The sequence below is a fragment of the Erithacus rubecula genome, assembly GCF_903797595.1.
Source record: "Erithacus rubecula genome assembly, chromosome: 12".
Taxonomy (NCBI): Eukaryota; Metazoa; Chordata; class Aves; order Passeriformes; family Muscicapidae; genus Erithacus; species Erithacus rubecula.
The window spans coordinates 15,452,190-16,005,584 of NC_136664.1; the positions used below are offsets into that span (position 1 = coordinate 15,452,190).

General features: G+C 42.3%; 13 protein-coding genes across 22 annotated transcripts; 7 read left to right on the forward strand and 6 right to left on the reverse strand.

The window, feature by feature from the left end:
• The first annotated feature begins 30,253 nt into the window (after positions 1-30,253).
• ZNF507 (zinc finger protein 507) lies at positions 30,254-50,586 on the forward strand. 2 transcript variants are annotated; one of them, XM_079316194.1, is made up of 7 exons: positions 30,254-30,324; positions 32,973-35,107; positions 36,237-36,342; positions 40,773-40,887; positions 43,138-43,242; positions 46,308-46,442; positions 46,572-50,586. In XM_079316194.1, exons 2-7 carry the CDS (start codon positions 32,978-32,980, stop codon positions 46,933-46,935), a joined length of 2,955 nt encoding a protein of 984 aa, XP_079172320.1. In that variant the 5' UTR covers positions 30,254-30,324; positions 32,973-32,977; the 3' UTR covers positions 46,936-50,586. The 2 variants fall into 2 exon arrangements, with proteins under 2 accessions (XP_079172320.1, XP_079172321.1); XM_079316195.1 differs by lacking the exon at positions 43,138-43,242.
• Positions 50,587-54,474: 3,888 nt separating this feature from the next.
• Positions 54,475-88,765, forward strand: DPY19L3 (dpy-19 like C-mannosyltransferase 3). Of its 4 annotated transcripts, XM_079316197.1 has the most exons (20): positions 54,482-54,656; positions 54,881-54,947; positions 56,001-56,193; positions 57,567-57,700; positions 63,193-63,283; positions 64,137-64,258; positions 64,461-64,606; positions 66,245-66,368; positions 66,809-66,943; positions 68,593-68,724; positions 69,787-69,888; positions 70,345-70,418; positions 70,662-70,820; positions 72,288-72,410; positions 72,764-72,875; positions 73,397-73,453; positions 77,686-77,768; positions 84,319-84,451; positions 85,100-85,258; positions 85,866-88,765. In XM_079316197.1, exons 3-20 carry the CDS (start codon positions 56,091-56,093, stop codon positions 86,025-86,027), a joined length of 2,151 nt encoding a protein of 716 aa, XP_079172323.1. In that variant the 5' UTR covers positions 54,482-54,656; positions 54,881-54,947; positions 56,001-56,090; the 3' UTR covers positions 86,028-88,765. The 4 variants fall into 4 exon arrangements, 3 of the variants coding, with proteins under 3 accessions (XP_079172324.1, XP_079172323.1, XP_079172322.1); XR_013775616.1 differs by lacking the exons at positions 85,100-85,258; positions 85,866-88,765 and adding an exon at positions 79,861-79,955 and having other exon boundaries at positions 54,475-54,656; XM_079316198.1 differs by lacking the exon at positions 69,787-69,888 and having other exon boundaries at positions 54,481-54,656.
• A 1,950-nt stretch (positions 88,766-90,715) lies between these two features.
• LOC306806989 (neural-cadherin-like) lies at positions 90,716-152,006 on the reverse strand. Of its 3 annotated transcripts, XM_079316187.1 has the most exons (33): positions 150,857-152,006; positions 137,223-137,420; positions 135,977-136,202; positions 133,341-133,545; positions 131,530-131,641; positions 130,090-130,339; positions 127,257-127,399; positions 124,822-124,994; positions 123,645-123,813; positions 122,689-122,859; positions 121,991-122,163; positions 120,795-120,962; positions 120,378-120,627; positions 120,158-120,285; positions 119,113-119,299; positions 118,230-118,373; positions 116,925-117,208; positions 114,768-116,382; positions 113,645-113,738; positions 112,290-112,474; positions 111,847-112,076; positions 108,706-108,977; positions 107,703-107,917; positions 106,572-106,699; positions 105,914-106,041; positions 104,528-104,651; positions 103,793-103,973; positions 102,747-102,913; positions 101,775-102,039; positions 99,336-99,516; positions 97,468-97,712; positions 95,821-95,975; positions 90,716-92,907 (listed from the first exon to the last, which is right to left on the reverse strand). In XM_079316187.1, the coding sequence occupies exons 1-33, from the start codon at positions 151,866-151,868 to the stop codon at positions 92,548-92,550; spliced, it is 8,538 nt and encodes a 2,845-aa protein (XP_079172313.1). In that variant the 5' UTR covers positions 151,869-152,006; the 3' UTR covers positions 90,716-92,547. The 3 variants fall into 3 exon arrangements, with proteins under 3 accessions (XP_079172313.1, XP_079172314.1, XP_079172315.1); XM_079316188.1 differs by lacking the exons at positions 95,821-95,975; positions 97,468-97,712 and having other exon boundaries at positions 92,690-92,907; XM_079316189.1 differs by lacking the exons at positions 90,716-92,907; positions 95,821-95,975; positions 97,468-97,712; positions 99,336-99,516 and having other exon boundaries at positions 101,893-102,039; positions 103,719-103,973.
• A 10,411-nt stretch (positions 152,007-162,417) lies between these two features.
• Positions 162,418-167,783, forward strand: PDCD5 (programmed cell death 5). The gene is made up of 6 exons (XM_079316201.1): positions 162,418-162,996; positions 164,444-164,484; positions 165,598-165,659; positions 166,095-166,186; positions 166,417-166,488; positions 166,833-167,783. Exons 1-6 carry the CDS (start codon positions 162,931-162,933, stop codon positions 166,878-166,880), a joined length of 381 nt encoding a protein of 126 aa, XP_079172327.1. The 5' UTR covers positions 162,418-162,930; the 3' UTR covers positions 166,881-167,783.
• A 1,886-nt stretch (positions 167,784-169,669) lies between these two features.
• Positions 169,670-223,167, reverse strand: ANKRD27 (ankyrin repeat domain 27). Of its 4 annotated transcripts, none has more exons than XM_079316192.1 (29): positions 223,033-223,167; positions 202,444-202,574; positions 201,374-201,484; positions 200,558-200,714; positions 198,874-199,028; positions 198,494-198,553; positions 198,347-198,400; positions 198,191-198,256; positions 198,036-198,112; positions 197,581-197,702; positions 196,662-196,740; positions 195,719-195,851; positions 191,133-191,225; positions 190,210-190,337; positions 189,681-189,763; positions 188,839-188,954; positions 188,005-188,097; positions 187,446-187,643; positions 187,084-187,143; positions 186,845-186,964; positions 183,347-183,391; positions 180,592-180,714; positions 178,630-178,827; positions 177,433-177,552; positions 176,784-176,945; positions 173,811-173,919; positions 172,269-172,350; positions 171,668-171,740; positions 169,670-169,943 (listed from the first exon to the last, which is right to left on the reverse strand). In XM_079316192.1, exons 2-29 carry the CDS (start codon positions 202,543-202,545, stop codon positions 169,677-169,679), a joined length of 3,186 nt encoding a protein of 1,061 aa, XP_079172318.1. In that variant the 5' UTR covers positions 202,546-202,574; positions 223,033-223,167; the 3' UTR covers positions 169,670-169,676. The 4 variants fall into 4 exon arrangements, with proteins under 4 accessions (XP_079172318.1, XP_079172316.1, XP_079172317.1 ...); XM_079316190.1 differs by having other exon boundaries at positions 223,029-223,156; XM_079316191.1 differs by lacking the exon at positions 223,033-223,167 and adding an exon at positions 212,392-212,500.
• RGS9BP (regulator of G protein signaling 9 binding protein) lies at positions 212,566-216,980 on the forward strand. Its single transcript, XM_079316200.1, has one exon. The coding sequence runs from the start codon at positions 213,008-213,010 to the stop codon at positions 213,719-213,721; it is 714 nt and encodes a 237-aa protein (XP_079172326.1). The 5' UTR covers positions 212,566-213,007; the 3' UTR covers positions 213,722-216,980.
• NUDT19 (nudix hydrolase 19) lies at positions 223,161-227,593 on the forward strand. The gene is made up of 3 exons (XM_079316199.1): positions 223,161-223,860; positions 225,467-225,674; positions 226,703-227,593. The coding sequence occupies exons 1-3, from the start codon at positions 223,177-223,179 to the stop codon at positions 226,927-226,929; spliced, it is 1,119 nt and encodes a 372-aa protein (XP_079172325.1). The 5' UTR covers positions 223,161-223,176; the 3' UTR covers positions 226,930-227,593.
• Positions 227,594-229,714: 2,121 nt separating this feature from the next.
• Positions 229,715-252,387, forward strand: TDRD12 (tudor domain containing 12). Its single transcript, XM_079316435.1, has 32 exons — positions 229,715-229,845; positions 231,189-231,238; positions 232,824-232,982; positions 233,280-233,416; positions 234,480-234,599; positions 235,163-235,218; positions 235,971-236,056; positions 236,986-237,187; positions 237,370-237,446; positions 237,726-237,784; positions 238,475-238,535; positions 239,203-239,307; positions 239,689-239,874; positions 240,306-240,450; positions 241,419-241,546; positions 242,093-242,281; positions 243,012-243,140; positions 243,947-244,064; positions 244,818-244,945; positions 245,035-245,255; positions 245,465-245,564; positions 246,776-246,963; positions 247,263-247,470; positions 248,013-248,105; positions 248,982-249,151; positions 249,614-249,676; positions 249,765-249,874; positions 250,894-250,948; positions 251,401-251,514; positions 251,595-251,748; positions 251,840-251,906; positions 252,220-252,387. The coding sequence occupies exons 2-32, from the start codon at positions 231,218-231,220 to the stop codon at positions 252,303-252,305; spliced, it is 3,735 nt and encodes a 1,244-aa protein (XP_079172561.1). The 5' UTR covers positions 229,715-229,845; positions 231,189-231,217; the 3' UTR covers positions 252,306-252,387.
• Positions 252,388-261,749: 9,362 nt separating this feature from the next.
• On the reverse strand, positions 261,750-266,990 carry LOC306807021 (C-type lectin domain family 3 member A-like). Its single transcript, XM_079316228.1, is given in 5 exon segments — positions 261,750-262,215; positions 262,217-262,261; positions 262,263-262,312; positions 265,032-265,112; positions 266,763-266,990. Coding segments are annotated over 5 exon segments (588 nt in total). The 5' UTR covers positions 266,878-266,990; the 3' UTR covers positions 261,750-261,918.
• Positions 266,991-280,160: 13,170 nt separating this feature from the next.
• Positions 280,161-334,576, reverse strand: VAT1L (vesicle amine transport 1 like). The gene is made up of 9 exons (XM_079316085.1): positions 334,222-334,576; positions 328,040-328,169; positions 324,456-324,671; positions 313,969-314,111; positions 311,777-311,880; positions 311,010-311,065; positions 309,135-309,329; positions 284,838-284,921; positions 280,161-282,979 (listed from the first exon to the last, which is right to left on the reverse strand). Exons 1-9 carry the CDS (start codon positions 334,440-334,442, stop codon positions 282,881-282,883), a joined length of 1,248 nt encoding a protein of 415 aa, XP_079172211.1. The 5' UTR covers positions 334,443-334,576; the 3' UTR covers positions 280,161-282,880.
• A 13,635-nt stretch (positions 334,577-348,211) lies between these two features.
• Positions 348,212-376,411, forward strand: LOC306807058 (hydrocephalus-inducing protein homolog). The gene is made up of 27 exons (XM_079316311.1): positions 348,212-348,325; positions 348,809-348,898; positions 350,187-350,294; positions 350,551-350,670; positions 350,803-350,937; positions 351,137-351,336; positions 353,195-353,319; positions 353,889-354,090; positions 354,508-354,691; positions 355,073-355,172; positions 355,660-355,778; positions 356,867-357,090; positions 357,868-357,935; positions 358,645-358,773; positions 359,613-359,712; positions 367,468-367,603; positions 368,054-368,218; positions 368,550-368,702; positions 370,553-370,791; positions 371,141-371,396; positions 372,350-372,493; positions 372,661-372,804; positions 373,282-373,694; positions 373,785-373,953; positions 374,445-374,543; positions 375,240-375,448; positions 376,280-376,411. Exons 2-27 carry the CDS (start codon positions 348,866-348,868, stop codon positions 376,314-376,316), a joined length of 4,011 nt encoding a protein of 1,336 aa, XP_079172437.1. The 5' UTR covers positions 348,212-348,325; positions 348,809-348,865; the 3' UTR covers positions 376,317-376,411.
• Positions 376,412-381,504: 5,093 nt separating this feature from the next.
• Positions 381,505-462,042, reverse strand: LOC306807059 (hydrocephalus-inducing protein homolog). Its single transcript, XM_079316312.1, has 66 exons — positions 461,949-462,042; positions 458,912-459,031; positions 456,734-456,853; positions 454,244-454,378; positions 452,621-452,820; positions 449,556-449,680; positions 448,036-448,240; positions 445,130-445,322; positions 443,943-444,042; positions 442,613-442,731; positions 441,201-441,424; positions 438,739-438,806; positions 429,011-429,243; positions 428,118-428,218; positions 426,766-426,901; positions 426,150-426,317; positions 425,214-425,366; positions 423,214-423,452; positions 421,827-422,082; positions 421,414-421,557; positions 419,933-420,073; positions 419,126-419,442; positions 417,379-417,538; positions 416,783-416,869; positions 415,868-416,077; positions 414,913-415,041; positions 412,473-412,650; positions 411,687-411,931; positions 410,844-410,974; positions 409,771-409,907; positions 409,030-409,151; positions 408,750-408,941; positions 408,208-408,354; positions 406,906-407,145; positions 406,455-406,653; positions 405,819-405,986; positions 405,352-405,525; positions 404,133-404,251; positions 403,566-403,694; positions 403,059-403,263; positions 401,853-401,994; positions 399,224-400,277; positions 398,592-398,750; positions 398,004-398,161; positions 396,872-397,054; positions 396,515-396,634; positions 395,109-395,268; positions 394,831-395,003; positions 394,476-394,674; positions 393,690-393,789; positions 392,933-393,032; positions 392,270-392,438; positions 391,767-392,005; positions 391,393-391,450; positions 390,596-390,800; positions 389,993-390,225; positions 389,299-389,450; positions 388,174-388,366; positions 387,522-387,630; positions 386,688-386,942; positions 386,200-386,342; positions 385,637-385,858; positions 384,324-384,484; positions 383,716-383,816; positions 382,640-383,132; positions 381,505-381,877 (listed from the first exon to the last, which is right to left on the reverse strand). The coding sequence occupies exons 2-66, from the start codon at positions 458,930-458,932 to the stop codon at positions 381,715-381,717; spliced, it is 11,814 nt and encodes a 3,937-aa protein (XP_079172438.1). The 5' UTR covers positions 458,933-459,031; positions 461,949-462,042; the 3' UTR covers positions 381,505-381,714.
• Positions 462,043-462,743: 701 nt separating this feature from the next.
• On the reverse strand, positions 462,744-470,865 carry LOC306807060 (hypoxanthine-guanine phosphoribosyltransferase-like; the record flags this gene model as incomplete). Its single annotated transcript, XM_079316313.1, has 9 exons — positions 462,744-463,045; positions 463,974-464,050; positions 464,730-464,776; positions 465,765-465,847; positions 466,042-466,059; positions 466,604-466,666; positions 467,008-467,191; positions 467,636-467,742; positions 470,848-470,865. 9 exons carry the CDS (start codon positions 470,863-470,865, stop codon positions 462,998-463,000), a joined length of 645 nt encoding a protein of 214 aa, XP_079172439.1. The 3' UTR covers positions 462,744-462,997.
• Positions 470,866-553,395: the final 82,530 nt, after the last annotated feature.

The following is a 553,395-nucleotide window of genomic DNA, read 5'->3' on the forward strand; positions in this document are numbered from 1 at the left end:
ATAATGCTTGCCAATAGGAACAAGATCTTCATTCAAGATTGAGTTACTTTCTCAGCATTATCCTTCTCTCACATGTACACCTACACCACCACAAAGTTCCTCAAGGCTCACTGTCTGCATTTATCAAAGGCTGGAATCTTCTGTTGATGCCAGGGAGATCCACTGCCAGTGTTCTGGCTCTCCTCAAGCTGTTCACCTAATTCCAATCAATACTTCCAGTTCTTCTGGAGCATCACACATCTCCCCCCTGAATACACACACAGCTCATGGGAGGGATGCTTGAACCATTAACCTCACCTTTCAGAAAACATCTGTACCTCAACTCCTATAGCCCAAATAAAGCTCTTTTGCCCTGATTCTCTCTTTGATATATCCTCTTTCAGAAGAGGTACAAAGGCACCTTTTCATTCCTTCTTCAGTACCAAATCAACCCCACATATTCCAACACTTCACTCTGCTAAAGGACATGAAAAAATCTGCAAAGATATTCACCAAACCCAAACATTAGGGATTTCTGCAAAGGGCTTTAACCAACATCATCAAAAGCAACATATTGCCTTCACATAGGAAAGTATTATTTTCCTACTCTCAGAATAAATCTGAAAAACATGAACTTGGTGTTGCAACATTTGGTGAAGGTATGGTGACCAGAATCTATTGGTATATTTAAATAGCAAGTCACTTTGATATTATGCTTCAAAATTAAACTAATTTAGTCAACTAATCTTGTTTATTTCCTAAATATTGTTAGTTTCTATCAGTCCGATGATTTTTTCAGACACTTACATAACAAGCATTAAAAAGATACATTTAGCAGCTACAGCTGTTAACATAACAAAGGCTACAGAATCCAGAGGTTATTGCATTCTCCCAAAAGTACTTAAATAATAGCCTAAAATCTGAAGAATTACTTTAATACTTCAATAAAAATAACCCAATTCAAAACATTTTCAAGGAAACATAGCTCCTTGCTCTAGGCTACCGAATAATGGCTGAAAGAAAGTATATAGCTTGTCACTTCTGATTAGAGAACTGTGCCTCTGTGCTTTGAATGAGAGGCATGTCTGGTAATAGGAAGTGCAGATATTAAATTTAATAAAATAACATGGAATACGATATATATGAAACTTGACCAAGTATAGCACAAAATGTAACATACATTACCCTGCTCAGTCAACTACTGTGGCCTAGCATCTAATGACAGACTTAATTTCTATTTTCCAAGGAGAGTACTACAAAAATATAATTTTCAGATTATACAAATATTTTATCAGACTACACAAAAAAATGTAACAAAAATTGCCTTACATATCTACATGAATACAGAACAGCAGCAGAAATTTGTTAGGCTATGAAGTGTTCAGCCTTAAAATTCCACAGAAAGGCATTAGGTCTTGCAAACAATTAGTTACAAAGACCCTGATGATAATACATTACAGCATCATATGACCCACAGCATATTTCTTTCTCTCCAGGTTTATGTATTCACTCACTTTAGGGGTTTATTTGTTGGTTCTTCTTTGGTTGTTTTTTAACACACAATCAGGATACAGCATTTACATACTGCTTATAAAAAAGGTAATGCCTCATCTCTGTTTTTGTCTTAATTCTGGCATTCCAATGCAAATCCTAAGAGCTTTGTCTTTCAATACATTAACCCTCAGCATGTTTTTTCACAATTAAGTAAGCTCCACACAGTATTTTCCATTTCCTTTCTAACACAGAACTATGCTACCTGTGATATGACACATAAGGGATTTCAAAACAATTCCAAGAGCTAATCCCAGTAAACCCAGAATTAAAGTTCTTGTTTTCATATTTCACTTTCAAAATATTTAGAACTTTGACAGATATGACATTATGTTTTCATTAAAACAGTTGATTTCAAAATGCTGCACTGTGCAAAAACACCATAAACAGTTTATGATGAACTGCCACACTCTTAATTAAAACAATAAATCCAGTGCACAATATTTGTGCAGCCTCTGGTTTGACCTTTGCCTCTTGCTATCCACTACCAAAGCTGCTGCCTCATTCTGTGCACCAGATGTAGAAGGTTTTAAACCATGATCTGAAAGGCAGTAAAGATAAAATAAGAGAAAATGTGCCATTACTCTTTGCAGTTATGATTAATTCAGTTCATATTTTACAATCTGGTTATGGAGTAAAACTGCAGACTTTACATCAAGCATTTGCCATTCAATATACCAAATGTATAAAAATGCCTGATACTTTAGAAAATGGCACAAAGCTAATTCACAACCACCACATGAAGGACAGAAATAGGAATAATAAAAAAAAGGACAGTAATTAGCTATCCATCTAAAATAATGAAGCTATTTCAGCCACTTGGTCAGTCTTGGCAAGGAACACATCTGTTACAACAAAACAAACTAATGCTCCCTTATCTCTCTACTACTTGATTTTAGATTAAAATATCCTTTAAAACAATCAGGTCTGCTCCACAAAGAGAAACCAAAGGTTATTAATTACTATGACATGCTGTAATGATCACAGATTTGTTGTGTTTTCCTGGAAACAAAGTCGAATGCAGAAACAACTCCAAGACCTAAGTACAGGAAATGAGCTGGGATCCTGGAGTACTGGTAGAGGCAGAAATCTTACAGACAAGAAGATAAATTGAAAATTCCTTGTTCTGAAAATGCTTATAGACTTATGAGTTTGTTTCTTTAATCCTCTAGCTTTGTATACAGCAAAGCCTCCAGGAGCAAACATCTGTTTGGTGGATTCAAATGTGACTATACATTGTATCCTTATTATTTCCCTTTTCTGACAAAAGAAATCAATTGACCTAATGAAACCAATCTAGTTCATTCTCACACTTACAGGAAATTAGCACAAAATATTTCTTCCTTGGGATGAAAGGGAAAAAACACTGTATGTTGCAATATTAAGAAACTTGGGATTTAAATGCAAGTCCATTCACAGCCCAAGCAGTTAAAGTTTCCTTTCATAGAATAATTCCCCATATAGCACTCTAGAGAAGGAGAATCTTTTCTTTGCTAGTTCTTTGATTTGCCCACAGTCAGAAAGGAACATCTCTCCCCATGGTTAACTCCCAGAGACAGTCATGCTGCAGTTGACATCAGGTGTTTGAGGAGGTAGGGCAGTGCTCAAGAGTGGATTTCAAGTATTTATTTTAGTCCCCAATTTCATTTAGAAATCAAGGGGAAAAAAATATAGGAACAGACACAAAACTTTCCCCAGCTTTGTTTTCTTACACAATAGCCATTATGCATTCAAAATCCAAGTATGTTGCTGCAGATGATGTACTTTTCTACATCACTCAAAAACAACACAAAAGCTCACATTCAATGCACGAGTTTCTGCAAGGACACAAAAGGAAACACATATATCTACTTTCCTGCCCACTGAGAAATTGGAAAATAAATTCTGAAAGGCAAGACATTATAAAAAAATTCACTGCCTTAAGAACGCTAATATCTTTGTTAGTATTGGTAACTCTTCCTTGGATTAACATTTTTTTTTAGAGACACACAAAGCAATTGCATGATAATAATTCAGAACAAAAAAACAAACAAGTCCAACCAATTAACAATTTTAACTCCACAAAAATAGCTTCCAAGTACTTCTTTAGGGGGAAAAATAATGCAGTTAACACAGACTGCAAAGTTTATGAAGAGGCATTTTACTGTTGGAGATTCACTTGTTATATTTCTATTATCAGAGGTCCCACAGAAGTGAATCTAAAACATTTGAGGAACATTAATAATATGAAATAAGACAGGTGCTTTAAATTTAAAAGATTCTTGTCTCTCTTAAGCAAGTTGTTCTTCCAGCTCACCATTTTCCTGTTTCTGAAGAGATGATGGGGGATACGATGATGCTTCTGTAACATTTCAAATTGTCAGCTAATTTCTGCAAAGTATAAATCATCCTTACAGACTAAGTATGCAACAGGAAAAGTTTTGAAGACATCCCTTTGTAATGTACACACTGCTGTACTTCTTAAAAATAGCAAGCAAGAAGAGAAGTGTTTGCACACTTTTACATTTACCTGAATTTTCCTGCATAAAATACACAATTTATTTTAAAGGGCTGCCAATTCCTCTCCATTTTCCTTTCGTTGCTTCATCCAAACATATGACATGTTTTAACAAGGCCTTTCTAGCTAAAGAGCTGAATTTTTTGCCAACATTTTGCTTTAAAGTATCCCATTCTGAAAACTGCAGATCACTCTGCAGAAGTTTTCAAACTCTCACAGAAACTTTCAAAGATAAGCAGAAGTCTAACTCACCACCAAACAAACACTATTGTATCAAACACTCCTCTGTAAATCACACACAAAGTGGATGATTTTTATATCAGCCATACATATTCATGAGCTCCATGCTCATACCTTTTCTGTCAGGAAGGAGTGGATGTTTTCCACACACAGGTGGAAAGACAGAGGCACAGAGGACTCAGCAGAGCTGAGACACACCCGTACAAACCCTGTCCCCAGGTGGGCTGGGGCTGCAGCACCAGCTGCACCCACTCAGCCTAACAAGGTTCTGCAGCAGGTGTGGGATAGGGGGTTTGAAGGTTGAGACTTTTGTCTTAGTATTGAGATTGTGTGAGGCTGCACCTGGGTTGCTGTAATTTCACCTGAACCCTTTCAGCTGTGCCCTCTGACCCAGCAGGATCCCATCAACCAGGTTGGCTCTGCAGGTGAAACCCACGTCAGAGTCCCAGAGCTCCTGCAACCCCTGAGCCAAAAAGGGACCTGCAGCCAGAATACTGCACAGATGCTGGGACAACTTCCAAATTACTAATTAATCCTTAATGCTTTTAGAATACTGAAGTTGTTTTTAGCAGCGTATCAGCCACGATGCTCTATGAACAAATATTAAAATTGCAGGAGAGCACTGTCAAGATGTAATTTCAATTTAATGTAGCATTTTCTAAAGCAGAAATCTTGACCCTGACAAACTTACCCCTCAGGTTAAAACTTTCTAATTAACACCTGTAAACATGCCCAAGTGATGATTGGGGTTTTTTTAGTGTGGTCACCAAAATGCAAAACAAACAAATGTGCCCTTCTGCTATAAATCTATAGCAAAGAAAGCAAAAGTCAAAGCCTCCTAAAAACAGCTGCAAGAATATTGAACATTAGCCAATAGCACATTTCCCGTAATCTAGTTCTCAAAAACACTTTACTTAAAAACTGAAACATGTTAGTTGAAACAGTAATTTCATGAACTTGTGAGTTTTAGACCATAAAAATTTGACAAATTTTCAAGACACTGAAAAACACTTTTTTTAATTGGAAGGGTTAGACAAACTTAAATTAAGGGTGATGCATATGTTGCTCTAACATGTCTGCATGCCTACAGCACAATAGTCCATCCTTTTAGAAGAAAACATTGCTCCACAGAGTACATTGCATAGGGCATAAAATTTAAATTAGCTTTAAATAGGAATTTTGCCTCAAGATCTACTCCACTCCAGCTTCGGGTAGATGTTTTTCTGAAGAATATGATCTTTATCCTGTGCAACAATTAACTTGCCTTGCTTTTCCTTTCTGGAAGAAGGAGTTGGCCAATTGTGGTAAGATTTCTGGTGCAGGCACCTTCATATTAAATGGCTTTACCTTGCCAATTAAAGCCATGGAGCTCTGATTTGGAGAGAGCACTGACTACATAACAGAAATTAATACTGGCACATCTATAAACAGCATTCACATGAACATAGGGAAGTAAAAAAACAGGCAGCAAAATGCTCTCCATCCTTTCCAACCATGAAATATCTGCATTAGTTATGTCCTGCTGGCTCCCATTACCATGTGCAAAGAGAAGTTATGCCCAGAAGGATAAAAGAACCAAGCCCAGCCTTGAGCAGCCATGGCAAACACTGAACCAACCATGATTAGTCCAAACTTCCAGCCCAACCACCTGAGGAGCTGAATGAAGTCAGACAAAGGGAATGAAGTCACTACAGGGAATTTCCATCAGGACAGCTGACAGTCAACCAGCTGGAAAGGATAATTATACATTCAGCACAATGCAAGACCACATTCTTGAGACTCTTTTAATGATCCTGTGAAAGGAATGATGAGAGAATTGAGAGAAAAATACAAATTCACCTTCTGTTTAAAATACTTTCCTCCTCAGTAATATCTTTCTTACAGCACACTGCTCTAGCACTTCAATTAAGAGAAATTAAATTTCATTCTAAGTGAAAGTATAAGGAATTCACATCCAGCAAGGAATCAGCCCAAAATATTTAAAGCTTCAAATTTTCATAACTGCTAATCACTTCAGGATTTTACTTCAGTGGAACCTGCAGATGCTCAGATCCTTAAAGCAAACAGACTCTTTTCTCCATGCTATCCTGGAATTAGAGATGGAGTCTGGATTACAAAGTGCCTGACTTTGCCTCTAAATCAAGAGACCTTAAAAGTAATCACTCACAGATTTCTAAATTTAGAATCATCATGATCCCAACTGGCTGAATAAAACAGCTCACAAATGTTACTTCAGTCCATAGATTCTGTAAGATGGCATCTCTTGGTCTTCAGCAGAGAAACACTCTGTGCTTTAAAAGGCCAGTATATACAGTGCTCTAAGAACACTGGCAGAAACTAATCTATAACAGCAGGTCTAGGTTTTGAAAGTTCTCATGGAACTAAAAAGATTAGGAAATTTCTTTAAAATAAAAATTAATTCCTTGGGGGGGTGGGTCAGGGATATATTAGTATTGATGTAAAATCAGTGGACAAATATTAAATATGCTCACTTGCAGACCATTTCTGAATTATGTATTTACAAAGTTCTTCTATGAGCTGAACTTTCATATTATCTTCTTTATCCTCACTTGACAGCAAAGATTTAAAGAACTGGAGAAAAGTAGATTAAGAAAAATAAAATACATTCTTGAGTCACAATATTCTTTAACCTTCAATCAGAGACCTTGCAAGAAAAGTGGGCATGTGAAGATCAGCATGTGAAAGATAGCATCCATTAAGGTTTATGCTGCAATGGCTTTAGGGTTCATGAATAACAAAAAATGAGCTCAGTCAGGAAAAGTGGTTGAATAAAACTGAGAAGAAATACAGTATCCACACAAGGCTTAAGACATCCGCCTTCCTATGAACTTAGTTAATGTTGTTTTCCTGTTACAAAATTATTTGTTTAATTTTAAAGCAGATATTTGAGGAAAATCTACATTTTACAGATTATTACAGTCAGGTATCAAGTCTGTCCTTACTGGGAAATGTATTTCAGGCATGAAGCAGAGGAAATAGCAATTAAGTAGTACCTTCAGTGAATTCTAGTTCAGTAAACACACAAATATCTGTCACACAGAGCTAAGAAATTCATATTGCCACAAAACAGTAGGAAGGGAAAAACCTGAATTTTTTTACAGCTTACAGAACTGAGTATTTCTTTTATATTCAATAGATGAACCCCAACTTTCAATGAATGTAAACAGGATAAATGTTCTCCAAAGAGTTGGTAATCCAAAACAGTACGTAGTAAATGAGTAAATGAGCCTTCCTGTTCAATTGTCAGCTTTAGGAATACTCTGGGATCAACTAAAGTTCCTTGCTGAGCACATCTGCATGCCCAGGGAGTCTTCAGTGGTCCCAAACATCAAATCATGGCAGTTGCTCCATGATTACTTGGTAGATGTAGGTGACTGATTTAAAAATACAGCTCTGAGGAAAGTATCTGAATGAAAAATAACCTTGAATTACATCAGGTAACAGCCAAGAGTCTTTGTAAAAGAAAAAGATATGCTTCCCTGATAATGTCAGAATATAATCTCCCTTTTTAAGACTGCAGAAAAGGACTCCTGTTTGCTAAGATGACTGAACAAATAATTCATTATTTTCCAGTGTTTTCATAACTTGTGTTTGAAAATACACATCAGACATTGAAGCCCCAGCAGTTATAAATAACAAAACAAGAATCTTGCAATAGTGTTGTGACTAAAACTCCCCCGGAATGAATAATCTATACCTATGATGCTGACTCAAGAAATCCCAAATACCATACCTGGAACTACAGAAAACCTTTAATAACTACATTATCTTTGTAGGTAAAGGAAACACTTTATATACCTCATGTGAAAGGAGTTGATCCCACTCAATATTTATATGTGAAACAAATAAGTCATCATAGAGAATCACAGCAAAGAAAATAAATTCACTCTGAATCCTTGTGTTTTCTTTTCTGAACAGTTAGATTTTTCCAATCTGATTTTATTTTCTTTTTTTTGTGTGTCAATGTGGAAATGCAAAGCTGTCACCCAAAAGAACTGTAGAGAAACTTTTTAAAACACAATTGGCCTAAGCACTGAGTCACTGAGGCCCTGAATCATTTGGATTGTGAACCTTAATCTGTACTGCCTCACACATAAACAGTGCCAGATGTGAACAATGCAATACAAGTCACACTGAACTTCTGAAAAATTTGAATTTTATTTTGAATTCTGTGAGCTCTTTTTAAGAAAACATACCCATATTTCATGAGAAATTCTTCTTGATTTACCCCTGAAAACAAATTCCCCTTAAAAAAATTAGCAGAGGCTTTAAGATGCTTCTCCTAAACTAAGTTACCTGAAAACTCAGTGCTACTACAAATTAATAAACATTGCTTTTAAAAATCATACTAAATAAGCTGTATTATATCTTTATAAGAGTGTCTTACTAAGTTTCATCACTGGGACAGTAGAAAAAAATAATAGTGATACATCTCCATCTAATTTTTAATGTCTTTCTCAGTGTCATTATAGGACTAACATATTCTCCCTCTCAACTTTTTTTTTTAATTGTGGTAGCACCACTGGGAGCAGGTGCCTTGAAGTGGGGGCACATACTAAGCCTGACCTCCCTATGAACAGCTCTGAATTCCCTGATCTTGTTATGAATATTTTTTCTTCAAATGCAAAGCTGCAAAATGCATGAAAGCTAAAGTAATTCAATTAAGTATCTATTCTGAGCTGGAAAAGACCATTTTGTTAGAAGCAGTGGAGCACTAGTTTAACCCTGGTGCTCAGAATTCCCAAGCAAGTCAGCACATTAAGCCAGCTCTTCAACTTAAGAACAATTACTGTCATTTATCAGCCTGAATAGCAATAATGCACAAATCGACAGCTTTCAAGAGGCAAAGACTGAGCTAGGTGTAATGATATGCAAAGCCACAGCACTCTACATTTTGAACTGTCTTCAGCCCATCAATACATCTCCAAGTACCTACAATTTATCAATACAAATGTGGTACCCAATGAAGGCAGGACCAAAAAGATAAATATGAACAGGGTGGAATAAAAGGTTCAAGAATGTTTGAATTTTATAATGATGAAGTGCTGATCACATTCTTACAGCATTTTACATGCAGTGACCTGATCACATCAGCAAGAGGAAACTAGCATAAGAGATAATCTTTTATTTCAGGTAGCTGTAAGTAGCTGCTTTGCTATTTTGCCTTTTGTTGTTGTTGTTATTCCTGTTGTTGTTGTTTATTTCTCCTTTTTTTTCCATTCTTTCTTTATTTTCCCCTGTCATTTGTATTTCAAATGTGTATCTATGCAGCAGTTACAGACATGGTTACTTTCATTGAAATATGTAATTAACATATCATTATTTTGTCTCAACAAAGCCTGGCATATACAAAAAGCATTGTGTCTCATTACCTTAGAGATCCTTTCACTGTGGCCTTTGTTTTACTGCTGATTACAACTGGTCACCAGTTTGGTAGACTTACCAGTTAATTATATGAGTGTTCCTTCAGAAGTAATTCACTATCAAGGTTACTGAAGAAATAATATGTAGGATCATCCCATTTCAGGGCAAAACAAAGAGAAACCTACCACTGAGTACTTCAGTTTGAGAACTGAAGAACTGCTGTGTTTGCTCCAGTATTCTGCTTTCAGCTCAGTTAGCAATGCCTATGGAAGAATCCACCATAACGGAAACAACAGCATTATTTTCCAAGAAGGTGAATGGGAAACTAACCAGAACCCAATGAATGCTTATTTTGATTTATATCTCTCTTACTTGTGACTTTATGGGCAACACACGATTTTTCACAAGTCTCCTGTTACTTGGTATTTCTTCTCATCTAACCACTCCTGCAGCTGTATTATTGTATATTTAAAATCTCATTTTCTCTTTTGAAATTATGCTTCTAACATTCAGTAATTATGAGAACACACTGCAAGTTCAAAGCCAAATGGTTCAGAATACTAAGGAAAATAAAAAGAACATAAAATTCATTGTTTTTTTAAAAAATGCTGTTAAAAATATAAGGTTTTTATCCGAAATGCAATGGTCATTGTTCTGGAGTATTCCTGTAAGTAATGGCTTTAAAGCTGCAGTCCCAATAGAACTTTCATTCCTTCTCTTCCTAACATGTTTGTGTCCAGCCTCTCTCCTGTTATCAAGCTCTATTACTACTGTCTAATAGCAGCATCAGAAATGCAAATTTACTATAAAAATCCAAGGCATAACACTGATAAAAAAATAAATAAATTATTCAGAAGAAGAGAATACTCTCAAATAAAAGTGTAACTGAACAACCTAAATGACATGTTATTGTGTCAAGTCCCTTTGTTCATTTCTTATGTCTAAACTGACTGAGAGTTTGATCTTGCTTTCTCTGAATTCAAAACAAAACTTCCATTTTTTCTTTGAAAAAGCACAGGAAGATCTTCTGGAGTGAAATTATATCTTCTGCTAAAAATCTTCAGGTTTATCTCTTCCTTGGCTTATGTAATAAAGAGAAACAAAATGGTAAGAAAAAAATACAACATTTACAGTTTCAATGACTAATTAATTTATAGAGTGTGGTGTACAAACAATAAAATGGGAGTCAAACCCTCTCAAAATGAAGAAAAACTTCTTGACTCTTGTTACTCTTTGAAGTACCCATGCAGTAATTTAGAAGACAGTGCAGACTCACACACTGAAAATAATAGAGGGCAAATCAGGGCTAATTCAGGGATTCAGATCCAATGTTGATATATTTGCACATGCTACAACCCAAATAGGAGGGTTTTCTTCAATGTCATCTTATTACTCTGCAAGGGAGGAAAACAGACAGTTCAATCACAAAATCATAATGCTTAAGCAGCATGAAATCATAAAGCTAGCAACAAAACAGGTGAAGCATGCTACATTTATGATTCATATGCTTCCTTTCACCCTAGCACAGCATTGGTTTACTCAGAACCCTAAATGGCCAGTCCCTGCTGGTCTCCCCAGCACAAGAGGAGTGAGCACTATTGTCCTTCTGGATGTACTTACTGCACTGCACTCCATCAGATAAAAATAATGCACATGAATACTTTAACTGTTTAGCCAACTGTACACACAGGTTGCAAGATAATCAAAATAGGATTGCTGTTTAGACATGTACATAAAGCTGAATGCATACAAATAATCTTTACTGTCATATTTTAGATCCACTGAAATTGGTATACAGCTGCAATATAGTTTGCTAGGTTTGCTTTGATATGGACACCCAAATTTCCTTAAAATTGGACGTGAACCAATATAAAAAACTATTTGCAAAATCATATCTGTAAGAGAAACTCTAAATGTGGATTTTCTTTGGTCATTTAGTTTACTCATGGTTTCTTCAAATACTTTGTGATTTTGAGATTATCAGTGTTGATATTTTCAAGCACATGAAGGACAAGTACAGCTTGAAAGAGGTGTCTCCTTAAGATGTATTTAAAAATCCAGAGCAGAAACAATTTAGAGAAAACTCCCAACTCTACCTCATGCCTCCACATGATGAAATTGGCATTTCCAGCTAAGATATTAAAATTAGAACACCACAAAATAAAGTGGGACATTTGCTCTCTGTGGTAAGGCTGGACTGAACACAGAGATGAGGAGGAAATGGAAAGGACAGCTCTGATCACCTCAGGTGGGCTGGAGACTACTCCAGTCTCTGCAGCAGCTCATCTGGCTAAGGAATTGACCTGCAGAATCCAATCCACTTTTTATTACCCCACATCTTCCTGATACAAGTCAATTCCTAACAAAGGGGACAGTATTTTCTGGAGTGACTAAATAAACTAAAATAAGTGAACTAGGCTCCCAACTGCCTTTTTATAAATTTCAGCCATGTCTCATATACTGGCATTTCTTCATTACAAGGTAAATACACCTGCTATACTGCCATCTGTTGTCAATCAATAATCCACAGCATCAACAAAATTTCTACATTGTTTTCAAGATAATATCATTGCTCTCAAAAATGATTTGAACCAGCTTGTCATGTATAACGTGAATGTAATAAAGATGTCTTTTTCAAGATGTACTCACAATATTCTCTAGCACATGAAACTTGTTACAGTCAAAGAGAAAAGTTTGTGATCATGAAGTATTTATTTGCTACTGACATGTGCATATCATTTTCTGAATGCTAATTCCAAGACAACTTTTAGTATTTTCTACCTCAATCAAAAATTCTTCCATTTCTCATTTCAGCCAGAAGACAGTGTGACAGTTTCCTTATGAAGATCCTCCCCACACACACACTATCCTGCCTAGTTCCTAGAGCTATGGTGGCTTCCAATCAGCTAAATCTTAATAACCACAATGGAAATTGCAAGTTATTCAGAATTTTGAGGCCCTGATTTCACACAGGACCTTACCATTGTCATAGGTGGAACTCCACTTCAGCAGCTTATGATAAATCTTTCTAGAATATATCAGGGGTGGGGTGTTTATGAATTACTGTTGTCATCTTAGTCACAATCTTTACCTCAGTGAAATGTCCACAAAAACAGAGGCAGTCTTCACAAACATAGTTTACTGATCACTCTTCCTGAGAGGCGATTTCTCCGCCGTTCATCAGGGAACTGGCAACTCTGGAATAAGAGCTTGCTTACTAATGTTAGATCTATTGCAAATGAATATCCAAGAGTACAGCACACAAGAGGTAGTGTTAAGAAAAGCAGGTAACTTGTGGTCACATGTTTTTCACATACAGGTATTCCAAAGAAATGAACAGGCTCCTGTCACACAGTTGAAAGTACGACTCAAGATCACCATGAGAGTCAACAACTATAAAATTAACTCATCAATTAACAACATACACTGTACCTACTGAAATAGCTGCACAGGAATAAAATCCTGGCTTACAAGCCACAGGTATCACAAAAAGACAAGCAGAAGGCAAATGCAATACAGATTCCAAGCAGCTGACACTCCTGGAGTTCTGTGTGTACTCACACAGCGACCAAAACCTTCTGTTTTAAAAGGCTTAACATGAAAAGCCATTTATCAACCATCCCACTAAATTCGACTTCCTCAACACTTTAAGGAGATTACAAGTGTTCTAAAATTAATTTTAGTTGCATATTTAACTTGTAATCCCAGGCAAGTGATTTCAGCAGTCATATATTATGTGACTATACCTGTAGCTGGGATAGCAGTATTTCCTGGCTGTCCACTGCCCATTGGGGCCCTGACTGGCATTGACACAACAGAGAAATCTAAAAAATCAGGGATATCTTTACCTCTGGATTAATTGTAAAGATGTCATCTAGGAGGTTTATCTGGCTTTAAAGCACAGAAAGCAAACCACCACCCAGAATTCAAACAAATGTGTCAGTGAGCACTCAGTAATTCATCAACACAGACACCCAAGTTTTCTGAAAGAGGAAAACATTTTGCAGTTACTTTGTGAATTAGTCTGGTCACTGGTAAATTCCAAAAGATAAATGCAAGAGGGAAATTATTGTATTTCATTTTCACAAGATTTTAATTTAGACATGTTTGCAGAGCATTTTTGCATAATAAAATACAAATTCCTATAACTGAATACATTGTGCTCTTTCCACTTTTTCTTAAAAATCTTACATACACAATAATATGTATTTTCTCAGTGATCAGACATCTGTTTACAAAGTTTTCATTGTTACCTAACAGGTACAAGTTTCATGCACAAAACATCATTAATTTAGCTTCTGAAACTTTGTGTTACTTTCCATGAAAGACATCCACCCACATTTAGAGTTCAAAAGGTTTAAAATGTTTCTTCAGCATTACCAAGGGTCATGATGGTAACAGCAGACAAGGTAGGGAGACTGCACTGCTATTAATTATTACTTACAGTACATAGTAGTAAATTAATTGAGCAATAAAAGGGCATTGCTATGATTTATCAGAGTATTAAAAACTCATTCACTGGATTTTTTTCCTACTGAACTACTGAATTCAGTATTATAAAGCAAGGATTTTACCTTTTCGGTTTAATTTAATCAGTGATTCAGTTTTGGAGCAAGTTAAATGGAATTCTTCTGAATATAAGTGAGAAGAAAATAGAAATGGTGTTATTAGAAAAACAAAAATAGAGGGTAGATCTTTTTAAAATATATCCTTCATCTTAAATTTAGGCAACTGCAGAAGTGCACAAAAAACGGAAAAAAAAAGATCATTCAGTAAGTCCAGAATTTGGGAAGTTCAAAGTCCAGAATTTTAGAAACACCTGGACAAATGACAAAAAAAATTTGAAGTCCAACATTAACAAAAGGAAAATAACTGGTAACCAGATAGGGTTTTATCATCCTATTTTTTAATAATTTATGAAGAAGTATTAACTGACAATGCTATTGCATTTGATTGCCAAAAACCAAACATAATTCTGTTTCATTACCACTCTTTTAGAGATTTTTTTTCAGAAATAAGCCATCTCTATTAAAAAGGGAAAATGTAACTAATATCTGGCAAAGTTTTAGATAGCAATATTCTCAATATTGTTCTACAAAAAATTCCTGAACTATTTTCAACTTCTTATCATTAATACTGGTTTTGGGACTACTACTTTTGTGCAAAAACTGCAGAAGCAGCCAGTATGGTACTGAGATGTAAAGACCTGAATTACTGAGCTCAGCACTTTTGCCTGCATATATAATGCTCACAGATACATTATGTGTAAGAAAAACAATGTATTATTGCATAACATTCTTAATTGCATCTCTCCCTGCAGGACTCCATCGAAACACGGCGTGTTGTATCTCGATAAAAAATATTTTGTAAAAGAGACTTTGGAAAAGCAGAGAGCTAGTAAACAGATAACCATTGCACATACAGTTACAATGCATTATATATCTAATAACCTAAATTTTTCAGTTGACAGTGCAGATTTTTAGTGAACCTGAATGGACAGTAACTCCACATGCTTATGTGTAGTGCTATCTTTACCTGCTCTTATAAAGAAGATAAGCTATTAGCCCAAATGACAGATACTATTTTCGTGCTCACAAATACTGCCTGAGTATTACTTCACTTAAAGACATATTTAGAGTTCATTGCTTTCCAGATTTGAATTTATATAAACGTTGGAGAAGAGGGAAGTTTTCTGAACTACATTTCCAGAGGAAGTAGGTGAGTTTGCTCTCTGAAAGCACATTATCAGCCTGGAGGAGAGAAACAAAGGAATGTGGTATGTGAATGGCTTCTCAGGATTGCTGTGGGACAGCATCTCTCATGCTGATAATTTGCTGACAGTCTTTGCTCTTTGGGTCTATGCTATTTAGAACATTCATGTTAAGAAAGGGGAAAAAAACCCCAAATTTTACAGGAAAAGTAGTTTCTTGGGACTTGTGTGCAAAATCAGAGACACAATTTTTTCTATCTCCTAATATTTACCATAAAAACCATATTTAAAAAAAAATTTACCATTAAAACTGTGAAGCTTTCCTTTAATTTCCACTACAGCAATTGGGAAATAGCCCTTGTTCAATACTACAAGCGGATCACCTCTCCATTTTCCTGTCATTGCTTTCTTCATTACTAGAACCAGGCAAGGAAAATCTAAGCAGCACATCTGCTGTGAATCTCTGACTGTGGTGAACAGTTTTTTCACCCACACCATCAAATGCTGTTTAATTGGTTTCACTTTGAACACTCCAGCTTGGCCAGAAAGGAAAGCAAAAGAGGTGGTGAAGAGGAGACCAGAGAGGAGATGCTGATGGCTGGACTTGCATTGGTTGTCCCAAGATTCCTACTCAGTGGAAGCCTCTCCACAGTGCTATCTAATTATTCATCTTTGTCTTTAATACAACTTATTATTGCAGCATTTCAGAGAGCAAGAGAGCTTGGAAAAGCATCTGATGTTATCTCAGTCACTGCAGGAAAGTCCCCACTCACAGTGCTGATCTAGAACAAGGATTGTCAGTGCTGTTAAGAACCTTATAGAATTTTTTAGAAGTCACTGCATCCTTATAGACAAAGCCCAACCTCATTCATATCAGCAGCAGTCCTACATGAATAAAGAAATTAAGAGCTGATTAGTATAAAGCTGATCTCAGTCACTGGGGTGGTTCTGGCCAGTTCCACAGCTGGCCCAGCACAGAGCACAGCTGAGCCCTCAGCACCTCCATGGGAACGTGATTGGGAAAGGATAAAAGTACCTGGCAGTGAGGGGAAGGGTGAGGAAAAGCAAAATGGAAAGCAGGAGTGGAAAAAGGAGAGCAGCCCTGACAGCACTGAGCCTGGAAGGGTCCTGGCTGGGGCTGGGATGGGCAGAGGACTTTGGAAAGAAGGACTGAAGCTGAGCCTAGGAAGAAGAGGAGGGGAGGAGAGGCAGGTGTTGTGTCTGCTTCTCACCATTCAAATGTTTCATTTGACAATAAGCTAATTTTCCCCAAGTCAGCCCTGTTCTGCCCAGGACAGTTCCTAGTAAGAGATCTCCCAGTCTTTGCCTTGACCCCCAAGGCTGGCTGCAGGACAAGGTCAACCCTGCACATCCCCAGGCTGATGAACAACACCCCTGACTGCCAGCTGAGGAGGGAATAGAACAAAAAATGGGGGGAGAGGTAAAGGTGGTAAACATAAAGAAGAGGGAATACTAGCTTATCCCTGAAATCTTATCCCTACCTGGGCTATTCTTGACTCTAAGTTCTGCAGTCAGTCTCTGATATATTTGGATATTTTGATCACACATCCATACTGCCAATATTTATTTCAGTGACACATTTGGGCCTCTGTACTCATTTAGTTCTATTCTCAGCACACAACCAGAACCCTAAATATAGTCCCAGTCTGTCTGTGGGTATCATGCTGTGCAGCTACAACAAGCATGCTTTACTGCAGTAACCCTTTCTTCTACCGTTGAATTGAGTAAGCACTTGAAGGATCTGTATCTAAAAATGCTCAATTTCTTCTAATGTGTCAAATCCTATATATATATCTTTTTGTAGGGAAAGATGTGAAACTGTATGGATATACATAAAGAAACATGGTTTCCAATAAACTGTGTATTAATCTGAGAGGTTTTAGATAAAAACAACCAAAAAAAAGAAACTAATAAAATAATTCAAAACCATATTTTTAGGAGATATATGCTGAATAACCTCGTGACACCTCCTATCTGCTACATGACTAGCTTCCAATTCCACAGAATTTCTCCAGAATAACACAGCTAATTTCTGGTTTCAAACTCTGTAAATGCTACCTTTAATGCCAGGCCCACCATCCTGCCCAACATATGGAAGAGAGATGGGGCCTTTTCTATTCCCCCCTTCCCCATTGAGGTCACACTTTCATGTCTCCTTTCCTTAAGTAACCATAGAATTCTACCAAGAATGTTCAGTTGGATTTTTGTCCATTAGTAAGGACACTCCTGGCTACTGAGGAGGACCAGTCTCATTCTTACACCCTCGATTTGTGTAGCAGTTGTGATATTGATCTCACAGTCCACAAAAACACGACTCTCAATGGTTACCATAATTGAGCAAAACACGTCCATTCTGAAATTATTAATACTATCACAGGGAGATTAATTTCCTTTTGATGTTCTTCTATCAGGAACTCTACTTTGATTCATTGATGTCACAGAACAAATTAGCGCATTACATAGCCAACAGTATGATATTAAAATTGGACATTATTCTGCCACTGATATCAAACAATAAACTAGCAGATGGATAGGGGTTTTTTGCTTTTTTTCAGAAATGGCTTTCATGTCAGAGTAAAGAGCTGTAGAAACCAAAATTATTTCTTTTTCTGGAAGTTGTTCTTGTTGGTTGCATACCTGGATCAAAATCTTCAATGTCTGAAAGGACTACATTATATGATAAAAGGTCAAACATTCAATGGTATAGAGAAGACAAGAGGTTTCATAACCTTCTATGTTTTTGCTCTTTAGCTTCAAAGTGGCAACAAATCACAACATTTGGTGAAAAAACAAATACTGAGCAAATTGTGCTTACTTGTGGTCAAAATATTTGCCAAACATTTGATTTTAATAATATTATTTTTTTTATATACAAGATTCACTTATGATGTGCTACACTTTCCTGATAGAAATTAATCCTTCATAGTTAGTTGAAATGGATTTCTGAGTGCAAGCACAACTATTCCAAAGTTCTTCCTTCCAACACTCAGTCTGAACTTGCTTCTCCAGTGGATTAAGGACAAATGTTAGGACTTGTCATTTGTTTCAAGGGAGGCAAATGTGATTCAGGGTCTTTCTTCAAGCACATCTTCCCATGATACTCCTGCTGTTTAAAGGACATCTGCACCTCTTTATTCAGCACAGCTGCTCTTCAGAACTGAAGTATTTGAACACCCAGGCTTGGGGACAAGTTCCTGTGCTGAGGAACAGCCCAGCTGTGGCTGACACATTTCCTCCTGCTGACTGCCAGAATGCACAGGCAGTGCAAGAAGAAGTAGCTGTCTATGAGTACCTTTAAATGAATGAATTAAAACAAACACAAAGCACACAGGTTTGTTGCACATTGTATTCAATGCTGAAAATGGCAAGTTAACTAAATGCAGGGTTTGTGCAGCTGTTCCTGCTCACCAGCAGAAGGACAGATACATCAGATACAGGACAGGACATCAGATATAGCAGAATCCTGGAATTTCAACTGCACTGACAGGGTCAGAATATGTACCTCATTTACTGTATGTCAAGTGGTTACTTCAATAGCTTTGTGCAGTACAGTTTCCAGGAGCTTAGGAGAATTAGCAAAATAGAACCACTTACTAGGACCTCAGCCCATCAATCTGGCAAAGAAAGAGCAGGGAAACATACTTACATATTTAGTAAAAACAGAAGAGTCAAAATATAGAATCTAAATAAATCTATTGAATCTCTAACTTCAAAACATTAATTTAAAACCACCTCAACAGAGGAACATGTGTGCTGCTAAGTGGATTAGCAGCAATACAAGTCCTATGGAACAAAACAGGCCCTCTAACAACTTGCAATTTGCATTTCCCCATGGAAGACTGGTGATTAGTTTTACATTAATTGCAGCATTCTCTTAATACTATCCCAGCCAGGTTTCACTGGCAACCAGAATCACTTTTTTCATTATCACTTCTTATTAGCTATTATATGAATCTAATGCTAATACGAGTTCAGTTGAATTTTTCTATTATTCTCCTTAATATGGGATCTTTTAAAAGCATGGACTGCTTATGAAAGGGGCTGGGGTTGGGGGCTGGAGAGGATTAGCCATAGTTTATATTAACTATCTAGAGAAAGTATCTGTACCCAGTTTTTTTTAAGTCATGTAAACTCTGGGCCATGATGTCAGCCTTTAATACTCCCACTTGTTAAAAGGTAGACAAATTAATTTAGAGGAACAAATACTTTGCAAGTAAGTTAATAACACTAACCCAGGTATTTTAGAAAGTTCTGTACAGCCAAGGATTCTCTTTCCTAAGCAAAATGTTTAACAAGTTCATATCACTTTTCATATATCCATCTCCAATTTAAACAAAATTCTTTCAAAAATAAGTATCCAGACAAGCACAAACACAGGATAAGTGTTCAACTTACTTTTTCTGAGTTATTGTGCCTCTTTCTCTTCCATACCACAGAACACCTCAAAAGCTGTAATGACCATCATTCTTAACATAAATGTTTAGAACATATGTTCTAAATGTTCAATATAGTGAAAGCTGCCAATAAAGCTAAATCAACAAAATCTCCAGTTTTTGGGGCTATCAAATGAAATCAAGGACCAGTAAGATGGTGGGCAGTGAAAATGCATTCTGTATTCACTGTGACAAACACCTGGCTTTGCCAGCAGCAAAACAAGAACAAGTGTTTTATGTAGAACACAATGTGGTTTGCTTAGCTTGGAAAAGTGAAAAAGAGCAGAAGCTTTCAGAACACAGAAAAGTAGAACTTAGTGCTCTTTCCCCATAAAGCTGTAGAATGCAGGTCCCTCTCAGCTGTTAAGATTGAAGAATGACTTGGAGTAGAACAATAATGTCAGAAGAACAGTGAAGTGCACACTAGACAGCCATAAGAACTTCATTTGACTTGTATTGGCAATTGATTTAAGTGGAATTGCAACCACCCATCAAGGTCAAGAGTGCTTTCTTGACATTAGGGACCTCTGTGTCAACTGTAAATGTACAGTGGTCATCTATTTTTTACAAACATGTTCAAATCATTATAAACCATGTTTTAGAATGATTGTTTTAATGTTCTCGGTAATGGGATTATGCTGAATGGTAGTATTGCTTGCTGAACAGTTTGCAATTTATTCTTTGCTATACAAATTTCTCCACAAAATAATAAAATATTCTTTATCAGATACTGCACAGCTTAACCAAAGAGATGGATCACACCATGTACCTTCCATTTTAGTTTAAAAATGGTACCATTAAGAAAAGAATGTTGTTATTTCAGGACAACAAGGTCTTGCTTAACATTAGTGCAGAGCATTAGGCAAATGTTACACTAACACTTGAATAAAACCTAAAATATTGGTTCTGGGTCAAAATTTCTGGAATATCCTGCCACATCTGTAGTAGATTCTTCTCTCATTGAAGTTGAGGGCAACTTGTATATTTGGACTTTGGATAGTTACAAAGAGCCCCCACTGTGACAACTATTTTTATGTTTCTCCAACAAAATGTGTTTGTGTTACTCTAAAGACAAATAAAAAAGCACATATCTCTTTTGGGATACTGATAATCAAGGTCCTTGACCAACAGAGATAAGGGGTACCCTTTAAACATCTTTTCTATATGGTTCTAAGAAATTACTCATTTAGTTTCCAGATTAACTTTGTTCTGAACATAACTATATATATTTACTTCCTTACTTTTATTTCTGAGGTAAATATATTCTGATGATAAAGAGCCATAAGGGTAAAATCAGAAATAAAGAAGAAATAGGCTTCCATTGAATTACATTACTCACAAGAGTATTGCTGTTCTCTCAGTTATTCTGCTTTTTGTCACTCACTGCATTCACGTCTCTGGAAATTTTGAAAAACCACAATCCCTGAATGGTTTGGGCTGGAAAGGACCTTAAGGGTCATCCCATTCCACCCCCTGCCATGGGCAGGGGCACCTTCCAGTGTCCAGCCTGGCCTTGGGCACTGCCAGGGATGCAGGGGCAGCCACAGCTGCTCTGGGCACTCTGTGCCAGGACCTGCCCATGCTCCCAGGGAAGAATTCCTTCCTAACATCCCATCTAACCCTGCCCTCTGGCAGTTTAAACATTCCCCCTTGTCCAACCACTATGTGCCCTTGTAAAAATTCTCTCTGCATCTTTTTCAGGCACTGGAATCCCAGAAGTTAGTTCAAGAAACAGTGAAGTGTGACAAAGAGAAAATGACACTACAGACCAGAAGTAAAAGCCCAGATCCATGTTTCAGAGAAGTAACAGTATTTGTATTGGCTCCAGCAACCACTGGCACAGTCCAAACAGCATTTGTGTGTTGTAATCTCTGTTGGCTTGTGGTTTATGACTCTGTTTTTTAAACTTAATAAGATCTTATTGTGAAATTATAATTCAGCTTACATTTTTGTTTACATATTTCTATACTTGTTTATATTTAATACTTCTGTTTTCTTAGTTGGAGAAGTTGTCAACAAATAAAACAAGTGAAAAAAGCGAATATAAGTTTAAACAGAACTACATTTCATATCTTAAAACTTAAAGACTGAATAAATCCAAAACTTAAATGAACAAGAAATCTTATTTTTTTTCAAATTACACTGAATTATTTTATCCATTACATAAGCTATTTTAAAGGAGTTATTTGGACTCCTTTAGCATCTGTTACGTAGAGATTCTTTCACACCAGTTTTTAACTGATGTAAACACACCACTACCATTATATTTCTGCATTTGTTAGGGAAGACAAATTTGAGTGTTGCTGCTTCCCCATCATTACACTGGCTAGCAGAAATCTAATTTGGATTCTAACCCAGGCTTGGGCTGGTCTTGCAGAGCAGCAGCTCTTGAGCAGCAACGCCCCCACACAGCCAGAGCACCAGGAGCATCCCAACACCCCAACTACCTTTCCAGCCCAAAGATGGCTTAGAAGTTTGTAAATTCCTTTTCTTCCAGTGCATTCCATTTGACTAATTACCTAATCATAATTGGTAACCTAACAGTAATTGACAGCACAGAAATGCAAAATAACTATGGCCTGAAAGCTGACAGGAGCAGAATTATATCACCCAGCATCCTGGCTTTCACACAACCATTTCATTACCTGTAAGCCTCTCAGTAATGAATATGCTATTAAAAGGGTTTTTTAATTTTCATGTTTCTCATGTTGTAATTCTCCAATAAATTTCTCTGACTTCCAACATAAATAAGTTTCATTATTCCTCATTATTAAAAGAAACAAACACAATCTCCTTCACTGAAAGGGTGTCATATAATTAGATGACCTTCCTACATAAAATCATGAATGAAAAAAGACCTGACAAGTTGCATAAAAATATTTAATCAGACATTAGGACATTAAATATAGTTAGTCAAAACACAAGACATTATTGTACTAACAAATGCTTTCAGAAACAGTCTTTTACAATACAAGAGATCAAAACAGACTTTAGTTTACTACATCATTAGACAAGTCCCAGATTTTCAACAATTTATCACCAATTTCTTCATTTAGTTGCTTTAAACATGCTTTTAAAACATAGTTGATAACTAGTAAAAATTGTATACAATGCAAATGACATTTCAGATAAGTTTTATTGACTTAATGCTCTGGCAATAAAATTATAACAATCAGTATTATTTTGATTTATTGCAAATTTTACTTTCACCTTTAATGGACTTGGTACATGGCAGAATTGAATGAAATGCTGCTGCCACCTCAAGGTCACTACAGAAAACTGTGATGATTCTTTTTGGTCTCCTATCTAATAAACAGTAGGAAGACTGAATAACTAAGACTGAACAGGCTCCTTTGTTTTCATAAAGTTGTTTGATGTTTACTTTGTGCAGATTCCATGAGCATATTTGCAATGAAAAACTGATTTTGTGCCTCTGTGTTCGTGGAAGTACAGACACAAACACACAGACAGACACAGGACCTGCAGAACCTGCAGGCAAGCACAGTGCTGAGGCTCAGAGGGAAAAAAAAACTTTGGATGCCAAGGAATGTTCAAAAAGTGAGCCAAACCATGCAGTCCTAATCTTACACAAACTCCTAAATGAGAATTTGAACTTAGTAAAATTGCAAATGACATTTCAGTCCATTACCTTTTCAGGGTTTATATTCATTTGTTTGTTTGTTTGTTGCTATTTAAAGCCTTCAGATAAAAATCACAATAGGATGAATGACTCCAGTTTGCCACATTTATGTTAATATCTTGATACAGATTTTGAGAGGATAAATGCATAGTATGTTCTGTAGGCCAAATAGGAAACTTGTGTGAATTTTCTTATTTAAGATTCTGTAGAGAAAATGAATATTTCAATGAAGAACCACGTCTTTATTATAAAATATCTGCAGTGCTGCGTGTTTCTATGGATGCTCAGAAATAATATAAGTTTGCACCCCTTAAAGTTCTACAGGAGCATAGCAAAAGCCTCACACCATCATCCACATGACCAACATGTGGTCAGTTACTTAAATTTTGTAAAAATTTATCATGGTTAGGTTAACATGACTGCTACCCTGAAGTTATCTGAAAAATGTCACACTCAAAAATTACAATCTACTGCTTAAAACCCACCTCAAACAGCTTTGTGCTTGATTTAAAAACTCTATCTAATCCCATTTGGCAAAAACCAGATTGCAATTCAAGTAAAAAAGTCTGCAGGAGATCAACCTATGGAATTTAAGGAAAGTTGCCAGGACCACCCATTAAAGGACAGAGGACTGGTCTATGATTCCCTTTAACAACATGAGAAGTACCCAAAGGCATTTCTTATCTCTTGATTTAACCTATCCAGTTTCCATGCTGAGCAGGAAGTTTTAATACTTTTATTCTGGCCAACATTGGTAATTACTACTGAAATTAAGGTGTGGAAATATCAGAGTTTCACACCTGACTGGATTTCCAAATTTTTGGTGCTGTTATACCTTTTGGGAGCTAGGATATAGTACATACTCTAGAGGTTCTTGCTTGCACCAGAAATTAGGGTATTTTAGTCCACACTTGAATGATTTAACAAGGAGGGAAAAGTAATGTCTTTTAACTACAACTGTAAAAAAAAAATATAACCAATTAAATCAATTATAGGAATATTAGCTATATTAGAACTCCAGGGAGTCCAATTCTTTTTAGGAGATTTCCTTTTACAGGTGAAATATTAATTTATGTAATGCATGATCTGATTCCAGGCTTACTGCAGCTTATCATTCACAAATGAATTCTCCTGGATGTGTAAATACACACTGAGGACAGTCACTGGGGCATTTCTGAATGGCAAATGTAACAACTGGGATCAGTATGTACCTGCTCTAATGCAACACTTCACATACAGATAATTTCTCTTAAGGATGCAAAAGGCACTTCTGTATTTTCACTGACTATAACAAGATAAAGAGTGGTACTTTGCTGTCATTGTTGTTGGAGTCTTTTGTGCATATGACTCCCCCTGCTACAACTGACAGTAAGAAATCACATTCTGCACTTCCTGAATTGGATTATAGACCTGAAGCACTGTTTGGAGTAAGAGCTGGCAAAAATACCAGTATGCAAAGTAATAAAAAGGGAAAAAAATAATGGGCACTACAATACAGTACATCATGTGGCAAGGCTCTGTGGACTGCCTCGATATTTTCTCTATAGATAAGTAATTTTTGTCCCTGTTCTAAGTGGAGTCCCCATGGCAAATTCAGCAGTAAAATCCCATCCAAAATCTATGATTTTACACGTTTAAAACAGATCTGTTCTCAGGACAAGTACACAGACCACATTTGATATTAAAACTCAGGGGTATGGAAATGCCTGTTCTTAGAGCTGTGAGGAGCCCTGAGACTTGGAGACAATGACAGAACTCCCTTTAAGAATCCCCTCAAAAAAAAAAAAAAAAAAAAAAAAAAAAAAAAAAAAAAAAAAGACAGTAAGGCTCTTCCTCCTTCACACTCAGCTACAAGCCCAGGTTTATCCTGCTTTTCACTCACACCACACCTTCCATCAAGAGACAAACATGCCACAGTGGTACTTTGACCAAGTCCATAAGAATCATCTCCCAACACGCTAATAGCCGTTAGGGGTGTGATTTTGGATGACATTTTTATGTAAGATTTAATATAGAATGCAATTTTAATTATGTTTTGACAATATTGTTGGCAGAAACAAGCTTTCACTTCTTTCATGGATGAAACCAACAGATACAGCAATTGTGAACAGCACTGCTGTGCCAGTGCAACTCCTATATAAATTATGTTACATAAGTTGCTGTTGGTATAGTTGTATCAAAAAAATAACCATATTTACTGCAGAGAACATTTTAGCACCTTGCCTTGGGCCAATGTGAAGCTTTCCACCAAGTCTCATTCTTCAGCTCAGCTAGTGGTCTCTTCTGCTCAATACCAATGAGAAGTGAGCATGTTGAAGATAATAACAATATTCCACAAAATAGCATGAGAAGAATTTTGGAGAATAAGAATCTCTTATTCCTAAGAAAAAGTTGTAAATACAAGTGAGGAAGCAGATGAGAAAGAAATATAGAATTTTTTTCTGTAAAAAGCAATTCCAAATAAGTGACTTATGGTCAAATAACTAAGATTCAAGGGAATGAGAGTTAAGTTTGCAAATAATAGGACAGATGCTGTTAAATCATCTCTAAATTGCAATTACGTATTTTACGTATACACTTACTTGCACACATAAAATTAGATTTACATAGAGCTTAGAGGTGGCCCTGAATCACAGGGTTTAAATCTGGAGTCAAGCCTGTGTCTACACTCCCATAAAGCTGGGGGAAGCAGGGGATTGAGTACAGGGATTTTTAGTCTCATTTCCTGTACAAAATCAAGTAGATGTGATTCTAGGAGACAGAATAAATCATGTAGGAAAGCAGAGGCAAAGTGTTTTGCCTTTAATTCACAGAAAAGTATACCTAAAGTACAGAGTAAAAAAAAATCTCATCATTTGATAACGTGTCATGGAAAAATACAAGGTCTAAAGTAATGAGAGATTCGCTGATTTGCAGTGGTAGCAGCACCAAAATAATTAAAAGACAGATCAAGGGGAAACAAAAGACAAAAAGATAAGAAGTTAAAAATGTCATGGTTATCCTCCGAATATATGACATATATCAGATTCACAGCTTTTTAGCAAATACTAATAATTTAGATTTAGTAAACATATTAGTAACTATCTTCTCAAAAACAGGAGATATGTATCTAAATTAAATTAATATAAATCAGCCCCTAGATGTCATTGTTGCAGCTGAAATATCACTTAATACAGAATTTTCCTAATTCTCTAGCAGAAAACGCTGTGTAAAGCAAAATAAACCATCTAAGTAATATAAATTCTGCTCAGCTTTAATGCCTCACTGCCAAAGGAAAAAGAGCTCTGAGGCTGTAACAAAAAGATAACTAAGTCTAACAACACAGAAGGATTGTGTGTGAGGTTTGGGTTCTGGCAGCAGAGAAGCACAACCACCCCAAAGGAAATTGCACTCTAAACCTTATGCATAAAGCATCACACACCTGTCCCAAGGGAAGATCCTTCCTAACACCCATCAACACTGGCCTCAATACTAAAAATGTTATTTCAATATTTACATCTCTGATTCCATCTGGAACAGTTGTAAACGTTCTCTCATTATATACAAGAACTTGGGTTTAAAATACTCATTTTAATTCTTGCAAAGTTTTATTTTCTACCATGTATTGTAGCAATGAGTACCAAAGGCTGATTGCACTTATATGAGAAAAAAACAGAAATGTAAAACTTCCTGTACCTGTTTTGAAAGTGTAAAACCATTATTCAACTTCACTGAATAACTAATTAATCTAATGATAGGAAAAGCATATTTAAAGTGCAATTTATTTCTTTTACACTATTTATTATCCATATATGTCAATCACATTCTATTGTATTGTTTAAATGCAGAGACAGTGCTCATTCTTCCCTGCATAATTTCTCAGTACTCCTAACAATTCTCAATCCACCTGCAGTGTTTTCTCTCAGAACATAATGTAGTCCTATTTCATAAACAAATAACACAATATCATTTTCCTAATGCATGTTCTTATCATGCTTCTGTCACTGTCTGCATTTTCCTAGATGATGCATCACATTCACAAACTTCTGAATCTAGAGGGTCAAAATGTTCCCTAAAGCTCCATATCATAGTAAGGGTACCCACCATGCCAGTCTGATAAATCAAAGTACTTGCACAATACTTGTACACCTATGTGAAAATGTGCAAATTCTTCCATTTTCTGAGGAATCAAACATTCCATTTTTCATGTGATAGTGAACAGCATTTTGTGCACTCTAAACTTTTTTTTACTCAGAAACAAGACAGCTATGAGTAGAAACAGACAATATGAAACACATTCTGTCAGCTAAAAAGAATGAAAAAAACTAAATCCAGGCTTCTGTGTTGTAGTGTGTTAGTCTACAAAGATAGCAGAAAAATCTCTTTTTGCCAATAGTATGGTAGTGCAATGGCAAATTCCATCTTTTTGTGGTGGATCCACCTCACAACAAAGGTCAACTCTAGGCTACCAAGAACTGAAACTTAGGTGAAATATTAAATTAGAATTCTCCTTTTCATGCCACTCCAAGTGCTCACACAGCACTCATGGCACTGTTCACCCAGGAAGGGATGCACCAGCCACAGCCTCCCTTCCAACCAGGGCTCCATGCAAGGTTCACTTCTGCTGTTCACAGAACTACAAATCGTTTTATTTAATGCCTACTCAATAAAGTCAGGGACTCCAGTTATATTATACATTATAATAATGTGAAAATTATATTAGTTTGGGAACTGCCAGGCATGAAAATGTAGAAAACTCGCGGGCCAAATTGGATTTTTCATTGACAATTATATAACTCATTCCTGGTACAAGTCATTAATGAAAACAAACCTAATTGTTCATTTGATGCCTGAAAAGAGTCTCGAGACTGAGGCCACAAAGAAGAAACAGGCATCATATAGGAAAGCTACAGCATGTAGATTTCAGTCATTTTAAAAGTGTACACAAAAATCTGTGCACTTTGCATGTTTTTACTTCAAGATTGCATCTTTGCTGATGTAGCTCGAAATTCACCTGGTGTTTCTAGACTATGTGTTACTCTTTTAAATTAAGCTTGTAATGTTTACCATAAAACTCATGCCACCGACATTCTGTACATATTTATAGTACTTAGGAAGCAATTTTGTATAAACTTTTACAAAAACATCAACATTCTGTACATATTATCCTGAATACAAGAGTCTCATCTCTACTGCTCAGGGAGAGGTGCCTTATCCAGATTTCATTTGGTTTCATGTCTCCTTCAACTTGAAAGCAATGAAAATGAAAAATAGGAAAATAACTTTGTGAATTAAGAAGCCTTTTGAACTAATGTAAAAGTGTAAAGTCTAAATCTGTCTTTTTCTACAATCATACCTGCACAGAGAATGAAATTTTTAACTTAGTCCAGGTTTAATTACAACAGAGAAGAATAACAGAGTGCATGGAGATGATTACTCATTATCAACCCAGTATTTTTAATTCAGATCTATCAGATCCTAGCATTTTTTGATTGGAAAAAGGAGGGTGAGAGTCCTGTATCTACAAGTGTGAATCATCTCAGGTAACTGCTTAATTAAACTATGACACATACAGACATGGAAACAAAGCTTTTAAAGGAACAGGGTGTATGAAGAATAATCATTTTCTATGAAAAGGCTGTACTTAATATGGCAGAAAAAGCTGAAGCAAGTTGCCATTATTACTACTACCTTGATACTGTGAATACTATACAGCCTAAAGTTGGTTTTTAATAGATGCATTTAATAGATGTTAATAAGATAGGTTGTATCCTTGCATTTTCCTGACTGCATTTCTTCTTTTAATTTTATCAAAGGCTTACCAAATTTTTCGTACCAAGTCAAAGATTGTAGGATAGGACTTGAATTGTCTTAAAACTATAAAATTAAATAGAGCTTCATAACTCAAGGAGTTAAGAGAAAAAGTAAACTCTGAAATTCTGCCCACTTAGAACTGCTAAACCTTCTTGACAGCTTTAGACCCAAAATGTGGAGGTTGAGTTTTTAACTGCAGGTGTTTACCATCAGAAACCATGTTGGGAAAAAAAAAAATCTACAATTTTTGAAGCTCCAGGCTCAGCATTGGCTGTGGGAATATTGCCAGATCTGGGCTGACAAAAGGGAGAATACGATGGCAAATTCCATCTTTTTGTGGTAGACCTACCTCGCAAAAAAGGTCAACTCCAGGCTACTGAGAATGGAAACTTAGGTGAAACATTAAAATATTAAAAGGCGGAGTGGAGCTGCAGGGGCAGCACCGGGGACTGGCTGCAGTCTCAGCTGCACCGGGCCATGCTGAGCGGCTCTGCCACACCGGGGCTGACACTGGCACACCCCGGTCCTGTCCTACACCTTGCCTCGTGTCACACACACACACACATACACACACATACACACACACACATACACACACACACACACACACACACACATACACACACACACACACACTCACACTCCCGTGCCGTGACCCCTCATCCCTGTGTCACACACTCACACTCCTGTGCCGTGTCCCCTCAGCCCTGTGTCACACACTCACACTCCCGTGCCGTGCCCGTGTCCCCTCAGCCCTGTGTCACACACTCACACTCCCGTGCTGTGCCCGTGTCCCCTCAGCCCTGTGTCACACACTCACACTCCTGTGCCCGTGTCCCCTCAGCCCTGTGTCACACACTCACACTCCCGTGCTGTGCCCGTGTCCCCTCAGCCCTGTGTCACACACACTCCCGTGCCGTGCCCGTGTCCCCCGGCCCCGCCGCCCCTCACGCAGTGTCCCTCCCCGTCCCCATGGCAACGGGAGGCGGCAGCGCCCCCCGCCGGTCACCTGACCCGGGCGCGCGTGTCACGTGATACGGGCTCCATCGTCGCCATCTTGAAGCGGTGGCCGGAGGTGAGGATAACCGGGCTTTTTCCCCATTATTGCCGGCAAACAGCCGGCCGGGACGGCCCGGGGCCGGCGGCGGGCGGCCCGGGCAGCCGGGCAGCGGCGGGCGGTCGGCTGCCTTGCAGGGCCCCAGGCGCGGGTCGGCGGGCCGGCCCCGGGGCGACGCGCCGCAACCCATGTGCGGAGCCGCGGGCGGCAGCGGCTCCCGGCGGAGCCTTCCCGGGCCCGCGGCTGCCTCCATTCCCTCCCCTCCGCTCCTCACCGCCCGGCCGCCCCGGCGGGCCAGCTCCTCGCTGCACTCGGCCGCTGCGGCGCCGCTGCCCCGCGCCCGGAGCGCTGCCCGAGCCGCGCCGGCTCCCGCGGGCACGGAGCGGGGCTGGGGGCGCGGGGCGCGGGGCTCTCGGGCCGTCCCGCGGGAGGGAGGGCGGGCGGCCGGGCAGTTTCCCTGCCCTCGGGAGCCGTGATACCATCGCACCGCGCTCTCCAGCCGGGTCGGAGCGTGGCGGGCTGTCCCTGCCCTGCCTCGCCGCGCTGCCCCGACGGGGCTTGGACGGCTGGAATGGGCGGCTCGGGGCGATCCCCTCGGGGCCGCATCCTGCCCTCCTGGCCCCTCTGCCTCCCCCAGACACTGCTCTGATTGCTGCGCGGGTCGCTTGGACATCGCTCTCGGGCACATGGGGCGCTTGGGGATGGTCTGTGCAGGGACAGGAGCTGAACTCGATCATTGTGCGTCCTTACACTGTGATAATTTGTGTACAAAAACGTGTTTCTTACCATCCTTTGATTTACCTAAAAACCAAAGTCTGCAACAGACAGCATTAAATTCTAAGCAGAGAGTGACATAACACAGATATTCTATAGTTTCACATCTGGTAAGGGAGATCAGCTCCAAGCACCCCAGATCAGTACAGGTGAAGATACTCTCTGTTTGCCATTCTGACACATCAACAGGACATTGCAGCATATTTCTTTCATGATCTTTTGTCAAGGATTTCTCCTCTTAGTTGTTCTGCTGCTTTCAGGTGTTTTCAGGTAGGGAAAATATTTGTCTATTAAGCAGTACTTGCAAACTTTTAAAAGTACCAAGGGTAATTTAAGTTGCACCAGTTTTCCTTAACTCATTTTCAAATTGAAAATATTTCAGGTAGACATTACTTCTTTGAACGTTCCATTAAATCTGCTTTCAGAAAAAGCAATTAGAGGAAAAAGCAGGTTTGTTCACTTTTCATAATGGTTTTGGAACAATTTGAAGGAAATAGTAAAGTGTTTTTATGTAACTGAATTAGGGTGGTTTTCAAATAATAGTTTTTAACTTGAAGTATTTAACATGAGGCACAGATGATACTAAAAAACTAACATTGCATATATTGAAAGCTCTGATGATAACCTGAATTGGAAGCTGAATGGCAGATGAAGGTAATTTGAGTAGTTTTGCCCAGAATTTTTCTGTAAAAAGGGGCACCACAAACCTTGCTCTCATGTGTCTGTGCATTATAATGCTGTACACTAAATTCATAAGTAGAAATTAGTTGATTTCGCAGGTTTTTAGCCTCTGAATCTTCCTTGAAAAAAATTCAAAAATAAAAAAATCCACATGAATTAACTTGGCATAATTTTTGAGGATGACTGACAAATAGCCCTCATCTCTTTATGTTCTAAGTTTTATACATAGTACATAAGAACTTTGTATATGTAGTGGCACTTGAATATGTTATTACTAGACATTTTTTCAGAAGTAAATTTAACTGTAAGACCTTTTGTCCAGCTCCTTCATCCCCCACCCCACAGCTCTGCCCGCATCACAAGGTATGTTTTTATGTAAATTGGCTTTTAATTTGACCTCCAACACTATCACTTTATTGCCTGTGGTTTATGGTTGGATATTTTTTAAAGGAGGGGTAATTGGAAATAGTAACTGCCTGTAGCTCAAAACAGAAAAGAATTGCTCTTTATAACTTTAGTACCACTTGGTTTTCCCTGCAATTAAGAAAACAGCTGCAATTAGTAAGTTTTTTAGAAAATTACTTTTGTAATGATAAATATGATTTGACATTTGAATGATCTTTAAAATAGTCATAGTGAAATGACTAATTCAAGTGAATGCCAGAATTACTTTCTTCTAACACTTCAAGGAAAAAACTGCTTATTTTTATAAAATATGTTGTTGCAAAGTGTCATTTGCTTTAGGAGCATTGCTGCATCAAAGTACATTAGGAGTATATTTTCATATCATACCTTTTAAACATCAGTATGCCAGTTACTGTCAATTTATATTTTAATGTTTAGCATTCAGATGTGTAGTGCTTGTAAAGAAAAAGAGAATAGCTGTAACACTGTTCTTCAGCTTACACTTGATACTTCTTGTCTTGCCCTTGTAGAGCTTGGAGGCAGGCTGCTGGAGACTCTCTTGGAATTCTTCTCTCCAGCTGTATTGTATTATTTTTTATTGTATTGTATTATTGTATATTGATGTAGCATCCGCAGTATCCACTAAATGTCTTTGGCTATTTCTGTAGGCATTCTGAAGATTTTTATTAGGTTAGTGAAATTGGGCTTCCGTGTTTGGTAGAGAGAGAAATGTGAATTGTACTGGGCTGTATTTTCATTATTGTGCAGGTATAAATCTTTATTTTTTATAACCCTCCTTCTCCTAGGTATTATGGAAGAAGGAAGCAGCATTGCAGTATTGATGCCAAATATTGGGGAGCAGGAGGCTGTGCTGATTTCTGAAACAGTCATTGGCCCAACACTGCAGAGCAGCGAAGACCAGAGAAAATGTAAAACTGACCCTCTGATCCACGTGATCCAGAAGCTGAGCAAAATAGTGGAAAGTGAGAAGTCACAGAGATGCCTTTTAATAGGGAAGAAACGCTCCCATGCCGATGCTTCTGCACAGTCCTTGGACGCAGATGAGCTTTGTGAAATCCCAGCTAAAGCAATTGAGCTCTCAGTGATTGCTACCAAAAAGACTGAAGAGTTACAGGCAGATTATTTTGTGACTGAATGTCTTCCACAAAGCAAAAAGAAGGTGACGTGCTACCAGTGTGGTCTCTGTACATTTCTATCGCCTTCGCTCTTGACTCTACAAGAACACATAAAACAACATGGGCAGAAAAATGAAGTGATATTAATGTGCTCAGAATGTCATTTTGCCTCCAAAAGCCAAGAAGAACTTGAATCCCACTTCCAAAATCACCACGAGAACGCTGGTAAAAACAGCATCCAGACAAAAGTGCAGCAGTGTGTCAATGTCACAAGTTCATTTCTGCAAGGGCCAGTAGTGAAGGAAGGAAGTGTCAAATCAGGGACTGATCAGACAGGGAATCTGGAATGTAAGGATACAACTCAGTCTGCTCCTGTGCCTGAAATGGGTAGGAGGAAATGGTACACCTACGAGCAGTATGGCATGTACAGGTGTTTGATTTGCAGGTACACCTGTGGTCAGCAGAGGATGTTGAAAACACACGCTTGGAAACACGCGGGGGAGGTTGATTGCTCCTACCCCATCTTTGAGGAAGAACATGAAACCACCAGCTTGTCAGAGGCAGTTGTAACTCACACACCTCATAGTGTGGATGCAGTTGTCCTTTCTTTGGAAAACAACGAACTTGATATCCATAGTGAGCCTTCTCTTCAGCTTCAGATTTGCAATTCTGAGCAACTGTCATGTAAATCGCCCGTAGGAACAAATGTAAAAGAGGAAGAAATACTAAGTGAGTCTGTGGTGCATTCTCCTACTACAGAGGTTGTAGAGGAGACTGTATCAGATACCGAGCCTGACAATTTGATAACTGACAGCCTGCTGTCATCAGCACAGAAAATCATCAGTTGTAGTCCAAATAAAAAGGGTCACATTAATGTCATAGTAGAGCGTTTGCCAGGTGCTGAAGAAAGTGTTTTACAAAAGCCATTCTTAATGAACACTGACATTGAAACAGAAAAGCAATTGATCTCAGAGGAGTCCTCTGTTACCTGTGAAGAACCTGATGAAGTTTACCATTCAGATGCAATTCAAGAAGTAATAATAGAATGGAATAATACCGAGAAGAAAGATAACGAATTAAGCGCTAATAAGAATGTAACAGCTGACGAAAATGTGCCTCCTGCACGAAGGAGGACAAATTCAGAGTCCTTGCGACTGCACTCCTTAGCAGCAGAAGCTCTTGTGACAATGCCAATTAGAGCTGCAGAACTGACACGGTCCAGCCTCAGGGCTCTGACTGGAGAAGATGCTGTGGATGCAGGTGCAGAACAGGGCACTGATGGCCCATGCATGGCTCATTCTAAAGCGGTATCCTCACTCAAGGATCCTTCAGAGGAGTTCGGTGGCTTAAACCAAAGCGAATGTGCAATAGTTGAGATAAAGAAAGAGAGACCAGAGTTATCAGAAGCACCAATGAAAATGGGCATCAGCATGTCACTGCTCACTGTCATTGAAAAGCTGAAGGAGAGGACAGACCAGAACGCTTCTGACGATGACATCCTGAAGGAGCTGCAGGACAACGCGCAGTGCCAGAGCGCCGGCGAGGCGGCGGTGGCCGGCAGTAGCCTGGTGGAGTTCCTGCCCAGCGCCGAGCGGCCGTACCGCTGCCGCCTCTGCCACTACAGCAGCGGCAACAAGGGCTACATCAAGCAGCACCTGCGGGTGCACCGCCAGCGCCAGCCCTACCAGTGCCCCATCTGCGAGCACGTGGCCGGGGACAGCAAGGGCCTGGAGAGCCACATGATCAACCACTGCAAAGCTCGCATGTACCAGTGCAAGCAGTGCCAGGAGTCCTTCCACTACAAGGTAAAGCTCTTCCTGTGCATGTCCAGGATCCCTAAATAACCTATTTCGCTGCTTTTTTAATAACCGGTGATCCCTCTTCCTAACTTAATTCCGTCTGCCATCCCGGCCTCGTTGTAATTACCATTAGGGATTATTGCCAGCAGCACGTGCTGGATATACGGTTCAGCTATAATTATTCTGCTCTGCCCACTGAAATAACCTTGCTTCCTCACATAGCTTCTTTTCCTGAGAATTATCTTATGGACATAATAATACTGTATTGTTTTTCCTGCCCACACGTAGCAACTGCAGGAAGAAATAGAAATGGAAACATCAAAGAACTTAATAGCTGAAACTTTAAAAGAATGCTCAAACATGCCTTCCTGTTGTGAGGGTGGCAGTTGGGGGTAACATGAGACACATTGAAGCAGAACTTTCCTTCTTTTTTTCCACTGTTGTGTTGCTCTGGATGTTTTGTAGAACTTTGATTTGAAAGATTACATACCAGAGCAGAATAATACACTTCTGCAGTTTTCCTAATTGCTATTTTAAGCATTAGTGAGTTCCTATGTACTCAGCTCAGTACTCAGGAATACAGAACAGATTGCATCAGTATCCAGCTGTACAGCTGGACCTCTTGGAAGCAGTGGTCATGCAAATTTTCCCATATTTATTGTCATTAATCCTAGTTTGAGAAAATATACAAGTAGGTTAGTAAAGGGCCATCTCTTCTTTTTACTCCCTGAGCAAGTAGAAACAGGACTGGTGTATTCTTAAGTCAGTAGGCAATACAAAAATTGAGTTAATTTTCACACAAGCCTCTAATCTCATACTGCTTTTGGAGTATAACAGTTTTGGAGGAAGAACTGTGGCCACTTGTCTGTGGGAGTGGGGAAAGAAGGAAATCTATTTTCTAAATAAACACAAATCATAGAATCTTCTCATCAGTCCTTTATGTCACTAATTCATGATATTTACTTGTTTTGTTTGTAGTAAAACTACCTAAGGGATAATCTGTATGTATGTTAACATATATCTCATATCAGTTGTCATTAAAGCTTGAGTAACAATGTCACAGATGATTGCAGTATTCCAAGTGATCACTGTATGTTTGTAGTGTATGTTTAAACATTAGGAACTGTTTTTTCAGAGCCAGCTGCGAAATCATGAAAGAGAACAACACAGTCTTCCAGATCTCTTCTCCACAGCTACAGCTAACAAACTAGTAGTTTCCAATGAAGCAGATGATAGAGAAGGTACTGTTTATATTTACACTTGAAATTACAAAAAGTCACTCATAACATTACTTGTTTGCTGTGTTTGTGTAACTGGTTTTAAGATCTCTTGTGCTGAAATGTTTTCATCCCTGCTCATAACCTTAAATGTATGTTCTTTCCAGAGGGCAGAATTTACCAGTGTCAGTCTTTAAGTGGTGTTTATTGTTAGGTGATACATTTTTAGCTCTGCATTTCTTCTTGTGAAAAACAACCGATATGCAATATTATTCTGGATTTTTAAGAAAAAAATATTTTTTTTCTTCCTTCCTTCAGCAGCTATAGTATTTTCCAAATGACCTAAACAAAAGAAAGCCTTTTTTTTAAGTCACCATGGTAATGTAGTTTGCTGTCAGCATTTGCATACAATGCCATTCCTTCTGAGTTTAGAAATTTATGCTTAATTATGGTAATGTCCAAAATGAGTCATTTATTTTAGCCCTAGTGAGGCAAATGTAAGACATTCTGAATATGCAACCTGTATCTGTAAGAGTTGCCAGGGTAACAGTAGGTATCATTTTCATAGAGACATAGAATGGTTTGGGCTGTAAGGGACTAAAGAGCTCCTCTCTTTCCAAGCCCTGCCATGGGCAGGGACAGCTCCCACTAGACCAGGTTGCTTGGAGCCTCCTGTTTGTTTAAATGTGTATCTGCTTCTAATTTAATAATGTTTGTTTGCAAAATATAAACAGCACCAAAAGAACAAAGCAAAAACAAATCCATCAAACCCTTAATGCATTAAGGTAATCAAATAGGGGAAAAAATAACCAAATTCTGAAGTTTAGGAGAAAATGTGGCCTTGAAATCCCTTGTGTGTCCTGGAGAGCCACTGTGTATCACTGCAATGTGAATGCATCCTCTTCTCTGGTGAGTTACAGCTACTGAAAATATTTACAGCATTTTTATTTTCAAGGCAACACTATAATTATTAGCCTTTTGCAATTTTGGAGCATTATGGAGAAATACTAGTAATTAGATAGTTTCTGAACAACTGTGAGCTGAAGTATTTCCATTTTGTGCACAAAGCTCTTTTCTGTCCTAACTGTGCTCTCTCGTTTGTTTAGACAGCAAAATGTGCACTCCAATAGTACTTAGGTTGCAGTGGAAATTTCTGGGTTCTACTCTCTCCTCTGCAGCTGCTCAGTGAGTGCAAAAGTAGTTGAAATGGATGCAGTTTCTTGTGAAAAAAGGCACTGACCAGCCTGAGCCAGGGTGGATGGGCAATGGTTCACCATTAACAACTTGGTACATGTCAGAACAGAATGAGTGCCCAACTTTGCCCTCTGCTCTCTTAGTTCACTGTCTCCTTTTCTGGCTTTCAGTATACAAGTTAAAAGTTAATTACCTTATCAACATCAGGTAGAGTGACCCTTCCCAGCTCCTTTTTGCTCTCATCAATGCTGAAGGAATTTAAATTCAGGAAATTGATCTGTAGTGCTCAGTACCTCCCCAGGACTGAGAGAGCCATTCAAAGCCAGGGGGAGACAGAGAAATGGCCATGGAGGGTCTGCTGGGAGTGGGAATGTTCCTGTTACATAATGGGGGTTTCCTGCAGAAGCAATGGTATAAATGCTTTAATGGAAGTAATAGGAAATAAAACATTGTTAGTTTAGCAAGTTACAAATATCTACAAGCACAGCTTGGACTGTTTCTTCTGACAATGTTTCATTTGCTATAAACCAGTGATATGGTGATACATGAAAATCTGCCTTGCAATGACTGAAACATGTCAGGTTTGGAGAAATACTGTACCTTTTGAGCTCCAGTCCTGGTAACAGGACTGGTAATGTGAAAATCAATAGTCCTATCTGTTTTTGAAATTAGTATGTTCAATGAGGTTGTTTTAGTTCATATCCTGATCTTGTAAATTAGCTTCCATGAAAGGGAAGACCCTTTTCAAGAAAACTGCCTGCTTTAATTTAATTTAGAGGTGTTTTTATAAATATGTTTTTCTCATGATTATCTTACAGAAGTATTCCATCTATGCACTTTAATTGATTGTTTACCCCACATGAAATTTAGTAGCGTGGCTTGAATGAAACCAGTTCTCCTTTTAAACTTTTATTAACTCGTACTGTGGAATGCTTAAATTATTTCAGAACCAATTTATAATCAAATTGCAGCATCACTGCAGTACAGCAATCTCTTGTCAAACAGATGTCATCCCTATAAAGCGACACAAAACAAAGAAGTTTATGGCATAGCATCTGTTAATGTGAAAGATGCCTGAGCTGGAACAGTTTCATTTCTTGTTTATGAAATAGTTAGTCCTAAAAGTCTCTTTATTCATCATGGTTGTACAATAAATTAAAAGGAGCATTATGACACTGGATATGATCAGATTGTAAATGTCTAATAATGAAGGAATAGGGTAATAAGCAGCATTACAGGAGCACCTGTTACTGCTGCTGCAACAAAGATCTGTCATTTCCATATTCACTTGTAGGAGATCTAATATTCTCCATGCAGAAAGCAAAACAGGCTCCAAACCACAAGAAGTAAGCCAGTGGAGGGAGTGAAGGACACGAGTGCTATTTTGTAACAGCAAGAGATGATGTGATGTATTATAATTTATGTGCATTTTGTGGAAGGAATAAATATAAAGTAGTGATTGGTATAAATAATTGCTCCTAAGTGTGTGCTGCTGGGTGTGAGCCTCTTAGAACTACATTGTAGCTAATATGTTTGCATAATGCTTTAAAAATCTCATTAGATACTGTTGGTTTTAAACTGCCTGCCCACTGAAATACCAAATTCGTAATAGAAAATACATCAGGAAGCAGTTTATTCTAAAGCTGCAGAATTTAAGATGGAAAACCCCTTCAAGCAGAGCACAGCCCCTGCTCTCCCATGGATCTGCAGCCCAGTGAGTGTCCTTAATCCACTTGAGGTCTCCTACATAAATATGTTTTCGTAAAAGAAAAATGCAGAAATACAAATTCCAAAGTCTTCAAGTAAATAATTAGGATTGTTTTGATAATTTTTACATTAAAGTAAAAACAAAACTAATACATTTTACTCTATGAGCCTATTGTAGGAAAAATTCCAATATATTTTGCTTTAAGGCTGACTTGCAGAGTGCCTGTTGTATATTACTTCCATAATATTTTTTACAAGAATGCTAAAGAGTGAGCACTGTGGCATTTTTTAAAATGAAATATAAGAAATATATTTTTGGTCATCTTGGTACACACAGAAATATTCTAATTTTATTTCACTGTCTTTGCATTCAGACTGCCATTTTATTTTATATGCTGTACTAGATATTCTTCACAATAACCCTCTGGAGTTATCAGCCTTAACTAATTACTTTGCATCTTGAACCAAAACTGCTAAATTTTGGAGTGAAAGTTTAATTAGTTGTAATTTTCCCTTACTGTTAAAGTTAGCTGTGTGACTGCATTCATCAGAATAATATATCTAGAACCCTTTTTTGGCATAATTCAGTGCCTGCCTGTGGGAAAAGAAATGTCTCCTCAAAAAGAGTTTTACCATCATGACTCTTAATTGTTTTGATAATGAGAAAATTCAATCTAAAAAAAAAAGTGCATGAGGTACAGCATGATAGGCTGGAATGGGAAAATTACCTGCATAAAAATGCCATCCCTCTTCCCAAATGTTAATATCTTAATATCTGAAGCCATTATTCAAGTGTGGGAGCAGGAACAGGGCTGTTAAAGTGTACACACTTACATCTCAAAAATATTCCAACTGTGCACTCGTGGGCACACATTTTCCTCTGTTTAAGGAGTCATTAGCCTTTGTCTCTGCAACCATTAATTTTTCAAGAGTCTTTTTCATTCTGGAAGGAAAAAATTACTTTTGTTACAATTGCTTTTTGGTAATTTGGGTAAGTTCCAAATTATTTATTAAGACATCTGGTCAATATCTATTTTTTAATCTTCTCATATCTTTCAGAAAACGTGAGTGAATGTTGGATGATAAAGAGAATTTAGAGGCTTTGGGAGGTCTTTTGCTTTTCTCCTCTGTGTTTGCCAGTTTGAAACTCATCATTCTCAATCCCTGTCTTTTCCTTTGATTTGATGCATTCTGCAAAGCAGTGAAACTGCTGGGTTCAGCAGTCACACATTTTATCATCTTTGCTGTAACAGGATTTTACCCAACTGCAGGGAGAAGGGCAGTGTCCACATAGAGAAAAAGAACATGTTTTCCTAAAATTTTAATAATTCCTGTAAATAGCAGGACAAATGCAGAACAGTATGGTAAAATAAACTTTCCTACCTTTATGTCTGTTGAGTACTTTAAAAGTATGAAATGTTTATGGGCATTCAAAACTATTACTTCAAAAATGTTAATTCATGTTTCATAATTCAGTTGTGATGAAATTAGAACTGAGAACTCCTTACAAGGCTGAGTGCAGCTCTCTAAAAGAATGGCTTTTGTTTCAGCAGGAAGCAAGTCTTCAGTTCAGAAGCTGTTCAGGTGTGATGTCTGTGACTACACGAGCACGACGTACGTGGGAGTTCGGAATCACCGCCGGATCCATAACTCGGATAAACCATACAGGTGAGTGCTGGGGCTACCTGGCCCTGCCAGGGTCACTGAGCTGCTCATGCAGTTGGGAAAGGTGCTGCTAAAGAACTGCAATCATGTTATTTTACTGCTAATTACTGAAGGAGCCACACTTGCTGGCTGATTCAAGCTACATAATTAAGATTTGCTAATTTTTCCAGAATGTATCTTTTGCTGTGGCAGTCTGCTGCTTGTTTTCAGTTTGAAGCATCCACATGTGGAGAGGAAGATAATTCTGTTAAAATACTGGACTTTAGCCAACAATAATAATATATTTCTCAGAACCCTTGCACACCTAACTTCATTTTGGATTTCCTTTATTGCAAAATGTTCTCCATTGTCGTATTAGTGCTTTATACGTTGACTGCTTCAGAGTGTGGAAAAATTCTGCCGTTGTCACCAAGTGCCTCATCTTTTTCACTAGTTTCTAACAATAATAACATACTCACTTAGGATCATATTTTATAAGTCTTCTACAAGGGTATCATACAGATTTATATAGGAACTTGGGTATCTAAAATCACATGTAATACTACAGCTGAGGTCCCCACCAAAAAAATTAAATCCTGCATTTTCCTATTGGTTGCTGCACAAATTCCCCCAAATTCAATCTGTGCTCACTCAGTGTGGATCTCTGTCCCTCTCTAGTGGCTAGAAAATAGATCTGAGTCAATAGAGTTTTTGAGCTGTTCTTTAATGTAAACTTCTACCTTTAATGTAAATTCTGGAAACTCAAAACCTTGAAATACTGAGCTAAGCAGAGACTTTCTCTTTTGTAAAAACAGACCTTGAAAACTTGTTGTATTTTGATTTGCGTTATTGCGACAGCCCATAACACTGGCAAAAATTCACAAGATGTTTAGTCAGAGAGCAAGTGTGGAATGCAAATAGATTATTTTTTCCTGAGAACCTTCACTATTACCATTATTTATTTCTTAGTGAGGTTGGAGCAGCAGATACTGTAGAGTGCCTTGTACATGGTAGTTTTCAAATTGGTGTTAGCAGCCTGTTTTGATTTAGGAATCCTTGGAAATTTTCCACTGGTGATACAGACTGCTGCATACTAAATACAAACCAACTCATCTGCCTTCCTTCTCTTATTATTTTTTCACAAACCCCTTAGACAAATCTGAAAACCTGGCAGGATACTTAAGCCACAGTCTGAAAACTATAATGATCTAGTATTTATGGTATTTCTCCTTCTGAAACATGAATTCCTCAAGCCTTCCATAGTATCAAACAGCAGTCTACTATATTGCTGCCATTTTGAGAGCTGTAAACATATTTTATTATTTGTTTGACAAAACTTGCTGGAACTAAGCTGTAGAGCCTTAAATGATATGTTTTTGTAGATTTGATATGTTCTGGATTTTAATACTGCACAATTAAATCCTTTGAAAAATATAGTGAGTATTCTCAGGCTAAGTATCCTGCAGTCTCAAACTGTTTCACACTTTAGAGCAAATTTTATAACTGGACATTTTACCACTTTAAAAAAAAAAAACCGAAAACCACATAAAGTTCAAACAAAGCTGAGCTTGATGGTTTCTGTTTTAATATGGCAGGTACAGGAAGGTCGTGTGGTAGTGCATTGATTAATAACCAGGAATTTGTGTGATACTTTGGGATCTAAATCCATGGATCTGAATTTAGATCCAGACTGCTTTATGTATTGGTTTTATACAAAGATATTGTGACAGAAGTAAAAAAAAAATAAAAATTTGAATGACATGATGTGACATGCTAAGGGCACCTACATCTGAATATGCTAATCTTGTCACTGACTTCTTTTTCAGCAATGAAGTCCTGAAACTTAGTATTTTGTTACTGATTTGGCTTTTGCAAAGTCACGAGAACCTTGCTGGTGCATTAAGTAGAGCACAAACTCTCCCCTGCAGCAATTAGGGTCACATTGTGCCTTTGGAAGGGCTGCACCCAGCCATCCTCACCTTGCTCACACTTAGTGAGGCTTACCCACATCAGGAGAGGGGCACGAGGGAGATTTCAGGGAGAAATATAATGTGTAATGCCTAGTGATGCTGGCTGAAAGGTGGAGGCTTTTTTGGGCTGCAGAAGTTTCTCACTGCCCAATGGCAGGTTAACACCATGACTTGGAGTTCTGTGCATGTTGTTATTCCTCAGCTGTAGTCTTTGTAGGCACCTTTGCATTCTGGTAGCTGTTGGGGTTTGGAACAGTGTCAGCAGTGAATTGCCAGATTAGTTCACTTGTTGTTGTCTCTTCAGATGTCGCGTGTGTGACTTCGCCACCACAAATATGAATAGCTTGAAGTGCCACATGAGGCGGCACCCCCAGGAGCATCAGGCAGTGCAGCTCTTGGAACAGTTCAAGTATGTAACGGGGCTCATTGGCAAAAGCTCTCTCAGTGGGGGTTTTCTTACATTGAAGCAGTGCTCAGATTCTATTGCCTTCCCTCCTAGAGCCATTCTGTGCTACAGAGACTTGTTTGGGGTTGTTTGGGTTTTTTGGATGGATTTGCCATGGCATTTCTAGGCAGTGCTTCTGCTGGCTGATTAAACATGTCCATGACTTCCCTCTGGGACAGTGTTCTGTGTTTTGCTTTCCAGAATGTGGTGGTTGCACACAAACTGCCTATTGCAAGTAATTTCTGGGCCGTGTTAATTACCTAAGCATGCCTGGAATTGTTTAGGAGATTGTATGAGCCAAAACCATGCCCTGGCACTTCTAACATTGAACATTACAGACAGGTAAATTCCAGTATCCAGGAACGTTCCCTGGCTTTGTTTAATATCTCTGTCTAGGCACAGCCTTTGCCATGTTCACATCAGTTGGAATCCAGGTTGGCATCACCTAGTTGAGATTTACTATGAGTAGTCATTAAGTGATGAGTGTCCCTTCTAGTCTGTCCATAGTTATGGGTGGTTTATAGATGCATGAGAAAGTTGCCACAAATGTGTGTAATTGTCTCCTACTAATTTGCACCAAAAAATAGAAGTTGGGAAGGGAAAGGAAAGAAAATTTGGAATATTCTGAGTATTTCTTACTGGAAGATTTTTAAGGGCAATATGAAGAATCCAAATAAAGCACACTCACACTGAGGTTTCTTCTCAAGAGAAACTGCTTCAAAAGTGCTTCCACTGCATTTTCCCCCAAAATGTTCATAGAAGCATTAAGTTCTATTTGCTCAGCTGTCATACTTGCCACAGGATTGCTGAGTGCTCTTGGTATTACCACAGATTCCTGGAAACCTCCACACTTTGGTCCCTGATCCCCAAGGAATTAGTCTATCCAAAGCTGCAAGAGAATTGTTTCCCCAGTATATCAATGTGTAGAGTACACCTGAACAGTGGAGTTTAATAATTCAGCACAAATCAAGCAGTAGGACAGGTCATGCTATGGAATTGAAAGGTTTCTACTGCTTAACTCAGTGGTAGATAATTTTGTTTCTCTGAGAAAGTGTTGCATATCCTGTAACTATACTATAAGTATATAATCATTAACTGTAGTGCAGCATGCTAAAAGCTGTTGGAGTTTATGTGTCTGATTTGAACTGGATGCTGAAATAGTCAACAGTATTTGGCTCAAAACATACTGTTCTCAGCAAAGTAAATTTTATTAGTAAATCACCTGAGTAAATTAATGAGCTTCAAAAAATGAGAGTATTTAAAGGGAGGTAAAAATGGACACTGTGCTGTGGCTTCATGGTGTTCCCAAATCACTGACCAAGCAGTGTTAGTGGCACACAAAATCATATGTATGGTGAGACTAGTGGGCACATTAAATCAAATTAACATTTATTTGTTGATATTTGTGTTTTACAAAAAAATTATTTTGGCCTAATTTTATCTATAAATTAACTACAAGGTCTGCCTTTTATCTAATGATGTATTTTGTAACAGCCTTGCTAGAGATATTAAGATTCCCAATCTGAGAATACACTCACCTATCTTTGAAAGCATCCATTTTCTTTGTAAGGCTCCAGATTAGAAGGAAAAGAGACAAATAGGATTCTACATTCCAAATCAGTGGAGAAAAGTGAGCTAGAAGGACACACCTGCCATTCCCCAGCAGGACAGAATTACCTTGCTCCATAAGCTAGGCAGTGTACCATGCTTTCACCTAACTTGGGGAATTTTTGCTGTTCTCTGCAATCTTCTGAGCAGAAATAGTTTCCTGTGTATGATTATTTGCAGGGCATTTAAGGACTGTACCCTACTGTCATTATGAAAAGTCATAATACCTTACTGAATTGTAGTATATAATGTGGTTTCATGTAGGCCTTCCTGTGTTTCCAGGTTACATTTCTGAAAAGGTCTTAAAAATGTACAAGAAATAACTTCCATTGTGGTAATTTTAACAGACTCATCATAGTAACACACTGGGATCACATTGCTTGAGCAGACATGCATTCCTGGTTATAATTTATTAGCACAAGGTCACCTTCAATTGATTCTGATCTTTTCCATGGGATCTGGGGAACTGATGCCTTCTAAAGTAGCAGGCAGCTGAGCAAAATAGCTTTTTTTAAAGACAAAAAGACAGATCCTGCTGAAGTGATGTCATGCAGTATCACTCATCTCCTTCATGCTGAGGTGACTAATTTATCATCTCAAAAAACACATAAAAAAACCTCCTCTGATGTATATTCATGCATGAAAAGGGTTATACAGGATTTGATCAGTCTGGGGTTATTTCTATCCATAAATATCCACTACATCTCCTGTAAATAAGATTTATTATTCAAGGTTTTGTTCTTTACTGTGTAAGACGGTGTTTTACAGGGAAATAGAAAATTTAGTATTGTGGTGCTGGAGCTGATAGAAAACTCAATGGAGAAAATGATCACCTGTCTGTGTCTTGATGTGTGAATATTTTCAGAATCTGACATTGCCCTCAGCATCCTGCTGGTCCTGCTTGAGGGGCTGGATTGGACTATGTGACCTCAAGAGGTCTCTTCCAACTTCAACAGCCCTGTGATCATTAATAAACTAATACCTGCTATACCAGGAAAAACTTATTTAGTTCAATTTACATAATTAGTGCTAATTACACAGTTCCTGCTTGGTTTAGAGCAATGGCAGAGAGAGTTCACTACCTCCCTGCCAGATGCCATGTTTCTGCACTCAGCAGAAATACTGCATTTCTGCAGTGTTTAAACAGTTTTATCAGGCCAGATAAGATTTCAATTCAGTTGTTTAGAAAAAAAAAAAAAAATAGATTAAAAAGTTCTCAAACCCTAAAAATAGTCTTATATTTCAGGATGAGACTTGGCAAACTAACATGACCCAGTTATGAAACTGAAAAGGGGGACCAAGAAGAAGGTTCACATGGATCTCTCTGCTTACTCATCCTTTTGGAAGAACTAAACCATTACTGAACTAATAAAATTTAACTTTTAAATGTTTCTCTTTTTTCTTTTCCATTTTTCCCCCAGATGTTCTCTCTGTGGATATGTATGTAGCCATCCTCCATCCTTGAAGTCCCACATGTGGAAACATGCAAGTGACCAAAATTATAACTATGAACAAGTGAACAAGGCTATTAATGATGCAATTTCACAAAGCAGTAGGTATGTCTGATTTTCTGTCAAACCCTATTATCTCTCAAAAGACCCAAGCATGACCCAAAGTAAAATTCCTATAAAAAAGGAACAGCTGTATATTTTAATATTTGTTTTGTTTTTTTATTATAATTTCAGGTTTCAAGGACAGCTCACTGACAAAACCTTATTAGAAGGCACAGATGAAAGTACAGCACCTATACTAGGAAGTTCAGACAACTTGGTGTCTTTTACAGAGTCAGTTAACCAGACTACAAATGAAATTTCAGGTTCTGATGAAAATGAAAAGCCTAGCTTGATGAATACCTCATGCAGTTTAGAAAAGAACTCCACTCTACCCCATCTTGGCACAGAATACTGTGTTCTTCTCTTCTGCTGCTGTATTTGTGGTTTTGAGTCTACCAACAAAGAAAATCTGCTGGATCATATGAAAGAACATGAGGGTGAAATCATAAACATCATTCTAAACAAGGACCAGAGCACGGCTCAGAATACAAACTAGGTGAAGCAGTAAGTTAAGAGGATTTCCTAGAGTGAATATTTTCTTTCTTTGCTAATTTTTGCCTGACAAACTTGCTAAAGAGAAGAATTGCAAGCAAAACTTGAATTCCCATCCTGAGTTCTTGTTTCAGTAGGAGCACAGTGTTTTAACCAGGGACTGATGAATCATTTAAGAGATAAATATAAGGTGTGGAGAATAGATCAATTCATTTTAACCTGTTACTTCTTTATATGGTGCCAAGAATGTAGGATTGTTGTTTTTTTTTCTTTTCCTGTCAGGTAGTAGTCAGTAATAATGCATTAGAACAGTACTTTAAAACCCAAAGGTGTGAAAGCTTTGAATCACTTGAAAAGCTTTTTTCTTCCTTCCTCTTTGTCGTTTTCCAAGTAATTCAGCAAGGAAGGTTTTTACCCCGGTTTTTGAAAGATGATCTGGCAACAGATCAGATAAAACTGTTACAATATGATCTGGTAAACCCCGCTGCCTGCCTTCTGGAAGGTGGGGAGAGGGGAGGTGGGCCTGGCCATGTCTGTGTTGTATGCACACACAGGAGTTCCATTTTTCCCAGTCTGTTTTTAATGTTTTACCAACTCTCAAGTCATTTTCCAACAGACTGCCATCCTTTCCATTGATTTAGAGCAGCAGGAGGTGAAGGGGCTAGAAGCATTTTGTTAATAACTATTTGTTTGATTGGATCCTAACTACAAAACTGCTATCTTTTCAACTCACAGTGTGTGACAGATTATTTTTTATAACAATAACCTGTTGTTTCTTCATGGTTTTCTTGACACATTCAGACAAATTATTTTTAAAAAGAAAAGCTTAAAATGTCACTTTCTATTTGTGGCGATTACTTTGCAGTATGGATGAGCAATGCTTTTAATGAGAACAAGATATTAACAATATTTACCACAAAGTGATGTAGATTAAATCTGTGTAGATTCCAAAAGATGTAGGTGAGCACAAATTGGGATTTTCAGGAACGCCTACGAGCTTTGGCAATCTTTGAAATGCCACTGGCTTGCCAAATATCCCACTTGTCTGTCAGAGCTGTAACTGTAGAAATAATGAGCTGAAAGATAATCTTCCTGTAGAAAGTCATATTTAAAAAAAAAAAAAAAAAAAGGCAAACAATGTCTTAAGCCAAAACTGTATCCAGTCACTTACTGAACAAATTTTACTAGTGCCTATAAGATGGATTGATAAAGGGAATTAGAGATTACTTAGTTGTCCAAGAAACACATAGAAACCTCACCTTTTTAAACCCTTCAGATTCTAAAATTACAGTGTGTGTGGGTTTTTTATTTGTTGTTCTTACAGTTACAGCAGTTGGCAGTAGAAGATGGTCATCTGTATATCACTGTGCAATATTAATATACTGGCTAGTTACCTGGCAACTTTGTTGAGGTTATTGATTAAGTTGGCTACTTAATCTTCTGAAAAATTCTTTAAGTACTATTACTTCCAAAGAAGCCCTTTGACAGCCAGATTTAAATTTGCTAGTTCAGGCATGTATTCCTGCTTTTAATGAATGGCAGATGCACAGCAGCTTGCCAGGTGCTGACACGGGCATGCAGTGACCTGATTTTTAGTAGCTCAATACTTACAAAGTTCCTTACTCTTAGGAAAACAGTGGTTTCTGGTTCCTTTATTTACACCCTTCTAGCAGCAGAAATCAGCTGTAATAGGCTGGCACATGGAGTGTCTGTATTGTGCTAGCACTGCCTGGAAGTGGCAACCAGGAAAAGAAAACAGTAACAGAAGTCACAGGTTCGTGAAGCAGCACAAAATGTAGAGGCCAGGGTAGAAGCATCAAGACTTCAAGTATATTTGATATTTGTTTTCAAGAGTTTTCCTGGATTTTACTTCGTTTTTTGGATTAAATAGGTATTATTTTGTTTATAAGTTACATTGCAGAAAGTACACATTTGACTTGAAGAATTGGTCAGGATATAAGGTCAAAGCATTTTTGTGCTGAATTTCTGAAATACTTTAAATACGTATGTGAAGTTAATCACACATTATTTTCAGTTAATAGTTATTTTTTGTGTTCCTACAGATGGATTTTACATTTGAAAAACACATTATTTATTTACACGACCCCAAATTCCAGTGGAGATAATGAACTTTTAATGGGATATTCAGGTTGTCTTACTGACACTGCTATTTTACCTTCAGTACAGAATTAATGTGAAAATACTACATAATCTGGAATATGTCTCAACTTTCTCACTCAGAAATCCCATTTGCTGGAAGAAGTAAATGACAGTGAGATCCCTAGTAATGCTAAACTACCAGTCAGTATTCACAGAAACAATATTTACCACACTCTTATTTTTGTGTAATTATGTTAAAGTTGCTCAGCTAGTGAAAGAGAAAAAAGGAGAAACTTGCATTCATAAGCTAAGAAGAAGGCAGTGAACCAAAATTTCAAAAGCCAATGACCTTGAATCAACATGAAGAGCTCTGGTGTGTGTGGAAGCCACACGTGCAGCATTCTGTGCAGTGCACCAGGAATCTGTCACAGAATTCCTAAGCAGGATGTGTCTGTTCACAGTTGTTCTTATTGCTTTGTTCTTTTTGACCATGTGTTCCTGTAAAACAGAAAGCTACTTGCCTCTAAAAACCATTATCAGCCCTGACAAATGCCAACAAAAATTCTTTCCCATATGCACAGAGATTTACTTTTTTTAGCTGTCTCCATGCTGCTTGCAATTAGTTACCCACTCACAATTCCCAGGGGCTTTGTCAGAAGTCCTGCATGTGAAATAATTATAGACTTAGTTTTACTGAAAGCAAATTGTTTCTCAGGTTATCTGTTTTCAAAAGTGTATGGCTGGCTTGGCTGCATGTTTTGTAAGGGGTTTTAAGCATATTTCAAAGTTACTAACACTGCAAATTTCCCCTTTCTTTAAGCTTTTAAACTATTTTTATCTCTTCGGTCACAGCACTACCAGGTGATCAGCTATTCATGTGCTGTGTGTTTAAATTAGATTTTATTCTGTGATACAAACTGTAACTTGCAGCTTTGTTTGCAATGCCTGTACTTCCACTAAAGAGCAAACTTCATTCATACTTGGCTGTACTGAAAAATGGGTGCAGATTTCATCTTCCTGATTTATGCTTGACCTGGAAAAATAGTGGGATTCAGTCAGAGTTATGGTATTTTCCTCTTTCATAAGCACTTATTTAATCATTTGAAGAAATGTACAGTTGGTGCTCAAAGTAACATTTGTTAAGATATATTTAATAGAAATTTACATATGCATTTGATATTCATGGACATGGGTACATGTATTTTTTTAAGAAAAGGTATTGTAACACTATGGCACTGCTTTTATAGCCAAAGTATAAAAAAATTTAGAAAACTGACATGTAAAGACTGCAGTTAATTCTGATACTGTATCTTATTAAATAGGATGAGTTTGTTTTATAAAGTTATCCAGCACATTAAGCTGCATGCCTTAAGCTCTCTCTAGGATTGTGTTCCTTATAGGTGACTCTTTGGAAGGATGAAGCAAAGTCTGTAGTACTACTTTAACTACCTTCTGGAATACTGTACAATGCTAGAATAATTTATTTTGCTTTACAGGAGCTTGTCACGTATTGACTTTAATATTGTATTTTGGTAATAAACTTTTTTTTGTTAAATGCTTTAGTCACTTTTATTTGGCGTCTATGAAATATGAATATGGAAAATACAAACACTGAACCAGTGTTTAGAGAGAGGAAAATCTGTTTGAGTCAAAAACTATTTCAAATACTTTACTGCCATTTCTTATTCTTGTATTAAATTATTGGCATTAGTTGTTATTAGTAGTTTAAATACTGCTAATACAAGTTTTATGAAAGTAACTGTGGAGAAGAAATTTGAAACTATTAAGTCAAAATATTTGTAAGCCTGCATGCAATTAGGGTGGTACCATGGTGAAGGAAGAACTGCAAATTTGAAATACATAATGAAACTAGTAGGAATTATTCCCTAATTTAAATGAGTGAAAGCCTTAAACAGCTTTTTTTCAGGTGACTGACTTTTGCTTTTCTATCACATAAGCTAAAACATATCCTGAAACCTATTTTTAAATATACAGCATATTTCTTGGTCTTGCTGGAGCTTTTCTTCCCATCTTTCTCAGCAAAAAATAAAGTCAGTTGGTGTTGCTGGGGAGAAAAGAGAGTATGGCCAGGATACCCACTGCTGATATCAGCATGGTTTACAGTTACATAAACAAGCAATCTTTTGCCATCTTCTTGTTATTATTAGGGCCTTGGGCCAAATATGTTGCAATAAAAGCTGGAACTACAAATGGGTTTAGATGCAACACTACAGAACGCTGTGTCATGCAGCTTTTTCACATTTTCTCTAATGCAAACCTGGGAAAAAAAGCTCTTTTTGGTAGGACGTGGCATCCAGGCATTATCCTGTTCACTGGGCTAAAACACCTTTGTCACTTGAGCTGAATGAAGCACAAGAGCCTCAGCAGAAGTTCCTTCCCCATAAATAACCTGGTGGTGTAAGGTCACAAACAGAACTGCACGAGGGGTCCTGGGATGGTTGTAACACCCCTGGAATTTGGGAGAGCCCTGCCACACAGCAGGGGGATCCAATCACTCTGTCCTAGGTCTTAGGCAAGTTTAGGGTTGGAATTGCTGCAGAAAGCTGATGCACCACAGTGAGCTTTTGTTCTGCATCCCTTCCAGGCGTGTTGGAGAAGAGCTGTCACACAGAGCCACTCAGGAAGGGAGGCACCATTAGAACTGACCAAAGATTTGCTAGGTAATTAAATTCACTATGGATAAAACCAAGATTGTTTTGCCCAAAAGCAAAACCTTCAGGACCCTGAAGAGCTTTAAAAGTTGAGCAAAGTGAGACCCCAGAAATTTGGCATGTTTGCCACCCACCAAAAGTCTGCTGAACAGCAACTCAAAACATTGCAAGTTCAGACCTAAAATTTCCTGGGGCAGAACCTGAGTCCTGCTTTTCTAGTTTATGGTAGCTCTACAGTACTGAATGGGACAATCCAAAAGAAAAAGGAGATAAATTGAATTTCAAGTTTCTTCCAACCATTTCCTGTACACAATGATTTCTAGATGTTTGGCATTTGCTGGGATTATGGATAACTTGATACTAGCATGAACACTACTTCAATCTAGTTGGAACAGAATGAGCAAACAGAATATTGTTAAATATCTTTTTTATTTTTGCAACAGTATTGTAACAGTACAGTAATGATATAATCATCAGTATTACTGATTGCAAGCTACAGTTTAGTGACTTTTAATGTACATTTTATAATACAATTTTCAGGTATTAATATCCATCTGGAAGCTCTTTAGCTCTTCTGATTTCTCATAACTTGAAACATAAATTTTTATCAACAGACATGTTGCCTAAATAATAAATTGTTTCAGTGAGAATATGTTAAATAATAAATAACTCCATTTTTTTCCTAGTGCTGTATTTAAACAGTTTTTGCAACAGGAAATGACTTGTTAAAATACACAGAATTGAGGGAAAATGTTTTCTTTATTTCCTCTACTATCTAATCTTCTGCTACTTGAAACTTGAACAGTAAGTGTTAGTATTTCAGAAGAAAGGTGATAGCTGAGCATTCAGATACATTAACAACTGTGTAAGGCTGTGTAACACATTTATATTATGGAAACTTTTTAGTTCCAATAACACTATTCTGCAGTATAAGTTGTGTTAGTACTTCAGGAATATCAGTGAGATTCCTACTGCTGGTTCTGTGCAATCATTCCCCACAAAAGTGAAAAGCATGAAAACTTCAGCTGAGCAGTGACTTATCACATACAAATCCATTAAACCCATGCACAGTCATAAAACACAGAAGAATTAAGACATCTCCTCCTTCTCAGGGATTTCTAAAGCTCTTCACTGACTGTTTTCTAAACCCTTTCTGTAACTGTCTTGTAGAATTTAGTTTGCATTGGCCTCTTTACTTATCCACTGCTAAGTAGAACTTTTATTCCAGGAAATATCTTCCACAGCATCCCCCTTCTTAGAAATGTAAGTACATTATCTGCTTTACACAAAAAGCTACACGCACTCAAGGTGTTTATCTACACTGTAAAATTTCTTGTATGTATACAATGTGTTCCTTTCAACAAATTCATTACATCTGTGATGTGGCAGTGATAAAAGGAAGGTAAATCTATTGCCCATGGTAAGGCCCATATTTATTATAGTTTTCATTCTTAGTTTAAGCATTCCCCACAAATGTATGACCTGCCTTATTGATTAAAAAAAAAAAATAATCCAAACCCAAAACCAAAAGAAGTATGGCTGTAAATTGACTTACAGTAGAGATGTTTAACTATTTCAAGGGCTTGATCAGAGGAAGTAAGATAATTCTGTTGCTTCTAAAAAATACTCAAAAACCAAAATAAGCATGCAGAGCAGATACTGAAAAATTTCCTGATTTCCAGTGTCAATGGCTTCAAAGTTCAGAATTACCAGGACAGTAGTGACACATAGTTTTCCTGGTGTCTCTGAGCATACTTTCTATTAATTTAATGGCTCTTCCTGCTCAAATTACTAAGTTTTTCAATGAACCAAGGTTGTGGAATGAGAGAGGAAAAAAAAGAAAAAGAAGTAAAAGCAAAGCATTGGTGGACTATAAAATTATAATAGAAAATCAACCAAGTATTTTCCTGAACCCTCTCCCCGATAATTCCACAGAATTTGTATGGATTGTTGGGAAATCAGCCTTCAGTGATAGGGCCGGGAGCTGGTTTGTTGGTTATGGCTTCATGGGGCATGTTTTTTTTCTAAATTACTAAAAACAGTGCAAATAAAACTTACAATAAAGACTTATTGCAGGGGTAGGTTGTACCCATTAAGTAGAACAAAGTCTGGTATTGCCTTTATCTTCCAGCCACAAAAGGTCTTTTCCCCCTTTAAACATTTATGGTGCAGTTAAGCAAGAAATACAGCGGAGCTTACAACGCGTTGAACAGAACACGCAGCTCTAATTTCAATTTTAAAATCGCACATGTAGGGTACTACATCGGGGGGGCGGCGGTGAGACATACATTAAGAAAACACTACAAATAAATTCTAGGGCACTGTTTTAGCAAAGTATCCTGAAGCCAGCGCGACCCACAGCCCCTTTCCCAGCACGGGGTGCACGGACCGAACCCTCGCTGTGCCCCATTGTACCCTCACTGTGCCCCATTGTACCTCACCGTGCCTCGCTGTGCCCCATTGTGCCTCACCGTGCCTCAGTGTGCCTCGCTGTGCCTCACCGTGCCTCACCGTGCCCCGCCGTGCCCCACTGTACCCTCACCGTGCCTCGCTGTGCCCCATTGTACCTCACCGTGCCCCACTGTACCCTCACCGTGCCTCATTGTACCTCACCGTGCCTCGCTGTGCCCCATTGTGCCTCACCGTGCCCCGCCGTGCCTCACTGTGCCCCGCCTCGCCGTGCCCCGCCGTGCCCCGCCGTGCCGGATTTCCGCCGCACGCCCGCCCCGCGGAGCTCGAACTCAGCGCTGGAGAGGCGGCTGGGGCGGGGGCCGGGCCTGTGACGGGCGGCTGTGCCCGCCCCGGCTCTCGGTCTCCGCCCGGCAGGGCCGAGCACCCGGCGCCGCGCCCGCCCCTTCCCCTTTCCTTTCCCTATCCTGCCCCTTCCCTGTCCCTTCCCTGCCCGCGGCGGGGCTCGGGCCCTGACCAGCAGCGCCGGCAGCAGCGGCCGCAGGTAGCGGGGCGCGGGGCGGGAGGCGGGCGGGGGAGCCGCGGCGGGGCCGCGCAGGCCGCGGGGAGCCCCGGGCCCGGCCCTGCCCCGGCTCTCCGCGGCTCCGGCGCCGGCTGGGACCTGCCCGCCCCGGGGAGCCCAGCCCTGCGGCACCGCCGTGCGAGAAGCGCTGGCAGCCGCCGAGCGGGGTGGGGACGAGCAGCTTGCCTTTGTTAATTAATTGGCAGGTGTGCTGCGATAACAAACGGCTCTTCCAAGGCGTGAGCTCGCGTCGCTCCCCGTGTGTTTTGCCAGGTGTGTGAGGCGGAGGTGATGCTAATCCGCTGTAGAAGCTTTAAGCAAAGTTGTGCGGTGGAGGCTGTTCCCTGCAGCGCTGCCGGCAGCAGCGCGTTCCATCGGCAGGGCTCAGGGACCAGCTGTTGCTGGGATGGGGCCGGCATGGGGCTGGGATGGGGCTGGCATGGGGCTGGCATGGAAGAGGGATGGGGCTGGCATGGAGCGGGGATGGGGCTGGGATGGGGCCGGGATGGGGCTGGCATGGAGCCGGGATGGAGCGGGGATGGGGCCGGGATGGGGCCGGGATGGATCCGGGATGGGGCCGGGATGGAGCCGGGATGGAGCCGGGATGGAGCCGGGATGGGGCCGGGATGGATCCGGGATGGGGCCGGGATGGGGCCGGGATGGAGCCGGGATGGATCCGGGATGGGGCCGGGATGGAGCCGGGATGGGGTTTGTGCCCCGGTGCGATGGCACTGACTGCCGGGTGCAGAGTGCAGCCGTCCTGTGCTCAGAGAGCACGGAGCACCTGCCAGCTGACAGGGAACCACTGGCTGAGCTTTTCTTCTTGAGATGTTCTCAAATTCTGTGGTGTGTAACACATCGAGTATTCTTTTAATGCTCTCTGTACCTATTTATAACACAAGTGTTCTCTGGCATGGTTTTTGCATCTCTTGGCCCCCTTTTTTGGGATTTTCTGAAAGCCAGGATTTAAATGGCTGGCTTCGTATTTTAGGCACCCAACTAAAATATGGTGAAAAGACTAATTTTTTCTTTGAAGGGCTTAGATTTCTTTAAAAAGGGGAGCCAGGTGTGCGTTCTGAGTCAAGGGTTAGAAAAGTGAGGGCAGTCAAAATAATGAATCATTCTGAAAACCTGTTCAAGAGAATGTAAATTATGAATGTTAGTGTTTATAATTCTAAGATGTTTTCTGCACTTTCATTTGCTGACTGATCCAGATTTAAAGAAAAACCTTGCACTTTAACATAGACTTTATGTACAGTAGAGTTACAGGAGTCAAAGTCTGTGATGTCAGTAAGATGTGGCTTTATTTTCAGATATTTCATACAGTATCAAGTGACTGTTGGGTAGGAAGATGCATTGCTTGTGTGTCCATTTAGGAGTCAGGCTGAAGAATAATGAATTAAAGTGACTGACATCATGACAACCATAAGACAGAGAAGGGTTGGAAAAGGCACAGAAGCAGCTGAAGATCAGCCTTCAGAGGAGACCAATGTGAAGCCTGATGGGAAAATTCCACCTGGTGGGTAATGGAAAACAGAGTGACATTATGGCTTTTTAGCAGTGTTTTGGTTTTGTTCTGTCATAAGCACAGTTCAGAACTAGGTATGTGCCAAATGCATTTCCATATTTGAATATAACCATAATTAATTGCAGATTGCTGCATGTCAGTCTTATCTCTGTTTTAAAATCCTAATTTGAATTGGTGAGTACAATTTTTTCAGTTTATTGTTAGTGGCTCACTATCAGATCATATGTGGCCATCCCAAGTTCTTGAAAGAATCCCAGTCCAAATCATTGGTAGCATAAAAGGGTTTGAGGACAACTGATGAAACTGTACTTAAAAATAGGCAGGTTACATATAAAATCTGAATTTAACGGCAAAATTTTTAATTTATAGGGCACTGATTAGGTAAATTTAAAAGAGTCATTAAGTGTCTTAATTCCAGAATCTGTTTAAGTAATGAAATTCTGACAACATGAATGGAATTGTAGCTTTAGAGCTGACAAAGTTCCTTGTTTTTGGGGAGTTTTAGATTAACTTGTTTTAAGGGATATTTTGGTCTCAATTTGAAATGTGTCTCTGCGTTTGGGCAGATGAAAGGAAAGTTTCATTGTTGTTCTGCACAAACACCCTTAGGCTATATATGAAAAGGGCAAGTGATCATAGTTCTCCTGCAGCCCAGCCCTCAGTTCCATGGAATTGCATAGTTGGAACCCTTAAGTAGATGTCACACACAGTATAAAATAGCCATTTCCAAGATACAATTCCAGATCAGTAATCCATATTAAACCTTACATTAACATTGAAAATACAAAACCCCCAACAAACTCAAGCCCTGGGAGTGTAAGTGCACAGTGGAGGCCTGGAGGTACCCAGAACCCATCCCTTCTTTGCCATCATCCCATCCCTGACCTTGCTGCAGTGTCAGCAGGAGCCCATCTGCAATTCAGAGCATGACACCATCATCAGAGGCTGCTTTGGCTGCTGTTCAGTCTCTTTGTGGGTATTTAGTGAGGCTTCTGAACCTTCACTGTTGTTTTTTATAAAACCTGGGCAAACCCCTCAGAAAGGCAGCTGTTTTTAGACCTGTGAAGGAGATGTGAATTTCTTGCTTTGTCATCAGTCATCCTGTATTGCTTGAATTCAAAAAGTTCTGGAAGATATTCCAGTTCAGATTTACAAATTAGTTTTGTATGTAAATAAAATACACTGATATTCCTAGATGAGAAAATAAAAACCACATCTCCATAAAGAAGTGTTAAAACCAGGTGTCCTGTTTCCTGCAGAATGTAAACTGTACTAGCATAGCCAATGGATAAATGGCTTTCCAAAATCCCTGTAGGTTCAATAATATGCTTCACAATTATAAACTGAAATATTTTTCTTCCAAGTTCCTCCAGGTGGAAAGCTGTGGAACATACTCTCAATAACTGTTGGTGGAATTGTTGCCATCTCTCTTGGACTTCTTACTTCTGTTTATGTGGCTACACTGCATGAAAATGACCTGTGGTTTTCCAATATCAAGGTAACTATCATTTTCCTAGTTTCATCAGTACTTTTGGGGAGCATTAATATGAGCATTAGTTGAAATTTCATTTTTTGTGTATTTGTCTTGTAACCCGCTCAGCACCAGAATATTTCATTTTTAAAAATTCAATTTAAAAAAAGCTATGCTTCCCTTCTCACCATACTTCATCAGTTCTATAAATACCTGTCCCCAATTTTTTCTCTAAAAATATTGCTAGAGAGCTCCTGTCTGAGTTGTAGCTATGGTTCTTCCAAAAATTGATCTTTATCTACAAAGAATTTTAACGTTTTACTGTATGTTTTTCTATAATCGTCTTTTATCCAAAGCAATCTAAAATTAGAATAAAAACCAACAGTTAAAAGAAACAACATGCAAAATCCTGGCACATAGTTCTTAAATTGTATTTACACTGTGATATTGTAGCACAGTTCAGGGACAGTCTCTTGGTATTCAATACTGATTTTATGTAATGCCATCCTAAATGTACAAACCTCAAAACGTATTTCTGCCATTCACTAATGTAAACCTAACCATTCCCAAGACCCAGCACTGACTAGTTCTTTCATAGAATCACTGCAGAGAAAATAATGCAGCTGTACCCACAGCTAAATTTAAGAGAAAAGAACAGGTGAGTCATTTCCCTTTCAAATGCCTAAAATCCATTCTGCTAGGTCTGAGTATTGTGTTTTCAAAGAGTCATATATTTAACTGGAATACTTGCCTTGCAGTATGTGTTTTCTATGCTACACAGTCTTTGTGGACCAGAAACATTTGTATTCCCCTAATACAAATAATTTGCATTTACTGCAACAATTGCTATTGTACTATACATGTAATACTGTGTTGTGCCCACCCTGATCTTCCCTTGATTAGAAAGAGAGATTATACACAATATATTGGAGGTACACCTTGGGTTTGCCTTTTCCTTCCAAAAGCAAGTAGTGAATAATTTCAAGATGTTGTGTATTTCAAAGTACAGGCAGGCATGGGATTGTGGCAATGTATGAACATAATGGAAACATCTTTTTTTTTCTGTCAGACTGACCCAGAGGAGCACAGAGTTCACTGAAATAAGCAATTCTGTAGTTGTAATTAAGTTGTCCCCTCAATGGATGAAACAGTTGTTTTATTCAATAATTATTGTTCTCATTTTAAGTATACTAGAATGCCATTAGATATCAAAGCTGAAATAAACCCTTCTAGTTTTTTGTAGTCTGGATTCTATTGTCTCTGTAGCTGTTATTCCATCCCATGGAGGTGATGGATAGCTGGTAACACTGCAACAAGAGCAATTTCAGCCAATTTGATGGAAAGATTCTAAAAAGCATTAAGTTCATCTACCAGCAGTGTAGAGGAGAAAGAGTTGCAGACACTCTGTTCTCACAGTGTCCCCTCTTCAGTGGGATGTGATCTCCACCAGAGCATGCATGTGGCTACAGGGCTCATTTGAAACAAAATTCTGCCTTAGGAGTAGTATGGGAAGAGAAGATGGCCTATGATGAGTCTGAAATTTCCTGCAAAGCTGAGGCAGGAAGGCTCATCCCAGTATCTGTAAAACAATCCACAGATGTCTCTGTGCCTGTGTGTAGGAGTGTGGTCTCTTCAGGGGTATGGACATGTTTTCCAGCACTTCTGAATTGGCTAATCTTTTCATTAAGTACATACTATATATTAAGAAAGACAAGACCCTCAAAAATTACATGGAAAATAAGTGGGAAATTTTCTTTTTTCTCTTATATTTTGCAGTTTGGCCAAAGCCTATATTTTTGCAGGTATTAATTGAACTTTCCAAACGTTTGAAAAGAGCAAGTTTTATTTTAGTTCATACCCCTGCCCAGATTCTCAGGAGGGAGAACTGTAGTCTAATCCTTGCCCCACAGCTATTGCATACCTTGCTTAGTGAAATGCAGAGGTGATCTCATTTCATTATATTTTCATTAAACATAACATAGAATAAATGGATGCATTACAAAAACACATCCAATGTTTTATCAACCCCCATGCCTGTGAAATGCAGGAGAGCATAACCACTGCTCTGCAACATAAAAAAATTCTAAATCAGTTCTATTTCCAGATATTTTAAACTACTGACTTCAGTCACCCTGAATTGGCTGTAAATGTGGCAAATTTGAGGATTTATGTTGCCGAAATCTGATACAAAAATTACGTAACAGTGTCTTATTCCTGTGAACTTTATTCCTTTCATCCAATAAGCTACAATCAGTCAGATGATAAGAATTCATGCCCAGAAGGGTCTGTATAGCAACTTAATTAACACAGAGATGTAATGGGAGACCAGTTTTGTCATCTTTTCTTTTATATGAAGGTACTCTGCTGTTTAAAGAAGGTCTGCAGTGTTTTTCTGACACTTTTGCACCAGGCAGATGTTTGTACCTGCACCTTTTAGGTTTAAAAGGTGGAATTTTTGTTCTGAAGACCCTACTGATACATGAACACCACAACTACATATTTAAAAATTATGTAATTGTACTCAACCCTAAAAACTGGAAGTAAAAAGAATTTATTATGCAAAGTCATGATTCCTAACTCCTAAATAATTGGAGTCAGGGCATGCACACACACTTGCAGTGATTGCCTTTCTGTAATTTCAATTCCAATTCATTGAAAGCCAGTTCAGTTTTGGGTGTCTTCCAGCAGTGGTTCACCCAAGTAGAAAAACTGTCTGGTCGTTGTTAAATTGTTGTGTATTTTGAATATGGCTTTCAACAGTGCATTGATTTCAGCTGCTGCTCTGTGTGTGAGTCTTGTTCTTGTTTGCTGGTAAATGTGCCTGCTATTATCAATTAGCCATGGTCACAGGAGAAATATGTACAATTGTTTTCTTACCAGAAAAACTGAAAAAGCACATCTTGAAGAGTGGTTTATGCAGTGAAGGAGATAGACAATTGCTCTTTTTTTTTTTTCTTTTTTTTTTTCTTATTTCAAGACTTTCTGGAAGAATGACCAAAAAAACCCAAAAAAAACAAAACAGAAAAGGTTCAGCATATTGTGACATATAGTCAGAAGCTGTGTTTGTGTCCCCTTCCAGCAGGGATCACAGGTTATAATCACTTATCTTGAAATAATTTTGAAGAAAAAAATTTTTATCCCTTCTCATATACATTAAACCAACAAACATTTCTGTTTGTGATGGTGGAAGTCAAAACAGATTTCTTATCCAAAAATCCTTTCTCAGTTTTCTGTAAATGTTCTGGCATAACACATCTGAAATGGCTTGTCTATTTTCAGTGATTTTCAGTAGCAGTTTTGTGGCTGCCCCTCCAGTGTAGCATCTTTTGGGAACAGAATCTGCTATGCATTGGGCCACCTCTCCTGTCAGCCATTGCATTGCTTGTTCAACTGCAGATTCTGAAAGAACTTTGAACAGGAATGAGCCAAGGCCATGCAGCAAATTATTACTGTAAGAAAAACACATAAACTTCAGAGCATTCATTTCTTCTTCACCCCTTCTGAGTAAGAATTCAGATACTGTTATTGATTTTTCCTTTAATAAAATTGCTGCTTGCAGGAAGTCAGGAATGAAAATATAAGATTTTAAGTCTTTAAGATCTTTAGAATGAAAACATAAAATTGTTAAGAATTTAGGAACTGTGCCAGAATTTAGGATCTGTGAAGTGCTCATACTTTCCTGAGATTATTGCCCAGAGAAGCTGTGGCTGCCCTTGGATCCCTGGAAGTGTCCAAGCTTGGACAAGGCTTGGAGCAGCCTGGGATGTGGCACTGGATGGGCTTTAAGGTCCCTGGCAGCCCCAAATATTCAGTGATTCTGTGAAGAAAAGCAGGTAATGAGAACTGCACAATGTGAATGCTCAGGCATGAAGGGAAGGAGGGCATGCAGGATTTTGGCAGTATTTTTCCACAGAAGTGCCTCTCGAGGTGTTAGGGGTACTTTGAATCACATCTGATCTGCAACACTCTAACAGATGGGCTTGAGGTTAACCAGCCAGGAGAGCTGTCCAAGGATTTAATTCCTTGCTGAAGACTTGTTCTCAACTGGGAACATTGACAGCAGCTCTGTGTGCTGAGTTTCCACTTGTACACAGGAGAAAATTTTACAATCTTCCTGGTCTTAAATTGAAAACTAATAAATAGTTTCAATTACGCAAGTTTTGTTTTAGTTATCTCAAAAAAAGAAAAGTAATTGGAGCTTTATTTATGCTCGTTATTTATAGAAGAGCTCAGAATTTGGCTGCTTGCTCAGCATTCTGCAGGACTTGTTCAAGGAGTTTGAGGAATGAAAAGCTCTAAAATTTGGCACTGCCCTTGAGAGAAAGTCCTTTGTATTTGGTTGTGAATACTGAATATTATTAGGATACAATTGCATTGTAGATTGAAATAATAAGCAGCTCCCTGTGTGTCCTAGAGGACAGTGTTTTTTATTTTTCCCTTGGAACAGTGATAACTTCTTTGTTACAACCTCACAAAGTGAATATACAGACAGACAGCTACGTGCTCTTACAATGTTTACCCATAAGTCTGTATGTTTTTATTGACATGGAATGCTAGGAAAAGTATAAATTGCTGTAGAACTGGAAAAGTATTTTGAGTGAATAAAACAGATGTTATCTTAGCATGAAACAGATGTAAAACTCACTAGTGTTTGTCTCATAAAGTATAGCATTTGGTTGAATACAGCTGGTGCCAGGATTACAAATTAATCATGTTTGAATGCATTTTTGCTAATTAGATCCCCCTCTGTGACTCCTCTCTCCTCCCCCTTAATAAATTCCAAATGTTAGCATTCCTTTTTTTTTTCCCTTTATGAGCATTTAGGAGTCAGCCACTTTTTGGTATTAGAAAACTTTTCAGTAGTGATGAATTTGAAACCTGAGTTTGTTCAAAATCCAGCACTCATTTTGCTAAGTATGTGATGATGATTTATGTGTCACAGGGCAGCTGGAGAGTGTAATTGTGAGCTTAGGTTGAATCACTTGTGATTTTATCTATTGACTTTTCTCAGACCAGAACTAATATTGGTTTGTCAACAATTGACTTCAATAAAACACGTTTTGAGATAAGAACATAGCACACTGAATTAATTGAGCCTTGAGCTGGCAGAGCATGGAACACAGTGGGATAACTACATCTTGGACCAAAGGTTAAATGCACAAAGCAAGGGTATGCAGCTTTACAGTCCAGCTGTGAGCCCCTGTGCCAATCTAAGCTTGTCATATTACAAAAAATAGTGAAATACCCAAAAATATTTCCAAGCAGCAAATCAGAATCACAAAAAGCATGTACATTTCCCCAGTTAAGTCATTTACACCCCACTCATTTGCCTCTCACCCTAATTTGTCCATGTATGTTTACCTTTATTTGACCTAAGTTGCTTAGAATATGAAACCCAAAGACTGAAGCCTTTCTGGAGGTCAGATTCTGTGGTGCAGCAGGAACTGGAGTTGGAGGCAGCTTTGGATGATGGTGAAAAGCAAATGGAAAGTGAATTTACTGTTAAACTTCTCTTGCAGGAGGTCGAAAGAGAAATTTCATTCAGAACTGAGTGTGGACTTTATTATTCCTACTACAAACAGATGATTCAGGCTGCTTCCATACAGCAAGGTATTGTAAACTGTAAAGTAAGTTTTGCAGCTGTTTGTAGGTTTGGTTGGGGTTTTTTTCCAAATATAATTGAGACCAAGGCATACCATAACTATGAAAGGTAGTGTAACAATTGTGTTGGAGACAGATTTATTCTCTTCCTATGCCAGGCAGCCACTAAGTTATGGACATAATAAATTTCATAGTGATGCATTGATTTCTGTGCCACACCTTCACATGCTGATGAAGGCAATCACTTTGAGGGACAACTTTCATATCTGTTAAGGTTTCAGCTTGCTGGTTTATTCAGTTTATTACTTTCATTTTTTATTCTTCACTTGTTTAATTTAAGCTGTGAGCTATTTCTGGGAAGGGGCAATGTTTTTTGCTCTATTCCTGTACAGTAAGTGACAAAAGGAGCAGCTTCCAAGGAAATCATATACAGTGATGGGCCTTTTTCAGACAGTCTCATGTTTTCTAGATATTTAACTGTTGCTCCCTAGGAATTTTGCTTATACTATACATTTTTCAATATTAACTTCACCTGTAATTAAAGTAGTGCCAAGAACAGTTCTCAGGATTCAGAATGTACCACAGATTCTATGCTGGGGATGGAAGTATAAAAATAAATGTTTTATACACTACTAAATATATAGTACTTGAATTAGCACTGTGAGTCACATTTGAAGCAGGGAAGCTGAAGACCTCAGAAGGTCATGTTGATTCAGAGGTAATAAGTTCTGAATCGTTGACTCAAAGTTTGCAGTTTCTGATGGGAGATCCTAAAATACCTTTGAAAAAGTTATTCACTGTTCAAATGAAGATGGAAGGGGAAAATGACAATCTCCTATTTCAATTTCTCTTTATCATTAAGGTTTACATGGTTTAGTATATGACAATAAAACTGAATCTGTGAGGACAATTAACATACTTGAAAGAATGAATGTTTACCAGGAGGTGTTTCTCAGCATTCTGTATAGGATTCTTCCAATTCAGGTAGGCATTTATTTATGGCTTTAGACTGTAAGTGCATTATGAAGATTTTGCAGTGAATCTTAGCTCCCCTTTGTAGATATTCTCTAATTAGAAATATTCCTGATACCTTTTCATTTGTAAAAGCAAAACCTAATTCATACTAAGTATAATCCCCCCCCAGTGAGTGTTTTAATGTCAACATCAGTATTCTTGTGTTTTACAGCAATACCTAGAGCCTGTTTATTTTTATATCTACACTTTGTTTGGACTTCAGGCAGTTTATGTCATTGCTCTGTATGTAACAAGCTGGCTTCTTAGTGGAACATGGCTTTCAGGGTTGTTGGCAGCTTGCTGGTATATTACAAACAGGTAAGTGAGATTAAACATTCAATCTTTCTAAAATTGTACCTAGTTTCAAAGGTAAGGCATTAAAGCTTTAACTGCATGATTAATTGGACAAAACATGAAATTAAAAGGCCTCTCTTCAATTAGCCAGAAAATGGAAAAAATGTTTAAATAACAAAAAATAGAAAATAATCAGAAATGAGCTATCAGACTGGGCTTTTAAAGGTTCAGGAAGTTTGAGTAGAAAATTTTGTCTGAAATGGTCTCTGAAAGTGCACTACATCTTGTATGTCTGGAGCTCTAGGTGATGTACCCTGTCTTCTCCAGCCTAGGATCTTTCAGGTGTTAAAGACATCTGCATGAAAGCCCTTCAGGTGTTTCTTCATTGCCCCACACATGCCTGCAGGGGTTCTTTCCACAGCCTCAGCTCATCTGAAATTCAGCTTCTCTCTCCTCTTTTTCTGTAGCCATCTTCTGCACTAAGCCTCAGAGAAAAACATAGTAATTGAGCTGTTCTAGTGCTTTATCATTTGACTTTGGAGATAAAAAACCTAAGAACTGGCTTTATGCCAGAATTAAGCTGCTAGCATACAGCTAAGACTGGTGACATTGGCTGTTATCTGTAAATTGCTCAAGAAAATAAAAGTACAGTCTTGGTTTTACCAGAAATATTTGATATGTTAATGAGCAGTTCTAAAGGAATTTATCTGCAAGCACATCCACTACAGAATAATTACAGGTGTGTGGAGGCAAGATTCTTTCTCCAAATATAAAAGTAACTAAAAGCCACATGCAATGCACAGTATTTCACACATTTCTTTAATGAGGTCATCTCTTCCATTTACAGACCATTTGGAGCAAATTTCTCCATCTTTCTAATAATAGGTGAACCATGAGAGCTTGCTTCCTTTCTGCAGTATAAGAAGTACATGGAATGGATTTGGGTAGAGACTTTCTGTCCAGATGAATTACATCTGAGAATACTGAGTAACTCTGTTTAGACACATTGTTCCCCCAGCTAAGAATGTCTCAGATATGTTGCTTACTTGCCTTTTAGCAAATATTTTCTCTACACCAGGAGAAAGAGAATTATTCTTTGTTTTTAACTTTTAAATCAGGTTTTGCAAATGACCATTCTTTGGGAAATTCTTCCATCACATACTTGCTATGTTCAAAAGCTTCAAAAAATGACCAAAAGCTCATGAGCAATTTAACTGTGTCAAGCTCAAGTCATTGGGATCACAGTGAAAATTATATTCTATTTATATTCTTATATGTGCATTTGCAAACCAAAAAATGAAGTAAGCTGACTGTGGTGTGGAAATCCAAAAGCTGGATTTTGGTAGTTCTTTTAGTTTGGGGTGTATTTGTCATTTCTAAATTACTAAAGCTGTGGTTCATAAGTAAGATGTAATCCATAGTGGTTTTTTTACAGTTAGTGAAGCAGAAGTACATCATTTGAGATGCAGAAACTATGGATAACTTGCAGAACCTTCATAGTGATTTATTTTCAGAGCCAGGTGTGTTGAAGGAACTGGAGTGTAGAACCTCCATTTTTAAAAATAAGGAGTTAAAATAGCACAGAGATGCCTGTCTTTGCAAGCTCTCTGTCACCAAGTGTTTTCTTGATTTTAAATTTGTGAAACTCTCTGTTTTATACAGAGTAGATACTACAAGGGTAGAATTCACCATTCCTTTAAGGGAGAACTGGGCACTGCCATTCTTTGCTGTTCAGATAGCAGCCATCACATACCTACTCAGAACTCATTTACAGCCTGCTCAAGAAGTGAGTATTTCTGACAGGTAGGACACAATAAACTTAGTACCAGAAAACTGTCCTGATCTGCAAGAATTAAAGCAAATGGGTGATACAGCTTCTTTGACCAACAGTTCTTAAGTTACTGCTCCTCATTTTGATCAAGTAACTGCTGTTCATACCACAGTAAAACAGTGTTGTATTTTAATCTGGGGGCTGAAACTGAGATCTCACTGTTTTCTTGCAAATGGTATTACAGTGATAAAACATAGGCATAAGTCAAGAATTTTAACTCTAATGTTTGTTGTCCTGCAAGCTGCTATTGCAGTTAGAAAATTCGGTGTTTTAAAAATTTTACAATAAAACCAGATTAAGGTTGGGTTTGTTGGGGTTTCTTTTTGCTTGATTTTTTTTTGTGTTTTAGCAAAGAAAACTATAAAGTAAAATAAAACTTTCTTCCCTCCTTCCAGAAGCTCACACTCATGGCTATATTCATAGCAACATTTCTCTTTAGCCTGACTTGGCAATTTAACCAGTTTATGATGCTGATACAAGCATTGGCATTATTCATACTGGACTGCTTGGACATGCTTCCCACAGCAAAGGTAACATTCTCTTTGGTAATAATCTACTTTTGTTTCTTTGTCTTCACAAAGCCAACAGTTTTGAAGGTGATTTCCTAACCAGTGGCCTGGGTGCCCAGAGTAATACAGATTATACAGTGTGCCCTGCACTTTGAAGTAATCATTGTGTATATACCCTGCAAGTGTAAAAGTGAATGATAAAAACACAATTTCTGATTTTTGTTCACTTCAATATAGTTCATGTCTATTTAATTTTTGTCTACTTTTGTTTAGACACTATTTGACACTTTCAAACACCATCCTAAACAGTTGATCTGATACCACAGCTTTAGCATGGCCTCTCAAAGCTGCCAGAAGAAAAAAGTACTACAGGAAATCTTTGTGTAAGCTGAAGTCAAAGCAGTGTATGAATTTTGCCTCAAGCATTGTGCATCCTCATTTGCCAGTCAGGGTCAAGCTCTGTACACAGGAGGAGGATGCAGAACACCAGGTTGCTGGGGAGAAGCAGCTGTCTTGCCTACATGGACATTCACCACAAAATAACAGTATTGCCCCTGCTGTGTTGCTGAGCTGGATAAGCCAGAAAATAAAACAATTCTCACTAAGAAGATCAGGGATCATTGACAGTCAATCTCACAAAACAGAAATGTACTGTACAAGATGAAATGCTGGCTTTGCCTTTAACGTTGCTGTGAAATTCTACCAGGATCATTTTAGGCATGGTGAAAGCTTGCTCTGGTTGAAAAAGGTTCTGATTTTTGGAAAGGTTACAGGAGAATGAAGAGTAATTAATGTAAATTCATTTTAAATTTGAAGCAGACTTGAACTTTACTGATTGTATTAATTTAACTGAAAATGAATATGGTTGTCTGCATATCAAGATAAATGTGGCTTACTTAAGTTTCTGAACCCTTCATTATATCTGCAACTGCAAGCTGAAGTCAACATTTAATGTTACTGGTCAGCTACCTTAAAAGTCAGCAAATTACCAACTTCATCCTGACTTCTTCCAAAACAGACTCACCACACCAGTGTCTGTACTCATTTTCAAAAAAGTACTGCTTACAACTGTTGGAATTTGTTGGGCTCTTTGATACTGATTTACATCACCATTGTAATACAAGACTGAACTTGGGATCTTTGTGTGAGGTAAAATGTATATTTTGTTACCACTGTGTCAGAAAATCAGCTGGGGTTTAGTGCTTACATTGAGCTGAACACTGATAATAGTTCAGCATAATCTAAAAGGGATTATACTGAACTATTACTGAAAAGTTTGAGAAAGCAGGTGGTTTGGTTGCTGAACTGCACTGAGCCATAATCCTTTGTCATAGACACATCACAGAGGCTACAGAAAGAGTTCTTGGACTAAAGAAAATAAAAACTTCCAAATACAAGTAATAAATATTTTCCTCACACTGCAGTTATTTATCTGCTTGATTATAGGATCAGGTTTCCTTAAGTATAAAATGAGCAAAAAATATTAACTGAAGTAGTTCAGGACATAAATATAAAAAGGATATAGTAATGGCTTTCAATGTAATGATTTACTGCAAGATGATGGGTTCTTTGCAGAAATAATTGATGTTGAAATAAATTCTAAAGCACATTCAGAGAAAAGCAGCGATGACTAAAGTTTTGTAGACATAAAAATCTCATTATTGTTACAGGTTACATGGCTCTATATCATTCAGATTTCTGGATTACTGCTGGTCTGTGTCCTGCAATTCTTCAATTCTATGATTCTTGGATCATTACTTATAAGTTTTAATGTTTCTGTCTTAATAGCAAGAACAATCCAGGTAGGTACCAAAATATTTTTGTAGTACTAAATAAAGAATATTTTAAAATATATATATGTGTGTTTGTGTGTGAGAGAGAGAATCAGTAATTTAGATGCATTATAATTTTCATTTAGTAATAGTAATTAAAGGAATTACTATAGAATACAGCAACCCAAACATTGCCTGATCAAATAATTAATTCCATTACACTAACTACAGCTTAACCAAGCACATCAGGCATCATAATTCCATGATTGCTATTAACATTAATGGTTGTGCAAGCTGCAGTTTGGATCCTGAAAAAAAAAATTGCATAAATGGACTTTACACCTGTTTCAGCAGGACTTGGCTTGAATTTATGGATCTGCCTCCAACACAATAACCTGTAACAACTAGGACAACTAGGCTTATGTTGAGTTCAGCTTCTTGAAGTCCATTGTTTCTTTCAAAGATTAGGGGTTTTTTTACTCTAGTTATAGTTCTTTTTTTTTCTGATTCTGGCATTGGTGACAGCCTCTGACCACAATAAAGGAGTTTACATTCCATTAGGAATAATGGAATAAATAAATAGGAGGCTATTCCTATTGTCTGTACCTATTCCCAGTTGCCGGTGAGCAGCTCATCTGGATCTGGAGCTTGTAGCTGGAAAATTACTCAAAATCTTATCAGCTGACACAGCCAGAAGATACCTTTGCCATGTTTAGGTGGAAGGTATAATGAGTGGGTATTTCAAAAGGCACACAATATTGTGGAAATTAGGGAATAAGTTCTATAAGTACAAGAGGACTGCTGCCAAAACAAGGCTGTTTGACTGCTTCCAAAACTGCCAGATCAAAGCTTTTATGGCATTGTCCCTCCAGTTTAGTGCAAGAAGTATATCTTCATTCTGGGTACTTGGTTCTGTATCCATTTTTGCTTACATGACCCTAATGCAAATTTGGTGCTGCCCAGGACTAGCAGATTAGCTGTTTGAAATAGCCTGTGATGCTTTTGTTCCAAATACATTACAATAAAAAGTAAATAAATAAATAAATAAATAACAACCAAAAAACTGAAATACTAATATTTTCTTCTTTGTAGAAAAACCTAAAAAAGGGTGGCTTGCTTAATAGGCTTGGGAAACTTATCATCCATGTTCTACTAGTCTTGTGCTTGACCCTCCTAATAAATAAATTCATTAAGGTAGGCAAATAATTTTTAATATCAAAAATTACACATTGTATTATGCTAAAAGCTGTTTGTGAACCATCTACAGGAATATCATTAAATAAAACCTGCAGTGAGATTTCTCTGCATCTCAGAAACTGCATTTTAAAAATTAAGGATCATTTTGCTAATCTTTGATATATGGATTTGAAAACTTCATAAATTAACATTAAATAATTGGTGTTAACCTGAAGCTCACCTGTAATTTTATATCAGTTGTAGATCTATGCTGTTGAGCATTTGCAAAGTTTTTCACTGAATTTTCTTTTCAAAGAACTCAGTTAAAACTGAATGCTTCTTTGATTGCAAAATACCCATCTTAGCCAGCCTGGGTTGCTTTACAGTTACATTTAAATGACTAAAAAAGCTGTTTACTGTGTGACATTTTTGATGTGTAAAATATTATTTCCTTTCTCTTTCCCCACTTTGTAGAAAATTCTTAATCTTGAATCAGATGAGCATATATTCAAATTCCTGAAAGCAAAATTTGGATTTGGAGCAACAAGGTATGATTTAGCTGCAGTTTTACTTTTTTTGTTTGACTTCTTTAATTGAAGCCTTCTGGTTGCTCTTATTTCAGATGTGAGCAATAAATCATAGAGTTTTACCTCATGTTTATGTTGTACTTGCCCTAAGAATAATCTCTACAACTGTGAATTTATAATTTCTTGGGGGAAAAAAGAACTTTTGATCCTTTTTGTCATCAAGTTATGAAATATGTGATGGATAAAGATGTTTATTTTTTTTAGAGATTTTGATGCTAACCTGTATCTTTGTGAAGAAGCCTTTGGTTTACTACCTTTAAATACTTTTTCAAGACTCTCCAGTACATTACTTTTCTACATCTATGGATTTGTTCTCTTCCTTCTGTCAGTAGCAGCTGTAATTGTTGCCTTTCGGAACCTCAGGTAAATACAGTTTTAAGATAATTCACATTCTTATCAAATTTCTTTTCTTCAGCTGGTTGAGGAACTGACAGGTGAAGAGAGCAGCAAATACAGGATTGCTTTGCACAGCTACTGAGGAGGGAGGTGTATGATAGAGAAATCAGGCAGAATAAGTAACTTCCTATTGAAGCTAGAAGTGTAAACAAAGGAGCATCCTTCCCAAGATTCAATCAAGCTCTTTGCTGTTGAAGTTTTGCAGCATGTATAATGTTGGTTGGGTTTTTTTGGATGAGGGAAATCAGGGGAAGGCTGTCTTTGTCTAAGCCAATGTTAGTTTGTCCCATTTTCCATGTGCAAAGCACTCCAAAGCAGAGATTTCCCTGGTGTCACCCTCACTGCCCAGAAATGAGCTGGAATAGTCTGTGCTGAACCTTGTGATCTGTGTGAAGGAGCAGGAGCTGTAACTGTGCATCACTGCTGGCAGCTCCCAGAGCTAATCTGGGGGATTCTGCAGTGTCTACAGAACACAGAAGAAAATCAGACAGAACTACTATTAAAAAAAACAGGTTCATTATGGAGTTCTCAGTTTTACATGTACAACTTGGGCAGAAGGTAGAAAGGATCATATAAAACTTGATTAAGCAAAAATTCAAGGAGTGTCACTTGACTAGTGTCACTATGATAGATTTTAGGGAAGACTGGATGAAAAGGAGAGAGAGCAAGAGAAAGGGAGAGTATGCAAGACATTCCAAAACTATGTTATGACAATTGCATATTACTGTAATTGTCACATGTCAATCATCTGTAAATAATTTTGCTACTATTCAACCAGCCTCTTAAAAACTTACTGCATCAGTCAATTTTAAAAATAAATATTCTGCAGCTTTTATTTTCTGCAACCCTAGATGTAATCCCAAACATGTCCCTAATGTTTAATGAATTTATCTCAATCCCCTGTCCTGAAAAAAATGGGAAAACCACACACACTGAAGCAGCTTCTTGTTTTGTTCTTTTTTTAAGGGCCCTCCACATGTATTCACAAGGCTAGACACCTCAAGCAATTACCACTCCTTTCAGGGCTCATGTTCTCTAACTCTGCTTCCAATCTGTGCCTTCAGATAGACCAGCACAGCCCCACAAATGACAGTTAAATTCTTCACTCTCATCAAAAGCCCTCTGAACATGGGAGTGGTTGCTTTAAACAAGAAACCAAGCTTGCCTTGCTGTAAACAATTTTATGTCATTCTAATCCAGCTCATTTAAACCCATTGCATTTCCAGAAATCTGCACATGAAAGGAAATACCTGATGCTGCATCAAGTTGGTGGCATCAGGCTAAATTATATCATAGATACAATGGAAGATTGTGAACTCATAACAATAGTTGTTGTTTCTGGCCTTAGAAAGATTCAGTGCTTTTTAATATGCAGGTAATTATACAGAATATGTTACAGAACTTAATACAGCATTGTTTTTTTTCTTCAATTAGTGGTTCAAATCAAGTCCAGTTAAAGAAAAAAGTGGAAGAATACACAGTGACACTGAAGCCTGATGCTGCCTACAGCTTAGTTCACACAGTTCTTTTTGGATGTCTGGCATTAAGCACAATGAGGTATATTTTTTTTCATTCTGCTAAGGGCTTGTTTAGATCATTGAGTGTATTTTCGTAAGAGTGTAAAATATGTTGACCACAAACAGATAGGATCATGAACCTTCTTTCTCTCCCTGGTGTATTTTCTACTTGAAGATTGAGGCATTTCCCAAAATTCTGCCATAAAGAATGAAAGTTTGGGAACAGAGATATTCCCAAGAGCACATATCAAAGTGCAATGTTAGTCCTGTACTCAGTTATTTCAGAGGCCTGAAACTCCAAGGAAACTGTTCAGAATTTCTCTAGACATTAGCTGCTCTCACAAGCAGCTTTGCAGAGCTTCAAATGATCATGAAAAGCTTGTGTTCTTCCAGGATGAAGTACCTCTGGACATCCCACATGTGTGTATTTGCATCCTTTGGCCTGTGCAGTACAGAGGTTTGGAAACTCATCCTCAAGTGTCTCCATCTCTACACATCCCAGAGGGTGAGCATTTACTCAGAGCATTTCATCCACTGTGTTTTGGACTGTATCTAAATCAAGTCAAGGCTCAGGGCTGAGTATTGTTTGTAGTTTTCTCAAACCAGGTATCTCTGCTGTATGTTTGTATACATTTAGTAAGTAAAATGGATTTTCTGCTGGTTTCTATATTAAACAATTCCATTGGAATACACTAGATGGCAATATAGATGTGGCTGTGCAAAATAACCACAATTTTACCTAAAGTCTCCATATTCAGAAATCATCAGCAGTCTGAGAAGACCTTTGCAGGCAATTGTATTGAATGACAGTGTTTTCCACCTTGTAGAATATAGATTTAAAGGTATAAATCCATCTTCTGTGATGAACCCTGTAATTAGGGCTTTACTTGAAAATAAAATCAAAATATAGGCTTAAAATTCAATCTCTTAAATTACATGTTAAATATTTCAGGTATCAATACATTAAAAATTAAGTCTATTAAATGTATCATCCAAATAACCAATTTTCTTTTCAATTTCTCATAGACACAGGTGATTAAGTATTCTATACCAATAATTACATTACTGTACATTTCATTTAAGGTAAGAAAATTTTTTTCCTCAATATTTTAACATTTTTTTAGTTGCATGAAATTTTTCTTTTCTCCTAGAAGAGTGTTGTCTTATTACTAACTACATGTGAGAATTGTAACTGAATCTTAAAAATGAGGATAGCTGGGCCTATTAAATTGTCTCTGAAGGATCACTTGGGCTTATTTGATCCAAAGTAGTTGTTCATAGATACAAATGTTTGTCTGGTTGTATGTATAAGTAGCAGGTGTTATTTAAATAGATATATGGAAATGGGAGTTGTCTCTTCTGTTTTTAACTAAGTTGTGGATAATATGCAGATTGTCACACTGTGCAATGATTTCTTGTAGGAGCAGAAATAATCATAATCTTTACTGCTGTGCCTCATCTGATATGTTTTAAAGTACAGAATTATTAAACAGCTAAATACTTGGTTTGTCTTCTGTCTGTTCCAGAAACAGAATATTATTATTGTCAAACACTTAAATGTAAAGGCATAAAACATACCTAAATCAATAACATGTACAAGATTATCAGTTTGTTACAGCAGTGAGATTTAGAACACTGATTTAATGAGCAAACCATCCTTTTAATCTGTAGTCACAAAGACAAAAAATTCAGAGTCTGCTTTGATGGAGAAGAATTTTTTACAATAACTAGTCTGAGCAGAAAATACATCTTTTAAATAATTCCCTTCAGAAAAACACAAGATTAATTTCATTGACACAGTTAAAAAGGCAGTAGTGATGCAGTTAAGAATGCTGCTAAAATAATTTGCTCCAGTATTGTGTTCCTCCCTCTGAAACTGAAACAAAAAGTAAAAAAATACTGTTTTCCACTAAAATTGTCTTATTGTTTTGCTAGAGGACTTTTTTTTTTGTGCACTGATGTGATGGTTAGGAAGTCATTAACCATTTTCATCATCTCTGACTATGACACAAACAGTGCCATTTCTTTTGACATGGGGGATACCAGGAGCATGACATTCTGATAGTCTAATGTGACAGATCACTAGGAATAATTTTCCTCCCACTCTTCATGAGCAGATGTCAAGTTCCTAAATCCTGTCAGATTCAATTCTGAAATCAACAGAAACCACAGATTTCATGGGCTTTAGAGCAGTCATTAGTGGTGCTCAGTCTGCCTGAAAATCATCATTTTTGTGTTCCTTCTAAATAGAGGAAATACTTTTATTGACTTAAAAAAGACTACATTTCAAATTTCTCAATAGAAATGAGAAATTCATCACCTCTCAGTAGTTTTTTGTCCTGAGTCAGTTCTTGCAGCTGAGCTACCAGAAGAGTAGATCTCTCTGTGGGTCTTTTCTGCCAAACTGAAAGAGTTGATGAGAAGCCTGAGGGAATCACAGAATATTCTGAGCTGGAAGGGACTCACAAGGCTTTTGTCTCAGGTGCCCTGGCAGTGGTCAGACAAAAGTTTTTAGAGATCCAAAATTATCCATTGCTTCTGTGAGAATGTGGCTTTATATTCTTTCTCTAAAACCATATAAACAAACAGTGGAAGATTTTTGGAACAGAGACTTACTTATTTTTCTCTTTTCCAGACAAGAATTTATTTGTTCAGTCAGTGGCTGCTGAGATTGCAGGGGCAGTGTCTCTGTACACCACAAAGTTAACTAGCTGTCAGGGCTGGTTTTCTTGAATTTGAGGGAGAGCAGTTTGCTCTTTCATTATCCGTTACATTTGTCAAAGAACTACTCTTCAGTGCAGTTTCTCAAAATAGGACTTTCATGGGATTATTAACTTAATCCTCAATAAGCTAATGAAAGCCTCTTTTGAGGCATGTGGTTACTACAGCCCCAAATACATCACTTGAACATGAATTTATTGAGATGCAGATGCAGCTACAATGCTGGCTTTCTTTCAGATTTCAGGTACAGGATGTTTTGAACTCTGTTTGTAAGACATCTGCATTCCTGTTTACATGTGTTCTTCATTACTGCAGTGCAAACATCTTTCAGATAAAGTGAAAATGCTGAGGTATTTCCATGCCTACTTTAGCTGTGCTGCAGATAACACAACACATGCATAAAGCAGTACCAAGTAGAATTTTGTATTTTTTCTTCTTACACTTTGTAGGTAGGTTTCCCCTTTGGCTGTGTTCATTGTATTTTAACTTCAGAGTAGTGCTCATCAATTTGCATGTCAATAATTCCTGAGTAAATTGTTGGTTATTAAGGTGAGCTCCTGAGCTTGAGCATTCTAATTCCAAGTATTGCAGAATAATCTTGATTTCTCTCTTCTTTCTAACAGTAAACTCTCTATTCCTATTATTTCTCCAGCTGCATTTTTATCTTTGTCATGGCCAAGTTGTTTTGCTGCAAACATGGGCATTTATTACTGCACACACTGCAACATGTACCCATGATCTGAGCAGTCTTTGGCTGTACTGACCAGCTTCAGTTCAGGACTAACTTAAGCAACTTGACAACTGGTTTCTTTTCCTGAAGACTTTCACCCCAGACACAAGCACTGCTACAAGATGGAAACCTCTTTCACATTTCCCTCACTCTCCTGAGCAGTTTGTTACATCTCTGATGTGCTCCATCTGTTCTTTTTTTCCTCTCCTGGTGTCACCAGACTTTTTCTCAATCTGACATATACTTGGTTTACAAGATTAAGTTCTGTCAATGTTATAGGTCCATATTTTCATATGCTTTGCTTTTTGTTTGTCATTCTCTTGTATTTGGAGCTCCTGAAGTACCTTAGTTTTCTCTTGGTTCTACTAATCAAATGTAGTGCTACCTGGAAATGTTTCAATTCTATTTCATAATAGCAAGCCCCATGACCAAAATTTTCCTCCAGTGGAAACTGCTTGTACTCACTCAAAACTTGCAGTTCTGTGACTTAAAAAACCTTTACAGAGTGAATGCCATGGAATAGCCCCAGCACTGAGCAGGGAGCTGTGCCACTGGTTCCTTAGGAGGTTACAGGGCAGGGTGCACAGCAGAGCCCCTTCCTTCTGTTTCCACCCTCAAGGACTCCAAGCTCAGAAAGTGTAGTTATCCAGCACAGTTTGGTAATGAAGAGAGGAAATTTTGATTCATTATGAGACTCCACAATCTCCTTTCACAACAGCTGAATTTCCTGATCTCTGGGGGAGCTTCTGAAGAGCAGAAATTCCTCTGTTGTACTGCTGTACTTCCCAGAGCTTCCCCAGGGTAGTGATGCTGCCATGGCTCCACCTGGTAGATGCCAGGAGTACTTGAACAAGTGTTTTTAAAAAGCAGTTACACTAGTGAGAATCTTAATTGGCCCAGTTATACCTCCTGCCCCCAGTCCTGCCACATAATTATACTTTTAGTGAGGAAATGCCTGTGCTTGCTAAGGGGCTCAGCAGCTCCACATTCAAATTCCTTCTGAACTCTTGGATGAGCATTATATAAATGTGATGATTAATGGCTTTTTAGATTATCAGGTGGGTTTTCTTAGGCTTTTTTGTGTAGCATTTCAATTTTCAAACCAGCAGTCCTTATTATCTAAAGAAAGCAGGTTTGGAATAAGTTTCACCATAACATCCTCTGTAGTAAAGACTGATGCACAGCAATCTGTCATTAGAATTGTCATTATCTTCCTCAATTGCTTCTTTCTGCCCTGGAATATTCACTGGCTTAAACAGTAAACCCTCAAATAAATCATTGTTCCCTTTGCTTTTTGGACGGGAAGGCTAAACTTTTCAGAATCAGTTTCAATCCTTTTTTCTCTCCTCCAGATTTGATTTATCTATTCTTTGTCTGTAGTAAATATTGAAATGCTTTCCCCTGATGGTCTATTAGTTGTTGTCATTCTGTAACATTTTTGTTTTTTGCCTTGAGTGGCTCTCTTTTAATTCAAACTTCTGAAATACCATCAATAGCATCCACAGCACATCTAACAATCTTTACTTCTGATACAGATTTGCTATCTTTTTTTATTTAGTTTTATATTTTCTTTCCAAACTTAATGTTAATTCCTGGGGCCTTTCTTTCTCTTGTTGTCATTGACAATGGGCAGTTCTGGTCCTGCTGGTCATCTAGCAGGAGCTGCAGATCTCAGACTCTGAAACTGTGTGTTCATCCAGCAGTGACAGCCACCTCTCCTTCCTAAGAAGGGACTTGTGCCTTGCAATTTACCCATGAGCTGGACAAGATTATTTGCCAGCTAAGAGGAAGTAATACATGTCAGCATCCAGGACTTGTTTTGTTCATTCTGTCTTCAGGTTGTTCTGTTTTGTTTCCATTTTAGTTCTGGCCAGGAATAATGGATGAACTGTCAGAGCTGAGAGAATTCTATGACCCAGACACTGTGGAGCTGATGAACTGGATTAAGTAAGAGGATTTTTTCTCTATTTCAGTTAAATGCTATTTGTGTAGATCTAATGTTCTTAGTTATAGTGTTCTCCTTATTTGTCACAGCTCAGCAGTGAACTCTGGTGACCCATGAGGATAGTTAGGCTGAGTGGGTTATCAGGAGCTTGGGGATGAGCAGCTCCATGCTGGGGTTCAGTGTCACTGCTGTGTTCCATGTGCATCAGGGAACCAGCTGATCCTTTGCTCCCATAAGGACACAGTTTTCCCAGTCAAAAGAAGTAAATTGGGAGGTGTCAAGCTTCTCTCATCATGTTATAGCTACTTGTTTGCATTTGTAGACCTCTGCAGTGAAATAATTTTATTTCTCCCCCCTCAACTAAATGTCCTTTTCAACTCCCTAATATTAAAAACATTGGATGTAGGGCTGGAAAATTTGTACTCTGCAGTCTGTTTGTTGGACTTTAAAACAGTCTAAGTTGTTTCTGCTTGTTAGAATTAATCCCAGCATATGTTCCAGACTGCAAGCAGAATATTTTTAATTGAACTTGAACTTGTCACAGCTGAGCATAGGTGCAGTCAGGAGTATGAGTTAATCATTCCAACCTCACCTCATCACTTCTGTTTTCTCAGAGAGCATAGGCTGGTATTTTTTAGGTGGAAATAGTTTGGAATACTGCATGTAGAAGGTGCTGAGAAAAAAGGCCAGGTAGGGTGTTCTCTGGAGGGCTGTGAACTGAAGGGGTACATTCTCTATTAACATAGAGTAACCACTAAAGACTTTCAGGTTAAGTTTCTGAAAGGGAGATTCCTGGGACTTCTATTTATTTGCAACTCCAGCAATGATTTTAAAAAAAGAAAATTGGTTTCATGTTATGGAGGAAAACATTCTGAAAGTAAATCTGAATATACACATTAAATATTGAACTCTCTGAAGTATTTCCTTGGAGTATTTCCTTCATATGCAATGAACTTCAGTGAAACCAGTCACCCAGCCTGTTCTCCCCATAGCAACATATTTACACTCCATAATGTTATATTTCTTTAATCCATAAACTAGAAGAAGTAATTTAGAAGTAAAATATATTACAAGCCTTCACTGACTTATTTTGAAAGCAGGCCATGATTTTTTCCATCATTTAGAATCTTTGCAGCCTTATTGACATGTTTTTGTGACTAATGTTTACCAGCCAGTTCCATTTAGCACTACTGTTTTATTAAAAGATGGTAAATGTCTGATAGTTCAGGTCTCCTGTGTGCAATATTATAGAGTTATATATAGATTTATACATAAAATATGCATGTGGAGTTATTCCCAGCCATGAACTGGATTTGACTGGCTCCAATGAGAATAATTTTTCATGTGTTCTTAGTGCTGAGAATGCTAAACTGGTGCTTGTCATCTCTTCATTCCAAGTCATGACAGACAGAGTTCTTTTTTTACTTAGAATTTATTGTATTTAGAAATATTATTCCTGTGAAGAAGAGTTAATTATCTATGCTTTAAATACCAGTCAACAAAATTTATGGTAAGTTTCTCAAACTGGGACAGATTTTCTTAAGTTTGATGTGTAAGAGAACACTTTTACTATACTAACACTTGATAGTTGTGCTGTGGTTAATGACCTGTCAAGGCTGGTGTCAGGAACTAATCATTCATTATTAAAACTCAGTAGAAAAAGCTCTAATTTGTCATGTATAGCAGTGAATTAGAAATAACTCATCTGTCTTGCAATCTCTCCACAACAAGAAAACCCTCTGTCTACTTAGCTCTAAATGCATATTAGCTTGTCCAAATATGCAGTCTGAATAATGGCCAGCTATTACTCTGTCCCCGTGAAGTGTCTGCATTTCTTACTCTTCCCCTCACTAAAACAGCCATAGCATTTTCAGGAAAATCTACTGGTTTGTATCTGTACAATTGCAGAGCACAATTTTTTACATGATGATCTTGCATATCCCAGTCTCCTGCTTTTTTCCTACCCACCATCTCATTTTCTTAGCTTTTTTTCAACAAAAAAAGTCAAGAATCCAATGCTCCAAGGATAGTTCACAGCTCTGTTCCCAGCTGGGAGGTACATTAAAATTCTTAGTTTTGGTCTTTCTCCCTAAGACAACAGGAACAACATGCTCATTTGTGAGATGGGGAAGAATATCAGTAGAATGAGCAAATCAGTAGCGTGAACTTCCCTACTCTGTTTACTCCTGGTAAGTGTTAAAGAAGCAATGTCTTCTGCCTTTAAAGGGGAAATCTGTCTGCAGTTGTGGAATATTTCAATAGCAGTTGCCAAAACTCACAGAAAAAGTTCTTAGAAATCTTGGCCAACAGCCAAAACAATGGAAAAGTTAACTGAGACTGAGATTCAGCAGAGCATTGTGGGATGTCATCTGTACCTGAACCAGGTGTGGGGACAAGCAGGCAAATTTGTATATCAGTGGAAACCCCACAAATTTCCAAAAAGCTCCTAAGGTTATACAAATGAAACACCCATGGTGTTTCAATGGTGGTTCTTTCCTTTAGTAATTTATATTAATTTACAATAATTTGTATTAATGGCTATATTTTAATTTCAAGCCAGCTTTAAAGCTTAATTCTATTACTTACATTCCTGATTTTCAAGGGTAATCACACTGAAGTCAACACATATTCCAGACTTTAAAGGCAATATTACACTTTTTTTAAAAATTCTTGTTCGTAAATCCTTGGGCATTTGTTGGACAGACATGTGAGTAAATTTCAGGCATGAACTTGAGAATGCCTGAGAAGTAGGTTTATACCATCTGTGTAGGTGCACTCCTTTATGTGAGCATAATCTGCATGCATAAAAGTGAAGCTGGGACTCAAAAAAATGCATTTGTTGCTCTTTCTTTGTGGCTGTCGTTTTCCATTTTTGCAATTTTCAGTCTTTGCAAACCAGAGGGAAAAAAAAGAACCATGACAGTGTGACTGAATGTGCTTTACTGCCTATCATCTGCAGCTAAATCTGTGATATTTTAATATTGCATTCTGCAAATAAAAAGATTTTCTTTTAAAGAAAAAGAAAAATCATCATGGCATATTCCTCAGAATCTCCTTTTCTCAAATCCTTTTGCTTTGTTGATTCATACCATACTCAGGCACTAGTAAAGGAATAATCTGAGACTTGTCAGATTTTATGGCTTTGAAAGCCAACTACAAGGTTCAACTCTGGAGGACTTCTACTAGAAATAGCCATTTTATTTCTAATGACATAGCCTGTATTTGCAATGGCACTTTCTTCCTTAGTGCTTCCTAAAACCAGCTCACAATAATTCTTCAGCAGTTTAAGAAAAAGAATTACTACCACTTTCAGAGTCTGTGCAAGTACTTCCTGTAAAACCCTTTTATTTTTAATGAGTTATTCTTTAGTATTTATATAATTCTCTAAAATCTGAAGTGTAAGGTAAAGAAAAGGTTCCTACACTGTAATATAGTGTTTAGTTTACCCATTAGCTCAGCTGTAATTAACTTGTTGAAAGCTTAGAGCTTCAAAAATAAATGAGATTATTTGTTCAAAATGCCATCAGGTCTGCTTGGAATGGCATTTAAATTATATAATGTAAATCAGTTTGACCTGTAAGTCCTTGTCATTATTTAGTGACATTTCCTAGAGAATAAATTGTTTGCAGGTTGGGCAGTATGGTATGGAGCCTGGCAGAGAGCTATAAAAACAAATTATCCTTTCATTTTATACATCATTTGCTCAGACAGTTGTAAAAATTGCTTGGTTTTTGTGTAATAGAGAAGTGTCATTCAGGGGTTTGCAGCACAGGAGGTGCCCTGGCTGCAGAGCCCTGCAGGTAGTGCCAGGCTCTGGCAGGGCATGGGCAGCAGCATCCCTGGGATGCAGGAACCATCCTGGCCCTGGGAATGCTCCTCAATGCTCCTGTGTCCCCAGAACTCAGCAGTGGCATCCCCAAGAGCTCTTGGGGAGGGAAGTGGAGAGGGCAGACACTGCCTGGGGCTCTGTGTCCCCTCCCAGTGTCACCTCCCAGCTCTCTGCCCAGGGCACTGAAATCCAGCACTTGTGCTCTTGGCACTGCCAGTACAGCACAGGGAAAGCTTCCAGTAGCTCCTGCTGGTCTGGGACCATCTGAGCTGGCCAGTAAAATATGGACAGTGATGTGTCTGGAGGAGTATCATTGCCTAGGACATCAAACCTGTAAATCACAGGGAAACATCTGCCTTTACCTGGAAGATTTTAACTTCCACCCTGGACCACAGCACTTAAGGCAGTTGTTTGAGAAGCAAGCAGGGGTCACTAGGATGGTCTTCAATGGACAGGGAGAGCTGGAAAGGGTGGCAAGACTCCATCTGGTAAAGAATGCAGCTCAGCTGTACTTCACTCCTTCTGGGCAGGAGTGAATGCTTTTGGAAAGGGGAGGAATGGAACCCTGAGTCTCCTCCATGATCCATTTTCTGAGGGGAGATTCACTGGGGGCTGCAGCTCCCATCTCTGCTCCCTGTGACCAGAGCAGGGTTAGGATGGATCTCAGGGAAAGGTTCTTCCAGAACCTTACCTGGGCACTGCCCAGGCTCCCCAGGACTGGTCCCAGCCCCGGGGCTGCCAGAGCCCCAGGAGCGTTTGGGCAGCACTCCAGGGGTGCCCAGGGGGATTGCTGGGGGGCTGCAGGGACAGGGGCTGCACTGGATGAGCCCTGTGGGTCCCATCCAACTCTGTATTTTATGAGTCTACATTTCTGACAAACGTTTTTACCAGTAGGTTATTGATAAAGGGCACTATCACCCTTTAGCTTTCTTTTCAAAGAAAAGAGCCTGCAGGCTGGTTCGGCTCTTTTGTTTGTTTGCTTTTTTCTTGTGGTTTTGCCTTTGGTACTTGTTGGGAGGGGCTGTGTCAGTGGGTTTAAGAAAGTTTGAGTCTGCTACAGAGCCCATTATAATGCAAATCTGCAATCAGAAGAGCAGGATTGCCAGTCAGGTTTTAAAATTTGAACTAATCTTGAACAAGCACAGAAACCTACTTGTCACATTATAAGTTGTCTGGCACAGGCATAAACACAGAAACATGTTGAAGATGCTTTTAAATCATCATTTTTATTTGGGTGTCTAAGCTCTCCCCAGTCCCTCTGTGAGTCCAGCCCATGTCCTTTGCAGCTTAGTCCTACAGCCTTGTGCTTTCCCACAGCTCCAGGGATGAGTCCTGGCTGACAGCCTGTCAGTGCCATCCCATTTGCATAGTACTAAATTCTAACAGCAATTAATTTCTTCTAATGGAACATGTACTTCAGGACACTTGTGGCTTTGAATATTTTAAGTGATAAATAATTTCTTAAGAGATTAAATATTTTCAGATTTTAAAATGAAACTGGTTTTATAAAGTGCTGAAGGACTAGTCTATCAGTAACATTAAACTGGTCATTAAAATACTATCTCTGGCTTCCTAGATGAGATTAATGTACCAGTGCAAGATTTTTTAGGCAGGGTTTGTAATTATTAATTCATTTGCTAAGCATAATCTCTTGAAAGGCGATAGTAAAATTTAATACTTGTCTCAACATTTTCAAGCTGATCATGGAGCTTAAAGATGACTGTAGCTGCAGTTTCCAAAGGCTCCCTGAAGTGCACCCCAAAGTGTCACAGTTACTGGAGTACTGCAGTGTGTGCATGGGGATGTTATTCACATTCTAATTCCATTTTAGTTGATTTAATGTGTGCTGCTTTCTGCTGGTTTAGCCTTCACAGACCCTTCCATGGTTACATGCCTACTAAGCACTAGAAAACACTTCAGCACACTGGGCCAGTTTCAATTATTCTGATTATAGGAGTGTCCATTGCCTGGCATTTTTATTCTTTCTTTCTGCTCTGCCCTTCTGTTGTGTCTTTGCAAATATTTTAGATTGTAAACTTGGTGAGAAGAAGGTGAGCAAAGATAATTTTTTCAATATTGGTATTTGAATGATTCTGAGGTACCAGGACTGCTATTTTGAAGGTTACAATAAGTGACAGCATTATTCTGGCATCTTCTGCATCCCCCTGCCCCAGCTTTTTTGCAACTGGGGTGTCTTTTTTTATAACTTCTCTCCCACAGTTGTCAGAATAGGAAGATTAATGTCTCATGGAACATAGTTTTCATTCCAAGTGAATGGTGAATGCCAGGATAGGAACAGGAAGTTTTACCATTCAGATTAAATAATTCATTTTATATAAAGTATCTTATGTATCAGACACAAACCTAAGTCACAAAAAGTTTCTTGAAATATTAAAATAATTAGATATAGAAACTTATAAATATTCAGAGGCTTTATGAATCTGAGAAATATATGAAATATAGAAATAGTTTGAAATTGTCAGGATCATGTTTTCCTTAGATTTGTTCATAGTGCTTAGTAAAATTTTTATTTGCAGTTGAGTATTATCATGATTTATCCACTTGGCATTTGAAGAAAACACAGTTGCTTGAACAGTTTGCTCCCTGAATAGAGGAGAAGCAGAAATATACTTTTGCCAGTCTTTTTTTTCCTTCTGATCTGTCACAAGCATTGCAAAAATACCCCTGCAGAGACTTCCTCAGACTTATCAATGTTTGTTTAGGTCTAACACTCCAAACACAGCAGTGTTTGCTGGGAGCATGCAGCTGTTGGCAGGAGTCAAACTGTGCACTGGACGGACCTTAACCAACCATCCCCACTATGAGGATAAGAATCTGAGAGAGAGAACAAAGCAGGTGAGAGATTTCTGATTTTTTAAAGTAATCCTTGCCTGTGTCACCAACTCCACTCCAGAAAAAAGTAATGTCCTAATGGCACACTGCAAAAGGCATCTCATGCTTTACTCATGGAGTAACTCACTGTCAGGCAGTGGCCCAGGATTTATCAGCTTGGGTATCCCCTGACTCACTCCTGCAGCTGGTGAGTGTCTGAGCAGCTCTGTGCCTGGGTACCCAGCTAGTCCCAAGGGCACTGGTTTGGCTACTGTGGCATCCGTAGATCCTGGTGCCCACCTGGGCTGTTAAACTCACGTGGAGCACTCCCTAATAACTCCCTTCAGTCCCCAGAGCAGCACACAGCATTTGGTACAGAAACCACCCTGAGAAACTGCACACAGAGCTGGGGAGACTGTTTTCCCCTACCCTTTTCTGGACTTGAGACATTCTCAAAGCCTGAGAGCACCATCCAGTGCTGTACAGCATCCTCACCATAACACACACCTCCACGTGGCTACTGAATAAAGCACATGTGGATTGTTTCTATAACATTTAATTCACACAGTGTCTCAGTTCTTTGTTTGGCTGAAGATAGAGGAGTGATGACGGGCAAACAAAGCCCTAGTGAGTGGTGATGAGGTGTGTGTTGCAGCTGTTGCTTGTTGCCAGATTTACCAGATCTATGCCAAGCGCTCTCCCGGCGAGGTGCACGGCATCCTGCGCGCCTTCGGCACGGACTACGTGATCCTGGAGGACAGCATCTGCTACGAGAGGAGGCACAGCCGGGGCTGCCGCCTGCGAGACCTGCTGGATGTAGCCAACGGCCACGTGAGTGACACACAGTCAAGGAACAAAATCCATTTTGCTTGACTTCCTTCTGAAACCCAGTTACTGAGATCTCAGGTAGCTCAGCATACTTGCACTGGGGGAAGGAAAACCTACTGGAGCCTTTAGACATTCCAAAAATGGCCAAATTAACACTGCTTGCTTTGAAGGGTATTTGAGAATACAAAAGGGGGGGAATTCCAGCCTGAGCAGGATAAGTAATCACTTCCTGACAAGCTCCAGGTTAGGAGCACACAAGCAGAGTTCCCTCCCAGGTGTAAATCACTTCAGAGCTTCAGTTCCCTCAGGTGCAGTGTGGTTCTGTAACCACTCTGTGTCAGGGGGGTTCTCAGGCATTTCTGGGGCTGAGGTGGAGCCAGAGCAGGCTGCACAAGCCCAAGCAGATAGAGACCTCTGACAAAGCAGCTTTATCATTTAGAGACAATACTCCAAGTCTTACTGGTTTAAAGCTATTTTTCTTCCTCCCACTTGTCTCAACCTGGCCAGCCTGATCCAGTGAATGTATTGTGGAGGTTTTTATGAACTTGTTATTGCCTGTAACTGTGAATTGGCTACAGAAATTTCACACATCTGTTCCATTTCATTGCAGATCATGGATGGCTTGGGAGAGAATGAACCTGATTTGAAACCTTCGTTGTATCCTCGCTTCTGTGAGGAAATTAAAAAAGACCTTCCTTCTTACACCATGCACTTCACCAGGGTGTTTCAAAACAAAACATTCCATGTTTACAAACTTGCCAAGCATAAATAACATTTCCAAGTGTGACTTCAAGTTTAGTATTTCACTGCTAGGACCCACATTAGGAAATGCAGATGAAGTTTACAAACAGGTTATATTTGTAAGACATTTTACACGAATGGTTTCTTGTTTAATTACTGTGATTTTTTTTTGGAAACAGTTTAATTTTGATAACATTGATGTTGCCAAAATTTTCATAAATTCATAAATAAATGCTAGCAGGGACCATTTCGATTATAAATTCTGACCCTAACAGTATTAGGTTGTATTTGTTTACCAGTTCTAACTGATTGGAAGACAAAGGCAGCAGCCTGTGGGAGCACAGCCTGTGAATCTGCTCAGCAATTCAGATCTTCCTGTCAAATGGTAGAAATTCAGTGAAAGCAGCCCATGCTGCTCCTGCCCTGAGTGAGCATTGCCTTTGTGAATCCTAAAAATGGTCACAAAATGAAGTTTTGTCTTACAGTCTGATCCTTTTTGACAGATCCTTGTGCTCTTTCAGTGCCTCTTTTTTGAATTCTTTGGGAATGTATGCAGATATGAGTTTCCAGTCTTGTGTGATTGCAGAATCAGTGAGTGCAGATTAAGCAAACAATTTTAAAGAAAAAACTTTAATCTTTGGTCCAGCATTTTTAGTGATCAGAAACAAACTGGTTTATAACCTTAAGTGTTTAATGATGGAGTGTTACGTATTTCTAGTGAGAAAAAAAGGCTGGAGCATGCTTGATACATGTTGCATGTTTGTATCCTTGTAAAATGCTCAAAACAAACAAAAATCCAAATTTCTCAGTTTGGATTGTCACAACACTTTTCTGTATATACTTTCTGAACTACAGGAGATCCTTTTTTTCCTTCCATGAATCCCACTAGGATACCAAATTGGACAAAAGAAAAACTCATCTCTAAATCAGCAGGAAACCAGTATTTCAAATACATTCAGATAGTAGAGCCTTGTTCTGTATTATTTCAGAAACAAAGCTCTATATTTTAGCACAAAATTATTGTGTCCTTGTTCTTTAGCCTAAAACAGAGATGACGAGTATTTTAAAATGACATGGAAGATTAAGTGAAGCCAGACCTCAGTGCAGAGAATTTTGTGATTTGTTTGTACCCTTTGTCTTTTTACCAGCCTGAACTTTGTGATTTATATCAGATTTCTAAATGCTATGAAGGTACCACATGGCTTTTGCTGTGTTTATAGCACTGCTTTGGTTTTAGATTGAAATCAGAAATCAAATTTGGAAACCTCACAGTATTCTCCATCTTGAATTAGACATCCACCAGGCTCATTTGTTTCTTAAATTGTAATAATCAAGTGCCTCTAGGCCCAGGTTGAATTAACATTTGAACACCTATAAGGGTGTTTGTGGCCTGTGCAAATAACTCACTTATAGTAATTACCACTGCAATTAATTTCTAATGATGGGAAACTTAAAGTGCTACAGATAGCAAACTCCACATTTAATTTAATCAAGATGTGTAATGAGATTAGCTGTCACAACTGAGCTGGGCTCCAATTCCAAATGATTTAAGTGTTTTCCCTTTCAGTTGTACCAAGGTAAATTACTGAAGAGATGGAGATGGTTATGTCACATGCTCAAACAATTTTATATTCAGTAAATACTCATTAAACAATGTTCAACATCCTTCTGCTTTTCTCCCTGGCACAGAAGGCTGTGCTGTAGCCAGGCTGTGTTAAATCACACACTGACAGGAGCTGGGTTGTTACACTGAGCAGCTGAAACTCCTGAGTAATTCCTAGCCTGTATCCTTTAATGAGGTTGAAGACCACTGCAGTTTAACATAATACAATAATAAAGCATTTTAATCAGTATTAAAACTTTAATTAGGCCTGTAATGATGCATGGTTGTTCTTGCTGCAAGCCTGGGTCAGTGAATCCCTCAGTGAGTGCCTTCAGTAATTGAAAACAAGCACACAAAAGGTAAAAGATGTCTGGGCTCTATGGCTTCTTCTACAATGCAATTGGATCTTTCTGGAAAGGTGCAGTAACTTTCCTTTGGTGGAGGGGAGGGATTTCCAGGCCCAGTGATAGCCTCCTGTCTTCAGAAGTTACTTGCAGCTAACAGCTGAGACTAAGAAATCCTGACTAGAATAGTAATTATTTTTAAACAGACTTATTTCAAAAATGCAATCTCTGGTATGGCCAAAGGAGAAATTTAACCTTTTCATAGAAGCTACCAAGTGCTAGCTGGTTTGTTTGGGGTTTTTTAGACAGAAATATATATTATGGGAGATTATCAGGAAGGTGTAACACTAAGGGATATTGCAGGGGCTGTAGTGCAGCATTCAGACACCAGCCTGCTCAAACAGTACATCCCAGTGCCCAGGGCCAGAAGGGTTCCCAGCTCAGAGGGAGCAGCTCCTCCCTGCCCCAGTTTGACACAAGGGCTGGGAGGGGCTGGGGGAGAGGGGCTGCACCTCCCCTCACTGGCACGGTGGGAATGCAGGGACAGGGCTCCTGTGGGCTCCTTGGTGGCCACAAGGACTTTGTGCTGCATGTCATCAGTGGCAGGGAGGTGGATATTTTTCTTAAGATTGCAGAGATAAAATGCCATCAAGGAGCCAGGACATTTTTAGGAGAGTAAAGCCTTTGAGATCCATAAGTGTGTTTTCATTTTTTGTTTCAGTGTTCTGCTGGTGGGATCTAACATAGTTATTTTATAATATGTTGTTATAAAAAGATGTAATGACTATTGTATACTAAATAAATTGTGTAATTTGAAAGTCACTTTTTTGCTTGATTTTATGTTGGGATGGGTTGAGAAAGACCTGGTTTGGGAATCAACTTTGCTTCAGTCCCTATGGAGGAAAGCAAAATATTTTTCATGAGGAAGTTTTGGTTTCTCAAGCTCATTATATTGTGTATAGCACTGACTTTGGAGTCACCTTTGTGTTTTAACAGCTCACTGGGCTTCCTCTGTTAGGAGCTAAAGGTACCAACCATGATTTTTACCAGCCATCACCCTGTGCATGTCAACTCCAGTAAAGTCACTAGACTGAGGCAGTATATCCATTTAAATAAATATTATTTCTTTCTTTATTAAGTGTATTATGTATGTATGAAATCATATATTAAATGCTTTAACCAACAGGGACCTGCTTGTTTGCACACTGTAGCTTAAGTTTAGTATTTTGATGAACAGAGAAGTGCATTCTTTGGGAGTAGAGAAGCACATTTCAATGGCTGTAAATGCAGCAGGATGTCATGATGTGACTCTTGTGGCAGGAGCTGCAGGATATGCAGAGCTGGAGATAAAACTGCCCATATGTAGGACTGGTCTAAAGGGGGCTGGGGGGAGTTTGTCACCAGCATTAATTAGGAATGAATGTAATTGATGGCATGTGAGCCACGTGTGTTTTGGCATAGAGAGGATTCTGGGCTCCAGGGAACCTCCTTTAAATCCCCAGGAGGGGCTTTAGCATTCTTGTAATTAAGAAAATGCTCGACTTTCTTCTGCCCATCTAATGCTGCTTCTTTACAGCCCTTTTTTCCCTCCTAAACCTGCTGGTCAGTAGGTCAGACCTAAGGACAATCAGCTTTCCTATAGCTCGTCCCCATGTTATGTACTTGGAATGTTATTTTAACAGGGAAAAACCACAAAGATTAATGTAGTTGACAGGCAGCCAGATTAAATACTAATATCCACATGATTATTAGAATTTCAGACCTTTACAAACATTTTATGCTAAATAAAATGTTCTTACTATATGTTTAAAGTCTGTAAAGAACATGGAAGAAGATTAATAAAAGTACTAGATTACTGAAAATCCCACTACCTAGGGACTCAATGGGTTTTTTTATTCAATATTTTTCCTTCTCTCCTGACCCATGGCACAGCTTTCTGTGGAAAGCCAGCTGTTCTCCCTGGGAGCCATGGCAGTGCTGGGATAAGCCTTTCTGCAGAGGCACTGAAATATTTGTGTGTGTCTGTGCAAATGCAGAACAAGTGAGGATATGATTTCAGCAATTGCACAGTAATTAAAAGAGCAGCATGCAAATTAAAATAGATAAATTAAGTGAACTAATTAGTAAACTCTGGAAAGAGGAAGAGTGGGCTTTAATAGGGCATGGCAGCTGCAAATGAGTGTGTCCTATTACTGAGATTGTATCGACACAAGCTCCTGGAGCAGTCTGGAAACGGTTCCTGCCCTTCTGTTGTATTCTGTATGTTCTGTACAAGGTGGGGCTCACTGTGGTGCAGAGGCAGCTCCGAGGCTCTGGGGGGTGTTGTTCTCATGTTGTTCACAGTCCAGCTACAGCTGTAAGGGGAAAGCAGCAGCAGCAGGGCAGCAACGTCTGGAACAGCACTGAGACATCTGAACATCAGCAGCTCTGGCTGCTCTGTGTGACCCGTGTTTGTCACCCACACGGTTCCTGGGCACTGCTTGTGCTTGTTGTCACTCTCACCCAGGGACCAGTCCAGTTCCTCAGGGATGGAGGAAGAGCTTGGATGAGATCTCATTCCCCTGGGGAAACCCCCAAGTGTTATTGGGGTGGGTAACTGCATCCTGAGCCCACCAGCAGGAACTTTCCAGCCAGCACAACACCCGTGGAAGCATCTGATCAAAACTGAGAGAGCAATAATTCAACAGCTACACCCTTCAGTCATCCTTAAACACAAGCAAGGCAGAGACACCCGGGAGAGAAGGCTGGTTTATTATTTATATGGTGCCTGAGATAGGCAGGACACTTCACAGGCAAATAAAGACAGGTTAGCCCCAAGGAGCTTACAGACAAAATTAAATTAAAACCAGCCAAAGCAACAGCATGTCCATAGGTTTGGGAAGAACACAAGGTATGTAGACAAAATTATTGCTGTTTCAGGAAGGAATAGATTTTTGTGCATAATATATATTTAGTTCATTTTCCATATCCTGCTTGTGACTGCTGAGATAATGGAATATAGGAGCTGGCACACTGGACTGGTGAACACTGCAAGATATTTCAGCCATAATTTCCTCCCAGGCAAATAAATGTGTCAGTGAAATTACAAAATCACAGACTCTCTAATGTGTGTGAACCAAAACCTTTGGGTGTGAGTTAACCAGAATTTAGGTTTTCTAGAGGACAATGCTCACCACCTGCAGTGTGTAACCAGTGCTTAATTGTGCACTCAAGATTTTCCAGAGAGTGGCACAAATGCACATGAGAACAAGGTACTGTGTGAACATTTCTCATTTGGTAAATGTGCAAACTGAGCTGGCCTGCAGACAGCATTCACCTACTTAGGGGTTTCAATAGATGTGTAAAAATAAAACCTAGACCTCCCAAAACAAGCTACTGTGAGCAAAGCAGTTTGAATGTCTGTTACAATACATTATTTCATGCTTTGTTTTAATGAAACAAATAATTAGAAACTAGGATATATTCATATTATTAGCTCATAATATATAATGTGCATATTACATATAGTTTATATATTTTTTATAATATATATAATTTATATATGATACACAGAAGAAACAGCACAGCTTAAGATTTTGGGTTTGCTGCTACTGCACTCCATTTATCTGTACAAGTGGTCTCAATTTAAAAAATATAAAGTTAATTTAGTGGCACCTTCTCTCTACCAAATACTGTCAAGTTTAAGAAAAATCCAGCATAGTAGCTGGACATTAAATGGTTTGAAAAACGGACTGGTTAATTTAAAGCATAATATTCCACCCCCTGCTACTGCTGTTAGTTTTTCCCTGTGTTTCTCTGTCCCCAGCTATGTCCTGTAATACTTCTATCAAAGAGATGTAACAAAACATGAGGGATAGAGTTGTAGATGCAAATGGCACAGTTCAGGCTGGTGTAGGCTCAGTTTAGCAGCTCATTAGGAATTAAAATTGTGGTGAACTGTGGTGTTTGCTACTGAAATTCTTGACCAGCTCCCTTTGAGGCATGCAGCCAGAACACCTGGCCTTTTCCTTGGGGAAATGACATAGTTGTAAGCAGCTGGGTTTATGTGTTATGCCTAAATCCAGTTTCTGCCCTTGTATGGCAGCATAAAGGGATTTATTCACAGTATAACTGAAGTTCCAGTTCATCCTTCTGCTTCCTTCCTTTACCTGTGCCCCTGGGCTGTGTTTGGTGAGCAGGGCTGTCCTGGGCCACGAGAAATGAGAGGACTATAATACACTATGGGATTCATTTACATGTGAAAAAGACAAGGTGGGGTTTTTTTCAAGTAAGTTTTACAGCACCAGAAACAGCACACCAGCATGTTTCCCTCAGCTCCAGCACGCCCCAGGCTGTGAGCACGGGATCCCTCAAGAGTCCTGCATTACTGCAGTGGTAGGAAAATACCTGTAACTTCTTAACCACAGTTATGTGAATGACTTTGTACGCAGATTCTTTGTTCTTCCCAGTAAGTATATATCCCAGGATTAGCTCCTACTCATCTTTCAACTTAGTGCCAAGTGTGCCTCCTTAGTGGGAATCCTTAGTGTGGGTAATACAGAGCAGGAGTACAAAAACTGTGCTTCACCTTTGCCTGCAGGAGTGAGCAGAGCAGCCTCGGGTAGCTACAGGTCTCCTGGCTCTCCGTGCGCGTACAGCTCCCGGAGCTTCTCGAACTTGGGTCCCCACTGCTGGATGTCCTCGCAGGCGCTGCCGCCCAGCCCCGCGGAGCTGAGGGAGCTGAGGGAGCTGAGGCTGCCGGCGCTGGAGCCCGTGCCCTCGGTGCAGAAGACGCGCAGCGAGTCGTGCGGCGGGCCCGGGGCGCGGCGCTCGGCCTCCCTCAGCAGCGCGGGCAGCGCCGGGCCCAGCGCCGCGCCCGGCCGCGCCCTCACGGCGCCATGGCTGCCGCCCGCCCTCCGCCCGGGCGCGGCGCGGGCCGGGCTGCCCTGCATCGACACCTGCAGCTCCGACATGTCGTACGCGTCCTGCAGGGAGAGACCGGGCACGGGCAGTTAAAAGGTTCATGTTTGCTGGGAATAAAGAAGGGATGATCCCGAGTCAGTCCGTTCGCCGTGAACTCCTGAAGGGTTGGCTGTCGTGCCAACTCTGCCACCTGCAATGCACCTGAGAAAGCCTGTGAGGAGCACCTGTGCACTCTGCACTGCTGCCGTCAGCCTCAGCATCCAGTCTGATTTCATAGCAAAAGCTAAAGAAACCTGACAGAAATGCCTCAATCGTTGTTCTGAAATTCAGAACCGAGTGACTTACCGTCACTGGACACTGATCCCACAAGCGTGGCAGAACACGTGAGAAGGGCTATTCACAAACAGCACGTTAAAAAAATCTTTCTGTAGTAGTAGTACAAAAATATACAGTGATTTCTGATGAAATTTTACCAGTCGCTGGAGTAATGCCTAATTATGTGACAGTGGCACAATGGTAAAAGCCAAGTAAAACTACCTACTCCCCAAAAAAGTCCCTAATTCCCTCCCAGCTCAGCCGCAGTAAGTGCCGTCTGGGAATTGTGCCGCAACCTCTGGCACAAAGCTGCCAATGGCAACAGTTAATGGCATCCACTGACCAGAATCACCTGCAGTGCAGAAGTCCTGTCCTTCAGCATCCTTCACCTCCCTACAACCCAAAGGTTGTCCCTGGACTGATTTACAGCCAAGGAAGAATGCAGACAGGGGGTGGGACACACGATTCATTAGAGCAAACAATTACTTGTATTGCTAATACTGTTCATGGGAACAGGCACCATCAGTGACAGAGATGAGGAATCAGCACTTCCCAAGAGAATTCTTTAGTTTCCAGCACGTGGCATTGTGCATAACCATGTTATAAGAGATTAACCGAGGTAATCTCAGTGAGCTTTGATGAATTTCCCCAGGAGACAGAGAACAACTTAACCCCCTACCCCCACACCTGCAAACAAGAATCTGCCTAAGTGCAGGATGGAGTTTGGGACAGGAGCTGCTTATTCCCATTCCTCCAGAGACTGAGGAGTGTTGGTGATGAACACTGAGACACGCAGCCCAGATCCCTGCTTTAGGCATGTCCTAAAGTAGTGCAAGCCCCAGTCCAGCCCCACTCTGAGCATGGATACCAGGAGAATCCATGACATGGAGCAACTTTTCATCAGACACAAGTTAAATAGGAGCTTGTTCCACTCTAAACTTGAGGATCATCCCTTCACTGAACTGAGTGATACTAAAAGCATCCTTTACTGCTACTAATTGTTCATTAAAATTACACATTTCTTCTGATAACAAGCCCTTCTTGGCTGGCCATCACAAACCCAGCTCTAGCCCTGCATCTGTGTCCAGAGCTGGCTTTTAACAATATCTGGTGGTCAGTTGAGTTCAGTGTGTACCTAACACTGCACTGATTTGCAATTTATATGAGCTCCCAATTTCTCTGGGGGAAAATTTTATTTATTTCAGATGCAGAAACTTGTTCATATGACAAGCTCTTGTCCCTACAGTCCTACCATCCACAAACATTACAAAAAAGAAACTCTCTTATCCAAGCATCCCCATGATCCTTTTGTTGATGTAACGTTAGAACGCAACTAAGGAGGTGTAATTCTAGGTATTTGGGGGGTGGCTTGTTTGTTTGGCTTTTAAAATTTAGACAAACAACTATGTTTTAGCTTAAAATGTTTTAGCTGCAATCCCAGCAACTGTTAATTCTGAATAATTTAGGAAGAGTACACAGAACCCAGAGAGGCTTCACTCCAAGCACTGTTTCTTTAGGCAGAGTAATAGTAATAGATCTCCTCTGATGGAGATCATCAAGACACTAATTTGATTCCATCGCTTAAAATAAGGAGTGTATTTTAAGAACTCTCCAAAAGTAATTAAATATGTCGTACAGTAACTATATATTTCCTCAAAGAGACCTTCTGGGTATAAAATTGCAAAATATTGCAGAGGAAGTTAATCTGATTAAGGAAAACAGGATTTATAGCTGTCTATGTTATCACATGGGAAATGTCTGTGTTTATTATGTTCCCACTAATTCACCAAGAAAATAAGGATACTTTACAAGTAAGAATATTTTTAAATCACTGGCTTTTTTTGGGCCATCACACTGGCACCATGACTATTATTACCTCTGCAGAGTCACACTACCTCTTGAATCCATGAAATGAACAGTTGCCAATGAAGTTTCTTACCTTTTACAAACAGAGAGCACATCTATAGGTCAGTAAATAATCTATTAAGAGTACTTGTTTCTAATATATCCACAGTTTTTCTTCAAAGCTCTGCCTTTCACTGACAGGTGAAAACCTTAGAAAAGCCAGCAGGAATGTTAATACCTGCTTTGGGTATAATCTGCTCTACTATAAGTATAAACAGCTTGTATTCACTGGTGTATTTACCCCCTAAACACAAAAATGCAGAAAGGCTCTTCCACAACCACCACATGCCCCAGGGACATGGAGGAGCGAATTCAGCACCTCCTCTTCCCAAGGGAGGTGTGAACACCTGCTATTGGGAGCAGTCTCTGGAAAAGCCTAGCCCTTAGGCACAGTCACACCAGGCTCTTCCAAGCCCTTGGAGCTCCATCAGAAATGAGCCCTGAGAATCTCAGTGTCTCCTGAGCCCCGAAACCAAACCCAGCAGCTGTTTGTTCCCTACTGCTAAACTCACCCTACAGGCTCCTTTCAACATGCACTCAGGATCACTGGCTCTAAGACCAATTAAAAATGGATAGGTACTTATCCCTGCTTAGGAAACATGCACCCTCATGTACAGATCCTTCCAAATAACTCATCTGCCAATTGCAGGGATGAATCAGCAGAACAAAGGCTGAGGACAAAGCACAAAGTGCGTTTTCCTTAGCATGGTGAGACACCAGTCCCCTCTTAATTGTAACATAACAGTGAACCTTACTTCATCTTGCTCCCCACCCCCTTCTTCATTGTAGTTGAGGATGTTTTCCCTGATGTCCTCCAGATCCTCAGGATGAGCAGAGCCATGGTAGACGGCGCCGTGCAGAGCCTTGCGCGCCTTCCAGTGAGCGCAGAGGAAGCCGGCGCTGAGCAGAGCTGTGGGGACACAGGAGCAGAGCACAGGTGATGCAGGCACCAGCAAACCCAGAGCACAGCAGGGCCAGCACGGCTGCACTCTGGCTGCCTCAGCAGTCTGGGGTTTGCACTGTCCAGAGTGCTGAACATCAAACACAGAAGAAAAGCCTTTAAAGAGCATTTTGCAACGCCCTTTAAAGCCCAACTCGAAGTTGGTTAAAGTTGGCCTGACCTCCCTCTGTCCTGTGTAGAGTTGAATTTTGTCACAGAAAATGCATTGCAGAGGGGGACAAAGAAGTAGGAACATGTCGACAGGGACAGACACAATAACACACAAATGAAACACAAGAAGACGCAATACAGAAGAGGAAATTACTTTTAGATGGTTTACTAGAGAACAAGAATCAGGCACATTTTGCCTTAGCATTCATTAATTTAAACATTTTTCTTAAATGCTGAAGTGGATTAACACAACTGACAAGCTTCAACATCAGATACTGAACATTCTATAAATAAAAATTTCTGTATCACTGTGCTACCAACTCTACAAAAATCAATAAATGCTCAGAGAAAGACCTCAAAGCATTGAATATCATAAAATACCAGTGCATTGAACTAAAGAAACCAGAATCTCTTACAGAATATCTACATGGCAGCAGTTCTGTGGAGCAGCATCTAAATGACCTTGGGACTGAAACTGGGGTACACAGAGGTCATGCCCTGCACTCTTCTAACATAAAGATCTATTACCAACCTCAGCTATCTGGCATTCCAAGAGCTGTGGTATCACTTAGCTTCCCACAAATTTGCTGCTCATATTTGCATGGCAAACATAGTATCTAGCAGAGTTGGGGAAAATCATGGTATTTCCATACTCTTACTACAACTTCTGAGCAAAACTGCATTAACACTAGCATCCAGGAAAAAACTCCTGTGTCTTTCCTCATATGAAATTCCATGACATTTGAATAAACAAGAAAGATTCCAAGATGTGATCCTTCCTCACTAGTAAGATCCTTCTGGTTTTCCTCTTCAAGATCCAATGCTTAAGCCTGAAAATGGCTGAGGAAGACAAGGTCAGCTGTTTAGGAGCTGGGACACAACTGGCAAGATGCAAAGTCTGCTCCTGCCTGACCAGTGTATTCTTATCAGACAGGAAGTTTCTCCTAGACTGAAAAATCTGTTTCACGCTCAGCAGTATTTTAAACAATGCTTATCTGGTAGCAATCTCCACTCTTGCTGTTCAAATCCAGTTATGCATCTGAACAGCTCCTCTACAATGACGTGAAAACGTGAAGAAAACAAAACTGCAGAGACCTTCCACAGCTCACAAATGTGGATTCACTTAGCGATGGAAGCACAGAGGGATGAGAAATCAGTGATGGGACCACGCAAAGGAACGAAGGCAGTCGAGTGTCCCCGGGCTGTTTTCGGCGGGAGATGAGGCGATGGTGGCTGGGACAGGACAGGTGTGCTCACCACAGGTAATACAAGACGTAGTTGCCGTAGCTACCTAGGAGCGCCAGGAAGCAGACGCAGATGGCGAAGAGGGAGGTGAAGCTGAGGCCCGTGTCCCTGTGGAAGATGGCCAGCGTGATCTCGCAGTGGCGCCCGCTGTAGCCGTCGGGGCAGTGGCACTGGAAGGCGCTGGGGGACAGCGCCACGCAGGTGCCGTAGTTGCAGGGCCGCTCGGCGCACGCCGTGTACACGCACTGCCGGCCGGAGGCGTTCTCCAGGACCATGTGTCCTGCGGGGCAGCTGCACACACCAGGGCAGAATGGCACCGTTACTCTGGCACAAAACACCCACGACAGGCAGCACTGAAGGTTTTAAAACACACTACAATGACACTTTTTGCATGGTTTCTAAAGCAGCTACTGGGACTAAGTTATGTGAAATCGTCACAGGTTGTAGCCTTTCCTGAGGCAGCCATAGCTTGAGTTCCACACCTTCGGACCTATGAGCATCTCAGACCTCCAGTGCTCTAGGCACCTACTCCAGAGCTCTTAGGCTCCTGCTTCGTCAGGTTGTCTTCAATAAGCAAGTAGCTAATAGTTAAAAAGGTTACTAATTACAAAGCACATCTTATTACCAAGCACATGTCTCAAAGGCAATAGCAAAAAGCAATGGCAAAAACAATGGCAAATGCAGTGGCAATAAGTGAATGGCTAGAAGCCAGAATGGCTAAAAGCAACAACTCTCCCCAATACATACTCTTATATAGGATTTTTCCCACAAGCTAAGACACAAACTCGGACCACCACTCCTTAACCTATTAGAATTCTAATTTTTGAGCTCACCAGGTTACAGATAGAACTACGCATACAATCTGTCTTGTTCTATCTAAGAAATGTAACCAATATTCTTACTATTGCTCTATTATGACTAAGTCCTGTCTACAACTGTGGTCCTGGAGCCTCCACTGAAGATATCAGTATGTTTCAACCTTCACTAGAATTCACTCTGCTACTCTGGCATTTGAAACCTTTCACTTACTAAAAGCATTAGAACTCACTCTAAAATTACTGACTTACTTCTACTTAAATGTCTGCTTTATGTGTGAGAGGCTTAATATATCCAGTCCATCCAAAGGCTTTAATTCAATCCCTGCACTCTGATTTCTCTCTGAAGAATTCAGAGAGACCCCTAACTCATTGACTCCAACAAGACCCCTATGTCTGGGGCTTCCAGAGCTCAGATAGTTCCACTGCCTTCTGCAAGATTATCCTTGTGAGAATCAGCTGGGTTGGTCTCTGCAGTTCTGGCTAGGTGGAACAAGCTGCACTATGTTCTTTGAGTTTTCACAGTTAGAGATCTCCATTTGTGTGGACAGTGGCATTCAGGAGTGTGTGCAAACATTAAAGGGTGTGTAAGTAAAGTGTTCGTTTGCACACCACAACCAACAGGAATTACTGTTGTCCTGATCCCAGCCACAAACTCAAGAATCCAAGCTCAGTAGTGTGGTGATCCTAAAGCAGCTGGAGGAGCCTGGGAGGGAACAGAGTGACAGCCTGGAGTAGTGTAAGAAATCAGATCCTCACAAGAGAAAGCACTGACACTGCACAGCACAGTGCTTCACAGCACAACCAGGGAACCATGCCACTCCAGCTCACACACCCTCCTGTCCTGGTTCCAGGGTTTACAAGCATTCTGAATTTGCTGCTGCATTTGCTCCAGAATCCCTGGAGCCAGGCTGATCTACATCAGCTGTGGTGATGTCTCTAAGGGCACAGTAACCTGCCCCCTGTGCACGTGTCCAGCTTTGTGTGCCACTGCGGATTTATTGAGATTGCCAGTGCCAGCCTTCAAACTGCATACTTCAACAGCCACCCTTTCACACCACATTCTGAAGGGTTTTGCACTTCTATTTCCACCAATTACCTGCATTCATGCATCATCCACAAATCAATACAAATAAATTCCTGGTTGCAAGGGTTATTCCTGCAGGCCTCTGAAGAACAGCCTTCTTTGATGCCTTGGGCACTCAATACTGACACCAGCTCCTTCCCATGAGTGTCCAGAGGGATTCTGTAGTTGTTAAATCTGACATCCTTCATACATCCTACAGCAAGGCACAGAGAAACAGTTTTAAAAACCATTCAGCAAGAATCATTTGAAGCAGCTGTAAAACTTGGCAGTTTATGTTTAACAAAGAACACAGGCTATCAAAGTCTAAATCCAGGACTGAATTCACTTAAACTTTCATAGCATTGTCCTTCATTTTTTGATTGGATTTGCTAAAGTTTTAGATCAAGATTCCCAGTTTGTTCCACAAGAATCAAGTGCTGCTGCAGGCCTGTTCTGGCTTTGGCTGGGGCAGACTTAATTCTCTTTCCAAGGGTTAGTGTGAGGCTGTGTTTTGGATCTGTGCTGAACACAGAGTTAATAACTTGGAGATGTTTCTGCCATTGCTGAGCAGGGCTCACACAGAGCCAAGGCCTTTCCTGCTTTTTGTAGGGCCATGCTGGGAATGGGGCTGGCGCTGCCTGGGAGGCTGGGAAGGGACACAGCCAGGACAGGTGACCCCAGCTGACCCAAGGGATGTTCCAGACCATGTGATAGCATGCTCAGTGAGGGCAAGAAGGAGGAAGGGGAGATGTTTGAAGAGGTTTGTCATCTCAGGCAACCATTCCATGGGATGTAGCCCTGCTCTCATGGAGATAACTGAACACCTGCCTGCCCATGGGAAGCAGGGAATTCAGTCCATGTTTTGCTGTGCTTGTGTGCATGGCTTTTGCTTTCCCTATTAAACTGTCTTCAGCTCAGCACAGGGGTTTTCCAGCTTTTATTCTTCTGATTCTCTCCTTGATCCTGCTGATAGAGAGAGAGCAAGAGGTTTGAAGGGCTGGAGGCTGGGAGGGGTTAAACCATGACAGGGTTTCTATTTGCCTAAGGTAGTCAGTGAATTATGTATCCCTCCACTGTGATTTCCATAGAAAAGTCCAAATATTGTGAAGAATGTTATATGTGGATAATCTGTTCTATTCTTCAGTGTACCAGTAAAAATTGTGTTTGGCTGATTTTAAATTGCAGCTTATGGCTTATCTTTATAGTACGAAGAGCAAACCACAAATAATTGTGAGAGTCTTTTATCAGGGATAGAAAATTTGTACTGAAGATGAGACATTAACTTTGTATGCACAAGATGTCTCAGCATGAAAACATATACTTTGATTAATTAAGTACATTTTATGACTTTGAAGTCCTTAAAGTTTCAGCTACTTAGCAGCAACATTAATAGTCCTAATTAAAATGATCCTCATGCAACCATTTGACTTCTTTATTTACTTAAAAACAAACACTATTACTCCCATAAATAAAAAATTCAAAATATGCTCCCTAATTCACATCATAAACTTTATTTATTACAATACTTCTAGTAAAGCAATAGAAAAAATCTTTTTCTAAATAATTTGTGATACATTTGAGTTGTAAATTATTACTCTATTTAATTTCTCTCCAGGCACTTTTGTGTTACTCACTGAAGTACTTTTGCATGGTAAAAAGATGACCAGCTTGCTTTGAATGGATTTACTAGGACCTGGTTAAAGAGGTGAAGGGCAAGGGAGAAAGGTGGCCTATAGACACCAGGGAGGTTTAGCCAGGCTGGTTAAACCTGTGTGTGGGTTCCTTGGCAACAAAAGCTGTGGATTTAGGCAAAGGCCAAACTTCCAGCTGAGCTCAGAGTAAAGAGCTGCCAGGAATATCCCAGATTTCCAGCTCTTTATATTTCTCCTTTGTGGAACTACTCAATTTCCAGGCTGAAAACTGATTTGCTTTTAACAGACACTGTGACCTTATCCACTCAGTTGCTAAAAATTCAGATTTTTAGCTCTAATTCAATAAACCATTTCTAATTTTAGTTAATGCTTTGACTGAGTGTAAAATCCAGTAATACCATGGTAATAAACCAGGCTTTGGTGGGTGCTATGCAATGCACATATAAAAATTCCTTTTAGCACAGAACAGATGTGTTTGGGTGAGAAGGAGAGCTGCCAAACAGACTGGACAGAACCATGCACTGAACCAGCTCTATCCAAGGCAGGAAGCCATGTACAGTCCATCTGGAAGAAGCTTCTGGATCTCCAGGTACAAACTCTCTGCAGCCAAGGCAAGAGGTGACCATTATTGTTCCAGGTCCAGTAGACAAGTGTATTTGCAGGCAATTCCCTGCTTTACCTTCTGGTCAGAACAGCTTATGTGTCCCTATTGCAAAGTAAACCTGTGTACTTTGGGCTCTATATAAACAAGAAAGTTTCCTGCAATATGCCTTTATTTTTACAGGTCTGTATTATGAACAGGGAGATGGAGAATTCCTACCTTGAAAACTCTTGTTTTGATTGAATGGGTAGGTGTTTCCAAGGACCAAGCTGCTGGGGTCAATGACAATCTCTTTGTATATTCCTGCTGATTTAGTTATCTCTCTCTTCCCACCTCCTTCATAAAGGCGAAGAGTAAATTCATTCTCATTTCTCTCCAATGTGATGTGATGCCACTCACCATTATCAATGTGGTAGGAAGGAAGGCTTACAGAGTAGTTTCCATCACCCAGATTGTATGATACCACTAAAAGTCCCTGAACAACCTTATGGATAATTGAGAAATAGAAAGAAAGAAAAGAAAAGTCATTGCCTGGAATTTTGGATTGACCTGTAACTTCAATCTTAAAATATTTGTTTAAATTTAGAGTATGTTTACACTGCCCATTTAGATGTAATATAGAAACACTTCAGGTTCTACTGAACTAAGTGAACTAAATGTTGTATCAATATACTCACTGTGGTATCTAAGTCACTTTAGAAGTAATTTTACCCTGATCTCTCTTATACATTTAAATTTATAAATTTATGGGGTTCTTCAAATAGTTGAGAGTCTGGTGTGTCACACCTACAGTGACAGCCTAAGTCCAAACTTGGCTGAAGAGGTGACTTGTTCAGGGGTGTGTATAAAATGAGACGACTGTCACTTTGAGAGCCTGATCTCATTAAATCTGCCACAGGCACCTTGCTTGGCAGAGTCTGAACTATGCAGAATTGGTTCAAAAGGACACCAGGTGCACACCCTATTCATCCTATTCTGTGTAGAACCTGCATTTCTCTGCAACTGGCATTGAAATCCAATGGGATACCACAGCAGAGCGGTCATATCTCAAGTAAAGGAGCAGAGGCTTCTATCCATAAAACATTCCAGAGTCTGGGTGCTCAGCATGAGGCCTTTGTTCCGTTTCCATCTCTCAGCGAGCGTTTCTGTGAGCTGTGCCTGCTCTGCTGCCCGTGCCTGTGTGTTACTCACCTGCAGGGTGATGTGCTCGTCCCTGGCCCGGGACTGCATGCTGGCGATGACGCCGTCGCGCTGCCGCGTGCGCACCAGCGCCTGCAGCTGCGTCCTGCGGGCAGGCACGCTGACGGGCAGCTGGTAGCGGATGTGGCTGCCTGCCTCAAACCTGTACTCCTTGGCCACTGGAAGGAGAGAAACCTTTCCATCAACCATCTATGAGGAGAGGGAAACATTATTATTGCCCCTAATGTCATAATAAGAGTTGAAAGTAAAAGGAAACATGGCGATGCACAGTAGGGATCCCGTGAGACGATCTGTCCTTTGGGACATGTTCCTGTATTTATTTCCACAGCTTCTCCAGTTCACTCTCACGCCTCATCTTCCTCTGCAAAGATACCCACCCAACCTGATCCTGCTGATGCTCCTCCTTACAGTGCTCACGTGGGGTGACAGCAGGGAAGCAGCTCCTCTGACCAAGACAAGAGACTGCAAACCAAGTATTAAGTACCACAATCAAAATTTCATAACCTGTTTTTTTATAATTGTCTTTCTGGTGCAATCTTTGGCTCCATGAGAGCTAAAGATCCTATTATTCCCAAAGTGTAGCTTCTTAAGCCAGCAGACTCTCTCTTCCTGACCCTAACAGAGCACTGATTTCCAATTCCAGTTATATGGTTCTAATTCTGTACAGAAAGTGGTACTGGCACACTCATATTTTTTTAGGTTATTAGATATTTCTGAAAGTGTAAACAGATGCAAATCAAACAACTGTAATAAAATAAAATACTTTTTTCACAATTTTTTTGTCATGCAGACATGTCATTATACAGTCATTGCACAAACACCCTCAGGATTTAATAAATTATTCTGTACTGAGAAAGGAATTCCTCAAAGGGAATTAGAAAAGAAATTGTTAACAATCACAGGCAACTACACTGCAACATGGCTTTACATAATGCAATGTAAAATCACTTCAACAATCATTACCTGCAAATAACTGAAGTTTCTGTACTGTAGAAGGTAGCAGCCTAGCACTAGTGAAGCAGAAAAGCAGGGCTCACCTTTATCACATCGATAGCCGTGGTAACCCGGCAAACAGTGACACGCAAATGAGCCCCAGTCCCCAAGGCACCTCCCATGGCTACCACAGGAGGAAGATCCCATGGTCTCACAGCTCCCATCTGTCAGGGTGCAGCCAGGGAAGCTGTTCAGGGACTCTGCAGGAGACTGAAGGTCATAGACCTTCAAGAGACAATTCATGACACAAAAATATTATTTGAGAAACATATTTCATTTTTAAACAGAAATAGCTGCCCCACTTCACTGTCTGTTCCTCATCTGCATTACTTAAGTTACTAAGTTTGCTTTTTGACATTCAGACTTCAGCTGATTTTATCAAGAGCATAGTTTGCCTTTGAATAAACTCAACTGAGTATGAAAACCAAAAAACCCCTAATACTTCCTAACAAAGCAGACAGCTGGCATAGATATACCATTATACAACTGCCATTCAGAAGTTCCCTGAATGCACAAAGAAGCTTGGAAACAGCTGCACGAAGCAGGGGATAAGCAAATGTACAGCTTCTGCCTCATTAATCCTTCTATTGAAAAATAACTTTTCAAGGTGCTTATTCTAATTATCACAGAAAAACCCAGAATTTTTTTGTATTTTACACTGATAGATGTGGGCACACTGAATACATTGATGGAAGAAGTCTCATGTATAATACAAATCTCCCAAAAATTGAATAACAAAGTTTTCTTCTCTGCTAAAGCAAATGTTACTCTGCTCTTACCTGAGTATCCAAGATGAGATTGCGCAAGCAACCAGAAAAATGTTTGTGTAGCAATTGTGGGTAGGAATACGGCAACGACTCCTTCACACCACCCAGCTGCAGAACATGGTTCACATTCAAATACCTTTAAAAATCATATAAATAATAAAAATAGATGTGCACCTACCTTCAAACACAGGCAGCTAAATAAATAAATGCACTGCATTTCCAAATAATACAGGCTATATACCATAACAGTAGAATGCAACTAGTTTATCTTCTCTCTCTGAAAAAAAGCCCTTTAAAATAAGGGGTTATTTTACACATGACAGTGAAACCTGCTGGAAGTTTAACTGTGGGACGATTTACATTTTGGATATGTTTGTGTTCAAGTCAGAAATAGCTGTGATATTCTAATCACTATATTCTCCTTCAAGCGCTTTGTGTGGAAACAGACATCCTGTGCTGAAGGAATACTGCAACAAAGGCTGTTCTATGTATGACAAAAGTCAGAAATCTACAAATTGGGATTAAACATGTCCAAGCTCTGCACTGTCTCCCAATCATCTCTCCAAGCCCCAGAACTCCATGTATTTTATTCCTCATACTTTCTTTTCCCCAGAGTTATCAATTAATTTTTTTTGTTGTCATTTGTCCTTATATTTTTTCTTTTTTTTTTTTGTGCTCCTTTCATGACCGGGAGAGCTGTGGACAAGGCTTAATTCCAATGCTTATCAGAATGCTTGCTCAGACTGTCTATTCCACAGCTGAAGTGTCTTTGTTAGAAAAAAGGTTTCCCTAAAATATAACCTGAATATTCATCACTGTAACTGTAGGCCCTGAACAGAAGAGATTGCCTAAATCCTCTTTGCACCATTCTTTTATACACACTGAGACTTATCATATCTCTCCTTAGTTTTCCCTTCTTTCTGATAACTGACCTGAATTCTTTCATTCTTGATTCTTACTCTCAGAGAGAGCTGATCAGTCATTGCTTTCCTCTGGACTGTACCCAGCTGCTCCTTGTCCACCCTGCACTGTGGGACACAAACTGGACCCAGGGCTCCAATGTGAACTGGCTGAAATTCATGAGGTTTAAAGAGCAGGCTCACAGTGACTTGATAAAGAGAAATCCCATGGGTGGAGGGTGGTGCACAGGACCCACAAAAACTCCAGTAATAGCCACAGGGTTTTGGGGCTGTCACTTAGTATTGCAACATTACTCAGAGGAAGACTGGTTCCTTAAAATTTGTTTAGTGCTTTTAGTCCAGGCTCGGCCTAGAAGGCCTGAGATAGGAGGAAATGCTTTTTATGCTCCTAGTCACAAATAACTTGGCTTCAGTCTAACAGGTGAGATGTTCACAGGCCTTAGAACCAAAGCCTGTCAGGGGATGTCCAGGAAGGTACCTTGCTGTGGGTGGAACAGCCCCCAGGAGCTCACAGCTGCTGCGGTCCTCAGCAGACAGCCAGCGGCCAACCCCTTCTATCTCCGACAGCACGGCGGCGCCGCAGCGATCCAGGGTGAAGCGCACGTCCTGCACAGAGCACACACACTGCAACCTGCTGCAGCACACCTCAGCTTTTGCTCCTTGCATACTAGCAAGCAAAAAGGTCTGGGCTGTTCCCTGTTCTGTAGGCCTTGCAAAAACCAGTAGAGATAAAATGGAACCATTTAGCAAAAGTAGGCACTTCTCAACTTTCTTTGTGCTTCTAAATATTTTAACCTCTTACTCGAGACCTGTAACTGCATTTGCAAGAAAATAAATATCTGCTTTTTGTGCATAAGTAATGGATTTTAGTGGCCACATTCTACATGTGCTGCAGCAGAGCTTAAAAAAGGTAAAGATTGCAGAATATAGATTATAACATCAGTGGGTTTAGAACTCACAAGGAAGTTGCCCCAGAATTTCTATTACTCATCAAACCTACGTAAACAGTTAGGACAATACATACTGTCTGTTCTTCACTGAAAGACTATTTTTTCTATCCTCCTGTCTCTGCACATTGAAATATTTTGAGAAATATTAATATCCTAATGTGGGGAAAAAAGAATCCAATAACTGACCTGACCATTGGTTCTGACTTCCAGTCGATGCCACTTCTTGTCTGCTACATTCAGATGACTTGGAAACTGCAGCACCACAGAACCTGAGCCATGGCCTATCTTCAGCACAGGAATACCACTAGAGAGTTCTAATACAACATCAACAAGAAATTAAATTCAGCTACAAAATGTCACTTTTGTGTATCTCAGCAGTTAGTGACTGTACTGATTTTATAGTTATTGCTAGTCACATACATAGGGGGTTCACTACAGAAATAACTAGAATTATACCCTACGTCTTCTATTAAGCAGAAGTACTCATTCAGTATATTATTTACTTATATACTTTAGATTATTCCACTTCTCTGTCAAAACACTGAAACTAATTCCTGAGAAGCAATCTGCAGTTTTATGATGCTCTAAAACAATTAATACATGCAGGTTTCTTTCTTCCCATCTTCTACTCAAATTTACAAGTAACTGCAAAGCAGGCAAAAAAAATAGGTAAATTATTAACTATCCAACTACATTACCTTTCAGTTAATCAGGAGAATATAAAATGCCAACCATACTGTGCAACTTGTATGTTAATTCACAAAAAATAAGCAGCAGTAACCTTTTAAATACATGTCAACATAAACCACTGAGTTCTACATGTGGATGAATCTTCCCACAATGGCACGTGGGGCTGGATTAATCCATCACATCATTGCCTGTTCAAAAAAAATATGCAAAATTGCCCCAAGACCAAAGGGAGTTTAAGTGGATTTCTTTTCTCACCAAACTAGATAAGAATGACATACAACTAAGACTGCACTACTCATGTAATACCTATCTTCAAAGCACTTGATTCCTTTATAGCACTACTACAGTTTTTCTAGGCAGATTTTTTTTTTTATGTATATCAATCTGTTTTGCTTTCCTCTCTATTTCTACAACTCTGTGATGAACCCAAAGCCAGAGGTACAGGTTACAAAAATAGACATCAAAGGAGAAAACTTGTTAGGGAATGCTTTAAAATTCTTTTACACCAGAAAATAAGTTATCTCATTGGAAATGGAAAGAGAGAATTCATAGTCTAATTGTTACACTGGTCACAAACAATCCATTCCCAAGAGACATTTAATTTTTCCACACCCTTTTGAGAAGTACCTATTGCAATGAAGTTTTCTGTACTCCCAGGTTCTGGATTTGATAAAGGGCCACTATATAGTAAAAGTCCATCTGGAACCACAGTAATAAACTCTAGAGAGAGTGAGCTTTCAAAACAAGGTCTGATGGGACGAAACCATGCATAACCATTTCCATGGAAACTGTGCTTAGTCTGCTGGCAGTCTGGTCCATGAAAGGAAGCAGGACAAAGACATCTGAAAGACCATAAACAAAAGAAATAGTCAGAATTCCCCCATGTTCAGCTTTGTTTTTTGGTTTTACATGCAGCAAATGCATAACTTAAATCACAGTTAAAAGATCAGCAAAACAAAGATTTTAGCAGAATCTTAGGGGTGTTTGGCAATTATTAAAATGCTCTAAGAATACAAGGTATTTTTATTTCCTATACTGACTCCCTCAAAAAAAAAGTATTTTTGAGGCCAAGTTTTTGTGAACAATGAACTTTTTTCCTAAATACCAGAGAACACCAAACACCAATTTATTACAGAGTAAAGTCTGGGAGGTTAATTCCTAGCTGAAATTAATTTCACTAAGGGAATACTGCTGCACACCAGGTGATGTGATAATAAAGTAAGTTTACTATCTAATGCTTTTTAGGCTCCTTATTACCTATTGTTTGAACAACATTTCACTCCTACATCCCTGCTGCTACTACTGATATTCACCCTTATTATTACTCTCCTGGAAAAGAGACAGGGCACACGTCTTCATCCTGAGTTAGATGCTCTTAAAAAATAACAAGTGTAAATTATGTGTTCCCTAAAGTTTTCTTTATTACTCCTGCACTTTTTGGGAGCATAGCTCCATCAGGGTCATCAGAAAAACCCCTGCTGCCATTAGGTTTACACTCCTGTGCACTTGTGGGTTTTTTTGTTTCTCCTCCAGGCATGAGTACATTGGTGGTTATTTCAGACCAGCTACATGTAAGCACCACTCAACACTTGAAAAACAGACAGGAGAAATGATGTGCAGGTTTCCTCACCTGTAGCCATTGAGAGTGTCAGTGCAGATGCCCCCGTTGAGGCAGGGGCTCTGGGGGTAGGAGGAGCAGGGCTGGTGCAGCCGCTCGCGGGCCCAGCAGCTGCAGATCCCGTAGCTGGAGATGCTGAGGGACACCAGGGACACGCTGCCAGTGTCCATCACCGTGGGGATGTCACTCACACTGAGGTGGTTTGTGCAGCCCTCGCTGCAGTTGGCACTCCTGCACTCGTCTACATTGATCTGGGAAATGGTCAGTTGTAGAGCTGACTGCATCTAAGAGAAGGGACAGTTTAACACATCACCACTCTCATCCTAATGAAGGCTTTTACCTCGATTCTGGAAAATCAAAGCCATCAGAGACTTAATGCAGTGTTTAGTTTCTTGAGCATTACTTAGTAGCATCCCTCATTTTACAGGCAAGAAAAATACTCTGAAAAATTCAGGAAACATTTCCTTAAAAACTTACAGCAGCATTCCCTAAAAACCTAATCATTAGCATGATTGAGTGTGAACATGTTGAATCTGCACTGATCTAGTAACACTATTTCCAAGGACCAAAGCTCTGAGAGCAGTGGCACTCCACCTTCTGAGCTGCAGCATCTGCATCACACCTCTCTGCACTTCTACAGCAACAGGAGTGTTTCAGCTCAAGCCAGGATAAATCCTCCTTCAGCAGTAACACTCAGATATTATTTCTTACATTCTCTCACACAAAAGGATACAGACACAGGAAAATGCAGAGCTGAGCTGCTTTCCATAATCATGTCCACAGACAGTAACCTGACAAGACAACTTTGTAGCAACTTGGATTCAGTCTAACAATTTGTGTCCCATAAATTTACATTTCATGTCAAGCTGTCTGCACCAAAACAGTCAGTTCAGCATACTGAATACTTGTTCTATGCTACATTAATTTTTAGTAGTTCACTGGTTTTCTTGTTAATTGGGGTTGCACCTGAAAGCCCAAGTACCACATAAAAAGAGCCTCAGTGTAACCACAGGTCTGGTAATGCAGGAATAGTGACTCTGAGATCACAACGTCCATTCCAAATGGAGCAAGGAAGCCCTGGCAGAGGGGGAGGGAAGAGAGCTGCTCTCAGTGTGAGACAAGAACAGGGCTGCCTTTAGTTCTGGCTTTTTGGCCTTCAGCCTGCACACCTAAACTATCAGTTTGTTCCTTCCACTTATTTGGGAATTTTGCACAGGTGTCTGTTATAAAGCTTCAGAATTTGATTTGCATTTGGTGATTCAAATATGCCAAAATGTGTGTTTAGCACCCAAACTTGAATTTGGATGAGTGAAGTGAAAGACCTCACTACTCTCACAATGGTACACAAATGAACAAGGTATCCAAATGCAAAACTAACAACACTGGAGCTTTATGTATTTAACATGGGGGTTTTTTATTCCAAATGGTAAAACATATGGCAAATATCTTAAAAATAAGCTTTGAAAAGACCAAAACAAATAGATAAATACTAAAGTGCTTCTATTTTTTTCTCATTTATGTAGTCATCTCAGTTCACCACTGTAAGAACTTTGTTCTTTATAATCCTTTGTCACTATATTCTCAAATACCATAACATGTATTGATGCCCATGCCCCTAAAGGCACAGAGTGCACTTTGTAATGACATGATGCATCCTGTCAATGCAGGTCTGTGCCTGCTGCCCACATTTACAACCATCAGTGGAGAGTCTGTAATGCACATTTAGACATCTATGTAATACTGTTATTGAAAAACTGTATGTAAACAACTTTGGCTCCTTTAAAGTATTAGGATAGATTATTTTTCTGCTAAATAAAAATTGCTGTTGTAAAACTGTATCCCCAGGAGGTAATGCAAACATATTATTTATGTAGCAATTCAATGAATAATTCCACTGCTAATTACTTATTTTCTGTATTTATAGTTATACACACAGAGAACTACTGGAGAATTCTCCAGCTATGATTGGCTTTCTGTGAACTATTGGTGATTACTCACTAGAGCTACCCATTAAATATTGAAAGGTGGTATATAATTAATAAAAACATATTTTTCATTAAAACGTGAAGCAATCCCCTTGTTACCCACTTTGATGAATTCATGTGTCATGTATTATGGCAGAGAGTATTTGAAATCTGTGGGATTTCCTATATTATTGTTGCAGTAATTCAATAAATATGCAAGAGAAGCAGTCATTATCTTTTATGAATACTTTCTGTCTGGAATTCCCTATTTGGTCACTCTGAAGACTCTCATAATCCACAGAGCCATTCAAGAAACACCAACATGGACACAGGTAGTAATTTAAGACAGCCCTGTTTAGGTCTCAGACTCAGGCAGACTCCACTATATTCATACAAATGGAAAGTGCTGATTTCTCTCTGGAAAAATCATCCATATGATCTATCATGTATTAAACCCAAATATGGCCAGTGCAAGCAAAAAGCTGAGCAGTGTCACTTTGGTTTTGTGCAGGAATACAGAAAAATCCAGCTGTGGCCCAGACAGACTGTGTCTGTGTAACTGAGTTAGAGAGCAGGACAGTTATGGAACACTAAGAATGGGATGAAAACATCTTGCATCCAAAAAATGTTTTTCCCTTACAACAGTAAAAGAATTTGTGGAAGAGTGTCCCTTTGTGTTTGAAGTTGTTCTTTGGTGAGATAAATGCAACCACAGGATTGGTTGTCTCCATCTCACTCACCTGTTGCAACTGTTCCTTAACCTGCACATTCCTTCCAGCAAGACTTTTCATCTTAAGTGTCACTTTTTGTACTGCAGAATTTCTGTTAGGATGACATCAAGCCTCCACTCTTAAGCTGATGTGGGGATTTGAAGATTACACAATGAAACACTGACTGAAGGAAACACAGGTATCTACCCCATGACAGCAATGCAGACCCATTTTTCTGCAGCTCTGCAGTGACTATTCATTGAACCAGAAGTTAGTACAGCCATATAATACCAGGATGTATGGCACTAAAAAGAAGGGAGAAAGCTTGAATTAAACACTTGTTTGACAAGAGTTTTGTCCTGAGTGAAGCAACAAAACCCTTATCTGTAGATGGAGTATATTTTTCCAATGAGGTCTGGGATATACACCCTGCAGGCTCAGAGTCTGGGTGAGTTCCACAGATGACCCAGAGAACAAACCTCAGTTTTAAATGCTGCCATCTCTGCATGCAGTTTCTCAGGTCTGTAATAGGCCGAGCCAGCACGGACTGCAAATCTCACATCTGTCTGCTTTCCATCCCTGCTCATCACACTGAAGACAATCACATCACTCAGCTTTGCAGGTAACAATTTTGCAAGGAACTCCTTGAACTCTCCATGCCTCGTTTTGCCGTGTTCATCTCTCCTTATAAACTCCTCTGCTGTGACATCTGGTAAGGGGATTCAAAAATAGATAAACGTGAACACCTGGGAGGTCACTGGTTAATTTCTCAATTTATTTCTTATTCAACAATATGGAAACATATCAGAAAATGCCCTACAGTGGGAAGCAAATCAAGTATTGATGCAGTAATACCCACACCACATAAACATTCAGTTAGACAAACAGCTGATCTAAACTCTGACCAGCAAATAAAACCAACCTGAGAAACGCACAGTGGCTGAGTTTTGTATGGCTTCATTTTCCAGGTCTCTGACATGGATTTGTACTGTAGATATAACATCAGGACAAACTCCATCAGAAACTCTAACTCTTAAGTTGTATATTCCCTGAGGAGTGTTATCCACCATCAGCAAAGACCCAGTCCTCTGATTTAATCTGAAAGACCTAGACAGAAACTTTCAATTAGGAAATCTTCACAAATCAAAGTTGAGGACTCACTTTATTCATTAACATCATTCGGAAGGCCTTAAATGTTACTGTGAAGGTCATAGGGCCAAAACTTAACAGGAATTATCCAACAACCCCAGAAAGGCACCTCAGCCACCTTAACTGAGAAATGACAATGTGCAGAACTTATAAAGTTCCTGCCATTCAGCCTTTCCTAGATTGGAACAAAAGCAATGTGCAGTTGAACCACATGGTTCAGCAGAGTCATCATGGGCAAGCCTGAGGTCAGTGATAGGGAGTGACAAACCCACACTGATCATTCCAGGTTCTCACATCTCTGTCTGGAGCAAGGTAAGTCTGTATAAAATCTCTCACTGCATCTTCATTTGACACCTCAAGGGCCAGTAATGAGCAATTATGGAAATATTGCATGACCATTATTGTGGAACAGTGACCTCCTAGCATGGAAACAGCCCCAGGGGATGCTGATGGACACAAAGTCTTTAATTCTGGGCTACATAAAGCTGTTAAACTTTTAGTCACAGCACAGACTAAAATTCACATTCACTTTCACATCCATTTTCTCCCTTTTAGACAGCATATAGTTAAGCCATAAACCATCTCACTTTATGATATGAACAAATAATGTCTAAGTAGGAATTAAGGGTCCAATTCAACATTTCAATTAACAGAAAAAACCCCCCACTAATCTGAGTCATGGTTTTCACATGCAATTGTAAATTTAGCCATCAAAGGAGAGCACCAAATTCCCTTCCACTTTTGATGAAATGACTCCATTCTTTGCTTTTAAATTCAGGATTTGTATTCCATCAACCCTAACATCTGAGAGCAAGCATTAGAAACTCTGCCTGTTTTTAAACTGAAGCTTACAGAATGCATATTTTTACGTAAATTAACTATGACATCTGACTAAAAATCAACATCATGGTGTGATCCTGCATTGTCTTGGAAAAAATATTTCATGCAATAATTTCTTAATACCTAGTAACCCAAGTGAAAAAGAAAAAGAGCATTCATAAGGTACATCCCTTAATACACTCAATAACCCTGGCTTTATGCACATCCTGAATACAGAGAAATACGTGGTGAGCTAAATAATTACAGAAGCATAAATATTACTCATTTTGACAGAAATACAATCCTCACTTGAGCAGTTTTCCTTCAGAGAGAAATGTTTTATTGTCCCAGTCATCCTGATCTGGTGCAAACACTTCCCCAAGCACTGTTGTTGACCATTTTCCTGTTGAGATAAATTATAATAAATCTGCATTTAATTTTTGCTTCTCAGTGCACTTTATATTCTGTCACATTCATTACTGCATTTATTATTTTCAGACTCCTGCTCAATTTAGTGATGGTTATGATCCAGGATTCTTAAAACAATGCATAGCCTGTCATATGATTTCTGCAAGTTCTGGCACTGTGACTACACTGGAGATGTCACATGAAAGAAGAAAAGCTGGAAACAGCACAAAAAAACCACCAGAATCATACATAAATACAACTTTCTAAAAAACTCCCAGACAAAAGAAAAGTTAAAAATCATCACATCAGGAGTTAATTCCAAATGTTTTATTGCTACTCTATTATTTTGAAAAGCACTCAAGTGTAAGTCAGCAAAAGAGGGAGAGCATCTTACAGCTGGGAGAGAAGGACATGACTGGGAAAAGGAAAAGGGCAAGAAGACACCAAGCTGGGCCAGGTCTTGGTGATTTTTCCAGGCCCTTGGAGGCTAGCACAGAAGTGGAATATCCAATCAATTTTTCTAAAGCAGCAAGAGGAACAAATCCATGGTCCAGGTTCAGCAACATGGGAGATTTTTAAGGGTCAAATCTGGAGCCAAGCCAACCTAGATGCTTCCTTCTCTCATTTATACAGTATGATCTGGCATATCTTTTTCTAATTTAGGCAATCCAACCTCAGAAAATGTAACTGCCAAATACCTTCCGTAGGTGAACACTCAATGAAAAATGGATTTTATGGGTTTATAAAAATACTGCTTTTTCTGCAAGTTCAATATATACCTGTTTGCAGCTAACAGTTTTTTGGTAGATAATCTTTTACACACTAAGTTCTGAGTTCTACAAATATATTTCACTTATTCCACTGTACTAAGTAGTTTACAGAACAGGAGCTGCAGTTTTAAGTATGTAAACCACTGAAGAAATAAATTAACAGACTGCAAGAACAAAATTAAGTGTAAAACTCTGCTATTTCATTAATCTGATGTAATATCCAGAATCTGATCTAACATCCATCTAGCTCTTACCTTTGTAGCTGTACACATAGACCTCCTTGTGGCCAGACTCATGGCAGTTGTCATTCTCATCACCAACTGTTATAGTCAGGGTGGTTGTGGAGCTCATAGCTGGAATCCCACTATCTGTTATAACTATTGGCAGGTGAAACACCTTCTGTTTTTCTCTGTCAAAGGATCTCAAAGCTGTTATAGTTGCTGTGTTATTTCTGTTGTCAGTAAGAGAAAAATCCAAGGAATTGTGATAATCTGGTGGCAATGAATAGGTAAAGGGTGGTCCATTGTCTTCACTGTCTGGATCAAAGGCATAAAGCAGCTTTGATGTATGGTTCATATGCACTATTTCAGGCTTCAGTGAATTTTCCCAAACTACAGGCATGTATGGTGCCTCAAACCTTGGTCCATTGTCATTAATATCAAGCAAATCAATTAAAACTGTAACACTTCCAGTGCGGGCAGGTGTCCCCTGATCCGCAGCTTGTACAATTAGAGCATATTTTGGAATGGCTTCACGATCAAGTGCATTTGCCACAACCACATGACCAAACTGGTCAACCACAAACTGTCTCATAGGATCTGAATCTGATTTTATAGAATAGACAATCTTCCCATTCAAATCAGAGTCCTTGTCCGTAGCCCTCACTGTGGTTACTGTGGTACCTACAGGCACGTCTTCAAACACAGGGTTTGTCTGAATAAACTGAGAAAGGAAAGCTGGGCTGTGGTCATTTGAGTCTTCCACTTCAATCAGGCAAACTGCAACACTAGAAAAATCCAGATCTTCCACAGTAATAGTAAGATTAAACTGTCTTTCACGGGCATTCTCAAAATCCAACTTTTTTTTCAGTCGAACGGTGCCACATTGCTGCTCTTTGTCATTCTCAATATAAAACTTCTCATCTGGGTCTCCCCCGATGATACTGAACATTAAGTCTGCATTTTCCCCAATATCTGCATCCATAGCACACACTTGCAGGACTTCTGAGTCGATGGCACTGCTCTCAGGAATTGCTGCCTGCCACAACTTTTTTGTGAATTTCGGAACGTTATCATTGACGTCTGCAACCCAGACAGTGGCAGTGGCAGTTCCTGTTAGCCCTCCCCCATCTCTTGCTTCAACAGTAAGAAAATAACTTTCAGTCCTCTCCCTGTCCAGCAGTCCCCCTGCCACGTGGATGGTGCCGGTATTGGGATTGATATTAAACATGTCAGTACCAAACTGGTTTTTCACATTCTCTGTTATCCTGTAGGTCAGCACAGCATTTAGGCCGACGCTGGGATCATCGCGATCGAGCGCAGCCATTTCCATGACCAGGGTGTCTGCAGGAGAGTTTTCAAAGACATTCCCATTGCACTCATCAGGCATGCAGGTGAACGTGGGTGCGCTGTCGTTGATGTCCCACACGTTGATGATCACATCAGCAAACCCTGTAAGGCCTCCTCCACCCTCATCAGTAGCCAGCACAATGAATCTCCACAGTGCTCTCTCCTCCCGGTCCAGCCTCTTGTGTGAGTAAATGCTGCCTGTTTTCTCATCTATTGTGAAAATATCACCTGCACCATAGCCATGCAAGGAATATCTCAAATCTCCTCCATCAACAACACTATCAGGATCACTGGCCATAACCTACAGAAGATTTGAAAAAAAAAAAAAAACACAAGCATAGAAAGTATGAGATATGCAGTGATTGCACCACATCCTATATGCTGCTCCAGTCTAAAGGAGTCCAAGCAAAAGCATATGGCATGGTATGCCAGAGAACAGAAAATCCAGGTACAATTCAGAGCAGGCAAATATGCATTTTTAACAATGTTAACAATTTAACAAATTTAGTACCAAAATATTATTATATTTTTCATAACTATATTTAAATATTTCATAAATATTTCATATTTATATTCATACAGGTAGTTTAAATATTAAATTCTGATAGCTACTCAAATTGTTAATGATCAGGATCAACTAATGATCCATCCTGTTTATCATACTTACTATCCCTATAATTGTTTTTATCCACAGAAGTCAATTTCATCTCTTCTGTGACATAAAACTTTGTCAAAATTAACTTCATTAATACGTATGTGCTGAGTTATTTTTAACTTAATTGCACCAGAGTAATCTATGCTCTTTCATTGAAATATTATAATCTGTGGAACTGCATACACTACCTGAAGTACAAAGACTGGTAACACATCCAGTTCCTCAATTATACTTCCATAGTATTCATTGATAGAAAAAACAGGAGCCTCATCATTTTTATTCATGATGTTGATGATGATAACTGCATAATCTTCCCATTTCCCATCAGAGGCCAACAAGTGGATCTCATACATTTTTGTTTCTTCATAGTCCAGTGGCTGGGCAATGAAAATGGCTCCTGTTTCTGGATCTACATCCAGCACTCCTCCTGTGTTTCCAGCTGTGATCTGATACCGTAGTTTAGCATTTGTTCCTGTCAATTACCAACAGTGTCAGAAAACACAGTTTTTCTTGAAGTGGACTGATGGTGAGATGAAATACAAATCACACAATAACTGGTTAGTGGTATTACTTTTATCATTTTTATGGTCCTTTAAAATATGTGGCTATGTCAGATTACTCAGCAGCATTTTCAATTCTGGTGTGTCCACTTGTAGTTTGTGTCTACAAAATGTGTCTATGCAATGAAGTAATAATTCTGTTTTTACTTTATTTAGAGGGCAAAAATGAAGTGACATATATACCTCAAATCAGGTCTCCTGTCCAACACTACAGAGGAGATTTACAGTACCAAACTAAAAGTCCTTGGGTAGGTAAATCCTTCTGCAGTACATCTTTACCACATTTGCTTCAGCCTCCTACAGAGTGGGAGGAGTCCAGTGCAGTCAGCATCTCCTTGCACTTCACAAATACACAGGGAACAGTCCTTAGGACTGTTAGCTGTGAAGCTGAATTAGCAGTGCTCCATGGTCAAAAGATCTACTGATCCCTCTCTATAAGCACTGGTTATGTACTTCTACATGATTAGTGGCTGCATTTCTGGCTGATTTGTAGATAAAACCATGTCACTAAAATTCATCATATGCATTTAGGAAGTCTAGATTCAAATAAAACAAATGAACAAACCAAACACAAACTATACTGTCCATCATAGACAAAGCAAATGAATCTCACTGAAATCAAGTCTGACTTATGCTAGTTAACCAGTACATTTTTACTGGCACCCATTAGTAAGAAAATTATTTGATCTATAAAAAATTTGTATCTGCACAGAAATTATCTCCTATCATCCCATATTAGTGCATGTCTTCTGAAATAACAGACTGTGCCTCACAGCTCCATTATAAACTAATGTTCATGCTTGATCAGTGCACACTTAAAAGAAATTTGAAAATCTAGAGACAGAAAGACATTTCCCTCTCTCGCACCATCTTGGTGTGCTGAGATAACTGATTAATATTTTGGACAGAGCTGTGGGGACTGCAGTGCTTTACCTTCATCCTCATCGTTAGCACTGACTGTGAGGATGGTGGATCCCACGTCCTGGTCCTCGTCCAGGCTCACCTCGTAGACGCTCTGGGCAAACACGGGCGGGTTGTCGTTCACGTCGCTGACGGACACTCGCACGTAGGCTGTGTCTGCAGAGACAAGGAGCCAGGGATTCAGATCCCAGCTGTGCCACTTCTGTCAGCTGCAATCCCTTAACCTGCCTGCCTGCACATTAAATGAAGACAAATATGCAGACAATACAAAAACAAACCCTTAGGGTTGTGGACCGTATATATACCAACATTACTCAAAAGCACTTGGGTATCAAATAAATGTCACATCTGATTTGTTTAAACACATACTACATGAATAATTGAATAATTGATGCCTAATATGGCAGTTGTACAGTTTTTAGTCATAACGTTTCATCCTGAGGCCACGAGATTTTAAGTTTCTATTTAAGCAGGGGGATCAATTGAGAAAAGGATTTTCTATCTTGCATATTCCTGCTTCATAATTACTTTTGACTGAATAGCATACCATAAGCAGTGCTTTGAGAAACACTTGCACCCTACAGATAGCAGGCACATCTTTGCTAGCTAGAAAACACTCTCTAAACTCTAAATATGAAAGCCTATAGGATTTTTTTAAATTTCAGAACAAAAAACTTGCTTTATCATCGTGTAATGTTTATCTTCCAGCTCTGACACAACTGTTGCACAAAGAAAGGGTGAAAAAGCCATCATGAAACCAGAACAACACTCTTTCACAAGATGTGAAAAAAAAAATAAACAAAAAAAACCCCACTTTATCTTGTATTTCAGAGCTTCTGTTTTCAGACACAATCCAAGTAATATCACACTTGGCACAGCCAAGTCTGTCTCTTACCAGAGTTTGGCTTCCCATGCTTTCCAGGTCGAGCTGATTCAGACCCATCCACTGACTTGACTTCCAGAAGGTAGGAGCCCTTCTCCTCTCTGTCAAACACTGAGGTGGTGTAAATGGAGCCTGTCTGGGGGTCCAAGCGAAAAAAGGTGTAGTCTCTGCCACTGTCATGTAACAGGGAGTAAGTTATCTACAGGATTAAAGAGAAGTGGTTAGTACATACTTTCCTTTTGTTGAATAGCTCACAACTAGAATAGTACTTAGAGGAAGAGCTGTCCCATGTCCAAGTACTTGATCAGACCAAGGAAGTTGGGTAAAACTGCAGCTTCAGCAGTCTGGTCTAAAGCAAACCAACTTCCTTGACTGCTGATCTGTAAAGGAAAATAATTTGTCTAATCAGCTACTGATTTCAGTAGGACATGTTTGTACAGTGCTTGTGCTGCAGCACTCAAACTCAGCTAGAGATCCCAAGTATTTGAACAACAGCCACAGGGGAGCTGCATTTGACCCTGCTCAGGATCTCAGACCATGTTCTACCCTCTATTACATGTATGGTTTTGTGACTTGACTTCAGCTTGCACTCTTGTTCTAAGGATGTTTCTATTTCCCATTTTTTTAATCAGCAAGAAATACATCCTCTTTGGGTGTTAACTTGCCATATTTTGTAAGGATTCAGTTTGCAGTACTGCCAATGATTTCCAACTCACAGAAGCTTTGAACACAGCTTTTCTTCCATTCATTTATCCAATCTCATTTTAGGTCTATGTAGAACTTTCCAAATAAGGCAATTTTACAGCAACAACTTTTCAACTAAGCTACAGGCTGTGTAAATATTTCCTCTTTGTTTTCTGTCTCACACCTACTAGTTTTAGTTGCATTTTTCACATGGCAAGACAGAGAAGTAAGTAATTAACTACTTCATTTCATTCTACATTTCTCTATTAGTCATCCCTTTCCTAGGCTGAAGATTTTGAGACTATTTAGCCATTGCTCATGCAGAAGTTATTCCATCTTTCATCAGGGGAGGTGAAGGTCCCCACTTTCTTACCTCACCATGCTGGCCAAGGTCAAGGTCGGTGGCAGACACCTGAGTGACAAATGTCCCCACATCAGCTCCCTCTGTTACCGAGGCTTCATAAATGGATGAAGTGAAGAATGGGACATTGTCATTGACATCTAGAACATCAAAAAGAGCACAGAGAGAGAAAACTATAAAACTTTAAAGGAAAATAGTGCAGGATTATACTGTCACTGAACAGCTCACACACCTGTGACATTAACATAGACCGTGGTGAATGCTGCCAGAGGAACTGCAGCCACGTTCTGTGCTCGCACCCGCAGCAGAAAGCTCTTTGTTGTTTCATAATCCAGTGGCTCAGCTACCAGGATTGAAGCAGAACCATCATGTCTGTTTGGAGTCAGGTAGAAACGAACTGGCATGTTGGTCTCTGGGACAAGCCCCTCTTCCAGGTTGTAAGTGACACGGGGATCTCCAAGGGGAGAAGTTGCTTTGATTGTCTGCACAATTCAAAAAGTGTGTGTAATCAACCCCTCTGTAAGTACAGCAACATTTCTAAAAGCTTTTGTGTTCTGATTCTCCCAGATACTCAGCTATGAAGCACAAAACTGTTATAAACCAGTTATTCTGCAGCCTGAGAGCTACAGACAGACAGACAGACAATTACCAAAATTGAGGCATCCCGTGTCATATTCTCTGGAATAACAACTTCATAGCTGTCTCTTTCCCATTGTGGAGGCTGGTTTTTTGCACTGGTTACAGTTACAGCAAGTTCAACTTTACTGCTCCTGTTGCCTCCATCTGTAGCAGTAATCTCTCGAATTATAGATGACTTCTGAACAGTAAAAAAGGTTTCATTACAGAAGGTTTTGAGCAGGCCTCTAAAATACATTAATACATAAAATTAAAGGTACACTTAAAAATAACCTTCACAGAAGAAAAAGATCTGAAGCTGAATTCAAAATATGAACTAGGTGGAAATTTGATGAAAATTATATTTACTTTACTGAAGATGTTTGTCAAATTTGCTATAAGTCTCAATAAACCTAAGCAAATATCACACAAAATTTAAAACCAAACAGAACAAAAAAAATCCACTTTGTGGAGGCTCTGAGTTCTTAAGCTTACCTATTAACAGTTCTTGCTATTCTTGTAGGGTTCTTAGATTCATTAACAAAAATATGATAAAAGGACACCCCTTCACCAAACTTTTGTGTGTCAGTTACTTAGAAGTTAAATGTCAGTATTAAAAATATCTTTTTAAAGACTGACATCTACAACTATAGTTCCACTTCAGAACAAATTACTTTAAAACCTTAAAACATCAAACTGTAGGTATTTAGAAATAGCTGAAACTGATCAGTTTTAGGTAACTACATGCATTATGCTTTCACCTTCTGAGGGACAGCTATGCTTAATGCACCACAACTGACATATATCAAGTTGGGAATCTGTACCAGGACCAAAATTTCACACTTGTTCCCATTCAGGTTTGTGTCTTGACTCATTGCCTGTTAACACAATTAAATCCTACACTTGGGCTCTTGCTTCCCTGCTTATGACCTCAGTCCTCCAGCCCTTAGAATCAGCGTGCCAAAGCCAGGGAAATGGGAAGAGCAAGTCTCAGAGGCATTGCTGTGGCTGCTGCTTCTCAGCTCAAAGCAGGGTTTGCTCATATGCAATTCACAGTCCATGAACTCAACAGCAAAAAGCCTGAGACTCATGTTTAATTTAAATTATGAGTTATTTATTATGTGTATTAGGTGTATTGATCCTTTAACCTACGGGGGTAACCTAAACTCATGACCTCAGTCCCTCTATATATTGAAATAGTCAGCTTAAAAAGATAAGCAAGCACCATACCTGAGATATGGGTTGGTTCACAAACACCCAGCCTGTGGTAGGATTAATCTGTAAATAATTTGGTTCCTCACTTGCTATGGAATATGTAATGGCAGCATTTGAGCTGTAGTCATCATCACGGGCTGCAACACGCAGGAAGCTGGTCCCAACTCTTGTGTCCTCTCTGAGGAAATCTAATGTAAGGAAAGGATATTTCAAATTGGAAATTAATTTCCTAAACTACCATGGACATTCTAGTAAGTCATAAAGAAATAACTGCCATACATTATTAATTTCATTTTCTCTTCCTTGGAACAACGGCCACACACACTGAGTATTTTAAAGAGTTGCTATCACTCCAGAGCTACAGATCATATCTGAACTTCATATTACCCCATTCATAACCTGGAATTCTTATTTCTTATAAGATACTTCTTTTAACTGTGTTTGAACTCAGAGAATAATTGCTCTGTATGAATGACATGGCTGTTGTTTCAAGGAACTTTCCCATATGGCAGGCCTATGGGCCAAGGCTGTACATGTTACATCACACATTACACAGAATAACAGCTCTGCAATAAATAATTAAGGTACATCTCTGGATGCATCAAAACTTGTCACATATTCTACTGCCAGTAGAGGCAAAAACCCAAATATCTGAGACATGGGGTACGCTCACACTCAAGGCACTGAAACTCTATCCAATGACTCTCAATTACATTCATAGTGGGTGTTTTCAAATCTGGGATCATTGTCATTTTGGTCCAGGATGACAACATTTATCTGACATATTCCAATGAGTGGCTCCGCTGCCTGATCTGTTGCTGTCACAGTGATGGGATATTCCCTCTGTTTTTCTCGATCAAATACCTGAACAGTTGTCAGAACTCCTGAAAACAAATTAAACATCAAAGAGTTAAAATTCTGTGCATCTGGCAATATTCTACATGCAGATGTTTATTTTTCTGTTAAAACACTGGGATACAATGCAGTAGGTTAAGTACATCTGTAACATTGGCTTTAGGTTCAAGGATCTAAACCCCGAGATTTAACAATTGCAGCAGCTGACATTGTACTGCTCAAACTTTAGTTACACTTACATCTACATGCAATAGGAATTTGAATTAGAATGGAAGTGTAAATTAAGTTCAGAAAAATGGAGATAAGTACAAACTAAGAGAATAAATTTCTCAAAAAAATAATAGTTCTTTTGATGAGTGGTAAGTACAGGGTAAAGGAATGTTTCATATCTTTTATCCTCCAGAAGTTCAGCTTGAACTTCTTTTTAGTCTTCTAAGATTTAGTTCCCTTGCTGTTTTTAAGACTGCTGCTATTTGGATAAATCACTTATATGACATTACCAATGTTCCAAGATAATGTGCACTTAAAATAGGCTTGTTTTGTTTTTTTTAATCCAGTTACAAAAGCACACAAGTTATTTCACAAAGCAGAACTTCCACATTTCAAGGAAAACATCAGTTTTAGTTCAGTACTGGAAATGTATGAAACTTAGTTTCATGGAAGACTTGTTCATGCAGTTAATACAATTTATATTTAGTCTGCTGTCAAAACACTAAATGAAAAATCATGAAGTCTGATTTTATCTAAGCCTTTTCTCCAGCAGTGTTATAAGGTGGTTTCTCTATGCCATTATCAGTTCTGACATTTGCTTTACCTGTGTCAGGATGAATGCTAAATGCTGGTAGGACACCATCTCTGTGCATCAAGCCATATTTCACTATACCATTGGCCCCTTCATCAGCATCAGTGGCTTCAACCTGCAGAACAACAGTCCCTGAAGGCTGATTTTCCAGGACAGCAGCATGTTCCCGATAATACTGGCACTAAGATAAGGGAGGAAAAGAAAGAAAAAAAATTTAAAAAGAGAAAAATCAAGGACCTCCCTTGCCATTTGATTTAAAGATATACTAGCAGAGGAAAAAAGGAATTATTTAGCTACAGTTGCATTGCCATGCTCTGCTGTTAAAGCTTTATCTGTACCATGATTAATTTAAATTTCTCTTGCTATTTTGTGGTTATACAAACACATAACATGAGGGCCTCTGAGCATCTCCAGCTAATGCAAATTTTTGGAGAAAAAGTTAAAGTTGCTTCCAAATGTAAATGTTTTTCTATATTAACAAAGATCTAATAAAAAAGAGGGCATACATTTGTCCAAACCATAGAATTGTTTTGATCAGAAAGGTATTTCTACACAAAGCAACTTTGTCAAGGAGAGGTTATTGAGAATTTCTAAGACTGACATGAATAGTTGCTGACTTTTCAAAATATGCAACATTGCTCATCTACCTCTGAGCCATCAGTACCACACCCGAAATTTTTAGACAACAGGGCTTTAACATGAATTAACATTCTGAAACCAAATTCAAGCATTTATTTCTTACAGTACTTCACTGTTTAAGCCAAAACACTCATTCTTCTCTCTTTCATTAGTTCCAGACACACAATCATCAAAGGAAACCTTTGTAACTTAAAGAGATATTCTGGAGGATCTTTGGAACAAGCCCACTGCACAGACAGCTATCCCTGTGGATTCTTGCTCACATGTGTCACATGGGATCTCCAAAAGTGTTTCACTTGGCCTCGCCCTCTGAGATGCCAGAGATGAGGTGTGGTTCAGGGAACAGACAGCAGCTCACAGGAGCTGTTCTGCCACAAGAGCAGCACAAATCCTGAAAGCCTTAGGGAGGGATGGAAAAGAAGGAGAAGACAGGACTCAGAGGGAAGCAGAGCACCTCTTGACCAGATCAGTTGCTGCACACCTGCAGTGCCAACAGTGTTAAAACACTTTTACACAGTCCAGGACAAATGACAGAGGCTCATATATTTACCTTCTGAAAGACAGGTTTGTTATTGTTGACATCATCAATTTTCACAACAACCTGGGCAGTACTTGAGAGAGGATGGGGCCCTCCAGAGGCATTATCATCAGTAGCTGTGACATTCAGGACATATTCTGTCCCCTGCAGCTTAGGAAATGGGCTTGCACGAAGTCTTACCAGCCCTGTAAAAACAACAGGTTGTGGGGTTTTGCTGCCATTGCCATTATTCTTCTCACTTTGACAGCAAAGCATTCTGGCTTACCTATTCACCAATAAACTATAAGGCTGTACTGTTTAATTTAACCACAGTGTTTTTACTGCAGTCCCACATTAAAACAAAATTAAGACATCACAACAAGTTTGTCTGCAGGTTTGTCTACAGAGCAAACTGAGCCAGCAGCCACAACTCATCTGATCTGCATATAATGGCTTTCACCAATCTGCAGCTGCCATGGACAGCTCAGCTGAAACTACTTTAAGTTTATCTTCCTGCAGCTCAGTCACAGCAGCACCGAGCTACAGAGGTACAGGCTGAGAAAACTCTGTTCTGCCACTCAGAATGCCCACAGGACACACCCTGCTGGGTGAGACACAGAGACACTTGCAGAAAGAGAGGTGCTACAAATGTAAAAGGGACCACAGGTGCCTGAGATCCTGCAGAAAGGGGCTGAAATTCTTTTGCTCCACCATCCATCACATCTGTTATTCATCAGGAATAATCACAATTGTCATCACAACAGAGTATTTTCACAGCATCAATGTCAATCAATTTGCTTAAAAATGTATTGTTTTAGCTGCAGCACTTATCTTTGACACTTCTCCACTTTACCTCCCCATTTCTACTGCAGGAAGGTACAGACTATTCCCCTGACATCATTCCTGAAAAGAAACTGCTGTAAGCCACTGTATAAAATTTTTCTGGTTCATTCAGCATCAAAAACCTAGAAGTGTTTTGGAAAAAAATGCTAATGTTCCTTAAGTTTTAAATACTATAAAATTAATTGGCAAAAAAAAAGTATAAATGTACCTATCCAAGATTTTCTATATTAAACCTGTGGAGCTAATCCCAAGAGATGCTATCAGTCAAATGTTAAGATGCTTTGACCAAAAAAATCAGTTTCTTACAAAAAAAAAAAGATTTTCAGAAGTGTCAGGTATATTAATGCCGTAGCATTTAGAGACTTTAAAAACCTGTGTTCCTATTCAGGTGCAAAGCACCTCTAGAAATTTATCTCTTGGAACCAGCAAGTCTACTTTTAAGTCAGAAAGGCAGTAAAGGAGCTCATAGTAAACTCAGGGTCATGATTCAATATTTGCAAGTTACCTGCAGATTTTTGGGAACATTTCAGAATCTAACATTAATATTGCAAAACCATGATTGCACTGAAATTAATCATCATGGTAAGTGAACTCTATGAAATAAAGTGAAGGAATAACTAAAGGGAGCTTACTCCTTCCTATGTATTCAATGCTTCTACTTTGGAAAATCTAAGTTCAGTTTTTGATTGCAGTTCAAAATACAAAGTAGTTTAACTGAAGTTAATTAAGTTACTTCAATCCTTCAATGGGATTTCAATCTCAAAACATCCTCTTCTGTTTTTTCAAGCAGTCAACAGCAAATAAATCCTATTAATTTAAAGGGATATGTCAGCCTACTCAGATTTTGGTGTTTGTGCCCTTAGTTTATTTTTTTTCTAATGAGAACACCAATGTGGTGGGAAGCTTTTTTCTTTTCATGTTTTGAAAATATATGACTACTGAAAAAAGCTGAAAAAAGATGCAAAAAATTGGCATTTCAGAACAAATGCCTTAAAATGCAAAGTATTCTCCACACATCTTTTTTTTTTTATGCATGCAGTATTCTTGGCTACATAACACTGGTCATGTGAATGACTTTAGCCTTTAATTAAAAATATACTTCCTTAGTTCAGATCTTCTATAGTTTTACCTTCACTGATATAAAACAGTGGTAGTCTCATTCCACCAAACTTATAATTTTGTGTCAACACAACTCTGATAAGTTCAGCCAACAAATGTTTGCTCTCAGCAGCATAATCAGGACATTGACACAAGCATGGGGTGGGAAAACAGATGTCCAGTTTCTTATATTAAATTCTATTCAGATACTTGTCTGACATTTTTGAATGTCACCCTGTTATCAGTAATAACATTCTCTATTAAGTTACTGTCTTTTAAACTACCTGTTATCTATAATAATACCCTCTATTAATTTACTGACTGAAAGCAAACACTGAACAGGTAAGAGAGGTCAATTGTACACAGATTTTAGGAAATGATACCATTTTTAAAATATTATAAGAGACCATATGTATTCTTTCCCTGCATTTTTTTAATTAAGCTTCAATGCTATTCAGTTTGATAGTAAGACCAAATTCAAGGTTCATCACAACAGAATTAGCAGCAAAAAGCTAATATATAGTTACCTTTCTTAGGGTCAATAACAAAGTTCCCTTTCTGATTCCCAGACAGAATATCATATGTCACACCATCTCCATCAGGATCAACAGCATTAACTGTGGCAATCAGTGTGTTTGGACCTGCATCTTCAGAAACAAAGCTCCTGTAGCTGTTAAAAAACCCAAAGAGCAGCACATTCATTAATTTAAGCAGGATGTAACATATAGAGAACTAAGCTTTAAAACACCTGTTCAAAGAACACTGCAGGAAATTGTAATTTTCTAATATAATTAAACTGATATGATGCATTTTTGTTAAGCAGTGAAAGGATCTTTGATGATCTATCCAACCATCCACATCTTTCTGGTTTTACTCCCACATTTCCACTCCAAACTTCCAGCAGTACCAGAGCCTTGAAGATGAGCTGTGCAACAAGACTTATACTAAATCCAGAATTCACTTGGATTTTTTTTTTTAATTAAAAAAAAAGAGCTTTCGGATTCACAGACTCCAAGCAAACATTTGCTAAGTTAAAGCAGTTCTTGTTACAGCACTTTCTGACACAAGCCCTCAAAAGACTTTCAGTGCAGTCCTTGCCCCAGCAGGACTAGGCTGAGAATGAGATGTGGAGGATCTGTGCATAATGTCAGTTTTACAAAAATCTCTGCTCAAGTCCAGACACATCACTGACATTGTAAGCTCTTAAGAGGCATTATCAGCCTAAGCTTAATGCTCTCTGGAGTAGAAAAGCCCCCTGCTTTAGCAAAGTCCCAAATATTTATTATTTTATCTGACTGGAGTGAGCGTGTGTCAGACTAAGCATCAACCAGGCCTGTCCACAGTAGATATCCCAAGGCTCAGCTGCAAGAATGAACTGCATCTGGCTTTGTCCAGCATAACACAGATGCACCACTGGGTTAGAGTACTTATGGATATGCTGGCCAGATGCTGAGAATAGCAAAAAATGTAAAGGAAAAGAAAATGGATGAACAGAAAATCTTTTCCTTTGCTTTTGCCATCACAATATGTGTTTTCTATGAAACCTCCACAGACACAGCTTCTTTTCTTCTCCCAGTTTTATATGCAATGAGGTAAGAGAAGTAAATCATTCTGGTTTAGCTCAGTCACAACCCTCAAGACACTGTCTTAACTCTGCATCTCAAAAGCATGTGAACAGTAATTCTGATAATTTTTTACATGAAATACGGGGAGAGAGGAGTTCAGAAGAGATCTCTTAAAAAAGAGAAAGTAAAAACTGACAACGTGAAACAGAGCGGTAGCCTCAAGCATTTCATAACTGAGATAAAGAACAACTGTGATGAAGGACAGCTCATGAAAAGGAATCATGAGTTTACACTGGGCTGTAAATCTGTTTGAACAAAGGGCTAGAAGGACAACATCATCACCTAGATTTGTACTAGACTGTCACAGAGTACAACATTAACTGCAAACAGTCTCTCAACAGGCCCCAATTTACATGTGTTCACAATGATTCTATTTCATGGAAAACTTCAACTAAGATGTGTCTGAAATTTACCTCTGGGCTCCAGATTTTTTTCAGAACAGGAAAGAGACAGCAAAATCAAAGCCTAGTTAACCAAAACCTTGAGATAGTTTGTATTCCAGGATATTAATTCAATTCCAATGCCTATCTACACGTACACAACAGTAATTCCCCCGCTACTGCACAGAGAATAGAAAAGCTTCTTGTGAAGGTTTGGTAATTTAAAATTATATTAATTTTAATCATATTCTTCAGTAAACTTTAAGTATAAGAGCTGGCAGGGATTTTTTTTCAAACTGTTTTCTGTTTCCCATTTGTTAGAGATGTTTACAGCAGCTACATCATAGTATCACTCACTTCTGATTAAAATATTAGGAACAGATGCAGATAAATACTCAATATCTCTGAATAGTAAAATAAATAAATAAATTAAAAATAGATCAATTCTCCAAGCTATATCTCCTCAGCAATGTTTAGAAAAGAAAGGAAGGCACAAGATTATGAAGCCAGAGGTTATCTGCACATAAAACAAGGATTGTCAGAAAACTTTGATGTTTTGTTCAGCTAAACCCCAAGCTTAGCATCCCTGAAACCTTTGCCTTGGTTTTGTTCTGAGCAACTTCTACTTTTAAGAGTAGAAGGCTGGTGCAAAAGCTGACTGGAAATTCCATTACTAAGTCTCTAACATCACTGCAAGTTTGTAGTACTTCTGGCATTGCTTTAGCTGCTTCTGAGTCCCAGCTATGGAAGAAAAGTCCTTACATGTGTTAGAAGAAAAAAAAAGATACATACAGTTTGTAGGGCATGGAACTAAGTGAAATTAAGTGAACTCTTAATGGCATTTATCTGGTGGGTTTTGTAATTCAGTTGCCATTTAGGATTGTGTCATCTAAGCATTTTTCTTAGACAGCTATAAACCAGGGATGCAGACTGCTGACTCAAAATTTAAACTGCCTAATTAAAAGGTAAAATTCCCCCATGTCTCTGGATGAGGGCTGATGGCAATAACTGCCTGCCTTTTCTGCCTGATTTCCTTTGGTGGTGGAAGGGTGTTCCTGAAGTGTATAATCTGAAATTACTCCACCATATCTTTCAGTACACACTGGAAAAAACAAAAGCACATAGAAGACATATAATAAATAATAAGAAATCAAAATATAATAAAATGCACTGTCTATATACTACCATTTTTTTTTCACTGAGAGTCTCAAAGTCAAAATATCACCCCATACTTGTCAGTCAGGCCTCCTAGCTTTGATTGAGCCAAAGCCAGTTACCATCCTGTGAGCAGCCTTTCAACCAAAATACAAAACGCAACAGTAAAAGATAACAGAGTCTGAAGAACACCTATTTACATTGTCTGAGAAAACTCAGGTGCTTCATCATTCACATTGGAAACATGGATCCTAACAGTGGCTGTCCCAGTCCTGGGCTCCTCCCCTTGATCTACAGCCATAATGATGAACTCATAGAGGTGGTTAGGGCGCTCGTAGTCCAACTGTGTTGCTGGAAAAATAATGCCTTGAGAAGTGATGCTGAAGTCTTGGCTCAGAGTGTAATACAGCAACTGGGCATTCTCCTTTGAATCACAGTCAGTGGCTGTCACTGTTAGAAGGGAAAGACATTGTGTAGATCAAAGTTAGCGAATTGGAATGGGAAGTACATTTACTACTGCTGCAGCAGGACTTGTCTTGGCATGTGGTGCTTGAAATCAGTCAGAAACTCTGCTGCCCCTTGTGCTTTTTAGTGAACTAACCCTTACTCAAAAATAAGTCATTTAAAAAAACAAAAGTGAAGTCCCTGGGAGAATTAAAGCTAGATCTTGACTTTATTAAAGAGTCCTTTATTATCAAGAATATATTCCCACATAGAAGTATATTCTCATGCCCACCTGACCTACACTGCTAACTTAAAATCCCTCAGATCACACACAGTGCAATTAAAGACGGAATATTTACATACATAATTCAACTGATGTCCATTATGTGTTTGTCAGATCCTATTCAAAAACCTACAAAAATCTATGCTAAAAGCAAAGTTACTAGACCAGTAACAAACTATGGACAAACTACCATTACTACAGGATAAATCACTAAGTAGAACAGTAGGAAGTTATAAAATCCAATTTAATAGGGAAAAGCAATTTTCCTGCAGTTGAATTTCCTTTTCACCCTCAAGGTTTAGAGAAAGTTTATGTAGGGTTTAAAGACTAATAAAAGACCTTTGTATAACTGCTTAATTGAAACAAATTTGTCTTACTGCTACACTTTAAAGAGCACCACCACTTGAAGCTCAAGTTCTTGGTCTCACTGATAAGAAGCAAAGTCTTCTTGCCAAGCATCCAAACAAAATCTCACACAGAAGAGCTAAACTGTACAAGAGGCTTTTAATGCAGAAGAACAGAATTCCTACAGCAAGCCCACAGAGGACTCTCAGAGACAGGCAGAGAAAATGAGCTGAGGTGTCCATAACTTCTGATCCAGCATCACTCTCTTCCTTCACATAGCAAGACTGCTACTATGAGCCTGTTGCTGTAATACCAACCACAACAAAGCTCTGTTACTTCAAAATTCCACAAAGAAAATCTGTTTCCTTTGCCTTCCTGTCCCGCAAAATTGTTTGGGCTGTGGCAGTAGTAAATAACTCTGACATGAATCTACAAGGTGTCATTTGCCTTCAGAGAGAGCTGCAACTACCCACGCTGGGACAGGTAATTTTGCTTTCTGAACTGAATTCTAAGTAGTACAAAGGAGAAAAATACAGTGAATGTAATAAATGGCTTCAGGAGCACTAACCTTGGAGAAGTGCAGTTGTCATAGGAACTGTTTCAGGAACATCGACTTTGCTGTAAATCGACTGATGAAATTCGGGGGCACAATCATTCACATCTGTGATTACAACCAAAACCTTAATGGAGAAGAGGGGAATGTTAAACAGCAAAGTGAATCAAGGGAATGACCTTACTGCTCTGGAAATATCACATGGAAGAATTTCCCAAAAACACCCTTGAAGTCTTCAGCAGCTATAGGATAAGACATTTTTCTTACATTGCTCTTTTTCTGCTGAGTGCCATTGAAATATTACATTCCAAAATACAAGCAATTGCCAAGTCCCTGACCCTGCAGCAATGTTTTCTACTCACCCTTCATCTCCACTGATTATTCCTTATTACTAATTTAAAGGAAAATGGACCATCTGCTTGCCAAGCATCCTTTTTCCATTATCTTATCTTGCAACACTTCTGTGATTTGTAACACTAAAAACTCTACTGCCAAGCATATTACATTTTAGCAGTATAAATCTCCAAGACCAAGTTCTGAATTCAATTACAGCAGCACAAATCAGATATAAGTGGAACTGATCTCCAGGGAAGTGGTCACAGCCCCAAGCCTGACAGAGCTCAAGGAGTGCTTGGACAATGCTCTCAGGCACAGGGTGGAATTGTTGGGGCTGCCTGTGCAGGGCCAGGAGTTGGACTCCATCCTTGTGAGTCCCTTCCAACTCAGAACATTCTATGGTTCTGGTAAACCAAGCAAGAGATACAATTTTGCCTCTAACATCTTTACATATGCTTTCTTAGTCCCTGTCAAATATGAGTCTGCATTTGCAGAGTTTACACTCCCAATAGTAAGGAGTGTGTACAGGAGCCTTTCTGGTGGCTCATCCTGCTGCACCTCATGCAGTTAGTTGAGGCATTCTGCATGACAGAGCACCAGGCAGAGGTGTACTCCATGAGCCTTGCAGAGCAGATATGCATGAACTAGAGCTGCTCTCTCAACTGCTGGGGTTGTATCAGTGTAAAGCAGGTACAAGTTAAACTACCTCTAAGGTAAATGTATCAAATCATCTCATAATCCTCTTTTGAGTCATATTTTACCATTCTTCATCTCGTAGTACACAAGGGTGAACAGAAATTATCGGGCTCTGGTTTGCTACAGCCAGTGCTTGTTACACTGACATAATGTTTCCTGTCTCTCCGTGTCCTCACTCTTGATCCTAATAATTCTGTCTCCAGTTCCCTATCTTATTTCCTGCAGTAGGAACAAACATATAGTATGCTTCTCCTAGCTCGGTGAAGCTCTGAATTCAAATAACTGTAATAACTATATTAAGAAATATTTATGCTGTCAAATGTTTTTCTAGAATACCACAAACCATCAGCTTTTAGTACCAGTTAATTTTTACTACTTTATGTTTTACAAGTTCACTTTGTGTTCTTGATACAAAATAAATAATTCTTTGTCCTGCCTTTGTTTTAGAGTGGAATCATCTCAAATGTACCTCATACTTGATGAAAGTAGAGTAAGACAAAACGTCATGTCTGGCTTGGCAATATCCATTTCCATGTGTTACTAGATAAGGCTTGGGATCTGTGATGGGATGGCATATTGACCCCTCAGAAACAGCCTTTAGAGCATCTGTAAGAGTGAAATCTAGGAGTACCTAAACAGCTCTTCAAAATCTCCCCATAGACTTTTAAAGACTTTTAAAATGGACAGCAGAGTGGGCAGCATGGGGAAACAGGAGCTGCTGGTGAACCTGTACAGAATTCAAAAGTATGAAGGAAGATGGAAATGCAGCCAGGCTGCCAGAGGGGAACACCTACCTCAGCAGCACTGCTGAGCTGCTCCTCACTCTCCTCTGCCCTGAGCAAAAGGAGGTACTGGTGGGGGTCACTCTCATAATCCACACGCCGAGTTAGGCTGATCTCTCCTGTTGTCTGATCAATACTGAACAGACCCCCAGGATTAGTGAGCAAACTGTAGCTCAGGGATTTCTTTTGATATGACACAGCAGTGACTGTAAGAAAGCTGCAGTAAAAAAAAAATAAAAAGAGAGCACTCAAGGACATAATACAGCATTCTGAAAAATGTGACAAAAGCAATGTGTATCAGAAATTGTGCAACCCTGTAGGTCTGCTCAGAGGTATCCTCAATACAGCCAGTGACAGCTGTATCTAAACACCAAATTCAAGCATTTTGTTACACAGTGGTTCTATCACCTTGGGGTTAAACAGATAAAGACAGGATTCTTGGAAGCAGAACACAGTAAGGATTAAATATGCAGGAACAGAGGATTTAATTTTTGCTGCAACTGAATTTGCCTACTTCGATTTCCTTCTATGGTAGTGATGGTTTTCAGGCAGGAAACTAAAAGATAAAGCAAGATGAAAAAGATTTGTTTTAATAACAGCACAGTAAGTTTGCTGCAGTCATACCATCCTAAAGTTCCAATAGATAACTGCAAAAGGATAAAAGCTAGGCCCTAACAGCAGTGTGTGTTACAGCTTACACTGGACATGTATTTTTAACTCATCTGGTACTATCTTTTTTCCACCAAAGTCCAATGTGTTTAAAGCCTTCAAGTGGAAACACCCACAGTAACAAGTAAAAGAAGAAATTTAAAAGTAAATATTTTAAAAGGATTTAAACCAGAAAACTAATTCCTCAAGTTCTCTTGGTTTACCTTGCAAGTTTCTTAGGAAAAAGAATTCCGCCTCCTAGGAGAACCAACATGAACCTGTGGCAATTACAGTCAAAAAACCACAAACTACTTTTGTGCAAACTCCTTTTCCTCCCTCTGCATTCCCATGTAGCTATGTCTCACTTCCCTCTGGTGCAGTACTGAAGCAATGTACAACACTGCTGTAGGTCATTATTTCACTTTAGTTTTCTCCTGCATTTTCCTGTGCTGAGGTCTCACAGGCAGTTTCAGCCAGTGCAGGACTGCATTCCTGCCAACAGGAATTATTTTGCTCTCCTTCCAGCTTCCTGCTCTGGCTGCATGTTAAATCCACACCTCCTGTCCTGCAGCACTGCAAATCTCAAGGCCATGCTGGGAGCACATTTAACAACCCAACTGAAAACTTTTTTTTGCCCTTTTGGTCTTTGCAGGTCCTCAGCTCAGCCTGCCCATGCAGCTGCAGCTCATTGGTGTTACAGGCAGAGCAAAGGAAGGGAAAGATTTGGTAATGCTCCTCTGCCCAGCAGCAGCCTTAAATCAGGCTCTAATTAGGAAATCCTAGACCCAGAAATCCAGTGCATGACAGCAACTCTGTTCTGGTTTGGCAAATGCACTACACCTGCAAACTTAGGTATCTGGTCCAATTTAAGTATGAGAACTTTAGGATTCTAAATGGATTTTCATGGCTATTTCTGGTCAAGACATTAGAGAAACTACTTACTTTCATTGTCTATATTCAAACCTTTTCAGAGGTAATAACCACACAAAATACTTCATTCCTTTTGGATATTACTAACTATTTTGGTCAACTGACTAATCTAGTATCATCTAAGATGTTCAAACCTATTTCTAATAGTGATTAAAACGTTATTAATATTTTTTTTTTTATTCCAAACATTATTAACCCAATACAACAGGTACCTGTTAAATATTATAGTATTTTGTACTTACTCCATTTTTTATGCCTGTGCAATTTAATTTTATTGCAGCTTTAAAGAAAAAACTTGTTATCTACTAAAGTATTTTTTTAAATCTTCACAGTCCTTAGTTATTTAGACACTGTAAAACTGAATGTTGCAGACTGAACATTAACACCACAGATAATATAATATGAATAATAGTTGAAGTGCCACAAAAGGAACACATTGACTGGACAAAAGTACTCTCAATTCCAGTGGAAGAAAAAAATACCTGTAAGAAGAAAACAGTTTGGAAAAGAAGGGACTGAGTATTCAGGTGGATTTCTGCTACTAACATTTTCTGTGATATTTCAATTGATGTGGTTATGCAAAGGAGAGAGAAATAACATGACAAGTCCTGTGGCATCTTCATTTTAGCTCAGCTTGTCCTTGTGATGAAGGCAAGAAAAAAGAATCTTAGTCTTTCCAATTTTCAAGTGGTGGAAAAGGCACTTCTCCAAATTTGACATGTAAAATTAATGTATTCTTTCACACAAGGTATCTTTTCTCATGATGTAACAGTACTAATTTGTATTCTGCATTTTGTTTGAAAATTAAGAAACAATCAACATCTAATCCTTTCCATATAATTTCAAAAAGTAAGAAAGCACAGCTATTCAGTATCAGTTTTCCCTGATGTAAAAGGATGACTAAAACAATTCATCATTAAACTGTGTCTGGATCACTTCTATTCAGAGACCTCAATTGCTTCTCACAGTATTTATTTACGATTCCCAAACAATACAAGGCTCTGGGGAGATCAGCCAGAAGTCAAAACCAGGAGCAGAGGCTGACTGCATTATCTGGAGCTGTTACTTACGGCTCTCCTTGCGGGGTGCTCTCAGGAACATACACCAAGTATGACATGTTGGTGAACTGTGGTGGTCGAAATCCAGCAATTACAGAAACAGAGGCTGGGGATCCTCTGCTGCCAAGTTTATCTGCTGCTAGTACAGTCAGCAAATACTCCTTGTCCCTCACCAATGGCAAACCCGTTGTTTTAATCCAGCCAGTGTCCTTCTCAACTTCAAATCTGTCTTCACCACCTAAAAGGAACACGTCCACAAATTGTCATCAGTGAGAACATGTTTACTTGATTAAAATTAGGAGAATACAGTGTCAATTCCCAAGCTGGCTTTGGCTTAGGATCAGCATGCACACTAAGGTTCAAAGGTTTGTTTAGAACTTAGAAATCAGTCATTACATTCATCAATCATGATTGCACTTCAAAATTCCATTTCACTCTCTGGATAATTATCATTCTTCTTTTTCACTGAATTATAAAATGGTTTGGATTGGAAGAGACCCTAAAGTTCATCTCATTCCACCCCCTGCTATGGGCAGGGACACCTCCTACAAGACCAGCTTGCTCCAAGCCCCAGTGTCCAACCTGGCCTTGGGCACTGCCAGGCATCCAGGGGGAGCACAGCTGCTCTGGGCACCCTGTCTCCCCACCCTCACAGGGAAGAATTTCTTCCCAATATCCCACCTAAACCTACTCTCTGTCAGTTTAAAGCCATGCCCCCTTGTCCTGTCACTCCAGGTTCTTCTGAATAGTCTCTCTTCATCTTTCTTTTATCCTCCAAAACTTTGCTGTTGCTTGACCCCAAGTATCCCTTACCAGAAAATACTCCACTGGTATTGTTGCTTCCCAGACACACAATGTATTTTCACCGAGTTTATACAATCTTTGCACAAACCAGACCTTTAAAAGTTTGCTAAAAATGAAACAGAACACTATTCCCACAGGGGATAGGAACATTAACCCTCCTCTCCACCCAACAATCTCCTCCACAGACTGTCTCATAAATACAGCCCCCATTGCCACCCCCTTGCCAAAGCCTTGGGATTACTGACTGCTCCAGTCCTCATCCCCAAGGATATATATTGGCAGGAACTCAACTTGGAAAAGAAATCTGTCCATACATCAATAAAAATTGATTTTTCTCACACAGAGAGCTGAAGGTGTATGAACCTTTTGCAAGAAGAAAGGAAAATAAAGCTGAGGATGAAAAAGTAACAATAGGGAGGCATAATACTCAGGGAACGGGAGGGTTAAAATTTACCTTCCAAGAGAAAATATTCTACAGTTCCATGGATCCCTTCATCTGCATCCACAGCAAGCAGCTTGTACACTTCAGTACCTCCTGCAGCCTCAGGGGAAACCACAGCCAGGAAGGGGATGGGCTCCATGGCCCATTCAGGGACATTGTCATTCACATCTGTCACAGTAAGTGACACGTGCACCAAGTACCAATCCTTCCCTAAAGGCCACAGGAAAAGGAAGAAATTGTTAGACAACTACTTCATAGCACTGAGAGTAACAGAGACCTATCACAACCTGAGTGTGCACTCTCTGCAATACTGCTGGCATGTAATCCAGAAAAACCTGGAGTCTGAAATTCTTCTGGAATGAAGACACAATGTGGAGAAGAAATAACCAGCACAAGCACTGCTGAACTGCAAGATTGGGGCCACCCATATCACATTCTTCTGAGATGTCCTCTTAGGAAAAATCACAGATTCTTAAATTTTCAAAATTTTTAAATACCTGGTTTCTAAAAAGTGTTTTCTTTTATTCCTGAAGAAGGAAAAAAAAAAAGCATCAAATGTTTTGTTTATGCAAAGTTACAGCAAGTCTGAATTTTGAAAACTAAATACTTGATGCCAAAAAATTCTAATCTACCTACCCAGTGATTTGCCCTTCTATAAAGTTCACTGAAATCCTACTACAGTTTTCACTCTTAAGTTTAAATATTATTAAATATATACAATCAAAATCCATAAGAACAAACCACCACAAAATGGAACTATCAAATTTTCTAAACATCAACAGCATAAGATCCTTAAAAATGAGGAAAAAGTATTTCCTATACTTTTAGATTATTAAATTAACCCATGAAATAGCAGACCTTCTAACAAGTAATAAATATCAGCCAGGTATTGCTGAAAAGGTGGTAGAAAGGACACTTAAGGCAGTGATGGAACAAAGGGTTTTTTTTTTTTTTAAACTGATAATTATCAGTAATATCAGGGAGCACAGTATGAATAAAACTTGGCCTGTGGGTCAGTTTGGCTTCCTGCAGACTGGCATTGACCTTGTAAACAGTTCTGCTACAGAAACCAGGCTGAATGTTCCTGCAGCCCATATTCAATGCCTCTGGCTTCAAAAAAGGCAGCACAACTGCACTGGCACTGCACTGTGCTCCAGCCTGGAATATGGCCCAGGTAAAAACAGCCATGTACACTTACAACATGACTTACCCACAAGCTTAATAATGGATGTAAAGTCAGAATTTTTAAAGCTGATGGTGTTAATGCTTGATTTCAGTGTTGATTTATTATTTATACGCACATGAAAACATATGGACAAGCATTTATTTTCAAAAAAGCTCTACAGGAACTGAAACAAAATGCAAAAAGGAACATCTAAAACTACCAGTTTTAATTTAAATCTAATTAAAAATACAAAGACCTTAGTATTTAAGTATATATTGTAATAGAAAATGCTGCCAAAATATCTAATCTTGCAGGCAGTGTTATGTCACTAAGGAAGCCTGTTCTCCCAGGAAGTTCATTTAGGCTGTACTCATTCTCCCTCTCTATTGCAGAGTGACATCCCTCTAAAAAACATCCATATTCCAACTAAAATCTGTTCCCTTGTGTGAGGTGTGCATTTACAGATGTTATCTCTTCACTCCCACAGAAGCACCAGCTCTTGCAGCTTCACCTTTCCACACTCAGAAGCTGCTGTCTGCTGGCACATGGCAATTTTAGCACAGCATATCAGAATCTGCCATCTGTGAACAACCAGTTCATGGACTGTTGTAAAGGAAACTCCTTGGTGTTGTAACTGGCAAAGTCAAATATAAGTTTCTTAGTTTAGATTCCTGAGACTTAATCCATCACGACCTCTGAGTACGTTCTATTTTTACCCAGAAAAAATCAGCAGTCAACCAGGATAATCACTGAGGCTCTCTTGAGTTCACCTTGTAAAATTGCATTAATTCATCTGTATTTTAAGTCTGTGAGTGGGCACATGGCCCTGCACCCAGAACTTAACATTCCAGGGAGTATAATGTCAGTTTACAGTAGCACGTTTAAAAGAAAAAAAGTGCCTATAACAAAACCCAAGATCTAATTTATCAAACAGTAAATTACAGAACTTATTAGTTACCTGAAACAGAACCTGTATTGGGTTTGCCCATTAAACATGCCTTGTACCACTGCAGAACATGGATACATGCAACATGTGTTCTGATATTTTTATGGCAAAATTCCCAGTTACCATTTGCATCCAAGCCTTCCTGTGAGACCACCTGTGTGTTATGTATTACTGCACCCCTGCAGACAGAAGTGTTGGGAGTCCCAGTGGGACTCAATTCAGCTTCTGTAGATAGATGTTCTTTAAAGCAGTTCCAGGTATAATTCCCTTCAGACTCTGAAAGCCACTTCTTTACCTTCTCCTCTCTGTAGCATCAAAAAAAAAAAAAAAAAAAAAAAGGTACAAGAAGCTGAAAAAAACCTTTAAAAACCCCCATATATGTCAAAAGCAGCAGCATGTGTATTACTTCTCACTACTATACTAAATAGTACCAGATGTGTTTTAAATAGTCTTGTTCTCATGTCAAAACACGTGTCCCAAAAGTCCCAGGTCGGCCAGTCCAAGACACCTGAAGAAAATGCAGAGGAGGGAGTATGCTGGACATTGATCCGAGGTTAAAACACACCACAGCAGCCCACACCAAGGTAAGTGCTAAATGAGAAGTGCCAAATGCAATCAGTGACTGTTTGAACATGACTGAAATTTCAATTAAAAGGTGTCCAGACAGAGTAGTTGCAAAAGGGAGAAGTTGATGTCTGTTGCCTGTCTCTTCTCCAAAGAACAGCTCAGGTGGAAGCTGCCCCAAGTTTGTAAATACCCACTATTAGCCTAGTTTGCCTGGGCATACTGTGGGCTTAAAGTAGCTGCACTAAATTAGAAGCTGAGTTAAGAACCTTTGAATGCTACCTTGGTAACCCTGCTAAGAGTAGAAAGGTTACTGATGTTTGTCTCTCTGGAGTCTGGAAATCACTCTTCTAATCAGCCCCTGAACTCATTCTGGTTCAAGTCCTGTTAGACTTCCTAACACACATGTATTATGCTTTCCTCTGTCAAAATTAAGTCCCAATTTAAGAATAATTAATTTTTATTAAAGTAGCAATAATGAATCTGGTTACAAATCCCACTTTCATCACTTAACCAATGCCAATTCATTGAAAATTAATATGCTGACACTTACAATATAGTTGTAACTGAGAAGAAGTTGTAAAAAAACTCTGCAAAAGTGCATAAGGACCAAGCTTAATCCTCACACACTCTAGCAAACTTTATTGCTCAAAAACCCAAAGGACTTGGGCACATTCCTCCAGGTACTTACATTTTAGCATTTAAGAGACTTTAGTGTCTTGGCAAGACCAAAGATTTTAGCAATATGTTGGTTACCTCTAATACATGTGAATAATCTTAAGAATTTTGTTAGGACAGCCAGCAGGAACTGCAGTGCAGGTAATGGAAGACACAGGATTTAAGTGCCTCTCTTGACCAGCATCCATTTCCACTGCATATGACTTTACAGATCTTATTGGTATATTATCTTCTTCCATCAACCCCAGACAATCTGATTCATATGAAAAAATGTTGAATAAATCATCATGATTTCCCAGATAAAGGCAGTCTGGAGGAAAATGATTGCAAGTAAGTTTCCCCTTCCTTGACTGCATACCATACATCAAAGGAAAAACTACAGCAGAAACACCAAACAGGACTGGGCTTCCCTGCAGAGACCTGCAAATGTGACCTGACAACTTGTGGAAACAACATCAAGGTGTCCATTGAAGCATGACTGGACAAGGATTTGCCAGAGGACAGCAGTGTGATCAAGGGACTGACAGCAACAATAATGTCTGTGTAATATGTGGGTGTCTAGCAGGACAATGCATTAAGGATTTCAAAGTACGTGTTTGTGAACGTGATGTTTTCAAGCATAACTCCACATTCTAATTAGCACAGCAAGTATTTCCAAGTTTTTGCTTTATTGCCATTACTGCAACACACACAAAAGGCAGTCTCTTGTGTTTTGTAACTGACACAGCTTAAACAGACCTTAAACCAGATTTTCAACTCACTTTGAATAAAGTACATAAAATTAATTTTCTCCCTTACTTATGAAATTTTTTTGTACTTTAAGACAGTGGATGGATAGAAATTTTAGAAATATACACCTCTCTATAGTTCAGGTGCCTCAATGCCTCTGTCCATCAAACATCCCCCATATGCACCTTACAGATACATTAATTATATATGTTCATCAGTATATTAATAGAATAATTAATTATGTAAATTAATTATAAGGAATCTGCATTCATAAATTATTATTAATAGTAATTTATTAGTAATATATGTGCAGTAATATTGCTACATTATGGAAGAAAATAAAATGTTACAATTCCACTCAAATCTTAGCAGAAACAGCTTAAAATTGATAATCCTCTGTGGATTTGGGTTAAATCCTACCAACACACAGAGAGGTTCTACTGAAATTATCTGTTCCAAATACCAGGCCCTGACAACCAGTGGAGAGACCTGCCACTACATCCAGCAGTGCAAGTCAACCACTACTGAGATCCTAAGTCAGGAATCTGACCCAGGCTTCATTTTCCCAAAAAGAATTTCAAACTGTTGTGTAACACAATAAGAATTACAGCTGTCCCAGTATTAAATGCTAGATGCTTGACTTTCAAACCAGGCACACCATAGGTATCTTACACAATGTCATCCATTCAAAAGAAATCCTACTCAAAGGATGGTTCTGCTAATTAGATTGTTGGCACACACACAGATTTTGCATTTGACATATTTTCTTCCCAGCTTCAGACAACAGAAAAATTTAAATTGCTTTCTCACAGATACTGAGCAAGAGGAGATAAAGCACAAAATGGCCCTTGCTGATCACAAACATGACAGTAACATAACACTGGAACATCTAATGTCAAAAAGGAGTCTTTTTAGAAGTCATAGAGAAAATACTACTTCATATTCAAAAGGGTAAATCAAAGTATCTTTCCTCTTATTTTTCTTCAGTATGGAAACTAATGAAAACAGCTTCTGTAAGCAGATTGCTTTTCCCACATATTTGCAAACACCACTTATTTGCCCTTCACAGTATCAAATCTAAGCCCCCTCTACAGGTCTCTTTTCAATTTATACCAAAAACTAAAACTAAAATTATAAACTCTAGTCCAGAGGTTTTTCCTTCTTTAGCTGCTTAATTCCCTATTAGAGTCAATTCGTGTATCATCAAAAATCCTTCTTAGGGCAGCTCATCCCAAAGTCTGCTTTTTTTCTCTCCGATATTCCCTCCAGTTGGAATTACTTCCTTTTAACTTCATATTACTGACAAAAAGCTGCAGCACTGAAATTCATTCCCTATCACCAAAATCAATCTTCATAATCCACTGCTGAAACTTCATCATAGGTATCTATCTATAATTGCTTATTTTTCATGCCTATCCGTGGTTGAAAACTGATAAACAGAAGGATTTATTGTAGTGCCAACCACATTAGGTAAGGTAATACACTAGCTGGCCACGTTTCTGCTCACAGGAAATATATGATATGTCATCACTCATCACTTTCATCCTTTGGGGGAAAAAAAAGAAAAACAAAAAATTAATTAATTTGCTGGGAAGTTTAATCATAGTAAAAATGGAAATACATGGTAATGAGTCAGTAAAAAATAGACAAAGTCTCTAAAATATTTAAACAGCAATAACAACAACCAAACAAACAGGAAAAACACTCATAATACTATGAAGCTGGGTTACATTTCTCACAACAAATTTAAGATATAGAGAGGAACTTAGGGAGGGAAAGCCCTCTGAAAATCATTAACTTCTTTGGACAGTCCAAGTTAAAGACTTGTCAAACTTGAACATTAGAAACTTGAACATTACAGAAAGCAATCAGGTGTCTTGATGGGATAATGGTTCTCTTCTGCTTTAGGTTCTTCACAGCTTTACTGAATCCAGGCTTATCTGAAAAATCTCTTCTGTGATATTCACTATTAATTTTCTGGGAAAAGATTTTAACAAAGAAACACGAACCAGTTCCTCCAACCTGCTATTGCAGCTGGTTATAAAGGCTCATTGGATTGCAGAGAGATAAACTGATAAATCCTGCCATTTCAAACAGCAACTTGAAAAAAATATTCCCCCACCTACCAATAAAGATACACCAAAAGTGGCAAGAAGAAGGCAAAGGGTTTAATACTTATTCAGTTAAAAGCAACTCTTGAAGGCTCTTCTGGTTAAACGAAGCCTTGAAAATCATGTCTGCTGAAACTGACTGCAGTTTCAAACACTGTAGGTCAGAGCTGCCTTTAAAACCATCTCTTTTCACCATGTCAAATTTTAAAAGATGCTGTCAATCTGTGAAATCCAACATATTTTCAGACTTCTGATTGCATTAGGATTATATGACTCTCTTTTCTCTCAAAAATCCAATGGATAATTCTATAAGATGAGACCTGAAAATAAAATCCTTATATTCATTAAAAATGAAGGCTTCTGAAATGCAGGCTTCTCTGCATCACTGTAATTGATAAAACTGACAATGCCAGACTTAGTGATTTAAAAAATATGACAATAGAGAATATGTAGTTGAGTGAACATGTCTCTGAAATTGTGGACAAACATAATGGAATGGGAGAAGAGGTACTATATTATCATGATTAAACAACAATGGGTGAGAAGCTATGTTGCTCCTGGCATTTTCAGGTCATTACAATTTATTTTTAAAAGGAGATTAGGAGAGTGTTAAAAGTCTTGCAAGCCTTGAGTTTACTATTGCTATTACATACTGCCCTACATCCATCAGCAAATTAAGTATTCAAGCTGGTATTTTTCTTTATAGCTTGTGGGGTTTTTTAGGTTGCTTCTACTTCTTACCTTAAATAGACAAGTGTTTCTTGAAAACTCAGGAGGTTTTTGTTTGGGTTACTTCAAGTTAAATGTTTGGAGTTGGTTGAGAAGGTATCAAAGTTTTGAAGATTCTGCAAATATCATACTATGCTATTTTAAAACCTCACTGTATAATATGTCTTCATGTAAAATACCTACTGACATAGAGTTTGGGAAGATACATTTTCAGAAAAAAATCTAAATGCCCCAAGCCTCTATCTGCAATCAGGAGAAATCTCTTTTCCCATTTTCATACCATAACATGAGATAAAATCTACTGGTTATTGTACCCAGTCCTGCTGTATATCCTTCAAAAAAATAGGACAATTATGCACAAACATTTCTCTACTGTCATTTCTGAAAATTCCTGAGGTATATGATGGGCTACTTTTAAGTACAGTAGTTTGCTCATTCATAAAACATAAACCTTCTAAATAGATAACTTTGATGGGCTCAAGCTGGGGACAGCCCACGTTCTCTCCTATTATGCCTCATCTTTTTTGCAGACAGAATAATGACAGCCTGGCATGTCTCTGCTCCTTATCATCATATGGCTTTTAAAATAGAAGTTAAAGCAAACCAGAAAACTAAAGAAAGCATCAGAGGAGCTCAATGATAATGGCAGAAAGGATATTAGCATAAATAACCAATTAAAAGCCATTAAGATGATGACAATGTTATCAGGGACTTCCCAGTGTGGCATCAATCTTCTAAGGATGGCATTCAGGGAAACCAAGCATGTCCAGATCTGAAATAATGACTGCAAATTAATAATCACAACAGACATCCTTAAATAACAAAACGTGTGTCTTAATGAATTGCTATTGGTTGCCAAAAAGCACAATCATAAGTAGAACTTGGCTAAAGCAGGGGCAGCTGCTGTGCCACTGTAAGATGGGAAGTTCTCTTGAAATTTTCCTTAAAATTTCTTGGGGAAAATCCAGCTTGTTTCTCTGAAGTCTTTCATGTGCAAGGGAAAAAAAAAAAATAAAATAAAGATAAAAATGCCACCACAATCAGTAGCTTCACCAAGAGAGACTGCTGTAGTTCCTTGGATCATTCTGGAATCATAGAATGATTCGGGTTGGAAAGGACCTTAGAGCTCATCTCATTCCAAACTCCTACCATGGGCTACCTCCCACTAGACAAGGCTGCTCCAGGCCCCATCCAACCTGGCTGTATGTTCTATAATTTATTAGCACTATCAAATTGTCAAATTTGTGCTGAAATTTAGTTAGATCTTGAGAGAAAAAGAAATTAACTTCTTTTGAAGAAACTGAATGTTTGAGATGATAAACAGCCAGAAGATCGAAACAGCTTTGGTGTTCAAGTCATAACAGTCTCAGAAAGATGTTTTTATCTGACTGCTTGGAACAGAAAGCAGAAAATTTCAAAATATTCAGACTGATCAAACATGAAGATGGTGCTCCACAGCTTCCTCAGACATTCCTTTCTACCACAAATCAGCAACATTCCAAGCCTGTAAACACCCATAGCTGTCCTGAATGCACAAAGAACACACTTTTTTTAAACTTAATTGCATGAAATCCACTGCAGTTTAATGAAACCCATCTGCTGGATAATAGATGATGATTTCAACTTAAGCTCAGCTTGAAGTGTAGCTGTTAACAGCTGTAATTCATGAAAGAGGTAATAAGAAATGTAAAAGGCAAAACATCACCCAGAAGCTACTTAATTCTTAGGGATGATCCCCCCCCCCCCCAAATCAATACAGCTAGTAAGGGACTAAGGCCTTGGATAAAATTAAAACAGATGATCCTTGACTTCCAAGCATGAAGTCCTTCAAGGTGAAAATATTACTAAAACTGGTATCTCTACTCTCTATGCTGATTTGAACAGAATAAATATATTTAAAATCCAAGTGATGCTGTTAACTGTTGGAAGGCATGTCAAACATCACCCTCAGTGAATGCCCTGATAAAAAAAAATGAATGACAGGAGATTACAAAGCTAATGCCCATGGATCAAGCCAGGTCAAGGGAGCTTGAGACAGCAGGATTAGAGAGGCGGGATCTTTAATGCACTTCCCCAAGCACTAATGGAATAATAATGGCTCCTTCTCAAATTAAATGCTACCCCATGTTGAAATATTAATGTGTATGACAGTCTAAGAAATTTTTCCTTCTGCTCACTGGGAAAAAACTTAAAATAGCATTATGCTTTTGCAAAGAATAAATTGGGTCCCAGTAAATTGAATGGCATAAAATCCTGAAATGCCATAAAAAAAAAAAATGTGAGCATAACCATCAGTTCTTCCAGGCAAGGTTAACTGAAGAATGTAACCCAGGGCAGAGTGATCAGTGGGGTCTGTAGAGCAAACTCCTCCTCAAGGACTATGTGCCAAAAAACATGGTAAGCCCTGAAATTCTAGCATTCTCTTTAGCATTTCATAGCACAAACTAATGCACAAGATTTTCCTGGTGTTTGCCTTTGGTTTGGGGCTGTAAATTTTGTTGTTTCATTTCTTTTCTTTTGGATAAAATGTTTGCTAATTATGAAAAATGTAAAGATAATGGCCACACTTTGATTTCAAGTGCTTTCAGCTCTCAAGATTGATTTTTCTGTCCACTGTCAAGGCAGAACCTCACAGCACCTGAAGGAACCTGCAAGAGAGCCAGAGGGACACCCTTTGTCAGGAATTGCAGTGACAAGAATAGGAGCAATGGGTACAAATTGAAAGAGGGGAAATTTAGGTTAGGATATTAGGAAGAAATCTTTTACTGTGAGGGTGGTGTGAGACTGGAACAGGTGTCTCAGGGAGGTTGTGGATGATCTCAGCCTGGCAGTGTTCAAGTCCAGGTTGGATAAGAGCTCACCTGAGCTGAAATACCAACCAAGGCTCTATGTCCTCTCTTGCCCAGGTCCTGAAATTCCTCCACAGGCACAGGAGAGCCCAAGCTCATTCCATTAAAAAAGCACTGAGCACTACAGGTCCAGATTTTTCTGTTGCTACTTTCTAGTGACTAATTACTGCCTCCAGAAAACAAAAAGTATGATAAAACTAAGTCTACAAAGTATCAAAAAGAGAGATACATAATGAATAAACAGAACTAGTAGCATAATATTCCTCTACAGATTGCAATTATTTTTACTGTAGCAGTAATATAGACCAAATTGTTACTTCAAAGGATAAAAACAAAGACTGGTTTTGGCATCCACATTAAAACAAAACCACGACATTGATAACCAAAATATGTCCAGTCACAAAGCATTAGTAATGATGATAATTATAGTAGTGATTTGTGCACATCACTACCAAAAAAATCTTAGAGCTCAACTGCAGCTTTGCCAGAAAACCTCTACCCTGAATGCTGACAAGTTCTTCATACTGCAAAAGCCCCTAAAATCTACCCTGACATGTGAAAACATAGACCAGGACAGAGTCTTCAGTCTACCGAGAAATACTCCAGGCAGTGAATTTTACATTGGTAGGTACTCACCAGGCCAAGTGGAGTGAGCTCACTTAACTCATACCTTCAACCAAATGTAGCTCAGAGAGAGAAAACCCTTCCTTGTCATGAATATGTGGAAAATATCTGGATATTGAGATGCTAAAGGTCTGGTTGCACCTGGAACAGCACCCCTGCACACTGCTGTGTTGATTATCCAGGACAGAAGTGAGAGGAAGTAAACAGAAAAATATTCAAAATTCTATTTTAGCTGAAGGGGAAAAAAGAAACAAACATACAGCCTGCTACATGTCACTTGAAGAAAAGTTAATTCAGGCAAAGGATATCTGTACAGTCCTATTTATGAACTAAAGAGTGGGGTCTGTCAAACTAGGAAGAAACTGCTCAATGTTGCTTTATTACCATATACTCATCTTCTTGCTACTATTTTGAGAATGCTCTGTCGGACAATAAATAAATAAATATCAGTTATCATGTCCAGAGATGGATTAGAATCACTTGTGGCACAATGCTAAACTACATGGAAAAGATAAAGGAAAAGAGGGTAGACTTTATATGTTAAAGTACTTAAACATCTTGTCTTATCCTTGATATCATTGCCTGAGTTGAAGAAGAGAGTAATGACAGAACTAATTATTGGTTCATTTTCAGTTCTCCGTTACCAGACAGCAAGAATAGTGGAAAGTGAAAAAAAAAATAAATTAATACAACTTTATACCACTTGAAAAGAAATAGATACCTGATTATCATAAGCTCTAATAGTAGAAACCCACAGCTATTTAAATATTTATGGATTTGTGTAATGCAAAATAAGTGACCACAAATGTTAAAAGCAAAGTAACCAAACTTGAGAAAGAACCTGACCTTGAACTTTTATTCACAACAAAATTCTGTGTAGTCATCTCCACACTTTAATTCATCCTGAAAGTTCACTTTTGTATATACTGTCTTTTGTCCTGGTGCTTTTACAATATTCTGTATCTATTTCAGACTAAGGAAAGCACATAGATGCCTAGCATAACTTTCTTCTACCCCTTCCTTTTGGTTTTCTCTTCTCAGATTTCTCAGTTTGGATTGTGAGTAAGGAGAAAGACAGAACTTTCTAAATCTGTTTCAAAGTATTATGTTAAATGTATTTTTACTCCTATAGGAGTATGAAAGAATTCTGCAACTTGAAAGAGTTTAGAAAGTATCGAGTAATTATTAACATTTAATTGATCAAAGCAATAGTATTAATAAGATGTATTTTGAATTTAGTATCCTTGAAACCACAAAATTTAAAATCACCACAAGTATGGCATTTGGACTGCCCACAATTAATTGCTGTCTTCTTAATCTCAGAGTCAGAACTCAGTCCTACACATTTCTTAAGAGGTTTACTCTCTCACTACTACATACTACCAGCAGTTATATATTAGGCTAGTGGAAAATGCTCCAAACTACTTAGTGAAACTACATGATGGTAAAAAAAATTCCCTAAAATTAGGTTAAAACTTGTTTCAGAATTTTTTAACTGCATTAGCAAGCATTGTTTTGGAAGTGAAATCTCTGGTATGACAGAATGACAAGCTTTGTTCCAGGCAACCTCAGACTTCTATATTAGACTGGGTAAGGGTAAAAAAACGATGACAAAGGTGAGACCAGCATTAACCGGAGGCAAGGTTATCTACAACTTCTCTAACAACGTTTCTCGATCCTGACAGAGGGAACTGTGATACCGGCAAAGGGCTGGAAGTTGAGCTACGTGACAGAGTGGGTGAACATCCCAGCGGCACACTCGGATTGCCCCGATGGATTCTGTCACTGCCCCGGAGCAATGACATTCCCTTTGGCAGGTAGCCTTGCTCAAGACCGAGTAGCGGGGGTGGGACACACAAAGTGCTGTGTTTGGAAATTGGTCTATCAAGCTCTTGGTCTACAGCCAAAGCTCAGGCTAGCACACAGCACAAAGCCAGTGCAAGTGACTGACACCAGCACGCGACAGCGACAGGCACGACAAAACCCCCGAGAGAAGGAGAGGAGGATCTGAGAGCTGCTCCTCAGGACCCGAGCGAAAGGAGCTGCTGGTGCAGCCTGCTTCACCCGTGTCACCGAAACTGTCAGCGCTAATTAGAGCCCCGCAGGCATCCGCAGGGATTTCACAGACACCGAGGAATAAACTGCCTCTCACTCCTATGGGCAGCCCCTCAGTCAGAAACAGGAGAGATAAGGGACAGGAATCGCGTGGGAAGCTTTTCATCTCTCCCGCCCGCGCTGCTCTGTGGCTGAGGGAAATCACTCTGAGCAGCTGCACTGCTGAGCAATTAATCGTTTTCACAACCACTAGAAGTACCATCATGCCAAACACTTCCTGAACCTGTTCAAGACTGAATTAGACCAAACAACTCATCTCTTCTGATAAGATTTTCTCCAGAATACTCATTCTGGGCAATCTTTGGAAGCTTGTTACAATCGCAAGTAACATAAAAATAAAAAAAGCGACATGATCAATATGAACAGATATCCACCATTCATAAATTAAAAATATGTTTAAACTGATCTGTATGTTTGTAAGTGAAAAATATTAAGCAAGATGACAATTGAAAAGGAAAAGAGAATTTTAAAAAGCAGTACTTGTAATCAGTAAATGAAATTAGGTATTCCATCAAAGTAAGAGCTTGTGAAAAATGACAATTTAAGACAAATTAAGATGTTCCATTTTAATGGAGCACATTGAACTCCTGAGATATTTTTTTAAAAAGTAAAGCTGCTTAAACACAAAGGCTCCAGTCCTGCAAAACTCCACATCATGCTCGTGAGTTAAACATGCTCAACTTTAATAATGACTCGAAACTCAATGGCATCCTTCAGCTGCATGCTTCAAGTTAGGCACTTACAGGATGAGAGCTATAGACAACATTAACAACAAACACCTGTGTGTAAGAAGCACGCTGTATCTAACATACTGTGCCTCAACCACTCACTAACAATTAAGAATTCTAACCGGTGAAACACTTCAAATTCTGCTGAACACCTTACTGCTCCAAGCATTTTCACACAGCTGTACAGTTCACTTTTCCTAAGCTGCACAGTGTCTCCTAATCACTTTTGGTGTTTTTAATAGTGATGGTTTACAGAGTTTAAAGACCAAAAGTACAATCCACAACACTGCATACGACACCTGATGCTAAACCATCGTTAGGTGTTGCTTGTCACCCGGAGACAAACTATCCTCCAACTCCCTGCTGGGACAAGACAACTGCTCGTCTGAGACTTTGCCTCGCACCCACCTCGGCGCTCCTGGACGCGGACAACGAGTTCCCAGGCGGCCACCGCCTCCCTGTCCAGGGCCGCGCGCAGCGTCACCTCGCCGCTCTCTCGCTCCACGCTCACCGGCGACTCCTCGACGGGCGGCGAAAGCAGCTCGAACCAGGCGGAGGCGAAGCGCGCGGGGGCCAGGGTGGCCAGGCGGGTGCCCGGGCGGGCGTCCTCGGGCAGGGCGAGCGCCAGGGGAGCGGCGGGCGGCAGCGCGGCCCGGCGGCGGCGGGGCGGCGGCGGCGGGAGGCGCTTGGGCTGCGGCAGCACCTCCAGCTCCAGAGGCTCGCTGAGCAGCGCGGGCCGGCCGCGGTCCCGCGCGTAGAGGCGCAGCGGGATGGGAGCGCGCAGGTGGAGCAGCGAGCTCACCAGCACCACGCGCCCGCTGCGCGGCACCACGAAGAAGTGCGCGCTGCGCGGGAGGGCGAAGTAGCGCAGCTCCGCGTTGGCGCCCGCGTCCGCGTCCTCGGCCCGCGCCTGCCACACCTGGGACTTGAGCGCCAGCGTCTCCTCCACGCGGAGCTGCGCGGAACCGGGGCCCACGAAGCGGGGCGCGTTGTCGTTGTCATCCAGGACGCGCACGGTGAGCGCGGCCAGCTCCGCGGGCTCGGCGCCCTGGGGCGCACAGCGCTTGCAGCACAGCCCCAGGCGCAGCGAGTAGAGCGCCCGCGCCTCGCGGTCCAGCGGGCGGCGGGTGCGCAGCCACACGCGGGCCGTGCGCGCGTCCAGCGATACCTGGAAGTGCGAGTGTCCCTCGCCCAGCAGCTGCAGGTGCCAGCGGCGCCCCTGCACCTTGGCGCACCAGGGCTCGGGCCCCAGCCGCGTCAGGGGGATGCTGAGCCCGCGCACCCGCGTGCCCGCCGGCCGGTTCTCCGCGACGTGCCCGTCGAACGAGGGTGTCCTGCGCGGGGCGGCGGCCAGAGCCCAGCACAGCAGCAGGCAGCCGGCGGCGCGCCGGGCTCCGCGCCGCGCTCCGCGGGGGCCCATACCGGCTGCGAGCGGCGGCGGCTGCGGGCGGGAGCGCGGCGCTCCCCGCGCTGCCCGGCCCGGCCCTGCCCGCAGTGGGCGGGCGGGGAGGGGCTGGGGCAGCGGGGCCGCTCCCGCCCCCGCCCTGCCTTCTCCCGGTCCGAGTGCGCGCGGAACGAGCCGTCCCGTGCGCCTGCTTTGGGATGTCCCCACTGGGCGAACCGCCCAAATGTCCCAATGATGTAACAATCTACCGCTCGCTTTACCTCCTCCATCCAGCCCGCTCTTTCCTCAGCAGCCGAGCTCTTCGTCTGCGCGCCGCGGGCATCAGTGCACAGGTGATGTCCTGCAGTCTTGTCAAACAGGCTCCTCCAGCACTCCGGTGTCCCCTGAAAACATTGAATTGTTGATTTCTAGAAAGCTACCTATTCTGAAATGCCAGTTTTGCTCCCAGTTTGTACCTGAGCGCTGTCACTGACCTAAAGTCACATTTTTGGTCAATTAATCAGCTCCCATACACCTGCCGATTTGTGAAGGTAAAAAAATCTTGATGAAACGTAACTTGACTAAAGAATGTTTCTGGTGATGACCAGAGGGGAATATAATTCAACAGTTATTTGCCTGTTTGGATTTTTGGAGTAAAACTTAAAACCCAATAAAACTAAATTTCGCCATGTTATGACTACATAAATCAGTGATGTTGTACAAAAAGTTACTAGATTATGCAATTCCTCTTCAAAACAGATCAGTGCTTTCAAGAATAAAGTCCAACACAATATAAAATGGGGATTCGCTGTGTTTATGTGGTACATGAATCATTTAAGATTAAGAATCGTTCTGAGATTAAAGAACAGCAAAATAATAAAAGATATTCCATGTTGGTCACATTACTCAAATTTCATGAGACTGGATAATATTCACATTTCTTATAAAACAGTGCATTTCCTTTATGTGTGCCACCCAAGACTGTAAAAAAGTTTATAGACACAAAATTGTGCCTTTCTGTAACTTTTCAGAGAAACTGATTGACTTTTTGGGGAATTGGCAGTCCAGGATCAAGTAGGAAGCCTATGGGAGACTCAGAATGAAAAATGCAAGTGCTCTACTTTTACCAGTGGGGAGTCACCATCTCCATTTCATCCTGCAAGCAATCCAGGAGATACAAATCATCAACTTCACACATTAATATATTCTCTCCAGTTACACCTCACATTGAGATGTCTCTATAAAAGCACCCTCCTATATGGGATGTTATCTTCAGTGCTTTTGTGCAGGCTCTTCTTTGCCTTAAAACAGAAAATTTGTGAGGTCTGTGGATATGTACAGAGGAAAGGGCAATAAAGAATGGAATGGGATGGGAAGAACCCATAATTTGGTCACAAAGATTTACACGGCTTGAAGATAAAAGGATTTTTTCCAAGAGTTTCTTAACTAGTAGGATACTACAAGGAATCTACAATTAGTATTTGATCAATTTTTTATCAAACCATTTTATGAGAGCATTTTAGTGAGTTCTGTTTTCTACATCCACTAGGATTTTCCTCTGTAAAAACATACCAGAAACAGTACTATATTTTGCAAGGTCTTTTACTTCTGCATCAGAAGTTCAACAGATAAGTAATTTAAACACACATGTGGTTGTATCAGACTAAAGATGAGCCTCATTCATGATTTCAAATGCAGAACTCAACCTACATTATCCTAATCAGCACATGGACAGGAACCTGGGAGACTGCACAAGGTTTTTGGAAAAAAATAGAGACCTTATACCACTGCTCATTGAAAAAATAAAAGGATGTTGTTTTATACGTCATTGCCCTGTGGTAATCATAAATACTTGACACTCATTAACCCTATTACCAATTCTGCAAATCAGTGAGAATCTGAATTGGTGCCCAGGATATTGTATAGTCAGAGTCCTTTTGCCTTCAGCCTACCTCCAGAAATCCTGACCACAGTGGCTTTGCAGTAAAATCTCCTCAGGTCTTCTACTTCAGAAGTTTGTTGAGATCTAGAAGATAATAAACCTTCACATCATTTGCTTCCTTTTCCTGTCTGTTGAACAGCACTCTCTGAGATCTCATCAGGGTTCTATGTATATTCCAGACCATTCTCCCATTTACAAAATCTTTTATTTCTATTACCTCTAAATTTTGATTTGTCAAGATTCACCAGTTCTTGCATTAAAGCAAGAATTTTTTTTTTTTTTTGGTCCTGCCTTGGATTACATATGTGCATCTTTTATTACAGTAACTTGAAATTTGCCTCTCTTATCTCTGTAAAATCCAGAATTTACAACCCTCAAGGTACACATAACATACCTGAGAGTAAAACTGCTGCCCAGGCTCACAGATTCTGCACAGATTCTTGCAAGCCTGGAGTGCAGGTGAGCATCATTTCCAGAGATCTCACATGACCACAGATATCTCCTGGTCACACACAGCATCTGGTTAAACCAACCTGCTGGTTACTGAGGTTCACCCATATGATCAGGTGATGGCAAGGCCAAGACAAAATCATAATCTCTGTCAATGTTATGAATTAATGTTTGGAAATTACTGAAATGTAACAGTCTGTAACTTAGTGATTTATATATAAACAAATAAAAAAAAAATCATGACAAGCATTTGATGCAGAATTTGCAGTTTACAAAGTAGAATTCCTCTGAAATATGAGCAGGAAACATTCTGAGGAAAATTTGCCTTAACCTTATGGGACTGCAGTGTCAATATTGAGGCAGGAGAGAAGAACAAGACACTCTTCCTGGTTTACATACACCTTGTAGCTGAAGAGCAGGATGGCTTAGGGAAAAGTGGGACAATCAACTTTGCTTTTGATCAAAAGGCAAATATGCCTGAAGCAGTGAGTGCTCTTGACTGCCACATACTCAATAGTTGGCTTTCCAGGAGAAGAAAAGGGCTGGAAGTCCCCTAGGATCTTTTACTATAAATAACTGTAAATATATAATCATAACAGAATTAATTGACCCCTCAGGAACAAGATGTTGTATGTGTCACCAGGTGCACCTGACAGACATTCCTCTCAAGCCCAAGTTTAAACCTTCGGGAAGGGCTCTGCTCTGCTATGTATCCAGACAAAGGAAGATCCTCCTGCACTATTTACTCCCCACTCAGGATTCTACAAGTGTCTTGGCAAGCAGCTTTGTAGGATCCAGCCCAGAGTGACACAACAGCCCCCATGCTATTTGAGATGGTTTGTACATTGTCACTTCTTATAACAACACTTGTAGCTCCATTTCCTGAAAAGCAAGTACAAGTGATAATCCTTTCCTGTATAATTTTGCAAATTAAACTTAAATTATTCAGAAGTACAGCTGCTGTTGTCTAATCCTTGCTAGTTCTTTATGCAGCTTTCTCTCTATAAGCCACAAATTTTTCTTGGAATCTAGCACTGAAATGAGTGCAAGAAACACCTTCTGTCATGCTAAAAGCAGAATTCTTCCTCCAAAAGGGAAAAGCTTGTGACATTTTCAGTATCTTTCAGTATTTTATAACAACTACTTTCCAGTTTATTTCAACCAGCTGGAAGACCCTTTCTGCTGCTAAGCATGGTGTTCTATATACAACTCCAAGAAGGTTAGAGCAAATGTTTAAATTTCAATAATGTACCTATATAGACATACCTATGCAGCCAGAAACACCTCCTGCATGACTTATAATCAAACTACATCAGCTATACAGCCATATCAAAAAGGGAAACCTGAGGTGTATTCAAGCCAGACAAACAGTCATGATTAATTGTCACTGAATCACACTCTAAAGGTATACCCTGTTTTCCCTGGCTGGTGCCTTGCTGCTTACCAAGAGAAACTCATCATTATTAATGTCAGTAAACAGTTTGAAAACCTTTACAGAAAAGCTTTTCTTCAGCCCCTAAGTCTTCCCACGATTAAGTTTTTTTTACTTGCAATTGTCACAGAAAAGGTAATATAATTTTTTCTAAAAAACAGTGATTTTTGCATTACTTTATCCTACTCTCTAAACACTCATTTTTCTTAAAACTATGTTCCATCCCCATACTGCCTTAATAAAATCTCTGTGAGAAGCAGACTGCTGCTTTCATATTCAATACATAAAACACAACAAATACATATGCCCACCACTAAATCTTAGTAAACCTTGTTCCAATTTTTTTTCAATTGTTTTTATATGTGCAATAAACATAAATAACCCATTCATTCTTGCTTGTCTTTCCTATTCACAGGTGTAACTCTCCATAACTTCCGGTATCTTTTGTTTTGGTCGTCACATTTCTCAATGTGTGAAACCCAGACTATTTTTACCTCAGCAGAACTAATCAGAAGAACAAATTGCATTGTCAGAATGTGCAGATTTGGCAAAGAAAATGTGTTTGATTCTATTCTGCCCAGCTTCCAGCAGAAGCCAGGCAGGCATCTGGTGTGCTGCTCAGCATCTGGCCTAAAGGGTTGCTGGCCTTCCAGATTTCCCAATTCTGGGAAGGACAGCACTGGACTGCAGCCCTATGGCTTAGGATGTGAAGGCTTCCAGGGTCTGGAGCAGACAAGTGCTACAAAATCAGGGAGCCCACATCTGCCAAGGTCAGTAGCTCTGAAAACCACAGATGGACTGACCTAGATCCTGTGTCCAGTGCAACACTCCTCCACAGAGACTTCCTAGATTTGGGATGGGTTTGCTACCAGGTGGAAGGAAGCAAACTTTGAAGTATCACACATCAGCACATTTAACAGAAAGGTACTCACAAGAGGTTTCTGTAAACAATCCTTCAAAAATAATATTTGTTTAAATAACTCCAAATAGTGTGACAGGACCATGCACTGGTGTCTGGTTAATTTGAGGTATCTGATACTGTGCATCACAATTAGCAAGGGTGTCAACCAGAACAGTATTGTAAGAAATATTCTGGTTTAGTCAGTGATAAAGAATAACATGCTATCAACAAGGGCAGGAACCACCTGTAAAGTAATTATCTTATCTTCATCTTTGAAAATTAAAGCTCAACAGTGATACAAACCTAAACCATTATTCTGATTTATCTAACTTACATTTTGTGCTCTTACATGTTAAAAATACTTGAGCATATTAATGCTGGAAATTTAGAAGCCAAAGCTTAAGGCTGCTGTATGGGGATACAGAGAAAATATTGTTTGTACAGCCCAAGGATTCAGTGAGGAATGGTGCCTCTGTGAAGGATTCATCTTTCATGTGATATGAAAGTGTGGTGAGACAAGCTGGAGGCAGTCAGTCTACCTCTTGTTTAATTCTGTTGGAAATGACTGCAGGTAAAGCAGTGCTCAGGCAGCAGATCCCCTGCTTTCCTCATAATACAGTTAGGATATTCACTTTTGTCCTGCTCCATTCCCCTCCCCCAGAACAGCTCACAGGAACAGTTTGGGGCAGCCAAAGCTCTGCAGGATCAGCTCGGTCCTTCTCAGCACACCTTGACCTAAGCAAAGGCAAATGACAGAAGTAAAACATGAGCAAGCACTACTTTTTACCCCAGTCTCACCTCTTCTCTCCCAGTCTCTAGTCTCACCTCTTCTCTCCCAGTCTCTAGTCTTCAATCACCCTCCTTTAGCTTTCTGTGAAATCTGCCCTCCATTTATTCCTCTATCTTTTCATCTCAGTGACACAGCAGTCAAAAGGGGAAACTGACAGTGAGGTAAAGTGGATAACTTCAATATTTTTAATGTGCATCTTTTATTTCATGGGCTCTTAAATAAATAATTAGAACCAATGGTGTTCCAGACCATTTAAAATAGACATTTTTCCATAAGCTACACAAAATTTAGTAGTTGGAATGCAATAAATACTTACAACAAAAAAAAATCTAGTGCATCTCCTACCTGTGTCATTTCCAAAAATAAGTAAAAAACCAGCACTAGTTCATGTCTGTTACTAAAGCAAGTACATGCTCACTCCCAAGAGAAAACTGCTGGCTTAATGCATCACTTTTTAACAAAAGTATTCTATTTTGAGAGAGCCATGCTTCAATTTCACAAAGTTCAAATAATATGGAAGGGTTTCTTTTGGGGTTTCTTTTGATTGTTTTTTTAAAGCAAAAGTAATTCTGGTGAACAACAAGCATAAACTTCCACATCTATATGTAGCAACAGTTACAAAACTCCTAAATGAACACTTTTATAAAAGTGAGAGTATCTGATTTTACTTAATAAAACAATACTGCTGGCAACTGCAAGAGCCTTCTTTTTAACTTAGGGGGATAGTTCTAAATTGTCTACTCCCTATAATCATAGTTCAGATTTTTTTGGGGGAGCCAGGGAACATGTTTCAGAACAAGCAATGTTCAGCTGCAAGGAGAGCTAAGGAAGAAAGGCAATCCTGATCTTCTCTTACAGGCAGTGCTTAACCTGCTCAGCTGAATGCAATGGTTCTAAACTGTCAATGCAGTTGTCCCATTCAAGTTATTTCCCACTCTGAACCTGAAATATGGGAAAAAAGTCTTTAAGAAGGGGCAGTAAAACAATACAGTCAACATCCCTCATTATCCAAAACAACAAATAAGTGACTAAGTGCTTAATCTTGTAGAAATTTAACGATACTGTAAATATTATCATAGGAAAATATCACAATTCCAAAAGAAAAACAGGAATTGGTTTAAGCCACAGTCCACCCTCACTTCATATATATGCTGATAATGCAGTTTCTGTTTCATTTGCTTTGCTGTGCTCCAGCTCATTACACACAGCTGCTTCCCATGGACACAAGTACAATACCCAGAAGGAGAATGAACTACCTGAAGTATGAGGTTCTGGCCAAAAACTCAAATACTTTCATGCTCTATTTCTTGATACGCAAAAATAAAACAAAAAACCCAAATCACATTTAACACAAATGTTTAAAAAGAATTATGGTGTAAGAGCATATATATAGTAATAAAAATCCCCTTAATGGCTTCAGCCAAGTTAAAATACCTGTGGACATCTGTGTAGCAGAGCAAATCCATGAGTGATGGCAATCCTAAAATAGGAAATATGCATATATATATATATATGTATAGACATTTCAATGGACTGAAAATTACACATGAACTCAAGTAGTTTGCAGGTTGGACTTAAACCCCAATTCAGTTCCTACTGAAAACTGTAAGATACTATCATCTAATCACAGCTTCTGTATCTCACTTTATATATGTATATAAAATAAGGAAAACCTGAATGTGCTCCTCACATTTGATGACACTATATGGATTGTGTTCCTACAAAACATTTGCTATTTAGTCTTTGAAATTAAATGTAATTAAAAAGTCTGTCAACAAAACTGTAAAGAGTTATATTTTTCCTTTTCTCTCTCCTGTCCTTTACAATCTGAGATCTCCTCACACATGGACATCATTCCACTTCCAAACCTATTCTACTGTATTTTGGTATTATTGCATACAAATCTTTGTAAAGCCATGGTCCAGCCTGGGCACAATGTTTGTCTTGACACATATATTTATTAATTAGTGCCCACTGCTGAAGCACCATTCAGAGTATTGCACTGCAAATAACCTTGTCTGCATTGCTGTGTTTGTTTATAGGACAATGGAATTAAATGGGAAATCTTCTATGGTTTCAATAAGCATTGGAACAGGCACAATGTTACTGTATAATTAGTAATTAGATGCTTAAAATTCACTATTAATTATTGAAGATTGTTTCCACTCTTGCTGTAATTTTTTCTTAATTTCTTTCTCATCAAATACAATTCAGTTTTCTTTTTTATTCTTAATATTACTTTTCCTAAGGTATCTTTCTTCAGTTTCTGTAAGGTGGAAAAATCTTGCAATGCTTATTTTGAAGGCATTGCAATGTTTGCCTATTTTTATAGCAATGTTTCTGTGATTAATTTTTATTAAAACTTTAATTTAGGCCAGAGATATCTAAGCAAGGATTTCATCAAGCAAGGATTTCATCAAGCGAGGATTTCTACTGTATCTTCCAAGCAGAATGCTAAACAGAGTTTGCAGACTGTTGCCACAACCATCAGTATTTTTGCTTTATTTACAATTGCTTGAGGAATGAGATGTTTCATTCATGAGTTTTTTCAGGCATTCTGTTATGACTCTAATACAGTGTCATTCCGAGGATGATTATGAGGTCAGTCTGAATATTACTTAAAGAAAGACACCATTTATAGTGATTAAAACCTTGGGGGAAAGCATCAGCAGCTTTTCTTTAGCCCTCTAGTGTTTGAAATTGAGTCTCAAAGGGCTTGTGAAGGATCCTGCTTATTGAAAGTGATCTCCTGGAGATTTTTACATGTCTCAAGTAGTCTGGATAACTCTGCTGAATTCCTAATGTACACATAGAGCATTATTACTTGGAAAACCAACTCATACTGAGTTTTTGACAGCTGACAGTCTTAAAGAATACAGAGAATAAGTTTAAAAAATAGGCTTTTAAAACTTCTCTTTTCTGTTTACCATCCTTTATCAATACAAATGATACACAGCATTCTGTGGATACATCAAAGTATCTAGAACTTTCAGGAACCCACAATTTCTGCATCACAACTAAAGGTTCTGAACCCTATAAACAACTCAACTGATTCTGAAAAACCCTGGTCCATCCTTCCATGCTTTCGCATTAAGAGCTGCTCAGTTTGGAGAGGAAATGATCTATGCCTGGGAGCAGCTGAAAAAGAAACCAGGAAACTGACAGACCCAAAATTATATACAACCTAAAGCACTGTTGCCTCCAGATTTGTTTAATGAATCAAACTCTCCCTTTTTGCTTCCTGAGCCTCATATTGTAATAATTGACAATAACTACAACACCTCCTCCAAATACAAAAACTCATCAACTGCCAGCTTCCTGCTAATAAAATCATCCAGAACAACTTATTAAGACATAACCTTTAAGTGTGTGAGCAAACAATATGCAGTGAAAGCTGCAACACAAATATCTATAAAGTGAGATGAAGTGTTAGGATTACTGCAGCTCTCTCTGAGCAAAGCCAAGCATATGGTGGTATAATAGAGCATGAATTTACAGCAGCAGAGATGTACGATATAGATTAAAGCTTCATCTGGGAGAACATACTGTGCGGCAAAAAAACCAAAACAAAACCAAACCCCACAAACCAACAATTTTTTGTTTTGTTTTCTGGTTTAACAATGAGCACCGAATACTCTTGTGTAGACCGAGGGCTCCCTCTGCTGCCCACGGGGAAGGACAAACCAAATCCTGCCTTCTGAGCCGCTATTATAAACGGCATCCCCAAATAGCTCGGATTTCCAGTCAGTCTGAACACGCTTCTCAGGACACGAGGGAGGATGAGAGGTTTTCAGGCACGAGAGACCGGCTCCTGTGATCCAGCTGGAGGGTGCAACATAGAAAGATACACAGAAAATTAACTGCACAACTTTTGTTTGCATTCACTCACTGCAAGAGTTGTTAAAGGAACAAGCACTTGACACATTTTGTTACTGTTTAAAACTAGACCAGAAATATTTGGATATACATCTTTATTAGCCGTGCTTTAACGGACTTGTGGTTTGTTCATCCTGGTAGAGCAGCTTTTGGGATTGTTTCTTCAAATCTTAAAGTACGAGTGGAAAACCCACCACCTTTAATAAAAAGAGTGAGTGACCAACAATAAAGGCTGAAATTTGAGGTGCGAAAGTTACTTTTTTAACATGATTGAAGCAATTGAATGAGAGTGTCAGTAATACTTATTTCGCTATTTTGACGCTATTAAAGTGTCTTTGTACCCAGTCTGATTAAGACCACTACCTTTGTCAGCTTTTTGGTGGGGGTTTGGGGATTTTTTCTTATTTGATTCCAGAGACAGGGCCGTGGCTGAAGGTCAGGATGTCTTTTAGTGCCCCATTGACTGTGGACGGAACTGGGGAGCAGGGGGGCCCAGCACAGGGAGGCACTTTCGGGGAGCCCCAGCCGAGCAGAGCTCGGGCAGCGCCACTCCCTGCTGCTCCCGTGGGATGCTCCACCCATCCATGTGCCCACTGCTGCTTTTTAGAGAAAATCGGAGGGCCCGTGGCAGACATAGAGCCCAGGGCACTAGTCCATGGTGACATTTGTAGCAGTCACTGGCACACAGAGACACGGTAAAACCTCGGTGATCTATTAGCCAAGCTGGGACCGTGCCCGTCCTGCCGTGCCCTCACGCACAGAGCACTCTCTGGCCGTGCCCTCACGCACAGCGCACTCTCTGGCCGTGCCCTCACGCACAGCGCACTCTCTGGCCGTGCCCTCACACACAGCGCACTCTCTGGCCGTGCCCTCACGCACAGCGCACTCTCTGGCCGTGCCCTCACACACAGCGCACTCTCTGGCCGTGCCCTCACGCACAGCGCACTCCCGGGCCGTGCCCTCACACACAGCGCACTCTCTGGCCGTGCCCTCACACACTGAGCACTCTCTGGCCGTGCCCTCACGCACAGCGCACTCTCTGGCCGTGCCCTCACACACAGAGCACTCCAGGGCCGTGCCCTCACACACTGAGCACTCCCAGGCTGGCCCAGTGCCCTCACACACTGAGCACTCCAGGGCCGTGCCCTCACACACAGGGCACTCCCAGGCTGGCCCAGTGCCCTCACATACAGCGCACTCTGGGCTGGTCCCGTCCCGCTCCCCTCCCTCACGCCGGCAGCTCCCTAAAGAGAGGCAGTTCAGGAAAGTCAAGGAGCTGCTGGATAGAGTTCAGCAGAGACCACAAAGATAACGAGGGGTCTGGAGCATCTCTGTGATGAGGAGGGACTGTGAGACCTGGGCTTGGAGAATCGTGAGAGGAATCTCATCAGTTCATACCGGTATCTCCAGAGGATGGTGCCAGGCTCTGTTCAGTAGTGTCCGGCGACAGGGCGAAAAGCAGTAGCCGTAAGCTAAAACACAGGTTGCACACCAATATGAGGAAGAACTTCTTTACACTGCGGGTGCCAGAGCTAGGGAGGTGTGGAGTCCCCCTCTGGACACATCCCAAACCCGTCCCTGTGTCCCCCGCCCCGATCAGGGGGCTCGGACATCGGCGGTGGATTGGCCTCGCCTGGCGCGGGCGCGGCGGGGCGGGAACCGCGTTCGGCGGTGGATTGGCAGCGCCTGGCGCGGGCGGCCTCAGCCATGGCGGACGAAGAGCTGGAGGCGCTGCGGCAGCGGCGGCTGGGCGAGATCAGGGCCGAGCACGGGGTGAGGGAACGGGGGATCAGGGCCGGGCACGGGGTGAGGGAACGGGGGATCAGGGCCGGGCACGGGGTGAGGGAACGGGGGATCAGGGCCGGGCACGGGGTGAGGCAGTGCCCCAGCCTCCGCCCGGGCCGCTTTCGGCGCCTCCCCGGGGCTGGAGGAGAAGAGGAGAGGCATCTGCGTGACCGAGGCTGGAAGAAGCGGGAAGAGGCCCGGCCGTGCCCGGAGCTTTGGCTGGCACCGAGGCAGCCCCGGCCCCCGCCGGCACCTCCCTCCGCTCCTGCCCTGGGAGGTTCGGCACTCCAGCGTTCCCGCCCCCCACCACTCACCATTCCATGCATTACCTTCCTAGCCTTTCCAGCCAGCTCAGTTTTCGGAGCTGGATCACAGAATCGCAGAATTGTTAGGGCTGGAAGGAACTTCTGGAAATCATCCAGTCCAACCTCTCACCAGGGCAGTCACCTGGAGCAGGTGACACAGGAATGTGTCCAGGTGGGTTTGGAATGTCTCCAGAGACGAGACTCCATACCCTCCCTGGGCTCCAGTGCTCTGTCACCCTCCATGGAAAGAAGTTCTTCCTCGTGTTGAGGTGAAACTTGTGTTTTAGTGTAGCTTAGTTGGCCATTGCTCCTTGTCCTGTGCAGGGCACCACTGAAAAGAGTTGGACACCATCCTCTGACACCATCCATATATGCATTTATATGAATTGTCAATTTTGTTGTTCCTGTGAAGCATCTTCCCTACCTCTAGCCAGCCCCATTTCCTGTCTGTGTGGTTTTCCATCTTGTTTGTATACTTTTAAATGTTACTTGTAAAATCTGAGGTGTTTATTCTATACCAAGTTCAGATTTCTTCTTTTTTCTTGTTACTTGCTTTGAATAGTCACCAGTAATAGTGACTTGGAAGTTTGCCTTTTTTAGTTTTTCATGTGTATTAGTGTTTAATGCAGGACTACTCCTGTAGAACCCCGTCATTAACTTTTCATAGGTGTCAGGAGTTAGACTTGATGATCCTTGTGGATTCCTTCCAGCTCAGAATATTCCATGATTCTGTGATTTCAGCTGCCATGCTGAGAATGTGTTACATTTCATTTTACTTATCCTTAACTTACTCTAAAGGATTTGTAATACTTTTGTCATTTTTCTGGCTTTGGAGAAGCCTGTTATCCTAGACCTAAGGAGAAGGCCTCCTCCTGCCTAAACCCACAGGAATCTGTGGACAGACCAGGAGCACACTCACCCCTCTGTTGGCATGACTGCTTTGTGAGGAAAGCAGAGGGTGGCACATTTATTTGCTAGAGCAGCAGATTCCCATTTCCAGGATCTCATCCATGGGCAGGCGGGTTTAGCAGGCAGGTTTATCTTTCATCGATGCTGCTGGAATATTTTAACTTTCTGTCCTGTGTGGATTGATTCTGGATTGTGATATTTGCTCTGATCTCCTTCTCCAGGATCCTGCTGCTGATCCATCACAACAGGAAGCAAAGCAGAGGTATAAATGAAGCTACTGAATTTTGATCTTACATCTAATAATTTTGAGCCATTTACTTTTTTTTAGTATTTTAATTTCTGTGGAATGCTGCCCCACATTTGTTTTGTTGCTGGGAAAACCACCAACAAAGGAATTGAAATGGATCAAAGATTTGATGCAGGTGTGGCTCCCATGCCATGACCATACTGCCTGAGCCCTGCTGGGGTGGGAGGGCATGATGAGAAAGCAGCAGCAGCAGCAGCTCATTTTCACCCGGGGCTTGTCTGAGCTCAGTAACCTCGTGAGCTGTAGTGATACAGTAGGGTGCTCTGGGGAAGCACCATCCCTCCCACTGCCACCTGCTTCTGGAAGGCAGAGTCCTTGGCTCCTCAGGGTTGGTAGGAGTTTATGATCCACGTCTTCAAGGCTGGCAGAACTCCTCCCAATATGGTGCTTTCTGTCAGTGATGGGTTTGGCTGCTATTGCAGTGGGAAGAACCTTTCCCAGATGTCATTTTTCTGGGATTTCTATTCCAGTTAAATATCTGAAGCAAAATGATTTTTGTCAAAGCTCAATGTGGGAACACTGTTCAGTATTTGTGCTAAGGGGAAAATTGTAAACAAGTGTTTGAAGAGCTGACTTTGCACACTTCAAGTCTGTGTTGACTAAAGTTTCGTAAACTAAAGCTCCAGTTCTGCAGATGCTGACATCAATTATTGTAATTACATGGAGACTTAGTGCAAAGTTCTAAATATGTAAATGAGCTTTGGCTTGGTTTTGGAATTGCATGGACAATTCCTTGTGCTTTACCATGCACTGCCTTGGGGTGAATTCCACATGGATAAATGCAGGATCTAAGGGGCAGCACGGCTTTTGTCCCTTAAAATGTAATCATGAGCAGTGAGAAGGTGTAAGTATGAAACTCCACCTTGATTCCTTAGCTGTGTTGCCAGCTGTGTAACCTTCAGCCAGGATAAGAAGTGCTGTAAAAGATGTCATGTAAATGTAAGGTTTGAAGTGACCTCAAGAAACCACTTCCATTAATCAAAAGTCTTCTGTAGTTTGCTGTTCAGTGCATGTTATTTTAGGTGTTTGAAATGCCACTTTTAATGTGTGGTTCACTTTTCTTTACAGGGAAGCAGAGATAAGAAATACTATTTTAGCTCAAGTTCTTGATCAAGCAGCTCGTGCAAGATGTGAGTATCCAAGTATATTTCTAATAAAAAGTACTCATCTCAATGACTCCTTAAAAGTGTGTTGTACAGAGGCCAGATTAGAAAAATCCTATTGTTGCTGAGAAGAGAAAACTTGCAGCTTTTCAGTTGGCAATATGAGTGATTAGAAGGGAGAGATTGATGGATATCTGAATTATGCTAATGTTTTGGGTTTTACTTAAATTAGTCAAAGGAATTATACTGAGAGTCAAAGTTGTTTAATCAGAAGAAAATATTTAAAACTAAGAAATGTTACTGTCTTGTACCTGGCATAAATGAAAATGCCTTTTACAATTTATTTCACAACCCTGGCATGAAGAAGATTGTTTCCTAGGGACATTTCTCACTTTTTTGTTACTAGTGAAGGTATTGGAGAATGTTTAAAACCTAAATGAACAAAGCCTGTTTTTGTTGCAGTAAGCAATTTAGCACTTGTGAAACCAGACAAAGCAAAAGCAGTAGAGAATTATCTTATACAGATGGCAAGATTTGGACAGCTAGCTGGAAAGGTGAGTATATTTCCTAATTCTTGCTCACATATATTTATTTTTAAACCAAATTTACTCTTTTAAGAAAGACGTTTATAATAGATGTAAGTTAAATTAACTGTAAATAGCTCCTAAAGACTATTATATAATTCAATCAAAAACATTTTGTAAGAAAGGAAATTGCCATTCAGTTGTTTGATACTAAGCATCTCTCAGAGAGTATTTATCCACATTTTGTTTGACTTTCTTAGGTATCAGAACAAGGTTTGATAGAAATACTTGAAAAAGTGAGTCAGCAAACAGAAAAGAAAACAACAGTGAAGGTGCGTTTTCTTTCCTAAATGTTATGTTGTATAAAGTAAAGCAGCAGAATTGCACGTGTGGGACCAGTTCAGGGTGGAACTTTGTATTTGCACCTCTTTCCCTGCCCTGGTGGGTGCTGGGTTCCATCAGAGCAGTCCTAAACATCAGCAGCTCCTGGGGCCAGTGTGGTGTGGGACAGCCTGGCCCAGCTGTGTCCCACTGGGCCTGGGGTGGCAGCTGGGGGTCGGGGTGGCTGTTCTGCCCAGGCAGTGCCTTCATTGCCACGGGCATGGACTGGGAAAGGCTTGTGGCAGCCTGGATTTACCATGACCCTCCAATTTTCACTTTATGTATTTCATTGTAGTTCAACAGAAGGAAAGTATTGGATTCTGATGAAGAGGATGATTATTAATACTACTGTAAGGCTGCCAAACAATAGCCTGGAAAAATGCTGTTAGCAGGCAGAATGCAAGATCTGAAAATGTTTACGCTTCTTTTTTTTTATTATTATTATAAAAGGCCAATAAATCAACTTGTAAAATAAATCTGAGAAGGGGGATTTTATAACTTAAAGTTTTGTAGTATAAGCGGCCTGAGCAGTATGGGGTTCCCCGTGGCTTTGTTAGCATGAATGTTTTGTTGCCCCTTCCTCACTGTAAGCTCTGCTTTCAGCCACTGCACACACTTAACTTGCTGTTATTGGAGATACCAAACACAGGAGCCAAGTGAGAAACAGGGAGCAAAACTTTAAACTCCGAGTTTAAAGTTTGTCCAGGCTCTGTCACAGAAGTGTTAGTCTGAGTCCCTGAAGGATGCCTGTCCAGCCAGCCTCTGGCTCTCTAGTCCTTACTAGAAATTTAAAAATTAAGGTATCCAAATAGTGTTTGGATCAGGGGATTCCTATCAGGCAGTCTGTGTAAAGAAATGTTACCAGCAAACAGCTGAACTGTTCCCGTGTGTGTTCCTGGGCTCTCAAACAAAGCAAGTTAAGTGTGTCATACACAGCACTGTTCAGACACTTGGTATCGTGTATCCTTACAACTACCTCCACTTTTATCAAACGGCTGGAGTGTTTCTGACCTGGAAAAAATAGACCATTTTCCTAAACTCTGCAACTCCTGCATGCATAAAGTAAAACTGAACTTGTGCTGTACCTTTATTCAAGAATATGGTTATGGAAATCAGTAGGATGAATACTGTAACGTGCTGATAAACTCTCCCCCCCATGACCCCCTTTACTGACATAATTTAACAGGATCGTGTACACTTCCAACTGCAGTGTTTTTTGGAACAGAATAAACTTGTTTCAAGTGAGCACTAGTGGGTGTGGTTTTCATCTTTTCTGAATGTGGTTAAAATATATGAAACAGTTGTTATTTTTGTTTCCTTTGGTTTAGACTGTGCATTTTCCTTCTCTGTGTTTGTAATTAGGATGCCTTAGCTTTAGTAATACCCTGAGTGTGTCAAATTTATTCAGACTAATCATCCTTACTGAGTTTGAAGCCAAAGTGTGGTGAACTGATTTTTCTTATCCATATAGTTGAGAAATATGAAGAATAATTTAGTTAAATGCATGCTACAATTAAAACACAAGCAATGTCCTTTAATTTTTAATGTGGTTGTAGGGCTGGAAAAGGAAGTTATGTGAAAATGCTCAGTTTCACTAACAGTTCTATTTTGTACACCTCTGTGCATAAATCTAAAACTACATAACCTAATAAAGTTATCTGTAAATGTAGGAGGAAGGAAAGACCAAGAGTAAACACAAGGTAAAGTTTTCAAATGCCTATAAAACCAAGCAAAGAAATCTGGAATAGACTCAATGCTTGGACAAAAGCACTCAAAAGAAAAGAGCATTTTCAAGAGTTCTTTTACTAGTTTTTTCTTTCCATCATTTGGCACAAATCCAAGGCACATCAGAAAATCAGATGAACTCATAAATTATTAGAAAAATAAACACATTACCCTCAAATCCAAATGTCATTTGACATTTTACCTCTTAGATTAAAAATTTATCTGAAAAACCCACCACTCTATCTTCCAGCTTTGTATTTTGCCAGGTAGTTTACTAATACCACAGTTAGAAGAAAGAGAATTATCTGTACAAATAGTTCATGAAATAAAATGCAAGCTGGATGTGATGAGCCAAGAATAAAAAAATACTGCACTGCAAAACCTGGCTTGTGCTATTTACACCTTCTCCTCCCATAACCGAACAGTAGAAAATAAACTTCGGATCTAAGCAGCCACTTGGCAGTTCCCTGTGAGCTTTCAGTTCAGTGACCACCCCTGGGAATGGGACAGGACTTGGCCTGTTCCAACCAGTGCTCACTGATGTGAGAAGTACCTTTCATAATGGGAATTGCACCTTTTTAGGAGCAGTCCAGAGCAGGCTCTGAAGCAGTTTTGTCTGTGGATGTTGTCTAAGTTCAGAATCATGAATACTTGTGCATTTTTGCATTACTTGCTTTAGAGGAGGGGAAAAGCAACCTAATTGTATGTGCCCTTGTACCATGTGCTTCTGCTTTTTTATTAGGTTGTGAATAGCAATTCCAAAGTTTAGTTTTGTCAAGGGCTCTCCACTTTTTCCCCAGTATCTTGGCTCCTCTGTAAGAACTCGATATTGCAGCTCCACTACAGGGAAGCATTGCTGAGAGATTAGCAAGGATTACATCCCTTCACATTAATAATGCAGATGTTATGGACTATTGTTTGCCCAACTACTGAAATATACAGAAATATATGCTATAATGGTTTGTAACATTACAATAAAAATAGAGACATTTCAATTACCTCTGGCAATAAATACCTTGTTATCCAATATATCTTTTTTATATATATAAATATATTTAATTCTGAATGTAGTGATAACTGAAAATGCAAAAATTATTTAAAGACTTTTAAAACAAAGCAGGTGGCTGAAAAATACAATAAAGGGTTTCATTTGGTTTACTGTTACATAGAACTTTTTAATGAGTGCTGAATAGAATAGGAAAGTAATTTTGCTGTCTTCATCTCATTATGTCCCTGTCAGTGAGATCACCTGGCTGCGTGGTCACCTCCAACATGGACAGAGGAGTCAGGCCCCCGGTGCCAGAACATTGCAGCTGTGCTGCAGAGTCAGCCTGTGCCTGCTCTGAGCTGGGGCACCGACACACAGGGAAGGGCTGTTGCAATTCCCACCAGCTTCCTCAGCTCCGTGCTCCTGTCAGTGATCCGAGACGGAGCCGTGGCAGTCCTGGGGCCGCGGCGCCCCTGGCTCTGCAGGGCTGCTCGAGCCGCTGCCGCTGCCCTCTGCTGGCAGTGCCACACTCACCGTGTGTCTGCGCTGCAGCAATTTACTCCTGGGAGGAGCTGCCGTGTCATCGTCTGCCACAAACTCACCACTGCACCCCGTCTCAGTCACCTGAACTGTGCTCTGGTCCAGCATTCCAACAGATTTTAATTTGCTTTTATCAAAGCTTTTAATAGCCATCTGAGGAGAGAGAAATGGTACGTTAAAAGCTTTATCTATGTTCTTCATTAGGAAGGAAAATTAATATATTGTTTCTTGAACATTATTATCACGTGAATTTCATGACACTGAGAACACAGCCAAGATTTAAAATAGCATACTTTGTAAGACAGTAATTATATTTGGGCTACATATGGGAAAACAAGAGGCCAACCTACCCCAGGCTACACACACATCAGTACCAGATCTAAAAACAGACATTCCAAAACTTATTTTCACCTCACTCTCCCAACATCATCCCAACTCTTGTAAACACCTTTTGTAATGCAAGTCTCAATGCACTTGAAATTAACAGCCATTTCTTTTACTATGAAGAAAAGTGGAAGCAGTAACAAAGTCACCCAGGTACTGCTGAAGGCATTTCCCTGCTTCCAGAGGTCACCTGCCAGGGAAGAGACTTACCCTCCCACCCCCTTAGTGCCTCTTTTTGATCCTTCCAACTATTCATATCTTCCACACCTGCTCCTGTTTCTCCTGAACAGAGTGGGTGGCTATCCTGGATTACTGGCCACTCTGCAAATGTTAAAATAACCAGGAGATATAAAGAGAATCTAGGCATGCTAATGACAGATCTTCTAAAATAGAAATGAAGGAGAAAGTAGCTTTTTTATGGAAATAATGGCAACAATCTTGAAAAGCTGCAGACAGAGGTCATGCACATTTAAGTCCACTAACAATTCAGAGCTTTATGGACTCATGAATTAGTTCAGCCACAGCAGTATGAAATCACAACCAGAACAGGGCTGGAGTGCTTTGTATCAGGGTCACATACTAGTTTTCTGACACCAGTATTGAAATGACATACTGCCTTCAGTGATCTGCACTTACAAAATCCAAATCCTAAGTTAAGTAGTGCAATATTATCATTTAGAAAGAATTAATAAAATATTACAGCTTTATAGAATTAATTTAGTGTTCATAAGGCTTTTGGCAAACGTTCTAAGGGCTGTAGGAAAAGGGAGAATACCCATTTTCCAGAATGACATGAGCAGCAGAGTCTGTATTTCCAAGGCTGTGTCAGTCTAATGTTGGGCAACTGCTGGACTAACCCTGTAAAAACTGGGGTTTTTTTGACAGGTAATTTTTCTCGCAATTTAGTGTTCTGAAATGGCTCAGCAGAAGATGCAATGAGAGTCAAAGCCAGTGTAAAGGAGCAAAAGGAGGACAAGCTCTGGGGAAGGCAGCATCCAGCAGTTGGTGTGGGTGTCACTGCACCCCAAGCAGAGGTGAATCTATTACAAACATTTGTGTCACAGCTGACAATGCAACATGCAGTTTGCTGTCACCCTTGTGAACAGTCTTCTCTTACAAACACACTTAAAGCAAACTCTAATTTTGATCTACTGAAAAATCTCTTTCCAAAGTAAGCTATAGCTCCAAGAAGCTGCAGAGTTTCCCTGTTCTAGGTTTTGCTGGACAGGACACAGAAAACAAGACAGAGATGAAGCCTGCAGTAAGAAACATAAGAGGTTTAAAAGTAAGAATTAAGTGTTTAAGAGGTGTCATAGAAGCACCACTGAAGTTCAAACAATGATGAATGAGCAATTTGGCAAACATGTCAGAACTTTTGTGATTCAATGACCACCACTAGTAAACTTTCTCTTACATGTACCCAGAGTAACAGCAGAGCAAATTAACCTATTTGCTGTAATACATGAATAATCTGAACAAGTATTTCCACTTACCTGGTGCAGTAAGTGATAGTCAAAATTAGGGACACTTTTATCTCTTGTTATTGTTCTCCGTAAATGTTTTTCTCTGAAGAAGATTTTAAAGAAATGAATGAAATTAAATGTCTTCACATAAGACTTCCATAAAAGCCTCTCTCAGAAGCTCCACAAGGTGGAACTGTCTCACCAGAGACAGGCAGCTCTCTGACAACACCTTCCCAGAACTGCAGCCTACTTATATTCCCTGTATTTTACAATGGAATATATATTAAGGCTTAAATACATAATGAGCAAAACCCAACTAATGAGCGAACCCCACTACAGTATTTTTTAGCAGTCTGGGTCTGAAATGCTTAACTGATGGTATACCAAGTATTAGTGCAACCCCAATTTTAGATACATTTTCAAGCCCTCCCTCACCACTCCAGTGAGCTTGTCGTGTCCAGAACATCTGCCTGGGGATGTGACCGTGCCAGCCCTGCAGGACTAACACCCACTGTCACACCACCATGCCATGTCTAACCACCCCTGACCCACTCTGAGGCTTTATTAGCAGCTGCACTTCTCCTTTGCTTATGGGCAGCAACACACAGTGTGAGCAAGCTTCTCTGCTTACTTGTTAAATCTGTTAATTGATTGGAGCAGTTGAAGTTGTCTGCTTATGGGATCATCGGCTTCCTCACAGGGCTTAGGATGCACTGGGGGTTTAAAAGAACAGGAAGCTAAAATTACAACTGAATCACACTTAGGACTTAAAAAAACACACAGCTCTGATTTTAAATTTAACATGGAACTATAGCAGCACTGACTTGAATTAGAGTGGTGATTTATCTTTGGAAATTTAAAAAATTTTTAATTTGCAGAAATAAACATTCTTACTCAGATTAGTACAACTGGCCAAGCTTCTGAAGAGACTGTAATTGTGTACTTGGAGGCCCTGAGTTCCAATTTTTACCAACCTGAATTTCAACACACAAATGCTAAACCACCTCTTATTAGTATTACTTACTCCTATCTTCTATTGCTCTCTTAGAACTATTCACAATATTTGAAAGAACTATTCTTAATTTAAGCTATCAGCATGCTGTGATTAATTGTGGTACCAGGCATTCAGAATGTTTGTGAGGGAAGGAGGCAGGAGTTACTTTGCAAACTCATGGATGCTGAAATGGGCACTCCTGCTCCTCATCTTCCCTGATCCCTGCTTTGCAGCCTGGCTGTTTTCTTTCTACAGTACTGGTGGCACAGGTGCTTAGCTGAGCTGTCCAGCTCAGGAGACACAGCTTTTTTTATATCCCCAGGGTAGTGAACTTGAAAAAAATCACTCAAAACTACTGGGCCAGCATAATGGGAGCAGTGGATAAGGCAGATCATAAGCTGAGGATGAGAGATGAGGAGGAGAATCTTGTGGTCCTTAAGCTCCATCTCAGAGGCTGCTTAGGCACATTGAGACAGGGGCCATGTGCCAAATCCTTTAAGGAGTGAAGTAATTTTGCATGGCTGAATATTACAGACAATCTTATTGCTATTAAAAAGGGGAGGGTCAGAGCTAACATTGCAAGATAAAAGGAATCAAAAGGATGGTAACTCATCCTTCCCAAGGCATGGGAGCCCTTCTGCAGCCCAGCTGTGCTGTCACTGCACCTTATGGCCACCCTGTGCCACCTCCTGCCACTTGCTCAAAGTCCTCTGCAAACTGTGCTGGAAGATTCACAGTCACCTCTGTAGCTCTCATTTCTGTCCCAAAACATGACAGACAGTAACTAATGAAGAGTCATTCCCTGACCTGTTCTAGGACAATATAAATGACACCCAAGTCATTTAAACCTGTTTTGTTTTGCACTGAAATGCACAGTTTTTACATGGTTAATGATATAATCTCAAATGTGTTGTGTTTTTACCTATAAATGTTTTGTAGGTAAAATTCACACATATACCCCAAAGCAGGTGAAAACTAAGTTTGAAGCAATGTCATGAGTACAAATCTGCTGCATGTAGTTACAGCATTTTAGGTGTTTAGGTGTTACCTATCATAAATATGCAAAATAATTGCCTGTTCTATTATTATATATATAGCAATTACATAAAATATTTTATATAGCCACCCATTAATTCCTAAATTCCTTTTTATTCATATCAGTGGAAATATCACAGGTACCTTTTTTTCTTATCTTGACAGTAACATGCTGCTCACTCTCCTTCTCTCCCTCTGCTGATGTGGGGACACAGCTTGGTGCTGCTTCCAGCAACTTCATGATGTTTGAATTCTTGATTTTTAGTTTCCATTTTCACCATTATTAAAGAAAAACAACAGTACAATTTAGTATTTTAGTCTGTGCAGAATGTGTTAATTAATGCTACCATGAATCAATACAACACACATAAAATAACTCATTATAAAAACAAACTTGTATAATTTTATAATTCTGAGTAGGGATAAAATCAGTGTTCCACAAGTTACACTGTAATGCAGTGATGATGTTGGAGTCCTGACCCCTTATTTTAAGCTGTATTACTTATGGTTAAGCCAATTTGAATTTAAATGGTAACATACATACTAAAATTGAGTCAGTACAGAATTTTGTGGTAATTAAGCTCCATCTCAGAGGCCATTTAAGCACATTAAGAGCTGTGTGTCAAATCTTTAAAAGAGTGAAATAATTCTGTATCATTTACTGTTATATATAATGTTATTGCTGTTAATAAAGGGGAAGGTCAGAATTATCTATTGCAATATAAAAGGAATCAAAAGGCCTGAAGGGCAGAAGATGGCAGGTGGGACAAGGCACATTGCCAGTGCAACTGGCTAGTTCAAGTGTTCATTTGCCTACATTCAACATTGTTCTGCTTTCTCTGCCAATACAGAGATATTAATGATAATTTAATTTAGATCTGTGCTTTCACTCTCTCTAGACTCATCCTTTTTGTCTAGGATAACTTATTCTAGAAACACGACCAGCTTCACAGGCACTGTCATCACTTGTATTGTAGGCTGTGGAACAAGATCTCAGTGATACTATCCCCCACAAGTGCTGAACACAGCTCAGTCAGTGCAGCCCTGCTGTGACAGCAGCACTGCTGCTGGACCCCCTGCCCTGCCTGCAAACCATGGCCAGGCTGGTGTGAGCCATGGCCAGGGCAGTGTGAGCAGTGTGAGCCACGGCCAGGGCAGTGTGAGCCACAGCCAGGGCAGTGTGAGCAGTGTGAGCCACAGCCAGGGCAGTGTGAGCCACGGCCAGGGCAGTGTGAGCCACAGCCAGGGCAGTGTGAGTGTGAGCCACAGCCAGGGCAGTGTGAGCCACGGCCAGGGCAGTGTGAGCCACAGCCAGGGCAGTGTGAGCAGTGTGAGCCATGGCCAGGGCAGTGTGAGCAGTGTGAGCCACAGCCAGGGCAGTGTGAGCAGTGTGAGCCACAGCCAGGGCAGTGTGAGTGTGAGCCACAGCCAGGGCAGTGTAAGCAGTGTGAGCCACAGCCAGGGCAGTGTGAGCCACAGCCAGGGCAGTGTGAGCCACAGCCAGGGCAGTGTGAGCAGTGTGAGCCATGGCCAGGGCAGTGTGAGCAGTGTGAGCCACAGCCAGGGCAGTGTGAGCAGTGTGAGCCACAGCCAGGGCAGTGTGAGCAGTGTGAGCCACGGCCAGGGCAGTGTGAGCCACAGCCAGGGCAGTGTGAGCCACGGCCAGGGCAGTGTGAGCCACAGCCAGGGCAGTGTGAGTGTGAGCCACAGCCAGGGCAGTGTGAGCAGTGTGAGCCACGGCCAGGGCAGTGTGAGCCACAGCCAGGGCAGTGTGAGTGTGAGCCACAGCCAGGGCAGTGTGAGCAGTGTGAGCCACAGCCAGGGCAGTGTGAGCAGTGTGAGCCACAGCCAGGGCAGTGTGAGTGTGAGCCACAGCCAGGGCAGTGTGAGCCACAGCCAGGGCAGTGTGAGCCACAGCCAGGGCAGTGTGAGCAGTGTGAGCCACAGCCAGGGCAGTGTGAGTGTGAGCCACAGCCAGGGCAGTGTGAGCAGTGTGAGCCACAGCCAGGGCAGTGTGAGCCACAGCCAGGGCAGTGTGAGCAGTGTGAGCCACAGCCAGGGCAGTGTGAGCAGTGTGAGCCACAGCCAGGGCAGTGTGAGCAGTGTGAGCCATGGCCAGGGCAGTGTGAGCCACAGCCAGGGCAGTGTGAGCAGTGTGAGCCATGGCCAGGGCAGTGTGAGTGTGAGCCACAGCCAGGGCAGTGTGAGCAGTGTGAGCCACAGCCAGGGCAGTGTGAGCAGTGTGAGCCATGGCCAGGGCAGTGTGAGCCACAGCCAGGGCAGTGTGAGCCACAGCCAGGGCAGTGTGAGCAGTGTGAGCCACAGCCAGGGCAGTGTGAGCAGTGTGAGCCATGGCCAGGGCAGTGTGAGCAGTGTGAGCCACGGCCAGGGCAGTGTGAGCAGTGTGAGCCACAGCCAGGGCAGTGTGAGCAGTGTGAGCCATGGCCAGGGCAGTGTGAGCAGTGTGAGCCACGGCCAGGGCAGTGTGAGCCACAGCCAGGGCAGTGTGAGCAGTGTGAGCCACAGCCAGGGCAGTGTGAGCCACAGCCAGGGCAGTGTGAGCCACAGCCAGGGCAGTGTGAGCCACAGCCAGGGCAGTGTGAGTGTGAGCCACGGCCAGGGCAGTGTGAGTGTGAGCCACAGCCAGGGCAGTGTGAGCAGTGTGAGCCACGGCCAGGGCAATGTGAGCCACGGCCAGGGCAGTGTGAGCCACAGCCAGGGCAGTGTGAGTGTGAGCCACAGCCAGGGCAGTGTGAGCCACAGCCTGGGCAGTGTGAGCCATGTGAGCCACAGCCTGGGCAGTGTGAGCCACGGCCAGGGCAGTGTGAGCCACAGCCAGGGCAGTGTGAGTGTGAGCCACAGCCAGGGCAGTGTGAGCCATGTGAGCCACAGTCAGCCCCCCATGAGCCCTGGCCAGCCCCCTCCGAGCCCTGGCCAGCCCCCCGAGCCCTGGCCAGCCCCCCATGAGCCATGGCCATCCCCCCCCGAGCCGTGGCCAGCCCCCCATGAGCCATGGCCAGCCCCCCATGAGCCATGGCCAGCCCCCCTCCGAGCACTGGCCAGCCCCCCGAGCCATTGCTAGCCCCCCCCGAGCCGTGGCCAGCCCCGCTCACTCACGGGCTCGGCGCACTCGGCCGCGGTGCGGCTCCGCTCGTTGCGCAGGTGCCGCAGGGCCCCGTTCCGCAGCAGCAGGGCCACCAGCGCCTCGTTCCCGCCGGCCACGGCCTCGTGCAGGGCTGTGTTGCCCCTGGCATTGCTGAGGTTGACGGAGGCGCCGTGCTGCCCGGCAAAGCGAAACAAACCCGAGTTAGAAGGGCAGGAGGGAGCCGAGCTGCACACGGCCAGAGGCGGCCGAGCCACCGCAGCAACCAGAAGCCTGCTGGGCACGTCACTGCCCCGTGCCACAGCCTCTGCTCCACGGATCGGCTCCCTTTGCTTTTGCATGTACCTATTTCATATTCCAAGCTCTGGAGGTACTTAAGAAACCCCCAACCCGGTGTGATAGAATCCCAGGCAAGAAAACCTGCCACCTGCCACATAAAAGTTTCATACAAACGGTTACTTATACAATGGGAAGGTAATATTTATCTAATTAAAATCTGTGAAGGGGTGGGAATGAAAGGAATAAGTAAACAAAACCTCTTATTTCTTTTCCCAAGTATTTTTGACAGAGAAATACATAACTAAAAATACTGATCCTGAATTCTATGTAAGCACAGACGTCACGTGAGAAATTCTAGCAGAAAACTGTCTTCAGTGATCTTACCTGCAACAACAGGGCAGTAGTCTCATAGTGACCATTCAGGCATGCATAAATTAAGGGAGTATTTCCATATATATCCTTTTTATTTTGTTTAGCATTGTAATCCATCAGACATTTGACCACCTATTGAAAGAAGCAACAACTTTACTCTTACTGAGTAATATTTCATATGTGAACACCCACTTTTAAAAAAGAAAAATGTAAGCAACTACAAGAAAGGCCAGAAAATAAAACTCGAGGTATGTGAAAAACAAATATAATCAGTAACTTAACAAAACATCAAAACTAAACCAGCACAGCAGCAGCACCCTTTTCCAAACTCATCACAACACTTGGAAGGAGTTCTTTATACTGTAATTACCCCATGAACTAATGTATAACTCTCCCATGAATTAACCTACAACTCTGAGTTGTATTCTTGGTTTTTCTTGCTACCCTAGTGCTTTGTCTTCTCATCATTTTCAAAATTCTCTTTTTTTCCCTCCTGCAGTCTTCAGCTCATTATTTTTAAAACCCTAATTTTCCGCTTATGTACATCTTTCCATTTGGTTGTCTGCCCCTGCTATTTCATGTTTGTTATTTTCCCATCTCATTTACTCTCCCTCCTGTATTGACACCCTCCCCCAATGGCTCATGCTTCTCCTTCACTGCTTTTGCTTCCCTGACTTGAAGGGAGGGATGAGTTAATCTGCTGCCTCAAAGCTCCACTCAGCTCTTGATTTAATTAAAAGAGTTGAAAATACAGTCAGTACTTAATAGTGGGGCTACTGAAGACACCAAGACACAAGCAAAACCTAGAGAAGAAGGTACAGAGGGATGTGCACAGAAGATTCAGCTGCACAAAGGATGTTTAAAGCATTTGAAGTATGACAGAAGGTTTTTGCACCACTTTCATTAAACCATTTATTATTAAAACCAATTACTAAACACCCTTGCATTTTGAGCCATTTATAAAGAAAAAGTGTGTACTGAAACAATTTCAGCTCAAAGTTCTCCTTTCCATCTGGGGATTTTAGACACTGAAAACAAAAACCAGAACCGCCAAACTCTTTTTCTCTGTTCCTGGTTTGGTGTGGTTGATAGTTTCCCCAGGCAGCCTTCCCTGTGTGCCAGGGCAGGGCAGGGTTACCTGGGAGTGTCCCCTGTGGCAGGGCAGGGGCAGGGGAGCTCTGTGCCAGGGCAGGGCAGGTGCAGGATTACCTGGGAGTGTCCCCTCTGGCAGGCCAGGTGCAGGGGAGCTGCCAGCTGGGCGTTCTTGGCGCTGGCGTTGGCGCCGTGGCGCAGCAGCAGCGCTGCCAGCTCGCCGTGCCCGTGCAGAGCAGCCATGTGCAGAGGGGTGAAACCCTCCTGGTTTGAAACATTCACCCCCAGCCCGTTGGCACAGATCCTGGAAAACTTCTGTGGAGGAAAACACGCAGCAAAACTGTCACAAAAATCCTGCTTTGTTTTTAATTATTGACATAGCCTAATACCTGCTAAGTTTATTTAAAATGGGCAGATGGGCATTACAAGAAATTCTGCTGTAGCTTAATTTGAGGCCTTCAAAGTCAGCTAAACAGAGCAGCTTGGTAGGATTTTTCAACAGAAAATTACTTTTATTGTTATCTCTTTTCTTCCAACATGATAACTTCATGGAGAACAATTCCAGGCAAAGTATTCATGATATTAAAAACAGGCTAAAGCAGCACAGATTGAGACATAAGTAAAACTGAAAGTTTTTATACAGCTGAATATGAGGCAGTGTTAATGAGTAATTTTCATTTATACAGATATTTGTGCTCTTTGAGACAGACAATAAACACCTCTCAATGCTACATTAAGCTTGGGGTAAAATTAATTTAATTCATCTGAAAGCAAGAGTGCCCTGACTCCCTGGGGAGTCAGAATAAGGAAACCACCTGGAGAATAGTTTACCCAGCAGTACAGAACATCCTCTTTCACTCCTCTTGCAAACTGTGGCTGCCTGACATTTACAATGTGCACAACTTTTCATTCTGTGCTTCCAAGTGTGCCTGCCTAACACAGGGGTTAGAATTAATTAACAAGTTCCTCCTTCTTCTCATTCAGCAGACAAGTAAATTCCACAGCAGATTTATGGACTGGAGCTCTTTAGCACATGATCTCTGTCCTGGGGGCACAGGGACACCCCTTACCAGAGAACAAAGCACGGTGTGAATGTGAAGCATTTAAGTACATCAGCACACTCCAAGCCTGTGCAAAATAAACCTGTGGTGGCAGTGGGGAATTTAGAAGTCAAGCCATCCCACTGGGTGCTGTTAAACCCAAAGTAGCAAATAAACTGAAAATTTGCACTTAGGTTTATTTTGCAATGACTTATCCAATCATGTACACCTTCAGATGCCTCCTGGAAGGCAAGTTATGGAATTTCTATTTTCAAAAAGCTGGGATTGTTCATTATTTAAAACAACCACAAAACCAAACCAAAAACACATACAAAACCCCCCCCATCCAAACAACAACAACAACAAACAAAAAAAAAATTAAAAAAAAAACCAAAACAAAACAACAACAAACGAAAAAAGCCCAAAAAGTGTTGTAAAGCCTCTTTCTATTCACAGTGTGGTTAAATTAGGGGAAGGAAATCTTTGCAACTGAAAACAAAGTAATTGCAATTATATCTAATCTCTGAAGAGGCTTTAGATATGGCTTGTAGAAAAGATGCCATGCAATTAAAAAAAAAAGACATTATCAGCATGACATGGATTCTGGGATTAGCAGGTATTGCATGCTGGACTGATTACTAACAGGTAAGCAGATATGCTGTGCCAGCAGCAGTGTAAACTAAAGAGAACCATAGGCTTAGAAAATAATTTAGTTTAAAATAAAATAGTTTATTCAAAGTTGCCCAAACCTTCCTGACAGCACTCCACATATCCTAAAAGCAAACTGTGAAGCTTTCTCAATCCATTGGACATTGAGCAAGTCCATGAACACTGGTCCTGTATCCAAAATTTTCAACAGCTCAATTAAAAAAAAAGAATCATTTCATAGCATCAGATGAAATATGAAAATCTGCATATAGCTAATTTCTTTTTAGACAGAGAGCCAGAGGTGCTGGCCAATATGGATGCTATTTCCCCAGAGCTAAAATTAACATTCCATGAATATAAATTGTTCTTTTTACAGAATGAATATTCCAACCTTTTGTGCTGGCCCACATTTTGAGCACTGGCATAAGGGATGGCAGAATTCTGGTTTTGATGTGCTGGCTGTTTCATCCTCATCTTCCAAGTCTTCTTCCACCCATTCCAAGAGATAACGGACCTGGCATAAAAAGCAAGTCCTTCTTTATAGAGTCCAGAAGTTCCTTGTCCTAACAGATCTGCATATGTGAACAAGTCAGATTTGAACAAACATACACTTGTGAGTATCTCAGGAAAAGCACAAAACTACCTCCTGCCATCAGCTGCCCATAGGCCAAATTTAAAAATCAAGTGTTATTGTTGACAAAGCAGCTAGGAAGTTCTCCAAGCACAGAAGTGAAGTGAATTATAAATGACTTCCTGCTGCCTAATCACAACCTCAGTGTTCACCCACTCTCAAACACTCCAAATCCTTTTAGCTCAGATGATTTGTGCCAGCTCATATCAATGTGAATTTTGTTTCATCTTTTGCTTTAAAGAACATAAGGAATGACAATGAAGACAACATTAAACTTTGCAGGGGCACTGACTTTCCTTAGGTCTGTCACTTCTCAGGAGTTGGACAGTTTCTCTTTTTCCTCAATGTACAATGGCTCATTTTTGAGAGAGAGAGAAGTCTTAGGGCTCAGGATATTCATGCAACCTGCAAACAGTGATGCTTGCAGCATGTAAATTTTGCATAACATTAAATTAAAAAAAAAAAAGCTGTTTAAGCAGTACATTTTTATCTTGAAATTCATTAATCTACATTTCACTGAAGACATCTCAGAATTAACAGTGACTGTATTAAGTCTCTATTACTACTGGACTAAGCCAAGAGCTCTAGAGCTGCTAGTGCAAGGGAATGGGGACAGTGGGATTTGGGAGACATTCCTCCCACTTTGTTTACTCTCACAGGTTCTGCTCCTCACCACTGAGCTCTGGGAAAAAGCCAAATCCATGTCTATCCACTTAAACACATGCAGCTACAACAAATCCTAGGACAGCCAGGAAGGGCCCTATACCTGATTCTGAATGATAACATATTTGAGCCTGAAAAGGGATGTTTTTCACAGAATACTGCTTTCCCTGCAAATTCCACATTGTTCTCTGGAGTAAAGGAAATCTTCTCTCAAGCCTGCCTGTTTATGGAAGGGCAGCTCAGCAAAGCTTTACTACTTGCTACATTTGTAAATGACTAAACTGGGCAGAAGTGTCACCTCACTTCCCCCTCCCCTGCAGACTCATCTAGGCTCTCACAATCGACTTCTCCTCCTGTGACAGCCCAGTACTGCTGCTCTCATTACCCAGTGCACAGCTCCCACCATATTGACACCAGTGTCTCCCAAAAAACTCAACACACTACCCCTGTGCCCATCTCTTTATAATTACAGTGCAGTAGTTGTCTTCTTGGTTTAAAGGTATTTTTGGTCAAAATATTAACTGAAGTCTCTGTACCCTCACTCCAACCTTTCAGCTGCTCCACAACACTTATTTCTGACAAGAGATTTGCTCTTTTTTCTGTGGCAGATTTGCACATATCCTTTCCACTGGACAGGATAGGTACAAGGGGAACACCAAATCCAGTAGCTATGCTGAGACAATGCCAATTACATCATAATATTTTTTTAAAATCTTCCAGTTTCACAGCCCTTCTTTTATGCCTCCTCTTGCAAAGCTCAGTTGGCTGGCACAGCAAAAATCTACAGCAGCCCTAATGACCTGGTTGCTGTGGCTGTTCCTATGGAGATAGACCTTAGGCTGTCAGAAAAAGGTCAGTTTTTAAATACTCGTGTTTTTTTAATAGATATGCAATCTGTAACCTTTGTCATCCAGTTGGATGATTTTCCTTTTATGAACAGCTTTACATGAACTCCAGTAATGAGAAAAGAAAAGCCACAAAAGATAAGGTGATTCTGTCATCTGAATGCACAGACTGGATTTCTATGTGCTTTTCATTGTTGGTATCTATTGAGCAGTGCTAGATACTAATTTTCCAGCAAGTTCTAGCACTGTATTTAATTTTCTTGACATAGTTTAGATTTTCACAGTGGGTGGAAAGTTAACAGCAATACATGCACATTTACCACTGGCTAGGAACATGGCAAATATCACCATTGTACAGGTCACTGTTTCTTGAAATCACTTAAGGGAAATCATTACCTATATTAAGTCACATTGTAAACTAGGATAATATGTACTCAACAACTGAACAGTTCTTTGCTTTATCAGCTGATAAGTTATTTCTATCATCTCAGTGGAATAAAGCATAACAGAAACAGTATAAACATGGCACATATTTTGTAATATGGGTTCTCTATTTTCTGATGGTTCTATGAGACTTCATTAGCATTTGTAACTCCTGGTACACACCAAACCTAAACAGTTTTTCCCAAACATGCACCCAGCAGATGAAACCTGCATTCTCACACAGCTTTTTGGTTTTGTTCTGTGAACTACAAGAAAATCAAGAAATCTACAGCCTTATACACATTTCCAAAAGCAAAACTCCTAAAGATTCTTGTGTCATCTTCAATTTTTCAGTAGAATGACATCAGCTGTCTATCTGAAGTGAAATCCAACTACACATTGTGTGTCCCACAAATAGTGTCTTTGTGCTGACTAGGGTCACCTAAATTTCCTCTTTACATGAAATTATTACCCAAAGCATTCTCCACTTGATAGCATTTACATGTAACTTCCTCAATTTGAATGAGATAAAATGGACTTCAACAGATATTCAACAAATATTCAACAGCTACATTAACACTCACCATTTCCAGATCTCCATCAGCAACTGCTCTCAGGAGTTTTTCCACCTATGTATGAAGAAAATTATTTATTTGCTTTGTTAGTATTGGTATTAAGCAGAACACAGAAAATCCTGTGTCCTTTGCTAACCTCCTAAGCTCATGCAGTAGGATTACTGCTGGCCCATTTCATATTTATTGATAAAGTTATAAAGGAAAAACCTTCTTCCTTTATGAAACAGAAAATCTGTGCAAGGCCTGTGGCCATTTGATGATCTCTGACTTGCTTAGTTAAACAGTACTTATCTAAATTGAGGATTTGTGGCCCACCATATACAAAGCCATGTAAGCTGATATATATTATGCTGCTCCAGCAGCAGCTGCCCTCTGCATTTCTGTGTGAACCTAATGTTAAAAATCCCTGTTAAAGGCAAATTCCTACCCTAATATACACTAATACTGTTTGGACTCTTGCTGAGTTACTCTATGCTACCAGGAATACAAAGGATGGCAGGTTTCACTGTGCTATGAGAAACAACATTTTAAGATGAAAAAAAGGCTTTCTAATTGTTACTTTTACATCTGTAGATAACTGGTTTAATCCTGTGCTAAAAAGTAAATATTTATAAATCTAACTTGACCGTAAGCATGAAATCAGTTTTCTTAAAATCTGGAAAGGTATAAATATTAAAGGGTATGCACTAGGACAAGCACCAGCATTAGCCCATTTAAGTGTAAGGTCGAGCCAGGGTGAAGGTGCTCTCCTGTCCACGAGCTCTGATGGGGGAGAAGAGACACGTGAGGGAAGAAGAGGTGGAAGGTGCTCTGCAGAGCACTGGTACCATTCCCCTGAGCCCTCAGGTTGCTTGTGAAAGGAGATTAACTTGTCTCTTCACTTCTCTAATTCTCTACTCTCACATGAAGAAGTTGAGATCCAACCTGATAGGAATGGGAAAGGTGCCAGCAAAAGGGCAGGGAGAGTCCATCAGTCCTCTCACAACTCACCTGGCTCTGCAGAGTGTCAAGAATCATTTAATAAGCTTTGTGAAAGTCTGTTTCAGCATTATAGCAAATTATTCCACCACTGTGCTAGAATCACCAAAGATGCTGCTGTGTAAGCATACTTGTTTCAATAGGAAGGAACACCTTGCAAGTTGAAGGTGCCATGGAGTGACAGCCTCAGCTACATTTCAACCTTCACATGGAAATTACCACCTTGCTGAGTGTGCCAGTGGTGTTTGGCAAGGCAAACAAGGAAGAATGAGACTGAAGTTGGTGTTTTATTGCTTTGATCTCTTTATTCAGGGTTTTAGATGAAGAACAGGACACAAACAGCTGAAAGACAAGAGGCCAGATGAAATCTCTCCATTTTTATCTCTTCTGAGGAACTCTGCTAAGTTTGGTTTTATTACTGCCTTTCTAATACAGGATGAAGGTCCTTGAAGTTATGCACTGGTCACTCCAGGCAAAATCTGTGATTCTTTCCTTTTTCTTTCCTACCTTTGAATGCCTGAAAGTCAGCTTTCTAAATCTCAGCCAGGCATTTAAACTCCCTCTCTGGTAACTACAGAACAGAATGCAACCAACAAATAACACCTGAGTGCAACTCAGGTCAAACTAAGCATGTCTGAGATTAACTCCTCTCTGGAGTTAACTTCCCTCCACTGACTAAGGAGGGAAAATAGATGTTTGAAGTGAAGACAACTGTCTTCCAGAAGCTGGGTAAGCTGCATCCCAATCTCTGTACATATACAGCTAAAATGGACTGTATACACTAGGGAGGTCTGTGCTTCCCCTAAACTTCCCCTAACCATACAGAATAATGTCACAGGAGAACGTAAAGGTCTTAAGGATTTTTCAGGAGTCATCTTATGTCATACAAGATGCCTAACAGTAATAGCAGTGACCCACTAGCTCTGATAATTTCTTTCCAAAAATAACAACTTTCTTAAAGTACTAAAAGCTGCCTTAGGCCCCAGCAGTGGTACAACATTTGTTATGCAGCTTATAGATAATTTATTAAAGGCACTTAGGGCAAAATGTCTGCTACATGCATTTCTCCATCTTTCCACTTTGTTTTCTCCCTCTGCCATGGAACAGAACCTTCCTTTAAAGTAAAAACAGAAGTAACAAATCTACTACAATTCACCTGCATGGCCAGTTTTTCATCTTCTGAACAGAAACTGTTCACGGAGATTTTAGTTCCAACAGAGCAAGTCCCAAATTTACAATCCTGTTTCTTTCACTTTCTCTTTTCTCAGTGATAATAAACAAACCACTATCACTGGCTCATTTAAGAGTATTGATTAATTGGATCCCCTTAATCCAATGTGCAAACCCTGAAATCTGGGAAAACTGATCATAGCACTTTCCCATTATTTCCAGATTATTTCCTTCATGGAGCTCTCCCAGCATCAGGCTCTTACCTCTGAGCAGAGAGCCCAGGTGAAACTTGGCAAACAGAAATGAACTAAAGCTGGATTACAGAGAAGCTCATTAACCCCAGGGACCTCAGGTATAAGCAGTTTGTAATCTTTTTCCCTGGTCTGAACTACAGTCTTAGCACTTGGGTGTGATATATTTGTTCCTTCAAAGAAAAAACAAATCCTCAATCTACGAGGAGAACTTATTTAGAGTGCTTGACTCTGTACAAACACAGAGGTACAGCCCTACACTGAGCCTCCCATAGAGCAACTCAAGTGTGAAATCATATTGTCCAGACAAAATTGGCTTTGTTGTGTTTTTTCAATGTTCTGAAACTTCTGGCAAGAGAAGAAGCTTTTAATAGCAGGAAAAGGAAGAATTTGAATGTAGTGGTGATATTGAGAGAAACAATACTTAGGAGATCAACTGGAAAAAAAAGAATAGGCAGACTAGGAAAAATAAAAAGAAGCATCAGAATGAGTGGTGGTGTGACAGTCTTGGAAAGGGGTAATAAAGTGTGGATCTGAGAACCCACAGGAAAAAAAAAATCAGAGCATGCCATCCAGTGTGGACAGAGCAAAATCAGCAAACACATACATGCAAAATATTTAATATATAGTCTGTACTTCTTCACTTGTTACAAAATTGGTTCCCATGCCTATTTTGAAATAATATTTTAACATTACAGTTTGTTGTTTGCCAGAATACCTGTACTAGTCTCTTTTTCCTGACAGGTTTTGTAAGTTACCAGTGGCACCTAATTCCTGCATGGGACAGCCAGGTCCTTGGGGCACTGACTGACACTGCACTTTGGTAAATCTCAACAAATTCTCAAATTAGATAGTCAGCTTCATTAACATGAACAACTAGTTCAGAGATGGTGTCAGTTTTTCCTCAGAAATAACCAACAGAGCAGTTGAAACCACACAAAATAAGTGCTCAGGTACTGAGATGACAAGTCCCTGAGGACAGCAGTTACCAATTTCCAAACTAGACAGAGGCTACTCCAGAAGAAGCACTTTAAAACACTATGGCAAATTATCACTCTTCCAGCTTCCTTCACTTTGCTTGCTGTCAAAACCTGTATCTCAGTCTTACCTCTTTATAATTGTTTTTTGCTTCTTCTTGCCTTATATCAGTTGATGCTGATGACAGGCTTGAGACAGATGATCCTCTGCTGAAAGTTTCTGCTGAGTGCTGAGGAGACCTAAGCGGTGACTTGCAGTTGGGAAAAAACATAAAAATCAAACAAACAACCAACCAGAAAAGGTTAAATATCAAATTAAGGAGGTTAAGTGTAGGCAAGAAACAGTTTATCAACTTGCAGGGGCTGTTACCTCAGAAGCACTCTGTCCTCTCTCAAACGTTAGGTAGTTTAATTCCATCAACGACAAAATCTGCATAAAAATATTAAAGAGAACCAATGTAACTCCACTTACAGAGGAACCTACTGACTGAAACACAAATTAGTTGACAACCTAATAATTAGTAACACATTATGACTGGGCAGATTAAAAGAACCCATTTACAAGTTCATGTTCTATCTCACAGAGTGTATTCCCGCTGCTGGAGTTAAAATGGGACCTTTCTTCCTCAGAGTGAAACAAACATTTTCTCTTTAATAGCAAACCCTATTAGCAGTGAACATTTACACCTCTGTGGTGTTGCATCAGAAAGAATCAGGCTGGAAGATAAATACCTTGGAATTCAGTGCACACTGCAGGGAAGTCTCTTTCATGCGGTTCTGAATCTCTGGGTTTGCCCCATTTTGCAAGAGCACCTCTATGATCCCTTGGTAGCCCCAGCGAGCAGCAATGTGCAGAGCAGTGTCTCCCTTCTCATTGCCAATATCCAGCCTGCAGGAATGCACGTCATAATACACTAAAGCCTTCACACACTGGGAAGAAAAGGAAAGCCATCAATAAATTATAGTGTTGTGTCTCAGTTCAGACAACAGGAACAATCCTAAAAGGTTTGTTTTTACTGCTGCTCATTACCTAAAGAGCAATCTTTAGTGGTTCAGTGTCATTAAATAAAGAGTTAAATAACTACATTTACAAAGCACTATCTTTAATGTGAACTCACATTAAAAATTGCTATGAACTACCAAATAAAGTCCTTATTTAGAGCATTAAACAATTTAGCCTTCAAATATTTTTATTTCATTTTTAAAATACGTAAGTTTAGTGCTAATTTGCATCAGTTTAATTCCATTGCAGTAGAATGCCCATTTGGTTTGTTACAAAACAATTACTTACATCCTCATGACCGTAAGTGCAGGCTAAATGAAGTGGAGTATTTCCATTATTGTCCTGAACATCAGTACTTGCCTTGTAGTGCAATAAAAGCAGCTTAAAGGAAAAACAAAAGTAGACATTTAAGTAACTAAAAAATTAATGGACAAACAATTATTGCTCTGCAGATTCCTTTAGGGTTCTGGCATGATGAAGCACTTCAGGAGACACTAGCTCTGCCTCCTGTTTCAGACACCACCCTCTTGGCACTGCAGCACTGTTTGTGCCCTACCCTGACAATCAAAAAGTCTCCTCTTACATATGCAGATTTTTAATTGAAAAAAATGAATTCTCTACTGCAGCAAACACTGCAATATATTCACATCATAATCTAACTCACATTTCAAGAACCTATGCAAGCCAGTTAAGACATAGCTTAATTTCAACAATGCTAATTGAAGAATATCACATATATGAAATTCAAGTAGACAAAAAGTACTGTAGTTACACAGTCTATCCTAAACACAGGGTGAAGCATTTAACTCAGTCCAGTAATTGCAATGGTTGTTCTATCTCAAGAGCAGAGATGCTCACCATTTGTATTATGTATTGGAAATTTGTATTAATAAAGTGGATGAATTATCAGGTATGCAGAGCTGCCAGTTGGTTATTAAAAATGGCTGAAAACCTTGCACTAGAAGAAAAAATAAAATATCTTGCAAACTAGAACGATGATCCTCCATTCTGAGAGCTTACACAGTTCTGGTAAAAGCTCCCCAGAAGATCTAAATGACAGTAACAGTAGAAGAGCTCAGTAGGAGTCATGTATGTATTATTTAGGCTAGGTGCTGTGCTTACTGTAACATTTTGATATCCCTTCTGACAGGCGAGGTGAAGGGGAGTTGAACCGTGGTAATCGGTAGCATTGACAATGGCTCCTTTGGCTACGAGCAAATCCACTAAGGAAGTCTGACCTTGGAAAATAAGCATTCAAAGAAAGGAGTAAACTTTGCACAAGACCACTCACTGTCACTTTTCAAATTCAAACAGTGACTATAAACCAAGATACCCTGCATTTCTGCATACTACATACTGCATATTCACTGCCTTGGTATTTGGGTTTTTCTGAGGCAGATTATTCAAGGTCAAAGCCCTATAAAAGAACCTTCAGCTAAAAGCAAAGTATATTTGTATCCTACAAGTAACAAAAGAAAATATTTGGATTCAATAAAATAACAAGAAATTAAATTATAAATAAGAAACTACCCACTAAGGAAATAACACAGCTTCTAGTCAAAGGAAGATCAATTACATAATGAACATTACAATACAAGTGTTGCAGATCTACAATGCATAGCCAGCTGCAGGAAAGTGAAAAGTCCTTTCTCAATCTGCCTTTAAAACAAGACTGGTTTCTGAGGACACGTTTAACTTTTCCAAAGCTGAAGAACACACCACTGTGGTAATCACACAGTCAGCAAACAAAGAATAACTCAGCCATAAGAAACTGAGCTTAAAAGAATCTACAACAACTTCAGTCTGTGCTCAGATAGAAACAGCAAAATTTCAAGAGCAAAGAAGCAAAAAAATATTTTAATGCAGAATTCCAATCTTATCAGAAAGGTGAAAAACAGGCTGCCATAAAAATACAAAAGCAAAAGGAGTAGGAGGCACTAGTGAAGAACAGCAAGCCCACTCACCACAAATAGCAGCTATGTGAAGCGGAGTATATCCCCGGTCATCTCGGGAAAAGGGGGTGATAATGGAAGGGTCATTCAGTTTCCTTTAAAACACAATGGTTTGAAGCAGCTTAATTACCCAGCTGGTGGTAGGAAGGAGGAGAGAAAGGGAAAAGCTGCCAAGGATGACAAAAACCTGATTTTTGAACGTTTTATCTTTTTATTTTGACAAATTATTCCATACAGACCTTTACATTTTGTTAAGAGAAGTGGGTTAGTCCCAGATCTGTAAGTTTGATTCAAGAGAAGAAACCCCATGTCTACCAAAGGAGACACAGGCTCTATCACAGAATGGGTGGGTTTCAAAGGATTCTGTATGCTCCCAGTATTTCTTCTGTTTTTTCAAACCACACACAAACACACTCTGTACCTACATCCCAAAGTGCTGCCAAATTGCTCTATAACCAGAAGCAGCAGACTTTCTGAAGCAAATCTTAGATAAAGGCTTCTACACAGCTTTCTATGCATTTGTGGGGTGAAGAGTGCTCACCCAGAAACCAGCTTCTCGCATTTGTCACAGTAACACAGCGGGTGACACATTTTCTGTACAGTGTCCTTATCACTGTCACCTTGACTTAGCAGCCGCTCCACTTCCTCCTGATCACCTGAAGCAATATGCTACAAAAAAAGAGTAGAGAGAATCAGAAACCAATATAAAAAGCCTCCTTTTAAGAAAAAAAAAGCCAAGAGTAATTTACTGAAGCACAAAAGGAAAGGAACCGATTATGAAAGACGTATTCAAGCACTAGAAAGCAGAAATGAACAAATGTCACAGCACAAAGCCCCCTAATGGGCATTTAGTATTAAAAAGAAACTGTTCTTGGCTTACTTCACTTTCTATAAAAAAATTAAAACAATTCCTATTGTCCTCTTTAGACTCAATCATGAAATTGAGCTCCCTCTGTGCAAAAACATGTCTATAAAATTACTAAGTCTCCAGCCATAAGCTGTGAACACATATAATTAGAAGCTCTGCTTTGTGTCCTTGTATAGGCAAAATTCTTTGAGAATGACAGTATGAGATTAACAGATAATATGAAGTAGCTGTCAGGTGACTACATTTAAATTATTTCAGAAAACTCTTCCCATTTCAAGCACTAAAAGCTGTGAGACACAAGTAGCATCACATCTGTGCATTAAATGGGCCACACAGTACCAACAGCAGTAGCATTTCATCCTCATTTGCTTCTGTATTTCTCATAACGTGCTGAAATCTGTAAGATTATATTATGTTACTAAGGCTTTGGCACAGAAATGTACTTGATTCAAAAGACACTTTTAGCATCTACTAAAACACATTTCACAGTACTGATGTAATTAACCCTTCATTGCATTCCAGAAAATTGCAGAAAGGGATGGATATAAACATGAAATATGCAAATGCATACATATTCTGCCATAAAAGTTATTAACCTTAAACAAGCAGTCTATTGGTGCAGCAGACATCTGGGACAACAAGTTCATCCTTTGTCTTAAGAGCAGCTTGTCACACAGACTCTCAGATTCCTAAAAATAATTAGGTAGATTGATTATCTATACAGTTATTTAAAGGCAAAAGTGCAAACCTTAACAGTGGAATTAACTTCTAAAAACATTAAATGCTTATTTACTATGCATGAATTATCAGAAATGTGAAATCTGAATCAGTTTCACTTTGGCACCTATAGAAATAAGAAGTAGATATCCATCAGAATATTCCTTTACTGAAATTCACTGTGAATTTACATTAATGAAATTACATCTGTACTATCTAAAAAAAAAACACGGCAAAACTAAAAAATACTTATTAAAGACAGCATGAACTGTAAGGGTCACAACACAGCTTCCTCAAGAGAAGAAATTAAGACAAATTCACATAAAACATGTCTGATGGCTACTACAAAAGGTGTTACAACTCTGACTCAAAGAATTCTGAACTTTCTGCTGCTGGCTGAAAAATAAAAGATTGTACCAGGCAAAGCATTGCTCTGCAGCAGATCCATCTGTGTAGGATTTCCCATTTGGTTTGAGCTAAGCAGATACAGCTTAGCATCATACCCTTGCATCAGGAATTACTCTCTGGGACAGCTAAAGATACACTTTAGGATGCATTAAAGAATACAAATGCCTCCAGAACCAGGTGAAAATTGTGGAGCTGGATTTTGGGATGGCAGCACTGAGCCTCCCATGAAATAAAACAACAACCCAAGGAAAACACTTTCTAAGAATGCAGATGGAAACTTTTGCACGTAGGTGGTTCTGATCCACAGCTGCTTATGGTTGGCAGTGGTGCTGCTGCAGGATAATGGCTCTTTAGAAATGGAAAGACTTCATCCTCCATAAAACAGAAAACCACTGCATTTAAGACACACACCCATGTATAAGGCAAACTGATGCTTTGGGATCTGGGCTATGGCTTTTGCAATTAAAGCCTGTCAAGACCAGATGTAAGTGAGTAAAACCAATCTGACCCCACTCTTACATTAGTAAGTCAGCATGAAATTTGAGCCTCATAAACTGCAAATAAACAAGACCAATTGAGTTCACACTTTCTAGAAATCAGACTATTCATGTTTCAAAATCAACACAGATGCCTCTCATAAAGCTGTCCAAAAATACCATTAAGAGCTCAGCAAATAACATCATTAAAAACATGTTTGTGAGGTCTGGAGATGAAATTTTTTTCTGCACCTCAGAGGAAGTTGTCTGTATTTAGATAAATGAAGATGGTGAAAAATTCACCAATCTTTTCAAATCTCAGTACTTCAGCTAAGGATATCCAAGCATATCTTCTCAGAAATTACAAGGCATATAATATTAGGCTCCTGGAATAGATTCTTCACTATGAACAGGAATAACTTCCCTATAAAACATCTGATCAAAAATCAAACTGCTGGTACAAGTTCCTAATGTCTAATCGGAATTGCTAGTGTGGATGCTCACAGACAGCTTTACACTTTCACTGTGGAGAATCTAAGTAACCATTAGAAAGAACTACTGCAGTTTTAATACTGCTCCTTCCACAGTGTGTGTCTAAAAGAAGTGTGCCCCAAGTGGAATCATTATTTTAAGAGTCACATGAGACAGCAACCCCAATGTAGCAGTATTATATATTTATTATATAAATCAGAATAAAAGCCCAGGTGAAACCAAATTCTCAATAGTGAAATATGGAATGACAGGAGAATCAGATATTCACACTAGGATTAAGGAAGTTTGGGCTTTCAAAGTCAGAATTCACTTGTACCAGCCTTTATTTACAGCCCAACAGTTTGTACTCCTTTTTAAAAGGGATTGCCTTGAGTGGGACTTTCAGGTATTTTAAGTGTTGTCTAGAAAATGCACACAAACATTAATGACCTTTTTTATCTAATAGTGCAGTGTGCAGGAAAAGGAAGTATTTGTACCTGTGAGAGTGACTTGGGCTAGATCACTACACAAGTGCACTCTCACAACTTACAACTGATGACTTTGAAGAAATACAGGTGGCAGAAGCCAGGGAGGAACTCTTGAACACAAAGGCTAATAAAGTGTTTGGTGGGGAGGGAGAGTAGGGATCATCTCCCTATCTCAAGCTCTTCCCATACAGGAGACAAAATGCTGCTTATTCCCTCATGGCTGACTCTGATTCCCTACTTTTTTATACCTCACTCTAAACTACAGAGCCTTACTACACCTTAGCTGTGCATAGAAATGAGCTAGTATCCAATACTCATTGACAAGAATTCTAATTGAATAATGTTGACAATTAAGAAAATAAAACTGACTCTCATGCTTTACAGACCCCTCTCTTCTTCCCAAAGAGAGTCTCACAAAGACTTGCATGACCTTGGGTGAAGGGATTTGGCAAAAACGTCCTGAGTGCAATTCACTTACTGACATGAGGGTGAGAACGTGCCCATTATCCCACAGGGTACATTAGTCCCCTGCTGAGTTTCTTTCTGGAGTCAGCTTCATTAGGGATTGGACAGCAGCACTACTCAGCTGCCAGCAGCTCCATCTGAAGCCAGCTATAAAATTAAGCATAACCACATAAGGGGCTATAATGAAGCCCCAGGGCACAGCAATGCTCCTGCTCACTTCAATCCCACACCCCCTTCCAGCACAATCTGGAAAAGGAAATCATAGGGCAGCAAGATGACAGCTGCTGCTGCCTCAAAGTTCATCTCCTTTACCAGAGATGAAGAGTCTCAACTGGTAAACTTCATGGAGAGCAATGTTCCTCCACCTGCTCACTATTAATTTTCCATTTCTGCCTCAGTCTCTCTTTTCATGGTGTGCCACCTTCTCCTACCCTGGAGAAAAGGGTGGACTGGCTCTTTCCTTTCCACGTGTCTTAAGGGCAAATTGTCCCTCACTTCATCCTCAGGGTTCTGCTGCCTTCCAGCCAGGCTGACTCCAAGGAAAGAGGACTTGGTGCTGTATATTCACTCTAAAGTGATAAAGTTCTCTAGGTCTGGAGCTGATCCAGCTGAAGTATGGGCAGAAACACTTATGGCTTGCTCTTCTCATGGTTCAGACACTGAAGTCCTCATTTAGATTTCTCAAATATGTAGTTTATCTTCCAAGACAGGTGCTTCCCAAAGAAATATAGTACCTTAATAGAAGTGGCACTTAAATTACAACACCTGAATGCAATCCCACTATAAAAGCTTCTATCCTTAGCTACACCAAGAGGGATAGGATCAGGCATTTAACAGAAAACAGTCTTTATTTTAGAAATTTAAGGGCAGTATATTCTACCTGAGCTTGCTGGCATTGTTGTGGAAGACAATTCTACTTTGGCTGCAGTTTTTTTTCCAGAGCACCAGCTTTGCTCTTTGTATATTGATTGTGAATGACAGCCAAGTGACTGCAGGAAGCAAAATCATATAGCAGGTTCTTTTAAACTAACATTTTTATTTTTTGTAATAAGTCAATTACAGACAAGAAATACCACTCTTTACACAATATGAAAGTGTTGGGGTTTCTTGGTTTTTTTTTTGAGTGTACAAAAACTTGCATAAGTTCATGGAAAATCCCAGAAAAGAACAAAACCAAAAACAGCGAGAGGCCAAAGTGTTACATTAAGTGCTTCTTAAAGTGCCCCAGGTTGTCCCATCCCAAGCCCTGCACACTGAGCCATTATTCTGGCCCCTGCAGTTAGATTCCAGTGCTTTGCAGTGGGGCAGACTGAGACACATTGAATTCACTCTGGTTCCAAGTTCAGTCCTTTTGATTTCCACATCAGCTCAGGAAAACCTAGTTTTACAACAGTAGAAAAATTTAGAGGAGTGGTAAGACTGGATTCCTTAACTAAATAATCTATAAAGTTCTTAAATTATAGAAGTTTCTAAAGTCACATCAGCATCACCCTTAACTGGCCTGCAGGGATGAGACCAGATTGACAGCAGGTCTAGTTGCCCAGTAGGAAATCTCATGCATCCACAATTTCCTGCCCCTGCCAGGTTAGAGATCCCAAGAGCCAAATTTGACCTTCAAACAGCACCTGATCACAGCTCTCTAATCCCCCTAAAGCCATCAACTCAGTGCAGCATTGAAAACACATGGAATTCTTCCCATATGAAGTTTTACTGAATAATTCTAAATTACACTGCTGTCTCCATTCTGCTAGCACAGCTAAGCTTTTTAAAATTACACAAAAATTTAAGCTGTGTCTGTTCCCAAGTACTGCACTGTTTCCACAATCATGCTAGAGTACAAACAGGAGATAAACACACTGGAGACTCATCTGTAGAAAACAGTGCTTTCATTTTTCCTCTGCCCATATGAAGAGGCAGACTTGACATTTAAGTAGTTCCTCAAGAAGTATATAATGAGCAAATATTGGTACATAAGACTTCATTACAATCATTTAGGTAAATTTAGCCTTTGCTTCAAGTAGTCCTCATTTTTTAAAACAAAACAAAGGAAATTCTTATGTTAGTTATTTGTTTCCTCTGGCTGGATTTACACCCACAATGGTACACAGAACTACAAGTTATCACACAGGCATTTAACAGGCTTTAGGAGCAGCTTACTGTTGATCTGTCAGAGAGGTTGCCTTGGCGTATGTATTCTATTGCAGCCTCAATCGAGGTTAGGCAGTATCCCAACTCATCCTTCACTGAGCTGCAAAGCCTAAAGTTCTTTATGTAACTCAAGTTGGCCATCCTGAAAAAAAAAAAAAAAAGTTAAAGCTGCAAACCACCAAAACTAAGACACTAGCATGGCATATTGCAGCTCATCTTAGGCAATCTAGGGAGACATTAGCTATGTATTGGGAGAAAGCTTCTTAAAAGCTTGTTAGGTCAGAAATATGGCTATTCTGAGCTTGTAGAATAATCAGAATTCTACTTATCTCTTAAATATCCATTGAAAAGTTATTAACCAGATAGAAGGAATATGAAGGATGAGAAGGATAATAGTGGGAGTTTAAAATCTTTGGAGTGAAGCAATGTTTCAAGCATAGTGATAGCTATAAGTTAAAGGCCAAATGCTGATCTCAGATCTAGAAAATAACAGCACTGAGAATCAGGTACAGCTGGAAGGTTCAGACAGACTTTTACTGAAAATGAGGGGACAATGGCACAAGCTAGCAGGAAGTAATTAAAGGTTCACATCTAGTTTCTCTGTAAGAAGTGCACCAAATCTTGAAATGCATAAAAGATGTCACAGCTCCCAACACAGATGAGAGAGAACCACTCTGTATTGGCACACAGGTTTGGTCAAGAGATGGCCTTCCACTACAACTTTTTTTCTAGTCTGAAACTCAAAACAAAGGCACACTCCTGATAGCTGCTTCATTTAGTTACACACATAACACAGCTTTGCTATTTGTCCTACAAAAAATTTTCTGCATTTCAACAGTATTTCTTACACTTTCAGTAAATTATTACTGTATGTTCAGAAACATTTGTCCCTACAGCAGGCACCACACAAGATGGTAGGAAGGAGTTCTATATAGCCAAAACAGTTACATACCAGTTTGGGATTTCTGTTTTTACAAGCAAATACAGCAAAACAGAGAGAAGATCATCTGCACACATGGTTTCCATGTTAACTAATAAAAAAAAAAAAAAAATCACAATTGGTATTAGTCATGTCATGGTTCAAATCAAGAGCAGTAACTCTAAAGTTGTGCCTCTTAACACTAGGGCCAGCTCTACTAATGGGTAATGCATAGAGAGCCCAGGGCAGGCCTCCAAATGTTCTCCATCTCTCACTGAAAGAAAGAGTCTGCCAGGAGCCAACACACAGATGCAATTTGTGCAGTACACACTGCAATATTTGACTAGCATCCCTCCTTTCCCATATAGCAAGAGCATTAGCTCAAGACTTCTGAAATATTTGAGAGTAAAGACTATGTTCAAAGTTGATACATTTTTCCATAACCCAGCAATCTTCCTAGAGGAGATGAGGTAAGCAAAGCATAAATTCACTGTGCTACTCTATTTGCTTTGTAGAAGTATCTTCTGCTTTCATATCACAGAATCACTTCTGTAATCCACAGCAGCACATTGGTTTGGCCCCACCTAACAGTGCATTTTGCAAAAGTTGCTTCTCAAAAGTATCAATTTCAAGATGTCAAGGGAAGCATAGACAAATACACAAGAATGATCTAGCAGCAATCTCCAGTGTTTAAAATGGATCACCCTCACTGTCCTGGCAGATATGAGTTACCTACATGTCCAAGCTAAAGCATAAGCAAGCTAACCCAGTACCCCACCTCAGCCCACAGGAACCAGTGTTGACATATCTACCTTACCCTCCCTTCCCTTTTGCTCTGTTCAGAGACTCCAGCTGAATTGTTCCCCAAGTGCTATCCAGGCAATTGTTTATATACTGAAGTGTTCTGTGTGTGCTGTTTAAATTTAAAATTATGAATTGACTAATTACTGACCTCTTTGGCTTGGAGACTGCATAATAATTTGTACAACTTTACGCAGACAAAGTAACTTCTGTTGAGGGGAAGTGCATTTGTTCAACTGACCCAGTTCTCGCTTTGCACGTGGTATATTAAAACTACAAAATAATTAAAAAGGAATGATTAGCATACAGAATTCCTCTACAGGATGTCCAAAGCCCAAGTTTTAACTTATTCAGAGCTGAATTGAAGAATGGTTCCAAAATATTCTCACTTCTACTCCAAGTGCATTGCATTTCTGTATCCTGTAGATGGCTTAAAAACATACAAGTGAAGGAGACAACCAATGCCAAGATTGTCCTCATATGACACTTGCAAGGCTTTGATTTTACATCTCAAATCAAAGTACAAAAAAAAAAACTTGCTAGTGTCTGAAGCCACTTCTTGGCTAGCTCTCACTGACTCTTAAAGAATCCACACTCATCTCTCACCTGAACTCAGGCTTCACTCCAATGTCTTTCTGCTGCAGGTCTTGAAGGCTCCTCGTGATTTTATTAAAATCAGCATCCTAATCAACAGAAAAGTAACAGGTTTTCTAAATGCCTTAGATGAACATCACTAGTATGTAGCAATCAAAGAAACTTACCTCACTTGCCTCAATTGTCCCCACATATTTGAAGACTAGATCATAAATAGCATGATGGATATACATCTGTAAAAAGAAAAACCACCAGCATTTTAGGCATGAAAGGGAGAATTCAAAACAGCTTGCTAATTATTGTTCTTCATTTCAGATGCTTACTTCAACTGCTTGTTTGATCAGATTCATCTGCTCTTCTTGCTTTGCAAGCATCTTCTAGAAAAGCAAAGCCATAAACAGCAAGAGAAAGTCAGATAATTTATTGCTTAAGTAACACTGTACTATGTATTTAGGGGAGTAAGTCTTTACCAAGTGCGAATCTCTCAAAAGATGCTGCAGACATTTGGTATAAAGTGCATTGACAGAATCCTAGGAGAGAGAAAAGATAAAAGCCATCAGATTCAGGCTAATGGGACTTGAAGGAGCAATATCTAAATAAGTAAAGTAAATCTTCCCTATCTCAGAAATGTACAGTACTGTAAAGTATGGTAAGAGTTTCAGCAATAATAATTACATTTACTAAGCAGTTCAAATAGTGCAATTCTTAAATGTGAGTTACCACTTCTCCCTCCTCCCCTTTCACAACTCTAGGCCACTCTGACACAGAAAAGCTCAATAAGGCAAAGAAAACAGCAGCAGTGAAGCAAATTATATTTAGCAAATGAGCCATTAGGAAGGAAGATACTGACTATGTAGTGGCGGAGGCTTTTCCTTTCATGTTCTTTAAATGTTCTATAGAATGATCCTAGGTATTTATCAAATCTCTCACAGTGCCTTCCCAAGAACTCTCTAACATCTTCAATGTTTTTAAGAGAATAGGAATTTGATGAAGCTGTAGATTCACCTAAAATAAAAGCCAAGAATTAACATATAGGCTTAATATGTATGCATGGTAAAATACATTTTGTCCCTACATACACAGCCAGCTTGTGTGCACTGAAACATGAACCCAGCTCACTGCACCTTTAAACTAGAGGTATTGCCTTTAATTAAAAACTTAAAGTGTCACATTTGAGCAGGCTCCCCTGCTTTTTATGTCAAGGATTTATTTGGCATAGCTAAAATAGATTTCATTTGTTTTTTATACTGGGATAATTTATCACCACATGCACTCAGCTTATGAGTTGTGTAAGTCAAGCTTGAAAGTAGAAGAAAAGCACATTAGTGTTGACAGAGTGCCCATGCAGGAAGTCAGGGTGCTTTAAGTGAGCTGCAAAAATCCTATCTTTGACTTTTACATAAGCTATTCTTTATTTAGACATGCTTTCTCTGAATGGGATAGCAAAGTAACATGAAGCAACATTAAAGCAAATCCACTTTTCTTCTGAATAAGACAACTGAATCCCTCACTTAGAATTCATGCTGTTTTTCCAAAAATTTTTTCTAGGCAAATCTTTCATCTGCAGTCAAAGGCAGCCAGCTAATAAGAGGCTTAAATCATTCCTTTCAAATTACTTTTGAAATCAGAAACTCCTTCCCTTCTGAAAGACTCTGATATGACTATATTAAGTAATGAGAACAAAGAACATTACAAGAATAATTTTTGAGATATACATTAACACTTAGAGACTTTAAGGCTATATGAAAGGCAGCTGGGCTGTTTTGTTTTTTTTTTTTTTCTTTCAGAAAGCCTTCCATACTTCCCTCACACTACTATTTTCCCACTACCCTAGTACTACTTCTCTTTGCATTCAATTGTTTCAAACAGTCTTATTTAAGAAGATTGATGTTTATATTTCAGAAAAAGCTGAAGCTTCTAAGCTTCTTAAGGAGCTTCTGTTCTTCTTAATTAGTAAACACAGATTGTAATACAAGTACACAAGGACATGCTGTTAACATTCACAGTACTGACAGTAATCTTGAAAAGAGTGTTACAGCCTTAAGGAGCACTTTCAGTGCAGGACAACAATTGAGACAATCAACTTCATAAGTTGGGCCAACACCAGGAGGCTGCTACCTAACTCTGCCAACAAACTCAATCCCCCTACAAAGTAATCATGAAAGAATTTACCTCTCCAGTTTTTTGTGCATCCACCTTGCATCTCAAGACTCACATGCTCATGTTTAGGATTAAATCCCTTTTTTAAGCAGTCAGCACTAAACTGAATACAGCTAAGAAAAATCATACTGGAAAAAGTATTCCACAATAACTCTTAATTCTACAGAATTTATGCCCCAGTCTCAGCACCAATTTTGCTGGGAGCAATTTGATATTTCTCTGCAGCAGCACACCAACATCTGGCCCAGCAAGCTCACAAATGCCAGGGCTTTTAACCAAGCCAATGCTTTCCAGAATGAATACATTTGTAAGCACATCAAACACTAATTTGCTAACTGTGCAAAGGCAGCCACCAAATTGACACCAATACATACTTGAGCTTTCTGTTTTTTCCAATGGATGAGCTATGCACAATATGCTGAAGCTTTCTTCTTTTTCATTGTAAAAAGTTTCCTCAAAGAGAACAGGTACTGATAGAGTGTAATTGAAACCAGCTCCTAGAATGATGAGGTTTCCTTGTATGAAGATTTCCTGAAACAAAACAAAGAGCAGATCAAGTGTGCAACTCTGCCAGAAAAAAGTTACTCTTTGCCTTCTGCCTTGCACAGTTACATTTCCAAGGGGGAGAAGAGAAACTTGCAATGCAAGTAAGCTCCAAATTGGAGCAATTTCACATTTTCATGTTGTGTTGACACTGAAACAAAGGCTTCTTCATTGTGCAATGACTGCCTGAACCTTGCTTACAGCCACTTCTTTTACAAGTTTATAGTTAGAGATTTCAGAAAAATGATCAACATCTTGTTCGCAAGTAGAAAGGCAATTTTAAATTTCCTTTTAGTAGAAAGGAAATATAAAAAACCCAACAACTCAATATCAGGACTTAAGCCCAGCCTCAAAAAAAAACACCACACACCTTGGCTGTATTTCTCACACTTAGCTTTCTTTTCCCAGCAACTCTCATCTGCAATAGGAAGATCCAGATGGCAGCCTGCAAACTATCTCTAGTGCAAGCTGTATATCCAAATTCTCAGACTGCACTGCAAAATTACAAATGAAAAACCTGGGATCCTATGCAGTGTCAACCCTGCTTGCCTCTTCTGTAACTATCAGTTCACACAATCAGTCAGCAGCAGCAGCAAATCACTTACTGGAGTGTCCCCAAGCTACATTCAGATAAAAAACAGAAATACCTTTCCATTTAAGGTTTGAAAATTTTCTTCTAGTGGCTTCAGAACATAAGATTCAAACTGGCAGGTAGAAAGACTGTTGCTTGAAAGGCTTCCTTTGCATGGAACTAGCACCTAAAAGAAGGTTAAATCATGCTTAAGAGAAGTGCTCTGTATTATCAGCTATAAATCAATACCTTTTGTCTTTAAGAGGCAAGCAATTAATTTGGGCTTAGAAATATTTGCAGTAAACGTATAAGAACAAAAGGAGCTTTTACTTGAATAATAAGGAAAGGTTATCACTAGACACACAGTCTAATAATTAACACAGAAATTTCACCTAGTAGCTGAAAAAGGCTGACAGATGCAACTGAAGCAAACAATACTAAAGGAAGCAAATTAAATGTTTAGTTACCTAGCATCAGTCACAAATGTCTTAAAGTAACAACAAATGACTTAAAATTAAGCTGTTAATAAGAAAGTGAACCATTTTTTCAAACTCAAATGAAAATCCATCAGAAAGAAAAAGATCAAAGGATATAAACATCTTGGGTTTAGATCATCAGACTGGCAATCTGGGTCAAACTCTTAATTAGAAAGAAATTGTATCATAAGGTAGCAATAGCCTCCTTGTTTAATTGAGTCTCTACACACAATTGTGAATGAAAATTAATTGCAAAATACTCAGATTAGTAAATATTAAGGACTGGAGTTTTTATTCCAGGTCAGTGTAATAGCTTTATTCTGCTATAAAACGCTGTCAAATGAGTAACTGCTCGCCCACCAAGCATTTCAAAAGGTCAATCCCTTTTAAGTTATAAACCTGAGAGAATATGTAATGTCAGTTCACAGAAAAGCAAATAAGTTTCCTGTAGAGTTAAGAAACAACACCAATCTTAGCTTTTTACTACTGTGCAATACATCAAGAGGTACATATTAGTAAATAATGTACAACTGAAACTAAAAATTATTCTGCTTCATTCCCAAGTTTTGCAGGCTTGAACTAATCTTTGCACATTTCATAGCAGGCATGATTTAAATTAAAATAGCTACTATTTACTAAGCACCTTTTAAATGGACTTTTTCATACTTACAATACCATGGAGCTCTGCAACTTTGCTGCATAGATCAGGACGTCGCTTCTGAATGGCCAAATAAAAGGGATTTTTCAAGATATCTTCATCATACATAGCCATATGGACTTCAGATATTCCAAGGAGATGTCCTAAAAGACATATGGAGAATGGTTGATGTATCATACATGGTATCTGTTAAAACATAATATTTGGGAATACCTAGGGGCAGTTTGATTCTCCTTGACCAAAAGGAAAAAGCAGTCTCAGTGTTTCAGGTCATGATGTAAGCAGCCAGTGGCATTGCTTAACTACTAACTAAAGTTATTTAGAAGTTATTCAGACAGTATTTTCCATGATTATACATTTCCAATCACACAGACTCTAACACCTGGAAGGCCTAAGGAGACACTGAGGATGACTGTGAATATCAGAGAGAAGCTAAGATCAGAATTACTACCATTTTGATATACAAACTAACTTCTCCTGCTGAGAGCTAAAGTCAAGAGACAAATTAACAGCTTTTTCACAGCAGATTCTATTGCACCACAGGACATTGATGCTTTTGCACTGTACTCATGCAAGTCTTAAAACTCACCTCTATAAGGATTATTCATACACACCAATGAGACACCCAGGCAGTGTAACAGAAACCCTAGTGTAAGGCAATCCTCAACTTTCCAGGGAAAATTAGAGGTACACTAAGGAGATATGAATATCCATGCCATAACTAAAAAGCCACCATGAAATTTATCACAATTTGTGGTCATGCCTACTCCCCTGAAAAGAGTCTCGGTGATTTGAGGTCAGGCTGGCTAAATAGAGTACAAAAGAGCAACTGCAGAGTGAAGATCCAACCTGCAAACCTTGGAAATGGTGTCACTAGGTGTCACAGTGCCCTGGAGAAGATGATCCCTAAGGAATCAGACCTTCACCTGCTCACTTTCTCAATTCCAATTCTCTGTAACACACACAAGGGCAGGAAAAACCCTAACGGGCTCCTCCTGGAATAACTTCAGAAATTTTTTTTAGAAGAATTGAGATTAACAGGCACACAAATACTTTAATAACAAGCTTGCTCTAAGTTTCCCCTCATGCAGAGTCCCTTAGTAATTAAGAGAAGTTGCATTATTTCCTCATGCAATTTCAGCTGTATATAGTAAGAAAGGGTGAGCACAGGTAGACTTTAATTTGAGAACACCACCCTTACCCAACCAGTATCCCCCTATTTCCCCCAATACAGGATCATCCCTAGCATGTTGTTTGCTCAGTGTAAGCTCACTGATTCAAGGGAGTGGAAAAACATACACCAAATTCCCATGGATTCCTCAAAGATTTGAGTTCCAGCCACACTATCAGCTGATCTACAGCCTGGTAGCTGAGCTGGGCTCTGGTCCCTCCTTCTGACCAGGCAGAAGCAGTGTTCCCTTAGAGCTGGACATAAACACAACCAGTTAAAGCTGCAAGTCATTTCCACTACAAAGGTAACACCACTTAGTTACAGCTTGGACAGCCCCAACCTGAACCACTGGTGGCAGGTAAGTGCCTCAAGCAGTTTTCCTGCACAATTCCAGACCAAATGGTTCAAAGCATACAATAACACCAAGAGCTTCTATGAAAGATTACTTATCCAGTGCTCCCATATCAGCACAGCTATGCAGTTTGCTAACACAATGGGGAAGAAAATGTTTGCTTATTGACTTCTTTGGAACATCAAGTTGGCTAATTAAAGACTGTGAACCTGGAAAAAGTCCAGCTTTACATGGGCTCAATACGAGCCAGCAACCTGCATTTGAAGCCCCCAAACCAACAATGTCCTGGGCTCATCCCCCTGCATGGGCAGCAGGTCAAGGGAGGGAAATCTGTCCCTCTACCCTGCTCAGGTGAGAGCCCTCCTGCAGATCTGCCTCAGCCCTGGGGCACAAGGACATGGAGCTGCTGCAGAAAGTCAAGAGAAGGGTATAAAGAGCCCCTCTGCTCTGCAGACAGGCTGAGAGAGCTGGGGGGGCTGAGCCTGGAGAAGAGACAGCTCCAGGGAGACTTTATTGCACCCTATACCTAAATGGGCTGGAGAGAGACTTCAAACAAGGGCTTGAAGTGACAGGACCAGGAAAAGAGTTTCCCACTGGAAGAGGGTTGATTTGCATTAAATGCACAGAAGAAATTCCTCCCTGTGAGGTTGCTGAGGCTCTGGCACAGAAGCTGTGGCTGCCCCATCCCTGCAAGTGACCAAGGCCAGGCTGGACAGCTCTGGTAGGTGTCCCTGCCCATGGCCAGGGTGCAATGAGATGAACTTCAAGGTCCCTTCCAACCCAGACCAGCCAATTCTATAATCCATGATCTGTCCTACCACAGTGTCTGGGTAAACAGGATGATCACCACTAATTCTACCACATGATTACTATAAAGATTTCTTGGCAGGTAGCTGCAATCCAAGTCCAAGCTGTGGGCTTTTTTCTCAGCCAGTTCAGAGGGAAGATGATACAGCATAAGCCCTGTGGCAGGTCTGCTGCAGGAAAACAGGTATCTCACTGCTGATTTACACAACAGCAGGCTCAGACACACCTTCTTAGGCAGGGCTAGCTAGCTACAAAAAGCCCTGCCTGCTGAACATTTGGCTAGGCCACAATTCCAAGTCTTAATGACTGCAACTTGCAGTCCAAAACATGACTCAGTGACAAATTAGTATATATAACTAAATACAATTTAGTCAAAGTCAGGCACCAAGCAGGGAGCTTGCATATACATACACAGGTGCAACCTGCAAAATAGTTTGCTACAGCAAGACTTGAGAGTCCCACATTCTTTTTTTGATGGTTTTGGATGTTCCTGTCCTCATCACAGGAGATAAACTGAATGGAGCAGAGCCTGAAGAAAGAAAGGCAAAGGAGCCCTGTAAGCAGAATCAAATCCATGGAAGGCAGTGATGTTTATAACTAACAAACTGCATAAAGCAGGTAAGGATTTTTCTTCCCCACAGGTGGATCAAGCTTTCAGTGAAGGGCATTTTCCCCACATTTTAGAAGTAGGCCTTAACTGAAGAAAACTGGCTCAGATTGCAGATTAGAAACACCTTCCAAAAGTGAAGATAAACACATGGTTTAGATTGCTTGGCAAAGCTATCAAGTCTCTCAGGTAGTAAATCTCCAAGAATGTGTCACACAAACCTCTAGGAGAGGTGACAGTGGACATAGCAAATCTGGAGGGTGAATTATGTGGTCTGTTGAGACACTTCCCAAATCAAGCTTTCATTAATGTAGTTGTCCCACTGAGACAGTTTAATGTGCCTTTAGTTTGGTGAATTTGTGTATCTGTCCAAGCAGCAGATGGGACTGCTGTGATCCTCCCCAAGACAGTGATGTAAGATGTTCACACACCACATACTGTCAGGGGAAAAAGCATACTGACACAAGGAGGCAACCAAGCATGAGACTGCAGTGCTAAAACTGCAGTGCACAAATGTCTCAAAGAGCTTTATTGTCAGTCTTTCAGCCTAACAACTCTTCAAGCCCAAAGACTTCTTCCCATAATAGATGGGGAAGAGAACACATACCATAAATCCTCCTCATTCAAAAACCTCCACCTTACCATCAAAAAAAACCCCAATTGATAAGCTTTGTCCAGAAAGAAATTTAAAGTAACACTTCATTCCCTGGCAAAAAAAGATGTAAGAAATTTATGTGAGGAGGAGAAGCTCCCACAGAAAGCCTGGCCTCATGAAGCTTGCTGCCTGTCTGACCTCTTTAAACACTGCCTGCACCTGAAAAAAATAAAAGAGCAACTGAAGTACTTTAAGAATCATCACTGTTGGACCATCTCAAGAAGAGTTTGAAATTATAATCTTCAATTCCTAGTTCATGAGCTTTACACCACAACTAGTTTTCTAAACACTTAGCTGTGTTTAGTAAAATTCTTAGAAATTAAAATTAGAAAAAATTCTTTTACTACAGAACTACTAACCAGATTGAATCACACTTGGAGCTCCATCAAGGAGTGAAAATAAAGTTCCTTCCAACACTGAATTCTGGCATTTTAGTTACTGTAATGCACCTAAGGTGCCATTGATGTGCTCCACCCCAGGAAGGAAGGTAAAGCTTGTAGTTCACAGCCCTGAGCAGAGCAGATGGGAGCTCTGCACTGCTCCCTGCATGCACATTCCTACACAGGAAACAACCCCCACTGGCCACATTAGTACTGTTTTGAGAATCACAACTCTCCATTTCCTTCCCTTTTCTCTCCCCCTTACCCATGCAGCTGTTCAGCGTCTCTTTAGGGGACAACTATAATATCTGATTAAAATGTGGGCATGAAAAACAACAGGTGGAATATTTATTACCTAAAACAGTTTAGCTACTGTATTCACTTGGCCCTCCCATCATTTTCCCACAGCATTCTCCAGAGAGAGAAGTGTGGATGTAGAAACAATTTAAGTCCTCAAAAGAAAAGAAAAAAATAAATAAACCAAACCAAAGGAATTTAGTCTACAGATTCAAGTGAGTACATTAAAGCTTTCCCAAAGCTCAGGCACTTTTGAGATTAAGTCAATTTCTTTCCACCCCAAAAGTTAAATGCATCTGAAAATACTGGCTAATGCATTGCTGTAATTCTAGGAACACATTAGAATTCTCCATTAAGAGTTTGTTGGCAGAACACAACATCCAGTTTCAACCTAATGTAACTTGGGGGTTTTGCAGACTTACTTTTCTAGCTGCACCTTGACAGCTTTAGCTTTACAATGAAGACAGAAAATGCACAAAGCCTTATATACATTACCAAAAGTGATAAATACTTAACAGAACACTCATTAAAAACTATCATCAGCTACATTCACTTTGAAGTTTACCAAATTCTATCATGCTGAGCAGTAAAGCAATACTCAAGCACTAATGTTATATAAAAGGTTTAAATGGAATCACTTCAGTATATGGCTTCATGCCTGTAAACACAGAAATAGCTCAAATTGCTGGAAGAACAGAAGCTAGCTGGATCAGACAATCTAATAAGCATTATGTTGCAGTTTAAAAAAACCCCTGATAATCTTACAACAGGCTAATCCTTTCTAGATCAAAAGCAGAGTGATAACTAACGATATAACCATGGTACAAAGGACAGCTCAAGTGAAAACATGGAATCTAAGCATGCCAGTTTTCTCTAAAAGGTTGGAAATGAAACCTAATTACCTTTGGTACTGAAAACAGTGAACAGGAATAAATTCTGACAGTTCATTTTCTCATTGATGGTGTTTTCTTTTAGAGATGGAAAAGTGAAGAACCTTTTCCAGACCTTGCAGGTTTCAGTTCCTTTTAAGAAGTACTTTGAAATTTAGACAAACAGCCATAGAAGTGGCGGATGTAACCATATTTGCATTGTTACTTAGCAGTTACCTCCTGTCCATATTCAACTTGTACAACTATTTACTCAAACTTTAGGCTCACCATCTTCTGAACATCCTGCTACATCCCTATTAAAGACTTAATGAAACATTTGGCAGAGAAATCATCTTTCATAACAGCATGAGGGATGGTGTATACAAACACTACACAGTCAATGCTGAGCAGCATAATATTCTGTGTCTTCACTATGGCATTTTAGAAATAATTCAGCAGAACAAAGTAAAAACAGCTACCAAAGTTAGTAAAAATTATTTGCCAAATTCAGTAACCCCAGTTGTCTCCAGGACAGCAAGCTGGGATGTTACACTAGGATATTAACATCAAGTACCTCAGTGTCCTCTCCACACACATCCAGCTTCAAGGGAGCACAATACCATGTTTTCCAAAACCTTCAACACCAGATCCATTAGCATGGCAAGAAGCACAAATTCACTCAATTTTATTTTACCAATATTGTCAAGTTTCACATGACAACATCAACTTCACCTTAGCTCGCAATAACTACAACAGGAACAAAGGCTTAGTAATCCAGCAATTTCATATTCACTGAAGTGCTCAAATAAGAGTAAATGAGAAGGAGCAACTCATTACTCAACCAAAAGTTTTTACTTCAGAGTAGCAGATAAATACACATACAAACTTTATCAGATATGTATCATTCTAGCAAACTGAACAGCTCTACCAAAAAAAAAAAAAAAAAAAAAAAGGAAGCAATAGTTCCCTCATTCTAAGTCAAGGGATTTTTTTTAACACAAGTGCTTCCCCACACACCTTAAGAGCACCACTTGTCAGAAGGAACAGCCAAAAGTAAGCATATCTTAAGAACCCTTTACAAGCAAACAAGAATCTAACAGTGGAATTTAAATAGACTCAGTCCAAAAACTCAAGTTAGCACTCCAGTTCCTGTTTTACCAGCACTACTGCTCATCAGTTACTCTGATTCTGGGCAAAAGTTACAATCTGAACTTGAGTCCTGCATCAGCATTCACCTCAAAAACAGAAGATAATTTATCTGACCATTTAAAAACTCTAAAGGATGAACATTGAGCATTCTGTAAAAAACACCTGAAGCATTCCAGTACACCTTGCTCATCATGAGGGAATAAATAAGTAAATCTATTCCTACCCCTTTTAGATTCAGGTTCAGCTTGTACTGATTTCTGTGAAATGGAAGTATGGAAGAATAGCATCTTTGAATTACCAGATTATAGAGTGGTGAATTCACATCAGTCAGCTCAAGGCTTACTAGCAACCAGTGAAAAACTAAGTTTTATCCTCCCAGACCATCAGCCTAGGAGTAGTGGAACAGAATCTGGAGAGGAAGGGTCATAAGCATTCCAGGAAGATGCTATTTGATCTCAGCAACTCCCTTCCAGGCACACACTTCTTCCACGGAAGGGTTAAGAGCTGGCACAGGATCTCAGTTTGGGTTTTGCCTCTACCCATTACCCCTCCAGCCTTTCCTAAGGCTGGCAGCTCTGGCCCTGCTGCACCTCCTTGCACTGGCCCCCCCAGACCCGCAGGAGCACCAAGCACATGGGGCAGTACCAGATCCTTGTGAGCCCCACCTCAAACTCCAGAACCCAGCTTACTCCTGAGAAGGTTCTCCCTTTATATTTTAACAGTGCATTGGCACTATTGCTTGATGTGGGCACATCTTACTTGTCCCAGACTTGAGTCTCCCTGCCACTTGTTCCTTTCCTCTGGAGGAGGCACACTGCAAGGTGTGCAGATCCTTCAACAGCCAAGCTTCCCACTTCCATCCAGTTACTTCAGCATATTCAAAAACATCTTATTTGTCATTAGCCAAGTATCAGGAACAAGCTGCATTCTCTTTTCACAACAGAGCAGACCCTAGATTCCCACTTCTCACAGGTTTAGAAATCCACCAGAGTGGCTGCAAAGAAGTTTCATTCATTGGTTTACCACTACATTCTCCACTGGGCAGCCCCAAGCCACTCAAAGTAAGCCCTGGAACAAAGTGCAAGGGCTTTTCAGTGAACCACCAACAGTTATCAGGAACATTTAGTGGGAGAACATTAACAGAAGATACAAAGTTCCCACAACAGCCTCTCGAACAAGGATGCCTCCTTCAAATACCAGTGAGCTGTACTTAATGTCACCTCCTCCTCAGGCTCTCAGAGGTATCAGCACTCCAGTACCTCAGTCCCCTTCTTTAGGGGTGGGAGGGTGTGGTAAATTCTTATGGAGCTGAAATACACAGAGGTTTACTTAAGCCAAATATTTTCATTTATTTAGCCACCAGTGAAGGAGTAAGAAGGCTGGAAGACAATTCAGCTGGTAAATTCCAACTAGCAAAATAAATTGCTTTCACCACTACTGGTGTTATAAATACTACACAATGCAACATGTAACAGACTTAGCTAATTAAGAGCTCCCTGAAAGTAACCATCATGATATAGAAGTATCAGTCTAACATTTCCCCATAATTCCTATGGATCAAATCCTTTCACCACTACAAGCAAAAATCTTAGCAGAAAACAAATCACAGAATTCAAAGAAATGCACAATATCAGTGATCAGGGGGAGGGAAAGGGTTGGTGTCACATTTCATTCTTATTTTCCTTCTTCATCTCATAGTGACTTCAAACTTTCCCAAACCATAGCAGTCAACAGACCAAACATACTATACGAGCTTACACTAAAAGCAAGTCCCTCAGACAAGGCTTACTAACCATTTAAGCAAAACAAACCTGCATTTACCTAAAGTGCTACTATAAAAGTATTAAAACAACGCTGTAACATTTAATTAGTGATGCTCAAGATGCATCACAGAATACTTTGCAAACAGTTTTAAAAATACTGCACAGGAAGAATATGGTCATTTACATCTATTGCAGAAAAGCCTTGCCACAGAACCAGGAAATACATTTTTTCTACTACTCATTATTCTGCTTCCTAAGTCAGTTCTAAGGATTTTTACCTCCATCCTAATAGGTTTCCCAGGACAGTATTTTGGCTAGTCAGCATCTTGTTTGAAAGCAGAATCAAGATTTGGATTTTCAGAACATCGTGCCTAACTGACAAACTGAATTTTAAGAGTTCCCTCAATCTAAGCAAATTGTATAACTGCATGCAGCTGAATTTAAATTAGAACTAATCTAAATAACAGGCTCTTCCCACATGATACACCTAAGATGTACTTATGCATTACCTGATGCAGACTATGATTGCTGCTAGCTTCAAGTCTAAATAGTCACATGTTTCTGAAACAATACTCCCTTCCCTTCCCTGACACATTCACAGAAGTGGCTTCCAGATTCTCACACAACTTCAGTGCTCTGTGGCAAACTTCAACCATGGCTAAAACAGACACACAAATATGCATGATTTAGTCAGCAATAAGCTTAACACTTATGTCACATAGGACTCCAGATTCAAACCTAGAGCTAATCCTTTTTCCACCTGACAATGATTAGGCAATTATAAGACTTCGCTTACAATCAGGTCCAAATCATCCTGCGTTTCTTTATTCCTACAAAGAAACATGCATGACTGATTTGTTTCTTCTAGGCTACCAACATGCAAATTGACAGAGCTACTTAGATTAACTGGTAGTAACTTGACAATCTGCACAAAGTTAAGACGCCATTTTTTTCACAGGTAGTAATTTGCAGAAGCTACATAGGTTTTGGAGCTAGGGCCAAAATTAAAGCAAAATAAAACAAACAAAATAACTCTGTCAGTGGAGCCTAAGCTACCAAAATCCAGAAAGAGGAACATGATCTAGACAATATTCTTCAAGCTGGGCTGAGCAGCAGAAAGGCAGCCTGCCTGAACTCTGCTCCTCACAGTAACTTATCTTGCTCATAACACACACTGCCCTGCAAGAGCACTAATAACAGATAAGGGAATGGGTCATGCTTCCCTTCTTGTGGGACGCTTGTGGCTTCACAGCTTTTTCAGGCTACTGCAGCATGACAAAACCACTCGGCTACCCACAGACGCTGGGGCATGTGTGGTAGCGTATGCTGTGACAAGCCAGCTCCGCAGCAGCCCCCTTCAGCAGCCACAGCAGGTGTTAGAGACAGCCCAGCTCAGTTCGCCTGGGGCACCCACATCCCCTCCGTGCCTCTGGCTGCACACCCGGGCACGGCCTAGCGCCCGGCGGCGCTCTGCCAAGGGCAGCGTTTCTGTCGGGAGAACTGCCGTGCTTCCTGCACTTCCTGAGGTGCCACTGCCTGACCTGAGCTAACTGCAGGTGCTCCGGATGGCACCCAGCCCTTCCCATGGATGGCAACAGCAGCGAGCTCCTGAGCCGGCGTGGCGGTCACTGCCCAGGGCCGTGTGTCCGCACGGCCCGACCCCGCCCGGGCAAAGGCCGAGCCGGCACAGCCCCGCCGCCGCCCAGGCCGCGGCCGAGCGGCTCCCGGGGCACGGCACGGCGAGCCAGGAGCGCTCCCCGCTCCCACCCCGGCGGGACGGTCCCAGCAGAGCCGCACGCTGCCCGGGGCGGGAGCGCTACTCACACCGACACCATCGCCTCCCTGCTCCCCGGCCGCAGACCCACCGCCGCCCGCCTCCCCCGCCGCTCCGCGCCCCGGCCAAGCCCTACCGGGATCCAGGGCGGGCCCGGCGCGGTCGCACGAAGCCAATGGCTGGGCAGAGGCGGGAAGGACCGGGCGAAGAGCTGAGAGCACGGCGGGATCGCTGCCTGAGGAGGCGGAGCCTGCGAGGGCTTATAGGGCCGGGCCGGGCGCTCCCCGCCATGTGACCGCGCGGGTGCCCAGCTGGGGCGAGTTAAGTGGCGGCGGCGGGGACAGCCGGCTGCCCGGCTGCCGCTCCCCAGAGCTTTAGCCTTGGCTTTTTTAATCTCTTATTTTTTTCTATTCCATCCTCGGCGTTTGGCACTTTTCAAACAGCAGCGCCCCGCTGAGCGCGGCGCGGACCGAGCCGCCCCGGTGGCGCTGCAGGCGGCGGAGGCGCGGGGAGCGATGCTGCCTGCCCGCCGGGGCTCCCCGCCGCCCGCCCCGGCTCCCGGAGGCGCCGGCGCCGCCTGATCAGCGGGAAGGGGCTGCTGGATGCGGGCGCGACCCGGAGGCAGCACTTGCCATGTGCGGGTAGCGCCCGGCTGTGGCAGAGCCCGGCTGTGGCAGCGCCCGGGGCCCGGCAGCGGGTGAGTCGGGGCGGCAGCGGGCAGGGCGGCACCGGGCACGGCCCCCGCCGCCACCATGGTGAAGGAGGAGTGCAAGGCGCTGCTGGACGCGCTCAACAAGGTGACCGCCTGCTACCGGCACATGGTGCTGACCATCGGCGGCACCTCGGACTCCCAGAACCTGCGGGAGGAGCTCAAGAAAACCCGGCAGAAAGCCCAGGAGCTGGCGGTGGCCAACAGGAACAAGCTAACCACGGTCCTGAAGGACAAAACCGTGAGTAAGGAAGATAAAGCCGAGTTCGAGAGGCTATGGGTGATTTTCTCCACGTGCCTAGAGATCCTGGAGATCGACATGAGGAGAGCCCTGGAGCTGGGCCACGAGTTCCCGCTGAACGTCCCCAAAAAACACCTGATCCAGACGGGCATGAGCGGGGGAACCTCCGGCGTGGCCGCCCGCGCCATGAGCGTCCAGAACATGAAATACGAGGCTGAGCACAACATAGACGTGGTGGATTTGAAAGACCTCGAGAACGAGATCAACCAGGTAGGAGAGATGATGTACGAGATGGAGATGAAGGTCAATGTCCCCCAGTGGACAGTAGAGGCTAAGCAAGACCCAGGGGCTGAACTGAAATCCACCATCAGCGTGGGCGCTTCCTCTATCGGCATGATCTCTGTGGAGGAAAATAAATCCTTCTGCGATATAAGCAAGGTTCTAGCTGGGATTGTTTTCACTGCTGTGCTCATTATCGCTATTGTCCTGGCAGTGTGTGTGGTAAAACTGTCTTAGGGTGGCACAAGCTCTGACACGAGCGACCCCTCTCCAGCCTTTCTCTGGAGTGTTTCATGCCTCACCTTTACTTCCAAAGTCTGTCACTTGGATGAGCTGAGAATTTTAAACGAGCGCTTGAAAGAACAAAGCAGAACTTTTGCCTCTGGATATCCTAAAATGCACTATTTGTTTCTTCATGCTTTTTGAAGAAAAGGGATGCAAATCAGCCTGCAGAATAGAATGTCTTCGTTTACTGGACTTGTAACAGTTAAGCGAAGTATCAGGGTATTATCACTACTGGCTGTAACAGGGATTTGCCTGCTATTAATAGGTCACTATTCTCAGAAGCCTGTGGTTTTCGTTCTTCACTAGGCTCTGGTGTTTGCTGCTGGTCACTGTTTACAGTATTGGAGAGTAACATAAATTTGATGGCTAACATGGGTGTTTTGTGAATAGAATACTTCTTTTTTCCCATGAAATACAACAAGTATTTCTTGAGTGAAGGAAAGGAGTAAGGATGAAAACCTCAATAAAAGAATGTAATCAACCTCTATTTTAAATAATGTTAATATAAGTAAGTTGGGAGGGGGGGAATGGAATGATGTTTGATACCAAGTACTGTTTGTTGATTTAGACGGGATTGTACGGAACCCAGTTGCATGAATTGGCACAGCATATGTGAATGACTAATCGCTTTCCAAATCCAGATAGAAAAAAGGCAGAGTTGCATATTCAGAAAAATACTAGCAAGTATGGTTTTCATTCACATTTACCACAATTTTATCTTTCCCTGCAGAAAATTCTTGCTACTTGTTCTGATCTTTCTTTCTGAAGTAGCAATTTGCACTCCTTGGTTAACTATGAAAACAGGAGCAATGAATCTACCCACAGCAGATGCAGTAACATGGGAAAATAGATTTTAGCAAACAGAAATGATGTTAAGTTGAAGAAGACCTTCTCAGTGGGATCCCCTCTCTTGTTGACAGGCAGGGACTGATGCTTGTATGTGTACAGCCACATTTCTGCAAGCTCCCAAATTGCAGAAATCCAGATAAAGCTAAAAATGTGTCTCAGGTTCATATCTCAGTCGAGTCTGATTAATCATCTGGGCAACAGGAAGCCTGTAGGATTGGTCCCATTTGATAACACCCTAATTCTGCAAGGGAAATGTAACAGCATAAAACTTTCCAGTGCTTCCCTGTGGAACTGTCAACATTTAAATGTAAAACTGTGGAAACAGACACTGACTTAGCAGAGAAGCTTTACAATATTTTGTAAAAAGGATTTATGTGTTATGGTATTTATTATTTACTTCTGGAAATACCTTCTAGTGCTGTGAACATACACTATCCGTTCAGGAATGCTTGGTACATGTGCTACAGTGCCATAGGTGTATGGGGCACTCCACAGCCAAATATAAAGACCCCAAACTATTGTGGGTTTTAGAAGTCATTTTCCTTCATTGACTATTACAGGCACATTATAAAAGTAGTAATAATCAGACATGCTTTGTGAACAGTCTTCATGCTTGTTTTATAAAATTGACAATATGCATAAATACCTAATTTTTAATATTTTTGAATTAAGAACTACACATATTTCAAAAAACTGCAGCAAACAGTTTATTCATTAAAACTTAAAATAACTGGATTTATTGGGGGGAGGGGAGAGTATTTGAATCTGGTCTCTTGTACGTGAAGAAAAAATAGTAAGCACAAGCCTGAATTCAAAGCTATAGATCATCCTTATGTTGAAGGATAATGTGAGCCCTGCACATTGGTCCAGTCTAACTCCATTCTCTCGGGAATTCAGAGTGTTACAAGACAACTCCACATTCCTTTCTGTTGTGTTTCATTCCATAGAATGTGTTTTAGGTGTAGTTAATCTATGTTGTAGAGATCCCTGACAGCTCTCTAACAAAGCCAGGTCTGTATTTATCGGTGCTACAGTTCCAGCCTGCCTAGACAAGGTGTAATTGCTGAGTGTTCATTTCAATTGGATGATCTCCTTCACAGTCACAATAAGTAAACACATTTAAGTAAACTACAGCAAAAGCTGCAGGAGAATGTACCTATTTGAATTGTCACCACTTGTCATTAAGGACCCGTGGATGTTTTCACATTTTGCACTCTCAGTTCACAGGAAGGTAGAGTAGCCATTGGGCTCTATTTTGTGCTTCCTGAAAACTCCATTTACCTTGTGAAATCAGATAGTTTATAACCACATGTTCTCAAACCACAAGTCATGAATGCAAGTCTGTTTTATGGTGGATAAGTAAATGGTAGCACTGTCAACATTCATTATCTTTTATCTTGGTATCTTCCACACACCTAACCATAGATAAACAGTTTATCAATGCTTAGTTGTGTAGAAGAATCTTTAAGAATATGTCATCTTCAAAAGCAAGCCTCAGTGGCTTGGCAAACTGAAAGTTTTCAGTCCATTGCAGTTTATTTATTTATTTATTTTTAATTTGGATTTTTTAATAATAGAACTCAAATAATTAATATAAATAGCCTCTAAGTATGTAAGCCTTGCTTTATTATGTATATACACACAATTGCTATTTAAAGGATTTGCCTTGGAAAAAAAAATTTCAAATCTTAAGACAAAGCTGGCTGCAAATTAATTCATCATTAGTATGTTCCTAAAAATCTGTATCATCTTATATTTAGGCTATTTGAAAAAAAAATAATAGATTAAGTAAAATTCTAACAGAGAATTGGCACTGTCTACATGGATAAAATGCTGCCATTCATCTCCTACACGTGTTTGTTCCACGTGACAGAGTTTGGCGCGACTGCACAAAACCAAAACTAAATGAAACCACCATTACCCAAAGGTATGGAGGCTTCCTGTAAATCAAGAAATAGAGATACAGATTTGCAGTCTTCATTTTCCCCCCTACTGGAATGCAACTGGAAGACTGGAAATGCTACTTTGTAAGTGAAAAATGGGAATTCATATTTCAAAATACTCTGTATTGAAACAGCATGATGAAAAAGCACATACTCTCATGTTGATTAGTGAGAATATAATTATAGTACAAAAGAAGATGGTCATTGCTTAATTAATATAAGTGTTGATCTACTTCAGTTCTTTTGTCTTTATTCACAGAATGCACACATGAAATTTGCTGTATACTAAAATCTTACTCCTGACTTGAATTACACTGATTTTGCCTGTGCGTGGGTGGTATTTTCTACACTTCGAATAATGCAAACCTGTTACTCTGACTATTTATTTAACTTAAAATAAAATACTTCCTTGTAACTTACTGGTTTGCTTGCAGCAGTAATTCAAACCAAACACAATCTGTCAGAGCAAGTCTAGAGGAGGCCACGAAGTTGATTGGGGAATGAAGCACCTCTGATATGAGGAAAGGCTGAGAGAATTGGGATTGTTCAGCCTGGAGAAGAGAAACTTTGGGGTGACCTAATTGTACCCTTCCAGTGCCTGAAGGGAGTCTGCAAGAAAGATGAAGAGAGCCTATTTTTAAGGGATGGAGTCACAAAGGGGAATGGCTTCACACTGACAGAGCTGGTTCAGATGAGATACTGGGAAGGAATTGTTCCCTGTGAGGGTGGGCAGGCCCTGGCCTGGATCCCTGGAAATGTTCAAGGCCAGGCTGGACAGAGCTTGGCACAATCTGGTCTGGTAGAAGGTGTCCCTGCCCATGGGGGTTGAAACCAGATGATCTTTAAGGTCTTTTCCAACTCAAACCATTCTATGTCTCTTTGAAAAGTTGGAATATTAATATAGCTTATCTGCAGCAGGCTGTTCTAAACCAAAGTTCCTGTTTCAACCACAGTAATTAAAGTAATGTGCTAAGCCCTCTCATTAGTTATATTAACATAAACAGTCTTCTCAAGCTCCCAAAGTTGAATACTGATGTAACTTACACTGCCAGAGAATCAGCAGTCTGAAAAGCCAGGAATTCCCTCCCTTAGGAAACAGCTACAATAACATTTAGGCTAACAGATGATTCTGCCTTCAGCGCTGGTTGTCCAAGGTAAAGTGTAGAACCATCGCTTGGACAACCTGAAAACCAGACTAGACCGGACTAACAATTGGATTCTCCTTGTGTTAGGATCCAAATTCTGTCTCTTTCAGCCAGCAAAGCTGGCATTTACTTCAGCAAAAATATACACAACCTAAGGAGTGTGAAACTTGGTCCTGTGCTACTGATAGCAACAATGATCAATAGTTGTATCAAATGCAGGAATTTGTAATTTCATTCCAGGATTTCCAGTCTATCCCCATAAAAATCCATTACACTGTTTTCTAGTTTGGTAATGAAACGAATACAGGACCATAATTAAAGTGATTCTCCTGATATTGCAAACAACATAACATCAAACTTCAGTACTATGAATATAAAAGAAAATTAGATTCAAATTTCTTCATATAAGTATGAAAATATTTTTTACAGTAATGCAATTATTTAACACTGGACTAAATGACTAATGTAATTAGCTTTCAAATTAAAAATTAAACATGTGCTTATTGTTCACAGAGAGGATTGGTTACAGGCTTGCTTTTTCTTCTCTGGAAGGTTTGTGTTGTTTATATTCACTTTCCAGAAATACCTTGTATTTAAGTGCTAATGGAACTCCTAGTCAACATATTTACCCTTCACAGATTTTCATTATGTAAAAAGTCATTCAGTAAGACCAGTGGATTACAGATCTCTAAGTGCTTTCTCTCAATACGATTATATAAGTCTTTTAATGCAGGAAGAGATCTGGACAAAATAGTTCACACGTGAGCAGCATTTGCTACAATAAGTGTACAATAAAAGTGGGATTAGAAAAGAATGTCTTTCATATAAAATTATCCACGTGTGTTTAGGGAAGAACAAAAAATGGAAAGGAGATTGATGTATGCAGTAAATACCAAAGTTTGCTTTTTGTTATATACAACAGCATCCCAACGTTAAACTACAGCTTCTCTACAAAAAATGGAATATCTTAATCCCAATGGGACAGAGGACATAAAATATCTCTGAGTGGAACTGACTATCCATTCTCTTATTAACTCATACAGAGTAAGAGTAAAACTATTTTGATTTGCTACATGTTGTTATCCATTTTACAAAAGACAGTCCTCCTCTCCCTCGGTTTCACACTACAAATGGCTTTCTGCTGGAAGAAGGCAGTGCCACATGGCTGGACTCCACCACCCATCCTCTCACAGCTTGCTGCTGTGGTACTAGGTGCAGCTGGGCTGAACCTGTGGAAAGGTGAAAAGTCACATGGCATTGCTCAGCCCCGGGGCTCGGGAGGATCCTCTCAGCCAGCCAAGCACGAGCCTTTGGTGCTGGCAGCAATGTGACTGCCAGCCACGTAGGCAAACACAAATCCAATCACAACCCCCTGCAACTGGCACCCACAGCAAATGCAATTGTGTTTATTGCTCAGCTCCGGCCATTTGTGAGAGTACCTGTGCTTTGCCACAATGACAAAACTGACTTCTCAACCCTCCACAGGGTCAGGTGGGTTTTCGTTTTGTTCTCTTTCCTTGAATTGTATGTTTTATCTACGCTGCATTGCATGACATAATTTATCATATATTTAATCTCCACCATATTAAACAAACTCACAAATCCTCTCAAAGCTAGGTATAATTCAGCTGCACAGAAATGGAAGTCACAGTTGTGGTATAAATGTGGTCTGTTATATTGATCATTTCCACTGTGTATGAAATTATCACTGGAGTCTCTGATCAGTCAAGTCTGTCTCTGACACTCAAATGTTCAAATAACACACATAGTTGAACTCCCTGATGTACACTAAGAAACCACACAGCCAAAAATTGACTTTAAAAAGCATGGGGCTTGTGAAAGAATAGTAAACCTCATATCTTGCAGTCATTTATAATTGCCTTGGGACAAAAAAATTTCAAATGTAATTCCTTTGTGTGATCCAGAAAAATCTATACAAAAATAGCACAAACCTTGAAAAAAAAAAAAACCAAACAAAAAAACAAACACCAAAAAAAAAAAAAACAAGAAAGGGGAAATAAGAAAAAAAGACAAAAGAAAATACTTAACTATTTATACCATATAAAATGACTGAGGACTGCCAGAGACAGCAAACATGATACTCCCTTTGCAACTTAATCTAATATGCTAATTGCAGGTGTAACTTAAGATATACACATTTGAATTCTAGGTCCTGGAAGGTGTGCTCCAAATAATTCCTCAAACAAGCCATCAGTACTGAGTTTGACAAGAAATTACATGTGTGAAAACTATTCCCACAATTAAAAGCTGCAGAATTAGAACCATAATTTCCATTTTCACAAGACCTGTAATCCATTGTGTTTGTTGGAAGTGGAAGAGTTGCAGTTGTTAATACTATTTGTAACCTAGTTTTCTCATTATATCTGTTGGAATATAATTTTGTATTAAGTTTTTTTTTTTTTTTAGTCAATCTGTATAAGGGTGTTATAATCATAAACCTGCATTTCCTAGATGTGACGTTTATTCACGATTTGGAAACAATACTTAAAAACCTATATGGTGAAGAATCTATTTACTTTCTACATTAATTATTAAGTCTGCCTATTTATTGATATTATACAAGCTAAACAATCTAAAAGCTTTAGCATGTCATTTTGGAGTGACCTGGAGGTATTTGAAATACTATTTGAAATAGCTGGAAGCAATTAAAAGATGTGTAGATGGGGCATTTGGGGACATGGTTTAGTGGTGAACTTGGCAGTGCTGGGTTCGTGGTTGGGCTCAATGATCTTGGGGTTTTTTCCCAAGCTAAAGGATTCTGTGATTCTACAATACTGTAAAATAAACCAGTTTAAGAAGCAGTAGACAAACCTAGTGAAATCTTTGCATTTTTTGATACTTGCAGTTGTTACAACTCATTATTGTAAACATTCCATCTCCATGGGGATAAAGATGCATCTAAATTAAACCAAGAACTAGCTTGGTTTAGCATAAGTGATAGATTTTCTCTTTTTTTTTATGAAATTGCTTATAAAGCTATAACATAGTTAAGTAAAAATGAGATAAGCTCTGCATTCTAGCAGAATATATTGAAGAAAAAAATCATTAAATTGATTGAAGAAACATGCTCTATAGATAACCTTACATTTGATTTGCCTTTAGCACTTGTTCTATATTAATGTGAGCTACCTCCAGCAGGTTAGCTGTAGCTTTGAGGGAACAGATACACACAAAGAGCTGATCTTTTGCCCTTCTTAGCAGGAAACTGGCAAAACACCCCTCTGCACCCTTTATCTCTGCTCATGGTTTGAGTGCTCACTCTCAGAACCTCCTGCAACCTCCAGTCCTGATAACTGGGTCAGTTAAAGACTCACACACTCCTGGAATTTCATATGGGATGACTTCAGCTGTGCAGTGAATGGATACTGAACTACTCTTCCTAAAACAATTCTGAAAGGAAATCAAAAAGCCTGCCAGCAATAGGGTGACTCTGCTGACCCCCAGGTAAGGAATGGCAACTTCTTAACAGGTGACATATACCCCAAAACTGTGTGGGAAAATGCAGCAAATGGAGTAGGGAAGAAAGTTTACCTTAGCTTGCACTTTGGGCTGTCTTTGGGCCCAAAGAACTGCTCAGGATGCTCAGCTCAGTCTGTCTCAGACTGTCCAACATAAAAAACCCAAACAAATATTCCAGTTAAAAACTTAAGACAATGCTGTAATATTGCTATTCTCTGGTATCAGATTTTCCTAGGTAAGTTTTGAAACTATGTTTCAGGGCTATCAGAACTCACATTTTTGCCATAGCAAGACAGTTTTGTATATGTGTTGGTATTATATCTGATTTGAAAGTGACACCATTCATTATTAGTACATGAATACTCCCTACTTAAAATGTCTTTATGCTGAAATGATCTGACATAACAGACCCTAAATCTTTTTGATCAGCCATCAAGCTCATTGGATGTTAAATCTTAAAAACCTCAGTAGTTTATTAGTATTTCACCAGTAAAGCAGCTTTTAGGCAAAGCACATTCCTAACAAGATGTATGCTTAACACAGTGAAATAGTTAACTACACAAAGACTGCAAAAGGTAAACAAATATCAAGATAAATGCCATGATTTTAGATTCAAAGTGTCTCAGTAGAAAACAACAAATTAAAGAGCCTTGGGTTCAACTGCCTAAGGTGGTAATTACCGTTGAGCAAAAAGGATTAAATTAGCGATAAAAAGTGCTGCTCGGGTTACAAGGTATCATTGGTTTTGCTCGTACATTCGGTGATAGGCAAGGGAAGGAGAGGGAGGCAGGTTTGTCTGTTGTCTGGCCATTCATTTTATATCAGCTGGCTTGGCTGCCCTGCTCTGCCCACTGCAGCCAGGCACCAGGGTGAGCTTATGGTCCAGCTGTGTTGGGCACACCTCAAGGTCATTTTTGGGTCTGTCAGTTAACATCATCCAGCATCTCACAAGTTCAGTTGCTTCTAAACTTCATTTCAGTTCCAGTGACACACATCTCATAGGCATCACGTACAAGCTCAAATGTAAAATCAAATTGAGAGGTTGTCAGAAGCATGTACAGGTACGTGGGTATTTGGCAAATGCAATCTGGCAACAGAAGGATTATGGATGGGAGGATTTTCCATGTTACTATTTCCATGTTACTATTTTACATGTTACTATTTTACATGTTACTATTCCTGCAAAACTTCTCAACCACTGCCATGAGCTTTTTTCTGCTTAAATTTCTGACAAATTAAAGAAAATCGAGGAATCAAAATCAATTAACAAAATAAAATGTTTCCTAAAAGTTCAAAGAACCTTCCAAGGTTTTGCTGAATTTTTTTTTCAGGTAACAAGGCACTTAAAAACCTCAAAACAGAAGAGCTCTGTAATAATTAACTGAAACTCTGCAAATTCTTCCCATTTGGAATGTACTAGAAAAAAATGCAAACAACTTGGCAAACGTCACGTTTAACTACAGACCTAAAATGACTTTTGCTGTCGGCATGGCATGCTGTGGAATTGAGATAAGGAGATTTCAGCGAGGCCAGCTGGCGGGTCAGCAGCAGTGTTAGGGACACAGATGCGAGTCCTTGGCTGCTGACCCCGCGCTGACTCCGGGGCTGGCACTGCAGACCCTCCACCGGTGCTCGGGCAGGCTCTGGGCTCCGAGGAAGCTCCGGGACATTCGCACCTCGCGGTGCTGTAAATACGCTCCGTGCTGCGCACCCCCGGCAATGCCAGCTAGCCCAAGCCACGGCTTCCCAAGCCACTTAAAGCCATCGCCTCGACTCTCCCGGCCACCGCTGCCTTAAGCCCTCCGTATCTCCTTAGGCTCCGGCGCTCGAAGGCACCGCTACTCACCGGCTCAGGGGGGCTGCGGCATCCCGGCGGGCCCGCCTCCCGCGGCCTCCCGGGCCGGCCCGCCCCGCCTGCAGTGGCTCCTCCGGGGGGCAGGCGGCGGTGCGGCCCGGAGCGCGGCTGTCCCGGCGCCTCCGCCCGGCCAAGATGAACCCGGGGCTGCGGCACTGGCGGGAGGCGGCCACGCTGCTGCTGGCGGCGGGCACGCCGGGCCGGCCGCCGCGCTCGCCGCTCGGCCCCTTCGACTACGAGCTGCTGCTGCTGCGCCGGAGCTCCCAGAGCGGCTTCATGCCCGGCGCCCACGTGTTCCCGGGCGGGCTGGCGGAGCCGGCGGATTTCTCCGCCGAGTGGCTGGGGCTGCTGCCCGCCTCGCCGCACTACGGGCTGGGCGCCGTCAAGCCGCCGCCGCCCGGAGGCAGCCGCGCCCCGCTCTTCGCCACCGACAGGGAGAGCCTGGGCTCGCGGCTGCCGGGGGAAGTCGCCTTCCGCATCTGCGCTCTCAGGGAGACCTTCGAGGAGGCGGGGATCCTGCTGCTGGTGCCGGGGCGCGGGCCGGCCCCGCCGCTGCCCGCCGAGCGCCTGCCGCCGGCCGCCGAGCTCGAGGCGTGGCGGCGCCGGGTGCGGGAGGACGCGTCCTGCTTCCTGCGGCTGTGCCGGCACCTGGGCTGCGCGCCCAACATCTGGGCGCTGCACGAGTGGAGCAACTGGCTGACCCCCGTGGGCAGGGCCGGCCGCGGCGGCCGCCGCTATGACACGGCTTTCTACCTGTGCTGCCTGCCGGAGCGGCCGCCCCACGTGTCGCAGGACGACCAGGAGGTGACAGCCGTGCTGGTAAGAGGGGCTGGGGTGCCCGGGGTGCAGCTCCGCCCGGCCGGGCGGGTGTTGCGGTCGGAGCGGCCGCTCCCGCCCGAGCGCTTCTCCCACGGCCCTGGCTCCGCCGAGGCTGTGCCCTTACACAGCCAACAGGCGGACAATTGTAGAATGGCAGGGGTTGGAATGCACTTTGAAGATCACCGTGTCCCACCCCTGCCATGGGCCGGACACCTTTCACCGGCCAGGGTGCTCCAAGCTCCGTCCAGCCTGGCCTTGCACACTTCCAGGGATCCAGGGGCACCCACAGCTTCTCTGGTTACCCTGTTCCAGGATCCCACCACGCTTTCATTGAAAAACCTGTCTTCTAATACCTAATCTAAAAGTCTTCTCTTTCGATTTGTACCCATTGTACTCCTTGTCCTGTCACTACAGTTCCTGACAAAGAATCCCTCTCAAGCTTCCCTGCAGTCCCTGCAGATCGTGGAAAGTGCTGGGAGGTTTGCACCCCACTGTCTCTTCTCAGATCAATCAAAACCTAAAGCTCCTGAGACGTGAGGAAAGGGAAGAGAGGGGTTTTTTGTGAGGTCGTTGTACATGATCTGTGTCACATCAGATCCCTTTCACCGTGAATTACTTTCTCTTCCAAAGGCAAAAAAATACCATTTTTACATTAATTCCTGCAGTATAGTGCAAGGTAGTCACATCTCCTCACTATGCTGGGAGAGATCCATGAGGTATATCCAGGTATATTCCAGGACTGCATGAGATGCTAGTAATTTTTGTCTTTTGGAGTTACTCAGAATATTTTAGGTAATATGCAAAACAAACTTGTTTTGATTTTTTAATCTTTTTGTTTTCATGAAGCTCTAAGAAAGCTCAAGGTCAGGTACATTAGGGTCCTTAAGTTCTTCTAGGATTTTGAAAAGTTTGATTACAAGTTAGAAGTAGATGAGAAACCAGACAATTCTGTAGAATCCTACCTAACCGTTTTGGTGTTACTGATGCTGCTATATTTATTTGTTTAACAAATTTTGCTACAGAAATTTAAAAGTACCTGAAACCTGACTTTCAAGAATTCATGTTTTAATTTTCTAAATAACAGCATAAATCTACTGCAAACGATTATGCACATATTAAATTCACCCTGTGAGATTAAATCAAGATGACCATAGTTTAAACATGCAGAATTAGCATGAATAGCTGGGTGTTCATGTTCTGAAAACAATGCTTCTAAGAAGATATTTAGAGGTACTTTTAATTCTCAAAGCATCAGTGGGAACCTCTGGTAATAGCAAGTTTAATATTTTCTATTGGTTTCAGTAAACTTTTAGTCATGCCCTAAAACAAATGCCAGTTTTTAATCCTGGCATGTCTGTGTGTAAAATACTTATTTTCATTGGGAAAAAAGGAGTAACTTTTATAGATTGCTTATGTTTTTCAGTTTTAAGAATGTCTTTGCTGTTCCTTTGGTATAGTTTACACATGGCTTTTATTGTGTTCAGAAGACATGGTCTGTTGCAAGCTCCTTTGCTGTACAGACTTCCTTGCTAAATGACTTTTCAGTTATTCAGACTTTTTGTCTGCAGCTGAAACTATTATTTCAAAACTTGCTTTCATCTTCCAGTGGTCATCACCTCCAGAAGCCATCGAACGCTTTAAGTCTCAAGAGATCTGGTTTCCTCCACCTCAGTTTTATGAATTCTGCAGGCTGTGCAAGTTCTCTTCGCTGGAGGAGCTGCAGCAGTTCAGCTCCGAACGCGCTCTCGAGGGCTGTGAGCGCTGGATGCCGGTGATGCTGAGTGCTGCAGATGGATTCATCCAGCTGCTGCCAGGTAAGGACACACTGGGGGGTTCTAAATATACAGCACCTCCTGAATGCTCTGTGCTGCAGCCATGTGACATAAACCACCCTTAACTGTAAGGAAAATACTCTTCTGAGTCAAGTTACTGCATGCTGTTTCTCCCTTGTTTGCTGCAGTTGTGGCAGTGGCTGCAGTCAGAGACAAGCCAGGGCATCAGACAGCACAGTTATTTCTTAGTTGCTCATGATCTCATTGTCTCACCATGTCATCATATGTGTATTTGTGAAGGAATTCCAGCATTTCAGCTTTGTGGAACCTGAAGGATGTATTAGGACTCCATCTGTTTAGTCCTTTTCTGTGGGAATTCTCCTTTACATCAGTTATCACTTTGTAAGGAGAAGGGAATCAAGCACAGCTTTAGTATCACACCTCCCAGCTGCAGTGATAAGGCACTGGACTAAAACCATACACAGAATCCTCTTCCTCCTGCTTAAGTCTCTCTCATTTCATAATGATGTACATACAGTGCTAAGAAAAGCTGCATATACTATTTATTATTTTCTGGTTTTCTTTGTTTTTCATTATGCTTTCCCTTTTTTTTTTTTTTTGGTCACAATTGACCTCTAGGACTTATGTATTTGGGGTATATTATCAGTCTTGAACAAGAGTATAATGTCTTGATGTGGCAAAACATTTATTTCCTTCAACAAAATAAAACAGGATAAATTTCTGTTCTTAGTCCTATCCTTATACACACAAAGAAGTGCTTGTCCTGTTCTCCACCTATTACACACAATCCTACCTGCCCAGGCTGTGATTTCAGCATATTAATAGCATAACATTCAGTGTACAGTGCAATGTCACTGACATACTTCAGAAATTTGTGACTCTCCTTAAATCTGAAGATGTTTAGAGGCAATTTACTTTTACATTGCAAAATACATTTCCACTGATTAACACGTCCTGATAAATCCTAAAAAATTGCCAGTGTCACTCAATGAAAAGGCTGAAAAGTAAGATTGGCAATCTATAACTAAATCTTATTTTTCTACACCCAGGAGATGAGTTATATCCAGAAGATCCAGATTATACAGGAGAAAAGAAAATGATGATGTCAACAGATAAGAAGCTTGAAGATCTCATGAAAGAGGGAGGGATATTTCACAGGATAGTAATAAAAAACATCAACAATCTTGCTGTTTATGTTAATATTGAAGCAAAATATAAGCATATAAATCCACTGATGATGAAATGTGATAATTCAGATTACAATAGCAGATTATAATATGTCTTTGGTTTAAATCTAGATTTTTAATTGCATATATGGTCACCATGGTTTTGGTGCTTTTTAACTGTTGCCAAATAGTCATGAAAATATTCCTCTGTCCTGCCAAAGCACTATGTCTGTATGTGTGTGTGATGTCACATCTATGTGCATTTAATTTCTTGAGTGTTCAAAAACAGAACAGTTGTGCCAATATTGGTCACAAAGGTCCTCTTCTCACTGAAAATTTAAGTATATATTATGTTCAGAACAAGCAGAGAAGAGCTCTGAAGAATTGTTTTACTATGCTTCCCAAAGTTACCTACTAGGTAACTGCAATGTTTGTCTAGAAATCAATCAAATCTCCCATTCCATATTTGTTGACAATTCCCACTCTAGTCTCTCATTTTGGGAAAAAGAAATGAATGTATAAGTATAGATATATAAATTAACTACAATGCACTTTTAAAGATAATATTATAAAGTTAATTTTTGTATTTGATATACTTAGATTTTTTTCTATTAATGTTAATGATTCAAAACTACAATTTTCAAAGGTAGACCTAATTTAAATGAAGTCATCTATGCAGGAATTGACTGCATTCTTTTTATCAATATTTTTTTAATCTTCAAGTTGTAAGCAATTTTTAAAAATTAAAAGGTGTAATTTTTTTAGCTCCAAAAAGATATGAACAACTTAAGGGAATAATATTGCTCCTTGAAATACCCACTTCCATATTCTAAGATCCCACTTTTTGCTTGTTAACTACTTTATTAATGTAACTGAGATATAAGAACTTCAGAGGAAAGATTGCTGCTTAATTTTTGGTTTGGATTTTTGTTTGGTTGGATTTGTCTTCTGTGCAATAAGTGGAGTCAGTGGAGCAGTTTTGTAAATTCTGTCTGGAAGGAGAATGAATGATGACTTCAGATTAGTCAGTGAAGTTGGTCAGAAAGCTTTGTTCCAGCTTTTGTTCTGTATTTCAATTAAAACCTGCAACAATTCCATTAAATTGGTTTGTAGCATTCATTTGGATTAAAAAAAATACTGAAAAAAAGGTGTGTCTTTCTCTTCTGTCTCAGAACATACCCAGGCTGTTGCTGGTTTTGCAGACCTTGTTGAGGTTTGTAAACCTGTGCTGAGCAATGACCACGTGAAGCAGAACAGTGTATTGTGCAGTAGAACACCTGAATATTCTGACATTCCCTTTTCTCCAGTGACTGGAGCCTTCACCAGCTTGCCATGAATTTTCAAATGCAATGGAGAGTGCCCTAGGACCCACACTTGCCTGTTCCCTCAGAACCCTGGCACTCGTCAAGTCCCAAGGACCTGTCTATGTTCAGGTTTCTCAGATGGTCTTGAGCTTGGTTTTCTCCTACAAAGGAAAGTACTCATATACCCTCCTCATCTTGAAGTTCAGGGACATGGCAAATGTGAGGAGCATGGCTGCAGCAAAAAGTGAGCAAAAAAAAAAGTCCAATGTGAAAGAAACCCTGTCAGCCCTCTCCGTGTGCATTATCACTGAAGTATTGGGGGGGTGGTGGGGCTGTACATTTGTTTTACTTGTCCTTTCCTAATCAATGTATCTCTGGGAGCTATTCTTTTTTGTTTTTTTCCCAGCTCCCTTGCCACATTCAGCTCCAGCTGTGCTTTAGTTCTGATCCCATTCCTATACCCCAAGCACCATCCCTGTATTCTCCCCTATGGATACGTATTCCTGTTTCCAGTACCTATTCATTTATTTCTTGCACTTCTGTCAGACCAGAAGGCAAGACTCAGCTCCATTGTCTCCTGCCTGCCCTGTCTGATTTCTTACACGTGAGAATCAAGAGCTTTTGTGCTTCAAGGAAAAGATGCTAAAAGAGCTGCCAGCTCTCTGCTCTCCTGCTCCTTTATCCAGTTCTCACCTCAGTAGTTCCTCAAACAAGTGATAGTGTGCTCTCCTAGAACCTTCACTTTATTCATCTGAATAATATCCTTTGAGATCATGAATTCAAATACAAGATTTTTTTCTTAATGTTCTGCCCCTTATGGTTATTCTACCAGTTTACTTTTATGGTAGAAAGTGGGTATTATGAGAAAGTATTTTTGATAAATTATTTAGCACCCAGGGCACATCAGGACTGTGGCTGTGGGAATGTGGGCAGGGGAGGAGAGACAAGAGGAAAAATGCTGGTGTGGGGTGAGGGCTCTCTCTCTGGGGTTATGCCTTCCTGCAGAGCCAACAACTACACTAATGGCTTACACTCACCTATTTTACCACCTCCACTGGGCAGAACCCCACGAACTCTTTCCACTTGCCCAGTTATTTCTTGGTGCTACGGCTGGCTTTTCCTGTGGTTGTTGTCCCTGCATTAGTTAAGAACTACCCGTGTTTCTAAAGAACCACCACTATTCCACCATTGCCTCTGCTACAGAGGCCATAAGCCCGAAATAAATTCCAAACCCCAAAAATTTGTTGTAATAATTCCCCTCAAGTCCCAGTAGAATATCCTTGAGCTCAAGTTGTTTGCAGTAACAAAGGCTTTTACTCTTTCACAATGAGCTTGGTTTCCATTTTATACAAAAAGCAGGACGATGGACTTCCCTGCGCTCTGTGAGATTTCCCGCAGCGTCGCAGGTGTGTTTTAACCCCGGGACCATTCGCCTGTGCCATCGGCACCTGCGAGGCCTGTGAGGAGCCGGGCTGGGCTCCGAGCCCGCCGCGGGGGCGCCTCTGACGCGGGGCAGTTCGGACAGTCCCGGAGAGTTCCGGACAGCTCCGGAGGGAGCGGCGGGAAACGCTGGAGTGTTTCGGACAGTGTCGGACAGTTTCGGACAGTTTCGGACAGTTCCGGAGGGAGCGGCGGGAAGCGCTGGAGAGTCCCGGGAGGGGCCTTCTGGAAGGTTCCGCGGGGCAGGGCGGTCTGTGGAGCCTGGCAGCGCCGGAGAATGAGGTCTTGTTCTTACGAGGAACTATGGCAGGATAGGGGGAGATGGGGATTGGGAGTAAAGCGAAGGAAGTGCTTTTTAAAGGCCGCGTTGCCGCGCTCTGCGCTCCTGGGTGGAGCGCGGCCGGGCAGAGGGGTAGCGCGCTGTTTCCTGCGGGAGTTTGCGCTCACCGGCATGGCTGCAGGGGCTCCTTCTGCCTTCTCTACGTCTGTGTTAGTGCAGCGAGACTCTTAGTGACTTACAGTGCTTTTACGGGTTAGCTACTATTTAGCGGTAAGTGTGGGATTTGAGCAAGCATTTATTTTCCCACTGCGTTCTCAGCAAAGCGGGAATGTTACTTGGAGCGGATTGGGAGAGCTCGCCTTTTCTTGTGCGGGTGCTGCATCCCTGCCACGTTGATGGGCCATTTAGAGGGTGTGCACTAATTAACCTGAGACTCTAGCTGAAGTTATTTATGTGCCTCACGTATTATTGCTGAAAGAAAAGTCTGCTTGAAGTGTCTAAGGCAGCACCGCGCATTTCTTGTTGCAGTATATTACAGTGCAGGGTTAGAAACGAGTGTGTAACTCGGGAGCTTTGCTTGTGTCGAATGGTCCTGGGTGAAGCTGCCGTCGTTTCAGCTGTTCCTTTGTCATGTTAAGCTGGCAGTGATCGGTGCTGTCGCTTGGAGCTTGTCGCTCTCACCGCAGGGTAACTGTGTTGCTGCGGAGCTCTGGCTTGTCCAGAGCATGTTTGGAAGTGGAAGGACAATGCCTTGAGTTTCCTTTTCTGAAACATTTAATTAGGCACCTGCTCTCAGTGTTAATTCTTTTAAGTTGTAAGCTGGACACTGCGGTGATGATAACACAATGTGATTTTATTTTGGTTAAATGCTAGTTATTTGCTGGAAGTTTCATTATTCTGGTATCACTCCTAGATCTGCTATGTACCATTGTAGGCAGATGTAGCGTGAAGTACTGATAAAAAACCATGACGTTAAACTTGTTTGCTAAATTTAGGATTCCTCTTTTGTATTAGGCTGTGGGATTTTTTTTTTTTTTTAATTGTAAGTATTATCTGGTGTTTCAGTCCATTTGGTTATGTAGGTAGGTTGTAGCAGCCCTTAGCCTATTTCTGTTGGCCTTTGAAAAGATGCAGCATGGATGGCAATTCTTAATTAGGCTTTTACACAGTCCCTCATTAAGACAGCTGGTTTGAACCCTTTGAAACATGTAAATCAGTTGCTTAGAGTAGTGCTCTAGCATGAGTAGTAAAAATCTATAAGCTTACTTTAGGTGTATGCACTTCAAAAGGGCTTCAACAAAAATGGTGGCAATGGAAATGGTTCATCAATGTTTTTCTTTTACAGCAGTGATAAGTGAGACACAGGAGATAAACATGGAAGTCGTGGTATTAAAGGTATGCTGCTTTTTTTTTTTTTTTTTTTTTTTTTTTTAATCTGAAGGACTGATGTCTATTTCTATGTGACATTCTGGAGGTCACATTTACAAACAAGATGTTGCCTGTGTATTTCCATTCACCAGCACTTCTCTGCACTTGTGGAGTCATATTTGGGTTATATATATATTATCATTTGTTTTAGGTTTTATTTTCTTGGGTTTTTTGTAAAATAGGTGAGCAGGTGTGTGAATTAACACAAACAGGAAGCCAGAAAAAACGCAGCTGAAATATGGGGAGTAAATTTATTTAGTTTCCTGGGTAACTGGAGGATCTGGGGCACACCCAGTTGGACACTGGCAGGCTCAGCCCATCCCAGGATTCATCAAGAGCCCTGTGAGCTCCCATGTGCTTTGTATGATCTCTGACCTTTGATCTTTGTTCCAACATGGAGCTCAACATGTCCATGAGAGTGCCTCCAAGCCTCTCCAAACGCCTGTATTACCTCTAGACAGAAATTGTACTTCTCAAAACAGAGGACCAGCAGCAGCAGGCATAATAGATGGGGTTTCCCACTCTGATATTCTCCAGGCCTCAGCATTCCCAGCTGCAAGGTTCCTTCAGCTATTGTACCATCTTCTTCACCATTTTTACACTTTCTGCCCCTTCCTCTCAGCAGTAGGGATGCAGCTAAAATCTAAAGTGGAGGATGTGCAACACAGTGTTAACTAATGTGTAGTATAGTAGTAGATTATATTGAATTTCACAGATTGTGGATGGTGCAGAATACAGCTGACTGAGGGGGTAGAGCCTGCTATATGATGTTGTGCTGGGCAGTAAAAGCTGCAGGCTTGTCTGTGGTTGTCAGATCTGCCTGCCCAAGTCAGCAGCATTGTGTGTGATGAGCTCTGTGTTCTGGAAATGGCTGAGCAATTGCCAGTGGGAAGCAGTGAACACATTCCTCGTGTTGCTTCGGTGCATGTGCAGCCCCTGCTTTGCCTGGTCAGCTGTTTCAGTGTCAGCCTGTGAGTTTTCTCACTTTTATCCTTGCCATTGTCTGCTCATCCTGCTGCAGGGATGTGTGAGGGAGCAGCTTTGGGAGTTTAGTTGTCTGCTGGGATTAAGCCACCACAGCTGGGGACTCAGACCAGCTGGAACACTGGGATGTGACAGTTTACCAAGGCTTAGCAGAAAGCTATCACCCTGTTCTAAAGAAAGTGGCTGTCATGAGACACTGAGCACAAAGAAAAGCACCTTGCTGAGGTTTATCATGTTTTTAGGGTTTTCTATGTACTTCCAGAGGACTTCCTATGGAAGTAAAAAGCTTTGTCTTTTCACTTTGCCCACTGTTTGGTTTAACCATTTTTTTAGAAAATGCTGCTCCCTTGTAGACCCCACATGGTGTTTGTTGCATGCTAAAGAAACTTGGAACCTGAGAAGCCATTTCATGAACTGATGCTGTGAAGGTGAAAGATGTTTCTAACATTCTGATCCCAGTATCAGTCATCATGATTTTGAAGGTGCCTCATTAAAATCAAGTTTTATTTTTACATTTGCTGCTCAGATACTTTCAAAAGTTAGTAATTTGTTCTCTACTCTCCTCCAGGTTGAAGATCCAAGTTGCTTTTGGATTGCTGTGAAAGAAGGCATGCAGGGCCTAGTCAATGAAACTGTGTATGAAAACCTGAATGCTGAAATGGAACAATTTTATAACAGGTACAAAGGTGCAGATGAAGTAAAAGCAGAGGAGGTAGAAAAAGGCCAGGTAAGATCATTGGTCTGCATAGAAGTAATCTATTATTTGAATGGGTTTATGGGTGAAGTATCAAATACATGTTTTGTTGGGCTTTTTAAATTTATTTTTGCACAGAAAAATAGATAACATCTCAGTGGCTTTTCTCATTTATAAGCCTCCTAACTGTGCAAGCTGTAAGGCTTGCATTTTTGCAAAGAAAATGGAAAGTTTTGTAATAAATACTGTGTCCTTGCCTTTGAAAAACCTTTGAGTATAATTGGGGCCATTTGAAAGAACCTGCTGTCTTATTCTTTGTCTCTTCCTCAGGTTTATGTGGTTTTCAGTGAGGAGCTCAAGTGCTGGTGTAGGGCACTGGTTGAGTCAGTCCAGTGCCAGGCAAATGGTTACCAGCTCAGATGTTTCCTTGTGGATTATGCCAAGTACTGTTTTGTTGCATCAGAGAAGTATGTGTTAAGAGTTTTTATCACTGTGATGTATTTGCTAATTGGTACAGATGCTATTAATATTTATTTAGTCAGTGCTTTGGTTTAATTGAGGTGTAGATTGTGTCCACAAGAAGCTGCTAACCAGATGGTAACACTTAGAAGAGCCTAAGTGAAAACCAGTCCTTATTTTATGATATTTAAGATATTTTCCAATTTAGGTTTTGATTTTTTAAATATTCAGAATAGAAGTCATGTCAGTTTGTTGTGATTGAAGTTTGCAATTGCCAGTTACAACTTACTTTTATATTCTTTTTTTCCTTAATAATTTGCTGTATATTAAAATTATGGCTATTGAAGGTCAGGCACAAAAACCATCTCTAGAAGCAGGGTTTCACTTGCTGCAACAGCTTTTGGGGTTCTAAACAGAAATATGTGGGGGTTTTCCCACTGTAGTTGACCATCTTGTTTAATAGGAGCTGATAGTTTGTCTTGTTATGGTGCCAAAAAAGGTGAGTTTTCACAGGTTCTGAGTTCTTAATAAAATGAGTATAAAGCATTTAATTTCTGAAATCTTGAAAAATATGTTTTATGTTCTAGAGCAACCTAGTCCAGCTCCTAAAGCTTGTTTCTCTATTAAAATGTGGAACTTGGAGCACGAGAAACTTTACCAAATTGGTTTTGGCAGTATTCCTCAGAATTAGAACTTCCTTAGAATGCTTTAAAATAAATAATGTTTTTAAGTTAACTGCTGCTTTGTTTCAAAACAACTTGACAATGGGTTAAATACCATGAAGATATTTAGGAGATGAATAGTGAGAAGACTTGAAAGTGCTGTGCTGAATCAGAAGGTTTCCAAGTGCCTAGGATGTATATTGATTGTAAATGAATAGAAAAGCAATTCTGTTCACCAGCTGGTCATGACAGCCCCTCTTAGAGTAAGACCCTGGTTCCAGGGTGGAACCCAGTCTGGAAGAACTGTGTTGTCAAGTTCAGGGGAACAGGAGGTGGTTTGTGAGACCAGTAACTTCTGGAGCAGAAATTCTGCCCTGTAAAATGAGGTCATTTCCACTTTGTTTTGCAGCATTCAAGTTCTAGCAGGAGCATTTGCAAAGATCCCACACAGAGCAAAGAAGTGTCGGCTGCACTGCACAAAGCCACTGACGCTGCACATTGACTACTGTGAAAACACTGCCAAAATAGGGTGAGGAGGGCTTGGTTAATCTCTTCCCTATTCATGCATTTCTAGAGTGTGAGGCTTTAGTGCAGAGTTTTTAGAAGGGATTATAGTTCAAGAAGATGATACTGCAGTATTCAAATAGTGGACCAGCCACTAAGAGGAAAATTAACTCTATTCCAGCTGTGAGGACAAAGCTCCTGGGGCAGTGGTGGAGTCACCATCCCTGGAGGGATTTAAAAGATGAGTAGATGTGGCACTAAGGGATGTAGTTGAGTGGTGACCTTGGCTCTGCTGAGTTAGGGGTTAAGGCTCAGTAATCTTGGGCTTTTTTTTCAAAAAAAATCCAAACCATGATACCTTGACAAAACTGTATTTTTATTTTAATCAGTTCATGATGTTGGTGAACTGGAACGATATTACCAAGACTAAAGCAATGTGCTAAGTGATCAGATTCTGCTGATTTGTCTAGTTCTGCACTTTGTAAGAATTTGCATGACTTAGATCTTTGTGCTTGTATAGAGGTTTTTTTTTAATTACAATTTTCATGTTTTATAATGTGGAAAAACTGGTTGTGTTTATTTTCCTAGACCAGCCAAAAGATGGGATACTGCTGCTATCCAGCATTTTCGAAAACTTCTTGAAGGTACAGAGCACTTCAGTTTTGGGAATAATCAATTATTAGAGAAATGCAGTACTTGTGTACACATTTATTATACTTGTGTATATTTGATTATATTTGCAAATGTTGTTTGTTACGAACAAGGAGAAAGGAGCTGTATTTTCAGTACTCTGGGCTGCTGTGCTGCATAAATTTTGGTAGTTAAGTAGATTGTGTTAGGCTAGATTAGGCTGAGGGAGCATTCATGTCACATTTGTTTTGAACATTGGAGCCATTCTGCATATTCAGCCTGAGGCTGTGAATCAGCATCATGGCTGTCCTGGATGAATGTGTGCAGAGGTGCTTCAGGGTTTGGGAACAGACTTTTATTGGCTGGGTTTGCCTGAATGAAAAGTGTAACAAAGCTGTACAGATGTGCAAATACAACTTATTTCAGGAAAAGGAAATGTCACGCTTGGAAAGCACTTGCTGGTGCCCCAGACTGTCAGAGTGTAAGAGAAAACCAAGACTTTCAGTGAAGAACTAAGAGTGGTTTGTCTCAAGACAATTAATTTGTTTCAACTCTCAATCCTCCTTCCAAGACTAAGAAAAAGTTCCTTTTTGGAGTTTAAATTTTTATTGTTGAATTCCTTGTTTCACTTAGGTGAAATAACAAGTGTTGCTCGTTTTTAATTGTGATTTCTTGTTTTTCTTTCTGTCTCAGAAAGTACAAGTAAAGAATGCTGGTAGTGTGATAAGGGTTTAATATTTTTTCTTGTGTTTATTACTACATTTAGAGGCTACTGAGGTTAAAGCCACAATACAGGCAGTAGAAGATAAAGTATTAGAGGTATTTCTTTTTGTGACCATAAAAGATGAAAAGGTAAGATACTTTTGTATTTCCAACTCTACAGATGTCCTCTGCTATTAGTTTAAGACTGGAAAGCATGAGTTATGAGTTCTGTAATTTCAATCAGATACAATAGAAGCTAGATCATTAACTTACTAGAGGTTTTGCTTACAGTTCTGTTCATTGTAAACCTCTGGAAAAATTCTAATAGGCAGAACCTGTATTTTTCTCTATATGACCCTTTTTTTGGAAATCACTGACAAACAAGTAAAGTCCAGCCAGTATTTCAGTGGATAACTGTATGCATTATTTGGTGTACTTCTTGTGGTAAATATTTGAAGTTGTTTCAGTAAAGCAGCTGCATAATGCTGTAAAAATAATTAAAAGTTCACACTCTTGCACACAGCTGAGTCCTCAAGGAGCTGGAAAAAACATCCAGTCTAATTCCACTTGCCAAAATGTGTAACTTCTGTCAAATCTGTGCTGTATCTGCTGTCAGACCTAAGCAGCTCTATGGTTATGGTAGATACAAGAAGTTTTAGGCCTAATACTACTTTTTTTTTTTTTTTTTTTTTTCCTGCCAGATTTTGATGTATGCTGAATCCAAAAGAAATAAACAGACTTGATGGAATCAGAGGGTTCTTTTAGATGTAGTGGGCTCATAGAAACAGTTAATTCAGTACAGAATTTTGTCCAGAAACAAAACTCACTAATTAACACCTGTTGAACATACAGGAAGATAGGACTTTCCTTTCCTTGGAATTAGCATTTGACAGAAAATACTCAGTGATACTTCTTAGGTCTGGGGTTTTGTTTGGTTGGATTTGTTTGGGGTTTTTTATCACTTATAAAAGCACTGCTTTTGTTTAAGGTTTCACATAAGTTCTAAACAAATACATGCTGTTGTAGCTTATTTCTTGTTGACACTGATGAAAAAAGATCTTGTTTGGGTTTTTTTGTAGATCTGTGTTAATGATGATCTGGTTGCAAAGCACTTTGCTCATTACAAGGAAGCTGAAGGGACTGCAGGGAGTTCTCCAGATGATTCTGATGATGAAGTGTCCTTAAATGCTGAGTGTGTTCCAGTGGAGTTTGTTGGTCCTACATTTCTTGCCAGGCCAAAACTGCCCTTTGGGGAGGAGATGTCACCACATCTTGAGCCAGGTAGGACCCACAAGTGTGGCAGACAATCCTAAATGCAGCACTTTGTGTTTAGTTGGATGTGTGGAATGGGAATTTCCTGCCTTGGTTTAGATCCTAATGACTGGGACACGTGGTGTCCATCTGTGGCTTTCATGTGTTCAGATAATCAGAAATAGGTATCTCCATTTTGTTTACCCTTTTAGATCTTGCTGGTTGTAATTCTGCTCTTGAAAAGAGATCCCAAAGGTCACACCCAGTTCTAAAGGACAGTACTGTGCCTGTAAGTATTACATTTTATATTAAATTCTGAAATACAAACTAAAAGTAAATATGTAGGCCAGATTATCTGTGCTGTAGTCATCCAGCTTGATATTCTTAGACAGTTTTCTGTAGTTTTTTGCATCAAAATTGTTGCCTTAGTCAGAGGAACTTAAAATTTTTAAAAGAATGCTGCAAAGTATTAGTAGAATGTAACAGCTGGGTAAGAAAACCCAACAACTTTGTGTTTTAGATATTGCTTTTGAACAGTATTTTAGTGCTTGAAATGTTTTCTTTCTAGGTGGTCAGCATGGTGCCAGATGTGCCTTTCAATGAAGATAAAGCAGTTCAAACAGAGAGGTGTGGTGCAGCATTATAAATACTCAGAATGATTCTGTAGTCAGACAGTTGGGAGCTGTAGTATGTTTGCAGTTCCTGTTCTTAGGCCTGTAAAGGGCAGAGGGAAGGGGAAGGTACATACACATACTTTTGGGAAAGGAGGCACTTGCAAGCTGCTGATAGTTACCCAGACTAGAAAAACAGCAGTTCTTTCTAAATATTAGCTTGGCACCAGGGATGTGGTGGGGAGATGTTGTTGTGCACATTAAATCTGTCAACTTGCTTTATTTTATTCTCAGTGTGATTTATGAAGTTTTCAGATTTAATGGAATATGATTGGATCAGTTTGTGCAATGCTTTCACTGTGCTGCAGGTTATTTGATGCATATGTAATAAACCTCAGGAGTATTCCTTCTTTCATTTTCTAACTGATGCAAAGATAGGAGTTGGTTTATGTTTTGGAATTTTAAGAAACCTTTTTTTCTACAGTCCAGTCTATTTTTCTTCTAATGTCAGGGAATTAACCAATTAACTTTGAAAAAGATTCTGAAGGATTGTTTTCACTAAATTTTGCTTTCCAAGTGGTGAGTTTGATTTCTCCTTTTGTACTGAGGGTTTTTTTCCTTGGTGTAGATATGTCAGAAATACTTTGAATTGCTTCATGACATTTGGGAAATACTTTATGTTGGATTTAATAATTCTATTTCTCAGGCTTCCACAGTTCTTAAATTCCAATTCCCTCCAGACACACGCACTTGAAGATGGCCAACAGGTATTTCAAGCATTAACTTTCATTTAACTTCTCTTGGCAGGCATTTTGGTTTTGGTAGCTTGGGTCTTTGGGGAAGGAGGTCAGGGGCTGACTTCAGTCTAGAGCTGAGCCAGCCAGCCAAGTTGGGGATGCCTCTCTGAATTTAAGAAAGGGCAAAAACACAGGGAGGAGAACAAAAAAAGTGACAAACAGGCAATGCCAGGGTCAGAGGAGTAGAAGGAGCTCCATGCAGATGTTTCTGAAGGGGCTGCAGTCAGGAGAGGAGAGAGGAAGAGGAGAAGGGAGAGGGGAGGGGAGGGGAGGGGAAGAGAGAAGGAGCAGTGCAGAGAAATTGCAATCTGCTTTGTGACTGCAGTCTCAGGCTGCTCAGTGTGGGAATGAGTGCCAGCTGTAAACAGAGCACTCACTGGATCCCTTGAGGGGTTTCAGAAAGCTGAGACCATTTTTGAAAGTCTTCTTTCAAGAGTAGCAGTAATGAGTTTTTATCTCGCCGTTGGTCTGTGTAACCTATCAGTATGTATGAATCATATTTAAAGTGATTTTAGGATTTGATTCATTTCTATCAAAAAGTCATTTTTTAAAATACAGTGAGTGCTTCTGAGTTTTTGTAAGCTAAACCCCTTTTGTTAAGTATTGCCTTTGTCATCTATTTGTCTCATGGTTTCAGAAATTTAAAAGTGCTGGGGAAGAAAAAAACTTTGTGTTCCTGAGCAAGAAAATCGAGCCATCATTACTTTTGGAAACAGCACCACTTTCTGATGGTCTGAAAAAGGTAGAGGTGATGATACTACATTGATTATCTTTTTAAGACAAGTTTCATACTTCAAATCTACATAGTAAATATTACAGTAGTACCTCAGTTTGATTGAGGAATGCGTACAAGGTTGTTCATGTGATGGAGTAAATGAAGCTTTGGAGAAATGCTGTAAGAATTTTACACTTTTTTTTTTTAGCCACTGCTACAAGTGGATATGGATTTGAATTTTAATACAGTGATTTAACAGCTCAGCCCAGAAGATGGTATTTCATATTACCTGTTAAGGACATTTATTATGTAGTGGGTCAAAAGCTTTTTTTGTTGTTTTGTTTGTGTTGTTTGTTGGTGTTTAAGTACACAGGTTTAATGGGAAACTCTTAATATTTCTTCCTGTAGGAACTTGCTTGGAACAAGTTTTCAGACCCTACCTTCACTGAGTCCTACTGTTGGCCACCAGTAGCTTGGGGATGTGATGTTGTTGCCATCTCCCATCAGGGAAATGATCCCTTATTATATATTCCACCAGTTCTTACACTTCTGCAGTTGAAAAGTGACTACCAAGCCTTGCCAAACATGAGTGGAGTATGTATATATTAGATCAGAGAACCTGTTACTACTCTGAATGTTTGGAATGTATACATTAATGTCATCTGAGTGTATCTTCATGATGCCTGCCAGTTTCTGTAAGGCCTCTGCTTAGAGGACTTGGATGGACTATGTGAATGGGGGGAGTGCCAGAGTTACTTTTAAAGCAATCCTTAACAAGTGGTTTATGCCCTGGCGCTTGATGGATACATGATGGAGCTTTGTTTCTGCATGAGTAGTATGTACTCATGAAACTAAAATGGTTTAAATATTATAATGCATTTTCTAGCTTGTATTAGATCACAGAATTACTGAGGTTGTAAGGGACCTCTGCAAATGGACCAGTACAGCCCAAGTAAGACAAGATTCTTAAGGTTCTGTATTTCTGTCTAATACTGTGTTGTCAATTTTTGTACCTGTGTATGTAGCCACTAGCACTGATTTTATGTCCTGGATGGAAGAAGGCACAACTTGTTTTTGACCTGCTGAAAACATACTGCAGGCGCCTTCATCCAATGCTGATAATCCTTGGGCAGAACAAGGAAGCAGCCAGCCAAGTGGAACTCCGAGGCTGTAAGAATACTTTGTCATCTTAGTTATGTTTGGAGGCTGTGTGGGCTGCCTTAATTGCAGAAGCATGTGAAAGAGCAATTTCTGCTTCTCAAGTTCTCAGTTTATAAAATGAAGTTGGGGGTTTTGTTAGTTGAAATGGTGATTTGCAACTTGCTGTTGCAATAAATGTTCAGTACTTTATGCATCTAACTCAGTAGCATGGAGAGGGTACTCCACAGAGAAGCAGCATAGAAATAATAAAAAAGCTGTTGAGAGACTTGCCCTGCTTATGTATGCATGTGTGTACTTAAAACATTTAGGTGGGTTCTGGTTGGATGTCTTGGTTAAGCTTTGGTTGATACCTGCATTTTCAAAAGTTGCTTTTGTTGTGCCAAGGGCATAAGAACTGTGGGGAAAAAACATGAAGAATTGTGTAGAACTCCATTAAAGCAGTTGATATTCTTTCATCCATCATTCAAGTTTGAGCCTGGTGAATTCAGACTTCGTAGCAGCAGAGCTGTTGATGTATTTGCACCAGTGAAGATTGGTGTGGTTTTATTTCTGTATGTAGATAGATACACATGCACACATGTGTATGTAAATTCCTAGGCTATAAAGTGTGCTTTATTCCACTATTGGAACAATTTTCCTGAAATTGCTCTTGCATATATTTATAAATACTAAACTTCTGGCTCTTTGGTTCTGAAGTTCTTCTACTTCCAGTACCTTACAGGACCATGAAATTAAATCCTGCTTTGTAAACTTGTTAACCTTCGGACATTTCATTGGATTTCAAAATATCAGAGCCTCACCTGCTTTCCAGTCTTGGAAAACTTGCAGGAGTAGAAAAATACAAACTCCCCAGCTTCATGATGATCAATCCGGAATACAGATGTGACCCTTTCTAATAAAGCTACTGTGTCCTTTGGTGCAGTAGTAATACTCTTCCATGCTGTAAGTTACCAGTAACAGTCTTTCCCAACTTGTAGGTGAAATAGTAGTGACTACATCATACAACCTCCTGAGACTGCTGGAACACAGCACTGGAATTTTGTGTAGGCTTTGCCATCTTGTTCTTGATGAGATTGAGGTGCTGCTTTCTGACACTACTGAACAGGTAAATGGTTTTCACAATCACTGGGCAAAATGCTGTTCCAGTTGTGCATGTGTCTGAAACAGTGGCACACACTCAGGAAAAAAACACTGGAAATGGGTTTATGGTGAACCCCCTCTTTTCTTTCCTCCTTTCCTTCCTTTCTTTCTTTATTGTAATTTGCAAATTACTGTGTTGGTATGTTTGGCTTGTCTTCAGTTTTTGCTGAACCCTTCTGCCCTCAGATGTGCTTTGTCTAGGCTTTTTATATTGCAGATTTGAACAGATCCTTCTCCTGAGATTTCCATCTTCTCTGGACAGAATCCTGCATTACAGTTGTGCACATGGATATGCTGTCACTACATGCTGTCCTGTTGGCTGTGTCTTGCTTCAGAAGTAATTCAAAGAGTAGGATAAAAGTGTACAAACCAAACTGCTCTTTTGAGGTGTTACAGTTGTAGTTTGCTGTAGTAGTGGCTTTATGACTGGAAAAAACTATATTTTTCTGGGCTGTCATGTGTTTGCTGGAATGTGAGTAGAGGAGAGGAAAAAACCTTCTTTTCTTCCTAGGTGTTTGCTATAATGGATTGTTACAAGAAAGCCATTGCTCAGGCACAGGGGGATCTGCCACATCAGATCATTGCTGTGGGAACTCGGTGGAATAAACACATCACACCCTTGATAAAGGAGTTCATGAAAGATCCTCACATTGTGATAACAGTTATTGAAGAAGCTGCCCTCTTTGGAAATGTGCAACAGGTAAAACTTTGGAAACTATGTCATTGCTTAGGTACATGGCTGCTGCTGGTTTATTGGAGGCAGGTGGTGCTGCAGTGCTGCCTCCCAGTGTGAGCTGAAGTGGCTGTTGGAAATCACATGCAGGTGAGTCACTGGAAGAGCTGGAGGTCCTTTCTTTACAAGACCGAGATGAAGACAGTCCCTGAGTATTTCATGGTTAGTGCAGATGAGTCTAAATGTGATGTGATGTATTTGCAAACAGTACAGTTTTTGACCAGGATGTTACCGAGTGTTTTTGCAGTTCTGAGCTGTGCCTGGCAGAGCTACAAGGTGAGCAGTGCCAAGGCAAATCTAGTAAAGCATTTGGGTTTGCTGCTTTCACACAGTACCAAACTTTTGACATCAAATTTCTAGAAGGTCTGTTACATATCCTTAGGTATCTTTCCACTTATTTTCCAGTCAGCGTGGTTTAGCCCTTAAGAATAATACAAGTTGGTTTAAGTTTGATTTGGATGACTCTGGCTTAGGATGGAGTAGTTTGTGGATTTTAAATGTTGGGAAATCTCCAAAAGTATATGCTCTGAGTATGTCAGGAAACAACCTGTGAGTTTTTGTGAGAAGGCTTAATGATTGTGCAGAACTGAAAGTGTCATTGTGTGGATGCATTAAGGTTAGGATTAGGAAGAATTATATAGTAAAATATGTATGGGTTATATGAATTACCAGCCTTCTGTTTTGTATTTGCTTTTAGGTGGTGCAGCCCTGCATGAACAGCAACAGAACTGCTGAGCTACTCAAAATATTGGATTTTACCCAGAGGGATCTTCAGAAAGTGCTGGTATTCACTGACTCAGTAACTGAAGTAGAGATGATTCATAAGGTAAGAAAGCTTTTAAACTTAGATAAGCAGGGGTTTTTTCATTTTAAAGTCATAACAAACTAAAATATCTTGGCTTCTGAGAAAAAAGGAGAAATGTGAATTTTTAAGTTAATCATTCCTGCTAAAAGTAACACCAAACTGACTGCCAGCAAATAGCTGGCATAGATCATGTGATACTTAAAGGCTTCTTTTCTGATGTATTTATTAGTGTATCTGGAATGTTTATTCTTTGATGATTGTTTGAAATTTGTTTTGGGATTGTGACTAACATTGGGATTGTGACATTTCCCTTGAATATTTCAGGGTCCAAGCATATCAAAACCAGCCCTACCACAACTTTAAAAAGTGCTTGTTGATGTTAAAGTAGGATTGAATCTGTTCATAGTAATCCTTACATACACCAACTTCAGATATTTTACCTGCCCTATGAAAATATTTCAGGGTTTCACATAATGAGGAGAGACTGAGACATGAATCTGCATAGTGTTACATCATGGAATCAGATTAGAGATGACACATTCATGAGGGAAAAGCTTGACATTTTTACTTTCTTAAATCTCTGTCTAATGTATTAATAATATATGGGAACATGAGCTTGTAGTTTTCTTTTTATGCAGGAAAATAATGAACCTTATCTCCATGAATACTTTTTTTTTCATGTAAGCAACCTAAATTTCATTAGCTCTTTCCTTGTGTCCCTGTAGTAAGGTGTGCTAAATCCTAGTAAGAGATGCTGCTTATTAGAGTTGATTGAAGCAAGTTCTGCAGCATTGCAGGAATGTGTAACTTTTCACTTTGCCATGCAGGCACTGAAGAACAACTCAGTAGTTTCCTTGAAAAAGCATAAGGAGAGCAAGTGTAATGCTAGCTGTGTCTTGGAGAGGTGGAGAAAAATGCACAGTTCTGGCACTCCTGCTGTGTTAGGTGAGGATTCTCTGGTTGGGATTGTATTTTAATGCAGAGCTAAGATCTGCACCAAGCACTTACACTGGGTTATCTCACCACTTCCACGGGGGCAGATCCCTATGAACTCTCCCAGTTCTGTTTACTTCTCAATGCTACAGCCCTTTGGGGTTTTTTTCTTTTCTTTTCTCCTGTTACTATTTTCCCTGCTTAGTTAAAGAACTACCAATATTTTCAAAGATTTTTCTATCATTTCACAATTGCGTCTGCTACAGAGGAGATGCTGAATCTGAAATAATTTCCAAATTTGTGACTTCATTTGGGTGTTGTTTTTTTTTCCAGTTTTTTTGCAGTAACAAAGGCCTTTATCCATTTTCAAACTCAATTTGTTTTCTATGTTATACAAAAACAAGAAGGTGGACTTCCCTCTGCTTTGTAGGTTCATACAGAGCTGTGAGAGTTCCTGCATAATTTCAGTTGTCTCCTGTCTAACTCCTGTGAATTTCTGGGCAGTGCTCTATTCTCTGTATTCTGTGGTGTTGACACGAAATAGAGAATTCTGTGAGATTGGCATGAAATGCTGTGTTTGCCATATGCTGATGGGATAAACTGACTGGAGAAATAAAAAGCCTTATAGGAGTATATTGGGGAAAATTCCATCTTCATCTTCCAGTCAGTGGATAGGGAGAAGGAAATCAGCCATGGTGCATGTGATGTGATCCTTCCCATGTTTGAATTATTACAGTTACATATCTTTGTGTAATATGTGCTTAGTTTTAACAGATGACTGCCTGCAGTCCTTGGGAATAAGAGATGCAACTTGTGTGATCCATTTCAGTTTCCCATCTCTGGGAGTCTTTGGGCAGCGCCTGCAAAGCATGAGTGACAACTTCTGCACTGGGGTAAAGGTTTGGGTGAGCCTTGACTGGGAAATGCTACATGGGATTATTACTGGTGGATATATCAACATTTTCCAAAATACTACTTCCAGGATTCTGCTGTAGATCAGGAACATACTAAGGGCAAGTCAGTCATTCTGCTGACAGAGAACAGTTCCTGTCATGCACCTGAAATTCTTCACTATTTGAAGCATGCAGAAGCTGAAATTCCAGAAGAATTCTATGATTTGACTGCCAAGGTGCTGGAATCTGAGGAAAAGGAAAAATCTTCAAGGCCCCTGTGTGCTTCTCTTAAAACATTTGGTATTTGCAGGTAAGGAAATGTCAGCTTTTTGTGCCCTGAATGATGATTGCTAGCTGATTCCTTGATGATGGAATGTCCTGTTGGATGCTTTTATCTAAAACAGGTTTTCCTCATGGTTTTTTATTTTTTTCTGTTGTCTGTTACAAGTCACTTAACAGTAGCTTACAACTGAAAGCAAAGAGCTTTTTTTCTAAACCTCTTGTGTTTTTTTAATGTAGGAACAGAACTGAGTGTCCAGATCGTCATCAAATTAATTTATCAATAGACATGGCCCAGAATATCACAGAGGAAATGATAGAAACACCTGAACGTGTGACAGTAAGTTACAATTTTCCTTGGGGTTGGATACCAAGAGGACAAGTCTTAACCAGCTACGTAGCATGTTATTTCATTTTTTTTTCTGTATTCCATTAATTTTACTGTGGTGTGGATATCATTTGACATGGCTGTTCATTATTCTCTAGCTTTTTGCCCCTGTCCCTTGCATAAATCAGTGTGCCAAATGTTCCTTGTGTCCTTAGCTTGAACTGAAACTGTTTTGCAGGTAATTCTGAGTTTACCTCAGGCTATTTTTCTGCTTTGAAGCTTCTTCATATTTTGTGGAAAGAGGACTTGTATGCTGTGTATTCATTCCCTTTATAATTTGTGACCATATATCAAAATTAAGATGGAAGTTTCTAGAAATATATTTCTTGTAGAGGAAACAAAAAATAATCTGTGGGAGTGAAGAGAGTTGAAGTGGAAGGATCTTTTCTTAGCTGACATGTTGGTGCAAACTTCCTGAAAATGGAACATTTTCTGGCCTTGGGATTAGAGAATGTTTTTTCATTTATAGTATGTCCAAGAAATTGTAGGTAAAACATTTGAGTTACTTCCCTAAAAAATACAAGTGTTTTGGAAGACTCTTCTGCTGCAGAGTGCATTTTTAGTTAGACTTCCTTTTCAGTAATTCCACATCCATGAAACCTTCATGGCAATAAGGTTGGCTTTGCTGTGATGATTCTTCACATCCCAGTAAAAGTTTGTGTCTCTAGCTCCCTTTGAGACCTGGGCTTTATCTGAGGTGCACTCACAGCAGCTTTTTATGCATTGATAAATGAATAAAAACATTTGACAGCTGTGTGTTTGTTGTCTTTTATTTAAGTCATTTTGGTGCAGAAAAAGCAGTCAGTTCTTGCACAACTCCCTGTAAAGCTGGAGAATGTTCAGAGTAGAGCTGGAGTGGTGCAGAATGTGTGAGTGCTGAGTAGCCTGGCAGATAATTGGCAGAACTCACTCGTGTTCACTGATGTGGAATAACATCACCTGCTACCCAGCAGTTCTTGCTGCCTACACTGCTGTCCACTACTGACTGAACTGTGGGCAGTTAGGATTGAGAATAATAACAAACAACTGCTTTCTGAAATGGGTGTGTACAGCAACACCTTTTGGGGCTGGAAAGAGGTATGTGATCTGTAGATAGACATAAATTTCATTTGTTTGAGCAGTCATCTACCCCTACTTTCTGCTGATGTATTTGATCCTTTCAGATCCTGCCTCTCCTTGTTGTAAATGCAACAAACTATTTTGGTCGAATAATCAAGAAAGAAAAGGACCAGTATACAGTTCTTGCTAAACAAATGAATGATTATTTCAAGGTACCAGAGCATAGGATTTCAGTTAACACTATGGAGAAATCAGTGCTCTATGGGTTGCATGAAGGAGCCAATTGCCACAGGTAAAATTTTCTTGGCTTTTTACTTTATTCATGTGCATATATTTATACTAAGTTTTTTAAAAACTTGACTGTTGGGTAAAGAAAAAAGCCCATCCTCAGAAGCAAAAAAAATCACTGCTATGCCAATAGTGCTTTTAAAAAGCTTTTTCCTACTTTGAGTTGACAAACAATGATTCCCCACACTTGCACTTAGAGTGCAAGAGTGAAAATACCAGTTTTAAAATGAGTGGTTTAAAAATTACTCTGCACAACTGGTTACATAAATAATAATTCTGTGTTTCTTTTCCTACTATATGAAGGGTTCAGGTGGTAGAGACTCCAGCAAAAGATGAAGAAAACGTCTGTAAGGTCACAATTAAATATATAGATGAAGGCAGGACAAGTCAAGTTAATAGTGATCAGCTGCTTCACTTACCTGTGAAGTTTCAGAGTCTGCCACCTCAGGCTGTGGAAATCGTGGTTTGTAGAGTAAAACCCATTGATAATGAAGTTGAATGGAATCCAAAGGTAATAAGCAAGTTTTGCATGGTATTTCCTTTATGCTCTTTACTTTCTCTCCCTGTCATTTTTTACAAGAAGACAGTTACAAACTGTAAACTTAGGTGCCAGATTGCATTGCTTACTAGTATTGATACTAAATACCTGCTATTGGGGCAGATTCTAAGAAGGTCAGTTGCCTTTTTTTTGTTCTTCTATTAAATAATACAGTGAAGTTCATGTTTGTTTGTTTGTTTGTTTTATTGTGGTTTAAATGCCTTTTTTTTTTAGAATAGGTTCTCACTGCTTTGGATTCTGGAGGAGCAACAAGGGAAGTGTAGCCTCTCTAAACTGACCTGTGTTGGAGTTAGCTTTCATTAAGGAAGCTCTTTCCTTGAAGGCTAATACTCTTCTAACTTAGAATTAAGTTCAAGTTCCACTGGTTTACTCAAAGCTATTTATTTGTTGAATACCCTTTTCATTGTTAAGCTCAATAAGATGTTGTTAAAGTGACTGTAAAGCTATGTTGGTATCCATGCATCTCAAGTGCAGTGACAACTTGTTTTTCCTAGGTGACTGATCACATTAATCACAAAATTAAAGGAAAACTTCATCATGCAAAAGTGGTGCATACCTTGGGAAGGACAGTCTGGGTTGACCCAATGGTAGGTATAGAATGTCAGCATTGGGAAATGTTAGTATATCTGCACATGGTGCAAGCTATTACTAACTGTGGAATACTAAGTGTATTTGGGAGCTACTAGTGTTGAGTAGTTTGCCTTGTGAAGTCAGTTCTGCAGTTTGTTACATTCCTCTGGAAGAATGAAATTTGGATCCTCCGAGATGGTTTGTTGATACCCAAGAGCTCTTGAAGTAGACTTAACTTACTCTGTTTATAATTCTAAGACTATTAGAGCTCTAGTTTGCAGTCAGTTTTAGTTTAATTTTTTCTGCAAATTAAAAAATGTGAAGCTTTTCTTTTTCATTTTCTTGATCAGAACAGGAAAAATGGGTGCTCTTGTATTTCTCTTGTTCTACAGTTTCACATCCATTAGCATCCACCAGACTTCTCAATTTTGTGGAGCAGGATTGGAAAGACAAAATGATCTGGAAGTCATAATTTACAGTAGCTTCTAATCCTATATGATGTAGTTCAATCTTTTACCAATTTCTAGGCTTTGGGGTTTTTTATTGTGCCCCCCACCCCCTCAGCTGTTCTCAGGTTGTTTGACTCACAGTTCTTTACTGCATGAGGTGTATTATGACTGTCTCTTACATGATCAGGGCTGGCACTGTTTACTTAATTGCCAGCCTGGTTCTGGTAGGGCAAACAGCCAGTTACCTGAGCCATTTTCACAATGCAAATGATGGTGATACTTGGAAAACAAATATGGGGAGGTTCCTTTCTAAAAATGGGGAAAACCAAATACCTGCAGGCATAAGTCAGTAGGGCTACGTTTGAAGTATGACTTAAAGAGCATCTTTGAGTTGGAGAGAGACCATTGAAGAGCTGTGCTTTCCCTTTATGATGTGTCATTAAGGTTGGGGTTACCAATCTTCCCACGATGAAGATATGGATCAATGAGTACAACATTCGAACTGAGATTTTGTCTACTGGTTTGGGAACTGACAATCCTGAACATGTAGGAGAAATTCAGAAGCTGTGCAGACAGATAGCAGTTTTGGATCATGCACAGAGCTTGGAGCATTTGTAAGTTTTCACAAATTTTTGTTCAGCATATACTTTATTAAGAGAAAAATTCTGTTTAACTGAATACAGTTAATATTGCTGACAGTTACTTTAACTTAAATGCAGAAACAGTTGTGTTTGTAATGTGTCTGCTTCCCATTACCTATTCTTCAGCTCCATAACTACAAGGAAAATAAAGTTGTAATTCTAGAAAATATTAACCTAGAATATGATGTAGACAGGCAAGTTAGTAATAAAAGTATGGAGTCTGCATTCAGATTCTGTTACAATTTACGATGCTCAGAAGCTGATTGGGATGCTCACCAGTCAGTAAGCATCTGGTGTCTCAGGCACAACCTGTTTGCATTTATTCCTTCCTCCTGGGAAAGGAAGATTGGGAACTTCCATGGGGACCAGACAACTGTAGTGTGATGCTGTGTGCTGAAATGTGTGTGATGCAAGTACTTGGATCAATTTTTACAGACCTGCTAAGGCTGAACCTACTGTTGAAAAAATTGGAGCTTCAGTACAGGCTTTGTTAGTAAGGTAAGTTTAAAGAAGGGGGAGACAAAGTAAAGTGAAGCTGACTGTCATTTCAGGATTTTCTTTTAAAACTGCTTTGTCCTGTGTTCAGAAACACAGAAGAGGACACAACTAGCCCAGAGGAGGTGTCCAGTCCACAGGATACATTGATACAGGAAAATTCTGCTGAAAGCTGTAACAGTTCTGTGACTCTTCCAAGCAGTAAGCCTTCCATCATTTCTGGAAGTTTTCAAGTGTGAATTCAAGTTAGGTGCTTGATATCAACTTAACAATTGTCCTGGCAGCTGCAGACTGCTCTGGGTGTACAGAGCAGCACCATGTGACTGATGTTTGCAGTCAGCCAGAGCTGCATTCCATTGAGCAGTCAGGAGATGCTGTGAGAGTGATTCTTGCTACTCTGTGTGTCTGTTAGAGGAATGCTCTGTCCTTCAGACACTTGGAATTCTTTGGCTCTGAGTCCAACATGTAAGAAGGAAATCTCTGCTGTAGATAGGACAAGAGCTCTGCAGTCCAAGGCCACAGGGCTTAAGGGAATTGAAATCTGAGTGTGAATAATAATACTATTCTCTTGAGAGGTTAATTTTTTTTTCAGGATTCAGGATGGCAGAAAATTGTGCTTTCCCCTCCCCCCTTCAAATCTTTTTAATCTAAAGGATATGCTTACTGTTGTGTCAGTAGAGGATTAGAAATGCTTTGGCATAACAGGGGGACAGGATTACCTGCTAGCAGCTGACACATGAGTTTGGAGCAGTGCAAGGTGAAGAAGTTGCAGCAGATAAAAAGGCTGGAGTGCTTATTATAGGTTTTTTTTCCTCCCTGGTAATAGTCACACTAATGCCATATTTCAAGCTGTGATGTTGACACCTGTGTTAGTAATTTCATTCCTGAAACTCCCCATTAATGTCCAAAATGTTATGTTTCAGGTGTTAAATAAATAATGTCTTGAAATTGGAAAAAAACTTTACCTGAGCTGGAAAACTGCATGTTTGATTAGAGTATTTTTTAAATCATCTTACAGTACTCTTGATAATTAAAAATTTTAGTTGAATTACTAACTTTATTAAATCTTTCAGGATAGTAAGTACCACAATATAAAGGACAAAAACAGTAATTTGGTTGCTAGCAAGTTATTTTTATGATGGTGATGGGGAATTCTGAAAATACCTGGCTTTTGTAGTATAGGGAAGTATAAAAGATGTTTCTGGATGTCTTCTTTTTAGATGATGTAGTACAAGCAAAAGAAGCAGAAGACTTTACTGTGCATCAACAGAAAAGGTAAGAAAATAGTGATTTGATCCCATCTTGCTTTTATGTGAACTGCCAGATGGGATTGTTCTGTCTCTGGGGTCAGCTGAAAAGTTCCTGTTGTCTGTTGGAGGTGGGTTTTGCTGTTAACTTTTCCTTTGGCACTTCAAGGGCAGACCTATGGTGGCATCCTGAGGTGAGGCAGTAAGTGTGATTCCAATGGCTGTTGAAGTCAGTGGAGCATCTCCCCATGAAACTTGTAGATGTGCTTCTCCAAAGGCTTGGGATGTGGTGCTTTTGTGGGAAGCTTGACTGGTGCCCCATCACCTGCTTGCTTGGCACTGCTGCTGGTGCCAGGTCTGCATGGTCCAGCTCCTTGGCTGAGTGACTTCTGGCAAATTCTGGCTCTGTGTGAAACAGCTTGGCTAAACCTCAGTGGTTTTCTGCTTTGGAAACTACCTATTAAATTAACTTTGTTTCAGGTGTCATCCACAAATCAAGTGGCTTCAAGATAAAATTACGGTGACACTGAAGGTACAAATACTGAGGGCAGCTGACAGTAAATGTGAGTTCTCTAGAGAGAAGGTGATTTTCAGGTAGGTTTAAGAAACTTCACTGTAATCAGCAAAGTGTCTTTGTTCGGATTTAGTTTTTTTAAACTTCTTGTATGTTGCAGTGCTTATTCAGAAGGCAAACTTTATGTGGCCGACCTGGAGCTGTATCAGTCAGTAATTGCAGAGAAGTCCACATGTGTGATTAAGGATACAGAAGCTGTGATCTTACTGGTAAAAGAGAAACAAGGAACATGGTGCAAATTACTGAAGAACAAGGTGAAGTGAAAATTCATTTGAGAGTTATTGAATGTTCTGAACATGTTTGCTGTGCATCAGAGCTGGTATTTCAAACTGTTTTTGTCAACAGAATCTTCACGTGTCCTTAGATTTTGAACACTGGGAAGAGTCTGAAGATGAAAGACCTTTTACAGTTGGTAAGGATTGGATGAGTCTGTGTTTTTAATACATAAAATGGTCAGCACTGCATTTGCTTTATCTGAAATACTCATTTATTTCAGCAGGTTGCTCAAATTATCTCAAAATAGCTGAGGACCCCTAGAGTGAACTAGAGGCAGCAGGGCACTTTTGGATCAGCTTAGCACAGACTAAGAGCAGATAGAAAGGGTTCTGAGTGTTTTGGTCCAGTTTGTAGTCAAAAGCATTGGGGGCTTGCTGGGTTGAGTCATTTTTTTCTGCAGCTCATTTTGTCTTGGTTTATAAATGTTACACTTTGTTAATCCCTTCCAGGTTCTGCAAAACTGAGTTACCCTCCTGCAGGATCTGAGGACTCGTTTGAGTCCTCAGAAGACAGCGATACAGAAAGTGATGAATAATTGGGAGGAGAAATTCCTTTCTCTTCTGATAAGAATTGTATTATTGTTAATGGTTAGTAAAAAAGTTGATGCAATTGTCAATTGTTGAGTTGATTGTTGTAATTGTGGCTTGTTCATGTAATTATTAATTGAAAACATTAGTGCCCTTAGAACCTGATTGCTACTGTGCTTAATTATAACCTTCACCTGAGAACAGGTACTGGCAAAGCTGTACCTGGTGTAAGAACACTGAAGAGCTGATGTAATCTGTATTTTGGTCTTGATCTGCATCCTGATGACAACAGAAATTACCTACTTGAAAAAAAAACACCTGCAGAGCAGATGTTGTCCTCTGCTTATTTTCTTCTTTTACTTAACATTTAAATATATAATAGAAGGTGTTTTGTTGGTTTGTTTTTAGTTTTTTTTTTCTTTTTTCTGATAGATTAGTCTCTAGTGGGTTATTTAAGAGGTGTAAGTAACAAAAAAAGTAGGTGTAACAAAAGCTGTAGTTTTTGTTTAAAAACAAGGTTTCTTTTGTGAAGTAGAAGCAAAAAGTGGGTTTTGCCATACATTCTTAGCAGCTGAAGGCACCAGTCTATAAAGAACAGTGTAAAAAAGGCCAGGAGTCTGTCCAAGAATATTTTTCTGGCCTCAAGCAGTTTTTGATCATTGTTTTCATGAGGAAGAGCATTCCTGGGGACTTGAATAAACACAGTTGCATTTTGGATCATATGTGAGCTTTTAACATTCTCCTGCACTAAGGAATGCAGTGAAATAATTTTCCTGTGTTTTGAAGCCTTCCCTAATGAGGACAGTGAGGGCACCCCACTGTCAGTGGGATGGAGTGAGAGGGCAGAGGGGCAGGTGAGGGGAGAGGAAGGGGTGTTACACAGTCTGTCAGAAAAGGGAGGTTATAGCCCCAAAATGCCTGACAGTAAATAGGAGGGAGAGGTGGGGGGAAAAAACAACTAAAGTTTATAATTTTTATATGTAACTATATTCATATAAAAATTGATTTCAAAATAGCCCCGCATACATTATTATATTCTTCTTAGATCCATTTGGTTTCACAAATATAACCTTAGTACATGCACATTAACCAATAACGATCCCTCTGTGGTAATTAAAGTGATTTCGCTGCGGTTTTTCGGAGTTTTTCTTAGAGTCTCCTGCGGCCTAAGTGTCAGATGTGGCAAAGGCGGTGCTGCCGCCCTGCGGTGCTGCCCGGTGCTGCAGCCGGGGCGGCGGGGCTTTCGGGAGGGCTGCGGGCCCGGGGCACGGCACGGCTCGGGCTGCTGGTTCTGGGGCACGGCCTCTGCGGCTGCGGGCCCGGGGCACGGCACGGCTCGGGCTGCTGGTTCTGGGGCACGGCCTCTGCGGCTGCGGGCCCGGGGCTCGGCTCGGGGCTCGGCTCGGGGCTCTTGGCGGCTCCGGCACCGCGCAGGCCTCGGGCCGTGCGGGGATCTCAGTCGCTCCCCGAGCCTCCCCTGCTCCAGCCCCGTGTCCGTGTCGCCGCTCGCGTTGCCCGGTGCCCATGGCAGCAGGACGCGGTGTCCCTTGTGGCCGGGGGTGCCCGCACGGCCCCGCCTCGGCTGGCGGAGTCATCTCGGCCAGCACAGCGCTGCCAAGTGCCCGTCCCATCCCACTGGGCACCCTCCAGAGTCCCTGACACAGCTGCTCAGGAGAGCAGCCAGCAGCACAGAGCTGCTGATCGCTGAGCTTGCCACTCGAAATACATTTGCCTGCGTACTCCCATGCCACACTTGCATGTCACTGATAGCACACATCTTTCCCGATGTCTTTACGAACAATTTGATGAGTACAAGTATGGGTGTTAGTGTCTTTGAAATGGGTTTTAATGTGTCTACTTTGTGCAGCAGATTTGTTACCAGGCCCTGACAGTTTGGATCCTGAAACAGATGAGAGGTCTGCAGAAGCCTCAACTTTGAACTTTGGGGTAAAACAGTAGTTCAAGGGGAGGTGTGTGGTAGGTGGTTCAGGAAGGCTGCACCTTCCTAGTGCCTCAGCAATGGGGAGAGGAAGAGGGCAGTGTCTGCTGGGAGTTTGGGATAAAATAGGTTGTGCCCTCTGAAACCCTGAGAAAGAAAACCCCCAATAGACTCCCTTTATGCAGAAAGAGTTGAAGGACTCCTCTGTCTCCTTTTTGGACATAATGTTCTGGCGTTTGTGGATTTTCCAGAAATCACTACACCCCAACCTGTTCGAGGTCCCCAGTTCTCTGCTTGATACATCCCAACCCCCCTCTAAGTGCTCCCCACATCCCCCAGAGCTGTCCCTGTGCTCCCCACTAAGCCGTGCCAGATGTCACCATGGTGCCTGTCCCAAACGGGGGCCGTTGTGTGCACACAGATGGTGATGTCACAGCAGCCACCGTGACATCATTACCCAAGGCGCTGTTAAAAGGAGGCTGGGTGCCAGTGCGACCTGCGGAGGTGCCGAGGAAGGAGCGTGCCCAGGGCTGCTGAGGGAGGAGGGCATTGCAGGGGCTCTGCTCGTGTCCTGCTGCTCCCTCTAGCTCCTTCCACGCCCTCGCCTGCCCTGCCCTGTTTGGCCATGGTGCAGCAGCACCCTGCCTGGGGGTGGTTCCCTTGCACCTTGGCCACGAAGAGGGAGAGGCTCTCCCACGTTGGGCCCATACGGACCCGGCACCTCCTGCGGCAGGAGCGGCGGGAGAAGAAGCCCTACAGCCGTCCGGACATCCGCCCCAGCAGCGGCTGCACACCCGCCCCGCGCCTGGGCCTCTCTCACCCTGCACAATAAAGGCTTCTCGTCTGCCCTGGGGGCTCCCACTCTCATTCGCAGTCATCCTTCTCTGCCTTCCTTGAGGGCATGGGACCTGTGGATTCTCTTCGTCCCTGGAACTGGCAGTGCCTTCCCTGTCCTGGCTGGAGGGCATGGCGCAGCTCAGCCTGGTGGGCCGTGCTGTGAGCTTTGGGTGCTTTCTGCCCTGAGGGAAGGTGCTTGGTTCAGTGATGTCTGGTGGTTCTTCCTGGATGTGCAGGACTATGGGTGGTCCCTGGGCTTGGGGGTGTTGATGAGTTTAGAGATTGCCAACAAGTTTTGGGATGTGCCTGGGTGTGGTGGTCGCTGCCCGTTAGGGGGGGAAACTTCAGGCTTTGGGGGTGTTTCTGTGTGTGTCAGATGTGTGCTGCTGGGCTTAGGGGGTGCTACTGGGTTTGGGTGTTGCTGCCAGGTGTGGGCTGCATCTGTTTTTGGGGTTTGTTCCTGGGTTTGGGTGATTGAGCCAAGGCAGAGGGTTTTTTCTGGGTTGGAAGCTGTTAAAGCAGGCTCTGCCCCAGTAGAAGCAAAGCCCTGGCTTTGCCCTGCCGCAGGCTTGGGACAGGACAAAGCCTGTCCCTGCAGGAGCAGCAGCCAGTGCATCCTGTGAGGTGCTGGGCACGCTGTGATCTCTGGATGGTGTTCCAGCATGCCTGAGCAGAGCTGGACTCACCTGCTCTGAGGTGAAATAGTGTCTTTCACTTCTGGAGTGCCTTGGGTAGTGCCCACCTCACTGTCTGCTCTGTCTCAGCAGATAATGGAGCTTTTCTGACCAGAGCTCAATGCCCTCAGACCCTCTTTGGAGTCTCTGTTGATCTCTCAGAGCCACTGCCCTGATTTTCCATCCTGCCTCTGCAGTAGAGCTCTTGTAGCAGCAGGCAAGGTCTCAGACATTTCTGGGGTTCACCTCAGTTCACCTTTCACTGCCAGCAAGCACTGAATTGCCACAGCCTGGGCTCTTGGATCCTCTTGTAGCCTGCTTGCCATTTTTTTTTAAACACTTTAGACACTTTGGAAGCCTCATGGCGAAATTGATTCGAGAATGTGGATCCTGAGGACTAGAAGCAGTCTGACAGCACCCTGTCTCTGCCCTTTGTATTTAAATTCTTTAACAAACCATTTTCATCCATTTTGATTTTTAAAATCCCTTCAGCAGGTGCCCAAGCTACAGTGCAGAATGCTTTGCTTTATGACACATTTCTTTTTAAAGATAGTACATATGAAAATACTCTGGAACGAAACCATACAATTTCATTTACAAACCCACCAAATAATAAAGACAAATGTCATATTTGTTTCATATTACCAGAATTTCTCCCCTCCTGTCAAACACCCTAAGGCACTTAGGGTTACCAATTAACACAACCAGACTTAAGACTACTACAAGTTTTCCTGTAGCCATTTAGAAGAGCTGTCAGGGTTTATCTGAGACCATTTTCTGCTTGCCATTTGCTTTCAAGACTGCAGCTTGCAGTTGGGCAGTGGGTCACAGCAGCCTCAGCTGTGTATTCAGAGTTTGGTTTTACTACCCACTGACAACACAAAACTCTGTCAAGTCTGGCTGGAGCAGTCTTGAGACAAAATCAGGTAACAGAGCATGGGATGTGCTTGTCAGATCCATATCCTGGTGAATTGGTAGCATCGTGGTGAATTTTCTTTACTACTACAAAGAAAAACAGTATATCTGATAAATTCTACAAAAATACTTCAGTGGAGTTTTTATTTTTCTACAGGCTGGCTGCTGAATTATGTCAAGGAAAACAAGATTTATTAAAGCCTGAGAAGTTAGTGCAGTATGGAGTACAGTAAACTTATTTTAAAATACTCTGAAAAATCTTGACCTGATTCTGATTTTGCTATTAACAATTGACTGACACAGTGACATTTCACTTGTTATGGATTTGAATCCACTTTGTATTTTCAAATAATTGAAGTAATGCATTTGTATAAAGAAGTATCACAGGTCATTGTATACCCCCTCTTGTTTCTCTTTGCATCACTGTTTATCTGTTCATCTGATCACTGTTCATCTTTGCTTTCTGTCTCTCTCTGAATCTTTGTCATTCCAGTGAAGCACATCACACCTGATCTGCAGTCATAACTTTGTTTCCTTGGTAAGACTCTGGGAATTCTTCCCCCGTGCTTGTTACATGCAATTCACTGGACTGTTTTGTGGACCTCCAACTAATTCTTGTTCTGCCTTAGAATCAGTTTGAGCTCAGTAAGAGGCTACCATTGCACTCATTTACATTCCTGATATCTACTGCTTCTATAATTTAGTAACAACAACAACAAAAAAACAATAAAAAACCGACAGTCACAGTTGCCTAATCTACTAATTTAATTTTAAGATGATCTAATAAGAAAAAAAAAAAAATTATGGAAGTGCAAATTAATGGCTGCATTGGATTTCATTTCAGCTGGTCCATAATGATCTGGAAAACACAGTGCATTGGTATGTCTCTATCAGAGAAAAAAAATTTCCAATGGCTAAAATATCATGTTGGCACCAAGTAGCTGGACTTTCAAAAGGGCTCAATTATTGAGTGTTGAACACTGTTGGACCTCGGATCTCAGGTCTGAATGTACTCCTTAAAACCTGGTCATGAGTTCCCTTGAAAGTCTTGCTTTGACTGCACACAATGTTTGATTTAAGGTGTTGACCTTTCCTTACTGAATGAGAATATAAATATATATTCTGTGGGTTTGAAGAGGGACAGGAGGGAGAGTTACTTCCAAAAATAGTCTGTTCTTGTGTAGCCTTTAAAAATGAAAAATAGATCTTTTAAGAGTAATGGTTAACAATGTGCTCTCATTACTCAATTTTTAAACTGCTTTTCTTGGCACAAAGATTTCTATGCTGGACTCCCTATTCCATAGTTGGAGAGAATCCAGCATTTTTGCTCTTTGATCAAACTCATAAAACTCTTCACAATTACTCTTATCTTTGAGGGTAACAAGAAACTCCCAAAGTATGTTAATAAATATCTTCAAACACACGCTTTTGTAGCCCTAAGCTACTCACAGTCCTCTAAAGGGGATTTTCTGCTACAGATATTCAGCAAGTAGTTGGGATACTCAAATGTAGCACGTAAGAGTGTTAGAAAGCAGATCTTAGCCCTCTCAGCTAAAGATTATATTTCTGAATGTCTTTCACATGATTCATTAGCTCCTAACATCAAGTGTCATCCCTTTGGGAGAAGAGCTTGGTAAAGCACTATTCAATTTTTCCTCAGTAAGAGTTAGCTGTGTCTTGATGTTGCAGAGGAATGAGATGCAGCCCTGTTTCCTGACACAGGAGGGATGTTGAGATTCCTGTGGGGTGTAAATACTCTGCCAGTCAGAGGATGGCAAGAAGCACTGGTAAGAGAAGCAGGGATTCTTAACTGCAGCAAAGTTTACTGTCTCACACAAAAAGAGGTATCAAAATCACCTTTTAATACTGCCCAGTTGACATGGAAGCTGAGGACACTTGTGATCAATTTTATGTTTTGGGGTTTTTTTTGTTTTTGGTTTTTTTTTTTTTTTGTTTGTTTGTTTGGTTTTTTGGGTTTTTTTGGGTTTTTTTTTTGTTTCATCATAAAACTGGACAACCCATTCTTCACCCAGCTCCACTAATGAGCTTATTTGTCCAAGGTTTTGTACCCTGCATAATGAAGAACATCTGTACCTCAAGTGAAGCTTGACATTTCCCTGCCTATCCACCAAAGGCCTTTCCCTCTTCTTTCAATGCAACATACAAACTCAAATGCCTGGGAAAGAAAACTGGCAGAGTCTCCAGAACATTCCATTCTGATCACCTTCCCTCCATATTTTAGTAGAATTTCCCAGTTCATATGGTAATAATTTCCTTCTAATCAGTGTTTCCTATATAACTTTGTTTATTCACTCCTGCTTATTCCCACTTGCCAAGAAAGCCCAATGAGACTACTGGGGGCATCTGTCTTTCATGGCACTAAGAACAGATTAATCATGCTGACAGCATGCTAACAAAAGGATGGTTTTCATTAATTAGCACTTATAAATAATTTGTTAAAGGTCACAGAGTGCTTAATGTATTCTTTAGTAAACAGTTATTACATGGACCAGCCAACCAATAAATTGCTTACAGCTAGGAAAAGCTTTTCTGTTGGGCTTAAGAGTGCTTCTCAACCTTTCTGAAAATCATGGGCCACCTACTATCCTGAGCAAAGTGCTGATGACCTAGTCTTGTGGAACATAGAGCATTTTGTACCTCATTTTGTACCTCATTGCCATAATGTGTCTCATACGAGTTTACTATATTTTTATTATTCATACTAACATGTCTCTTTTTATTTTGCCTTGATTGTTTGGTCACGTGCACAGGATTGATTTTTTGAAAGGAGAGAGACCATTTTGCAGCCTACTTGTTGGTGTTGGGCAAACCATAAGAGTTCAGGTTGAGGTACAGTGATTTATGGTATGCTGCTCAGGTAGGGTGCTATTAGCAACTTTATTAACTCTTCCTAGATGTGCCTCCTGGACTTAGGCTGTAGTCTGTTTAATTACCATTACTGATCAGCTGCATATACACACATGTGAGCAGGTACAGTTTGTATTTCTGAAGAAACCATCTGATTTTATTTTAACACTGGTAGAATTGAGTTTCATAGGGCATCTCATGAAGACTGAAAAATCTGGATTTAAAATTTTGGAAAAAGGCAGCAAAGCTTGTCTCTGGCAGACAGGGACTACATCAAGTCTCCTAATACCCCTGGTATATTAGCATGATCCAATGGATGCTACTTAATTACCATATATTGGCAAATATATTTTATTTTTTAAATACATAAAATTATAATGTTGTGCAGACAAAATTATGAGGTTTATATGCTTATAAAATTTCTATGAGCCCATTGTATTCTGTTTATCATAGTGTTTCTACACCAGAGGATAGAAAGGAAAGCTGAAGATATTTTCTTTGTTACCTGTCTCTTATCTCAAGAGCTCCATTCTTGGGGTGAGAAATTCCAGGATTCTGCAATGTAATCTGGGCTGATCCCAAGAATTCAGCTGGATTCTCCACAAGAACCATCCACTGTCACAGGCTTGTTTTTATTGTCAGTCTCAAGGTGATAAATGTTTTCTTAGAGGATAATCCAGAAAGTATTTTTTAACAATGAGATTTTTATGTGATCATTTTACACTTGTAGGGAACCTCCATGAAGGGGCTCATGTTCTTTATAATGGTTACCCCAGCAAAACAGCCTATGAAAATGTAGTCCTGTTCCAGTTAAACAAGGTGTGGAATTTGTGGTGAATTCAGTTTGGCAGTATCTGTAGGGATATGCTGAGACACTATTATTTCAGACATATCAGAGGTTAAGAAGCCATACAGACTTTAAATCATATACAATTATAGGTAACAAAAATGTTTACTCCAACCTTAGCAAATGCTGGTAGATTTTGAAAGAAGATGGGATATATTTGAGCCCTTTTTTCTGCTACATTTCAACTCAGGAGTAAATGAGAGAATTCAGAATCAGGCTATTTTAGAAATACCTTAAGTGTCAGAAAATTAATTTAAATACAACATATTGCAGATACCTTCAGTCGTTAGATATTATACAGCAGGGATCCAAATTTTGTCCTGTGGTCTGTAAATACAATAGTAGAAAAAAAGTACCCTTTTTGAATCCTTAGGGAAAGTCCTAGGAAAGAATGGCCTTCACATGGGTGCATAAGCTGTCAAAAAATACTACAACAATTAAATACTAGTAATTGCAAATTTATTGCATAATTTTAAATCTTGCATATATAATAGATAAAGAAATATGATGTATCCTCCAAGCAGCAATGTATTTAAATATTTAAATAAAATGAGAGAAACTGCTGTTTATGACATGAAGGCAAATATCTGTTGTAACGTCCAGAGCAGCCAAAAGCAGCCAGCATGTTTTCCTTCATTTTGACATGTCAGGTGTTAAATTGGCACATTTGCACATGGTCTGGGCCACTCTCCTGTTCCCCTGGGCTGTGCTCCCTTCCCATGGGAGAGGTGGGTGAGTGGGAATGCTGTGCCAGAAAGGAGCTTCTGTCTCCCTCCCCGGGCTTTGAGGAGCTGCCTGTGAATGGCAGAGACTGGCTGAGCCTGCAGGAGACCAGGCTTAGCAAGGCTGCACACAGCAGAGTGGGATCTAGTCCCAGGCTGCTTTCCTCTGTGGGAATGTTCCAAATGACATCTAATATTTAACCATAATTGAGACATTTAGAGGCAAGCATGTCTAGACTTACTGATGTTTTAAAACAGCTGCTCCCCTTTTTTCTAGCAGTGTATCACTGTGGATTGTATGTAGTTAAATAACTAATACCTGATTTTTCTGTTTTGTTTAGCATTCTTAACCCATAGATAAAATTCTTGGTCACAAATTAATCCAATTAGATTCTGTAAAGGATGATGGCTGTTTTTCACAGGAGCTCACATAATCCCAAAGTCCCTCTTAAACTTTAGAACAGAGAGGATCCTTACTGCTCATATTGGAAAGGATTACCATGCAGCAGTATTTTCTAATTAAGCTACAGAAGTGTAATCCAGTGACCCAAACATCAAGCAGAAGTAATATGCAAAAATATGATACAATGCAGGCCAAAACATAATATATACCCCTGTGCATAATGAGAGTACTCACTAAACCTTTTTAGCATATGAATAGAAAATAAATTAATAGAGAAAACTTGTGTTTCAGAAAAGAGTGAGTTCAAGGCAGGAGAGGGATAGTTTGAACTCACCACTCTCTAAGCAGGAGGGGTTACTAAGCAAAAGTGTGTGTTGATAACCCAAAACATGCCCACGGTTCTTTTTTGAATGTAATTATGGGATCAGGAATTCACAAACGTATCTCTTGGCAGTGCGGCAGACTTCATCCACCCACTTGCCTTGGGATGACTGAGACAAGGAGACACAGTTCTCCCTCTTGCCCCCGCTGGGCTGGGCACGGTCCCAGTTGAAGTAGTGCAGAGCCATGCCACTGACATCAACAAACCTCCCTTCGTGCACCATGTCAGTGACACCCAGCCAGAACTGGGACGCGCCGGGCGCGCTTTGCTTGCCGTAATCTCGAAGGATGTTTGTTTCCTCGTTGTTCCTGGGGATAGCCAACGTCCCCCCCCTTGCTTATGCAGTCTTCATTGGCTTCATGGAAATGTTTGCTGCCCTTCTGACATGAGGTAGCACTTCTTGTGGGCCTTTGTCCCACGAAGACACACTGTGAACAGACAGGAGTTTGCACGTTCAATACAAGTGTGAGTAATTTTCCAAAAGCACAGTGAAACTTGAGCAGGCAAATCCTTCAGCAAGTGAAAGGCTTGTGACTCCACAGAGTGGGCTGAAATTCAGAATAAGGTCAGACTTACCTGCTGGTGCTGCAGTTCATGTAGGACTCTGTGTGCAGCTTGCCCTTGGGAACAGACTGCTAAAATATAGCCCAGGCCAGTTCTCAGTGCCCCTTTTACCAAACAGTCCTGCTTTCACACATTTTCTTCCTTATTTCAGTAGTCTTGAAACTGATGGAATGGATGAGGTGTGGATGTTTATTTTATTGCCAGATATAAGTTTGTTATTGGGAAATCTGAATTTGGCTTTATAGTGGAGACAGATGTAAATGTCTTTTAATATTTATATTAATAATGGTATTGTAATAATAATATTAATATCAAATTTTAATATTAATAATGTATTTTAATATTACTTAAATAAAATAAATTTTTACATCTTATCTAAGCTCAGCTTTCAGCAATCAAAGGCAGGACATAAATGTGCTGTATTAAATCTGTCCTGCTGACCAGGAAAATACAGATTTGAAATTCATAATACAAATCTCTGAGTGATTAATAAAAGTGTGATTCTATCAGTAGGAGATTGCATGTTCACCTCCCTTAGCATTAATTTGTTTTCTTTCCATCAAAGTTTCCCTCTTCAAACTCTAAATCCAAATGAAGTAATATAACTTAAATCCCTAAGTGCTTTAAAATAGTACACATTTATTACTGAGCTTACAAAATCTGGACCCAGTCTTCTAAACATTTGAATTTAGAAATCAGTTTGCTTCTGCTGGGGAAGCCTTGATGTAAAGTCCAAATGGACCAGAGGGTTCATTTGGCAGCTGCTCTGTCACTGGAACTGCCTTGCAGAGCTGCTGCTGGGGTTGTTCCAGCCCGAGGTCTGTGGGGGCAGGAACACAGGAGGGAATCCTTAAACTTTGCCTTCCAGCTCTCCTAATGCAGATTTGTGAAAAAAAACTATTCTCCCAAGAAAAATAATGATGGCAAGATGAATCCTCCTTGGTGAAGTGTTTCTTCTGATCTGAGGAAGATACCCAAAGGCTTGGAATAGACTCCTGTGACAATTATTTTTAGAGTCCTTCATGTTATTACTTGCAGATTATTTCATTTATTACTTAAGCTCATCTTGTACTTATGTACATCTTCTGTCCTGATATTTTCTATAATTTGTTTTTAATTCTTGTCATCTGTTCTTATAAAAAATAATTATGTCTCTGATCAACAGGATATGGAAGTCACTTTGGATCACGTCCCACGTCTCAAGTTTTTAGTATTTCCAGTTGTAGTATTCACTACATTCTTTAGCTGCATTTTCAGTCATAATTTTCTATTAGGGTTTAACCTTCAAATTTTAACCCTTCCAATGGCTAAAGAGAAATAATGAACCTCTTTATTAAATTTGGAATGCTTTAGCAAATTTATATTCATGGGAAAGATCAAAGAGACTTTACTTCAGAAATGCTGCAGCAATGATAAGGACTGGATGTCTTTAGGAAGAAAGTATGTGCTGCAAATTGGTGTGTGGCAGCATTTCACATTTCACTCTATGTAGAAAAGAGGCCCAGAAAGTTTAAGCAGAAGAAATCAGATTTTTAAGGTGTGTCTTGGAAATGTCCATAAGCTAAAAATAGAGCTCCTTTTTTTAGCTGTTACGAGAACATTAACAAAGACAGCCAGAGCTAGGGGGGTGATACGTTTCTTTTTACCAAATTTGGATTCCAGTTGTACAATGTGGGTTATAAATTTAGAATAAAGCTCAAAATAAGTTTTGAGGAAAGTCTCCCATTTCTGGTTTCCTTTCTAAGCCACTGCATTCTTCTTCTCAAGCTCCTTCTGGAAGCAACACAAGAATTACTTTTAAACAAGAGTTACTTGTCTAGCACAGGCTCTCTCTTTTAAGAAACTTCTAAAGCCCTCTTTTAAGACATTTGAAATAAAAATATTTTGTAAAGCCCAAAAAGGTCCATGTAACCCAAGACATAAAACTGAACAACCCAGATATTACCATCCCTAAGGAAAATATGTTCTGTTTCACGAGAATGATGTAATTTCCTCTGTAATGTCCTCTCCTACATGTTTAAATGCCAGGTTTTGTGTCAACAGCTGTTAAAAAGCACAACTGTTTAGTAGCTGTATGTGTATTTACCCTTCTTATTTTGTTTGGAAATTTCCATCTGGTTATTTAAATACTTAAAGGACTCTGCAGGTTGGTCCAGAATATTTATGAACTCACAGTGAATATGACTTTGAAGTTTTATGACAACATTCACATTTGAATATATGTTCATATCAAGGCTGGGCACTTAACTTGCTGATCACCTAAACTCTCAGACCCAGGAACTCTCCTTGTGCTGATGATACAAAACTTTGATGATACAAAAGTCAGAGCTTGAAGTTGTGCATAGCAAAGATAAAAGTAGTTCTTGCTGTCATGGAGAATCACCACTCATTCCCCATTAGCTGAGACCTGATTTCACTTGAATGGTTCCTTCAACACTTGTCTGTCTGCTAAAGCTGTGGCACACTGTGGTTTTATGGAGCTGTACTCCTCAGTCATAAAATCCCATTAAAGAGAGAGATGGGAGTGAAGAAGAGAGGCAGTGAGAACTTTTGGGAACCACTGACCAGCATAAGCTGCTTTACCTGTCTGGAGTGCTTGTATTTCCTTCAGAGCATTTATTTCTCGCCACAGTTTGTCAATCTGGCTCTTCAGGTCATCTTTTTCTTACACAGAAAGAATATCCAGAAATTAACAGATATGCACACAGTAAAAAACCAAACAAACAAACAAACAAACAAACAAATTAAATTAAAATTATATGTTCAAAGCTGTTTCAAAATATCATGGGTTGCTGCATTGCTGAGATGCATTTTGATCCTTTTTAAAGATTTAATGAAAACATTCCTCAAGGATTCCTATAAAAATACGAGGAACCCAGCTTTACCTTTCTTTCTTTCTCTTATTTTATCATAGATATTGCCCTAAAAACTTTGAAAATCATGGATTGTTCAGCTAATCATTTTTTAGCAAGCTGGTATCTAATTTACAGAAAAGGTTCCTTTTTCTTTTGAACCTGTACACTCTGGAGTATGGATATGATACACAAATAATAGCAGGACACAAGTTGTGTTTCTTCAAAGGAATGTTATTTCTGTGAGCATGAAAGTTTCACACAACTCTTGTTTTAGAATAGGAAGGAACAACAAATTAGACCCAACCTGACAGTCTGAATGTTGCAGATGTGATTGCTGAGGTGCAAACTCTACTTCCCAGGATTAGCCTTCCTCTGTCCCTCAAAACAGAGGGCCTGGGGACTTGAGTCACACAAAATCACTGAATTGGCATTTTGTAGCACTTGAAAAAGCACCAAGAATATGATGGGACAAGAAAAGGAGCTAATTTGCACAAAACTCCATTTTTGTGTCTTTTCAATTTATTATTTTTTAATCATTATGGTGTCTTTCAAGTCTGCCTGCTTCCCCAAGGCAGAATTCTCTGTTCTCAAATCAGTGCTTCTCTGTGCTGGCACAAAAAATGTATAAGCAGCCTGTCCTTAGGACCCCTAAGCTAAAAACCCTACAGATCCCAAAGGAGAAGGAAGTGTCTACAGCTGTGAGGCTTCAGAGCAGCTCCATCTTCTGGTACAATGGCTTTATCAAAGCCACAGGTTTTTAATTAACGAGGAGTTCAAATATTTGCCATTAGTGAGCCTTCATCATATGCACTTTTATTAGAAATAAGTCTTTAAATTAATACACAGACATTTCTAAACAACATTCTGTGATTTTTTATTTACTCTGTTAGCTTTGCTGTGGGACTGATGCCTTATTTTCTCCTGCTAATTCTTTGATGTTGACCTGCTAATTAGTTTGACTTGCCATTTCACAGTACTTTTCATGCAAGTGGAATAATATTCCACAAAGAGTAGACAGGCACTCTGTTAAAATTACAAAATGGAACAAAAATTTGAACAATAATCCTTGGAGCCTGAATACCTCTGCTTGTGTCCCCCATATTCATAAATTTCCATTTTTCTGATCTTAGTCAATATAGCTACATAACTAAGAATGATTAGCCAGAGTTTTCTCTCAGCTGTACCTGTGAGTTCTGAATAATGTTGACAGAGGTGAACAGCCAGAACAGAGTGATACATTTGCAGCTGCTATACAGCTCTATTTCCATAATTCATTCTGTCACCTTATTTGTGGCTTTGCTAACTCACATAAAAATGTTTAAAAGACAGATATAATATAGACTCAATAAACAAACATTTGTGTAATGTTAGTTTCTGGTTCATGCAATGCTGTTTAAAGTACACAGTACTTTGCATAGTCCATAGGCTTCTATCCCTCCTCCCAGTTCAGACCCAGTACCTTTCACTCTGCGTTTGCTGTGCTTCCTGGCTTTGAGTTTGGAAGCCTGGCTCAAGGTCTGATCCAGCAGTAATAAGCTTATGAGTAGAAAAATCCTGAGTCCAGTTTGTGCCATGTCTCTTTGAAAGACCTTAAGAAGGAGCTTGCAGAGGGTCCCTTTAGCAGCTCTGAGAGAGGTGACCCAGACCCATCTCAGCAGGGACTGCCTGAGCTCAGCTTTATAAGGCAGGCTTGTCTGCACTCCTTGCTTACGAAATGTGTTTGATGCTTTAGGTGGCTGTAGCATAAGACACCCCCTTGTTCTCACAGCCCATCTGAAACTTTCCATTCTGAGCTCAGCTGTACCAGCCCTGCACACTGCACTGACTGCCTCACCCGTAAGCACTGCACCTCCTGTTTTCCCACTGGAGCCAAAACCTCTGGAAAAGCAGACGGGTGCTTGTGCTCTGCCAGCCTCGAGGAGGGGCAGCCAGAAGATTTCCACAAGTGTCAGAGACTCACCCAGCACAGCTCTGCCCCAGGCTGGTTGAGTCACAATAGTGGCCATCACTGTCCACTGAAACAAAACCAGGATGTTTGTCCCTCAATGAATGCAAACGCTGCAACCAGAGACCCACACAGAGGATAAATACATCAAAATCACATTATGTGAGGGTGCATTTATTGCTTTATGAAGTGTTAATAAATGCCTGATAGATACGACTGCATTTCTGGGTGAGAACAGCAACCAGCAGGGTCTAGTCAGAGGAACAAAAGGTAGCTATGCTCTCCCAAAGGTTCCCAAGCTCTGATTGTAGAGTCAGAGGAAGAATAGGTGCTTGAAGCAGGACAGTATCTCCCTGGAGTCTGGAGAACTCTCTGAGTTTGAGTCTCTTTCATTTGCCCTTGGGATCTGTGGATTTCTGTGAGGCTCGTTTTAATTGAGATTGCTATATGAAGTAGAAGCTCTCCCTGATTTTGGTGAACAAATTAAATTGTCACAAAAATATGCCCATCCATCACGCTTTTTCTTTTTTCATTTTTTTCCCCCCCCCATTAAAAGAGGATTTGATTAAAATGTGGACGCCAAAGCTGTTGCTGGGTGCTGGCTGGTGCAGTTCATGTCCTTCAGAGCTGTTTTTCCTGACATCCCTTTGCATCTCTGCCTTGATGACATTCTCCTCACATTGCTGAATTTTTAAAATCAGGACTGTAAGATCAAAGGTCTTACTACTTTATTAAAAGAAAGCTGGGATTTAGGAGTGTGCTGGTTACTGCATGAATACTTACTGGCTTTTTCCAGTGCAAACCACACCTGCCCTGTCTGTCCTAGACACCTTTAAACAACTTCCTGTATTCTCATGGTCTGTAACTAGTGAACATCTCTTAACCATTAGATAAGAAACTTTCCATAGAAGCATCCTGATATGATCAAACTTAGTTCCAGTGGTCCTGCTCCAAAATATTGAAGTATTAACATACATTGTGTAGGGAAACTTCTGGATCAACATTGCTCAGTCCTCAGAGCTGTTTTGGAACACAGCACACCAGAGATGGCTGTTGTGGGTCTCACCCCACCAGAACTACCCAAAACATCTCACACAGCTGCAGATTTCAGTCCATGGTAGATGTGGAAAGGGTTGGCATTCCAGCTAGCACACCAGAACTGAAATGTGAGCTGGCAGAGAGGAAAATAAAGAGCTTTACAAGGGTCTAGTTCAAGATTTAATCTGTCCTTTAGAACAAGCCCTAAGTTCAGGCTTGATCCATACTTTATTCCACTGGTATTGAGGCATCAATATAAGTTAATTAAGGGCAGATGGCTGAATCAATAACTGCCTCCAGTTAGTTTTTCACTTGGTGTCTTCTCAGATCTTGTGGAATTGCACATGAAGCTGGTCCTGAACCACTGCAGCTTTCAGCCTGACGAATTAAACTGTGCTAATTTCAGGTGGCCTTGATAAGGGAGCTGCAAACCCCTGGAGCTGTTTCATGTGGGGCTTAACTGTCCCACAGGCTTTGGGAGAGGCTGGACCAGTAGCTGGGTCAACAGGACTTTTAGTGTGTGTGTTCAAGGTCTCAGTACCAGAATGGATTTGTTCCTGCCCCAAGGAACCTGAGCTTGCTAACACAGGCTCCTTTTATTCTGTGAAATGGGTCTGACAGAGAAAGATTTGTACTCTACTGGGGCAGCACACCAGTCGCTAGAGACAGAGGGATAAAGAAAACATGGATTTGGTATTCTGACAGTTCTTGGCCAAGAGCCTGAGTGAAAAACTGCTTTTTGCAGTATGCCATGCAATGTCCTTTCAAGAACAGAGTTGAAATTCTGTTTTTAAAGCTTAATCCCCCTCATTAAGTATTTCTCTGACCATTTTGCCAGTCTGCAAGTAGCTCAGCTGGGCTTCACTCCTAAAAAAAAGTGAATCACAAAGCTGCCCTTGCAGCTGCTGGGATAGACCACAGGGATATAGAGGCTAGAATTCCTGTGGAGTACCCAAGAAACAGTTTCCATGTTTATGACTAACCTATAGCACCTGGGAAAGCAGGTTTAACTTCTTGGGTGAGGTGAATGGGCAGGAGAGTCAGAGAGCAGCCAAAATATATTGCTGGGAAGATGTAACCTCACAGTGCTACTGTGAGCAAGCAGGAAATGGAGCCACACAGGAGGCTCCCAGAAGTGAGTACCTGGGCTATGTATGGGCATGAGATCAGCATTATAATGTCATTTAGAGATGGAATTTTTATTTTACTGGCTTAGTTACACTAATATAATATAGCCCAGTATAATGATACATAAATAGATGTTTTTTTTCCTGAAGCAAATTATTCCACTGTCCTTATCAGAATATAAATAATATAAATATAAATATTGCTTTAGAGCTGCATCCAGACTAGGATGGGATTGTGTTTTTTTTATTTACATCACTGCAGTAGGACTTGTGCATGGTGACAGAATTGTGGTTTCTCTTGAAGTGCTTAGCTCACTTTGAGGTACTCTTGAAGTGCCCTGTCTGATAAGAAACATCTTGCAAGAGCCAGAGTTGCTGTGCTCCAGTGGCACCTGGGGTTTTGGCTCCCATCTCCCCACCTCATTCCATTTGCTTTCAGACAACCAGACTATTCAGAGGATAAACATCCTTTGGTTAAAGGCTTTTTTCAGTTTCTCCACAGAGCCTCTTCAAGGTAAAAACTCTGTTACCTTCAGAGACAATTCTACCTTTATATGCTCCTGTAAACTGGAAACTCAGGAAAATCTTCATACAGCTGTTTTTTCCTCTCCATTCTCAGCCATCCCTGGGTTTATGGAAAGAACATGCAATGGTGCACAGAGTATGAGAAGCCAGTGTGAGATGAGGACTGGATGCTGAGCTCCTGAAATAGGTCTGGCTGCAGATGTACAACAGCATTTCTGAAAAATAGCTTTAAAAAGATTTAGTGCTGTTGGGAAGTGAACTGCTCACATGTTGTCAGTAGATTGTCTGTGTTTTCTGACCCCTTGTGCTCCAGAGCTAATTGTGCTGTGGGATGTTTGACCAAATGGCAGATGGATGGGATGTGTCTGCTGGAATCAGAGCAATTCTATTCTTCTTGCAGCATTTGAGTTCTAGAAAATTCAGCTCAACTTTTGGAAAATAAAGACATTTTATTTGGTGAGTAGGTGCGTAATTATTTGCCCCTTCTACTGAGAGTATAAATAAAAAATTAAAACTATCAGAGTTGCGCCAGGCTGAGGAATTGTAAGTGAGGCAGTGTGAAGAGCCAGGATGGTCAATATAAGTAGATAACAGAAAGATTAGTAAAAGGTTTAACACAAAGGTTAGTTAAAGCCTTATCACCTCCAATACATCAGTTTTTATCACAGTGTCGGGTAAATAGGACCCACTGGTTGATTTTTATTTGTTTCAATTTAATGTAGTAAATTTTGACAAACTCTCCTAGTCAAGGATTATTGGAAAATTACTGTATGCTTGATTTCTTTGGCCTTGAAGAATCTTGCAAAGGCTTTCTTAAGGATTTGATCTCAGTCCTAAGAAGTATGAGGTAGGATCATGGCTGACATCCCAGCACCGAAGTTATTTTGGGGAAATTTGTACAAACAAACTGTGTTTAGAAAAGAGAAGGGCTAGCCTTATGGTATGTGAGGTTTTGTGAAAATTATTAATGATATTTTGAGGTTTTGCCATTGGTTTGAGTTTTTTCCTGTCATGCTAATTTGGTGTTTTGAAATGAAATTTGCTGGGTACAAGTGATCTGCTCTGTCTAGTAGAATTAAAGGTGGTTCCAGGTTTATTGCAGAACCAGGGTGCCCACCAGTGATCTGCACTGAGTCTCAGTGAATTTTCAAATGAGAACATTCATGTCTTCTTTAGATATGTGGGTCTGCTCTCCTAGGCACATGCCTTGGCACTGTGGTCTCTTACTGACTGATCAATAAATCTGCTTCTCAGAGTGGTATTTTCCAGGTTCAAACTGAGCTATTATTACCTACAGGTCCAGTGCTTTTCAATTCCCATGCTGTAAATACAAGCTTTAAAAAAAAATAAAATTGAGATATAATAGTGTATGTGAACTGAAAAGATTAATCAAGACAGTATTTTGAGTTTCTGGAATAAGTGCTTTTTGTATCTCTTATTGTGGGATCTTTGTCACAAAGCATCTCACAGCTGGGTCTCAGCAAGCAGAGAGAAGGGGAAACGATTTGCAAAATGCAACAGAAAGGCTTGTCTTACATCTATCACACATATGTGAGACAAATAGCATCATCGTGTCTATGTGACCAAATCATCTCACCTGTGTTCCTGTCATTCCCTTGCAATGGCACTGGATATGGATCTTAAGTTGTAAGGCAGAGAAAACACAGCTGATCCAAGCCAGAGAGACTCAGAATACAGAAGAGATTCACCAAATTTACACCAAGCAAGGTGAGGAAAGCCACTGAGCTCCTCTTTTGGTTTCCTGTCCAATGCACTCTGCACTGACCCAGGTCCTTTCTGTGTTCAGGTATCTCAAAGAAATGGCAGAGTTGCCAAATCATTTTTTGTTCAGGTCTTTAGCTATAATTATAAGAAGGTGCACAGTGCTTTTCTGCCTGCCTTTGCCTGTTTTTTCAGTCATGAAGGACCCCAAAGGAATAGGTGTTTATGTAGAGATAAATGCTTTGCTGGATATGTGAAATGTGCACAGAGAGCAAACCACAATCCCTCTCAAAAAAGGGACCTTTTACAGATCAGCTGACTCTGGCAACTCTAAAGATAAGGGAGTCTAGGAGAAAAATTAAATCAGTTTCTTTGCAGTCCAGGTGCAAATAGAAGAGCTGAATGGGGTCTTTTAAAATGCTACTCCTGTGGGCTTGGCAAAGTTTCCATGTTGGAAACTCCTGGCAGCAGCTCATGTCTTTTAGCCCTGGGAATGTGTATGAGAATGTATCTCTTTCTCTTTTGTAAACACAAATTACCTGTTGTGCTTGTTTTTCTCCTGTAATATTTGCTTCCTTTTTACCTTCCTGGAAATGACCTGAAGACATCCTGAGTAATTAACTTCTCCCTTTAAATATTTGGGTTTTGATCATCATAGCTGCCCTAATATGAGGTTTTCCAGCCTCATATTAACATGATCTCAGCAGGTTCTGCTCATCCTTATGTGTGTCAGACAAACTGATTTGGACAAAGCCTTGATTTAAGTACTTGAAACTCTCCAGACAGCCACAGGTTCACAGCAGGTTTCCACCAGTGCAGCTCTGCACTGCCAGAAGGACCAGGCAGAGCAGGGATTATATTTTGGGGTGTATAGATGTTGTTGGATTTTCATCATCAGGATGGAAATTCAGACTTGTCAGCAATGTGATCATGTCTACCTTTGGTGGCTGCACTTCACCAAGGACTTGGAAGTTCTGCTCAAGGGCTGAGGCTTTCTGCTTGGCCAAACCAAAATTTGAGTCACAGGATCTGCAAGCAGCTGACCCTACTTCACTGTGTTTTAGGAGCAGCACTGTCCCCATGCACAGGCATAATCAGCTCCTGTGCCAGGCCCCAGGCTTGGAAAACTTGGGATGTAGCCCAAATAAACCACCATTCTTTAAAATATAAACAGAGCTTTTAACAGCCTAGTCAGGAAGGAAAAATAATGCATAAATGTAACTGGCTGGGAGATGTCTGCTTGTCTCTGTAGGCAAACCCAACAGTGGGAATTAGCCCTGGCTTGCTGGAGGCTGGGGAAGGACAAATCCTGCACCAAGTCCTTCCTTCCTGCTCTGGGCATGTCCCTGCCCACGTGCTGGGATGAAGTGAAAAGCACACATCAGCAGCTGGACCATGCTCACACAAGGATGCTGAGATGGAAAAGAAACACTGACCTGTACAGGTGTAATTTTCACTACTGGCACAGTACATAAAGTCCACTCAGAAATAGCATTGTCTCTAGGAGATGCCCATTGGGGAAGATCCCAAGTGTAGCTTCCCCTCTCATCCAGCTCTCCTACCCTCCAAGCTCTGTTTGAGCACACACAGATGTGCTGTTACTGTTGAATGTCCTTTCAAAAGCTGCTCCTAGTATTTTACTGAACACAACACAGAAATCTGTGAGGACTTTAAAAAGTCTCAGTTGGTTTTTCCTGCAGAATTCTAGTGTGGGCAGAAAACCATGAGAAGTCAGCACAGCATCCTCCTGCCCTGTGAGCTGCTGTCCTTAGGGATCTGGAACCCTGCAGGGGTGGGTGCTGAAGCCAGAAAAGTGAGTCCACCAGTTCAGATGGGTAAAGCAGATATTTATGTGTCTTTTGTGCTGTGTTCTGTAGCTTGTTTGCTGATAGCACTTGAGCTATCCAGCACAAAGCCAGCTTGTTAATGTCTGTATCAAATGCAGTCACTGGTGCAGCCTAAGACCCTGGTTGAGGTGCTGGCAGTATTTAATGAGTAGGATTAGTCCATTCCAGAAATTGCAGGATGTTCCAAACCCTGCCCTACATGTTTGGGAGAACCCTGGAGTGTTTAAATGAAAAGCTGAAGGAATTGGCAAGACGGTGGCTGCAGTTATATCTGAGAAGGTGCACACATCTGGATTTTAGGGAGATTTCACAAAAAGGGATTATGGGTCTGGACATAGCAGAATAGAATAGAATAGAATAGAATAGAATAGAATAGAATAGAATAGAATAGAATAGAATAGAATAGAATAGAATAGAATAGAATAGAATAGAATAGAATAGAATAGAATTAATGCTGTAACATTACCTGAAAGTGCCTGTTGGTCATGAAAAGCAGGATACAAATCCCCACTTCTCCTTTCCTTCTTTTCTTCCTGAAAAGTTAGATTCCTGTGGTAGAGTTGGGGGGTGAAAAAGAGGCTATGTGTGACCCTCATGTCACCCTCCTGGATCCCTGCCCATCTCCCAGGTGTTCCCAGCCCAGGGCACATCCCCTCCCTGTGCCACAGTCCCTGAGCCAGGTGCAGGCAGAGCCCCTGAGCTGGGTTTGTGCTGTGGATGGACCAGCTGGGGATGTGCAGGAGGCAGGGCCACACTCCCTGACAGATTGTACAGTTTTCTGGAAAGCTCTTTCAAGAGTACCTGGAGTCACAACAGGATTTGCATGAAATTGGTTTGTGATCAAGGTTTGTATGTAAAGATGGAAAGAGATTTGTGTGGTCTTCTGTATCCAGCTACAAACAGCTTACATCCATTTAAAGCTGGAAACCTGGCCTGGACCTCAATCCAGCACATGATGCCAATTTTCTCTATATATGTCTGTGGCATGACTTCACATATCAGGGGTGAGGGGAATTCAGAGACTGCATTCAGACTTGCAGGCTTTAGAAACTGAAATGTTCCTCAGTGGCAACAAGAACAGCAGGAATTAACAGGCTATTTATTCAATTATGTTCAAATAATACTTTCAAATGAAAAATATTGTAGCATTTGCTGAGCAATTTAGGCACAGAGTAAATATAAACTTCTCAGAAATGTTCCTTATTCATTCTGTCAAGCACATTCTTACTGCAGTTTATTCCCATTTCCAGCAGATGTCTTCAGTGCCCTAGGAATGATCAGGACAGCTCAGATTTTATATTGCTTATCCAACAAGCTAAAAGAGAAAAGAACAGGGTCTCCTCTGCCTGTTTAATGCTCAGGGTTGATCCCCTTTGTTGTACAGCCTCACACCAGTGTTACACAGTAAAGTATCAGGCTCTGGCTGATTATGCATTTTCTAGATGTTTCTACTCTTGGAAGAGCAGCTGCAGACACCCATCAGGTCAATTATGTCTGTACAGGTGGGGTTTCAATGTTGTAAAAATGTCCTATGGAATTTGGGATAGTTTGTCCTGCTTTTGTCAATAATGTTTCCTAAAATAATACTATGGGCTCTGCATGGAATAAATATCACACATAACAAAGTGACAAGTTACATCCCCAGCTGGTCCATCCCACAGCACAAATCCACAGCTCAGGTCCTCTGATGGAAAGGGTTTTAAGGATTTTCCATTTTAGATAATTTACTTGCACCAGTGGCTCAAAAAAACCAATGCTGGTTTATACTATCCCAAAAAAGATAATTTGGTTTACCAGTGTGTATTTTAACATGGAGAGTTGAGCAAGGATTTAAAAAAGAATCCTGTGGGGATTTCCCCCACCAAATAAGCTATAACAGGGACATAAATATTACTTGCTGAATTTTTAATGCTCTATCTATGACTGGATTCCTTTAGAGGACTAATCAGCTTGATGCTGTCCCTATCAAAGCCAGTGGGATGAAACCTGTGAGGTTCCAGTTTGAGTAGCTTGCCAACCTAATGTAAACAGGGAAGAGAGCTTGCAACAATTACCCTTTTATTTTCCTGTTTTGCTGGTTGATTAGTGAACAGAACACTGTAATGACTTTATCCACCACTGACGTGTTGAACAAAACACAGATCAAAGATCTCATATGAATCATATTATGTATGCTCTGTGAAGTTAACTACAACCTCAGGGAATGTGCTGCAAGAAATACAGCATTGAAACTGAGACCTTTGATATGTGGATGGTGAGAACTGGCAAGGACAGCCAGTGGCACCCAGCACATTTGGGTCAGGGGCTCCAGATCAATCACTCAAGTGAGACCTTGAAGAGAATTCTCTCTGTACATCTGCCCTGTGCCTGTGCTGAGCCTGGCAGTGCCCTCTCTGGTGCCACCCTGCACAAACACACCCCTGCTCTGTGTGTTCAGCATCCCTTGGCAATCAGACTGCACTGATGGCACTTGTTTTTACAGCCCTTTCTGCAAAATCCCAGCGGATCCTCAGGTGGAGCAAACTCAGCTCTGCTCACCAGGGGATGAATCCAAGCACTTGCTGGCTTTGGAGGTCACCCTTTCCTTGGGATGCCCTCACCAGAGGTGATAATTCAGGTGACCATGGAGAGAATGATCAAGAAAATAACAGAAAATTCTTTTAATGGCCACATTCAGTGTCAGCTCATGCTCTGAGTTATCTGATGGGAAAGCAAGGAAAATTTAGATTATTATTTAAACCCCCCATATTTTTATGAAGCTTTCCTGACTGGGCCCTAGCAGAGGGCATTCAGAACATGATTCTGTGCATCTCCATTGCTTTGGAGCAGGTATGATTTGAGACAGCTGTGAGCCATGCAGGCAAAGCTTCCAGCTCAGCTGCTGTTAATTAGGATTCCTTTGGTAAATGGAGAATTAAATGCCAAAGAACCATAAGTCCTTAAACTAAATGGCAGTACTATGGCATTAGAAAAATAATTTAGTTTTTCCTTTCTACAGAAGAAATGGTTCAGAAACTCAAAGGGATGCTTTTGTACAAGCAAAGAGATACATGGCAAGTTACAGGATACTTGATTTTTTTTTTACAATGGGAAAATATTTCTAATATGAAATGCAGACACTAGAAAGAAAACATATAGCAGCTGAGAAAGAGAAAAATAATCTGCCAAATCAAAATGACTTAGAAAAATATTTCACTGTCATCATCATCTCCATTCTGTGTTAGCAACAAGAGAATTGTTTTCTCCTAGAAACCTCTGGAAAACATCACTGGTCTAACAGGGCTCCAGGCCACAGAATACCTGTCACAAGAGAAGACACACCAGTCACTGCTCAGCAAACTTGGCACACCAGCCTTTACAAATGTTTGGTTATAAGCTTATCACCTGGGCAGCCCAAGGAGAGAAATCCTTATCACAGGTGATGCATGCAGCATCTCTGCATCTCACTGTGTTCTTCCAGAGCAGGAAGATGCTGCAGCATGTCCTGCTGCATGACACAGTGAGCCCCAGCACTCATGGAGGAAACACATTTGCACAGATTACCCAGCAGACAGCACAGCAGAGTTTGTACTGCAGCTTGTCAGGGAGATGATGTTTGGCAGGGACAGGCAGTGTCTGGCAGAAGGTAGCACATTGCCAGCTCTGTCAGAGGCAAAGGCAGAGGTGCTTCCAGCAGAGCTCCTGGGCTGGGCAGGAGGGGCAGAGTGCAGGAGCTGTGGGCATAGGAGACCCAGGTGCTTCACCCCTGTGGCTCTAAGAGGAAACCTGCCCCAGAGAAATGCTCACCTTCTACTCCCCAACCCCTCAGCACTCACTGTAAAACAGGTTTTCCTTCAGTATTTTCCCACTGTTTTGGGCTAATTGTAACATCTCAGCCTGGTCTCTGTGCAAAGGAAAAAAAAAACCAAACTTCTTCCAGACAGATCAAAGCCCTCCCAATCTCTGAAGGAAAAGAAGCAAGTCCCCAGCCCTGCAGCCCTCCCTCAGTCACAGACTCCATCCTCTTTTCAGTATCTGGGAGCTGCTGGTCCTAAACTAACGTGCCAGTGGCATCACTTAATTGAATCCCATTTAATCCCTGGCTGCCCAGTTTGAATGGTGGTATCTGTATCAAGCATTAAACATCATGAGGCTTCAGAAGCTGAAAGAGACTTCCTTTGATTTGTTAGATTATATTTCATTTGAGACAGTTTTAAAGCTTTAACCAACTGTGCAATCTGTTCCTTCTTAAATGAAAGCTGATCTTACAGGAAGGCAGGTGTAGGAGTTTTTAAGAGGCAGGACAATCACTTTGAGGGCTGTCAATGCTTGTTCCTTCCCTTTTTTCCCTTATCTTGCCCAAATTGCCTGCAGTTCCAACAAATGAGAAGAAAGGTTTCCATATGTGAAGGGTTAATCCATGTGTGTGTTAAGTCCATCTCGAGTTTAGTGTCACTCTCTGAGGGGGAATGAAAGTGGATGTGACTCATTCTCTTCAGAAGGTAAAAAAATAATTTTCCTGAAGTGCAACCAGAAAATGACCATGATGACTTAGTATTTCAGGGATTGTGGAACCCCTTCAGAGAAAGGCTGGGACCCCCTCCAAGCACACACATAAATCAACAGAAAACATGCTTCAAATCCTCCTCACTTGTCACTCTTGGGCACAAATAACACAATCCATTTTTTCCTTTACATTCATCCTCTAACTCCTCCTCATGTGAAAAACGAGGTTCACTTTCCTGGCAGATTTAAAAAAGTTTAATAAAAGACAGTAAGAGACAAACATTAAAGCAAAAGGTTATAATGGCTGGGTGCTTGTTTTGGAGGCATCCCTTAAATTCATCAGCCCATTGAATATTTATAGACCTATCAGGCATTTTCAAACTTTTATTTTCCATATTCCAAGAACTGTTTTACATGGCCACTCCTTGAGTCTGCCTATTTAGAGCACATGTGTTTTTTGGCTGTGGTTTTAATTTATTTTTCTTATGAGTCTTAATTTGGGCTGTGGTCTTTAATTTCTACAGACAGACATGCTGGTAGCTGGTGTATCAGTAGCAGGTGTCTCCACTGGGTGTTATCCAACCAAGCAGGCAGTTCATTCACTACAAACACACTTTATCAGCCTATGTTACTAGAAAACTAGATCAAAACCCATTTTGACACCACACATACAGTCTCCACCCTAATATTTGTGAAAAGCCAATACCATAATATGCATTTATAGCACCCAGCACCCTGCAGGTCCTGCACAGTGTGATGGGGCTGGCAGAGCCAGGCCAGCCCAAGGGTGATGCTGGGGCAGGGTCAGCAGCCAGGACTAGCAGAGACAGCAGCACTCACACTGTTCTCTGCAGAACACTGGGGTGTTTGCCTGGCTCCAGGAATTATTGGGAGAAAGGTGCTCTGATGCACATAGCAGATGTTAGAGGGGGTGGATTGTTTGGCTCTTTCTGCAGTGGGACAAAGCACTGGCTCACACCAAGGGACCCCAGTGCTGCCAGGGGAGAAGCTCCTGCACTGTTCTCCCAGAGCTGGGGGCTGTGCTGGCAATCGTGGCCACACTGAGAGAATCTTTCCTGACAAATCCTGATAACCAGGAGGAACCACTAAGCTGCCAGAAAGGGAGAGGGGAAGCACAAAATGGAGGGTGAGGTGAGAACCAGGGATCCAAGGTGGATTTTTGCACGTCATGCAGATGCTGCACAAAGGCAAGCTGCCACATCCTGCTCTGTGGCAGGGCACTGCAGATGGCTCAGTGGGGAAGGTGGAAAAGGCAGAGCTTTAGTGGTAATCACAGAGAATTTGCAAAAGGCTATGGCTGTTTGCTTTCAGCCTCATCCTGACCCTGTGATTATAGATGCACTGATCATTACTTGCTTATTAAAGCTTAGAACAGAGGGTAGAAATTTACTCTTCACACTCAGCACTGTTCCTGTGAGCTTTGAGATAATACAGCACATTTGGTGACTACTGAAGTGAGATTTTCCAGGGACATCCCAGGCTTTGGAATATGCCCTGTGTGACTAAAATGAACCAAAGCCAACAGTCCATCTTTGTTTAAACTGACACTAAACTGAAGTTCATTCACTTCTTTCCCTCATGTAGGAGACCTTTAAAGCCATGTACCCAAGTACAGGCTGGAGATGGCTGTAGAGCTTGGAAACCCATCACCAGATCTTCCAAAGACAAGGAGCCCTGGGTTAAAACCTAGGCCCAGGGATTCAAAACTCAGTCATATCCTCCTGCTTTCTATAAGATAAACTGGTGATGACTGCTTTTGGATTATATTTGAAGTTTATTCCACTAGAGAATTCTAATTTCTGACAGGAGCTATTTCTCTGAGGATAACTAGTGTGGCAGTCTGAGTCCCAGTTCCTCTTTATATCAAAATGCACTTCCCTAAACACTTTGTAAAAGGTGTTTATATAATGTTTTGAATTTCTTAGACTGTGACATTCAAAATTCTATATCTACATTGTTAATGTTCTGCAAAGCAGCGTGCAGCAATTTTAATAACCTCGATTTACTCTGTAATAGTCAAAATAAATTATTTGTATATCCCACAGTGACCAAAATGGAAAATAAGACCTCACATTTGCCTCTTAAGCAGTTCCAAGTCAGTTCCCTAATGTGACCATAATACTAGAATAAAACATAGAGGCCAAAGATAATGCTATGCTCAACATTTTATTTATATTTTTGTGTAAACATAATTTGCTTTGTAGGCACAATATAACAAAAGCTCTAAAGCAACAAATACAATTAAACAGTTTTTCAGTTCACTTCAATCAGGCTTAAGTTAAAGAAGCTTTCACAGTTCCTTTAAGGCAAATTGAGAAATAATTTGTTTCACTTGAAGAAACTATCCAATTGTCTCAGAGTTGTTTAAACAACACTGTCAGTAGTAAGCACAACCCTTCATTTCTGCTGCAGTCAGACCTGGTCAGTGACAAGCCTTGGCTTCACCAGTTTGAACAGCACGGCCTCCAGCCCTGCCAGCGTGATACTACTGCTTGTGGTCTCCTCAAAGGTACTTAGGGCTTGTGGGCCAAATTCTGCTAGCACACATCCTGCTTCCAGAATGGATGCCTGAAAAGCTCCATTTCAGCAGCAACTCCCTCTGTGCTGTATTGATACCAGTAAAGCACAGAGCAGAGCTTCGCTCGCTGATGGTGACACTCAGCTCTGCTGCACTCAGGTATTTCCAGAAGCATTCCTGTGTACTCACTGCAATTACCTGCTATTCTGCTGATCAGAAAATGGCCCTAAAATTGGTATGAATTTGCATGAAGAATATTTTTTGCCTTGTAACAAAACCAGAAAGGACCAGCCAAAATTACGTGACTGTTGTCCCTGTGGTGTCTGTGGCCATGACCAAGATCACCCATATTTGTCTTGCAGGGTAATTTAGAAGCAGAGCCCACCAGACTGTGATTTAGAACAGATGAATGGGTTTGCTATTCTGCTTGCCCTACTAATTTAAGGCCTTGAGAATGCCACTTACTGCCAGCTCGAAGGTCACCAGCAATATTGCTCACTTTGGCATCAAATCAAAATTCCTAGTTATGTTAAGGTCTGTTGCAGGACAACATCATTACACTAGCTGCAAAACAAAATTGGGCATGTTTCCTACTGCTGTCAGCTGATGAGTCATGAAAACCTAATGGCCCTTCTTAAAAGTCCAACTGGCAAGCCAAATAAATGGAAAACTCTCACTGAATACGTATTTTCTTCTGTGGATAAAGTCCCTGTTTGGGCCCGAAATGGCACTGGAAGTATAGGCAAGTCCAGCTTGAAAATAAACTCAGCTATAATGAAGTGAAGAGAAAAATGAAGTTCTGGTTGGATTAATAGTTCAAAAGCTTTTTGACATTTTTCTCCACAGTTATTTCTTGTTGCTATTTTTGAATTTGTTCGACCCAAGGGGAACTCCTTCAGAATGAACCATCTGCACAATTATCTGACAGTGACTTCATGAGTACAGTGCAGAGATGGACATTAATACTCAGGCAGCAAAACCAAACAAACACAAAAAACCTAACAAGAATCCTCTAAAACCACACATAAAAGTCACCCAGAAGTCCTCTCACACTGAGAAAAGCCTGAGAAGCCCCCACTTTTTATTTTTCTGTATTAATTTTTAACTTCTATCATAACATGTTTTTTGTAGATTTAGTCATGTCTGGGTAAATACTTTATTTTGAAAAAAAAAAAGAATATTAGTTCAAAGCTGTAGGCATTATGCCAGTCCTTCAGCATTTCTACTGTAGGTGTTCACAGTAATTTTGAAATTACTGTTTTAACAAGACAGTTGAGGACCTGAGTAGCTGCTGTTTGGATAGGTGAAGGACATGGAAAAAATATTTACTTTTTTCATGTTTAGGTATAGTTTCCATTACTGGGAGGTAGATAAGACTAGCTGGTCTTTGAATACTTGATCCTGTAAATAATTATAAATGTAACTGTACATATGGATCAGAGCTTTTGATAGAAAAGTTCAGCTAGATAGAAGTTGTCCCTGTACATGATTTGTGGTGGGATTAAGGCCTAAACCTCTTTTTTTTTACAGGGTTAACTTCTGCAGGAGTTCAGCTCCAGCCTGACAGTTGACCACACATTAGCAATTTCAGAGCAATAAACTCCATCACCAAATTTCTTTCCACATCCTGATAAGTGATCCTTACCAATGCAATTTAAAAATGAAATTAAAAATTGGTTTGAATTTGACATATGAGTCAATGTGTCCTTACCAGAAGATGTTGATCAAAGCCTCTCAATTAATGATTTCTTGCACAATTTTTGATTCCATGATTCTGGATGAGGTGCTTTTGAAAATGAAGATAGGATTGCTTGTGAAATGATGGTATGACTGAGGAAAATGAAAAGTAACATTTGTTGCAACTTTTATTTGTGGTTCTTTAAAGGAAAACTATTTTAACACTGAAAATCCAGAAATATAAAATTATCCCTCCAGTTACTAGAATCTTTCAGGCAGCAAGTGGGGATTTTTTTTTTTTTTTTTACTGTTTCCAACTTGCAAAAAAAGCCCAAACCTCCCAAATAACTTTATGCAAGATGTCGGAATTTGCATGAGAAAGATGCCCATCTAAAATTACACAGTAAGTTAATAAGGTTTCCAAACAAGAACAGAAAAAATCCGTGGGACTCCTACAGGGAAACCTGGTATAACACAGAAATGTCGTAATACTGCACTGGATGAGAATGGCACTTGAGTTCAAAACAACAATGATCAACAGCTCATAGCTCAGCTGACTGCAAACAAATACAACACACACTGTACTACAGCATTTGTTCAGTGATGCACAGAAGGGATTTCCCAGTCTCGCTCCCTCTCCTGCCGGCTCCCTGTGCCTCCCCTCCGTGCCCGCTACTGGATGAAGGGCATGCGCTCCTTGTTGTCGTTGTCGCCTTCGTGCTCCTCCTCCTCCTCGCCAGCCTCGCTCGTCTCCGTGCTGTCGTTTGCCATCTGCACCAGGGGAGAGGAAGGACATCAGAGCCCCTGCCTCACCCTTGCCTTCAGCTTGGATCACTTGGCAAAGCGGCCCTGGGAGCTCAAGGAGACAGGGCTGCCCCACCAACATGAACATTCTGTCTGTGCAAAGCCTTTGATGCTCTCCAGCACTCCCAGCTAAAGCTGCAATTGTTCTCTGTTTCCTGAGAGAGCTGGTTGTAGGACAGCTGCTCACCAGGACTCTGCTCTGTGCACTTGTAGTAAACTGATAGTAAGGTATTGGATAGGAAACACAGCTGTGTAGGAAGTTTACAGAATGTGGGAGCTCTGAGTTTCAGCTCCTGTATCTGCTCTTTCGGGAACAGGATAATGGATGGCCCCATCTGAGGAACAGTGGCAAAACTCAGGGGGCAATTTCCTTTCTTTTAGATATTAAAAACCCAATGAAACTTCATAGAGCAGTGGATATGTAGATGCTGGCAGGATACACCCACGAGAGAGTGCAGATCCCAGATCACACAGAAGTGGGAAGAAACTGCAATCTCCTATTTTACTGAAGATGCCTGCACAGGCAGTTGGAATAATCTGTAGTTCAGAACAGCATTTAAGGAGTACACCGTGTTTTTTTTCATGTGCAAATATTTATTGCAAGCTGTGTAAAGGTGCAGGACCCTCCAGCACTCCACCCTGTCAGTGTGACAGGTCTGTGGAGGCACAAGAGTGTGGTTCACTGGATGGGGATAGTGTTTAACAGCACAGATTAGTGACTGGATTCTCTCATACACTCATGTCACCTCTCTTAGGACACCAGAAATCCTCTTAGGACAAGAAGATTCTTGTATTAGCTTATAACTACTTCAAAACCAAATAAGCAGGGTAGCCTTTTACTTTTTAAAGAGAAAGGCAATGATGTTACTTTCCCTGTTTGATTATTAGCCTCTGCTGGAAATAAAAATCTCAAACACAACCCGATTTTAATGCAGAGAAAACATTGCTCTGAAGTTACCCATATTTTTGAGTTAACACCCTTTCATGAAAGGGTAATATTCCACATGTGAGGTCCTCAAAACCTTCCTTTTCCTTGCAGAGAGTTTGTATGAGATTTGGAGGCAGTTTTAGAGTGAGTAAGAGCTTAACTGTAAATCCAGGTCCTTTCTTTTCTTTTGAAACAGGAGGTTTCTTAGGTCTGAAAACAAACTTCATACGTCAGTATTGATTTAAGGTCATGTTTGCATTGCCTTCTTTACTGCTCTTTCCTACACCATCAGTGAGTGCTCAGGAGTGAGCCTGGCTTTCATTTACCATTGCTCTCTGAAAGGCTTCTGTACCATCCTAAGTGCTCCAAATTTAGTGGACAAGAGTTCCATCACTACTATCTTCCTTCAGGATATAGACATATTTACATGTTATACTTCATGTATTACAAAACCCAGTAAACTAAATTCCTACCAAAAGTATACTCTAAGTTTAGTATGGGAATCAGAAAGCAGTTTTATGTTTGCACACTGAAGCAATGTTGACTGTGTTTTTTCCTTGTCAATCCACTTATTAATACAGGAATTTTTTAGTTTGAGAGAAGTCTGTTTTCCATCATAAGGGCAGAAAGACACGTGGCAGTTTGACCCCAATGCAACACTTCCTGGCACATTTTTTGGAGAAGCAGACAGTCATTCAGTATAGAGAAGTAACTGCTGGCACCTCAGGAAGTACATTTCACTTGGGTTCAATACAGAAATTATGATTACTGGTGGTGTTTGGGTGCTATGGATTTAGAAGAAATCAGTGTCAAAAAAGCATTACAAGGGGCATGTGTCCAGAAGCCAGTGCCTGGCAGTGCATTGATATATTGATGTCTGCAGTGCTCTGCACTCACCAGGGGAGTGGGTGCTTTCTCCACATCCAGAATGAGTTTTCCTATATTTCCTCGGTCATGGATTCTCTGCATGGCTTCCTTCACCTGAAAGAAAGATCACCACTGCTAATTTTCAGTCACAGCCTAGGAGAGTTCTGAGTCCCTCCCTTCCAAAACCAGAAAAGTGTTTAAGGTGTGCAAGGTCACTCAAAGAGCTGCTTGAGAAAAGACTGAGAGTTTAACATTTTTAGTGAATTTGTAAGGCCTGGCTTTTGCACTGTGTTTGCCAAAATGGGATGTGAGTCCTGAGGACAGTCTCTGAATAGCACAACACATCATAAGGTTGATGCAGAACCAAGGTGATGGATAGCTGAGGTGCAGGGAGAAATATAGGCTCAGGGAGGGAATCCTAAAAGCTGTTCCTTGCATTTTGTCTTTGCAGAATATTTATCAAGACATTCTACTTTCACTGAAAGTATGACACATTTTTCTAATTGACCTATGATATTTTTCAATTTCTTATGGGTTACCACAGAGGAAATGCTGTGTCCAGGCTATGACTAGGATTAATGCAGTACTGTGGGTCTTGCTGCCTAAGCAAACATTTATTTCCTTCCTTTTCTCACTTTTTTCCTCACTTAAAAAAAAAAAAAAAAAAAAAAAAAGAAGTTAAATAACTGGTGTCCTATTGATATCACCAAGACCATCTGTTTAACAGCTGGCTGCAATCAGTGCATGTGAGAAAGGCACAAGAACCTCTTCTTACAAGTGCACTGGAGAGAAGCTTATTTTGATGTATGAAGTTTCACAACTCAGGAGAGCTCGTTGATAAACTGAATTTGTGTGTGAGTGTGTTGTGCTGAATGTTTAATATGCAGCACACAGACCACTGTCGCATCACTGGCATGGTGAGAAGATGTGGCAGCTCCTGGATCCCTGGAAATGTCCAAGGCCAGGTTGGACAGGGTTTGGAGCACCCTGGGATACTGGAAGATGTCCCTGTCCATGGCATGGGGTGGAATGAGATGAGCTTTAAGGTCTCTTCCGATCTATGGTTCTATAAATCACTTAAAATTGGAAGATGTCAAGAATTTCCTCACTTTCACAGTGGGAAACTTCAGGAACTGAAAATGTGCCCATAAAGGCTGTTCCATGTCCTCATCACACTGCTCTTTGCCAGCATAACAGGACTGATTGAGACAGAAGGAGTTTTATGTTAACAGAATTTAGCACCTGTGACATAGTTCCATGGAATATTTTAAGAATAATGGTATATATATTTGAAAGAAAATGCTGAGTTGGGACCTGATGGGTCCCACAGTACATTTAAAAACTGAATTGGGGTCCAGGCCCCCAAAGGATTCCCTGAATGTGTAATACAGAAGGAGGTATGTGATTTTTAAAGATTATACAGCATTCAACTTCCAATTAAATTTAATGGATGCTGGGCACAGCACAAAATGTCTCTGCCATCTGTCAGCCTTACTTGGGAAGCTGACTGCAATGAACTCAGTATCCCTCCTTGAATTTTACAGAGGTGTTCTCTCAATTATTAAATACCAGACTTAAGGAAAATCCTATTAGAACAAAAGAAAAATTGCACTGCAAAAGCAATGGCTTTCTAATTTAGGGCATTATTGTAAATTCACCTCAGAAAATACAACCTTATGAATCCCACTGGACAGCAGGCTGACCTCTAAGTGTAATCCACAAAATCACAATACCTTTCATGAAGCTACCTTAGAGCATAAACAACACTCAACTACCCTGTGAGACAAGTTCTGCACTAAATATTCCTTTAATAACATCCAACTATGATGCTGGAGAAGCAGAGCTGTATAATTTTTTATGTCTGCTATTACCCAAATCAAGCTTTTAGGAGGTTACAGCACAGCATAAACAATGGAATTGGAGAAATCAGCAAACACATTTGCCTGTCCACTGAAATTTATAACCAGAACATCATGTGGAAAGCAGGGCATGCAACATTTATTTTAATTTGTACCATATCATATTTAGCAAGGCAAATTTGAGAAATGTGCTTTCCCTGCTTTTTTCACATACACAACATCAAATTTAAGCCCCTGGAGAAAGGTTCAGGAGTTGTTTCCAAGACACTTGTAACTTGCAAATGCAAACAGCAGGCAGAGGGAACAATAAAACTTATAACAATAATAGTGGCATTGGAATCCAGATGGAGCTATTAAAATATATAAAAACATTGAAAAGAATTTGAAGAGCTGATACAACATCTGTGCCTTTTAGTGTTATTTGTAACTTACCTGCCCAGTCAGTCCAATTCTGTCCTAGTGCAATGCCATTCAGCACACCATGTCCGAGTTAAGAGACCACGAGTTATTTTAGAAATGAGTAATTTTATTTTTATGGCTGCTAACAGTCCACTTGTTCAACCAAGACTGCAACTACTTGTTTCCCAAGGTGCCCATGAAAACCACTCCCTCTTGTCCTATAGCAGAGAGGATTAAAAACTCTCTTTGCTGTGCAAGTATGGTTGTTCTGCAGTGACTGTATGGAAACTTTTTGTTCTTTTCTGTGCCTTTCACAGAGGGAGGAGTTTCTGTGAGTTTGTGCCTCAGTGTTTGCATAGACAGTATATCCCTCTGTACTGCTTAAAACCAGACCCAGGCTTAACTGGTTGTACAGAGAGGCATGTAGAAATTCTGGAATTTACTGGAGGTTCCCTGAAGTGGTTGAATTTTGATTCAAAATAAATATCCCTTCTAGTCGAAAGAATCACAAGGGTTTTCATCTTCTTACAGCATTCTATCCCTAAATCTTTCCACCAATTATTCCATATTGGATGCTATTTGCATTTGTCAGCTCAAAGCTAAGTAAATGGATTTTACTTTTTGTTTATATGGATGAGTTAATTGAAATTATTCTTGTGCAGTATCATCATCAGGAGGTTCTTGGTTTGGAAACAGTGCAAAGGGGTATTGACTGATATGAAGAGTTTCCACTGGAATAAAGAACAAAACTCCATTGTCCTGTGTTTGCTTTCAGTATGGCTCAGCCCTGAGAGGTCTGTGTCTCAGCTAATGCCAAACTACAGATTTTAGCCTTGAGAGCCCCAGACTGACACAATTTCTATCCAAGCTCTGCAATGGAATCAGAACTATTACACATTAGTGGACCACTGGTTCTGGGCAATGACACACTGACTTGATATATTGATATAGTATCTCTCAAGAAAACCTATATTTCAATTTCTCTTTAGGTAATGATTTGCAAAATTTTTATTTCATTAAAAGCAAATAATCTACAGTAACAGTCATAAACTATTTTCCACTACTCAACACAGCACCTGTGTATGCACTGGGAGCATGGTATGATTTTATTATAGTTGTTCTGTCTTTAGTGAGCTGATAGCAATTTTCCTTTAAAGTAAAATACAAGCTTGCATTGAAAAAAAGAGAATAATAATTTTCTCCATTTCTTCCTTCCACATAGCAAACTACTAATAATAGCAGATAGTAAAGCACTACTAGTACAAGTAAGAAACCAGCTTTCAGGAATCACAATATGGCACAAGTGACTTAGAGAAGTTTAATGAAGTCTCTGTCAGCACTCCTGACTAATTTGCAATACACTTCTTTTTGAGAAATATAGGTTTAAAAAGCTCCAAATTAAGCATTTTATTACCTGTAACCACTCAGACCAGACAAAAAGAATTTTCATATTGACATTAAAAATAGCAGCACTACACAGTTTTTACTTAAACAGTATCTGCAATGCTAAAACAATGAAAGCCAAGGTGTATTCCAAACATTAAAACTAATATAACATGCTGGCATTGGTTTTGGATATTTACAGCCAGCTTCTGATTACACTGCTTTCCCACAACTTTTGATGTCAGGGTGTAAAAACAGTCCATTTAAAATCAACTAAAATACACTATTTTCCCCTGAAATACATATTGTACACCTGCCTTAATTCTCAATTTTTCCCTATGTTCTCCTTGGATTTTTCTTGTTTGTTTTTAGCACTATGCTTTCCCCAGGTGGAATCAGTAACTGGGACAGATTTCTTGTCTGACTTTTTATCATAAGTCTTTTATTTCAGGTCTCACCTCTGCTATCCTGATTCCTTTTCCTTTGGAAAGTTCCTGAATAGAGACACTTTCCTGGGTGCAAGTTTGATCCTCTATAAATAACACATGGCTGAAACAGACAATTATGCTCCAACTTTGTATTGCTATAGCCAAGCCTCCACTTACCCATTTTACTACCAAACTAATTTGTTGGCTGCTTGCACTCAAAATCAAGAGCCAACAATAATGTCTACTGATGTATTCATAAATTCTTAGTGACATTCTGTTGGCTCTGGAACTTTATTTTGCTGTTAGAACATAGCAAGAGCAGTCTACTGCTTTATAAATACAGAGAAATTTAAATGGAAAATGTATTACTAATTATCTGTTGCACCATTTTGCAGTATGAAAGAGAAATGCAGCTACCTAAGGAATGGATGCTATTTTCAAGACTTCAGATATTATTTTAAACATAATGATCCATTTCTGCATTTGGCTCTAACAAGGAACCAATCTCAGGAGTAAAATAAAAGAGATTGGGAAGCTGGATCATGAAACCACTCACTCTGCCAGCATAACACACTGGGGGCTTCAGGCCCACATCAGTAAAGTGGAGTTCAGGAGGCAGAAATAATGAAGGTGACATGCCATGGAAAAGCTACCTAGTGGAAATATCACAACACAATGTTTTCATCATCCTGCATGAAGCTGTTTAGCTCTGTAATGTGATTAATTTTATTGGTTTGTTTTTTTTAGTGAAGTTCTACATTTACTTCAGAAAAAAAAAAAAGGCACTGAAAGGTGCAAGAGAAGGGTGGATATCCTTTAGCTGCACGAGGTTGGTTGCAGTCTGTTGCACAAACTCCCATCCACAGATTACAGTTCCATTTTTGCACTCACTTTACCCCCTCACTGTCAGCTAGGACAGGTTTGTTGGATGATGGCAGAGGACTTTGTCCTTTCTTTTCTTGGGGCCCTCTTATGATGGTGTTTTTCCCTGAGCTGTTAGAAAGGATTTCAACTTACAATAAAGGAATCCTTCACTCCCCTTTTTGATAAATCAGGCCATGATATGAAAGGATAAAGAATCTTATGCAGATATTACAAATTTAATCCAAACCAAGGGTGATATTCATTCAATTATCTCAGTGTCATCTGTAAAACTCCCCAATTGTCCTAACACTGGATCATCACAAGCTGTCAAAAAGGTTATCAGTACCCAAATGAAGGAAACATCCTTCAGTACCAGATGGGCACACTGAAGCAGAGACCAGGTTATGATCTACAGCTGCAATTTTCCCTCTCATTAGTTCCACACCTTTAGGTTCAAGATTACTGTTTATTTTTATACATCATCTCAAAGAATCACCTTTCATCCTCTGCTTACATACTGGAAGTGTCCAAGCCTTCCAGCATGTCATGATTGTTCCCTCCAGCCATTAAATAACCCCCTCATAAATTTTAAGCTGTGCTGCACATATCACCTCAAAGCCCTACATTTTCAGCTACACCTCCCCACTTTAATCCTTCAACTGATTCTTCAGACCAAAAGCAAAGACAAAAGGAGCAACATTTACTCCCTGCATCTGGCCACCAACCCAAGTCCTTCTCCCCACACCCCTTCCTGAGAGCACTTCTGCCCAGTATTATTTTTAACATCCATGTGGTTTGTGGGGGTTTTTTTCACATAAGTGTGTCCAACACAGACATGTCCAAAGCTGGTGCTCCAGTGATGCTTTACAGCAGTTCCCAAATGTCATGGTCACTGCATGCCTCAAACCCAGTTACACCATTCTGCACTTACTGGCTCATCCATTCACATGCTGGCTCTTGGGCACTTTCTGAAGCCTGGAATGTGTCTCCTTGAGGGGTGTATGTCACATCTACAGAACCCCCACCTGATCCTACTGCAGCCTCCTCATCACAGCTGTAGCACCCAGAAAGAGGAACAGCACCTTTTAACCATCTGTCGTCATCCAGCTGGTTCATAATTAAGTAAAAGAGGTGGAACAAAGCATTTCAACAGCAAAATGTGTTTATCTTGAGGCTGGCTGGCTTCTGTTCTTCCAAACAATATGGAGAGAAAGGAGGGAACACCCTTTAGCCTGCTTAACCATCAGAAACAGAACCGTATCTCTTATCAAAGCTTTGTTTAGTCTTTGGTTTGGTATTGTGCAAACCAGATCCAAAATCCACTTCACAGTCCCATTGTGTGGTTCATCAGAGGAAAGAATGCAAGGAATGGAAAGTACCACGACAGCTACTTTTGGAGGAAAATTTTGAATATTCTGTATGGACAGACAGATTTCAGTCCCTGCTGTATTGGTGTAATTTCCCTGACATCACAGGGTCACACATGAGTGAGTGAGAGCAGGTACTGGGAGGAGAAAAAAAGCCTCAATTGATAAAGGAATATCAGGAGTGTTCCATAGCCTTCAATCACTCAAATATATGCTCTGTAAGTGAATATTATCATTCAAGCACGGGTTTTACACAGATCAGCAGTCTTTGACCACTCCTCCCAATCTGAGCATGAACTTTCCACCAGGACCACTCAGTGTTTCCCTTATGACAGTCCAGAGAGCTCCCTCCTCTCTGCAGCTAAAACAAAAAGGAAAAATTTAGCTGGTGTTTGACTGCAGGCTCTGTCTGCCAGGGCAGAGCTGTCTGCACGAGCGTTGCTCACCAACAATTAATTTCTGTCTGAGATGCCTGCAGCTGCATCATGCCTGCAAAATCACAGGGACAGGGTCTCCATGGTGACAGTGCCATGCGCTGTGCAAACATCAGCTGGCTAGTCAAGGTTACTTTGGCAACCCAAGTGTCACAGGTAATGATCCAAATCCCCTTCACATTTATGAAAAAATAATCTGAATTAAAAACATGCCCATTTTTCATTCTAGGTCTGACACTGTTCTGTTGCTGCTCATAACTGGCATTATTTCAGTGAGCCCAGAGCTACTTCCATTAGAATGACAAACAATAATATCAAGAATAATTATTTAAGCATTATTTCTATACAGTAATGAAGAAAAAAGATGCACCCTGCAGTAGATTCTAGCTGAGATCCCACATAAGCAAAGCTTTAATACTATAGCTTTCATTAGTGCCATGGAGCAAAATAATTTTTATCAGGCTCACTGCTGTGTTCTATTACAAAGCTATGCTGTCTTTAATATGGATTGCAAGCTGCATTCTAATTGCAGATGCTGTTCTCAGACCAGGAGAAGAGTTTTCTTTCATGCTTTTGGTATATATGGCTTTTAAAACTACACAAAGAAAAATCACATCATCTGACTTCTGGATTATGTCTGTCTAGATCTGGTCTGTGGAAGGGAAGAAAGTCAAGGAACCCAGGCCAGCAGTTCCTGAATTGCTGGCAGCTCTGAGGGAGTCTGTGGTGTTCTGCTGCCTGCAGAGCCTGCCAGGGTGTCAGGGCAGGGGAACACTGATGAGGTGAATCTCCCTTTGCAGGCACACAGCCCTGCTGGGGTGGCCTGGGCTCAGGGAAGGGACAGGACATGGCTCCTGGGCAGCCAGGACACACATCTGGCCAGCACCCCCTGGCTCCTTTGCTAACACCTGCCCTTCCACCAAAAGAGACACCTGTCAAAGTTCAGCCCTGTTGCTTTTCTGGCACATTTTCTTCTTGATAATCTTGAAATCTCTCTCCTGTTTTTACAATATGATGTTGTGGGGTGATATTTCAGTGGGAAATGTGCTGGGTTTTTTCAACTTTTTAGGTTTATTTTTTATGGTGAGTTTGCAATAATTCCCTTTCTCAGGCTGCCTTCTTTACAAGCTTTTGTAGAAAAACTTTTCCTGTGATATTTGGGACAATTATCAGACACAGTTATTTGGACAAAAACATCCTTTGCTGTAAGGGATTATTTCCCTTGAGAGCAATGGAATAACCTGCATTCAGCACTGCACACTTCCCTGGGAATGATCTGCATTCGTGATAGGAATATTTCCCTTGCACTGTGTAGAAGAATAGCCACCAGAAAAGTGCTTCTAGTGTTAAATTGCCTTATCTGCTGTGACAAAATCCTTCAATTGCCTGTTCGTGTGGGAGCTGGGTATGTGGCAAACCCACATCTGCAACCAGCCTGGGTTCTCCTCTCACCTACACCATTAATTCTGAAGAGACCTCCCAGACTCTGCTCTCCTGGAGGCTGAGGGTATGCAGCAGCTTGCAGGACAGATGGAAAAGCAGCACAATATTTACAGGATTTTGAATAGGCTCTATCCCTGCCTGTGGTGAATGCAGCCAGCTCTTAAAATGCAGAAATTGAGCACTGAGCATATGTAAGAAGACACATCAAACTCAGGGTATGCAGGGCTCAATTTTCGCAAACGCCTACATGGGCATGGGGAAAACAAGGATACAATCAAATGTAAAAAATGAGTATCACTAGCAATGATTTTGAGCTGATTAGAGTATTCTTCCTACAGGAAAAACTTGGATCATGAAGTCTGTTTCCATGTTACATCATGTCCTGTTCTGCTAGAAGGAAGCAAAAATGATTTTATCCAACACCACTGCTTATGCCCTGTCACACTGAACTTCTGCACCAATGGTTTTGCCTGCACACATGCAAACAGAAAATACTTTTTATATCCCTTTCATCCCTCCACTGCTATTTGCAGTTGCAAACAGCAGCAATGGCCTTTATTCCCTTCTGCTGCCTGTCAGTGAGGAGAGACCTTTTCTCTGGAGTACCTTTTAGCCTCTCTGTATGTTGCCATGGCAGCAAGAATAAAACCAGACCCAAGAAGAGAAAAATGTCAAAGGAATGAAAACTGGTGCTACAGGCAAACTGAGAGTCCTCCCTTGGCTGCTGAAGACACCTATTAAGTGATACATCTTCTGGATGGAGAGCTACAGCTGCAGAACTGGGCTGTTTTCTCTCCTTCCTTATTCCTACAAGCTCCTGCTGACGTCAATGAGTATTTGTTTTGTCTCAGTAAAACTCAAAGAAAAAGAGATTTAAAGCTTTGTAATTACAGAATAACTGAGCCAAATCTTGCCAGCCTTTACTTACAGAGTCAGCAGGGATAAAGAAGAAATAAAGGCAGAATCAACAACAAATTAAATGTTTAGAAGTACTAAAGAGCAGTGCTTAGATTATCAGTTCCATGGGAGCTTTTCTACATGATAAAAGAGGAGAAGAGCCTGGAATTTGATCCATCAATACAGGGAATTCCAGCAGGTTAGGACAGCTCAGGGGCATTCAGCACTAACAGCTAAAGACAAACTTTTGGCTGCAGCAAAGTGCTATAGAATGGACATTTCTGTGAGACTGTGCATTGTCTCAGAACCTGCACAGAGCCAGAACAGACACTCATTTTGATTCAAACTGGCACACCTTTTCTCAGTATCACTTATTATTAAGATAAGCTTGAAGAAAGTAATTTTTTTCCTGCATTACCATAGGAAATTATTACCTTATTCCTTTCAGAGTCAAGAGTTATTTCTGTAGGGTAGAAGTTTGGTGATGAAATCCCTGGAAGACATTTGAGCAAAGCAGACACACCCTGTGAATCAGAATAAAGCTTTAGGGTCCTCCAGTGGTTCTTTTAGAGCAACAACAAAGCCAGAACTCCTGCTCTATTCCTGTGGCTCCCTGGGACTGGATGAACCTTTGGAACTGATGGTAGAAATTACAAAAGCATGGTCCCCAGGCTAGGATAATGGTTTTGAGCACATCAAAGCCACAAGTAGAGGAGCTCAGAACTGGTCCCCTTCATGTACCTTTCTGAGCATTAATGCATCTTGTAGAAAATTGCAGCTGGGTGTGCTTTTGTACAAAGGGATGCCCCAGATATCCCTGAGGCTTGGGGTACTCAGAGATGCTGGGCTGCATCAGCTCTAATGGTGAGGAAAATTCCTTTGGCTGCAAATGAATTTTGGCAGCCACAGGGACAAGAGTCCCTCTGTACTCTGTTAGGGTGCAGCTGCATAAATTGAATTAATATATGAATTAATATATGATGCTCATTTTGCTGTATTCCTGTACTCCATCACAATCTCTTATAAGAAATTATGGCAGGAAATAAATTTTATTACATTCATTACTATGCAGCTAAAAAAAAAAAAGATATTTTATGCTGTTACTGACTATCAATCTCCATGCCATCAGTTTTTAAACTCTTCCCTCAGCAATGTTGCCATGTGATCTCTTTGAAAATCATCTGGAGAAACTCTACACCAACCAACAAGATTAACTTATTGGTTCTCTTGCCCTCAGCAATTATGAGTGTCATTAAACTCTCCTGCTCCTCCACCCTCAGAAGATGCAGACCTAATCCTAATCACTCTGTTTCTGAGGTGCTGTGTTGCTGGCTTTGGAATTCCAGTGCTTGGACTGGGGAAGGGCAATGTTGCTGCTCTCCTCTGAACAGCCTTGCAGCTGCAGTCCTGAGCCCTCTCCACCCAAGTGAAAGCTCCTCCAGCCTTTCTGGAGCTCCACAGGAATGTTCTGTGTGCCAGCTCAGGTTAGGGGGCCCTTCCAACCACAGCCCTGCTCCAGTGTTCAGGCTATTACAGCTTTCAGTGTTTGGGGTCAAATAAAGTAAGAAATACCCCAGAACTCAGAGTGTCAATTCCATTGCTGCTGCTTTTATTTCTGTCTCAAGCCAGCAGTCCTTGTCCTCTCAGAAGCTGCACAGTGGTGTGGGTGAAACCCTGAGGTGCTGGACTCCTGTGATGCAGATCTATACACACCCTTTGGGTTTGTGTCTGTAAGTATAAGATTATTTCTATTGCCAATTCCTTGCTACTATGGTGTAAGAAAAGGTATTTCTTTTTAGTTTTATGCTTTGACCAATAGCCCTTCCATGCCCCTTCTGGATACAACAAAACCAAAACTCCACAGGTGATCACTTTCTTGCTGCTTCCCAAGCTTTCATCAATCAGCATGTTTACTCAAATTTCTGTCTATTCACAACAAAAGAGTTTATTTATATAGAGGAGGTATTTTGTTGTGTGTACCTTACTACAGAGAATTTGCTTTCCTTTAGGAAGATGTAAAACTACAGAAAACGAGGGATGTCTTTTTATATCTCCTATTATTTTACCAGTACCTCATGTGATGGTTTGTATTAGTTCCACCTGATTTGTCTGTCAGGCTTGTTCCAGTTCTCTGATTCACTAGAACCACTATCCAATAACTGGATCTTCATAAAAAACTCATTTCTACAGTCTCTCAGAGGTTTTTCCATCCCTTACCAGCACCAACAACTTTTTTTTTGCATTTCTCACCAACTCAAGCACCACAACCTTAGTTTCCCTTTTTTCTCCCTAAAACTTCTCTTGCTTTTCTTACTTTCTTCAATGTGACCCATGAAAACATATCCTTGTCCTGCACCTTTAAATGGCAGGTGTTTTTTTTTGGGAGGCACAAAACCTGTGACCAACATGGTTTCTGCCCCTGTAACCTTATATCTTACTTTCTAAATTATTTAAATAAGTCAAGCATTTTTCTCCAAAATACTTCTATTACATATTCCTCAGACTCATCCTTAAGCTCTAATTTGAGCTATTTATTTCACAATATGAGATATTGAAATCATTAATAAAAAAATGAGAAAATCCTGTATGACTTATTTACTTATTCCAAAGGACTCTTAAGTCTTCTTTTATTACTACTACAAGGAGCACAAATTATGCTTTATTCCAGAATCACTATTCCAAACCCATGGGAACTAAACACAGTGATTACAAAATACAGTAAACATTCAGTCTTCCAGATGGTAATCAGTAAAAAGTCTTGACACTCTAAAGTCTGAGAAGCTTTCATGTAAAAATCCACCTACTGGGATCAGATTAGCAGAATGCATTAATGTTGGGACTTTGAAAAATATCTCCATGTTATTTTATACCAATGGATTAGCTTCAGTAAAATCCATTCCCAACCATTAAACTAATTATATAAATTCTTGAAACTCATCAAGGTAAATACCAATGGTCTGTAATGATACAAATAAGAAAATACTTCTCTTTTGATTTCCTTGTGCAATTTTTTTTTTTGTTTCAGAAAGTAGTGCCATGAGGATTGCAAACCTAATTCTTTGTAAGTTATCACAGTATTTTTTGACCATTCAAAAAGCTTTCAAAGTCAGATCTTACCATTGGGTGCTATTCTGTGACTTCATTAAAACTAAACAAAAATGAAATCCTCTGTTATATTCAACTGTAATACAGTTGTTATGATAGAGAGTATGAGTCATGCTTATCCTCAGTTTGAGCTACATCACTTTACAGCAAGATTGAAATAATTCATCCAGGCAAGATGAAAGGTATTTGAACTGATCTTGTTTGCTGGTTACAGTTTTATAATATATATTGCAGTCAAATTTGCTTTATTACTTAATATTTCTCCTGTTAAAAAATGTCTCATTCTAAGCCTATATTAAAGACCTTAACTTCCCCTTAGCATTGTACCAGTGTGATTGCTATAAAATTGATTTAGTTTAATGCTGGTGTGTGAGCACTGACCCAGCTCAGAATTCCATTGAGCCAGCTCAGACTGCAGTGATTGGTAGCAGGGAGCAGGAGCACAAGTGTGACAGAATGTCTCTGCAGCTTCTAATCTCATTCTGTTAAATGTGCATGTGTGGATGTAGCCCAGCCCTGAGTGTGCAAAAGCCACAGCAATGCAGGGAGACAAGAACCTCACTAACATACATGTTGCTAGCTGGAGATCAGGGCAGGTTCAACTGCAGGAACTCTGAGAATGATGCTGGGTGTTTCCTTTAGATTTAATTGTGTCACTTCTGCTCAAGAACTCAAGGGTTATGCACTTCTTGCTCAGGAAAGTTTAGGATCTTAAAGGTATTTTACCCAGGACATAATCACAGCAGATGACAGAAAAACCTCTCAGGTCCTTCTCAAGGTTGTGGATATTTAGTGGTGGTCAGGAATTCACTTTTGCACAACCTTTATCCTACTAAACTGAATTCATTTAAACAAAGATTTGGAGCTACCTGTGATGTGTGAGACTTCATTCCTTACAGGTATGGCCTAACATTTTCAGATGTGTGCACTGTAACACCACCTTCAAAGCCTGAGCTTTGACACTCAAACTGTCACTTTCTGTACAACCAAAACTGGAGAAAATCAGAGCTCTTTTGAAACTCTTAGAATGCATTGCTTCTTTCCAGTATTGTGCTCATAACCCAGAGATTTTTCCCTACAAAATACCTTTTGTTCAATCATTCCCAAGAGGTTAATACATATATTTAAGAGTCTTTTAGTGTTGAAAATGTATCTGCTTTGCTGCCTTGGTGTAAATTTAAATCATTATCTGTAATGAGTAATAATACTAGTACTAAACTGAAATTCCACATAGAACTCTCAATTATTATTTTAAATTTAGATTATATTATACTAAGAGATATCTTTATGCCCAAGAGTAATTTTGCTTTTAAAACTCATCTGTGTTTAAAATGACTGAAAAGAATATATGAGCCATTTTTATTAGGTGGGAACAAATGTCTTGATTAACAATTGTTATGCACTAGAATGAAGTGTTATTTTGATAGTTTTGATGCCTTTTTTTGGATCTTAGCAAAGTTGTGTGAAATAGAAGATAAAACCTATGTTTTATTTGCAATAAAGACAATTTAGTAACCTAATCAGACCACTAGTATCAAAGAAAAAATAAATTAAAATAACCCTTAAGAATAATTTTGTGTCACTGCTCAAGAGATTTTTGAAATTTCTACCAGTCTGCCAAAACTAGTTATCAACATGATCAATTGTTAAGAGATAAAATTGGCTTTGTTGATGGAACTAATAATTTACTTTTTCTTTGGCCATTGTTACACAGATGCCCCCATAAGCAGATCCCAGGAGACAAGCTAGAATGCTCACCTTAGAAAGGCATTTCTAAAACCAAACAGGCCCATTTCATTTTATTTACTGCACCAGAGTTCAGTATCTATTAACATTTAAACATCTTTCTACTGTAGCTAAAAGCTTATGTCAAAGTTCTCTCCTTATAGGCCAAGCACTCCAAATTCCCCAAAGCAGAAAAATGTAGAATTTACAGCAGAGGTGCTCAAGGCACAGCACCCATTGATATTTCTCAGGACAGTCATGCAGCAGTGTATGACAGCAGCCCTTCTCCTTCTGCTGTGTTAACCTTCCTGAAATGGCCTGAGGTGATGCTGCCAATGCAGAATCATTTAGACAAAAGGGACCCATCAAATTTAAATATATATAGAGATACTTTCATTATTCTTATCTCCCATTCCCCCTTTGATTCTTTTCAGTGACTTCTTAAGTGGATTTCCAGGTATTCATTAATTAATGAAGAAATAGACTCACAGATTACAGAAAGAAAACCAAACAAACTAATCAGTCTGATTTTTTTTTTCTAAGTCAAGAGGCCAAAATCTCATCCAAAAGCATCAGTCTGAAAATGGAAATATTTCAAAGGCACGAAGAATCCAAATTATTTGTATTCTCTATTGTGCAGACATATAAGGATCACACCTCTCAACTCTCTCAACATCACCAAGTAGACTTCATTATTTTTACCTTTCTCAGTTTTGTTAAAAAAATCCTTAGCATCTGTGAAAATAAGTCTTTCTTTAATTTGAATGTAGACTAAAAGAAGTTTCTCAGAGAATGTAAACAGTCTGGAGGAATTGTTAACACAAACCTCAGATTTCAGGTTCATGCTATCCCTAGAGAAAAGCTGAATTTCTCACATTAGCAGTCCCTGCCAGCCTAACTTTACTGACCAAGAGCTTTCTTCCCAAACCTGCCAACTAATTAACAAAGAAGCATGAGTGGAATTTTTTCACAGAGGGAAATCCAAGGTTCTGTTTCTCTGTGGCTGAAACTGCACACACTAACAGAGTCCAGCACAAGAGTGAATTAGGATCTAAGTGTGGCTTTGGAAACTTGGTTTTGAGTATTTTCCCTCTAGTGCCTGCTATTAGTGAGTCTCACTCACAGCATCCAGTCATTATTTCTGAGTGACAGAAAACACTCATTGTTCCAAACCTTAAGAACTCCTTGCCAATTAGTGGTACTACCAACTCTGTGGAACAGGAGGCACAGTAAATTTTCTCTTAGAATTAATTTAAAACTATTTCCACTGCAAAACTGGAAGAACATAGGCAGATATTTCCTTGCATTATCAGGTAGAAATAAAAAGGAATAGTTTGAAGCATGCTTGGATCAAGGGTGTAAAAGCAAGTAGCTTTTTCTCTCTGATACTTCAGGAAGAGTGTAGAAATAGGGAAATGACCCCATGACACCCTCCTATCTCTTGAGAAGTGCCTACATCTCACAACACAGACAGCAAAAATGAAATGTAAATTGTGTTAGAGCTAAGTATACAAAATAAAGACAGAAGAAATACACTGTCTCTTCTGGGGCTATGCACACGTGCTGGTGTCACTGATGTCCACAGTAAAACTTCCCCTAGCCAGGTCTCTGTTTATTTCCTTGCAGGGGAGCAGCATCACCAGATCAGCTCAATACATAAGGAATGTGTGCCAGTTCATTACTTAGAAGCCGGCTAATCTATTTCAGAAGGCAGACTACTCCTGTAAAATACTGCTTCTTCACAGTAATTAATCAGCAGCTTGCTCAATATAACAGCTCTGTCCTTTTTTTTTCTTCTAATAAATGGCAAAGCAGCTCTCCCCATATAGCCTCCTGTTGCTAATTTAATTAACTGGAAGCATGTGACTAGTTTATCTTTAATAGTGCACGCTTTTTCTTCAGAGGAATCCATCAATGCTTCCTATATGATTTTCCTGCCTATTCCCCCTGCCCTTGCACTATCCATCAGGAACCAAATCTACTTTTTATTTCCCTTTCCCTGCAGTTCCAGCAGCTGTTATAGCTGTGGCACACAAGGGCAAACAAGAGTGCCAGCCTGGGCTGCCCCAGAAGCACAACCAGTACAAACCACTGCACTTTCCACCTCCAGTATCTCAACCCTTCCACCAAGTATTTTCAGCCTGTGTATCTCCATAGCTAATTAATTCTCAGCAGAGTGCTTGCTAAGTAGATGAGGAAAGCTCTGTAGCTGCAGGCTGTATTTATGTTAATGAAGAGGTTTAGTCTCATGCTGGTCAGCTTCTAACCTTTGCAACAGCAACATCTGAACATAGAATCAATGCTCATCACAAATTCTGCCAAAATACATTTCTGTGCTTGCCACTCCATTCCCAAACAAGAAAATGCCATTCCCCTGGAAGGAAAGAGCTCACTGACCTTTGGTAGCACTCACTCCCCGGTGGGATCAGAGCCCCCATTAAGGCATTCAGTCACAAAAGGCTCCTGGAGATGCTGAGACACAGCCCAGGGCTATGGCTGTCAGAGGCCAGAATTGGCTATTAGAGGTTTTCAGACTGATCCATGGTCTTTCCATTACTGTGCTGCATGGCATCAGGCAGGTAATGACATGCACCTCTTTTGTTATTCATCTATTAAATGGGCATTGTAGCACAGATATTCTCACTGTGCATAAAGGAATGTTCTGAAGACTCTAGATGGATGTTTAAACACAGGTATTTAACTGGCAGGCTAGATAAAACAAGCTAGATTTCAGAGGCTGTAAAAAAGTGCAAGAAAGCATAGAGCTGAAATAAATTACTTGTCTAATTAAATTCCTTTCATGTAGCTTGAATTGCATGTAGTGTTTATGAATAATATATAGCAATTGAAAAGAATTGACTTCTGCTTACATACTTAACAAGGGAAGTCAGTTTCCTACAACAGCTCATTTACCCAATCAGATTTTGTGGTAATCACAGATAATGTCATTATTACAGAGCCACCATGCCTATATCAAAGTCTTGCCTTGTTTCTATCCCAAGTTCTGAATAAAATCATAACCATTGCCATCAACAGTGTGTGAATCTAAAAACACTACTGGGTTATCCTATCACTTCCTGATAGTGGTAGGAAGGGTAGAGTGAATTATGAAGTAACATGAAATCCTGTTAAACAACATTAAATCCATACAAAAAGCAAATTAAATTTTATAGGCACTTTGTAGGAATTTAATAATTCACCCAAGAGCAGCAAAGATCCCATAGTCAGGTATACAAAATGATTTAGATGGAAAAGAAAATTGCAATACCTAATTAATCTCCAGTACTTTCAAGGTATGTTTCATTTGTCTAAGCATACAGCACCAAAATTATTTGGAGTTTTAATTAATATTTATTTCAGATATGCATCTTGGGAAAAAAATCTTTGCCAAGCCTTAATTAAAGATAACCTTACTCATGGCCTAGTTTTCCTCTAGAAACTTGTGTTTCCTTTAGAACTTGTGTTCATTATATTTAATGTTAGTGAGGTAAAATTCAGGTGGAATAGCCTTCCCCTTAGCCTGGAGAGGAGAAGGCTCCAGGGAGAGCTCAGGGCCCCTTTCAGTGCCTAAAGGGGCTCCAGGAGAGCTGGAGAGGGACTGGGGACAAGGGCTGGAGGGACAGGAGCCAGGGAATGGCTCCAGTGGCAGAGGGCAGAGCTGGATGGGATATTGGGAATTAGGGATTGTTCCCTGGCAGGGTGGGCAGGGCTGGCACAGGGTGCCCAGAGCAGCTGTGGCTGCCCCTGGATCCCTGGCAGTGCCCAAGGCCAGGCTGGACACTGGGGCTGGAGCAGCCTGGGACACTGGGAGGGGTCCCTGCATGGCTGGGGGTGAAATGAGATGAGGTTTAAGGTCTCGTTCAACCCAAACCTTTCCATGAGTCTCTGATACCCCACATTTGAAAGATACTTTGGCCTCTGTATAATTTGCTTGTGAACACAGAATCAAGCTGCCCTGAGTTATTCAAGTTTTATTTCTCAGTCTGCTTTCCCCACATCTCTGTTTTCAGATCTGTTACATCATTAAGACACAGCTCCTTGCATTTTTGTATGTTTTGATATCTGCACAAAGCCTGTATTAAGCTTGTGTTATACCTGTGTGTATGAGGAAACAATAGTGATGAGCAGATAAAGCATTTAAATTTCCTTTGAAATACAAGTATTTATTTCATACAGTCAGAGGAACAGAATCCCCAAACAGGAAGAACAAGGAGAGTTCCAAGGCAGTATCAGAGGTCAGGATATCTGCAGAGTTAACACCTGTCCATCAGGTGTTCATGAACACTGCAAGGAAGTTGTTCTGTCAAAGAAATACTCAAAACCAAGCAGAGTCTGCTCTGTAATGCTGGAGGAGCAATCACAGCACAGACTCACTGACAAGCTCGTGGGAGGTTTCACAGAATGAGCTGCAGTTCCCTCTTTCAACACCATATGACTGCAAAGTAAATTGTTCATGCTTATGAAAAAAATAATCTTTTCTGTATTTCAGGGTGGGTTATTACTTTGGTTATAAATGTACTTCCACTTTCATCCTGGTACTGTGTTGTTTTGCATACCCTGAAAAATAAACACTGTACAAATCTCTGACTACAAGAAAGGTATGATTTGTTCTGCTGGAGAATGTTTTCATCAAGCAGTAAAGACAAATAAAACCCTGCACACATTATTATGACATTATAACTATTAAGAAAAAAGTAGACCTGAGATGGTATTTAGTATTCCTAACAAGATACCAACTCAATCTGGAATTATTAGATTGCCCTCTTTCTATGTTAAAAGTAACTAATGGGTCAATTTTCTCCAGGCCTCACCACAGTGATACATAACAGGCTTTTTGCCCTGAAGCCAAGATCACACAAATGCACAAATAGCTTTTGATGAAATTAAAGTCTCTCCTTTAGGGGGTCCACTGTTATCATTCTGCTATCATGGGTTTGAGATTTCCCATCCCCTTGCCTCTCAAATAATGATATTGCTGATATTTAAAAGCCTGCACTGAGATGGTAATTTATAGGAGAGGATGAGTTCAGTGGAAAAACACAGGTTTACAGTATCTGAATCCTTTAAAGCCAGTGAGCAGTGCTAAAACCAGACATATTGTGATTGTTTTGCCCTCCCCAAAACATGCCATAAATGCTGTCTGGAAGGTGTTCCTTTATCCAGTTCTTGTCACTGGATTGGAACTCAACAGGCTGTAATATAAAATAGGGTTCCTGCTCTTTTCTTTGCATGCTAACAACACTGATAGCTACTGCAGAGAACAAAGAGTGTGAGAACAGCAATGTACGACAAAATGTGTCCTTTAGAGGAAATGTTTGTATCAGCAGGTACTCTATAATGTCACTGTAATGTGATCAGTTGCACTGCATTCCTTTAGCTTCAGGTTCTTAAGCACACATTGGGTTTCCTTAGCAAATTACCAGAGAAAAGAGCAGGCTTCAAGAGCAGGAAATCTCACTCAGATAATAACTATATTTACAGCTAGACCTACAGTAATTTCCTTTAAAAGGCACATTTTCTCATATGTTGCTGTTCTCACATATATCTGTTCTCTGCATTATCTATCAGTGTTAATAGCATGCAAAAGAAAAACAATACAAACCTTACATTAAGATCTCTCATAATTATTCAGCCAACCACCCCCCCAGTGGCTCTTCTGTGCTCATTGCAAACTAAATTAAGGTGCAGGGCTCTTTCCACTTAAAAATATTCTATGTACTGACTACAGGGCACAGTCACTAGAACTCTCTGACAGTCATATCATGATCTGCAATATTTAGTGCCTTGATTACACTGATTTTGGTCACAGCTGAGCGCCATGGTGTAGTCCTGGGTGTATTGCACAGGTTTCAGCATCTCATCACTCTTACTGACCCTAAGGCAGTAAGAGCCTTTGATACCATCATTGCTACATAGCCGGGCACTGCTTTAAATCACCTGAGAGAGAGGAATGCAATGAATCCTTTGGTACATGACACACCTGTAGTCAGGATGTTGTTCCATAATCTCACTCATCACCCACGTGGATCCAAACATCCAAGTCTGAAAACTTCCTGACTACTGACAGTCCCTTTTGAAAGGAGCAGTTTGAGGTGAGGGGAAAAGGAGACCCAGATATTTTGATGACTTTGACCATGAGAGGCAGTTATTGTCTGAGAATTTGTAAGGTTTGTTTTACACATATTCAGTGCTAACTTCAGCTGCTGTAAGTCACCAGAGAAGGCACATATAACTTCTGTGTCAATAAACTGTTCTACCTTGAACATACACTTTCTTTTGCAACTATAAAGAGATGAAACCCACAGAATTTTAACAGGCAAGTGCAAGGTGGATGTTTTTATTTAACACACTGGATTTTTTTGAGAACTGTCAGTTTTCATCCTGCTGACTAATTGACTGCTGTATAAAGTCAAATACTCACAAACCCTCAGGAGAATGCTAATGCATAAATGCACAGTACAAATTAATTAGAATGAAGATGAGTGGTAAATAGTCACTAACCAAGAAACAACTAAAAAGCTCAGCAAACATTCACTGAATACAAAATCTGTTTTAAACTCTGCTATTTGTAATGAAATGCAATCCTAGCAGACAATCAGCTTTTTACTACAGAACAGCATTTTAAGCATGTGCCATCTACAAATCATCTCATCTTTTAAACACTTGAATGCATAAACAAATAGTTGCAAAGCAGCAAGATATCTCACCAGCAGCTAATTTATTGTATGACTTCATTCATCTCATGATGAGTAATTCCCAAGTTGTATTTCCATTTTACAGCTCTGTGGATTTTGTTACTGCCTCTTTTAGTTAAATCCTTCTTACTTTTCCACAATAAAGTGGTTCTAATTGCCTACTTGAGATGAGACTTGGCTTTACTAGGATTTATGGATGTAAGTTTGAGATTAAAATTACCCTTCCCAAACACACACCAGCAGCTAACACAGCAATACAAATAGTTTTGCTCCACAGCAGTAGTCAAGAGTCTGGATCCAGAGCTCCCTTGTGCCAGCAGCAATCTGATGCACTGAAGAAAACTGAGTCACTTCTAAGTTCCTCTTTTCAGCCAGTTGGCAAATTTGTTTAAGCAGCCTGCACTGAAGAGGCAGGGCAATCCTTATCCTAAAACAAAGGCCAGTGGAACCAGGAATCCTTCCACAAGCTTTGTGGCCTTTGGATACAGCCCTAAAGCAGAGAAAGGAGGACACTTGAAGGGTTTACAGCCTAATGAGAATGATCTCATGGACACTCAGCAAACTTGCATGTATCACACCAAGTCCATCTAATAATTTCTGAGCAGTTTTATTTTAAGAATAATTTGACAATCAACTAGACATCATTAAAACAGACTGCATAATAGGCAAATGGGAATCTAATAACTTCCTCTAAGTTCTGTATTACTGCCACTTGAAACAGTTTAAAACAGAAAATCTCACTGCAATTACAATATCCTCTCATCAGCATATTCTTTTAAATTCAAACTGTGTGCTCCAGCAGAAAGTATTAAGAAATAAGTGCTGTTCAAGGACCCATACCAGGCTTTCAGAACAATGAAGTGGTTTTTTTACACTTCATGAAGACCTATAAAAACTGACACAAAGCCTGTCTCTGGCTGTTCTCACATGCACTGGAACATAAAGCTCTCAGTTTTGGGGGGATCATGCAAGGACACAGCCTTGAGCAGCAAAGGGGAGCACCACTGTGGATATAACTCATTGTCCTCTGCTCTGATACATGGACAGAAACTGATACAGGACTGAAAAGAGCAGCATTTGTACTGTAATACAGCTTTGAAACAAAACCAGGTGTCTTCCATGTTGGCTTTAGAGAGTCTGCATTAATTTGTGAATTGATATTTGCACAAAGGAATACATGAAAACAAATGCAGATGCAGAGTGAATAAAGCAAGCTGGAGGGATGTGCTGGGCTTTTCATACAGAGATCAAACCTGCTATGTATGTGATGATACATTCAGGTGTTTAAAATAAAACATTTGGAAAGGTGTCCCATGGTGAAGGCTCCTTTGAGAATTTTCCTTACAATATTTTCATTTTGAATGTCTCTGACTGGATTCAAGATAATCTCTAGGGTAGAATTGCTAGACAGAGGACATGTGAATTCCCTCATGAGACTCTGGAAAAGGTAATATTCCTCCACAGAAAACTAATCAGCCATTCATTTTCAAATGCCATGCAGGGATTCCACCTTTCTGCCACTCTCTAGCTATTGCACATTCTCAATGCTCTTATGGGTCAGGAAGTTTCCTTAGGAAAGCTGGTCATATATTGGTTTAGTCTCTAATAAAGCCTACAGGGAGAGGTCAAATGAAAGTGGACATTTGGACATCGTCAGGCTTACTCAACAGGAAGTGAAAAACAATCAAATGTCACCTCTGAAAGAGGGAGATGTTCAAGCTCTGGAATTAAAAGTAAAAACCTACCAAAACAGAACAGAAATGCACCAACCTTTCTTCAGTCTAGCTCCATTTAGTCCTCAGCTATGACACATTCTCTGTGTATCATACTGAGAGTCAGCCCTGAGTTATTTTTATGCCCACAAAAACATACCCCTAAAATGATAATGCCCTGGATGAGTAATAATTCAGTAATACTTTACAATCAAATAAACAATTCTTGCACTACCATATCCCTTAAGGTACAGCCAGACTTTTCCTCTGCCAATTCCCAGACAGCTCATGGAAAGGCAGCAGGTGTGACAAACGAGCTGGAGTTTTCTAGGCTTTACAACAGATGTATTTACACATATCACAAGCTAGTGGTGGGGATGGTGCATGCTACTGCCAAATGTTAGATGAAATGTTATCAAACAGAAGTCTCCCAACAAATTCCCATCATGTTGACTATTGAGACCAGCCTGCCATGTGTAATTTTTCACATTATGTCATGTCCTAGATTGAGTATTTTTTAAGCTATTGTTACTATTTTAATAATCCTTCTCTTATTCACCATTACATGAAAAATACATATTTTACATGAACCAAGAAACTGCAGAATGCCTGTCTAGAGACCTGTGCCACTTAAATTTTTAAACTCCTTCATAAGCTTATTTAATAATTAAATTAAGAAAGCATACATCAAAACCATAAATCTGATCCCACTTCTATTTTATACTTCTCTGCAAAGGGCTTTCTGTTTCAGGCAGTGGCAGAGGATTTTGTCTTGCCCCAGCAGCTGCTCTTTAACACATCTGGCCCTCCTGGAGCAGATGGATGCCAAGAGTAGCCCCCAGCTGGGACAGCCCCAGGTGTCCCCCAGGTGCTGCTGGTGACAGTGTGGCCCCAGGCAGACCTTTCAGAGAAAAGAAGGGGGTTCCTGGGGAAGTTGTCACTACAGAGGAGCCCACAGGGGCTGGACCCTTGGCTCCTCTACCACATGAAGTGGCACCTTGGGATGCACTGGGACATTTGTAGGGACAGCACAGGACAAGCTGGGCTCAAGAAACAGCTCACAGGCCATACACAGCCTTAATAAAATACAGCAGTACTCATGGATTGAGCCTGATGGTCACTGTTCCTCATTGGGACACCACCTGCAGTGTTCAAACACAGACAGGATTGTGTTGCAGCTCCCTCTGAGCAGTGAAATCCAACGCTGCAGACACCACCCCACCCAGCAGAGCTAGCCCAGATCCCATCCTCAGTGATGTGTCAGGCCCAGTGCACTTCATAAACACAAAAACCATCACTGTTAATCTGCTGGTGCTCTATAATTGTGTTGTTTCTTCATATAGTAATGTCTGTTCACACCTCTGAAAATACTTCTCTTTCTTCACCAGCATCTCAAATAGAAATGTCTCAACCTGTGCTTTGAACAAGGGGTTTATAACTGCCCAGGCTGTGAGCAGGTTAGTTTCTTTACATGTCTTTAAGGAGAGTTGATCAATTAGAGGAATTAAAAAGAGATCCGTAAGAAATCCACAGTCCACAATTGCAATTTACTTTCAAAGTGATTTCTGATTTGTCTTTGACATGTTTTCAAGAACTGCCAGAAAACCTGCAAGCTTCCAAGGTTTGCTAGCACAACTATAGCACTGAAACTAAAGCTTGTTTGTTGTTATTATTAAAATGTATTCTGAGAAAAAAAATCTAACTTGTTTTCAATTCCGTTGTTTGCATTTCACTCTGCGCTTGTTAGTCATGTGTTTCATGCACTTAGGAAACAAAAACAGTTTTCAAAGATTGAAAAAACACATTTATTATTTTCAAGAAATAGATATTTAGTAGAGAAATATGTGGACAACTCTGGATCCTGGGTTTTCCAAATAACAGGGCCTCTAGAGACAGCTTGGGCACAGACTAAAAAGCAGAAGACATTAATAAATCAAAAAAATGAAATATGATTTTACCTCTAAAAGTGCATATTTTTCAGAAATTTCAAAATGAGGAAAGAGATTTTTTTCCTACCTCTTCCAAAGCCCATAATGAATCAACCACAGGCTTGATCTTCTTACTGTTATATAGATTTAGGAGTTTGTCCATCACACCCTTGATCAGGCCACCTCGATTCTGTTTGAAAAGTAGATTCAACAGGGAAAATCCAGCAATGACTTTGTTCTCCTCATAGAGCTTGATAGGATTTACTTTCTCCACCTGCCACCACTGGAAACCAATAAACAACAGCATGGTCAGAAAAACATTTTTCAAGAAAGGCACAGGAAAGTTCACAAGCAAGCTGTCAGTGCAGATGTGAAAAATGACTCATCTGTCAGGTCTGAAGCAGCAAGGATTTGACTGAAGCACAAGGAAAGAGAGTGTGCAGCTGACTGCCAAGCAGAAATAAAACACAGACTCGTGTTGGAGGAGGTCTGGGTGTGAGAAGGATGGTGAGTACACCTGGGGTTATATGAGGGTCTGTTAGTGAGGAGTTTGGATTTCCTTCCCCCTCTGCTCTCCTGCTGTCTCCAGACAGCCACTGAAGTGCCCAGATGTTCACTGGCAGCTCTTGGCCACGACTCTTCTCAAAACCAAGGGAACCAGGCACTGCCTATCAGCTGCCAGTCACTTTCCATCCATTATTATGTTTATGACACTCGAGCACACCTCGCAGTAGCTAAGGAAAGGATTTTATTTCATTTAGCCCAAGAGCATCATTGAGAGTGAGAGATGCCACTTCCCTGCAAATTTCATTTGAATGGTAAATTTTTAATTGTAATTTTCATGCAATTTTGATGAGTTAATTTTGCAGCATAATTACATAAAGAAACCAGTTGTACTTGCATACAAAATTTGTATGCTTTTTAATTAATTCAATTTATTCATATTTATTCTATCAATAAATACCAATACTATCTGAAAAATACTTCAGTTGAAATTTATTTCATTGGACCAACCTACCCTACACATTCCATGCACCCAGATATTCTTACATTAACAGTAACAAGCCTGCATAGCAAAGATTATCTTGTTTTAGTTCACAAGTGTGTGACAATAACAAGAATCCTCCCACTACAACCATTAAGAAAATGTAGGAGGCAAAGAACAGCTCCTTGCTACAGTCTCTGACTTAACTTGTTTTCAGCTACACAGAGACTATTGAAGCCAATTCCTCCTGGGAAGAAGTTGCTGCTGGAAGCTGTAAATGAGCTTTTGGCAAAAAGATCACAGGATAGATGATCAGAAAAGACTTTCCCCTATGTTTTTTCCTGTAGGAAGGAATCACTTTCACTCCGAGTTAATTTATTTCTTGCTGGCAGTTTATATGATATATTAGTTCTATTTTTGGTCTCTAGGATTTCTGCACAGGTTTCTGTTGATGCAGTAAGCTGAAGACAAAAAAAAAAATTTACACTTGAACTTTGAAGTTGTTGACATCATTAATTAGGAAACAAATGCCACATCATCATCTCTTTGATGACACTTGAACATGGAGAACTGAAAAATGCTTTTCTGTATGAAACAATCTTCTGAAAAGCTGGAAATGACTGAATAGAGCCCCCATTTAAGAGATATATATCTCCTTTAATTCACTGCATAGTTCTGACAGTGTTTTCAGATACAAGGGTACAGTTAATCATATCCATGGGTGTGATATTCTGCCACAAGTAAATAAATAATGCAGTCTAAACGTAGCTGTGTAAGGGATCTATGTCTCACAGACTATTTCAATGGCAATATGAAATGCACACAGATCCAGTTCTGGTCTGTGCTGCCAGAAGAAAACAGCACAAAAACACAGCATCAGAAGTAACAACTCAGTAGAGACAAATGAAAATGATGAAGATGAAAATGCTGCAGAAAACATTGAATTAGAGGAAAGAGCATAATCACAGAGACACTTACTGATTTTGCAAAACTGAAGAAGCTTTTTGTCTCCCCAGTAACCATGTTGGATGAACCTGCAAAAGATGAGCACTTTCACACACTTATTACAAGCTGCAGCAGACTGTTTAGTACATGTAAAATCATCTTGATGATTCACATTTAAGAAAAAAAACCATGCCCAGGTTTAAAAGAAATTAGTAGAAATACTTCTACTTTGAGAATAAATAACAAGGAGGCCAAGGCAACCAAACCCTCCAGGCTAACAGGAAGTTGGGATGACACTGACAATCAATGAAATCTCTCAAAGCCAGGGACAGGTGAGGTTCCAGTGGGCATCTTCCCACAAATACAGCAATCCCTGCAGCTGTCCCCTCCAGCAGAGGCAGCCTGGCAGAACTGCAGGGGAGATGTGAGCAGCAGTCCACAAACAGGAGTGCAAGTTTGTGAACAGAAGCAGGGTTGGATTCCTCAAATTCATGTAATATAAAACCAACAGCATTCTCCTTGAAATTGTCCTTCAAGCTTCCCTCTCACAAAAACTATGTTACACAATGATTCCCAGAATGAGAGATCCAAACTTTCTCCTGTATCACTCAGTGATGTTTAACAATCTGTAATGTATGTTCAGTTTCATATATATTTTTCATAAATATTTTATAAATATTTTTTCAATTTTTTTTTTTTTGTATTAACATCAATCACCAGTTCTGGAAGAAGGGGTGTGGATGCTTTTCAGCTCTGTCACGCTTTAGTTTTGAAATATGTACCTGCTTTTTCCCACTCACCATATAAAATATAAGTCCCAAGTGGTTTGAGAAGACTGAGGCCTTTTCCAGTATTTTCTCCACAAAGACAGTCCAAAACAATATCTACTCCATCCACTGAGATTCTAAAAAGCAAGAAAAAAGCTCTTATTTTGCAGTAAGACAGACAGGGAGGGTCAGGCTGGCTGTTAACAAAATCCTAACAGTTTCCAGATACTTTAGCAAGGACTCTAAGGCTGAGACTTTGACTATGTGAGAACTTTGCCCTCATCATGAAACATTTCAGACTCATTCAGTGGCACAGTGCAAGTTTTTCAGCCAATACACACCACTTAGGCTTTAAAGAGGAGGAAACCATCTTGTTCCCCATTTTCAGGGCTTTGATTAAAATGATATTATCAAAAGACAAGCAACAGATACAAAGTTCTTTGCTGACTGAGTGCAAGTGTCAGAGAATGCTTGTTTTGTGAATATTATAGAGAAAAAGGATATTTTTCTTCTTCACATCTAATATTATTTTTCTGAATTTGTAAGGAAACAGATCTTCTTATCCTAATTCCTTTTCAGACAAAATTACTTGTAAAGTTATGTACAGACTCTTCTTCAGCTATTTTATCAACTAGATATCAGCAGACTTAAATCAAGCATAAAGAGAAGTACCAAGAGCTGGAAATGCAGCTCAAGGGTTACAATCAGGCCATTTTATACTGTTTCAATAAACAGTTTGCATATTTATAACTTTCTAACAGCTCTGTCAATGCAAGGTCAATATGATGCTGAAGAAGAAAAAAAATACACTGAATATTCTGATTCAGGGCAGAGGCAAAGATTTATGGCTTGTAATGCATCTTTCTACTTCCTCACAAAACAAAGGTGAGACTCAGACATCCATTGGTTACAAACAGCAGCAAAACCAGGCAACTTCACTCCTTGGTACTGCTGCCACATTTGGGGCAATAAATTGTTTCTGTTCAGGCCACTGGATGAGCCTTCACTGTAGAGGAATAGAAAGTTTACAGCAAAACAGCTTTTGGTGGCTTCCCTGGTTGAATTGATTCCTCATCCCCTATGAACAGTTCTACATTCATAGCATCTCTTATGGATTATTTTTCATTTACTTGGAGTTATTGGTGACTGCTTTGGTTTTATTCCATTTTTTGAGTTTTCTCCCTGATGAATGCCCCCGTGACCTGCAATAAAGCAGATTCCTACCACTACTCCTTCTCCATCACAGCTCCATCCTTTTCTACCCACAGACTTTTAAGAAACGAACACTTTAAGCAGAGCATAGTACACAGCTAATATCCATCAAAACAAACAACTACACCACTCCCCTTGCTGTCAGTGCTAAAAGACAATTTGTCAAAACAGCATTCTCAGAACTACTGCTGTAGCTTTATTAAAAATCTTTTCAATGCAAAGTGAAAACGGAAGGATCTGAGTAACAAATCAGAGTGCTGGCACATTCTGCTGGGTGCCACTTCTGCCTTGCAGTCAGGACTATTCATTGAGCTGATATTAAACACCTCTGTGCCAGGAAAGAAGCACAAGCTAGCTTGTTACACCCATGTTTTACCTCTTGTACCCACCCAGCCGGCAGTGCTAACAGCCCAGAGAGTAGCTCTGCCACCTGCACCAGCACCAGTACCAACAGTAAGACAAACTGAAAAACAAAGTGTTTGGAAGCACATAAACAAAAACACACACCATGACTTCAAAAGGCAACAGGATGATTTTAATCTGAATGAAAACAAACAAAATCTAAGGATCTGAAATTGAAGCAGACATCAAGTACTCTGATATCAATCCCTGGCAGAGGATAAAAACCCAAGCAGATAAAAGCACACCAGAGAACTCCAAAAGCTGGATACCTTACAAATCCACTGAAAATATCTTATTTAGTGAGCAAGTATATAAGCAAATGAAGGCAAAGTACATCCTTCTGTTAAGACCTTTAGTTTCTTTCACTTAATTTACTTTGCTCACCACAGATGTCCAATTAGGGACATGGATTGAAAAATCTTATGTTACTTATCAAGACACAGGGAGATGCTTGCTATCCTGTCCCTAGTGGACAGATGGAATAACTGGAATAACCTACAGCTCCCAAACTCACAAATGTATTATCTTGCCATAAATATGATCAGCCTGGTGCCTTTCATAGTATTTTGCCAGATACTGTTCAGACCTGACTGAGGAAAATACAAGATTACCTTTTTACTTCTTGAACATAGTCTGCATTCCTGTCAAACAGGTGAGTTACCGAGTTTTTGATTGCTTCATGTTTGAAAGATGAAGCTGTTCCAAAAACAGTAACATTGGGAATGGTTGAACAGAGCTGAGCAACAGCTTGACCCTGCAAACACATTATTATGTTAGTTCACTGACATGGAAATTGGTTGACAGAGTTTGCAGCTGCCAATTCATTCATGAGACAGCAAAACCCAAGACCAAACATGTGCAAGCACTTCCCAAACTAAGTTATTTCCACTGAAATGCAGTTCAGCCACAGGAAAATAGACACCTAAATCCCAAATCAGAAGGATATTCTGAAGACAAAGCAGTCATAATACAGTAGGCCTAGTCTGCCAGTCCTAAGAGATCATGTCTTCTTATGGTTTCAGTGGGAAACAGCAAGCTGCCATAACAAAATCTGCTTAATAAGGAAAATCTGCTTCACCTCTTATTGATAACAACAGTTATTACTGATTATTCAAAATGCAGGAATAGCCCCCAGCCTCACTGAGAGATGTCTGCTCAGGCAGGGCCCCAGGCTCAAAACTGATCAACAGCAAAGGGGATAAAATAGCCTAGAGCATGCCCAGGAAAATCATTCTTCCTCCAGGTCTGAGCAGGAACCCAGTGGGGTCCATCAGATCTATGCCAGCCTTCAGGCAGGACTTGGGGCATTGAAGAATTTGTGCAATCAGATGTCTGTACTTTGAGTTACCAGTTTTGGGCCCCAGAAGACCTTAATTGAATTTTAACCTCTAATTTCATGAGGCTGAGAGAAGGGAAGCACTGCTTAACAGCTGAGCCATCTAGATTTCAAAAACCATCCCACCAGGTCATCTTTCTACCACTCTAGGTTTTGTTTTACTCTTAAAAAAACAAAAAAAGGAAAACAGACTTTTGATAGACACACCCTACCTCTTCTTGCAACCACATTATTCCACTGGAGCCAGCACAGATACACAGATACAGCCAGAAGTTAAAGAAATGGCACTGTCATTCTTAAAAAAAGTGTCAGATGGAATTCAGCAGACTCTTACTTACATCTGCAGCCTAAACATTGTCATTTGTAAACTGCATGCATGACTAGTAAAATCACCCAGGGATAAGCACATTTTTGTTCACTCCAACCAGAAACCCTGATTATTAGTTGTAGATCTCAGTAATTAGCACTTGGGTTTTATTTAGAGCAGGATAATTAGCTAACCCTGCATACCCTGGAGGTCTTGGCATCCTCATGTATTCTGCTGGATGTAACTCCAAGTTGAACATCACCAGGGATGGCAAGGTTATTATTCATATACGGTGGCACCCGGGAATTTCAGACTGGTTTCCTACTGGGTTAGTCAGTAAATGCAGTGCACAGCAAGGCACAGCTTAGGAGATCCTTTAGACAGGCAAACAGACACAGAAAAGAGAGCAAGAGAAGGGATCATTCTCATTCCTACTTTGCAGATGAGGGATGGAACACCACAGCAAATTCAACAGCGTGTTCAGAAGCTCAGAGAAGCTCACAGGTACTGATACTTACTCCTAGCATGGTAAATACAATTCCAAATTAAAAATGATCTCTTCTTTTTAAAATTATTCATCATTTTCCTGGGTTGGAATCCTTAATCTCTCAAAAATCATAGGAAAATCTATTCCTGAGGGCCCTCATCTTAAAAGATGCAATGTTGTGAGAGAGAAGAAAATGTCTCACTATTCTCATATTTCATTTCTCTATTACTTACCATCTCATTCTAAACCCTTCCCAGACTTTAGTCTCCACAAATAATGTAAGATAAAATTGAAAGAAAAAAAAAAAAAACGGGGATTTTGTATCTTTTTCTTTTGTTCTTTTCTTAGTAGTTTTCACAAGCAATCCTGTTTTCTCACTTTCTATGTCTCGCAGAAACCCAACACCCGCAGTGATGTAGATAAATCAGTATTTTATAATGCATGGTAGTTGAATGAAATTCTGACATTATTGATCTATTCTCTAATTAGTTTTTCTGCATTTTCAATCTAACTTGGGAAGATGAGGGCTAATGAATATATCCTGAATCAAAACCACTGAATGTTTAAAAGGTCAAATATTCAAGAAGAAAGCGTGTTGATTTTTATCCTGCAGAAGACGATTAACATTTAACAAACTGACACTCAGATGAATAGGAGAAAAGCACAAAAACATTAGTATGTGAATAACTTATTTTTCTCCTGACTCAAACTTGTTAGTATACCCCTCCCTCCCCCCAGAGATAAGCTTATCTAAAATCCCAGATCAACTGGGAATGCTTTCCAGCTTTCTGTAGATATTTGAAGCCTAAAACTGACTCATATGACCAGTGCTTTTATAATTGGATAAAGTATTTTGAAGCAATTCCACAAACACTCTTCCACAGTTTTCTGAAATCTTTATTTGAAATTGACTCCTAGTTATTTCTGTGCAAAGTATTTTTAGTAGCTTTATCAGAAATCTAAGAATAAAGGCTGATATTGGACTTTTCACACTTTGCCCATCAAAGCAGGAGAACTGAACTCAACCTATGAACTCAACCATTTCCCTGATTTCTGTGGAATTCAGCTAAGCTCCAAAACAGCACTGTGGCTATGCAAGTCACTCTCAAGTCTCCTTTCTAATCCCTCAAATCATGTAGCTGCCTCTGGATTAGTTGCCACTGTTTAGCAGGTGACACATTTTAATTGCAAGCACTGAGACTGGTGCTCAGAACATGCATGGCTCACAGAGGAAGCATCCACAAAGGGATGGTGCAGCAGGAGGAGCATCCTCCTCCCAGGGCAACTGAGGTGTCTGTGCTGGCTCCCACCACGGGCACTCCACTCTGTCCTGGTGCCTGGATCCTGAGAGCTGCTCAGTGCTAGACAGGGACAAGAGGCTTTTCTGTCTCCTCCCTGCCCAGCCAAAACCACATCAACTCTGCTACCAGCCTCACTGGCTTTGGAAGCAAGAACCATGGTAGCAGAAATAGTGGGTGAACTCCAAAACCCTCCAAGAGACTGCTAAACTACACAAGCACGGGATGAAAAATATTCTTCACACATCTAATTTTTTTATATACAATGCCAATTTCTACACGTAAGTACTGATGGGATTTTTGCTTTCTGAACACAGGAAAACTAGTAAGTTTTAATGGCAACAATAATCATCACTTGGACAATTAATGTTACCTTTAATGGAATTTAGCAGTCTTTGGGAATAGAAAATAAATCAGGCCATTCACTGAAGGGACCGACATGGTTACAGAATATTCCCCTGAAGAGGAATTAATTTCCTTTAATATATTCATATATTTTATATAGTACCTATTCCAGAATCATAGAGTCATTCTGGATGGAAAAGACCTCTAAGATCATCAAATCCAGCCACCAACTCAGCATCATCATCATGTTTTATCACTAAGCCATGTCCTCAAGTGCCACATCCACACATTTTTTTAACACTTCCAGTGAGGCAGAACATCATGTGGTGAAACCTTAGAGAAATTAATAGCTTGGATTGAATATCTTAGATTGAAGGAGTTAATAGCTTGTGGAATGAAGTATGTCTGCTAATGCTGGATGTGTCTCTCCAGCTTCACACTCTGTTTGATGGATTCCTTTTCAAGGTATCCTGTCAATTCATAAAGCCAGTTTGTTGAACCTAATCTACACATATGGTTATTACAGAAATTAATATAAATTTATAGCCTTACAGTAGTTTTAGACTCAGGGAAAAAAAGAGTTTTCTTCACATTCCATTGCTTTAAAACCCAAGTCTAATCCTGCAGGATTGAAAACCTCTCATACCGAGATAATCACCTAAAAGAATGGAAAAGTAGTTTTCTAGGAAGTAACAATGAAATAGACTGGTGCATTTCAACAATTCCCAAGAAAAAAAAGTCATGGATATTTAAAAGTCAATATAGAAAGCATGAATAGATTGAAATTTACTAATCTAATTAGCTTGTTAACACAAACCTAATGCTGGATGAAATATAAATAAGGTGTACAAGTGAATGGCTTTCCAAAGGGGTCTCACCTAATGCTACCAGCCTGACGTGCCAGCTGCACACTGAATACAGCAGGTGTGGGGCAGAATCCTTCCAAGAAAACATCTTTTGCTTTTTTGCTATTATGTAAACTATGGGCAGCCTGATAGAAGGAGAGAATAAACCATGTAAAAGATACCAGCCTGCAAAACTGCATCAGTAAAGAATATATCATTTCTATGATATATTTCTGCAGCCCAAAGGTACTACAGCATTTTTACAAGTAGTAATCAGACTTAATCTTGCACAAGAAACTTGTCTGGAAACAAACGTGAGAAGAATCCAATTTCCAAAAAGCTTTGATTGCACAGAGCCATATCTGAAAGTGCTGAGAAATACTCCAATAAGAAAACTGCAAGGGGAATCATCTACTGATCTCTTGGCATCAGGAAAACTCTTCTCTGGTGTTAGGTGGAGTTCAATACACAACATTTCATCTCCTGAAGGTGTCATTTTCCCAATTACAGCAAAGGAAATTGGAAACCAAACACTGGATGAACATTGCAGAGTGGACAAACTAAAATGTGATTACTGGACAAGCATAAGGCAGCATCTGCTACACTCAGTGCACCACAAATGAGTTTTGGAGTGCAGGATGGGGGAAAGTGACCCTGAGAAAATGATCTCTCTCATCCTCAAAACAGTCTCTGCAACAATTAGCAGAGTGTGTTTTTATTACTTCTTTGCAAAATTGTGCAGCTGAGCTGCGTCAAAAACTCAGGGCTGAATCTCCATCTGGCACAAATCCTCTGCAGCTCAGTGGAGCTATGACAGTGGAGCAAAACTCATGCAGGGGAAACAAACTGCACCTGGAAAGGCAGAACAGCCAGGGCAGAGCTGAGCACTGCTGTGACCTGGCTCCACAGGTGGCCTGGGGACAGCACATCTCCTCTGGGCACTGCAGGGCTGGGACAGGCAGGAAGAAAGGCCTCCAAAGGCTGCTTTGCTCAGGGAAATTGCTTTCTGTGCATGGCTTGCTGGGCTTTTGTGTTTGATTAACAGCTCATGCTCTGAGGCAGTGTCTGGGACCGGGCTCGGCCGTGGCACCAGGACTCTGCTGCTGCTGAGGGAGCACATCCATTGCCTCACAAGCATTTACCAGCAGCTCAGCCCCCACTGCCCTGCCTGCCTGCACTAGCTGGGAACTTACAGCAGCCTAGACTGGGGATCACAGTGTGTGAGCTGGTTTATCCCCTTCCTTGGCTGCTGAGAGCAAAGCACTTCATCAAATGCAGAACAGCTGTGAAGTGCTAATATGAAACAGCAAGTGCAGCCCTGGTACCAAGGGACGGTACAGCAAAGTGGGCTGGATTAATGCCCTGGCACAGTGTGCTGGCCAGGCCCAGCACAAGAGAAGAGTCAGTTCTAATTACTCACAGGCAAGGAGCTCTGACTCAAACACAGCAGTGCTGTTTAATGTGCTCCTCCCTGCTAAGTGCAGACAGAGCAGCCTACCCATACAATATTTAAAAAGATCAGGAATGCTGTGACACCTACTTTAACAGGACCTGGCTTTCCCACCATCTTACTGCTGCTGTGCTCCCAAAGCAGCTCAGAGCCCAGGAAACACATCCACATCTGCCTGGAGCAGGATCTGCCTGGAGGATGACCCAGAAACAGACATCTACCCTTACAAAAATGGGGTATGAACTAACAAACCTGCCTTCAGCCTGAAAAATACAGGCCAAGGATAGATTTCATGCTGTGCTTATTGTAGTTGTGAACATATATATCCTACCAAAAAGATCTAAAAGAAGAGCCCCAAGAGGAAAGAGCAGCTCATTTTAATTAATAGATAACACCATTAAATAAAAGATACATTAACTGTAGAAGAAGAAAGATGCATTTACTGGCCATGAATAAAGTCTGGAAGTTTTCTTGCTGAGTATGACAGAGTGGAGAGAATCTGAATGGATAAACACTTAAGTATTTTTTTCCGGAAGAAATGAAATAATTCTCTTGAAAGGACTCCTATATGCTGTGTCTGTATTAGCAGGTGACTAGATTCACTAAGAAATGCCAGTTCTTTGTCAGATAAAATATCACCACTTCAGTGATTCAGCTGGGAACACATCCTTAAATATTTGCAATGTATGCAGGGGTGACACAATAAAAAAGAGGGTTCCTGCCAAGTAGTAACAAATCCTGCCAGGATGGCCTAAATCTGTTGCCAAGTCAGATTTACCCTTCAAATTCAAACATGAGAACTGCATCTGTAAGTTACTCCTGCTTGCACTACCTTTGCTGCTGAGCCTGAAAGGGAAGTCAGACAGCAGCTTCAGGAGAAGCAATCAATGCTCCTGCATGGAAGGTGGCTCATTTTAGCATCTGCAAGATCAAGATGCTAAAGAATTGGCTTATAATTCTGCCTTGAGACTGAGGGGTTGTGATGAGACTTGTTTACAAATCTTGGTAAATAACCAAAGCTTTGTGCTCTAAATATTCAGAATAGGAAGTACATGAAGAATAAACAAATAAGCAAATGAGCATAATGGCTCCCTCACACAAATATAAAGCCCTGGAGGAATTCATTTTCCAGGTAGATATCACAGAAATAGGAACGGGACTTATTGAAGCTCAAGGAGAAAAGCATAATGTTTTAATCTTTTTTTTTTTTTTTTTTTTTTTACTACAACACTCCTGTGTTTATACTAATTCAACAGGTTACATTAATAATTTAAAGTAAAACTTTATAATCTCATACAAGCCTGTGCTTTGACTTGCACTGAATGCACTGACTTAGAGAGTCTTTGTTTTAAAGAACTAATTGCCTCTCAGAGCAGACCAGTCCCAGCAGGGTGCACACTCCTGCTCAGTTTTTTTTGGGTAATTTTTCAGTTGTCCCTTTGCTTCACTTTAAAGAGATGTGGGAGTGCATTTGTGAAGGGAGCTACTCTTCCACTGTCTTGCAGTAATTTCAAGCATTAATTACAGTGTGTTACTGTTATGATAGACCAATATATGTCCTACAGTAAGTCATATGTTCTTGCAGTCATTATTTTGAGTATTAATGTGTATTTTTAATGTTTAATGTTAGCTGGCTTTCTCCCTGATTTAGAAATTGGTTCAGAAGGACATATGAACATTTCTGTAGCTTTAAGCATTTAAACGCTATTTGTATTAGGCAATTCTATTTTTTAATTATTGAACTGCCCTGCTACTCACTTTAACAATTTAATCAGAAGCTCTAAGTGTCCTGCCAAGCAGAGGCCTGAAAGGGAAGCAAATGGCAACTTTGTTAGATCTTAGTTAGCAGCAGGATTTGAAAAGCATTCATCTCTTGTCAAAGCCTCAGGGAATCATGGAATGCAACTGTGAGCCTGTTCTGTGCTTTCTGAGAAGGCTCCTGAAATATCTCCAGCCTCCTTCACTGCCCAGGCTGAGAGCTGAGTCACTCTCTCTCACCTGCCCCTGTCCCACGGAGGAAAAAGAGACAGGAAAGCCAAAACAGTTTCCTTTTCAAGCAATCAAAATCAACAACCTGGCCCGATGAAAAGCAAATGTTCTCTCCCCTTTCAATGCCCCCTGTAAGCATTGCACAGCTCCTCCTCCCCTGGGGGAAGGGTGCAATACACCAAGGGTCAGAAGCAGAGTTTGTGGCTGTCCTCTTGTCCCCTGGCTCAGGGACACCAGGTGCTCCCTACAAGTGGCCACATCTCCTTCCCTGACCAGGGAAGATGCCACCATGCCCTGAGCTCTTTGGTACATGCAGCATGACTCAAGCCTGTAACACAGAGACAGGTGTGTGAGACCTTTTTCAAGACAAGTTCTCTTGGTATGTTTGCTTTTTCCTCTCCCTAATCTTCTGATGTCCCCTGGAACTTCTGGAATAAATCAACTGACTTATCTAAAGCATCCTGTCAGACATTAAAGGATACTGTTCCCTACTAATCACACTCCAGGCACAGATGAGAAGACAATTGCTATAGTTACCTCACCACCAAAAATATCTATCAACTTAAGAAGGCCACATAAACAAACTGAGATAATACACAAGAGTAAAGGTCCTAGAGAATTTTCTCTGACTCCATTTATTGTAAAAGCTGCAGGATCCTCCTAAATAGGACTGAGTAGCCAGAACAAAGAACTTCTGAAGCAACAAGTTCTTTTTCATAAACTGCCTGAAGCAGCTAAAATAATGATCTTGCATAATGAGAAATGAACAATTAGAAACTTCTAGTCCCACGGGGAGCCTATTGTCTCATTAAAGTGTTCTGGAATTTCTCTGACATTTAGAAACAAACTGGACAGATTCCCCACTTGCTGAAAGTGGGGAAGGACATTCTATCTATTAAAGCAACAGAACAAAAATAACTTTCTGTAGCAGCTTCAGTGCCAGTTTTCTCTTTATTAACGAAGATCTTTGAGAGAATGATGTGTTTGATTGAAACTGGCAGATTTTTCAAAGGACTAACAGACAGATTATTAAAGTCACACAGACCCCTCTGAAATCTTTATGTCTGCTTAGCAGAAAGAAAAAAAAAATCCCACTCATCTTCAGAGTGATATTTTACCTGGAAAACCTATCAGGCAATGGGAAAATTTCCAATTCTTGTTTTTCATGCTCTTCCCTTACAAGAACCAAGGGGCTGTGTGAGGTCCTCTCCCCTGGGACAGTGATCAGCATCCTGGCTTGCAGCCCAGCCCTGTCTCCCTCTTACTTACAGTCCCCCTGGATCCTACACAGCCCTCCATCCCTTACTGGCCAGCCTGGCTGCTTTTCCTGCATGTCTGGTCTTTCCCTTGGAAACTCTGGTTTATTTAACTACTTAGCAAGGGATGGAGCTGATTTCTCCCTGTTCTCCTGGCAGCCAAGCAGGATCCATCCTTCCTTTAGCTTCTCTCAGAGAAGGTTTGGAGCAGCCACAGCAGAAGATCAGCCAAAAGCTGCCCACTGAACAGCTGGGATGACAGAGGAAGCCAGCAGCTCCTTTCAGGAACAGCCCAGCACAGAGGCTGGACACCAGAGCAGAAGATATGTGAAAACTGGCATTAACAGAGCATTACCAGTCCTTCAGGAAAAGGAGGAGAAAGTAACAGAGGAGAGGGAGGTCAGAAAGAGAAAGAAACACAGAAATCCAAAAAAGGAGGAAGAGTTCAAATTCTCTGGATACCCAGGTACGGGCAGGGATTGCTTTGGGGCTCATCCTGTATGCTCAGCCTAGACAGGATCTGCACAGGCCAGGTGGCCAAATGGCCTGAGAGCTACAGCTGAGACTTTGATTCCAGTAGAATATTCCCCTGAATGTGTGGCCTCACGTTGCTTTGAATTCCACACGAAGAGGTTTCACACCACAGAACAACAGTCAGCCATAACACTCTGGGCTGTCCTGAGCATAATACGATTATAAATTCCGTTCATTTACACCAGTGTTCCAGCAGCACCGACCCCTCACTGCCAGTGGGATTATGGTTAGCTAGAAATACCTACACAGGGAGCTCATGAATTTATTCCTTTGATTACAGCCTTCATTTTTATGAGAACCTGAAAGAAAGGCTAAGGGCACAGAATTAAGGACAGCGTGTTTGGGGCTGCCCACCAGACCTCAGCAGAAAACAGAACATTAATTTAGCATAAATAAGGCATAAGAAGAACACAGAAAAGGTACTCCAGTTTCAAAGACTGCTATCTGTTAATGGTCTCAGCTCATAAAATCTGTCTTGTGAAAAATGACTGCATAATTTCAAACGTAAACGAACTCCCCAATCGATATTGTAATATTTTGCACAAAAATTTAATACACTCCAAAGGATAGAGATTTTCCTAAAAGATACTTCAACACAAAATGCCAACTCTTTATTTCACTGTGTGGCCTGGTATTCCCACAAATTCACCTTTGTCCATGCCATACAATGTCTGCTCAGGAATGATTCAAACTACACATGCAGCAGCCACAACTGGCTACAATTTCAAATTCGTAGCTTTTCCTCAGGGTTCTCATGGAACTTTTCACTGCTTTCAATCCCTCTGCAACAAAGGGGTAAAGAAAATCTTTCACAGTGAAAGCATCACACACATTCACACATCATGTGTGCAGGAATATTCCAAGAAGGACATTTACTATAAAGAAGATTATGGTTACCTACAAATACCTTTTGCAGGGAGCTTATGCGTTCCTTTCACGACACCCTTCTTTAACATAGAAGTACAATATGTGTAAGTTCAGGAAAGCAATATTTGGGACAACACTTGTCCTGCTGACAACCAACTGAGGTTTTTCTCATGAGATTTTTCATAGAATTTAGAGCCATAACATTTTAATTTCACCAAGAGCTCCTGCCAACCATTCACATCAGCATTTTGATGGGGAAACAGATGCCGTTCTCCCAGTGCAATTCCTCACATTTAGGAATATCACATCAAATTGAAGGTTCTGCCTCATTTCAGGAAGCATCAGGCTTTCAGTGACAGGAAAGGAAGAAAAGTTCCAACTTACCACCCCTCCTCCTGCTGAGTGAACCAGCACAGACATGCCTTCTCTCAGGTTAGCAACCTCAAAGAGCATCATGTAGGCAGTAACAAAGTTCATGGGAAATGCAGCAGCTTCAGAAAAACTCATGTCATCTGGGATCTTGTAGACAAATTCTACTGGGGTACACACAACTTCAGCCCAGGCATTGTAGTTTACAAAAGCCATGACTCTGTCTCCAATCTACAAACAAGGAAGAAAACAATGCAGAGGATCTGATTGCAATTGAGACTGTAGAGAGCAACCTGTGAGACAACAACCAATTTTGTTTAAAGAGAAAAAAAATGAGGCAAAAAAGTTATAATTATATTGATGAGAAGCATGGAGTAAAGAAAATGCAAGTGGGATAATGTTCACTTTGTTTTCTCAAACCTCACACTAATTTAGAGCTACTTTTCCTCTCTGTGGATTGAGAAGGAAAGGCCTTGTGCTTTGGCAGATGGATGACATGAAAGGGTTGCAAAAGCTCTTGTTCAGCAGATAACACCATCTGTACCCACTCTTTATTTTTATCATCTTATTAACTGATTCTACCAAGACGTATCCATGATTGTAATCTCCACAGCCATGTGTCACATGGAATTTGGTTCTGCAACTTCAAATAAGTCACCTTAAACATCAACAATATACCTTTGGATTTTAAGGCACTGCTAAGTCTACAAAGTGAATTTGACAGGATTTAAAGGAGCAATGAACTATGATCTTTCAATATAACATTTCTCAGCTCAGTTTCTTCTGAAAATATATGGTAGTGAAACAGTAATTCACTATGGAGAAAAAAAGGCTTTCTGTAAACATTAGATACAGTTGGCTGCTCCTAGGAACCCTTCAGAGGTCCAGGTGCATCATCTCTTTGTAGATGGCCTTCATTGAAGCTTCAGGTTTTCAAATGAGAGATACTGACTCTTCTCAGATGGGCAAGAGTAACAACAAGGCACAAGAGGCTTGGACAGCAACACTCACCCTAAAGCAGAAATTGGGCTGCTGGGTCTACAAGAACAGCCACACTGAGCAAATGTTTGGCCAGCATGTAGTAAAATCTTCACAGGCACAACTCTTACAAACTCTCAATAATTTTTTGCCACCAGCAACCCCTTGCCTTAGACCCTCTGCCTTTCTAGAACACACCAACCAAAACAACATCCTTAACCATGAGAGGAGCTCTGCAATGGAGCCAAGGGTAAGACAGGAGTAGCATCAAACTCCATGCCTTTGTGTTTTAACTGAAACTAACATTCCTCTAAAATAACTTTGCTTATCTGCCTGATGCTCTCTTACATTCTACCAATGCTCTCTAATTCTTTAGAAACTACAGGTATGGAGTAAAGCACAACACTTCTGCCTTCAGGCAAATGTTTACAGCACAAATACATTTTGGTCTCCTGAGCCATCACTTTTGCTTTGGGATATTGCAGGTTTGCTCAAAGCTAAGGTGCTGCTGACAGTTCGGAAGGGTTTGTCTCTTTTAGAAAGAGAATGCTGAAACAGAGCTGTCATTCCAATTTCTCTGAAATGCCTCCTCCTTTTGAAAAACATTCAAATTAACAATGCCTCACTGGTAATCACTCTGTGGTTTCCTTTTGCTCTTAGAGAAGCATCTAAAATAGAAAGTCTGCTAGGATTAATTAGTGCAGATGTTAATATGCCCTATATCTTTGCCATAAATCATAAATGATTACCAAAAGGAGTGCAGAGAAGTCCCTCTTGGTGATTCCCAAAGGATTTCTTGACGACATTAAATTCCACATTTTATCAGAGACGCTGTTCAAAGCCTGCCCAGATCAGACCTCACTTCCTGAGAATCATCCCCAAAACTGGAGAGAGGTCAGGCCTGATACAACTGTCATCACCAGAAAGCATCTTGTTCTTTTAAAGGGAGAAAGAATAGGCATTACACCTATTTTAGGAGGGCTGGAACTGGAAGAGATCTACCCAGGGAAAGGAGGTCAGAAGACACAGGGTGCAATCTTTGCTATTACTGTAGACAGAGGTAACAACGTCGAGGAGACACCAAGCATCTGGTGTGTCCCTACTGTGTGCAAGAATTCCAAAAAGAAACCAACAGGACCTTCTTCCATCATCCTCATGGCATGTTCTCCTGCTGATGGATTCATACCCCTGCACAGCTGTCACTCTGAGTGAGGACCCTTTTCCAGGGCCCATGACTATGAAGGTTATATGCAAAAAATAAAATAGTATGGCTTGTTTCAATTACAGGGAGTACACCAGTGCACAAACCTGCTCCACAGTCAGGACAAAGATGTCACTTTAAAAAGAGACACAGTATATTCAGTTGGGTGCATTCAAACAAGCACCATATGCTGTGGCCTCATGATGCCCTTTCAAAATAGCAAGAACTTTCAAAATGAGAGTGCTGATCTGGAGCAGAGGCTTTCTAGACATCTTTCAGAGAATATTCTTCAATATGGAGCACAGCCATGAAGTACAGATGCTAGAGCAGAGCTACTGAAGCAGCAAAGGTTTCCAATCAGCAAAATTATCATTCAGTTGTTGTTTGTAACAAAATACATTGAAAGATTACAACTTGTTTCAAGGCAGAGATGGGGCAGGAAGGGAACTGAGACAAATCCTCAGAGAAGATCTCATCACTGAAACCCTAGCTGAAACTAAACTGGCCATTATCTTCATTCAAGTGACAAATTTTAGCTGTTTGAGAAGAGAAAAATTTTGTCTTTAGATAAAAATATTTATATCTTCTTAAGATCCAGATATAATAAGAATTCAGAAAATTTGATTACCTTTTGACATGACTGACTCTGCAAATAACTAAGATAGGATTGACATATATTAACTCAGGAATTATTTCCAAAATTTTCAACCTACTGAGGCAATAAAATGTAAGTTTGCTGTGAATATAGATGTTTAATATCAGGAATGGAATAGGAGGCAGGACAAAATGTTGCTTATATGCATGAAGAGATACCAGAGTCCATAACCACTTATGAAGGCTTTATTATATACATCAAGTATTTGTCACTTATTACAACCTGTCAGATAAAATAGATACTTTTCCTGAGCAATCAGACTAAGTCCTATATCCAGAATCAAGATCCTAATTTAATCTGCACCTTCTTAATGCACACAGTTTTAAGAAGCAATGTTTACTGTAAACAGGCTTCTGTTAACTAGAGATCAAAACCTGGAACCAGAATCAGCAGCACCTGGGCTTTGAGGAAAAGAGCAGTGATGACAGGAAACAGGGCCAAAAAAAGAAACTTAACAAGTTAACTTAATTTCTTTCACTTTTACTAAAGGACATCGCTCATGCTTTCCAGCTCCTATTTAGCCATCAGGATGTACACATGGCACAAGTGATTTCTCAGGAAGGGCTTGAAGGAGATGACAGTGGTGGATTCAGAAAGTAATTCAAGAGGTCATTGTCATGCTTGGGAAGCAGCAAGGAAAAATTAACCTTTTAAACCTCAACAGGGTGGTGAAGGCTGCTGCCACTGGCAGAGCAGAAGGGATTAGGAAGTGGTGATTATTTATATGAGACTTATAACTCTCACTTTGAAAATAAAATATATTACCTCAAATCCTTTCACGCTGTCTCCAAGACCTTCTACAATTCCAGAACATTCAAACCCAGGAACAAGTGGTGTCTTGGGAGGGTTGTCAATATTCCCCTGCCGCACCATCAAATCAATAAAGTTCAAACCACTGCAAAACACAGGAAAAAATAAAATCAAGACCACTACCACAGATCAAAGTAGAGGAGGAAAACTTGACCTGAGTGATGGGACAGCCAGAAAGCTCCAGGGCAGCATTAACAAGTTGGGCTTTGCAGGGTAAGGGGACCAGCAGATGTTCCCACTGCTGGGATGCTGAGCCTTGGGCAGAGGCTGCACGTGCCAGGACACCACAGCAGCTCTGAGCTGACCAGACTGCTCAGCAGCCACACAGGGCATTTCAGAACTCAGCACAGTGAAACACTCTCATTTCTATGAATGCATTACTAGCTGGCAAGTAAAGCCAGGTTAATTTAAGAAGAAAACCCCAAGCCTCACACATCATAGTTATTTTGGGCTAAGAGCTACAGGATCTAACTGTTCTAACCTTTGATGTGACCCCAGGGGTGCACCTTGTGTTTGCTTCAGGCAGCAGCCCAAACTCTGGCATGAACTTACTAAGTACTAGATAGGCTTTTCTTTTAAAACTGTTTCTTCCTGGATGATGCTTGCACGTTTTTCAAAAGTTATTAGGTCTTTGAAGTCCTCAGGTTTGTTGCTCAGAAAAAAATGCAGGTCTTTCCCCACAGTATCAGCTTTGCAAAAGTCCTAAAACACTTTTGCATTGCCTTTTGAATGCTACTCAGTTTTACTAAGGAAAATGTTGTGGCTTTCTAGGTGGCCAAAAAAAAAAAAAAAAAAGAAAAAAAGAAAAAGGAAATAAAAGCACCATACATCTACTATGTGCATATATTGATTACTGGCCTTAATGCCATAGTTAAAAGTTTAAAACTCCTAACTAGCTGAAATACACTTCAGCATTAATCCATTGTTCCAAAACTCAGCCCTGTTTTTATGGTTAGCCAAGCACAAAGCCAGTTCTACTCACACATGTGAGTGTCCAGCAACTGCCTGGATACATTGCACTCCTGATGGGCACAAGGATCTGTTAGATGCAGCCTTACTCAGATGCTAATCAGGACACAGACAGATTTAACAGACCCAACAAATTAACAGACAGAGTAGACACCCAGCCTTAGCATGAGGACAGCATGGCACTCATGGGATGTAGGTCACTGGGGAGGGGGAAGGAAATCCCACCAAATGTGAGCATTCATAACTGTGGGGGAGGGTTTCAGAGCAACCTGAATCCACAACTTTGACCATGCTCATACACAAAGCTTATATTATCAACTATATAGGAAGTTAGGTTTCCAACACAGTTAAGTTGGAAAATCTGAAATTATTTTTGAAAGGTCATTTCTTATCCAGTGGGTAAGACCACCTCCTACACTGCCACTGTGATGTTGATAATGAAAGAGAAATTCCAAATAGCAAAATGCCTGCAAGGCAGACATGGTGTGGGGAAGAGGAGCAAACAAACAATCAGACAAAACTCCAAAACAAACAGCAAACCACAAACCCATAAATCTCACAGCACTGCTGGTAGCAACCACTGTCTGTGTGCATTAACTTCAGCCATGGTCTTTTAAATGCATCTTTCCACACTGCAAGCATTTTACAAAAAGTTAACTTTTCCCTACATCCCTGCAAGAAAAGGCAGCTGGAGGCAGGACTGTGATTTGGGAATCTGGGCAGGAACACACCCTGTGGTATCAGAACAAGTCATAACAAGTAGGCAAGAAGGAGACAGGGGGATATGCAAAGGCCATTGCTCTTCACTAATGACAATGATCACAGATTCCTTCTCATAAAGTCAATTGTCAGGCAGATTTTGAAAAGTCACACGTTCAGTAAATGACATAATAATGACATAATAATGGCACTTCAGTTCTGTCTTAGTTCCCTTTCTTTTTCACCTGTGTTTTCCCCAAAGGTGGATAAAGAGCAGCAAAATTATATTGAGAGTTCATCTCTTACAATGAACTTATAAGATCTCACACTAGAACAGGTGTGATAAGGAAAGAAAAAAACGACACAAAGTAAACAGTAATCAAATCACGTGTTCCTACCGTTTTAATTACTAGTTGAAATATGGAGTGTTGACCAGGCTTTCTAATAATTTCTAGTCACTTTATAGAGATTTCTTCTTCATTCACTTTCATCTCCTGTATTCTTACAAGTTGTGCCATCTCTGCTATTCTTATACATGCATTTATTCCTATTCCTCTCCCCTTTTGAGGAAGAACATAAGTTTTATTTTACCTGAGAAATTCGAAGACCAGTAGATCTGAAAGTTTCATTAGGGTGTATTGGTCATACTGGTCACCACAGTTTTTTGGGTTTTTTCCCTAGAATAACCAGGAGGGCCTAAAGATGGATGGCAAGTTTTGTAACTACACCTAAGACACCCAGCTCTTCCATTGGGATTCAATCAACAGTAGGAAAAGTGGCTGCATAGAACATCACAAGGAAATATGTCTCATGAAGAGTGGTGGGTTTAGAGATTAAGCACAATTTATTTCTTGTACCAGTGCAAACCAGCATGACCTGTTCAGGTGTGCAACCAGACAAAGTGACTCCTGAACTTTAAGTAAGGGCATCTGTCGAGGGAAAAGTGTAAATGCAAAGCAATCCAGTGACAAACAGTACACAGCATTTTTTTAATCCCAAATCAAGAGCTGGATGCAAATGAAGACAGGGAAGGATCTGAATTACCAAGATCAATACATTGACACAGGGCTTCTGCAAGAACCTCCCTGGGGCAGAGCAGGGATGTCTCTGTGACCTGCACAGACTGCATTAACCACGCATTACTGGAGGCAGAGTTTATCAAATATAGAATTATCCTTGAATCTGATTTTCTCAGTCTGCAATGCTCTACCTTAACACCAGGTCCTTTTGAGAGCCTTGAATATTATTCTCTATACTTGAGGTTTAGTTTTGCTGCATTTTTATTTCCCTTAAGCGTGGAAAGCAACAGTCAACTTGTTTTTCCTTGTTCCATCCCACACACTCAAAAATGCCCAGTACCCTCCACTGCAAAATCCCAAATCATGCAGACCACCCCATGACACTTTGGTTTGGAGAGGTGCTGCTTTTGATCTGTCTTTCTTATTTCATTGTAAAACTCCACTGAAATTAATTACTCAAATTAATGGGATGCCACAGAGCAAACAAGAGGACTCCTGAGTTTTGCATTCTTAAAATCCTTTCTCTTAACCCCAGCCAGCAAACTGCCCAATTTTCAAAGTAAAAAAAAAAAACAACAAAACCAACCATATCTCTATATAAAGGAGAGGTTTAAAATTATCAGGTCACATGCTTTTATGCAGAAACCAACACCCTATGAACAAGACTGCCTTTAGGAGCAACACCAATTCTCTGTCTGCTATCTGTTACACTTAAGATTTCTTTTATCTGCTCCAGTTTTTTTAAAGTGCTGTTATCTCACAGTCCCAGAGTCAGAAGGGTCACTTCTGCCTCATTCCTCATGACGCACACGTACAGCAGCACAAGGAAGAAATAATTCTGAGAGAGAAAAGAACAATAGAGGGACATAATTATAGGACACCATTTCTTATTCACACAACCCATCCTAAATAGTTTCCGTTCATTCCAGCTTCTTGGTTCATCTTTTAAACAGTCTGTATCCCAACATTCTGCTGCCTGCAAATTACAATACAAACAAATACAGGACTTTCAACTGCTTCATCATTATCAATCAAAAATTATTTCAGGAAATATGCAGAAGCTGTGACTCAGCTTGGACATCGATAGCTGTTCCATTTCTTAGTCACTGAATGAGCCTAACACATGACTCATCTCAGCTGACACATTTTCCATTGGATCACTGATATTCCAGACCTTCAAAAGAATTATTTATCTGCCTTACTGCTCATAGCAACTTATCCTTCATCTCCTCCATTTCTAGTACCATACTATGAAGTGCTTACATACAACTTAATGGGTCGAGACATATGATTCAACTGGTTTTACCCACAGGGAATTCAGAGACCACACAGAACTTGCTCTTCTACTGGGGTATACTATGGATCAAGCATGTGCATATCCTTCTTAAAATAAAGCTGATTTTTCCCCAGCAATCTGTCAAGTCAAATAATACTAATAATAATCCTCTCTACCGGTGGTCAGCTACAAAACTGATTCAAGAGAAAATGTGATTTGTAAGACTACTGATTCTTACATCAATGTACTGTTGACTGGAGCAAGCCATCTTGGGTGTGTTCAGCACTGCCTGCATCAGCATGTGCACACTGCCCTGGGCAAAGCCAACCCCTTTCTCACAGTCCATCATCATCCCAATCAATCCTCTGCATTTACAGCCTTGGGTCAAGAGGATCAGCAAATTGATTCTGCCTTGCCTGGAGGCACACTTTGGTGACCCGGTGACATTTCAGCCCTATGGTCATTTCCAGGAGTGACAGGCAGATGCTCTCCAGCCTGCAGGCTCCTCTGGCACAAAGGGAAGCTCCCAAACACGGGGCAGTGTGCAGGCTGGCAGTTACCTGTGGAGCAGCTGAGCAGGTCTGCTGATGTCAAACAGCACATGTGCAACTCACACAACCCTACTAACACTGCAGCCCTGGAGAGCAGCAGCAGCTGTGGCTGCACAATTCTACTCTACAGCCAAGTGTTCTTGCACAGGGAGCTTGCTATTTGTGATACACACCCAGCTGTTGGCTTCATGAAAATGGAGTTCTTACAGGTACTGGAAAATGCTGTCAACCCCTGACACATTTAGAGGAATATATCCATGTGCTAATAACATTTTAGTTTTGCATGCTAACTTTTGTTAATCCTATGGCTGGGGGAAAAAAAATCACTCAGGAAACAAGACAGACTGTTCTCAAATGAAAATAGAGCCCTGCTTGATAGCAAAATGAGCTGCCCAACAGCTACGATGCCACCATTAGTTCTATTCACTTAGCACTTAGTGCATTTCCCACTGTGATTACTAGAGGGAAAAAAACCCTAATACTAAATGTGAATGCAAAATATCCCAGCCCATTATTTACTACTACTCACGCAGATTAATGGATATCACCACTTTTCACAGGCAACACCTTGGTAGAGGGAATACTCTCATGGGTCACAAACCTTTTGAGCCCCATTAAGAACAGGACAGAAAGAACAGCATCTGAACAGGTCAGGACACTCAGCTACATTAATCTATCAGGATATTCCAAACTTGAAGCAGATGCACTGATACAGGATTCAAAACAAGCTCAGACCCCCATAACAGTAACATTTTTAACACAAGTTACTTCTAAAGTAAACAACTTGGCCTTCACCTTGGAATTCATCTTCTGTAAGCACCATGTTTTCACACAGCAGAAAAGGACAACAGAAGAGAAATCCTTGCCTAGGCAAAATTAATTCAGTCATCGGTAAACATCAAGTTGTGTAGTAAAATCCTAATGTAGCTTCTGTCACTCAAAAAAAAAAAAAAAAGTCCTATTTTCATGAAGGAACATGTGCATTAAGAACCAGCAATCTAGGAAGAACAGTCTGCTTGGATTGTCTGGGAACTAAAAAATAAATAAAATAAATAAATAAATAAAATCTAGGAAAGCTCGTTTCAGGATGCTGCCAGACTGTAGCCACTTGCCACCTGGACACGGGGACTAACACTGGGAAGTTATCCCGAGCTCTGGCCACGCTGCCACAGCAGCTCCGATGAAAAAGGATGCTACTTAAGTAAGTGATTCCCAGAAGAAAAACAGCAGCCAGTGTCAGAAGGGAAAGAGACAGGTGCCGAGCAACACGCACAATCTGGCATCCACATTTCCCACAGAAACCCTGAACGCACTTAGGCAGGCCTTCCCCCGCTTTACTCCTAGCTAGCAGGTGAAATACCCCTGACAATTTCCTCCCCTTGCACGGGCTGCCGAGCGCACACAAGCCCCGCTGCCCGCCCCGCACCGGGAGCGCGGAGCCCCGCGGGGAAGCCACAGGTGAGGGAACGGCGCCGGAGCCGGGCTCGTAGGGCACGATCCGAGCGCGGGGACGGGACCGGGATGGGACGGGACCGGGATGGGACGGCCGGGGACGGGCACCCGCGGGACCCCGCACCCCGCCCGGCCCGCGGGGGAAGGAGAGGGCGAGGGGCGATACTTGACCAGGCTTTGACGCGGATCTTCAGCTCGCCCTCCTGCGGCTCCGGCATGGCTTTCTTGGACACGCGGAGCTTGTTGAGCCCCCCGAAGGCGGACAGCACCACGGCTCGCATCTCCTTGGCGTCCCCGGCGCGCAGGCTGCCGCCCTCGGCCGCCTCCCTGCCGCCCTCCTTGTCGATCATCTGCTCCGTCTCCTCGGCTCGCTGCGCTCCCTCCTTGGCCATGGCGGGGCTGCGGCGGCTCCCGCGGTGCCCGTGCGAGGCCGGTGCCGCCGTGCGGAATGGGTGCGGAATGGCCGCGGAGCCGCGGGCCCGCCCGCCGCACTGCACCGGCTGCGCAGCGCCCTCCGCCCGCGCCGCCCCCGCCCGCCCGCGGCTCCCGACAGAGAACGCACCGCGCCGCCCCAAGGAGCTCTGAGACCGCACAGTCCGGCCGTGGGACCCATCCCCACGCTGTCACCCCGACCATGGCACGTCCTTAAACACCTCCAGCGCGGGGACTCCACTAACCTCTCTGGTTAGTCCATTCCAATGTCTAAGCATCCTTCTGGGAAGAAATTCTTCCAAATGCCCAACCTTAACTTCCTCTCGTGCAGCTTTAGTAAGTGGTATCACTTGTCGCCTGGGAGAAGAGCCCGATCCCCACCTGGCTCCACTCTCCTTCCAGGTACTTGGGGAGAGAGATAAGGTCACCCCTGACTGAGTCTCTTCTTCTCCAAGTTGAACAGCCCCACTGTCACCTTAGGCCAGCACAGAGCCCGAAGGCTGCCGAGCTGAGTGTGAGGCCAGGCTGACTGACTGGACCAGCCACCCTCTGTGCTCCAGAGCTCATGGCATCGTGGATTAAATCTCCACTGGAGAAGCCCGAGTCTTGATCCTCACTGGGGAGCCCAGTGTGCAGAGTCACTCCTTCCCTGGAGCTCTTCTCGGGGCCAGCTCTGTGAGCGCTCCGCGTCACAAGAACCACGCAGGTGGGCAGCTGCCTCACCACTGACACACACCTTTGAAGCAGCAAACCCAGGCCTGAGACTCTGCTGTAGAGCACTTTTAAGCCTTTATGCAACAGATCTTTACTTGGTGGTCAGTGCTGGTTTTTGCTGGCTCCGGCAGGGAGCTAAATCCTTTAATATGAGCACAGGGCGTTCTGCAAGCCACCCACCCACCAGAGCCCCCTGGTACTGTTCTGGTTTGGGTCCCTAAGGAGGATCAGGCATCAGCCCCTTAGCTCTGTGTTAATGAGGGTCAGAGCCTGCAGCCTCCCCTGGGGCAGCTGAGCATGGATTTGGGGGGGATCACTAGTTCTGGTTCCATGGATGTTGACAGAGCATTTGTTGAATTCAGTACTAGATCCCTGTACCAATTTGTGGATGGCCCAACGGTTGGAGTAAATCAGCCTAAAATGATGCCTGTATTTATGTGTCCTGCGTTGCAGTATAGGATGTGGCCAGCAATGTGTATTCTATCACCATCTCTTGCAGCCGTGTGGGGCAGTGACCCTTATCTCCTGGCACATATTATCTGCTAATGGGCCATCTTTAAACCAGCTGGGGCAATCATCTTTATCTTTTCCACAACCCATCCTCCCTCCAGGAAGATATCATCTGCTGCTGGCCCATTGAGTCCCAGTGCATGACTGATAAAATTACATCATCTCACTGGGAGATGCTCCAGCCAGGGGAGGAGCCAAGCCTTTCCCACCCAGATAAAAACTAAGATTTTGGTCAGCAAGGTACCTTCTTTCCACTGGATTCCAGAGGAAAACTCAACCTTTCCACATCATCCCTGGAGCTTCAGAGGAAAACTGCACCTTCTCCAGGAGCACTGCTCCAGCTGAACCACATCTTCCCCTGCAGGAGGATGCAGCCACCATTGAATGGGACTGCTGCCAGCACCCTGACTGACTGACAGGTGTCAGCTTGGATTCTGACTCTGGCTGGGTTTTTGGATTATTCTTTGTAATGCATTTCTATTTCAAATTTCCTAGTAAAGAACTGTTATTCCTAATTCCCATATCTTTGCCTGAGAGCCCCTTAATTTCAAAATTATTATAATAATTTGGAGGAAGGGGGTTTACATTCTCCATTTCAAAGAGAAGCTCCTGCCTTTATTGGCAGACACCTGTCCTTCAAACCAGGACATTATGGAGTTCCAAAATTCATTACAGCATGCTGTGTGTATGGCAAGTGGTGCTGCAGACCTCCCCATGGGTACAGTTCTTCCATCAAACCACCCCTGCCTGCTGCAACTGAGTTCTTAAGAAGCTTCAGGATCTCTCTGTCATGAGCTGGGGATTATGACCACTCTCTCTTTAGGCTGTGGGATTGTAGTGGTCATCAATGCTCCTTAAATACACAACGTGCATTTATTTCATCTTGGGTCATGTGTTCAGTGTTCAAGTGTTTGAAGGAAGCAAAAAACATTGGAAATATCTTAACCATACAAGTAATAGGGTAAAAACATTGTCATTAACAGTAACTGAGATAGTGGAGGAATGGAGAGAATTTTCACATTCCTTTGCAATTTTGGCGGGTTTTTTTTTCTCTCTAGCCTGTGAAAAGTTTTAGACAAAGTATTTTTTAAAGGCCTGAGAATTTCTGAGGATTTGTCATCTAGGCATGTCATAAATGAAGCAGTAAATAAATACATGTTAGGAGCAAAGGAGAAATAGTGCTAGTCTCAGGGGAGCTTCACTAGGTTCATTACCTCAAGAAGTTCAAACAGATTTTACCAAAAGTGAAGTCTGATGCCTCAAACACCACTTAAGCTGTCCTTAAGATATGTTTTGACAAAGACTCAGAACCAGCTCATTAATGTCATCAAGAATTTGATGTCTGACATATTAAAGTGATGCCATCCACTTCATTGCAACTCTCAGTGTGTGGAGAGATCTAACTGTTTTAAAGACCAGGAGCCTTTTTTCCTCCCTTGTCACCCTGGCAATACCATGAATATCCCCTCCCTGTTGCCTACGCTTGGCTCTTTCAGTGCTGTAATGGGGAATACAAGGTTCTGTCACTTTAGATCTGGCCATTTGAATGCATGACCAGGCGGGCAGCAGCTGAATAAAGAATAACATGCACTTGTCTCCAAATGATTCACTCTGCTGGCATCTTGTTACAGTTCTAACTCAAATGAATGGTGAAGTGTAGAGTGACTGGGGGACTTAAAGCCGATAACATATGGCAACTAAGTGGCATGGAGAATGATGAAGAGACTAGGGGACAGCTCACTCACATCACCCCAGCAGTGTGAACAGCCAAAGAAGTGACTCTTGGCCTTCAAAGTGCATTCGCTTTGCAATGGTTTGTGAGCCTTCTGATAAAGCCTCCCCATATTGATTTAAAGCTATCTCTATTCCCCCTTTTGTCCTGAACGAAAAGTAATTTATCCTAAATACCTTAACCGTGTACTGTTTGCAAGTCAAAATATTGAAGGTTGGTCATTTTGTAGAAACATGATTATGGTAGAACCAGGTCAGTTGTGGCAACTGAAATAATGTGTAGCGGATGCTTTTCCATAATCATGATTCCATTAGTTTGATTTAATTCCTGAGCACTTCTTTAAGAATATTTGATGATGTAGTACAGAAGCATACACTGATGTAAAAGCAGGATTTATTCTGACTGTGAATTTAACCACTTTAGAAACAGACTGTGGGATGACCATTCATGTCACTTGAGGCTTCAGTAAAAGCATTCCAATGGTGGCTTTCCACTGACTTTGGCAGCTGGTGGATGGACCTGTAAAGGTGAAAACACAGAACTTGATTTGATGAGTATAGACAAGCGGTGACAATATTAATGGACATGCTGTGAGAACCTGAGCAAAAGGGAATGAAGAGTTCTTTCATCACCATCTGTACCTGCTGGTCAAGCTGGGGATATCTCTTCTTTGAGATAGTGATGTTTAAAATGCTGTGCAGAAAGGAAGGGGAATGGAACAGTCTGCTTGTGGATAAATGCCGGCAGTGGCAGTCAACATTTCCTCCCGGTTCAGATCTTTTATTTTCAGAACATAATGTTCCTTTGTTCAGCAAAGGAACCTATATATGACTACATTAGACACTGTTCTGAGGCCTCAGGCCTAAATTTCATGGAGGGCAGCAGCCATTCAGGGTAAATCTGACTGCAGTATTGCCATCCTTCTGGAGGAAGGTAGAGGAAGAATTTGAAGTTGCTTCTGGAAACACAGACCCGGTGGAAGGTCAACCAAAAACTGAAGTAGATGAGTTAAATGCAAGGTTTGATGCTGTGTGAAGATCAAACCAAACCAAACCAAACCAAACCAAACCAAACCAAACCAAACCAAACCAAACCACCCCTGGACCATTGTGCAAAAGAAATATCCCCCACTAGGTACTCATTACGTACTTAACACTTGACTTCTTTTTGGAAGACAATGAGATTTGTGTCCAAGAAGGGCTTGATGTCTTTGTATCAGTTTCCCTTCTTAACAGCAACACGAGATCTGAATAAGGGTTAATCACTTTGCTCAAAGGAAGTAACACATAAATGGCCAAAACCAATCCTCAGTTCGGATGCAATTTTTATCTCAGAAATTTTCTCTGGGGCGTAATTCAAGTTTTATCTTTAGAATAAAGTATTATAAATAGTTTTGCTTCATTAAATGATTTATTTTTCTAGTAGTTATACATTAAATTACAAAATCATATTGATGTATGTTCTGGCTGCTTTAATGCATACTCAAGGCAGTTTTTAATACATTGAGTTCCAAAATATTGTTTTTTTTACACTTGATTGTCACCAGGTTCTGTCTAGTCCCAAAAAGAAATCGGAAAGAAATTACATTTTGAAAACATATTCAGAGCACCTATTTCAGCTGTTCTTATGCCCTATAGTCCACAATATCTCTTAATTTACATGAAGATAATTGTATTATTTCATGTTATCTTAGCCAAGGGCTTTCTCTTGCTGGTGAAGCTCTGTATGAATCATGGCAGCAATGAAGCAACTCTCTGCTCATAGGCACGAGAAAGAACAGCACAGTTCCTTTCAGCAGAGGCAGTTTAGAGCTCCTTGGCATCATCAGAAGTCATGAAAATGTCTTGCATTTTAAACCAAAGAGGAAAGGAAACAAAAGCACTGGCAGAGAAGATTTGGCAAAGCCAATATATGCCAATATGACTTATCCTGTTGGCTGCTCAGTTATTGCAGCCCTTTGCTATTTACCATTTGTCTTGTTCAGAAATTGTGCTCAGATAAAAGATGGGTAGAACAGAAATTAAATAAATCATAGGTGATCACAAAATAATACAACTTAGGAAAATTTAAAAGGATTGTCATCATGATGATGACACCTATCACACAGAGACCAAAATAAGTGCTTTTAACAAAACTTCATTTACAACATTGTTCCTCAAGCCCTACTATCCATTTGTTTGGCTGTTGGGGGTTGAGTGTTTTTCTGTTACTGTGTCAATGGAAAGAATTTTTCCCATTATCATGCCAATGGAGCTGGCTGGGCTACACCCAGGATATCTGATGAGTCCAGACAAAGGGGTGGGTGGGAATGGCTCCCAGAGGGGCCTCTGAGGCTTCTGGGAGGGCACTCGTGTTTCCGGCGAGTTGGGAAGAGGACGCCCGGGGATCTTCAGCCACACGTTCGGAGCACAGGAGAGCCAGACCCTCTGTGATCACCTGCCCTGCATCTGCCCCGTTCCAGCCTCCTGCCTCTGCGGACACAGCTGATCCCCCGGACACACACGGTGAGTGAGGAGCCGCCGCTCCAGCCCGTTCCCGCCCGGGACCGGCGTAGCCGCTGCCGCCCCTCCCCCCTCCCTCCTGCCTCTGTTCCCGCCTGCCCTTCGGCAGCTCCGGGCTGTGGACTAAACACAGAAACAGTGTGCTTGCATCTAAAGGGACTGACACCGAGTTATCTATTTCGTTCTGTTAGCAATTTTAACTGTTATTGTTTTCTGTTTGTACAGTTAGATATATTAGTAAAAGAGCTGTTATTCCCACCCCCTTATCTCTGCCTCAGAGTCCTTGATTCAAACAATTATAATACTTGGGGGGGGGGGGAGTGGAACCAAAGTCTCTATTCCAAAGGGAAACTTCTGCCCTTACTGGCAGACACCTGTCCTTTCAAACCAGGACATTGGCTGATGCGGTATCCTGTAAAAATGCTCTTCGATGTCTTCTACTGTTTATACATTGCAACACTTTTGTTGTGTTTTCTAAAAGCTCAGCACTTTTTACTTTGAAAAAATATCTATTATTTTCGTAGTCACATTGAAGTTCTGTGTTTCTTTTTGGCACTCAACTGAAAAAATGAAGACAATAAAAAAGATTAGAAAAAATTGCAGAGGTGGATAATAGATCACCTACAAGGAGCAAAGTTACAAGAGATGAGTACATTACTACTGCCACTGCTTAAGAGCATCTCTCACAAAAAGAAAACTGGTTACACTGTCCCAGCTCCTTCATTTCAACTCTCCATGACTTGTTTCCTGCTTTGTAAAGCTGAGTTGAGCCATTTTTACCTGATATAAATAACAACTAGTAACACAACTTACAGTTGTAGTACTGCACCAGCACTAAGTGCAGTAGAATTTTTCAGGGTATTGCAATGCCATTCCTGAATTTAAATAGTTTCAAGATATTATTTGTAGCTTATTCTTTTAGACAATTTGTAGCAAAAGTAAAAAGTGATTGCACATGTTGAATCTCTCTTGTAAGTAGTATGGTCATTAACTGGACTGTTATGTGTATGGGGATGCACACAATGATTGATGTACTGCTTCATTCTGTGTGACTGCAGGCTTTGAGAAAGAGTAATCCCACTTGGCATTTTGACTCCATTTGGTCTCAGTAATTATGGATCCAGAGTAACTTGTTAGAAGCTTGTGAAAAAAATGTCTCTGAAGTTTACAGCAGAGCTGAAGTGTACAGAAGAATGAGAATTCAATGAATACTAAGAATAAGTTTAAAGCATATGCAGTTATCCTACTGGCTCTGTCCAGTTGTTATCCACTGTTACAGGGCAGTGCACAATACCGCCAGGAACATTGTGAATGTTATCTTCAGACTGATCTAATAACACATTGTATTTTTCAGCAAGGTTACTTTCTACAAATTACCAAGATGTTTTGCCTTTTTGAAGATTTTGGGTTTTTTTTCTTGTGGAGTATTTACATGTATAATGCAGGCAGCTCCTGAATCTGCTCAAAGAAACCAAAGGGAGCTTTTACATTTTCTAAGCTGATATCTGTTTTGCCTGTTTCTCAAGCTGCAGTCCAAGAGCAGTGACAGAAAGGTTGCTGCTCTGGGAGCAGGGATCCTTCTAGCTTGAATTTAAACCTGAAGGCATTGTATTAATTTAGAGCTCTTACAAGAGCTCTGTCACTGCACAGAATTTCCACAGACTTTGCAATACAAAGAACTCTCTTTGCCCCACAAGCTCTTGATGCAGCTTTCTGTACCACCCTGGTTGTGCCCTCTGTGATGGACCTTTGCAGAAGGGAAAAGGATACTCTTTAGCATAACTGTGTTTTCTGTGGAGTGCTTTATCATGGTCTATTAATATTCTCTTTTCCTCAGCTCTATAGCTACTTACTGCTTTCTAACTCATTGATTTTAATAAACCAACTGAGCATGCTGCTGTATTCTCTACTACTCTCCCTATGGAGGAAAAAAAAATTACCCATAAAACCAAACATAAACACCAGCTTATTAGGAGATTGGTTTCCTCTGAGCACTCTTAAGATACTAATGGAACTGCTCATTACATAGCTTCTAGGTTGGACTTCACCTGGGCTGGTAGAAACAGCAATTTTCACTGAATTGATGGGGTTTGCAGGCAAGGTTCAGAACCTATATTCTGTTTCACTGCAATGGAGTTATTTCTCTTCATAGTGGCTGGTGTGATGCCATGTTTTCGATTTGCAGCCTCAACAGTGCTGATAACACAGCAGTGGTTTCCTTGCAGAGCAGTGTTTACTCAGTGTCAAGGCCTCTTGTGCTTCTCCCACCAGCCCAGCAGCAAGGAGGAGCACGGGGAGCTGGGAGGGGACACAGCTGGGACACCCCACCAGAGGGAAGGGGAATCCTATGGCACATGGCATCTTGCTGAGCAAGCACTGCTGGGGCAAGAAGGAGGAAAGGGGGACATCTGGGGTTGTGGCTGAGGCCCTGCTTTCCTGGAAATGGCCAAACATCTGCCAGCCTATGAAGCAGGGAATAATTCCTTATTTTGCTTTGCTTCACTTGCTAATCTGTCTTTATCTGAATCCACAAGTTTTCTCAGTGTTGCCCTTCTGACTCTGCCCCACCCCACTGCAGAGGAGAGATGAGAAAGTCTGTGGGGCTTATTGGCCTGTCAGAGTTATCCTACAGCAAAACCAAAACCACAGCTGTCTTCTTTTTATACTGATTTTCATAAATAAATTCATAAATTAGGAAACGGGCCTGAAAAACCTTCATGCCATGTTCACCTAGAGAAGTAGTTCCTTATTTTATAGTTAAGTGTGCTAGTGAAGTTCTTTGGATAAGCTTGCACTATTGATAAAGGCATTTCTATTAATGATAAATATTTATAATAACACTAGGATAGGTGTTCCAGTTTTATGACTTTGGGAAGACTGAGAGAATTAGCAATATTCAGTCTGGAGCAGCTTCAGGGCTACCTAACTGGATCTTGCCAGTATCTGCAGGAGCTCCAGCAAAGATGGAGAGAGCCTGTTTGCAAGGGCCTGGACTGACAAGACAAGGGGGAATGGCTTCAAACTGACAGAGAGTAGATTTAGAATGCATATTAGGAATAAATCCTTGACTGTGAGTGTGAGGCCCTGGCACAGGTTGCCCAGAGAAGCTGAGGCTGCCCCACCCCTGGAGGTTTCCAAGGTCAGCTTGGACAGGGCTTGGAGCACCCTGGGATAGAGGAAGATGTCTCTGCCCATGGCAGGGAGTTGGAATGAGGTAACCTTCAAAGCCCCTTCCAAGCCAAACCATTCTGTGATTCTGTGATTCTATGGACTTATTCCATCTGTAGCTGTATTTCTCTGTACTGGAAGATAATGGGGAAAAGGCATTGTAGTCTGAAATTGGAGCATTTGCTGACAGCAGTGCAACTACACAAGAGGACAGACTGTGCCACTGTGTTTCTTCTCTCACCCAGTGTGGGCTCGCTGCCCACTGCACCGTGCCAATTTGCACACCAAGGTTTCTGTTTTCTGCTCTGGTTTGTGCAAAGTAGGGAGCTGGGGGATAAGCCACAAGAGGCTGTCTCTCTAACCATCAGAACTAAACAGCATTTTAGCAAACCAATGCTTATTAACTGGTATTCTGCCATTGCTTGCTTACATGATTCTTTGGCTTCCCATGCTAATTATTCCTATGCTCAGTCTTTCTCTCTTCAGTCATTGGGTTTCTTGGGTCGGTGGCTGGGAGTCGGTGCTTGCAACATTCCCCTGCCTGAATTACCCAGCTGGAGTTGATTTTAGCACGCTTGCTGAGTTGATTTGGTTTGTTTCTTCCTTATCTTGGCACTTCTGCCAAGTGTCCTTGTGGCCTCTGCACTCTCTGTGCCCGCTATCAGAAGCACGTCCTTCTTCCCAAGCTTTGCCAACCTCCCCCAGGCCTGAGATCATTGAAGCCTGTCAAGCTCAAGACTTAACAAAGCAATTCTACCAACAATTAATTTATGTTTCTAACGCCTGGGCATCATTTAGGGGCTTTGAAGAAGTACTGGCATCATTTCAGATGTGCTTTTCAATAATAATCAGCTAAATCATAAGATAAAGGCCATTCCTGGAGACAAAAGTAATGTAAATGCTGCATAGCAAAGCTTCCAGGCTGCAACCAAGACAAACAATTCTTCAGTGCTCCAGTTTTTTCATAAATCATATCCGGTCCAATAAACTCCAGGCTTTGTCAGTGTGTTTGGAAATTCTGAGGGAAAAAGATCAGGAGATGAGAGCCCATAGAGCATTCTCAGACTTCTTCCACTGTGGCAAAGTTTGCATTTTAAGAGAAAACCTTGCTAGCAAGGTAGGATGTGGCTGCAGATGCAAGACAGGCAATGCATCTTGTACAAGGGCAGCACTCTTATTCTTCTCCCTCTAGAAACTGTGCAGATGGATTAGAGTGTTGGTAAGTTGTGAGAGCAGCATGAACAGGTGATCAGGGAAGGTATTTAAAGGTGAATGTCAGAACTTGGCCACGTGAGACTTTGAAGTCCCAGTTAGGGGGTGTAAATGGGAGCAGCTCACTGCCACAAGGTCCTGGCATTGCCTGACCGTGATCTCTGCACATTTTAAGAATCTCTCTCTTTTTGAGACATCAGTAGAAGGCTCGAAATTCCTCATAAAATAATCTTCCTCTGTGGAAGTTTAGATCATACCTGCTATCTCCCTGTATGCCATAACATACTTGGATACCCATGTAAACTACCATTTGCTTGCCTTTTTTTATCCAGAGTATGAAAACCTGTCTGAAAACTTGGGCATTCTGGATAATTTTTTCCTTTCAGAGTGAAATGGAAGGGCCACACCTACTTCCTGAGCATGCAGTTTGATTTCCCCCTCATTTCAGGTAATTCTATAGCTAAAGTCCAGCTGGTCAATTTATCAGATGATTTGAATTAAAATTGGAAACCATTTTAAGCAAGAGTTTGAAATTCAGCATGAATGTCTTTGTAAAATCACAGTACAAGTGCTGGCATTTGCCTTACTCTTTGAAGAAATAATTCAAAAGGCAATTTACATCTACAGTCAAAAATGAAAGGAAGAAGTAACAGGGGAAGTGAAGTCAGGACATTTTGAACTATAAAAAGAGATTCCTCCCATCCCCCTCAATGTAAGACAAATATACAGAAGCCTTATGGGTTCATATTTTAAGCATGAGCTAAGCAATGTCCTTTCATGGTAGGTAACGAGCCAGCCTCTGTCTTTAAATGTGGAGATGCTGACTAGTATCTGGAATCTCAGCTGGAGAGGGGGGATTGTGTTACTAAATCAGATCCAAATACCAACACTGTCTTGGTTGAGCTGCAGCATCAGAATTCTTTCTGCTGAATATCACCCAAGTTTCCTCAGAGACCTTGACATCAGTGGGATTGTTGAGCATGCATAGTCCAAAAAAGAATTTCTGCACTAAGAGCCTGGATCTCTGATCACCTTGAAGACACCCCCTTAGGAGGAAGATGGAAGAGGCTTACGCTGCTTTCAAAACTTTAATTCAAGGCTTTCATTTCTCAGTTTAGAAAAGATAAATTTACTGTTGGGTTAATCAAGTTAAAGAGAAGCAATTACATGCTAGAAAAGAGCAAGAGTACTCCAGAAAGTCAACACTGCAGGATAGTTCTCTTCTTTTAGTAAGGTGGTGGTGGCAAGGGTGTTGAACGTTCTCTGTTCTGAGAGAGAAGCGTGGGTAGGAACATGAAGAAAAGGAGACAAAAGGCAGTGCCCTACAGACTCCCCTGAAGGAAAGAATCTGGTATCAGCTCACAGGAAGCAAGCACATCAAAAGAGAAATCCACGTGAAGCTGTTCAAAAAGGTTTGTGAGTTCCTTTGGAAAGTGTGTGCCCTATCCAAATAAAAGATGCCTTTAGGACAGCCAAGAAGGCTGTTCCGTGGTCACTCTCGGAGGTGCTGCGGGCCAGAAGCATCAGGGACACAGAACACACTGCCTGCAGTCATGCTCCAGCTTCAGGGCTACAGAGCCTGGGGGCTGCAGGAGACTTGGAAAGCTGCACAGCAACAACTGCACAGCACAACCACCAGACAGCTCCTGAGTGAGCAGGCAGACATGAACAGGGCACCACAGCCCTCCTCAGATAAATACAGAGCCAAGTCTTGCCCAGTTTTACAGGGAACTGACCAAGAATTCCAGCCAAGATTCCCATGGACAGTTACAGTGATCACATCCCCTGCTGCTGGTGAGCAACACCAGCAAGGGAACAAGTGAAGTTGACAGGGAGGAGGTAATCTTAAATCATTCAGACAAGAGAAAAGTGAGGCCTTTAATTGGGAAAGTGTGGCACAGACACATCAGTGTCCAAAGCAGTGACAGCACATTACCCCCTGTGAGGAGCCCATTGGCTTTGGATTTGTCTCTGCCCTGGCTGTCAGAGACACGTGGGGAAGGGGCTGCACAGGGCTTGCCACGTGCAGGAGGCAGCGAGGAGAAGATGGAGCAAAGCCTTGTTTCTCAGGAGACTTTGCCTGGCAGCCAGTTCATGTCTGCCATGGGACAGCTGTGAGCAGGGGAAGGGAAGCCCCAAGAGCCTGTAGCCCAGAGACACTCTGCAATCAGACAGCAGATGGTCTCTGCCCATGGGCTGCAGTGGGACACTGCACTGGGCAATGGTCTCCTGTCAGCAGGCAGGCTTTGGGAGGGGCCAGGGGGCTTACAAAGGGTCTGCACCATAAGCTGGGGTGTTTTCAAACCTTGCTTATTGAGTGAGTGGCTTTGGAGACCGTGCTTTTTGCTTTTGGGGAGGCTTTGAGCCTGGCTTTTTGAGTCTGCAGGCCTTTTGTGTCTTGTGTTCCTTCTTTGACTCCAGCCTGCTGAGGACCTGGCTGCATCTTGCTCACCCTCACATGTGTCCTGTGTCCCTGTGTCCCTGAGCCACCTGTGTCCAACCCTGCTTGCCTCCAAGCCAGGCCTCTCTCTTTCCCCCTGCCAATTCTTTTCCCATTTTTCTTCCTCTTGCTCCATCTTTTCTGGCTCTCTTTAGTAGAGTCACTCCTATTTTAATTTTGTTTTTCCATTACCAATAAATGTTTGTCTCTGTTGCCTTGATTTCATTCCTGACCATCTAATTCTCAAAGAGCTGCTGGCAGTGTCCCTCAGTGGAACACGACACCCCGATCCAGCTCTGCAGCACAAGAGGATGCTCCTGCCAGGCTCTGATTGTTCTGCTCCAGCACCTCAGAGCCAGGAGCTGGGAGCAGAGAGATTCCTCCACCAGGAGAAAGCCACTGGCAGAGGATTAGCTCTGTCTCGGGGCAGCACCAGCTTATCCTGAGCAGAGTGCAGGAGCTCACGCCGCGCTTGGCCCCGGGGAAGCTCTGCACGGTTTCCTGAGCTGCAGGAAGCTCAGCCTCTCTCTGCAGCAGACAATGCCATCGTGTGGCTGTTCCTGCCTCCTCGGCTGCCCATCCAGCCTAGAAACTGCTGCTTCTAGCCTGGAGTTAACCAGCAGCACCCTCTGTGCTGCTGAAGTGTTTCCATAGCACGAGGGGACCCCTTAGCAGGATGCAGGCAGGCTTCCTACAGATCTTTCTCCAATTTCCAACAGAAGTATTTCAAAGGAAAGCCGTTTATGGGAAAGGTTAAACCAAGCCCCTGGAAGCTCCTGACCAGTGGACTCGGTCACCCTCTGGGGCTCAGCAGAGGCTGAGGGATTCCAGTGGCAGCAGCTTGAGGTGGGATGTGTGACCAGGACTGTGTGCCACAGTAGCCCATGCCCTGGCCCCTCCTCAACCCCACAGCAGTCTTCACTTCTCCAGATTACCTATGACCACATTTCATGTAAAACTAAGATTAAATACACTGCAGCCAAGCAGCTGGAGCTGCCAAAGGGGTGTGGAGAGGATTTGTCTTTCTCTGGAGAGAAACCCAAGCACTGACTTCTCTGGCCCATCTAGCAAGGGCTCATCTTCCATCTTACTTCCCCACAGGGACACCACTGGCTGTTTCTCTTCAATAGAAGAAATAAGCAGGTGCCCACTGGGCAGGTTGTGGTGTTCAGCAGCAGCACTGACTCGCACATCCTGCAGCAGAGCAGGAGCTCAGGAACAGAGACCCCCGAGTGCTTTGGCCAGTGCCAAGCTCTGAGCTCTCTCTTCTCCAGCTCTGCCCACTCAGTGCCCGGGCTCTGTGCATGCACAGACCCCATCCTGGGTTCCATCCCTTGTCTCTCAGTGCTGCTGATGTCAGTGGAAGCACCAACAAGGTCATCATGCTGTTGCCTTGATGTCAGCACAGTCAGTCACATTGGCAATCCTTGCCTGGACTCTGATCTTGCAGGTTGTGTGCAGTCTTCAAGCAGCCTTTGCTGACTTGAAAGCTGATTTCCAGCAGTTAGACTGAGCAGTGAGCAGAGAATTCTCAAAGTGGGGATTACCTGTTCAAGGGAATTACCTGTTCAGCCTCCTCACAAGTCTGAGGAGCATCTGAAGGAGTCAAGATATTTTAGCCAGGTAAGCAGCCATGTGGCACTCACTCTCCTTCCATTCCCACCAAAAACTGTAAGGCATAACAAAGGACAGTGTGAATATTAATATAGATTTGGTTAATAATTGGGGAAAATGGGATTCCCAAAGTGATGGAAAAGGTGGGAGATGAGAAGTGCCACAAGGCTCTGACAAGTCTTAGTGGCTCATGGGACTGCATCCAAAGCAAAAGGCTGTTATGCTTCAGGGTCTATTTGTTCTGGGGTTTTACTTCTATCAATGTAAACTCAGCCACTTAAATATGGTCTCATGATGAATCAGGGTGAGGTGGCCTCATGTCCTTCACTCTGAAGGATGCCACAGCCTGGGAACAGCAGTGTATCCTTTGGGTGTGCCGTGAATGGGAGTCTGGATTTTCAGAGTTCCATTGCTGCTCCTTGCAGGCAAGCCAAGACATTGTCCAGAATGGCTTCTGGATTCCAGGGCAGAGGGGCAGAACCTCGTACTCGAATGCTGTTGAGAGAGAGAGAGAAACCTCTGACTGTGAGTACCTCTCACTGAGCAGTGCTGAGGCTGGAAACTCCCCTCGTGTCCCTCCTCTCCCTGCCCTGCCTGTTGTCCAGCAGCACTGCAAAGCTGCAGACCCCCTCCCCACCCCTTTGTGCCGTGCTCTGTTGCAATCTGGGTGTTGCTTGGGGTGATAGCAGGTAAAGAAGCAGGAAGGGCCTTTGCAGGTGTTTCACAGAAATGTTTATTTCAGCCAGGCGCGTGCACAGTCCATGGTTCAGAGGCAAAGGCAAAAACTTTCTGGGTCTCCACAGTGCTCCTGTGGGTGGGGGCTGTCCTGGTGCAGCAGGGACACCGTGTGTTGCTGCAGGGACAGTGCAGCACCTTGCCTGGCTGTGCCACCGGGCCAAGTTCAGTCAATGTAAAGCTGAAGCCCTGAGCATGTGCTTCTTTCCCTTTCCCTTTCCTTTTCCCTTTCCCTTTCCCTTTCCCTTTCCCTTTCCCACAGTAATTCCTTCTGTCAGGCCAGACACTCACCTGTGCTGCTCTGACCACTCTGCCCTTGGGCATTTGAGGGAGGGGGAGAAGCTCAAACTCTGCCCAAAGCCCTGGGAGACACAGCTGGTCCCAGCTAGAAGAGGTTCCAAAGCAGCTGCTCTCTCTCATCTCCTGTGTGGGGCACAGATGCAGCCCTGCAGGCAGCAGTGGAGCCAGGGCCACAAAGGTCCCTGCCTGTCTGGAGCTCACTTGACTGAAGATGCCCCACTGCTGAGGCTCTGTCAAGGAGAACCCTTTGGTTTCTCCTGTGGAGTGGTCTGTGAGCCAAGAAGGAGAACACAAATGCTAATTAACAGAGAAAGCTACAACTTGGACACATTTCTGTGCACCTCACTCTTGGTCCAACTTTGCTTTCCTGGATCTCTTGGACGCATCCAGCAATGCTCTATCCTCGCTGTGAGTTTTGAGTGTTGTACAGGGATGGAGTTAAGGGAGTTCTGAGAGCTGCTCCCCACTTCCTGAAAAGGTCACTGCCTCAATGCAAGGACACTAAAGAGGAAACAAATGCCCAAAGAGCAGAAATGCCCAAACATGTCCCATCAAATCCAGGAGAAGGTAATGGGACAGAGCCATGTGCTTGGAGTATGTGCATTGCACTCTGGATTATTCATTGACTGATGCTAAGTATTTCAGCAGGTAACTTCCAGGCCTTCCAGAACTGTCCTAGCCAATGAGATCAGCAATTATTGATCAGTTGCAAGTGATCAAGAAAAGGCTCTATGAGCAAGGGCATTTCTGAGGCTCTTGCTGGTGTTTTGCCTTTCAGCTGACACCCTCTGCCTTCCAGGAGGAGATGTCTCTCACCACCAAGCAGAGGCTGGCCAGAGCTAAGAAGCTGCCTCCGATTGTCCAGCCTCTAGCCTGCCATGACAAGGTAGCCTTTCCGTGCCCTTGCTGTTGGATGTGATATTTGAGGGGGGTGCCAAAAGAGCAGCTTGGCTTGAGCCTGCTCAGTGTGGTCCAGGAGTGTTTGACCAGGCCAGGGCAGAGGTGGAAGAGCCACTGTTTGCCCAGTGTGACCTGGGCAGATGCACTCACCCACAGTCTGTACTTCACTGAGGATCAGAGCAGAATCTTCCTGCCAGCAGCTGAAGCTCTCTCTCCTTGCTCTCCCTTGCCTCTCCTTGCAGGTCTCAGCAGCTGAGCCAAAGCAGAGCCTACTTCAGCCTTGCCCAGCAGAGGTGGTGTTTCAGAAGTACAGCCCTGGTGAGGTCTGTGAAGTGCCAGTGGTTCTGAGAAACACGGACAAGGTAAGTGCTGGCGCGTGGAGATGTAACACTGTGCTGGAAGAGGAGAGTGCAGAGGGTGCTGAAGGATGGCACCGGGCCATGTCCACCTGCCTCCACAAGTGGCAGAACCATCATTGCATGTCTTTCCCGCAGGTTTCTCATCTGGTGAAGGTCACCTTGGAGAGCTCCCCTTATTTCCAGCTGCTGGACCCCAATGACGTGTACCGCAAGCTGCCCCCGGGCCTCTCCAAGACTGTGAGCGTCCTCTTCACCCCTGGGCACAACCGGGTGAGTCTGCAGCTCCCCAGAGACTGGAGTCTTCTCTGCAAAGTGAGCCTGCAAGGCTGCATCCAGAGCATCTGGCCTGGGTTTTGAGGACCTCTGCTGGTTTCAGTGGAACTGCACTGGATCTAGAGCTGGGAGATACTCTGCCCATGCTGATGATGGGGATAAATGCCCTGTGCTGAGACAGTTTTTTTTCCTGCAGGATTACTTCCACCGGCTCATCTGTGTCACTGAAAGGGAAGAGCTCATTGTGCCAATTCGGGCCATTGGTGCCCGAGCCATCCTGAACTTCCCTGACCAGCTGGATTTCTCACAGTGCCCGGTCAAGTACATCACCCAGAAAACTGCGCTGCTGCGCAATGTTGGCAACCGGGAAGCTCATTTCCAGCTGAGCACCCAGAGGTGAGGCAGCTCATCTGTCCTTGTGCAAAACTCCTTTGGGTGACAACAGAGCTGCTAAAGAGCAACAAAAGAAGCAGAGCATGGGAGCTGCTGCCCCGCAGCCCTGGCTGGAAATGGGCAGGACATGTGGGCTTTGCTGTTGCTTCTCATGGTTTATGCAGGATGCAGCCTTTGAGCTTTCTCTGTCCAGATTTCCTGGAGGCAGCTGGAACATGTTGGTAGCTGGCTTGCACCCTCCTGGGCACAAGCAGCTTCTGAAATGGTTACTCACCACTGTCAGCCAAACAGAGCCCTTCTCTGGGAGGCCACGGGCACGTGGCTTTCCCGTGGTCCTCTCAGGAGATGCTCGGCGTGAGCTGTGTTGTGGACAGCCTGTGCTGTTCCTGGCAGTCTCAGAAGATAATCAAACTGTTTCTCCTGTTGGCTGAGCTGGAGAAGATAATGCATTTTTGACATGGTATCTGCAAGGAAACCAGTTCAGTTGGCTGGTGGCGAGTTGAGGGTTACTTGATGCCAGAGATCTTGGTGTAGGAGCTGAGGTCAGGAATGCAGCACAGACCTGCTGTCTAACCTGGCACAGCTGAGTGGTTTTGATTTTTTCCCTGGCAAAACAGAGGCCAAAGACAAATGGACTTTTCTGCTCTGAAACTTGAGGGTCTGAGAGGAGCTTCCACCAAAGCCTGCCCAAGTTATTTAAGCAGGCTCCTCAGATGCTTTTCAAACACACTGCTGCTTTTGATTGTGCAAATGTGTAGTCAGGCACTTGTAAATCCATGCACAGCTTTTCTCTGGGATTTCCAGACCTTGTTTTGTCACCATTAAAACTGATACCCAATAAAGTCTGGTATCCTTTTGTAATGTGCTTGCCAGCTGTTCTTCTAAGTGCTCCAGAGCATGTTGGTTCCTGCTTGATAGGGATTTAAAGAGTTTCTGAACTTCATCAATTGCAGTATCAATTACTGCATCAAATATTGCAGTAGATCAAATAGAGCCTGGGTGCATTGACAGAGGGAAAGATGGAGCTTGTGATCTTCTGACTCTGTACAGAATTTTTCAGCATAGAGATGGAGTAATGGCTGCTTGAACCTAACAGAATGGATTTATTAAAGTAGTTAAAGCTGTTTGACTTCAGCTCTTACACCATCACTAAAAAGTAAGGCATGTTAAAATGAGAGGATATTTGGGGTTTTTCCTGCAATAGGGGTTAGTGGACAGATGAGGTAATTGAATTAGCAGTAACTTTTCTGTCTTCCTTGGGTGAGAGGCAGCTTTTAATGAGATCGATTCTCCCAAAATCAAATCATGTCATCATGGCAGCGAAGGCACAAGTGTGCAAAAGAACATTTGGTTATATCAGGTAACTGTACCATGGGACTTGAAGTAGATTGCGTCCTCCTTGCACACAGTGTTTACCAAAAGTGCAGGTGAATGGTGTACTGAGAGTCTTGCTCACAAAGTTGCCAGCTTTGCTCACTTGTCAGCTCTGTTTGTAAATCATGTCAGGAGTACTAGGTCCTTGCTATCCTCATGTCTATAACTTTTGCCCAGCTCTGTCAATAAGGGGAGCTGATGTCTGCAGAGAGTAAGCAAGATGCAAATGACCCTTGAGCCTCATTGCAGAGAGCTGGAGGCAGAGTATGGGGGAGACGAGGTCATTTTATCCCACGGGATCTTGCAAAGGAAGGCTGGGTCTCCTCGCACTGGAGCCAGTCGCTGTTTCTGATCCTGTCTGTTCTGTCTCCTGCTGACGGTGGGGGTTTTGCTCCTTGCTTGCACAAGCGAGCAGAAGTGAACTGGACTGCAAAAGGGATAACATGCCCAGATGTCCCCCAAGAGTCCTGATATCTCTGTGTTGCAGCCCTTTCTCTGTCGTTCCGGCCACGGGAACTCTGGGCATCGGTGACAGCGTGCAGGTGACAGTGGGATTTCTGCCAATGTGGACTGGTGACTATTCCGCGTCCCTTGTCATGCACTACGACACAGGTGAGTGCTGGGCACTGCACAGGGCACTCCCTGCATCCCTCTGAGCAGAGTCCTTTCTGAAGCAGAAAGGCCAATATGACCATGGGTTTAAAGATGGAGATGATGATAGTTTTCATGGTGTTCATGTTGTAGTCGTTTGTCATCTTGACACCATAGTCGAGCTCCATGGAAATGCCATTTCTAGAGAGCATGTCTGATATTTGTTGTTTGCATCTGGCCTGGGAAGCACTCACCTGGGAAGCTCAACAGGAACGGTGAACTTGGTACTGAATCTAAGCCCAGGCGAATCCCAGGAATTGGTTGGGAATAACGAAGGTTTGAAAGCTCTGGAAATGAGGCAGCTTTTGGTAGGGCACTGTTCTAGAGAGTGAAATGCTGGCACAGGTTGTCCAGGGCATCCTCATGCTGTGCACATGCAGTTCTCAGGCTGTGACAGACGCACTGACCCATGGAACTGCTCATTCAGCTAAAAGCTGCGACACTTTCTCCTGAGACTTGTGGTTTGCTCTGACCCTTGTGCTTCCATCAGCCAGTGAGCTGAGCAAAGACTCCCCTTTGCTTTGTTGCAGGTGAAGATACCCACACAAGCCTTCATGGAAGAGCTGTGGATGTGGACATCAGGCTGGACAGGAACACCCTGGCGTTTGGGAAGACATACATCACCCAGTCAAAGCTCGCAACCGTGCTCATCCACAACCAGAGTGATGTCACAACGTGCTTCCAGTGGAAGGCTGTCGGCACTCAGGAACAGGAGAATCACCTGAAGCTGAGGTGGGTTTGCAAGATCCATTGTGGTGACATACCTTGCCCAAGGGGTCAAACTAACCTATGGCCTCAGGTGATATTGGTGCTTTTGAATGGCCTAGGGTAAGTAAACCATCCCATCTCTACCTGCCTCCCCCAAGCAGTTCCACATCTGGAAAAGCCTCTTGAGGTGACTGGTGGGTTCCCCCTCAGCTATGGCAGAGGATTTGAGCCAGGAGGTCCTCTTGAGGGCTGCTGGCTTTGGAAAGCTCTCCTGAGCTTGCAAGTGTGGAGAGTGGAGTGCAGAGTGTGGAGTGAACAACAAGCCGTCCTCAGGTCCATTTGGGAGCCCATGGCAAGGAGCTGCTCCTGCACTTGCACTTCTCTCTGCAGATACGTGGCTTACGAAACAAGCTGCTGGGTTTGTGTCTCCTGTGGCTGCAGGCAGTATCTCAGGCTGTGTAGGCAGGAAAAGGACAAGTTGTCTGATTTTGTGACGGAGTGCGGAGTGGACGCCACTGGCCAAGAACGCTTTGCTCTTGTCACCCGCAGCCTCCAGAGTGAGAGGGCAAAGGTGGGAGAAGATCCCATGCTGCTCTCTGATGACATTTTCTCCCTTTGGCCTAAGGTAAGTGATGGCAGAGAACCTCCCTTCCTGCTTCTCTTCCTCTTCCTCCTCCTCCTCCTCCTCCTCCTCCTCCTCCTCATCCCTGAAGAAAGTCATTTGACCCATCCCTGCCTCAGCTGGCTTTGTGTGCCAAGAGAGAAGTCATCTGCATTCTGCTGAGCTCAGAGTGCTGGTTGCAAAGAGCGTTTCTGCCCTGTAGGCTCCTGGCAGGCAGCAGGAGGCTGACTAAAGCTTCCAGACTCTGTTATCAGGGTCATTGATGAGTGTTACTCACTCCTTGTTTGTTCCTGATGCTCTAAAGAAAGGCTTGCAGGACTGTGGTTGAAAACAAGAAATGGGAATTTTGAAGGGAAATGTTTTTGTTGTCTCCTGCTGCTGTAGGAGGGCGAGATCAGGCCCAAGTGTTGGGCTGAAATCAGCGTGTTGTTCAAGCCCCAGGCAGCCCAGCTCTATGAGCAAACAGTTTACTGCGAGGTCACAGGTACGGCTCCTTGCCCTGCCTCTCTCTCCGCAGCCAAGGCGAGGTGCAAACGCTCCCCCAGCTCCCCGGGCTCCTGTGGGATTGCTGGGAAGGGTCCTGCTCAGCAGGGCAGTGCTGGCACATCCCATGTCCCTGCAGCTGCCGGGGCATGCCCTCTCGTTTGACTTTTTCCCTCTCAGCTCCTCTGAATGCCTCCTGTATTTAGCGTGCTCCTCCTCCCTTGGGAAAAACACTCTCTGAGGTGCACCCAGAAAGAGGAAGAACACAATTTCTGGCATTCTCTAAAGTTCCACTATCAACAGAGGGGTAGAAGAAAGGATGGTCTCTATGGGTATATCTCCTGAGGGAAGAGAAGGGTCCGTATCTTCTCCTGGAACACCAGGAGCTGGTCTCATGCAGCTCAGAGTCAGGGACTAGCACTAAGGCAGCCTGGAGAATGCAGGGTAGCAGAAGGAATTACTGGGCTGAAACAGCAATCTCTCCCCAGGCCGTGAGAACAGGCTGCCCCTGCACCTCATAGGGGAAGGCCTCGGGCCCTGGCTCCGCTTCAAATATGAGGAACTGAACATCAAGAACGTTTGTGTCAGAGCAAAACCCAAATACGAGGTGAGCAGCAGGGCTGGGCTGGATCCTGCTGGCTCCTGGGGTGGCAGTGAGCCTAGTGGAGCTCTGCAATTCTGGGCAACTTGGGCAGCCGAGATACCAGCCACATAGGGGGGTTTCGTGGAATCTGGATCTTGCTGATGGGCTCAGGAAGGTCTGCTGTTCATGAAAGCCCAATCCCTTCTTCTGGGCAGCCTTCCTTGGGGACCAGCTGGGAGGCCTGCTGCAAATCGGCTTGACACGTGAAAGCAGCAGCGGGTCTAAAAGCTGCACGTTCAGAGGCTCTTGTTCCAGTCACAGACAGAAATCACCTTTGTGCTTAGACTGTCCAAAAGCACCTGGAACACGCTGCCTGCATTTGAGTTCAAGTCCATTGCAAAGAGTTTTCAGTCAAGGCCCTCCTGCCTGTTCCTGGGAGTCAGAGGAAAGCCATGCACCCTCCTGGCCCAGCACTGGTCAAAGTGTGTGGCAGTGCTTTCCCTTGCTGACCAGTCCCTCACCACACTTCAGCCATGGTGTATCTCTCTAGAAAGAGCAAAATGTTTCTGGGAAGGAAGCAAAGGAACTTTTTTACCTCTTGGTTTCTGGTTGCTCCCACATGCAATAAACAGGTTGACTGCAATGGAAGCTGAACATGCCCTGCCCATGGTGGGGTTGGGCACACTTGCAGCAGCAGCAGCAGCAGCAGCAGCAGCAGCAGCAGCAGCAGCAGCAGCAGCAGCTCTATGCTGATTTCACTGGGAATGCTGCAATGCCCAGGGTTGCTCTTAGGGCCTTAAGGCTGTGAATGCACTTGGTGAATGCACCAGGAGCAGCTGCTCTGTGCTGCTGGTCAAAGTGGCCTCTCTGTGCCAGTGGGGGAGCCCCAGAGTGGTTATGTGGTTATGTGAAGTTTATCACTGCTTTGCATGAAAACCTCAAAGCCATACAAAATTGTATTTCAAAGTTGTAATTTTTGCTTGTGTCATGCAGCAGCACAGGGCATCTTCTGCCTTTTACAGGTGGGAATCGTTTAATTCCAAAGTACCTCAGATTTCTGTGGGAAAGGAAGATTCCTCACGTATTTGCATTTGGCTTTTCTGCTGCTGCAGGTGATCCTGCTCAACAAGGGGCCTATTGAGGCTCCCTTTAGGCTTGACCCTCCAGCCACAACCATGGGCTCCTGCTTCACCTTCCTGCCTCAGGAGGGCATCCTGGCACCCAAGAGGCTCCAGGTCATCCGCATCTCCTTCTGTCCAACCACCATGGGCGAGTTCCAGGAGCAATTCTACTTCCATGTGACTGGATCCCCTAAGCCTGTCACCTTGACTATCAGGTGAGGAGAGCTTTGGGAGCTTGCTGGGCACATCTGTAGCTGCCTCTGGTTCTGGCATCCCTTTAGTGTGGGGGTGCCTGCTGCCCTGTGTGGGTACCCAGGAGCTGGAGTGACTACTCCCTGCAGGGATGTCTCCTGCTTAGGCTGTGGCAGGCAGTGGGATGGATCAGCTTTGGGCAGTAGCTGCTCTGGGATGTCCCACCTGAACACCCAGCAAGGTCCCCAGGGCTTTGGAGATGGGCCAGCCTGGGTGATTTGGCACCAGCAGCAGTGCTTTTAAAAACTTCCCTTAATAATCCATCTCAGATGGGCAGCAGCAGCCTCCCCTCACCTCGCATGGCCACGCTGTGGGGGACAAGCTGTGCTGCCAGCTCCTGTGCAGAGAGTGCTCTGGTGCCTCCTTTCCCCAGCCAGGAAAGGGCTGATGTGGGAGACAGGGAACTGTGCAGCAGGAACTGTCCCCAAGGATGTGGCTGGTGCCATTGCAAAGGTTAACATCCTCACTCAGCAAAGGGTAATGGTGGAAAAAAAGAAGAAAAGTGATGGCAGGAGAAGTCCAAGTCTCTTCTCAGGAGCACAGCAGCTTTGAGGGCTTGTCCCCAGCAGTCTGTCAGCTGCCTCCTGTCCACGTGGCTGCTGTGCTGGGCACAGGCTGTTGGCTTGATTTGAAACCCAGGGTGGCTCTGAGAGCAGCTTTTATCCACGCCCTCCCGAAGGACACCCGAAGCCTTTGCGAGTCCCTTGAACAAAGCCACTCCTCCTTGCTTTGTCCTGCAGGGGCTGTGTCGTGGGACCCACTTTGCGTTTCGACGTGCCCGCCCTGCACTTCGGTGACGTCTCCTTTGGTGAGTGTGCCCTGGGCTGGCGCCAGAGCGGGAGCGCTTTGTGTGCTGCTGGAATGGAGCACTTGAACAGAGGAGCGCTCGTGCCTCCAGCACAGCCTCTTCAGCCTGGTCATTCCAAGGCTGCTGGTGCCTCAGGTACCCTTTTGCCATCATGAGGTCAAAGAGGACCAAAGGAATAGAAAGTCAGCATCGCTGTTTGGCCACTTCTCATTTCCTGTTGAATAAGTGGCACAATAAAAAAAAGGCAGCAGGCAGGAATATGGTTCTGCAACAGCAGATGCATCCTGCTTCATCTGATTTTGCTCCTAAGGCTTCTTCAGCTGAGGGCAGCTGTTTTATTATAGCTTCTTGTAACTGTGCTGCTGCCTGTTGTCTACATCTTGTCACCTCAATGGCATTTGAGATTGTGACATCCTTTTTGTGCCTCTCTGGTGCCTGTTTTGTGCCCTTTGTCCTTTTTTGTGCCTCGCTTGCCTCCCCGCTGGAGTCACTGCTGGAGCTGGCAGTGATCACTGTTGAAGGGCATGAAGGCTGTGGGAGATGTCCCCTCCACACAGAGCTGGCCAGCCAAACCATATATCCTCTGCAAAGAGCTGTAGTTCGGCTAACAAAGAGGCAAAATGCAAGCAGGGTTTTATCCTGCCAGGATATTGACACCAGGATTCATGGAGATGTGATGCCTAACGGGATATTTGTGTCCTTTCCTTAGGTTTTCCTCACACCTTGGAGTGTCGCCTGTTCAACGCCTCCCTGGCACACATGCTTGTGGAGCTCCGTGTTGCTGGGGATGGTTTGGGAGAGTTGAGTGTTGACAGCTTCACTCAGAAGAACACGCTCAGTAACCATTTCTGGAGGGAGGGAGCTCGAGGTTCTGTGGGGCCAAGGGAATTTGCTGTAAGTCCCTGCATAACGACTGTCCGTGCCCTGAAATCCCAGCTGATCAAGGTAAGGGAAGAGTCCAGCTGCTGGGGCTGAAGCTTCACTGCAGTGTGGGAGGGCTTTAGCTCTGCTGCCAGCTTTGGGCGTCGTGTCAGTGAGATCTGCACTGGCCTGAGGCCCCTGTTAGCTGGGTTACTCGGGATATTCCTCAAGGATTCCAAAATCACAAGCTGAAATCATGCATCAGGTGGTCAAGTACTGCAGCCATTCATGTGTTTTTGTGAGCAATTTCTTTGATGACAGGTGGGCAGAGGAAGGATGAGGACAGAAGGTGGCTGTTCAAGAGAGAGATATCATTGTATAAGTAGTTTTCTTTTCTTCCTGGTCTCCTTTCTCATTTCCTGGGCAGCAGATGAGTGTACTCAGTGCAGGGATCTTCAGTGGCGACAGGAAAGACTCTGCAGTCGTGAGCTGCCCAGCATGTGCTGGGCCACACTTTGCCCTCAGCTTCCTGCTGTAAGTGCTGGACCTCGTTGTGTTCAAGGCAGCAGATGACTTCTGCATTGATGTTGTTGCAGCCAGGTGAAAACTGACTTAGTCCCTTGAACAAATCTGATATGGCTAGAAGGTTTTTGTTACTCCCAAAGACTGTGCCTCTACTTATGGACCAGGCAGAGGAACTAAGGCAAAATCCTCCCTTTCTGTAGCATGGAAGAAGGTTTGCGAGACAGCACCACATGGGTGATGAGATTTTGGGAGCAAGCAAATCCTTGCTGCACTTCTTTTCTCTTCTACCAGATCACGCTGTGCTCCAACACGGCCAGAGAGTACAAGCTGGAGCTGGGGTGGACGTGATTGGTGTTGGCCTCAAGTGGTTGACACTGCCCCTCACAGCCAGGTACCAAGCTTTCCTCGCGCCTCTTGTCTTTCCTCGTGTATCCAGCGCCAGCACTCTGCCTGGCGCAGCTCCCAAGGAGAGTGCTGCTTAATGAGCTGCATCTGCCCATCTAGACACGAGCAGAGTGCTAGGAAAGCAGCCCATGGTTGAGAGCCCCCCTGCTCCCAGCCAGGCATGACCCTAGGCCTTTTTCTAAGGGAGCCAGAATAACATTCATTGTTGGCCTGGGGCTTGGTGCTTGAGATGTAACAAACTTCCTGTCCAAGTTTGGGACAAATTTTAGGAAAAAAGACCTCCAAAGGATCCCCTCCCCCCTTACAATTCCTTCCTTCACTAAGCTCGGAAAGAATTTTCTTCAGGGGAAAGGAAAAACTTTTATTAACAAAATACAAAAGAAACACTTCCCAGCACAGACCCAGATTGAGATGAACTCGGCAGATCTTCGCCGGGAAGGGCAGCAGAGCTTCTTTGGCAGACTGCCAGAGGTGGTCTCCGAAGTTCAGATCTGTGTCCTCTGGAGCCGGTGCAAATCTTAGGGATGGGGGGGGGGAAAGGGAGAGGGGCAGTTTAGGCAGCTGGGAGGGGAAAAGCAGCTGAGCAGCTGAGGGGAGGGGGGGCAGGGGGGCAGCAGAAGCAGCGGCAAGCAGCAGCCAAAGCAGCGAGCAGCGGAAGCAGCGGCAAAAAGCCCCAAAAGCCGAAAAACACCCGGCTAGATAAAACAGCCCGGGGGAGGGGCCGGCAGCTCCATGGTGGGGGAGGGAGGGAGCTAGTCAAAACATAACCCATAACATTCCACCCCTTATCCCATATCGTGATCATGACACACGATTGGGATACACACTTATTAGGCACAAACTTTCTCTGACTTGCTCAAAACCTTCAACACTTACACATCTCCTCCTTCTCACTTGCTCAGGCCTTTGTCACTTACACATTTCCTTCTATTCATAAAATCTGGCATACAATGGTAGTGGCACTCAACAATAATATTTGTATACAACTTTATCCTATAATCAGATCTCCCTGAGGTACACAGCAGGTTGTTCCATCCTTCTGCATAATCCACCAAGTACATCCTGGTCCTTGAGCAAAGGCAATCCCACGAATGGGTTTGCCTGTACTCGAGGCAGGATGAATCCATACTGTCTTCCCTAGCAACCCTCTGACATGGGCCACTGGGACTTTATCTCCATCTATCACATTAAGGCCTTCAGACTGGGCGGGACCTGCTCGGTTGGTGGAACCTCGAGTGTTGACTAACCAAGTGGCTTTTGCCAGGTGCTGCTCCCAGTTTTTTAGAGATCCCCCACCCAATGCCTTTAATGTGGTTTTCAACAATCCATTGTACCTCTCCACTTTACCTGCAGCTGGTGCATGGTAAGGGATATGGTACACCCACTCAATACCATGTTCCCTAGCCCAGGTGTTGACAAGCTTATTTTTGAAAGGAGTCCCATTGTCTGACTCAATTCTCTCAGGCGTACCATACCTCCAAAGGACCTGCTTTTCCAGGCCCAGGATGGTGTTGCGAGCAGTGGCATGGGACACAGGGTAGGTCTCCAACCATCCGGTGGTGGCTTCTACCATGGTCAGCACATAACGTTTTCCTGGTCTGAGGCAGTGTGATGTAATCAATCTGCCAGGCCTCCCCATACTTGTATTTGGACCACCGTCCACCATACCAGAGGGGTTTACCCGCTTGGCCTGCTTGATGGCAGCGCAAGTGTCACAGTCATGAATGACTTGGGTAATGCTGTCCATGGTTAGATCCACCCCTCGGTCTTGTGCCCACTTATAGGTGGCATCCCTACCCTGATGGCCTGAGGCATCATGGGCCCATCGAGCCAGGAACACTTTTCTCTTATGTTCCCAATCTAAGTCTATCTTTGAGACCTCTATCTGTGCAGCCTGATCTACCTGCTTGTTGTGCCTGTGTTCTTCATTAGCCCGACTCTTGGGAATATGTCCACATGATGGACTTTCACGGGGAGCTTCTCTACCCGAGTGGCAATGTCTTTCCACTCATCCAGCCCAGATTGGTTTTCCTCTACGTTGCCAGTCAGCCTTTTTCCACCTTTCCAGCCAACCCCATAGAGCATTGGCTACCATCCACGAATCAGTGTAAAGGCAGAGCTTTGGCCATTTCTCTCTCTCAGCAATGTCCAAGGCCAGCTGAACAGCTTTGGGTTCAGCAAGTTGACTCGATCCACCTTCTCCTTCGGTAGCTTGTGCAACCTGTCGTGTGGGGCTCCATACGGCAGCTTTCCACTTCCGGTTCATCCCCACAATGCGGCAGGAACCGTCGGTGAAAAGGGCGTAACGTGTTTCATCTGCTGGCAGCTGGTTGTACGGTGGAGCTTCTTCAGCCCGGGTCACTTGCGTCTGCTCCTCTTCCTCAGCGAGACCAAAATCTTCACCTTCTGGCCAGTTCGTGATTATCTCCAAAATCCCAGGGCGATTCAGGTTGCCAATATGGGCGCGCTGGGTGATGAGGGCAATCCACTTGCTCCATGTGGTGTCGGTGGCGTGGTGGGTAGAGGGAACCTTTCCTTTAAACATCCACCCCAGCACTGGCAGTCGAGGTGCCAGGAGAAGCTGTGCTTCTGTGCCAATCACCTCTGAGGCAGCTTGAACTCCTCATAGGCAGCCAAGATTTCCTTCTCTGTGGGAGTGTAGTTGGCTTCGGACCCTCTGTAGCTTCGCTCCAGAATCCCAGGGGTCGGCCTCGGGTCTCACCAGGCACCTTCTGCCACAGGCTCCAAGACAATCCATGGCTCCCAGCTGCTGAGTAAAGCATGTTCTTCACATCTGGTCCCCTCCTAACTGGGCCAAGGGCTACTGCATGGGCAATCTCCTGTTTAATCTGAGCAAAGGCTTGCTGCTGTTCAGGGCCCCAGTGGAAATCGTTCTTCTTGCGGGTAATAAGGTAAAGAGGGCTCACAATCTGGCTGTACTCAGGAATGTGCATTCTCCAAAAACCGATGGCACCTAGAAAAGCTTGTGTCTCCTTCTTGTTAGTAGGTGGGGACATAGCTGTAATCTTGTTAATAACATCAGTAGGAATCTGACGCCGTCCATCTTGCCACTTCACTCCCAGGAACTGAATCTCCCGAGTAGGTCCTTTAACTTTACTCTTCTTGATGGCAAAGCTGGCTTCCAGGAGAATTTGAATAATTTTTTCTCCTTTCTCAAACACTTCAGCTGCTGTGTTTCCCCATACGATGATATCATCAATATATTGTAGATGTTCCGGAGCTTCACCCTTTTCCAGTGCAGTCTGGATCAGTCCATGACAGATGGTAGGACTGTGCTTCCACCCATGGGGCAGTCGGTTCCAGGTGTACTGCACGCCCCTCCAGGTGAAAGCAAACTGAGGCCTGCACTCTGATGCCAAAGGAATGGAGAAAAATGCATTTGCAATGTCAATGGTGGCATACCACCTTGCTGCCCTGGACTCCAGCTCATACTGGAGTTCCAGCATGTCCGGCACGGCAGCGCTCAGTGGTGGAGTCACTTCATTCAATGCCCGATAGTCCACAGTCAGTCTCCATTCCCCATCAGATTTACGCACAGGCCAAATGGGGCTGTTAAAGGGTGAGTGGGTTTTACTGACCACCCCTTGGCTCTCCAGCTCTCAGATCATCTTATGAATAGGAATCACAGCATCTCGCGTTGTTCTGTACTGCCGGCGGTGTACTATTGAAGTGGCAATTGGTACTCGTTGTTCTTCTCCCTGCAGAAGTCCTACTGTAATTGGATTCTCAGATAGTCCAGGCAAGGTGTTCAATTGTCGAATACGCTCTGCCATCACAGTTGCAATTCCAAATGCCCATCTTAGTCCTTTGGGTCCTTAAAATACCCACTCCGAAGGTAATCTATGCCCAAAATACATGGGGCCTCTGGACCAGTCACAATAAGATGTTTCTTCCAATCCTTTCCAGTTAAACTTACTTCCGCTTCCACCAGGGTGAAGTCCTGCGATCCACCTGTCACACCAGCAATTGAAACAGATTCTGCTCCCATGTGTCTTGATGGAAGTATCGTACACTGTGCACCTGTATCCACTAAAGCTTTATATTTCCGTGGTTTCGAAGTGCCAGGCCATCGAATCCACACAGTCCAAAAAACACGATTTTCCCTCGCCTCACCCTGGCTAGAGGCAGGGCCCCTCTAAGCCTGTTTCTCCTTCTTTTCTGGGGCATACATCTTAGAAGTTCCCTCAAGAGGATCAGACATGTCATTATCAGTATCACGTTCAGCACTTTGGCTGCGAGAGACAGGAGCGGCTTTCCTTCTGGTGGAACTTCCTCTTTCAATCTTTCTTTCCTTCAAATCCCGCACTCGTTTTGCCAGAGCAGCCGTAGGCTTCCCATCCCATCTTCTCATGTTCTCTCCAGAATCTCGCAAGAAAAAACAATTCAGCTCGGGGAGTGTACCTCCTCTCCCAACTGGGGGAACGTCTGCGTTGGGTACCAGGGTTTCTAATCTGTACGGCTGAAATTTGGAGGAGGTCCTCCTTAATCTCCTCCCTGAGTTTCCGATGTTTTTTCTCTATTTTATCTTCTAAGTCTTGCAAGCGTGTTTCCACAGCTGCAATTCTAGCATGAGTCGGGCCATGTACTGCATCCGCATATGCACGAAGCTTCTTTCTTTGCCATATCGAGTACTGTCTCATACACCTCATCTCTCTTCATTATCGCTAGGGCAGACGCATACTCAGGTGGCCCAAGCTGCACAAGTTTTCTCCACATCACCGGTGTGCATGGTACCAGGTCTGGATTTCTAGTTGTTACATCATCCGAAAAAATAATTTCTGCTACTGCCATTTCCCTGAGGCGTTGGACCCCCTGCTCTATGGTTTTCCATCGGGTCTGCTGCACATATAAGTCATCTGCACACAGATATATTTGTGCCACGCTATCCAGGACCCGTGCCCAAAGGCTTTGAGGGTTAGCTCCCCTCATCACACCTTGGTCGATAACATCATGAGACAGAGACCCCAAATGTCTCGCCTCAGAGCCATCCAAAACCGTGGCCTCCCCTGCTGCATCCCAGAGACGAAACCAGCCAGCTAATAATAGATTCATCAGGTCTCCGGGTGTAATCTTTTCTTAAACCACGAAGATCCTTCAGGGAAAGGGATTCATTATTAGTCTCTGCTCTTCCATTAGTTGTTTTAACTCCTGATTTTACATCAGGAGGTGTTGAAGGTCCCTCTCCAGCATCATCATCATCATCATCTTCCACTAGCCTATCAGTCTTCTTCGTGCATTTCCCACTTCTCGTACTAGTAGCCACAGCCATTGGTTGGGGCTTTTTCTCCAGTTTAGCTGCTGGGTTTTGGCCTAGGGGGTTGGCTGCAACTTGAGTCACTGGGATAGGGGATAATTTATCTCCCTGTTCCCTCTCCTCTGTCTCCTGCTCTATCGTGCCTAGCAGGGTACGATATGCATGTGCCAGGGCCCAGCTCACTGCAATAATCCTTTTCTCTTTAGAACCATCCTGACACTTCCCCTTTAAGTACCTTGCAACCTCAATCGGATTTTGAATCTGTTCTGATGGGAATTCCCAAATTATGGGGTCAGAAAACTCCTTTAAAATCTGGCCCATTTTCTCCCATTTGCCATTCCACTCAAGATTCCTCCTGCCCAGCTTGACTCCCAAATCAGGAGTCCTCCCAGCACCTTTAGAAATCTCGGCCTTAATTTTGTATAAACTGCAAATGGTGCAACAGAGGCTTAGCAAATTAACTGCCAAAAAGATAATGTCCTTAATATTCAGGGAGGTCTGAATATTTTCTAATACAGATGTAACTAATTCAGAGGAGAGGAAAGGAAATAAAGGCAGAAAATCCTCTTTTCCTGCTTCTCCTCTAAGAAATAACACAAGCCATGATTTATATATTCCTGAAGCGATTCTAACATTCTTATAAATCTCTTATGCCATTATCACCAAGCCTAGCCCGATGAGTATTTTGGTTAATACCCCTTTAATAAAAAAACTTCGTATTAAAGAGAGCACCGGAGCTATCTCTGGATAAGTAAACAAGCCCAACGACCACAACGGTATTAACACTTCAAAGAAACTTAATAACCACCCATACAGGCAGGCTCCCACAACAAAAGACATTCTGGATTCAATAGACATACCAATACCAACAGTTGAAAGCAAAATATTATCAGAATAAAGTTTTTTCCACTTTTCTGGTTTCCCCGTACGGGCCACCAAAATAATTTGTCCAAGTTTGGGACAAATTTTAGGAAAAAAGACCTCCAAAGGGTCCCCTCCCCCCTTACAATTCCTTCCTTCACTAAGCTCGGAAAGAATTTTCTTCAGGGGAAAGTGGAAAAACTTTTTATTAACAAAATACAAAAGAAACACTTCCCAGCACAGACCCAGATTGAGATGAACTCGGCAGATCTTCGCCGGGAAGGGCAGCAGAGCTTCTTTGCAGACTGCCAGAGGTGGTCTCCGAAGTTCAGATCCGTGACCTCTGGAGCCGGTGCAAATCTTAGGGATGGGGGGGGGGGGGGGAGGGGGGGGGGGCAGTTTGGGCAGCCGGGGGGGGAAAAGCAGCTGAGCAGCTGAGAGGAGGGGGGCAGGGGGGCAGCAGAAGCAGCGGCAAGCAGCAGCCAAAGCAGCGAGCAGCAGAAGCAGCGGCAAAAAGCCCCAAAAGCCGAAAAACACCCGGGTAGATAAAACAGCCCGGGGGAGGGGCTGGCAGCTCCATGGTGGGGGGTAGGGAAAGGAGCTAGTCAAAACATAACCCATAACACTTCCTAAGGGTTGTCTGTCCTTGCTCCTGCAAGTGGTGAACTTGTGCTGGCTTGTGAGCACCCTGCAGCATTGTTTTGGGACACAGTGAGCAGCCTGCTGAGAGCTGGGGTCTGGTTCACTTCAACAGTGCATGTGCAGTGGGGAAGAGGCCCAAGGCAGGAGTGGGGAGGGCAAAAGATCTTGCAAAGAGCAAGATAGTCCTTGATGTGGCAGGTGAGCTCAGGTTTTGCTGCTTCCCTCTGGTCTTTTGAGTAATGTTCTCAGAGCTGAGGCCAAAGGTTGGTCTTGCTGTTGCAAAATTCTATCCTGCTATGCTGCTGTGGGTGTCAGTAGAATGACAAGAGAGATGCAGTTCCCTGGTGCTGTTCCTTCTCCCAGACAGAGCCATCCAGTCAGTGCCTGGGCTGCAGTTCTGTCAAGCAAGTGCAGCTGGGGACAGTCAGGTAGAGACACGTAGGGCAAAGAACCGAGGGAGCTGTAGGAACTGGAAGGGGTTGATCACCCCTTGCTGGAAGAGACGACTCCGTTTTCAGGCAGGACAAGGGTGCTGTAGGAGAAAAGGGAGTCATTTCCACTGATACACCAGAGTCTTGTGCTCCTTGAACCTTGGTGGGCACTGGTACCCTTTGGAAAGGCTTCCCCAGAGCCTGGGGACTGTTAGAGGAGTCCTTGCAAGTGTCCTTGGGCAAAGAAGGGGCAAAACTGCCAGGACACTTGGGAACAGGGCACATGCTGTGCTTGGGCATTTGGAAGCCTCTGCAGTGCAAAGCCTCAGGGTTTGTCCCTCCTTGCCAAGAGGCGTTTGAGTGACAAGTAGTTCAAGGTGATTTGTCACTGTAGAACTACTGAATTTGTATCAGTGTATCAGTGAAAAGTTGGATTTGTCAAATGCCTTCTGCTCCGTTCCATTCTCTTTGAGGACAAAAGGTGTCAGTGCTCTCAGTATGTCAATTGCCTCGGGGTCATTTCCTTGCCCAGGTGCATGGCTCCTGCCCTGCGAGTGCTCGACCCTGTCGTGTGGTTCGGCCCCTGCTGCCTCAAGTTCCCCTACACGGAGAAGGTGACGCTTGTGAATGACAGCGACGTTCGTGGCTGCTACCGTCTGCTCTCTCAGGTTTGCCTTGCCTCCAGCTCCTCCCCTCCAATGTTACTGGGGGGGTTATTAGGGGAATAAAAGGGTTTGGATCAGACCTTGCTGGTTTCTATTCAAACCTCATGGTTTTTTGAGAACAGAAACCTGAATACAAACTTCAGGAAACAGCTGAACATCTTGAGGAAGATGTTTATGTCCTAGTCTTTGACTTGTTTGCAAGTGGGAGAGCTTAGAGGGCAGTGAAAACCTGATGCAAGGAGGCTGTCAGAACAGAAGTGGCTGTCTGTGGACGCAGCAACTTCTGGACCCCCTGGGGATGCTCAGCACCTACACCTTGTATCTTGTTGTTTGCCTTTTTGCTTTCTTCTGAGAATTTGTACAAGTGCGTGTGAGTTGCTCACACCTGCGGTAGATGTTAAGGAGTGTAATGCTTCCTCAGTTCTGAATTGCTTTTGATTCTGTCCCTTGTAGGAAGACAAGGAGAAGGCCTCTGCATGGTACTCCAGCTCTGAGCCGTCTGGGATTATTGAGGCTCACGGCTCGGTGCAGATCCCAATCACACTCGAGGCTCAGCAGCTGGGAGAGTGCAAGGCCACTGCTGAGGTGGCCATGTTTGGGAGAGAAGGATCCCCGCTGGTGAGAGCCAGGGGAGATGTGTGCCTGCAGCAGCTCTTGGCAGTGGGGCCTAGAGCAGACAGGGATTCTTTCAGGAACTTGTGCTGTATGGCTGGTGGGGACAAGGACAGAAGGGATGGGTGGCACGAGTAGCAGCTTGTGGCTCTCAGGTGGGATCGCTGCAGACCCCACACTTGCTCCAGGCCTTCTGTTTCAGTCTACATCACTGACAGCTTCAAAGGGCCATCATTATCCCCAGTTTAGGAATGCTCTAGAAGCTGGCTAATGTTTTCAAACTCTCCTTGTTGAGATTCTTTTTTCTTTGACCTTTCCTACCTTCTTCCTGGAACAGGAACTCCATTTGCAGTGCATTGGCCATGGACCAGTTGTCTGTGTCCAACCAGGGGAGATAAACTTTGGCACTACCCGAGTCTTGAAAGACAAGTCCAAAAGGATCCACATTGAGAATCACAGTGAGATTCCTGCACCCTTCCGGGTAGAGATGGTAAGTGTCTGTGGGGCTGTTTTCCAGTGAAAATGGATGTTTAGCAGCAGCCCTTGACTTGGTTTTTGTATGCAATGTTTCTGTATTGATCTGTGTGAGTGGAAGCAAGAAATTCCATCCGAGTGCAAGCAAGAGGAGCCAGGGTCCCAGGCACGCCTCTGTGAAATGGTTTGCAGAGAGGCTGGAGCACAAATGAGTCTGGATGATGTTTGCAATTCTCTATTTTGTGAAGATATTTAGCTGTGCAAGTCATGGTTTTGGGGGGCGGAGATCAAGAGAAGCCTGTGGCCCACTGCTTCTGAGAGGGCATGGATGTCCCCATGGATTCCCCATTCCATCTGCATTTGCTTTGTGCCGACGTTCCGTTGATGGCAGAAACCAGGGTGTGAGATCTGCCCTCAAAGGGCTCGTGGGAAGGCAAGCTTCACAGCTCCTGTGGCTCAGACCCATAGGGCTGTTGCACACAAATGCACTGTGAGGGTTGTGCACCCCCTGCTCTCTGCAGCATTGCAGAATATCTCTGGAGAGCAGCTGCACAGAAAGGTCGTTTCATTGGTGGAGGTTACACAGAGGGGACAAGCAGCAGGGTTGGATCTGTAGCTGCTCCTCTGGAGCACAAGAAGCAGCCAGGAATGATCTGTGGCTTGGGGCTGAGTGGGATGTGCTCCTTGCTGGAGGGGGTATCTGTGAGGGGCTTGAAAACAGCTTAAAAATTTTTTTGATTTTCAAGATATTGGGTGGGTTCAACTTCTGGAGCTGGTTAAAGCCAGCCCTGACACTGTGGACTCATTTGTGTTTGTGGATAAAGCATTGGGTGCTGCGTTGGAGTTCAGGCTCAGCCTCCTGGGCCAAGGAGGAGCGGGGCAAATTTTCCTCTTGCTGCTTTTCCAGCTGATTTGGGGATAATGCAGCCTTAAAGTGGGGGATTTTTCCAGGACAGTTAGCTGTGTCTAACTGCACAATGCAATTCTGCTTTCAGCCTCTTCAGGGAGCAGTGCAGCTTGGCTGGGTGGGCCCGGCATGTAAAGGATGGGTTTCACATGCTCGTACCAGGGCCGGACCTGCAGAGCTGTGTCTGTGCAGCTCAGCTGGTGCAAGGCCTTTCCTCCCTCCCCGGGGCACTTGCAGCTCTCTCATCCATCTGTAGAGGGAGGTCCATGAGAAAGCAGAGAATGAGATGCTTGGGAAGGCCATGCCATGCCCAGAGGGCATGTCCTGCAGGTGTTTTTCTTCTGCTTCTTGCTTTCCTGCTCTGCTATAACCATTTAGAGGTGACTTTTCCAAAGCAGAGGGCACTGGGGGGCCTCTCCACGGCTGATGATGGGTGGGGAATGAGGGCTTCAGATCTTTAGGGGATGTTGAGGAGCACTGATGGCCCCTAGAGAAAGGAGACTTTGAGTTTTTTCAGCTGGCTTTGCGGAGTTATTCTTCAGGCTCTCAGCAGTGTCCTCCAGCTGTGTGGCTGCTGGGCTGGGATTTGAGCAGTCCTGACTTCCTCCAGCCTTGAGCCTTTGTGCAGACCCAGCTCCACTGTCGGGAAGCCAGGAGGGAGTGAATAGCTTTCCTTGGCAAGCCCTCCAAAGAGAGTTGGCAGGAGAAATAACCTTCTCCTGAGGAGGAGCATCCCTTGGGTTGAGCAAAACGGGGCTAATGACCTCAGTCTGTTAAAAGAAGCTAAAATACAGGTTCTTGGAGGATTGCTGTTGCCAGACACCATAGCTCACATTGAGGGAAATAATAAATGTTTAGAGTTTTTACACTCATCTCTTTAGCCTTCCTGTTTCCTGTACCTCACAGCAGAGCAGGGTTTATGACTCCCATCCTAAGTTGATATCTGGCTTGTCTTACAGGCTGGGAGATGCTCATGCTGGAGGATTGAGCCCTGTGAAGCAGTGATCCAGCCTACATCTGAGATGGTGGTGACTGTGACAGCAAGCCTGGATGACACCAAGGAATTCAAGGGCGAGGTGAAGGTGTTAGTTGAGAATGGCCGTACGATCATCATCCCTGTCCGGGCTGTGGGCATTGGCACCACCATTGTCACCGACAAAAATCTGCATTCGGAACTCAACTTGAAGTCCCACTTCAGGTAGGAGACTCTCAGCTTCCGCTTCTGTGGGTTCAGCAAGGAATAATTTTTCCATAGTCCTTCAGGCTAGTTCTTCTTCAATACTCAAGGCCCCAGCTGTGTTTCCCTGAAGCCACAGGAGTTCCTTTAGAAATACATCAGCCGAGAGTCGCCGGATGTCCTGGAAAGCCCCAGAAATGGAAAAGCTGGAAGGCCTGGCCAGGCTGCAGCTCTGAGCCTGGGCAGCCTTTTGGGTGGAGGTTTTATTGCAGAAGGTGCAGTCGGGGAATGCGTCAGGGTGAAGCTGAAGCTGAGTGAGCCCAGGGCAGTAGCAGCTGCCGTGCCATTTTCCATCTCTCCTCTCTCCTAGCTGCAGTCCCTGCTGTTGCCGGTTCACGGTGACCAACAGAGGCCGCCGCGCCCAGCGGCTGTACTGGAGCACAGAGAGTGTCAGCACGGCCGGGCAGAGCACTGGCGGCCCTGCCCTCCGTGGCAAAAGGAGTAAAAACGCCTCCCGGAGCCGCAGGCGGGGCAGCCCAGTGTTCAAGGTGCAGCCGCTGCAGGTGGACCTGAGGCCGGGCCAGAGTGCGGAGATGGTGCTGAAAGGCTGCTCCAGCACTGCCCAGGTGAGGCCCCTGCCAGGGCAGAGCCTTCCCTGCCAGTTCCCCCCACGGCGGCTCCTTCTGCAGCCCCTGGACCTTTGCCTGGGAAAAGGATCCAGTGACTTCAACAAACTGTTTTAAAGCCAGCTGCTTTCCTTGCTGGCCACCATCAGTTGCTAGGGCTCTTTTGTGTTTCCATAGCTACCATAAAGCTTGCTGCTCCCAAAATACGGGCTGAAGGAGGTACTGCTCCTTCGGGCACACAGGGGTTTCGGCTGCCGTGTGCTGAGGCAGAAAGGAAGAGCAGAGTGAATAAGTTGCGCTCAGACTAGAAGGCCAGGCAGGAAGTAAATTAAACTACTGTCAAGTGCTTTTTTTCTGAGGGAAGCAGGGAGTAAAACAGGAGCCCTGTGAATGGCAGGAATGTCTGGAAGCAGCATTGCTTTTCCTCTGAAGACAAACATGGGCAGAAGGCTGGTCTAGCCCTGAGTCCTGGAGAGGGAGAACACAGCATGCCAGCTCTAATGATCAGTGCAATGTCTACCCAGGCGGGAAACTGTTCCCAGGAATCATTATAATTGACAAACTGACTTCTATTTCCTACTTTTCTATTCCTGCATGCTCCAGTCTTTCAGCCAGCCCTGGTGTCCCAGGGGCAGCCGAGTTTTGCAGCACCCTTGGAAAGCAACACAGAGGGGGAGATTTTAGCAGAGGCTTGGGACCTTTCCTTCCAGGGGAAATGAACTCTGCAGAGAAGCTGCCACCTAAGTCCAGTGTGCTCCTGGAGCCCTGGGCACAGATATTTAGAGTAAATAGGCAACAGCACAGAAAGAAAAGAGAGCTATTGAGGAGAGAAGAGACTAATTACAGTCACTAAGAATAAGTGATAGGAATGGGGCCCTTGGGTGGGTGGCAAGCCAGTGTGGGGAGCCTGGCCTGCCAGTACACACTGGGTGACAAGTGACTCTTGCATGCAGGAGGTGAAGGAGAGGCTGCTCTGTTTTGCTACAGTAGGGAAAGAGATAGAAAAGAAACGGATCATGCAAGTGAATGTCACCTGCAGCTTCATTTGCCCTGCTGTGCAAATATCTTCCACAGCAATGACCTTCCGTGTAGAAAAGGTAGGTCTCCTGATTCCATGCAGGCATTTAAAGATGTAAATCCTAAACTGGCTGGAAATAAATAGAAAGAGATGCACTTCTGGGGTTGAAAAATGTGAAATGCTTTGGAAGGGGAAGGAGGTCTATGGCCACTTGAGGTTGTTTTCCCTTGTCTCCCGTTTCTTTAGCAACCCAGCGATGTCCTGACGCTGCAGTACCAGCCTCTGTCTGTGAAAAACGTCTGCTCGCTGCCGTTCAGCATTGTGCTGCACTTGGAGCACCCGTTCCGAATCTGCAGCAAGGACCAGCAGCCCATCCCTGCGGATTCCGAGGTGAGAGTCTGTGGGCGTGTTCAGCGGGGTCTCAAGAGGAGGGATGTGGGGTGCACTTCTGTTGAGAGGCCCTCAAGTTGAGAAGTTTATTCTGAAGTGTCAGCAGTGAATCAGCCAGAGCTGCATCAGCAGAGCTGCCGAGGGAATCCAAATCTTACCTGAATTGGTACCATCCATGGTGGCTGTAAAACACGAGGAGAGGGGAGTGGGAAAGCAGATCAGGGCAAGCCATGCACTAAAGGTGTCTCCTGGAAAGCATCCCAGCTCTCCAGCAGCATCCCCTTGTATTGCTGCTGGGCAATACAGAAACACGGGCCTGAGAGAATCTCGGAGCAGAGAATCTTGGAGTGGGCAGACAGATCCTCGTTGTAAAGAATGGAGGGTGGACTGAGAAGCCCATGCTGGGGTGGCACTTTGAGCATTTACTGTTTCCTGCTGTCACACTCTGGGACTTGATCACAAAGGTGATTAATGCTTTTCATCTCCTTGCAGCCCGTGAGGCTGGATGCAGGCGAGGAACTTAATCTCTGCATCCAGTTTAACCCAGCTTATGAGAAGGATTTGCACAGCCGGGTGGCAGAGAGGGTGCTCAGGATGCGCTTCAAGGAGCATCCTCATGAGGAGCAGATGATTGTTCGGGGAGAAGTCTACTTCCCCAACCTCGATCTGGAGTCCGAGTTCGTGGACTTTGGCTGCATCATCAATGACACCGAGCAAGAGCTGCGCATGGAGATGACCAACTGCGGCCCAATTGCTGCCCAGTACCACTGGTCACTGCTGACAGACCGCCAGCTGAACACCATAAGGTGTGTGCATCATGCCTGTGCTGCTCCAGCACGGACCCGCTCCAGCCTGGTTTTGCAGTGGCTGTTCCCGAGCTCAGCACACCAGCCAGGGGCTGCATCCCACTGAGGAGCTGCTCTTGCAGGCATCTCTCTCTCCCATGACAAGTCCATGCTCACAGTTGTGTTATTTTCCAGGTTCAAACCTTCACCACCTAAATTCAAACGCCAGTCTTCCAAGAAGGAGGGAGAGTTTCTGAGGAGATACTCCAAGGCTGAAAGTGTGGAGGAGCTAACCAAAACCCCCAAAACAATACAGAACTCTGCCCAGAAGCCAGCAGATGCAGAGGACTCCCCGGAAGCAGAGGTAGATTTTCTTGTGCACCTACTGCTTGCATTGTCTCCTCAGCTTGCACAGTTTTTCTGAATCGGGGGAAACAAAGGCGGAGAGATGCAATGAAGAGTGTGGCTGAATGTTTTCAGATAGAAGCATAAAAGTAATCCTCTTTATTTCCCACTTGTTGCCACGTATGCACAAGTAAACCAAGGAAATCCAAGTGGCCATCCTAGAATCCTTTAAGGGACTTTCCGTAGTTCCCACCCTCCCTGCCTGAGTGCTTGGGTACACCCAGTTCCCTCAGGCAAGTTTGATGCAGGAGGTGCAGATGGAGCCCAGGTCTCATCTGTGGGTGAGCTTGGAGCCACACTCGACTGATGGCAGGGACATTTTCACACTTGGTTTGTGCCCAGGTCCCTTTTCAGCTGCTGCTGGTGTGGTGAGGTGGTGGAGCCTGCAGCAGAGGGATCTTGCTCAGAGCAGCCAGCTGGGGACTGCAGCCCATGGTGCTTGTTTTCCAGGTGCTGCCATGCCCTGCTGTGGAGCCTCAGAGGCCGGTGAGGAAGCGAGCCTGGCGTCGGTTCTCAGAGGTGGAGCGCCCCAAGCCTGGCATGCAGGAGGTGAGTGGGGATTGGTCTCACGTCCATGTTCTCAATGTGGAAAGCGGTTCTGTAGCCCCACTCCCACTGGTGGCCCTCAGGGTTGGCCACAGAGGGGCCTCACATCCCTCCAAGCCCATCACAAAAAGGGCTGCTGAAGCAGCTGGTCACTGGAGAGGCCATGGGGGCAGTTTTGTAGGTCTGTCCCAGGATGCTCCCTGTGCAGCTCCTGTGCAGCTCCTGTGCAGGGCATTGCTCCCATTGAGCTCATCAGGTGGTCAACAGGAAACTTTGGTGGGAAATTTTGGCTGTAGCTGCTTGAGAGAGCAGCATGTAAATCAGAGAGAGAAGGAAAAGCTTCAGAAGTCAGATGAGCCTTTCCCCAGCTCCAAGGGCTCCCAGCTCCAAGTGTCCTGTTCTTCTGAGGGCAGTGAGAAGTGTTTCCAAAGACCAGCTCTGCAGCAGAGAGATTTTCTTGCTGCCGAGAGACATTCCAGTTGACTTTAATGTAGTGTTTACTCATGGATAAGTGATAATGGGAGAAGATTTTCCCCATGGTCCCTGCCCTGGTGAGTGGCATGGACACAGGATGAAATTAGGGTGATTCTGGCTGTTTGGAGAACAGGCCCCTCCAGCTATGACTGTGCTTTACTGCAAGGCACAGCTGCTCTTCTGCATCCATTTGCACACTCAGCACCTCGATCTCTCCCCAAGCAGGTTTTTGATGTGCGGCCCCTGTGGGGTGAGCTGCAGCCGGGAGAGAGCCACACGGTCACCTTCACCTTCTTTGGCCACGCCAACATCGTCGCCCGTACCACGGCGCTGTGCCACGTGCAGGGAGGCCCCACCTACCAGGTGGTGGTGGCTGGGGAGGCTTCGCCCCTGGCTACCAACTGGATGTGGAAGAAATGGACTGAAGGCCTCAGGTAGCACAGGCTTCTCCTGGCACAGCTCCTTGTCTTGGAATCATGGCCACTGAGTTCCTGGCCGCCTCAGTGCCAGGCTCTCTCCCCTTCTCAGCTCCTTTCTTGGCTCTGGGGCTCGAATACAACCTTAGAGAGATATGTCCAGCATCCAAGCTGATGTAAAGTGCCCATCTCCACCCTCCCCGAGAGCCAAGCACACACGCACGCCCTTCAGCAAAGTGACTCCATTTGATCCCCTTTGCACCCGGCCAGAGCAGTCCCTGTCCCCTCTCCCCTTGGATGGCTCCTGGGGAACTCACATTCTCTCCCGACCGCCAGCTTTTCTGTCCCCTCTCCTCTCATCCCACTTCCTTTTGGTCAGCTCTTCAACCTGTCCCTCTCCCAGCTCACAGCAACACCCAACAAACCAACCTGAACAAACCCAAACAACCCAAACAACAACACAGAGAACCAACAGCTTTCGTTCTTTAACTCAATAACCTTTTGCCTTCATCTCACACACCTCATCTGCCATCTCCTTTGTTTCTCCTGGCTGCTGGTTACCCCTCAGAGTGCAGAGGACCTGGTCCCTGGGTTCATTTCTTACTGCTCTTGCCCTTACATGGTTTTACCACCTCTCTGTAGTGGAACTGGTGAACTTTGTGATTTCCAAAAGGCCTCCTTCATGACAGCCCCCATTTACTTTTGTTATTGGTGTATGATTCCATTAAGCATTTCTCTCCTGTTCTGGAATACAGACTTTAAGCAGAAAAAAATGGTATTTAAAAAAAACAAAACAACTTTGCCTATTTCTATACCTGTATGATGGGAATGATGTGGTTTCTTCTGCAGTGCTGATGATGACCTCTTGAAATCAGATGAGGATTAAGAAACCGAATCATCCAAATATTCTTCAGAAGACAAAGCTTGACAAGTTCAGTCCTGAAATTCTTTCAGGAGCTGGGAAGCTCTGCATGAGGAAGTTTTTCTTTGACATGTGACAACATGGAAATTCACTTACTCTGAAGGATTCAATGAATGAACTGAAGAACCTACTGTGTGATAAGAACTTTGAGGATTGGCATTTGCATATTTTGTTTACCAATAAAGCATGGAAAGGAATGTCTTATGTGAAGAAATCTGTGATTGCTGAGCTCTCTAGCCAGACATGGTGCAAATTACATGAGATCCTGCACAGTCTTCCTCTTTTTCCAGATGAAGCTTTTAGGGACAGAGAGCTGGATTCTATCCACCTCTGTGAAGTACCTGGAGCTTTTATAGCCAGCCTTAACTATGACTTGAAGTCCCACCGTGTCCCTTGCCAGTGGAATTGGACAGCCAATACTCTTAAACCCGTATCATGAAGCCCATGACACCCTTGTGATGATCATGGACAATGATCTCCTAGCAATGCATTACCTTGGTGGTACTTTGGCCCAGATAACCCTGGGGATTGTGGCAGACTCGTAGAGAGAGAACTCTTGGTCCAGTGTGAGGTGTATGATCATGTGGATCACTATGACTAAAGTTGTGGCTAATTCAGTACCTAAATATTGCCAATGCAGTATAAAATATGAGCAGGTCTAAAGGGCTATAATGTAAGCAGGTTTGGTTGGAAATTTACAGATTTACAGTCTTTGGCATTGCAGAACTCCCAGAGACAAAGCACCAAAGCACCTGTGGAGCTACTTGAGGATTTTATCTCTGGACATGACTGGATCTTAGTTGGATCTGCAGACACAAGCAGCAGAAAGCCTGCTGGGGTGTGCAAGGAGCTCAAGTGGCACAGGGGGAGGGTGGCACAAGCCTTTCAGCTCTTGCTCCTTGCCAGGTGCAAGGCTTGGCTTGATGCTGCAGCTCTTCCTCTACCTTGTGGACACTTTCCCATCAATCATGGGATTTCAAGGCCAGAAGAGCAACCTGCATGAGGTGCACTCCCAAAGACAAAGGTGTTTGTTATGGGTTGATGTTTGGACTGGCTCCTCTCCTTGCTTCCCCCATGCAGCTGCTGGCCCCTCCCTCGGGCTGTTTTATCTAGGCTGGTGTTTTCCAGCTGGCTGCTGCTGTGCCTCGCTTCTTGGGCTGTCTTGCTCTCTGCCGTCCTCTCAGCTGCACCCCCCCCCATCCCCCGCGGCTGCTTTGGCCGCTTTTCCCCTTTCCCCCCAGCTGTTTTGCCTGTGCCCCTGTTTTGGTTTGTCTTGTGCTTGCTTTGGTTTGTCTTGTGCTTGCTTTGGTTTGTCTTGTGCTCGCTTTTGTTGTCTTGTGCTTGCTTTGGTTTGTCTTGTGCTCACCTTGGTTTGTCTTGGGCTCGCTTTTGCTTGTCTTGTGCTCGCTTTTGTTGTCTTGTGCTCGCTTTTGTTGTCTTGGGCTCGCTTTAGCTTGTCTAGGGCTTGCTTTGGCCTGCTCCCGGCTGCCCCTCCCCCTCTCTCCCTTCTCCCTGCTCCAGGGATTTGCACCGACTCCGGAGGACAAGGATCTGGACTTCGGGGCCGCTGCTGGAGGTTGGCTCGGGAGGCTCTGCTGCCCTCCCCGGCGAGGACCAGCCGGGTTCGTCTCATCTGGGTTTGGGCTGGGGGGTGTTTCTTTTGTATTTTTGTTAATAAAAAAGTTTTTTCCATTTTTCCCTGAAGAACAATTCTTTCTGACCTCGGTGAAGAAAGGAATTGTAAAAGAAAAGGGTGGGGGGGGGGTGGGGAGGGCCTTTGGAGCTCTTTTTCCCAAAATTTGTCCTAAACTTGGACAGTGTTCTAAAGTGAAAACCACTGCTCTAACTTCTGCCATTTTGCTTCTAGCCAAGCTTTAATACACAGACCATTGTTCTATTTGTCCTTGCCTTCTACATGTCGTATAACTTTTTTGCTGACAAATCTTATGGCTAGTGCTTAACTCTAATTAGAGGTCTACTTTTTCTGAGGTCTGCTTTTTGCAGCTTTCTCAAAACCCTCTAATTTTAAGGATTCCCACAGTTCTTCCTCTCAGTACAACTAAAAAGAAACTTCTGTAACCTTGTCATTTATTAATCAACTTGCATTTCATAGCTTTACTATAATGTATCTGCTTAATACTTGCTTAAAGCATCTTTTTTGCTTTGTTCGACCATATCTGTGGCGTGACCTCTACTCCCCACTTGTTGTTATCAGGAATATGTTTTAATGTTTGATGTGTCCTTTCAATAATTGCTTGACTTGTGGGAGAATGAGGAATACCAAAGATGTGATTAACACTCCAATCCTTTAAAAATGTGGCCAATTTTTGAGATATATATGGGGTGCCATTTTTGGGGCACACCCAACGAAGCAAAAGCTTGCAAAAAATGTTGATAGGCATGACGACCTGTTTCAGCTGTGTGGACAGAAGCAACAAGTGCATCAGAGAACGTGTCCACTGAAACATGAATATTTTTAAATTTATCAAAGGAAGGGTATTTAGTGATAGCCATTTGCCACAACTGCAGGCTTTGCAAACCCTGTGAGTTGAACCACTCACTGTAGAAACAGGAGGTTGCACAAGCTGACAATCAGGGCAAGTACTAATGATGGCTTTAGCTTGACTTTTGGCAATTTGAAACATTTGCACAAGTGTCTGAGTGTTTTGGTGAAAAAAGGCACGACTCCAAAATGTTTGCCCAAAAATTGTTTAAAAATATTTGGCAAAGTGTTTGAAATAACCACTGTCTATTTGTCCTCCCTGGTTCTGCTGGCCACGCTATTCCTGATACAGGCCAGGAGCCACTGGCCTTCTTGGCCAACTGGGCACACTGCTGGCTCATGTTCAATTGCTGTTGACCAGTCCCCCCAGGTTCCTTTCTGCTTGGCCACTGTCCAGCCACTCTGTCCTCAGTCTGTAGCACTGCAGGGCTTGTGGTGGCCAACATGCAGGACTCGGACTTGTTAAACTTCATTTTGTTGGACTCAGCCTCTCTATCCAGCCTGTCCAGATCCCTGTGCAGAGCCCTCCTACCTTCAACAGATTGACACATGCTCCCAGCTTGGTATCATCTGCAAATTTACAGTCCACTCCCTTCTCATCCCACTTCTTTTTAGTCACTTCTTCAATCCCACCCCTCTCCCAACTCACTGCAACCCTCAACAAACCAATCCAAACAAATCTAAACAATTGAAACAACGACACAGAGAACCACAACTTTCATCCTTTAACCTAACAACCTTTTGACTTCTGCAAAATAGCACCTCATCCCTCACCTTGTATCAATCCACCCTTTCCTCTTATTATCCTTTTTTGCCTAAGCCCTTGATTTAATTATCCTGTGTGGTCAGCATAAACTGACTCCTTTCGCAAAGCAGTCACAAACAGGATTAATCAGTCTTTTATTAGGTCAGTATTAAATTCAGTCTATTTAAAAGTTCCTGATTTGTCAGTTCACGTTGCTGTCCATAGCTCTCAAACTCAAGCCAAGTGAGCTGTAGGTATACTTGTGTGGAGTCCCTCCCATCAGCAGCTCCACCTGTGCTTGCTCAGATGAAGCAAAGCTCAGATCGTAACTGTGGCAACAAAGATGACCTTCCTCATTATCCATACCTGCTTCCTAAGTTCTGTGCATGACAACAGCACATTGGAGGGATATAGAGGTGAAGCACAGAACCCACGACACTCCATGCAGCAATTTCCAGACTCTTAGAACATCATTTCCTATTCCTCTTTTGTCAAGGTCTGGTGTGGTTTATAATCCCACTGCTCGACACCCAAGGGATTGCAGCTCACAGTGGAACAAAAGTCTCTCTGGTGGCAAATACAGAGGCCAGTGCAGTCTTGCCCTTGACTGTTTACTATTAAAACATCTTTTGAAGATTAACTTTGAAGGGTCACTTCCTTGTACCACTGACTTGAGAGGTGTAAGACCACTCCTTTTCTGTAGTTCTGATAACTGTTGCAGTTGCTATGAGTACCTGAAAGGGACCTTCCCATTGCTGGTGTTAAGGTATCATCTTTTATCATTTATTAGAACCAAATCTCCTGGTTTTACCTGGTTTATGTGAAAGTCTAGAGGTGATGTTGAGGATAACAACTCTTTTCTTCTAAGATTCATGTAAAAATAAGAGTGTAATTGCCTGCAAATAATTTCTGAGATGTAAGTAATTTGTTTCAGCCATTGGCAGCCCCTTCTCCCTTCCCAGATAAGGCAACCCAAATAACATTTCATGGGGAGAAACTCCTGTGACCTTACTTGGAGCAGTTCTGATCTGTAATAATGCTAATCTGGTTTCAGTCATTAATTTGGTAATAGGTTCTTAAGGATAGCATTCATTCTCTCCACACACCCAGAATGTTGAGGGTGCCACGGGGTATGAAATTTCCAATTCATGTCTAATGCAACACATATAGAATGTAAATTTTTTTAAGTAAATTGTGTTCCCTTAGATAAGTCTATTCTTTCAATGAACCCATATCTGGGAATTATTTGTTCTAATAGCATCTGAGCCACTTTGGAGGTAGTTGCAACTGAGGCAGGAAAGGCTTCTACCCAGTGGGTAAGATGATCAACTATTAAAAGAAGATACTTCCATCTCTGTGTTTTGAGGAACTCGGTGTAATCTATTTGCGTATTTTGAAAGGGTCTAAGGGTCTTCCCTCACTAGGGTGTTTTCTTATCACTTTCTTGTTTTATCTTTGTTTATCTTTTAATCAAGTCACTATCAAGTCACTATTTGGCTACTGCATAGACTCCCTCACAGCAGTAAGTTCTTAAGTATTGATCACACAGTGCTTGAGTTTTCCAGTGTATTCCTTGATGCAGCTTAATTAAAATTTCTCTAGCAATTGCTTTATTCATTACTTGCCTCCCTTCCCTGCCTGGCTGTGACTGGAACTACACCAAAGGCAAAGCGCCTGCAGCTGAGAGAAGGCTGTGGTTGGGTATCTGGTTCTGTTTGTTGTTTCTGCTGGTGCTGCTGTTTGTTTGCCTTGTTATACATGCTAGTAAAGAACTGTTAAACCTTTTCCCATGTCTTTGCCTAAAAGTCCCTTAATTTCAAAGTTACAATAATTTGGAGGGGAGGGGGTCGGTCACATTCACCATTCCAGAGAGGTCCCGCAGACAGCTGTTTTTCCAACCAGGATAAGCTGACAATTAACAATTTATTGCCAATGGTTTGATTAACAATTAATTAACAATTACTTAATTAGCTTGGGTAACTAAAGGTAAGATAAAGGTGTTCACTGGAGCTTGGAAGGGTAGCTGCAGAGGTCTCTGGTGAAGGGTGGGAGACCATCAGCAGCAGAAGACACGATGTTGCTCCTGTAGGATGCTCTAGCTAACACAAATGTTGTTACTCAGCTGTTGATTTCCAGTGCACCTGCTTCTTGGGTCCCTGGCCTTTCCCCATCTGCCGTAACGCAGAGCGTTTCGGTTTGTCAGGACTCCCCTGCTGCCAGGCTCTGCCTTTCACAATCACCCGCACCTTCTTCAGAGATGGCTTCAGGTTAGGAATCCTAGGAAGAAAGGGACTGCTATGAGCTGGATGAACATTTCCAGCCAGTCACTTTTCTGTCTCCTTGCAGAGCACAGTGTGTTGCATCCTCTCTGTGCAAGCAGCAAGCAGCAAATTAAACAACTGCGCTCGCTGCATGGAGGCTGCAGAGGTGCAAGGGCAGGAACATGACCAGCTAAGTGCCTGGGGACCAACCACAGCACACAGGGCTCCATGCAGACAAGCAGGCCTTGCTTGTCCCAAAAGGAAGCAGAGCTAGGGACTGGCTGCTCCCTGGAACTCTTATTACAGGTTTTGCAATCCTCCAGGAGAGTAATGTTTCATACAGTGTCTTTTCTCCCTACCAAGGCCAGATGATGATCTTTCTGTGCTACTCTGGGTGTTTTGCTGCCCACCTCCCCATCCCAGTCAGAGGGACTGAAGGGAGGGTATTAGGGGATCAACCAGGCTGTGCTTGGTGATGCCCAGAAATAGGACAAGAGGCAACAGGCAGAGCCTGAACAGGAAATTCCACCTGAACCTGAGGAAGAACTTCTTTGCTCTGAAGGTGACAGATTGCCCAGAGAGGGTGTGGAATGTCCCTCGCTGGAATTATTCCAGAGCCCTGTGGACACAGCCCTGTGTCATGTGCTCTGGGATGGCTCTGCTTGAGCAGGGAAGTGGGACCAGATGACCTACTGTGGTCCCTTCCACCCTATCCCACCCTGTGACTCAGTGATACCCATCAGAAGCGTGAGTTGGCAAGTACACAGACGTTTCCCACCTGCACAGCATGGTGGTCTCAAACTTGCCCATGCACTTTGGGGAGAACAGCACGTTAAAGATCTGTTTCTGCCTAGGAGCGATGATGCCGTGGTAGGGGTTGATGGAGAACAATGGCAAGTCATGGATGACATCTGGTAACACTTCCAGGGAGGAAGAGACACGCTGCAGGGAGAGGTGCTTTTGCTTCGAGCGGTGTAGCTTCTTGGCGTGGTCCTGCTGCTTGGGCTGCTGCTCCTTGGATTGCTCCTCCTGCTGCTCGGGCTGCTCACCCTGCTGCTCGGGCTGCTCCTGCTGCTCAATGAGAAGCTGATCCTTGGAGCGCTGCTGCTTCTTGGAATGCTTCTTCTGCTTGGAATCCAGCTGCTCCTTAGAAGGCTGCCGCTGCTGCCGCTGCTCAGAAGGATTTGTCTCAAAAGGATGGTCCTGCTGCGACCAGAAATGACGCAGCAGCTCTTTGCGGTGCTTTAGAGTAGCAGAGGAGAGGAAGTAACCTGCAGAGAGGAAGATGACACCTTTCAAAGAAAAAATCCTATGTTCCCAGCAACTCTGCCTCCTGCTGCGGGCAGGTGCAAGAGAGCTGGGATGCACTTGGAGCATCTCTAGCCAAGTACTTTCAGCAGGAAGTAGAGCATATGGGAGCAGGGTCTCTGCCTGCAGCACACACTCCTGTGCCAAAGCAGGAGAGTTGGTTTTAGATAGTGACTTTGCATTTGCTTTAGAGTGGGGAACTGCACACACACAGTGGCTGCAGGGCAGTTCACTCGTTACACCTTTTTTTTTTTTCTGGTCTCAGATTTCTCAAAGAGATGACCTGATGTCCCCATTCCCAGTCCTGACCCAGCATGTGACTCTCCCCAGAGCCTGGCTCAGTTCCTTTGCACAGCAGAAGTGGCAGAGAAGCAACAGAAGGTACTGAAAGGCAGAGGGGGGCAAGGAGAAAACTCTCCAGCTGCAGTTGGGAAGATGCTGATGAAAGTGGACATGTGGACAAGGATGCAAATGCAATTCATGTTTTGGGATGCAGTGGCAGGGTCTTCTCCCCAGTCCCTCAGCCACCAAGTGAAATGCCCTTACGCATCAGAGTGGTTGAGTGTAGCCTCTTCACTGCTTCACTATCTGCAGCTTCCACCCAGGTGTATTTCAGGGCTACTTTCCCTGTGTTGCGCATCCTGAAACTGAAAATTGAGAAGGAGGAATTAAAAAAACAGTCCAATAAATATAAAGCAAATAGTACAGTAACATTGTCTGATGGACTCCTGGTACCACTTTCTGCTGAGAAGCATCTTCTTCCCCAGGCAACTCTGCCATGCTCGGACTGCTGTCCTGGGTGGCCCAAAAAGTATTTCCAAGTCTGGAAGTTTAAGATGAAAGGGCCAACATGGTGTCCAGGACATTGAAGCTAAGAGGCTTACTCTGGACTTTATGTCTTGGTTTGACTGCAAACTTATTCTTGAGCAGATAAGAACAGGTGACATACAGTGAAAGCAAACCCATGGCTGCTCTCAGCGGAAGGTTATGGCAGCATTGAACCTCTCCTGAGCACCATCTCCTGCTTGGCTTTGTGTGCTCATAGATGGGCCTGTGCTGGTTTTGGCTGGGGCAGAGTTCTGGGAAGCAGGCACTGGGTCAGCCCTGGCAAAGGCAGCTCCCGCTCGCAGGGCCCTGTGGCCTCCAGCACTCACGTGGCTGTACTGGTCTGGTTGGGCACGGTGTCCTTGAGCTGAACCACGACTGTGCTCAGTTTGAACTCGCTGTAGGCAACCAAGGCACTGAGGTACACCTCAGCCTCCTGGATGCTCTCCCCCTCCACAGTGTGAGCTGGTTCTGGGGCTGTCTCGACCATCTGCAAACAAAGGAGGGAAGAATCACTGAGCAGAGACCAGAAAGTCAGACTGACAAGGGAATCTTTTGGTCTCCAAGATCAGCCTCACAGAGGGACTAGAAAGGACCATTCACTTTAATTTTCCTGGAAAGATGACAAAATTGGGACTCATCTGCTACAGTAGTTGTTTCCACGCACTGATCAAAGCAGTCCTACCACAGCTCTTAATATACCCATGGAGACTATAGCTATTCCAGTCCCTGTACTTCAACCTTGTAGAGGAACTGGCTTTTTTCCTGGTTCCCTATAAATCCAGCAGGTATCAAAATTAGGATTAAGTTGCCCTGCTGGAGCTCTGTGAATGGAGAACCCCAAGACTGAAGAGTTCTAGAAAGCATCTTTTTCTTCTTGTCTTAGGAGAAAGTGCTCTCCAGATGTCATGTGTGGAGCAACAGCCACACTGCTGGGAACTGGCGATGGGCACTTTGGGGTGTGAAAGATCTCACTAGGAAAGTCTCCAGCTGCAGATGTTTCAATAGAAAAGAGGGTGATTTAGAGGCCTTAAAATTGTCCAGAAACTTGGAAGGAACCTTCACCCAAGATGAGTGTGTTTGGCAATAATGACAATAAAAGCAGGAGTCTCTGGAGATGATCCTTCTCTGGACTTCTTCATACTGTCATAGAGTACCTGGGCTACTCCATGATGAGAGACCACACACAATACAGAAACCACAACCAAAATATCTGGTATCCATGCAGGCAAAACTTGCAGTTCTCCAGCATATGCAAGAGAAGTGTATTTCTCTCCACTTCAAAAGAAGAGACAGACTTAACTCCTTGTTGGTGAAAAGGCACCAAATGAGATGAAGAGATTTCTAACACCATAAAATGGGATAAAATAATAAAACATTGTCTCCCATTCAACATGGGCTGCAACACTTGTGCTTGTGGCACAGACTGATAGTTTGTGTGTGCCTAAAGGTCTCTTGTCAAAAGGCTTTCCCCTCTCTTGTGAGTGTACTTGCTCACTGTGCATCCACCTCTCCCCTAGAATGCTCTGCTGGGGAACCCCATGGCTATCCAATGTCCAGAGGAAGCAGGAGCTGCTCAGCCAGCAGTGATGGTGTTATGGTGCTAAAGCCGGGTTGGCTTTTTTTGCCCTTTGCTCCTTACCTTCTCTTTCTCAGGCCAGCTGGCTGCTGGGTCTTTCCTGGCGGTCTCCTTCCATGTGACAATGGTCATTTGGTCGTTCCAGTCTTGAACCTTCCTTCGTGGCAGCTCAAAGTTGATCTTGGTCACCTTACATTTCACAAGGTGCTTCCTGAAGACGGCTGGGACATCTGATTTCAAGGTCACTGTGATGTCTTTGGCACAGCCAGGATGGAGGTGTCCCATCTAGGGACAATCAGGGAGTCAAGACCAAACTGGAAGCACTGCCAAGGGCAGAACTGACAGCAAAAGGGACTGATGTGATGAGGAGCTGTGCCAGGAATGTGCACCTCAGTGTGGATTTATGTGAAGTTTGAGAGACAGAAATGTGAACAGAAGGTGCAACATGCCATAACATGAAGCCTTTTCTGCAAGGCTGGCAGCCTTGGCCCAGCCAAGGCAGGGACTGCATCTCCTACATGGCACTGGAATGGGCTATCACTGCTGTGTGAGGACTCCCTGCCAGCTCCCAGGAACAGCAGGGAAGGGCTGGAGCAATGGGGGCAGGCAGGGCAGTCCACGCTCACCTTGGGGGAGAAGTGGAATGTGGCGTCTGCCTCCCACTCAAAGCGCAAGGCCTGCCTCTGGGTATGGTTGGTGATGGTGAAGGTCCTGTGACAGGGCTCCCCGACAGGACACTCCCCAAACTGGATGTGATTCACTCTGACAGCTGTTAAGGAGGAGAGCAAGGGATCTCAGCATGCAGGGAGCTCCAGCCACCCCCCTCACATGCACAGACACCCGTATCTTCAATGCTGCCTTGCTCCAAGCCTTCCTCCCTCTGGGAGGGAGTTCCCCAGGCCACTCCTCATCCCACCACTTCCAGGGGAACACCCTGACACATCCCTAAGCCAGCGGCATGCAGCACAGCACACACTGCTCTGCATGCATGGCTGCCACGCCCACAGGCCACCAAATCCTGTGGGTGACAGCCCAGGCCTGGCTAGAGAGAGGACACACATGATCAGACATTTTCCTCTTGCTCGCTCCACCTTGGCAGCCTCTCCTCTCTTACCATCAATGATGTCTTTCTTCAGACTCCTGTCAGAATACCACTCCTCTGTGTTTTCCTCTAGTCCATCAAGGGTAAATTCATCCTTGTGGCCTTCATCCACCAGCTCTATTAGGGTGTTGTGAAAGTACATGTCCCCCACTAAGACATGAATCTTCCCTTCCAGATGTTGAGCCAGGGTGGGTTTGAAAGTGACATCAAACTCTGTCGATTGCCCGTGATGCAAAAGCAGGAAAGGCTTCTTTGGAGGCTTGCTCTCTGCACAGCAATGGAAATCAGAGTTAAGTAACACAGCTCTACTCATCTCATATGATATTTGAGGAATAAGAGGTTGAAACCGGCTGCCTTGTAAGCACAGGTTCTACCCCCAGTGCTTCCAGACCCTCCTCCTATGTTCATGAGATTGCCATCTCCAGACACATCACCACTCAAGCAGCTTAAGCTCAGGTTGATGCCCAGCCCTCATTCCATCTGCTCCCAGCCAGCTCCAGCCATATGGAAAGCTGAGCCAAAGAGTGTTTTGGCTTCTGCTGGCTGCCTGTGTGCTCAGGGGCTGCATCCATTCAGGCTGGTACCTTCCCAATGCAGCAAATACCTCAGAGGGTCCACAGAGGTAATGACAGTCCTCCAAAACTCAACCCACCATTCTAGAGGAACAGAAGAACTTCCTACAACTTGCTAGGAGGAAACCCTGCAAAATCCTCAAGAAAAGCTTGGAGGACAGAGAGCTCAAGGAAAGAAACTGTGCCTAACATCTGGCTGCTGCCCAGAGAAGCCAAAAGCAGGGCACACGTTTTCCCTCTGTGCATGATCACACTTCAAGGTTAATGAATTTACCATTTCCAATGCAGACCTCTTCCACACCTTCATAGTGGAAATTCTCCAGTGTGGACTGCCTGCTTTTCAAGAAGAACATTCCATGCTCATCCTCCAGCTGTAACATAAACTGAGAAAAGGAAACACAGAGCACAATGATACTGGTGAGAGTACAGGATGGCACAGGGACTGACATCTCAGTGCTGCTGGTCCCACATGGAAACCCAGCACCACCTCTCTCACTACAAACAGCCCTTAGCACAACAGTTAAGTCAAAACAGCTGGGAAAAAAGGGTGTTCAGAGGCATTTGAAATTAACTAACACAGAACCAAACAGGACAGAAAGTAATGAGCAGAATGTAATTAAACCACAACTAGGTTTACTTGAAATGTAGTAAAATGGGATGAAATGCAATCTAATGGAACTAGGAAATCACACACAATGTCCATGAGAACAAAAAGTGACCTGAGAAACAAGGGGAAAGTACTCCATCACCTTTCCTGTGTTCAACCTAAAGAAGACAGACTGGATGGAAAATTTCCAAGAACTCCCTTCTTGGATGTCAGTCACTTGCTTCACTCTTCCTAGGTCTGCCATGTTTTTTGGAACCCTTCCCCTGTGCCATAAGCACTTGTTTTCCCAAACCAGGCCATTCCTTAAGCAGGTTCTCACCTTGACAGGTATGAAGCCTTTGTTACAAATGACCAGGGGGAGCATCTGTGAATCCCCCTCCTGGAGCCTCTTGAAGCGCAGCACAGCATTTCCCCTCTTGCTGCGAGCACTTGGGGACACGACTGTCAGTTGTGGCTCATAGCCCTTCCCACTGATGGTGAAGGTCAGGGTTTGGGGTCTAATTTTCACAGGGCTGCAGAAAAGGCACAGAAACAATTTCAGCTGGCACTAACCCATTCTCACTGGGCAAGGGAAGCAGCAAGGGCCACCCACAATGTTTTCCCTGCCTGGTGCTCCTGTACCCCACCAGCCCCCCACCAGGCTCTTCCCAATACACACAGAACTATTCACAAGAGGAACATGCTCCAAAGAGCCAGACCCTTCCACAATAACAGTTAATAATTTCACTTAATTGAATCATGCAGTACAGCAGGTAAATAATGAGACACTAGATGAGATATGGCAAATCCCCTGGCTGCAGTAAGATCAGACATATGTAACAAGCAAAAGCACAGCATGAAAGCAGAACAAAAGCAGGAAGGCAAAAACAAATCATCATCACCATCAGCAAAGGTCATTTCCAAGAACAGTATAAAAGCAATTTCTTATTAGCAATTAAGACTTCTCTTGTTCAATTCAGCCACTAAAGGGTTGAGGAAGGGCAGGTCAAAGCCTCACTACACAGGTCCCAGGGCAGAGGAACTGGGCTCCTCTTTCATACCAGCTCCAATTACTCACATAAAACAGCTTAATGAATGTCAGAGAATTACCAAGGATCACTTAATTTTACAGAAACAAAGAGGAAATTGAAACTTCTGACTTGCTGGTATTGAAACTGCTTCATTTAAGCCTTTGCCCCTGGAAACTCACAGCTCAGCTGCAGCACATCTCAGTAACTTCCAGTTGGCTACCTAATATTTCCCTGTCTTCATGGTTCCTCACACAGGCTAAACCATCAGCCTCGTTAATCTGCTCTTTCTAACAGTTACTGCCTCCCAGATCAACTCATGCCAAGTACTCTGCCTAAGGCTATTGAAAGCATTAGAGCTAACAAGAGATCTGTGCCTGCCCAGTGGAGAGGCAGCTATCAGTGAGGCCTCCCCCAACATTTCCCAGGTCAGTTACCTTTTTGGGATGACAAGGGAAGCCTTGAAAATGCAGTCGTAGGTCTGCAGGTCTGGTGGGGTGAAGGTCACTGTAGCAACAGCCTTGGATGAGCCAGGAACAGACATCTTGACTGGACACAATTTGAAAATGTTGTCGATAGGGATTTTTTCCTTGGAGGAACCCAGAGAGCAGTGTTAGGAGAAAATAGCTTTCAATATGACAGTTTTACTCATAAATGCATTACCGAGAACAGCCCCAGCAGGCTCCCTCCCTCCCAGGGAATGCTGACCTTGTGCTAAAGCATTGTGTGTTTTGACTGCTGGCAGCTGCCCCAGCACATATGGGAAGTGGGCATTGCATGGGAAACCCTGCAAATAACCTAGAACTGGCCTTCAAAGAGAAGAAAAATCCAGGGAGCCAGAGGAACTGCTCTGCTTTGAGCTTTGGCATGTCAGTTCATAACAGCCTCTTTCTGAGTGTGCTCCAAGAGAGTTTCAGAAGGATTCACTGCTCCCACTGAAGACCCAGATATGTGAGCCAAAACCTTGCCTGGGACATGCAAAAGTCAACACAACTGTTCCCTGGCTCTGCTGCTCTCCCCTGCGGTTTGACCTGCACTGAGCTAGACTAGTCTGGGCCACAGGAAGCAATGCATCTGGGGAACAAAACGGGCTCTTAGAGGGCAACCATCACCTTGGCCTCCTGTTCTTACCTTTCCAGATGGGGGTTTGATGGAGAGGACCATGTCACATGGCAGACCACTTGCATTGTAGATATTGAAATGAGCTTCAGCCTCTTGCCCAACCAGAACCTTGGTAAAAACGAATTTGTTCTCATCTCTGACAAACAGGCCCACACCTTTCACCAACTGCAGCTTGTGGCTGAGGTTGGTGCTGCTGCAGATTGGATACTCCTCGAAGATGGACATGACATCCTCAACAATTCCTGTGGACAAACCAGAGGGATGAGCATGGAGAAGCCTCTCTAATGAATTTATCTGGACCCTGCTGGCCTCTCAAAAGGTTTGATAAATGCTTTTTGCCCAATGTGCTAAACCCAGCCTTGGGCGGGGGAGCTGGCTGTGAGGGTGGAGCTCAGTCAACCTCAGTCTTAGAGAGCATGACTTTCCTTTTATCCTTCCATGCACCCCTCTCAATCTGGGAGGGATGAGTCCACTGGTGGAGTTGAAGAGGGCTGGAACCTCTGAGGATTTTAAGGTGGGACACCAGGGCTAGCATGCCTCCCCATCCTAGCAGCGAGTTTAGGTGCTGAAGAACAGCAGGTGTGACCAAGGGAACCTGTGGACAGGATGTACCTGGGAGGCAGGACTCAGCAATCAGGGTGAAGGGAACGCCCAGGGGATTTTCCTTGGGGTCTATGCCCGTGATGTCAATGTAGAGCTGCTCCTCACATGTCCCCTCCTGCCCTGCCAGGCAATCCACGGTGATCTTCTGCTGGCCCCACGGAGCGATGGAGCCGGAGCAGGGGGACACCGTGAACATGCCAACAGCGAGGTGATCCTGCAGAAAAAGTTCCAGGAGAGGCTGATGGCTAACAGCTGTGCCTTGAGCACCTCAGCACCTCAGCTTTGGCCTCCAGCTGGCCCAGAGCAGGGAAGGATGCCTCTGTGGCCCAAAGGCTTGAGACCAAGTCAAGAGGAGCTGCAAGCCTGTTTCAAGTGGCAGAGAGAAAGCAGTTTGAGTGTAAAGAATGAAGGTGGTAGCTATGATCCTTCAGCCTCCAGAGGTAACACAGGAGAGCAGAAATAGCTGTGAGAAATGATGGAAGAGAGATAGGGGACTGGGAAGAATGTTGTCTGAGCTCTGTGGACTGGGAGTTCAATGGGGGATGTTTTTCTGCTCAGGTGTTTACACACCTATGCTGGCTAGCAGCTACCAAACACAGGACCTGCTCCCCTCTGTTGACCCCACAGGTCCAGCTCTCAGCCAGAGTACAGGACTGTCAATGGGACTGAGCAGATACTGGACTCCATCCTGCAGACTATGTCCCACCCTATGGCAATGAGCCCCCAGGCTGGGCACCCAGACTGGGCAGAGCAGCATCTTCTCACATCCCCTGCAGCAGCACTGGTGGGGAGCAGGAGTCACCCACCTGTGTGGAGCTTGATTTCAGCTTGGTAGTTGGTGCAGCAGATTCCCATGGCTTTAAACTGTGGAGGAAGCAGATGTATCTGTCATGCCGAGCTCCCCTGCCTTTCTCGGAGGCCAAAGCCATTCCTCCCCACAGAGGAAAGCCTTCCTGCCCCGATGGCTCCCAGAAAGCAGCCTGCAGCCCCCAGTGCTGCACAGAGCAGCTCTATCACCAGCTTCATACTACACATGGGGATACCGAGGTGCTTTCTTGCTCCCTCTCCCCAAGGCAGGGATGCAGATGGACGACAACCCAGGTTTCCTGGCTGCCTGCCACATGCCAGCCACGGGGTGGTGCCTCATCAGACAGGAAGGGTGGTGCAGGGCTTCTTGTACCTTTTGATTTCCAAGGCAGATGAATCCTTGGGTGCTTGCTGGATGCGAAATCTGAAGTTGAGCATGCCTTTGTTCTCCAGCACGACAATCTGGGTCTTCTTGGTGCCCTTGATCAAGGCCCCAAAGTTGATGGGTGAGGCAGGCTCAATACTGAACTTGCTGTACACAGCGTTTGCAGACACCCTCACTGGGATGGTGGCGACAGTCTGGCCTCCTTTCCCAGACCTGGCATCCATCACCTGCGTCCACAGGAAGGGGTGATAAACGCAGCAAAGAGGCCAGCCTCTACCCCAGTCCCCAGCCTCCACTCCAGGCCTCTATCAGTTTACCCCTCCCTGTTTAAGGACCTCCTCCAGAGTCAGATTCTCAGCTCCACTTAGGAAGCCTCCCAATGGTTTTGAAGGACTTTGTGTACGTAGGAGAGAGGATTGTCCAGTTCAAGCCCTCCTTCCTGTTTATGCTCCCAAAACGCCGTGTGATAACAGAGCCTGGCCCAGGCTCACCTGGCAGTACAGGATGGGTCTGTTCTTGAGGAGCATCTCCCTTGTGGGGTGGAAGAGCATCTCAACATTCGTACCAGTCTGGGAGGCAACCAGAGTGCCTGATTGAGGCTCAATAGTGAAGTGGGATGCCACGTCTTGCATCCTGGAACCTGCACCCTTCAGTATGAAACTGAAGGGGAGAAACGGAAGGAATGGAGACCTCTGCAGTTAAAAGTACAAGTGCCACTAGTGCAGTCAAGACTTTGCATAGGACCAGAAAAAAAAAAGAAAAGGGAGCATCCAATTCCGCTCAGGGACTCCTGGATCTTGACAGAGAGTGCAAATAATCATGAGATTCGTGCAAGAAACCTTTAGAGTGAAATTTTTCATTCACTCCTTTACAGAGTCTCAGAGAGAGAAAGGAGGTGACCATCAAAGAAAGGCAATGAATCTCAGCATTTCAGTGGTAGAAATTTCTGAGGCTCTCCTTTGGGTTCCTGCTGAGTTGTAAAGAACTGCTGGCTTGTGGCTGGATTCTCTGGTAAAATAGTTGAGATTAGAGAGCCGAGGTTTTGTATTTACCAAGAGGTAGCCAGCATGGAAACAGGTTCTAGCCATTGAAAGAGGGAGAAGGCAGGACTAGGGAAGCGGAAGCAATGCTCATTGCCTGGCAGCTGGACTCACCGGTACCCAATGTTGTATATCCCTTTGTTCTTTAGAGTAAGGACTTTCTTCACATTTTCCAGGACATTAATAATTCCGAATTCCAAGCTTCCATCTGGACCTGCAGAAAACCCACAGAAGGTCAAACATGGTATTTGTGAGTTGCTGCAGAATACACCAGGTCATAAGCTACATGGAGGTCTTGGCACAAAACCCCTTTCAGCAAGTATCTGAAAGTGTTGAAAATGTTTTCTTGAAAGTGTTTTCTAGCTACTTGTCTGCCCTTTCTCACTCAAAATATCTGCAGGCTTAGTACCTAAGGAGCTTGGCTTCCATTTCCTTGCTTCCAAGCACAAAACCAATTACTTTATATGCTGTGCTAGGCCTGTGGCAGTTGCCAACTGCCTGTTCACCTCACTGTTGATTCAAAGCCCCCAAATCCAACCTGCACATGAAGCTGCACACTTCAAATTCCAGAGGGGAGAGACTTAAAGCTGTCAGTGCCCTGACAATGTTTTATTCCATGCACTTTGCAGGGTATGTGCTTACATATTCATCCCATCCCACCCCACCCCACCCCATCCCATCCCATCCCATCCCATCCCATCCCATCCCATCCCATCCCATCCCATCCCATCCCATCCCATCCCATCCCATCCCATCCCATCCCATCCCATCCCATCCCATCCCATCCCATCCCATCCCAGTGCTTTGGTTGCCCACCTCCCAAGGTAATGCAGTGCATCTGCACTGCTTTGTTTGGGAGCCATCCACTGACCTTCAGGCATGTCAATGTTCAGAGCAACATCATAGACCTCTGCAGAGATTTCGATGTTTTCAGCCTGAACAATTCCCAGGACGTTTTCTGTATCTGAAACCTGAGGCAGCAAGAAACAAGCATTGTTCAGATGATTCTTTTGGCAGACAGCCTGTAAGTCCTTGTCTCTGCTGGCTGCTTCCTCTGTGGCCTCCCTGGCTTCACAAGTGTTGGTTCACTGCCAAGCTTTGTTAAACTGTTCACCTCATGAGCTGCCCCAGTGGGATTCTGCTGCAGTAAAAAGCCCTATCAACCCAAATCTGAGCTCATCTGAGCTCTACAGCAGGGAATGCTGCTGCTAAAGCATCCTTGAGAGGCACAGGGATGTTAGAACAACCATGAGAAGTGTGAGGTGTCTCAGAGCAGATGGCATTGACAGCCCTCTCCAATCACCTGGCACTCTCTCTGAAACACAGCCCCTAAAGCATGGGGAACAAAATCCCAGGGGGAGAGTTTGTTGCACTATGCAAGAGGTTCATACAGATTCCAGGAGAAATGTAGAGATAAGCCTGCAGTCTGTACAACCAAACAACAACCTCCAACCATTCACAGGGACAAGGTGCTTGTGGAACAGGCTCTGGATGCAGTGCCTGGTTATCTGGGGGGCTGTGGATGCACTGCATGTCCTGGCAAACACTGTGTAGAGGCAGAGGCTGGGGTCACAGCACCCTTGTGTCTGTCAGGTGCAGCTCTTCCTGACTGTCCCTAAGAGCACAGGGCTGCAGGGCAGGGCACAGTCCCTCTCACCTCTAGTCGGAGGATCTTCCCAAAGAGACCAGTCTTCTCAGCCCTGAAATTCAGTGTCACTTCAAACTCTGAGCGGGGATCAATGGTGCCATTATCTTGTGATAAGGAGAAGGCCTCAACAGTGTCATCCAGCCCACTGAACTGCCAGGCCATGGGCAGCAGGTTGTCATTTCTCAGGACCAAGGTCCTGCTGTCAATCCTGCAGAGACAGGAAAGCACTTGGCATTACCTGCTGGATGGTCACACCAGCCTCACCACTGAATGCAACTCGAAGCAGCTCCATCCATGTCCTGGAAACCAGAGTCACACATTTTATCTTTGGCACAAGTCTTAGAGTGCTTGTGGGATGACTGACCTGTGCAGAAGCATCTTGTCAAAAGACAGCTCCCGGGGGCTGATCTCCAGCTTCACCTGCACCCCATGGCAGCACAGGCTGAAGACTACTGGCTCTGGGTTCTTCTCAATGCAGCAGATGAGTCTGTCTTCCAGGAAGCCATAGGAAGTGGGGAATGCCCAAATGGTCAGCTCCTGGACCCAGCACCAGAGAAAGAAATAGAAACAGCACTGCGTGTGAGCAGGAGGAGCAGCTTCTGGGCACTTCCACAGTGCCTGCCTTACCTGCCCTTCTCCTACCTGCTTCTCCTTTGGTTTCAGTGTCATGCTGGGAGGGTCCAAGAGGAACGTGTCTGCTTCCCCATCAATCTCAAAGCAGAACTGGACCTCTATATCCATGGGGGAGTTGTTGAGGATGGTTATACTCTCCCTGTTGCCACGATGGTTCTGGGCCTTGTACCTGTCCACAAAAGGGGAAAAGGCTGCAGAGGAGACTGTTGCCTTTGCCACATGTTGAGGAGAGCACCCTGTACTCTCCAGTGGTGCTGGAAGACCCAGTTCTAACAAACAAGTGAGGGAAATGCATCTCAGCCAGGGGCATTGACGTGTGCTCATCCTTGCCTTACTTTGATGCCTTCCCCTGACTTGGTGCCTCCACCCCAGAAGCCTGATGATGCTCAGGCCACTTCAAGAGTTTTTAATACAACATAAACTCAAAAGTGCCTAGACAAACAACAGCACGCCAGGCACACAGGTTCTTTCCCCTTCTTTCTTGGGGTGCCTTCCCTGCAGGGTATAAAGAAAGGCTTTTGGATAAAGACTTTAGCTAATCTCTTTCAAAAAATCATGAAACTGCTTTGGATTTCATGGGTTAGCTGAAAGTCTGAGAAGGAAATATAAACTATCAATTCACAAGAGGAAATAAGAAAAGATAACAAATGACCCTCCTCTCAGGTGTGGAAATTACTTTGGAGTGAAAGGGTTAAAGACGAAAACAGAAATCACAGATCATCCATCAACCTGGCTAAAGATTGTATGTTTTCTTGAACTATTTCTATTTCATTTCCTTGGGTTTCCAAAATAGACCTAGCCCTCCAGAGCTCTCATGGAGACAAGAACTTAATGTTAAATATTATTAAAAAACAAGTGACAGTAAAAGTAGAAATAGACAATAGCTTCAATGACAATGTGTTTAGGCAGACTTTATCCAGCAGTGAGGATGCAATGTCATTACAGGAAAATGTAATTCCTGCTGTACATTCCCCCAACACCCACTGGCAGGTCAACCATAAAATCTTATTAGTAATTACAGAGGAATGAAAGGTTTACAAAACCATCTACAGAATAATTGCTCGATCAGGCTACCTGCAGAGCTCAAAGCACTTCAAAAACCACTACAAAGTTCATTTCCTATGGGGGGAAGCTGAGATGTGGAGGGGGACAGAAGCTGTCCAAGTCACCTTTGGACTGGCAGCAGCATGTGACTCTGGCCACCAAGGCGGCCACCAAGGCACCCACCGGGCAGGCAGAGCAGCTCCTCCAAGGCTCATTAGCCTCTTATCTGCTCAGGTTCACACATCTGTGGTCCTTCAAAGCCACGTGTCTCCCAGGACTCTGCTGGGGACTGCCCTGGACAGTGCCACCAGGACAGCAAGTCTCTTCCAAGCGTGTCCAGAAAAGTACAAGGCCCTGCAGGGAGCACATACCACTCTCTTGATTTCCCACACAGCAGAGGTCCAAAATGGAATTGCTTTGTGCTCTCAACATATTCCTTGAAGATGATTTCATCTGCCTCCATGGTCTCCCTCCACTGTGGAAACACCAGCCTGGGCAGAGAAAGTGGGGAAGAAGGAGCTATGAGCTGCTCTAAGTAGGATATGTAGTCAGAAAACCATAACCCTTCCTGGTGGCTGAGGTACCATCTGCCTTCCCAGCTCCCAGCAGAGGAAGAGATGCTGGGTGATCTCAGGCAGCAGGGTCTGCCCAGGCCAGAAGCCCCACGGGCAGCCCTGGCTGTGAGTTCAGGGGCAGCAGTGTGGGAGGCTGCCAGGGGCCAGCCTTACCGTGGGTTCTGGCTGATGCTGGGGTACAGGCCGGTGCCACTGCAGGGCAGCTCGTACTGCCGCTTTGACTCCACCAGCTCAAACCTCAGTGTCTGCTCAAACTGCCCCGGCCTTTTGGTGGAGAAGTGGACCTTCAGTTGCACCTCCCCGTGGCTAGGCACTATCCACCGGTACCGCTTCAGCCTGGCAATTAAAGAGGAGGCTTCAGACATTGCTGAGGAGCAAATGGAACAAGGAGGGTGCACTGGCCATCCCACGGAGGCACTGGCACAGGGTCACTGTGCAGCTGGGGATGATGGACTGTTGGAATCAGTGAGTTCGGGGATTCTCTGAATCCCTCAAGGAGGAATCAAGGTGCAGAGATGGAATTAAAGCCTTTGGATGGACTGAAGTATATTAAGCCACTTACACATAAACAGAAGTAAGTCAGTAAGTTTTAAGTAGGAGCTGTAGTGCTTTTAGTAAGTAAAAGGTCTCAAATGCCACGGTAGCAGTGAGTGTTCTAGTGAAGGTTGAAATATACTGATATCTTCAGTAGAGGCTCCAGGCCCACAGTTGTAGACAGGACTTAGACATAATAGAGCTATAGTAAGAATATTGTTTACATTTCTTAGATACAGTAAGATAGGAGGTATGCATAGTTTATACGTAACATAGAGTGCTAAGAAATTAGTATTCTAATAGGTTGAGGAGTGGTGGTCTGAGCTTGCATCTTAGCTTGTTGAGAAAACCCTGTATAAGAGTTAGTATTAGGGAGAGTTAGTGCTTTTGCCTTTTGCCTTTCTTGCCCCTCTGCTTTGCTGCCATTGCTTTTAGAGCCGTCAACACCCGAGAAGAAGACAGGAGCTGCCGCACCGACATCGGCCCCATCGGGACCTTCAGGAACAGCCTGTGCTTTAACTTGGGATTCTCAACTAAACTTAGTAAGGACTTTGATGTCTGTGATGGTGCCTTGGAGACTGATGTGCTTCTGCAATAAATAACCTTTTTAGCAACTATTAGCTGCTTGCTTTTTTAGAGAATTACTCTATGAAGTTTGTGCCTAGAGCACTGGAGGTCATAACCTCACAATGAACCTTGCTTGGCAAGAGGACCAAGGAACAGAGGCATCACCTCCTCCTGTGTGGCTCACCTGAGAAGTTCTTTGGGGATTGAGGCTCTTTTCAGGGCACTTTTGGATCTTGTTGCAAAGGAATCCTGGGGACTTTCTGTTCTGTGTGTGAAGATCTGGCTCTCCATTAGAGAGTTGTATCTGCTGGCAGAACTGCCCTTCACATCTAGGGTCTTGGCCTAAGGGGAGAGAGAAAAGGGAGGGAGAGGTGAGCCCTGAGACATCTCCATCCTGAAAAGCTAAGTTGGGGTTTGTTAACCAATGGAAGAGAGAATAAATAAAAAAGTCCACCTGCCCAGGTACTGGGTCTTCCTTATTAGTGTATGTTTTACCCAGGACAACCCTTGTCACTCAGGACCCTCTCCTCAAAGGAAGTTTATGGTTTTAAGTAAGTGATTTTTTCCCTTGCCTTATGGAACTGCTCTATCTCCTGCAGAGCTGTCTCTTTCGTCCCATCCCTGACAGAAAGGAAACCTGCAGACCCGGGGCCCCACCACATCCTCACTACCTCTCCACAATGATCCTTCTCCATCCAACCTGCCCAAGTGCCCCCAGCTAGCCTGGTCCCTGCCCTGGCACCTTCAGTGCCAGCAGCACTGGAGCACCCACCAGACGGTGTTCCATAGCAGCACCATCCGGTGCAGCGATGGTGAAGGGCTTCACACGCTCTGCAGAGCCCAGCCGCTCCTCTGGGTAGTCGACTATGGAGAGGACAGCAGCAGGGGGAAGGGGAGGCCCTTCAGGATGCAGTCCCAGATATCTCAGCATCTAAAACACATGAGAAAATCCTGTTTATACTTCTGTCGCCTTCATCGTCTTTAAAGGCACTGAGCTTTTGGCAGTCAGATTTTCAATTTATATGAAGTACAAGTGCTTTGTTATGCCCAGTGGGGTGAGCTGGCTCCAGAGCAGAGGCAAGAGCTACAAGCAGGATGGGGAGAGAAGCTCTCCCAAGGTGACTCAGCTGAAGAAAACCATGAGCTGCCCTGTCCTGGGACCATTTATAATGATTTCCAGGCTGGGAAACTCTGAACAGATGGGATACTTGTACACAGAGCACTCCCACTTTCTGCCCACTGAGGGATGGTGATAAGCCCCCATCCACACAGATGCTACAGAGTCATTGTGGAACATCATCAGGGGCCTGGACAAGGCTCTGTGCCATTATCACCTGGGGGGACACAATGCTCCAGGGCCCAAGACCACAGCAAGCTCAAAATCTGAACCTTGCAAGGTTTTACCTCGTCTTTCGTTGGCAGCCTCTCATCCCTCAGGATCTCCCTAATCATGTCCTTTGGATTTGTGACCTGGATGTCCAGGCATGGTATCCCGACGTACTCGTCTCTGACTGCCTCTTCTGCAACTTCGCTTTGTGTCTCCAGCCGAGATGGCTGAAGACTCCTCTGGCCTCCACTTTTTTGTTCAGGCTTCTTCTCCACCTTCTCCTGAGGCTTATTGGTCCTCTGACCTTTGTTTTCACCTGAAAGCTGGGATGTGCTTCCGTTTTGGATCACAGGTAACTGCACAGTACCCTGAACCCTGTCAAAGTAGGTGAAAACCTGTGCGACGTCCTGCTGCGATGACTCATAGATCTGAAACCTCTGGATCAAGTTTTTATGCATCTCAACTGGGTACTCTGGGATTTCAGCTTCCTCCTTGTCAGGGGCTTTGGTTTCCCCCTTCCCAGGGGCTCTGCTATCCCCCTTCATTGGGGCTTTGGGTTCCCATTTCTCTGGGGATTTGGGTTGCCCCTTCTCTGGGGTTTTAGGTTCCCCCTTCTTTGGGGATTTGGGTTCCCCCTTCTCTGGGGATTCAGTTTCCTCCTTTTCTGGGGATTCAGTTTCCTCCTTTTCTGTGATTTCCCAGATCTTTTGGACTTTGTATTTACATTCCTCTAGGATTTCGGTGTCCTCCTCTAGGATTTCGGTTATCTCATCCTCTAGGAATTTGTTTATCGCATCCTCTAGCATTTTGTTTATCTCATCCTCTAGGTCTTTGGGTTCCCCAAAGTTCTCTGGAGATTTGATTTCCTTCTTCACCAGGGCTTTGGTTTTCTTCTTATCTGGAGACTTGATTTTCTTCTCTGGGGATTTTATTTCCATATTCCCTGGGATTTTGGTTTCCTTCTTCTCTGGGGCTTTGGTTTCCTTCTTTTCTGGTTTTGGAGTCTGCTTCTCCTTCCTTTCCTTCTTCTGCCTCTCTTCCTCCTTTTGCCTCTCTTCCTCCTTTTGCCTCTCTTCCTCCTCTAAGGCTTTTGCCTCCTCCTCAAGCTTTTGAGCCAGCTGCTTCCGCTCCCTTCAGCAAACAAAACAGAAAACATCTCTGAGAGTCACCACCACAAACCCGGGCTCACTCACTTTAGCTCACTCTATTCCTTGACACTGAGGTCAGGCAGAACTATGAGACTGCTTCCCTGACTTTTCCTCAACCACAGAGGTTGGGAACATCCCAAGTGAATTGTGGAAGGGGACCTCCAAGACCAGTCAAACCTAAGCCTTGCCATCATAAGGTCTCAACTGTGCAACCTCCCTCTTAAGGCACACCCAGACACCTCCAGCCCACATCCCAAGGTGATCCACCAACTCTCTGCACTGATGCCTGAATATGCCCTTCATTTCTTAATTTCCCAGTTTAAACCACATCACAAATTGCTAACATCTGCTTGTCTCTCCTACAATTCTTACTCCATTCATTCAGATCCCTTCTCCCTGGGTATAGTCTGCTTCTTAATGAGAATAATCCTATCATTCAGAAAGCAAAGGCTGTAGGAACTCCTCTTCAGCAAGACAGGCTCTTGTCAGCCAGATTTCCTGCCAGAACCCCACTGTGACCAAGGCAAACTAGTGCTATCTGCCATGGAAATGATTTGAAGCAGCCTTGTCTGTCTCCTCCCCTTGAAACCAACTTCAGCCTGAGCTGAACAAAGCCCTGATACACAGGCTTGCTTTAAGCAGCCTCACCTCCCAGCTCCACACTCTTCCTGTGTGTCCTGAGCTGGGCTGCCTGGCTGGAGCAGAGCTTGCCTACATCTGCAGCTGCAGGGGAGCCCAAAGCACATGAGTTTTTATGGGTGGTGTCCCACCACAAGGAGAATCCTGGCAGATCAGCATTGCAAGGACTTTATCTGTGGCAGGATCGGTACCCAAACCAAGGGTTTATCTGTGCCCCACACCTGCCCATACCACAATCCTACTGTTTTGGTGAAGAAGAGAGATGATGAAGAAAGTGCAAATCAACATCATAGATTTAAGGACGCTTCTACAGGCAGTGCCAAGGCAAGCCCAGAGCCCAGCTCCCTGCAGGCAGCATCTAAACCAGAAGGGCTCACCATTAAAATAGAGAAGATGTTCTGTCTCAACAGAAGAAGGTCCTTCCTCTCTTGGGGGCCAGGGAGCTAAGACTGGCCATCCCTGCATTTCTTCTGGCCTTTGCTATCAAACACCTCTGAGCTCAGAGCCCTTGGAGCAGGGAAACCCTCCAGGGACACTACCCTTGTGGAGACCCAGAAAGGCATTCCCAATTAGAGAAGCCAAAGCAAGCCCTGTGCCCTCTCCCTGTCAGTCAGCCTTTCAGTCACTCCCACTCTGCTCCTCTCTTGGCCTTCTCACCCTAACCCCACCCTTGGACACCCCTGTCCCCTGGCAATTGGTCCCTAAGGATTTCCCGCCTGCTTATCCCTTGACAAAACCTGAACCCCCCCACAAGCCTTTCACCTTTATTCCCTGAACTCTGGACGATGCAGACCTGTGGCTGAAATAAACATCTCTGTAAAACCCTTACAAAGGCCCTTCCTGCCCCTTTACTCACCTTCACCCCAAGTAACTACTAGATGCAAAACCCTGAGCAGTAACCCATGGAAGGCTTACTCACCTCTCCCTCTGTAGATGCTTCCTTCTCAGTATTATTTTATCTACTAGAGCTTTCTTCTCCTCAGGAAGGGCATCATACTCATCCTCATCCATTTTCAAGACACGTTCCATGTTCCTCTGAAAAACTTTTTTCTGCTGCAGTTCTTTAGCACAAACCAGAAGAGAAACCGTGAGTGACTACAAGCAGAGCTGGGTGCTCTGGGTCAGCTGCAAGGATTCACAGCTTTTTCCAACCCAGCTTATCATATCAGGAGATGTTGGGAGCTCATATCCCTGCTCCAAAATTCAGACAATCACCCAAACTATGGCTGGGCAGTGAGTTCCTGTGCTTTGCCTGTCTTAAGCACACCAAGGCTGAGGACAGTCATTTGTTACTGAGATACAGCAGCTTGGACTTGTGCCCAAGCTTTAATGTTAGAGATTAGGGTGAGTCTTAAAACCTCAGATCTCCTGCAACTCTGAGTTCTGGTTACACTCGTAAGAGCCCACCTGACCAGTATTCCAGGTCATGCAACCATCACTGAAGAGAGGTTGTACCATAAACCTTAACCTTGGGAGGCATTTGCTCAAGTTGTGTTGAACCCAGACAAAAGTTCCAAAATGAGATTGCCTATGTTAATACCTCATACATATTCCTAACCCTCATATCCGAGTTAATTATCACCACTCCCAATTCCTAGAGTGTTCTCCCTTCCTTGTATCCCCATTGGCCCTCAGCTGATGCAATGTTCCACTCAACCTAACTCATTGGACCCTACCTTCCCTTACTCAACCTCTGCACCACTTTCCCTTGTACCCATTGGACCCTAACCTCCACTCCACCCCCTCTCTTGCCCCATATTTATGCCCTGGACCTCCCTTCATCTTGGTCTTCAACCACTGACTCCTAAAGAAACCTGGTCCCCTTGGTTATTATATTTGGAGTTTTGGGCCTCATCTCACATTTACTTTCATTATTATTGAAGTGTTTCATGTTGCTAAGTCGTGGTCATCGTACCGCTCTTCTTTTATTTTTGCCACTTTTCCCTAATATCTGCGAACCCTTAAAAGGATTGTCAAGGACTACCCTCGATCCCAATATACACTGAGGCAGAAGGTGGAAAGATTAATAAAAACATTTCTTACAAGCTCTGCTGCAAATCCAGATACACAGAGATAAGGTTGAGGGCTTGAGAAAAAAGGTTTGAGAGGAAGGGAGATATCTCACCTTCCTTCTCTCTTTTAGCTTTCCTCCTCTTTCTTTCATTTTCTTCCTTGGTTATCCAAGCAGCACAATCCTGATGCAGGTTCACAATGTAGATATGATGACAATTCTTGACAGCTTTGAGTAGACAGAGCAGAGAAGATTCCAGGCTACTTGCAAAGAGGTTCTCCAAGCCATCAAAGACCACTCCCTTGTTGCAGTCTTCACGCTGGGAATAAAGGGAGGAGTAAGTCAGCCATTGCATGCAGGGGGCTCGCAGCTGGACAGTAAACCCAGATGTCACAGGGCACCAGCTATCCTTGTTCCAAGGGCATTAGCTAAGACCAGCTTGGATCTGTCCTTAGGCTTTGCTAACCAAGAGCATCTGCAGCTTCCCCCAGGGTTCCCTGCATGCAGTCCAGGATCTTCCAAATCTTCCAACAGCACATACAGACCTCCTCCTCTCCAAGTTGTACCTCACTGCCTGTCTCTCTGGAGCAGGAATGAGTCCTTTTCCCCCACCCCACACACCTTCAGCCTCTCACAGAGGATGTCCACCAGCAGGTCCTCGGGCAGCACACAGCTCAAGCAGTTCAGCTCTTCCCCATTACTGCTGATGATGTTCAGCTGCTGCGGCACAGGAGCCGTGGAAACTGTGAACTGTAATGTGGACCATTGTAAGGAAAAAAATCACGGCGGAAAGCCCTGAACAACTCCCGATACTGGGCTTGGAGCTGGGGTTCCTCACTAGTGGAGACTAGAACAACCCTATGGTGCAGCTTGGGGGGCTCCAGGAAATGGTCCTGGAGGGCCCATGCCTTGGTCAGCAGAGACCCAAGCTTGTAAGCCCCCAGTGCAGCCTCCCAGCACTGTGCTCACTGACTGCAGCCACACTAGCCAGGACTGCCCTTTGCCAGCAAACCACTGAGAACCAGTGCAGCTCCCAGCCCAAGTCATACCCAGCCTATCAGCTGGGCTTGGCACTATGGACCCACATACCAGGCCTGGCTGATGCACAGCCTCCACTGTAAGCAGCCCCTGCCCATCTCAAAGACAATGCAAAGCTCCCAGGCATCAACCAGGGCAGATCATGCTTACCTTCACTGGCTCCTTTATCTTTTGTGCTGAAGGAATCTTGCCTTTGGCATTCTTCTTGTTGTTTTTTTCCCCAGAGGCTTGTTTATTCTTGCTCTGAGCACTGAGCTGAGAGTTTCTACCTGCATAGGGCACAGATGGTTCAGGGGGGCTTTGAAAAGCAATTAGGCACCTTTCCCCACAATGGGCACAACCTTGGGCCCTGGAAGGAACATGGCACTTTTCCCCCAGTCTGCTGGGCACTGACAACACTGTTTCCCCGAAGCAGCTCCTTCCCCGCTTCTCTTACCAGCATGGTAAAGCATGCCATCCCATACTTGATTTGAAAGCCAGCACTACTATGTCCCTCCTAACAACTGTGCATGCAGGTGACACTGCTTACACAGCAGTTCCCCTAGAGATCAAGCCAAAGATTGGTCCTCCAGGACCATTTTTCCATTCACTGCACCCATCCTGCATTCTCATATGGAGACGTGCAGTCCTACCCCACCTGCATCACCTGCCTCCACTGAAGCTAAATCATCCTTGTGGGAAAACCCCGGCTGGGACCCAGACTCTTCTTCCTTCCACCAGCTCCCAACCCAGCCAGGTTCAAAATGCATGAGCAATGCAAAACTTCTGCCTGCACCGAGCCAGGTCTGCCTTACCCTGCAGAGCTCAGGGCACCAACTGCCCAGTAAGTTTCATTAAAGTCACATGGGGAACAGCCTAACATGCACAAGCTGTGTACCCTGACAGTGGGCACAGGTGAATCTCTGGAGGAAAGAGCTCATCCTGTAGCATGTCTCTCATTGGAAATGCCTCTGGGAGGCTGTCCTTCCCTTCCTCTCGTTTGCAAGGTTACACTCATAGTCAGTCTCCTCATGCTTAATGAGCCACTTCAGAAGCTTTTTCCTTGTCAAAGTGGGCAGCAGTTCTGCCTGCTGCCCATGAGGAGCAAGCTTGATTCAGCTTAGAGGAAATATAAAATATTTAGGAAACAGACAGATGTGCTTCACCCCTCCAAAAAAACACAAACATGTGCCAAGAATGGCAGCAAAGGGGCTATAAAAGAACCCTTGACTGAGCCCTTAAAATTGATTTCCTTTTTCTTTAGACAAGCCAGAGATGCACTTCACCCATGAGACCTAAGGACTAAAAAACTGCTGCTTTGAGTAAGCAGAAGTGGACAGTCATGGTGGGTTTCTCAAGCACTGGCTCTGGGTCCAGCATTTCTCCTTACCAGCATTACCTTCATCCTCAGCTTTCAGCTCCATGGCAGCCTTGGTGCAAAGCTCCCGGGCCTGGCACCCTGCTTGGCTCTGATCACTGGCGATGGCCTCTTTCACCACAGTGTCAATGGACAAGTGAGCAGTGCCATAATAGTGACACAGGGCCGCCGCTACCTCTGTCTTTCCTGAGAGAGAGGAGGATTGCTTGGTGACACGTGCATATGAGGCCTTACAGGGATAGGCCCTGGAAAAATCTCAAGATTTCAAACTTAAAAGGTCAGTGGGAAAGCAAGTGTCCCTCTGGGGAGGCCGTGAGGGAGGCAGATGGAGAGTGGGTACAAGTTCTGAATTCTGGAGCCAAGAAGATCAACTCTACCTCCTGTTCAGCTGAGGACTTTGCCTTAAGCACCATGATCCACCAGGATGTGCTCCTCCTGCCTGCCCCTCTCCCTGCAGCCCAGGGCTGCAGCTCACATACCTGCCCGGGGTGGTCCATGGACAATAAGAACAATCCTCCTGTCCTGCTGTGCTTCACGCCTCTCCAAAGATGGGTCAATGCCCAGGTGGCGCATGACAGCCCAAGAGACAGGATTCCCAGTCACTTCCACCATGGGCTTAGGAAAGACTGTGACAGCCCTGTCATATGCTGCAAATGCAGAGGGAAAAGTCAGCCTCCCACCTTCCTTTGATCCTCATCATCCTTCCCATCTCCTCAGATCCCAGGAAAGGAGACTTGGTGAAAGCAACATGAGCTTGTTCTTTTGTTGCTAGGAAGGTGCAAATATAAAAGAGCCAGTGATATTAGACCTGGTCCTACTGGCTGAAGAACTCATGCAATTTTAGTCTTTGTGGCTAAGGGACACAAGGGAATATCCTGGTTATTTCCCCAGTCTATGGCAGGCAGATTAGAGCTTTGGTTACACTCAGGTTTCATAGAGGATGCCACAGCCCTTCACCCAAGAGTTCCTCCACCAAGATGGGGAACAGGCAGCTGCTAAAAGCATGGGCTTTCCCTGGAGAACAAGGTGACAGAGAGTTCAGGGTGTATGGGCTGGACTCCCTGCTGTGACCGCAGGCAAGACAGACACCACCAAACCCTCAATGCTTTTCTGACCTGGTGCTGCCTTGTCCATGGCCTCAGCCTCAGCTGTGGCCTTGGCCTCTGCCATGGCCTTGAGCTCTGCCCGTTGAGCCTTCGGCCTCTTCTGTGCTTCATAATGCTCCAGCACCTCTGGGGGCAGCGTCCCACCCACGGCACGTGGAGGCATTAGAAAGTTCTTTTGGTACTCAGACCCCACTGCCATCCTCAGCATCTATGCAGTTAGGGAAGAGAAATCATACACAAGATTCCTTTTCCTACCTCTCATCACACATACTCAACAAACCCATTTTCTGTCTCCTTCCTTCCTCCCAACAACAGAAACTACCTAAGTCCACCCACAGCACATCAGCGGATTTGGCTTTGCCCTGGGGATTGCCTCTATCTCCCTGGCACAAGCCTAGGAATGCTGGAGTGCTGTGAAACTTGGGCAGCATGTACATGGGGACCAGACCTGCCTTCTCACCTTCTCCTCCTCAAGGTACTGCTCATCGAAATCCAGAGAGTAAAACTCAACAGGGAAGTTACATGGGTTCTTCACCACCACTGTGGCCTCTAACCCATTGCTGTTCACCAGCACCCATCCCATCTTTAGTACTGGGGGGGCGAACTCCAACCGTGGCTCCAGACCTTGTCCTGAGAGGTGCAGCTTTAAGTGATGTCTGCTCCCACAAATGTTAAGCTGCAGCTCATTCTTGTAAGACCTCTGGAAAAAAGTGCAGAAAACTTATCCCATGTAACAGGACCCCAAATACAGGGCTTGCCCCAAGGTCAGGGTGTTATCAGTCCCTCTAAGGTGAATGGAAATCAGATATTTATTTACAATAGATACTACAGCATCTGTGTCCTGGGTCTGAGTAACTGGGATGAATCCTGGTGTGCACTGTAACCAGGTATTTGGGTATCAGATGGATGTACAATGGACTGTCAGGAGTTTCACCTAGTCATGCAGGAGTGCAATGCTCATGAGAAGGGCTCTCAGGGTTAGAGTATCCAGACAAAGTCCTGGCACTGCTGCATCAGGCAAATGCCAGCTCCAGGAGAAAGGCAAATGAGCTCTCGCTGGCTAGAAATAAGGGTCATCATCTCTGCTTAGTGGTTGGCTCTGGTCAGAGTCAGATAAAAGATGGTTACATCTCTCAAGCAATTAAAGATCCCTGGGACTGTTAGTGGGCACAGAAGGACTTGTGTCCATACTGGCATGCACTGTCAGTTTCCAAGGGCCAGCAGCCACAGGCAAACTGTTTTTGGAAATACTCCGTCCAGCTCCAAGTTGAATCTCCAGCTGCATGGGAATGTGCAGGCAGGCCAGAGCCCCAGGGACTGCTGGCAGCACACCACTGCAGGTGACTGTCCTGCCATGCCCAGGAAGGTGTCTGGTGGCTGTTTTGTCTGTCAGTTCTGCAGCAGGACGAGCCTAGACTGGCCATTCCAGGATTATCCTCGGCAAGTGTGCAGCTGCTCTGCACCCAGTGTCGCAGCTGCAAATACAGCCAGGCAAGGGGGAGGCTGAAGGGAGTTGGGCACATCCCCCCATGTGCCAGGAGGCAGCCACAGAGCCCTGATACTCTCTCCCTCTGCAAGCTCCCTATGGGCATTTCAAAGCACATCTGACAGGAGTGCTCTGTGGGGTGGACTGAGCCACGCTGAGAATGTGGCTTGCAGAAAGCTCCCCGTGAAGGCACAGCTCATACCACACTCTCTGCACCAGGCCCTCATTTCCAGATAGCCCTGACAGGCCTCCTGGGCTGACACCTGCCAATCTCACCTCCTCCTTGGGTGTAAACTGGATTTGTAAGTCCTGCCACCTTCCTGCATCAAGGGTTCCTTTGGAGGGCGTCACTGCAAAGGGACAGGGCTCATCCTCCAGCGCCTGCTGCCTCTGACCTGGTGTCCAGTATTGGCGTTGATTGTCCTGGGCACAGAAACCAACTGTGTGAGGTCCCTTGGTCTGCAAGGACAGAGCCTCAGTTCCTGCAGTGCTCTGAAACACTGATACAATGCTGAGAGCACCCACAGCCAAACCAAGTGTGGCCCCCATAGCCTGGAGCTGGAGGGAAAATCTGTAGACAGGACAGGCAAATAGGGAACTACTGTCCTCAGAGGAGGAGGAAGGGTGAATATGGCAGAAAAGCAAAGCATCAGCTAATGGAACAGGTCCAGGCAAACCAGTCTTGGTCTAGACCCTCAGAAGCTTCCTCAAACATGCTCTAGATCCAAGTGCTCAGGCAGCCACAGGAGCAAAAAGGGCAAGAGACACAAAGAAAACCCAACCAACAAGTCAGGCGTTCAATGTCGCCTGTGCTTTACCTTCCTAACAGGCTCAACGGCCTCAATGAACCACTTGCAGGGTACTTGGAACCAGTTGTAGAGCCGGACTGTCTCAATCTGGCACTGCCCAATGAGGGTATCTGAGAACTGCAGTGTGTTCTTGGAGAGGTCGAGCGACAGTTCCATCACGGTGGCACGGAGGCGGATGTTATACGTGGGGCCTTTTGTCACCTGCAGAAGGACAGAGAAGTCAGCAGAGGCTGCAGGTGACATCTGCTGCTGTGCCCAGCCTGCTGCCTGCCCCAAGAGCTGTGGTTACCTTTATGGGTAGCAGCACATCCATGTTGCCCTCTGCCTGGTGGGCACTTTCAAAGCACACTTCCATCATTACGGTGTGTCTGTGAGGCAGGTCCTGTATCTGGTCCAGATTCACTCTGAAACCTTGAACAGATGAAAATAAAGGAACTGAGACATACAAGAAACATGAAACGTGTCATAAAACATGTTAAGGCCTTACAGGTGTCCTGACTGAGAGGTCTGGGAAAAACCCCATGCCATGCTGTGACCTGGACAAAAAAGAGTGCACCTAAACACCCCTCAGACACAGTGAGCCACTGTGTGATGGAAGCACAGCCCTGCCTCAAGGCCTCTTTTGATCCACCAGAGGATGTCGCAGCTGTTTCCTCAATAAAGGCTGAATACAAGTGCTGTGACAGTGTGAACTCCAACCAAAACACTTCCAAAACATGGCAGACCCTGCTGGTTTGCAAAACAAGCCCACAGAGTGCCCAGAGAAACTTGATGCTCATGGGAGCCAAGGGCAAAAGATGCTGAGAGGTGACCAGGGTGATGAGCCCATCTGGCCCCTGCACTGAAGCATTAGGGCAGCCACAGGCAGGCCAGCTCCCCTGGGCACGGCTGGCCAGGAGAATTCTGCCTCTAAAGCTCCCAACAGGGGCATTGAGAAGGAAAAGCCCAAAAACCTCCCCAAATTCAGTGGCTTAAGATAATCTGAGACACTTTCTTCAAGCCCACAGGAAGTGTTTCCAGCACTGCTTACCTGTGTTCTGCAGGGCAGACACATCGACCTGGACGGACACTGGGATCTGCCCAGGGTTGGTGATCACCAGAGTGTGTGTCTTAGTGTAACCCTTAATGACAGTGCCCATGTCCAGGACATATTCAGGCAGCTCAACTCTGCAAAGAGGAGTAAGGACAGTCCTTAAAACACAGCCTGGGACATGTCCAAGAGGATGAAGGATACAAATAAAGTGGCTAGCTCTTTATTCACTGCTGTAAAAACTCAGCTCAAGCCCATGAAACCCATGGCCTGACCACCTGGCAACGACTTTGGGGAGTCAGGAGTACAGGTCCTAGGTTTTATCAGCTACTAATGGTACCTGAAAATAAAATTAGTTTCAAATGGACACTGGCCATAGCTTCTCTGCCATGAAAAGCCAGTATAGGTGAGTACACTGGGCCTCCACTGGTCTCAAAGAAACTGCTTAGCCTGGTGTACAACCTGAGCCTGAAATTGCTTTGGGACCTAGGAATAAGATTTGCCTGCACAGGGAGTCTTCACTGCTCTGCAACCAGATCACATGATCTGCTCTGCAGAGCATCTTCTTCCTGAATTGAAGCCTCCCATGTTTGTGCTGCATCATGATGCTACTAAGAGACAAAGCAAGTTACCTAGATAAACCCTGCAACCCCACCAGGATTCAAGCCATCTGGTTTTGGGTTTTAAAGGGTTTGCTGACATGTGCAATGTTTAGTCTGCTCTGTTCGTTGGAACCAAGACATCAGCTGGGAGTTGTCTCTTTCAGAGCTGGTCAGCAGGGACAGAATTTCTGCTGTCTGGAAGGAACTGAAGGTCTGCACTGGGTGCCCTCACCTCTAGGGACAGAGTCCCACACCTGTGGGGAGCTGAGCAGTCCAAAGCTCAGCAGGGTGCTGGAGAAGGGAGGACACTCTGCTGCTCACATGGAGGGTGTCACAGTCACCAGGACCACAGCCTTTCTAAAACCCAGGCTATTCCCAGCTCTGCAGGCACAAGGAGCTCTCAGGAAAAGGGGACATTGCTGGATGTTCCTCACGGGGCACCTGGACATGGGGATGGGAGTCCCCACTCACTTGACAAGAGTCTGGCACTGCTCCTTCTCAGGGAACATGCTGTGGGGATGGTATGGGAGATTTTTCTGCAGCTGCAGAGCAGGCTTCTTTACCAGCTTCATCACCATCTCCATCTGCAGCTGAGCATTTGACTGAGGAAAGAGAAGACAGTGCCTGGTTAGCAAAGGTTTGCATCTGAGAAAGGTTCCCACCCTGCTCTTGTTGAGAGGGGGTGTGGGGTCCTCCTGTCTGGCTGCTCAGTGTCTGTGACACCTCCTGCTCTCTTAGCCCAGACCTCATCTCCACAGAAGTAACTGCAGCATCTTTGCCTGCCCAGCCACTGTTTTCAAAGTTTGCCTGATCTGGCCAGGCAGACAAACCAGGAACTTTCCAGAGCTCCTGATACTTGCCTGCCCCCAGCCAGTACCAAGGCACCTTGGACAAAATCCGTCTTGAAAGGGAACTGGGACCAAGCTGGTGTCTCTTGGAGATGAGCAACACCAGCACAGTCCCAGGGCACAATCAAGCTGCTGCTGCTCAGATCTGTAAATCGAGCAGGGCTTGGATTGGGACCAACAAACTCCCCAGCAATGACCTGCATCTCCTTCAAAGCACCACCAATTTCATCCCTTGACCCCATGCCTTCAGATCTCTCCCTGGGGTAGCCAGGAAGCTGGTGCAACCCCAGAGGAGAGCATGCCCAGAGTGGAAGCCCTAGGGGCAATGCTGAGGTGACACGTGGTTGTAAGAGGGCATGGAGGTCCCAGGATCCATCAGGGCAACAGGATTCTGCTGTGGGCTGCAAGGGGCTCAGGTGCCATGGAGAGGGTGCCATGTGCCAAACAGGGCTGCAGCTGCTCTTACTGCAATGTCAGAGCCAAGCACTTGGAGATTTTGGTTCTGAGTCTTCAAGGCCCGAGTCTTTGGGGTCTGAGTCTTTGGGGTCTGAGTCTTCAGGGTCTGAGTCTTCAGGGTCTGAGTCTTTGGGGTCTGAGACTTCAAGGTCTTCGCCCTCTGAGTCTTCTTCCGAACAACTGATTTATTCTTCTGACTGTATTTTTGCAGGGGTTTTACGTGCTGTTTCAGTGACTTCTCATAGTTTTCATTTCCTGAAAATAGAAAACATCCACAAAGAGAAGTGTGCGCAAAGTGCCAATCCCATTTAAGGTGGGAAGTCCCCACCTCCCAGCACCAGTTTCTTCCAGAAAGAAATCCCTCTTCCAGAAAGAAGCCATCTATACTAAGTGGATCCTGCAATTCCTCTCTGAATCCTCATTTTTTATTCTCCCCCCCTCCATCACATTTGTCCCTCCCCACAGAGTAGCATCTCATTGCCTGCAATGTCACACAAATCCAACCCTGCCTGAAGCCCTGCCAGTGTCTCTTACAGTTTACCAAAGCCCTTCAGTCTAGCCATCATCCTTCAGGACCCTGCCAGATGTGCTGGCAAGCTCTGCAGGACAGTTCCTGAGACAAAGCTCACATGTGATCCTCTGCTCAAGACTCATGACACAATCAGAGGGCTTGAGTTGGTCTGGGAGTCCTGCAACCCTCCAGGCTTGGTGGAGGTGGGCATGAGCTACCCCATGTGCATATGGTATGGAACAAAACCAGAGGGGCCCTTCCTAGGGGCAGACAGACAGTGCCCACCTTTGATGTTCCAGGGCAGGTTCACAGTGATCATGGGAAAGGAAGCTTCTCCTTTCAGGCAGATATTTTCTGGCTCCAAGTCACCCACTTTAAGCTGGAAAGTCCTGCTGAAGGCTCCTGGTACTCCTGGCATGTAAGAGAATTTCAGCACTTGGTTCTCACCACGTGCAATGGAGCCCTGCAGGGATGGAAGAAGAGGAAGGGAATGCATCAGAGTGTTTGATGGGGGATGGCTCAGGGGACACACAGGCTGAGAGGACAGGCTGTCATCTAGAAGAAACCACCAGACCACATAATCTTCGTGATAAATATATTACAGTGTTGACTTTTGCATTTGGTAAATACTCTATGTTTTATAAATGCTGACTTTTGTAAAAGACTTTTTGCTAAAGTTTAGAGTTCTTTTAATGCAAATATTGTGCTGTGTTGTGATACCAATGTTGGTGAAGAGTTGATGTAATATTAACATTTAACCAAAGGAGGAGTGGAAACCCACTGAATGTGTTGAAAATAAGCACCACTGGAACAACTGCACATGCTTCAAAAAGGTGGGATGGAGAAGGAACTATGTTAAAATGCCTGAATACATATAACCATTTGTAAATACGTATAAGGCTGATGCAATACCCTGGGTATACAAGGGGTGTTGATGTGTTGACTGGTGTGCCTCTGGCTGCTGCTAACGTGGCTAAGCATCCAGCACTGTTACTTCTGCTTTATTAACTTTGTCCCCTGTTGTCTCTTATTAAATTTTCTTTAAATTTTAACTGAGGAGTGGGCTTTTGCATTCTACATTATTGTGCCCAAAAGCTCGAGCCTCTGACCCTGGGGTGCAGTGTGTTTTCCCAAAGGCCCATAAGGCTGCAGCCCCAGCACAGCCTGATGTGAGCACAGCTCTGCTGCTAATGGGGTTTGCCCTTTGCCAGCAAGAGCCTGCCTCAACAAAAAAAGCCTCTTTTGCTGCCACTGTGGAAGAGAAGTCCCTGCACTCAGCGGGACCAGCAGCTCCTCTCATCCCTTGTAGGACACAGGCATGAAGAAATGGGAAAGCAAATCAGCTTCCTCTTCCCACTGCAAGGAGGAACAAAGGCAGGAGTGCTGCTTTGGCTCAAAGACAACCAGGCAGGACTGAGAAGCTTGGACAGTGGTGGCATACTGCTATTTTTTCTCTTTGCTCTTCCAGCCCTGCTGCTCCCTGGCCCCCTCACTGCCCCACAAAGCCACGGCACAGCATCAAAGCTGGAGGAGGCAGGGAGCAGCAAGCCCAGTAAGGGAGATGTAAGTGGTGCTTAGTGCTGGCAGCAGGGAGGCAGGGCCAAGGACTAGGTCCTGTGTGATCACACAGCCTGGCTAAGGTCACCCTCAGAAAGGCCCCAGTGCCAGCACAGCCTGGGATCTCAGCCATCAGGGTCCCCAGAGTGACTGTGAGGAACCACTTAAATTTTAATTTATGCCTCAGCATATAAGTCACTTTCTGACGTGGGCTGAAAAATTACCATAGGGGCTGTACACGTGCTGGGACCTTTAACACTCCCCAGGAGTAAAGGTCGTTGTGAGGAGAAAATGCAGGCGGGCTCCCTCTCTAGGGGCTGCAAGCGACCTCCCCCTTGGAGGTGGGCAGACCCCAAAGCCTGGGAAAATTTTGCCATCTGACAAACTGTCTTCCTAAAAGGGCTGAGTTATGGGAGGAATCACAGCATGTAAAAGCAGTCAACAGCGCCAGTTTTTCCCCTGAGATTTTGGGTTTGTTGTTGGGCTGGGAGCACCCGGAAGTTCCGGCTCCCCGCAGAGCCATTTCCCTGCCTGTCTCCCCTGCTGTCGCCGCTTCCCTGCTCGCCACGGCACCCCAGAGCTCGGCTGCTCGCCCGCGGGCCAGCCGCGCCTGCTGCCGGCTGCGGGTGGTGGCCAGCCCGCGGCAGGCACGGCCGCACACACGCTCCATCTGTGGGCAGGACACCGACTGAATGGCCCAGGGGCACAGCAGCACCGCTCTGTCCCGGCCTTCTGTGACTCTCTCCGCTTCTCATTTTCTCTCTGCTCTTTTCTATCCCCTTCTGGTAGGGACCATACTCTCTTTATCAAGAAACAGACTGCAGATATAATACTTGCTGCGTTTGTGCCTTATTTTTGTCCAAGAAATCTATCAAAAAGAACTCTACTCTCCTTACAGCAGAACAGGACAGCGACCAGCACACTTGTGCCTCCTGTCAGTGTCTGCCCTTTGACAATAGAGCCACCTACCAGCCAAGGCCATGGGGGAATCAGGAGATCACTTGTTTGGATCTTCTCTGCCCCCAGCAGAAATTGCTTACAGCCCTCTCTTGTGGCCAGGTTTGGGGTCTTCCTCTCTGTCTTTTTCCCTCCTTTCCCCCCCTTTTGTCCCTTTAACACTCTTGGGCCACCTGACATAGGGCTAGGGTCAGTCACTTGTGCTACTTACCTGGGTGGGTTTGACCAGAAACACTCCAGGCAGATGTTGCTCTGTAATGCTAAGGTTTAGCACCCAGTCAAATGTAATCTTGCCAGTGTTTGCCAGGGTGACTGTGCTGTAATGAATTTCATTAAACATCTGGAGAGAAGGCATAGGAGCAGGAAGTTAGAGACCCAGGCCTGATACTGGGAATCTCCTTCCTCTCTCCTGAGGTTGAAAGCAGACACATCATGGGAGCAGGGACCAGGGAGGAGATACAGGCACTTGAGAACCTAAGGAACCCCCGGGCACAGGGCACCTGCACAGGACCAGGGAGCTCTGGCAGCACACAGAGCTGTGGGGACAACCATGTGAGGGCCAGTAATAAATGAACCAGGGGCCTCTGAGGGGTCAACAACAGCCAGGAGAAATAAAGACAGTACTGAGGCATCCCAGAAGAAAAAGCACCTGCATGCAACAAAGGAGCCACACAGGGCAAGACAGACAGGGCCAGCATCTGGAAATATCTGTGGGCTTTCAACTGAAAAAGAATGAAGTGGGGATATTCTGGGACAGTCTCTCCAACTATAGCGACTGGAAGCCCAACTTCTTCCCTTGATTATTGTGTGGATTAAGCAAGAGCTTTAGACAAGAGCATCTCCTTGGAGGTCAGGCTTTAGGAGTAGACCAGCAAAGGGATGTCTCAGGGACATGCTCCTCAGAGCATCCCCACTGGGACCCTGACTGCCCCAGGAGGCAGTGTTAGGTACCCTGAAAAAGAGGCATTCCCAGGATTTTGGGGAGGGTTGGAGATGGCCATTTTAAACCAGCTTGGATGCCAGATGTGTCCCTCAAAGGTTGTACTTCCAAGCCCCAGAGCCAGCAAAGGGGCTGGGAAGGGAAGGAAGCCCTGGCCTGAGGTGGGCAGGAACCCTCTGGCCGCAGCTCCAAGGCAGGGAGCTGTACCAGGGCACCTGGGTGGTACCTGAAAGCCACAGTTGATCTCCTGCTGGCTCAGGGAGTAGCTGATGCGTGAGGCCTCCCCAGTCAGCTCCACCTCATAGGTGGGGCCTCCCTGCACGTGGCACAGCGCCGTGGCGCTGGCCATGGTGTTGAGCTGGCTGGAGAAGGTGAAGTTGATCTTCTTGCTCTCTCCTGGATTCAGCACACCCAACTGTGGCAGGATACTGAAAGCCTGGGGACAGGAGAGATTGAGGCGTTGAGTGTGGAAATGGATGCAGAAGAGCAGCTGTGCCTTGGAGTAAAGTACAGTCATAGCTGGAGGGGCCTGTTCTCCAAACAGAATCACCCTAATCTCATGCTGTGTCCATGCCACTGACCAGAGGAGGCACCACGGGGAAAATCTTCTCCGATACTCACGGATCAATGCATTAATTAACACACTACACTAAAGTGAACTGGGATGTCTCTTGGCAGTAGAAATTCTCTCTGATGCCCAGCTTGCCTTTAGAAATTATTTCTTGCTGTGTTTAGAAAAGGAGGAGACTCAGAGTGAGAGCCCTTGCAGCTCAGGGATCTCACCAAAGCACTCCAGCCCAGCTCATCTGACTCCTGAAGCTTTTCCCCTCGCTCTCTGATTTACATGCCGGTTTTCTCAAGGTGCTACAGCAAAAGCTCCTGCAAAAATTTCCTATGGACCACCTGTTGAGGTCCAGGGGGAGCAATGCCCTCCATAGGTGCTGCACAGCGTCCCTGGGCAGCCCTACAGCATGTTCTGCACAGCCTCTCCAACAACCAGTTTCTCCAGCAGCACTTTGTGATGGGTCTGGAGGGATGTGAGGGCCCTCTGTGGGCAATGCTGAGGGCCACCAATGGGACTGGGAGCTACAGCTCTGCTTGCCACACTGAAAATGTGGAAGTGAGACAGAATCTATCTTACCTTCTCCCTTTTGATGGGAGGGTACAGTACATCTGTGGATAACTTGAATTCTTCCAACTCTAGAGGGCAATGTCTTTCAGGTGGCACCTGAAAAACAAGCCATTTTCTATGCTAGGAGGAAGATACAGCCCCTTTTGCAAAGTCTCAGTTTATAAGATAACTTCAGGGCCACCACTACAATACCAGCTCTTGGGTGAAAGCAGAGACCTGGAAAAAGCAGAGATCTGAAAAGGTGGCCTGGCTGGGTTGAGAAGAGGGTACATGGAGATCAGGACTCATCACAGCCTGCTCTGGGAAGGAAGCTGGAGGTCTTATCATCATGATGCAGATAAAAACCTCATCTTACTTTGTGAGGAAAACAAGGCAAAAAAATCCCACACTCAACACAAGTCCATAGGATCTGAGCAGGCTTCTCCAAAGAAAACTTTCCTATTTCTCCCTCCCACACACCTCATGTCCAGCCACGGGCCCTGCTGCCCAGCCCACTCTGAGGGCATAGGACAGCAGGGTAGCAAAAGGGGAGGTCACAACGAGCATGACTTGGTGGTGCCAAGCTGGGGAGGCAACACAAGCAGCAAGTGTACAAGAAAATCTACCTCTCCTGAAGACTGGGCAAGATCCCTCGCTTCTTTCAGGGGTGATGTTGACTCCTCCATATTTGTCATCTTGAAACATCTCCATTGAGATGACAAAGGCAAACAGGTTCTCTTCACCATTGGTGGTTGGGGTTGGAACTTAAGTGGGTAAAGCTCATGCCTGGAAAATAACATAACTATGAACAGGGACCTGCCATGGGAGGAAGGGGCACCTGCACAAGTAACTCGTGGTCAGGATGCAGCTGCTGGGTGGGTGCTGGTGCATTAAAGTGAGAAATGGTTTGATCCAGCCCTTCCCAATCCAGGCTGGAGCAGGTCTGTTCTAGAGGCAGCCCAGGGATGACACTGAGGTAGCAGTAGTGCAGCAGCTGCAACTATTTGCACTGAGGAACTAGAGAACTACTATTGAGGAACTACAGAGGACAGGGATTAAAACCTTGTGGGGATGCAAAAAGCACAGTGGGAGAGGAAAAGACAGAGAAGGCAAGCAAAAATGTGATACCTGAGGCACCAAGGGGCAGACCCAGCCAGTGCTGAACCAGCACAGCCCCCCCAGTGCCCAACGCCAGGAACTCTGCAGCTCTAACAGTATTTATCAGGCATGCTTCCCTGAGAGTGAGGGGGGGTTGGTTGACATTTTCCAACACCCCCAGGTGACGCAGGTCACATTCCCCATCGTAAATTGAAGCAGCTTCTCAGGGTAACTCTGCTTGTGTTTCTAATGTCATGTGAGGGACACAGCTGAGCCATGCCTGCCTGTCGCCCTGCTGAGCTGCAGGCACTCAGTCAAAGCACAGTCAAACACAACCTGCATACTCCACTCTCAGACAGTGTTCAGTGCCTATAATGACCTGCTCCCCAAAGAATCACTGTCTTCAGCTTTGTAGCTTGTTATCTAAGGCTGGGTTTCATTTCTGGATGAGAGGTTCTCTCATCATAACCCCCGAGATCTCTAATCATCTATTCCACTGTCTTTAGTTTTAATGAATGGTTTGAGGCAACTTCCTAGGACCACGGTGCCCAGAAAATTACATTTTTCACTCTAAAGTAGAAACTCTCTGGGAGGCAGGGATAGGAGATGATGAATAGGGGATGAATAAGTCCTGCTGTCAAGCAGTACAGAACTCATAAGGGACATGTTGCAGTGGGGAAAAGTCAAAATGAGTAACAAGTGTCACGAAAAAGAATCCAAGGTGTCCACAGAAAGCTGACCCCTGGGAAAGAAATCATCCTAGCACTAAAAGAATTGTCTCAGAAAAGAAGGAAAGGGATGGTAACAAGATGTTCAGCATCAGCTCAGGTGCTAAGTAGCTCTTTTTCTGGTATTGAGACTTTCTGGGCATCCTCCAGCATAGTGCAAGGGAGGAAGGCAAGGAACAGAGAACAGCTACTGCAGAGAGGACCCATCCCAAAGCAGAGGGGCCAAAAGGGCCTCCAGCAGCACAGTGGGAACCAGGACTAGGAGCCCTTCATCAAGGCAGACTGCCTCAGGCCACAGAGATCTGAGAAAGCAGCTTTCACCCCAGCTTTCCTTCTCAGAGGAAACCACTACAGGGGCTACGCAGCACCAAACTGGTGGAAAACCTATTCCCTGAGCATCCAGCTTGACCACGGCTGGTCAGTGTTACTTGAACAAGGAAAAGTCAGAAGAGGCTGTCAGATCCTGGGCAAACAGCTTTGTTCTTTCCAAAGTGCAAACAGGACAACAGGAAGAAGAGCTTCAAGGAGAGGACAAAGGTGCACATACCTCAACTTTTTCACCTGGCTGTCCGAATGGAATGACCAGTGGAAGTGGACAGGCAGGGGGCTGCAGTTGGTTATCTGCACAGAACGCACTTCTTCAGTGCCAGCCAGGATGCAGCCGAAGTCCAGGGTGCTGGGCTGGATCTGGAGACTGGGGAAGTGGACTTCTCCCACAAGGGTGATATGCTCCTCATAAGGATGGCCCCTGACCATGTTTATCTTCAGAACCTTATTGTCTTTCCAGCTATGAATACCCTTTTTATAAGCTGGGTCAAATGCAATGTAGAAATGACAGGTCTGCCCCACATCCAGTGTCACAGGCTGCAAGGACATGAACAGTAATTAATTACCTGTGGGCTGACATCCCAAAGTCTGACAGTATGAAGCAGTAAATGACTGAACTGTGACCCCAGCATGGGCTTCTCGGTTCATCATTCACTTCTTTACAGCAAGGGTGTGACTGCAGGCACCACAGTCTAGTCCAGGATTCCCTCAGGCCTGTGTTTCTGTGCTCAGCAGCAATACAAGGGGGTGGCTGCTGGAGAGCTGGGATGCTTTCCAGAAGACACCTTTACTGCATGGCTGGCCCAGACATAGTTGCTTGCTCCCTGCTCCTTGTGCCTTAAAGATCGGATGGATCTTCTCAATTCAGATAAGATTTTGATTCCTTCAGCAGCTCTGCTGATGCAGCTCAGGCCAGCCCACTGCTGATGCTACAGAATAAACTTCTTGACTCAAGGACCTCCCAACAGAAAGGCACCACCACATCCCTCCTATTCAGACCCCACTGGAGGAGTCCAGGGCTGCTCACCTGGCCATCTGGGAGAGGCTCCTGGTTCACATTGCAGACCAGAAATGGCTGCTCCACGTCCAGCATGAGGTCGAGTGGCAGGGAGCAGGTGTTTTTTATAGCCAAAAGCTGGTACTGCAGAGTCAGGACATCACTGGGTTTCTATGGAAACAGGAGACAAGAGAGAACAGCCTCAACTAGCCACAAACCTCCTTCTGCTTCTGCTGTGTCTCACATTCTTCAGTCCCAGAAGTGCATACATCTTTATTTACCCTTTCTATTTGTGTCTACATTTCCAGGATATTTTTCTTTATAGCAGATGCTTTTCATTTTTAGGAACCACAGCATCTCTGGGGGACAGGGAAACACTCCCATGTACAGATGAGGGAATAGGCCCCTGAGAGGAGGTGCCTGCTTGAACAAGATCTAAAGCAGAAAGTAAATCCAGACCATTTGTCTCCAGTGTTGCCTCTCTATTGAGCAGAACAGCACTTAGATGATCTTCACTCACATACAGACATTTCTTACAACCTTATTGGCTCTAGCAGCCTCACAAAAGCAGCTCATCTGCAACATGTGTCCTGCAGCCCCTGCTACAGGGACAAGGCATCTGGTCCCAAAGCTATGATCACCCTTGGCTCCTCCTTCCTCTCTGTGCATTGTGCTGGGCTTTCTGCATGGCTTAGAGAAACCAGAGAGTTTGGGAAACTAGTTCTGGATGTACTGATAGCAGGCAGGTGCTCTGCCATAGTATGCAATAAATCAGTTTGTGTGTGTGGCATTGAGCAGAACCCAGGCAGCACCAGGGAGAGCTGAAAAGCTTCTAGTTACACCTGAACTGCCTGTTCCAGGGATTCTGTACTTCAGTGGAAGCCTGGGAACCAGAGGAGAGGACTGAAACTACAAAAAACAAATCACAAAACATCTTCTCTTTTTCAGACAGCTTGCAGCAGGGGAAAAGATGATGCTGGAGTTGGGATCCAGAGGGCACCTGCTCTGCCTCAGTGTTATCATCAATGCAGCTGCAGGTGTCTGGGGGTCCTTTGAAGCAGGTGAGGCTTAGGGAAATGCACAGTGCTATACCATATAGCTATACCATATAGCTATACCATAAAGCATCCATGTCAACATCACAGAAGGCAAAGAGACACGGGAGATGATGGGTTTTTCCTTGTCAGCCTGAGCAATTCACAGGAATCTCCATTTTTCCCAGCTTCCCTACAGCATTGGTGTACAGACATCACTATGCCTTGGAGGATCCTCAAAAACGTCCCTTTACAGTCAGAGAAACCGGCATTTCTCCAGAAGTGGCCATGATCCCACTTGGCAGTGAAGCTGTAACTGCAATTCTACTTTGGGGAAGGTAAATAGCAGCCTCATCTCTAAAAGCATCTTCACTCACTATACAAAGTGCCTCAGGAAGGGTAAGGAGAGGCTTTAACACAAGCACACACCTCCCTCAGCCATGCTGTTAAATGCCAGGATGCAATCCAGAGACTTACCTTCTCCACCCGGAAAGAGAAATGTCTGGCTGATATTTCTATAGAGGGATCAATAAACTCGCAGGTAATGATTGTTTGCATTATCTTCTTCTTCAACTTTGGTCTCTCAGTTAATTCTTCACACACCACATAATACTGCACCACCTGCATGCAAGAGTCACTTGTCATCAGTGGTTGGTGGTAGGGCATCCATCATATGCCCTGCATTGGCTCAGCACCCGCCTCCCACCACAGTTCCTATTCTTGCCTCAGAGTTACCGTCACTGCCCACCCCCACCTTTCTTCCTGCGATGCAGCTTATTTATTCTTTGCTCAATTGTCTGTAACACTGCACCCCAATGTCAAGGGACTGTGGAACAAGCCCAGGGAGGGGATCTGATCTTTCTAGGCTCAGCCCTTGGTGGGGACCTCACCTGCTCGATGCGGGAGAAGCCTTGCAGCACCAGGTCCACAGACTCGCCTGGCTGCATGTTCATCTCCAGTGGTTTCAGCTCAAACACGGGGCTGGTACGTTTGGGCCTCTGGGAACGATCTTCAGTCTTTGGGCCAGGGAGGGCTGAGACACTCTGGCCCTCCTCAGCTGGGCTGCAACATTCCACACTCCAGAAGATCTCACGGAAATGCTGGCCCCCATTTGTTACTTTGAACTGACGAACACAGGGAATAAAGCTAGAATAGAAGTCAGGATGGAAAATAGTATGGGAGTAGCTATTTCCCTGGTCATCAGATTGCTCCCAGGGAAGCAATCTGAGCTGTTAATAGCTTGGAGATTGTCTTCACTGCCAGCTCTTAATGTGGATCAGAAACAGTCTGATAAGCTGCCCTTCTGAAGTGATTATTGCAAAGAGAAATATGTTTATAATGGTAATGTAGCATTTTCCAGGCGAGGCTAACAGGACTTGGTGTTTTCCTCCAAAATGTTTGTTCTGGGATGATTCATACTGTTACTGTATTTTGTATTAATCTACATGCAAAACTGTTACGGAATCTTTGAGATCCTGCACTTGGGGACCTTGTGTCTGGGGGTATGATTTCAGGCATTTTTAAAAGTCAGCTCGGAGGCAGTTTCTGGACGACCCCAGCAAGCTGGTAAAAATCGTCCGCCTGCTCCAGGACAGGAAACCAGGGGAGCAGGGCCTCTCCAGTTCGCAGCAGCTTTGGTTCTGCACTGGTGGCTATTTTGCAATTAGAAACTATTTTGTAATGAACTTTGCAAACTCTGTGGGCAGAGAAAAACTGAGCGAGGTCCTGGGCAGCAGCAGAGCCCACGAACAGAACAAGGAAGCGGCGGCAGCAGTGCTGCAGACCCCACGCAAACCAACAAGTTCCCATCTGCACTGGAACTGCTCCATGGGCTCCTGCCTTCCTGCTGGGGGTTGTCACCCTCCTGTCTCTTTGTTCCCAGGGCCCCTGCTTGCGTGGGAGGCACCATTTCAGAAGGGAAGTGTGATGCCATCTTCCCTTGGTTCCTCAGCCACACAGAGGGACTGCCTGATCCAGGTGCCATTTCAGGAACATTTTGTTCTGGGGGAGCCTGCGAGAGCATTACTTGATCAAGTCAGGACATAAATGTATTAGAACTAAAGACAATTCAGTGGCCATTTAACAACTGGTTTCCCTTTTAGTGGCATTTGAGGGTAACTATCAACACGCAACCAGCCATCACATGTTTCTAAAGGAATCTCTGTCTTCGGGGAAGGAGTCAGAGCTTTGAACACTGAAGGACTTTCCTGAAGGACAGCAAATCTGCTCCTTGTTGAGACAGGAGGAGAGGTGGGTGGGAGTGGAGAGATCTCCTACCTGAATTGGTATCCCAAGTTGAGCACCGGGCTGAATGGCTTGTCTGTGACAATTGTGGTGCCAGTGCCCACGGCTTGGACTTGGACGGTGAACAAAAGGGTGTTGCTAACCAACAGCTCGATAGTGTCACTAAAATACCCAATGTCATCCAGGGTTGCTGTGATAGTCACAGGAACCTCACCCCTAGCAGGGATCTCTCCTTCTGTGGGGTCAAAAGCATAGCAGTGGGGTTTTTGAGCCTGTAAGACAAGCATAATATGCATTTAGGATGGAAACCATACAGCCTGGTCTCTTGTGGGACATAAGAAAAGGAAAGACTAAAGGGGGGAGGCTAAAAATCATAAAGCCTTAATTTCTCTAAATTTAAGCTACAGTATCAGGCAACAGCAGAGCTTATAAGCCTGTAGTTTCCTTCTTTTAATGGACTCACCTAACTAACTCAGTTTTGACCAACCCATGGGATGCTTATCATCAGGAGAGTGTTCCTTCCCTAGTCTTTCTCTGGAATATGTGCCAAGGAAAGCTGCTTTCTCTCTCCTGGCTTCTCACAAAGGCTCAAGACCAGGAGAAAGCAGGACTGCTCAAATCCCACTCCAGAAACAACACAGCTGGAGGACATTGCTGAGAGCCTGAAGAATAACTCCGCAAAGCCAGATGAGCAAAACCCAAAGTCTCCTTTCTCTAGGGGCCATCAGTGCTTCTCAACATCCCCTAAAGATCTGAAGCCCTCATTCCCCACCCATCATCAGCCGTGGAGAGATGCTCCAGCCCTCTGCTTTGGAAAAGTCACCTCTAAATGGTTATAGTAGAGTGGGAAAGCAGGAAGCAGAAAAAAACAACTGCAGGACATGCCCTCTGGGCATGGCATGGCCTTCCCAAGCATCTCATTCTCTGCTTTCTCATGGACCTCCCTCTACAGATGGGTGAGAGAGCTGCAAGTGCCCTGGGGAGGGAGGAAAGGCCTTGCACCAGCTCAGCTGCACAGACACAGCTCTGCAGGTCCGGCCCTGGTACGAGCATGTGAAACCCATCCTTTACATGCCGGGCCCACCCAGCCAAGCTGCACTGCTCCCTGAAGAGGCTGAAAGCAGAATTGCATTGTGCAGTTAGACACAGCTAACTGTCCTGGAAAAATCCCCCACTTCAAGGCTGCATTATCCCCTAAACAGCTGGAAAAGCAGCAAGAGGAAAATTTGGCTTGGAGGCTAAGCGTGGACTCTCCCACATGGCCCAATGCTTTATCCAGTGACACACACAAGTCCAGAGTATCAGGTTTTAACCAGCTCTACAAGTTCAACACGCTCAACATGAAACAGAAAAACAAACCTCAAGCTCCTCATAGATCTCCCCCACCAGCAGACATCTCACCCACCCCCGCCTACAAGCCCTTCTGGCTGCACCAGCCCTGCTCCCCCTGCCAGGAGAGTAGCCCCAGCTCCTTCTGCCCTGTGCAGCCTCCCCATATTAAGCAGCCTTTCTATGCAGCTGGTCTCAAAAATGCTCTTCAACGACACAGAGATCAGAGGCTGTGAGAGTGCACAACCCTCACATGTCTTTGTGTGGATGAGCAGTCTGAGGACAGACCTCATACTCTGCTCTGTACTATTAAAAGCAGTTTGGCACAAAGCAAATGTAGATGGAACAGGGAAACCATTGGGAAATCCATGCTCTCTGGCAAGCAAAGACCACAGATTTCTCTTGATCTCAGAGCTCCAGAAATGTGACATGCACTGCTAAAGTCCCTCCATAAAATTAAGGGAGAGCTTGTTAACACAATCCAGATTAATTTCTGCTCCAACTTCTCTGCACCTGATTTTACTGAGGGGTGCCCCAACTAAAATCACTCCAGAGCCAGGTTCCCCTTGCCTTGCTCAGATGGAATATTGGAATATCTTGCCTCCTCTCACACAGGGCGATATGGAAATCTTGCATATAAAAACCAAGTAATGGCTGCTACTGACCAGTCAATTTCCCTGGAAAAAAGCCCCACAGATACTTACCACCTGTATCTTAAAGTCTACAGGGACAAAACTTTCATTGTAGAGGGTAAACATTTGTGAATTAGGCTGTAGTGCTGGGATCTTGCCAAACTCTATCACTCTTGGAACTGCGTAGACGTCTGCCAGCTGTCCACTGCTTCGTATTAATATACTCTGTTCCAGGAAGCAGGCAAGAAAGATTTAAAAAAAAAAACAAAACAAAAAACCACAAAACAAACCACAACAGGGAAACCTAAAAAAGCTTAAACAGCTCAATCCCACTCAAGTTATTTCTTTAGGGACAGCTACAACTCCCCAGCTGAAATGCTGGGCTTTTGGGAGAAAAAAATAAAATAATAATATTTACACCTCCAAATTACAATGGATTAAGGTAAGAGAAACTTTCAAATTACAAATTATTGGCCCAAAGGTAATAAAAGCTTTGCAAGAAATTTCTAGTTAAGACCAGGCTACAATTAAACAGCTGGTGGGGAGAAACCCTCCTCTTTAAGGTAAGCAGCCACAATACCCCAGGTTCAGATGTTTGGTGCCATCTAGTGAATTTGGCATCATCATTTTCATATGCTTTAATATAAATTTAAATTCTTGCAACTACTCTTCAAATACCAGCTTTCCTTTCTTTTACAGAAAGCTCAAGGTTCCCAGAAGTCTTCTGACATCCTCTTTTGTGCTCAGAGAGATGACAAGACATTTTAAAATAGATGTTTCCAAAGTTAATAGTATTTTAAAGATTGATTAACTGAATTTATCCTTGATTCCAGCTTAGATGAACTACATTCTGTGTCAGACACTGAGATTACCACCTATAAGGCATGAGCTGTTTATCTCTTCTGTCCTCCACAGCAGCCTGTACCTGTTTTCCCCAGAAGGATCCCTGTACACTTTGCACCCTGCCAGGATGAGTTGCACAAAGGCACACATCTCCCTTGCACTCACCCGTGGGTTTCTCTCATCCCCGAACACGCTGACAAGACCACAGGTCTGATGCTCGCCCAATCTTTGGACTTCAATTACAATTGGAATCTCTGCAACACTGTGAGGCTGGACAATCCCACAGGGTTTGGGGCTGTGGTAGAACACAGGAGGAGTGTTCTCCTTGCGTTTCTAGAAGGGACAGAATCAAATGCAACTTCAGAGGCACCTCTGAAGAAACTTTAAACTCGTTAACATTCACCATAACAGCAACTTACACACATTTTTACAAATCCACAGGACAAAAGTAAAAGGCAGAAACAAGATGCAAGAACTCTAGGCTTAGCATTCTCAGGGAGTCCTGCATGGAGGCTGTCAACACAGCTGTGGTGCCTCTGGATGCAGCAGCTTTTCACAACCCTCTAAGATCTCCCACAAGAAAACACCCTGAAGACTAGAACATAAATTGTTTCCTCAAGAGGTTACACTGCATCCTAAAGTTTACATTCATGTAGGATCCTGTTCTTGGCAGATGTTTAAGACTGAATAGAAACCAGCAAGGTCTTATCCAAACTCTTTTTTCTCCCCTAACTATTTCCTCAATAATATTTGTTAGGAGGAGGTGGATACGTTGCCAAACCTGGGGAACAAGCCCGTAGCAGCCAGGAAGGTCGGTGTCATTCCGAATGATGAAATTCTTCTCGTATGGCACCTTCAGTACACACTGAGAGTAGCACTGGATTTGGGGCCACACTCGCAGATCAGGAACAATGCATCTGGCAAAGAGATGACCCCAAGGGAATCAGAGATACTGAGAGAATGGAGAATGTTTACTCTTGAAGATTATGAAATGGAGCACAAGACATTTGTCACTGTCAAACAGACATTTAACAGACCTACAGTGATAAATTGCCTTCAAAGTCTTCCCACTCAAACACGTCTTGTCAAGGAGGGGCAAACCCTGAGAGACAGCAGAGGCTGCCAAGTGCCCCAGGCAGAGCACTTTGTTCCACAGCTGCCTAAGCCTCTCCTTTACTCAAGAAGGCTTGCAAGGACTCCTGTAACAGTCCCAGTGATCCATGAGCTCTGGGGGAGCCTTACCAACAAGGATCAGTGCTCACTAAGGCTCAGGGAACACACAGCTAGTGTCTCAGTAGAAATTACTCCCTTCTCTCCCATGGCACTGTTGTCCTGCCTGAGAACTCAGCTGTTTGCCCCAGCCTTGGAGGGCATGAGACACCACCTGCCCTACAGAGTGGGTGATCCAGTTCCTACAGCTCCCTCCATTCTTTACCCCATGTCTCTACCTGACTGTCCCCAGTGCTTGACAGAACTGCAGCCCAGGCACTGACTGGATGGCTCTGCCTGGGAGAAGGAACAGCACCAGGGAACTGCATCTCTCTTGTCATTCCACCAGCACCCACAGCAGCATACCAGGATACAATTTGGCAGCAGCAAGACCAACTTTTGGTTTAAGTCTGAGAATATTAAAGCTCAAAGTGGGAAGCAGAGGGAAGGAGAAAAACTAGAGCTGACCTGCCACATCAAGGGTTGTTTACCCCCTTGTAAGAGCTTGTCCTGACTGCTCTTGCTGAAGCCACTTCCCCACTGTCACGTGCCTTCATTAACAGAACCAGACCCTGACTCTCAGAAGGCTGCTTGGGGTGTCCCAAACCAATGCAGGGTGGTTGAAACCCAGCACAACTGCACCTCTTGCAGGAAGGAGGAGAAAAGGCCCTTAGGAAATTTGTTTCACCTCAAGCACCAAAAACCAGGCCAATAAATTATATGATTCCTGGTCCCTTTAGAAAAAGGCCCAGGACCGTGCTGGGCTGTGAGCAGGGCTGCTTTTCACCACATTCCAAGCACTGCTGTTCTCACATTCAGCTGGGCAGAACACGAGGTCATTAAACAACACTCCTCCTTGGGAGCTGTAGCCAGCCAACCCTGGTCAAGGCAGTGTGCTGGGGGAGGCCAGGGAAGTGCTGGTACCTGGCTGAGATGAACAGTGTTGCCTCTTCCTTGCCAATGCCCTCCAGGTCCACCAACAGTCTCCGGTAGAAAGACATCACAGTGTTGGAGCACAGGGTCACCTGGTGGAAGAGGACAGCAGTAAATTCTTCCTTACAAAAGCTCATTACCCACATGTGGTATCCTCCAGTTCTTATTTCATGGTAAGGAAAGGGAGGATTTTGCCTTCATTCTTCTGCTGGCCCATGTGTAGAGCACAGTCTTTTGGAGTAACAAAAGCCTTCTGGCAATATCAGATTTGTTAAACATACCTTGCTATCAGGGCATAGGTCAAATAAATTAAAACATCAGACAAAAGCTCTATGCACTGTATTCAAATTAAGGGGCCAATTTTTCATCTGGCTACAATGACATAAATGCAGAGGAAATCTGCTGACTTGAACAGACTGAGCTCAGCTTTACAGCAGGAAGCTGACGGGAACGTGTGGCCAACACATGCTGGGCAGTTCATGACTGCAAAGTTTTTCCTGTCCCCACTGAAGATCCCTGCAGTGAACACAAATCATTCTGCTCCCCAAGAGAAGAGAAATGAGACCAAGAAGAAAAGCAAATTGCTTTATACAACGATATTCCTCTATCAGACACTTTCTGTCCTCATCTTTCCTCTGCCCACTTGCAATCAAAGAAATTGCTAACAAAACCACAAGAACAGCTGCACTACTTGACCACCTGGTACATGATTTCAGCTTGGAAGCAAAGCAGTGCTCCTTGAAAAGTATCCTGAGTAACCCAGCTAACAGGGGCCTCAGGCCAGTGCAGATCTCACTGACACGATGCCCAAAGCTGGCAGCAGAGCTAAAGCCCTCCCACACGGCAGTGCAGCTTCAGCCCCAGCAGCTGGACTCTTCCCTTACCTTGATATCCTGGTATCCGTGGGGAATGATGATCCCTTGGCTGGGATTAATTGTAAACTCCCTTGGCTCCACATAAAAATAAATTCCATCCCTCCAGGATGGGTCATTAGGCTTGAGAATTTGATCAAAGATAGTAACTGGAGGCTGTGTGCCATCGTAAGACATGCGGAGCTTGAAGTTCAGGAGCTCTGCCGAGGTGTTAACCAGGCGACAGGTCTTGGTGTAGGGAAAGCCTAGAAAAGGACACAAATATCAATTTGGGCACCAATTATGTCACGACTCTTGGCGTGAATATCCTGGTAGGATAAAAGTGTGATTGGACTTTAGCTCTCTATTATCTGAACTACAGCTCACTGAGAAGCTGCATGAGAAATGAATCATCACTTAGTTCCCTTTGACACTATTTCAGACTGCAGCCTTGAAAATGCCCACTCTTAGCCCCACTGAACACTGCAAGCTTCTCTCTTTCTCATGGAGAGGTGTGGGAGTCAGTCTGACCTGTATTCCAGGTCAAGCAACCATTACTAAAGAAGAGCTGTACCCCAACCCTAGGCCTTGGCAGGCATTTGTTTGAGTTGTGGCGATCCCAAAAGAAGAAGTTCCAAGGAGTGTTTGGGGTTGGGTGTTTTTCTACTACTGTGTCAATTGGAAGAATTTTTCCTATTATCATGCCAATGGAGCTGGCCGGGTTACACCCAGGATCTCTGATGACTCCAGACAAAAGGGGTTTGTGGCAGTGGCTCCCAGAGGGGCCTCTTGTGCTTCCAGAGGGGACTCGTGTTTCCGGTCAGCTGGGAGAAGGACGCTCTGCCTGCAGCCCACGCAGCCGGAGCACAGCAGAGCCAGACCCTCTGTGATCACCTGCCCTGCATCTGCCCCGTTCCAGCCTCCTGCCTCTGTGGACACAGCTGATCCCCCGGACACACACGGCGAGTGAGGAGCCGCCGCTCCAGCCCGTTCCCGCCCGAGACCGGCGTGGCCGCTGCCGCTCCTCCCGCCTCTGCTCCCACCTGCCCTCTGCAGCTCTGGGCTTTGCCTGTCTGGAGCACTGGGACTGAGCACAGAGAGAGCGTGCCTGCAGCTAAAGAAGGGACTGAAACCAAGTTATCTGTTCTGTTCTGTTAGCAATTCTAACAACTGCTGTTGTTTTCTGCTTGTATGGTTAGATATATTAGTAAAAGAGCTGTTATTCCTACCCTCTTCTGTCTGCCTCAGAGTCCTTGATTCAAACAATTATAATACTTGGGAGGAGTGGAATTGAAGTCTCTATTTCAAATGAAAACTTCTGCCTTTTATCGGCAGACATCTGTCCTTCAAACTGGGACAGATTTTGGCACCCAGTGTGGCGCAGAGGGCACTGAGTAGAGAGTTAAGACAGGAATAACAGCTCTCTTAAGTGGCAATATGTTGTCTGGTTTAATCTGGTTTGGACTCCATGTGGCCACAGATATCTCTCTGCCATTTGCAAGCCCTTATTTGAATATGGGCCTCCTCACTAAAGTTACTGTAGCTATTATCCGAGTCATTTGGTGGATTGATTATGTCAGGAATTCATGGTTCTTAATTTTTTCTGAAAAGTGGCCACATGGATCCAGAGCTATCGTACTCTAACTGTGTGTTTCTGGGGTTATTTCAATAATGGTACTTACTGTGAGATAATGAATGCAGGGGAAATTTTCTCCCAACCCATCACCAGTTTCTTGAGGCTACCCCACCAGTTTTCAAGGATTTCAGATCTGCTTTAATTGCTAGTGTTATTATACAGTGGCTGGCGTTGCTGATAGGCCTGTTCTACTTAGCATTCAGAAACAAGGGAATATTGACTTGGATAACAACCCTGATACCTACCCCAAAAAATAGAAGTGCTGCCCCAGAGCTTGCCCCTGCCCCAGGGACTAGGGGTGTTGCCCCAGAGCCCACCCCTTCCCCAGAGACTAGAAATGTTGCCCCAGAACATGACCCTGCCCAAGGGACTAGGGATGCTGCCCCAGAGCCTGCCCTTGCCCCAGGGACTAGGGATGTTGCCCCAGAACATGTCCCTGCCTCAGGGACTAGGGATGTTGCCTCAGAGCTTGATGCCTCCCCACAGCCCATCGCAGAAATGAACCACCCAGAGTGGGTGGGGACTCTAGTGGAGTTTATAGGTCAGATGTTGAAGGAGCACAGCCAGATGTTGGAGGAGCACTTTTCTCCAGCTGGTGAGAAACCCTCCCTCTGCCCTAAAGCGGGAGAGTCAGATGGTGCTGCAGGGGAACCCGTAGATGTTGTATCTGTCCAGGTTCCAGCTGGATCACAGGAGCAGCCACAGCCAGCAGCAGTTGCCCCTGTGGAAACTAGAAAATCTAAGATTCAAATGAGGCACCGAGATAATGGGGATCAGCAAGGAGGGTCCTCACAACCAGCAAGGGAGCCAGAGGTTGAGATCGTCACCGAGTCCCTCTCATACGACAGTCTCCGTAACCTGCGTAAAGACATTGCTCGGCGGGGCCGTGAGCCCTTTACAACTTGGTTACTCCGGGTCTGGGACCTTACGGGAACAGGTGTTCAACTGGATGGAACTGAGGCCAGGAATTTGGGATCCATCGCCCAGGATTCAGGTGTGGACCAGATATTCGTAAGGGAGCAAGGCCTCCTTTCCCTCTGGGACCGGCTTTTAATGAGTGTGAGAGAGAGGTTTGTCCACAGAGAGAGAATGCAGGAGCACCACCGTAGGATGCGCTGGCAGACCCTTGAGGAAAGGATCCAGCAGCTGAGAGAAGTAGCAGTATTAGAGGTACTCTTTGGGAGGGATGGACAGCATGACAATGACCCTGATCTAGGTCAGGTGCACAGGGCAGATGCTGTGGAATTTGGCAACCCTGGGGACATCTCAATATACCACCTTCGTTGCAATGATTAATGTTCATAACCACCAAGAGACAGTGGGTTCTGTTGCCAACAAACTCAGAAATTTTGAATATGATGAATGGCCCAATGCAGGCTAATGTCTCTGCCATGGTCAAGGACCTCCAAGAGGTCCAAGAGAGAATGAGGGATATGAGGGAGGAGATGAGGGAGGAGATGAGGGAGGAGATAAGGAAGATCAGTGTGGCACCAGTATGAGTCACAGGCCCCAAATCTAGACCCCAACGCCCCCAGCTAGGGGGAGAGGGTACACCCCACGAACTGACCTGTGGTTCTTCCTGTGAGAGCATGGGGAAGACATGAGAAAATGGGATGGGAAACCCACTTCTGTCCTGGCAGCACGAGTGCGTCAGCTCAGGGAGGGAAATGCTAACCGAGGGAACTGCACTAAAATGAAGGTAGCCTCAACCTCCCACAAGCAAGGTGCAGGGTATTACAGCAAGGAGGATGATCTGTCAGATCCCCTGGAAGGAACCTCCACTATGTATGCCCAGGAGAGAAATAATAACCAGGGCTAGAGGGGCCGTGCCTCTAGCCAGGGAGAGGCATAGGATACCCAGGTCTATTGGACAGTATGGATCTGATGGCCTGGCACATCAAAGCCACAGAAACATAAAGTGCTAGTTGATACTGGTTCACAATGCACCCTGATACCATCAGAATATGTGGGGAAAGAACCTGTTTCCATTGTTGGGGTCATGAGGGGATCACAGGAATTCACTTTGCTGGAAGCTGAGATTAGCATGACAGGTAAGGGGTGGCAGAAACATCCAATTGTAACTGGCCCAGAGGCACCGCGCATTCTAGGCATAGACTTCCTCAGGAATGGCTACTACGGAGACCCAAAGGTGTTCAGGTGGGCTTTTGGAATAGCTGCTGTAGAGACAGAGAGCATTAAGCAGTTGAACACCTTGCCTGGACTGTCAGAAAACCCCTCTGCAATAGGAGTCCTGAAAGTGACAGAGCAACAGGTGCCAATTGCCACCATGACAGTGCACCGCCGGCAGTACCGGACAAATCGAGATGCTGTGATCCCCATCCACAAGATGATCCGTGAGCTGGAGAGCCAAGGGGTGGTCAGCAAGAGCCACTCACCCTTCAACAGTCCTATTTGGCCTGTGCAGAAATCTGATGGAGAATGGAGACTGACTGTGGACTATCAGGCATTGAATGAAGTGACTCCACCGCTGAGCGCTGCCGTGCCGGACATGCTGGAACTCCAGTACGAGCTGGAGTCCAAGGCAGCAAGGTGGTATGCCACCATTGACATTGCAAATGCATTCTTCTCCATTCCTTTGGCAGCAGAGTGCAGGCCTCAGTTTGCTTTCACCTGGAGAGGCGTGCAATACACCTGGAACTGACTGCCCCAGGGGTGGAAACACAGCCCCACCATCTGCCACAGACTGATCCAGGCTGCACTGGAGAAGGGTGAGGCTCCAGAACATTTGCAGTACATCGATGACATCATTGTGTGGGGGAACACAGCAATGGAGGTATTTGAGAAAGGAGAGAAGATCATCCACATTTTGCTGGGAGCCGGTTTCGCCATTAAAAAGAGCAAAGTCAAAGGACCTGCCCGAGAGATCCAGTTCCTGGGAGTGAAGTGGCAGGATGGACGGTGCCAGATCCCTACTGAGGTCATCAATAAGATCACTGCAATGTCTCCACCAACAAGCAAGAAGGAGACACAAGCTTTTCTAGGTGCTATCGGCTTTTAGAGAATGCATATCCCACAGTACAGTCAGATTGTGAGCCCTGTCTAACTGGTCACCCGCAAGAAGAACAATTTCCACTGGGGCCCTGAACAACAGCAAGCCTTTGCCCAGATCAAACAAGAGACTGCCCATGCAGTAGGCCTTGGCCCAGTCAGGACAGAACCAGAGGTAAAGAATGTGCTCTACTCTGCAGCTGGGAACCATGGTCTGTCCTGGAGCCTTTGGCAGAAGATGCCTGGTGAGACCCGAGGCCGACCCCTGGGATTCTGGAGCAGAATTTACAGAGGGTCCAAAGCCAATTACACTCCCACAGAGAAGGAAATCTTGTCTGCCTATGAGGGAGTTCAAGCTGCCTCAGAGGTGACTGGCACGGAAGCACAGCTTCTCCTGGCACCCCGACTGCCAGTGCTGGGGTGGATGTTCAAAGGAAAGGTTCCCTCTACCCACCACGCCACTGATGCCACATGGAGCAAGTGGATTGCCCTCATCACGCAGCACACCCGTATTGGCAACCCGAATTGCCCTGGGATTTTGGAGATAATTGCAAACTGGCCAGAAGGTGAAGATTTTGATCTCGCTGATAAAGAGGAGCAGAAGCAAGTGACCCGGGCTGAAGAAGCTCCACCGTACAACCAGCTGCCAGCAGATGAAACACGCTACGCCCTTTTCACCGACGGTTCCTGCCGCATTGTGGGGATGAACCGGAAGTGGAAAGCTGCCGTATGGAGCCCCACACGACAGGTTGCACAAGCTACCGAAGGAGAAGGTGGATCGAGTCAACTTGCTGAACTCAAAGCTGTTCAGCTGGCCTTGGACATTGCTGAGAGAGAGAAATGGCCAAAGCTCTGCCTTTACACTGATTCGTGGATAGTAGCCAATGCTCTGTGGGATTGGCTGGAAAGGTGGAAAAAGGCTGACTGGCAACGTAGAGGGAAACCAACCTGGGCTGCTGATGAGTGGAAAGACATTGCCACTCGGGTAGAGAAGCTACCCGTGAAAGTCCGTCATGTGGATGCCCATGTTCCCAAGAGTCGGGCTAATGAAGAACACAGGCACAACAAGCAGGTAGATCAGGCTGCACAGATAGAGGTCAAAGATAGACTTAGATTAGGAACACAAGGGAGAACTGTTCCTAGCTCGATGGGCCCACGATGCCTCAGGTCATCAGGGCAGAGATGCCCACGAAACAGAGGGGTGGATCTAACCATGGACAAGTTATCCATGAGTGTGAGACGTGTGCTGCCATTAAGCAGGCCAAGCGGGTGAATCCCCTCTGGTATGGGGGACAGTGGTCCAAATATAAGTATGGAGAGGCCTGGCAGATTGACTATATCACACTGCCTCAGACCCGCCAGGGCAAGTGCTACATGCTGACCATGGTGGAAACCACCCTGTGCCGCACGCCACTGCTCGGAACACCATCCTGGGCCTGGAAAAGCAAGTCCTCTGGAGGCATGGCACCCCTGAGAGAATTGAGTCAGACAACGGGACCCATTTCAAAAATAGCCTTATAAACACCTGGGCTAAAGAACATGGCATTGAGTGGGTGTACCGTATTTCCTACCATGCACCAGCAGCTGGGAAAATCGAACGGTGCAATGGCCTGCTTCAAACCACCTTAAAGGCACTTGGTGGAGGGACTTTCAAGAACTGGGAGATCAATCTACCAAAGGCCACATGGTTAGTGAATACCCGAAGTTTCACTAACTGAGCAGCCCTGCCCAATCTGAGCCCTTGGGAACACCAGATGGAGATAAGGTTCCAGTGGTACACCTGAGAGGCATGTTAGGAAAAACTGTCTGGGTGAACTCTGCTTCCAGCAAAGACAATCCTGTTCATGGGGTGGTTTTCGCTCAAGGACCAGGTTGCACTTGGTGGGTGATGCAAAAGGATGGAGTGACCCGATGCATACCCCAAGGGGACCTTGTTCTAGAGTGAACTATCTATGATACTGTGCCTGTAACTACACGTATGTATATGATTTAACAGTTTTAATTTGCTGTAGCATGTTAGCATGAAAAAAATTTAGGGTGGATAACGTTGGGGGTTGAGTGTTTTTCTATTACTGTGTCAATTGAAAGAATTTTTTCCCATTATCATGCCAGTGGAGCTGGCCGGGTTTGATGTCTCCAGACAAAAGGGGTAGGTGGGAGCGGCTTCCTGAGGGGCTACTCGTGTTTCTGGAGGGGGACTCGTGTTTCTGGCGAGCTTGGAGAAGGATCCCCCATCTGCAGCCATGAGGCAGAACGCAGGCGAGCCAGACCCTCTGCGATCACCTGCCCTGCATCTGCCGCGTTCCAGCCTGCTGCCTCTGCAGACACAGCTGATCACCCGGACACACACGGTGAGTGAGGAGCCACCCGCTCCAGCCTGCTCTCCCCCTGAGACCGGCGTGGCTGCCGCCCCCTCCCGCCTCCGCACCCGCCTGCCCTCTGCAGCTCTGGGCTTTGTTCCAGCTGCAGCACCAGGACCGAGAGAGTGTGCCGCAGCTTGAGAAAGGACTGGGACCTAGTTACCTATTCTGTTCTGTTAGTAATTTTAACAACTGCTGTTGTTTCTGCTGGTACAGTGAGATATATTAGTAAAAGAGCTGTTATTCCTACCTCCTTATCTCTGCCTCAAAATTGTTTGAATTTATAATTCAAATAATTATAATACTTGGGGGAAGTGGAATTAAAGTTTTTGTTTCAAAGGAAAACTTCTGCCTTTATTGGCAGACACCTGTCCTTCAAACCAGGACAAAGAGTTATGGGATCGCCCATGTTAATGTCTCATACATATTCCCAACCCTCATTCTCCAGTTGATCATCACCACTCCCAGCCCCCAGAATGTTCTCCCATCCTTGTATCCCCATTAGACCCTACCTTCCCTTACCCCACCTCTGCACCACTTTCCCCTATACCCATTGGACCCTAACCTCAACTCCACCCCCTTTCCTGCCCCACATTTATACCCTGGACCTCCCTCCATCTTGGTCTTCGACCACCAACTCCTACAAAGACCTGGGTAGTGTGTTTGGATTTTTGGGCCTTGTCCCACATTTATTTTCACTATTATTGAAGTATTTTATGTTGCTAGTCGTGGTCGTTGCACTACTCTTCTTTTATTTTCTGCCACTATTGCCCTAATATCAGAGGAACCCTAAAAATTATTGTCGGGGACCACCCTCACCCCCGACAGGGAGGAGCTCCCTCACCTGCCCCAAATCAGCACCAGTTATTCTCACTGATGAGTGTGCACCCAGGCTGAGCATTTACTCTGAAAATTCAATCTGTAAAATTCCCTGTTAGGTCTGCCAACATTCCCACTGTTTTCAAGATATATAAACAGTGAATTGTCATTAAGAAAAAGCTACAGCAAAAGAGGATGGAATAAGGAACTAGAACATGATGCGAAACACCCTAATGCAGTTTCTCTCTGCAGGATCCTTAAGGCATTTCTTGGTTTGGGCCAAGCAGACTGAGCATGTGACAGCTCAGAGCCCACTCAACTGGAGGCGAACTTGAGCCTTGCTTCGAGATTAGCAATTAGCAACCACATCCCACCTCACCCAACCAACTGGGACACCACACCCATGCTGCTCACTGTGACTGCTGCCTGCAAGGGTTTACCCCACTTTAGCTCTGAGATTTGCTTTCCATACTGGAAAGCTAGAGATAGAGCCATGCATGGTGAGGATGTCCTGCAGAGCTCAGACAACAGCCACAACCTGCTCTGCAGTGGACATCTGGTTTGGCTGGCCAGCTCTCTGTGGAGCAGACATCTCCCACAGCCTGTTCACCAACAGTCATTTGAACACAGATGGGGAAGAAAAACCAACTGCAGGCACAGCCCAGGGCTTCTCCATGTCCTTCAACAGTGATCACTGCCAGCTCCAGCAGTGACTCCAGCAGGGAGGCGAGCGAGGTACAAAAAGGACAAACACGGATGTCAACACCTCAAATGAGACTGAAGTCACCACATGCAGACAACAATTAACAGTTAAAAAAAAGCAAAGATACAACAGCTGCCTTCAGCTGAAGAGATCTTAGGAATGAAATTGGATGAAGCAGGATGAATCTCCTGTTACAGAACAGTATTTCAACCTGTTGCCTTTCTTATTTCATTTATTCAAAGGCAACTTAACAAGTGCCTCAGTAGTGATGGAGGGTGGGTAAGAAGCGGCTCAGAAAAGGCAATTTGTTTTCTTACAAAGTTCATAAACTTCATTGTTATGGGTTTAGGTTTCATAGTGAATTTTCCCCTTGGTCTGGGAAGGGGGACATAGGGGTTTTGGGGGGTTTTGGCTGTGGGGGTGGGCTTTTCTGTTCAAGGTTTTTTGGGAGTTGTGGTGTGATGCTGTGGGCAGTTGTGAAGTTGGATATGAAGTTTTGCAGGGAGCAAACCTTTCCACCCTTCTGCTCGGGGATGGGGAAGCTCAGCCGCGTGGTGCTGTGGGAGGCTGTGTGTCTGGTCCTGACACTTCACTGGGCTGCAGCTCAGCACCGTGATTGAACCTGCCTGCCTTCCCCACTTCTGCTGCTGTTTGGCACTGCCGAGATCCCATTGCTGCCGTGAGTTCACAGAGGCAGCGGTTTCCCTTCCTTCCTTCCCTCCCTGCCGGTGCCAGCTGGGAGGGGACCACTGCCCTGCCAGAGCCCACAGCTCCTCCTGCCAGTGATCATAACTACACCAAAGGGCAAAACCAGTTCTTTTTCCAGGTTGGAAACTTCAGTTATTGCCTTGTTGTCTGTGCTGTCCTGATATATTCTAGTAAAGAAATGTTATTCCTTTTCCCATATTTTTGCCTGGAAGCCCTGTAATTTCAAAGGTATAATAATTTGGAGGGAGGGGGTCATCTTTCCATTCTAGGAAGATTCCCGCCTTCTTTGGCAGATATATGTCCTTTAAACCAGGACAGAGACACCAGAAAATACTGCCTGTCTATTCCTTCCTACTATTTGGTTTCACAATGGCAAAATGCTACCTGAGGCACCAGGAGCCCTGGAGCTCACACCCTGAAGAGGCTGCTGTGGTAGAACATGAGTGATGGATGCTTTCATGTTCAAATGGTCCATTTTGGAACTCACAGATCTCTCATGCTGTGTCCAAGCCCAGGGAACACTCACCAAAGGCAATGTCACCGAAGTCGAGCTCCTCCATGTCAAAGTGTACAGTCGCTCCACAGACACATCCGCTGCGATGATGAGGACAGAGGAGGAAATGGTTTGGTTAAAGGGAATTGCAAAGTGTCTGGCTGTCGTGGCTTGGGGGCATAAAACCTGGCCAGGGGCACTGTGGGTTTCAAATCAACACGCCACCATGTGCTCGGCACAGTGTCCATGTGGACAGGAGGCAGCCCAGTGGCAAGCAGCCAGCAGCCACTGATGGGGCTTTGGGCCCAAGGCAGGCAGGAAAAGGCCCGAGTTGCTGGTGGTCCTATGAAGGACCCTGGACACACACCCAGACATGGCTCTGTGCCTCAGTTACCCCATCTATAATGTGATGGACATAAAGGTGTCCCCACAGACTTCTGTAACCAGCCTTTCCAGCCACACGTTCCTGCTTTGCTACTTCTTAGCTGCAACTGGTGTTCCCATGGAAGAGCTTTCTCAGGAGATTTTGAACCACACAATCATTACAGCATTTTGAGACATGAAGCCAGGGGAGCCCCAAACATCCTCTGAAAAGAGCAGCAACAGTGGACAGATGAACCCTAGAGGAAAGGACCACCTTGTCACCAGCACACCAGCTAGCACAGCCAAGAGTAATAGCTTAAACAACCAAACATGGATGTCCTGAATCTACCACACCACATCACCTGTCCATGAACTCAGCAGATAGACTCCAAAAGTCACCAACATCCACTGAAATCAGCACTTGAAGCTGCACAACACTCACGAGTTTATTTCATGGTTGATGCTAGTCAATGCCCACTCTGCCTTTTAGTTAAAAACTAAGGATCAAAAAATCAAAAATCAACTGTGCCTTCTGTGGTGTTCACAGGACTGCCACTGGCTCTGCTCTACACATCTCAACAAGAGACACCTGCCCTTGCTCAAGGAGAAAGCTGTTTATGCAATGATATCCCATGACCAGTTTGGGGGAGGGACAGAGGAATCAGTTACTTGATGGTGGAAGGTTCTATCTTGATTTCCAAAATAAAAAAGCAGCACTTTTCCTATAAAAACATGTGGGAGCCCAGGGCATAACCCTGGCCTCCTTGGGGGTCTCAAAATCCCCCTGGCGAGGGTCTCAAAGACTCCTGAGTGAGACCCTGGTGTCTCAGGCACTGATTTCTAACCCCTGGGGAAAATTACAAACACAGAGGGAATGGAAACAAGCTACCAAAATTAGTAAAGTGTAAATTAGACTTTTAGAACGTAGATAAATAGGTTTTTTGGAATGTTTATGATAAGGGACACATGGCCAAGATGGAGAATTTGGGGGGTGGACATCTTTTCCTCCTTCTTCTCCATGTCATCCATGTTGGGTGACACGTTGGCACTTTTATATTGGATGGAGTCAGGGCTGGACCATTTAATAAAATTGTATTGTATTGGGAAAATTTTGTAAACATGTCATATGTAGTACAAACTATATAAGATAAGCCCTGCCTTCACCAGGCAGATTTCACCATGGATGCCAGGCTGAGCTGCTGGCCAGGCAAATAGAGCCAGCATAATTGTTTCTCTACTATGGGCAAACCTACTCACCACTTTTCTCTTGCTAAGTAATAGCTTTACTGTTCTTTTTATCTATGTCCCTTATTTTATTGGTATAATCGAGTGCAGATTCCTTTCATTTCTTTACTGCCTTGATCCAGGGCCTCCTAACAGCAACAGCCTAGCTTCAAAGCTCCAGAGCAGCCAGCATCAGCCCTTCCTGCTGACACTACATCATCCTACCAGCACATGGCTCAGGTTAACAGGGAGAAGCCCTCATGCTGCTGGTGGTCCTAAAGACTGAGTTCTGCCTCCCCTATTATCACCCCTTCTCCCTTTTGCTTGGCCAGGATTATCTCTTGCAATGGCACCAGCCCACATCCTTGGGACAGTTCCTGCTGCACAGTTCCCTGCCTCCCACATCAGCCCTTTCCTGGCTGTGGAAAGGAGGCACCAGAGCACTCTCTGCACAGGAGCTGGCAGCACAGCTTGTCCCCCACAGCGTGGCCATGCGAGGTGAGGGGAGGCTGCTGCTGCCCATCTGGGATGGATTATTAAGGGAAGTTTTTAAAAGCACTGCTGCTGGTGCCAAATCACCCAGGCTGGCCCATCTCCAAAGCCCTGGGGACCTTGCTGGGTGTTCAGGTGGGACATCCCAGAGCAGCTACTGCCCAAAGCTGATCCATCCCACTGCCTGCCACAGCCTAAGCAGGAGACATCCCTGCAGGGAGTAGTCACTCCAGCTCCTGGGTACCCACACAGGGCAGCAGGCACCCCCACACTAAAGGGATGCCAGAACCAGAGCCAAGATTGGCACCTCAGGCAACATTGTTTTTCTCTGCTGCACCACAAAATGAGGTAGATGGGAGATGATTACCCAGAGGCAGCTACAGATGTGCCCAGCAAGCTCCCAAAGCCTTCCTCACCTGGCAGTCAAGGCCAAAGTCTTAGGGGATTCAGCCACACTGAACAGGAATTGTTCCTTAAATCTCCCCAATACCGTGGCATTGAAGGAGACCTGGATGGTCTGGATCCCACCTGGTGCAATGATGCCCTCTTCAGGTGCAATCTTGAAGCACTCACCCACCTCTGTGGCTGGATGGATATAGGTGAAGGAAGCATCAATAGCTCCTTTGTTAATCAGTTTCACCTGCAGCAGCAAGAAAGCAAAATGGAAATTCATGTGGAATGTTCCCTTCGTGTGAATTATTGTCTAATGACACAATTAACACCCAGAAAAGGCAGAAGATGCTTTGTGCTGCTGAATGGCAGAAGTCAAAAAAATACAACAGGACAAGTTCTGCCTTTGAGTTTTCATGCAAAGCAGTGGTAACTCCACATAACCAGAGTCACCCTGGGGTTATCCCATGGACACAGAGCAGTCCACCTCTGGTCAGCTTCACCACACTCATTCACACCTGGTCCTTAGAGTAACATGGAGTGATTGCAGCTGTGTAGTGAATCACCACAGAGCTGCTGCTGCCCCAGTTAGCACAGCTCCAGCAGTACCACCTACTCATTCTCCTTTTCCCATGTCATCAAAGCAACACTTTGATAATGAGGCTGATATCAGCATCAAAATGTATAGACAGCACCATCTTTTGGTAGGATGGTAGGAAAACTCAGTATGTATTTCCCTTCCACAGCCAAGCTTTTGAAAGTGTCTGGGATGATGTAGTGCCTTATTTTCTACCTCTTTCAGTTGCCTTTTTTTTTTTTTTTTTTTTTTTTTGCAAACCTGACACTGTTGCAGGGGAGGCAAATAGGTAGAAAAATCCTTTCCTTTATTCACAGGAGCACTCTTCTCTTTCCAGAGAAGGCTGCACTAAGGCTGAAGTATAGTGAGACACTGGTCAGCAAGGGAAGAACTCCCAAGCCCTTTGCAAGGACCAGTACTGAGCCAGGAAACTGTGTGGCTTTCCTGTGACTTCCAGGAATAAGCAGGAGACACTTGACTGAAAATTGTTTGCCATGGACTGAAGCTCAAATGTAGCCAGTTTGTTCCAGCTGCTTCTGAACAGCTCAGTACAAAGGTGCCATGTGCCTGGAGCTGCCACAAAAGCCTCTGAACATGCAGCTTTCTGACCCAGTGTTGGTTTCATATGCCAGAGGGTTGTTCTGCAAGAAGCCTCTCAGCTGATCCCCAAGGAAGGCTGCCCAAGAGCAGGGATTGTGGTTTCATGAACAACAGACACACCTTCCTGATCCCCCCAGATTTGACCACTACATCAAATATCCCCTGCTCACAACTGCCCAGGTTGCCAGGAATTCCACAGGTCCACCAGGCTTGCTGCTGCCTCAGGAGCCATCAGGATCCATGCCAAGCCCTGCTGCTCACCTCATAGACGTAGGGAGTGTTGAGTAAAATGTTCCCAAGGTTGAGTGTATGATCGCTGAGTTCAACCAAGGGTCCTTGGCCTTCCCCTCTGAGGCGCAGGGGCAGCCTGTTCTCACGGCCTGGAGAGAGATGTGCATTTCAGTACAATAATTCCCTCTGTTATATTGGATTTTCCAGGCTGCCTCAATACTAGTCCCTGACTCTGAGATGAATGCAACCAGCTCCTGATGCTGCAGGAGAAGATATGGACCCTTCTCTTCCCTTAGGAGGTATCCCTTGAGGCTGACTTCCAATTTCTAAGCCATTTCTTGGGCTGCTTTCCGATTTTAGGCACCAGTTTGCTGAGTTTAAAACATCTCTGATGTCTTGTAGTGACAGGCCAAGAAGTAATGGGTATAAATTGAAAGAAAGAAAATTTAGGTTACATATTAGGAAGAAGTTTTTTACTATGAGGGTGGTGAGACACTGGAGCAGGTTCCCCAGGGGAGCTGTGGAGGTTCCAGCCCTGAAGTGTTCAAAGCCAGGCTGGATGGGGCTTGGAGCTACCTGGTCTAGTGGGAAGTGTCCCTGCCTATGGCAGGGGCCTTGGCACTAGATGATCTTTAAGGTCCATTCCATCCTTAACATGCTATGACTCTATGGTTTCCTTCCTATGCACTTACACAAGCTTTGAAATCCATTCAGTGAAGGTACAAAGCTCATAAAAGAGTTTGGCAATGGCCAGTAGCACATGACTTTGTTGGCAAAGTTCTCAACTTCTGACACTCAGCACTGTGTTTCATTTCCACAGACAGAGATGCTAGGTGACAATTCCACGCAGGGAGAGAAGGAGCTGCTGGCCAAGGGTGGTCCTTCCACAAACACCCTGGGCTCAGTGGGGCTTAGCCATCTCTGGTCTGGTGGTGTCCGGGCAGAGGAATGTGATCCAGGGTCAGGGAGCACATTTCTAACTCAGCTCCCACCACCTGAGGATGGATCCATGTCAAATGGACCCATCCTGGAGGTCAGTAGTCTAGAGGGGCTTAGTGCTGGTTTACTGAAGCTGTTCTGCTCTTGTAGCTCTTTGGCCTTTGTGGAAATGCTGATAAAGCCATGGCATGAAAATTTCTCCCTGCACTGCCTGGGTTATTCTGGGATCAGTAATCCAGACACAGGGGTTCTGAGCCCTGGCCTTGCATGAGAGATTCTGTGAAAGCTGCAGGGCCAGTGGGGATGTGCCAGCACTGCCATGCTGAGCAGGGACTCTTCCCAGCAGTTCCAGGGAAGCCCAGTGGGCTCAGGCTTGCACCATGGCTTCATTGTGGGTGAGAGAAGCAGGGCAAAGCTGTACCTGAGATGTTGCAGTAGGCCACACTTCGATACTTTTGTGTTTTTAGGGGTTTGAAGGTCACTGTGATTTTGGCACAATGATTAGGCTCGATCTCTCCCTCCTAAAACAGGAAGAGACAGCAAAACATTCATCTTCAAACTTCACATTTCTTGTGTTCAACGACAGTTCTGTAAGCCTTTATTTGGAGCATCAATGATGAGTGAAAAAAACAAAGAGCCCAAGGAAACACTCCAAACCCAGCTCAACACACTGCTGGAAGCTCTTAATGCTCAGCTCCCACTCTCCACAACATTCCTACTGCTCTGACACAAGCTCTTGGTCACATCATGCTGCTGTCAGCTACAGTGGTATGGAACTGCCATTGTGCACTGGTGGCTCTTCTCAAGAAGCAAACATGATCCCCTTCCTTGAAAATAAAAATATTAGTTTAACCTGTTTTGAAAGAAAGCAGAGATTGATATTATTCCAGGGTTTACTCCAAGATGAGAAGGGATTTTGCACTTTGCAAACACCAGGCATTCATCATCTCTCACAATGCCAACACCCAGAATCAGGGCTCTGGTTGATGGGAGGATGTGGGGGTTTGCTTGCATAAACATGAGAGGAAATAGTTTTCTGTCCCTATGTGCAAGAGAATTCAAAAGGCCCATTTAAACCTTCCACCCTTGTGTCCAGGCTCACAGATGACACTGGAAGGGAGACTCAGAAATAGTGCAAGTCATGGTTACAAGAAAGGATTGGCATTTCTATTATTAACCTTGGGCTGTATTTGGCCTCCTTTTCCAAGTGAACCATTGCATGCTTCAGGTCAATATGTGAACTGGCAGTGCTCCAACACCCTCTGCTAAACCCCACAAACCATGTGCCAGGGGAGCCCCTACCTACACTAACTGGTCCCTGTGGACACTGCAAGGACACACACAGAGTGCTCTTAAGCTTCAGCCCTGGCAGCAGAGCTCGGCTTTGTCAGGCTCCCAGTCCTGCCTTGAGAAATGCTTTTAGCAACGAGCTCTGCAGCCACACCAGAAACTTGATGTCTTCTCTCTCAGCACATGGAGCCAGCTGAGGATCTGCCAAGTGACCACATCTGGGAGGGTGGGGGCAGGGGGAGGGTGGTTGTGAGGAGGAAGAGGAGGAGGAGGAAGAAGAAGAAGAGGAGGAAAATGAGGTTCTCAGCTATCACTTACCATTGGTTCAATTACAAAAGCGTCATTGGAGAACAGCAGGGGGTCTTCTTGCACCCTTGCTGTCTCCTCCTGGACCAGGTCGCTCAGGATGGCAGTGTAATCTTCACAAAAGCCCTTCTTCCATGCCATTGTGCTCTCCACCATGAACCTTTCCAGCCATGTTCTCTTACATGGCTCCAGCAAGTAGCACTGCCTGCAGCCATAGGGAGAGATGAAGCCAACAGATCATTTAATAAGCCACATATTTGCAGAGAGAAATGTGAGTGTAGGAGAGCAAAGCACTTGGGGAGGAGCAGCAACTGCTCCCCAGAAGGAGCTGATCCCAAGCCATAGGGGTCCTAAATGCATCACAGGATAACTCATTCACTAGCACAGCAAATAGTTTTACTCCACACTTGCAAGCTTAGGAGTGTTTTGGAAAGACAGCATCCCTCAAAAGAACCTCCTGGCTCAAAGCCTCTGTTAAAACTGAGGGAGATCCACCAGCCACCTCCACTGGCTTTTCCTATTGCTGAGTTGCTTAGGGGAGGCAGATAAAGATCATGGAGCACCCACTGCAGGACTTCCCTGGGAAGGGGAGACAAAGATGGGTTGCAGCTACATGTTACCAGCATCACTCTTTGTTTCCTCCATTTTGGACCTGCCGTGTTTCTTACTCTGTCTTTCACAAGAGCATCCCAGAGCACTTCCAAAGGAAATTGATGAATTCAGGCACCACATCCCTTCAGTGATTCAAGGTTTTACATGGATGAAAACAGAGACTCTGAGAGGGGGAGGAACTTTGTTGTGCAGGAGGGAGACAGCAAACTCTTGGAGAGACCTTTTCATGATGCAGAGCTTTTTGGGTCCCATCCCAGTGCATGGTGGTAGAATGTCTTAAGAGGGAAAGGATCCTGCACAATCTCTCATGAAAAAATCCTCTCTACTCTGAGTTCTCAAAAGCTTCTGTGACAGCAGTACAGTGGCCTTGGAGGTAAAACCATCCCTAAGACTGGAAGTAAGGAAGAACAAAATGTCCTGGTGACAATCTAGGATACAAACTGGCAGGAAAACAGATGTAATTGGAAAAAACTCCACAAAACCTCAGGAAGGATGAGCTGTCCAGGCCCCTGGCTGCAGGGAGGATCTGAGCCTGGTTTAATATCAGAGAATAGTACAAGAGAGACCTGTGTGCAGTGTGAGCACATACTCTGTTCTGTCTGGTGAGAGTATGATCTGCTCTGTCGGGTTCAGAGCTTAAGGAAGAAGTGCAAAGGCTTAGGAGCATTAGGGAGAGTAACAGAAATTAACTGGTGGAGTTACACCTTTCCAACCCTGAGAGAAGCTCAGCAGGAGTCAGAGGAGCCCTGCCCTTATTGTGATCAGGCAGAAGGAGGAGACTAGGAGACAGTGGGGAATGGAAATGGGTCTCTACTGGGGAGGTAATAAAATTCCATCCTGACCCCATCACCTACCCAGGTGTGTTGGTACTAGGTCCAATATAAGTGCAGATGACTTAAAGTGGGAAAACCCTTTCAATAGTGGTGAGTAAAAAACCACCCCCGGAATCCTCAAATTCTAGTATGTTGATCATTGCCAGAAAGTTCTCTGCTTCCCTTGTTACCATTGGTTCCTTTTTGCTGCAATAATTTTAATATTCCTAATCACCTTTCTTTATTGGACCCCCCCCCCCCAGCTAAACCCTGCCCTAATTCCTTCCCTCCTCCAAGTTTATAAATACCCTTGACATGCCCTAACACCTGCTTTTGTTCATTTGCCCTCATGGATGGAACTAGCCTCCCTGTACCATCTTTCCTGGTTCGCTCAGTACAAACTCTTCAGCTTGCTGTTTGTTATTTTCTAGTATCAAAGTTTTTTAGTTCCTGAACAATCAGGTCAGATTTTCTTTCTGCATAAAATTGCCAAGTTAAATGTAGTCTCCGGCCCTAATAGCTGGGCTAAGAGGAATGGGAGACTACAGGGTGCTCTGACAGAATAGGTATGAGGCCCTGGATCCAGAGGGTCAGGCAGATGATACTAAAGAAAAAATTCTGTCTGGAGAGTCTCCCAGCTGCATTTCATCTGTCAGACAGATCACAGCCTCAAGTATTAAGAAGAAAAGGAGGGTAGTGGTAGTATGTGACTTCCCTCTGAGGGGAACTGAGGGCCCTGTATATTGACTGGATCCATTCCACAGGGAAGTCTGCTGCCTCCCTGGGATCCAGGTACTGGATATCACCAGGAGATTCCCTAATAACTAATGAACTTCATCTGTTCACCATTGTCTGGAGTACAGTGACTGTGAAATAATAGAATTCGCAATATTTGGTGAAAAATGGAGGGGCATCAACAAATCTTCCACTCTGGACTTCTGGAGGACAGATTTCAGCCTGTTTAAGAGACTGGCATAGGAAACTGCCCTTAAAAACAAAGGGGTCCAGGAAAGATGGACATACTTCAAGAAAGAAGTCTTGAAGGCAGAGGAACAGACTGTCCTGTCCTTTCAGCCTTGTGTGCTGAAAGATGAGCTGACAGGGAAGACAATCAGCCTGGATGAGCATGGAGCTTTTGAAGGAACTAAGGGAAAAAAAGAAAGCGTATCACCTTTGGAAAGAGGGGCTGGCAACTGGAAATATTTAAGGATCTTGCCAGGTCATGTAGGAAGAAGATTAGAGAGGCAAAAGGCCAATTAGAACTTGAGGAAGTCATTGCAATCAACCTTTCCTTCCCAAAATGCCGTCTTGGCTGGAGTATAAATGGAACTGGAATGCTAAGTGCTGAGCTCCTGAAGCCCAAGACACACGTCCTAATGCCAGGGATGGTTTACTTGGCCTAAACCATTCAAAAGCACCAACATCCCCCTGATGCCATACATTAGTTTTAGTCTTGGGCCATGTATCTCACTGAAACGCATCTTTCAAACCAACCTCATCTTCTCTTCATTCTCCTCTTCCTTCATAGGAAAAGTCTTCCACTGGAAGTGGGCTGTGATGTCACTTCTGTTTTCGATGAACACGGTTGTGTAGTTTGACGTGGTGATGAAAGTATCCTCAAACCTCACAGAATTTGTGCTCAACCCAATGGCGACATCTACAGCTTCTCCTCGAAGGTTTATGTAGGTACTATTTTCACCTGGAACAAAGCAAAGAGGAGTCTTTGCTCAGCTTAGTTGCTGGTGGAAACATAAGCAGCAGAGCAAACCGCAGGTTGCACAAGAAAGTGTCACAACTTTTAGCTGAATGAGCAGTTCTATGGATCAGTACATTTATCACATCCTGACACTCTGCATGTACAACGTGAGGACATCCTGGGCACCTCCTTAAACACCTTATTTCTGAGTGTGTTTGTAGAAATCTGGCCTCAAGGTGACAGTATGTACAGTGAGACTGGTCAAATGTGCTCAAGTGACCCACTCAGATCACTGGGATTTCTGCATCAAAGTCCTTCAGGTGATGCTGAGAAGCCCTGTTCAGTCCTGGCTTGCCCAGGGTCTCCCCAGGGCATCCCACGAGACTCCTGTCTCTTCTGATCCCTTAGATCCCTTGTTGCTGACAAGCAAATATGCCTGGGGGCATGTGGGCAGAAAAATAAGGCCCAGAGGAACAAATCAAGTGACAATCCACATCAGGAGGGGACACAGGTGAAGAAATACAACCAGCCCGGCTCTGCAATATTACAAACCACTACAAAATGAAAACCATGAAAATCATCATTATCTCCCTGTCCAAACTCACAGCCACATCAGTCTTGAAATATTTTATATTGTTCTGATCTCAGAAACCAAACTGGAGCACTTCCAATTAAATAAAAAAGGGACAAAATGAAAGATTAATAAGTACAGAGCAGCTTCAGTATGAAGATTGAATGGGATTCCTCAGTCTAGAAATCAAATGGAAGATAGATATGAGAGGTTTGCATTTTGCAACAGCATGAACGGCCTAGGAAATGGGGACGAGGAAAAAATTTGTCTTGATTTGTCGCCAAACAGGAACTCGAGGGCCTGGAAATTTTATTAGACAGAAACTACATATATGTGTAGAGGGCAACATAGAAAAAGCGTCTGTGACATGCCAACAAAGAAGCAGCATACAGGACAGAGGTGTGCAAGAAATACATTGCATTGGAGACAGTCTGCTGGAGACCTCACACCTCACAAACAGCACTGCTCAGCAATAGGATGAAACTTCAGCCAGGCATAGACACACAACAGTGGAGAATCAGGGCTCCTCCTTCCACTCAGCAACTCCCAGCAAAACAAGATTCCAAAAATCTTAGCCCTGTTAGAGGGGATCCACTTTATCAACCCCCTAAACATCAACGAGTTCTCGGTTTTCTTTGGGTAAAGCTGTAACAGGGCAGGTACACTTAGAGGGAATTGAGGGGGGTGGGACAACAGGGAGTGATGGTGGAGAACTGTCCTGTGCCCCATGCAGTGCCCAGCACTCACCTGTGTTGCAGCACACTGCCAGGGACCCAGAATGGTCACCAGTTGTCAGCGGGTGAAATTCCACTGTCACCTCCATGGTGTCACCAATGCCCAGAGTTCCACTGGCTGGAACCACGGAGAAAGGACTGCAACACAAAGACAGGGATCAGGACTCAGGGGGACATCTGGGGATGATCACAGAACAAAGTCAACAGAAGACAGACAGAAATGGCCAGGATCAGAAACAGCTACTGACCCACTTCTGAGGACATCCAGCCCTCAGAAGACCCTGTGGGATAAAATGACCTTATCTCCCCCATACTCTGCATCCAACCCTCTGCAAGGAGACTCAAGGGTCCAACTGCCAGCAATCCCATCAGAGAATGGTTTGTGAAGAGCACAGAGAGGATTAAGAGTTATCTGCATGCACAACTTGACACTGACTGCCTCAGGAATTTCCCTTTTCCTGCTGCCTATAAACCTCATCTCAAGACATGCAAATATTAGGGCACTACCTGTTCGGTCAGATTACAGCCTAGGAATCAGAAACAGAGAAAGAACTTTTCCTTGTTGAATTTGCAGTGTGATTCTTTGGTTTATTTTACCTTGAAGACACCCCGACTTAGCCTAAAAAGAGCACATTTTATCAGCATTTCAATGAAAGTTGCTCTAAGTAAAGGAGCAATCAAAACTCTGAAAGAGTGCAAATGAAGATTAGAGCAATACAGTGACACAGAAACGAGACACAAAAGGAGGATGCCATTTACAGCCTGAAGGATCCAATCCCAGCTAAATGAAGCATCATTAGCAGGAACACATCAAAGAAGCAGAACAGGAGGTTTCTCTTTATTTACCAGCAATGCAATCTGGGACTCTGGGTTGTCATCCAGGCTGGTAACTGTTTGCTTGGCCCACCAGACAAACTGTGCAACATGTTGGAAATGATTATGCAAATTGTTCTGTGCACTTTGGATTTAACAGGAGCAATTAGGATTGGTCACCAGATAACTAGCTCTTGCCTGAACAAAAACAAGACTGTGCTTTGATGCTCAGGGACAGCTCAGATGAAATGTGCCTCTGCCCAGCAGCTGCTGGGCTTTGTGCTCTTCCACAGCCCCACTGAGGAAACAGAAGTTCCTGGCCTTGGTGGTTTGCTGGTGGTCAGTCTGTCACTTGAGAGTGTGTTCTGGAGAGCTTGGTGATGAATGCATCACACACAAAAATAAAGAGAACATCTGGCAAGCTGAACTTCATTCATGTCAGTAGTGACAGCTGATGAACTTGCTTCAGGTTCTGCTCATTAAGGACCTATTGTGCGGTTATGGGCCTCATCTGTTCCCATTACCACCACTGAGAACACCACTACTGGCTGATGGAGAAGCCTTGTGCCATCACTGTTTATGTGCTGGACGAGAGACTTTAGAGAGAGGGGAGGAAAGACAAAGCCCCACCAGCCCCAGGGCTGGATTACTGTACGTGCTCCCACATCTACCCCAGGGTGATATCAGAACTGCTGCAGGTCTCTGCTGGGGCTTGGGGTGGGCAAGGCACAGGATTTTTTTTATTCTTTTGCCAGAAATTTTGCCAGAACAGAGAAACTGCCAATTAAGGGAATCTCTGGCCACACTTCAGCCCTCCATTCCATTCCATTCCATTCCATTCCATTCCATTCCATTCCATTCCATTCCATTCCATTCCATTCCATTCCATTCCATTCCATTCCATTCCATTCCCACTCCTGCCCTCAAATGGCAGGATGGGAATAACAATCCTGGGGGTGACTTCAGGGGTTGCCTGAGGAAGAACATATTATCTTATTTTCAAATTATCAGGAGAAGAGGATCCAGCCAAGTTCAGGATTCAATTGGCAGGACTGAAAAACTGAGTGCAAATCAGCCCCTGCATCTCCTACATCCCACCCCGGGCTGTACCCACCAGACTCCTCTGTTACTGCTGTAGCAGTCATCTCTCACACAGACCTGGCTCCCCAGGATCCAAGGACACAAGCTCTACAGTTAAACTTAACTCCTCTGAATTTCAGGAACATCACTAAGCTATTCCCTGAGCCCACAGATAGAAGAGCTGTGATGGATATATCCCTGACACTGTAATAATCAGATGAAAGCCACTACCAAGAAATGGGGCTGGCAGGCTAAATTTTGGGCTTTTATTTATTAATTGTGATCTGTTCCTTAAGACAGTTCTCATCCTGTTAAATCTACCTTTCCAGTGAATCACTACTGCATCTGACAGGCAGAAAAGATGAGGTATGGAGGGAGTTTGAATAGGTTGTTTTCTTTTGCTTCTTAACTAGGTCCATCTTCTAAATCAGTCCTATTGCTTTTCACATATTCACTAAATGTCTCATATTTCCTATACACCTGTGCATATACCTATGAGCATGTAGTATATTGATAGGCATTAGAGGAGCTTGTCCTTTATGAAAGTTCCCAATGAAGGATTCAGGATCTTTTGGAAAACCAAAAGATCTTTAAGATAAACCAAAATGAAAAAAACCAGCAGAGATACAGGAACTTCAGAGTTTTTAAAAAGGAATCTCAATGAAAGGGGGCATGACCTTATTCAGAGATTTAAATCATCTGTTTGAAATTTAAACTGGCTTTCAAAGGTTTGTCATAGAACAGAAGAGGTGACTGACGTCCTTAGCTGGACAAGGGAAATCAGATCAGCTTAAAGTAACAGGAACAGCACAGGCTGTCCACAACACAGCTCACGCTGAGCATCTCCTGAGAGGACCACGGGAAAGCCACGTGCCCGTGGCCTCCCAGAGAAGGGCTCTGTTTGGCTGACAGTGGTGAGTAACCATTTCAGAAGCTGCTTGTGCCCAGGAGGGTGCAAGCCAGCTACCAACATGTTCCAGCTGCCTCCAGGAAATCTGGACAGAGAAAGCTCAAAGGCTGCATCCTGCATAAACCATGAGAAGCAACAGCAAAGCCCACATGTCCTGCCCATTTCCAGCCAGGGCTGCGGGGCAGCAGCTCCCATGCTCTGCTTCTTTTGTTGCTCTTTAGCAGCTCTGTTGTGACCCAAAGGAGTTTTGCACAAGGACAGATGAGCTGACTCACCTCTGGGTGCTCAGCTGGAAATGAGCTTCCCGGTTGCCGACATTGCGCAGCAGCGCAGTTTTCTGGGTGCTGTACTTGACCGGGCACTGTGAGAAGTCCAGCTGCTCAGGGAACTCCAGGATGGCTCGGGCTGCAATAGCCCGAATTGGCACAACCATCCTTTCCAGTCCAGCAATGCAGACAACCTGGTGGGAATAATCCTGCAGGAAAATAAAGTAGCTCAGAACAGGGTATGTAGTGCCATCCCCATGGCAGAAAAAACCCCATTTCCTATAGCCCTTCAAGGGCATCAATTTACCTATTCCACCCCAAAATGAACACTAAGTTCTACTAATATGTCACATTTTAAAGGCACCAGTGCACTTTTCAAAACCTGTCTCGGTGGCATTAAGTTCTTGTGTCACTTGGGTCATACAGAGAACTGCCCTAGGCTACCACAATTTTTACTCCAAATTTTAATGATGTTAAATGATTCCTAAGTCCCTTCTAAGGAACATGGAGCTAGGGAACACAGGACATTCCTCTTTAGGTTTCTATATTCCTGCTGTCTGAGAATAGGACAAAGTGTTAAACTGACTCAAAGCAGCAAAAGGAAGATGAGAAAACAGGTGCACCCAAGGAGCTCCTGCACCTCTGGGCTGGTGTAGAAACATCACTTGGCTTAGAACTTCACTGTACCATTGCCTCTCCAACCAAATCAGGAGAAGAACAGTGCTAAGAGACAGCAGGATGCTGATGAAAAGTGCCTGTCTTTGTTTCCCTCCTCCCTTCCATCCATGTCCTAAACCCTTCTGCATGAACAAGCCTCCAGATCACAGCACTGACCCTCCATGACAGCACTGAGATCAGACTTGCCAGGGTCTCAGCACTGGTATTCAAACCTCCACACAGAAGCTCGTTTCCCATGGAATGGCTGCCAGTGAACAGAGCAACTGCAGTGACAGGCACGAAGACAGGGCCACAGCAGTGTCACTGCCCCAGGCTCTGGGCTCACAGGTCTGCCTGCAGGTTGCACTGCCCTACACGAGCTCTTTGAAGCAGGTGTCCAAGTCCCCTGCAGCTCACCAGCCTCCTGCTGACTAAGGGCCCCTAGATCTCAGTGTGCCTGGGCCAGGCTGGGCTCATGGGCACAGCACAACCTCTGCCCTGGCCTTGCAGCTGTATCACGGTCGGTTGTGTTCTGGGACAGCACAGCTGCAAGGCTGGAGAACAGAGGGTGTGAAAAAGCACCATCTCTGCTCCAGCCCAGGGTGAGGCAGGGAAGCTGTTGCCAGTCAGAAGGAGGAAAGTTCTCTGACCTCTTTGTTCCTCTACTGTTTTCCATATAATTAAACCCTTTCCACTGTACCTAGAGATGGCTGAACATCTATCAACACCCCTCTGTCATTTTCGTACTGTTTCCTGTGCATCTTCCCTCGGGAATGCTCAGCAATGTGCAAGGAGGGCAGGCAGAGCCTGTCAGGCCTGGCTGCAGTGCCTGACAGCACGAGCCAAGGTGTGACTGGCTGCAGGCTGCCTGCCCACAGCCTGGAGCCAAGCTCACAGCGTGGAATGGGCCGTGCCCAGAGTGCTGGGAGAACAGTGGCTTTGGGGATAATTCTGTTGTGGCTCCTCCAGTCTCACCTTGTTCATGTCAGGGGTGAAGCGGATGCGCACAGGGGAGGAGGCGCCCGGTGGCACGACGCGGAACACATCATTGGGGCACAGCAGCTCGAAATAAGGTGATCTCTCCATGGAAATCTTCACCAGAAGAGGAAACTGCAGCAAAGACATGAAATAATGATTTTTCCACTTGTGGAAACAGGACAAGAGGAGACATGTCCATGCCCTGGTGACATCCTTCCTTGACCCCTTTCCAAAGCACTTTCAGCTGTGGAGGTACAGGCACATAATTTACAAGGGTGAACTTGAATCCCTTCTGTCTGGGTCCAGCATTTTGGCCAGGGGCAGTAGGGCAATGCCTGATGGAAGGAAGGGCCGAGCAGGTCAGCACCAGCAGGATGGAGACAGAGCACCTGAACCAAGCCATCTGCATATTAAACAAGACCAAACAACCTGCTGCCTTCTGCCTGTACACAGCCATGCAGTCGTGTTCTAGAAGGGGAAAGGTGCTACCTGAAAGCAAAACAGCACCTTATCCTGGGGGAAGGAAGAAATTCCCTTCTAACAGATCAGGTTTGGGTAGGGCAGTTCTGGGGATACAGTCATTTAGGCAGACCAGCAAGACAGGAGACCAAACATTGTGTCCTTACTGGGAATAAAAGCAAACTTGAAAAGCAAAAGAAGGAACGCAGCAAGACAATCCCTAAAACAAGGAGATGGCAAAAAGAATTCAAATGGGCAGTAAAGCAGAGAGGAAGAATCATAAAACAATGAGAGCAATCAGTTTGCCAAACTGACAAAAACACAGACAGGCTGTGCCTATCAACTATGGGCTTCAAAGGCATTTTCTGCCTGGAGAAACACTGACTCACAGTGTAGTTCCAGTATTAAAAGCCAATCTTGGCTCTCTGAGGGTTCTTGCTGCCTGTGCAGGCAAACTGTCCTGCTGGGTATTCCTGCCTGCAGCCAGCAGGACAGGTTCTACCCTCTGCGATACACAGATGCAGCAAATATGCATTTTCTAGCACACAGATATCAACCCCTCAGCACCAAAATGCCCCCAAAAAGTCTAAACTGGATGATTTTGACTCTCTCCTGTCTCTTCCCACCAGACCACTCTTGGCACAAGCCTCATTTGAGAAAATGTTTCCATTACTGAAATTCAAATGGTCTCAGTTTTTGAGTTTTCCTCTTTACAGTGGAACACAACTGCTGACATTTTTCAACTTTTCCCCTCTCAACTATCTTGAGAAACTGCACAACAATCACAATTTCTTTCAAGTGAAGGTGAGAACCTCCAGGAGCACATGGCTTGGGATGTGCTGTGGTTCTCCAAAAGGAAATCAGAGCTTTTTGAAAACCTGGGCAGAGCTGGATGAAGCTTGGCAAGAGCCTGAAGTGGCACCTAAACATCTTCCGCTGCTTCTGCTACATCAATCTGATCCAGAACTGTTTCAGAACACATTTCCCACAGTGCCAATGCCATTAATGATAAGTGATTGCAGCATCAAGAAGATTCAACCTCTGAGCTTTGACTGTGAGCTGCACAAAGGGAGCCAAACAGGCTGAGACAGACAGAGATTCCTACCAGGAACCAAGATTAGCCAAGGAGACACAGGATGTGGCATACACTCAAGGCAAAGTATGAGGGCAGGTAAGCATTGTACAGCCCTCAACATTCCTATCAATCCAGAACCTTCAAGAGAAGGACGCTCCTTTGGCACAGATATCATCGACTGTGGAGGTGCTGGAGCCTGCCTGAGAGGCAGCAATTTCCGCGTTCTGGAGAGAAAGGCCCTAAGTTGTGAGCGGGACATTAAGGGCATGGGGAAGAATGACTTCTCCCCACAGTCCTTTCCAGTTTTATGTTAACATACACCAGTTGTATTTCCCTTGCTGGCCCATTGGCCTGGCCACTCTTTTTCCCCTTGTATGTATATTCCCTCGAACCCATCCCTGCTTCCCCATTGGCCCCATTTTGCCAGTGTCCCGCCCCTTTCACCCTTTGCCCTGCCTTTGCACCGCCCCTGAGCCCTCAGCCCATTGGCCCTGCTGCTCTGCTCCGCCCCCTGCTCCCGTATTTACACCTGGACCTCGCACTGTCAAGTTTTGTCTTTGTCCCTGGGCCCTTTGCCTGTGCTGGAATAAACTGCCCTGCAGAACCCTACACAAAGACCCTTCCCATGTCTCCTTTGTGTGTTGCATGAGTTATCCAGCGTGTGTGATTCTTCCCCCATGAGTGAGCCTGTGCCACTGAAGCGACTCTATTCCACTACTGGACACGCTTTCAGAGGGTTGCAGCACCTCACCATTGCCTGCCACAACAACCAACCATCAAAGCATGCCAAAATTCCCAGCGCAGGAAGATTTCCACCATCTTGCAGCACAAAAGTGCTAAGACATTTTCTTCTGGATGTGCTGCTGCAGATAACTTGCTTTGCTGTACACCATGGGAATTACACCACTCTCCTGTTTCAGCACAGTGTTAAAGCTCCACATCCCAGCACTTACCTTGTCCTTATTTCTGAGATACAGTACCATTTCAGAGACTTCATGAGCGATGAAGTTCTGAAATACCATCTCTCGTGGGGAAACCTGAAACCAGCTCTGTTCCCTGGTAACTGATGACGACTGGAGAGGCAAGAGAGAGCAGGGAGAGGTTCAGCTGCTGGGAGGAAGGTTCATGAAGGAGAATCTTGAGCCCCAGTGAAGTACAGCCTCTGGATGAGCATGTCTGCCCAGGCCGCACTGGGGAAACAGTAACTCACCCACCTCTGCTCTGAGCTGATCATGAGCTGCTGGGCCACACAGAGCAGGCTCAAATCAAGCTGCTCTTTTGGTATATATTTCTCCAGGTTTCCTCTCCAGAATGCCAGGCAGCACTTACCTTAAGCACAGCTCTGTGCTCATGGGGTCACAGAGCTCTGGGGCATTCATGGAGTACTCATGGAGTAAGTAAAACCCACGAATTTACATCAGACTCCATGGGAAACATTTCTGCTCTTTGGGATGTCCTTTACTCCAAGACAGGGAAGCCAAGGCCCACACAACTGAAAATATCTTTCTTGATCCAGAACTTAGACATCAGTAAGAAGAGAACAGTACCAGAGGAGGTGTGAGAGATGAGGTGAAACTTTGCTGAAGTCAAAAGGTTATTGAGCTAAAGAACGAAAGCTGTTGGTTCTCTGTGTTGTTGTTTGGATTGTTTGGATTTGTTCAGGTTGGTTTGTTGGGTGTTGCTGTGAGCTGGGAGAGGGACAGGGTTGAAGAGCTGACCAAAAGGAAGTAAGATGAGAGGAGAGAGGACAGAAAATCTGGTGGCTGGGAGAGAAAGTGAGTTCAGCAGGAGCCATCCAAGAGCAAAGGGGACAGGGACTGCTCTGGGCAGGTATAAAGGGTTATAATAGGAAGATTGCCATTTTCTTGGAGGGTGGGTTTGTTTGTCTGGGGGGAGGGAGGAAGAGGGAGACACGCCCTGCTCGGCTGAATCCTTACTAATAAACAGTTTTCTTTTGTTTCTATAATTTTGTCCCCTTTAATTGTATTTAAGAGTTAGTGCATTTCTAACAACATTTCCAAGGGGTAAAGGCAAAAATAAGGTAAAACACAAGTTGGGAAAAAGACAAAGGAGGTGAATGCTGAATGAGAAATAAGGTTCAGTTCTTTTCTCAGCAACTTGGGTAAGAGTAGAGTTGTTATCTCATTTTCCCATGAGCTTTAAGTGGGTGCTTTCTTGTAATCTATTATTGCTATCTTATTTAATACCATTGTGGAGGCACATCTGGAATGACACAACGGCAGCAAATGCTTCTGGAGCAGACACACTGCTTTGAGAAAACTCTCCCCTGCTTTGTCTGTCTTCTCCAGCCGCAGCGCTGTCACTCCAGACACAAGCAGGTCTCCTGTGTGACTCCACAGGAGACACAATCTCCTTAAGGGAGTGGCTGCAACACGCTTGTCTCTTAGCTGTGCCCCTCTCTGAGGTGTTCCTAAGGCCCCTCTCCATGGCAATCCTTAACCAGTGTATTACATGTCTCTTGCTGCCAATTTCCTGCTCAACAGCCCACCTCGGTTATCTGTCTGTTTGGACAGTGTTTTATACTGAGCCAGTCCTGCAAGAAAAGCAGCTTTAAACACACCTCTAAGTAGGCACTGATCCAGATAAAGCACATCCATTCCCCTCTGCCCAGGGCAAGTCCCTTGTACAATCTGGCAGCCTGCAAAATCTAACACCCCATCAAGGTCTCTTCACATTGTTCTAATCCAAAGCATTAATGCAATTAATTTTGTTAAATCTGAAGGAATTACTGCAGGTCCTTGGCCTTCAAAGGCCAATGCTGCCACTGTAGAGGGAATTCTATGACCCCAAGCATTTGATGGTGACCACACCAAAGCAAGATTTGGCTATTTCAGCAGGAGAATGGCAAATGGCAATTTTGTGTCCCTATCTTTGTGTCCCCAGCCTCCCCCTTGTGTTAGCAATGGCTCCAGCAAACCCCAGCAGTTTCAGCAGAGGTTATTTGTGTTGGCTTAGTGCAGACCAGTACTTCAAGACCACTACTACCAGCAGTTTACAGTGATAACAGGGCCTGGACACTGAGGTACTTTGCTGGAGGCAAGCCTGTCAGAAGCACACTCTCTCTTCAAACTTAGTATCAAACAGAAAGGAAAAGAGCAGGACAAGTCTACCTTTTGACCATTGTTAGTCATGCCTTGCAATGAGTGAATTTTGGGCAGAAAACTCTCCCCAGTGCTGCCCTGCTTCTTCTTGTTGAAGAACTTCTCCTTTAGAAAGGTAGAGGGAAACAGCTGAAAGGCAAAAAAAAACAAAACAAAACAAAAACAAACAGCTAGAGCCTCAGAAATGCCCTTGTTCATAGAGCCTTTTCTTGATCACTTGCAACTGATCAATAATTGCTGATCTCATTGGCTAGGACAGTTCTGGAAGGCCTGGAAGTTACCTGCTGAAATACTTAGCATCAGTCAATGAATAATCCAGAGTGCAATGCACATACTCCAAGCACATGGCTCTGTCCCATTACCTTCTCCTGGATTTGATGGGACATGTTTGGGCATTTCTGCTCTTTGGGCATTTGTTTCCTCTTTAGTGTCCTTGCATTGAGGCAGTGACCTTTTCAGGAAGTGGGGAGCAGCTCTCAGAACTCCCCTAACTCCATCCCTGTACAACACTCAAAACTCACAGCGAGGATAGAGCATTGCTGGATGCGTCCAAGAGATCCAGGAAAGCAAAGTTGGACCAAGAGTGAGGTGCACAGAAATGTGTCCAAGTTGTAGCTTTCCTCTGTTAATTAGCATTTGTGTTCTCCTTCTTGGCTCACAGACCACTCCACAGGAGAAACCAAAGGGTTCTCCTTGACAGAGCCTCAGCAGTGGGGCATCTTCAGTCAAGTGAGCTCCAGACAGGCAGGGACCTTTGTGGCCCTGGCTCCACTGCTGCCTGCAGGGCTGCATCTGTGCCCCACACAGGAGATGAGAGAGAGCAGCTGCTTTGGAACCTCTTCTAGCTGGGACCAGCTGTGTCTCCCAGGGCTTTGGGCAGAGTTTGAGCTTCTCCCCCTCCCTCTAATGCCCAAGGGCAGAGTGGTCAGAGCAGCACAGGTGAGTGTCCAGCCTGACAGAAGGAATTATTGTGGGAAAGGGAAAGGGAAAGAAGCACATGCTCAGGGCTTCAGCTTTACATTGGCTGAACTTGGCCCCGGTGGCACAGCCAGGCAAGATGCTGCACTGTCCCTGCAGCAACACACAGTGTCCCTGCTGCACCAGGACAGCCCCCACCCACAGGAGCACGGCACAAAGGGGTGGGGAGGGGCTCTGCAGCTTCACAGTGCTGCTGGACCATAGGCAGGGCAGGGAGAGGAGGGACACGAGGGGAGTTTCCAGCCTCGACACAGCCCCAGTGGTACTTACAGTCACAGACTTCAGTGTTTCCCTGGACAAAAGACGAGGTGTCAATGCATTTTTAAGGAATGTCTTTTTCGGGGATGCCGAAGCCATTTTGGATGGAGGATGTCATTGATGAGCGACAATTCCTCAACAAAACTGGAAGGAGCAACAGTAGAACTCTGAAAATCCAGAACTCAATTCATGGCAGACTCCAGGGATATACTGGTGCTAAACATTTTATATTATTTGAAAGTAGCTAAGTGCTTGTTTGACGTAAGTAGTTAGTATTGTTAGGCCTCTAGTTGGACTTTATTTGAACTATATGGCTATATTGTGCAATTTAAAGATGGATCATACTGAAACCTGGAGCTAAAAATCTGAACATTAATAATAGTTAGAACAGACAAAGCTGTAGCTTGAATATTAGTTAAAAATAGCTAGAGTGGATCGGCTCTTCTTTAGGCTAAACAACCTCTGCTCTCTCAGCTGCTCCTCACAGGACTTGTGAGAGACTGGAATGTTATGGGTAATGACTTAAATATTGTTATAAAAGACTTTTTTTGCTTTATGTGACAAAACTGTATAAAGAATCTGTGACCACCAAAGCCCACCCCTTTCGGAAAATGCCTCCTGACTGGAACTTTGGACTGTGAGTTAGGCCGCCTAAGGGAACTTGAGACAAGATAACAGTGACACTATTGTCCTATTATCTCAGGTCTGGGGAGAAGTAAACAAGGCTGAGGAAGAAAAATGTATCCAAAACAAAGCCAAAACCAGCAGCTGTCCTGAAAATCAGCTCTGTCAGGGTTCAGAGTGGGGAAATCATAGCCACAGACTCATCTGCTGAGGCCAGGTTTGCACAGGAACCTCTTATCGATAGAGGGAGAAGGAGGAAATTTCAGGTGTGTGGTGTAACCTCTGGTAAGAGGCAGTGGACACCCATCCTTCCTCACACAAACTGGCTTGGCTCTAAAACTCCCCACCCCCAGAAGGCCACATCCAGGGGACATTCCCGTGAGGGGCAGCTGAGTGGGTGTCATAACCCATCAAAGTGCCCCCAGACACATGCCTGAGGCCTTGCACCAGATGACTGCATGGAATGCAAAGGAGCACAACAGATCTGAAAATCCAGAACGCAATTCATGGCAGACTCGAGATATACTGGTGCTAAAGACTTTATATTATTTGAAAGTAGCAAGAGACAGTCAAACTTGCCTCCTCCAGGGAGGTACCTAGGCAGTCCCACCTTGCTCAAGCTTGTGTTAATCCATTGGAGTCTTATGTTTTGTGAGACCTCACCACAGAAACAACCAGAAGATCTAATCGCATGCCAGTGGGAGCCATGGAAGAGATTTTCTACTTAATCTGTCTCCATCACTCTCTTTCTCCCTCCCTTCCCAATCCCTCCTCCATTCCCACCCCACACTTTTTCTGTTTCTTTATCTCTCTCTCTCTTCCTCCCATTTACTGTTACATAAAATCCAGACTATTCACTTTGGCATATGGTCTTGTTTACACTAACTTTAATAACCAGATCGTAACAGCCCACTGAAACTTGAACAGAACTCATCCACCTTTAAGCAGTTTAAGTAAACACTTTAGGGAAAAATGTATAGACTAGTATATTTAGTAAATGTTGCATTTCTTTAGTGAAAAAAAGCCCAATCAGTAGACCATATATTACTCATCCACTCAGCTGTACATGTCACTGAACTGCTGCACCCGAAGACTGGCATTATCACATCCTGTATTTCCCTTTGGCATTCTCTTTCAGAGCACAGATGTGACAAAACCAAAAAGTACAACTTTAGTCAATCTTTACCTTCAAATGAAATTCACGACTCGCTCGCAGAGACCAATGCTCTGAGAACAAATCATTGGCGATTGACGCGGTGTAGCCGCTCGCACACGCTGGGGCTGCGAACAGCGCCGATGCGGGCGGCGCTCGTGGAAACCAGGCAACCGCGGCACCCGACAGGCGGGCCCGGGCCGGCTGTGACGCTGGGCGGGCCTCGGTCCCTCCTTCGGTCCCGCCTCGTTCCCCCCTCAGTCCCTCTTCCGTTCTGCCTCGGCCCCTATTTGGTCTCGCCTCAGTCTCCCCTCGGTCCCGCTTCGTTCCCCCCATCGATTTCACCTCAGCCTCCCCTCATTCCCCCCATCGATCTCACCTCAGCCCACCCTCACTCTCCCTCGGTCTCGCCCTGTTCCCCCCTTCGGTCCTGCCTCCTTCCCCTCTCGGTCCCACCTCATTCTCCCCTGCAGGTCCCGTCTCATTCGCCCTTCGGTTCCGCTTCGTTCCCCTCTCGTTCTCCGCTTGGTCTCCCCTCGATCCCGCCTCATCCCCCCCTTTCGGTTCTGCCTCGATCCCACCTCAGCTTCCCCCTCAGTCTCCCTTCGGTCCCGCCTCGGTCTCGGCTCAGTCCCCCCTCGATCCCGCCCTGTCCCCCTCTTCGGTCCCCACTCGATCCCACCTCAGCCCCCTCTCGATCCCTCCTCAGCCCCCTCTTAGTCCCCCTTTGCTCCCGCCTCGGTCCCCCTGCTATCCCGCTGGATCCCCGCCCGTTCCAGCCTTGGTGCCCCCATCCCCGGGCGGAGCGGGATCAATCGGCTCCGGGCCCGGCGGCAGCGCTCGCTGTGGCCAGAGCCTCGCACCCAGCTCCGGCAGCTCTGCCGAACGGGCAAAGCCCGGGTGTCCGCAGCGTGTGTTCAGCGCAGCGTACGAATGCACTCAGCGAGCTGCAGGTCCTGGGCACTAACATGTAGCTTCTCGTTCTTCTTAGGGACACACAAGTTGCAGAAGTAATTTCCTGGTGTAATGGTTTATCACCTAATCAGCAGCCATGAATTAGGGCTCCTGAAGACTTGACATTATCACATCTGGTATTTCTCTTTGGCATTCTCTTTCAGAATACAGATGTGCTAAAAGAAAACAAACAAACAAACAAACAAAAAAGTACAATATTTATCAACCTCTGTCTTCGTATGAAATGCAAGACTGATTTTTAGTTGTATTCCCAGCATTGTTATTAAAACACACTAAAACCATAATTGTTGCAAGTTTCCTACTTGCATTGAACTCGACATTTTAATATTATTTCCAAGTTTATCTGTAATATAAAGATTTATATATTCTAAAGACCTTAGGTTTGTTAAATTGCTGCATACTCCATGCTGCTGAGGAATAGCACAGATTGATTGTGTCTTCAGCAGAACTGGTTTGTCTTAGTAAAAATACTTTGAAGTGAAAAACTTTGAAATCAACCAGAATTAAGAAAGCACTTTTGAAAACAAAGGGGGGTGGGAAGATCAACCTTATTAGTTTATGATGTTTCCAAATCTACTACTCTGTGCAGCCTAAGGAAGCTGTAATGGAATAAGGGAAGAGAGATCTCACAGACATGTTATCCCTAAGTGTGTGGAAAACCTTCACACGGAGTCCCTGCACGGCTGCTTTAAGACTTGGTGACAGGAGAGCAACATAGGATTGAACAAAGGCAGACAAATATCCAATTAAAGTCAAATTACAAGTTTTTTTCTTTTCAGATGACTGCAGATTGTATGCTGCTCACCATCCTGGGGATTCAGAATGTCCTCCAGTACTGCTGAGCCATGAGACTTGTGGAGTAGAATTATAAAAAGGTGAAGCACAAACATTTTTTAAGCACCTACATTGCATTACCAACTTGACACTTTAAAAAAGGCTTTTCTCTTTTAATGGAAGCTTCTAGCTGGAATTGAAGGGTTTTTAATTGTTGAGAAGCTTTGAGTAGAAGCAAATATTCTTGCTGGGTACCTGTGGTAGGTAGGTACCTGACACCTGGCAGTGGAGGAAGGTGCATGTACTTACATTTAGATCTCTGAAGTATTCATTATAGTCCAGAGCATATCCAGCCACAAATTTATCTGGAATTTCAAAGCCTGTGTCTGTAAGAAAATACAGTTCTTCTTATACTTCAGTGGTGTAAGTAGCTTTTAAGTGCATAGTTTGTATTCAACACATACTCGAGCTAAGAGTAATAGGCATCATCTCTTTCAGGGTGCTGCTTCCTTAGAACTCTGAGCTGTAAATTGATGACAGAGGTTAGAATCTAAACCATTCCCATCAGTCAGTAATATAATTAAGGTGTTAAGAGAATGATTTTTATTAACAAAATAATTGTCTAAAACCTATTTATGAGTGGTCCTGGGGGAGGAGACAAGGAGTGAGATTTTACTTGAATGAAAGTAGATGAACTGTGATTCAGTAGGACTTTTCAGTTTGGAAACAAGGCAAGTTTAATAATGTCAAACATCAAAACAAATGTACTCTAGGGTCAGAGTAAAGCAAAAAAAAAAAGTTAAGGTTTGATTATCTAAATAGTTAAATTTGTATATCAAGTAACTAAACCTGTACTCAGGCCAACCAGGGAAAAAAAGATAGTCAAGAGGTCTCAGGATAGCATGGCTAGTCACTAGTTCACAAAATTTTATGAAGTTTCTCCCTCTTTCTCTTGGTCTTCTTGAAACTTATGTGCCAGTCATCAGATGTGCTGCCTGAAGTGAAATTGCAAGACTGTGTTTTGGAAAATACAGAAAAAAGCCACTAGAAGAACACAATACTTACAGTCTGGTCTGTAACCTGGACTCTGACGTGTCCTTTTAACGAGCAGGCTGTAAGGCAGAGCAGAGAAGGTTGGTTTTTAAAATATGGCTTACTCTAAGCTGTAGTCTTCCCATAAACTTCTAAAATCATGCACTTAAAACAGTGGGATTATTGCAGAGAAAGAAGTGTTCAGCCTTGTAGTGGAGGGGAAAACAAAGGCTCTGATCTAGGTTCATTCTTTATGTCCAGGTGGCTCTACTTTGTATTCATTTCCCTCCAGTCCTGTGTCTCAGGTGATTGTCCTTCCATGTAGCAGTGCCTCAGGACACTAGAATAGCACAGAGGTGGAAGCATGTCCAAGTGGCTGGTAATGATTTTAGTGGGGAAGGAGGCAGGGAGAAAAGGACAATTTCTTCTGCAAAATTCTACTCTTGGTTTGCCTGTGCACTTCAGAAAAAACTGAGAACCTACTGGACATTCACTAGAAGTACCATCTGAAGAAGTACTGAGGAAGTACTGTCTGGTGCATAAAGCTGCTGTTTCTATAAAACATTGTGATTACTTGACACACACAGGGATATCCCACAAAATTTCCTTTTAGAGATCTACTAAAAGCAGATCTAGAATGCTACTTGAAGTCATCTCCCAAGTGCTGAGAGACTCTTAGATTCTGGATACTTTTATGGTTGAGAATATTAAGAAATATTCTGAGTGTTGTCATTCTAGTATTGAGGCAACTGAGATGGTGTTAGAAAACCTATGGAAAGAGATGAATTTCTTTGAAACATAAAGTAAGAAATAGAGAATCCATCAGACTTTGTCCACTACACAGAAGGAGCCATAAAACCTGCTTTTTTTTATTGATTTGAGCAGTGAGGATGGTAGTGCATGGGTAAATTTCCCAGTTTAAGAAAAAATCTTTAAGCAGCTGGATAAAGATTACTTCCTGCATTTGCTTCCTCCCCTCAAACTTCAAGCCAAACAAGCACCTGTCAGCATACATTGACTATTCACCCAAGGATTTGAATATGTTAGCTAATGGTTACATCCTTGTACCTTACAACTTTTACCATCCTTGGTTTCTTGTCTTCTATTTTTGAAAGGAGTGCTTTCATTGTTCTACCAGTCTCAATAATGTCCTGAAAGAGATTAAAAAAAAATTATCTGTCAAGTTTGAAAGGAAAACCAAACTGTCAGTGGATTAAATTAGAGCATACCAACCTGGCAGCCCAGTAACAAAATTAATTACAATTTTATATGTAAGATGTATTAATTTGAAAATAAGGGAGAAAAAAATCTGTGTCATTCCACCCCTCCTTCAGTCATTACTTACCTCTACTACTAACACATTCTGGAAGAGATTACATAGGGAAAGAAGGGAGAGAAAACAAAAGAAAACACTTAAATGGCATTTTTCAGCAAATTATAAAGCCAACAAAAGCACACTAAAACCCTTTGTTACAAGGAAATTGCATTGATTTTCAAAGGAGATTGTCACTTGAACTACTGACTTTGGTGCTTTCTGAAGAATCTTTCTGTAAGTATTTATGAAAGCTCAAAATATGGCGATAAAGACACTTATGTCAGGTCTATATATCGCTCTATGTATAGCACTAGTATTCTAGAGCCAAATGAATGAATCATTTTAGTGTGGTTCGTTTCTGGAGGTTCTGGGATAAAATAAAGAGTAAGATCTTTGGGAGCACTCATTACTGATCACTTCAAGTTTCCACTGAGATCAGTGGGAATTGTTCACTGTTTCAAAGCCCAGCAACTGTTTAAATGAGTGTTAAGTAGCTGGAAGTATGCAGTATCAAAATCCTAATAAAGATGTATTTCCTGAAAAATACACAAGAAATTGTTTCCCTTTAAAAGCTGAAGATGCTGATTCATACCTTCCCATTTAATGTAGACAGTTCCTCTCCAACAAAATTAATATTTTCTGCGGGTGAATCATTCTAGAAGGAGAAAGAAGAGATGGAAGTCACATTAAGCATGCCCAAAAGTGTTATCCTCTATTTGTTGGAAAGGTATGCTGCTTTTGCTTTTTGCAAGAGGAGGGAGTTTGGGATCTCCCCCTGGCTTTGTCATGTTGAATGTTCTGCTATATGTTTATGCCAGTGGATGTATAATTTCCACCTTTTGGGGCAGATCAGGAAATCAGTTTCTTTTTAGTATGTAATTTGAACAGAATGTTCACATAAACTCAATTTTTGTGGGGTTCTCATGCAAACTACCAGTATTTAGAATGCCAGTCTATGGAGAGAGTCCATTTTTCAAAGAAAAGGGAGTTGCTTACACAGTAGCTCTTTATTCTGACAAAATCCACGGTAACAGGCACAGATTTATCACCATTTTGATTTAGTGCTTTTATATGGTCCAGCAAATCAGCAAAGAATTTATAACCTCCTTTGAGGACACACAGGGCAACAATGTGATGACTTCCCATGTCTTGCATGATATCTCTAGCCAAACGTTCTGTCCTGTGAGCGAAAAAAAAAAAAAAAAAAAAAAAGGAAATTCTGAAAAACGTTCTGTATATCATAGTTGTTTATCCATATATTAATCAATGTTCAAGTAAAAATTCTGATCTTGCTGTTAGGTTTTTATAAGTAGTTAGTTCCTATGACCACAGCAAGTCATAGGAAAGTTAGTTATGTATTTGCACAGGACAAGCTGATTTAATCCATAAACCTAAATATTGCAGGAGAGGTAGGTGTAAAGATATTGGAGGGAACATGGAAGCTTAACTGGGCTTGTAGAGGAATCTCTCCATAACCCTCTTGTACTAGACTTTAGGACAGAAGTGTAGGGCTGCAGGGTTTCCATGTTTCTCATGGGCTGCATAGGGCAGGACCTCGGTCTTTCCGTTTGGAGAGGCAAAAATTGGCATCACTGTCCCTATTCTTTTGTGTTTACTCTCATACCTGTCCAGGATGAGTCCATGAGGAATGAAGACTCTTTCTAAATCTTCTTCATAATGCTTAGGGATGCAAAACAGATTTTTGTTGTAGCCACTTTCCTCATCTCTTATCTGCAAGGGAAAGGCAAGTAGATGTAAAACTAGCAACAAAGCCATACAAGAAAAAGCTTGATGTCTCTGATAGTGTGAAGAAAAAATTCCTCCCCCCAATAATGTGTCAAAATAAAAATATTTCTGAGAGATTTTGATCTTCCTGCTAGAACAATTCACAATCTGGTAACTCAGGAACTGGTGCCTTGAGTTGTGAATGGAGTTGTGAATGGATAACAAGTACTTTGCCTCAGTCATTATGAGATAAATTCTTGGCCATCATCAACTCATTGAAAAAGCCACCCAAAACAATAACAACTTCTGGTTCCATTTGCCCTTCTGCAGAGCTCACTAGCTTGCTCATGTAGTAGACAAGAGAAAATTGGAATGGAAAGGAAGAGATTTGGACTGCAGGTCAGCATGTGACTTTGGGGTGCTACTCTACCTTGACCATCATTTTCCACTGTGTAAAAAGAAAAACTCTGCCTTCTAAGCATGAATTCACAGTGAACTTTTAACATTCCAGCCATTATCTGTCCCAGAGGACTGGGGAAATGGCTCACCCCAAAGGAGAAGCTTTGGGATGGCAGTGGGAAGAGGGGAAGCTGCAGAGGGTGCCCATAGGTGGGGAAGCAGTTGTGCTGTTTGCCCTTGGAGCAGAGTGTTAGAGTGTTCCTCATGGTAGCTGGGGACTGGCCATGGCTACATCCCACACATCTGGACCTTAATCCTTTTGCCACCAGGATTTAGGATTAAAATTCTTTATTCAACATGCTGGTTTTAGGCTGTTGCACCCAGAGGTGTCTGCATGTCTAGAAGCTCCATAATCTCCATTAGGGTTTCTCTTCTGGCCCCAAGCAGCTCCGTATCTCTGAATTCTATCTCCCTTCCATACCTTGATGGATGCTTTGTTCATTTATAAAGTGGTGGTACAAAACCGTGCAAAGAAAAATATAAGGAAGTAGAATTGCGAATAAGATAAATATATAAGTTTTAAAATTAAATTAAGAAACCCCCACTCAAATTCGTGAGATTTTTTCCTGCCCTTCTGTTGTTCAAAATACAGAACTAACTGAAAGAAAAATTCAGAGCTGGCTCAAAGCTTCACTAGTGAAAAATAGTTTATCTACATACCAGTTACATTCCACAGAACCCAGTAAAGCATCTTGCTAAAAGCAGAGAGCTGTGGATTTGGCAGTAATAGTATAAAGTATTGCTAACAAGAAGTTAACACCTGCAAACTCCTTAGACAGATGAATTGTTTTTAATTCTCCTTTTCTTTGGCATAGGAGACATGAGCACTTAGAAAGAAAAGAAAAATGGACTGTAAGAAACAGGAGTAGATTATTACTTGCAAAACTCATGGTAGCCAAAAATGAAATAACCAGTTACTGCCATTTATTATAAATTGGCCACAAAAAGCTTCCTAGATTTAAAGATAAAACTAGAGACAAGGGTTAAAGGAAATTTCAGAGAACAGATTACAGTAGCAGGAGGCAATGGATATAGAAGCTCCTCCTGGCTGGGCTAAGCATATTCTGCAAGTACTCAAAATTGATCAGCCGTATTGGTCCAAGAACATGCAGAGTGACCTCACAGCTGAGCCTGGGGTAGGTGGCAGCAGTGCTGTTCTGCCTGGTTTGGTTACTATTTTCTTCATGGCTGAAGTCAGTGAAGTGAAAGCTTAAGTGCAGGATTGGTTTTAGATCAGGTTTGTTCATGCCTTGTGGATGGTGGAGAGACACTGGCAGTGACAGTGGGATCGGCTGTGGGTCGGATTGTGCCAAAGCACTGAGAGCAGCTTCAGTGAGTGCAGAGCTGCTCATGGCTTGATGGGTGATTGACCCAGCTGGGCAGCCCGAAACTGGCCCATTTCTTCCTCTTGAGGCTGCTAGTAGTGAATACACAGGCAGGTATGAGATTCTGATTAATTAGAAGCTTTGGTCAGACAATGGTTATGTGAGACTACCAGAACACATAAACATCATTATCGTTTGAAATATCGAAAAAAGCACCTTTAAGAATAGTCACTGACACCAGTATAAAAAGTGCTGTTTGTTTTGTTGTTGGGTTTGGGTTTGTTTTGTCTCCAAGATTCCCATGTCTATTGCATTCTAGATAACTGCAGCTTAAATGCAGTGATAATGCTCCTGCAATTTTAGCAGCTTCTTTTATCTAATCATGATACTGACTGCAGTATTTAATGGATTTTAGCATTTAGCTATGTTTTTGCACTTATCAATGCATGGCATTTCTGCACACAAATTAAAGGCCAGCCTTCTTACCAAAGCTGAGCTTCCTGCTGCCCTTGATGAGTGACACCACATCTGCTTCAGTTTAAGTGAGGGATGAGCTTCGTAATGGTAGAATAAAGGTAATCTTCAGGCATACAAGTGTCAATAGTTTTTACTGCTTAGAGCTACTCCAGCAGTGCAGCTTTGTAGCTGTTACTTGGTTTAACAACTCTGCTCATTGGGAGTCTTGGGTACAAACAGTATCTGCTACAAAAATATCCTCTGTGTGAAGCCTTTTTTAAAAAGCCTAATGAGAGGTTAAAAGCCAGAACTTTAAGGATTGCATCAATTTGAGCACCACATGAACACAGCAACCTGCCTTACAGGCTCATTAAAGCCTTTGCATTGTGGTATATGCTGAATAATACAGTGACAGCCCATAATAATTAAGAAATCTACTAAACTGTCACACAAAATCTTTAAAATTTTAAATCATGAGTTTACAACTTGATGAATTAGTTGTTTAATTTAGTTTCACTCTCATCTGTTGTTCAATTACTGATGTAGGTTTCTAAGTGGAAAAAGCAGCAAAATGAACTACAGCAATTTTGTAGAGTAGAGAAATTCGTAACTATTATTTCATCAGCACAGAATGAAAGAATATGAACATAGGTAAGTTGAAGTCAAATAATGTCATGCGTTTGTAGAAAAGAGTCTGTCAAGATGCCTCTGCTCTGAAAGCCATCTTTCCTTCTAATAAATATAAGAACCGAAGCCTTTCACTAGTCAGTATTTCTAATGTTCTGCTATTTTTGCTAAAGCTGACCTTCCCCCTGTAGCCAAAGCTCCCTTCAGGCAAATAAACAAACACAAGAACTGTATGCTTTCTTACCTGCAGTCCATGAGCCATAGTCCCTCTTTGAACTATATACTTTTGCAGAATGAGTTGGTGTTACTGCTGCAGTTTAGCTTGCTCTGTTTTAATCTTCTCGTTAGATCATGACTTGCTTCTAAGAGGTCAAAATTGCCATCTTTCCTGCAGGAAGCATTCCTTCCTTCTACTGATGCAATGACATCACAATCCCAGGTTTTTACCTAATCAGATTAACCAGAAATAAAAATGGGCTTGAGCCCTGTTGTAACCAATGAGAGTAAAAATGTGGGGAACAAGGGAGATACAGAAGGGAAGCTCATGAGTCAAATTAATGGGAAGGACTAGGTAGAATAGTGGGGATTTTAACTGAAAACACACACTAGATATCTGGTTGTAGCAGGTGGTAAATCAATGGTGTATGTGTAAAAGAAAAGTTTGTATATAATTTTCTTACACAGTGTTCGTTTACACAATTCATTGTTGTGACAAAATCCATGTCTTTCTAAAATTCATGTTATAATTTGCTGTCAGAAAATATCAGTCAGAGATAAAGCAGAATAAAGAAAGCATATTTTTAAAAGGGTCTTGAAGGAGAGATCTGCCCAGTTGTTGAGACATGGTGAGCCCTGTTTGTCATTCTTCCAGGTCATCCTTTCATAAAATGAGAGGGTGATAGTTCTAGTAATATGCTTCCCATCATTTAAAATCAAATCATGATGACATTCCTTGTAATCTGATTAGTCTACCAAACTGCACTATTATCTGGGATTAATAGGAAAGTCTGAAATTTCTAAAAATTAATCCTACTTGCAAAATGAGCCAAAAGCAGTTTGCATGCAACATATTACAGGATGTTCTTACTAGATGGGATACATTTTACTAATTCAACCAGTTTAGTGTTCTCTTGGTGAGGAGCACAGTAGCTAATGAAAGATTTTTCTTGTTTCTTTGTAATCCCACAGTTGCTCTTCAAATTGTGGCTGGTGATACTTGGGATAATGTAGAAAATCTGTTCCAACGGATTCACAAGTATATCCACAACCTTAAGTGATAGATTTAATAATGCTTCTGTTTGGGAACTGTTAGTGCCTTGAGGCTGCCTGACCCCTGTTTTATGGAGTTAGCAGGCCTGTCCTTCTATGAATCCCCTACTGTATTTCCTGTACGCCCAGGAGCTCCATGTCCTGAGAAAAGCCTTGCTTTTTAAATTCCTAGTGGAAGGTGGCCATTTCTAGCTGACACATTTATTGGTTAATTCTCATGCAGTTTTCTGCATTTAAACAGAATTCAGCCTAGTTTTGCTAAAATCAACAGCATGAATGCAACTACTTGTTTGAAGCCTCTTTCTAATCAAGGCACTAATTATTGACACTACTCTCAGTTTGCCATTTCCAGCAGTTCAACTGAGCACAGTGTCTGAAATTATAGTGAAGAAATAAATACTGTATACATATCTGATATGATCTATGGCTCACTGTTTAAGTGTGCCCTATTTCAAAATGTCCTGTTCTTCTCTGTATTATGGAGTTTTTTGTGTGTGTATAGGGAAATCTTGACTTCACATTGACTCCTTGGCAGCCTGCTCTCTGAACAGGCCACTTGAAAATATTCTCACATGTAATATATTTGCTTTGGTTCTGTATATTAGAAGGCCACCTTTGCTGTATAAATTTTAAAACCCCCAGAAGTTTTTCTTGAGGCAAGTTTGATTCCATATTACTCACATTTCTATAAACTGTACATTGGAGCTTGCAAATCTTTGTGTCTCCTTTAGGCACTGTACGCCTAGATCTGACCTGAACTGGGCCCAGTTCTAAAGTCCTGTTTAATTCTGTTTCAGAAGAGAGTTGTAGAAAATCCCTTTTGTGTTTTGGCTGCATGGAGAATATTAACTCAGTGACAAATGAGCAGTAACTTTATTGATTAGATCCATGTTTACTCTTTCATTTAATTTTAAGCTGGTTCAAGAAGTCTCTGCCTACTCTATTTAAAAACTACTTCCCAGATCGTATTTGTTCAAATTAATTTAGGCTTCCCAGTAAATTCCACAGGACCATGATAGTAACCACACACCATAATCACCTGGCATGTACTGGAAACAGCAATAAATGTGTAATAGTATCAATTAGTGATTTGCATTATGAAAGTTACAGGTACAGTGAATGTTTTTATTGTTACATTCTGAAAAAATAAAAAGTGCAGGTAATATTTTCATGCTAAAACAGCTGTTTGTCGTTGCTGAATAATGAAAATAGAATGTAGCCAGCTGGCATCCTTGGATGGCTTCTCTGCTGTAAATTATGTGATCATACTCCCATAGGAAAGAACAAAAAAGTTTAGGTGTATATATATTTGTTCCATATGGGAACCCCATGTGCATCTTTTTAAAATTAAGTGTTCTGAGGACACTAAATTGTTTTTCAACCTCTTGCCCTGCTCTAGATAATAAGATGCTGAAAGAGCCAATAAGTGTAGCCCACACAAGCAGACTGGAAATTAATTAGATCAGCACTGATAGCTTGGTAAACAGCAGCCAGTCAATACAGAACAACACTGCTCTTGGCCTTGCATCTATTCCCAGAACTATTGAATCAGTAACTACTTTTCTCAGGACATGATTTTGCTGTTTTCATACCTGAGTTTGTTAAACAGGTTTGCATTCTATTAAAGTTTGGAGTGACCGGCTTTCGACTGCTGCGATCATTTTAAAGGTCTTCCAAAAACATAGTATAAAGACTAATAAAGTCCTGAGAGGCATTTCGTGTTAGTTCTTTTGGTTCAGGAGGCAGGCATGAGCAGCTGGATGTGCTGCACGGCTGTGCTCCCTTTGCCGCGCTCTGCAGAGCCGGCTCGGGCTGCGCCACGAGAGGGCAGCGCCGGCCAAGGGGAGCGTTGGGATCAGGCTGGGAATTAGGAAAGGTTCTGCTTCCCAGAGGGTGCTGGCACTGCCCAGGCTCCCCAGGAATGGTCCCGGCCCCGAAGTTGCCAGAGCTCCAGGAGCGTTTGGAAGCGCTGCCAGGGATGCACAGAGGGATTGCTGGGGGTTCTGCAGGGGCTGGACTGGATGATCGCACAGAGAAGGATGGAGAGGTGTTGTAATCCGATACCAGAGGTATAAGGAATTTCTTACCTGTCCCTCCTGTCCCTATCCTATTGGCAGACAGCCAGAAATCCCCTCCCTGACCCTTTCCTAGAAAAAGCCAAGACCTGAGATGCACTTCCTCTTTTGCCCTGCTACCACCATGTAATAAAGGAAAGGCAAAGAGCCACTCTTTTGATCCTCGTGCTTGTCTCATATGCTAGACCTAGCTGCTTCTTATTGATACAATAGGAAGAAGTTACAGTTTGTAGCAGAGAGGGACTGTTGGCAAGGAAGGACGTGCAGTGACGGGGCATTAGCTCAGTTGGAGCATGATGTTAATAACGCCAGGGCTGTGAGTTCAGACCCTGTATGGGCCATTCACTTCAGAGCTGAACTTGCTGATCCTTGTTGGGTCCCTTCTAACTCAGAATATTCTGCGATCCTGTGAGATGGGGGAATGGATTTCTACTGACAGAGTGTAGGTTTAGATGAGAGATTGGGAAGAAATTCTTGACAACGAAGGTTGATGAGACCCTGGCATAGGGTGCCCAGAGCACCTGTGGATGCCCCTGGATCCCTGGCAGTGCCCAAGGCCAGGCTGGACACTGGGGCTGGAGCAGCCTGGGACAGTGGAAGGTGTCCCTGACCATGGCATGGATGGACTTTAAGGCCCCTTCCAACCTATACCATTCTATGATTCTGTGAGTCTGTTATCCCTGTGGGTCCCTTCCAGCTCTGAACATTCTGTGGTTCTGTGAAATATCTACACCACTTCCAGACATGTGTAATTGTGGGTTACAGGAAAACTGCTCTGATCTGCACCACTGAAAACCTGACCCATGAGCTTCAAGTTCCAAGTGGCTGCTAAAACCTTGAATTAAAACTTAGCATTTGTATTCAGTGGCTGATGGGTTATTAGGCAAACTGATCAATACATTTTGCAATGGCTTGACCTAAGTAATTCCATGCCCACCCTAAATCTGCTTTTCTTTTTTTTCGGCACTTTGAATTCTTAGGTAAGACCAGCTGCTTAACTGGTTTGCAAAAAATCTGTTTGGAAAAGCCATATTGCACATTCCGTGGTAAACAGTGTTTGTTTACAATTAAAGACTAAAAGCAGTTACACAAATTTCAGTCTCCTTATATACTCCCTGACTGTGTAGCTTTTTATGTAGAGAATTTCATTAATATGAACCTTCATACTTTTCTAATCAATTTTCTGTCTGTCTTGAGATTCTATTATTTTACTGAAATAGAAAAGTGATATAAATCTCATTCAGTATTGAATATTTCTAAACGTTGTGTATGAAAATATTTTGGTTTTACAACTCATCTGATAACCCCAACAAATCATCAATAACCCTAGATTGCTGGATGTCAGAACTGGAGAAGATTACCTAGGTTTTAAATTCCAATAATTCTTGGAAATATCCTGACACCAGTTCATTAGTAGATGAAAGATAAATTCTGCAAGCTCAGAAGTTCTGATAACCAACATAGAGGAAAAGTGCAATATTTATTAGCAAAGCCTCTGAGTGTTAACAAAGCATGAGTGTTTGAAGGAAACCTTTATATATCTCTTGTTGCATTTGGTTTGTAGACAGGAAAAATGTTTCAGTCTCCTGGACTGTCTATGTTAGAGAGTCATTTTGAGGGAGGATCTGATTAGGACTGGGGCAACAGAGCAGAGACAAGGAATCAGGACTTCTGGATTTAATTCCCAGCTCAGACACACAGTTTATTTACTGTATGCCCGTAGCCAATTTATTTTCCTGAAGGCTCCTGTTGTATCTCTGACCTCCCTCTGTGCTGGCTTTCCCCCTCTGCCCCTTGTAATCAGCTGACCTCAGTGTTTGAGCCTTCTCTTCCCTGGTCTGCACGGGTCCTTTTCAGTTTTGGGGATGTGCCTTCCAAGAAGCTCCACTGATGTCATCACTGGTGGTCAGATGCACGATTTGATAAAAGACTGTGACCTTTTTCCTTGCATGTGAAGCTCCATCTGTTGCAGTTTCACGTGTCTGTGAGCAAACAGGAGCTGCTCCATGCCTGACATGTTGTGCAGTGTATCTGATCCCATTCCCCCACCCCCAACAGCTGGATGGGTTGTTTCACCTCGGGAGCAATGGGTGGTCTGGGAAGCAGCCTGCTCTGCTCTTGGGGAGCTGGACTCATCTCCTCTACAGAGATGTTTAATAAAATATTTGTTAAACAATGGCTTTATCTGAGTGTGTGATCACAGCTGTTTTATTTTAGCAATGTAAGAGCAATAACAATTAAATCCATATTTCTCCTTGGATATTTATTTTCCTGAATTCATTCTCAGAGCGGTGTGAATTGCTGAGTTAAAATAGAACTGCTTGCAGTGGATTTCAGATTGCTTGTATTACCTTAGTATGATTCTTTTATTATATGAGATGTTAAACCAGTATAAAAATACATACCACAGAGGGTCCACATTTTGAAATATCCTAAAACTCCTTTTCATAATCACTATTTTCATTATTAACATCATTCTGTCCTGCAAAGCCATGTTTGACTCTTAGGAGAGCTAAGTGCCATCTTCCCAAAACAGCATGTAAGAGAACTATTTTAGTAAGATAAAAGAAAAAGAAAAATCCCTTTTACAATACTATGCAACTACTGCTTTCAAGTGAAGATAGCTCATCTCTAAATCTCAGTTTTATAAACCCATCTGTTTCAGTGTTACCAATGCCTGCTGTTGAGATTGTGAGAAACAATACTCAATTTTAGAATTTCAAAGGTTTATGAAACCTTCACAAAGATACAAGAAAAAACTGACTAAGGAGAAAGAGCAGCACTGTGAGCACAGGCTCAGCTGCTGTGTGCTCCTACAAAATGGCTGTTCCACCTTTTGTTCCCTGGGGATGCATCAGCCAGCCCTGCCTGCCTCCTCCCAACGTCAGCTCTTGTCTGACTCTGCCAGTCAACTCTTCTTTGCTGTCCATTGATGGAGATCCTCTTGCACCTGGATGGGAGGTGAGGTGCTGTCATGCTGTGCCACCTTAGCGTCAAGCCTTCCCCATTCCCTGCCCCGTGCAGGGGGCACATGTGCACACCCTCCCTCACAAGTCTGGCACACCCAAGGCTGTCTGGTGCCAACAGTACCAAGGGGAGAAGGGGACTGTGAGGAGCACAGAGGATGTCTGAACAGGGCCACCATATCGTAACCATTCATCAATAGAGCTTCTCTTAACACATGCACAATTTTCATCCCTTAATTGCAAGAGCCAATCCATCACATAATATCTATTACAAGATGTTCAGTATTGAAGAGGGCACTTTTGTAGGAATTGGCTTAGAAAGATTTTACTGCTGCTACTTATGTTTCTTAGAGGCTCTGGCTGTGGAACCCACCTCCAGTGCCATTGGCTGTGCAGGCTTACCCACAATGTGAAAAGCAAATTCAGTACAGTTTCCTAAGACAGGAGGGAACAAAGAGAAAGTTTCTGTTACTGATTCTTGAGTTTTCAGTTCCTTTGTCAGACACAAAAGATCTACTTTCAACATAGATAATTTTTATCCTCATCAGAGATAACAGAAAGTTCTTCCTTAACTGAAATGATTATGCCCTCAAATGCACATTTCTGTTGGAGTCCTCTGCAGCAAAATGTCCAGAAATTCAGAGCAGTTCACCACATTTTTCTCCTGCATATATACCCAATTCAGGTAATTGCTTTTCTTCAGTCTTACAGAACCTATATCTCAGACTGGCAGATTTTATATCTTCCTAATATATATATTTCCTAACTTAAAACTTATCATGGCTGCTTCGTGGCAGTTGACAGCTGTCACTGAAACAGGACTGGAAAGATTATGGAGTCTTCTTATGTTTGTCCTTGGATTACTCTCAGGTAAATCCTTCAGTGTAAATAAATAATATAGGTTTCTCATTAAGCCTCCTTAGGCAAATTTTTAAAAATAAGTAATTCTGAAAAAGAATAAGTTCTCAGCACTGATATTTCTGAAACTGACTTACTTTACCTTTCAAAAATATTTTGTTAGTGTTTAGAAAAGGTGCAAACCCCAGTCATCACTGTAACAAGTGTCTTTGTCTCTGCTTTCCTTCTGAAGCAATCATTTTAATCTGGTGTAGGGGCAAGTGTTGTTTATGTAAAATATATAAGGGATACAATTTAAATTTCCTGTCACACACAGTCAGGTGGGAAATACAGATTTATCCTATCCAGAACCATACATTTAACATGCGACTGCATATGGAATATTTGCTAGAAGCCATCTCATTGATATCAGTTGTTTTTTACAGGGATTTAACCAAATTAGAGCACACCTCTCAGCATTTCTGAATTCATTAGCCTTCCACTGACATCCAGTTCCTATTCTCCAGTCAGTATCCCCCACGTTTTCAGGCCTAAGTATTGGAATTACTTGTATATCATCTTTACTCTGACCACAGTTTGAAAAATGAGTACATAGTTTTGTGATTACACAGAGAGAGTAGGTTATAGAAAAGATTTTTAATGAAACACATTGTTTCATGGTTCCCTTATGTCATATAATGGTCTTGATCTGTGTGAAAAGTAATAAAGCCTGAATCTGAATGGTTGAAAATGGATGCAATTCTACTGTAGTTAATCTACATGTACTTTAGGATGATATTCACCTATAGTTAAACTTATGCAATAGTCTGTTTAAAGAGTCAAATTAATGTTATCTAAATTTTAACCCTCAAATGGTACTAATATTTAAAATCTAATACTTAAGGCTTGTGCTTGTTTATGCCAAATTGTTTTGCTTGAAAGAGATTTATAAAATCCACGTTTTAAATTTATAAACAGTCTTGTTTAATCTAAAAATGTTTATCCCGTTTTCCAGTCTGAAATACTGCCGTACTTGTGCCGCTCTTGTGTGCCCCAAACTTAGCAAAATTAATTCCCTATTCACTCTCATGATGACAGCGAGTGTGTTAATCAATGAGAACAGGTTAGGTTTGTTTGCAGCTCTCCTTGAGGCACCTTGGCTCAGAGCAGAGACCTTGTATGTCACCAAAAGGATCTCCCAGGCCTGTTAATCAGAACCACGTAAGTTGTCACGGCACAGTGGACACAGCGACTGGCTTTCGCTCTGTTCAGCTCTTCACAAGAGTAGGTCACAATGAAGCTAAAACCCATGGTTGAATATTAATGAAGGCAATTCATTCTTCACCCCTTATCTAGTCTTTTCCACATTTCATTTGAGCATATGCCAAAACTGACATAAAACTAATAACTCAGAGGGAGCCCCCTTACATAACACCGCGCGGTGCCCTCATGTGACATGGCAATTTACTTGTCTTTGTGCATTGCTGCTGCTGTAAACGTGCATTTCAGAAAGGGCCATGCAGCACTGACTGGAAAAATCTCACTTTGTAGAAGATGTGATGCAGCAGTAATGAGGAGAAACCAGGATGGAAGGTGGTGGGTTCAGATACTGGCTAGAGATCACTCAGTTTTGTCCACAAACCTAAAAATGCAGCACTGTGTGGTAAAGCTGAAAAACCTTTAATATCTTGGCTTTTAAGAAAAGAAGAAACTTTAAGTCATGGAAGGCAGCTGTGATAATTTTGATCATTTTTAGGCATGTTAAATTTTCATTCTTTTAATTATCTTTGTAAACATCTTCCAATGTAAAACATCATCCACCATGACTGGCTTTTCAAAAATGCCTTTTAATCAGTGGGGGTTCAATTTGGGAAAGCACAGAACTCTGCATTAGGCACTATTCCTCTTGAAGGCAGATGAAACTTCAGGCCTGTGCTAAGGTTTCAGTGCAGCTTCACTCTTGGTGCTAAAGAAGCTGGAATGATTGAAGCACAGAGTAATCTGGAACTGAAAACCCCTCATATGCAGCCTTGCTGCCTCTCATCTCCTAATGGGATGCGTGTGAGAGTGGCATGAGGGAGACCTGTCCAGATGTCATAGCCAGAAACTGGGACATTGAGAACTTCCCTTTTCCAGTTCAAAAAAATTCCCCAGACATACTGTCAGTAAAAGGCTGTAACAGCAAAGTTTTTGTATGGATAATATGGTGCATACCATGAGTCTGCTCAGGAAAAACAAGACAAACTCTTAAAAGAAAACTAAGTTTTGGACATCTGGGGGATATAATAGTCCTGTCACAACTGTGTCAATGGGCTCAAGCAAAGGCTTTTGACTTAAAACACACAATATATTGTTAGGTTTAAGTGTATTAAAAGAAAAAGAAAACAAAAAACAAAAAAAAACATCATCTCAAGCTGGTTTTTTTTTTTTTTTTAATCTGGAAGCTAGAAAAGGTTGAGGAATAGGCTGCCAGGCAACAGCAGGGGACAACTACTGCCCAAAGGAGCCAAGCAGGGTAACACACAGGCTGAGGTGAGCAGAAGAGATCTGGGGAGGGGACTGGGATCAACCAGGAGTCCAGATCACCAGGAAGGGTCATGGTGATGCTGCGGGTCCAAGCTCCAGCTGGGAAGTCAATGCACAGACCAGGTTTAGTGCTCACCAGGCCAGTCCACAGCAACAAGACAGATTCCTGCAGGCTGGGGACAGGTGCACATGGACAGGGCTCTGACAAGGATGAGAGCTTGAAAGGAGCCATTGCATCCCATGTGAGACCAGCCATGGCCAGTGAGGCTGGTGGGGCACACAAGGGACCCATCTGCAGCAGGTTTTCTCTTTAAAAAAGCCCTGAAGAATCAGACTTACAGTCAATCAGAAGAGAAAATCATAAATAAACCTTTGATAGTTTTTAGCATAATACTTGTGCATGTCTGAAAGACTGAAGAAAGTAGCAAATAGTTTTATTTACCAGGAGAGTTACAAGATCACACAAGATCTGTTCAAACCATAGAGGAAATAGTAATTCCCAAAAACTGACATCTGACATTAACCATTCAGGTTTAGCACTGAGGCAGTGAGGTAATTAGCAATCTTGTTTTCGCCAAATACTTCCACAGCTATGCTCTTCAGAGGAAGTGAGAAGATGAATGCCATGATACAGCAGAGGGCAGCTGGTTTAGATCTTTGTCCCCATATATGCTGGAGAGCACTGGGGCAATTATTCCTGTGTAGGCATATTCAGACAGCCCATCATCATAAAGTTAACAGAAAGCAGATGTAGGTCTCAAATATGTGAAGCTACATACCTCCCAAACATTGTCAGAGAGGTCATTTGTATTTCTATGTGGATTTTTTTTGGAGACAGAAATTAAAAGATCGACTTAGTCCTTCATTTCTATGTTTTTCTCTGCTAACTTGGATTATGACAGGTCTTTTATATGTACTTTTGCATCCTGCACCTGTGTACAACAACCTTTGAGAAGAGAAGGGGAAGGTTTCCCATAGCTCCTAGGACTTAATGGAACAGTGACAACTTCAAAACTGAAATAGTCCTGTAGGCAAATCTTATGTAAGCACCTCCCTGAGAAATGGGAGATCATATCTGCAAAAGGCAATTTCAAAACCAGATTTAAGAGAGTAACAATTTAAGAGTAACAATTGATATCCAGCAAATAATTTACATGGTGACCATTTTTTCTGTCAGTTCTAAATGTAACTTGTATGACACTGTATATATTGTCATGTATTGGATGACATTGTTTTTTTATTCCCTTTCTATAGTTTTTTTCAGCGTTATTTGAAAGTAATAAAAAGTGGGGTTTTTTTTCCTTTTTGAATAATATATCTGATTCTCAGGTTTGCTGCATAAATAGTAATATTCTTGTTTTATTGAACATCTGTGGATAAACTTCCTTACTTGCCATCCAAAGGGAGGACAAACCTGTCTGACAAACCTGAATCAAGGATTGACCTAATCCCTCTTAGTCATTGCTAGGGATAACTTTGGTTCATGTTGTGGTACCTTGCTGTAACTGACAGAACAGTTCCATTAACATGTCTCGTTTAATGAGCAGTTCCTCTGCCTGTAACAATATGTGTTCATGGACTGACTGCTGGGTTTACAAGACAGACTGAAAAGCCCCTTTGAGGAACAATCTACGACTATTAATAGAGACATGACTGTGGCAAAGGCAGATCAAATTCCTCTCTTGCTCCAAAAGCAAAGAAAAGCAAATATTTTTGGATGTTTATTCTGTCTTAATTTTTTAATAGGAAGCCCCTTTTTCCTCCTCTCAGATGATAATGAGCTTCTTAAGATGAGGACTGTCTTTGGCTAGTGGGCAGATGATCCCAATGTCGGGTGATTGATCTTATGCCATAATGATAAAACTGATGATTAAAGTGCTGCATTGGGTACAAGTCAAAGGAAGAAACTAATTGTCAAAGTATCAGGAAAAAATATGGAAGCTGCTTTGTGCATATACTTTTTGTTTTGCTTTGTTTCAGTGTATGTAGAAGTAGAAATTTAAGCAATATAAATTATGCAGTATTTTATAGTGATATAACTGTGAATGCAGTTAATTAGCACAGGGGAAATATGACCCTAAAAATAATGTTGGAAATGGAGTCTGGTTAAATAGATGATAATGCTTTTGCTGGCTGTATGACAAGCCCCAGTACTAGATGTCTAGTCTGTAGATCCCACCACTGAGTAACTCATTGCCATAATTCATGTAAAACAATACAATTTTATCATTCTCCTAATAAAATTAGGTACAAAATGGGTTTGTAGTGCAGCATTTATGCTGTCCTCTCTGCCCCAAAGGTCGGTGTATTGTCTGCGTTAAATGCTGGAGTCAAATTTGAAGGAAGAGTAACTGGATAAAAATGTCTTTGTTGGCAGTTTTGCTTCCCAGGAGTGCAGGAGCTCGAGTGCTTAGCCATATTCTGCAGCAGATGGTGAGCAGCCAAGCCACTAGAATGGGATGAGAATCTCTAATGTCAACTTTGGCCTCAGGGATAAAACCCACTATTTTTTAAAGGGAGGGGTCTTTCATCTGCAGTGCAGCAATACATGTTCAGCTGCATTTTAACTAAATGGTTTTATTTCCTACAGTATATGAAGTGTTTGTTTTGGGTTGATAAGAACTACCATTTTTGTACATGCAAGTCTGGTGCTGCCGAAATCAGTGGCAATATTATTTGATTTCAGTGGAATCAAGGCTTAGTCAGTCTGTTTAAATGTCAAATCACAATAGCAGGGATTTGTGCTTTAAGCAGTATCAACTGTGTTCCATGCTGAATTATCAACAGCATTCTGTATTTTTAATGCAAAATCACATCTTGCCTTCGTTTCTGAGATGGTGGGAAAAAGAATTCTGCTGGCTGGACAGGGTCAGGAGAGCAGAAACCATCCTGGTTTGGCATGAAAGGGGAGAGAAAGAGATGAGGGACATGGAAAACATCAAGATGTCTGAATAAACAAATGAGCTAGACTTTAGCTGAAGTAAATCTGAGAAGATGAAACAAATTCAGTGAATCCTACTGTGGTTTACTCCAGGGCCACAGACTTTCCAGGCTTTGACTGATCTATATCATACAGTGATTCTTTTAAAGTTTATCCCAACACTAATTATTTGTTGTATCTTAGGGTCTGACATGCACCTTTTGAGGCCTTTTAAGAACTGATTTTACCAAGAAACCTCAGGATTCAGGATAATGCATTTTAGCCTGTTTGGTGTCAGTGGTGGTTTTGTCTCTTTGAGGATTGCTTTGTTCCAAAGCTGTGGGTTTAGTGGGAACAATCTTCATGTAGCATCTGGTTTTTCATTGCCTGTTCCTGGTGATGTTTGCTGAAAAAAACCATAACATTTCCAAGTTGCAAGTGAAAAGTGTGTACCTTGTCAGGACTCTATCACATTTTATTCCTGCCCTTGAAGGGTTGCTCTTGTTTTACTTAGAGCAAGGGCTGTTTACCCCATTGGAAAATGTCCCTGTCATGTTCTATGTGTGCTGACTTTTGGAGGAATGAATTGATCACTTGGCTCTTATTTGTGGTCATAAATTGTACTTTTAGTTAAACAGGTCATAGGTTCAACTCCAGACCTTTGGTGATGCTTCCTGGGCAGACAGGGTGAAGGCTTTGGATGCCCTCCCTCACAGAGTGCTCGGTGACATCGTGTACATGATGGAATGCCAGTCCCTGTGCATAGGACTGTCAGCTAAGGAGTTTCAAGGAGGCTATCTGTGCTGCACAATCACAATATATTCTTCTAGAACTTGCCAGAATGTCCTTAAATGTCCTGGTCAACTGTACCATCTGTCTTGAAAACGTATTCTACTTCAAAAAGGGCTGGGTTAGACCTGAAAGCTACCAAGTGCTTCCGATTAGTGTTCAGGATCTCCTCAGTTCTTTGCATGCTCATGCAGTTCAGACTGCTCAGAAATATACAGGACTAGTCTGAGACTGGAGCCTCCCCTCATCAATTAATACCTGCTGGCAGCATCTTCAGGATGAGAGTCATCTTTGGGAGACAGCACTTGTTAAGGTCTTCATAAATCCTCTGTTTCCCACTTGACTGGTTCCACTACTGAAGTGTCACCTTTTAGGAGCAACAAGATGATGAGACTCACTTCACAAATCCATTATCAGGGAATCTTCTGTTACTGACAATAATTTTACCTGTTCTGACTTGGCCTAGATTAGTTGTGATGATGAGAAGCACACGTTTCGATGGCAGAATAGATTTTTGTTTATTATGAGCTAATAAATCAATTGGCACAGAGCTGCAAGAGTAATTACTTGGATATATTGAATGATTGTGACTTATAAAGGTAAATTTCTAATGATGGTTGCATCCTGAAGTTCTTACTCATCATGTAATAACAAGAGCTTTGAAAGTCAGGAAAACTTGAGAGGAACCATCTTATGAAAGCTTTCTTGAACTGTAAATTCTTCTTTAGATATATATGTTTTATTAAATGGTGGATGGATAAAAAATGGGTGAAGTTGTCCATATGGGGATTAATATATTATGAACATTCCTAAATTATGTAAATGCAAGAAAAAATAGTATGATTTTATTATTCATATGCAAAGCAAGCAAAATGGTTGGAGGAAAGTATCTGCATGATATCAGAGGAGGTAAAATACAGGTAGTTGGTGATGTGCAGAATGCTTCTCATGCTGTCTAACGAGATGGGACATGGCTTCAGGTGTTCACGAGCATTTTGTATTATCCCTCCCTACCAGTGGACACACAAGCTGCATTGTTCCTCCTTCCTGTGTCGCTCAGTAAGGTGATACCCCAGTGATGCCATCTTGTGTGTCTGGCTGAGGATCACAGAGGTGGGAAGGGTAATGCCTAGAACACTGCATTCTGACCTTGCTCTTTGGAGGAATGATTGGGGTATCAAGGTGGCAAAGAGCTGGGTCAGGAAAGCTGTCTTGGAAATTAGGATAAAATATCTCTGGCAAGAGAGGGAAGGGAACATGAATGTGGACCTGAACTGTGAATGGATGAGATCTATTGGAGAGGAAGTAATAAGAAATGAAAGGATGTACTTAGGTAGACCCAATATTTATTTATTTTGTTGAAACCTCAGAACTTGAGGTCTTTACTCTCTTATCCCTGTTTCATTTGCACAAATAACAAACTCAAACTGCAAAACACTGCAGACTTACTATCTGTGCTATACACCTGTAAAATCTTTTTTTTTGCTTCAGTGGAAGCAGAATTACATGTGCCTATTTAGTCCCTGCACTGCAGAGCTGTGGTTATTGAAATAGTTTTATTTCCAGGCTGACTGGCGCTGTGCCATTTCATTCTAGTCTGAGTTGTATGTGCACAGGTTGGATGATTAACTGACTCTTCTGCTTTTCAGACTGTTTCATTGAAACTGTTCATTGTGGGATAGGAGTATTTTTCTTTTAAGACATTATCTTCTGCATTCCACCTTATGGCATTTTTATGTTTGAGACCTGCTCATTTTTTAATAGTTCATGATAGATGTGATTCTCTCACTTCATAAAACTTACAGTTAGTGTGATGTTCTGAACAGCAATGCTGCAGACCTCCAGCCCTTCTGGTGGGCAGTATCAGCCTCTGTAGGGACTTGAGTTGGTCATTTTGTGCAGCTCTTACTGGCTCAGCAATGCCAAAGAACTGGAGCAGAATCAGAGTCTTTCTAGACTGATGCTGATATTTATAATTCTGCTCACTCCTATCAAAGAAGGGCAGCAATTGTTCACTGCTGTCAATTTGGACAATCAGCTTTTTCTTACTACATTAAGTTTGAGTACAAATTCTTACTGGGACATTCAAAGATGCAAATTTCATAAGAAATGTCTTCCCAGGCACAAGACAATGAATGTCAGGGTGAGCCACAGTTTTACTTTTCTGCATGTCTCCAGTGCTGGTTTTTCCTCGGTAATGAACACAAATGCATAGTAATGAACTTTTTAATTTTTTTTTTTCTATGGAATACTGAACAACCTGAGGTAGAATGGGGATACATCATACAAAGGACAGCACAAATAGAACTGAACACAACAATCAGTAATCCTTGCTTCAGTTCAGGTCTCCATTTGCTCTGAGGGATGGATTGGAAGGATATGCATCTAGATAGATGAAACACTGAGCTGGAAAACCAAGGTTTGTGTGCTTGTTTCAGCTCAACCCCAACTGTCAATATGACTTTAGCCAGGACTTTTTATTCTGGTTTTTTTTAATGGTGCTTTAACACTTAAAGATGTATAAAAAGGCCAGAGCATATTTTTTCTCTTGTGTTAAGCACCAACCTTCCTTTCTTTTTCCTAGTGATCTTAAGGTAAATTGATGTTTTTGGAAATGCAGTACCTTAGACTGGATATGTCTCAAGAGATTTAAATGCCCAGAAGTTCATTGGGGAAGAATTGATTTCAAATGCCTTTCTGTAAGCTTCTGAAAGGTGATCAGCTCAGTCTTAACTAGACACAGAAACTTAGTTCTGTACTATTTTTCTTCACATGGTTTAGTGGACAAGGTAGTACTCAGTGGGCATTGAGTCAAAGGTTTGTGGTCTTGGAGGTCTTTTCCAACCTCCATATTTCTGTTACTCTAAAAATAGGCACCAGCAAGAAACAAGAGGGACTGCATGTTTTTAAAAGGATGCAGGTTCCCACTTTAATATTTAACTTTCAGGCACAGAAAGGTTGAGACAATCCCAGCCTTTAGCCTGTGTGTCTCTTCCTGTGTTCTGAGCACTGTTGGTCTCCACCCTTGCCAGAAGCCCCATTTCTCCCTGCTGACATAAATGGGCATGATTTTGGTAAATTTTTGACACCTTGTGGGGGCCCTAAATGGTCCTGTACTGATTTTTAAGGTCTCATTTCTCAGTATGTTTTTGTCATGAATGACTGTCTGAACCTATGCTGAAATTAAAATTATTCATACTGTGACTAGCCTTTGTCAGCTGACACAATTGCCATTTCTGTGCTGATTTCTCTTCATTTTCTAAAACCTGAAAGGTTCCACACTGTCTGTCCCTGCTGTCAGTTTATCACTTGTGATACAAGTGATTACATCTGTAGCTGCATTAGCACTGATAATTAGGACAGTTCAAATGGGTATGTAATGTTGTAGGTTTTGTGATTTTGTTTTACTAGGCATAGTAGATGCTTATTTTCCCTTTACACAAGGGGAAAATACATTTCCTATATTCATATTCATGATTGTAGAGATGTATCACTTTAAAAATAAAGATTAATAGGTTTTGTTTGAAGGTTTTGGTACACATTCAATCTATATGCTAATAAACCACAGCAAACCATGATGGCTGCAGTGTACTTCTGTCTCTGTGGATGATGATTTTTAGAGACAGCATATTTCAAAAAGCTATTAAAATGCTTTGTTTGTAACTTTAAGAGTATATACCATGAAGTCATTAAAACCTCTTTCATCATTGTTCTCATTAAATCATCTTTAAAGGTCAGGCCCCGTTATCTGATACAGTGACGGCAAGGAGAGCATCACGTGGCTGAGCAAGCAACACTTGGCTCTAAATCATCCCCACTAATGGGACAGATTGGTGTGAGAGCTGTGGAAAAAACCTTTTTCCATGTTATTGCCCTGTGAGTTCAAGCCTGTGTTACTTGACTTGAGCTGCTGCTTACACAAAGTCCAGTGAATTTAATGATGAGGCTTCCAGTTGGGGCTGTTGGGCAGTTCTGGATTCTAAACACTGGAGAGGAATTCAGTGGCTTAAGTGAGTTTCTAGCATGCAAAATGTTGTAACCTGTATTTGCATACAGTTTTATTTCACCACATTTCATGTCTTTGCAAATTACAGACAGCAGATTCCCTTTCTCAGTCAAAAGCTGCTAAGAAAATTCTGACCCCAAGTTCCTTTTCCTTACAACAGCAGTGTTTGTTGTGTGGAAGGGATGATGGTGCACATGTTTTGAGAGGTGAATAGTGTACATTCAATGTGAAAGATTATGCAGTTCTGTAGGGAATATTTTATGTGAATTCAGTCTAATGAAACATATGCTTTTTATTATATCAAATACATTTTTTACAATAACCCTTTCAACATTATGAAAATGTTTAGATGTTTGCTCTACAATTTATATCCTTCTTCAAATGTCACCTCTTTAAACTCATAATCATTTTATGAAAAAATATTTCAGCTCTTTTAACAATTATTGCACTCAGAAAACAAAGGAAAGCCAGCCACATGTATTCCATCCCAAACCAGGATTGACCTTATTCAGAACTAATAGGATATTTTAAATAAGGTTTAAAAAAATTAATAACAATAATCTACTGCTCAATTCTATTAGTCTTTTTTCATTGTCTTCTGCAGTTGCTCTGTCTCTTCTGGGATTCTCTCCCTGTGGAATACTCTGGGAACCTCTAGAGCTGAGAGAGAGCGAGACACGTGAAACCTGCAGTGCTCTCTGGCTTTCCCTTCAGGGTGCTCTGCAGGACAGGAGGGAGGCACAGGATGGACTTATGGGCTGGACTTCATGCTTTGCCCTTAGGAAGAACAATATAGAGGCAAAGTGTGCTTTAGGAATTAGGAGCTTCTCTTTGCTGGAATGCATCTTCTGGATTTCAGGTCGGAGGTTCAGGAATACACATTCTGAACTTTGTTTCATTAGTGTTATGGGGCCTAGTTCCCATTTTCCTCAAAGGGCATTTTGTCAGGACTTCACAATTTCCTGTCTACCTTGATTTCTGTGTTCTCCACAGTTAACTGCAAAATAATTTCTAAGGGGGATTTTTTTTTTTTTAATGAACAAACTTAAAAGAAAATCAGTGATATTTTGCGAGTTATGCAGGTTTTTCATATTTTTTAATATCCTCCCAACAGTAAAGCATGCATGTTTAATTTACTTTCTTACTTTATCAAACTACACAGGCTTTGAAAAAGACACAAACTACTGAAACAAATTGCTGTATTGTGGGTGTGCATTGGCTGTGGGTAATGTGATGAGAAAGAACAGTGAGCAGCAGTTCTGTGACAGAACAAGATGATTCCCAGGGGTCCCTTCCATTCTGGGGTTCTGTTCAGACAGCTGGGACTTGTTTTTAGAGTGTATTAGGGAGAGGAGAGGAGAGGAGAGGAGAGGAGAGGAGAGGAGAGGAGAGGAGAGGAGAGGAGAGGAGAGGAGAGGAGAGGAGAGGAGAGGAGAGGAGAGGAGAGGAGAGGAGAGGAGAGGAGAGGAGAGGAGAGGAGAGGAGAGGAGAGGAGAGGAGAGGAGAGGAGAGGAGAGGAGAGGAGAGGAGAGGAGAGGAGAGGAGAGGAGAGGAGAGGAGAGGAGAGGAGAGGAGAGGAGAGGATCAATTGAGTTACTAAATTAATGAGTCTGCAAGCTGGAGTGATTTAAGCTGCCAAGTGGGATGACCAGGTGTACACATTGTGTGTTTGGAAGACTCAGTTGATGATGAGAGGCATATCCCAAGCTCCTGCTGTCACCAGTGCACAACACAACAGTGGTATTTCAAGGTCATGTACATGCTGGAACAGACTTACATCTAGAACACAAGATTTTTTCACCGCTGTAATTGCAACTAAATGATGATAAAATAGAAAAAAAAAAAAAAACCAAAACCAAATAAACAACCCAACCCTTCCAACTTCTAGTCAAAGTTAAAAAAAAAAAAATAGACCAAACCCCTGATTGTGACCTTTAGTGGCTAAAAGACATTATCACAGGATTACTGCCTTTCTCAGTTTGCTGTGTATGAAAATTGAGAATGTGATCTTACCCAGTTTTCACATTTGTAAATATTGATTGAATGACAAAGTATTTTTATCTCCAGGTACCTTGTTACAAGTATATTGGGAATATAATCACTTCAGTAATTTTCCTGCCTCAGGCAAATGTAAATCCTGACTATCCTACACCTTTCCTAGATATGACGTGTGATGCTAAGATGTATTCCAGATTTTCAGAGTCTTTGAAGGTCAAAGCATTACAAAGCCCGTATAAATTGCCTTCCTTCTCTGCTTTTAATTCCCATACTTCAAAGCATTTGTCAGATTTTTACATTTACTTCTCAAAATCTGTATTTGGTTGGTACTGCCCCAACCACTGTGGCTCTCTTGAGCACACTGTTGGTGTGCCCAGTGGAGGTGACTTGCTGTTAGGGACACAGGAATATTTAGTTGGTATGATATATCTTTAATTGTGCCACATCTGAGGAGTTTCCTTTTTCTTTGCCACCTCAGTTTGATGCAGAACTTGCATCTGTCTAATCAAAAAAGTTCAAGACTATCTGCAATGCAGTCAGAATTACTCAGATTCATAAGTGAAGTGATGTTTAAATGAATTTTGGAAATCAGCAAAAGAAACTGGCCTTCAATCCCTTCATTATAAGGTGTCTGATTCACCTTGCAGAAAGATGTTTGTGTTTTTAACCATTCAGCAGATAGGTATGCACATAATAACAGGCTCAAAATCACATAAAAAAAGATTGCCCCTTGAGTTTTAAATTAAAATTTGTAAAACAACCATAAGAATACAAAGGTCTGCATAGGTAGGTGCTGTTATGAGCTGTTCATAATTAGCATATCAATGTTTCTGTGATGTCACCAGTCTATTTTAACAATTTAATACAGGTGGAACCCATTCTGTTATAACCATTTCTCACTAGTGTGACTGTTAAATTAGTGTGAAACTTTACAACCATAGAATTTATCTGCTGAAAAAATGGTAAATCAGACTCTGGATAAACCAGTGCATTCCGTGCCTTATGTATTCTGTGTGAAAGTTGGTATGAAAAGTAATCAAGAATATTATGGAGTTTCATTCCACCTCTCACTGAAAGACTAGGACATGTTTGGCAGATATTAAGAATGGCTCCCAAGACTTTGTGAAAGAGGTGGCAGCCACAGCCACCCATTATCCTGTTCCACATCATAAGCAAATATAAGAAAAAAAGAACTTGGGACATTTCCAAACTTGCACAAAGCATGAACTGGAATCTTGAGACCAGATTTATCCTCTATTTGAATTACATCAGAATAAATTTGGCTTTCAGTTTGTTCTTGGTTTTGACTAGAGACTCTGAAAATGTTGAATTGCTGGAAATATTTTCAAATCCCAGACGAAGTAATCGTTTCTCTAATGGACACAATTGAGTTCTATAAAAAGTCAGTTGAAATTCTTGCACTGATTAAATTTACATAGATTCAGTCCCAAACAAAACAAGCTGTTAACTTACCAGCTAATTATGATAATGTCAATTCCCATGCATAGACAATATACTTGCTAATGTCTGCTCCAATGGGCATTGATGGCTCTTGTCATTTGGTTGAACAAAGACAGGAAAATCAATCCACATAAAGGCATTTCCTTCAACAATCTGTTCCTAACATGATCTCCATTTGTGAAATTCAATGGCAGTACAAGAAAACAAGTCTGATAGCTCCTTATATACATCCTATGGGCAGGGATTTATTGCTGTAGAGGGTAAAACTTGTACCAACAGACAATATTATGCAGCCAACCTATTCATTATTTATCTGTGGCTTAATATCTAACATCTGATGAATGAATTTACAGCAAAATAAGGGTACTTGAGCTTGTTCAATTGTTTCATGTGGTTAGGACAGCTGTAGGCAATCTGTAAAGCTCTTTGCTATTAGAAACCTATACATGTTTAGGCAGTATGTAGTTCATTTATGATCTGCCAGAAAGTATATTAAAACTGAAGATCACTCTATGAATATTCCTCTATGAATGCTTAGAGCAGAAGAGGAATTTCCCAAGACTAAAAGTAACCACAGTAATTCCATTTGAACATCTCCTGTAAATGAAGTCCGTCTGTCTTGAATGTGTCTTCTGCATGTGCACTGCATAACAAGAGAGGTCACTTGATATATATTGTGTCACTTGGCCTGACTTGCTCTTAAATTCAGAAAAATATCTTTACATGTCTTGTGTCCACATAGGTAAAATATCTGGTTTCCTTAAAGCATTGAATTTGAACCTTTTAACATTCAGGATTATTCAGTCAGAACCAAATATCGCAGTTCCAACATTCCACATGATGTTAAGTGGAAATAAAACTAGTCTGAAGTTGAGTCACGTAACAATCAAATACATGTGAAATTCAGTCCCAGGAATCAAACTTTGTCTATTTTGCCCATCTTCCTCCAATCCCCATTAGACATTTTCCAGACATTCACTGATTCCTTCAGTTCTGCCTCTCTTTAACTTTGCATCTGTGCTTAATTATTTGGACTTTGTCAGCTGTTCAAGCAGAATCTAAAAATACACTAAACCATCCACTTGCAGACCTTTCTGCCCAGAAGGAGCCAAGAGGGCTTTTACAATGGTTAGCTCATCATTTATTCCAAACCAAGGAAGGAACCCCCATCTTTTTTTCCTGTCCAGGAATCCTTATAAATAACAAAATTAAGTGACAGACAGCCTCCAAGGTTTGAAGTGCATGAGAACACAGAAGGTTCTGACTTACATGGATATACACAGGCAGAATCGACTTCCTCACAGATAAAGATTAGATTTAGCCAAGTTGAAGTTTCTTGGAATTTTAAGGATTTTCTAAGGATAGAGAAAGTAACTTGGGTCCATTTTGGTGAACTTCTAATTGAAGAACATCATGCTTGAGTGCTTGTTGCTTTTCCACACATTTCTCTGTTCTGTAGTGACAACTAGACTGTTTTGTTTGCTTATATTTAACTCTACTATGAGGTAGTAATTAGAAAATCAACCTGCTGCTGTTGCGCACTCACATTAAAATGTTGTGCATAATTCTTCTGTTGTGCAAAGTAATTGTAGTTATATACTCACCTCCTTCTCTGCCAGTACAACCAGGATTTACCTGACAAAGGAAGCCTCAGTGCAGCACACATTCAGGCTTTGACATCCATGAAACCACTCATTTATTTGCAATTAAGTGCATTCAAATGCAGTGAAGGCTTTGCAATGACTTCAGAACATACAAATTCACACAATGGCTGAGCTGTGCATAGCCCTGGTTAACTCTAATTCCCTGTGCTTGGTGGTGCAGTACAAGTTTTCAATGGGAATACTCTTGAAACAAATAAACAGAATTTTTGTGGCATTTTCACGTAATTAGAAGGAATGTCACATACATTGTTAGGTTAAAGGTATTTATTTTCTTAAGTTTGAAGTGTGAGGCAATTCCAGCAGCATCTCAAGGTAAAACTTCCATCTTCATGGGTGGTACTAGTTTTTGATAACCAAACCAGCAGGAAAAGGGCAAGGTAACAAACAGAGTATAATGCAGAACAAGGTTACATATAGTAACGATGAGGATGTGTTGAATAAAGGGCTTTGCTTTCATGGAATCATAGACTGTATTCATGCTGCAAACTCAGATGAGGCAAGTCAGGAGCACTTCAGTGCTGTGCATCAGACTCAGCTGAAGCCTGCAGGAGCAAAGCACATTTTACTGATGTCAGTCACCAGAGCTGTAATTCTTATTTGAAAATACAGTGGAATATCAACAGAGACAACACAGAAACCCCAGGGCAATGACCCAGCACCCATCATCCAGGATGTGCATGTCCCATGTGAGAAAGAGGTTCCATGATGCTGGTGCCCCCTGATTGTGTCTCATCTCAGCCTGTGCCTGTGCCTGTGGCTTGAATTGATTTCAATATATAGCAGGGCTGCTTGCAGCTGAGTTGCAAAACAGGGAAGGAGCTGTAAGACACTGTCAAAAGGCTGGAAACCATTTATTTCTTATGTCTGATGTGCTGTCAGGAAAGGCAGCGGCACAAATGCCTAAGGTCAGACAAATTGTCTGTGGGGCTGGTCTGGCATGAAGACAGAGTTTAGCTTGTAACTGTTCCATCTCATTTTTTACCCTACCAAGTTATGCTTGCATCCGTGCTTGCATTCTTATTCTGATATTTGTGAAGTTAGCTGTGTTGTTAGGAAACTAAAACCTATGGATTGTCATTATCACCAGTTCTTTTTATAAAAAGAAAAAATCCACATTTCCATACAGATAGCTAGGACAGCATTTATTGTAACTATTTGCCTTTCCAGTTTTGTACATATGAAATGTTTACAGAGTTTACTTCAAGAATTTCTTGTTTTGCAAGTTTTGCACAAACCACCAGAAAAGGCTCACTTAAAATATACATCAAAAGGAAAGTGGTGGTAACAGATGAATGCTTTCATAAAAGCAGCTGAAGACAAATTAAGCCAACAGCAGCTCACAGCAGAGCAGATCAGCCTTGATGGGAGTGAAGTCCATGGATTATATCTGTGGAACAGTAAGCACAGTTTTGAAGGCCCAGCTTTTAAAGTCACCTAAAATTGATATTACAGGCTTACAGGATTTTTAAAACCACTTAAGATACCAAATTTATAGTGAAAATTAGGAACCTTGGCAATTTTGAGAATCTTACTACCTACATAACTACAGTTTTAGGTACTTAAATTCCTTAATTATCTCTTATTATTTCTTAATTATCCAGGTGAACTGGGAACTAAAATGATACTGGCTTTTCCAAAAGTTTACACTCCAAGACCACTTTAAAAATGCCAGATGACCGTGAAAAGGGTCAAAACCAGTTTTGCGTGTTTTTAGCAGAACACATTAAGAAGTCAAACAATCATGTAACTGTATTTATACTGAGTTACTGTTTGGGTGGGTACCTTGGGGAAAAAGTGGGATGATGCATGCAACTTGAATTATCTGTATTTTCAGTTCGCTGTCTTTTGCAGGTTTCTTTGTGGCTTTTTGGTTTGTTTCGTTTTTTTTTTTTTTTTTTTTTTTTTTTTTTTTTTTATTTTTGGTTGGTTTTTCACCTTCACTCTTTAGTTTTACTTTGAAATTAATTTTATCTAAACCTGAGTCCAGTGCAAATCAAGAGGAAACCAACATGAAGCTGAACTCCCTAATGGTACCAGTTCTTAGAGATGAATTAAATCCTGCTAAGTTGAAAAAACCTTTTCAGTTGGTGCAAGAGTTCAAACCAAATACAAGCTGTTATCATTTGCAGTCATCTGGAAAGGAAAATGCTCTTAATGCAGTGCCAGTAAAGGATATTCCCTTGAGTTTTCTTGCTCCAAGCTACCATAGCTTGTTTGCATTCCCCAAAGAAATTGTGTGAAATCTTTCACGCACTTAGTCAAACCTTCAAAGAAGTTTAAGGTAGGACTTGGGTTGTTAGAATATTGTCTATTTCATAAAACTTATCTTTTTAACTGTAAGAACTCCTGGATCCTGCTTCCTTTTTTTACTTCCATGTACTGATCACTGCGGGAAGCATTAGACTTCTAAGGCATTTATACTGGGTAAGCCAAAAGAAAACTATCCAGCAGGTCAAGGCGTGGAAAATAGTAACAAACACCTGCTGCTTCTACATATGGATAGATTTTTCACTTAAGTGGAAATCACTTAGCTGAAAAAAAGCACTGGTGGAAACCGTATGAAAGCAGTTAAAGCCAGAAAAGCTTGTGAGAGTGTTTTATGAGAAAGCATGTAGCTCCAAGTGTTAACTTCCCCTGATAAATGTGCAGAATTAGTTAGCTATTTTGTCTCTTTCATTTGCTAATCAATTCTCCCCACTACCAGCCTATGACAACCAGTAGGCCTGCACATTTGTTTCATATGGTTAAAGAATGTTTAACCCCCTACTGACCCTCGAGTGTTTGCTCTCCTTCCCTCAAGGCACGGAAGACTTTAAAGTAGAACCCGATGAATGAAAAGAATTAATCTCTGGGGGGTTTTTGTCATGAAAGCTTGAAAGGGGATCAGAACATGACATGCTGACAGCTGAAGTCAAGAGGAAAATTATGATATAATACAGCAAGTCAAAAATGTTACATGCCATCAAATCCAAGAGGCAAACAAAGTACACATATTGCCCTGGTTCTTTTTTGGCTGCTCTTGCTACTGGCAACAGTAAAACCAATAGTGGGACCCCTTGAAAACACAAGGGGTGTTCATGGCTGTTCTTTGAGAATAAAGCTGTTGAGCTTCTCAAAAATGGGTGTAACATGTAAATGAGCTTCTTCTGACCCTTGTGTTTTATACCTTTTACAAGTCTATGATGGATCTCTGGTTGCTGTTACTGTTCTGGACAGTTTTGTTCAAGCTTTGTTTTCTAACTAGTTTAATTTTTCTGGACATTCTGAGGCTTGGCCTTGATAGTTTTGAATTTTCCTGTTGTGTTAATTCTAAGCACTTGAAATGGCCATTACATCAAACAGGAAGGTATGGATACATTGCAGCAAAAATAACACATTTTAAGTCCTTCTGTGCTTATTCCTTTTCACTCTGCTTGTCATAGACAGCCACAGCCACAGCTATGCTCAATAGCTACTGGATGGTAATCCCAAACCCAGACATATTTTCACAAGTGGTATTTTAAATCTGTGGCTCCCTTTCTGGTTAGCATAATTTTAGGAGTCTCCTGAGCTCCAGCCAGGACAGACAGAGAGGCAATGCTTCAAGTTCCCAAATCATATTACAATAAGCCAACAAGAATTTATTTTGCTTGCAATTCTGGTAGGGAATTACCTATTGGAAGATGTGAGAATAGAGCCTGTATTGTGTTATTATCCCAGCAGGGTCTCAGAGTGAGAGTGCAGTCCATGGCTGCTCTGGGTGCTCAGGGCTGGACACGCGTGTGAGGGGCAGGGGGGTTATGGGCGTGTGGCTGCCTCCCCACACTGCCCTTGGAGGGACACCGTGTCCTTCCAGCTGGGAACGCACACAATGTGCCTTCTCCCTTCTCCTTCCCCTTCCCCCTTTCCCCTTTCCCCTTCCCCTTCCCCCTCTTCCCCTTTCCCCTTCCCCTTCCCCCTTTCCCCTCTTCCTCTTCCCCTTCCCCTTTCCCCTTCCCCTTCCCCCTCTTCCCCTTTCCCCTTCCCCTTCCCCTTCCCTTCCCCTTCCCTTCCCTTCCCCTTCCCCTTCCCTTCCCCTTCCCTTCCCCTTCCCCTTCCCCTTCCCCTTCCCTTCTCCCTTCCCTTTCCCCTTCCCTTTCTCTTTCCCTTTCCCTTTTCTTTCCCTCTCCCTTTTCTTCTCCCTTTCCTTCTCCCTTTTCCTTTTGTTGTCCTTTTCCTTTTCCTTTTCCTTTTCCTTTTCCTTTTCCTTTTCCTTTTCCTTTTCCTTTTCCTTTTCCTTTTCCTTTTCCTTTTCCTTTTCCTTTTCCTTTTCCTTTTCCTTTTCCTTTTCCTTTTCCTTTTCTTTTCCTTGTCGTGTCCGCCGCCGCGGGGCCGTTCTCCCCGTGGCCACCAGGGGGCCCCATTGGCCCAGTCAAAGCGCGCAGGTCCGGCCGCGTCCCGGGAGTTAAACCCGGCCTAGGACCGGGATGGGCGCAGGTCCGGCCGCGTCCCGGGAGTTAAACCCGGCCTAGGACCGGGATGGGCGCGGGTCCAGCCGCGTCCCTGGAGTTAAACCCGGCCTAGGACCGGGACGGACGCCGCTCCTGGCAGCCCCGGGCCGTGCTGCCCGGCTCAGCAATGCGGCCAGCGGGACACGGAGCGATGCAGGCTGAGGCTGAAGCTCCCAGGCTCACGCCCAGCTGAGCTGGGAGGCTCAAACAGCCTTGGCTGTGCGTGTCCAGGTACAATCTGCAGGGGAAAATAACAAAATCAAGCAAAACAAGACAAGCTTTTCAGTTTTCATTTCTCAGCTGAAACAAACCCAGGGTTTATAAGGTCTTTGAAATCACACCTTTGCATTTTCTGGGTGGAAATGGAAAAAAATATACATTCCCAAAAGTGTTGAAGAGATGACAGATATCTTGTTTAGAAGTAAAATTTAACAACAGTTTCTGATTTCAAATTTTTTTTTGGTTTTTTTTTTTGTTTTGTTTTGTTTTGTTTTGTTTTTTGGTTTTTTTTTTTTTTTTTTTTTTTTTTTTTTTTTGAGAAGCAAGATGTGTAGCCTAAGATTTTAAGCCTGCAATCATCAGGGACAAAGGGAGAGCCAAGGCTGTATTGCCCTACAGACTCAGCTCACACCAACCTCTCAGTGTAGAGACTAGTTACCTCCCCAGTGTGCAGTGATGGAGGTAGCTCATATCATCCTGATCAGTTTTCAGTGTGTGTGCTGAGCATGCTTTCAACTGAGGTGTTAAATGTTTACCAACAAAATTAACAAAAGTTTTAGGAGCTACAAAAGTAAAAACCTGTTTTAAGAGAAATATCTCCAGAAATGGAGCAGATAGTATTATCAATTTTGAGTTTGCTAAAATGAGTCCTAAAACTACAGTACTTTCATGAGTTTCAACATCTTATGCTAAAAATGCCAAGGTTGTGGATTCAGTCCTTGCATGGACCATTCACTCAAGAGCTGGACCTGATGATCCTTGTGAGGCACTTCAAACTTGGAATGTTCTGTGATTGCTGTGGATTTGGGATTCCTGACAAATGTAATATTCTCATATTTGAGACTGTGGCAGGTAAATGTGAGTGAATCATAGAGTACTGGACTGTAAAACAAACAAAAAAACAACCAACCAATCAGAATTTTGCAGTGTGTGGAAGGCAGAGAGAGCAAACTCAAGATGACACTGTTTGAAAGAGTAGCTGAAATGTCCCTGCTAGCTGCTAACTCTGTGAAGACTTGTCAGATGTGTGGCAGTTTGTACAAGCTCCCTGTGTACCAGTCACCACTTGCAGTAATTGCAGTAAAATTGTACACAGAGCTGTGTAGGACAAGTCATGGGAACATCTGGCCCCACTGGGCGAGTCTGAAAGACTCCCTAAAAGTCCTGGTTCTGAGTGAGCCACCAGTCCCTTTTCCATTTGGGAATGGTGCTGTGTTCTGCTCAGGATGCCCAAGGGCATGTGCAGTTTGATCTGCACAGGGTCCAACCCCATCAAACGTGTTTTGGGAACAGCTTAAGAGTGGCACATTTAAAAGCAAGGTGGACAGTAACTGCAGCCCAACCTGTGAAGCTGGCTGATTAAACACAGTTCTTAATCCATTAGTGGAGCAGTTTTAAGCTGAGAAGTGGAAGTGTTACAAAACAAACAAAACAAACCAAAAAAAAAAAACCACACACAAAGATTAATCAATCTTTCTTGACTCAAATACCTCCTTGCTCCATGGCTTTGGAAGCCAAGTGACTCCTTTTCTTTCACTGAAGAGCTGAGCTGTTCTCAGCAAGAGGATGACAACTTCTGGCTTCTTTTTACCCAGTTTTTGGAGTACAACTGAATGCTCAGTTGGGTCATATCCTATCTGTGAATTCCACTGAGCTCAGTGAAAATAGCTCCCAAGGAGGGGCTGGAGGAGAAGAGCCTGAAATTTGGATTGAAGTGAAGTTGATAAATTGAAAACTTACTATCCACAAAATGTTGGTGGGTTCTGTTTGTGTATCCATAGTTACTCACCATGCATCATCCCAGTATCTGCATTCTAAGTGCAACAAGCAGTAAGAGGAAAAAAGTTGTTTTATCTCAATCTTTGTTGCTTTAGGATACAAAATTCTTTTGAAAAAGTCCCAAGTGGCTAATATAGTGTTTTATATTAGTACAAGAATTTTGTTCAGACCCCAGCTGTTTAAGAAGATGCTTCAGAAGATCTTTATAATGACAAGGCCTGAAGTTAGAAGTGTGTAAATAAGAAACAAAGAGCCAAATTATGTTGTGTACTGTTGTTTTTAACTTTGTCTAAGTCTTACAACTATTCCAAGTTTTATCTGGACTATAACACTGCCTAAAATAGTTTTGAAAAAAGCATTTAACTGTGAAAAACATCTACTCTGTGGAAAATAAGTGAGAAATAGGTACAATCATATTATTAAAGTTGATTCTCTGTACCCACCCAACTCTGGCTTTGATTAATACCAGTTCTCCACTAAATGGGAGCTGTGGAGTGTGTACAATGTTTTCTCATATACTGGCAATATGGAAAATACCATCTTGAGGTTTTTTAACATTTCCTTCAAATACATTTTAAAATTGAATCTAGATATGCTGACATCAGATTCTGAAGAGAGTTTCTTCCCTTTGCATTTCTTCTGTGGATTTGCAGATTCATGGTTTTTGCTGAAGTGATGTCAAGGAAATAAATTTCAGTAGAATTGGTTTAAAGATCCATGTTAAGCTTAAGAATTTTGTCTGCAATTCAGAGGTCAAGGGCAGAATTTTTGACAAAATGAAAAATTATACTCTGAGTAGGTAACATGCTTAACATAAACATTTGTTGTGATGAAAGATCCCTAAAACCTGAAGGTTCAATGAAGTTCTTGAGGCTCACTGGAGCATAAATTTGTCTTCTAAAATGACACTGCTTTACATGATTTTAAGTTTCTTTAATGTCTTGAAGTGGTTCAGCTGTAGCTCAGATTTGATCACATGTAAAGATAAAAAACATAGGAATGCACAGATCCTAATATTTACATTTTATGTGCAAAATTCATATAATTGCAACTGGGTAAGAATGTTAGCATTTACCCCAATTTTAGGTAAAAACACTGTGATCAAACTGGAGTTATGGGATCCAGTAGTGGTCAATAATATTTGATCTTCAACATTCATTGACAAGATTAAAATATCAACGTATTTATATTAGCTACAGCTAAGCCAGCTGGTTAAATATGATTTGACTTGACATTTATTGATATGTTGGGATAGTTGGAGCATAATTTAATCGTAACCAAATGCTAAAAATATCTACCATTTTCCGGTTGTATTGCTGAAAAAGTGTATCTAAGTGCCTGAAAGGTATATCACACAAATTATAGTGCAGTTACTTTAAGCAGAGCTATGGGTTTCTTGTATCAACACTAAAATGATACTGACAAGTGCTGCTTTCCCTCCCAAAGTACTTAATATGTCTCTCCTTAGCTAGTTGCAGTATATATGAATCACATACTTTGGTCTGTAACTTCTGCAGTTGAAGCCATCATCTGTTACATTATCCTTCCTGTGTGAGTGTATTTGGCAAAGAAAGGGAGCACTGCAAGGAAGAAAGGGATCCATTTTGGGTTTCCACTGCTCTGGCTGCTACTTCAGTTGTATCATTCCCCTTCTGTCAGGTGAGATCATTATTACATGTCCTGGACAGTAATTCCCATTCAGGGTGTGTAGGTTTTGGAGCAATCAGTCAGAGGTCAGATTTGGTCAGGATGGGACCCTTTCCAAATTACTCCTGGAGAAGGTGGGACCAGTTCCTGAAGCAACATTCTGTGAGTGGAAAAAATTATTTGGTGAAAAGCTGTAACATTTCACGGATCTTTTACAAGGCAGCACTATATAGGAAATCCTGAGAACAGACTGACTGAAAGTGAACAAATGTCTTAATGAGAATTCATCAAAGTCAGCTCTTCATCTGGAATATTAAGTTGAAGTACATCTGACTTGCTTCTTAATGCTATGATTTTCTGGTGTTGTAATCAGAATTGAATACACTATGGAGACTTTTAAATTATTCTTCACCAAATGAGACTAAATCACTGTCTCCAGTCCCTCATTGTGGAACTGTGACATCAGCTCAGCTCTGGATCTGCCTTCGGCTCCTGAAAATCCATCTTGATCAGTAGCTCAAAGGTTAGTTAGAGTAAATGTGAAATAACTGGAAGCCAAGTTAAAACAATTTATCTTGTTTTGTCTTTATTATTTGCAGGCCAAACTGCTGTACTTAAACAGCAAACACCACTGTAGATAACAAATGGGAAATGCTTATGTTTAGAACAAGTGCAGAACTATAAATTATGAAGGACACACTTGCCAGTATGAAAGTCCATTTGAAAGGCTGAAGTACTGTGGAAGAGGAGAATGACTGAAATAATAACTAAAGTGAGTGGACTGTCAGCAGAGGCTGGTTGTGTTGTATGTACACTTTAGACATTGACCTCATGTCTCAGACATCCACCGTGCTGAGAGCCTGGTTGCTTAGCACTGAATGCTAAGTGACATACTAAGTTCAACCAAATGTCAGTCATTGCAATGATGTCATGTTGTCCAAAACCCATTAATTACTTTGAAAATTCCCACAGTAACTGAAAATCTCCGATTATCTGCCTGAATTAATGGGAGCCCTGTAATTGAGTGATGGATCCCATGCTGTTATTTTGTATCCTATGCACTTTTACATTTTGAATGAAGGTGTCAAATACAGGTTTTGATCATCTCTACTAATCTTAGAATTGCTGTCAATTTTAATACTGTCATTAATAATAATATTCCAGATGAAGCCTGTCTCTGTGCAAACACTTTGCCATCTTCTTGATTTTTCTGTAACAAGGCCTTGGTGAGATTCTTCTTTCATTTTGATGGATTCATTGGGAGCAAGTTGCCACTGTGAACCAATATTCAATATTCAGAATTAGGTTGTGTTAGTTTAAGTTCTTCCCACTGTGGCTTGACATATTTGATTTGTAGGAAGCAGGTATGAGAAAAAAAGGAAAGAAAGATTAACTAAATTCTGTTCAGACTTTTCATGATTAATGATCAGGCCAACTTTCTGCTGGTAAAAATTATGGAATTGTCTGGTCTCCCCCAGATTGCCCTGCAGAAAGACGTGTCTGAATCTTCTGGAAAGGAAATCATGATTCATAGGATGGTGAAATTAAACATACCTTCACTTTCTCTTTAATAAAAAGATGCAGAGTCATAAAAACAATTTTCTTGCTTTACCACTGTACATAGTGGCAGCAAAAGATGACTTGATGCTTCTTTGGTTATGTTTTTAATTTTGTCTCATTCTGTTATTTTTCACATGTGTGCAAGGCATGTTAAAACAGAAATCTCAGAAAGTGCCTAAATTCTGATGCAGTCAGGAGGCTTTGGAAGAAAATTTTTAGATACCTTATTCCTCAATAGGAATGTAGGAACAAATGGGGAAGTGATACAGAGTATTTTTTTTTTATTTATACCATCAAGTTTTATCTTACAAACAATTATGAATTCAGCATTTTCCAGGATGTCTTTATAGATCTCCAAATACCACGATTGTGTTTTGTGGGGAATGTTAGATCTCATTTAATTTAATCTCAATTAAAATATACCTTTCTTTTTTTTCAATATTTCCTTTGAGGAAAAGTGTAAATCTTAATCAAAAAAAAAAAAAAAAAAGAAAGAAAACCAAAAAGAGGGATGTTTATTGGAGTCAGACAGTCTTAAATATTGACTTTAAACAAAATAATGGATTGATCTAAAACAAGTAACATAATCAATATTAAAAAAATAACTTTAAATCCCAGAATATACTGAATAAAAATGCAAGCATGGGCAGTGTTGTCTAAAAAGTGTAACCACTGAACGTGCAGTGAAGCTCCTGAGGCATTGTAAGACCCAAACGGAGTTTACCAAAGCTGAACTAAATCTTTTGGAATCCGTGGGGTGGTTTTGGCTTTATTCCAGCCAAGGACAGGTCAGCAGGATCTATTTTGGGGATGAGGAATGCCCCAAAGTGCTGAACGCAGGAGCTGGGGCCACTGGGAGGTATCATTGTCCATTCCCCAGTGCAGAAGGGACTTGCTAGGCTGGGGAAGCAGCAGGCTTTGCAGAAAGCTGGCTGCCCAAGCCACCTCCTGCTTTTAGCAAGCTCATTCATCTGCAGCGTTTTGCTAACGCTGCTGTTCCAGCTGCCTAAGAAGCAAACCCCTTGTGACTCGCCCCTCCCCAATGGCATATCTCCTTTCCTAGTGTGCTAACTCTGGAAATGCACTGGAAGGATGCAATATCCTTGAAATTGCACTTCTCTGCCAGGAAAATCAGATTTCAGTCCTGAATCTAAGAGTATCTCTTATTAATAGCCAACACGTATGTAGCAACTGTGTTTGCATTGCATTAACCAAAAGTAACAAAACCTTCTCTTTGCCCTGATTAATATGAAGGCTGAATAAACGAAATGTGGCATAGCAAAGTTATCTATTTTAAAGTATATTTAGCTTCCATTACTGCAAATAGCTGTCAGTTTTATATCCTTGGTGTTTGTTTTCTTAAAAATAGGCCTGTAGACAGGGTAATGCTGTTATTCCTATAGGCAACTAAAGCACAAAAAGCTGATTAACTGGAGTTCACACAAAAACATATATGGCAGATGAGGGATCTAAACTGACACATTCTGGCAACAGGTTTTGTTCTGACACGTTCTGTTCTCCTGGCTGATGTATTTCTCTTGAAATCAGGAAGAAGAAGGCAACAGAGGAAAGAAACAGCTTTTACTTTAAATGGCTTGTCTTGTTGGACATCCTGTAAGCAGAGCCTGGGGGTTCTTTGCTTGCTTTTAGACCCTCAGGAAACACCTGCATTCAGGAGAAACCCCTCTAAAGCCATGACTTTCTGCTGGATATATCTGATTGCCAGGCTTCTCAGTCATGGAGTGAGTCTGTGTAGGAAGATAATGTTATCACTAATCACAGAAAATAAATGAAGTATTGCTTACAGCACATTTTCAAATGTTGTAGGTGCTGGTTGGTATTTATTATTCAAGCTCAGTGAATTCTTTCCCCCACATCCTGGTTAAATGGATTTTCAGGTTCATTTTCCTGAATACTGGCATGTTCTACACAACCACATAAGGGTTCAAAGTTACAGAACTTACTACTTCTAAAAACAGTTGCTAGTGACTGCTGGAAGTCACTTTTACTAACTTTCCAGAAGCAAGGCAAAAATAAAATCATCCAATAAAAGCTTGCCTTTCATTTTGAATTACTGAGCACACAGACTCTTGCTTTGTCTAAGAGTCTCTCCTGCAGTGATGTCAGTAACATCATGGAGATGCAGGAACATATTGTCAGCAACTGGCTGCATCAAAGATCAGGTTTGCAAGTCCAGCTCTGTGGTATTGCAATAAAGAGCACATGTAACATTGCTAACTAATTAAATAAATAATATTTTTCATGTACTAACTTATCTGAATACAGGAAAGCCAGACTATGGTAAACTTATGTTGGGGAAAATAAGAAAGATGAATGTCTCTAGGATGTGCATATCAGGAAGATAAGGATGCTTTTTGATGGTAGGAAATGTGCTGAGCTGTAGTCAACAGAGACTTTTCTTCCTCATGATGTGGATATCTTAAAGCCAAAATGCAACTGATAAGCCTTCTTCTTTTTCTGTGGATTATCCTTTATCTGAATTAACACAAAGCATTTATTTTGGCTTGCAATTGTGAAAGCCTATTAAGTCATTGATTGACATGGAGCACTTCAAATATGTTTCTGCTTCCATCCACTACTGGTTTTGTTGTGGTTATCCTATGATTGCTTTCAAATGTGTCTCATAAGCAGACATTCTTTTGAAAAAGTGTTATTTTCAAAGGCTGAATAAATTTAAAAGAAAGACTCTTTCCACAAAATGAGCATGTATTTTGCATGGCATAAAGTCATACTGCATGGAAGAATAATGCAGTAGTAGATTAGTGCCTTAAATTAAAACTCAAATAAAGTCAGTGGAATTCCCTAATCTAATAAATTCCAGATATTCTGGATTGCTGAGGCCAAAGTACTTGCAAAGTCCCTAAATGCTAATTAGAAGGAAAATGTTGAGAAATTGCACAGAATAAAGGCAAGACAGAGAAGGTAGATTTGGAAAGAAACAGTATTGAATGAACCTTAAAAGCTTCTCCTTGGTGAACTCCTACATGTATTGTACATTATCCACTGCAATTTTTAAGTGATTAAATATTTCTATCACAATAAAAAGATCCAAGGGGTGATGGGTTAAATGAAACTAATGGTAAGAACATCAGTCTTGTTGCTGAATAACTCCATCCCATGTTTAATAACCTTGCAGATGGTTTAATGCAGGTTTGCAAACAGATTGGCTGTTCCCAGTCAGGATCACAACCCTGAGCTTTGTGCAGTTCTGGGTAAATGTAGGAAGGAAAATAGAACCACCTTGTTCTGCAGCCTTTGTGTGAAGAGTCAGCTGTAAGTGGGAAAAACCCTTTTCTTGCTGTAGGGAAGGGAGGTGTGTGAGTTACAAACAAGGTGCCACCTCATCTCTTACCTCCTCCTGTACTCAGCAAAGCATGTCAAGTTCCAGACACAGAGAAGGCACAGTCCTTCCACTATTTTACAGAGCAGACAAGAGAACAGGAAAATAGAGAATGAGGAGTTCAGAAAGAGTGGAACCCACCCAACAGACTCTGTCCACTAAACAGTTCCACAAGATTCTGTGTCTGCTCTCATGAGTCACAAATTATTTGTAGACATCACCAAATGTGAATAGGTACTTTTCCACCTAAAATGCAGGTTAGCTTTTATTTAACCTGATACTGTTTCAAATTTGGATTATCTTGGCATTTACTGGAATATTTTCTAATTTTTTTTTTCTTTTTTTAATTGAGGTTTCCTGAAGTGCGGTTTATTTTGCAAATCTTAAAAGTGTAGAAAGCCACATTCTTGATCTTCTTTTTAAGAATCAGATCCTATCAAACGTGTTTTTCTACCATAAATTCCCTGGGTATAGAAAAGTGCTTTGTTTCATTAAAATATTTGCACTAAGCAATTTTTTTTTAAATCCTTTAATGTAGACATATTTTTTAGGCATTTGTTTGGTATTTCCAATAGATCTTGTCAGACAGAAGAAATCAATAAATATCATGTATTATACAAGCTGGTTTTTGCTTCTGAATAGCTCTGACTCAGCACAGATTATAAAAAGCCAATGGCTGTTGAAAATGGGTTGGTTCTGTTTGGTTGACTGAGAAGGTAAAATATGCCAAAATAAGCAGAAATTCTACTGGCACTACTAAATAGTTTTCTGCTTCCATTTGTCTCAAAAGTAACTAAACACACTTCAGTATTGCATCAAGAATTATTTGGATTGACTTCTGCTTCTTCAACTAGAAATACTTCCATGTTCATATTTTGATGTGAAATTGTGTTTTTTGGTGTGTCTTTAATATCACTTTATGTGTAATGAGATTTATGTAGAATTCATGGAAAAAAGTGCCTCCCCAGACGTTTCAGTGGAAAAGACTAAACCTTGAGAGAAGATAAGGAAAAAAAAAAGAGATTATGTTCTTATTTTAGGTGGCACCTGACATGTTTACCAACTCTTACTATCACACTATTTTAATTTAATTCCAAAAATGTACACCAAGTGTGTCTTATCCTTTTCTGGATGTGGGAGGTGGGAAAGGGCTGTGTGGCCTCTCTTTTTATTAGGCTGAGTTTCCACATGTGTGGGATGCAAAAAGAGAAGGTCTCATGGCCATTTCGTGGTCTGTGGCCACAGGGAGGATAGCTGATGCACTGTCTTTGATGTGTTTGATGTTAGTTCATTTTCCCCATCCTACACAGTTGGATCAATTGTGCTTTATCAATCATCCTGAAATAGCTGTTTGCAAGATTATAACACCCTTGGCTGGAGCAGTGAAAAATGCTGACTCCCACTTCTTGATTGCCTCCCTGCTCTCTCCAGGTTAAAAGCAAGTGTTGGTCTCCATTGCACACACCCTTTGTGTGTTAGGGAAAGAGGGAACAGCTTTGTGCACACAGCCTTCCCTGGCATCTAGAGAAGCTGTAAAGTGCAGGGCTAGTTCCTTGGCTCCCTGCACTGTAAGTGAGCAGGTACAGTGACAGCTCAGGCTGGACATGGAATCCATTGAGATGGGCAGCAGTGCTGGTTTTTTCAGCAAGTTTTCCCAAAGCTTTCTACATTCAAGATGTTCAGAAGGCTGATTCCTTTGCTGGAGATTTTCTGTGATCCTAAAGTAGTTAATTGCTATAATGATCCCATGTGCACAGCCAGGCTCCTGATTGCTTCTCATTCCCTGAGTTGTCAGTAAAGCTGCTGCAGGATATTCCTGTTTTACCATGTTCTGTGCTTCCAAATCTCACATCTCTATGCTGCTCCAGTTCAGTTTTTTTCAGACAAAACCAGAAGGGAGGATTGTTTAGAGAGTTTATATGAAGAACAAGCTGCAGATTCTCCCCCAGTGCTGGAGTCCTAAGGCAGCTGCAGTTGTTTGGGGAGAGAGGTTTTTAAGCAGGGCACAGAGCCTCAGAATCATTTTGGGTTGGAAAAGACCTCCAAGGTCATCAAGTCTAACCTGTGCCTGATCCTCACCTTGTAACCCAGCACAGAGCAGTGAGTGCCACTTCCAGCTGTTCCTTGAACACTTTAATAATAATTACAGCAATCCATTCTAGTGACTCCATGGTACCAATACTGGAGTTTGCTTTGAGCCAGAACCAGGGCCAGTTGATTGTTCTTACTGTGAGCTGATGAGCTTCTCACCAAAATTGTAGGATGTGTTGCTTACAATAGCAGAGGGGCTGTCTCAAAGATGTAGGAGGTCTGCTCCAGTTCTTTGTTCCTACCAAAACCCCAAATGCTGAGTTCAGGAATTGGCTCAGTTTCTGTTGAAGGAATGCTGAAGGCTCCTGTGAAGCTGCAGTACCCTTGGGGAGGCTTGGTGACATATGCAGATGTTAGTGCCCCCCAGAAGGCATTGAGAAGTCATCTCTGATCAAGTATGAGAATGTCCTGGGAAATCCATGTAAAAGTAACAGAAAGGAAAAAATCTGTTGGAAACAACCACTTAGCAATTATCTGTAAAACACAAGTATTGCAGCTGTTGTTTGTGGTGTTTAGATGCTGATGGTAATGTGTTATTTAGGAAGAAGTTTTGCTGCTTTTGGTCTGAAAAATATTAAAAAATGGAATTGTGTTCTGTACATAAGAAAAAAAATTGAGGCTGATTCTAGGAAAGAGGGTTATATACTACATTTATGTATTTCACATCTGCACCTCTCTTAAGACAGTTGCTGAAAATGACATTGGAATTACAGAAAAAGTAAGATTATGCAGAATTCAAAGCATACTGATTTAACCATGAATGTGGTATTTATTAAAAAAAAAAGGAGAAAACATGCTTCTGTAGATTTTGAGTATTTGCGACAGAATACATGTTAATTATTGTCAGTTTGTGCAATTGGAGAAGGCAAAAATCTGTATTTTGAGTAGTTTTAAAGTTTCACAGAACTCTGGTTTTAACCAATTTTGTTTTTACTTTCCATTAATGACTAAGAGGAACACACATGCAAAACTTGTAAGCTGTAGTTAACTGGTAGTGTTTTCAAATATTCTGGAGAACAGGAGGAGAAAAGCATGGTGTTTGTTAAAGAGAGAGACTTCCCTCTGTGTCCCAGCACCGTTGCCAGCAGCAGCAGCTGCTTGCAGCCTGCTCTGGTCAGGTGTGCTGCAGGGGGCTGGTGGCCCAGGGCTGGCTGCCCTCCACGCTGTCCCCAGCAGCACTGGAGCCCTGCTTCCCTGCCAGCACATTCCTGTGCCATCCCCTGGGGAAGGAGGGAAGGAAGGGCTGTGCTGCCAAGGCAGGTGTGGCCCTGGGCTCCAGCAGCCACACTGCAGAGCCTCTCACAGCCCAGGACAATTCTGGGAGCCCCCTGGGGCTCCCACCTGCTCCAAGGGGCAACAGTGGTGGCTCACAGGGCTTTTGGCCTTTCTTTAATGCTGGGGTGTGCCAAAGGGAGTGTGGGTATCTGAGTGGTTCTGTCTGCAGGTGGTTGTGAGGCATGGCATATTTTGGACACATCCAACTGAACTGTTCATCTCCATGAGGAATTTCTAAAAAACAGCAGGAAAACAGGTAGAGAATTTGCTAATCTAATTTGTTCCTTGATGAATCTAGGAGAAAAAAATTGATGAATAGAGATAATTTGAAAATGAGATCCCTTTATGATTCAATAATCCTTCAGAGCTGTCATGTTTATACAATCACACAGAGAGAAAATGGCCAGAAAAAGGCATCACAAGAAATTATAGTTCTTCAAAATTTTTGTCAATGTGTACATATTCTGTTCAGTTTACTTTAGAAGTTGATGAACTCCAAATTTTTTGTATCTCTTGTTAGCACAATGCAGTCAGCTGTAGTAAATGGAAATCCTTGCTCTTAATCTGGAGAGACACATATTTGGAACTGAAGGAACAGAATTTCTATATCTGTGGCTTGCTGAGACATGAACTATAATCCAAATCCTCTTATTCAATTTACCTGGCTTACTTTAAAACAATATCTTTTTTGCCTTCAATCAGTTTTTCTGTGGACAAAATATTTACTTGACGTAAGGTTGGTATTTATCAGAAAGCTCTGTGATTATCCTCGCATTCAGGGCAACAAACTGTAGATGAACAGCTTCAGCTGAGCAGTCCACTGCAGTTTCTATCTCATAGATAATGCTTTCACAATGCTCCTGAAGGACTAAGAAATGTATCTCCTCCAGATTGTTTGTGATGACTTGCAATGTGTTAGGGAGACAACACATTTAACCCTCCCAGGCTCCTTGCCAATCATTATCAATAAATATTTCTCTAAGAAGAATTTGCTTTATACTTCCTTTGCTCTATTACAGTTTTGTACTTATGTTTTATCTGAGACATAGCTCAACACCTTTCCTGAGTCCAAAATTCAAGTATTTTGGGCCTCACTTGTCATGATCTGCTCTCAGGTAGTGAGTATTGTGATGGCGACATGAGCTGCTCACACCTTTCTGCAGCTCTACTGAAATCTCTCTCCTTGCTGTTAATGGTGAGACACTGTGTTGTCTCTGTCCCTTCTCATGTCTCTGTTTGGATCTGTTTGGACTCTGTCTTTATTTCATCAATCATCTTTTCCAGATTCCATCCAAGAGCTTCTAACACAGGAGGCAGTTACTGCAGCTGGTAAATGCCAACCCTGCCTTGCATCTCAATTTCCAGACACTCATTCCACAGGGAGCAGCACATGCCACATCTCCCTTTCTGGAACTACCCACAGCTGGAAGCCTGAAAAGATACCTCAGTTCTTCTCAGAGCAAGATTTGTTTGTGTGGGGAGTGGCAAAGGCACCAAAGGGAATTATAATGGTGGCAGAATTGGCTTTAGCAGTGTCAGGAGGGTGACAGGATCAGTTCTGCCTGGCAGAATGTGGGGAGCAGAAGGGATGTGTGCAAGTGGCCTGGGGCAGTGTCAGAAAACAAGCTCCCTTGAAAAAGGTTAAATATATATGACACAGGGGGTACTGAAGTATTTTCTGTTTCAAATGAACATTTTTATTAAAAGGAAAAGACATTTTCAGAATTCAGGTATTTTATGGAAGCAGGAAAATTGTAGGATGATGGTCTGAGGCATGCTGAGAACTATAGAAGGTAGTTGTGATTTGAGAGCAAGCCTTTATTTATCTGTAGTCCTTTGTTTCAAATTTTTCCTGTAGCCCTCAGCAGCTGAACATGTTCCCCCTGGGGTGACACATCACCTGGAAGGCTGGACTGCACTGTACAAGCCAAACACCCTTACAGCATTAAGTGCACTAATTTTGCAAGGCACTTATTTCTAGGCTATCCTTTGCTGTCACATTGGAAAATAGCTATTAAACATTGGCTGTAAGACCTTTAGCTGCAAAGAAATCAGTTCTTACACATGCTGTTCCCATGTAGCTTGCAGCAGCTCTGAAGATGAGTGGGCCCAATCCATGTGTTGCTCTGCCACCACAGTTATCTGGGGTGGATCCTCGAATCTAATCATTAAGAAACTTGTGTCTTCAGTAAAAGTAGTTCAGTGCTCATTTAGCTGACTCAGACTCATGGAACGAACACTAAATTAAACCCTAAGTTTGGAGGTAAATCAATTTTGAAGTACCACCCCTGGGACTCAGCAGCTTCTGGATTGTTTCAAGACCTAGGGTAGAAGGAGGCAAATGCAGTTTACCACTGACAATGTAAGATGTCTCTTGGGAGCATGCACTAAATGGGAACATATCCAGATGTTGGGCTCCCAGATGTGCAAATCATTGTGGAGTAATCATCCAGTCAATCAGTGTGTGTAACAACAGGAGTGAAAAGGCAAAGCACATATAAATGTGAATTGGAAATTGAAATTCAGAGTGCTGTAAGGCACAGAGAGGGTCCTGTCAGTGCAGGGGACGCTGGCTGTGCCAATGCTGGGAAGGTCTGGGTAAGGAACTCAGTGCTGCCAGGCAGGGAGGGGAAGGCAAAATTCAGCTGCTCACTTGAGTGCTGATGTGTAACAACAGTAAACAGAAATGAGATGTGCACCACATGAATAGCCAACTTGCTGAAAATCAGATCCTTTCATTGTTTACAAACTGTGGCAGAATCACCATAGATTAATGACATTTAGTAATCATCACTTCCACTCTGTATTTTTATAATTGCCTTTTATTTTTCTAATTTGTGTTTTCTTAACTGCAGTCAATTCAATATGATACAAATACAAATACTTGTAGTTTAAAGGATTTATAAACAAAAATGAATGAGGGAAAAACACTATGGTACTTTCCTTGACCCAACATTTACACAGAAAGTTTTTTTTTTATTTTGACATGACTAGGCAGATACCAAATGCCAAATGGTTTTAACTAACATCAATACACAATTAGCAGTCTTTGTAATTAATCAGGGCAGAAAATTGGAGACAAGGGCCCAACACAGGCTTCTCTCAGTCTTCATGTCCACTGTGCAAAAGTATAAACTTTTTCCCTGCTCTTTGGACAATGTTCAAAATGGCTCCTGCCCAATCCCGAGATGACAATGACCATTGTTGCCATTCATTCAGAGATCTGCCAGGCTTTGAAACCCTGTCATTAGTTATGTTCAAAGGCAGGAAATACTAACGAGGTTTGATTTCACCAGTCTCCGTGAGGCTCCTTGCATATAATTCCCCTCACAAGATAAACTCACGTTTTGTGTTTCTTTTGCGAAATATAAACTTAGATGTAAAACATGAGAAAACAGTAGCTGACAGATGTTATCCCTAAACAGTCCTAAAACTGTGGTGAAGGTACTCTAATAAAATCCTCAGCCCAGCCATATCACTGTAGCCTGTTTCTGTGTTTATGTGATTTTAGCTCTTCACTGTGCCTGCTAAAAACACATTCTGTTTAAGAAACACTTTGAAGTCCTGGTATGATTGTATTTCAGTTTAAATATTTTATATCTCTTCTAGTACAAAGTATAAAACAAAAGCGATATTTTAATTTTCTTGCCACTCATGGAATTAATTAAAAGACACCAGAGTTCAGTCACCAAATCCTAAGATGTTTACTTAATAGAAATTTTACAAAAGATCTTTGCAGCAAATTACGGTATTCACAGCTGATCTATTTTGCTGTGCAGTTTTTTTGTGTGAATCAGAAGGTTTTCAGAGTTCAAATTTTTACTGTTTTTCCACTGATCTTTCTAATGATCTTTGAGAATGACTCACTTATCACTCACCAGTGTGATTAAGCATTTAACATTCTGACTGCTAATGTTTCCTAGTCCAATCAAAAAGGTCATAGAACAATACATTACTAAAAAGCACAGTGTAATTAGGTTACTAGCCTTGTAAATTATAGCTGCTTGAGTTGAAATGAACTTCTGTACTTAGACTGTTGTTCATGCAGTAGTCGTTACATGTTTCTGAATTTCATCTTTTAAAATGTGGATTTAGTATGTTTTTAGTTGAATAGCTGAGGGATTTTTCATGTGGCTGGTCCTATTGCACAGATTTGGCTTTAAGCTGGGATCAGAAGAAAAAACAAAATCATGTATAAGAATTAATTACAGCTTTAGTGGATAAGCTAACTTTCAAAGATACAGGCAAATCTGTACTCATCAAATAGTGACTTTTTTTCCAGCTTCTTTGTTGATTGTCTTTGTTGTGGGAAAGTATGAGAGATATTTCAGGAATGACAACCTGATTGCAAAGATAAGTACCAGAAAAGATTTGATCATGTCACTGATATTGATGGGAAAATATAACTTGGGTTTTCATGGGGATTGACTTGACGGGCAAGCTAAAGTGCATGTGTAAGGATTAGGCTTGTCAGTGGGAAACACTAAGTCTGGTCATTACAGTTAGCTCATTTATGGTGCTGAGAGGCAAGAGAACATTTCTAAGTCTTTGGTCCTTGCTGAATAAAACTGAATTATTTCAGTCAAGCTGCCACCTCAGCTGTAAAATGTCAGAGCTATCAGATGGGAGCAGTGATTAGAGACTGCAGAATGACATAAATCCATCTGTGCCTTGGGTACAAAGAACCACTGAGATACTCTGTCCCAAGCCATGACACTACCATAGAAATTATAATAATGAAAAACATGGTTCCTTTTTTCAAAGTTATTGAGGAAGTAAATGGAGAAATAAAAATAACTCATTTGGGAAATTCATGTGTAAACTGTTTTCCTTCTTTACTCAGAGAACTGAAGAAAATTATTGTAACTGACCACTGGTCTGAGAGGTGAAGCAGAGACTGCACAGTCCTTGGTGAAATGTTTCAGTGCTTTTAAACCATCATTGAAATCTCCCCTCCATGATCACCCCCAAAAAGTCAGCCTGCAGAAAGCTTCTCCAGTGTACACCAACCCCCTTCCTTAAGAGCTCCTCTGCCTATCCAGGCAGTGCTTCCAGCTGATGTCCAGGCTCTGAAATCATCAGTCCTAGCTTTTTTCCCTCTGGGAGGGAGACATCTGATAGTTTTATTCTTAGTAGTCATAGGGTCTGCATTAAGGCAGTCTTCAACTTTCAGGTCTCAGGCTTTTAAAGAGCTCTTTATAGTCTTAGGCAGCTCTAAAGGAGGAAAATTAGGGAAGGAATCTGAGCCTTCAGCCATCTCTTAACATTGAAGTTCAGAGTCCTGTCACACCAAGGTGCAGCCCCATTTTGTTTACACCACACTTTCAATGCAATTCTCTCTGCTTCATCAGTGACACTCTTTTCACATGGTATATTATTATTGACTTTATTATAGCTGAGGAGCATGTAATTATTCATGCTATCAATATGGGACAGGTATTCTGTACTGCTTGGTGTGTGTTATAAAATCTGTAATGCCCACTGAATGTTCCTTTGCTATCTGCAATTATTCAGTAATGATATAATTAAAATAGCGGTGTCTCGATGTTCAAAACACAGAAGTGTTTAAAATATTTTCCAATATAATAAAACTTCACGATATAAACAGAGTTCTTCAGTTCCATGCAGAGTTAGGTCTTCAGGATTGTCAGGAACTTCCAGAGCCTGTGGGTATGGAGAGTACTTGAAAACAAAGCTTCAGAATAGGAACCTCAGTTTTCTGCTTGTGCCTGAAGTTCCTTCTTCAGCCATAGCTGTAATTCAAGCCTAATTTGTGAAATATGTATTTGAATTATTTCCCTAGTAGGGACAAGGAAGTCACCACAGTACTAGTGATTTCTCTTGCTCATTTCCAAGCCATGCACAGAACCCAGTCTTGGCTAAGCAGGCTGTTCACAGTCACCTGCACAGGCCACAGGGTATTCCAGAGGATCTCACTACCTCTGTACTCCTGAAAGTGCATTTGCACTCCTGATTAGGAAGAGTAATGTCTAAAAATCAAAGTGAAAGGGTAATTTTTAACCCCATGGTAGCCTACAGTGCAGTTAATTACATGAATAATTCAATATATCGTAAGTGTGCATTGTAAAACCCAGGCAGAGGAAGTGCCTGTGTCTCTTTGCCCAAAGTGCACTGGGACTGGGAGATTTAACTTCGTTTTTCCTTTTTTAAATCAGTGTTCTTTTTGAAGTTTTCAAACAGTTTTATCCCACAGATAAGAGGAACAATGGTACCTGTGTTGCACTGCCTTACAGCAGCACTTTGAAGGGGTAAGCAAACAGCTATGGAGAGGTTCTAAGGAGCCATCAAAACCAGACTGAATTTGGCAGTCAACTGCTACCCATCTTCTCCAAGGTTTCCTTGTGCTCCTTCACCCTCCCTGAAAACCAATCAAAATGTGAATCATGAAGCTGTTCTTTTGAGATCTTGGCATGGTACTTCCAGGCAGGAAGAATCTGCAGTTGGATGTACCTTCCCTTCAAAACACAATGAGCATTCACTTAATTTAAAGAAAAGGCTGGCCCTGGAAACATAATAAAAATAAAAATAAAAGTAAAAATACAAATTACAAAAAAAAAAAAACCCAAAAACTCTCACAAGCAAGGAAGCAATTTTTTTCCATAAGGATAAATTAATTTAAAACATGTTACAGGGTGTGTCTCACATGCTTTGATGAGTATGTCAGACACATGACATTATTTAGCATTACACAGCACAAGGCATCATCTTTAAATCAAAGTGTTGGCCCATATTTTTCCTGACATGTAGCAGATGCCATTTGCTTACATAAATCTTCAGATGAGCTTGTTAAGTTACAAGAATAGGCACAGTACTGAACACAGAGCATTAGAGTTCTCTGCAAGAAAACCTGTTCACTCCCAGGAGAACAGGAGCCTGAACTGTACCAATTCTAGTGCCAGTTGTAGGCAACTCCATCAAGCAGTGCTCTCAAAATATCATCCTGGTCTTTAAAGGAAACTGAGGCAGGTGATGGCATTTACATGAAATGCTGGTTTACCTCCCTGGTCAAAATAAAAATGCAGAGATAAAGGCTTTTCTCTCCACCCTCACAACCGGCTGGATCTTCATAAAGCCTTTGGACATAACTTTCTTCTTTGCTCTTCTGGCACATTCAAGAAAACTCCAGTTGCTCATATTCAGCATCCAAATCTTCAAGATTAAGTGCAGGAGAAACTGAGAGCCATACCAGAGCCACATGCCATGGATGGGGCAGAGCCTCAGCCCTGTACAGGGTGTGAGATCTGCTGCACTGGACTCAGGGGAGGGCTGAAACTCTGGGCAAGAGCTGCTCCTAACAAAGCCAAGGAGACAGCAGTGTTCTAGCAGAGGAATTAAATGTTCCTCTTGAAAAACAGAAAGTGACTGTTTGGTGATGTGAACAGTATCAATACAATTCTGGATGAGAGGACCCGTGAAGCAGAGCTGTGGCCAAAGGAGATGAGTGCTGGTGTTCGTGGGGCTGAAGAGATTGGTCAAAGCTCTTTTAAGCCTAACTTGTGAGGCCACTCTGTTGGTTGCAGGTGGGTAGTAGCAGTGATAGTGGAACAGAAATTCATAGCTGCTTTTTGGAACTGTTTCTCTGAGAGTCATCCCTGAAACAGTAAAGGTCTGTTCATTAATCAACTTTCATTAATAAGACTTATTTCTTCCCCTTTCTGTCCCCTCTTTTTTCTCCTTTCTTCCTCTGCCTCTTTTCATCTGTACAAACATTGCCCCAAGCATTTGCATGTTCACTAATCTTTTCAATATTCATAAAGCAAAAGTAATATGTAACCTGTGAGGAAATGTATTCCCGTTGATATATTTTTTCAAGGTGAAGTACAGATATTTTCTGAAATGAAGAGGAAGCTTTGCCCCGGACTAATGGCTGTCACACATGGCCTGGACATGCAGGTGTACTCAGGGTTAGAGTGTGCTCCCTGTCACTCTGCAAGGCACAGATTGAAGCCTGATAATAAAGAGAATGAGCAGAGAAAGTCTCTAAGATTTCTTTAAGATGGCAAAGACAGGAAAAGCACAGATGAAACAAAAAAAAAAATTAAAAATAATAATGAGAAGAAAATGTTAACAGAAAAAGCAAAAAGCGAGCTGCCATGTAGAATTTGTTTGTTCACATCCTTTTGAAAGAAGCTGCTAAGTATTCTTCACAAAGAGTAGGAGCACAGCACTGTGTACTGCACACGTCATACAGGGAGCCTTTAGAAGTCCATTTCAAGTGCTTGCTGAAATAATTTTAGCAGTCTACAAACAAGAATGCTTTTAACGTTGCAACACCCACAGCCATTTTATAGGTCTTGTGGCTTGGATCTCATTCGTGGTGGGGGTTGCTCTTTATTTCTTATCCAGAGTGTTTACATCTTTGTGGTGTCGGCAATACAGACCCATCTTTATAAGAGCAGCAAGAAAAAAACCGGCAATAAATCTCTGCAATGTGTTTCCAGTATGTCTATAAATCTGAAATATTTAAATGTAAAACAGTCCCTTTCTTTGAAAACTGTGGATTGAAACTCACAAAAGGATTGTTTACTATATTTTTATTCAAGATGAGCTGAACAAAGATGAGGCTAATATCTTTCCTTGAATGTACTCTTTAAATTAAGAGGCATTGAGAAAAAACCCCCACAGTATTTTATTAAAGGTATTGTTGGTGGTTAGTCACAATGGGAGTGAAGCCAAAACTGATATTACAAAAACAAATAGTTCACTGATAAAATTGTATAACCTGTGTGTTGTAAAGAGATGGTAAAAAGTTCAGCTGCTTAGGTGAAAAAGCAAAATAGGCACAGATAGATCTCTCTTCTATGTCTATATTAATCCTCTTTAATATGATGTTACTCAGATTTGTGAATACAAATTCCCGTAAGTAATCTGTAAGTAGCTGGGAAGATTTTGTATACCCAGACATCTGTGCTGGTTTTTTTATGAAATAAAAGTTTCAATCTCCTCTTTCGACAAATTATAATATTTTCATAACAATGTGATCCCCAAAGGATCAAAGATTCACTCTGTTAAATGCCTTTAGAGTATTTAGCACTTTCTAGAGTCAAAAATAGTTACTGCCCAACAGGGACTGAATGCCTGGGAGCTGAGACAGAGTGATAAATAGATAACTGAGGTTTGAAAGGCAGGAGAGAGACAGACCCAGACAAAGAAAACTACACAACCAGGTAGATTTGAATAAATCTACAGGTTCTGTCTTCAACAATGCAGAGTGACCAGAGAAGAGATAGGATTACATGGCTTGTCATTCTCTTATCAGCAAAGTGCTGAACCTAACAAAGCTGGAAGAGACTTAATAAGGAGATTGGAGGAAATAAAAGAGATTTTGATAAAAATAGAGTCCTTCAAAAGATTCAAGGTCAAAATGTGTGTTTGGGGAGACTCATCCCACAGTAAAGCCATTCTAATAGAGCTCTGCTTTGTACCATCCCTTCAGGAATTAGAAATACATTACCTCAGCCCTTCCCCAAGGCATATACCTTAGTGTGTGTGTACCCACCTTCCAAGGGATAGTTCTATGCCAAGATTCTAGTAAAAAAAAAAAAAAAAATCACTCTGTATTCAGCTATCTCCTCTGGACACTGGCAATTTTTATCTCGATTTCTTAACAAACGATTTTGTCAACATACAGACCTTGGCCTTGGTCTTGAGAGCACCTGGTAAAACAAACAAAATTTTGGGTTTTTGGCAACAAAAGAGGACACAGAGCATTGAACCTGGGGCAGCCACATCACAGGCAGGAGCTGGGTCTGCAGCATGTCCAAAGGCTGCCCACGGGGATAATGCACAGGCGCTTTCAGAGGTCAAGTCAGCCCACTGGAGCTCTGGATTCTGGCCACCTTTGGTGTTCCAGTTTTCAGAATTTTTACAGCATCAGCTTCAAAATATCTGCACAGAATTTATAAGCTGCACACAGACAGATTCCACACATAGTCACACAAGGCCAACCCACACACCCAAATGGATATTTCCCAGCTGCTGGAGCCAGTGGGGTTCCCTGCTGAGATCTCTGTCCATCTTAGCAGCTGGGAAGGAGCTTCCTGCTGCTTCAGGAGCACGTGGTCCTTTTTTCCACTTCTAGGATGGAAAGAATGGAACCTGCTAGAATATTCTCTGTATCTGGGAAGAATCCTTCACCACCAATACTGAAAGAAGGGAGTGGGCCTTGCTTTTGGGTGAAGAACCATCAGTGACTTTGTGTTATATTGTGCTAATTTAATTTGATTTAATGGGGACAAGAAAAGAAAGACAGAAGGGAAAAAGAGTTAATACTGAGCATAAGCACTAATGATACAGAAGAAGAGCTAGCACTGAAATTCAAGCATCCTAATAAATGGAGTGAGTTGAATAAACAATTTTAGTGACTATCATGGGTCAAATCCTGGAAAAACATTAGCAGGTATTTTTATGCCAGCATAAACATTTAAGTAAATCACTGTGTGTTATTGCAATAACATTGCATCTGAAGTTGTTAGAAATCCCCTTCAGAAATTAACCCAGTTATTCTTAATAGCAATTATGGCTTTTTACAACCACATTTGTGTTCATCATCTTAGAAACCAAAATATTTCTAATTAGCAAAATGGCAACAAAATGAAAAGTGTTTGTGTATTAGGTTAGTGGCTGGAAGTGTGTTTTCTCTCAGCTCTGAGTTGTGTTGCTCCATTAGCTTTCAGAATGATTGCACATAGTAGTTTGCCAGGAGATTTGCTCTATGTAAAGTTGTACAAGTGCTTCTGTACTCTAGAAAACAAGAAATGACAGGAATATGTTGTAAAAACGTATCGTCTCTGTTGGGAGGTTTTTTATTACACATGCATTTAGTCCAAATAATTTTAAACTTACATTTCCACCAAGGCTCATCTTTGCTTTAACAAGTGTTTTTTATTAACTGGAATGATGGGTTTTTCATTTTGAACTGAAATCTCCTTTTTGTGTTTTCAGAAGGGCATATATCTGAAGGCTTATTTTTAAAGCTGAAATGCAATATGTTGAAAAAGCATTTGTGAACTCTTTTTCTGTAATTGAAAAAATACATGAGTTAGACTTTAAAGTGAGAAGAATGATACAGCTACTATCTGTGCTGACTCAGGCCAACTTGCTTCCATGCTGGTGTGACCTTCAAAAGGAGTTAGAAAAATCACTTGAGGAGAAGAGAATTTCTGTCTAAAAATGTGAATCAAAACTTTTCATCGCTGCATGCAAAATATCAAGTGTAATAGATGTTATAATTTTGATCTTAACATAATTTTTTTTCATGTTATTTGCAGTATGGTCTGGCTAGATCGAGATCCTAAAAGAACACTGTTATTTTATTGCTGGAAATGATGCAGTAATAAATTTTATTTCTCAAAAATGTAATGAGAAGCAAGTGTCATCACAGCCATGTTTCTGTAATGCTGGATTTTTTATTGTATCTGGCTCTATGCTATTAATACCGAGCTCCAAATGCTTTGGTTTGGTTTGGTTTTTTTTCCTCCATATATTCTCTAAATAGTACTTAGAGATCAGAAAGGCCATAATTATCTGAATGATCATAATAATAAGTAAAACATTTTTCTTGGTTAGGCAAGAACTTTGTTCAGTCTTTAAAGGTACATAATCCACATTGATTATGTTCAAAGAATTAATATGGCTTTATGTTCCAGAACTGTCCCTGCAGGTCCCCATATCAGCCAAGAATAATATCTAGACAGATTTACCAGCCTGAAAAGGTTTTAAGTGAACTTCATACCCATGCTCAACATAGCTTGATTTAACTTGGTCAAAGTCAAGCCTTTCCCTAATGTGCAGTTTGCAGAAGGAATGTGAACCACAGCATGGAGACCTTTTCTGCTGCTCACCCACCTCACCTCTGAGGAGGCTGGGGATGCAACAGAAGTTGGGAGGAGGCAGAGCCAGGGCAGCTGCCCTCAACTGACCAAACATACATTGTTTTGCATTTCACCTAAGGTTAAAGTGATTATTCTTTTTCACTGAGCACTCTTCATGTATTTCTTTGCACCACTGGCCTCGTGCTACCACCCCACTAATACCATTCACCTCTGCCTGTCTGTACCTGTTGTTTTTTAAAAAGAAATCCCCAGGAGGTCTGGAACAAGCACTGTAATTATCCCACTGGTCTTTTGCAGTCTCCTAGTTTTCAATACTGTTATTTTTCAGAGGTATGTTATCTTTATGTCCTGGGAAAAGGTATTATTGACATTCCTTCCTAGGCATTTCACTAGCAGTGTCCACTGTTGAACCTTAGCAGTTCCAAAGAAGGAAAATCAAAAAATGGTCACATTGCACGTGTAGAACAGGAACTACACCAACTTAGACATTTCCGTGACCAGGACCCCAAGTAAGAATTAATCAATATCACCATCACCATCATCATCATCATCATCATCATCATCATCATCATCATCATGCTGTAGCCAAGACCACTCAGTTGTTTCCTCAGATTCCTACACCATAATATGATGATCAAGATGAATGTACATCAGGATTTTGCTGTAGTGTCAGCACACCTGAGGGAGTGGCAGAATGCATCCCTGCCAGACTTCTTTCCTAAAGTCAGACAATTTTTTTTTTGGTAGCACTTTTTATTATTCCGACTGCTATTTTTTGCTTGTAACAGAGGATTGACAAAGTGGTGCAGTTTTGTTTTGTACTGGAGTTCTGCAAACAGTGTAAACCTAATTTTGTGAAAATGAGCACAATTTTTTTTCCCCCCATAGCTCATTCCTGTTAAAATGTTCCTGCAACTGTCTTATATCTACCCACTTGTTTCAGCCTGGTGTTCCTCTCATTTATCACTTCTTCCCTTGGGCTTCTTCTTCCCCATGGGAGGAGAATTACAAAAACTGCCAAGGGCAGGCTGGAAACAGAACACTTCATAATCTAAAAGTGTGGGATGTCCATGATTACCTGATGCTGCTGTTGAGTGACCAGTGCAGCCATCTGTAGGAGCTGGGTCTATAGCTCCCTCACTGAGGCACTGCATTGTTCCAATGCTGTTGCTCCACAGGGGTCAGAGGCTCGGAGGATGTCCAGGCTTGCCATGGCTGTGCCTTGCAACCTCCCAGCAAACCCTGGGATTTAAACCAGTCAGCAGTTCAGTACACTTGACCAGGAAGGAAAGCAATTCTTGAACGTTCTCTCTCAACCTAACCATCCTTGTCCATAATTTGGGCTGGGAGCACAGGTTGAGAGCAAGTTGTGCAGACCATACAGGTGTATTTTCTATGCTCAGCTCAGGTGAGCAGACTGAAACCTCCTGAGTTTGGTGGCACGGAAGCCACAGTGCAAACTTTGGGCTTGCACACGACTCTGATGGCTGCTCACATAAACACAGAGTGTCTCCAGGATCTGTGCAGTTTCAGATCAGAACAGTTATATTAGTGAGTGCTGGCTTGCCAGACAAGAAAAGGTGATTCACTTGGATGGGGGGAGAACTACAGTTCTCCTGTAATGAATTCATTATTAACACAGTGAGAGACAGAACCAGGCAGTTTCAAATTCACAAATCATCTGTCTTTTTACTAATATCTGTGTTTTTTGGCACCTCAAGTGCAGTCTCTGTTCCCCTGGAGAGACTCTTTCATAATGCTCAATAATGTATCTGTTATTATGAGAAGGATGTTGAGAGTTTAGAACACAGCAGCTCAGCTGAAGCAGCTGTTGCTTCAGAGACAGCAAGAGCAGAAAAAAAGACATTTGAAATTTTTTAATGTATGCTCCCATGTGGTCTATTTCTCAGCCCAAAAAGGAGCCTTTGCATTGCAGCTGCCACCTGTCTGCAAAGGGAGAAGCTTTAGAAAGGATTTTCCTGGAGCTGCTCTTGGCGGCCTATTCCAGGCCACAGCCAAAGCCAACTTTTAAGAACCATTGTAAAGAGTGAATTCAGCTATTCCTCTCTGCTTAGATTTCTCATGACCCTGATCTTCCTCAGGGACCTGCAGTTGTGGAGAGTTACATGGTAAATCTTGGACAGTGAACAGCCCAGCAATCTCCAGAAACAAATATCATTACCTGGCTGGTTATCTTGGGTGATCCAAAGTGTCACAGGAAGCAGTAATTACAATTTCCTTGGAAAATGAAGTGTTGGTAGACACAGTGGAGCTCTGTTCATCAGCCAGGCAAAGAGCCTCAGAGCAGAGAGCTGTTGTTGGCATCCCTCAGGGCTCTGACCGAGCACAGCCAAGGAAAATCTTCCTCAAGAGGATGCCAGGAGGAATCCTGTGGATAAGCTGTGCACACCTTCCAAAGGCTGGACCTGCTTGTACACAAGCAAGCTGCCACACCGTGTGCCTACCACAGCTTTTCTTTCCTGAATGGCAGATTTGCTGTGGCTGAGATTCTGCCTCGCTCTTGGACCCAGTTTCTCACATGAAGTAACCCCACACTCCTTGGTGGCTACAGCTCTCTCAGCTGTGACTGCTGCAGAGCAGGGAAAAGCAGTCCTGTAGGAAGCCTTGTTTTTAAAGCTGTTTCACATAAGATTTTATATCGACCTTCTTTAAGTGTGGAGTGGAAAAACTGAACTGTAATTCATGCAGTAGTTCCCTTTCTCTGTGTTTTGAAAGTGTTCAATCAAAAGTAAGATTTATACAAATAAAAACCAGCGAGTGCCTGTTAACACAGAGAGTGTTGGAATTCTGGATTTGCCACACTGATGTGTAGAGACCAATGGGAGTCATATATATTTTAATGCATTTCTAGTCATTTCTAGAATTCAAGAATTATCCTGTCCCTATTGCATATTATTTTGTTTATCTTCCTTGACTTTGCCAATTAACACGCATGGCCATGCTTGAAGTTATGGGTTTTACAGACCCTTGTGGCTTTATGCTGACACAAATTGCTGCTCAAAAGAAAAGTAAGGGAAAGGAAAATTTATAATTCAGCCTAATGCTGTATGCCAAAATCTAAAAATGGTTTAAGACAGCTTCTTAAATAATCATACTTCAAACAGCATGCTCAAGCTCTCAGGCCAGAAATGTCAGGCATTTTTGTACTTCCCCAAACTCTGTGGAAATAAATTGGTTTATATATTTGGTTTTTTATTCTTTAAATTATACAATTATTGAAGGAAGTGCTGGACAATTTTCATGCCGACTCAGAGCTGTCAGTTCTCACAAAATTTGGATTAAAAAAAATAAAAAAATCCATTCCTATAGCATGAATTACAATAGTTTCCTAATTCTTGTTTTAGTTTTTAAAGGTACCTTCCTTGTTCTTCTAACCGTGGAAAGAAAAACATTACTATCAACCCTTAAGGCTAAAGCAAATTTCATAGTGCTATTCTAACATTATGATGGCTAAAGTTCATTTTGGATGATACCACAGCCGTGCCAATACTGCTAATTGAATATAATAGGTATTCTTCTGGCAGGCACCAACACAGCTAAATTTAATACTGTAATGTAAATGTTTTATATAAAAATAATGCCCAGACATAAGTGCCTTTACTGCAGATTCTCATGGCATAAATGAGCAAAACACTGACCTACAAAAAATGTCCTGTGATTGCCTCGAAGTTGTATTTTTAAAAATCTCTAAACAACTCAGATAATTATTATTTCTGAAGATATTGAGGGGGAGGGTAGAAAATCTATGATGGTTTGAGGTTTGAGCCCTTCTTCCCATTGAAAAAACTAGAATTAGATTTCTGATCCAACCTCCTGTGCAGTACAGACAAATAGCAAAATAGCATGGTGTTAAAGGATGTGGGCAGTTTGTGTCTCAGGTGAGCTATAGACTATAATTATAGTAGCAGGAGGAATCTCATCTAGAGACCTGCTGTAGATTATTGCACTGCCATTACTAGTTTAGATTAGCTAAGCAAATTTTCAGCATTATTAACTATGGAAGAAATGTATTAGCTGTGAAAGAGATGTATATTTGGAATTTTTCTGGAGTCAGCAGAGTTGCCCAGGCTATGTTCCAGGCACATTGGTAGCCAGAACAAAGTGATGTTTGAAAAACCACGTAGATACCAGGGACATGTTTGATCATATCCATGCTTAGGTGTGGCACAACCACCGTGACAGTTTATTTTAATCCTGCAGAGGAAAATGACCCAAGGTCTGGGGCCAGGTGCCCACTGCCCCTGGTGTGGGATGTCTGTGTGTGGAGGCAGCTGATGAGTTCCTGATCAGCCCCTGCTCCCTGCACAGCTCTGGGCAAAACCCCATGGGCCAGGTGGAAGGATACTCTTGTCTGTGACTGGCTTGGGAAACAGCTGGAATTCTGCATTATTTTCTTTCTGTTGGTGCATAGTGACTGGATTGGTGTCTCAGGAAGGAGAATGTCCCTGTGGTACTACAAAGGCAGGAGGAAGTGCAAATCAGTGAATAGAACAATTAGATTATCCTGCAAAAATGAAATGCTGTTTGATGGAACATTTGGACATGAATTTCTTAACTTACAGTCATTGACACAGAGAAGAGAATGGGGCTGAATAATATCCCATAATTGCTGGGGAAGTATTCCAATTTTTAGCTATGTATTCATCATTGCTAATCTCAAATCTTTCATGCTAATCCACTGTTTCTTTTTCTTCCTAATCCCTTCTAATATTAATCTATCTTAATACCATGTATTTATGTATTTGAAGCATGGATTCTAGGGTGTTGCACAGCTCTGGTTCTCCACTTACTCTGCTTCTTATCACATTTATTTTTATACATGTATATGTATACATGTATATACACACAGACATTCATCTAAATATTTATGGTGCATAAATTTGTAAGTCTCTCTATATGTGTAAATATGTGTGTATGTAGGCATTTAATTTCTGTATGGCTAAGTCAGAAGTATATGGATACATATCTATATAGTTTTTGCCTTTTTGCATACACATTGTTCCTTAAAAAGGTATTATCTTGTGACAGATGCTGCTGCATGCAGAAACATCAAGAATTGCACAAAACGAAGCAACATCAGTTTAAAAATAAAATGTAGACTGGTCAGTGCTGTCCTAAATATTGAATTTATAAATACATTTGTGCAAAAAACTATTGTTTCCATTTCTGTAGAGATTTATGCATGGGCTTAAGTCAATAAACTGTGGATAATCTCATTATGATCAGTGGATTGCTACCAGGGTTTAGCTAAATATGAACATAAGTCTTTTTAGAATTATGAATATATAAATTAAATTATAAAGAACAGACATTTATATGGATGGTTGCACATCATGCTGAGAACATTTGATCACACTGTAGCAAATGTTGATCCTTTTTCTCGGTGGCATTTAAATCCATTGCAAAACTGCCTTAGAGTTGAAACCTTGATATAACTCTGATGAATTGTTAAAACTGGGGGTTGGGAGGGTTGCTTTCTTTTGCTTTTTGCCCTAAGGATTGTCAGGGACTTAATCAGACTTGCTGGTTTATTTCCATATCAAAGTTAAGTAGGAAATATTTTATTAACAGATGTCTGCATCAAAACCTTCAATTTGGATACGAGCCCTAAGAACCAGGACTGACTGCAGAATCAGGCAGTTCCTGCTCTGCAATTAGAGTTGTCATTGTTCTCAGACAGGAACACACCAGTGCCCCACTAATGAATGTCCTTACCTATTTCCTCCAAGGAATAATTGCAAAAAAATCAGAACACATCTAGATGGGGCTCAGATCACTCAAGTGAACATTTTCCATCAGTGTCATAATTTTACAGGGATCCTAAGTTGTAATCATCCATAAGTAGAACTGATGCTCAAAATTATGGAAAAGAAATAAGCACTTTCAGATGAGTTGATTAAATGTGCTGAAGGAGAATATACCAAAGATAATTCCTCAGATATTGAAGAATAGGATTTTACAAACCCACACATGGAAGGGCTGTTTCTGTTACAGAGAAATCTGAAGTTGAGGTAAAAATTCAGTTACAAGTTTTTAATAATTTTGGTTTTACAGTGGCCATTTTGGTGGAGAGTACAGGGTCCAGCAAACCTGTGACACTCTGGGATAATTTATTTTACTAATTTTTCAGCCTTACTGCACCACAGCATGTATGTACACTGGAGTACAGCAGTGATTTGGGCACTGTCTAAACTAGGATTGCAGATTCATTGCTTTTTTGAAAATGTTTTTCCTCTCTGAAAACAAATGTATAGAGTGAAGTAGCATCTCCCCCTAAGAGAAGAAAACCCATGGAGTCACCTCAGTTAGAGACTACAATGGCCAATTAAGTAATTTATTGCATACTCCTGAATGGAAGCTGATTCTATTCCCTGTGAGTAGATTGACTCAATATAATTATCCTCTCTAGAACTTTAAACAAACCAGCTTTACGTATTTTAAGTAATGTGGCTTTTATCACTTCCTTTGGACAATATTTTCATTGTCTAATAGATCTCACTTTGAATTTTCTTCTGATATCCTGCCTAAATAGCTTAGCCACATGTCATTATCTCTGATTCTACTTAGCTAACATTCCTTACAACAAGCCCTCTCAATTACTGTTCCCAGGAGCTGCTGCTTCAAATACTTTAGCAGTGATCATATAGCTACAATCCTATATCAAAGAAGGCATTCTCATCAGTATTAAAGCATTTGGCATTAAAAACTAGATATACATTTCATAAATCATTTCAGTTTCTGAGTCTATAAAATAATCCTTAACTTAGTTATGAGAACCCTATCCTTTTTAATCCATGCACAGTTGAAGATTGATTAATGCTAAGGAAGATAAGTCCCTTTGGAAGCCCTGTGGATTGGGATGGACAGTGGGAAATCCTCCTGCCAGGTGTTGAAGCATTTGGCACAAGGTTCTGTGACTTGTCCACAAACAGTGCCCACCTCCTGCAGCTGGGGGCAGGAACAGCCTCCCTCTGTTCTGAAGGCACCAGGGCTCAGGGTTGCTCTGATGGCTCTGGGATGTTAGAAAAGCAATCCTGCTTTCCTGGTACAGGGGTGCATGAGCCAGGGAGCCTGGTTGATGGGGGAGGGAGCTGGGAAAGGGCAGGGCTGGATGCAGGCACATTCCAGGCAGAAGGGGGCTGGGTCTTGTCTGTATTGGCCAAGTTAATCCTGAGTGCAGAGAAGGGAATGCTGATGAGAGCTCAGTGGTAGTGGCTACAGAGCTTTTCCAGTGCAGTTCTGATATCCAGGTTTGCTGATTAACTCAGGGCAGCCTGGCCAAAACCATGGATATGATGGGCATTTCCACTCTTTTACCCACATGCCTTTGGGAGAGCTCTGCTTACTGTGCTCTCCTAAGACACACCACAGTCTGAGTCTCCTGAACCTCAGCAACCACAGAATCTGCATTTTTGTCAAGTTCAGTTTACAGTAAATGTTGGCATCTGCTCATTCTCTTCAGTGTTCACCCAATGTGTCCCACCATGTATAAGGGCATCAGCTTGGAGTTTGGCTTCTGTTCTCAGCAGAAGATGCTGTGCAGACCCAAGCTGGTGCCAGGCACAAAGATGTTCTACATCCAGTAACACAGTCAGGTGTTGGGCACTTGCATTGCACCTTCAAATTTACTTCCCTGTAAACTTTTACTGCCACTTGTCTTACAGATCTGTTCCCAGGGAAATCCAAAGCAATCTGCTGTCAGGTATAGAGGCAGTGACTGCAGCAAATGCTGGGCAATGTGGCAGGATGTAGGTGCAGAAGAAAAGATTACAGGTGACCCTGCCACTGTTAAGTCACAGTTGTACTAATTATCAAAGAAGAGGAACAGCCTTGCCCTTAATGGGTCAGAGCTGTGACTGATAAAGATAAGTGTGATGAAAGAGATGGGATGGCTGGTCAGGGGAGCTTAGAGACAGAGGGCCTGGAGAAAGAGGACCTTGAGGAGGTAGAGGAGTCCTGAGGATAGGAGGGATGATCCAGAGAGACAGAAAGACCAAAACAAGGAAGAGAGCTGCTGCATTAAAGATGTGCTGTGAGGCCAGTCTGGGTCTGATGAATTCAGAGCTGCTGTTGGAGCCTGCAGCCACAGCTGAGCGAGGTGAAAGCTGTGATCAGAGTCTGCAAACCAATACTTGCAATTATAGTCCAGCAGGAAATAGCCAGCAGAGTCTGCAGCTGGACCCTACAGTGGGAGCTTGCTGTAGTCAGGATGGCTACTCTCTCAGGATGGCTGTAAAGAAGAATAAGCCAGGGCCCTTTTCATGCTGTTGAATGAGAGTTTGTGTCTTGGCTCATTTCTTCCCCTGATGAGAGGTCTGCTGCAACAACAGGACTCTTTGGTGTTACGTTTGGCACAACTAATGGCTGCAGTGTACCCTCCAGTTAGGGTTCTTGATGAGATGTGTATTTAAAAACTCATCCCATAATCATATGAGATGGGAAAAGAATTCCTGATGTACATTCCTTCCCATGGAATGGCAACATCTGCAGTAGAAGATGTTTTCAAGTGGGTTTCAGTAATTATTTCTACAAACTCTTCCTTTACGGAAAAAAAAAAAAAAATTAGTTGCCCAAAATGTAAGATTTTTATTTATTTCTGTCTTCTCTCAAACTAGTAGGATATTTGCAAAGAAGAAATTAAAGTTACCTGAGATAAAGACCAGTGTGAAGACAAGGCCCTGTCAGATCTGTCCTGCCATGTGCTGAAGGGAGGAAAAGTGGCCATAGCAGAACCATGGGTGTGGTTGGGAAAAGGATCTAATTTGAGACATTCTCTATAGGTACAGAACAGGCTGCATGAAATCTCTCAGCTACATTTTTATGAGCAACCTTGCATTTATTCCTTTTACTTGGCTCTAACAATCCCTGCAATGCCTTATTGCAGAATATTTCTGTATGAATACTTTCCTAATAAGCTCAATCAATTGTATGCCCTGCTCAAGAGATTATCTTGAGGACATGTAACTAAAATGGTTAAATTGCTTACTGTAAGAAATGACAGATTTTCCAAGGACTGAACAATCCATGGAGATGGAGGACAGGAGCCCTATGGCTGATGAGATCTGTGTGAGAAAATACACTTCTAGGGGAGGGTTTAAAGAGCCAAGACAGAGGAGCAGCCCCTTTATTTCCGGGCAGTTTCACCAACTCACTTATTAATAGGAATGAGTTATGGTCCACCCTTTTTATTCCATTAAACATAATAGATATAAGAATGTAAATAGCCTCAAATAGCAGGCAATAATAAAAATCATATTTTCAACATATGTTAGCTGCTGAGAAAATAAAAGACCACACTAATAGTTTAAGGCTTAGATTCCTAATTGGATAAAATAGGCTCTCTCTATCTGTAATATGTTCCATTGCTTCAATTCATATGATTTGTCACATGCTCTTTGAAACTCAACTTCCTTCAGCTTTAAAGTTGTGTTTGCTTTGAAAAAAGCTTTTCTGATAGTGTGACTGAAGAATCTCCTCTAAGTCTGAAAAGAATAGCAGAGCACAACTGATTTGTATTTCTACCTTGCATAGCTGGAGATCAGAAATCAGAGGACAGAGAGGGCTTCACGTGTCATCTCTAAAAGCCCAGTCTGATGATGCTGGGGTTGGCAGAGACATCAGCATGGCCCTGTGCCTCCCAGTGCCAGCTCTTCCTGACATCATCTCACTGGGTTGGTGCTCCTGGAACTGCTTCAACCCCTGCAGCCACACGAGGGAGGGTGGCTCACTGCAGGACACTGGGAAGTGCAAAAACAGGTCCAAATACTCCCATTCTATGTGTTCCCAGGGTGGAGGAGAGCATGAACAAATGAACACCTGTGTGTCCTAGGGCAGCCAAGAAGAAGAGAGGCAGCCTGAGCACATGCTGTCCCAACAAACGGGCAGGTCAGCTGGGGCAGGGCACACACAAAGCTTCTTTCTTCATTGTAATATACCCCAAAAGCTGTCCTAGACCTTGTTCTCCTGTCCAACAGAAGAGACCAATTCTATATTAGCAATTTAAACCAGATAGGCAGAGCAAACAGTTTGGAAGAGATAAAAGACTGCTGAAAGAAATGTCAATATAATACAGTCCTCATGCAAAACCCGCTGACTTTGTGGGCCAGGTCTAAGATCATGTAACAATAAGCAGAACAACAGAATTGTAAATAACTGACAGAAAGGACAAAGCTGACTCCACATAGAATTGCAACAATAAAAGTGAGACTACAGTAATTCTTCCTTCTGACTTTTTGCAACCTACTGTGCCTCATGGAAGGAGAATTAATGGATGCTCACCCTCCACATTGCTCCAGCACTGCACTTTCATACACAAAGCAGCTGAAAAGCAGGTTCTATATATTTTGCTTCTGCAGGCAGCTCCTCCCAGCCCATCAAAGGCTAATAGGGCATTTTGGATGCTTCATCTCACTTGCTATCTTCCTGATGGCATTATCATTCTAGTCAGAAAAGCACTGAGATCTCTTGTCCCTTATGGCCATACCAGCAGGGAAAGCACACCCAGAATTATGGTCCCCCTGCAAGTTCTTCCTCCTGTTACTGTCACCACAGTCATGCACACCCTTAGAGACTGTCCCCACCATGTTTTCACTGAAAGAGTCCATGAAAGCTGACAGGGCAGCTCTTTTCCTCCCCAGCCCCTGCTGTAAGGGTGGCCTAAGCACACTGCAGAGCACTCACTGATTATTTACATGCTGCACACACAGCCCATGTTAGGTTGGCTTTAGCTGGCAGCATGAAAATACTTGGATTGACACATTGCTAATGCTCCACTACAGTACAGGAGCCTCCTCCTCTGGTAACTTCTGCACAGAGTGACCTGGAAGAGCACACACAGTGTGACCACTGGCAGGCTGAAGCTGCCACTGGGTGCTGGCCATGCCAGGATTCAGGCTGCCCTTCTGCAGTACTGGCATCCAGCCTAACTGCACAGCAGGCTTCAAAATGGTGTAGAAATCAGTGCCAGTCTTCCTAAAATGCCATACCCCTGACATTATTTATTAAAAGATTTATATCTTGTTAATAATGATCCCAGAACCACCCACAGATGTTTTGCTTTAAAGTGTGTTTTTGAAAATTGATGATTAAGAAGTGACACCCTAGGGATTTATTCCAGAGAAGCATTGTTTTCTCCCTAATTAATACAGGAATTTCAGGGGAAGACACTCTTATCTCTGTCCACTGAAAGGGAGAGAGAAACTTCCTCCCAACATTAGTAAAGCTTAAAACATAAGCACTGCTTGGTTTGTATGTATGCGGTCAGTCCCAAGTAGTTGGTCACTGGGATATTTGCTCCTTGTCCTCAAAGGGGGCAGTGACATTCACAGATTTGGATAAAATAGAGCTTAAAAAAAACGATCTGAGGGAAAAAAAAAAACCCAACAGGTTTTTGAGGGTGAGACTCTAGTGGACCAGCTCAGTGCTATGCTGCTGCTTTTATGGGAATGCTCATTGTTAGACAGGGAACTGCCAATTAAGTCTCAAGGCTGATTAGGGAACAACAGGAGGAGATCATTGCTGGATCTTTCTGTAAGATAAGGACATGGTCATTTAGCACCATTCACAGCCTGAAACAGGAGTATGGCAGGGAGGCAAATGCAGGTCAGGGAAGTCAACTAAACAAGAAAAATCCTAGATCAGTGATGATTTAGGAAGTTCAGTCTCTGGTGAGAAAAGGGAACTGCTGTGCATTTTGTCTGGTAGATATTTGTGATAAGATGGTTTATGATCAGATTGATTTATGATAAATCCATCTCCTTGGGTGCTGCAGTTAATTTTATTTCTGAGGCTGTACGTGGACCATGTGACGTATCCTGCTCTGATGTCATGATTTCCCAAACTATTTGGATTAGGAACCCTGTCAGGATCACACAGGGGCTCCTTTTGAAGACCTTGGGCAAGACAGAAGTGTGTGCCAAATTCTCCTCCCAGACAGAAATCCATTGAGAGCTGTACCTATCTCCAGGTGCTTAGTTTACCCAGGCTAAAATAAACTTTAGTCCCAGGGAGAAGTTGCTGAAGAAATGCCAGCTCAGAGATCTCCAATGAGATGTGTTGTGGCTGCAGTAAAAGGGGCAGAGGGTTGAAGAATTGAGACAAATGAGTGTTTGTGCAGTGAAATCCATGTCTGAAGGATGTCTTGGCACACACTTCTGTGCAGTCAGTCAAGGCAGTGTTTGAAACCAAGGCTTTGGAGGTGGTGATGCTGTGTTCCTCATTTTCTGGGGATCCAGCTGGAGACATCTAAGCTGATGTTTCTGGTTTGCAGATGTGGCAGGACCTCTGTTGCACTGACATCTGTTCTGAGTGGAAATGTGCTGTAATTGCTTTACAAAGTCAAGGCCTGAGGTTCTTAGAGCAGGCGACTGAAACACGAGGGGCACGTTTGGCAATTGTGAAAAACTCCTGAGGCTGATGAGGTGCAGCAGGGAATGCAGGGAACAAAATGAACTCCTCACTGGTGGCAGTGAGCACTGCCTGTTTCTGTACAGGGAATTTGGCTGTATCTGAGAGTGTGTCATCTGGGAGCACCATAACTACAGGCATGCATGTCACCACTGCAGGCAGTTGAGGAAGAACCCTTCATTCTGGTACCTGCTGGTACCTTGTCACAAACCCTTATTTCACAGGCTTAATATCCTTTTGTAAATAGGGTTTGGGAGACTTGATGGCATAAATTTGCACTGCAGAACTCCCCCAAGGTAGGAGTTGTTGCATTAAGCACTGTTCAAACCTATAAAAAGGGTTTGGTCCTAAACGAAAGGGCTTGTAATTTACATTTAACAAAATACTTGATGGGTGGGTTTAAAAGGCATGCAAGAGGTCTCTGAGATATATTACAGTGATCTCTCAGTCTCATATCAAACCTGAAGTGCAGCAGTTAATTCATAGTGGTAGCAGATGTTCATATATAGCTGAGCCCCAGTTTTCTACTGACACTGAACAAGTTAAAGACCCTTTAATTATCACAAGACATCATCCCTTTCTACACTCCTATTTTCTTTAATAAAATCTATTTGTATCACATTGAAGAACCAAATCACCTCCTACTAGTTCACTGGAAACAGGCAATAATGTACCATAGGGTGCCTACTACAGGAGGGCTGTGTGCCTGGAGCCACCCAAAAATTCAATAGAACTGTCCCAGTAACAGCTTTGAAACCAAAGATTCTTGAGACCTTCTTAAGTTTCCTTATGAAATCCTGTCATGCTTTTCCTGACCAACCAAAACAACAAAGTACAAGTCCACACAAGTCAAAGAGCTGCAGGAAAACCTGGTGCAAGTTGAAAACCAGAAATTCCAATGTTGGTGGGCTTCAGGGCTGGAGGACTGTGAACTCTGTGAAAATTTAACAAAGCAACCCCCTAATGTTCACATAGAGATGTACACAGAGAGCCATGTCTGCAGCACTTAGACTGGGTTTTTGCTGTGGGGCTGTTACTGCTTTAACCAGACCACATGCACAACAAAATAAAACATATCTTGGTCTTTCCTTGGCCTTACTTCTTTAAGAATTAAGTGCAACATGAACAGCTTTGGGGAAGTGATGGGCAGAAATACACTCAGGCTGCTTTCTTCTGTGTCCTCACTTTTGTTAGCAACAGAAGAAATAAAAATTAATAGTGCTATTGCCCCTTTCCCCTAAGCTTTCTCACCCCAGCTTTATGTCTCTTCAGCAAAAGGTCAGTCTTTTCAAGCATGATTTAAAATGTGCACTCATGAAAAGAGAAGAGCCAAACCACACAAATCCTGGATGTTAAAAATATACTCCTCTGTAAAGTGTGCATTCCTCTTGTGTCAAATGCACACTCCCTTGCTGAGGTCTGGCTGTTCTGTGGTGTTGGGAGATGTTTGCCTGGAAAGAGCTGATACAAGTGATATCAGAGGAGCTAATGAAGGAACTGAGATCCTGATCATGCTCTTCTGTGAGACAACTCAGGAAAATGCAGCCTCAATAAAGATCCTTAGAAGAGGAGCCATACCCAAAGAGCATGACTTGGGAGGGTCCAGGTTGAATATTCCAGGTGCTCATGGATTTGCTAGATAAGATCCACGTGCTTTGCTGCTGCTTCCCTGACAGCACAGGACAACTGAGCCTCATGCAGTGCTCTCCTGCTGCTCTCAAACCCCACCTTTAAGCATTCCACAGCCTGGTGTCCTTCTGAATAAAGTCCTGGTGGGCCACAGCAGCATCTCCAGGTAACTGAGGAGGCTCAGAGCTGCCAGGGAGCCCAGTGCAGAGCCTGGGTACCCTGCAGGAGAAAACAGCTGGCAAAGGTGGGTGTGGGAAAGCATCACGCTGCTGCCACAGATTCTGCAGGCTCTGGAGATGTGGGAATGTGGAGAGAAAACCTGCCCAGCACTCTGGCTGACAGGCAAGGAACCAACCCCTGTGCTTGGGCAGGAGCTCACCAGCTTTACTGGCAGTGTCTAGTCTACTTAATGTGGCAGTCAAACACTCCAGTTTTCCAGCTCTGCATGCACTGAGGCTTTTAAAAATCCTTTAAATTTATCTCTAGCCATTTGCAGAGACATTTTAATGGAGAGACATCATTGTAGATTTCTTTACCTCAGACAGGGCAGCAGGGTACTCACTGGCAAAAAACAGGGCCAGAAACAAGAAAATAAATCTCTAGGGGACCAGGGAAATGCAGTTCTGCCTAGAGACAGCATTTTTTAATTAAAGCTTTTATTGTCTAGATTCTCCACCTGAGGCTTCTGCTGTGTGACAGTGGGCTGTGTACTGTGTGTTTGGGTTTTTGCTGTTGTTTTCCCAGGGATGTTTGGCCTCCTAAAGGAATCTGTGAACTACAGATGGTGTCCAAAGCAAGGAAATGTGGAATGTGGAGAGGAGCACAAATGGAGCATCTGAAAGGCTCCTTGTCTGCTCCTGCAGGCCAGGGGAGCAATGCAGAGGAGATTCTTTGCTCCTTCTCTGTTATTTCAAAGTGATTGCTTCAGGACTGCTCATTTTCCTTTTCTTTCTCTCCAGCATCCACCCCCAAAACCTAAACACTTAAAATCCCAGTTTGAACAGTGGAATGTTTGGTACATTCTTGTTCTGTCTGATGAGACAATGTCTGTGCTGTGGGGGGTTGCTGAGGTAATTCTTTATTGACCATTAGTAATCCTGGGAGCTCACTGTATGAAATTCCAATGAACTGTATTTGTCAAAACCATGCTTTTAAAATTAAATTAACTTTTGTATTCCCTGTGCAGAAGAATGCTGATATGGAACAACATCTCCCAGGTATTGCCTGGGCATTTCATGAGTTACACAAGTTGTTTTTCAATTATTATTTTGGGTTTGGATTTAAGAGTTTTTATATACAAATAGAGGTCACTTTTAAGCACCAAAAGAAAATGTTAAAATCCTGATGATTTCTTATATTGCTAAAGAAAATTAAGAGTTACTGTATCATCTTTGGGGTTTATTTATCTTTTACTTTTGCATTAAATTGTCAAAAATTTGTTGTCTAAGCAAAGGCATGATTACAGTAAATAAAGAGGCTGGCTCTTCTGTCTGCAATCCCAGAGTGAGATGTCTGCCCTTATCTCACACCTTGGCTGCACCAAACCAACCAAACACAGCTGATTGGAACAGAATTGCCTGATCTTCCAAAAAATATCGACATTGCATAGAAAAGAAGCATTTTGCCTCAAGATATAATCACAGGCTGTTAATTATTTTGAAGACACTAAATTCTGAAAAAATTGTTCCAAAATTTTAAATAAAATCAGATCTTTCTTTGATGGAACATTCAGACACTTTCAATTGTATCTATTTCATGAAAGAGTTTGTTGGAATGGACAGAATAATCACCTGGTTATGACCAAAGCCCCTTTCAGCACCATTCTCCCCAGCCCTATCCAGCCTGGATGGCACCATGCATGATGCCAGATTATATTTCCTTCAGCTTCAAGGGAAGCAGATGTGGCTAAAAAAAGGTCAAAAAAGTCATGTGGCGTGATCCAAGCAGAAATATTTTCTTTAAATTTGTGTGTTCACCTTTAGAGAAAGTTGAGGCTGTACAGTGTTGCTTGTAACTGATTTAACCCCTCTGTGGTAGCAAAACTCTGGAAGAGGAATGGAGTGATTTAAGTGCAGTCAGAACATGAGGTTGCTGATGTAGCAATGACATTCACATATCTTGAAGATGTACAACTTCTGGAATACAAGTAATCAAATGTACTAGATAATTTAATTCAGATGTTTTGTGGTTACTGGAAAACAAAAACCACAAACTGAGAGAAAGAGGCCTAAATATCCTCTAATGATTTATTAGGAAGACTTTCAGCCTTCATAAGTGTTCCTATAAAATGGGCTTAATAACTGAGATACAGAACACAGTAAGACCAGACATTTTTGTCTTACAGTTCAGTGTAACCATATCCTACAGCAACATTCTCGAAACTCAAGCAGATGTTGTTTAAATAAATTGTTTCATGAATTGTGCTGCTCTTTTCTTAAGAACAAATGTCCTTTTGGCTGGGCTTTAATGGAGATACTTTACTGACTTCAGAGAACAGCAGAGACAAAGCTCTAACTATAAATTCATTCTTTGGGAAAGCTCCATAGCTCTGACTGCAGGAATGGTAAAATGTTTGGTATTTGGGGGGCAATGCAGTGCCCTGATCCCAAACCCCAGTGAGCAGGAATGGCCCCACTGCAGGGTGTGTGTTCCAGTGCTCATCCTGCTGCTCTCACAGAGGAGATTTGCTGGCAGAGAGCTCAGGAGGCTTCTCTTGGTACCCCAGAGGCAAAGAGATGCTCTAGGGAATGCCAGCACACCAGGTTACAGCACAGGAATGTGGACAAACCTCCCTTAACAAGAGTGTGAGAATAGAAAAGATCCCTCCTGATTTCAGTGGCCTCTGCTCAGTTACCAAAGGATCAATGACCTTTGCACCTACAGGATGTAGCTGGGATGAGGGGAATGATGCAGGGAGCTTTTTATCCCATGCCCATTAAGGCCAGCTGTATTTCACAGTAAGGACTTCATGAACAGTCTGTTGAAATATTTTATATGCTTTTTATTATTTTTATACGCTTGTAGGTTGCAGCAATAGATCCACTCAACAGCATCTCTTGCTTCCAGAGCTTTTTTAAAATCCTTTGTGGGTAGATATATTTCAGGCTGTGTCAGTCAACTGGATAGGAAGTAAATTTTCAAAAGCCTTTTCTATTTTTTTTACTCAAAAAACCGAACTTTTCAAAATCTTTATGCAAAACCCAAGGCTGAAAAATAGCCTGGGCAAAGCTTCTGGATTTTGTTTTAAGAATCAGCTCTTCAGATCCTGAAAGATTGTGCCATGCTGAGATGAACAACTATTTAGACTTGCTCTTAACTGATTTGTTTGCTACCCTAATGTCCAGCTCTTGAGAAGGACTGTTCTGTGACAAGTCCTTTGGGAGTGGATTGTCCCTGGATCCTTCAGAGCATCATGTGCAGTATTGTGGTCAGACAGTGCAAAAGATGGCAATGTTAATATTAGTAAAGGTTCTTCTGCTAGACAGGAAATATGAGGAATACTCAATTTACTCATCAAAAGATGACATTTGTGATTATTATCAAGAAGACTGTAAATATGAATTATTCAGTGTCAGGTTCTTTGTAAAACACAGGTGATATTTATCACTAAGAAAGCTCACTGTGTTGATGCATATCTGGAAGTGACAGATAAGAGCTATGGTATCAGAAATGGGCTTTCCCTGCAGAGAAACAATAACTTAATCAGTGTTTCAAACACTGGGGGAATCTCTCATCTTTCAGTATGTGCTGCTCTTTATTATGGCTACGTGCACATGCCCTCAGATAAACTTCTATATCCTCCTCATATCTCAGTCCTTTCAGCTGACAGTTCTTGCTGAAAATCTCCTCTGACCTTTGGACTGTTTTTTCTCTATAATGTCCAGATTTCCATTTGACTTGGGATGTTAAAAAAACACAAATGTGCTCAGAGCTCTGACCTGTTTTCCACAGAGGCTGGTGTCAAACAAAGCAATGGGAAAACATTTTACATTTCTCTGACTGAAGTGCAGTAGCAGAGCAGCAGGAACAGCACATGGAAATTATTTTTGAGTTTCCAGAGCAGGTGGAGTCCACTGTGATACAGAGGGCCATGAAGCTCCTGCTCCTCTGCATGAAGCAGCTCTGGGTGGAGATGGTGGTCAGTGGATTGTTCTGTGTGGCACAGTCATGGCACAGCATCAGCAGTGTGGGACAGACCACATGCAGGTGGTGTGAAAACACAGATTAATGAATACACAGATTAATGAAAACACAGATTAATTTGCCTTAAAATAGTGTGCAAGTGGCACAAAAGAGGCTGGGTTACCATTCCCAGAGTGCTGGCACACACAGAATCTCCCAGTGTCTCCTTCAATGAAGAACCCCCAGCTTTGCAATGCTTGATACAACCACATCACTGCAATACAGCTTCCCTCTGTGTCCCTGCATGGCTGCAAACAGCTAAAACCTTCTGCCATTTAGCAAAATAACAATGATTTATGTTCTTTTCATCACTTATTAACATTGTTTGCTGCCTCAGGGAAGTTTTATATTTGGCAACTATAGATCTGGTGTTCAGCTCTAGGGATCCTGCTCAGCAGCATCCCTGATCCACAGGTCTGGGATTTGGGAGCACAAACATGGCATGAGCATGAAAATAGAGAATTTCATTGGCAACAACTGTCACTGTGGGTGTAAATGAGGTCAGTAAATCACCATCAGACACTAAGGCTGCAAACTGCTGGAAATATGGCAAGAAAGGAGCATCTATTCAGCTCTGAATCCTTACAATGAAGGTGCTTCACAAGAGCATTGGTATTTCCTTTTCACTCGAGAGATGAATAGAAATTACTTGCTTGAGTTCATCAGGAATGCATGTTATAAATGATGCACCAAGCACCTGCATCTCTGCTTGGTTTTGTAGTCACAGATATTTTAGTGGAGCTATTCATAAAGGGGGCCTTTTCTAGAAGAAAAAAAAAATTCCAAAGAGGCTTTTTTTTCTTTTTTTTTTCTTTTTTTTTTTATTATTATTAAGTAGATGAGAAATTTAAGTGAAGAGAATTTCAAGGACACACAGAATTCTTGTATGTACTATGATTGATAAATAGTAAATTTGTATTTGATCTTTTAAAAAGAAAGAGTTCAGAAAGCTCAAAAGCCCCTAAAATTCTTTCCCATAGAAAAAAATTCAGACTGTTTGGAGGAGTTGTTTTTTCAGTCATCAGCATTAGACATCCCTTTTATGTGTTTGGCAAATTGTTACTTTTTTTTCTTTCATTTTGATTTGATTAATTAGACCGCAATGAAGACACTGGGATAAAATGGACTGGTTACTTCTTTCTTTGTTTGAAAAATAAGCATTTGGTTTGAGATCACATTTTTCCACTCAAGTGCATGATGTGGCTTGATTTTTGAAGATACATTTGAAAAATATCAAATGTTTCTGTTTAGCTTGCTTTATTTGCAGTTGCATTTATTTTTATCCATCTATATTATTTGAACTGTGTTCATGTTCTTTGGAATATACAGAGCAACTCTTGACTACTGAGCATTCTGGTAAAAAGATGATGAGAAACTTGTCAAATTCATGAGGCAAAAAGAAAGAAAAAGCTTACAATGTTTTCCCCCAGCAGTTTTAAATCTTTCTACCTCATGGGACACAACTTGTACAATCATTAAAGAGTTCTGTGACATAACCACATGAAATTATGAAAATATATGGGGTGAGAGTATTACAAAGTGACGACAGCTGATTGCTAATTTCATCATCCATTATAATTCTTGTCTTTCTGAGCAGCTTGAGATAAGCTGATTTTGTGGTTGGTATATTCATGTGTTGCTATGTTTCTTGAGACATGTGTACTCTGCAAAATATGTTAACCAGTGCAAGCGCCTGTCTGAACTAAGTAAAATAAGGATAATTTAGGACATGCTGAACCCATGTAGAATTCCTCCTGCACAAGGAGTGAGCCATGAGTCAGACCAGCAAAACAAGTTTGACAGTTTGCTCCATTTGCAGGCCCACTGATTAACATGGAGAAAGATGGAGAGAAATAAGGAAAAAAAAAAACCCAGCTGCAGATAGAAGTTTAGATTGTTTATCTATTTGTCTGTGAGTCAGGCTAATTTAACATCATCACTTAAAGAGCCAGAGAGGAAGAAAAGGAAAAGCCTCACCACTGTACCCTGACATGATATTTTTCACTCCTCATTACAGTAACTTTTGTATTTGTTGGGAATCAAAGTAAGGTAGCTCTCTAAAGCCTCATTTCAAAGTGCTGTCTGCTGGCTACATTAAAGCTAGTTGTTGAATGATAACCCAAATACTGAAATAACAGGTGAGAATGGGCCTGAAGTAATTTCTCCACTGTTAGCATGTTCTTCTATTTTAAGATTTTTTAATGCATTTTATGGTATGCAGCAAGTACTTCCACATTAACATTTAAATGCTTAACTTTCTATCTCTGTACTTTAATCTTATTCTTACATCCTTCAGCCTTTCATTACATTACCATTATCTGATAAATGCACAGGTCTCTGTGTCCTTTGAAGTAGTGAATTATTATACAGTATGGACTAGATTATCCATAGATTATTTTCCATGCAGCACAGTCAGGAGATTCTTGAGAGCCTGCATCAAGCTGCAAGGTCTGGCTTTGTACTTGCTCCAGGATTTGGGAATTAAATTTTCCTTGTCTGGCTGTAAGAGCATCTGTAGCCACAGGCAGCATATGAAGGCAGTGTGTCAGCTAGAATCTTCACAACAAGCAGCACTTAATTTATTTTCTCTAAAGTGTGATTTCATTATTTAAAAGTAAAAATTGTCCCTGCTTTAAGCATAGTCAGTCAGTACTAGAAGGATGCTCCAAATTCCAAAATTCTAATTTTTCAGTCCAATGTTTGATACTTATTTTCAATTGTAGTGATGGTATTAGGGAAGAGGTAAATGCCCCAACATTCTTGAAATCATGGGGCCATTTAACGACCTTTAACCTTTAATCTAAAAAAAAGAAGTTTCCCTCTTGTAGTTGCAAAAAAAAGACTAAAATCTACAGAAAAATAAAGCAAGTAACCAGGATATTGATTTCTGCTGCATAAATCCTCCTGCAAACAGCAGTATATAATAATTTAATGGCTTGTACATTTCCCTAGTGATTCTCAAGACTTCTCTGATGCATCTGATTTGACAGGAGAAGCCAGAGTGAGGACTGGAAAGAGGTGCCTTGCTCTCTGCTCTCTGGTGACAGGGACATCTGGTAGTGACATGGTCTAAATCTGTGCCTAAGCAGCCCCAGCACCACACACAAGTGAAATGTCCTTGCATTTATGCTCAAGACAACAAAATTCAAACAATGTGAAAATTGTTTCCTATAACATCTCAGACCCAAATATTCTAAAATAAAGGAACAAGAAGAGGGAAGATATTTGGTCAGCCAGAGGTCCAAATGAAGAAAGGTTTCTGAAGCTTCATGAGCTCTGTGATTCTGTGTGTGGTTCCCATTGCTTCTTTCCTCACAGGGCATCATCAAGCTCTGTGATATTCATAGGAGTTGCAGTGAAAATAGTTTAGAATCAAATGGTAATACCTCCACTGCACCCCTCAGTTTCTGTTTGGAGAAAATATTCATCTGCACAGATAATTGTTTGGGTTTCCTAAGTGGACAACTGCAGCAGACTGAGCTGTTCTTTGTGCTGGACAATTGTTTAGAAGCTTATGGTCCATGCCCAGTTCCTAATAACTTTTTCCACTCTGCAGAAAGTCAAATGGTGCCCTTAGGAAATTCTGTGTGATTCAGTCATTCCAATTCTCCTTTAATTATTAATTTCTAGTCTTCGTTTATATTTCATTGTACTGCAGAGAATCTCCAGTCACCACAGTGCCACTTCCATCTCTTAACAGCCTGAAATATTTATTAAACTCATTAAGCTCCAGTCTTGGTAGCTAATTACAACAAACCCATGTTTATGGAAGCAAATCTAGCTGTGCAGATTAAATTTAAATGAGTGCTAAAAACTCCTTGCCTTCGGAAATTTTTGTTTTTCCTCTTTTTAATTTGTCATGCTGATTTGTAAAGCTTCCTAGTTATTCTGGTAACATTAGCACTGCTGATAACAGACACTGTTTGTCTTGGAGAAGTGCCAATATTCTAAGTACATATCTAATTTGTCCAGACAGTTTTAAAGTCTCTTGAATTAAAATTATAAGTTTATTCTGAAGAGTTACAACAGACAATTACAGATGAAAAATTGAAATGAGAAATTTTTAAATGAAATGAACTACCAGAATCCTTTGAAGTTAAAGGCAATTAAAAAATTCAACCCCTTTAGTACAATGGGTGTCACCAATCCATGGGCTCTCAGAGAGTTCAGCATGTGGACTTGATGCTATTTAAAGGTTTCAACAGACCTTGTGTAGCTGATTTTGAGGCCACTGCAAGATTCAAACCTGTGTGTGTGCATTTACTGGGATAGACAAACATAGTTTTTGGCTCTTTCTGAAATGCTGTTCAAGTTAGACCTCCTTTGAAGTCCCTCTGGAGGACGATTTTCAACTCCAGAATAATGGATGGCTATTGGGATGAGGACTTCAGGCTTTGATAGGAGGCATCCAGAATAATCTTCAGTTTAGGGGGCATTCCAGAGTAGTCCTCCATCTACAAGTCTTCCACAACAAAATCATGGAATGCTAAGGGTTGGAAGGCACCTTAAAGATCATCTAGTCCCAACGAACCTCATCATTTTTTCAGCCAAGTTTTCCAATGAAGTTAGAAAAGGGAGTTTAGGCAACTATAGCAGATGTTGTAGTTACTTGGATATTAACTCTTACTGGCTAAGAGTAATTGCCCTCACGTCTACTTGTGAGCCTTTCTGGAAGGTGTCCCCAAAAGTATCACTGTACTTACACAGTGACTCCCCAAGAACCACTGGAATAATTCTGTGAACATCAGGTGTCCAAAGCTTTCTGTGAGAGCGCTGTCCTCTCTCCAACAGAAAGGGAGGGAGCTGAAATTGTAGTTTTTAAATAGCATCTTTCAGTTTGAGAATCAAAAAGTGGAAGCCAGAGATTTTTAAAAAGACAAAAGGCCTCTCACATAATCACCCTTGCAAAGGAAATTATCTTTTTCATACAAAAAATGTAATTCCTTCTCGATTCATATGTCAATGACTTTGTTTTCACTTTTTTTTGTATAAATTGAGTTTAATAAATTACCTGAAAGGAACAACAGCAGAGTGTGTAACCTGAGGATGGGTGTGCTAGTCTTGCTGCTGGCATCTGCTGAAGGGAATTTCAGGCTTACTGGCAAAGGTAATTTTGTCTTGACTTGCTCCTTGGCTGCAGTGGAGTCAGGATGTAAAATGCTATGGTGGTGTAGAACAGAGAAATTCCTTTATGCACACAGCAGGTCTAGCACAACCTTTGGATGCGCTGGGTCCACCATCCCACACCCACTGCTTTTCAGGCTGCAGCATGCACAGGGACTGGATGGAAAAGTGCTCCTGGGTTTGTCACTGCCTGCTTCTTACCCTATGGACTTAGAAAAAAATGCTTAGCATAATTTTCATACTGTTTAAAAGAATACTTGTGGGTATTAGTTAGGTTATTGAGATAAGGTTCAAGCTGAACAGGACTTGGCCCTCTGGCAGTGTATGCTGAAATGAGGCAGATTTTTAGGGAAAAGTGGTCTTTTATTTTTTAATCCAAAGAAATAGGAGTCAGATAAGATACTGTAGCTTTGTGGCCATCAGTGTATATTGGAAAATGAAATCAGATTATGTCTTAGAGTGTTTCTGTAGTTGCCAGTCACACAGTACATGCAGAACTTGGTCCTGGTCCAAGAGGTGACAGAGCGTGTCTGGTTGGGTTGTGCTCAGCCACACTGCTGCACTAGCTGCTCCTCATCCTGTTCTTGCCTTTACTGAAATATCAGTGGTTCATTGCTGAGGATTTAATTACTTCTTCATTCAACTTTCCAATTTTATAGTCCAAGACAGGGACTGTGGGGATGCACAGCAAGTGCACATGGCAGAGTTCTGGAAATTTCCGAATATGAAGGACTGTCCCCACCTGAGGACTACAGAGGCTCTTCAAAAAACAAATACATTGAAGTGCATTTCCAAAGGCAAGAAAGTCCTTAAATCTATGGTTAAGATCAGGATTTTTAGAGTATATTGACAATACATATATATGAGGCTAGAAAGAAAATGTCTTATTAGACTTCTAATGAAATGGCTTCTTAGACTTTCAAAGAGGATCTCTCCCTCTTGAAAAACAGCACTTATTTCTGCCTTTGTAAACCAGAGTGGATAATGACATATTTTTCTAATCTCACTCCATGGACACTCAGGGCAGTAAAATTTCCAGTATCTGTGGATGCCATTTAAAAAATAATAATAAAAAAAAAATCAGATACTAATGGTATCTTCTAGTGTTTCTCTAAAGATACCATTCAGCACATTAAATGAAACTTCTACTTATGCAGTTTACCTAGGACTGCATCTGACTTCTTGCAGGAATTTTGTCTTTTTCTACCTAGATATTTTGCCTAGGAAAAGCCCAGGTTTAGTCACCTGATGAGTAGATCAGGCCATTTGCAGCCACCTCCCTTGCACAGGGTCAGATCTGTTCTGTGGCATGTGGACAGTGGATCCCATGAATTTGGGATGCAATGGGATCTAAAGTGTCTGCACTGAGTAGGTGATCTGTATGAGCACAGTAAGTCCAATTCACTCTGAGCTTTCTCTATGGGTATAAATCAAGGATGCATCCCAGACACATTAGTCTCACTGCATTTCATTTTGTCTGGGAAAACCTGGACAGAAATATGGTAGCCCCAAGCTTCCCACATTCCACACTCTACACACACACATAATAGGTTCATGTCTTGAACCCCTGGTCTCTCTCGGGCTTTCCATTATTGTTGATACAACACATAAATCTCAGATTAAGTGTTCTCCTGACTTTGCAGTTGTTTGCCTTTTTCCTATAGGCCCAACAGTCTTTAAATCCTTCTGAATTGCTTATTAGAGTTTTAGGTGGGAAATAACAGATGACCCTTAGTTTAGCTCTCAGGCTGATTCAGCCTCTTCTCTGTGTAATGCCCTGGTCTCTAACAAACCACTCCAAGTGATTTTTGCAGACGTGAGCATTGTTCTCTTTGTTCCATGCTCTCTGTTGTTTTCTTAGCCAAGTTGCTTTGGTATTTATTAATTGAGAGTTGTAAGTAATTCACTTAATCTAACACTTGATCAGCAATTTCAAATCAACATTTGAGAGGGAACATACCTTCAGGCAGTTGTTATTTATTCTGGTCAGGTAATTCCTTTCTGGGCTGTTTAAACAGCAACATGTTTTTTGTTACAGTGAGACTGCCTAACTTAGGAAAAGAGTTTGCAGAAGTCTGCCTTTCTGTTTCTTTCAAAGTTTAACTAAGTAGACTGCTTAGTGTGATAATGATAACCAAGTACTGAGGTGGGCAGATAGCAGCATAATTAAGAATATGCAATGCTGCAGTGTAAAGTCCAGGCATCTGGTAAGGATTAGATTTCCTGGTTGTACAAAATCATGAAGATACAAACCATTCTGACAGATCTGGTAGAAGAAAGATGAACACATTACCATCTAAGCTGCCCTTGTAGCACTGAGAAATCCTGTAGTGCTGTCCACTTAAAATATTTCAACATCAAAAGCTAAACATTTGACTCTCAGGGAGAAGTTGTATCACCCATTGCTAAATCTTCCCTTAAGTATTTTAAGTATTTTACTCCTCTGTGGAGAAAATATTAATTATAAGACTTACATTTTGGTTTTAGGAGATTTTTTTTTTCTCTTTTGTAGTTTTGGAATATGAGTAAGCCTAACTTAGTATTCCAGAGAAGTCCAATAGTTATAAAGCTCTGTAGTAGAGTTCCTTTTGGCAGCCCGTAAGGAAGAAGTCAGAAGAATCTCACTGAAATATGGAAGACTGAGCTTTTTTAAGAGCACTGTGCTAATTCAGGGGCTAGTACCTACAAGCCACATTTGTAGTTAACAAACAACCAGGCTTTAATCACTGCAAGGAGATTAATCCCTTTATACTTATTAAAAAGTGCTTTGGAAGTTACACAGGCACTCAGTGGCAACTCTAGCCTTACAGAAGTTATACCTCATCATAGTTATCAAAAAGGTAAAGCCATAACACAAACCTCCATTCCCCCTTTCCTTCCTCCTCCAAAAATAACAACCAGCAGCTACCAAAGCATGAAGTTCTATTTAGGGAATCCTTAGAGCAGGTTTGTCCTGGACCCAATAAGGCAAGTGTCTGCAGCTCCAGAATAAAGTGGGAAACTGAAGAAAGCTTTGAATTTCAAACATCTTTCAGTGAGGAATTAGTTTTAAAAGGCATACAACAATAAGCCATGAAATAAGTCCAGACACCATAATTCAGGGATAGAATATGCTATGAAACTGGCAGGCATCCAGGCCAGAGCCAGGTGCCTGTTTTGGATTAGATTCAAGTGGCCTTAGGCCACCTACAGAGCTTTCAGGTAGAATCTGGAAGCTGCTCACCTCGATGTGCCCTACCTTGCTTCTATTTCAGGTACTTGTGAAGGATTCCCAGATGGCTGGCACTCATCCAGACCCATCTGCTTTCAGCTCTCCTTGTCTCTATACTGTCATGAGACAGGCTGCAGAAAAAAATGTCTCTGGAAAACACAGACTTAATAATTAACTGCCCATTTTCCTCAGTTTGCAGTGAGAGAATTTGACTCATGAGAGCTGCATTTATGTCTTGCTGCTCTTGACACCCAGTGTGGGATTACAGATGAACAAGGCACAAGTGTATACATATAATCAAGGGGAAACAAGACAGATACTAAAAAAAAAATAAATCTTGAAACTTATATTATTATAGCCCATAAAAAAATAAAACTGCTCTGTCAATCTAATGAATATTTTACCTGTCACATTCTTCTGTTTACTTTTATTTCTGCTTTATACTGGATCATGAAAATAGGCCAAGATCACTCGAGTTCTGACCATCAGTTGTAGAATTCTGACTGTAAATGGTTTTAAATGGCCGTGGCTGGATCCTTGATGTGCTGTGTTCCATATTTCTCTGGAAGATCCCATGCATGTCCTGCCATGGGACTCCAGGTTCATTCCATGAGGGTGGCAGGCTGGAAGGGCGGAGCTGGAGCCAGGGAAGTTCTTCCTGCTAGACTCAGTACAATTATCCTGGAAGCATTGGGAAAAACTAATCAAGCTACCCTCAAGCAGACTAATCAGTTTGAGTTTCTGTTATGAAGCTCTAGCACAATGTTGCTGTGTCTGCTCTGCCAAGGAGGTTTCAATCTCATTTAAATTCAAGCTAAAATCTCCTGCTCTCTTTAAAGTAAAATGATTGAAATGGCCATGAAATTACTTTTATTAATGTTACAGTCTTAAAGAGTTCATCCATGGAGCAAAACAACAGCACTGCCACAGTATCTGGTAATCCTTAAAGGGGAGGAAGGGAAGGATTTTGATTATAAGGCACCTCCTAGCAAACATAAACATAGCAGGAATTAGCCTTGTACATAAGGGTTTGCTGAGGTAAGCCCCAATCTTCAGGACTCCAGTTTTCATTAATAGATATACTCCACGTTTCTCTGATTGGTATAGGACAGAAATCACCCTCCCAGCTACCTTTCATCCATGCTCCACTGCAGTGCTTTTCCTAACTCTTGCCTTACTAAATTCAGTTTAAGAAGAGCTGATGATTTCAGTGCTACAGGCGTACAACATAAAATGATCTAATTCCTTTTTCTTCCCAACATCCTGCTCTATTGAAAACAGGCAAAAATCAAACACTTTCCACTTGGTACATACACACACACAGTAAGATATTATTAAATGTTGTCACAGCAACTGGTGCAACACTGAGTTTGTAAAACAGCTGTTTGATTCCTCAACATGCTGAAATCACTTTGGAAATCAACACCATCGTCAGGGAATAGTTTTGTTTGCAAATTAGGAATGCAAAGAAGGCTGTGGTAAATTACAAACTGTAAGCTGAGCTCTTGGGATAGGGACCAGTTTTCTGGTTTGCATGTGTTCAGCACCTAGCTCAAGGAGTCCTCTACAGCTACTGCTACCATATTCTTCATCTGTTCTCATGTTCTCATGTTGGCATGAAAATCAGTAGTAAAAAAATAAATCTCTTTGTATTAAAAAAAAAAAAAAGTAAGTCATGAAGGCCTTGTTTTCCTGATGAATGAGTATAAAGCAATTTTTAGGGAGTTAATACCCTTATCCAAAGCTGTGATTGCTCACTGCATTTGTGGTGCAGTGTAGTCCTCAAGTAATGAGCTCTGGTCCTCAAAAGACACCACGTTCCAGTGTCTGACACAAATCCCACTCTTGCTATGGAACAAGAGTTTAGAGTCTTTCAGTGCACAGCAAACAGAGTATCTGTGCAGATCCTTTAAACAACACCTTCTTTGTACAGTATTGCATGGTGCTGCAAGCCATTTCTTATAGAAGAAAATATGGAACAGCTCCATAATTCTTTGAGAGACCTTTTCCTGTTTGTTTGCCAAGCTGTAGTCAAAATTCCCCCAGAGAGGTCCAGTTTGGGTAAGAAGGACATGAGAGTGGTGAGTCTGGGCAAACACCTACCAAGGGAGGATGAACACACACTGTACCAGAAGTAAAACCACCTAATTTTCATAGGAAATGTGCTGATACTTAATTGAGAATGGTGAAACAAAGGGTTTGTGAGTACCCTGCAACTGTTCCACAGAAGGGACTGAAAATGCTCCTGAGCTCCTTTGCAATCTCTGCTCTCAGCAAGAAGGCTGAAGTAACAAAGGCTCATTGATGTGAGAAGGGAGGGAAGTTTTTAATAGAGGAATCCCAGGAGCCAGCCAAAGAAGCATTATCTTGTATTAAAAAAATCTGCAAATAATGAAATTCAGAGAAAAGAGAAGCCAATTTTCTTTGCCTGGCCCATGAAAGGAGTAGCAAATAGAAGAAGAAACACGTTTACAAAGGACTGGGGACTAAATCTTCCCAGCAACATTCTTCCTGGGGTGTGTTGCTCAGAAGCATACAGGCATCCATGTCCAGAAATGCTCAGAAGGTTCAGTTCCCCTTGATCCCAAGTGGAGCAGTGAATTCTTGGTACTGTGGAAAATTAAGACCCAAAATTCTCATCCCAGAACTCAGACTCCTACCCTAAAACTAACTGGATACAAGCAGGAGAATTGTTATCAGAGATCTTTATCTTCAAACCAATGCCAGCACTTGTGGGAACTAGTCACATCAGCAGAAGTCACCTTTCCAGTCCAGTAATAAAATGAAAAAGCAAGCTAATGTTTCAGGATTGGGTGTGATAAAGGAACTTTACCAGGAATGGGGGAGAAAAGCACAACTTTTAGTCTCAGTTGGATGAAACAAATGTTTTTTACAGACACGGAAAGAAGAACCAATAAGAAATGAGTGAGAAACAATTTCTTCCCAATGCCATTTGTTTTGGGGGTAGAATAATCTGATACATTCCTAACATGGAAGACAGAGGGTTGAAACTTCCATATGGATTTTGTTTCTTGGCCTGGTTTATCCTTTTCTGGGGTGCAGATGCTGGCTGACTGCAACAGGGACTGAGCTTTCCTTCCTGCACGTGATACCAGAGTGCGTCTGAAACCAATCCTAGTGTCTTAGAAGTAATTTGCAGGGGTTTTAAGTGTGTCTTTCTGACTCTGTAGGCTGCCCAGCCTTCCGGGTAGAGTGCAAATCACTATTTATAAAAACCATTTTTAAAGTGGATCTTTGAACCTGCTGGACTGCGAGTTTCTCCCGTGCCATTTTTGATCCATTGTATAAATACAAATGTTGGCACGTGCACAACATTATAAACTGCATAATTGTTTTTATTAGAGTTCTGTGAGTTTGGAGGTACCTGTGCTTTAATTACGCTTGGCACGTTGCCAGGAAAACTCTTCTAAAATGTAGTGCTTGCAAAGCCTTCATCGGGCCACCCACAATGACAGCTTTTATTTTTCCTCTATTAGTGATGGACATTTTCATTTAATTTCGGTCTGGGTGTGTGACAGAGCCCCCGTGCACTGAGCTGCAGCTTCCCCTGTTCCCTTTCCAGCCCTGGACTGGTCGGGACACTGTGGCAGCAACTTGTGGCGTTTGGAGACGAGCCAAGCGAGTGCTGTTTGCAAAGTTTTTTAGGTTGTCTGTCTTGCTTCCTTGGCCTCCCCTCCCCCTTTTCAAAAATTGCTGGTGACACTGGAAATGCAAGTCAGTTAATCTGTTCTAAAATCTAAGCACCAGCCTACAGCAGAGCTGGCTGGAGAAATGCAGAACATTGCTTGGAAGGTGGGTTTAGTTCCGCTCCTGAGCCCAAATCTTTTGTGTCGCAGGACGGAGCAAGGACAATGGCAACAAGTCAGCAGGATAGCTGGAACTTCATACTCCATGCCAGAAAATGGGATGTCCAGCTAGCACAAATAAATGTGTAGAACTAATCAAATTAGGATGGACATGCTGTGCAATACAGAGAAATGCATGTAAGCAGAAAATTGTGTTTAATATTTGCAATCAAAAGCATTTATTTGGGGCTATAACAGCCCAGTGCTACGTGCAAATTGGCTGGGGAAAAAATGTAAACATTGTTTCTTTGATTTCACGGAGTTAGGGTGCAGCAGGAATGCTGGATGGAGCTCCTTTTCCAGGGACTGGGATTAAGAAGCTATGTGAAATGAATTTAGGAGTTTATTGACAGAAAATATTACTGTAAATGGTGATGGAAACCTAGTCCACAATGATTACTCTTTATTGCAAGGAGTTTGCCAGAATTGATAGGATGCAAACTGTATTTAGAGACAAGCTGAGGACTTCTGTCCTAACACCATTTTTAAGGCATCTGCAGAAAGCAGAATTTAATAGAGAAACTGGTGAGATGGTGGAATTTTACTCTGTGAACTTTCAGGTCCTTAAGGATCAAGAGTTAATGGAGAAACTACACAAAGTCAAGCAATACATGTTTTTGTTACTTATGAGGTTTTCCTGTCCGCTGAATCATAGTTGCCCATAAACAGAATAACCAGTGACATGGTATAGCCTGTGCCATGTGTCACTGAAATATGCAATGAGCCATCATGCAAAAGCAACTCTGTCCCAGTAGCTCATATGGTAAACTGCACACTGGCTAGAAATGCAGGAACATGCTTTTGGGAACATGCTAGACTAGCATTTTCCATTCCTCAGAACACTGTAGTCAGCTTCAGATTTTGTGGAAGTAGACAAAGGAGTCCTCAGAGTTTGTGTTTCTGAGAGCAACCTTTCAAAATTTGGGGTGGAGAGGGGAAGAGGAAGGTGCAGGAAATCTCTGCTCACAGCCTCCTCTCTGCACAAAGGATCTTTCTGGCAGGGAGGGTACAAAGATTCTCCTCTCAGGTTCTCTAACCCAACCAGAGAAAGGAGTTGTGGTCAGTCATGCCAGCTGAAAGGATTTGGCCTCAAACTGCACAGTACTGCATGGGCTTAGATAATGTACAGATAGATGTGCCAATGGGATTTGGTGCCAGCTGAGCACATCCCTGCAACTCCACTGAATCTACAGGAACCCCCCCCCAAGGTCCTCTTTAAGTTGCTAATACTTTGTTCAATCAGTGGTCTGGTCTTGCTACAACTGAGAAACAGTTGCTGAACTCTTTAGACAAAGTATATAAATTCATAAAATGCCTTGAGGTTATTGAATGAAAAATACAATGAGAAAGAAAAGCCCCCTTAGCAGTTGTGTTGTGTATGGAGCACAAACAACTGTGGAGCATAATTTCACTTCGGGGCCTCTTCAACTTGTGACAAAGATGAACCTGATGGGTTTTAAAAACTACCAACTCATTCTAAAGAGGGTCATTTGTAAAGGGGTTTCTAAGCAGACTTTGCTGAGTTTCACCCAGCAGGGGGGTAATCACCCTGCTCTGGAAATGAAGGCACAGGAGCCTTGTGCCTCA

Coding starts and splice junctions, on each gene's coding strand:
- PDCD5 (XM_079316201.1), top strand. CDS start 162,931: ATGGCGGACGAAGAGCTGGAGGCGCTGCGGCAGCGGCGGCTGGGCGAG. Junction 165,660..166,094: donor TCAAGCAGCTCGTGCAAGAT/GTGAGTATCCAA, acceptor TTTTTGTTGCAG/TAAGCAATTTAGCACTTGTG. Junction 166,187..166,416: donor TTGGACAGCTAGCTGGAAAG/GTGAGTATATTT, acceptor TGACTTTCTTAG/GTATCAGAACAAGGTTTGAT.
- NUDT19 (XM_079316199.1), top strand. CDS start 223,177: ATGAACCCGGGGCTGCGGCACTGGCGGGAGGCGGCCACGCTGCTGCTG. Junction 223,861..225,466: donor AGGAGGTGACAGCCGTGCTG/GTAAGAGGGGCT, acceptor TTCATCTTCCAG/TGGTCATCACCTCCAGAAGC. Junction 225,675..226,702: donor ATTCATCCAGCTGCTGCCAG/GTAAGGACACAC, acceptor TTCTACACCCAG/GAGATGAGTTATATCCAGAA.
- DPY19L3 (XM_079316197.1), top strand. CDS start 56,091: ATGACAACCATAAGACAGAGAAGGGTTGGAAAAGGCACAGAAGCAGCT. Junction 56,194..57,566: donor TGATGGGAAAATTCCACCTG/GTGGGTAATGGA, acceptor TTTTCTTCCAAG/TTCCTCCAGGTGGAAAGCTG. Junction 64,607..66,244: donor TGCTGGTATATTACAAACAG/GTAAGTGAGATT, acceptor TGTTTTATACAG/AGTAGATACTACAAGGGTAG.
- TDRD12 (XM_079316435.1), top strand. CDS start 231,218: ATGGAAGTCGTGGTATTAAAG. Junction 237,447..237,725: donor TAAAGGACAGTACTGTGCCT/GTAAGTATTACA, acceptor TTTTCTTTCTAG/GTGGTCAGCATGGTGCCAGA. Junction 237,785..238,474: donor AAAGCAGTTCAAACAGAGAG/GTGTGGTGCAGC, acceptor TCTATTTCTCAG/GCTTCCACAGTTCTTAAATT.
- LOC306806989 (XM_079316187.1), bottom strand. CDS start 151,868: ATGGGCCCCCGCGGAGCGCGGCGCGGAGCCCGGCGCGCCGCCGGCTGC. Junction 120,286..120,377: donor GGTCTATGTTAATGTCACAG/GTGTGTGAGCTG, acceptor TTGATGTTCTAG/ATGTCAATGACAATGTCCCA. Junction 118,374..119,112: donor GCATGGGAAGCCAAACTCTG/GTAAGAGACAGA, acceptor TTGTCTCTGCAG/ACACAGCCTACGTGCGAGTG.
- ANKRD27 (XM_079316192.1), bottom strand. CDS start 202,545: ATGGCTATGTATGATGAAGATATCTTGAAAAATCCCTTTTATTTGGCC. Junction 197,703..198,035: donor GGAGTGAAGCCTGAGTTCAG/GTGAGAGATGAG, acceptor ATTATTTTGTAG/TTTTAATATACCACGTGCAA. Junction 187,644..188,004: donor GCACTTACGGTCATGAGGAT/GTAAGTAATTGT, acceptor TTTTCTTCCCAG/TGTGTGAAGGCTTTAGTGTA.
- ZNF507 (XM_079316194.1), top strand. CDS start 32,978: ATGGAAGAAGGAAGCAGCATTGCAGTATTGATGCCAAATATTGGGGAG. Junction 36,343..40,772: donor TGAAGCAGATGATAGAGAAG/GTACTGTTTATA, acceptor TTGTTTCAGCAG/GAAGCAAGTCTTCAGTTCAG. Junction 46,443..46,571: donor GCAATTTCACAAAGCAGTAG/GTATGTCTGATT, acceptor TTATAATTTCAG/GTTTCAAGGACAGCTCACTG.
- LOC306807059 (XM_079316312.1), bottom strand. CDS start 458,932: ATGACTAACAATGGTCAAAAG. Junction 428,219..429,010: donor ACGGATACCAGGATATCAAG/GTAAGGGAAGAG, acceptor CTCTTCCACCAG/GTGACCCTGTGCTCCAACAC. Junction 395,269..396,514: donor TGTGGGAAATCAAGAGAGTG/GTATGTGCTCCC, acceptor TTTTGTGGACAG/GTACAAGGCCCAGAACCATC.
- LOC306807058 (XM_079316311.1), top strand. CDS start 348,866: ATGCTGTTGAGAGAGAGAGAGAAACCTCTGACT. Junction 350,295..350,550: donor CTCTAGCCTGCCATGACAAG/GTAGCCTTTCCG, acceptor CTCTCCTTGCAG/GTCTCAGCAGCTGAGCCAAA. Junction 351,337..353,194: donor TTCCAGCTGAGCACCCAGAG/GTGAGGCAGCTC, acceptor TCTGTGTTGCAG/CCCTTTCTCTGTCGTTCCGG.
- RGS9BP (XM_079316200.1), top strand. CDS start 213,008: ATGGTGAAGGAGGAGTGCAAGGCGCTGCTGGACGCGCTCAACAAGGTG.
- VAT1L (XM_079316085.1), bottom strand. CDS start 334,442: ATGGCCAAGGAGGGAGCGCAGCGAGCCGAGGAGACGGAGCAGATGATC. Junction 328,170..334,221: donor AAGATCCGCGTCAAAGCCTG/GTCAAGTATCGC, acceptor TGTGTTTTGCAG/TGGTTTGAACTTTATTGATT. Junction 314,112..324,455: donor ACTCAGCAGGAGGAGGGGTG/GTAAGTTGGAAC, acceptor ATGTGTTTGCAG/GGTCAAGCTGTTGCTCAGCT.